Here is a 571,071-nt window from a genome sequence, read left to right as displayed (position 1 = left end):
TAATATTACCATCTTATTTAAAATACAAATTCAAATAAATTCCACATATAATTATAATCACTTATAAAATATTATTTCTTATTACCCTAAAAAACTAGAAAAATATTAAAATTAAATAACAAAAATCAAATTAGATTAAAATTAAAGTAAAAAAAACTTTCTCTTTTTATTAGAAATTAGAAATAAAACAATTTAGGTCTAAATCCACATTTAATCCTCTGGGTCTAAGTGTTCTTAACTGGAATATCCAGAATGTTTCATTTTGTGATAAAATTTTAATTTTATCACTACCTCTCCAATGGGCTTCTATAGAATCAATTCCACAGAATTTCAGGGTCCGCGGATCGCAGTTATGGACATCCCTGAAATGTCTGGAAAAGCAGTGATCTTTCTTACCTTTTCTAATATTATTAACATGTTCGCTCAATCTTTTATGAAGGGGTCTTGACGTTCTGCCCACATACTGTAAGTGGCACGAACATTCTAATAAATATGTAAGAAATGCCGAATTACACGAAATACATTTTTTTATTTCAAAACTCTTTCCAGTATTTTGTGAAGTAAATTCTGTTATAGATCTACTATTAATACCTGTTGTTTTACATATGGAGCATTTCTTACAAGGGTAAAATCCTTTAAGATTAAACATATTCATCTTCTTTTTCATTGGGAGAGAAATAACATTTTTCACTAAAATATCCCTTAAATTGTTTGTTCTCCTATAAATAAACGTAGGTTTTTCTGGTATTGACTGGCCCAAAATCCTGTCCTTTTTGATAACTGGCCAGTGTTTATTAAAAATAGATTCTATCTCTTTGTATTGGCAATTATATCTAGATATAAACGCATAATCCAACCTCTTATTTTTCTCTTTTATTTGTTTTGGTTGATATCTGACTTTTTGATCTCCAATATAATTCTTACTAATTTTAAACCTAATTTTTTCTAACTTAATGGGGTCATACCCTTTCTGGACAAACCTGTCTTTAATTAACTCTGTTTGTTCTATATATTCCTTCAATCTAGAACAATTACGCATAATTCTAACGAATTGACTTTTGGGTATACCATTTATCCAAATAGGGTGGTGACAACTATTAGTCGGTATAAAGCCATTTCTATCTGTTTCCTTGAAATATGTTTTAGTAAAAAGAGAATCATTTTCTTTAAAAATATTAAGATCTAAAAAATTAATAGACATAAAATCAACAGTAAACGAAAAACCTAAATTATATTCATTATTCTCTAAAAATAAGAGGAACTCTTTCAGTGATTCTAGGGAACCTTCCCACATAACCAAGATATCATCAATGTAACGTTTCCACAATATGAGTTCCTTCCTTCTATTTTTAAAAATGTCCTTCTCCTCCCATTTTGCTAAAAATATATTAGCAAGGCTTTGCGCCCATTGCAACCCCTTTTTTTTGTACAAAGAAGTCTCCATTATACCAAAAATAATTCTTATCTAAACAAAATTCAAGTAACTGGATAATAAACTTTCTCTGCTTAATGTGAAGATCAGAGAAGTTTTTCAAAGCCCATTTAATGGCTTTAATGCCATCATTATGTTTAATATTCGTATATAAAGCATTAACATCAATTGTAACTAGCAGAGTCTCCTTAGTAATTCTCATATTATTCACTATATTAATGACATCACTGCTATCTTTTAAATATGAAGGCATTTTTCTCACTATCGGCTGTACATAAAAATCAATATATTCACCCGTTCTTGAATATAAAGACCCAATCCCATTAATTATAGGTCTACCCGGGGGATTGGTCAAATTTTTATGAATTTTGGGTAAATAGTAAATAATTGGCGTTTTACAATGATTGGGAATCAAGTATCTCCCTTCTTTTTCTGATAAAATACCATCTTTTTCTGCTTCCTTCACTAGATTATGGAGCGTTTTTTTGTACAGTTTTACTGGATTATTTTTAATTTTCATATATGTTTCCTGATCATTTAACATATGTTCCATTTCTTTTTCATATGCAGATCTGTCTAAAACAACCACCCCCCCCTTATCTGCAGGTCTGATAACAATATTTTTCTTTTCTTTCAGGGATTTTAGTCCTAATTGAAAAGCTTGATCTTCCTGATATTTTTTCCTTTCCATCTCTGTTAAATCATCAATGACCATATTTTTAAAGGCCTCTATATAATGATTCTTATTATTAGTAGGATTAAATGTTGAATAATTTCTAAGTCCACTATGTGCGTAAATATCACTAGGGCTATTTTTATTTGCATTTTTATTAGGACCCGGTAATGAGGCAAAATATTTTTTAATATTTAATTTTCTCATATATTTGTTAATATCTACATAGATACCAAATTTATCCAATTTTGCCTTCGGTGCAAATTTTAGACCTTTATCTCTATTTTTCTTGATGGCTGTTGTCACTGAAGCAGAACATTATGAGAAATGTAAAATTGTAAAGCTGTTCCCAGAAAAGGAATAGAGAAGTCCTCCAATGCAGACATTTGTTCTACTCTATCCAAAAGTGAAAACGATTTGGCTATAGATACAGTTAACTCCATTTAATCCCTCATTATATGTCACTTACTGTTACCAGGACATAGAAGGTGAATCTCCCCAGGGGAACACAGATCGCAATAACAATTTCATAGGGAATCTAACCCATGACTTGCTTCCATTGTGAGGATCTTTTAGGAGATCAATAGGAAGGATTTTCCCAACAAAGCTTGAATGATGATCCACCAGGCCAGAGAAAACCTGGTGTTTGGTGACAGGTGCATCAGTTTGTCCCGAGATTGAACCGATTTGTCCCAGGATGAACTAACAAAAGAAAAGAGCAATCATTTTCCTAATGACACCAGTGTAATGGAAATTATTTTTGACTCCAATTTAAGGCTCGTTCACACTTGACTGTTTTACCAACGCTTGCCAAATACACCTATAGCGTTTGGCATGTGTTGGTCCGGCGTTTGCGGAGCGTTTTTTAACGCTCGGCAAATGCCGCATGCGCGGTTTAGCGGCGGTTGCTAGGCGTTTTCCGAGCATTAAAAATGCCTCACAAACGCCTATAATGAAGTTTGAATGGTGTTACCGCTCCGCAAACACCCCGCAACCGCACCGCAAACGCCAGTCAGGCGTTTGCGGAGCGGCACCATAGACTAGAATAGGAGGCTTCAACGCCTCCTGACTCGACCAGAGGTGTCCTTTTTGCCTCGATGCTAATGCTCCCATTAGAACAGCACCATGTGCTGCAATGTGCAGAATTGTCCGAGGCGTTTGGGAAGCGGTAAAAACGCTTCCCAAACGCCTCTCTTCCGCCTGCACACAACGCTAGTGTGAACGTAGCCTTACTGGCAATTTTTCCACTGACATCCATGTATGTGAAAAATATTACCAAAGGGATGCTCACATAAGGGGAATTATTTTCCCACTGACACCAATGTAATTATTTTTTTTTTTGCACACTGTCACTGGTATGTTGGTGGGGAATAGTGTTCCCATTGACACCAGTATAAAGGGCATTATTTTACAATCTTTACCAATTTAAAGTAGCAGTAAACTTGTTATATACACGCACGCACGCACACGCACACACGTGTTAAAGGGAGTTCTTCATTGCTGTGCTGTCAGTGTGTGGTGATTTCATGTGGTCTTCCTTCCAATGTGAGGTTTCCCATCCACACCAAATAAACCCCTTCCCACCGGCTGTACACTTATGTAGCAACACACTGACACCAGTGAAACAGGAATTATTTTCCCATCTACAGCAACTTGAGAGCATTATATTCCCAGTGACATAGATGTAAGTCAAATGTACAAGCAGGCATTATATTTTAACCGACATCAATGTATGAGGAATTATTTTCCCACTGACATCAATGTTAGGCACATTGGGGAGATCCAGATTGCCTTTAAAACATCTGCACATAATTAAGGAAAGCCTTGCTCGTAAAGTTCCAAAACATGCAACAGACTTGGGTAGTTCCTATTTTGGGAATTTTCAAATGTAAGAATTACTGACAGTTTGTAGATAACGTATCAGGAGGTAATTAAAACCACCTCCAATTTGGTGCACAGAGACAGGCCAGACCATGTTTGCGCTGCAAAGCTGTTGTGGATGTTACGCTTCCTCCTTAGGGCTTGCTGGTTGCTAGAATGCTGGAGGCTGCTGCTATCCTAGCAACCAAGGATGCATCTCTGGCTCCATTCAGCTGACAACCAGGAGATTCTCCAGGTGACAGCTGATTGTAAATGAAGGGGCTAAGAATGCCGGCTGATGTAATAAACCAAATATAGCTATGGCACTTTTTGAACAATGACATCAGTCAGCATCCCCAGCACCCCAACCCTTTGTTTACATTCAATTGTAGGCTGGGGAACATTCCAATCATCAGCTGAATGGGGCGAGGGATGCGTAATTATTTGCTAAGGCACTGCCTACTGCACACCTAACAGCATCTTACCAACCAATGGCACTGTGCGGCTCAGGAGCTAAGTATGAACTGAGGACAGGGTGTCCGCAGTTTGTACACTGTGGCCTCATTGCTGCACCCCTCATCATGCCTCTATGTGACACATTGTTGTGCCTGTTTATTACGTTTACAAAAATGGCAACTGTCCCATTTTATAGCTAGTTTTAGAAGATAAGTTCACCTTTAAAAAAATAAATAAATAAATAATACATGTACATCTTTTTGTAGGTAAGAAAATGTGCATTTATTAGAAAGCATCGCTCCTGCAATCAGCAGATCGCGGGTGCTATGCAGGACTTCTGCAGACTTGTCAGTGTATGTGTGCTTTTACTCCGTACGGGCAAGCAGATACACACTGACGGGAAGAGACAACGAACTATCACAGTGCTCAACAGTGCTGTGGTAATTCACTGAGGACTACAAGCCGAGAGTGTCGTTTCCCATTAACAGAATTCTGTGACTGAATGACACTGCCGGGCGGGTGAGCAATAGGTATCCCGTGCCTATTATGTGGTATAGGTATCCTAATTAAGGAAGCTGCTTACACCAAAAAACGTGTATCTCCTCTCAACTGAAGGATCAACAGTTATTAAAGCTAAAATCAGTGCTACCCATAAATCAGCATAATTAACAATGTGTCTCATTAATAAAATCATACAAGTTAGGCCTCGTTCACACTATACGTGCAGAAAAACTGATGGAAAAGTTTTCACTCGCAGAGCACAAGTTTACATCTGTTTTCATACGCATATCAGTGAGTTTTATACAGGGAATAGGGCACATAGAGAACTATTGTTTTCTTTGTACCCTTGCAGAACGTATGCAGAAAAACTCAGAAAGGTATATAGAAAAAAATGGCACGAACAAGGCCTTAGGTTCTATGACTATTCGTAACAATGTAACATGACAATATAAATACATGCAATAAAGGAAAAAAATAAATTAAGATTAAAATGATAAAAAAACTTAAAAATATATATATTAATAATATATTTTTTAATTATTATTTTTATTTTCATTTTTAGTAATTTTTTTCTATTTTTTTTCTTTATTGCATTTATTCACATTGTTACATTACAGTTTTACAAATAGTCACAGAACTTTATTGTTACATGATTTTATAAATGAGACACATTGTTAATTATGTTCATTTATGGGTGGTGCTGCACTTGCTTAATTTTGGGGATTTGCTGTTTTTGCCGCCCTTCGTCAGACCCCTGGTCACACTTTTTTCTGGTCTGCCTATATGAAATCTTAGGAGTCTTTTAGTTGAATCCCATGGTCAAAAATGAAACTGCCCAGAGACAATACATTCTTTCTCCAGTTTTGACATTTGTAACCAAAAGATGACAAGCCTGCCCACCACGACAAGGTAGACTCTTTCAGGGCAGGACCTACACTAAACTACACTACGCTAACCTACTCCATGCTAGTCATCGTATTCTTAGTGTTAGATGCCTGATTGTAATAAGCCTCATCCTAGAACCTTCCATCTTCCTCTCCAGACTTGTTTACTAAGATCTACATAAGAACAACCCTTTTCATTCACAAAACAGAGAACAGACTTGAAATGGTTGTTGCTGTTATCTTATGGTGGGTGATGCAGTGGTCAGCAATGATCACCTGTAATGTCCCGACACATTTCCCCTTCTTTAATCAATGCAGAGCTCTCTTCCACATAGATGCCTTCAGTCTGAAAGGTCTAAAGCCATTTCATTGTAGTGAAGTTTGTTCACAGAGAACTGCCTTTGTCGCCCTCCTCATCCTACCAGTCCTCAGTTTTACTGACATAGAAAAATGCTCACAATAGTGTGTTACAATAAATAATTGGATGTTAAATAAATAAATTAGGTTTTTTTTAGAATTACAATTCCAAAACATCTGAATAGAGCCCATGGCAGCAACAGGGGGAATGACAACCCTCAGGGTACTGTGGTCACCCCCTGAAGGAGGACACCCCACCCACATTCCATCTATCAGGCCATGCACAACACCCCAGTTATTCCACCAGACCACACCCAACTGGGAGGAGGTGCAATCAATTCTGAACTTCGTGAACCCAACAGGAAGGCCGAGACTTCCTCAGAACTATGCACCACCAACATTCCTGTCCTGCCACAGTTTCAGAGCTTCCCCGAGAGGTAGCCTCACTCCATTCCTTCAGGCACAGAGTGTCTACACTCCGCCTAAAAAAAATCCTGTGCTAATACACTATTATGAGCATTATTTCTCTGTTTTTTAAGGGTTTATTTACTTTTTTAATTATATTAATAAAAGGTAATTTTATTTTGGTTTATTCACATATATTATGGATTGGCAATATGAGATTATTAGTATACAGTATTTGATTAAAGGTTTTGTATATTAAAATATTTTTTATATACATATAATTCTGTATACTAATTTTTATATTAATTGCATCAGGTTGGTATCACCCGTTTTTTTTGAGGATTAGGGGGTGAGTTTTTTTATTTTTTTATCTAGTGTATTTTTATCAAATTTATAATTATTTAGATTATTAAAGGTTTTTTGAGGCTGTCCAATTTATACTGTCCAATAATGATGTTGGGAGCCATTAAGGGATATATACTATATAGTGCCATTAAGAAGTACTGCCCTGTGATCTATAGGGTCTGTGGAAAACAGGCTTGTTTTCACTGCGAGTCCGACGGTAGGGTTGCCTAGTTACCATTCGGACTACACTAGTATGGCAGTGGTTGTCCCGCCCAGCGGTCTGATTGGCAGACCTTCAGCCTATAAAATGGAGTACTGTCTACCAATCACGCAGTCCTGAAGAAGTCAATCGCATTCCTGTTCAAAATGCATGCTATTCTTTGCGGTGCAATTTGCGTCCTTACATTTTGTATGGACGCCAATGGCATAGCAAAGTATCGGTAATTGGTAACGGCGAGTACTTGAGCGACAGTATCGATATCACACTTGCATCCCTAGTTAGGATATGACAGTGTTGTATCTGATGAATGTTAGACAATGTGGCCAGTAGATTAGATCCATCAGCATTTAGAGCCCGGAATTCAAATGTTGGAATTGTGTCCCTGGTGGTGGGTGTTTATTGGCTAGAATAGTTTTCTCACACCTTTATTTCCACAATCTACCTGACTCACTTACCTCATTCCTGATGCTGCTGACAACCGCCAATAATCCAGACGGTACGGCTTTATTCTTTCATGCACAAATCTGAGACCGCAGAACTGAAAGCAAATGCTGCACAAAAAATAGATGACTGGAGTGTTAACTAGTGGATGTGTATTTCTTATTTCTGAAAGATAAAGATCTCATGTAGGGCCAGTTCACACCACAAAACGCACTCTGGATGCATTCTGGATACGTTTTTGCTTACAGTTCACACCACACTCTGTTGCGGTGCAGTTTTGATGCAGTTTGCCATGTTCCAGTATGGTTCTGTGTAGAACAAAATGCAGCATTTTCTCTTTTTTTCCTGCACCAGAAGCTGAAATAGTCTGTGGGATTTGCAGTGTGCATAGAACAGTGCGTATGATCACAACTAGTGCGCATGCTTGTTTCAAACAAACAAGTGGTGGGGGGGGAGCATAGGTATGGGAGCTCATGGAAGATGTAGCAAGGAAGCAGAAAAACACAGTAAGAAATGATGTAATAAAAAATAGGTTATTACAGGGCTATGAACTAGAGGATGTGTTTTTGGATTTTTTCTGAATAATAAGGATATTGTTTGTTTAGTGTCACAAAATAAAATCCATCTTCCTCCTTCCCTTTATAGCCAGCCAATCCTCTCCTTTTTTGTAAGATGTTAAAAATGTGATACTAAGCTTTGGAGTAAAAAAATGTGTTAACCTTAAAAATGTGTTTTTACTGTTTCAAATCTCCATTTGTTTTTTGTGATTGGGCCGTGGGCTGTGTAGTGTGTGTAGAGCAGCGTACATGGCCATAACTAATATTCACTGCTATTTTCACATGAATAGAAGTCTGGGGGATAGGAGACATTCAGGAGTTAATGGCGGATGTCACAAGAAGGCAGATACACAGTAAGAAGCAATTTAATGGAAAATAGATTATGGGAGCATTAACTAGTGGATGTTTAATCTATATATATATATTTTTTGTGCAAAATAAAGATATCATTTAGTGTCACAAAAAAAACAGGCCCCTCCCCTCCTTATAGCCGGCCAATCATGCTCCTTCCTTGCGAGATGTTAAAGTGACTCTCCTGAGATGGGCTATGGGATTTGCAGTGTGCATAGAACAATGCACATGATCGCAACTAGTGTGCATGCTTGTTTCCAAGAAACCGGTGAGGAGGAAAAGCATAGGTGTGGGAGCTCATGAAGGATTGGGGAAAACCTCCTGCGCTCAATCCTACTAAACTAATAATAAGCTGCTACACCTGCACCTTATTACCGAAAGTGAAAAACCAAAATATAACAATCAATAAGTGTAGCGCTCTGGTGATAACTAACTAAATCTCAACATAAACAACATGTGATATAATGGTGGAACAAACCGTGAATCTTAATGAGAATGAATGCTAAAACAGTGCAACATCACAGGATATTGTGCATATGGTGGACATGACTAATATTAAGCCCCCTAATACAGGGGATATACCCTATAAAACAAGTGCTCTGTGTCAACACACTTTATTCATACCATAAATAAACCGCTGAAATCAGAAAATATATATATATATACATACAGCAAGTGAATATAAATGAACACATCACTGAAAGTAATATCTCATAAACAAAACGTGCCACCAGTGTCCACAACAATAAATGCAATCATGCAGGTGAATCTTGTGCGTTTGTAGGCTCTGGTGATGACTCCACACACAGCTAGATTGGCTCATCACCTCCTTGCTGCGACCCTAAAAGGGCCTAAATGCCTTATGGATCACTCCTGGATCCCCCTTGGGTTAAAGCGTATCCTCTAGGAATATCCTAAATGGCTGTTATTCAGAAAAATCATCTCCCACATGGTCCACAAAGAGAAAATCCTCCATAGTGTATTATCATTTATTAACACAGTAATTAAAATAATATACACAGGACACTCACATGATATATCTTCTTGTATACAGCATTTTGAACCTCATGTATGGGTGTACTTGCATGGGTTCTTTAGGGAGTCCAAAGATGGCGTCCGCGCCGAAAATGACGTCACCTACGCCTTGCATCACCTCTCACGTGACTTCCTCAGGGACCCTGACACCATTATGTCACATGTTGTTTATGTTGAGATTTAGTTAGTTTTCACCAGAGCGCTACACTTATTGATTGTTATAGCTCATGAAGGATGTTACAAGGAAGCAGAAAAACACAGTAAGAAATGATTTTATGAAAAATAGATTGTTACATTAACTAGCTGATGTGTATTGGATTTTTTTCTGAATAAGGATATTGTTTAGTGTCACAAAAAAAATCTGGCCTCCTCCTTCCCCTTATAGCCAGCCAATCCTCTCCTTTTTTGTTAGATGTAAAAGAAGTGACACTAAACTTTGGTTTAAAAAATGTGTTGTTAACCCAAAAAGTAGTTTTTACTGCTTCAAATCCCAATTTTTGTTTTTTTTGTGAGTGGGCTGTGCAGTGTATGTAGAGCAGTGTACATGGCCATAACTTATATTCACTGCTCTTTCCAAATAAACAGAAGTGAGGGGGATAGGAGACATTTGGGAGTTAATGGCGGATATCACAATGATACACAGTAAGACACAATTTCTTGAAAAATATTTTTTTTTTTTTGTTAAATCAAGATATCATTTAGTTTAAGAAAAAAAAAAAATCTGACCTCCTCCCCTAATAGCCAGTCTATCACGTTCTTTTCTTGCAAGATGTTAAAGTGGCACTCCAGTGTGCATAGAACAGGCGTATGATCACAACTAGTGTGCTCATTTCAAACAAACAAGTGGGGGGGAAAGCATAGGTGTGGGAGCTCATGAAGGATGTTACCAGGAAGCAGAAAAACACAGTAATAAATTGTTTAATGAAAAATAGTTTATTACAGGGCCATTAATTAGTGGATGTGTACAATTACAGTATAAACAACAAATTCTCACACAGTCACAAATGCTACTAAAAATATTCCCTTCTTGTGTCAAATACAAAACTATATATCAGAAAGCAGCTCACACTAACACATACTCATGATGTGCGTGGATTCTAATACATAAAACACACAGTGCCGCGCTCTCTTTTAGTATGTGAGAGCAAACAAATTATGTTATAAAACAGTGAACATATGTGAAAAAAAGTCTCCAAGTATAAAGTTTTTCTTCAACTTGAAACAAACTTCACAATTTCATATCTTCATGCAATATAAATCCTCTACCACAAACGCCAGATGTGCCCTCACCAGGGGTTTTTGACCTCACATATAGTTCAAAAATCGCTTGTGTTCCTTGAGGTGGACATAAATGGTCAGATGTATCCTGAAAAAGGTATCTTCCTCCAAAGATTAAAGGGATCGGTGATCTTTCCTCTTCCATTCAGTATACATGTCAAAAAATGAGTAAAACACAATAGTGCGTTATCCTTTAAAACACATTACTTTACTAAAAGCATAAAAAGTGGCCAGTCACAGAGTACAGGTACTAGATCGCACCAGATATATGCGCAATTATATCTGGAATACTCTTGTATGAGCAATCAAAGGAAACTCCACTCCTGAAATGTAACAATGTGGTTGTAACGATGAAGGGGGGGCTTGGTGACGTCATGAAGCTCGCTGTTCATCGTTACAACCACATTGTTACATTTGAGGAGTGGAGTTTCCTTTGATTGCTCATACAAGAGTATTGCAGGTTTTAATTGCGCATATATCTGGTGCGATCTAGTACCTGTACTATGTGACTGGCCACTTTTTATGCTTTTAGTAAAGTAATGTGTTTTAAAGGATAAAGCACTATTGTGTTTTACTCGTTTTTTTATCATGTATGCTGAATGGAGGAGGAAAGATTAAAGGGATCGGTGATCTTTGGAGGAAGATTCCATTTTCAGGATACATCTGACCATTTATGTCCACCTCGAGGGACACATGCGTTTTTTGACCAAACTATATGTGAGATCAAAAACCCTGTTGAGGGCACATCTGGCGTTTGTGGTGGAGGATTGATATTGCATGAAGATATGAAATTGTGAAGTTTGTTTCACGTTGAAGAAAAATATTATACTTGGAGACTTTTATTCACATAGGTTCACTTTTTCTTTTTTCACATATGTTCACTGTATTATAACATAATTTGTTTGCTATCACATACTAAAAGCGCGGCACTGTATGTTTTATGAACTAGAGGATGTGTATTGGATTTTTTCTGAATGATAAGGATATTGTTTAGTGTCACAAAAAAATCCGGCCTCCTCCTTCCCCTTACAGCCGACCAATCCTCTCCTTTTTAGTAAGATGTTAAAGAAGTGACACTAAACTCTGGTTTAAAAAATATATCCAACTCAAATATGTGTTCTTAAGCCAAAAAAAAGTCATTGGTGCTCCCAGACCCTCCAAATCTCCATTTTTACTTTTTTTAATTTGTGATCCAACTTCCTGATATGGGCCCTGGGCGATGGGTGATGGGGCGTGCAATGTGTATAGAGCAGTGTACATGGCTACAACTAATATTCACTGCTGTTGTCAAACAAAGAGAAGTGGGGAAAAGGAGAGGTTTGGGAGTTAATGTAGGATGTCACAAGGAGTTTCATTTTCAAATAGAAGTTGGAGGGAAGGTGTGGAATCTCATGGAGGATGTTACAAGGAACTAGAAAAACACAGTAAGAAATTATTTCCTGAAAAATAGATTACAGGGACAGTAACTAGCGAATGTGTTTGGGTTTTTTTTTCTGAATAATAGGGATATTGTTTAGTGTCACAAAAATAAAAAAATCTGGCCTCCTCCACCCCTATAGCCAGCCAATCCTCTCCTTTTTTGTAAGATGTTAATGTTAAGATGTTCTAAAAATGTATACAATAACCCAAAAAAGTAACTTTTTCTGATCCAGATCTCCATTTTTTGTAATCCAACTGCCAGCTGTGGGTGACAGGTGGTGGGTTTTGCAGTTTGTATACATAAAATATAATATTATATATAACATTTTATTTTTTAAACAGAAATGAGAAGAAAAGGAGAGGTTCAAGGGTTAAAGAGGATGTTACATGAAGTCAGAAACACACCATAATATCTTATATTAACTTACCACTATTTTATCTATGTTTAAAAACTAAAATCTATTTTTTTTTTTTTTTTGTAATTTTTTTTTTTTTTTTGTAATTTTTTTTTTTTTTTTGTAATTTTTTTTTTTTTTTTGTAATTTTTTTTTTTTTCCAAACAAAGTGAGGAGAAAAGGACAGATTCAGGAGACAGGGAAGATGTCAGAATCAGAAACACACAGTCTAGAGAGAGCTATGGCTAAAAAATTGACTTTTTTCCCCTTTAAGCTAGTAATTAGGGGGAGGTAAGAGAGATGGGCTGTAAACATAAAAAACCCATAATTGCCTGATGTTACTTACCTCATTCGGCCCTTACCTGATGTTACTTACCTCATTCGGCCCTGGGTCTTTTGGCTCCTTGAGGCTTGCTGTACGCTGCCTTTCTTTTGGGCTCTTTGGCGTTCAGGGCATCCAGGAGACCTTCAGCTACCAGCTCTTTGTATTTAGCCCCTTTGCTTGCTCGGGAAGAGCATCGCTGGGTGCTGGTTGTAGGCTCCTGGGATGCCAAGCTGGTGGTGATGTCCCTCCTCTTCACCTTGAGGGCCTTTCCATCTTCAGCCCTCTTCCCAGATGTCTTTGGGAACCTCACTGGATAGTGGAAGATGGGAGCCATGGTGAAGGTAGTAGCCATGTCCAGAAGCTGTCCCAGGGCCTCAGTCTTCTCAGGCTTTCCTCCCTGCAGGTAAGTGACAGCGGCCATGATGTCCTCCTCTCTGTCCTTCCCGGTGCAGTCCGAGGATGCGAATCCCAGAAGCAGAAGAGGGTCCGCTGATCCCCAGTCGAAGTCTTTGGCCATCATAATAGCAGAAACGCTGAAAACTTGCTGAAATCCACAGAAATCCACAGAAATCCTGGAGCTACAGGTGTCTGTGTCCTCTCAGCAGCACAGCTATCAACAGCGATCAACTGTCACTTTTGGTGTGAGGTTGTTTACTCAAATCTCCCCCCCCCCTCCCCCCCCCCTCCAACCGACCTGATGCTTAGAAATTCACCTGTTAGCCCATTTGTTTAACACATAAAACCTTATTTTACCCCAAATACAACCAGAAATATTGTTCTATAGACACACCCATTAATATCACCATAGATTTAGACTGGGTGCGTTTAACCCTTTTTCTGCCAGAGACGTTTTTAGGGTTTTTTTTACACATATTTTAAAAATGAATTTAAGGTGATTGCTGAAGATTACAGAAAACCCCCAAACATGATATATTTTCTTGCAGCAGAGACCCTGGCAATTCAAATATCAAAAATTATATCAAAAATTAGACAATTTATGTCACATAATATGTGTGCAATGGTTTTTCAAGCTCAAATTTTTAGTAAAAAATGTCACTAGAGTTCATTTTAGGGCACACAAACACAATATATTCCCCAAATGTTTGTTAAAATATAAAAGATGAAGTTGCACCAGGTAAATAGATGCCCAATATGTGAAGCTTTAAAACTGAGCGTGCCCATAATACAAACATGTACTTCAGCACCCTATATTTTCTCCAAGGGGACACATTAAAAGCCCCTCCAGGTCATTAGGTTGGAAGTAACTCTGTATAACAGCCCTAAAATGATTGCTGTCACTCTGGCATGTGCAGCAATGCACAACACGTGTAGCACCTGCAATGTTTTCATATGTGGGTGCCATGACCGGTGTGCTCAGGTTGGTATGTACATAGAGGGGGGGACCTTTTGGAGGTTTAAGTGCTTGGGTGTACGTTTATTTGTTGACACTTTTTATTGATATCACAGAGAGGACACCGTCTCCTATGTGATGTAATGCCTTTGTGACAGGTGCTGCTTCTTCACACATCAGGAGTCTATTTCAGCAGCAAGCCGACAGACAACTTGTGATACACATTCCCAGCTCCTGGTGTATACCCCCCCCCCCCCCCGCTGACACCAGCATAGGACATGATGGCAGTGAGAGGGTTAATGATGCCGTAACAGATGTTGGTGTTTCTGGGGGTTGGAGGGGCCTCTTACTATATGGCGGATTCATGATTTGGCTGCCTTGTCTTGGCAGTGTGTATTTCCCTCCTGGGATCCAGTTTGTGTTTTTCTGCTCCTGATAGTTGTCTGTGAGTATGGCTGGGGAAGACAGGAATGGAGGGCACTCACACTCTATTAGTTTCACTGCAGGCAGGTGAGATGTCGGGTCTTTTAGACCCCTGTCACCAGTTACTGTGAGCAGGGAAAGGGCCACGCTCGAAATGCGTTGTCATGGTGACAGTGGAAGCCTCCATCTTGTTTTCTCCAGCTTGCGCTCCACCTTGATCCCCGGATCCAGTTAACTTCCTTTGTTGACGTCACTTCTGGTCACCGCATCCGAGCCCACGCAGGTTACCGAGTGACTCCCAGAATCCTAGTGGACCCAGCCGGAGACCCATTGATGGTGGATCCTTACTAGCGGAGTCGCTAGTGGTTATAAAACAGTCCTGTTTGCTGACATGGGCTCACCGCTGACACTCCTGAAGCTCTGTGAGCGTCTATCTCCCTGGAAGGCTTTCCTTTAATGTGCAATGTTGCTGTTTTTATTGAAGTTCATCCTCTCTTGTTCTGACTGGTATATTACCATTGATCAAGCAAGAGAGCACGTGTTTTATCTGCCATAAATATGCTGGTGCCTTGTTATAAACGTTTAGTGCCACAGTGACAGAATTGTTGTTCTGATTTTTGATTTGACATGGTGACTCCTTTATACAAGTCACTTTCCTCGAATCGCTTTTGGGACATTTGGTTTCATGTTTGCTTTTTTCACCACTCTTGGTGATTTTCATGCGAAGCAGCTGAGGACTAGCAGCCACTTTAGACAGTCATTCTATGTATACCTCACTGCCCAGCCTTAGCGCCTAAACTTCAGGATATATATCCAAATTTATTCTGCAGAAGGGCAATGACCCCAAACATACATCCAATGTCATTATAACCATCTTTACTGTAAAGAAGAACGAGGAGTCCTGGAAGTGATGGTTTGGCCCCCACAGAGCCCTGATCTCAACCTCATCAAGTCTGTTTGGGATTACATGAAGAGTCAGAAGGATAAAGGGCAGCCTACATCCACAGAGGATATGTGGTTAGTTCTCCAATCTGTTTGGAACAACCTACCTGCCGAGTTCCTTCAAAAACTGTACAAGTGTACCTAGAATTGATGCTGTTTTGAAGGCAAAGGATGGTCACACCAAATATTGATTTAATTTGGATTTCTCTTTGGTTCATTTACCTTCCATTTTGTTATTTGATAAAAATAAACTATTAGCACTTCTATGCCTGAAAGAATCCATAGTATAAGTAAACCCTCATCTTGTAAAACAGCCCATTCAGTTTGAAATAGAAATGAAGGGCAAAACATTTATGTATACAAATAGAAAAAGTGAAAACATATCTTCTGTTCTCAGCTGCATAAGGAACTCAGGGCAGAAAAACAGCAGCATACTGGTCTTCCCAGTGAAAGGCTGTGAAGGAGGCATGTCAGCACAGTTTAATCCATGGAGAGCAGGCTGAGTTGTCAGCAGAACCAGAAAACTGGCCACGCTGTGCTCTCATGCCTGGTGTGGTCAGTTTTTAATAGGAAAGCAGAGGAACTGTCAGGAACACCAACAATTTCACACAAAGCAAGCAATTCAAGGAGAACAGGATACTTTTTTTTTTGGTACAAGCACGTGGTACAACAGTTGTATGTCAGGAGTATGCAATGTTGGGCTTACATACGTAATTTACAGCATTTTTTACACCGGCCTAAAATGTTTGCACAGCAGTGTGTGTAAATAAGTGTATGTGTACGTGTGTGTGTTTATAAAAATATATTTAAAAAAATTGTACTATCCCCGAAATAAAATTTGCAACAATGTTTTTAATGGTAGTTGGATGTTTTGGATATGTTCTATTGGTGTAAGACTTGTGAATGTTACCCCTCCCTATCCTAAAACAGGACATTCAGAATAAAGACAGTCGCTCACTTTGGAATTGAATGCATGAATGGATTTCCTTCTCTGAAAACTTTCAGCCAGAGTCTGGAGTGGTTGGGACATTGATATAGATGTAAAGCTGGGTTGGGTGAAGATCTGCTGACTATTTGTGCCTCTAATGATTTTCTCCTTGTTTTTTTTTCACTTTTTTGATCATTCATTTTATCTTGGAGATCCGCATCTGTAATAACACATTCACCTGCTATTTATCTTGTTTTTCTAGCTCACCACTTTAGCACTTAAACAGAGAAAGGGAAATCGACATGGGGGATGAAAGTGAATGGTTGAAACGTCCTGATGACCAGAAGTGTGAGCACAAGGTAAATTGTGATTTATGATGTTTAAATATGATCCACGTCATCATGCATGCCTAAAGGAGAACTTGAACTCCCTTACCCACTTCCAGTCCGGACACTTTTTTACCCTCGTCCTGTCCAGGCCAATTTTCAGCTTTCAGTGCTATGACACTTAGAATGACAATTGCACAGTCATGCAACACTGTACCCATATGAATTTTTTAGCATTTTTTTTTAGACAGATAAAGCTTTATTTTGGTGGTATTTATTCACCACTGGGATTTTTATATTTTTTGCTATGTAAATGAAAAAGTCCAAAAATTTTGAAAAAAAGTGTTTTTCTTATAAAATTTTGGAAATAAATAGTCTTTCAGTATAAATCTTGGCCAAAATTTATTCTGTTATCTTTTTAGTAAAAAAAAATGACCCAAATTAGTTTATAACCAAAAATTATAAGTTTTAAACATTTTTTTTTTTTTTTTTTTACATATTGTCACCCTAGCAGTACAGTGTCACCATGGTGACACTGTACTACATGTGAGGGGTGATGAAGATTTTTTTTTTTTTTTACACTGGTTGCTTTTACACCCGTAAAGACTGTAAAAGCAATGATTTCTCCTTCTCACTAGCTGCATTCTTGCAGCCATTGAGAACTACTGTGTGAGCTGTGATTGGTCACAGCTTGTCACAGGGTACAAGGCTGTTGTGAATAGCCTTGTACCATGTGACCTCTGTGATCATTCACAGATTTCACACGTAGTAAGCAATGTCAAAAGTGACATCTTGCTTACTACTCTGCATGTGATCACTGATTGGCCAATCAGTGATCACATGATCGGGATGTCACACAGAGGTCCTGTCCGACGATTGGTGTTTCACTGTGTCCGGAGGACACAGCGGGCACCGGATTGCGGTGCTGCGTGCTCCCAGGGAGCGCGCACAAGCAGGGTGCAGGAAGGCTGTTTATAAACGGCCACACGACCCTGCACTGCCACTGTCCGGCCGTTTATATACAACAGCAGGATGGGAGGTGGTTAATGGCACTTTTTGGTTAATGGCTGGGAGGTGGCACAGCTTCACTATCATGAGCCCACTAAAGTTGGTTGTCACAGTGGATACATGATTGGGAACCCATCCCACTGGCCCTTGTCAAAAGCTGTGACTGAGAGCTGTCTTTGATGGCTCAGTTAATGTGCAGTGAGCTTGCTAATTGCTGTTGTGGGTGTATATGTGCCGACGCGGGGTGCTGAGGCCCACTTTTTCTTGCTATTGCAGATATGGGCTACATGGTTGGCAAAAGGTTACGTGAAGGGAGGATGATTTATAGTACATGCTCAGTTTTGCTACCAATGTGAACCTCCTTCAGCCCTACTTCGGGATCTTCACTGTGTAGCCCTACCTGGCACTGCAGAGCCTTTGCCTCAGTTTTTACTTGACTAGAAGGATAAAATGTGTCTGACGGAAATCCAATACATCTCACCATCCAAATACTACCGTTCCTACAGTAAAGCATGGAGGTGGTAATATCCTGTTCTGGGGGGCTTCTGTGCAGCAGGGATTGGAGCACTTGTCAGGATAGAAGGAAAGATGGATGGGGTGAAAAACCATCAAATTCTTGAGGAAAATGTGCTGCCTTCTGCCAGAAAGTTGTCAGTGAGAAGGTTTACCTTCCAACATGATAATGACCCAAAGCACACAGCAAAAATTGCCACACAGTGGTTGGAGGAGAAAAAGGTAAACGTCCTTGCATGGCCTAGTCAGAGCCCAGACTTAAACCCCTTTGAAACTCTGTGGAATGATTTAAGACTGCAGTCCACAAACAGTCACCGTCAAATTAAAGTGAACTTGAGCAGTTCTGCAAAGAAGAGCGGGCAAATATTGCCAAGTCTAGATGTGCAAAGTTAGTGGAGACCTATCCCAACAGACTAATGGCTTCAATTAACCGCTTGCCTGCCGCCCCATAGCAGATATACTGCTACAGGGCAGCTTTGCAAAATCACGTAAATATATGTGATTTTGTAGTTCCAGGTAGGGGGTTTTCGTGTGCGGTGCCCTACCCGTTCTGCTATTGGCTCCTGAGGATGTCAATCACCAGGTCCTGGCTGGTGATTTTTGGCCAGGACTAGGTGATCATCTGCAAAGCTGAGAGGGGAGAGACCTATGTGTAAACAACACAGATCTCTCTCCTGTCAGCATTGACATGCTGCACAGCAGAGATCTAGAAAGCAGCAGGTTTGCTTAGTAAAACACAACACAGTACACAAAAAAATCACTCCCTAACCCACAGTTAACCCTTTGATCGCCCCAGATGTTAATCCTTTCCTGCCCAGTGTCATTAGTACAGTGTCAGTGCTTTTTATTAGCCCTTATCACTGTATTAATGTCACTGGTCAGTGGCAGTTAGTCTCCCCCCGTGTTAGATTGCCCACTGCAGCCCCACAGTTCCGCTATAAGTCGCTGATCACCGCCATTACTAGTATATATAAAAAAAAAATCATTATACGTATGTGCCGCCATTTTGTAGATGCTATAACTTTCACATAAACCAATTAATATACACTTATTGGGATTTTTTTTAGCAAGACATTTAGCAGAATACATTTTGGCCTAAATTTATGATGAAAAGTATTTATTTTTTTGTAATTAATATGTTTTATAGCAAAAGTCAAAAATATTGTTGTTTTGCTTTTTCAAAATTGTCAGTATTTTGTTTTCTTTATAGCACAAAATATGAAAACCGCAGAGGTGATCAAATACCTATTTGTGGGGAAACAAAATGACATAAATTTCATTTATGTTCAGCGTTGCATGACTGCACAATTGCCAGTTAAAATAACACGGCGCTGTATCGTAAAAAATGGCCTGCTTAGGAAGGGGGGTAAATCTTCTGGAAGGCAAGTGGTTAAAGCAAAAATTGATTCAACAAAACACTGACACAAGCGGGTGATCCTTTCTCCAACTCGGTGATTCTGTTTTTGAATTTTTCAATTCTTTTTCTGACCTGTTGGTGTTCTATCTTTCACTTGGATGTTGTAACAAAAAATCTTTTTACTTTCTATGCCTCGTTCACATGGGTGTGCTGCAGTGTATACCTGTGAGAGGGCCATGTATGACCACAGAGGGATGCCCAGGTGTTCAGGTGGGTGCCATGCAGATGCGGGGGTGCAGTCCGAAATGCAGAAGTGTGCGTTTGGGGCTGTACACCCTCACAGCTGTCAGATTGAGAGCAGTGGCTGTGTCCATGCAGCTCTGTGTCCCAATTGACATGAATGGGACTGCCCGCATGGGGATGCATGAACACCTGTGGCTAAAAGCGGCAGTACGCCTGTGTGAACGAAGTCTAAATCTTTTTTTATTTATTATCGATCCTATTTATTCACATGTGTTATTGAAAGATCGGTCCACCCGTAAAGTTTGGGTTTATGCTAAAGAGAGATCACCTGGCGGTTCTGTGTATCTCTTAAAGTATACCTACAGGCAAAACTTTGTAATTTTGAATTGGGTAGAGAGGGTTTAGAACACCTGTCAGGTTTTTATTGCTGTCTGTGTCCCCCAGGGGCGGACTGACCATTTGGAAACGCGAGCACTGCCCGAGGGCCCGGGGTCAGTAGGGGGCCCCATGAGATGCCTCTGGTACCTTTTTCATAGGCTTTTTTGAGTTTGGGCAAGGACACAGGGGCCCCATGATCCCCTATTGCCCGGGGACACCATGAGTTTTCAGTCCACCCCTGGTGTCCCCTTTAGGGAGATTTACCCTCTCTATTTGCCCGGTTTACTATTATCACCGAAAGTAAAAGAAAATCACAAATTTAGTTTTGTGACCAGAACAGGAATAGAGGGGAAATCTTCCAAGAGGGACACTAGTTTTGATGACAGCCATGGATTCCTTCACTTTGGATGGGTTTCCTTTCACTTCCTTTTTTGGCCATGGGATAGGAAATGAAAGGAAATCTCCCCAATGGAACACAGATGACCAAAATAAAACTGACAAGTGTTAAAACCCTCCTTTACCCTATTGGAAATTAAAAAAAAAAAGCTTTGCCTTTATTTCTACTTTAAGGGCTCTAAAGATGAGACCTCTGAAGTCCTGGGTCTATACCCTGCAGTGCCCATTATGAGGGGTCCCCACTTTTCTATTTTATACTATGGGAAATGTAACAGAAGGAGCAGGAACACCCATAAAATAAATATACGAGGCCTGGGGCTGATTCATGCAACAAGGCTCAACCCACAACAACAATATCACCCTTGGGTGGACTGACCTTATGGGTTATGGCATCTTCAGTCATTTCTACAGGCTTTACTCATCTGTTTATGTCTCCTATGTACTTAAAATTGGTCTAAAATGTGTAATTTACTTATCTGCAGCATGTTCTACATTTGCAGTCACATTTGTGAAACCCCCACTATATGCTTACTATGGGTTCCCAATTACAAAGCAAATCTAAAACTCTTGTTTAAAAAAAAAAAGATCTTACTATTTAGATGTTTGGTCTTTGGGCAGACTGCAAGCTATTCTGAACAATTTTAGCCCTTTCACTGCCAGAACCGTTTTTGCATTTTTTTGCACACGTTTACAAAATCATTTTAGGCCTGAAGATTACACAAAACCCCCAAACATTATACATTTTTTGAAAGCAGACACCATAAAGAATGAAATAGGGGTAGTTCCAATTTGTTATGTCGCACAATATTACCACAGAGATCTAGGAAATGCAAAATTTCATGAAGAAACTCACTAAACTGAATTTTAAGGCAAACAAATGCAACAAATTACAAACAAATTTTTTGTAAAATATAAAAGAGGAGGGTGCGCTGAGTATATAGATACCTAGCATGTCAAACATTAAATTTACATGTACCTGTGAAATGGCGACAAACGTCAGTACCTTATATTTTCTATAGGCAACACTTCAAAAGCCTCTACAGGTCATCAGTTTAGAGTTACAGAGGGGGCACTCCGATGGGAACAGTCCATGTGAGGGGGCACTCCGATGGGATCAGTCCATGTAAGGGGACACTCCGATGGGATCAGCCCATGTGAGAGGACACTCCGATGGGATCAGTCCATGTGAGAGGACACTCCGATGGGATCAGTCCATGTGAGGGCACACTCCGATGGGATCAGTCCATGTAAGGGGACACTCCGATGGGATCAGTCCATGTGGGAGGACACTCCGATGGGATCAGTCCATGTGAGGGGGCACTCCGATGGGATCAGTCCATGTGAGAGTACATTCCGATGGGATCAGTCCATGTAAGGGGGCACTCTGATGGGATCAGTCCATGTAAGGGGACACTCTGATGGGATCAGTCCATGTAAGGGGACACTCCGATGGGATCAGTCCATGTAAGGGGACACTCCGATGGGATCAGTCCATGTGAGAGGACACTCCGATGGGATCAGTCCATGTGAGGGGACACTCCGATGGGATCAGTCCATGTGAGGGGGCACTTCGATGGGATCAGTCCATGTGGGAGTACACTCCGATGGGATCAGTCCATGTGAGGGGGCACTCCGATGGGATCAGTCCATGTGAGAGTACATTCCGATGGGATCAGTCCGTGTAAGGGGGCACTCTGATGGGATCAGTCCATGTAAGGGGACACTCTGATGGGATCAGTCCATGTAAGGGGACACTCTGATGGGATCAGTCCATGTAAGGGGACACTCTGATGGGATCAGTCCATGTAAGGGGACACTCCGATGGGATCAGTCCATGTAAGGGGGCACTCCGAAGGGATCAGTCCATGTAAGGGGGCACTTCGATGGGAACAGTCCATGTAAGGGGGCACTCCGATGGGATCAGTCCATGTAAGGGGGCACTCCGATGGGATCAGTCCATGTGAGGGGACACTCCGATGGGATCAGTCCATGTAAGGGGGCACTCCGATGGGAACAGTCCATGTAAGGGGGCACTCTGATGGGATCAGTCCATGTAACGGGGCATTCCGATGGGATCAGTCCATGTTAGGGGGCACTCCGATGGGATCAGTCCATGTGAGGGGGCACTCCGATGGGATCAATCCATGTGAGAGGACACTCTGATGGGATCAGTCCATGTGAGGGGGCACTCTGACATGTGAGGGGACACTCTGATGGGATCAGTCCATGTGAGGGGACACTCTGATGGGATCAGTCCATGTGAGTGGACACTCTGATGGGATCAGTCCATGTGAGAGGACATTCCGATGGGATCAGTCTATGAAAGGGGACACTCTGATGGGATCAGTCCATGTGTCAGGGATCACCACGGCGCTGGTCCCGGCGCAGGCGCATTGCGCCGCTTTGTGCAGGGATGTGGGCACTAGGTCCAGGCCGGCCGCGGCGTCCGAACTCGCACATGCGCACTAGGAGCCGCGGGCGCGCGCCTGGCACCAATGAAAGTGCAGGGCGCGATATTTAAACGGCCCTGAACTGTCATTGAGTGCCTTCTGGTCTTACCTGCATTCCTGAACCTGTGAACCTGTATCCTGTAAGTTGCTGACCCGGATTGTACCTGACCACGCTGTATTCTCCTGCTCTGACCCTTGGCTTGCCTGACCTCTCTCCTGGATGCCCCCTATTGGATCTGATCTTCTGTTACTGACCTGGCATGTGACCCGACTATTTTCTGCTTTGTACTGCACCGTCCCCACGGCTACCGACCCGGCTTGTCTGACCTCGCACCTGCATAGCCATCCATCCATCCCGTCGGGGTCGCCCGACCTCCTCATATCAGGCTCTCCCCTGTGGGAGCCCCTGGCGAACACCCCTACCACTGACAGGTATACTCAGTAGTCACGACCTGGTCTCAGGGTGCTCCAAGTCCATCCCCACCATCAGGGGCCCTGGTGAACAAGTACTCTGGGGCTTAGATTCCGTGCTCTGGGGATGCCTGATTAGTGGAGTGATAGTGGTGCCGCCAGGCGGTCCCTTACAGTACCAGAAAGCCATGACTGAGCCTAGGAGAGAGGGACGAGTGGAAAACAGTGTTCCGTACTCGTTTTGGGCACTTTGAATATCTGGTCATGCCATTTTGGCTGTGCAATGCCCCAGCCACGTTCCAGCATTTTGTGAGCGATATATTCAGGGACTACCTTGATGTTTTTGTAATCGTCTACTTGGATGACATACTGATCTTTTCACCCTCACTTAAGGCTCACAGGATTCATGTGGCAAAGGTATTAGGGCGGTTGCGCCTGCATGGGCTATATGCCAAAGCTGACAAATGCAGCTTTTAGCAGCCCAGTATTACTTTTTTGGGTCTGATTATCTCCACCACGGGGGTCGCGATGGACCCTCAGAAGGTCTCAGCAATTCTGGATTGGCCAGTTCCCACAGATAAAAAGGGCATCCAACGTTTTATTGGGTTTTCAAACTTTTACAGAAAGTTTATTAGGAACTTCTCAGGTCTGGTCTCCCCCATAACTCAGTTGACCAAACAAGGAACCCGCTTCAGATGGACACCAGAGGCCCAGGAAGCCTTTGAGGCCCTGAAAAAATTGTTCACCACAGCACCCATTCTCGGCCATCCAGACGCATCCCTGCCTTACATACTGGAAGTAGATGCGTCTGAGAATGCGGTAGGATCCATCCTGTCCCAGCGAAAAGGCACCAAGGAACTCCTACACCCTGTAGCATTCTTTTCAAGGAAGCTTACTCCGGCCGAGAAGAACTATGATATTGGCGATCGAGAACTGTTGGCCATTAAAACGGCATTAGAAGAATGGAGGTACCTGCTGGAAGGAGCCACGCATCCAATCTTGATCTTCACCGATCATAAAAACCTAGAGTATCTGAGAACGGCCAAACGGTTACGCCCGCGACAGGCGAGATGGGCACTCTTTTTCTCCAGGTTCTCCTTTCATATAACATACAGACCTGGTTCCAAGAACACGAAGCCCGACACACTGTCACGCATGTTAGAGGACCCCAAGGAAGAACCAGTACCCGATACCATTCTGTCCTCAGGGAACTTCTTGGCCCTCCAAACGGAGCTTCGGTCGAAACTCCTGGACGCATCCACGGCAATGTCAGCCCCATCTGGGGTGTCCCTGCAGAACAAGGGAGGACTCCTATGGAAGGAGGGGTTGATCGCGGTACCTGAAGAAGTCTGAACTTTAGTCTTGGGACATTGTCATGATCACCCGATGGCAGGACACTTTGTCCTAACAAAAACCCTGGATCTTCTCCAACGCTCATTTTGGTGGCTGAGCATGGCTAAGGACTGCAAACATTACGTTAAATCCTGCGCCGTCTGTCAAAGAAACAAACCTTCAAGAAACAAGGCTTGGGGACTGCTGCGCCCACTGCCGATACCTGAACGACCATGGCAAAGGATCGCAATGGACTTTATAGTCGAGCTCCCTCCGTCCTAGGGCCACGCCGTGATCCTTGTGGTCATCGATCGACTATCTAAGATGGCCCACTTCTTACCCTTGAAGAATACTCCGTCGGCATCCGAGACTGCACGAATCTTCATTCAGGAAATGGTAAGATTACACGAAGTTCCAGAAGACATCGTCTCGGATTGAGGAGTCCAATTCACTTCTAAATTTTGGAGGGCTGTATGCAAGGCATTGGATATCAAACTGTCCCTCTCCTCCGCGTTCCACCCACAGACCAATGGGCAAATAGAGAGGACTAACCAGACCCTGGAGCAATACCTGCGATGCTACACGTCCTTCCTACAGGATAATTGACTGACGCTCTTACCCTTGGCAGAATTTGCCTACAACAATGCAAATCATTCAGCAACGGGGCAATCCCTGTTTTTTTTCAAGCTATGGATTTCACCCTGTTTTCCTTCCTGATCTGGTCCCCGAGTGTCCAGTTCCGGCCACACAAGACGCGCTTACTTTTTTCTCCACCAACAACAAATTACTTCAGGAGGCCATCTCTCGGGCCCAGGAGGATAACAAGAAGGCTTTTGATAAGAAGCGAAGGGGGGACCTGGTGCTGCAACCTGGGGATAAGGTCTGGTTGGCGACAACGAATTTGAAAATGTGTCGTTCAAGGAAATTGGGACCGAAGTTTGTAGGCCCTTTCTGTGTGAAGCGAATGATTAACAAAGTGGCATACGAGCTCATCCTCCCTGAGACGTTCAAGATCCACCCAGTATTCCACGTGTCCCTGCTGAAACCAGTGGTCCCAGATCCCTTTCCAGATCAAGAGTCCAGACCTCTGGAGGCCATAACTGTCGAAGAGCAAGAAGAATTTGAGGTAGAAGCAATCCTGAAGTGCCGAAGGAGGGGGGGTCAGACCCAGTTCCTAATTAAATGGAAGGGCTATGGTCCGGAGGACAATTCCTGGGAACCGGCCCAAAATGTTCATGCACCTAGGCTTTTCCGGGGGTTTCTTCGTGATCACCCATGGTGGAGAGATCGGGTGGGCATCCGGAGGTTGCCCGTAGGGGGGGGCAATGTCAGGGATCACCACGGCGCTGGTCCCGGCGCAGGCGCCGCCTTGTGCAGGGACGCGGGCACTAGGTCCAGGCCAGCCACAGCGTCCGAACCTGACCACGCTGTATTCTCCTGCTCTGACCCTTGGCTTGCCTGTCCTCTCTCCCAGATGCCCCCTATTGGATCTGATCTTCTGTTACTGACCTGGCGTGTGACCCGACTATTCTCTGCCCGCTGCTTTGTACCGCACCGTCCCCACGGCTACCGACCCGGCTTGTCTGACCTCGCACCTGCTCAGCCATCCATCCAGTCGAGGTCACCCGACCTCCTCTTATCAGGCTCTCCCCTTTGGGAGCCCCTGGTGAACACCCCTACCACTGACAGGTATACTCAGTAGTCACGACCTGGTCTCAGGGTGCTCCAAGTCCATCCCCACCATCAGGGGCCCTGGTGAACAAGTACTCTGGGGCTTAGATTCCGTGCTCTGGGGACACCTGATCAGTGGAGTGCTAGTGGTGCCGCCAGGCGGTCCCTTACACCTTATAAGGGGACACTCTGATGGGATCAGTCCATGTAACGGGACATTCCAATGGATTCAGTCCATGTGAGGGGGCACTCCGATGGGATCAGTCCGTGTAAGGGGCACTCCGATGGGATCAGTCCATGTGAGAGGACACTCCGATGGGATCAGTCCATGTGAGAGGACACTCTGATGGGATCAGTCCATGTAAGGGGGCACTCTCATGGGATCAATCCATGTAAGGGGGCACTCCGATGAGAACAGTCCATGCAGAGGGGCAAACCGATAGGAACAATGCATGTAAGGGGGCGCTCTGATGGGATCAATCCATGTAAGGGGGCACTCCAAACTACAAAACAATAATAAGCTAATGCAGTTTGATACCACAACAAAAACAACTTACAGGAATCAAAACGATGAATGCGACTCTTTGGTGGTCAAGGCCACCCCTAAGGACCTCTATATCTAGTACAGTACCCACGACTGGCCTACATTTTTCTTATGTTTTTAGACAGAAATAGAGACAATCACTTTGTTGTACACATAAGAGATATTCTTGTCTAAGTAGCCATCCACAATGGTCAAGGTCAACATAAAGAAATTGACAACACAATTCACTCCATGTCCAGAGAAGAATCGCACAGGAATGCGTGTTGCTTTCCTGTGCAATTCACATACGGTTGTTCTGTGCAGTGCAATTTCATGCCCATTCATTCCCGCACTGTAACCTGATCACATGTTACAAAAGTACCATGCAATCCAATGTGGGAAAAGCACTTCGTTTGCAACCTGCAGTTGGCGTGTCATTACATTTTTATTGACATGCACTATAGATCGCAAAAGTGGTGCGTTTTACATGAGGTTGAGTTGCACAGGAATGCACAGTGAGTTCCTGTGCGATGCAGATGCTGGCATGGTGTGAACCAGCACTAAATGTACATAGAAAAGGAAACTAGAACAGTCATTCTGGACTAATAAGAATTTTTGAGCCTGGGTTCACATACATGCGGTGCGGTATATTGCATGTGATTCACACAGGAACCGCACCGCATTCCTGTGCAAATCACTTACGATTTGTGTGCGGTGCGATTGGAGCCATACATTTTGTATGGCTCTAATCGCACCACACCAGAAAGGTGCAGGACCCTTTTTCTGGGTCCACAAAAGAATCAGATCACATGGGTATTCACACCAATGCGGTCTGATTCTGCACATTGCACCGCGTTTTTCAGACCGCTTTCAGGCTGTTGTTAACATACACACACGCAGCGGTTCGCATGAACAGGGTGCGTTTCTGAAGCGGTGCGGAATTCTCACAGAAAATGCAGCAAATTCTGCACTGTATCAGTGTGAGCCAGGGTTCAGTGTCATTATTCACTGAGAAGGGAATCTGAATGTAACGTAAACAGCTGAGAATTTTCTGATTCAGTTTTTATTTTCCTTTAAAGAATTTCCTTTCAGTGCTGCAACTTGTACTCGGCCTCTTAGAAGGCGGAGGGGAGAACTGGAATCCAATGTGTACTGAACTATATATGACAACGTAGCCTTGTCTACAGGTCCATGTGTCAGTGGTCAGTGCAGCAAGATGCTCCCACACAGCTCAGTGCGCAATGTATTGCTGCTTGTGATCACCTGTCTTATCTATGGAGTGTTGTGTTCAAAGGAAACTCACATTGACTGTAAGTATCACATTGCTGTCTTTATCATTCCTCATGGAAGCGTAAAGAAAAGAACAACTCTTTTTTCTTTGAGTTTTCTAGGAATCACATTGTAAGGGACAATGTGAAAAGAGCAGTGACTTTTACTTGATTTTCTAAAATTTAGTGAGGTGAAATCAACGTTTGTTGTCCACTATAGCCATGAACAAATTTTTAAGGAATAAGATGGATAATTTGTCTTGAACAAACAAATTTCCACTTATGTGTAGTTTACATTTGATAAATGACATCCATTCCTAAATCAAATGATAAAGTTGTAGTAAACTCCGCTTGGTCAATTGTACCTACAGGTATGCTTATAATAGATCTTACCTGTAGGCAGGGGCGGACTGACAACTCATGGGGCCCCCGGGCAATAGGGGATCATGGGGCCCCTGTGTCCTTGCCCAAACTCAAAAAAGCCTATGAAAGAAGGAACCAGGGGCATCTCATGGGGCCCCCTACTGACCCCGGGCCCTCAGAAAGTGCCCGAGTTTCCAAATGGTCAGTCCTCCCCTGCCTGTAGGCACAATGAATTTCTCCTAAACATGCGCTATTAACCACTTCCCGTCCGGCCGTTTATATACATGGGCCGGACGGGAGCAGTGTAGGGGTGAGTTGCCGTTCATAAACGCCGCCCGCCATTTTAGCCTGTGCACGCTCCCCGGGAGCACACAGCACCATGATACGGTGCCCGCTCTGTCCGGATCGCACTGATCGCTGTACAGGACCTCTGTGTGAGGTCCAGTTCATATGATCACTGATTGGCCAATCGGCGATCACATGAATAGTAGTTAGCAAGATGTCACTTCTGACATCATTGCTTACTACGTGTGAAATCTGTCAATGATCACAGAGGTCACATGGTACAAGGCTAATCACAACAGCCTTGTACCATGTTACAAGCTGTGACCAATCACAGCTCACACAGTTTTTCTCAATGGCTGCAACTAATTTGGGTTATTTTGTTTTTTACTAAAAAGATAACTGAATAAATTTTGGCCAAGATTTATGAAGAAAGATTATTTATTTGCAAAATTTCATAAGAAAAACACTTTTTTTCATTTATATAGCAAAAAAAAACCCAATCCCAGTGGTGAATAAATACCATCAAAATACAGTTTTATCTGTCTCAAAACAATGCTAAAAAATTCATATGGGTACAGTGTTGCTCGACCGCGCAATTGTCATTCAAAGTATGACAGCACTGAAAGCTGACAATTGGCCTGGACAGGAAGGAAGTGAAAGTGTCCGGACTTGACGTGGTTAAGGAGATATTCACAATTTCTGCAGTTAATGACGTCACCAGCGCATGAGCTCTGAACTGAGGGCACATTGAATGTGCTGTCAATCCAGGGTGCTGTGCCGCGATGGTGACTCCTACGTGCTTTAACTAGAGCTCTGCTGAAGTCACAAGACTATTTAAATTAAGTGTATTTAAATATTTAACTTAAGCTTAAGTGTTTGCATTACCTACCATCACTTTACACTAAAATGGACTTTAATGATGAACTAAAATGATACTTTTTAAAATACCGTAAAATGAATGACTGTAAAACTGACCATCACTCATGCAGTCTTGGTCTATTTCTTTTAATCACCCAAAGGACTCTCCATGGGGTTTTCAGGAAAACTGAAAAAAAAACAATTTGTTTAGAAGCTATTTAAATTATAACTAAAAAAGTATTTAAATCCCCCTTTTTTCCCATTATAGTGGTTAGGGATTAGAACACCTGTCAGGTTTTTACTGATATCTGTGCCTACATTAAGAGGGTTTACCCTTTCTATTTCTCCTCATGTTTATGGTTATCACTGAAAGGGAAAGAGTTGTCCCCAGAACATAGTAGAGGGGCATATTTTAAAGGGGAAGCCAGTTCTGGTGGCAACCAGGGAATCCCTTAATTTTGGAGATATTTCTTTTCATTCCTGTTTTGGCTATGGGACAGGGAGTGAAGGGAAATCTCCCCAATTGGACAATGATGGCAAAACAATCTGAAAGGGATTATAACCCTCCCTTACCCTATCCAAAATGTATAAAAAAAAATGTTTTGCCTTAATAACTTAGAGCCCCTCCCCCCAAAATGTAAGGTTCGTAGTATTGTGTTAATTACACTTGGAAACACAATCACTGGATATTTGTATCTTTGTTTTTATTTGTGCAGGTAGAAGCACCCTGTGGTTCCAGTGACGTGGGGTGCAGTTTCAGGATGGGGGGGTTGGAGAATGTGACCATGTGTTATGTTACACCTTAACAGCTTGCCGACCCGCCGCAGTGTTGTTACTGCGGCAGTGCGGCACCTGTGCGCACAGCACCGTCTTTTAACATCGCTGTGCAAAACAGGTATGGGCCGTGCGAGAGGCGTCCGTCATTTCCCGCCGGGTGCCGGAGATTACAAGTAATCACTGACAAATAGCAGAGCTGCAATGTAAACAATGCAGCCATGCTATCTGTCAGTTCAGAGCACGCTGAACCTGAGAGAAGACTTTATTTCTCGGGATCAGCGTGTTCCTGTGAAGTACACACCCCCGCCCCCTAGTAAAACACTCCCTTCACACAGTTAACCCTTTCTTTCCCTAATAAAAGTTAACCCCTTCCTCCCCAGCGCCATTAGTACAGTGTCAGTGTTTTTTTTTTTTGCACTGATCTCTGTATTGGTGTCACTGATTATGTCAGTGACCCCAAGTCAGTTTCCCCCCCAGTGTCAAAATGTCCGCCGCAGTTCCGCCATAAGTCGCTGATCACTGTCATAAATCGCTGATCACTGCCATAAGTCGCTGATTGCCGCCATTATTAGTATAATAGAAAAAAAAATCCCAGTATCTTTCCTGCCATTTTAGACGCTATAACTTTCACGTAAACCAATTAATTTACACGTATTGGGATTTTTTTTAAGCAAAGACATGTCGCAGAATACATTTTGGCAGAAATTTATGACTAAATTTGAGTTTTATATTTTTTTTACTGGACATGTTTTATAGCAAAAAGTCCAAAATATTGTTTTTTTTTCTTAAAATTGTCAGGCTTTTCTCTTATAGCGCAAAAAATAAAAAATGCACAGGCAATCAAATACCACCGAAAGAAAGCTCAATTTGTGGGAAAAAAAGGATGTAAATTTAATTTATGTACCGTATTACTATATATTTTTTATAGCTGAAAGTAAAAAATATAGTTTTTCTTCAAAAGTTTTGGTCTTTTTTTGTTTATAGCGTGAAAAATTAAAAGCGCACAAGTGATCGAATACCACCGAAAGAAAGCTCTATTTGTGTGAAAAGAAGGACGTAAATTTCGTTTGGGTGCAGCATTGCATGACCGCACAATTATCAGTTGGATTAGTGCAGCGCTGAGTAGCAAAAAGAGGCCTGGTCATTAGGGGGGTAAATCCTCAGGAGGGCAAGTGGTTAAATATAGTTGTAATATGAAATCTGGTGAGAAAGGTGAACGTAGCCTTTTAGGACTTTATTGAATCCTATTGCTTCCCCTGATGTATGGCATATGTCTGCAGCAGCAGAGGGTTTTACACAGTTTCCCAGGTGCTGTAGCATGTATCTTTAACAAGTCGAATTTCAGCTGTCAGGTGGAAGCGATCTGGTGGATGTACAGCTGATGGATCACTTTCATGGGCCCCCGTTAATGCACCATCCAATTCCCCTACCACCTCCCACTATGTTTCCCGGGTTCCAGTTTTCCATCTTTGAACCTCTGACTCGCACTGCGTGATCTGCGCTTCATTGGCTTCAGTGAAGGGCAGGGGAGACATCAGGGGTCTAATTGCCAGGTGTCTTTTGCAGGTAACCATCCCTAAATATTTTAAGATGATGAGAAAGATGACGGCATTGAGTGGTTATAAGAATGCGTATGAGTAACTGCTTTTGTATTGGTGGAATGGGAATGCTTTGTTAGTCTTTATTTTATGACCTGGCTGTGTTCTTTCTGTTCGCAGAATCGCTCCATAGACCATCGTGTTGATCTGTATTCTCTGCAGCTCTATTGCTGGGATTATTCTGATCTGTGCCAGTAGTAAGTAAGCTTTTATTTTTCATTTATTGCTGTATAAATACTTGCTGTGTGTTGGCTATAGGCAATACATGGTACACAATCCTTCCATGTCCACATCTCCATTATTCACTGGCATCCTCTGTGGGCTGTGGGTTCCGGCACAGTAATAAATGAGACGGATTTTTGGTGAATCTGGTGAACAAATTCATTTTTTCTATTGTTTTTGCAAGTGGAAGTGTTAGGACATCTGTTGAGTTTCTATTGACATTTATCAAGGAAATTTCACTTAACCCACATAGGAAATGAGGAGAGTAAAGCAGGGTGTATGCGTATTGAAATTCCTCCTGTCCAGCAGGAACTGCCCATATCTCAGTACGTGTGTATCCCTCACTTGTGTGCATGTGGGATTTGGGAAGTTGGTTTTTGGTTTTTTGTTTTTTTTTCCCATTCAACCAGCTGGTCGCTTGAAAAAAAACAGTGTATACCCAGCTAACGTTTATACTATATGAAAGGCAAGAAAAAAAATCACAGAGGTTCTAACACTTCCCCTTCTATGAATAAAGTGGTTTTATTTGCTGATGCCTACCTAGAGAGATTCTGTTCACTTCCTGTTCCTTTGAACTTGTAGGGAGGAGGAATCTCCCCTGCAGTGGGCACAGAGAGCCTAACTGCATCCCACCTTCTTTGGAAAAAAGTTTTGGCAGGAATAACACTTTTTCCTAGTTTAAGATAGTTAAATAGTAAAAAAAGATTCTGGTAAATGCCTTTTAACCACTTCAAGTCCAGGCACTTTTACCCCCTTCCTGTCCAGGCCAATTTTCAGCTTTCAGTGCTATCACACTTTGAATGACAATTGCGCGGTCATGCAACACTGTACCCATATTAATTTTTTTGTATTTTTTGAGACGAATAAAACTTTTTATTTTGGTGGTGTTTATTCACCACTGGGATTTTTATTTTTTTTGCTGTATAAATGAAAATGTCCAGCATTTTGAAAAAATAAATAATCTTTCTCCATAAATCTTGGCCAAAATTTATTCAGTTATCTTTTTAGTGAAACAAAAATAACCAAAATTAGTTTATAACCAAAAATTATTATAATTTTTCAAAACATTTTTTTACATTTTTCTTTTTTTTTTATATTTTTTAAATTTTTTTTTGTTTTTTTATCAACATACTGTCACCAGAGCAGTAAAAAAAACATCTTCATCACCCCCCACAAGTAGTACAGTGTCACTATGGTACTACTGTACTACTTGTGGGGGGTGGTGAAGATTTTTTTTTTTTTTTACACTGATTGCTTTTTTACCCATAAAGGCTGTAAAAGGAATAATTTCTACTTCTCTCTGGCTGCATTCTTGCAGCCATTGAGAAATACTGTGTGAGCTGTGATCGGTCACAGCTTGTCACATGGTACAAGGCTGTTGTGAATAGCCTTATGCTATGTGACCTCTGTGATCATTAACAGATTTCACACGTAGTAAGCAATGATGTCAGAAGTATACTCAGTGATCACATGATCGGGACCTCACAGAGACGTCCCGTACAACTACCGCGGTGCTGCGCGCATACAAGCAGGGAGCGGGGAGGACGTTTATAATCGGCCACCCGCCCCTGCACTGCTCCCGTCTGGCCGTTTATATACATGGGCCGCACGGGAAGTGATTAATTACCTTCCTAGTTCCTGTCTACCTCCCATATCCACACCAGTGAAAATCCCAGTACTTCCAGATATAAAAACACATGGCTATACCCCATGCCTTCCCACAATGCATTATTTGCTATCATGAGCGAGTCACCATTCTCAAATCCTGTTACATGGAGGCAATCCTGGCAGACCTGGATTTGCATAGGGTCTGCAGTGCAAAACACAACGGCAAACTGGATCAGAGAGCCATCCTCTGTGTGACCTCCTGTAGGTGGCGGTGGGAAGGAGGTGCAGAGTGGCCACGGTTCTAGAATGACAGGCAAACTTCCCTGAAGGTGGTGGGTTGGCAGGGAGATGCTAGAGAGTATATAGAGGGTGTGTGGGGCATGGAGGGAGATGCTAGAGAGTATATAGAGGGTGTAGGTGGCACGAAGGGAGATACTAGAGGGGCTATAATCTGTGGGTGGCAGGCAGGGAGACTGTAAAGGGGCTATAGACTGTATGAAGGTTGCAGGGGAGATGCTAGAGGTACTGCAATGGTAAAATATTTACTGGGTATATCTGTCAAAAGACACAGGTAACGTTTGCCTTTTAACTCTTATTTTATTTGATAAAAAGTGGGATATTTCCAGTAACTGGAGTTGAAAACCCTGTAGTGCAGTCCATGGTTGAAGGTAGAACTGCCTCTTCTGCCTGTCCTTGGATTTTATTTGAAATACCAGAAGCAAAGCCTCTGGAGGTGTTTTCTACATCCTGGGATGTCTGGGGACATTTGACTTTTATCTAATCCCTCCAATGAATAACACATCTCTGCTGTAAAGTTGTATTTCTTTATTTTATTATCTATTATTGCTTACTTTTTAAGGATCCCGTATGTCACCATATTTGTGAATTTTGCTTTTGCCTTTTTTGAGAAGCCCTCATCTCTAACTGTAACATCAGATGTGCGTTACCGCAAAGCAGCCTCGGAGCCACCCTGAAGACTGAAGGAAAGTGTGGAATTTTTGATTTTTCTTATATTTATTACTGACCTTTCTGTACAGGTAATAACCATTACTGTCCGGCTGACCTAGAATTTATACGTATTTTACACCAAAAACAGGCTATTAAGGCCGGTTCTCACATGCCCACATCTGAATCACGCAGGAACGTGCCGTGCTTTCCTTTGCAATTAAACCTAGATGCAAAACATACAGCTTTTGCAATCTGCAGCGGGTGTCAATAGAAATTTAATGACACCCCAAGGGTCGGTCGCAAATGCAGTGCGTTTGCCTGCACCAGATTGCATGGTACTTTTGTACCATGTGATCTGGTTACAGTGGGGCTTATTTATTATAGCTGGGGAGTGCAAAATCAGGCTGACTTCTGCATAGAAACCAGTCTGCTTCCAGGTTTTTAGTGGGCGCACAGTTGTAGCATGGGTGCTACAAGGTTCAATCTACGTACATGTGCAGTGTTCTGTCTCATTTTCTAGTTGCAGCAGCTGAGTTCAGGCATTAAAGTAGTTCTAAATCCTCAAGGGTTTTTAACTTAATGGATTTTATCCATTAAAGCGGAGTTCCACTCACCCTGTCCAAAAATAAGTCAGCAGCTACAAAGACTATAGCTGCTGACTTTTAAAAAACAGCCACTTACCTGTCCCTCGGTCCCACAGTGTGTCCTCTGCAGCCCATTTCACTGGCCATCCTGTGTTCCAGGTGCCGCCATCTTCAGTGTGGGAACCCGGCTGTGACAGCTTGTGGTTTCACAGCCGGGTTCCCACTGCACATTTGCGAGTAGCGCTGCGCTTCATGAATGGACCTGTTATCTTCTGGGACCTGTCACGTGTCCCAAAAGACTACAGGGAGGAAGGACACCTTCCGCTTCCGACCGGAAGTGGGAACTGGTACCTGTCAAATTCGGGTACCGACCCCCCCCCCACAAAGCTGCCAAACTTTAATGAGGAACGGGGGAGCAGTCCTTAAAGCGGGACTTCGCCTTTTAGGTGGAGCTCCGCTTTAAGGTAAAAAACCTTTTGTGTAACAGACTGTCACCTTCCCTTATACTTACCTGATCCCCGTTGTGATCCAGCATTGTGCATAAGAGCTGTGGCTCTCCTTTCTTTGTCCCTCTTCACTGGGCAGATTGGTAGCAGCAGGAGCCATTGACTCTTGCTCCTGTCAGTCAACTCATGTGATGAGGGAGTGTGGGGTGGGGCCAGGTTCTGCTGTCTGTGTCAATGGACACAGCAGCGGGACTCGAGAGTAAGCCTGTGAGCGCCCCCATGGAAATCTGCTTTCTATTGGGGTCACCAGCAAGAGAGCAGGCTCCTGGAGCACCGGTGAGGGACCCGAGAAGGGGAGGATCGGGGCCGCTTTGTGGAATTCTATTGCACAGAGCAGATAAGTATAGACATGTTTGTTTCATTGGGAATTTCATTGGGCCTGTTAGGTCAAAAGAGCATGCGGAAGGTCAGGTAGTGATGTTGGATGAGAAGACCAGGCTCACAATTACCATTACAGTTCATCCTCAAGGTGTTCAGTCAGGGCTCTATAAAGGACACTCCAGGGTTTCTCCACAGCAAACTCATCACACCAGGCCTTCATGGAGCTGACTTTGTACACAGGGCCACAGTCTTTCTGGAACCGAAAGGGCCTTCCTCAAACTGTTATCACAAAGCTGGAAGCTCACCATTGTCTAAAATGTCTTTGTATGCTGGAACATTAAAGCCGAATTAAACTTTTTTTCACATTCACCCACCAGCAAGCTTCTGTTCACCTAATGTAAACAGGGCTCATATTCTGCACAGCGCTCCCATATTTACTATACAATCCTGCTCCAGGTCCGTCCACCTCTCTCTGCCCAAAATCCCAGCTGCTAATCCAGTTCTCCACTGTAAACTTGAGGCATGGAGAAAATCAGATGACTGCATGACCGGTAAACAACATTAACTTTGATTGTAGACTCTTCATAAATGAATTACAATGCAGCAGGATGAACAAGACTACTCTAGCCTGCTTCACGCCAACCAACGCTTACTCATAGAGTGCTGGTTGGCATAAAACATGTTAGGGGTAGTCTTTCATCCTGCTGCACTGTCATTGATTTTACAAAGAGTATACAATAAAGGAGGTCATTGGCTGCTGGATATGTCAATCACTGGTTCCCGACCAGCGATTCCTAGCCGGGACTTGGTGATTGACAGCAGGACTGAGAGGGGAGAGATCTGATACATTTATTGGGATTTTTTTTAGTAAAGACATGTAGCAGAATACATTTTGGCCTAAATTTATGAAGAAATTAAATTTTTTAATTTTTTTTTATTGGGTATGTTTTATAGCAAAAAGTAAAAGATCAAATACCACCAAAAGAAAGCTCAATTTGTGGGGGAAAAAAGGACATACATTTCATTTGGGTGCAGTGCTGCATAACTGCGCAATTGTCAGTTAAAGCAACGCAGCGCTGTATCATGAAAAATTGCCTGGTCAGGAAGGGGGGTAAATCCCCTGGAGGGCTAGTGGTTAAACAACACGTCATGTTCAATGGGGTCAGACCACAACTGTGTGCCCTCACCCTCACCTAGCAAAAAGTAAAAAATATTGCTTTTTTTTGTTTTTCTTTAAATTGTCAGTCTTTTTTTTTTTTTTATAGCGCAAAAATAAAAAAATGCAAATACCACCAAAAAATATCTCTAGCAGCGGTGCGCAAAATCATGTGTGTGTATGTATGTATGTATTTATTTCAGGTACTTATATAGCGCTGTCAATTTACGCAGCGCTTTACATATATATTGTACATTCACATCAGTCCCTAACCCTCAAGGGGCGTACAATCTAAGGTCCCTAACTCACAATCATACATAAACATACTAAGGTCAAATTAGACAGGATCCAATTCACCTACACACGTACAGACATATATATATATATATTGTGTGTGTATATGTATGTGTGATTTTGCATTTCCGGGTGGAGGACGTGCGCCCCTACTCTCGCCACTATTTGCAGCCTCGGCTGTCAATCACTGGGTCCCAGTCAGTGATTACAGCACCCAGTGATCGCCGAGCATTACCGACTGGGGAGAGAACTGTATGGTATGTAAACAATACAGTTCTCTCCCCTGTCAGCTCCTGTACACTGCTTTGTATGGCCAAATAGCGTGATACCGTTATGACTTTCAATCCCAATACCCTTAAACCAGACCACTCACATTTATAAGGATAATAACCAGCATTTTATTGTTATAACGATTTTCCATAAATCTTCCAATAAGACCCCACAGCCAGGTAACCCAGCAGGATGACAGACCTCAGAATCAGCTTCCTCCACTAGGCAAGATGGCCCCTGGAACGCACCGCTCAACGTGCGTTCGTTCCACTTCACCGGAAATGACGTCGGACGCCGGGACGGCCAGCCGGAAATACGTCAACGCGTTTCGCACCAACCAAAGGGCGTTCTCAAGACGCTCTTTACCTTTGCTAGGCCGCTTTTAAAGCAATGGGAGATCCCTCCCCCTCATTACCCTGGAAACAAAATAACAAAAAGACTCTGCCTACCTCTATAGCCTGTCATCCCCCTGTCTACGCACCGTGAGGTCCCTTCACAATTAAGCAAACCAACAATTCAATCAACCTTACCCAAATCATATAAAAACATATTTCTTTTATATTCTCCCTATAATTAGTTATGAATACCAACTTTAATTTATTTTTCCAGTACATAATAATTAATTTAAATAAATGAATAAGAAAAAAAATATAAAAAAATATATATATAAATAAATAAAAAATAATAATAAAAATTAAATAACAATTGAAAATAAAAATGAACATAAAATTTAAATTTAAATAAAAATAAAAAAGATAAAATTAAAAATAAAAATAAAAAAAATAAAAATAAATATAAATATTAAAATAAAAATAAATAAAAATAAAATTAAAAATAAAAAATAAATAAAAATAATAATAAAAATAAAATAAATCAGTCTAAATACTAGAAAATATATATTTCATAAAAAATATATAAATATATATTTTGTTTTTTTACATCATCTTCTTTACCACAATATTCTTTTAGTTTTAATTTTTAATTTATTATATGTACCCTATAACCATAAGGATAGGAAAAAAAAGAAATACCAAAATTTAAATCCTTAAAAATAAAAATAAAATTAAAATATCCCCTAATCATGAAAACAGCATTCCGGATATTACTACCTATAGTCTACCAGTTTGACAAAAAGCAATTTATATCTATATCTGCGTTTAACCCATTAGGATTCAATGTCCCCATCTGATATATCCATTTCGTTTCGTTTTGAGAAACACTTTTTACCATATTACCCCCTTTCCAAGGAATCTCTACTCTATCTATCCCACAAAATTTTAACGATGCCGGATCCCTACTATGGTGTGTTCTAAAATGATACGACAAACTATGATGTTTGAATCCCTTCTTAATGTTTCTAATATGTTCTCCCAACCTAACAGAGAGTTTTCTTGTTGTTCTCCCTATATACTGGAGTTTGCAAGAGCACTCCAGCAAATAGGTGACATGCGTACTATCACATGATATAAATGTATTAATTTTATAGGATGCACCATTATAACAGGATTGAAAATCCTCATAGTATCTTTTATTATCTCCCTTAAGAGATTTACAAGCTATACACCTCCTACATTTGAAAAAACCTACCCTATCAAGAAAAGTTGCCACTTTCCTAGGTACATCTGGAACATTTTTCACAAGCCGTGTTCTTAAAGTCGGTGGCTTTCTATAAATAAATATCGGCTTCACAGGTAGCACTTTTCCCAGGGTTTCATCCCTTTTTAAAATTGTCCAATATTTTTTAATGATGTCCTCAACCAATTTGTAGTGCTTTGAATACCCCGTAATAAAAGCCAGATCACCTAGCTTTTTCACATGGTCTTTTTTCTTTAAGAGATCTTCTCTATTCATATTTTTAACCTGCTCCAGTGAAACAGCCAGATTTTCTTCTCCATACCCCTTTTCCCTAAATCTTTGCAACAACAACTCAGATTGTTCCAAAAAAATATATTCATCATCACAGTTACGTTTTATTCTAATCAACTGACTCTTCGGGATGGATCTCAGCCAGTTTCTATGATGACAACTATAATTTGGAATGTACCCATTCCTGTCAACTTGTTTGAAATGTGTTTTAGTACAAAACCTATCAACTTCCTTATATATTGTCAAATCCAAAAAATCCACTGTTTCTTCACTAATATTCTTAGTAAATGATATATTAGTAAGACAAAATTTCTTGAAAAATAGATTGTTTTTTTTTGTTAAATCAAGATATCATTTAGTTTAACAAAAAAATATCTGACCTCCTCCTCCCCTAATAGCCAGGCTATCACGTTCTTTTCTTGCAAGATGTTAAAGTGACACTCCAGTGTGCATAGAACAGGCGTATGATCACAACTAGTGTGCTCATTTCAAACAAACAAGTGGGGGGGGGGAGCATAAGTGTGGGAGCTCATGAAGGATGTTACCAGGAAGGAGAAAAACACAGTAATAAATTGTTTAATGAAAAATAGTTTATTACAGGGCCATTAATTAGTGGACGTGTACAATTATAAACAACAAATTCTCACACAGTCACAAATGCTACTAAAAATATTCTCTTCTTGTGTCAAATACAAAACTATATATCAGAAAGCAGCTCACACTAACACATACTCATGATGTGCGTGGATTCTAATACATAAAACACACAGTGCCGCGCTCTCTTGTAGTATGTGAGAGCAAATTATGTTATAAAACAGTGAACATATGTGAAAAAAAGTATAAAGTTTTTCTTCAACTTGAAACAAACTTCACAATTTCATATCTTCATGCAATATAAATCCTCCACCACGAATGCCAGATGTGCCCTCACCAGGGGTTTTCAACCTCACATATAGTTTGTTCAAAAACCGCTTGTGTTCCTTGAGGTGGACATAAATGGTCAGATGTATCCTGAAAATGGAATCTTCCTCCAAAGATTAAAGGGATCGGTGATCTTTCCTCTTCCATTCAGCATACATGTCAAAAAACGAGTAAAACACAATAGTGCTTTATGCTTTAAAACACATTACTTTATTAAAAGCATAAAAACTGGCTAGTCACATGGTACAGGTGCTAGATCGCACCAGATATATGCGCATTTAAAACCTGCAATACTCTTGTATGAGCAAGCAAAGGAAACTCCACTCCTCAAATGTAACAATGTGGTTGTAAGGACGAGTTTCCTTTGTTATGCTTTTAATAAAGTAATGTGTTTTAAAGGATAACGCACTATTGTGTTTTACTTGTTTTTTTATCATGTATGCTGAATGGAGGAGGAAAGATTAAAGGGATCGGTGATCTTTGGAGGAAGATTCCATTTTCAGGATACATCTGACCATTTATGTCCACCTCGAGGGACACATGCGTTTTTTGACCAAACTATATGTGAGGTGAAAAACCCTGTTGAGGGCACATCTGGCGTTTGTGGTGGAGGATTGATATTGCATGAAGATATGAAATTGTGAAGTTTGTTTCAAGTTGAAGAAAAACATTATACTTGGAGACTTTTTTTCACATAGGTTCACTTTTTCTTTTTTCACATATGTTCACTGTATTATAACATAATTTGTTTGCTATCACATACTAAAAGCGCAGCACTGTATGTTTTATGAACTAGAGGATGTGTATTGGATTTTTTCTGAATGATAAGGATATTGTTTAGTGTCACAAAAAAATCCGGCCTCCTCCTTCCCCTTACAGCCGACCAATCCTCTCCTTTTTAGCAAGATGTTAAAGAAGTGACACTAAACTCTGGTTGAAAAAATATATCCAATTCAAATATGTGTTCTTAAGCCAAAAAAAAGTCATTGGTGCTCCCAGACCCTCCAAATCTCCATTTTTACTTTTTTTAATTTGTGATCCAACTTCCTGATATGGGCCCTGGGCGATGGGTGATGGGGCGTGCAATGTGTATAGAGCCGTGTACATGGCTACAACTAATATTCACTGCTGTTTTCAAACAAAGAGAAGTGGTGAAAAGGAGAGGTTTGGGAGTTAATGTAGGATGTCACAAGGAGTTTCATTTTCAAATAGAAGTTGGATGGAAGGTGTGGAATCTCATGGAGGATGTTACAAGGAACTAGAAAAACACAGTAAGAAATGATTTCCTGAAAAATAGATTACAGGGACAGTAACTAGCTGATGTGTTTGGGTTTTTTTTCTGAATAATAGGGATATTGTTTAGTGTCACAAAAATAAAAAAATCTGGCCTCCTCCACCCCTATAGCCAGCCAATCCTCTCCTTTTTTGTAAGATGTTAAAGTTAAGATGTTCTAAAAAAAAATCTATACAATAACCCAAAAAAGTAACTTTTTCTGCTCCAGATCTCCATTTTTTGTAATCCAACTGCCAGCTGTGGGTGACAGGTGGTGGGTTTTGCAGTTTGTATACATAAAATATAATATTATATATATAATTTTTTTTTTAAACAGAAATGAGAAGAAAAGGAGAGGTTCAAGGGTTAAAGAGGATGTTACCTAAAGTCAGAAACACACCATAATATCTTATATTAACTTACCACTATTTTATCTATGTTTAAAAACTAAAATCTAATTTGTTTTTTTTTTGTAATTTTTAAAAAAAAAATTTTTCCAAACAAAGTGAGGAGAAAAGGACAGATTCAGGAGACAGGGAAGATGTCAGATAGAATCGGAAACACACAGTCTAGAGGTAGCTATGGGTAATAAGGGACTTTTTTTTTAAACCTTTTAAGCCAGTAATTAGGGGGAGGTAAGAAAGATGGGCTGTAAACATAAAAAACCCATACTTGCCTGATGTTACTTACCTCATTCGGCCCTTACCTGATGTTACTTACCTCATTCGGCCCTGGGTCTTTTGGCTCCTTGAGGCTTGCTGTATGCTGCCTTTCTTTTGGGCTCTTTGGAGTTCAGGGCATCCAGGAGACCTTCAGCTACCAGCTCTTTGTATTTAGCCCCTTTGCTTGCTCGGGAAGAGCATCGCTGGGTGCTGGTTGTAGGCTCCTGGGATGCCAAGCTGGTGGTGATGTCCCTCCTCTTCACCTTGAGGGCCTTTCCATCTTCAGCCCTCTTCCCAGATGTCTTTGGGAACCTCACTGGATAGTGGAAGATGGGAGCCATGGTGAAGGTAGTAGCCATGTCCAGAAGCTGTCCCAGGGCCTCAGTCTTTTCAGCCTTTCCTCCCTGCAGGTAAGTCACAGCGGCCATGATGTCCTCCTCTCTATCCTTCCCGGTGGAGTCCGATGATGCAAATCCCAGAAGCAGAAGAGGGTCCGCTGATCCCCAGTCGAAGTCTTTGGCCATCATGATAGCAGAAACGCTGAAAACTTGCTGAAATCCACAGAAATCCACAGAAATCCCGGAGCTACAGGTGTCTGTGTCCTCTCAGCAGCACAGCTATCAACAGCCTGGTGCAGGTCTACAATTTTGTTTCTGGTGTCCTTCGACAGCTTTTTGGTCTTCACCATAGTGGAGTTTGGAGTGTGACTGTTTGAGGTTGTGGACAGGTGTCTTTTATACTGATAACAAGTTCAAACAGGTGCCATTGATATAGGTAATGAGTGCAGGACAGAGGAGCCTCTTAAAGAGAAGGTACAGGTCTGTGAGAGACAGAAATCTTGCTTGGTTGTAGGTGACCAAATACTTATTTTCCACCATAATTTGCAAATACATTCTTTCCAAATCAGCCAATGTGATTGTCTGGATTTTTTTTCTCATTTAGTCTCTCATAGTTGAGGCCTACCTATGATGCCAATTACAGGCCTCTTTCAACTTTTTAAGTGGGAGAACTTGCACAATTGGTGGCTGATTAAATACTTTTTTCCCCCACTGTAATTTACAGCATTTTTTACACCGGCCTAAAATGTTTGCACAGCAGTGTGTGTAAATAAGTGTATGTGTACGTGTGTGTGTTTATAAAAATATATTTTAAAAAATTGTACTATCCCCGAAATAAAATTCCCAACAATGTTTTTAATGGTAGTTGGATGTTTTGGATATGTTCTATTGGTGTAAGACTTGTGAATGTTACCCCTCCCTATCCTAAAACAGGACATTCAGAATAAAGACAGTCGCTCACTTTGGAATTGAATGCATGAATGGATTTCCTTCTCTGAAAACTTTCAGCCAGAGTCTGGAGTGGTTGGGACATTGATATAGATGTAAAGCTGGGTTGGGTGAAGATCTGCTGACTATTTGTGCCTCTAATGATTTTCTCCTTGTTTTTTTTTCACTTTTTTGATCATTCATTTTATCTTGGAGATCCACATCTGTAATAACACATTCACCTGCTATTTATCTTGTTTTTCTAGCTCACCATTTTAGCACTTAAACAGAGAAAGGGAAATCGACATGGGGGATGAAAGTGAATGGTTGAAACGTCCTGTTGACCAGAAGTGTGAGCACAAGGTAAATTGTGATTTATGATGTTTAAATATGATCCACGTCATCATGCATGCCTAAAGGAGAACTTGATCTCCCTTACCCACTTCCAGTCCGGACACCTTTACCCCCGTCCTGTCCAGGCCAATTTTCAGCTTTCAGTGCTATCACACTTTGAATGACAATTGCGCAGTCATGCAACACTGTACTCATATGAATTTTTTAGCATTTTTTTGAGACAGATAAAGCTTTATTTTGGTGGTATTTATTCACCACTGGGATTTTTATTTTTTTTGCTATGTAAATGAAAAAGTCCAAAAATTTAGAAAAAAAGTTTTTCTTATAAAATTTTGGAAATAAATAGTATTTCAGTATAAATCTTGGCCAAAATGTATTCTGTTATCTTTTTAGTAAAAAAAAAAAAACCCAAATTAGTTTAAAGCCAAAAATTATAAATTTAAACTTTTTTTTACTTTTTTTTTTACATACTGTCACCCTAGCAGTACAGTGTCACCATGGTGACACTGTACTACTTATGGGGGGTGATGAAAATTTTTTTTTTTACACTGATTGCTTTTACACCCGTAAAGACTGTAAAAGCAATCATTTCTCCTTCTCACTAGCTGCATTCTTGCAGCCATTAAGAACCACTGTGTGAGCTGTGATTGGTCACAGCTTGTCACAGGGTACAAGGCTGTTGTGAATAGCCTTGTACCATGTGACCTCTGTGATCATTCACAGATTTCACACGTAGTAAGCAATGTCAAAAGTGACATCTTGCTTACTATGCTGCATGTGATCACTGACTGGCCAATCAGTGATCACATGATCGGGACCTCACACAGAGGTCCCGTCCGACGATCGGTGTTTCACTGTGTCCGGAGGACACAGCAGGCACCGGATTGTGGTCCTGCGTGCTGCCAGGGAGTGCGCACAAGCAGGGTGCGGAGAGGCTGTTTAAAAACGGCCACCCGACCCTGCACTGCCACTGTTTGGCCGTTTATATACAACGGCCGGACTGGAGGTGGTTAATGGCACTTTTTGGTTAATGGCTGGGAGGTTGCACAGCTTCACTATCATGAGCCCACTAAAGTTGGTTGTCACAGTGGATACATGATTGGGAACCCATCCCACAGGCTGCTTGTCAAAAGCTGTGACTGAGAGCTGTCTTTGACGGCTCAGTTAATGTGCAGTGAGCTTGCTAATTGCTGTTGTGGGTGCATATGTGCCGACGCGGGGTGCTGAGGCCCACTTTTTCTTGCTATTGCAGATATGGGCTACATGGTTGGCAAAAGGTTACGTGAAGGGAACCTCCTTCAGCCCTACTTCGGGATCTTCACTGTGTAGCCCTACCTGGCACCGCAGAGCCTTTGCCTCAGTTTTTACTTGACTAGAAGGATAAAATGTGTCTGACGGAAATCCAATACATCTCACCATCCAAATACCATCGTTCCTACAGTAAAGCATGGAGGTGGTAATATCCTGTTCTGGGGGGCTTCTGTGCAGCAGGGATTGGAGCACTTGTCAAGATAGAAGGAAAGATGAATGGGGTGAAAAACCATCAAATTCTTGAGGAAAATGTGCTGCCTTCTGCCAGAAAGTTGTCAGTGAGAAGGTTTACCTACCAACATGATAATGACCCAAAGCACACAGCAAAAATGGCCACACAGTGGTTGGAGGAGAAAAAGGTGAACGTCCTTGCATGGCCTAGTCAGAGCCCAGACTTAAACACCTTTGAAACTCTGTGGAATGATTTAAGACTGCAGTCCACAAACAGTCACCTTCAAATTAAAGTGAACTTGAGCAGTTCTGCAAAGAAGAACGGGCAAATATTGCCAAGTCTAGATGTGCAAAGTTAGTGGAGACCTATCCCAACAGACTAATGGCTTTAATTAACCGCTTGCCTGCCGCCCCATAGCAGATATACTGCTACAGGGCAGCTTTGCAAAATCACGTAAATATATGTGATTTTGTAGTTCCAGGTAGGGGGCTTTCGTGTGCGGTGCCCTACCCGTTCTGCTATTGGCTCCTGAGGATGTCAATCACCAGGTCCTGGCTGGTGATTTTTGGCCAGGACTAGGTGATCATCTGCAAAGCTGAGAGGGGAGAGACCTATGTGTAAACAACACAGATCTCTCTCCTGTCAGCATTGACATGCTGCACAGCACAGATCTAGAAAGCAGCAGGTTTGCTTAGTAAAACACAACACAGTACACAAAAAAATCACTCCCTAACCCACAGTTAACCCTTTGATCGCCCCAGATGTTAACCCCTTCCAGCCCAGTGTCATTAGTACAGTGTCAGTGCTTTTGATTAGCACTGATCACTGTATTAGTGTCACTGGTCAGTGGCAGTTAGTCTCCCCCAGTGTTAGATTGCCCACTGCAGTCCCACAGTTCCGCTATAAGTCGCTGATCACCGCCCTTACCAATATATAAAAAAAAATTCATTATACGTATGTGCCGCCATTTTGTAGATGCTATAACTTTCACATAAACCAATTAATATACACTTATTGGGATTTTTTTTTTAGCAAGACATGTAGCAGAATACATTTTGGTCTAAATTTCTGATGAAATTTATTTATTTTTTGTAATTAATATGTTTTATAGCAAAAAGTAAAAAATATTGTTGTTTTGCTTTTTCAAAATTGTCGGTATTTTGTTTTCTTTATAGCACAAAAAATAAAAACCGCAAAGGTGATCAAATACCTATTTGTGGGGAAAAAAAATGACATAAATTTCATTTATGTTCAGCGTTGCATGACTGCACAATTGCCAGTTAAAATAACGCAGAGCTGTATCATAAAAAATGGCCTGCTTAGGAAGGGGGGTAAATCTTCTGGAAGGCAAGTGGTTAAAGCAAAGATTGATTCAACAAAACACTGACACAAGCGGGTGATCCTTTTTCCAACTCGGTTATTCTGTTTTTGACTTTTTCAATTCTTTTTCTGACCTGTTGGTGTTCTATCTTTCACTTGGATGTTGTAACAAAAAATCTTTTTACTTTCTATGCCTCGTTCACATGGGTGTGCTGCAGTGTATACCTGTGAGAGGGCCATGTATGACCACAGGGGGATGCACAGGTGTTCAGGTGGGTGCCATGCAGATGCGGGGGTGCAGTCCGAAATGCAGAAGTGTGCGTTTGGGGCTGTACACCCACACAGCTGTCAGATTGAGAGCAGTGGCTGTGTCCATGCAGCTCTGTGTCCCAATTGACATGAATGGGACTGCCCGCATGGGGATGCATGAACACCTGTGGCTAAAAGCAGCAGTACGCCTGTGTGAACGAAGTCTAAATCTTTATTTATTTATTATCGATCTTATTTATTCACATGTTATTGAAAGATCTTTCCACCTGTAAAGTTTGGTTTATACTAAAGAGAGATCACCTGGCGGTTCTGTGTATCTCTTAAAGTATACCTACAGGCAAAACTTTGTAGTTTTGAATTGGGTGGAGAGGGTTTAGAACACCTGTCAGGTTTTTATTGCTGTCTGTATCCCCCAGGGGCGGACTGACCATTTGGAAACTTGGGCACTGCCCGAGGGCCCGGGGTCAGTAGGGGGCCCCATGAGATGCCTCTGGTACCTTTTTCATAGGCTTTTTTGAGTTTGGGCAAGGACACAGGGGCCCCATGATCCCCTATTGCCCGGGGGCCCCATGAGTTGTCAGTCCGCCCCTCTGACCCCTTTAGGGAGATTCACCCTCTCTATTTGCCCGGTTTACTATTATCACTGAAAGTAAAAGTAAATTCCAAATTTAGTTTTGTGACCAGAACAGGAATAGAGGGGAAATCTTCCAAAGGGACACTAGTTTTGATGACAGCCAGGGATTCCTTCACTTTGGATGGGTTTCCTTTCACTTCCTTTTTTGGCCATGGGATAGGAAATGAAATGAAAGGAAATCTCCCCAATGGGACACAGATGACCAAAATAAAACTGACAAGTGTTAAAACCCTCCTTTACCCTATTGGAAATTAAAAAAAAAAAGCTTTGCCTTTATTTCTACTTTAAGAGCTCTAAAGATGAGACCTCTGAAGTCCTGGGTCTATACCCTGCAGTGCCCATTATGAGGGGTCTCCACTCTTCTATTTTATACTATGGAAAATGTAACAGAAGGAGCAGGAACACCCATAAAATAAATATACGAGGCCAGGGGCTGATTCATGCAACAAGGCTCAACCCACAACAACAATATCACCCTTGGGTGGACTGACCTTATGGGTTATGGCATCTTCAGTCATTTCTACAGGCTTTACTCATCTGTTTATGTCTCCTATGTACTTAAAATTGGTCTAAAATGTGTAATTTACTTATCTGCAGCATGTCACCCAGAGAATGAGCCGCCTAGGGAGGCACTGCTTGCCTTCTGCAAGGTAAGACCCTCTGTCACTATTTTCTGTCTATTACCTGCATGCTTGTAATTAAGAAAAAAGTCTAAGAGACTCATACAGAACTATGACCCTGCTGAGGCCCAGCTTAGTCCCAGATCCAGTACTGGTTGCCTATCTTGTCCTCCATAGCCACCATACTTTAATGTTTTTAGAACTGAATTGCTGACTTGTATACAGTACATACAGTCCCAGTATGCAGATGTTTTAGCTTTGAGGGCCGAAAGGGCAGTGAGCGCCCAGAGACGAATGCTCGTAACGCGGACTGCTTGCAGCGAGGTTGGACAGTGCACCTCTGAAACCTGTCGACACCTAAACACAGAAGCCTCATACACTGGGGCTAATCACCAAGTTTGCATGCGGTCTAAAGTCTAGTTCTACATTTGCAGTCAAATTTGTGAAACCCCCACTATATGTTTACTATGGGTTCCCAATTACAAAGCAATCTAAAACCCTTGTTTAAAACAAAAAATCTTACTATTTTTTAGATGTTTGTTTGGTGTTTGGGCAGACTGCAAGATATTCTGAACAATTTTAGCCCTTTCGCTGCCAGAACCGTTTTTGCATTTTTTTGAACAAGTTTACAAAATCATTTTAGGCCTGAAGATTACACAAAACCCCCAAACATTATACATTTTTTGAAAGCAGACACCCTAAAGAATGAAATAGGGGTAGTTCAAATTCTTTATGTCGCACAATATTACCACAAAGGTCTAGGAAATGCAAAATTTCATGAAGAAACTCACTAAACTGAATTTTAAGGAAAACAAATGCAACAAATTACAGATTTTTTGTAAAATATAAAAGAGGAGGGTGCGCTGAGTATATAGATACCTAGCATGTCAAACATTAAATTTACATGTACCTGTGAAATGGCGACAAACGCCAGTACCTTATATTTTCTATAGGCAACACTTCAAAAGCCTCTACAGGTCATCAGTGTAGTGTTACAGAGGGGGCACTCCGATGGGATCAGTCCATGTAAGGGGGCACTCCGATGGGATCAATCCATGTGAGGGGGCACTCCGATGGGATCAGTCCATGTGAGGGGGCACTCCGATGGGATCAGTCCATGTGAGAGGACACTCCGATGGGATCAGTCCATGTGAGAGGACACTCCGATGGGATCAGTCCATGTAAGGGGACACTCCGATGGGATCAGTCCATGTGAGAGGACACTCCGATGGGATCAGTCCATGTGAGAGGACACTCCGATGGGATCGGTCCATGTGAGAGGACACTCCGATGGGATCAGTCCATGTGAGGGGGCACTCCGATGGGATCAGTCCATGTGAGGGGACACTCTGATGGGATCAGTCCATGTAAAGGGGCACTCCGATGAGAACAGTCCATGCAGAGGCGCAAACCGATGGGAACAATGCATGTAAGGGGGCACTCCGATGGGATGAGTCCATGTAAAAAGGCACTCCAATCGAAACAGTCCATGTAAGGGAGCACTCCGATGGGATCAGTCCATGTGAGGGGGCACTCCGATGGGATCAGTCCATGTGAAGGGGCACTCCGATGCGATCAGTCCATGTAAGGGGCCACTCCGATGGGATCAGTCCATGTAAGGGGCCACTCCGATGGGATCAGTCCATGTGAGAGGACACTCCGATGGGATCAGTCCACGTGAGAGGACACTCCGATGGGATCAGTCCATGTGAGGGGGCACTCCGATGGGATCAGTCCATGTAAGGGGACACTCTGATGGGATCAGTCCATGTGAGGGGGCACTCCGAAGAGAACAGTCCATGCAGAGGCACAAACTGATGGGAACAATGCATGTAAGGGGGCACTCCGATGGGATGAGTCCATGTAAAAAAGCACTCCAATCGAAACAGTCCATGTAAGGGGGCACTCCGATGGGATCAGTCCATGCGAGGGGGCACTCCGATGGGATCAGTCCATGTAAGGGGGCACTCTGATGGGATCAGTCCATGTAAGGGGGCACTCTGATGGGATCAGTCCATGTAAGGGGGCACTCTGATGGGATCAGTCCATATAAGGGGACACTGATGGGATCAGTCCATGTGAGAGGACATTCCGATGGGATCAGTCCATGTAAGGGGGCACTCTGATGGGAACAGTCCATTTAAGGGGACACTCTGATGGGATCAGTTCATGTAAGGGGGCACTCTGATGGGATCAGTTCATGTAAGGGGACACTCTGATGGGATCAGTTCATGTAAGGGCACACTCTGATGGGAACAGTCCATATAAGGGGACACTCTGATGGGATCAGTTCATGTAAGGGGGCACTCTGATGGGATCAGTTCATGTAAGGGGGCACTCTGATGGGATCAGTTCATGTAAGGGGACACTCTGATGGGATCAGTTCATGTGAGAGGACATTCCGATGGGATCAGTCCATGTAAGGGGGCACTCTGATGGGAACAGTCCATATAAGGGGACACTCCGATGGGATCAGTCCATGTAAGGGGACACTCTGATGGGATCAGTCCATGTAAGGGGACACTCTGATGGGATCAGTCCATGTAAGGGGACACTCTGATGGGATCAGTCCATGTAAGGGGAAATTCCGATGGGATCAGTCCATGTTAGGGGGCACTCTGATGGGATCAGTCCATGTTAGGGGGCACTCTGATGGGATTACGTGGAGTTTTGCATGAATTGGGCATAAAATGTGCTCTGAAGGTCATCTAAGTCACAAAAATAGAAGAACACAGTCTGCTGAACATAATACTACACAAACATTAGATGTTGCCATGGTTTAATTGCACATAACATGTAAACATTCACAGTGCAGGGAGGAAAAAGTATATGAGCCCTAGCTTAATGACTTCTCCCAGAGCTAATTGGAGCCAGGAGTGAGCCAACCTTGACTCCAATCAGTGTGATGATATTGGATGTGTTGCTGACAGCTGTCCTGTCCTTAAAAAACACACACCTGTTTTGGGTTTACTGGTTTCAAGAAGCACTGTCTGATGTGAACCATGCCTCGCAGAAAAGAGCTCTCAGAAGACCTACGATCAAGAATTGTTGACTTGCATGAAGCTGGAAAGGGTTTCAAAAGTATCTCCAAAAGCCTTGATGTTCATGTGTCCACGGTAAGACAGACTGTCTACAAATGGAGAAAGTTTAGCACTGTTGCTACTCTCCCTAGGCGTTGTCGTCCTGTAAAAATGACTGCAAGAGCACAGCGCAGAATGCTGCATGAGGTAAAGAAGAATCCCAGAGTGTCAGCTAAAGACCTACAGAAATCTCTGGCACATGCTAACATTTTTGTTGACACATCTACAATAAGGAAAACATTAAACAAGAATGGAGTACATGGGAGGACACCACGGAGGAAGCCATTGCTGTCCAAAAAGAATATTGCAGCACGTTTGAAATTTGCAAAAGAGCACCTGGATGTTCCACAGCACTACTGGCAAAATATACTGTGGACAGATGACACCAAGATTGAGTTGTTTGGGAAGAACACACAACACTATGTGTGGAGAAAAAAAGGCACAGCACACCAACATCAAAACCTCATCCCCACTGTAAAACATGGCGGAGGGAGCATCATGGTTTGGGGCTGCTTTGCTGCCTCAGGGCCTGGACGGATTGTTGTCATTGATGGGAAAATGAATTCCAGAGTTTATCAAGACATTTTGCAGGAAAACGTACAACCATCTGTCCGCCAACTGAAGCTCCGCAGAGGATGGGTGATGCAACAGGACAATGACCCAAAGCATACAAGTAATTCAACAAAACAATCACTGCAACAGCACAGAATACGCCTTCTGGAGTGTCCCAGTCAGAGTCCTGACCTCAACCCGATTGAAATGCTGTGGCATGACCTTAAGAGAGCGATTCACACCAGTCATCCCAAGAATATTGTTACACTGAAACAGTTTTGTGAAGAGGAGTGGTCCAAAATGACTCCAGATCGTTGTGCAGGTCTGATCTGCAACTACAGGAAACGTTTGGTTGAGGTTATTGCTGCCAAAGGAGGGTCAACCAGTTATTAAGTCCAAAGGTTCAAATACTTTTTCCTCCCTGCACTGTGAATGTTTACATGTTATGTGCAATTAAACCATGGCAGCATCTAATGTGTGTGTAGTATTATGTTCAGCAGACTGTGTTCTTCTATTGTTGTGACTTAGATGACGTTCAGAGCACATTTTATGCCCAATTCATGCAAAACTCCACGTAATCCCAAGGGGTTCACATACTTTTTTTGCAACTGTATATGACAACGTAGCCTTGTCTACAGGTCCATGTGTCAGTGGTCAGTGCAGCAAGATGCTCCCACACAGCTCAGTGCGCAATGTATTGCTGCTTGTGGTTACCTGTCTTATCTATGGAGTGTTGTGCTCAAAGGAAACTCACATTGACTGTAAGTATCACATTGCTGTCTTTATCATTCCTGATGAAAGCGTAAAGAAAAGAACAACTCTTATTTTTTTTTTCTTTATTTGAGTTTTCTAGAAATCACATTATAAGGGACAGTGTGAAAAGAGCAGTGACTTTTACTCAATTTTCTAAAATTTAGTGAGGTGAAATCAACGTTTGTTGTCCACTATAGCCATGAACAAATTTTTAAGGAATAAGATGGATAATTTGTCTTGAACAAACAAATTTCCACTTATGTGTAGTTTACATTTGATAAATGACATTCATTCCTAAATCAAATGATAAAGTTGTAGTAAACTCCGCTTGGTCAATTGTACCTACAGGTATGCTTATAATAGATCTTACCTGTAGGCAGGGGTGGACTGACAACTCATGGGGCCCCCGGGCAATAGGGGATCATGGGGCCCCTGTGTCCTTGCCCAAACTCAAGCCTCTGAAAAAGGTACCAGGGGCATCTCATGGGGCCCCCTGCTGACCCCGGGCCCTCGGGCAGTGCCCGAGTTTCCAAATGGTCAGTCCTCCCCTGCCTGTAGGCACAATGAATTTCTCCTAAACATGCGCTATTAACCACTTCCCGTCCGGCCGTTTATATACATGGGCCGGACGGGAGCAGTGTAGGGGTGAGTTGCCGTTCATAAACGCCGCCCGCCATTTTAGCCTGTGCACGCTCCCCGGGAGCGCGCGGCACCGCTATACTCTGGACACAGCGGAATACCGATCGCTGTACAGGACCTCTGTGTGAGGTCCAGATCATGTGATCACTGATTGGCCAATCAGTGGTCACTTGAATAGTAGTTAGCAAGATGTCACTTCTGACATCATTGCTTACTATGTGTGAAATCTGTGAATGATCACAGAGGTCACATGGTACAAGGCTATTCACAACAGCCTTGTACCATGTGACAAGCTGTGACCAATCACAGCTCACACAGTATTTCTCAATGGCTGCAACTAATTTGGGTTATTTTGTTTTTTATTAAAAAGATAACTGAATAAATTTTGGCCAAGATTTATGAAAATCCCAGTGGTGAATAATTACTATCAAAATAAAGTTTTATCTGTCTCAAAACAATGCTAAAAAATTCATATGGGTACAGTGTTGCTCGACCGCGCAATTGTCATTCAAAGTGTGACAGCACTGAAAGCTGACCATTGGCCTGGACAGTAAGGAAGTGAAAGTGTCCGGACTTGACGTGGTTAAGGAGATATTCACAATTTCTGCAGTTAATGACATCACCAGCGCATGAGCTCTGAACTGAGGGCACACTGAATGTGCTGTCAGTCCAGGGTGCTGTGCCGCGATGGTGACTCCCGTGTGCATGTGCGGGTGTAACATCCTCATGGCTCAGCCATTCAAATGGCCGGCTGAAGATGGAAGCCCTGTCAGCAGTGACAGAGCACCGCTGGAGGGATCCCTTTTACAGGTAAGTCTGTCATAATGTGCTAGTACAGTATATGGTACATACTAGCACATTATGCCTTTATCTTGCCGGGGGACTTTTTTTTTAATGATTTCTCTACCGCTGTAAAAGCAAAGCATGTGATCAGCACAGGGCCAATCAGCACTGTCCAGACAGAGGGTCAGAACTTTCACATCCTCCTAGAGCAGAAAGAAAACTACGTGCTTTAACTAGAGCTCTGCTGAAGTCACAAGACTGCTATATACTGCTGATAAGGAAAGGTATTTAGCAGTTTTATATTTACTAAAATAATTGCATTTCCATGTTGTGTGTACTGTGGGAGACCAGATAAAGTGTTACTAAACCCAGGACCCTGCATTCCCTATAAGTAATAGACCACAAAGGGTGGTTCATGTGGAGACCTGTACATGTATAAACAGTGCCATGTCCTAATTCAAGAGCATTAATACCAAAAAATGGATAGAAGTCCACACATGGACTTTGTAGGTACTCAGCACTTGCTGATAACTCAAACAATTTTATTGATACATAATTGGAAATCCAATAGTGTATGGCCAGCTGAACTAGAAAGGTTTGAAAGTGTTTATTCATAGGATACACAATGTTCCTAATAGAAGGCTCATATACACAAGAGTTCACCTGACAGCCACAGGTTCTGTCTTTCTCCAGCTCTACCTGCAACAAGTATACTGAGCTCCCGGCAGGTGCATGAAGGGCTTGTTGAACCTTAAAGGGATTGTGCACACATTTGCTTGAAAACAGAAGCTGATACACAAGACAGGGCATTGCCAAAAGTAGTCATTGGGATCTTCAGGCTCCTTATGCTCCACTCTATTTTTACAAAGAAGGAGATGGATGGGTGAGCTGTAATTCCCCATCTACCTGGGTCCTCTGGGGCTTTTACACTCAGATACGTAACCCTTGGTGTATGGTTCTTTTGCTACAACCTAGAAAGTGTTCATTAACACCAGCTGTAGAAACATTGTTTGAAATTTATTTTGGTTAAATATATAAGTTAAGTGTATTTAAATATTTAATTTACCGTATTTTCCGGCGTATATGACGACTTTTCAACCCCTGAAAATCTTCTGAAAAGTCGGGGGTCGTCTTATACGCCGGTGCGAGCCGGTGTCAGTGCGGCACTTTTTCGAGGGGCGGTGCGGCGCCGCCCCCCCTCCTCCTCCAACGGACACTAAGTACAGGGGTGGGCAGAGGGGCTGCTGTACCTTACCTGGCTCCGGTCCCACGACGATCTGGTCCAGGAAGCGCGGCTGCTCCTTCTTTCAGTTCGGCCGCTCGATGGTCACGCGGCCGCTCGGCTCCGCCTCCTCACCGGTAATTGGGCGCCAGCACTGGAAAGGCACACAGGCGACCAATCACCGGTGAGGAGGCGGAGCCGAGCGGCCCCGCGAAAATCGAGCGGCCGAACTGGAAGAAGGAGCAGCCGCTCCTCTCCCCCACTGACACTAACGATGGGGCACTATTCCTCCTCCACACTGACACCAACGATGAGGCACTGTTCCTCCCCCACTGACACCAACGATGAGGCACTGTTCTCCCCCACTGACACCAACGATGAGGCACTGTTCCTCCCCCACTGACACCAACGATGAGGCACTGTTCTCCCCACTGATACCAATGATGGGGCACTATTCCTCCTCCCCACTGACACCAATGATGGGGCACTATTCCTCCCACTGATACCAACGATGGAGCACTATTCTCCCCACTGATACCAATGATGGGGCACTATTCCTCCCCCACTGACACCAATGATGGGGCACTATTTCTCCCACTGATACCAACGATGGGGCACTATTCTCCCCACTGATACCAATGATGGGGCACTATTCTCCCCACTGATACCAATGATGGGGCACTATTCCTCCCCCACTGACACCAATGATGGGGCACTATTCCTCCCACTGATACCAACGATGGGGCACTATTCTCCCCACTGATACCAATGATGGGGCACTATTCCTCCCCCACTGACACCAATGATGGGGCACTATTCCTCCCACTGATACCAACGATGGGGCACTATTCTCCCCACTGATACCAATGATGGGGCACTATTCCTCCCCCACTGACACCAATGATGGGGCACTATTCCTCCCCCACTGACACCAATGATGGGGCACTATTCCTCCCACTGACACCAACGATAGGGCACTATTCCTCCCACTGATACCAACGATGGGGCACTATTCCTCCCACTGATACCAACGATGGGGCACTATTCCTCCCACTGATACCAACGATGGGGCACTATTCTCCCTCCCACTGACACCAACGATGGGGCACTATTCTCCCCCCCACTGACACCAACGATGGGGCACTATTCCTCCTCCCCACTGACACCAACGATGGGGCACTATTCTCCCCACTGACACCAATGATGAGGCACTATTCTCCCCACTGATACCAATGATGGGGCGCAATTCCTCCCACTGACACCAATGATGGGGCGCAATTCCTCCCACTGACACCAATGATGGGGCGCAATTCCTGCCACTGATACCAATCATGGGGCGCTATTCCTCCCACTGACACCATCGATGGGGCGCTATTCCTCCCACTGACACCAATGATGGGGTGCTATTCCTCCCACTGACACCAATGATGGGGTGCTATTCCTCCCACTGATACCAATGATGGGCCGCTATTCCTCCCACTGACACCAATGATGGAGCACTATTCCTCCCACTGACACCAATGATGGGACACTATTCCTCCCACTGACACTAATGATGGGACACTATTCCTCCCACTGACACCAATGATGGGGCACGATTCTTCCCACTGACACCAATGATGGGGCACTATTCCTCCCACTGACTAATGATAGGGCACTATTCCTCCCACTGATTAATGATGGGGCACTATTCCTCACACACTGACACTAATGATGGGGCACCATCATTGGTGTCAGTGGGAGGAATAGTGTCCCATCATTGGTATCAGTGGGAGGAATAGTGCCCCATCATTGGTATCAGTGGGAGGAATAGTGCCCCATCATTGGTGTCAGTGGATGAAATAGTGCCCCATCATTGGTGTCAGTGGGAGGAGTAGTGCCTCATCATTGGTGTCAGTGGGAGGAATAGTGTCCCATCATTAGTGTCAGTGGGAGGAATAGTGTCCCATCATTGGAATACCATACTGAATAGCATACCATATTGAAATCAAATCTGATGTTTTTTCATTTTTATTTGGTGTGTGTTGGAAGAGGGGTAGTCTTATACGGCGAGTATAGCTCAAACCCTATATTTTAACAGGAAAAGTAGGGGGTCGTCTTATACGCCGGAAAATACGGTAAGCTTAAGTGTTTGCATTACCTACCATCACTTTACACTAAAATGGACTTTAATGATGAACTAAAATGATACTTTTTAAAATACCGTAAAATGAATGACTGTAAAACTGACCATCACTCATGCAGTCTTGGTCTATTTCTTTTAATCACCCAGAGGACTCTCCATGGGGTTTCAGGAAAACTGAAAAAAACCCAATTTGTTTAGAAGCTATTTAAATTATAACTAGAAGAGTATTTAAAACCCCCTTTTTTCCCGTTATAGTGGTTGGGGATTAGATCGCTTCTCGGCCTTTTGGCTAAGATCAAGTGTAGTATCTGTTCTTATCAGTGTCCAGTGGGGGTGCTCCCAGCCATTCTATTTTTGCGGGGATGGCTGTTTTATAGTACCCTCACTGGTATGATGGGGGTCTGGAAGGCTAGTACCGGGGGGACAGAAAGCGTGGTGCCCACGAGTAGAAGCTGAGGCCCGTGAGTAATTCCCCCGAGAAGACCGGAAGGACCCAGTACCTCCTGATTTGGACGGATCTACCTTGTCTGGCCAGGGGTCGGGAAGGCAGAAAGTCCGCAAACCAGTGCCCCCTGAGTAGACACCCTCAGGGGTGCCACTAGTAACACCTGGGTGTGGGACCCCACAGTGTGAAGATGGCACAAGGTCACTGTTTTTCACTCTTTTTGCACAAGCGCCCTTAGGACCAGGCCTTTTGGCTAGGACCAGGGCAATTTTTGCTACAGGCCTCAGGGCCTGGTCTGTGCACAATTTGGCATGGCCACTTTTTTCTTTTCTTTATTTATTTAATTTATTTACACTCCCACGTTTTGTCACTTTTTCTTACTTTTGTGTGTGTTTTCCACAGGATGGAGGGTGTGGGTCCTCGGGCCTGCCCTGAAGTCTAGGGGGAGGATGTGTGGCCTTTTGGTTCCTTCCTCCCCTGATCCCTAGGTGGTTTTCTCTTCGGGAGAGCCCCCTGACCAAGTACTGGGTGTCTGGCTTCAGCTGGACACAAGGAACGGTGGTCCACCAGGCCTTTTGGCCAGGAGGACCAAATGGGAACCTTGTCCCTGTCAGGAGCTTCGTGCCCCGGGGGATCAGGGTAGCGGTCAAGCCCCTTTAGGGGTAGGACAAAAGCACACCCCTAAGTGCACTTTTTCGTGTGGTGTTTTGCACTTGCACTTTTTTTGTGAACACTTACGGGTTTTTTTCGTTATAGTTGCACATTTGCGGCCTTACAAAAAAAAAAAAAAAAGTGGTTAGGGATTAGAACACCTGTCAGGTTTTTACTGACATCTGTGCCTACATTAAGAGGGTTTACCCTTTCTATTTATCCTCATGTTTATGGTTATCACTGAAAGGGAAAGAGTTGTCCCCAGAACATAGTAGAGGGGCATATTTTAAAGGGGAAGCCAGTTCTAGTGGCAACCAGGGAATCCCTTAATTTTGGAGATATTTCTTTTCATTCCTGTTTTGGCTATGGGACAGGGAGTGAAGGGAAATCTCCCCAATTGGACAATGATGGCAAAACAATCTGAAAGGGATTATAACCCTCCCTTACCCTATCCAAAATGTATAAAAAAAAATGTTTTGCCTTAATAACTTAGAGCCCCTCCCCCCGAAATGTAAGGTGCGTAGTATTGTGTGTTAATTGCGTTTGGAAACACAATCACTGGATATTTGTATCTTTGTTTTTATTTGTGCAGGTAGAAGCACCCTGTGGTTCCAGTGACGTGGGGTGCAGTTTCAGGATGGGGGGGCTGGAGAATGTGACCATGTGTTATGGTACACCTTAACCGCTTGCCGACCCGTCGCAGTGTTTTTACTGCGGCAGGGCGGCACCTGTGCGCACAGCACCGTCTTTTAACGTCGCTGTGCAAAACAGGTAGGGGGCGCATGCGAGGCGCGTGCCCGCCCTACCGATCGTTACCGGTGTCCGTCACCGGCTCCCGGCGGGTGCCGGGGATTACAAGTAATCACTGAGAGATAGCAGAGCTGCAATGTAAACAATGCAGCCTTGCTATCTGTCAGTTCAGAGCACACTGAACCTGAGAGAAGACTTTATCTCTGGGGATCAGCATGTTCCTGTGAAGTACACACCCCCGCCCCCTAGTAAAACTCTCCCCCCCACACAGTTAACCCTTTCTTTACCTAATAAAAGTTAACCCCTTCCTCCCCAGTGTTTTTTTTTTGCACTGATCACTGTATTGGTGTCACTGATGATGTCAGTGACCCCAAGTCAGTTCCCCCCAGTGTCAAAATGTCCGCAGCAGTCCCGCCATAAGTCGCTGATCACTGTCATAAATCGCTGATCACCGCCATAAGTCGCTGATTACCGCCATTATTAGTATAATAAAAAAAAAATCCCAGTATCTTTCCTGCCATTTGTAGATGCTATAACTTTCACATAAACCAATTAATTTACACATATTGGGATTTTTTTTAAGCAAAGACATTTTGGCAGAAATTTATGACTAAATTTGATTTTACATTTTTTTTACTGAACATGTTTTATAGCAAAAAGTCCAAAATATTGTTTTTTTTCTCAAAATTGTCAGCCTTTTTCTTTTATAGCGCAAAAAATAAAAAATGCACAGGCAATCAAATACCACCGAAAGAAAGCTCAATTTGTGGGAAAAAAAGGATGTAAATTTCATTTATGTACCGTATTGCATGACCGCGCAATTGTCCGCTAAACTAGCACAGCTCTGTATAGCAACAAAATGGCGTAAATTGCAGTATCTATACCATAGTTTGTAGACGCTATAACCTTCACACAAAGCAATCAATATACACTTATTGGGATTTTTTTTACCAAAAACATGTAGCAGAATACATTTTGGCCTAAATTTATAACTAACTTTGAGTTTACTATATATTTTTTATAGCTGAAAGTAAAAAATATTGTTTTTCTTCAAAATTTTTGGTCTTTTTTTGTCTTATAGCGTGGAAAATAAAAAGCGCACAGGTGATCAAATACCACCGAAAGAAAGCTCTATTTGTGCGAAAAAAAGGACGTAAATTTTGTTTGGGTGCAGCATTGCATGACCGTGCAATTATGAGTTGAATTAGTGCAGCTCCGAGTAGCAAAAGAGGCCTGGTCAGGAAGGGGGGTAAATCCTCAGGAGGACAAGTGGTTAAATATAGTTGTAATATGAAATCTGGTCAGAAAGGTGAACGTAGCCTTTTAGGACTTTATTGAATCCTATTGCTTCCACTGATGTATGGCATATGTCTGCAGCAGCAGAGGGTTTTACACAGTTTCCCAGGTGCTGTAGCATGTATCTTTAACAGGTCGATTTTCAGCTGTCAGGTGGAAGCGATCTGGTGGATGTACAGCTGATGGATCACTTTCATGGGCCCCCGTTAATGCACCATCCAATTCCCCTACCACCTCCCACTATGTTTCCCGGGTTCCAATTTTCCACCTTTGAACCTCAGACTCGCACTGCGTGATCTGCGCTTCATTGGCTTCAGTGAAGGGCAGGGGAGACATCAGGGGTCTAATTGCCAAGTGTCTTTTGCAGGTAACCATCCCTAAATATTTTAAGATGATGAGAAAGATGACGGCATTGAGTGGTTATAAGAATGTGTATGAGTAACTGCTTTTGTATTGGTGGAATGGGAATGCTTTGTTAGTCTTTATTTTATGACCTGGCTGTGTTCTTTCTGTTCGCAGAATCGCTCCATAGACCATCGTGTTGATCTGTATTCTCTGCAGCTCTATTGCTGGGATTATTCTGATCTGTGCCAGTAGTAAGTAAGCTTTTATTTTTCATTTATTGCTGTATAAATACTTGTGTGTTGGCTATAGGCAATACATGGTACACAATCCTTCCATGTCCACATCTCCATTAGTCACTGGCATCCTCTGTGGGCTGTGGGTTCCGGCACAGTAAAAAATGAGACGGATTTTCGGTGAATCTTCAACAAAATCATTTTTTCTATTGTTTTTGCAAGTGGAAGTGTTAGGACATCTGTTGAGTTTCTATTGACATTTATCAAGGAAATTTCACTTAACCCACATAGGAAATGAGGAGAGTAAAGCAGGGTGTATGCGTATTGAAATTCCTCCTGTCCAGCAGGAACTGCCCATATCTCAGTACGTGTGTATCCCTCACTTGTGTGCATGCTGGGATTTGGGAAGTTGGTTTTTGGCTTTTGGTTTTCCTTTTGTTTGTTTGTTTTTTCCCATTAAACCAGCTGGTTGCTTAAAAAAAAAATGTGTTTACCCAGCTAACGTTTATACTATATGAAGGGCAAGAGAAAAAAAAATCACAGAGGTTCTAACACTTCCCCTTCTATGAATAAAGTTGTTTTATTTGCTGATGCAAACCTAGAGAGATTCTGTTCACTTCCTGTTCCTTTGAACATGTATTGTGGAGGAATCTCCCCTGCAGTGGGCACAGACAGAGATCCTAACTGCATCCCACCTTCTTTGGAAAAAAGGTTTTGGCAGGAATAACACTTTTTCCTAGTTTAAAATAGTTAAATAGTACAAAAAAATTCTGGTAAATGCCTTTTAACCACTTCAAGTCTGGACACTTTTACCCCCTTCCTGTCCAGGCCAATTTTCAGCTTTCAGTGCTATCACACTTTGAATGACAATTGCGCGGTCATGCAACACTGTACCCATATGAATTTTTTAGGTTTTTTTGAGACGAATAAAACTTTATTTTAGTGGTGTTTTTTCACCACTGGGATTTTTATTTTTTTTGCTATATAAATTATTATTATTATTATTATTATACAGTATTTATAAAGCGCCAATAGTTCACTCAGCGCTGTACATTACAAAGGGGGACAGAACATGTGACAGAACAATACCAATACAATGCAAAACATGAGGGGATCGAGGGCCCTGCTCTTTCGAGCTTACAATCTAGAAGGGATGGGATAGTGGTACAGGAGGAGATAGCTGTGGGGGATGGAGTGGTAGGAAGAGTGGAGGAGGTCAGCAAGTTAGCAGGGGGTGAGGTAGGCTTCCCTGAAGAGATGGGTTTTCAGGGTGCGCCTAAAGGAGAGGAGAGTAGGTGATAATCTGATGGGTTGGGGCAGGGAGTTCCAGAGGATGGGTGACACCCTGGAGAAGTCCTGGAGGCGGGCATGGGAGGAGGAGACCAGGGAACTAGAGAGAAGGAGGTCTTGTGAGGAGCGGAGTGTGCGTGCTGGGTGGTACTTGGATATTAGGTCAGTGATGTAGTTCGGGGCAGTATGGTGGACAGCTTTGTACGTCAGTGTTAGGATTTTAAATTTGATCCGTTGCGCAATCGGAAGCCAGTGGAGGGATTGGCAGAGGGGGGTGGCGGAAATGGAGCGGTTGGAAAGGTGAATGAGTCTGGCAGCCGTATTCAGGATCGACTGAAGCGGGGATAGCCAGCGGCGAGGCAGGCCAGTGAGGAGGGAGTTGCAGTAGTCGAGTCGTGATATGATGAGGGAGTGGATGAGCTGTTTAGTAGTTTCTGGGGTTAGGAACGTGCGGATTTTGGCGATGTTGCGGAGGTGGAGTCTGCACGAGTTTGTTAAAGATTGGACTTGGGGCTGGAAGGATAGGTTGGAGTCCAGAATGACACCAAGTACTCTGGCCTGCAGAGCGGGTTTGATATTGGCATTGTTGGATGTGATGTAGAAGTCAATGGGGAGTGGGGTTCGGGCTGGGGGGAAGACAAGGAGCTCGGTTTTGGAGAGATTCAGTTTAAGGAAGTGGAGCGACATCCAATCTGATATGTCGCTCAGTAGGTGTGTGATTTGGGCAGAGACCGAAGGGGTGAGGTGGGGGGTTGAGAGATAGATTTGTGTGTCGTCGGCATAGAGGTGGTAGTTGAAGCCGTGAGAGTGTATGAGTTGGCCAAGGGAGGAGGTGTAGATGGAGAAGAGAAGGGGCCCAAGGACAGAGCCTTGAGGGACCCCAACAGAGAGGGGGAGTGAGGGGGAGGTGGTAGCATTATAGGTAACGCTGAAAGAGCGTTGTGACAGGTAGGATGAGAGCCAGGAGAGAGCAGAATCTCTGAGGCCGAGGGAGTGTAGTATTTTGAGGAGGAGGGGGTGGTCAACTGTGTCGAAGGCCGCAGAGAGGTCAAGGAGTAGGAGCACTGAATAGTGGCCATTAGCTTTGGCGGTTAGAAGGTCGTTGGAGAGTTTGAGTAAGGCGGTTTCGGTGGAGTGTAGGGGGCGGAAGCCAGACTGTAGGGGATCGAGGAGGTTGTTGTCATTGAGGTGAGAGCATAGGCGGGTGTAGACGAGACGCTCGAGGAGTTTAGATGTAAGTGGGAGCAGGGAGATGGGTCTGAGGTTGTTCGGGTCATTGGGGTCCAGGGAGGGCTTTTTAAGTATGGGGGTGATGTGTGCATGCTTCAGTGGGGAGGGGAAAGTGCCGGAGGAGAGGGAGAGATTAAAGATGTGGGTGAGGGAGCGTAGGATGGAGGGGGAGGGAGGTCGTAGGAATTGTGAGGGGATAGGGTCGAGGGGGCAGGTGGTGAGGCGGGCATCAGAGAGGATCTTGGAGACTTCCTCAATGGTAGTAAGGTCAAAGGTGTGGAGTGTTGGGGGAGCTTCAGTATGAGGAATGTAGGGTGGGGTGGGAGTGGAGGTCAGAGCAGTGGTGGGGCCGTGGGAGAGGGGTGATGAGGGGGTAGCTGAGTGAGGGGGAACGGGGTCGGAGGGAGTTTGAGCAGTGACGAAGTCCCTGCGGGTAATGTCGAGGGGGAGGGGGGATGAGGGGGTAGCTGTGTGAGAGGGGACGGGTTGAGAGGGCGTGTGAGTTGCAGCAATGTCCTTGCGAATTGTGTCAATCTTGTTTTTGAAGTGATTGAAAAAGTCCAAAAATTTTGAAAAAATAAATAATCTTTCTTCATTAATCTTGGCCAAAATGTATTCAGTTTTCTTTTTAGTAAAAAAAAAATAAAAATTATTATAACTTTTTAAAAAACATTTTTTACATTTTTATGTTTTTTTTATATTTATTATGTATGTTTTTTTTGTTTTTTTTCAACATACTGTCACCCAAGCAGTAAAAAAAAAAAAACTTCATCACCCTCCACAAATAGTACAAATAGTACAGTGTCACTATGGTGACACTGTACTACTTGTGGGGGGGGGGGGGTGAAAAACTGAATTTTTTTTTTTTTTACACTGATTGCTTTTACACCCATAAAGGCTGTAAAAGCAATCATTTCTACTCTTCTCTGGCTGCATTCTTGCAGCCATTGAGAAATACTGTGTGAGCTGTGATTGGTCACAGCTTGTCACATGGTACAAGGCTGTTGTGAATAGCTTTGTGCCATGTGACCTCTGTGATCATTCACAGATTTTAGTAAGCAATGATGTCAAAGTAAGCAATTATGTCAGAAGTGGCCAATCAGTGATCACATGATCGGGATCTCACACAGATGTCCCGTACAAAGATCGTGCTGCTGCGTGCACACAAGCAGGGAGCGGGGAGGACGTTTATAATCGGCCACCCACCCCTGCACTGCTCCCGTCTGGCCATTTATATACATGGGCCGGTACAGGAAGTGGTTAATTACCTTCCTTGTTCCTGTCCACCTCCCATATCCACACCAGTGAAAATCCCAGTACTTCCAGGTATAAAAACACATGGCTATACCCCCTGCCTTCCCACAATGCATTATTTGCTATCATGAGCGAGTCACCATTCTCAAATCCTGTTACATGGAGGCAATCATGGCAGACCTGGATTTGCATAGGGTCTGCAGTGCAAAACACAACGGCAAACTGGATCAGAAAGCCATCCTCTGTGTGACCTCCTGTAGGTGGTGGTGGGAAGGAGGTGCAGAGTGGCCTGGCTTTAGAATGACAGGCAAACTTCCCTGAAGGTGGTGGGTTGGCAGGGAGATACTAGAGAGAATATAGAGGGTGTATGGGGCATGGAGGGAGATGCTAGAGAGTATATAGGGGTGTAGGTGGCACGGAGGGAGATACTAGAGGGGCTATAATCTGTGGGTGGCAGGCAGGGAGACTCTAAAGGGGCTATAGACTGTATGAAGGTTGCAGGGGAGATGCTAGAGGTACTGCAATGGTAAAATATTTACTGGGTATATCTGTCAAAAGACACAGGTAACGTTTGCCTTTTAACTCTTATTTTATTTGATAAAAAGTGGGATATTTCCAGTAACTGGAGTTGAAAACCCTGTAGTGCAGTCCATGGTTGAAGGTAGAACTGCCTCTTCTGCCTGTCCTTGGATTTTATTTGAAATACCAGAAGCAAAGCCTCTGGAGGTGTTTTCTACATCCTGGGATGTCTGGGGACATTTGACTTTTATCTAATCCCTCCAATGAATAACACATCTCTGCTGTAAAGTTGTATTTCTTTATTTTATTATCTATTATTACTTACTTTTTAAGGATCCCGTATGTCACCATATTTGTGAATTTTGCTTTTGCCTTTTTTGAGAAGCCCTCATCTCTAACTGTAACATCAAACGTGCGTTACCGCACTGACCTTTCTGTACAGGTAATAACCATTACTGTCCGGCTGACCTAGAATTTATACATATTATACACCAAAAACAGGCTATTAAGGCCGATTCTCACATGCCCACATCTGAATCACGCAGGAACATGCTGTGCTTTCCTTTGCAATTAAACCTAGATGCAAAACATACATCTTTTGCAATCTGCAGCGGGTGTCAATAGAAATTTAATGACACCCCAAGTGCTAGTCGCAAATGAAGTGCGTTTGCGCGCACCAAATTGCATGGTACTTTTGTACCATGTGATCTGGTTACAGTGGGGCTTATTTATTAAAGCTGGGGAGTGCAAAATCAGGCTCACTTCTGCATAAAAACCAGTCTGCTTCCAGGTTTTATTGCCAAACCTTAATTGAACAATCTGAGGTTAGAAGCTGATTGGTTTCTATGCAGAAGTGAGCCTGATTTTGCACTCCCAAGCTTTAGTAAATATACCCCAGTGTGGCACAGTGCAGTGCGACTTTAGCCCATTCACAATTCATGGCCTTGAATTCACACCGCACAGGAATGCAGAGCGCTTTCTTGTGCAATTCAGCTCTGGGCATGGTGTAAACCTGTCATTGTAAGAGTTGTAGAAAATAGGCAGCCCCATAAAATTAAAATCCAAAGCCTAATACCTAATATAACAGTAATCTATCTTTGTCAATAGAAGATATTCGTGATTGAATTTTTATTGTATCATCACAAGAGGGCAGAACTACTTCCTGTTATAATAGGAAGACACAGAAGTGGGAACTAAAAGTCTATCTATTTGTTTCCAGCAAGACAGTGATTACAGTGAACAGATTATTATTTTATTATTATTATTATTATACAGTATTTATAAAGCGCCGATAGTTCACTCAGCGCTGTACATTACAAAGGGGGACAGAACCTGTGACAGAACAATACCAATACGATGCAAAACATGAGGGGATCGAGGGCCCTGCTCTTTCGAGCTTACAATCTAGAAGGGACGGGATAGTGGTACAGGAGGAGATAGCTGTGGGGGATGGAGTGGTAGGAAGAGTGGAGGAGGACGGTCAAGTTAGCAGGGGGTAGGCTTCCCTGAAGAGATGGGTTTTCAGGGTGCGCCTAAAGGAGAGGAGGTGATAATCTGATGGGTTGGGGAAGGGAGTTCCAGAGGATGGGTGACACCCTGGAGAGGTCCTGGAGGCGGGCATGGGAGGAGGAGACCAGGGAACTAGAGAGAAGGAGGTCTTGTGAGGAGCGGAGTGTGCGTGCTGGGCGGTACTTGGATATTAGGTCGGTGATGTAGTTCGGGGCAGTATGGTGGACAGCTTTGTACGTCAGTGTTAGGATTTTAAATTTGATCCGTTGCGCAATCGGAAGCCAGTGGAGGGATTGGCAGAGGGGGGTGGCGGAAACGGAGCGGTTGGAAAGGTGAATGAGGCTGGCAGCCGTATTCAGGATCGACTGAAGCGGGGATAGCCAGCGGCAAGGCAGGCCAGTGAGGAGGGAGTTACAGTAGTCGAGTCGTGATATGATGAGGGAGTGGATGAGCTGTTTAGTGGTTTCTGGGGTTAGGAACGTGCGTATTTTGGCGATGTTGCGGAGGTGGAGTCTGCACGAGTTTGTTAAAGATTGGACTTGGGGCTGGAAGGATAGGTTGGAGTCCAGAATGACACCAAGTACTGTGGCCTGCAGGGCGGGTTTGATATTGGCGTTGTTGGATGTGATGGAGAAGTCAATGGGGGGTGGGGTTCGGGCTGGGGGGAAGACAAGAAACTCGGTTTTGGAGAGATTCAGTTTAAGGAAGTGGAGTGACATCCAATCTGATATGTCGCTCAGTAGGTGTGTGATTCGGGCAGAGACCGAGGGGGTGAGGTGGGGGGTTGAGAGATAGATCTGTGTGTCGTCAGCATAGAGGTGAGAGTTGAAGCCGTGAGAGTGTATGAGTTGGCCAAGGGAGGAGATATAGATGGAGAAGAGAAGGGGCCCAAGGACAGAGCCTTGAGGGACCCCAACAGAGAGGGGGAGTGAGGGGGAGGTGGTAGCATTATAGGTAACACTGAAAGAGCGTTGTGACAGGTAGGATGAGAGCCAGGAGAGAGCAGAATCTCTGAGGCCGAGGGAGTGTAGTATTTTGAGGAGGAGGGGGTGGTCAACTGTGTCGAAGGCCGCAGAGAGGTCAAGGAGTAGGAGCACTGAATAGTGGCCATTAGCTTTGGCGGTTAGAAGGTTGTTGGAGAGTTTGAGTAAGGCGGTTTCGGTGGAGTGTAGGGGACGGAAGCCAGACTGTAGGGGATCGAGGAGGTTGTTGTCGTTGAGGTGAGAGCATAGGCGGGTGTAGACGAGGCGCTCGAGGAGTTTAGATGTAAGTGGGAGCAGGGAGATGGGTCTGAGGTTGTTCGGGTCATTGGGGTCCAGGGAGGGCTTTTTAAGTATGGGGGTGATGTGTGAATGCTTCAGTGGGGAGGGGAAAGTGCCGGAGGAGAGGGAGAGATTAAAGATGTGGGTGAGGGAGCGTAGGATGGAGGGGGAGGGAGGTCGTAGGAATTGTGAGGGGATAGGGTCGAGGGGGCAGGTGGTGAGGCGGGCATCAGAGAGGATCTTGGAGACTTCCTCGATGGTAGTAAGGTCAAAGGTGTGGATTGTTGGGGGAGCTTCAGTATGAGGAATGTAGGGTGGGGTGGAAGTGGAGGTCAGAGCAGTGGTGGGGCCGTGGGAGAGGGGTGATGAGGGGGTAGCTGAGTGAGGGGGAACGGGGTCGGAGGGAGTTTGAGCAGTGACGAAGTCCCTGCGGGTAATGTCGAGGGGGAGGGGGGATGAGGGGGTAGCTGTGTGAGAGGGGACGGGTTGAGAGGGCGTGTGAGTTGTGGCAATGTCCTTGCGAATTGTGTCAATCTTGTTTTTGAAGTGATTGGCAATCTCAAGGGCGGTGAGTGAGGTGCTGGGTGGAGGTGGGGATGGAGAGAGTAGAGAGTTGAAGGTGGAGAAGAGTCGGCGAGGATTGGAGGAGAGGGCCTTGATGAGGGTCAGGAAGTAGGCTTGTTTGGCAGCATGGAGGGAGGAGGTGTAGGTGTGGAAGGCAGATTTGTAGCGGGTGAAGGCTTGTTGAGATTTGGTTTTGCGCCATAGTCGCTCCAGGGCACGACTGTCGTTTGAGGGTTTTGGTGTGATCAGTCTGCCAGGGCTGGAGCGGTCGGGGTCTGATGTTGCGTGTGGTTAAAGGCGCTAGTGAGTCAAGGGCTGTTGAGAGCGCGTTATTGTAGGCGGTCATAGCCAAGTCGGGGCAGGACAGGGGGAGGATGCGGTCGTGGAGTTGATCAGCTGCAGAGTGGAGGGAGGCAGGGTTAAGGTTGCGGAGGTTACGGCTGGTAGTAGTGTGACATTTGGAGGGGTAGGCGTTGGAGGACGAGGAGATAGAGAAGGTAATCAGGTTGTGGTCAGAGAGAGGGAAGGGGTGTTAGTGAGGTTGTGGGGAGCGCAGCGGTTGGAGAAGACAAGATCAAGGATATTACCGTCAGAGTGGGTGGCGGATTGTATGCACTGTGCAAGTGCAAAGGAGGAGGTTAAGTGGAGGAGACGGGCTGTGTCCGGGTTGTCGAGGTTGACAGGGATGTTGAAATCCCCAAGGATGATGGTGGGTAGCTCAGAGGAGAGGAAGAAGGGTAGCCAGGAGGAGAAGTCATCCAGGAAGCGGGGTATGGATCCAGGAGGCCGGTATATCACAGCAATCTTCAGGGCGGTTGGGGAGAATAGTCGGACGCAGTGGGCCTCGAAGGAGAAGGATAGGGAGGGGGGTTTGGGAGGACTCGGAAGGTGCTCAGCAGTGACAGGAGCAGACCAACCCCACCACCTTTACGACCGTTGGGCCTGGGTGAGTGGGTCCAGGTGAGACCTCCGTAGGAGAGTGCAGCAGGGGAGGTAGAGTCAGTGGGCTGGATCCAGGTTTCCGTAATCGCTAGGAGGATGAGAGAGCGGGAAGCAAAGAGGTCGTGGATGGTGGTAAGCTTGTTGCACACCGATCGGGCGTTCAGGAGTGCACATGAAAACGGGGGGGGGAGATTTTAGAGAGCGGGGGGACAGATACTAAGTTGCGGGGGTTGCGGCGGGAGGGTGTTGTGCGGGTGAGGGAGGTGGTGGAGGGCCAGGATTCGGGGAGATGTCCCCCCGCGGTTATGAGGAGGAGAAGGGTGAGAAAGGTGGCATGGGTGCGGGATGTGCAGGAGCGTGAGAAACTACTAGTGGAGGTGTTCGGGTCAGTGTCAGAGTGGAGTAATAGGAGGAGGTGGTGGGTGCCATAGAGGGGTGAAGGAAGCAGTGAGGACACAATATACAATTGTTTGGGAGGGGCAGAGGGATATAGTGAATGGATTTTGGGAATGGAGGAGAGGAAAATGAGAAGGAGGAGTGGAAGAGGCATTTTGGGGAGGTGATGAGAGCAATAGTAGGGAGATGATAGCAATGAGGGGGAGATGTACAAGTTTTGGGGTGGAGCAGAGGGGTAAAGAAATGAGATTTGGGAACAGAGGATAGTAATATGGAAAGGAGAAGAGGGGATGTATTGTATAAAAGGTACACGGAGTGGGTCTCAGGTATGTAAGAGATGTTTCCCAGGGTGTTTGCTTGCAGTCTGTCCAGCATGCAGTAGAGTTTCTTGCTGTTGTTGTGTCTTCCTGCTGCTTAAGTTCTCCTTCTTTAGTTCAACTGCTGTGTTTAACTGCTTCGCACTCATTCTAAGCCGCACTCAATCATAAGCAGCACCCCCATCAGTGATCTCCCCCCATGAGCTGATCTAAATTTATAGGGAGATGCTCAAATGAGCATTCAACTCCGCCCTAATTAGAAGCTGATAAGGCTCACATGAATAGTGGGGGATGTTTCTTAGGAACCAGGCTACAGTCGTAAACCTGAGTGCACCTAGGAGGGGAGGACTGGTCAACATATACACAAATATAAATACACCATTTGTTCAGAATTTAACAGGAGTCAATGCGTTTTTCTGGTTAAGAGCGGAGGTAGGAGATAGATGCAGTTACCTGTGAAAGTAGAGAAGGCATAATTAAAGTGCTGTGTTTAACTGCTTTGCACTCATTCAAAGCTGCACTCAATCATAAGCAGGTACACTGCACTAGTGTGGGTAAACCGCAGTGCATCAGTACAGAAGCAACCCTATACTATTATGCCCAGTATATTGCTTCACAGTGACTTCAAGATCTCTTTCCTGCTGCTGACACCACTCTGGAGACAGCTGGCCAGGGTAAGAGGTGGAGTGCATTTGGTATCACTTCACATTGGACAGAAGCCAGCACACAGGCGGCATTGGCTTATGCAGCTCTGGATCCCTACTACAGCTCCAACTTCACAAGTAGCCCCTCTGCATTGCACTCTGTAAGCAAGTCCAGACTGCCATCTTCCAGTCACCTGGCCGCGATCTATGGGTTGCTGATCCCCAGGTTAATGCATGAGAATAGTGGTGTACCACATTGCAGCCAAATACAAAAAACAAGCTTACACTCTACTCGACTCATTAACAGCTTAAGCTCCGGAAGATTTTACATCCTGCATGACTAAGCCATTTGATGCTATACTGAATGAGGCGTTACTGTAACTGGTAAATGCACGGTCAACAACGCTGAGCCCAAGAGAAATTTATATACAATTTTTTGTAAACAAAGATCTTTTAGTGGCATTCAATCACCACTGGGTTTTTTTTTGCAATATAAATCAAAAGACCAAAAGTTTATTTTTTTCCCTTTCTGCTATTATATGCATATCCAATGAAAATAGTAAAAAAAAAAAAAAAAAAAAAAGATAACTTTTGGCCAAAATGTATTGTGCTACATGTCTGATGGAAAAGTGTATATTGATAGATTGTAGGTGCTATAACATTTAATTAAACCTAGGTTACATACACACACTAACATTTTTATTTATTTTTGTACCAATGGCAGTGATCAGCAACTTGGGGATTGCAATAGTGTGGCAATCTTGACACTGACACTGGGGGGAACTGACCAACTGCCACTGACATTAATACAGTGATATTATACACTGTCACTGTACTAATGACACTGGATGGAAGGGGGAGGGGTTACCATCTAGGGCGATCAAGGGGTGTGCCCAACTATGTGTAACGTGTGCTTCTTTTACTACTAGATCTCCAAGTTTCTCATCCTGGATGAGAAACAGATAGATCCCTCTGTTGATAGTCAACACAGTTCTGGGCTGTGATTGTACACTGGTGATCAGCAGGTCCCAGCTGGGATTTGCTCACAGGCTCCCGCTGTGTAAAATCAGAGGGTGCTGGCCAGGGGATGCCATGCACATGCCCAAAACTCAGAAGTAGGCAGCGATGTACGGTTATGTTGCTTTGCCTACAGTGGCTGCCTGTCTGCAGTACATTATGGGTGGGCACCAAGTGGTTAACTGAGGCCAAGAAGGATTGTAGACAAGTTGTCTACAAAGAAAGGTCGATGAAATACCCTTTGGCATGGTTAAAATTGTAAAACTGAACCATTTAGGCAGACCTGTGATACCAGCCTCTTCATTACAGCTACATTATTCTCACCTGCTTATATATGCAGTGGGGCAAAAAAGTAGTCAGCCACCAATTGAGCAAGTTCTCCCACTTAAAAAGATGAGAGAGGCCTGTAATTGGCATCATAGGTAGACCTCAACTATGAGAGACAAAATGAGTAAAACAAAATCCATACAATCACATTGGCTGATTTGGAAAGAAATTATTTGCAAATTATGGTGGAAAATAAGTATTTGGTCACCTACAAACAAGATTTCTGGCTCACACAGACCTGTACCTTCTTCTTTAAGAGGCTCCTCTGTCCTGCACTCATTACCTGTATCATTGGCACCTGTTTGAACTTGTTATCAGTATAAAAGACACCTGTCCACAACCTCAAACAGTCACACTCCAAACTCCACTATGGTGAAGACCAAAGAGCTGTCGAAGGACACCAGAAACAAAATTGTAGACCTGCACCAGGCTGGGAAGACTGAATCTGCAATAGCCAAGCAGCTTGGTGTGAACAAATCAACTGTGGGAGCAATAATTAGAAAATGAAAGACATACAAGACCACTGATAATCTCCCTCGATCTGGGGCTCCACGCTAGATCTCACCCCGTGGGGTAAAAATGATCACAAGAACGGTGAGCAAAAATCCCAGGACCACACAGAGGGACCTAGTGAATGACCTGCAGAGAGCTGGGACCAACGTAACAAAGGCTACCATCAGTAACACACTACGTTGTCAGGGACTCAGATCCTGCAGTGCCAGACGTGTCCCCCTGCTTAAGCCAGTACATGTCCGGGCCCGTCTGAAGTTTGCTAGAGAGCATTTGGATGATCTAGAAGAGGATTGGGAGAATGTCATATGGTCAGATGAAACCAAAATAGAACTGTTTGGTAGAAACACAACTCGTCATGTTTGGAGGAGAGAGAATGCTGAGTTGCATCCAAAGAACACCATACCTACTGTGAAGCATGGGGGTGGCAACATCATGCTTTGGGGCGGTTTCTCCACAAAGGGACCAGGACGACTGATCCATGTACAGGACAAAATGAATGGGGCCATGTATCGTGAGATTTTGACTGCAAACCTCCTTCCATCAGCAAGGGCATTGAAAATGACACGTGGCTGAGTCTTCCAACATGACAATGATCCCAAACATACCGCCAGGGCAACGAAGGAGTGGCTTCGTAAGAAACATTTCAAGGTCCTAGAGTGGCCTAGCCAGTCTGCAGATCTCAACCCCCTAGAAAACCTTTGGAGGGAGTTGAAAGTCCGTGTTGCCCAGCGACAGCCCCAAAACATCACTGCTCTAGAGGAGATCTGCATGGAGGAATGGGCCAACATACCAGCAATAGTGTGTGCCAACCTTGTGAAGACTGACAGGAAACGTTTGACCTCTGTCATTGCCAACAAAGGATATATAACAAAGTATTGAGATGAACTTTTGATATTGACCAAATACTTATTTTCCACCATAATTTGCAAATAAATTCTTTCCAAATCAGCCAATGAGATTGTCTGGATTTTTTTTTCTCATTTTGTCTCTCATAGTTGAGGTCTAGCTATGATGCCAATTACAGGCCTCTCTCATCTTTTTAAGTGGGAGAACTTGCACACTTGGTGGCTAAATACTTTTTTGCCCCACTGTAAATCCATCTTATGCACAGGAGACCAGTATCTTCTATGACCTTTACTGTACACAATAGAATTTCAGAAAGACAGATAGGGTATGACCAGAACCCCGATTGTTCTCCAATATATTTAAAAAAAGCTGGCGTAGGTCTCTAGATGCATTAACATTACCAACAGTCCCAAAAAGTCCTTGCTAGCCTGTAGTCCAAGCAGGCCAAATAATGGAATATTGCAGTCAGTAGAAAATGTAAGCGCTTTATAAGCACTAGTAACATTAAACTGTATAATCAAAAGAAAGCCTGGAGACTGCCTCTAAAGGAATGAAGATATTCTCACATATTAACATGATATACATGTATAGAGAACCATGCCACAGCTGAATATATTCAAGAAACACAATTCAAAGATCATTTTACTACACATATACAGTTGTGTTCAAAATAATAGCAGTGTGTTGAAAAAAGTGAATAAAGCTCAACATCCTTCTAATAGCTTTTATTTCCATACACACAAATGCATTGGGAACACAACACATTCAAAATAAAATCAAAACATGAAGAAAAATATATCAAATTTTTGTTGTTCCGCTTAAAAAAATTGAAGAAAAGTGAATATTAGACGGTTCAAAAAAATAGCAGTGTTTGTATTCTTCTTTACAAGCTCAAACATTCACTATATAAACTGAAAAATGTTTGAAGATTTTGATTTCCTTTGAATCCCTTAATTAATATTTAGTTGTATAAGCACTGTTTCTGAGAACTGCTGTACATCTGTGTTGCATGGAGTCAACCAACTTCTGGCACCTGTGAACAGGTATTCCAGCCCAGGATGATTGGACTACATTCCACAGTTCTTCTCTATTTCTTGGTTTTGCCTCAGAAATTGCATTTTTGACGTCACCCCACAAGTTTTCTATTGGATTAAGATCCGGGGATTGGGCTGGCCACTCCATAACATCAATCTTGTTGGTCTGGAACCAAGATGTTGCACATTTACTGGTGTGTTTGGGGTCGTTGTCTTGTTGGAACACCCATTTCAAGGGCATTTCCTCTTCAGCATAAGGCAGCATGACCTCTTCAAGTATTCTGATGTATTCACACTAACCCATGATCCCTGGTATGCGATAAATAGGTCCAACACCGTAGTACGAGAAACAACCCCATATCATGATGCTTGCACAACCATGCTTCACTGTCTTCACAGTGTACTGTGGCTTGAATTCAGTGTTTGGGGGTGTCTGACAAACTGTCTCCGGCCACTAGACCCAAAAAGAACAATCTTACTTTCATCAGTCCACAAAATGTTGCGCCATTTCTCTTTAGGCCAGTCAATGTGCTCTTTGGGAAATTGTAACCCCTTCAGCACATGTCTTTTTTTCAACAGTGGGACTTTGCGGGGGCTTCTTGCAGATAGCTTGGCTTCACATGGCGTCTTCTAATTGTAACAGTACTCACAGGTAACTTTACACCTTCTTTGATCTTCCTGGAGCTGATTGTTGGCGGAGTCCTTGCCATTTTGGCTATTCTTCTATCCATTCGAATGGTAGTTTTTCGCTTTCTTCCACGTCTTTCAGGTTTTGGTTGCCATTTTAAAGCATTTGCGATCATTTTAGCTGAGCAGCCTATCATTTTCTGCACTTCTTTATATGTTTTCCCCTCTCCAATCAACTTTTTAATCAAGGTACGCTGTTCTTCTGAACAATGTCTGGAACGACCCATTTTCCTCAGAATTTCAGAGAGAAATGCACTGTAAACAGCATGTACAACATTTGCTGCCTTCCTTCCTTAAATAAGGGCAATAATTGCCACCTGTTTTTCAAAGAATGAATGACCTCACTAATAGAACTCCACACTGCTATGATTTTGAACCAAAAACAGTGATTGATCAGGTTAGCAATGTCTGACTGCTATTATTTTGAACACAACTGTATGTATTTTGTAGTGCACTGTATTAAATTCTTGTGCAATTCTAAAGTCTGCTACCACACACTGGCAGTAATAAATGGGCAACTCAATGCAATAAAGCACGAGTAAATCCATTTAATCTCATTAAAGTGGTAGTGAACTTGTTTTTTTTTTTTAACTTTTACCTACAGGTAAGCTTATAAGCCTTCCCTGTAGATAAAATGATATGTCCTAAACGTGCACTGTTTAGAAGATATCCATTTTTAAAGCCGACGCATGCGCTCTGAACGGCATACCCATGCCAATCCTTCGGAGTACTGTGCCGTAGCCCGGGACTCCCACACGCATGAGTGACACCATCATGGCCCGGCCTATCAGACGGAACCTGAAAAGGAAGACCAGGTGAAGACAGAAGCCTCTGCAGCAGTGACAGTGCCCCACCGGAGGGCTTAGTTTTAAGATAAGCTTTACATAATGTGCTAGTATGCAGTGCATATTATGACATTAACTTGCAGGGATCACTTTTCTCCTGCGGTTTACTAACACTTTAAAATGTGCAAATTCTTTTGCAGGCAGTCAAAGACAGCATGGATCTACTTACCCTTTACTAGCACCATCTTTTGTAGTTGGAAGACGGATGTCTTTGGCATTTTCAAAAATCTCTTGCAATTCCTCTGAAGTTGAGCTATAGGGGATGTTCTTAACAAACAGAGTTCGTGCATCTCTCTCTAAGAGTAGAAGCGAGTCTTATGAAGTTACACACATTTCATTTAAGTATTAAAAATATTTTCATTAAAATATTGTTCAGATAACCCATCTGGAAAAATAAGCAGCTCCAGGACCACCACCTTGGAGTTCTGCTAGATTCAGTTTAGACCAGCCCCACTTTGAAAATTCAACGATTTTCACTGCAGACTATAATGCAGGTATAGCTCTAGAAAACTACTGAAATGCAACGTTTATTTAAACTCACAGAACAAACCTTTTGTGAAGGGCTAACTGAACACATCAGGCCTACATTTCTACGACTCTGGAACATGCACCACGACGAAGCTACTATTGTCTTCCTCTAGTACTGCAAACTTTACCTATGAGGAAACTGAAGCTATTGTTGAAACAAGGATGCAAATATAGGCTTGACTGAACCCCAACCTTCCTTATCTGCTCACTTTATTGAAACTGGTGATTAAGTATTAAAAACAGTGTGTCAGCATAACAACCAGACTGCCAACATCTTTTTGGTCCCCCCAATAACAGCATCACTATAAAGGGAACAAAGAGTGAGCAGTAATTGACTTTAATTTACAGAGAGTTTCACAATCCATGCCTTAAAGTCAATTAGAATGCAAAAGATACACAGGACCTATTCTTGCTATTAGGCTAGATGTGTACATTTAATATATAATCATATTATGAAAATGTAAAAACTAGCCAACGGATCAATTTAAAAACAAAAGTACTGTATGGGAGGACAAACAGATCCTATCTTATGTTCTCTGCATTTTTTGTTTTCTCTGCAGGAGTGTTGGCCTTCTCTACTTTCATCGCAAAACAAAGAACCTTCTTTCCATTTAATTTCAGGGCTTTTTCCACTTCCTCCACAGTAGCAAACTCCACATAGCCAAACCTCCTGCAGTAGAGATGGAAAAGTGAAGGAGCTGCAGCACAACAAACAAACAAGAGATCCCTGTGCTCAAATCCCAACCGCTAGTGCATGCATTTATCTATCAGGTGCTAAAGGGGTGTAACCACATATTAACACTAGAAATTCTGAGGACCCTCTGCACACTGGTATATACCCTTTCCAGCAGACTATGCAATAAATAGGGATATTTAGTTCACACATTGCAATACATGCTTAAGCTGGCCAACTGTGTCAAAGTAATCCCTCTATGGCCAGTCCTACTCTGCTCTGCCTACGCAAATGTTACTGTGGACACAATGCTAGCATAGGGGAAAAAACACAATGGGAAGAGCTACAAGGTTCAGGTATGGCTACTGACCCACAATACAACAAACAAGATCTACCTGTGCTGAAATCCCAATAGCTAGTACATGCATTTATCCATCAGGTGCTAAAGGTGTGTAATTAATATTAATATGTGGTTACATCCCTTGTAGCACCTGATGGATAAATGCATGTACAAGCTATTGGGATTTAAGCACAGGTATATATATTTTTGGAAAGGGTCAGGGACATTTTTTTTTAACACAAAGTTGAGTTTTCGGTTCTATAGTCTTCAATGGAGACAATGCGGAAAAGCATGTAGTGCATTTTTTTTAATGCATTTTTTTGGTTTAATCTTCCTAGCAACTAGAAAAAAACCGTATGTACAAAAACACACCGCAAAAAGCACTGCAGAAACGCCAACTGCATAGGTGTGAACCTAGCCGTAGACCCAGCAGAAGCATGCAGTTGCAGAGCAAGTGAAGGAGCTGCAGCACAGGGCGCCTATTCAGCACGTTATCTTAATAAATACTTACTTGGAGGCTCCAATCTGAACATCCTGCACTGGCAAGTTCTTCTTACAAAAAAAACTCCCTCAGAGCATTTTTAAGTTCATCATAATCTTTTGCAGAATTCAGATTAGCAACAAATACTGACAAATCTAACAAAAGGAGTAAAAAAAAGAAAAAAATATTATAACCAGAAATACCAAATACACATTAGCAAATATGGCATGAACTTTGAAATGATGGCCAACATTGAATAGAATTAGCATGTAAAGCAGGAATTTCAGCTTCATTATCTGTCCCAGAGACCCAAGGGAACGCTATTATGCTACTATACGAACACAACTTAAAGCAGAGATATACACACACCGATTTAACAGTTTCACATAAATGACATTCAGAGCATCCCATGAGAACAACTGTCACAGTTACCTGCATCTTTCAACTAAACTGTCAAGCCATTTAATGGTTGGTGTTCTAACCAATCACACGCGCAGCACCATGGCAACTGCAGAACAGACGCTAAAGCTGGCCATACATTACACAACTTTCCTATTCAATTTCCTTTAGATTTACCTTCAACTAAGACACGCAAGAGCCTTCCTGACTGCATACAAACTGAAAGTTTAGGTTTGACCGCATATGTTTTGGAAAATCTAAAGGAAATTGACACTTGCAGACCTAATACTACTGACAAGAGAAAACTCAATTGAAATTTTCTTGACACTTGTACCCCAGAAGGGCCGTTATATTGCTAGGTGAGAATTCTCAGATTTTCTCAACTGGAATGCACACAGCCAATATGGATTTCCTGACATTTTCGTTAATCTCTGCATCTGGATATGCATAGTACACGACAAAGGTCTATAGGTGCCAGAAAACCAAGAGTCCAGCATACATCCAGCGCCCCGAGTAACGTTTCCTAAACACATCACTTCCAGAGCCAATTTTTTTAAATTTTGTGCACATTTGTACATAAAAATGCACATGAAACCCTGAAAATATTTTAAGAAGGTAAAAAAAAAATTTTAATGTATGAACTTTTTTTTTTTTTTAATATTTTTCAGCAAAAAACTAATGAAAACAAATGCTCAATTTCCTGGTAAAGTATAAAAAAAAAAAAAAAAGTAGTGTCACCATGGTGACACTCCACTCCTAGAGTGACAGTATGTAAAAAAACAAATATAAAAAAATAAAATAGTTAAAAAAAATGTTTAAAAATTATAATTTTGGTTATAAACTAATTTGGGATTTTTTTTTTTACTAGAAAGATAACGGAATACATTTTGGCCAAGATTTATGATGAAATATATATTTGCAAAATTTTATAAGAAAAACACTTTTTTTCAAAATTTTTGGACTTTCATTTACATAGCAAAAAAAATAAAAATCCCGGTGGTGAATAAATACCACCAAAATAAAGCTTTATCTGTCTAAAAAAAGGCTAAAAATTTCATATGGGTACAGTGTTGCATGACCGCGCAATTGTCATTCAAAGTGTGATAGCACTGAAAGCTGAAGATTGGCCTGGACCAGGAAGGGGGTAAAAGTGTCCAGACTTGAAGTGGTTAAATATGGCAATGCAGTTAAGTAGAGCAAAAAGGCTTTTTTCCCTTTTTAAATATGTTGGATAGAAGAGGAGAGGGTTCCATTTATTGACCATCTGTGTCAGAGAATTCCCTTCACTTCCTTCAATGTTGCCTCAACATGAAGAGGAGATATCTTTCCAATGTGAAGGATATCCTCTCAGACAGTTGTCATAGGAAAACGTGCCCCCATTAGAAAAAGGTCTCCTGCATTCATGTTTTGGTGGCAACAAAATGTTGAATCTTTACAACGGGGACACAGACGGCAAAAAAAAAAAAAAAAAAATCTGACAAAAGGTTTTCTTTCATTACACAAGTAAAAAAAAAATAAAAGTTCCAGTAAAAAGAGATCTCCATTGCATGTTAAAAACAAAGTTATCACATTTATGGCACATCAGCAAACATCAGTCATCAAAGATCAGTATTAAGTCCCAAAATTGTTCATCATTTGTGCCAACAATTCATAAGACAGCAGGCAGCTTACCCTCCTCTTCAGACTCCTCCTTTACAGCTTTCTTCCCTTGAGGCATTTTGGCAGGAGCTTTCTTGGCAACAGGTTTTTTCTCTTCTTCAGATTCATGTAAAGAATAGAATTCCATTAACACACCAAAGCAAATTTCAGTGACACCATCTCTCTATTAGATATCTAGTATTGTAAGAGTGGGAGGAGCCATCCACTATATCCATGTCTCCTTTCCCTGTAATCACAGGGCGTTGCCATGGAAACAGAGGTGACCAGGAAGTAGAAAAGAGGGCAGCCTGTCACTTCAGGTGTCCTCAACCCACAGAGCGCCGCCTCTTTCTCTATGATTTGCCTCCTGTTCTCCTCCCCCTAGGTGGAGACCCGCCCCTTCCATCACGGCAGATGAGGATTCTGATCCCGCCTCTTCTCTGCCCCCTCGAAGAGTTCTACACCATACTCCTCCCCCCAGGCGGAGTTTCGGTCTTTTCCCCACTCTCATTTAGAGAGGTACCACGCCCCCACATTTATGGAGGTGAAAGCCACCCCCTCTAAAAAGTTCAATGGGAGGACATAGAGATGCCGCCCCAAAGCTTTGTCGCCCCGCCCCCATGCTCTGATGCCACGCCCCCGTTTTCTGAGTGGTAGGTGGCAAAGTCCCCGCCCCTCTCATTTGCATAAATGTTGCAGAGGATTGTGGGTATGTCGGTGTGTGATCCGGGGATGGGGGCTGAGCGGTTGTGTGTAATGTATGAGTACGGTATTCGGTGTAGGAGGTATACATTATTAATAATAATACATCCACACATACATCACAGCAGACACGTCTAGGAATAAAGGGAATGAGATGGACGGGCTCTCCATGATGTGACCCTCACAGATCCTGGAAGGGTTTATATAGAACAGGACACACCATAGTAATCAGCTGAGGGACGGCTTACTACCAAGGCTATGTGCACACCTTGGGGGGGTGTGAGGCCAGAACCAATCACTGGTGGGTCCACCCAGACCACATGACATGAGAAGAGCAACAATCAAACAGTGAAGAAAAAGAAGAGATGTTGTCATGTGGGACATTGGAAGGAGACTCCTGATTGGCTGGCAGAGCAAGTCTGCAGTGTGAGATGGAAGCACCCCACTGAAGAGTGAAGAAATGCGTGCGTGTGGGCGCTACCAGAACCCGATTCAGACTACTCTCCCTTCCCTCACCAAATTTTTACTTCACCACAGCATGTGAGGGTGCTGCACGACCTGATTCAGACTACTTTCCCCTCCCCCACCCTCATTATTCATCACGGCATGTGGGGGCGCCACATGACCCGATTCAGACTACTCTCCCCTCCCACACCATCATTACACTCCGCCACGGCATGTGGGGGCGCTACATGACCCGATTCAGACTACTCTCCCCTCCCACACCATCATTACACTCCGCCACGGCATGTGGGGGCGCTCCACCACCCGATTCAGACTACTCTCCCACCCTCATTACACTCCGCCACGGCTTGTGTGGGCGCCACACGACCCAATTCAGACTACTCTCCCCTCCCCCACCCTCATTATACTCCTCCACAGCCCGTGGGGGTGCCACACGACCCGATTCAGACTACTCTCCCCTCCCTCATTATACTCCGCCACGGCTTGTGGGGGCGCTACAGAACCCAATTCAGGCTACTCTCCCCTCCCCCACCCTCATTAAACAGCGGTTGCACCATGCATGTGAGGTATTGCCGTGAACGTCAGATCAAGGGCAGTAATTCTAACACTAGACCTCCTCTGTAAATCTAAAATGGTAGCTTTTAAAGGCTTTTAAAGTGTTGCCTATGGATATTAAAAATGTTTGCAGTTTGTCGCCATTGCACGGGGAATGCGCAGTTTTAAAGCATGTCATGTTTGGTATCTGTTTACTCAGAATACCATTTTTAGATCTTTTATATTTTACCAAAGAGTTGGCCAATATATTGTGTTTTTGTGCATGAAAAGTAAAAAAAGTGTATTTTTTTTTATTTGCATTTGAAAAATCGCTGCGCGAGTACTATGTGCCATAATAAATTGTAGTACCCACCATTTTATTCACTAGGGTGTCTGCTTTAAAATAATATACGCTGTTTAAATTAATTTCCTAGCAAAAAATACTGATTTTTTTTCATGTGAACAAAAAGTGTCAGAAAAGGTTTGATCTTCAGGTGGTTAGAAGAGTGAGTGATGTGTGGCATAAACTTCTAATGCTGGGCATAGAATGCCCCCACCCCCCAAAACGACCCCCAAAACGACTTTTTGGAAAGTAGACACCCCAAACTATTTGCTGAGAAGCATATTGAATCAATAGAAGAATTTATTTTTTTACCTCAAGTTTTTGGAAAATGACAAAAAAATATATTTTTTTTTTTACACAAAATTGTCACTTAAATGATTTACTGCTCACACATGCCATGGGTATATGTGGAATTACTCCCCAAAATACATTCTGCTACTTCTCACGAGTATGGGGGTACCACAAGTGAGAGACGTTTTGGCAGTCTAGCCAAGTACAGGACCCCAAAATCCAATAAGCACCTTCAGGCTTTTAAAGGGCTTTATTTCCTCATTACACTTCCAGACTACCTATCACAGTTTCGGAGGTCCTGAAATGCCAGGATAGCACCTAACCCCCCCCCAAATGACCCCTTTTTGGAAAGTAGACACCCCAAGGAATTGGATAAAAAGCATGGTAAGTATTTTGCAGATAACATTTGTTGCCACAAGTTTTTGGAAAATGAAGAAAAAAAACAATATATTTTTTCTATTCTTTTTTTATACTTCAATATTTTTATTGAAAGATGGGTATAGAACAGTATCCATAGAAATATAGACAACACTCACCGACATGGTGAGATGGAGTACATCAGCATATTCTTAGAACATAGCAGATCACAAGAAATATAGGAAACATATCCCTAGTCAACCACATTGTGTACAAAGGACACCATCACCACCAGACGGGAAACCTTACATCTATCAGTGAATATAGGCAAGGATCTTATAGATTTACCAAAAGTATCAAAGATCAGGTCAGAGAAGGAAAAGAAATAAGGATGAAGACTAGAAAAGTCATAAAAAGGTCCAAGGTAAGAGAGAAAGATTAGAGAGAGAAAAAGGGGGGGGGGGGGGTTTGAGCGGTAGCACCATTAACTAACAGAAATATATCTGATCCATAGTTCCCACGTCACCTCAAATCTGGCCACATCATTTAATGGGGCACTCCGATGGGAACAGTCCATGTAATGGGGCACTCCGATGGGAACAGTCCATGTAAAGGGGGCACTCTGATGGGATCAGTCCATGTAAAGGGGCACTCCGATGGGAACAGTCCATCTAAAGGGGGCACTCCGATGGGAACAGTCCATGTAAAGGGGGCACTCTAATGGGAACAGTCCATGTAAGGGGGCACTCCGATGAGAACAGTCCATGTAAGGGGGCACTCCGATGGGAACAGTCCATGTAAGGTGGCACTCCGATGAGAACAGTCCATGTAAGGGAACACTCCGATGAGAACAGTCCATGTAAGGGGGCACTCCGATGGGAACAGTCCATGTAAAGTGGGCACTCCGATGGGATCAGTGCATGTAAGGGGGCACTCCGATGAGAACAGTCCATGTAAGGGAACACTCCGATGAGAACAGTCCATGTAAGGGGGCACTCCGATGGGAACAGTCCATGTAAAGTGGGCACTCCGATGGGATCAGTGCATGTAAGGGGGCACTCTGGTGGGATCAGTCCATATAAAGTGGCACTCCGATGGGATCAGTCCATGTAAAGGGGCACTCCGATGGGATCAGTGCATGTAAAGGGGGCACTCCGATGGGAACAGTCCATGTAAAGGGGGCACTCCGATGGTAACAGTTCATGTAAGGGGGCACTCCGATGAGAACTGTCCATGTAGAGGAGCAAACCGATGGGAACAATGCATGTAAGGGGGCACTCCGATGGGAACAGTCCATGTAAGGGGGCACTCCGATGGGAACAGTCCATGTAAAGTGGGCACTCCGATGGGATCAGTGCATGTAAAGGGGCACTCCGATGGGATCAGTGCATGTAAGGGGGCACTCCGATGGGAACAGTCCATGTAAAGTGGGCACTCCGATGGGATCAGTACATGTCAAGGGGCACTCCGATGGGATCAGTCCATGTAAAGGGGCACTCCGATGGGATCAGTGCATGTAAAGGGGGCACTCCGATGGGAACAGTCCATGTAAAGGGGGCACTCCGATGGGAACAGTTCATGTAAGGGGGCACTCCGATGAGAACTGTCCATGCAGAGGAGCAAACCGATGGGAACAGTCCATGTAAGGGGGCACTCTGATGGGATCAGTGCATGTGAAGGGGCACTCTGATGGGATCAGTGCATGTGAAGGGGCACTCCGATGGGATCAGTGCATGTAAGGGAGCACTCCGATGGGAACAGTGCATGTAAGGGGGCACTCCGATGGGAAAAGTGCATGTAAGGGGGCACTCCGATGGGAACAGTCCATGTAAAGGGGGCACTCCGATGGGAACAGTCCATGTAAAGGGGGCACTCCGATGGGAACAGTTCATGTAAGGGGGCACTCCGATGAGAACAGTCCATGCAGAGGAGCAAACCGATGGGAACAATGCATGTAAGGGGGCACTCCGATGGGAACAGTCCATGTAATGGGGCACTCTGATGGGATCAGTCCATGTAAAGGGGCACTCCGATGGGAACAGTCCATGTAAAGGGGGCACTCCGATGGGAACAGTCCATGTAAAGGGGGCACTCCGATGGGAACAGTTCATGTAAGGGGGCACTCCGATGGGAACAGTCCATGCAGAGAAGCAAACCGATGGGAACAATGCATGTAAGGGGGCACTCCGATGGGAACAGTCCATGTGAGGGGGCACTCCGATGGGAACACTGCATGTAAAGGGGCACTCCGATGGGAACACTGCATGTAAAGGGGCACTCCGATCGGATCAGTCCATGTAAGGAGACACTCCGATGGGATCAGTGCATGTAAAGGGGCACTCCGATGGGAACAGTCCATGTCAAGGGGGCACTCCGATGGGAACAGTCCATGTAAAGGGGGCACTCCAATGGGAACAGTCCATGTAAGGGGGCACTCCGATGAGAACAGTCCATGTAAGGGGGCACTCCGATGGGAACAGTCCATGTAAGGTGGCACTCCGATGAGAACAGTCCATGTAAGGTGACACTCCGATGGGATCAGTGCATTTAAGGGGGCACTCTGATGGGAACAGTCCATGTAAAGGGGGCACTCCGATGGGAACACTGCATGTAAAGGGGCACTCCGATGGGAACACTGCATGTAAAGGGGCACTCCGATCGGATCAGTCCATGTAAGGAGACACTCCGATGGGATCAGTGCATGTAAAGGGGCACTCCGATGGGAACAGTCCATGTAAAGGGGGCACTCCGATGGGAACAGTCCATGTAAAGGGGGCACTCCGATGGGAACAGTTCATGTAAGGGGGCACTCCGATGAGAACAGTCCATGCAGAGGAGCAAACCGATGGGAACAATGCATGTAAGAGGGCACTTCGATGGGAACAGTCCATGTAAGGGGACACTCCGATGGGATCAGTGCATTTAAGGGGGCACTCTGATGGGAACAGTCCATGTAAAGGGGGCACTCCGATGGGAACAGTTCATGTAAGGGGGCACTCCGATGGGATCAGTGCATGTAAAGGGGCACTCCGATGCGATCATTGCATGTAAGGGGGCACTCCGATGGTATCAGTGCATTTAAGGGGGCACTCCGATGGGAACAGTCCATGTAAGGTGGCACTCCGATGGGAGCAGTCCATGTAATGGGGCACTCTGATGGGATCAGTCCATGTAAAGGGGCACTCCGATGGGAACAGTCCATGTAAAGGGGGCACTCCGATGGGAACAGTCCATTTAAAGGGGGCACTCCGATGGGAACAGTTCATGCAGAGGAGCAAACCGATGGGAACAATGCATGTAAGGGGGCACTCCGATGGGAACAGTCCATGTAAAGTGGGCACTCCGATGGGATCAGTGCATGTAATGGGGCACTCCGATGGGAACAGTCCATGTAAAGGGGCACTCCGATGGGATCAGTCCATGTATGGGGACACTCCGATGGCATCAGTGCATGTAAAGGGGCACTCCGATGGGATCAGTGCATGTAAGGGGGCACTCCGATGGGATCAGTGCATGTAAGGGGGCACTCCGATGGGATCAGTGCATGTAATGGGGCACTCCGATGGGATCAGTGCATTTAAGGGGGCACTCCGATGGGAACAGTCCATGTAAAGGGGGCACTCCGATGGGAACAGTCCATGTAAGGGGACTCTCCGATGGGAACAGTCCATGCAGAGGAGCAAACCGATGGGAACAATGCATGTAAGGGGGAACTCCGATGGGAACCGTCCATGTAAGGGGGCACTCCGATGCGATCAGTGCATGTAAGGGGGCACTCCGATGGCATCAGTGCATGTAAGGGGGCACTCCGATGGGATCAGTGCATGTAAGGGGGCACTCCGATGGGATCAGTGCATGTAAGGGGGCACTCCGATGGGAACAGTCCATGTAAAGTGGGCACTCCGATGGGATCAGTCCATTTAAGGGGGCACTCCGATGGGATCAGTGCATTTAAAGGGGCACTCCGATGGGATCAGTGCATGTAAGGGGGCACTCCGATGGGATCAGTCCATGTAATGGGGCACTCCAATGGGATCAGTGCATGTAAGGGGGCACTCCGATGGGATCAGTCCATGTAAAGGGGCACTCCGATGGGAACAGTCCATGTAAGGGGGGCACTCCGATGGGATCAGTGCATGTAAGGGGGCACTCCGATGGGAACAGTCCATATAAGGGGGCACTCCGATGGGATCAGTCCATGTAAAGGGCACACTCCGATGGGATCAGTGCATGTAAAGGGGCACTCCGATGGGATCAGTGCATGTAAGGGGACACTCCGATCGGATCAGTCCATGTAAGGGGGCACTCCGTTGGGAACAGTCCATGTAAAGGGGGCACTCCGATGTGAACAGTCCATGTAAAGGGGCACTCCGATGGGATCAGTGCATGTAAGGGGGCACTCCGATGGGAACAGTCCATGTAAAGGGGCACTCCGATGGGATCAGTGCATATAAAGGTGCACTCTGATGGGATCAGTGCATTTATGGGGGCACTCCGATGGGAACAGTCCATGTAAGAGGGCACTCCGATGGGAACAGTCCATGTAATGGGGCACTCCGATGGGATCAGTCCATGTAAAGGGGCACTCCGATGGGATCAGTGCATTTATGGGGGCACTCCGATGAGAACAGTCCATGTAAGGGGGAACTCCAATGGGAACAGTCCATGTAAGGGGGCACTCCGATGAGAACAGTCCATGCAGAGGAGCAAACGGATGGGAACAATGCATGTAAGGGGGCACTCCGATGGGAACAGTCCATGTAAGGGGGCACTCCGATGGGAACAGTCCATGTAAGGGGGCATTCCAATGGGAACAGTCCATGTAAAGGGGCACTCCGCTGGGATCAGTCCATGTAAGGGGACACTCTGATGGGAACAGTCCATGTAAAAGGGCACTCCGATGGTATCAGTGCATTTAAGGGGGCACTCCGATGGGATCAGTGCATGTAAGGGGGCACTCAGATGAGAACAGTCCATGTAAGGAGGCACTCCGATGAGAACAGTCCATGTAAGGGGGCACTCCGATGAGAACAGTCCATGTAAGGGGGCACTCCGATGGGAACATTCCATGTAAAGTGGGCACTCCGATCGGATCAGTGCATGTAAGGGGGCACTCCAATGGGATCAGTCCATGTAAAGGCGCACTCCGATGGGATCAGTCCATGTAAAAGGGCACTCCGATCGGATCAGTCCATGTAAAGGGGCACTCCGATGGGATCAGTGCATGTAAAGGGGCACTCCGATAGGATTAGTGCATGTAAAGGGGGCACTCCGATGGGAACAGTCCATGTAAAAGGGGCACTCCGATGAGAACAGTCCATGCAGAGGAGCAAACCGATGGGAACAATGCATGTAAGGGGGCACTCCGATGGGATCAGTGCATGTAAAGGGGCATTCCGATGGGATCAGTCCATGTAAAGGGGCACTCCGATGGGATCAGTCCATGTAAAAGGGCACTCCGATGGTATCAGTGCATTTAAGGGGGCACTCCGATGGGAACAGATCATGTAAAGGGGGCACTCCGATGAGAACAATTCATGTAAGGGGGCACTTCGATGAGAACAGTCCATGCAGAGGAGCAAACCGATGGGAACAATGTATGTAAGGGGGACTCCGATGGGAACAGTCCATGTAAGGGGGCACTCCGATGGGAACAGTCCATGTAAAGGGGCACTCCGATCGGATCAGTCCATGTAAAGGGGCACTCCGATGGGATCAGTGCATGTAAAGGGGCACTCCGATAGGATTAGTGCATGTAAAGGGGGCACTCCGATGGGAACAGTCCATGTAAAAGGGGCACTCCGATGAGAACAGTCCATGCAGAGGAGCAAACCGATGGGAACAATGCATGTAAGGGGGCACTCCGATGGGATCAGTGCATGTAAAGGGGCATTCCGATGGGATCAGTCCATGTAAAGGGGCACTCCGATGGGATCAGTCCATGTAAAAGGGCACTCCGATGGTATCAGTGCATTTAAGGGGGCACTCCGATGGGAACAGATCATGTAAAGGGGGCACTCCGATGAGAACAATTCATGTAAGGGGGCACTTCGATGAGAACAGTCCATGCAGAGGAGCAAACCGATGGGAACAATGTATGTAAGGGGGACTCCGATGGGAACAGTCCATGTAAGGGGGCACTCCGATGGGAACAGTCCATGTAAAGGGGGCACTCCGATGGGATCAGTGCATGTAAGGGGGCACACTGATGGGAACAGTCCATGTAAAGGGGCACTCCGATGGGATCAGTCCATGTAAGGGGACACTGTGATGGGATCAGTGCATGTAAAGGGGCACTCCGATGGGATCAGTGCATGTAAGGGGGCACTCCAATGGGATCAGTACATGTAATGGGGCACTCTGATGGGATCAGTGCATGTAAGGGGGCACTCCGATGGGAACAGTCCATGTAAAGGGGCACTCCGATGGGATCAGTGCATGTAAGGGGGCACTCCGATGGGAACAGTCCATGTAAAGGGGCACTCCGATGGGATCAGTGCATGTAAGGAGGCACTCCAATGGGAACAGTCCATGTAAGGGGGTCCACTCCGATGTTATCAGTCCATGTAAAGGGGCACTCCGATTGGAACAGTCCATGTAAAGGGGGCACTCCGATGGGATCAGTGCATGTAAGGGGGCACTCCGATGGGAACAGTCCATGTAAAGGGGCACTCCGATGGGATCAGTGCATGTAAGGAGGCACTCCAATGGGAACAGTCCATGTAAGGGGGTCCACTCCGATGTTATCAGTCCATGTAAAGGGGCACTCCGATTGGAACAGTCCATGTAAGGGGGGGCACTCCTATGGGATCAGTGCATGTAAGGGGGCACACCGATGGGAACAGTCCATGTAAGGGGGCACTTCGATGGGAACAGTCCATGTAAAGGGGCAATCCGATTGGATCAGTGCATGTAAAGGGGGCAATTCGATGGGAACAGTCCATGTAAAGGGGGCACTCCGATGGGATCAGTGCATGTAAGGGGGCACTCCGATGGGAATAGTCCATGTAAGGGGGGCACTCCGATGGGATCAGTCCATGTAAGGGGGGGACTCCGATGGGAGCATTCCATGTAAGGGGGGCACTCCGATGGGAGAAGTCCATGTAAAGGGGCACTCCGATGGGATCAGTGCATGTAAAGGGGGCACTCCGATGGGAACAGTCCATGTAAAGGGGGCACTCCGATGGGAACAGTTCATGTAAGGGGGCACTCCGATGAGAACTGTCCATGCAGAGGAGCAAACCGATGGGAACAGTCCATGTAAGGGGGCACTCTGATGGGATCAGTGCATGTGAAGGGGCACTCTGATGGGATCAGTGCATGTGAAGGGGCACTCCGATGGGATCAGTGCATGTAAGGGAGCACTCCGATGGGAACAGTGCATGTAAGGGGGCACTCCGATGGGAAAAGTGCATGTAAGGGGGCACTCCGATGGGAACAGTCCATGTAAAGGGGGCACTCCGATGGGAACAGTCCATGTAAAGGGGGCACTCCGATGGGAACAGTTCATGTAAGGGGGCACTCCGATGAGAACAGTCCATGCAGAGGAGCAAACCGATGGGAACAATGCATGTAAGGGGGCACTCCGATGGGAACAGTCCATGTAATGGGGCACTCTGATGGGATCAGTCCATGTAAAGGGGCACTCCGATGGGAACAGTCCATGTAAAGGGGGCACTCCGATGGGAACAGTCCATGTAAAGGGGGCACTCCGATGGGAACAGTTCATGTAAGGGGGCACTCCGATGGGAACAGTCCATGCAGAGAAGCAAACCGATGGGAACAATGCATGTAAGGGGGCACTCCGATGGGAACAGTCCATGTGAGGGGGCACTCCGATGGGAACACTGCATGTAAAGGGGCACTCCGATGGGAACACTGCATGTAAAGGGGCACTCCGATCGGATCAGTCCATGTAAGGAGACACTCCGATGGGATCAGTGCATGTAAAGGGGCACTCCGATGGGAACAGTCCATGTCAAGGGGGCACTCCGATGGGAACAGTCCATGTAAAGGGGGCACTCCAATGGGAACAGTCCATGTAAGGGGGCACTCCGATGAGAACAGTCCATGTAAGGGGGCACTCCGATGGGAACAGTCCATGTAAGGTGGCACTCCGATGAGAACAGTCCATGTAAGGTGACACTCCGATGGGATCAGTGCATTTAAGGGGGCACTCTGATGGGAACAGTCCATGTAAAGGGGGCACTCCGATGGGAACACTGCATGTAAAGGGGCACTCCGATGGGAACACTGCATGTAAAGGGGCACTCCGATCGGATCAGTCCATGTAAGGAGACACTCCGATGGGATCAGTGCATGTAAAGGGGCACTCCGATGGGAACAGTCCATGTAAAGGGGGCACTCCGATGGGAACAGTCCATGTAAAGGGGGCACTCCGATGGGAACAGTTCATGTAAGGGGGCACTCCGATGAGAACAGTCCATGCAGAGGAGCAAACCGATGGGAACAATGCATGTAAGAGGGCACTTCGATGGGAACAGTCCATGTAAGGGGACACTCCGATGGGATCAGTGCATTTAAGGGGGCACTCTGATGGGAACAGTCCATGTAAAGGGGGCACTCCGATGGGAACAGTTCATGTAAGGGGGCACTCCGATGGGATCAGTGCATGTAAAGGGGCACTCCGATGCGATCATTGCATGTAAGGGGGCACTCCGATGGTATCAGTGCATTTAAGGGGGCACTCCGATGGGAACAGTCCATGTAAGGTGGCACTCCGATGGGAGCAGTCCATGTAATGGGGCACTCTGATGGGATCAGTCCATGTAAAGGGGCACTCCGATGGGAACAGTCCATGTAAAGGGGGCACTCCGATGGGAACAGTCCATTTAAAGGGGGCACTCCGATGGGAACAGTTCATGCAGAGGAGCAAACCGATGGGAACAATGCATGTAAGGGGGCACTCCGATGGGAACAGTCCATGTAAAGTGGGCACTCCGATGGGATCAGTGCATGTAATGGGGCACTCCGATGGGAACAGTCCATGTAAAGGGGCACTCCGATGGGATCAGTCCATGTATGGGGACACTCCGATGGCATCAGTGCATGTAAAGGGGCACTCCGATGGGATCAGTGCATGTAAGGGGGCACTCCGATGGGATCAGTGCATGTAAGGGGGCACTCCGATGGGATCAGTGCATGTAATGGGGCACTCCGATGGGATCAGTGCATTTAAGGGGGCACTCCGATGGGAACAGTCCATGTAAAGGGGGCACTCCGATGGGAACAGTCCATGTAAGGGGACTCTCCGATGGGAACAGTCCATGCAGAGGAGCAAACCGATGGGAACAATGCATGTAAGGGGGAACTCCGATGGGAACCGTCCATGTAAGGGGGCACTCCGATGCGATCAGTGCATGTAAGGGGGCACTCCGATGGCATCAGTGCATGTAAGGGGGCACTCCGATGGGATCAGTGCATGTAAGGGGGCACTCCGATGGGATCAGTGCATGTAAGGGGGCACTCCGATGGGAACAGTCCATGTAAAGTGGGCACTCCGATGGGATCAGTCCATTTAAGGGGGCACTCCGATGGGATCAGTGCATTTAAAGGGGCACTCCGATGGGATCAGTGCATGTAAGGGGGCACTCCGATGGGATCAGTCCATGTAATGGGGCACTCCAATGGGATCAGTGCATGTAAGGGGGCACTCCGATGGGATCAGTCCATGTAAAGGGGCACTCCGATGGGAACAGTCCATGTAAGGGGGGCACTCCGATGGGATCAGTGCATGTAAGGGGGCACTCCGATGGGAACAGTCCATATAAGGGGGCACTCCGATGGGATCAGTCCATGTAAAGGGCACACTCCGATGGGATCAGTGCATGTAAAGGGGCACTCCGATGGGATCAGTGCATGTAAGGGGACACTCCGATCGGATCAGTCCATGTAAGGGGGCACTCCGTTGGGAACAGTCCATGTAAAGGGGGCACTCCGATGTGAACAGTCCATGTAAAGGGGCACTCCGATGGGATCAGTGCATGTAAGGGGGCACTCCGATGGGAACAGTCCATGTAAAGGGGCACTCCGATGGGATCAGTGCATATAAAGGTGCACTCTGATGGGATCAGTGCATTTATGGGGGCACTCCGATGGGAACAGTCCATGTAAGAGGGCACTCCGATGGGAACAGTCCATGTAATGGGGCACTCCGATGGGATCAGTCCATGTAAAGGGGCACTCCGATGGGATCAGTGCATTTATGGGGGCACTCCGATGAGAACAGTCCATGTAAGGGGGAACTCCAATGGGAACAGTCCATGTAAGGGGGCACTCCGATGAGAACAGTCCATGCAGAGGAGCAAACGGATGGGAACAATGCATGTAAGGGGGCACTCCGATGGGAACAGTCCATGTAAGGGGGCACTCCGATGGGAACAGTCCATGTAAGGGGGCATTCCAATGGGAACAGTCCATGTAAAGGGGCACTCCGCTGGGATCAGTCCATGTAAGGGGACACTCTGATGGGAACAGTCCATGTAAAAGGGCACTCCGATGGTATCAGTGCATTTAAGGGGGCACTCCGATGGGATCAGTGCATGTAAGGGGGCACTCAGATGAGAACAGTCCATGTAAGGAGGCACTCCGATGAGAACAGTCCATGTAAGGGGGCACTCCGATGAGAACAGTCCATGTAAGGGGGCACTCCGATGGGAACATTCCATGTAAAGTGGGCACTCCGATCGGATCAGTGCATGTAAGGGGGCACTCCAATGGGATCAGTCCATGTAAAGGCGCACTCCGATGGGATCAGTCCATGTAAAAGGGCACTCCGATCGGATCAGTCCATGTAAAGGGGCACTCCGATGGGATCAGTGCATGTAAAGGGGCACTCCGATAGGATTAGTGCATGTAAAGGGGGCACTCCGATGGGAACAGTCCATGTAAAAGGGGCACTCCGATGAGAACAGTCCATGCAGAGGAGCAAACCGATGGGAACAATGCATGTAAGGGGGCACTCCGATGGGATCAGTGCATGTAAAGGGGCATTCCGATGGGATCAGTCCATGTAAAGGGGCACTCCGATGGGATCAGTCCATGTAAAAGGGCACTCCGATGGTATCAGTGCATTTAAGGGGGCACTCCGATGGGAACAGATCATGTAAAGGGGGCACTCCGATGAGAACAATTCATGTAAGGGGGCACTTCGATGAGAACAGTCCATGCAGAGGAGCAAACCGATGGGAACAATGTATGTAAGGGGGACTCCGATGGGAACAGTCCATGTAAGGGGGCACTCCGATGGGAACAGTCCATGTAAAGGGGCACTCCGATCGGATCAGTCCATGTAAAGGGGCACTCCGATGGGATCAGTGCATGTAAAGGGGCACTCCGATAGGATTAGTGCATGTAAAGGGGGCACTCCGATGGGAACAGTCCATGTAAAAGGGGCACTCCGATGAGAACAGTCCATGCAGAGGAGCAAACCGATGGGAACAATGCATGTAAGGGGGCACTCCGATGGGATCAGTGCATGTAAAGGGGCATTCCGATGGGATCAGTCCATGTAAAGGGGCACTCCGATGGGATCAGTCCATGTAAAAGGGCACTCCGATGGTATCAGTGCATTTAAGGGGGCACTCCGATGGGAACAGATCATGTAAAGGGGGCACTCCGATGAGAACAATTCATGTAAGGGGGCACTTCGATGAGAACAGTCCATGCAGAGGAGCAAACCGATGGGAACAATGTATGTAAGGGGGACTCCGATGGGAACAGTCCATGTAAGGGGGCACTCCGATGGGAACAGTCCATGTAAAGGGGGCACTCCGATGGGATCAGTGCATGTAAGGGGGCACACTGATGGGAACAGTCCATGTAAAGGGGCACTCCGATGGGATCAGTCCATGTAAGGGGACACTGTGATGGGATCAGTGCATGTAAAGGGGCACTCCGATGGGATCAGTGCATGTAAGGGGGCACTCCAATGGGATCAGTACATGTAATGGGGCACTCTGATGGGATCAGTGCATGTAAGGGGGCACTCCGATGGGAACAGTCCATGTAAAGGGGCACTCCGATGGGATCAGTGCATGTAAGGGGGCACTCCGATGGGAACAGTCCATGTAAAGGGGCACTCCGATGGGATCAGTGCATGTAAGGAGGCACTCCAATGGGAACAGTCCATGTAAGGGGGTCCACTCCGATGTTATCAGTCCATGTAAAGGGGCACTCCGATTGGAACAGTCCATGTAAAGGGGGCACTCCGATGGGATCAGTGCATGTAAGGGGGCACTCCGATGGGAACAGTCCATGTAAAGGGGCACTCCGATGGGATCAGTGCATGTAAGGAGGCACTCCAATGGGAACAGTCCATGTAAGGGGGTCCACTCCGATGTTATCAGTCCATGTAAAGGGGCACTCCGATTGGAACAGTCCATGTAAGGGGGGGCACTCCTATGGGATCAGTGCATGTAAGGGGGCACACCGATGGGAACAGTCCATGTAAGGGGGCACTTCGATGGGAACAGTCCATGTAAAGGGGCAATCCGATTGGATCAGTGCATGTAAAGGGGGCAATTCGATGGGAACAGTCCATGTAAAGGGGGCACTCCGATGGGATCAGTGCATGTAAGGGGGCACTCCGATGGGAATAGTCCATGTAAGGGGGGCACTCCGATGGGATCAGTCCATGTAAGGGGGGGACTCCGATGGGAGCATTCCATGTAAGGGGGGCACTCCGATGGGAGAAGTCCATGTAAAGGGGCACTCCGATGGGAGCAGTTCATGTAAAGGGGCACTCCGATAGGATCAGTCCATGTGAGGGGACACTCCGATGGGATCAGTGCATGTAAAGGGGCACTCCGATGGGATCAGTGCATGTAAGGGGGCACTCCCATGGGATCAGTGCATGTAAAGGGGCACTCCGATGTGAACAGTCCATGTAAAGGGGCACTCCTATGGGAACAGTCCATGTAAAGGGGCACTCCGATGGGAACAGTCCATGTAAAGAGGCACTCTGATGGGATCAGTGCATGTAAGGGGACACTCTGATGGGAACAGTCCATGTAATGGGGCACTCCGATGGGATCAGTGCATTTAAGGGGCACTCCGATGGGATCAGTGCATTTAAGGGGGCACTCCGATGGGATCAGTGCATTTAAGGGGGCACTCCGATGGGATCAGTCCATGTAAAGGGGGCACTGTGATGGGAACAGTCCATGTAAGGGGGCACTCCGATGGGAACAGTCCATGTAAGGGGGCACTCCGATGAGAACAGTCCATGCAGAGGAGCAAACCAATGGGAACAATGCATGTAAGGGGGCACTCCGATGGGATGAGTCCATGTAAAAAGGCACTCCAATCGGAACAGTCCATGTAAGGGGTAGAGGCGGCTTCATGTCGGTCAATCAGATAACAAATGGCTGAGGGTCCGGCAGTCTGTGTTCTTTATCAGAGGGGTCACCTCTATGCTGCAGATTCAAAGCAGGGAGCCGGCTTGTGCAGATTGCCAGTGACCTCTGACCCCCAGGTCCCATTAAGGGAACCTGCCTACAATACAGCCGCCATTACTAGGTGGTCCAGGATGTAATAGAAAGGTCAAATTGTGGAGGATTGTATGAGCACAGCACACATTGTCAGATCGGATTGGTGGAGATCGCTGTTCAATCATGTCTGACTTTCGCCCCACACCAGGATGGTCACATGATTGCTTGGGTGGGCGCTAACGATGGCGGATCGTCATACAACTCACTGTTTATGTCTTACAGAGCCCCTCCCCCATGCTGGCAATCTGATTGGACGTGAAGTACCGTCAGCCTCATAGTGGAAGAGCCGTGAGCCGCCAACATGGACACCAAATGCGTAAAGGTGGTGGAACGATGTCGGCAAGTGAAGGGCGAGGGGACGGACATGAAGTATCAGATGATGGGTGCAGTGAGCAGCAGGCGCTGTCAGTACTTCATCCAGAAGACAGGTGGGTGGGTGAGGATGGGAGCAAAGGGGTCCTCACTGGGGAAGGAATGGTGTGTCACCCATATACAGAGAGGGCTCCCCATACCCATGTATGAGCTGGAAGTGGGAGGAGATCAGCGCTGGTAGTATCCATCACAGACAACACTGACCCATCCTCCCATCCACCACATACTGACCCATCCCTGCAATCCCCACATACTGACCCATCCCTGCAATCCCCACATACTGACCCATCCCTGCAATCCCCACATACTGATCCATCCCTGCAATCCCCACATACTGACCCATCCCTGCAATCCCCACATACTGATCCATCCCTGCAATCCCCACATACTGACCCATCCCTGCAATCCCCACATACTGACCCATCCCTGCAATCCCCACATACTTACCCATCCCTGCAATCCCTACATACTGACCCATCCCTGCAATCCCCACATACTGACCCATCCTCCCATCCACCACATACTGACCCATCCCTGCAATCCCCACATACTGACCCATCCCTGCAATCCCCACATACTGACCCATCCTCCCATCCACCACATACTGACCCATCCCTGCGATCCCCACATACTGACCCATCCCTGCGATCCCCACATACTGACCCTTCCCTGCGATCCCCACATACTGACCCTTCCCTGCAACCCCCACATACTGACCCATCCCTGCAACCCCCACATACTGACCCATCCCTGCGATCCCCACATACTGACCCATCCCTGCGATCCCCACATACTGACCCATCCCTGCGATCCCTACATACTGACCCATCCCTGCGATCCCCACATACTGACCCATCCTCCCATCCACCACATACTGACCCATCCCTGCGATCCCCACATACTGACCCTTCCCTGCGATCCCCACATTCTGACCCATCCCTGCGATCCCCACATACTGACCCGTCCCTGCGATCCCCACATACTGACCCGTCCCTGCGATCCCCACATACTGACCCGTCCCTGCGATCCCCACATACTGACCCGTCCCCGCGATCCCCACATACTGACCCATCCCCGCAATCCCCACATACTGACCCATCCCTGCGATCCCCACATACTGACCCATCCCTGCGATCCCCACATACTGACCCATCCCTGCAATCCCCACATACCGACCCATCCCTGCAATCCCCACATACTGACCCATCCCTGCGATCCCCACATACTGACCCTTCCCTGCGATCCCCACATACTGACCCATCCCTGCAACCCCCACATACTGACCCATTCCTGCAACCCCCACATACTGACCCTTCCCTGCAATCCCCACATACTGACCCATCCCTGCAATCTCTACATACTGACCCATCCCTGTGATCCCCACATACTGACCCATCCTCCCATCCACCACACACTGTCCCATCCCTGCGATCCCCACATACTGACCCATCCCTGCAATCCCCACATACTGACCCTTCCCTGCGATCCCCACATTCTGACCCATCCCTGCAATCCCCACATACTGACCCATCCCTGCGATCCCCACATACTGACCCTTCCGTGCAATCCCCACATACTGACCCGTCCCTGCGATCCCCACATACTGACCCGTCCCCGCGATCCCCACATACTGACCCGTCCCCGCGATCCCCACATACTGACCCGTCCCCGCGATCCCCACATACTGACCCGTCCCCGCGATCCCCACATACTGACCCATCCCTGCGATCCCCACATACTGACCCATCCCTGCGATCCCCACATACTGACCCATCCCTGCGATCCCCACATACTGACCCATCCCTGAAATCCCCACATACTGACCCATCCCTGCGATCCCCACATACTGACCCATCCCTGCGATCCCCACATACTGACCCTTCCCTGCGATCCCCACATACTGACCCATCCCTGCAACCCCCACATACTGACCCATTCCTGCAACCCCCACATACTGACCCTTCCCTGCAATCCCCACATACTGACCCATCCCTGCAATCCCCACATACTGACCCATCCCTGCAATCCCTACATACTGACCCATCCCTGCGATCCCCACATACTGACCCATCCTCCCATCCACCACACACTGACCCATCCCTGCGATCCCCACATACTGACCCATCCCTGCAATCCCCACATACTGACCCATCCCTGCAATCCCCACATACTGACCCATCCCTGCAATCCCTACATACTGACCCATCCCTGCGATCCCCACATACTGACCCATCCTCCCATCCACCACACACTGTCCCATCCCTGCGATCCCCACATACTGACCCATCTCTGCAATCCCCACATACTGACCCTTCCCTGCGATCCCCACATTCTGACCCATCCCTGCAATCCCCACATACTGACCCATCCCTGCGATCCCCACATACTGACCCTTCCGTGCAATCCCCACATACTGACCCGTCCCCGCGATCCCCACATACTGACCCATCCCCGCGATCCCCACATACTGACCCTTCCCTGCGATCCCCACATACTGACCCATCCCTGCAATCCCCACATACTGACCCATCCCTGCAATCCCCACATACTGACCCATCCCTGCAGTCCCCACATACTGACCCATCCCTGCAGTCCCCACATACTGACCCATCCCTGCAGTCCCCACATACTGACCCATCCCTGCAGTCCCCACATACTGATCCATCCTCCCATCCACCACACACTGACCCATCCCTGCGATCCCCACATACTGACCCTTCCCTGCAATCCCCACATACTGACCCATCCCTGCAATCCCCACATACTGACCCATCCCTGCAATCCCTACATACTGACCCATCCCTGCGATCCCCACATACTGACCCATCCTCCCATCCACCACACACTGACCCATCCCTGCAATCCCCACATACTGACCCATCCCTGCAATCCCCACATACTGACACTTCCCTGCGATCCCCACATTCTGACCCATCCCTGCAATCCCCACATACTGACCCATCCCTGCGATCCCCACATACTGACCCATCCCTGCAGTCCCCACATACTGACCCAACCCTGCAGTCCCCACATACTGACCCATCCCTGCAGTCCCAGCATCGACCCTTCGCATAGTAGTGTATTTTACTTTTTTGCTGCCCTAGGCAAGACTAAAATCGACCACCCCCATCTACATTTATCTCTCCTTTTGCTGTTTAAGATCCACCTCTTCAGTACAGGAGCATGATGGAGGGCAGTGTGACATGGCAGGGGGAGGTCGTGGGACAGGAGGGGGTCAGCGTGATGGGGGCAGCAGGACAGGAAGGAGGCAGCAGGAGAGGAGGGGGGCAGCAGGAAGGGGGAGATCAGGACAGGAGTAGGCCATCGAGACAGGTAGGAGGGTAGCAGGACAAGAGGGAGGCATCATGACAGGGGGAAGGCGTCATCTGTTTTCACAAGTTGCCTTGTGTTGATGTAGGTGCTACTGCCATTGATGAAAACTGGTGACTCTTCCTTACCTCCTCCTAGAAACAACAGGAGGAGTTCTTCACTGCCAAATAATAGGATAATGTAGCATTCAACAGTGGGAACAGATCAGCATTGGCAAAACTGTAAAAGGGACCTAACTCCACTATGGAAGCTATTATTATATTAAAAAAAATAAATTTTGAGTTACACTACCAGTGACACCAGTTTTGTACCTAAATTCTCAACTCTGCTTACCCACCAGAGCCATTATCAGGAGGTTCCCTGTTCACCTGTGGAATATTCCATTTATACTTTATGTACCGTTGAATGCAGCAGAAGTGGTGAGACTTAGTGGAGGGGGGAAAACTGGGATCTGTAAAGAGGAGATTTTGCCCTTGCTGTCAATAAAAAATGTAATAAACCAGCAAGTTGGTTAAATTGACCTTTTCTCATCATCAACATTACCATTATCAATGTTTCTGTGATGGCCAGCTCTGCAACAATTATTCTTTCTTTTCTTTTATCTTCAGCTATTCAGTGCTATAGAAAAATATTTGTCATCTTTGGTTTCACCTGTAAGTGCTGAAGCTGTAATCACTACATGGAAATACCAGCATCATTTCCTTCTGCCTTTGTAAAGTTCCTCTTTTTGGGTCTATAAAAGAAGATGGCTCCATGTGGCTATCAGTACTCAGCAGCTCTGCATACAGGAGAAGACAAGAGCCCTAAAGGTCAAAGATACCCCAACATCATGTGCTCCACGAAGACCATGCTGTGTATGGCACTCCTTGCAGTTGCAGTAGTCACCGTATCTGCTGGTAAGTGGCGACAGAAGAACACACAGTAAGCAGATAGATAATATGCAGGTGGAAGGATGTATGGTTACATGTGAACTGATTTATGGAACAAGCGGGTCAGTAAAGATTTTTCCTACATAAACTAGTGAGTTTTTTACTTCAGCCTCTAATATACACAAGGAAACTAAGCAAGGACAATGGGAGGAATCTGTGAGAAAATCTCCCAATTTGTATCACTTTTTATAAAATGACTTAAATGTTTGGCAGGGTTTAAGGAGAAAGAAGAGTAGAAGACAATACAGTGTTATAACTATTTATTGGGCAATATTTTCCCTGTTTGTTTCTGCATCCCATCTTTTATTAATAGATTTTTTGCAACACTGAATGTATTTAATCATGCAGCCATAAAATGACGATTTTCATATGACTGACTGGTAAAGACTACTCAGGACCTCTTCTGAAGATTTTTATATACAGATCCTTCACCATTTTTTTTTAAAAGGCAATCTTGCCATTAGTAAAATATTCCCTCTAAATTCTCAATTTGGACCAATTGGCAAAGCCATTATCCACTAGCTAAATTGATGTGTCATGTTATGTAGCAGATTCCTCATTTGAAAGAACAAACAAATATCTTGGGAATCTGGATGTAAGAAAGTGATACCTTTTATAGGCTTGCTGTTCTAGACTAAGGCACAAAAGCAATCAAGCAACCAACCCAAAAGCTGAATTGGTGGGGATTTCTTCATTTTGGTGGAGATATTGCTTTATGAAATATCAAATGGTATGTATATGAAATGCAGTTTGCTGTCACCTTACATTTTGTTTTAATAACATAGAATTTCACGTGATGGTTAATTCTCTACACTTGTTATTATTTGCAGACACTGATAAATTTAGCACCTGCTGAACCAAGGTCTCCTCAGCTAAATCCAAAGTTCCTATAGTGGACTTCCTCCTACAGCAGCTCCTCCTTGTGTTGAAGCTGTGATGTAAGTATTAAGATTAGAATTTATTTACTATTTGTTACAGGTACTTGTATAGGGTCCTCAATTTACGCAGCGCTTTACATTTATATTGTACATTCACATCAGTCCCTGCCCTGAAAGAACATGCAAACTCTATGCAGATAGTGTCATGGTTGGGATTCAAACCAACGACCCTAGTGCTGCCAGGCAGGAGTGCTAATTACTTAGCCACTGAGCTGGAAGAGAATGGAAGTGGGGCAAAAATACCCATTATTGGGGATAATTGCACCCCATGTGATTGTACTGGATCCTGGTGATGGGCTGCTGAGGTCCTAAGTGCTGCATTGTGGGGAGGGTAGGTGCTGTGCTTTGTGCTATATTCATACAGTATATTTCTATAATTAACTTTTAACAAATGTTTACATTGATATGAGCAAAAACTAGCCAGTTTCTGATTATATGCATATCTGCTGTTTATATCTTAATGCTAATAAACACTTATGAAGTGTTCTCAAATACTATGTATTTCTTCCAGGTTTATCACAAAAGAAGGCAAGATTCTTTACTCCAGACCTAACTTGCCCTGGGTTATTCAGAAGGTGAAGGAGATTGGGTAAGTTAAGACGATTTAAACCTCAGATTCAAATGCTTAGATTCCAACTTAAAGTGGAACTGCACTGCATCTGAGCACCACAAACCAAAAATGCTATACAATTCATTTTTAATATTCAAAACAAACTCCTCCATCCATTCATGCCTCCATGCTTTATTTTGCTAAGAAAACATTTTGAAAAACACCTCCTGGCATTTCTGGCAGTGGTCATCTTGAGTAAGGGCAGATGTTTCACATAGCAGTTACTTCCTGGAATCCATCTGTCCTTCGCTCAGGCATTGGCTGAGCTCCTTCCCCTCCTGAAGACTCCTGGGATGCATGACATCATTTCCTTAGGCACGGAAACCAGGAAGTTAATGAAGGAATACAAAAAAAGAAAAGGTTAAAACAAGTAAATATGATATACTTTACTAATGCTAGCAGCATAAGGATTAGAAATAGTCCATGCTGATTGAGAGAGTGAAGTTTCGTTTTAAGTATTTAAAAAGCCTCTTGTACGTGCAGATGATCACAGGGAAAGCTCATTTTAGGCCCTCTGTCTTTAACTGGTCTATTTGTAGGCTAATGACTGCTTTTCCAGGGCAAGAGCTTGCCACGCAGATACAGAACTGTCTGAATAAATTATTTATGGCTAGAGGGCATCCAGAAACGTCTGAACGAATGTAGACTCTTGGTAGCCTCCTGGCCTGTCTACATCTACCTAACTTGGCTATTGCCATGAATGGCCAGATTTGTTACACACTGAGTACCTGTAGCCTAGACGAAAGTCAAGTGGTTCAATATGTATGCTAGCCAAAGTGTTGCCCTAATTCATGTCTTACACCAATGCCAAGGCTTCTGTAGTGAGAGAAAATAGAATAGAACAGGGGTGTCTAACCGCATCAGCATGTCTAGCTGCACCAGCATTATGGTTGCCCTCAAAGGGCCAGTTGTACCTGTAAGACTAGATGTCCAGAGCTCCCCACCCTCCCTTACATCAGATGTCAAGAGCCCCCCACCATCAGAAGTCAAGAGTCCCCCACTCTCCATTGCATTACAGTGCACCCCCCTTACTGCTGCTGCAGGGAATAAACTTGGGGCAGAGCTTGGAAGCAGAAAGGGTAGGGTCTGGAGAAGGACTGGAGTCTGCTGAATGCTGAGACCAGGGGAGGCAGAAACGAGGGAATGCTGCAACTGCACAGAGAGGCCCAGCATATGTAGGAGTTCTGTCATCCTCTCTACTGTGGACTGCTGAGATGGGAAAGGGGGTACAGAGACGATCCTGTCCATGGCTGCATGGAGAAATGCAGGATCTGGCAAAGAAGGTCTGTACTCCTCTCTGCTGCTGAATGCTGGGACAGAAAAGGGGGTGGGGGGTGGAGATGGCCTGTCCTAAGCTGCACAGAGAGACACAGGATCTGTAGGAGGAGCTCAATCCTCTTCTTTGCTACTGACTGCTGAGACAGGAGAGGAGGGGATGGAGATGAGCCTGTCCCTAGCTGCACAGAGTGACGGAGGATCTGGCTGAGGGGTTCTGTCTCCCTTCCAGTTACTGACTGCTCAGGCAAGGTGGGGGCAAAGACTAGGGGGGTGCTGCAGCTGACGGCCACATGAAATGACCTGGAGGGATGGATTCGGCACATGTGGAATAGAAGTTGGGGCTTATTTAGACTGTGTCAAACGCACTGCAATTATAAATATGATTCAAACATGGCCTTTACAAACAAGTCTCCCAAGATGCATTATGTCATATTTATATTTTAACCTTTGGTTTTTTTTTGGTTTTTTTTTAGAGGTAAAGAAAAGAAGCACAACAAAATAAAGAAAATGATGACCATGACAGAAACACTGGGTATTCCCATGCTAATTAGTATGAACAAAACTAAGAAGAACCTCAATGACAAAAGCGACGTCTCTAGTTGAACTATGTGGCGTTCAATTAATAGATATTTGACTTTAATTCTAGTAATATATTTGTGTGATTTAAATGAGTGCAAAATTAATTGTATGTACGTGTAGTTAGAGTTGTGATTTATGAATGTGTATTATTTTTACAGTATCATGTACTGTAATATAGTTTAGCTCTGAAACCACTTATAATGGTCCTCGTGTATAAAAATGTGTTTGTCACCCAGAGCAATTTGACATATTTTTCTTTCAGCGGCACTAAAATATGAAAATATATTTTTTTACCATAATTCAGACCCTTGTACTTTCATTCTTTTTTTACTTTTTCTCCTGGTTTAATGTAATTTTTCCTGAGTATTTTGCTCATCATAATTAGCAAATTAATCTGTTAATTTAATTGTGAAATGTATTTAGTTGCAGCAAGATATGAATAGTGCTATGCCTTCCTGAGCATGTCACTTATTAGGGTAATATCCCAACAACCAGACTGCTGTAGTGATGGTAAGAGGATGCCAATACTTTGTAAGCATTGCCGTCCTAGCTCATGGTATGCTGTCCTGCCCTCGGTGCCTCTAGCAGTTAGTAATGTTTCCAATGGAATTGGGAGGGGCCAAAGCATAATAATTCATTTATCACCTAGCACTTTGCACATTCCCCTCGCCATCATAGCTAAGTTAGTTCAGCATTCTTTAATCACTTCATATGACACTTTAATGAAGTTGTTTTACATCATTTTACCATTTTGTGTACCGAAACATCTTTATTTTTATTGAAACTACCTTTTTGTCTGTTTTAAGACATGAAAAATCAACTGGAGAATCAGCACACAGAAAGTTGATATTGTTACAACCAATTATGATTTTTGTTAATTTGTTATTCTCTCTATTTAACTCCACCATTGATTTTACCCAGCTTAATTACAACTCAAAACAGGTTCAAAGTATCTCTTGACAATAGCCTCTGTATGGCAGTTGTCAGAATTCCCCTTGCATTTATTGTTTAATTCCCCTTGCCTGAATAGTTTAATTGTCAATCTATTGTGATGGGCTGTTTTATAATCCTAGTAAAAATTACAAGGCAGTTGAGAAAGCCATCGCAATTTAGTAAGCAAGATATACACGTGTTGGCAGTCAACATGTATGAATCAATTTGCTGCAACGTAGATGCATTCATTTTTTTGCACTGTGGTAAAAAAAAGGTATTGTCATTTGAATGCATGCTGGGATTGTATCTGTACTGCAATGCAAATGTAATTCCTTACTCGATTTTTTGAGTTTGTTTTTGTTAATGAATGTATGTATTTTGTCATGTTTATAAAGACAATACCTTATTCACTGGTTCAAGATAAAACTGGATGATTTATTAACCTCTTGCCGACCGCGCATAGCCGAATGACGGCTTCACCGCGGCCGGCCAGTTCTGACGTCCTCCCAGAACGCGCTCTCCTGCGCGCCCCAGGGGGCGCGCACCCGGCGATCTCCGTGATCGCTGTGTCCTACGGACACAGCTGATCACGAGATGTGGTAAAAGGCCGATCATACCGGCCTTTTACCACGTGATCAGCGGTGTCCAATGACACGCTGATCACATGGAAATGCAAGTGCCGGTTCTCGGCTGCACTTTCCTCACGCTGTCAGATCGTGAGGAAAGTACTGCCGAGAACCGGCAGTTGTCAGAGCGGGGATCGGCACCGATCATCAGGGCACTGATGATCAGTGCCCTGATGATCGGTGCCCAGCAGTGACACCCGCAACTTCCGCCCAGCAGTGCGCCCACTAGCTCCGCCCACCCGTGCCCAGCAGTGCACCCACCTGTGCCCAGCAGTGCCCCCACCTGTGCCCAGCAGTGCACCCACCTGTGCCACTCTGCAGTGCCACCTACCTGTGCCCAGAAGTGCCACCTACATGTGCCCAGCAGTGCCACCCACCTGTGCCCACCCACCTGTGTCCACCAGTGCCACCCACCTGTGCCCACCAGTGCCACCCACCTGTGCCCACCCACCAGTGCTGCCCACCAGTGCCACCCACCAGTGCAGCCCAGCAGTGCTGCCAGTCAGTGCCACCAGTCAGTGCCCAGGGGTTTTGCCAGTCAGTGCCGCTAGTCAGTGCCCAGCAGTGATGCCAGTCAGTGCCGTCTATCAGTACCCATAATCAGTGTCACCTATCAGTGCCGCCTATCAGTGCTGCATATCAGTGCCGCCTATCCGTGACCCCTAATTAGTGCTGTCTATCAGTGCCGCCTATCCGTGCCACCTCATTAGTACTGCCTATCAGTGCCCTTTAGTGCTGCCTATCAGTGCCCATCAGTGCCGCCTATCAGTGCCCATCAGTGCTGCCTCATCAACGCACATCAGTGAAGGAGAAAAAATACCTGTTTGAAAAATTTTATAAAAGAAACAAACTTTTTTTTTTTTTCAAATTTTTTGCACTTTTTTTTATTTATAGCACAAAAAGTAAAGCGCCCAGTGGCGATTAAATACCACCAAAAGAAAGCTCTATTTGTGAGAAAAAAATTATCAAAATTTCATATGGGTACAATGTTGCATGACCGCGCAATTGTCAATCAAAGTGCGGCAGCGCTGAAAGCTGAAAATTGGCCTGGTAAGGAAGGGGGTATAAGTGCCTGGTAGGCAAGTGGTTAATACTTTAATTAATACTTCAGTACTTTAATGGAAAGTACAGAGAAAAAAATGATGTTTTGTTATTTCAGTATTTCATTCTATAAGATGAATTGTTATATGCAGTGATGTACTTTGGTTTTGTGTTGCCCTAGGCAAGACTAAAATTGGGCGTCCCCTCCTTCCCCAGAAAGACTAAAATCGGGCAACCCCCACCATCTGAATTTGTCCCACTCCAGCCATGGTATACCATTTGGTGCCAAATTATGGTACCTAAAAATCTCCATAGGCAAAATTTAAAAGCCTTTACAAGTTACCTGTTTAGAGTAACACAGGAGGTCTGGTGCTAGAACTCTCACTTTGACTTTCATGGCAGTACCTCACATGTGTGGTGCGAACTCCATTTACATATGCGTGAGGGACCTATGTGCCTGTGAGCATGGGGGAACGGGGGTGCTTTCATTTTTTTTTTAATTTTATTTTTTCTTTATTTACATTTTTTTTGTACACTGTACCTTTTTAACTTTTTTTTGATCAACTTTATTTCTATTACAAGGGATGAACAACATCCCTTGTGATAGCATACGCCATGACAGTTCCTGTTTATGGAGAGATCTAGGGTCTATTAGACCCCAAATCTCTCCTCTGGCCTCCCAATGCATGCGATCAGACACAGATCAGTCTGATCATTTGCATTGGGACTGCATGGTAGAGCCTGGTAAAGGCGTCGGTGGCAGGAGGGGGAGGGACACCCTTCCGCCGCCTGTAAAAGTAATCCAGAGGCTTGTTAGCCCCCAGACTACTTTTATCTTGTGCAAAATGAGAGTGAGGAGAAGAGAGAGGGAGGGAGGGAGCGACAGGGAGAGAGAGGGGGGAAGAAAGGGGGAGACAGGGAGAGAGAGTGAGGGAGAGAAGAGAGGGGGGGGGAGAACATAGAGGGGGGGGAGAACAGAGAGGGGGGAGAAGAGAGAGGGGAGGAGAGAGAGAGGGGGAGACTCTCTTTGACAAGTAAAGGGGCCCTTATCTGGGGTCCGTGGTGTCTGCGGCTGCACTGATACCTGCCATGCAGCGATGGTCTCCTCTTCTGCACCCCCTCTGCACTGTCAGCTGACCTCTAGGCTCCGCCCTCCGGCCCTATGCAGTGAATGGAATAGACAGCCGGCTGGCTGCAGAGAGGCCGGGTAAGCGGAGCATAGCTGCAATGGTCAGTCCGGCTCTGGGCTTCTTGCCGGATCTTAATGATGGCAGTGGGTACAACAGGGAATCAGAGCTCCGGGAAGGCACAGAGAGGGTAAGACAGCTGGCTTGCCATTAACTCAAGATGACATAAGCCGAGCCCACCTTCCCCTGCTCAAAACTTGCTGAGCCCGCCCCCGTCTAAACCCTGCCTTCCACCTGAGCCTGCCTCCCGCCCGAGCCCTGCCAAGCTCTCCTAACCTGCCAAGCCCTGGTCCTTTGTCCCTTCTGCTTGGGGGCAGGGCCTCCCCCCTGAAAACTGCTGCCCTAGGCAAACGCCTTGTTTGCCTTGCAGCAGATACGCCCCTGGTTATCTGCAGTAAAACAACACAAGCTTTTGAGGTTTCTGTCCTAACATCCTGCTAGACTAACCTTTTTATTCAATAAACCAACGCAAGAAGCAAAGAAATAAATACAATTGCCAACTGATAACCGATCAGAATCTAGCTTATGTTGGCCCTACGTTAGTCATTTTAATGAGTTGAGTTGTTATAGGTTGCTGTGTTTTGTAATTTATTTCTTGAACTCTTTATTTCTTTTTTTAGACTGCTGGCCTTTATTATAAAACTTTTTAAAGAAATCTTAAGGCTTGCTTTACTCATACAATAAAATACAGAGGGAAGTAATATTCCAGATGTGGTTTTCTGGGCTGGTTGCTACATTCAGAGAGGATCTGTTTTTGCATTCTGAAGCAGAAACATTTACTACTTAGTCACTCGTTATCAGACTTACACACCTGTACAATGACACAGTACAGCTAGCTGCTCTGAGTGTTCTAATATACAGGTCTTAAAACCTCAAAAGATCTTTAATCACTCTCTGCTTTATTTAGGTACAGTAGCTGGTATAAGCAAAATCCCCCTCCACTAAAGCTAGCAATACACATTTAGATTTTTCTCATTCATTCCATAGATTGAATGAGAGAAAAGCAATCGATTTCTACTTCCACACTACATGCCAAGCATAGTATTCAGACAGCCACAGCAACCGCGGCTGTCTGAATACCTGAATAGGGCATGCATCTGATAGGATGCAGTCACTCTTTGACGGAATATTTTCCACCTAACTCAGTTGATTTGATCAACCTGGGTGGTGTTGTCAGGGCCATTCACAGCCTAAATTTAGACTGATTCAGCCCGTCCATGTATGCCTACCTTAATAATAATAGTCAGCATTTACAGCACTCTTCAGTCTGCACCAAATCAGCACCTCTTATTTTCCCATTAGAATCAATAGTCCCTGGGTTTTCAAAAGAAGCCCCTCAGGTGCTAGTAATGCTAGTAATGGCTGCAATAGTAATAAAGTCCAATCATGGGCACTAAGACACTCTATGCAGGCTTTTTACTAACAGTTTCTGGAAATTGGAACTTAAACGGTGGCTATAAAATTAAAAATTAATAATCATCTTTTCTTCTCCTTAAAATGATTCTAGAGGCTGAAGGTCTTTTTTTAACCTAATGCCTTTACTGCATAAAGGTAAAAAAAACCTTCCGAGTGCAGCTCCCCCCCAACATGCTTACCTAAGTCCAATCTCGATCCAGCACTGAGGCTCTCTCCCTCAGAGACAGTAGCAGGAGCCATTGGCAACTGTCAATCGCAGCCAGTGCGGAGAGAGCAGGGGGCAGAGCCGAGCAACACTCTACTCTGTGTGTCAATGGACACACAGATGTGTCTTAGGAGTGAGCCTGCATGAGTGCCCCCATAGCATTCGGCTTGCTATGGGGGGCACTTGGCAGAGGGGACCCCAGAAAAGTAGGATTGGGGCTACTCTGTGCAAAATGATTGCACAGAGCAGGTAAGTTGGTGACATGTTTTTATTAAAAAAATATAGGTTTCCAGACACTTTTAAGTGATCACTTTAATTGTTGGCTGGACCTGGGTATACAGTGGGGAATGCAATTATTTGATCCCCTGCAGCTTTTGTAAGTTTTCCCACTTACAAAGAAATGAAGGGTCTATCATTTTTTATCATAGGTATATTTTAAATGATAGAGACAGAATATCAAACAAAAATCCAGAAAAAAAAATATGCTTTAAATTGAGTTGCAGTTCAGTGAGTAAAATAAGTGTTTGATTCCCTACCAACCAACAATAATTCTGGCTCCTACAGACTGGCTATGTGCTCATGTGGGCCACAGATTAGTCCTGTCAATTTAAGAAGGTGCTCCTAAAGACACCTGTGCACAGAATCTCTTTCTTCCATTCAAACCTCACCATCATTATGGGCAAATGACCAAAGAGCTGTCAAAGGACATCAGGGACAAGATTGTAGACCTGCACATGGCTGAAATTGGCTATAAGACCATCAGCAAGAAGCTTGGTGAGAAGAGACAACTGTTGGAGTGATTATTCGCAAATGGAAGAAATACAAAATAACCATCAATTGCCCTCGGTCTAGAGATCCAAGCAAGATTTCGCCTCATGGGGTAAGGATGATGAGACAAATGAGGGATCAACCCAGAATTACTTGGGAGTAGTTTGTGAATGAGCTCAAGGCAGTTGGGACCACAGTCACCAAATAAACCATTGGTAACACAATATGCCTCCATGGATTGAAATCCTGCAGCGCCCGCAAGGTCCCCCTCCTCAAGAAGGCACATGTAAATGTGAAAGTCTGACGTTTGCCAGTAAACATCTAAATGATTCAGAGAAGGAGTGGGAGAAAGTTTTGTGGTCAGATGGGCACCTGAAAAAGTGTACTTACACGAAACGCGTCAGAAAGGTGCCCCCACACAGTGACCTTAGCCCGCACGGTCCTTATGAACGACCGGTGGCCATCTTGATATTTTATGTAAGTTGTTTACCTGTTTTTATATTACATCCTTTAATAAAAATACTACACTATCGGATACCTCTCTTCTGGGCTTGTTTGTCCTGCGAGCCCCCCCTAAGGTGATTCCTGACATATGAGAGCGGCTTAACATTCCTCTGGTGGCTGATGACGGAATACCTGATGATGAGCTTTCTACCTTTGGACGCATAGTACCTGAATGCTGGTGACCTGGTGACGAGCCACGTTGCAGTGCTCCAGATCCAGATGACCAGGAGTAGGTCCTATTTACTCCAATGCGCAATAATTGCGCTATCTGGTTAGTGCAATCAACATTCACTTTCTAAGCCACAGATGTCACGGATTGTTTTTATCATTTTGCAATACGACTGAATAGACTGGCTTTGGCACTATTGTCACTATATGCACCTTTTTCCTTCAGGATATTTGAGATTGCTTTACATCATTGGTTTCAGCACTAAGTTATGTTGCTCATTTGCACACGTATATCATGTACATTTTATTATCTATTTTAATATCCAATTTTTAGTGATGCATGTTTTATGTTCATGTATTACTGGAGAGGACTGAGTGAGTAATCCTACACCCCCTGGGCCTGATAAGGGGAGAGAGCATTCTGGTGGGAAACCTGACTAGCTCCTCATCTGGGACTGCTTTCATCTAAAGTGGCAGCTTCTTGTATTCTTGCCCAGGGATTCCCTCAGGCAGCTGGGTGAAGAAAAGAATTAATCTTGGATCTGGGGTGATACACCAGGAGAACTCTCCAAGAAGAGATTTTGCTGTATAGAGACTTGTACATAGTTGCTAAGGAGTTTGTCCTCAAGTTGTAGTTCCTTGGGCATCCCATACACCTCTCAACTCCATCGAAGTTCAAACCCCTTAATAAAACCTAAAAACCAAGCTCAAAGACTGTTTATTAACTCCAGTGTGCAAGGTCTGAAGAAAATGCGTGTTGCCTGACTGTGCAGGACTATAGGGGGACCCAAATCTTTAGCAACTCCTAAGAGGGTAGTGCTACATTCTATTACATCACTTCTGAATTTTTATTCAAGAATTTTCGTAACTTTAGTAACCTCTTCACTTTCGATATGATACTAGCATGCAAAAAAAAACGGACGATCATTCGTCCGATATTTTCAACGTGTATACAGGGCTTTACTTAGCTCGAAACTAAGATCTAGTGACCTATACAATAAGCAGTCATTCTCCCTAGTCCAAGCGCCTAAAAGTACGGGGAATGATTAACCATCATTAAATACTTGGAGTGTCACATTCAGTGCTTTGCCAATATGTCCCTAATAGCTCATTCACACCATTGAGGTGTCACAGTGCACATGTCTAAATGTGTGGTGCATTAAGGCAGTCCATTCATTGAAATGGGTGGCCTAACACACCAAACCAAACAAGGTGCTTGACAGACAGGCACTGCCCTTTGACAAGGTGCATCGGGGTGCCACTCAGAATGAATGACTATGTAACACACAATGTGACATTCAGTGAGAATTTACAGGCGGTTAATTATTCCATGTAAAATGGGATGCTATTCAGACTAAATAACTTTCTTTTGCATAATGTGACATGCACCATGCACTTATAAAAGGTTAATGTAGAACTAGGCACAACTTTTTTTTCATACTGGATAGAGCAAGGGAGGAATAACCTCTGCCAGATTTTTTTTTGTTTTGACATCTGTGTCCCATTGCAAAGATTTACCTTCACTTCCTGTCCCATAGCTAAACAGGAAGTAAAAGGAAATCCATGCAAATTAAGGGAATTCCTTTGGGACCCCCAGGTAACCAGAACTAGTGTCCCTATTGGAAGATTTCCCATCTTCTACTTTTCTGGGGACAACCCAAAATTTGGGATTTTCTTTTATTTTCACTTTCAATGATAATGATAAACAGCAAAAATAAAGAGGGTGAATCTCTTTAACAGGGGGCACAGGCAGCAATAGAAAGTGATAAGTGTTCTAATCCATCTCCACTCTATCTAAAACTAAAGAAAACATTTTGCCTTTAGTTATACTTTAATTAGTCCATATATTTTAAAACACATGCACTAGAAAGATTGACTGCTTTATTCAGAATGAATGGCACCACATTGCACCAACACTGATAATTGTGCATTACTGAGCGTTAACACAACGCACTAATGTGAATGGGCTCTGAGTGTTGACAAAGAGGTTGCTCTATGAATTTGCACAGTGATACCTGTAACAATTGTGCGCAATAAAGACATGGAAGTTGTACTCAAAAGCCATCGTGTGAAAGTCTCATGAGCAGTGTTCCTACTGCCTCCCCCCCTTTGCAAACTATGGAATTTGTAGCTTAAACTTTTAACAAACTTCAAAAGAACCTCTTATCTTAATTAAAACACAAAAAGATGCAGTGTCCAGACCTGACCAGAGCTGTAAACAGCTAATTAGTCTAGGCAGGATGTCTATTTCCACAAACCATGAAAAACACTTTCCACTGCCCTATCGTAAAACAATAATAACTCAGTCAAGCCGTCACATGTGACCTTTAAGGCTCTAGGAATATAGAGCATGCCATAAAACGTCTATCCCACAACGTAACAATTCCACATACAATTAATAGAATTCAACAGGAACAGGGCACATTAATTTTGGGTATATATTTGAATGGGGAATATCATACTGAACAAATCAAGGTCATACATAACTATGGTATTACATAGGGAAGGGGAGAAAGCAGTCTCCTCCCTCCTGGGTGACAAAGGTATGCTGTGCTGTGTTTGGTATCCCTGGGATCTAAATATAATTCTGAATAATAATCTGCCAGTTGCTAGAATACCACCTGCACATATTGGAAGTTGTTAATATTAGTATGAAACTGTAGTTGGAACTTGGTAATAAATTTGGTGACCTCCTAGCACCCATCCCCTAAACCGGATGATTGGTCAGTTGTTCTCAGGCAACACCTCTTTGATATCATAGAAAAGGGACTGACCAGATCTAGTAGGGGAGCTCTCATTTACCATCAACCAAGAAACACCCAAGAGAGCCACGGCACGTTATTTGCTTGGACAATTGGACTCTGCTAAAACCAAGGACTTTGCAAGTATTCTGCTTTCTTACCTCCTTTCCTTTTTCTCTGTTACTTTATTGTACTCTTTATTTCTTTGTAACATCTTTTTCTGTAAATAATTTAATTGCACCATTTGACTTTTTCATTAATAAACTCTATTTTTAAAAGTGTTAAAATTATCTCTAAGACTTTTAATGCAAACTAAAGAATCCCTGTCTCTTGAAAAGTGCTACTGTATATAATAACCCTCTTAATATACCTGTCTCTGGTGACAGTGTGTGTTACAGACATTTATTGTTCATGTTTGTTCTTGCTAACATTGTGAAGGGTTGATAGTCCCAAAGCTATCTGGTGGCAGTTTGGAGTTTGAAGGGTTAATTGCATAATTAACTTAACCCAGTGGCCATCGCTCTGAGGCTGCTGGCACCTAGGTTGTGGTCAGGGGCGGACTGACCATTTGGAAACTCGGGCACTGCCCGAGGGCCCGGGGTCAGTAGGGGGCCCCATGAGATGCCCCTGGTACCTTTTTCATAGGCTTTTTTGAGTTTGGGCAAGGACACAGGAGCCCCATGATCCCCTATTGCCCAGGGGCCCCATGAGATGTCAGTCTGCCCCTGGTTGTGGTCCTGCGAGCTGGAAAATCTTTGTGCAGGGTGCAGCTGAGAGTGGCATTGTTACGCAAGTGACAGCGCGGTGTGAGATCGGCTGGTGCTTTGTCACAAGTTGGTGAGAAGGGCAGGGGTCGGGCACCGCGTTCGTCACAATACTCACTGAATGAGAAGATGATTTTCAGCAGCCTAATACACATACAAAATGGGTGAAAAGCCTTGGTGAAACATATTGCACTGTATAAAGTAGTTCAGAAAATCAGTGCTGGCATTGATGAAAAAAGGAAAGATCGCAATAATTATCAGCCAAACATTTTTACTGTTTTTGTGGGTTATGAATTTCAAATAATGCCATGGATTATAAAGTTGTGGGTACCAATGGTATAACAATAGCCATGTTAGCCCATGCTGCTGATATGGGGCCTGGGAGTAAAAGGGGACCTATTAGGGGGGTCCTTAAGTCAAATTCAACATTAAAAATTGGTGTATATGTGAAGATACCACAAACCCAGTACTTTATTATTAAGGATTGCAGAGGTTTCTGTTGACACCGACTCTGTATCCCCTGTGATGTCTCCAGTTAAAAGAGCTGACATCAGACACACAGGAGGAGATTTAAGCATTATTGTTGCTAGTAACAAATCCCCCTTTGCAGGCTGTGCAGTAAGGAGAAACCGGGTCAGCAGGGGCGTCCTAGGGTTGGTGTCACCCGGTGCGATAACACTTGGTGAGATCCCCTCCGACGATCTCCACAGAATGGATCGGATCTGCGGATTGAGCATAATGGTTCGGACTCCAATCCATTATGCTCCCCGATCCGCAGATCCGATCCATCCTGTGGGGATCATCGGCTTTCTTTACAACTTACCTTTTCGTGGAGCGGGTCTGGTGTCACCCCGTATAAGTTGCATGCCGACGATCCCCGCAAGATGGTTTGGATCTGTGGATTGAGCATAATGGATCGGAGTCCTATCCATTATGCTCCCCAATCTGCAGATCCGATCCATCCTGTGGGGATTGTCGACTTGCTTTACAAGTTACCTTTTCGTGGAGCAGGTCCGGTGTCACCCCATGCGGTAGGTGTCACCTGGTGTGGCGCGCACCCCCCGCACCTGCCTCGAGACGCCACTGCGGGTCAGCACTGTAATTAACTCCTTATGTCTAAAGCAAGCATTCCAGAGTGTCTCCTCAGGAAAAAACTGGCAAGATGTGCAGATGAATGACAACCATCCCAATCTATAACTAGCCTTTACAGTAAGGAGCACATGGAAGGTGCTTTGCACATTACAAACAACAGAAAATTTCCAGCACACTTACCAGCTAGCCTGCAACAAAACCAATTTAGCCCTGTCTAACAGTTTGCACGGAAAGAGAAGCTTTTTTTGCACACACTTGCAAATGTATGTGAAAGCCGCAGTGCCAAACCTCTTCTAAGGTGGTTGGCATTTATCTGCACAATTGAATTTAATGCGGGGACACATTGAATGCTTTCAGCTGCCATTGTGCGCTTGCTGGGTGTCTGATGTGTTCCTGTACCTTTAAGGAGTTGGCTCCCTCCAGGCAAACCTACCCTTCATTTTTTCATTGCTATATTTGTTCCAACTCGGAACCTCAAAATGATGAGTTAAGACCACAGTATACAGAGGAGCCTTGGCAAGGCACTGTGGCTTTCACATATACAGTATTTGCAAATGTGTGTAGTGTGATTTAATACCAACAATTATGCCATAATATAGAATATTATAATGGTCATTAGTGTTGCTACTACAAATCTTGTGTTTGAGATTTTTTTTTTTACTTACTAGTAGGCCTTCTCTTTCAGCACTTGCTTGTTGTGGTGGTGGAAGGGTTACAAGGGCTTAAAATTTACACTGTGGCCCTGAGATCTGAGATACTGAAAAAGACTAGTGAGCTGCTGCATTCAGGATAGTTGGCTGAAAAATGAAAGTTAAAAGTTAAAGCAGAACTTAACTCCTAAAAAGAAGTTCCACTTTTATGCCTCCTCCTGCCCTCCTCACCTTTCAGACACTTTCCTTTTTTTAGGGGCTGTGGGGACTTGGTTTTAACACTTCCCGCTTCAGCTTCCCACCCTCTCTGCATGCAACCTTTTGGAATACGTCACAGGTCCCAAAAGGCTGCAGGACCATTTCTAGGGCATAGCATGGCACAAGCATGTGTAGTGGGGAGCTGCCTGTAAAGCTGCAGAGTCACACCCGGCTTCCCACAGTTAGCATGGAGGTGCCTGGGGCCCAAAGACTGGTGAAGAACCAGCCAGGGTTTAATAAGCCAGGGACTTACTTAAAGTCAGCAGCTACAGTATTTGTAATTGATGACGTTTATTTTTTTTGGTCTGGGACTGAAGGACCTCTTTAATTTTATGTACTGATACCCCTCTTACCTGACAACTTCTGTCCACAGAACTGGTCCCTAGTCCTACTACCTCACTTCAATATAGACATGCTTTATTTTAAAGTGAAACTAAAGGCTTGTTTTTTTTGTACATACAGTATATATTTAATAAAATACTTACATGCTCTACTCAGTGGTTTTGCACAGAGCAGCTCTGATCCTCCTCTTCCTGGGTTCCCTGTCGGCACTTCTGGCTCTCCCCACCTGAGAAGTGCCACCACAGCAAGCTGTTTGCTATAGGGGCTCTGGTACAAGCTCGCTCCCCAGCCCCACTCTCTGCGTTCATGAGTGTAGCACTACATCCTCAGGGGCTGCTGAGTTTTGAGTCCCGTAAGCTTTGCACGGTCAGGCAACATGCATTTTTCCCACATCTTCACATGCACAGAGTTAGTAATTCAGTCTTTGAGCTTGTTTTTAATTGTTTTTATTAAGGACTGAACAACTTGGATGGGGTCTAGGGGTATATTGGATGCCCAAGGAACTGCAAACTTGAGGACAAATGTCTTAACAACGTATACACTGTACAAAAGCTGTACATCCAAAAATAGCACTGTCTCTGTTAAGGAGCACTGAAGTCCCCTTGGTGTACCTCCTCAGACCCCAGATGAGTCCCCCTCTTGACCCAGCTCCACTGAGGGTATCCCTGGGCAAGATTCCAAGATCTAGCAGCACAGTGGGTAAATGGTTAGTACTTCCGCCTGGCAGTATTAGGGTCGTTGGGGCCAAATCCCAACCACGGCACCACCTGCCTGGAGTTTTCATGTTCTCCCTGTGCCTGCGTGGGTTTCCTCTTGGTACTCCAGTTTCCTGCCACACTCCAAAGACATGCTGGTAGGTTAATTGGCTCCTGTCTCTGCTTGTGCCCACCTATTTCCTCTGGATCCTTAAAGAGCATCTACACACTGAAAAATGCTGCTGACCTTAATTTTCCCAATGCAACGCAGGTGTTCAGTGGTGTATGTGTTATGGTGCATTTTTTAGTGTGTGGAGACACAACATGAGCCCTTTAGAAATGAACTGATGTACCTCTAAAATGCATGCACAAGCTGCCTACGGAGTAACACCACAAAAATGTGGCTAAATGGTTAGAACTTCTGCCTGGCAGTACTAGGGTCATTGGTTCAAATCCCAACCACGGCACCACCTGCCTGGAGTTTGCATGTTCTCCCTGTGCCTGCGTGGGTTTCCTCTGGGTACTCCAGTTTCCTGCCACACTCCAAAGACATGCTGGTAGGTTAATTGGCTCCTGTCTAAATTGGCCTTAGTATGTGTATGTATGAATCTCAGGGATTTTAGATTGTACACTCCTTGAGGGTTAGAGACTGATGTGAGTGTACAATATATATATATATATATATGTAAAGCCAGGGCTTTTTTTCTCAGAGGAAAGGTGGTGGAACTCCCCCACCCAAACCTGGCCACGCCCCCATCAAACCCTAGGACCACCCCTTTAGAGAACAGGAATGCAAGTAAAATTTGGGAGGGGCTATAAAAGTAAATGTATGGAATTAACACCGCCCCCCCCCCCCACATTAGTAAGAATAGCGAGTAACACTGCCCCCCCCCACATTAGCAAGAAAAGCGAGAAAAATTGTATCGCCGCTCCTTACCTGATGCTGACGATCCGCGCTATGGTAGGATCGACGAGCAGAGGGCGTGATGACGTCAGCGCGCACCGCCGGGTGTACTAAGATACACCTTTCCTATGGGGGTGGCCGCGCGCCCCCGATGTTTACACGCTGGCGATAGAGGGGGGGGGGTGAAGCGTGCATGTCCCCGCTCACCGGCTGTGAGCAGCGGCAGTGACAGGTGCCGGGCACGCGCAAGCATGACATAAACAAGCCGCGTCCGGCACCTGTCACTTTCGCTGCTCTGCATAGCTTGTCAGCTCTGCAGAGGCAGTCGGTGAGCGGGGACAAGAAGAAAAAGGTGGCGGAACGCAGTACCGCCGCGTTCCGGCAGAAAGAAAGCCCTGTGTAAAGCGCTGCGTAAATTGATGGTGCTATATAAGAACTTGCAATAAATAAATAAACTGACTAACTAGTTGGGTCTTGCACCTGACCACTCTCTCCCTTTATCTACCCCAGGGGGTGTAAAAGTACTCACACTGTCCTGTCAGTTTGATGAGTTAAAGCTGCTTTCAGGCCTTACCCTGGGCTGGCTGCTTCCCAGCTGACAGGTTGTCCTCCCTCGGAGATGGTGGAGTGGAGATACTTTTGTCCAGCAAACAACCTGTAGGTAGGCTCCCCTCCCTGGGGCCCCCTCCCAGGATTCACACTCCCACCTTCCTCTCCATCCATTAAAGACACTACTGCTGCACAAACTCTGCCACATTTAAGGGTTGTCCATGGTCACTTTGCCTGGCCTTCTGCCAAGGGATTAGCCAAGTTCCCCTAAACATGCAGACCTAGGCCTCCTCCACCCCTCTTCCAGAAAATTCTATACGTTTCTGGAATGGTGGGAGGGCTCCAGAAGCCCTGACCTGTAATACCTCCCAGCCTGTCCTGAGGTGAACTCACTACCTCACTCCCAGGCCGACTCATCCCAGGCTGCTACCCAGCCTCTGTCTTACAAAAATAACAACCTAGCTACTTAGAGGGCGCTACATCAGACACAGCAGAGCGGGACTCAGCCGAACCCCCCGCTCCCTCCTCACAAGCTGTGATTGACAATGGCTCCCACTGCTGTGTCTCAGCCAATGAGGATGGAGAGGCCCAGGAAAGCTGAGTCTCCTATGCACATCGCTATACAGAGATCGGGCTCAGGTGAATGTTAGGGGAGCTGGGAGGCTGCTGCACAATGAAGGGTTTTTAGCTTCATGCATACAATACAAGAAGGTAAAAAACCTTAAGCCTTTAGAACAACTTTAAGATCAACAATAGCAGGGAGGCCACCAGGGTGCTGCATCAAAATTCTGCATTGGGGCACCATGATCTGCAGTTACACACCTGATAGATACCATTAAAGTCCCGTTTTTCTAAAACTGAGTGAAGTAATATGACATTTAGGTAAATGTGTCATCAAAATATACAGAGAACTTTTGGAGAAAGTGGTGAGCAAAAGTAAAATGTTGTAACTTGTTTATTTCCAGTGTAACCTTTGAAGAAATCAAATTAACTATTTTAAAAGAGAAGTATGGACTTTGTAAAAAAATATATACACCCCTCGCATTTTGTAAATATTTTTTATATCTTTTTCATGTGACAACACTGAAGAAGTGACACTTTGCTACAATGTAAGTGTACAGCTTGTATAACAGAGTAAATTTGCCCTCCCCTCAAAATAACTCAGCACATAGCCATTAATGTCTAAACTGCTGGCAACAAAAGTGAGTACACCCCTAAGTGAAAATGTCCAAATTGGGCCCAAAGTGTCAACATTTTGTGTGGCCACCATTATTTCACAGCACTGCCTTAACCCTTTTGGATAAGGAGTTAAGCAGAGCTTCACAGGTTGCCACTGGAGTCCTCTTCCACTCCTCCATGACGATATCACGAAGCTGGTGGATGTTAGAGACCTTGCACTCCTCCACCTTCCATGTGAGGATGCCCCACAGATGCTCAATAGGGTGACGTCCTCCCACTCTACTTGTGCATGCGCGCCCTCGGGATGGACACAGTGGATCACCTATCACTGTAAAGAGCAGATAACGTCGGCTCTGTCATGTGATCAGCTGTGTTACACTACGCTAACCTACTCAATGCTAGTCATCGTAATTTTAGTGCTAGATGCCTGTTTGTAATAAGCCTCAACCTAGAACCTGCAAAAAAAAGGAGAAGAAAAAAGGCTGCACACCTAAAAAACTAACCTCAAAAGAAATTTATTATGCACCATAAACAGTAATAGGCCATCGGAGACATGATAATCCTGCATGACAGAGGACTCTACCCCCGAGATATCAAGAGGGAACCATCAGGGATGGACCAAGGATGGAGTCAGTCCACTGGGACTAACCTGACCCAACCCTCCAACACCCAATCCCTGACCCAAACCACCCCACCAATCCTAACCAACCCCCAAATACCCCCACAAGGAACTCCTCCCCTAGATAGAGGACCCTCACGTCCCACCATCCCACTCACAAAAGAGAGAGGAGAAGCTGAGGGAGATAGTACCAGCCCACTGACACCCCCAACCCCCCAAAACCCACTAGATGGAGAGTAAGCCTACTGCACACACCGGGGGTTCCTGGAAGTGCCAACCATATAGATATATTACACAGCTAAACAACAAACATCAATGCATAAACATATAGCATTAGAATATATAGCAATATGCAAAGGCCAGTGTGGACATGGCCGTTGGCCAAAGAGGATCACAAGGTATAAAGTCACTGTACAGGGCAAAAGCCTCAAAGTCCATGCAATACGTGGTATAAATAAACTCTTGTGTGACCAGAACCAGATGGATGGAGGCCGTAATGAAGGTAAGGCAATGGAAGGTATTGCATGAGAAAAATGGATGAAACTGGTGCAGCCTGCTGAAATCAATCAGCTGATAGCCAGAGAAGGAATGACAGCCATGGAGTGAGGATGGTCAGCTTGTAACTGGGAGTTCAGTACTATAGTACACAGTAGCCAGCCTATGTGATAGAGGATATTGTAGGAGTAAATAAGCAACATGAACTCGTATGACCAGTCCAGCCCGTGATCTGTACAACTGATATGATTAAAGTAGCATCACAAATCGCTATAACTCACAGTCTGATAGGACCCCTGGGTCCTGTGATTATAAAGGCTGAAATAACAATGGAACGTCCAAGTCCAGCAAAAAATCTGCCTGCACTCCCGTGGATGGTGGCCAGTCCTCAAGTTCAAGCCTAGCAAACGGCTCAAGAATAGATGTATGGCTGTGAAAGGTCTACATATGAACCACAGCATGTGGAGATGGCATGTGGATGTCAGAGAGAGTGGGTAGGCACGTGTCAGCTTACGCATTTTGTCCCGCCCACTTCGGGGACTTCTTCAGAGCTATAGCTGTCTGTATCTTTTTTTCTAGAAATATAGACATATAACTATTTTTTTCTGGTCTGTTCTGGTCTGGTCTTAACCAAAAGATGACAAGCCTGCCCACCACGACAAGGTAGACTCTTTTAGGGCAGGGCCTACAATAAACTACACTACTCTAACCTACTCCATGCTAGTCATCGTATTTTTAGTGTTAGATGCCTGTATGTAATATGCCTCAACCTAGAACCTGCCTTCTTCCTTTCCAGACTTGTTTACCAAGATCTACAAAAGAACAATCCTTTTCATTCACAAAACGGAGAACAAATTTAAAATGGCTGTTGCTGGTATTATATGACGGGTGATGCAGTGGTCAGCAATGGTCACCTGTAATGGCACATTTCCCCTTCTTTGATCAATTCTGAGCTCTCTTCCACATACATACATCCACATTAGCCTGCAATAAGGCAGGTGAAGTGTACAAGATGGGAGACTCCCCAAGATGTGTCTATTACCTGATTAGACTTGGAAAGACACTGGGGGTATTGTCCCCAATCTCCCACACATATTCATATCTCTAGTATACTGAAATAGAATAAAACAAAGAGTCCACTTTTTCCTTCACGTTTTAATGTACACACCATTGTGTAATGAACCACACTTCACTCTCTGACCAAGCATCAATGTCTGTACAAAACACTAATTGAAAATAATTGACCTTCAGTCTGAAAGGTCTAAAGCAGTTTAACCGCTTGCCGACCCCCCGCAGTGTTTTTACTGCGGCAGGGCGGCACCTGTACGCACAGTGCCGTCTTTTAACGTCGCTGTGCAAAACAGGTAGGGGTAGCGCACGAGGCACGTGCCCGCCCTACCCGTCCCACCGATCGTGGTAGCGGGTGTCCATCACCGGCTCCCAATGGGTCATTTCCTGCCGGGTGCCGGCGATTACAAGTAATCACTTACAGATAGCACGGCTGCAGTGTTTACATTGCAGCTCTGCTATCTGTCAGTTCCCAGCACCTCAACCTGAGAGAAGACTTTATCTCTCCTGATCAGCCTGTTCCTGTGAAGTACACACCCCCGCCCCCTAGTAAAACACTCCCCTCACACATTTAACCCTTTCTTTACCTAATAAAGGTTAACCCCTTCCTCCCCAGTGCCATTAATACAGTGTGTGTGTTTCTTTTTTTGGTGTCACTGGGGATGTGAGTGACCCTAGTCAGTTCCCCCCCCAGTGTCAAAATGTCCACCGCAGTCCCGCCATAAGTCGCTGATTGCTGTCATAAATCGCTGATCACCACCATAAGTCGCTGATGGCCGCCATTATTAGTATAATAAAAAAAAATCCCAGTATCTTTCCCGCCATTTTTAGACGCTATAACTTTCACGTAAACCAATTCATTTACACGTATTGGGATTTTTTTTAAGCAAAGACATGTCGCAGAATACATTTTGGCAGAAATTTATGACTAAATTTGGTTTTTACATTTTTTTTACTGGACATGTTTTATAGCAAAAAGTCTAAAATATTGTTGTTTTTTTTTGTCAAAATAGTCAGCCTTTTTTTTTTTATAGCGCAAAAAATAAAAAACGTACAGGGGATAAAATACCACCGAAAGAAAGCTCAATTTGTGGGAAAAAAAAGATGTGAATTTCATTTATATACCGTATTGCATGACCGTGCAATTGTCCATTAAACTAGCACAGCGCTGTATAGCAAGAAATGGTGTTAATTGCAGTATCTATACCATAGTTTGTAGACGCTATAACTTTCACACAAAGCAATCAATATACACTTATTGGAATTTTTTTACCAAAAACATGAAGCAGAATACATTTTGGCCTAAATTTATAACTAACTTTGAGTTTACTATATATTTTTATAGCTGAAAGTAAAAAACATTGTTTTTCTTCAAAATTTTTGGTCTATTTTTGTTTATAGCGTGAAAAATAAAAAGCGCACAGGTGATCAAATACCACCAAAAGAAAGCTCTATTTGTGTGGAAAAAAAGGACGCAAATTTCGTTTGGGAGCAGCATTGCATGACCGCGCAATTATCAGTTGAATTAGTGCAGCGCCGAGTAGCAAAAAGAGGCCTGCTGACCGGAAGGGGGGTAAATCCTCAGGAGGGCAAGTGGTTAATTATAGTGAAGTTTGTTCACAGAGAACTGCCTTTGTCGCCCTCCTCATCTCACCAGTCCCCAGTTTTACTGACATAGAAAAATGCTCACAATAGTGTATTACAATAAATAATTGGATGTTAAATTAAAAAAAGTTTTTTTTAGAAATAAAATTCCAAAACATCTGAACAGAGCCCATGGCAGCAACAGGGGAAATGACAACCCTCAGGGTACTGTGGTCACCCCCTGAAGGAGGACACCCCACCCATATTCCACCTATCAGGCCATGCACAACACCCCAGTTATCCCACCAGACCACACCCAACTGGGAGGAGGTGCAATCAATCCTGAACTTCGTGAACCCAACAGGAAGGCCGAGACTTCCTCAGAGCTATGCGCCACCAACATTCCTGTCCTGCCGCAGTTTCAGAGCTCCCCAAGAATTAGCCTCACTCCATTCCTCCAGATGAAGAGTGTCTACTCTCCGCTTAAAAAACCTGTGCTAATACACTATTACAAGCATTATTTCTATGTTGGTAACACTGAGGACTGATCAGAGGAGAAGAATGACCAAGGCAGTCCTATGACAGCAGACCTAACAGCATGAGGACCCAAAGAGAAAGCCGCCACCCTACCTGGACACCTGATCAACATCCGTGGGTCAGCAGAGAAATCTCCAGAGTCGTGTCGTGGCCAGAGAGTATACCCCTGTAAACATTAGATCAGAGAAATGTTGCCGGCATGAAATAGAAGGAATAAACGTGTAACATTAAAAATGCTGATAACATACAAAGCCACTTTAAAATAGTTTGTACAGATTACTGTCTGCATCTTTTTTTCTCTATAGACATATAACTATTTTTTTCTGGTCTGTCTATATGAAATCTAGGAGTCTTTTAGTTGAATCCCATGGTCAAAAATGAAACTGCCCAGAGACAATACATTCTTTCTCCAGTTTTGACATTTGTAACCAAAAGATGACAAGCCTGCCCACCACGACAAGGTAGACTCTTTCAGGGCAGGACCTACACTAAACTACACTACACTAACCTACTCCATGCTAGTCATCGTATTTTTAGTGATAGATGCCTGATTGTAATAAGCCTCATCCTAGAACCTTCCATCTTCCTCTCCAGACTTGTTTACTAAGATCTACATAAGAACAACCCTTTTCATTCACAAAACAGAGAACAGACTTGACATGGTTGTTGCTGTTCTCTTATGGTGGGTAATGCAGTGGTCAGCAATGATCACCTGTAATGTCTCTACATATCTCCTTTTCTTTGATCGATGTTTCTTCTCTAAAATACAACGTGAAGGAGAAGAACTGAACAAAACATGGACACGTTGGGGTTGATTTACTAAAGTTAAATAGCATGTGCACTTTGCAAGTTCTATTGCTCCAGAGCTTAGTAAATGAAATAAAGCTGCAGCTGGTAAAGAATACCCAATCACATGCATGAACATGAAAAAGAACAACATTTGTTCTCGCACTTAATGGGGTGATGGATGTCAGCAGTGCTTCCCCGTATTTAGTAAGCTGTGGAGCAACTGCAATTGCAAAGTGGACAATCTATTGATGTATAATAGTCACCCCTTGGTTTTATTTTGTTGTATTACATTTTATGATGCTACAGATTTCCTTATGAATTCAACGAGACACTTTCACTAACGTGTTCATAATGATTATATTATCAGGTCTCCTCATCTCTGCACCCCATTATATCAGGTCTCCCCATCACTGCGCCCCATTATATCAGGTCTAACCATCACTGCGCCCCATTATATCAGGTCTCCCCATCACTGTGCCCCATTATATCAGGTCTCCCCATCACTGTGCCCCATTATATCAGGTCTCCCCATCACTGTGCCCCATTATATCGGGTCTCCCCATCACTGTGCCCCATTATATCAGGTCTCCCCATCACTGTGCCCCATTATATCGGGTCTCCCCATTACTGTGTCCCATTATATCAGGTCTCCCCATCACTGTGCCCCTTATATCAGGTCTCCTCATCACTGTGCCCCATTATATCAGGTCTCCCCATTAGTGTGCCCCATTATATCAGGTCTCCCCATCACTGTGCCCCCTTATATCAGGTCTCCCCATCACTGCGCCCCATTATATCAGGTCTCCCCATCACTGTGCCCCCTTATATCAGGTCTCCCCATCACTGTGCCCCATTATATCAGGTCTCCCCATCACTGTGCCCCATTATATCATGTCTTCCCATCACTGTGCCCCATTATATCAGGTCTCCCCATCACTGGGCCCCATTATATCAGGTCTCCCCATCACTGTGCCCCGTTATATCAGGTCTCCCCATCACTGTGTCCCATTATATCAGGTCTCCCCATTAGTGTGCCCCATTATATCAGGTCTCCCCATCACTGTGCTCCATTATATCAGGTCTCCCCATCACTGCGCCCCATTATATCAGAAGTCCTCATTAAGGTCCCCCTTACATCAGACATCCTTATCACAGTCCCCCTTACATGCATTGTCCCCATCGGAGTGCCGTCTTTTATCAGGAGTAATCCACAAAGGCCCTCTTTAAATCAGATTCTCCAAGTGTCCCCTTACATCAGCTGTCCTCATCAGAATTCCCATTTCATGGACTGTCCTTAGTGGAGTGCCCCTTTACATGGGCTGTCTCCATCATGGAGGTTCCTTATATCAGGAGTCCTCATCAAAGTTCCTCTTACACCAGATGTCCCTACAGAGTCTCCCTTACATGGATTAACCCCATCAGAGTGCCCTTTTACATCAGGGTCCCCAATACAGTTCCCTCCTTACATCAGTTGTCCTCATCGGTGTACCCCCTTATATGGACTATCCTAATCTCAGTACCCACTCACATGGACTGTTCCCATCAGAGAACCCCATTACATAGATTGTTCCCATCAGAGTGCCCCCTTACATGAACTGTTCCCATCAGAGAGCCCCCTTTAATGGACTGTTCCCATCAGAGTGCCCCCTTACATGGACTGTTCCCATCGGAGTGCCCCCTTACATGGACTGTTCCCATCAGAGAGCCACCTTTAATGGACTGTTCCCATCAGAGTGCCCCCTTACATGGACTGTTCCCATCGGAGTGCCCCCTTACATGGACTGTTCCCATCAGAGAGCCCCCTTACATGGACTGTTCCCATCGGAGTGCCACCTTACATGGACTGTTCCCATCGGAGAGCCCCCTTATATGGACTGTTCCCATCGGAGTGCCCCCTTACATGGACTGTTCCCATCGGAGTGCCCCCTTACATGGATTGTTCCCATCGGAGTGCCCCCTTACATGGACTGTTCCCATCGGAGTGCCCCCTTACATGGACTGTTCCCATCGGAGTGCCACCTTACATGGACTGTTCCCATCGGAGTGCCCCCTTACATGGACTGTTCCCATCAGAGTGCCCCCTTACATGGACTGTTCCCATCAAAGTGCCCCCTTACATAGACTGTTCCCATCGGAGTGCCCCCTTACATGAACTATTCCCATCAGAGTGCCCCCTAACATGCAGTGTTCCCATCGGAGTGCCCCCTTACATGTAGTGTTCCCATCGGAGTGCCCCCTTACATGGACTGATCCCGTCGGAATGCCCCCTTACATGGACTGATCCCATCAGAGTGCCCCCTTACATGGACTGTTCCCATCGGAGTGCCCCCTTACATGGAATGTTCCCATCGGAATGCCCCCTTACATGGACTGTTCCCATCGGAGTGCCACCTTACATGGACTGTTCCCATCGGAGTGCCCCCTTACATGGACTGTTCCCATCGGAGTGCCCCCTTACATGGACTGTTCCCATCGGAGTGCCCCCTTACATGCACTGTTCCCATCGGAGTGCCCCCTTACATGGACTGTTCCCATCGGAGTGCCCCCTTACATGGACTGTTCCTATCGGAGTGCCCCCTTACATGTAGTGTTCCCATCGGAGTGCCCCCTTACATGCACTGTTCCCGTCGGAGTGCCCCCTTACAAGGACTGTTACCGTCGGATTGCCCCCTTACATGGACTGTTCCTATCGGAGTGCCCCCTTACATGGACTTTTGCCATCGGGGTCCCCTTTACATGGACTGTTCCCATCAAAGTGCCCCCTTACATGGACTGTTCCCATCGGAGTGCCCCCTTACATGGACTGTTCCCATCTGGGTACCCCCTTACATGGACTGTTCCCATCTGGGTGGCCCCTTACATGGACTGTTCCCATCGGAGTGCCCCCTTACAAGGACTGTTACCATCGGATTTCCCCCTTACATGGACTGTTCCCATCGGAATGCCCCCTTACATGGACTGTTCCCATCGGAGTGCCCCCTTACATGGACTGTTCCCATCGGAGAGCCCCCTTACATGCACTGTTCCCATCGGAGAGCCCCCTTACATGGACTGTTCCCATCGGAGTGCTCCCTTACATGGACTGTTCCCATCGGAGTGCCCCCTTACATGGACTGTTCCCATCGGAGTGCCCCCTTACAAGGACTGTTACCATCGGATTGCCCCCTTACATGGACTGTTCCCATCGGAGTGCCCCCTTACATGGACTGTTCCCATCGGAGTGCAGCCTTACATGGACTGTTCCCATCGGAGTGCCCCCTTACATGGACTGTTCCCATCGGAGTGCCCCCTTACATGGACTGTTCCCATCGGAGTGCCACCTTACATGGACTGTTGCCATCGGAGTGCCACCTTACATGGACTGTTCCCATCGGAGTGCCCCCTTACATGGACTGTTCCCATCGGAGTGCCCCCTTACATGGACTGTTCCCATCAGAGAGCCACCTTTAATGGACTGTTCCCATCAGAGTGCCCCCTTACATGGACTGTTCCCATCGGAGTGCCCCCTTACATGGACTGTTCCCATCAGAGAGCCCCCTTACATGGACTGTTCCCATCGGAGTGCCACCTTACATGGACTGTTCCCATCGGAGAGCCCCCTTATATGGACTGTTCCCATCGGAGTGCCCCCTTACATGGACTGTTCCCATCGGAGTGCCCCCTTACATGGATTGTTCCCAATGGAGTGCCCCCTTACATGGACTGTTCCCATCGGAGTGCCCCCTTACATGGACTGTTCCCATCGGAGTGCCACCTTACATGGACTGTTCCCATCGGAGTGCCCCCTTACATGGACTGTTCCCATCAGAGTGCCCCCTTACATGGACTGTTCCCATCAAAGTGCCCCCTTACATAGACTGTTCCCATCGGAGTGCCCCCTTACATGAACTATTCCCATCAGAGTGCCCCCTAACATGCAGTGTTCCCATCGGAGTGCCCCCTTACATGTAGTGTTCCCATCGGAGTGCCCCCTTACATGGACTGATCCCGTCGGAATGCCCCCTTACATGGACTGATCCCATCAGAGTGCCCCCTTACATGGACTGTTCCCATCGGAGTGCCCCCTTACATGGAATGTTCCCATCGGAATGCCCCCTTACATGGACTGTTCCCATCGGAGTGCCACCTTACATGGACTGTTCCCATCGGAGTGCCCCCTTACATGGACTGTTCCCATCGGAGTGCCCCCTTACATGGACTGTTCCCATCGGAGTGCCCCCTTACATGGACTGTTCCCATCGGAGTGCCCCCTTACATGGACTGTTCCCATCGGAGTGCCCCCTTACATGGACTGTTCCTATCGGAGTGCCCCCTTACATGTAGTGTTCCCATCGGAGTGCCCCCTTACATGGACTGATCCCATCGGAATGCCCCCTTACATGGACTGATCCCATCGGAGTGCCCCCTTACATGGACTGATCCCATCGGAGTGCCCCCTTACATGGACTGTTCCCATCGGAGTGCCCCCTTACATGGACTGTTCCCATTGGAGTGCCCCCTTACATGGACTGTTCCCATCTGGGTGCCCCCTTACATGGACTGTTCCCGTCGGAGTGCCCCCTTACAAGGACTGTTACCGTCGGATTGCCCCCTTACATGGACTGTTCCCATCGGAGTGCCCCCTTACATGGACTTTTGCCATCGGGGTCCCCCTTTACATGGACTGTTCCCATCAAAGTGCCCCCTTACATGGACTGTTCCCATCGGAGTGCCCCCTTACATGGACTGTTCCCATCTGGGTACCCCCTTACATGGACTGTTCCCATCTGGGTGGCCCCTTACATGGACTGTTCCCATCGGAGTGCCCCCTTACAAGGACTGTTACCATCGGATTTCCCCCTTACATGCACTGTTCCCATCGGAGAGCCCCCTTACATGGACTGTTCCCATCGGAGAGCCCCTTACATGGACTGTTCCCATCGGAGTGCTCCCTTACATGGACTGTTCCCATCGGAGTGCCCCCTTACATGGACTGTTCCCATCGGAGTGCCCCCTTACAAGGACTGTTACCATCGGATTGCCCCCTTACATGGACTGTTCCCATCGGAGTGCCCCCTTACATGGACTGTTCCCATCGGAGTGCCCCCTTACATGGACTGTTCCCATCAAAGTGCTCCCTTACATGGACTGTTCCCATCGGAGAGCCCCCTTACATGGACTGTTCCCATCGGAGAGCCCCCTTACATGGACTGTTCCCATCGGAGAGCCCCCTTACATGGACTGTTCCCATCGGAGTGCCCCCTTACATGGACTGTTCCCATCGGAGTGCCACCTTACATGGACTGTTCCCATCGGAGTGCCCCCTTACATGGACTGATCCCATCGGAGTGCCCCCTTACATGGACTGATCCCATCGGAGTGCCCCCTTACATGGACTGTTCCCATCTGGGTGCCCCCTTACATGGACTGTTCCCATCGGAGTGCCCCCTTACATGGACTGTTCCCATCGGAGTGCCCCCTTACATGGACTGTTCCTATCGGAGTGCCCCCTTACATGGACTGTTTCCATCGGAGTGCCCCCTTACAAGGACTGTTCCCATCGGAGTGCCCCTTTACATGGACTGTTCCCATCAAAGTGCCCCCTTACATGGACTGTTCCCATCGGAGTGCCCCCTAACATGCAGTGTTCTCATCAGAGTGCCCCCTTACATGCAGTGTTTCCATCGGAGTGCCCCCTTACATGACTGTTCCCATCGGAGTGCCCCCTAACATGTACTGTTCCCATCGGAGTGCCCCCTCACATGGACTGTTCCCATCGGAGTGCCCCCTCACATGGACTGTTCCCATCGGAGTGCCCCCTCACATGGACTGATCCCATCGGAGTGCCCCCTTTACATCAACTGATCCTATCGGAGTGCCCCATGCATGGATTGTTCTCATCGGAGTGTCCCTTTATGTCACCTGCCCCCCCCAGTCTGTCCCAGAGATGATTGGACGGTCCTCTCCAGAGTGTCCTTGCTCTCTGAGCAGAGCTTCCTCACAGTCTAGACTCCTCCCCCTTTGGAAACGTCCAAAGGGGGCGATGCGGTACGAACAGCCAGGAGGCGGGGCTGAGGAGCGCGCGGGTAGGATCATAGACTACATAGCTTGCTAGGAGACCGGCCTTCCAGGAGATGAGTGGAGGGGAGGGGTCTAGCAGCAAAATGGAGCTCCACTCTAGATAGGACATGTGGCCTGCACTCCATCTTTAGTTCAGGTCTCCTTTTTTTTTCTTTTTGTTTATTGAACTTTAATTCAATAAACAACCAACAATCGCAGCTCAATGAAGTGGATGTCACATATTTCCTGTGTAGATTTGTACAGAAACTGAGAAGTCTGGCTGCAGAATGGAACTCCATTTTGGAGGTCACATGTTTCCTGTCAAGTGGAGCTCCACTCTGTAGCCTCTGAATATTTGTTAGTTCATTAAAGTTCATTAAAAAAGGGGCGGAGTGGAGGTCATGTGTTTCCTCTCAAATTCTGCAGCCAGCTTGTCTGAATAGAGCCCCGCCTCAGTCAAGACTCCTCCCTCCGATGATGCAGTAAGAAAGGGGCGGAGCAACTTTGAGCAGCTAGGAGGCGGAGCTGAGGAGCGTGAAAAAGAAATGGGTGTGATCTGTTCTGTAGTGTTTACATCGGTTGCTAGGAGACTGGCGCTGTGCTTGGAGCAGCTGCCTGCACGGTGCTGATGGTGATGGGATCAGTCCATGTAAGTGTAAGGGGTTACTCCGATGGGATCAGTCCATGTAAGCGTAAGGGGGCACTCCAATGGGAACAGTCAATGTAAAGGGGCACTCCGATGGGATCAGTGCATGTAAGGGGACACTCCGATGGGAACAGTACATGTAAGGGGGGCACTCCGATGGGATCAGTGCATGTAAGGGGACGCTCCGATGGGAACAGTCCATGTAAAGGGGCACTCCGATGGGATCAGTGCATGTAAGGGGACACTCTGATGGGAACAGTCCATGTAATGGGGCACTCCGATGGGAACAGTCCATGTAAAGGGGGCACTCCGATGGGAACAGTCCATGTAAAGGGGGCACTCCGATGGGAACAGTCCATGTAAGGGGGCACTCCGATGAGAACAGTCCATGCAAAGGAGCAAACCGATGGGAACAATGCATGTAAGGGGGCACTCCGATGGGATGAGTCCATGTAAAAAGGCACTTCAATCGGAACAGTCCATGTAAGGGGTAGAGGCGGCTTCATGTCGGTCAATCAGATAACAAATGGCTGAGGGTCCGGCAGTCTGTGTTCTTTATCAGAAGGGTCACCTCTATGCTGCAGCTTCAAAGCAGGGAGCCGGCCTCTGCAGATTGCCAGTGACCTCCGACCCCCAGGTCCCATTAAGGGAACCTGCCTACAATACAGCCGCCATTACTAGGTGGTCCCGGATGTAATAGAAAGGTCAAATTGTGGAGGATTGTATGAGCACAGCACACATTGTCAGAACAGATTGGTGGAGATCGCTCTTCAATCATGTCTGACTTTCGCCCCACACCATGATGGTCACATGATTGCTTGGGTGGGCGCTAACGATGGTGGATCCTCATACAACTCACTGTTTATGTCTTACAGAGCCCCTCCCCCATACTGGGAATCTGATTGGACGTGAAGTAACGTCAGCCTCATGGTGGAAGAGCCGTGAGCCGCCAACATGGACACCAAATGCGTAAAGGTGGCGGAACGATGTCGGCAAGTGAAGGGCGAGGGGACGGACATGAAGTATCAGATGATGGGTGCAGTGAGCAGCAGGCGCTGTCAGTACTTCATCCAGAAGACAGGTAGGTGGGTGAGGATGGGAGCAAAGGGGTCCTCACTGGGGGAAGGAATGGTGTGTCACCCATATACAGAGAGGGCTCAAAATACTCATGTATGAGCTGGAAGTGGCAGGAGATCAGTGCTGGTAGTATCCATCACAGACAACACTGACCCATCCTCCCATCCCTGCGATCCCCACATACTGACCCATCCCTGCGATCCCCACATACTGACCTATCCCTGCAATCCCCACATACTGACCTATCCCTGCAATCCCCACATACTGACCCATCCTCCCATCCACCACATACTGTCCCATCCCTGCAATCCCCACATACTGACCCATCCCTGCAATCCCCACATACTGACCCATCCCTGCAATCCCCACATACTGACCCATCCCTGCAATCCCCGCATGCTGACCAATCCCTGCAATCCCCACATACTGACCCTTCCCTGCAATCCCTACATACTGACCTATCCCTGCAATCCCAGCACCAACCCTCCTCACCAACCCAACACTGCCTCTCCCATCCACCACATACTGACCCATCCCTGCAGTCCCCACATACTGACCCATCCCTGCGATCCCCACATACTGACCCATCCCTGCGATCCCCACATACCGACCCATCCCTGCGATCCCCACATACCGACCCATCCCTGCGATCCCCACATACCGACCCATCCCTGCGATCCCCACATACCGACCCTTCCCTGCGATCCCCACATACCGACCCATCCCTGCGATCCCCACATACCGACCCTTCCCTGCGATCCCCACATACCGACCCATCCCTGCGATCCCCACATACCGACCCATCCCTGCGATCCCCACATACCGACCCATCCCTGCGATCCCCACATACCGACCCATCCCTGCGATCCCCACATACCGACCCATCCTTGCGATCCCCACATACCGACCCATCCCTGCGATCCCCACATACCGACCCTTCCCTGCGATCCCCACATACCGACCCATCCCTACGATCCCCAGATACCGACCCTTCTCTGCGATCCCCACATACCGACCCATCCCTGCGATCCCCACATACCGACCCATCCCTGCGATCCCCACATACCGACCCATCCCTGCGATCCCCACATACCGACCCATCCCTGCAATCCCCACATACCGACCCATCCCTGCAATCCCCACATACCGACCCATCCCTGCAATGCCCACATACCGACCCTTCCTTGCAATCCCCACATACCGACCCATCCCTGCAATCCCCACATACCGACCCATCCCTGCAGTCCCCACATACCGACCCATCCCTGCAGTCCCCACATACCGACCCATCCCTGCAATCCTCACATACCGACCCATCCCTGCAATCCCCACGTACCGACCCATCCCTGCAATCCCCACATACCGACCCATCCCGGCAGTCCCCACATACTGACCCATCCCTGCAGTCCCAGCATCGACCCTCCGCACAGTAGTGTATTTTACTTTTTTGCTGCCCTAGGCAAGACTAAAATTGAGCACCCCCTATCTACATTTATCTCTCCCCTTGCTGTTTAAGATCCACCTCTTCAGTACAGGAGCATGATGGAGGGCAGTGTGACATGGCAGGGGGGGTCGTGGGACAGGAGAGGGTCAGCATGATGGGGGGCAGCAGGACAGGAAGGGGGCAGCAGGAGAGGAGGGGGGCAGCAGGAAGGGGGAGTAGGCCATCGAGACAGGTAGGAGGGTAGCAGGACAAGAGGGAGGCATCATGACAGGGGGAGGGCAGCATGATGGGGGGTAGCATGATGGGTGGGGAGACAGGTGGGGGCAGAGGGACAGGAGAAGTGCAGTGGGACAGGAGGAGGAGCACAGAGGGACAGGTGGGGGGCATGGAACAGGATCGGGGCAGCGGGACAGGAGGAGCGCAGAGGGACAGGTGAGTGGCAGTGGGACAGGAGGAGCACAGAGGGACAGGTGGGGGGCAGCATGACGGGGGCATGGGACAGGATCGGGGCAGCGCGACAGGAGGAGCGCAGAGGGACAGGTGAGGGGCAGTGGGAAAGGAGGAGCGCAGAGGGAAAGGTGAGTGGCAGTGGGACAGGAGGAGCTCAGAGGGACAGGTGGGGGGCAGCGTGACAGGGGGCATGGGACAGGATCGGGGCAGCGGGACAGGAGGAGCGCAGAGGGACAGGTGGGGGGCAGCGTGACAGGGGGCATGGGACAGCATCGGGGCAGTGGGACAGGAGGAGCGCAGAGGGACAGGTGAGGGGCAGTGGGACAAGAGGAGCACAGAGGGACAGGTGAGGGGCAGTGGGGACAGATGGGGGGTAGTGGGACAATGTGGGGGGACAGGAGGGGGGAAGTGGAACAGGTGTGGGAAAGGGTGACAGGAGGGGGCAGCGTGACAGGGGGCAGTGTGACGTAGAGGGGGCAATGGTACGGGGGAGGGAAGTGGGACAGGTAGGGGGCTGTGTCGGCGGGACAGGAGTGGGGAAGCACCAGTCCTCCAAGCTCTTACCTGTCCTGCAGGGGCTCCTCCAGACAGTGTCAGGATCACTCCAGGAGGGACGCTTGTGTCCCATATCCCTCAGGATCTCCGGCGGCGGCTGCAAAAGAGTGGGGGGCTCCTACACCCTGACCTCGTTCTTTTCTTTTTCCTCCTCCGCTGGCACCTTCTGGCCATCCTGCCCATCCCAGCGCACACTGACAGTGGGCCCCGCCCTCACGCGCTCCGAGCGCACACCAGGGATCCGCCCACCACTCTTCTCTCCTCTGCAGCCGGTCCCTTAGCCCGGGTAACTCTCCTTGTGTGTCGGCTTGGCTGTACACTCATCCATGGCAGCACTGTTGCTGACACACACAGTGTCCCTTCTGCTTGGGGGGTGTGCCGCCCCCCTGTAAACTGCCACCCTAGACAAACGCCTTGTTTGCCTCATTGGAGATACACCCCTGCCTCCTCACCACCCCCCAACACTAACACAGTCCCATCCCTGCAACCAAAATCAGAACAATAACCCTCCTGGAGCCTTGTTTGCCAGGAAATTCCCTCGTAGACATTCCTCACCAGAACACGTAACCTGTATGCATAGCCAAAACGTTTTTTTCTGTTCTTGGTTAAGTGGGAAGGATCGGCGCCCCTGTTGTGTTTTATTGGGTTTTTTTTCCCACCTGGGAGAGTCTCTATTTTTCTTATAAATACAATGTGAATATGATATCAAACCAAAAAAACCTTAAACCCACTCTAATTCCTAATTAGAAGAAACCTTCAACCCCTGAAAGTTTAAAACCAAATAAATTATTCCAAAAAAGAATCTTCCCTCTTTCAACAAATTTTCCACCTATATTAAAACACCAAAACCTCCCCTTATCAGTGATAGTCATATAAGCAAACTAACAAAAAACATAAAGTTCAGTGTCTCGGTAGTCAATAAAAAAGTGTAGAACTTGAAAATTTTCTTGCAATGTTGATTGTGTCCAATGACTTTTGTGAAAAACCTCAAAATTAAAGAAACCCAAAATAGTGCATTAACATAACACAAACAAAGAAGAAGAAAAAAAAAAAAAATTCACACACACACACACACACACACACACACATATATATATATATATACACACACATACACACACAGATATATATATCAAAAAAATGTGCAACACTAAGTGAGACAAAAAACAGTGAAACACTTGTGAAACAATCTGAAAAAAATTATTCCCAGCAACACTCGTGCTCAAGAAAATATATAATCCTGAAGTGATACACTCAGTGAGAATCCTAACCCACACGTGACACTTCTAGTGAGTAAGGAAAATATACCCTTACCAACAGTAGGAAAAACCAGCGCCTTTATAATACAACTTGTAGAAATCCTCCCAAAGAACTTTCTCCTCCTCTCCTCCTTCACTTGTTATTGGAGTAACAATGTAATGCCATCCTCAATCACAAGCCTTGATCACAGATTTACCAGGCTCCAATGTAATGGAAAATGACCATGGTGTGACTCCGCATATATTCAAAATAGTATCACTTTAATGAATCTGCTTACATTTGAAGGTTAATTTGAAATGCGATTTTGAGACAAACCCCACTTTCTGGGGATTACCAGGCAGTTCCCACACGAGGTGTACAGTGATTCCCACAACAAAGATGGCCGCCGTGACACTTCCGGTTCCTGCTCCTTGCGTTTGACCTCACTTCCTGTTGACGCGTTTCGTCATATCCGGGACTTAGTCATAAGAGATAGGGACGTCCGGACACCTGGCTGCAATATATAATGCTCCTCAATTTGTTGACGATACTCCGATCGCCATATTGGAACAGGGAAACATCGCCCTTACTAAACCAAACAGCGGGATCTTAGACTCACAGGAAATGTCCTCCCTGTGCAATCGGAACACGGTACCTTAAACAGCCACATCCAACATAACATTCATATCACATAACCCAAATCAATCCAGAAAAGTGCATTAATATATATCCTAACTGGTGAATCATGATTTCTCACTAAATACAAACATTAATTAAAAACATAATTAAAAACATTATTTTATTCACTAAATACCCCATACTGCATGTATGTCCTAACAGAAATCTCATCTAATATAATAAGCTACATTAAGACTAGTATCTCTACTCCCTAATCCCCCTACTGGTCATGATTAATATTACCATCTTATTTAAAATACAAATTCAAATAAATTCCACATATAATTATAATCACTTATAAAATATTATTTCTTATTACCCTAAAAAACTAGAAAAATATTAAAATTAAATAACAAAAATCAAATTAGATTAAAATTAAAGTAAAAAAAACTTTCTCTTTTTATTAGAAATTAGAAATAAAACAATTTAGGTCTAAATCCACATTTAATCCTCTGGGTCTAAGTGTTCTTAACTGGAATATCCAGAATGTTTCATTTTGTGATAAAATTTTAATTTTATCACTACCTCTCCAATGGGCTTCTATAGAATCAATTCCACAGAATTTCAGGGTCCGCGGATCGCAGTTATGGACATCCCTGAAATGTCTGGAAAAGCAGTGATCTTTCTTACCTTTTCTAATATTATTAACATGTTCGCTCAATCTTTTATGAAGGGGTCTTGACGTTCTGCCCACATACTGTAAGTGGCACGAACATTCTAATAAATATGTAAGAAATGCCGAATTACACGAAATACATTTTTTTATTTCAAAACTCTTTCCAGTATTTTGTGAAGTAAATTCTGTTATAGATCTACTATTAATACCTGTTGTTTTACATATGGAGCATTTCTTACAAGGGTAAAATCCTTTAAGATTAAACATATTCATCTTCTTTTTCATTGGGAGAGAAATAACATTTTTCACTAAAATATCCCTTAAATTGTTTGTTCTCCTATAAATAAACGTAGGTTTTTCTGGTATTGACTGGCCCAAAATCCTGTCCTTTTTGATAACTGGCCAGTGTTTATTAAAAATAGATTCTATCTCTTTGTATTGGCAATTATATCTAGATATAAACGCATAATCCAACCTCTTATTTTTCTCTTTTATTTGTTTTGGTTGATATCTGACTTTTTGATCTCCAATATAATTCTTACTAATTTTAAACCTAATTTTTTCTAACTTAATGGGGTCATACCCTTTCTGGACAAACCTGTCTTTAATTAACTCTGTTTGTTCTATATATTCCTTCAATCTAGAACAATTACGCATAATTCTAACGAATTGACTTTTGGGTATACCATTTATCCAAATAGGGTGGTGACAACTATTAGTCGGTATAAAGCCATTTCTATCTGTTTCCTTGAAATATGTTTTAGTAAAAAGAGAATCATTTTCTTTAAAAATATTAAGATCTAAAAAATTAATAGACATAAAATCAACAGTAAACGAAAAACCTAAATTATATTCATTATTCTCTAAAAATAAGAGGAACTCTTTCAGTGATTCTAGGGAACCTTCCCACATAACCAAGATATCATCAATGTAACGTTTCCACAATATGAGTTCCTTCCTTCTATTTTTAAAAATGTCCTTCTCCTCCCATTTTGCTAAAAATATATTAGCAAGGCTTTGCGCCCATTGCAACCCCTTTTTTTTGTACAAAGAAGTCTCCATTATACCAAAAATAATTCTTATCTAAACAAAATTCAAGTAACTGGATAATAAACTTTCTCTGCTTAATGTGAAGATCAGAGAAGTTTTTCAAAGCCCATTTAATGGCTTTAATGCCATCATTATGTTTAATATTCGTATATAAAGCATTAACATCAATTGTAACTAGCAGAGTCTCCTTAGTAATTCTCATATTATTCACTATATTAATGACATCACTGCTATCTTTTAAATATGAAGGCATTTTTCTCACTATCGGCTGTACATAAAAATCAATATATTCACCCGTTCTTGAATATAAAGACCCAATCCCATTAATTATAGGTCTACCCGGGGGATTGGTCAAATTTTTATGAATTTTGGGTAAATAGTAAATAATTGGCGTTTTACAATGATTGGGAATCAAGTATCTCCCTTCTTTTTCTGATAAAATACCATCTTTTTCTGCTTCCTTCACTAGATTATGGAGCGTTTTTTTGTACAGTTTTACTGGATTATTTTTAATTTTCATATATGTTTCCTGATCATTTAACATATGTTCCATTTCTTTTTCATATGCAGATCTGTCTAAAACAACCACCCCCCCCTTATCTGCAGGTCTGATAACAATATTTTTCTTTTCTTTCAGGGATTTTAGTCCTAATTGAAAAGCTTGATCTTCCTGATATTTTTTCCTTTCCATCTCTGTTAAATCATCAATGACCATATTTTTAAAGGCCTCTATATAATGATTCTTATTATTAGTAGGATTAAATGTTGAATAATTTCTAAGTCCACTATGTGCGTAAATATCACTAGGGCTATTTTTATTTGCATTTTTATTAGGACCCGGTAATGAGGCAAAATATTTTTTAATATTTAATTTTCTCATATATTTGTTAATATCTACATAGATACCAAATTTATCCAATTTTGCCTTCGGTGCAAATTTTAGACCTTTATCTCTATTTTTCTTGATGGCTGTTGTCACTGAAGCAGAACATTATGAGAAATGTAAAATTGTAAAGCTGTTCCCAGAAAAGGAATAGAGAAGTCCTCCAATGCAGACATTTGTTCTACTCTATCCAAAAGTGAAAACGATTTGGCTATAGATACAGTTAACTCCATTTAATCCCTCATTATATGTCACTTACTGTTACCAGGACATAGAAGGTGAATCTCCCCAGGGGAACACAGATCGCAATAACAATTTCATAGGGAATCTAACCCATGACTTGCTTCCATTGTGAGGATCTTTTAGGAGATCAATAGGAAGGATTTTCCCAACAAAGCTTGAATGATGATCCACCAGGCCAGAGAAAACCTGGTGTTTGGTGACAGGTGCATCAGTTTGTCCCGAGATTGAACCGATTTGTCCCAGGATGAACTAACAAAAGAAAAGAGCAATCATTTTCCTAATGACACCAGTGTAATGGAAATTATTTTTGACTCCAATTTAAGGCTCGTTCACACTTGACTGTTTTACCAACGCTTGCCAAATACACCTATAGCGTTTGGCATGTGTTGGTCCGGCGTTTGCGGAGCGTTTTTTAACGCTCGGCAAATGCCGCATGCGCGGTTTAGCGGCGGTTGCTAGGCGTTTTCCGAGCATTAAAAATGCCTCACAAACGCCTATAATGAAGTTTGAATGGTGTTACCGCTCCGCAAACACCCCGCAACCGCACCGCAAACGCCAGTCAGGCGTTTGCGGAGCGGCACCATAGACTAGAATAGGAGGCTTCAACGCCTCCTGACTCGACCAGAGGTGTCCTTTTTGCCTCGATGCTAATGCTCCCATTAGAACAGCACCATGTGCTGCAATGTGCAGAATTGTCCGAGGCGTTTGGGAAGCGGTAAAAACGCTTCCCAAACGCCTCTCTTCCGCCTGCACACAACGCTAGTGTGAACGTAGCCTTACTGGCAATTTTTCCACTGACATCCATGTATGTGAAAAATATTACCAAAGGGATGCTCACATAAGGGGAATTATTTTCCCACTGACACCAATGTAATTATTTTTTTTTTTGCACACTGTCACTGGTATGTTGGTGGGGAATAGTGTTCCCATTGACACCAGTATAAAGGGCATTATTTTACAATCTTTACCAATTTAAAGTAGCAGTAAACTTGTTATATACACGCACGCACGCACACGCACACACGTGTTAAAGGGAGTTCTTCATTGCTGTGCTGTCAGTGTGTGGTGATTTCATGTGGTCTTCCTTCCAATGTGAGGTTTCCCATCCACACCAAATAAACCCCTTCCCACCGGCTGTACACTTATGTAGCAACACACTGACACCAGTGAAACAGGAATTATTTTCCCATCTACAGCAACTTGAGAGCATTATATTCCCAGTGACATAGATGTAAGTCAAATGTACAAGCAGGCATTATATTTTAACCGACATCAATGTATGAGGAATTATTTTCCCACTGACATCAATGTTAGGCACATTGGGGAGATCCAGATTGCCTTTAAAACATCTGCACATAATTAAGGAAAGCCTTGCTCGTAAAGTTCCAAAACATGCAACAGACTTGGGTAGTTCCTATTTTGGGAATTTTCAAATGTAAGAATTACTGACAGTTTGTAGATAACGTATCAGGAGGTAATTAAAACCACCTCCAATTTGGTGCACAGAGACAGGCCAGACCATGTTTGCGCTGCAAAGCTGTTGTGAATGTTACGCTTCCTCCTTAGGGCTTGCTGGTTGCTAGAATGCTGGAGGCTGCTGCTATCCTAGCAACCAAGGATGCATCTCTGGCTCCATTCAGCTGACAACCAGGAGATTCTCCAGGTGACAGCTGATTGTAAATGAAGGGGCTAAGAATGCCGGCTGATGTAATAAACCAAATATAGCTATGGCACTTTTTGAACAATGACATCAGTCAGCATCCCCAGCACCCCAACCCTTTGTTTACATTCAATTGTAGGCTGGGGAACATTCCAATCATCAGCTGAATGGGGCGAGGGATGCGTAATTATTTGCTAAGGCACTGCCTACTGCACACCTAACAGCATCTTACCAACCAATGGCACTGTGCGGCTCAGGAGCTAAGTATGAACTGAGGACAGGGTGTCCGCAGTTTGTACACTGTGGCCTCATTGCTGCACCCCTCATCATGCCTCTATGTGACACATTGTTGTGCCTGTTTATTACGTTTACAAAAATGGCAACTGTCCCATTTTATAGCTAGTTTTAGAAGATAAGTTCACCTTTAAAAAAATAAATAAATAAATAATACATGTACATCTTTTTGTAGGTAAGAAAATGTGCATTTATTAGAAAGCATCGCTCCTGCAATCAGCAGATCGCGGGTGCTATGCAGGACTTCTGCAGACTTGTCAGTGTATGTGTGCTTTTACTCCGTACGGGCAAGCAGATACACACTGACGGGAAGAGACAACGAACTATCACAGTGCTCAACAGTGCTGTGGTAATTCACTGAGGACTACAAGCCGAGAGTGTCGTTTCCCATTAACAGAATTCTGTGACTGAATGACACTGCCGGGCGGGTGAGCAATAGGTATCCCGTGCCTATTATGTGGTATAGGTATCCTAATTAAGGAAGCTGCTTACACCAAAAAACGTGTATCTCCTCTCAACTGAAGGATCAACAGTTATTAAAGCTAAAATCAGTGCTACCCATAAATCAGCATAATTAACAATGTGTCTCATTAATAAAATCATACAAGTTAGGCCTCGTTCACACTATACGTGCAGAAAAACTGATGGAAAAGTTTTCACTCGCAGAGCACAAGTTTACATCTGTTTTCATACGCATATCAGTGAGTTTTATACAGGGAATAGGGCACATAGAGAACTATTGTTTTCTTTGTACCCTTGCAGAACGTATGCAGAAAAACTCAGAAAGGTATATAGAAAAAAATGGCACGAACAAGGCCTTAGGTTCTATGACTATTCGTAACAATGTAACATGACAATATAAATACATGCAATAAAGGAAAAAAATAAATTAAGATTAAAATGATAAAAAAACTTAAAAATATATATATTAATAATATATTTTTTAATTATTATTTTTATTTTCATTTTTAGTAATTTTTTTCTATTTTTTTTCTTTATTGCATTTATTCACATTGTTACATTACAGTTTTACAAATAGTCACAGAACTTTATTGTTACATGATTTTATAAATGAGACACATTGTTAATTATGTTCATTTATGGGTGGTGCTGCACTTGCTTAATTTTGGGGATTTGCTGTTTTTGCCGCCCTTCGTCAGACCCCTGGTCACACTTTTTTCTGGTCTGCCTATATGAAATCTTAGGAGTCTTTTAGTTGAATCCCATGGTCAAAAATGAAACTGCCCAGAGACAATACATTCTTTCTCCAGTTTTGACATTTGTAACCAAAAGATGACAAGCCTGCCCACCACGACAAGGTAGACTCTTTCAGGGCAGGACCTACACTAAACTACACTACGCTAACCTACTCCATGCTAGTCATCGTATTCTTAGTGTTAGATGCCTGATTGTAATAAGCCTCATCCTAGAACCTTCCATCTTCCTCTCCAGACTTGTTTACTAAGATCTACATAAGAACAACCCTTTTCATTCACAAAACAGAGAACAGACTTGACATGGTTGTTGCTGTTCTCTTATGGTGGGTGATGCAGTGGTCAGCAATGATCACCTGTAATGTCCCGACACATTTCCCCTTCTTTAATCAATGCAGAGCTCTCTTCCACATAGATGCCTTCAGTCTGAAAGGTCTAAAGCGATTTAATTGTAGTGAAGTTTGTTCACAGAGAACTGCCTTTGTCGCCCTCCTCATCCTACCAGTCCTCAGTTTTACTGACATAGAAAAATGCTCACAATAGTGTGTTACAATAAATAATTGGATGTTAAATAAATAAATTAGGTTTTTTTTAGAATTACAATTCCAAAACATCTGAATAGAGCCCATGGCAGCAACAGGGGGAATGACAACCCTCAGGGTACTGTGATCACCCCCTGAAGGAGGACACCCCACCCACATTCCATCTATCAGGCCATGCACAACACCCCAGTTATTCCACCAGACCACACCCAACTGGGAGGAGGTGCAATCAATTCTGAACTTCGTGAACCCAACAGGAAGGCCGAGACTTCCTCAGAACTATGCACCACCAACATTCCTGTCCTGCCACAGTTTCAGAGCTTCCCCGAGAGGTAGCCTCACTCCATTCCTTCAGGCACAGAGTGTCTACACTCCGCCTAAAAAAAATCCTGTGCTAATACACTATTATGAGCATTATTTCTCTGTTTTTTAAGGGTTTATTTACTTTTTTAATTATATTAATAAAAGGTAATTTTATTTTGGTTTATTCACATATATTATGGATTGGCAATATGAGATTATTAGTATACAGTATTTGATTAAAGGTTTTGTATATTAAAATATTTTTTATATACATATAATTCTGTATACTAATTTTTATATTAATTGCATCAGGTTGGTATCACCCGTTTTTTTTGAGGATTAGGGGGTGAGTTTTTTCATTTTTTTATCTAGTGTATTTTTATCAAATTTATAATTATTTAGATTATTAAAGGTTTTTTGAGGCTGTCCAATTTATACTGTCCAATAATGATGTTGGGAGCCATTAAGGGATATATACTATATAGTGCCATTAAGAAGTACTGCCCTGTGATCTATAGGGTCTGTGGAAAACAGGCTTGTTTTCACTGCGAGTCCGACGGTAGGGTTGCCTAGTTACCATTCGGACTACACTAGTATGGCAGTGGTTGTCCCGCCCAGCGGTCTGATTGGCAGACCTTCAGCCTATAAAATGGAGTACTGTCTACCAATCACGCAGTCCTGAAGAAGTCAATCGCATTCCTGTTCAAAATGCATGCTATTCTTTGCGGTGCAATTTGCGTCCTTACATTTTGTATGGACGCCAATGGCATAGCAAAGTATCGGTAATTGGTAACGGCGAGTACTTGAGCGACAGTATCGATATCACACTTGCATCCCTAGTTAGGATATGACAGTGTTGTATCTGATGAATGTTAGACAATGTGGCCAGTAGATTAGATCCATCAGCATTTAGAGCCCGGAATTCAAATGTTGGAATTGTGTCCCTGGTGGTGGGTGTTTATTGGCTAGAATAGTTTTCTCACACCTTTATTTCCACAATCTACCTGACTCACTTACCTCATTCCTGATGCTGCTGACAACCGCCAATAATCCAGACGGTACGGCTTTATTCTTTCATGCACAAATCTGAGACCGCAGAACTGAAAGCAAATGCTGCACAAAAAATAGATGACTGGAGTGTTAACTAGTGGATGTGTATTTCTTATTTCTGAAAGATAAAGATGTCATGTAGGGCCAGTTCACACCACAAAACGCACTCTGGATGCATTCTGGATACGTTTTTGCTTACAGTTCACACCACACTCTGTTGCAGTGCAGTTTTGATGCAGTTTGCCATGTTCCAGTATGGTTCTGTGTAGAACAAAATGCAGCATTTTCTCTTTTTTTCCTGCACCAGAAGCTGAAATAGTCTGTGGGATTTGCAGTGTGCATAGAACAGTGCGTATGATCACAACTAGTGCGCATGCTTGTTTCAAACAAACAAGTGGTGGGGGGGGAGCATAGGTATGGGAGCTCATGGAAGATGTAGCAAGGAAGCAGAAAAACACAGTAAGAAATGATGTAATAAAAAATAGATTATTACAGGGCTATGAACTAGAGGATGTGTTTTTGGATTTTTTCTGAATAATAAGGATATTGTTTGTTTAGTGTCACAAAATAAAATCCATCTTCCTCCTTCCCTTTATAGCCAGCCAATCCTCTCCTTTTTTGTAAGATGTTAAAAATGTGATACTAAGCTTTGGAGTAAAAAAATGTGTTAACCTTAAAAATGTGTTTTTACTGTTTCAAATCTCCATTTGTTTTTTGTGATTGGGCCGTGGGCTGTGTAGTGTGTGTAGAGCAGCGTACATGGCCATAACTAATATTCACTGCTATTTTCACATGAATAGAAGTCTGGGGGATAGGAGACATTCAGGAGTTAATGGCGGATGTCACAAGAAGGCAGATACACAGTAAGAAGCAATTTAATGGAAAATAGATTATGGGAGCATTAACTAGTGGATGTTTAATCTATATATATATATTTTTTGTGCAAAATAAAGATATCATTTAGTGTCACAAAAAAAACAGGCCCCTCCCCTCCTTATAGCCGGCCAATCATGCTCCTTCCTTGCGAGATGTTAAAGTGACTCTCCTGAGATGGGCTATGGGATTTGCAGTGTGCATAGAACAATGCACATGATCGCAACTAGTGTGCATGCTTGTTTCCAAGAAACCGGTGAGGAGGAAAAGCATAGGTGTGGGAGCTCATGAAGGATTGGGGAAAACCTCCTGCGCTCAATCCTACTAAACTAATAATAAGCTGCTACACCTGCACCTTATTACCGAAAGTGAAAAACCAAAATATAACAATCAATAAGTGTAGCGCTCTGGTGATAACTAACTAAATCTCAACATAAACAACATGTGATATAATGGTGGAACAAACCGTGAATCTTAATGAGAATGAATGCTAAAACAGTGCAACATCACAGGATATTGTGCATATGGTGGACATGACTAATATTAAGCCCCCTAATACAGGGGATATACCCTATAAAACAAGTGCTCTGTGTCAACACACTTTATTCATACCATAAATAAACCGCTGAAATCAGAAAATATATATATATATACATACAGCAAGTGAATATAAATGAACACATCACTGAAAGTAATATCTCATAAACAAAACGTGCCACCAGTGTCCACAACAATAAATGCAATCATGCAGGTGAATCTTGTGCGTTTGTAGGCTCTGGTGATGACTCCACACACAGCTAGATTGGCTCATCACCTCCTTGCTGCGACCCTAAAAGGGCCTAAATGCCTTATGGATCACTCCTGGATCCCCCTTGGGTTAAAGCGTATCCTCTAGGAATATCCTAAATGGCTGTTATTCAGAAAAATCATCTCCCACATGGTCCACAAAGAGAAAATCCTCCATAGTGTATTATCATTTATTAACACAGTAATTAAAATAATATACACAGGACACTCACATGATATATCTTCTTGTATACAGCATTTTGAACCTCATGTATGGGTGTACTTGCATGGGTTCTTTAGGGAGTCCAAAGATGGCGTCCGCGCCGAAAATGACGTCACCTACGCCTTGCATCACCTCTCACGTGACTTCCTCAGGGACCCTGACACCATTATGTCACATGTTGTTTATGTTGAGATTTAGTTAGTTTTCACCAGAGCGCTACACTTATTGATTGGTATAGCTCATGAAGGATGTTACAAGGAAGCAGAAAAACACAGTAAGAAATGATTTTATGAAAAATAGATTGTTACATTAACTAGCTGATGTGTATTGGATTTTTTTCTGAATAAGGATATTGTTTAGTGTCACAAAAAAAATCTGGCCTCCTCCTTCCCCTTATAGCCAGCCAATCCTCTCCTTTTTTGTTAGATGTAAAAGAAGTGACACTAAACTTTGGTTTAAAAAATGTGTTGTTAACCCAAAAAGTAGTTTTTACTGCTTCAAATCCCAATTTTTGTTTTTTTTGTGAGTGGGCTGTGCAGTGTATGTAGAGCAGTGTACATGGCCATAACTTATATTCACTGCTCTTTCCAAATAAACAGAAGTGAGGGGGATAGGAGACATTTGGGAGTTAATGGCGGATATCACAATGATACACAGTAAGACACAATTTCTTGAAAAATATTTTTTTTTTTTTGTTAAATCAAGATATCATTTAGTTTAAGAAAAAAAAAAATCTGACCTCCTCCCCTAATAGCCAGTCTATCACATTCTTTTCTTGCAAGATGTTAAAGTGGCACTCCAGTATGCATAGAACAGGCGTATGATCACAACTAGTGTGCTCATTTCAAACAAACAAGTGGGGGGAAAGCATAGGTGTGGGAGCTCATGAAGGATGTTACAGGAAGCAGAAAAACACAGTAATAAATTGTTTAATGAAAAATAGTTTATTACAGGGCCATTAATTAGTGGATGTGTACAATTATAAACAACAAATTCTCACACAGTCACAAATGCTACTAAAAATATTCCCTTCTTGTGTCAAATACAAAACTATATATCAGAAAGCAGCTCACACTAACACATACTCATGATGTGCGTGGATTCTAATACATAAAACACACAGTGCCGCGCTCTCTTTTAGTATGTGAGAGCAAACAAATTATGTTATAAAACAGTGAACATATGTGAAAAAAAGTCTCCAAGTATAAAGTTTTTCTTCAACTTGAAACAAACTTCACAATTTCATATCTTCATGCAATATAAATCCTCTACCACAAACGCCAGATGTGCCCTCACCAGGGGTTTTTGACCTCACATATAGTTCAAAAACCGCTTGTGTTCCTTGAGGTGGACATAAATGGTCAGATGTATCCTGAAAAAGGTATCTTCCTCCAAAGATTAAAGGGATCGGTGATCTTTCCTCTTCCATTCAGTATACATGTCAAAAAATGAGTAAAACACAATAGTGCGTTATCCTTTAAAACACATTACTTTACTAAAAGCATAAAAAGTGGCCAGTCACAGAGTACAGGTACTAGATCGCACCAGATATATGCGCAATTATATCTGGAATACTCTTGTATGAGCAATCAAAGGAAACTCCACTCCTGAAATGTAACAATGTGGTTGTAACGATGAAGGGGGGGCTTGGTGACGTCATGAAGCTCGCTGTTCATCGTTACAACCACATTGTTACATTTGAGGAGTGGAGTTTCCTTTGATTGCTCATACAAGAGTATTGCAGGTTTTAATTGCGCATATATCTGGTGCGATCTAGTACCTGTACTATGTGACTGGCCACTTTTTATGCTTTTAGTAAAGTAATGTGTTTTAAAGGATAACGCACTATTGTGTTTTACTCGTTTTTTTATCATGTATGCTGAATGGAGGAGGAAAGATTAAAGGGATCGGTGATCTTTGGAGGAAGATTCCATTTTCAGGATACATCTGACCATTTATGTCCACCTCGAGGGACACATGCGTTTTTTGACCAAACTATATGTGAGATCAAAAACCCTGTTGAGGGCACATCTGGCGTTTGTGGTGGAGGATTGATATTGCATGAAGATATGAAATTGTGAAGTTTGTTTCACGTTGAAGAAAAATATTATACTTGGAGACTTTTATTCACATAGGTTCACTTTTTCTTTTTTCACATATGTTCACTGTATTATAACATAATTTGTTTGCTATCACATACTAAAAGCGCGGCACTGTATGTTTTATGAACTAGAGGATGTGTATTGGATTTTTTCTGAATGATAAGGATATTGTTTAGTGTCACAAAAAAATCCGGCCTCCTCCTTCCCCTTACAGCCGACCAATCCTCTCCTTTTTAGTAAGATGTTAAAGAAGTGACACTAAACTCTGGTTTAAAAAATATATCCAACTCAAATATGTGTTCTTAAGCCAAAAAAAAGTCATTGGTGCTCCCAGACCCTCCAAATCTCCATTTTTACTTTTTTTAATTTGTGATCCAACTTCCTGATATGGGCCCTGGGCGATGGATGATGGGGCGTGCAATGTGTATAGAGCAGTGTACATGGCTACAACTAATATTCACTGCTGTTGTCAAACAAAGAGAAGTGGGGAAAAGGAGAGGTTTGGGAGTTAATGTAGGATGTCACAAGGAGTTTCATTTTCAAATAGAAGTTGGAGGGAAGGTGTGGAATCTCATGGAGGATGTTACAAGGAACTAGAAAAACACAGTAAGAAATTATTTCCTGAAAAATAGATTACAGGGACAGTAACTAGCGAATGTGTTTGGGTTTTTTTTTCTGAATAATAGGGATATTGTTTAGTGTCACAAAAATAAAAAAATCTGGCCTCCTCCACCCCTATAGCCAGCCAATCCTCTCCTTTTTTGTAAGATGTTAATGTTAAGATGTTCTAAAAATGTATACAATAACCCAAAAAAGTAACTTTTTCTGATCCAGATCTCCATTTTTTGTAATCCAACTGCCAGCTGTGGGTGACAGGTGGTGGGTTTTGCAGTTTGTATACATAAAATATAATATTATATATAACATTTTATTTTTTAAACAGAAATGAGAAGAAAAGGAGAGGTTCAAGGGTTAAAGAGGATGTTACATGAAGTCAGAAACACACCATAATATCTTATATTAACTTACCACTATTTTATCTATGTTTAAAAACTAAAATCTATTTTTTTTTTTTTTTTGTAATTTTTTTTTTTTTTTTGTAATTTTTTTTTTTTTTTTGTAATTTTTTTTTTTTTCCAAACAAAGTGAGGAGAAAAGGACAGATTCAGGAGACAGGGAAGATGTCAGAATCAGAAACACACAGTCTAGAGAGAGCTATGGCTAAAAAATTGACTTTTTTCCCCTTTAAGCTAGTAATTAGGGGGAGGTAAGAGAGATGGGCTGTAAACATAAAAAACCCATAATTGCCTGATGTTACTTACCTCATTCGGCCCTTACCTGATGTTACTTACCTCATTCGGCCCTGGGTCTTTTGGCTCCTTGAGGCTTGCTGTACGCTGCCTTTCTTTTGGGCTCTTTGGCGTTCAGGGCATCCAGGAGACCTTCAGCTACCAGCTCTTTGTATTTAGCCCCTTTGCTTGCTCGGGAAGAGCATCGCTGGGTGCTGGTTGTAGGCTCCTGGGATGCCAAGCTGGTGGTGATGTCCCTCCTCTTCACCTTGAGGGCCTTTCCATCTTCAGCCCTCTTCCCAGATGTCTTTGGGAACCTCACTGGATAGTGGAAGATGGGAGCCATGGTGAAGGTAGTAGCCATGTCCAGAAGCTGTCCCAGGGCCTCAGTCTTCTCAGGCTTTCCTCCCTGCAGGTAAGTGACAGCGGCCATGATGTCCTCCTCTCTGTCCTTCCCGGTGCAGTCCGAGGATGCGAATCCCAGAAGCAGAAGAGGGTCCGCTGATCCCCAGTCGAAGTCTTTGGCCATCATAATAGCAGAAACGCTGAAAACTTGCTGAAATCCACAGAAATCCACAGAAATCCTGGAGCTACAGGTGTCTGTGTCCTCTCAGCAGCACAGCTATCAACAGCGATCAACTGTCACTTTTGGTGTGAGGTTGTTTACTCAAATCTCCCCCCCCCCTCCCCCCCCCCTCCAACCGACCTGATGCTTAGAAATTCACCTGTTAGCCCATTTGTTTAACACATAAAACCTTATTTTACCCCAAATACAACCAGAAATATTGTTCTATAGACACACCCATTAATATCACCATAGATTTAGACTGGGTGCGTTTAACCCTTTTTCTGCCAGAGACGTTTTTAGGGTTTTTTTTACACATATTTTAAAAATGAATTTAAGGTGATTGCTGAAGATTACAGAAAACCCCCAAACATGATATATTTTCTTGCAGCAGAGACCCTGGCAATTCAAATATCAAAAATTATATAAAAAATTAGACAATTTATGTCACATAATATGTGTGCAATGGTTTTTCAAGCTCAAATTTTTAGTAAAAAATGTCACTAGAGTTCATTTTAGGGCACACAAACACAATATATTCCCCAAATGTTTGGTAAAATATAAAAGATGAAGTTGCACCAGGTAAATAGATGCCCAATATGTGAAGCTTTAAAACTGAGCGTGCCCATAATACAAACATGTACTTCAGCACCCTATATTTTCTCCAAGGGGACACATTAAAAGCCCCTCCAGGTCATTAGGTTGGAAGTAACTCTGTATAACAGCCCTAAAATGATTGCTGTCACTCTGGCATGTGCAGCAATGCACAACACGTGTAGCACCTGCAATGTTTTCATATGTGGGTGCCATGACCGGTGTGCTCAGGTTGGTATGTACATAGAGGGGGGGACCTTTTGGAGGTTTAAGTGCTTGGGTGTACGTTTATTTGTTGACACTTTTTATTGATATCACAGAGAGGACACCGTCTCCTATGTGATGTAATGCCTTTGTGACAGGTGCTGCTTCTTCACACATCAGGAGTCTATTTCAGCAGCAAGCCGACAGACAACTTGTGATACACATTCCCAGCTCCTGGTGTATACCCCCCCCCCCCCCCCGCTGACACCAGCATAGGACATGATGGCAGTGAGAGGGTTAATGATGCCGTAACAGATGTTGGTGTTTCTGGGGGTTGGAGGGGCCTCTTACTATATGGCGGATTCATGATTTGGCTGCCTTGTCTTGGCAGTGTGTATTTCCCTCCTGGGATCCAGTTTGTGTTTTTCTGCTCCTGATAGTTGTCTGTGAGTATGGCTGGGGAAGACAGGAATGGAGGGCACTCACACTCTATTAGTTTCACTGCAGGCAGGTGAGATGTCGGGTCTTTTAGACCCCTGTCACCAGTTACTGTGAGCAGGGAAAGGGCCACGCTCGAAATGCGTTGTCATGGTGACAGTGGAAGCCTCCATCTTGTTTTCTCCAGCTTGCGCTCCACCTTGATCCCCGGATCCAGTTAACTTCCTTTGTTGACGTCACTTCTGGTCACCGCATCCGAGCCCACGCAGGTTACCGAGTGACTCCCAGAATCCTAGTGGACCCAGCCGGAGACCCATTGATGGTGGATCCTTACTAGCGGAGTCGCTAGTGGTTATAAAACAGTCCTGTTTGCTGACATGGGCTCACCGCTGACACTCCTGAAGCTCTGTGAGCGTCTATCTCCCTGGAAGGCTTTCCTTTAATGTGCAATGTTGCTGTTTTTATTGAAGTTCATCCTCTCTTGTTCTGACTGGTATATTACCATTGATCAAGCAAGAGAGCACGTGTTTTATCTGCCATAAATATGCTGGTGCCTTGTTATAAACGTTTAGTGCCACAGTGACAGAATTGTTGTTCTGATTTTTGATTTGACATGGTGACTCCTTTATACAAGTCACTTTCCTCGAATCGCTTTTGGGACATTTGGTTTCATGTTTGCTTTTTTCACCACTCTTGGTGATTTTCATGCGAAGCAGCTGAGGACTAGCAGCCACTTTAGACAGTCATTCTATGTATACCTCACTGCCCAGCCTTAGCGCCTAAACTTCAGGATATATATCCAAATTTATTCTGCAGAAGGGCAATGACCCCAAACATACATCCAATGTCATTATAACCATCTTTACTGTAAAGAAGAACGAGGAGTCCTGGAAGTGATGGTTTGGCCCCCACAGAGCCCTGATCTCAACCTCATCAAGTCTGTTTGGGATTACATGAAGAGTCAGAAGGATAAAGGGCAGCCTACATCCACAGAGGATATGTGGTTAGTTCTCCAATCTGTTTGGAACAACCTACCTGCCGAGTTCCTTCAAAAACTGTACAAGTGTACCTAGAATTGATGCTGTTTTGAAGGCAAAGGATGGTCACACCAAATATTGATTTAATTTGGATTTCTCTTTGGTTCATTTACCTTCCATTTTGTTATTTGATAAAAATAAACTATTAGCACTTCTATGCCTGAAAGAATCCATAGTATAAGTAAACCCTCATCTTGTAAAACAGCCCATTCAGTTTGAAATAGAAATGAAGGGCAAAACATTTATGTATACAAATAGAAAAAGTGAAAACATATCTTCTGTTCTCAGCTGCATAAGGAACTCAGGGCAGAAAAACAGCAGCATACTGGTCTTCCCAGTGAAAGGCTGTGAAGGAGGCATGTCAGCACAGTTTAATCCATGGAGAGCAGGCTGAGTTGTCAGCAGAACCAGAAAACTGGCCACGCTGTGCTCTCATGCCTGGTGTGGTCAGTTTTTAATAGGAAAGCAGAGGAACTGTCAGGAACACCAACAATTTCACACAAAGCAAGCAATTCAAGGAGAACAGGATACTTTTTTTTTTGGTACAAGCACGTGGTACAACAGTTGTATGTCAGGAGTATGCAATGTTGGGCTTACATACGTAATTTACAGCATTTTTTACACCGGCCTAAAATGTTTGCACAGCAGTGTGTGTAAATAAGTGTATGTGTACGTGTGTGTGTTTATAAAAATATATTTAAAAAAATTGTACTATCCCCGAAATAAAATTTGCAACAATGTTTTTAATGGTAGTTGGATGTTTTGGATATGTTCTATTGGTGTAAGACTTGTGAATGTTACCCCTCCCTATCCTAAAACAGGACATTCAGAATAAAGACAGTCGCTCACTTTGGAATTGAATGCATGAATGGATTTCCTTCTCTGAAAACTTTCAGCCAGAGTCTGGAGTGGTTGGGACATTGATATAGATGTAAAGCTGGGTTGGGTGAAGATCTGCTGACTATTTGTGCCTCTAATGATTTTCTCCTTGTTTTTTTTTCACTTTTTTGATCATTCATTTTATCTTGGAGATCCGCATCTGTAATAACACATTCACCTGCTATTTATCTTGTTTTTCTAGCTCACCACTTTAGCACTTAAACAGAGAAAGGGAAATCGACATGGGGGATGAAAGTGAATGGTTGAAACGTCCTGATGACCAGAAGTGTGAGCACAAGGTAAGTTGTGATTTATGATGTTTAAATATGATCCACGTCATCATGCATGCCTAAAGGAGAACTTGAACTCCCTTACCCACTTCCAGTCCGGACACTTTTTTACCCTCGTCCTGTCCAGGCCAATTTTCAGCTTTCAGTGCTATGACACTTAGAATGACAATTGCGCAGTCATGCAACACTGTACCCATATGAATTTTTTAGCATTTTTTTTTAGACAGATAAAGCTTTATTTTGGTGGTATTTATTCACCACTGGGATTTTTATATTTTTTGCTATGTAAATGAAAAAGTCCAAAAATTTTGAAAAAAAGTGTTTTTCTTATAAAATTTTGGAAATAAATAGTCTTTCAGTATAAATCTTGGCCAAAATTTATTCTGTTATCTTTTTAGTAAAAAAAAATGACCCAAATTAGTTTATAACCAAAAATTATAAGTTTTAAACATTTTTTTTTTTTTTTTTTTTTACATATTGTCACCCTAGCAGTACAGTGTCACCATGGTGACACTGTACTACATGTGAGGGGTGATGAAGATTTTTTTTTTTTTTTACACTGGTTGCTTTTACACCCGTAAAGACTGTAAAAGCAATGATTTCTCCTTCTCACTAGCTGCATTCTTGCAGCCATTGAGAACTACTGTGTGAGCTGTGATTGGTCACAGCTTGTCACAGGGTACAAGGCTGTTGTGAATAGCCTTGTACCATGTGACCTCTGTGATCATTCACAGATTTCACACGTAGTAAGCAATGTCAAAAGTGACATCTTGCTTACTACTCTGCATGTGATCACTGATTGGCCAATCAGTGATCACATGATCGGGATGTCACACAGAGGTCCTGTCCGACGATTGGTGTTTCACTGTGTCCGGAGGACACAGCGGGCACCGGATTGCGGTGCTGCGTGCTCCCAGGGAGCGCGCACAAGCAGGGTGCAGGAAGGCTGTTTATAAACGGCCACACGACCCTGCACTGCCACTGTCCGGCCGTTTATATACAACAGCAGGATGGGAGGTGGTTAATGGCACTTTTTGGTTAATGGCTGGGAGGTGGCACAGCTTCACTATCATGAGCCCACTAAAGTTGGTTGTCACAGTGGATACATGATTGGGAACCCATCCCACTGGCCCTTGTCAAAAGCTGTGACTGAGAGCTGTCTTTGATGGCTCAGTTAATGTGCAGTGAGCTTGCTAATTGCTGTTGTGGGTGCATATGTGCCGACGCGGGGTGCTGAGGCCCACTTTTTCTTGCTATTGCAGATATGGGCTACATGGTTGGCAAAAGGTTACGTGAAGGGAGGATGATTTATAGTACATGCTCAGTTTTGCTACCAATGTGAACCTCCTTCAGCCCTACTTCGGGATCTTCACTGTGTAGCCCTACCTGGCACTGCAGAGCCTTTGCCTCAGTTTTTACTTGACTAGAAGGATAAAATGTGTCTGACGGAAATCCAATACATCTCACCATCCAAATACTACCGTTCCTACAGTAAAGCATGGAGGTGGTAATATCCTGTTCTGGGGGGCTTCTGTGCAGCAGGGATTGGAGCACTTGTCAGGATAGAAGGAAAGATGGATGGGGTGAAAAACCATCAAATTCTTGAGGAAAATGTGCTGCCTTCTGCCAGAAAGTTGTCAGTGAGAAGGTTTACCTTCCAACATGATAATGACCCAAAGCACACAGCAAAAATTGCCACACAGTGGTTGGAGGAGAAAAAGGTAAACGTCCTTGCATGGCCTAGTCAGAGCCCAGACTTAAACCCCTTTGAAACTCTGTGGAATGATTTAAGACTGCAGTCCACAAACAGTCACCGTCAAATTAAAGTGAACTTGAGTAGTTCTGCAAAGAAGAGCGGGCAAATATTGGCAAGTCTAGATGTGCAAAGTTAGTGGAGACCTATCCCAACAGACTAATGGCTTTAATTAACCGCTTGCCTGCCGCCCCATAGCAGATATACTGCTACAGGGCAGCTTTGCAAAATCATGTAAATATATGTGATTTTGTAGTTCCAGGTAGGGGGTTTTCGTGTGCGGTGCCCTACCCGTTCTGCTATTGGCTCCTGAGGATGTCAATCACCAGGTCCTGGCTGGTGATTTTTGGCCAGGACTAGGTGATCATCTGCAAAGCTGAGAGGGGAGAGACCTATGTGTAAACAACACAGATCTCTCTCCTGTCAGCATTGACATGCTGCACAGCACAGATCTAGAAAGCAGCAGGTTTGCTTAGTAAAACACAACATAGTACACAAAAAAATCACTCCCTAACCCACAGTTAACCCTTTGATCGCCCCAGATGTTAACTCCTTCCTGCCCAGTGTCATTAGTACAGTGTCAGTGCTTTTGATTAGCCCTGATCACTGTATTAGTGTCACTGGTCAGTGGCAGTTAGTCTCCCCCAGTGTTAGATTGCCCACTGCAGTCCCGCTATAAGTCGCTGATCACCGCCATTACTAGTATATATAAAAAAAAATCATTATACGTATGTGCCGCCATTTTGTAGATGCTATAACTTTCACGTAAACCAATTAATATACACTTATTGGGATTTTTTTTTAGCAAGACATTTAGCAGAATACATTTTGGCCTAAATTTATGATGAAATGTATTTATTTTTTTGTAATTAATATGTTTTATAGCAAAAAGTCAAAAATATTGTTGTTTTGCTTTTTCAAAATTGTCAGTATTTTGTTTTCTTTATAGCACAAAATATGAAAACCGCAGAGGTGATCAAATACCTATTTGTGGGGGAAAAAATGACATAAATTTAATTTATGTTCAGCGTTGCATGACTGCACAATTGCCAGTTAAAATAACGCAGAGCTGTATCGTAAAAAATGGCCTGCTTAGGAAGGGGGGTAAATCTTCTGGAAGGCAAGTGGTTAAAGCAAAATTTGATTCAACAAAACACTGACACAAGCGGGTGATCCTTTTTCCAACTCGGTGAATCTGTTTTTGACTTTTTCAATTCTTTTTCTGACCTGTTGGTGTTCTATCTTTCACTTGGATGTTGTAACAAAAAATCTTTTTACTTTCTATGCCTCGATCACATGGGTGTGCTGCAGTGTATACCTGTGAGAGGGCCATGTATGACCACAGGGGGATGCCCAGGTGTTCAGGTGGGTGCCATGCAGATGCAGGGGTGCAGTCCGAAATGCAGAAGTGTGCGTTTGGGGCTGTACACCCACACAGCTGTCAGATTGAGAGCAGTGGCTGTGTCCATGCAGCTCTGTGTCCCAATTGACATGAATGGGACTGCCCGCATGGGGATGCATGAACGCCTGTGGCTAAAAGCGGCAGTACGCCGGTGTGAACGAAGTCTAAATCTTTATTTATTTATTATCGATCCTATTTATTCACATGTGTTATTGAAAGATCTTTCCACCCGTAAAGTTTGGGTTTATGCTAAAGAGAGATCACCTGGCGGTTCTGTGTATCTCTTAAAGTATACCTACAGGCAAAACTTTGTAGTTTTCAATTGGGTGGAGAGGGTTTAGAACACCTGTCAGGTTTTTATTGCTGTCTGTGTCTCCCAGGGGCGGACTGACCATTTGAAAACGCGGGCACTGCCCGAGGGTCCGGGGTCAGTAGGGGGCCCCATGAGATGCCACTGGTACCTTTTTCATAGGCTTTTTTGAGTTTGGGCAAGGACACAGGGGCCCCATGATCCCCTATTGCCCGGGGACACCATGAGTTGTCAGTCCACCCCTGGTGTCCCCTTTAGGGAGATTCACCCTCTCTATTTGCCCGGTTTACTATTATCACCGAAAGTAAAAGAAAATCACAAATTTAGTTTTGTGACCAGAACAGGAATAGAGGGGAAATCTTCCAAGAGGGACACTAGTTTTGATGACAGCCACGGATTCCTTCACTTTGGATGGGTTTCCTTTCACTTCCTTTTTTGGCCATGGGATAGGAAATGAAAGGAAATCTCCCCAATGGGACACAGATGACCAAAATAAAACTGACAAGTGTTAAAACCCTCCTTTACCCTATTGGAAATTAAAAAAAAAAAGCTTTGCCTTTATTTCTACTTTAAGGGCTCTAAAGATGAGACCTCTGAAGTCCTGGGTCTATACTCTGCAGTGCCCATTATGAGGGGTCCCCACTTTTCTATTTTATACTATGGGAAATGTAACAGAAGGAGCAGGAACACCCATAAAATAAATATACGAGGCCAGGGGCTGATTCATGCAACAAGGCTCAACCCACAACAACAATATCACCCTTGGGTGGACTGACCTTATGGGTTATGGCATCTTCAGTCATTTCTACAGGCTTTACTCATCTGTTTATGTCTCCTATGTACTTAAAATTGGTCTAAAATGTGTAATTTACTTATCTGCAGCATGTTCTACATTTGCAGTCAAATTTGTGAAACCCCCACTATATGTTTACTATGGGTTCCCAATTACAAAGCAAATCTAAAACTCTTGTTTAAAAAAAAAAAGATCTTACTATTTAGATGTTTGGTCTTTGGGCAGACTGCAAGCTATTCTGAACAATTTTAGCCCTTTCACTGCCAGAACCGTTTTTGCATTTTTTTGCACACGTTTACAAAATCATTTTAGGCCTGAAGATTACACAAAAACCCCCAAACATTATACATTTTTTGAAAGCAGACACCCTAAAGAATGAAATAGGGGTAGTTCCAATTTGTTATGTCGCACAATATTACCACAAAGGTCTAGGAAATGCAAAATTTCATGAAGAAACTCACGAAGCTGAATTTTAAGGCAAACAAATGCAACAAATTACAAACAAATTTTTTGTAAAATATAAAAGAGGAGGGTGCGCTGAGTATATAGATACCTAGCATGTCAAACATTAAATTTACATGTACCTGTGAAATGGCGACAAACGTCAGTACCTTATATTTTCTATAGGCAAAACTTCAAAAGCCTCTACAGGTCATCAGTTAAGTGTTACAGAGGGGGCACTCCGATGGGATCAGTCCATGTAAGGGGACACTCCGATGGGATCAGTCCATGTGAGAGGACACTCCGATGGGATCAATCCATGTGAGGGGGCACTCCGATGGGATCAGTCCATGTGAGGGGACACTCAGATGGGATCAGTCCATGTGAGAGGACACTCCGATGGGATCAATCCATGTAAGGGGACACTCCGATGGGATCAGTCCATGTGAGAGGACACTCCGATGGGATCAGTCCATGTGAGAGTACATTCCGATGGGATCAATCCATGTGAGGGGGCACTCCGATGGGATCAGTCCATGTGAGGGGACACTCAGATGGGATCAGTCCATGTGAGAGGACACTCAGATGGGATCAGTCCATGTGAGAGGACACTCAGATGGGATCAGTCCATGTGAGAGGACACTCCGATGGGATCAGTCCATGTGAGGGGACACTCCGATGGGATCAGTCCATGTGAGGGGGCACTCCGATGGGATTAGTCCATGTGGGAGGACACTCCGATGGGATCAGTCCATGTGGGAGGACACTCCGATGGGATCAGTCCATGTGAGGGGGCACTCCGATGGGATCAGTCCATGTGAGAGTACATTCCGATGGGATCACTCCATGTAAGGGGGCACTCCGATGGGATTAGTCCATGTAAGGGGACACTCTGATGGGATCACTCCATGTAAGGGGATACTCTGATGGGATCAGTCCATGTAAGGGGACACTCTGATGGGATCAGTCCATGTGAGAGGACATTCCGATGGGATCAGTCTATGTAAGGGGACACTCTGATGGGATAAGTCCATGTGTCAGGGATCACCACGGCGCTGGTCCCGGCGCAGGTGCATTGCGCCGCCTTGTGCAGGGACGTGGGCACTAGGTCCAGGCCGGCCGCGGCGTCCGAACTCGCACATGCGCAGTGGGAGCCGCGGGCGTGCACCTGGCACCAATGACAGCGCAGGGCGCGATATTTAAACGGCCCTGAACTGTCATTGAGTGCCTTCTGGTCTTACCTGCATTCGTGAACCTGTGAACCTGTATCCTGTAAGTTGCTGACCCGGATTGTACCTGACCACGCTGTATTCTCCTGCTCTGACCCTTGGCTTGCCTGACCTCTCTCCTGGATGCCCCCTATTGGATCTGTTCTTCTGTTACTGACCTGGCGTGTGACCCGACTATTTTCTGCTTTGTACCGCACCGTCCCCACGGCTACCGACCCGGCTTGTCTGACCTCGCACCTGCTCAGCCATCCATCCCGTCGGGGTCGCCCGACCTCCTCATATCAGGCTCTCCCCTGTGGGAGCCCCTGGCGAACACCCCTACCACTGACAGGTATACTCAGTAGTCACGACCTGGTCTCAGGGTGCTCCAAGTCCATCCCCACCATCAGGGGCCCTGGTGAACAAGTACTCTGGGGCTTATATTCCGTGCTCTGGGGATGCCTGATCAGTGGAGTGCTAGTGGTGCCGCCAGGCGGTCCCTTACAGTACCAGAAGGCCATGACTGAGCCTAGGAGAGGGGGACGAGTGGAAGACAGTGTTCCGTACTCGTTTTGGGCACTTTGAATATCTAGTCATGCCATTTTGGCTGTGCAATGCCCCAGCCACGTTCCAGCATTTTGTGAGCGATATATTCAGGGACTACCTTGATGTTTTTGTAATCGTCTACTTGGATGACATACTGATCTTTTCACCCTCACTTAAGGCTCACAGGATTCATGTGGCAAAGGTATTAGGGCGGTTGCGCCTGCATGGGCTATATGCCAAAGCTGACAAGTGCAGCTTTGAGCAGCCCAGTATTACTTTTTTGGGTCTGATTATCTCCACCACGGGGGTCGCGATGGACCCTCAGAAGGTCTCAGCAATTCTGGATTGGCCAGTTCCCACAGATAAAAAGGGCATCCAACGTTTTATTGGGTTTTCGAACTTTTACAGAAAGTTTATTAGGAACTTCTCAGGTCTGGTCTCCCCCATAACTCAGTTGACCAAACAAGGAACCCGCTTCAGATGGACACCAGAGGCCCAGGAAGCCTTTGAGGCCCTGAAAAAATTGTTCACCACAGCACCCATTCTCGGCCATCCAGACGCTTCCCTGCCTTACATACTGGAAGTAGATGCGTCTGAGAATGCGGTAGGATCCATCCTGTCCCAGCGAAAAGGCACCCTGTAGCATTCTTTCCAAGGAAGCTTACTCCGGCCGAGAAGAACTATGATATTGGCGATCGAGAACTGTTGGCCATTAAAATGGCATTAGAGGAATGGAGGTACCTGCTGGAAGGAGCCACGCATCCAATCTTGATCTTCAACGATCATAAAAACCTAGAGTATCTGAGAACGGCTAAACGGTTACGCCCGCGACAGGCGAGATGGGCACTCTTTTTCTCCAGGTTCTCCTTTCATATAACATACAGACCTGGTTCCAAGAACACGAAGCCCGACACACTGTCACGCATGTTTGAGGACCCCAAGGAAGAACCAGTACCCAATACCATTCTGTCCTCGGAACTTCTTGGCCCTCCAAACGGAGCTTCGGTCGAAACTCCTGGACGCATCCACGGCAATGTCAGCCCCATCTGGGGCGTCCCTGCAGAACAAGGGAGGACTCCTATGGAAGGAGGGGTTGATCGCGGTACCTGAAGAAGTCCGAACTTTAGTCTTGGGACATTGTCATGATCACCCGATGGCAGGACACTTTGTCCTAACAAAAACCCTGGATCTTCTCCAACGCTCATTTTGGTGGCCGAGCATGGCTAAGGACTGCAAACATTACGTTAAATCCTGCGCCGTCTGTCAAAGAAACAAACCTTCAAGAAACAAGGCTTGGGGACTGCTGCGCCCACTGCCGATACCTGAACGACCATGGCAAAGGATCGCAATGGACTTTATAGTCGAGCTCCCTCCGTCCCAGGGCCACACCGCGATCCTTGTGGTCATCGATCGACTATCTAAGATGGCCCACTTCTTACCCTTGAAAAATACTCCGTCGGCATCCGAGACTGCACGAATCTTCATTCAGGAAATAGTAAGATTACACAGAGTTCCAGAAAACATCGTCTCGGATCGAGGAGTCCAATTCACTTCTAAATTTTGGAGGGCTCTATGCAAGGCATTGGATATCAAACTGTCCCTCTCCTCCGCGTTCCACCCACAGACCAATGGGCAAACAGAGAGGACTAACCAGTTCCTGGAGCAATACCTGCGATGCTACACGTCCTTCCTACAGGATAATTGGCTGACGCTCTTACCCTTGGCAGAATTTGCCTACAACAATGCAAATCATTCAGCAACGGGGCAATCCCCGCTTTTTTTCAAACTATGGATTTCACCCTGTTTTCCTTCCTGATCTGGTCCCCGAGTGTCCAGTTCCGGCCACACAAGACGCGCTTACTTTTTTCTCCACCAACAACAAATTAATTCAGGAGGCCATCTCTCGGGCCCAGGAGGATAACAAGAAGGCTTTTGATAAGAAGCGAAGGGGGGACCTGGTGCTGCAACCTGGGGATAAGGTCTGGTTGGCGACAACGAATTTGAAAATGTTGTGTCCTTCAAGGAAATTGGGACCGAAGTTTGTAGGCCCTTTCTGTGTGAAGCGAATGATTAACAAAGTGGCATACGAGCTCATCCTCCCTGAGACGTTCAAGATCCACCCAGTATTCCACGTGTCCCTGTTGAAACCAGTGGTCCCAGATCCCTTTCCAGATCGAGAGTCCAGACCTCTGGAGGCCATAACTGTCGAAGAGCAAGAAGAATTTGAGGTAGAAGCAATCCTGAAGTGCCGAAGGAGGGGGGGTCAGACCCAGTTCTTAATTAAATAGAAGGGCTATGGTCCGGAGGACAATTCCTGGGAACCGGCCCAAAATGTTCATGCACCTAGGCTTGTCCGGGGGTTTCTTCGTGATCACCCGTGGTGGAGAGATCGGGTGGGCATCTAGAGGTTGCCCGTAGGGGGGGCAATGTCAGGGATCACCACGGCGCTAGTACCGGCGCAGGCGCAGTGCGCCGCCTTGTGCAGGGACGCGGGCACTAGGTCCAGGACAGCCGCGGCGTCCGAACTCGTGCATGCGCACTAGTAGCCGCGGGCGCGCGCCTGGCACCAATGACAGCGCAGGGCGCGATATTTAAATGGCTCTGAACTGTCATTGAGTGCCTTCTGGTCTTACCTGCATTCCTGAACCTGTGAACCTGTATCCTGTAAGTTGCTGACCCGGATTGTACCTGACCACGCTGTATTCTCCTGCTCTGACCCTTGGCTTGCCTGCCCTCTCTCCCAGATGCCCCCTATTGGATCTGATCTTCTGTTACTGACCTGGCGTGTGACCCGAATATTCTCTGCCCGCTGCTTTGTACCGCACCGTCCCCACGGCTACCGACCCGGCTTGTCTGACCTCGCACCTGCTCAGCCATCCATCCATCCCGTCGAGGTCACCCAACCTCCTCTTATCAGGCTCTCCCCTGTGGGAGCCCCTGGCGAACACCCCTACCACTGACAGGTATACTCAGTAGTCACGACCTGGTCTCAGGGTGCTCCAAGTCCATCCCCACCATCAGGGGCCCTGGTGAACAAGTACTCTGGGGCTTATATTCCGTGCTCTGGGGATGCCTGATCAGTGGAGTGCTAGTGGTGCCGCCAGGCGGTCCCTTACAGTACCAGAAGGCCATGACTGAGCCTAGGAGAGGGGGACGAGTGGAAGACAGTGTTCCGTACTCGTTTTGGGCACTTTGAATATCTAGTCATGCCATTTTGGCTGTGCAATGCCCCAGCCACGTTCCAGCATTTTGTGAGCGATATATTCAGGGACTACCTTGATGTTTTTGTAATCGTCTACTTGGATGACATACTGATCTTTTCACCCTCACTTAAGGCTCACAGGATTCATGTGGCAAAGGTATTAGGGCGGTTGCGCCTGCATGGGCTATATGCCAAAGCTGACAAGTGCAGCTTTGAGCAGCCCAGTATTACTTTTTTGGGTCTGATTATCTCCACCACGGGGGTCGCGATGGACCCTCAGAAGGTCTCAGCAATTCTGGATTGGCCAGTTCCCACAGATAAAAAGGGCATCCAACGTTTTATTGGGTTTTCGAACTTTTACAGAATGTTTATTAGGAACTTCTCAGGTCTGGTCTCCCCCATAACTCAGTTGACTAAACAAGGAACCCGCTTCAGATGGACACCAGAGGCCCAGGAAGCCTTTGAGGCCCTGAAAAAATTGTTCACCACAGCACCCATTCTCGGCCATCCAGACGCTTCCCTGCCTTACATACTGGAAGTAGATGCGTCTGAGAATGCGGTAGGATCCATCCTGTCCCAGCGAAAAGGCACCCTGTAGCATTCTTTCCAAGGAAGCTTACTCCGGCCGAGAAGAACTATGATATTGGCGATCGAGAACTGTTGGCCATTAAAATGGCATTAGAGGAATGGAGGTACCTGCTGGAAGGAGCCACGCATCCAATCTTGATCTTCAACGATCATAAAAACCTAGAGTATCTGAGAACGGCTAAACGGTTACGCCCGCGACAGGCGAGATGGGCACTCTTTTTCTCCAGGTTCTCCTTTCATATAACATACAGACCTGGTTCCAAGAACACGAAGCCCGACACACTGTCACGCATGTTTGAGGACCCCAAGGAAGAACCAGTACCCAATACCATTCTGTCCTCGGAACTTCTTGGCCCTCCAAACGGAGCTTCGGTCGAAACTCCTGGACGCATCCACGGCAATGTCAGCCCCATCTGGGGCGTCCCTGCAGAACAAGGGAGGACTCCTATGGAAGGAGGGGTTGATCGCGGTACCTGAAGAAGTCCGAACTTTAGTCTTGGGACATTGTCATGATCACCCGATGGCAGGACACTTTGTCCTAACAAAAACCCTGGATCTTCTCCAACGCTCATTTTGGTGGCCGAGCATGGCTAAGGACTGCAAACATTACGTTAAATCCTGCGCCGTCTGTCAAAGAAACAAACCTTCAAGAAACAAGGCTTGGGGACTGCTGCGCCCACTGCCGATACCTGAACGACCATGGCAAAGGATCGCAATGGACTTTATAGTCGAGCTCCCTCCGTCCCAGGGCCACACCGCGATCCTTGTGGTCATCGATCGACTATCTAAGATGGCCCACTTCTTACCCTTGAAAAATACTCCGTCGGCATCCGAGACTGCACGAATCTTCATTCAGGAAATAGTAAGATTACACAGAGTTCCAGAAAACATCGTCTCGGATCGAGGAGTCCAATTCACTTCTAAATTTTGGAGGGCTCTATGCAAGGCATTGGATATCAAACTGTCCCTCTCCTCCGCGTTCCACCCACAGACCAATGGGCAAACAGAGAGGACTAACCAGTTCCTGGAGCAATACCTGCGATGCTACACGTCCTTCCTACAGGATAATTGGCTGACGCTCTTACCCTTGGCAGAATTTGCCTACAACAATGCAAATCATTCAGCAACGGGGCAATCCCCGCTTTTTTTCAAACTATGGATTTCACCCTGTTTTCCTTCCTGATCTGGTCCCCGAGTGTCCAGTTCCGGCCACACAAGACGCGCTTACTTTTTTCTCCACCAACAACAAATTAATTCAGGAGGCCATCTCTCGGGCCCAGGAGGATAACAAGAAGGCTTTTGATAAGAAGCGAAGGGGGGACCTGGTGCTGCAACCTGGGGATAAGGTCTGGTTGGCGACAACGAATTTGAAAATGTTGTGTCCTTCAAGGAAATTGGGACCGAAGTTTGTAGGCCCTTTCTGTGTGAAGCGAATGATTAACAAAGTGGCATACGAGCTCATCCTCCCTGAGACGTTCAAGATCCACCCAGTATTCCACGTGTCCCTGTTGAAACCAGTGGTCCCAGATCCCTTTCCAGATCGAGAGTCCAGACCTCTGGAGGCCATAACTGTCGAAGAGCAAGAAGAATTTGAGGTAGAAGCAATCCTGAAGTGCCGAAGGAGGGGGGGTCAGACCCAGTTCTTAATTAAATAGAAGGGCTATGGTCCGGAGGACAATTCCTGGGAACCGGCCCAAAATGTTCATGCACCTAGGCTTGTCCGGGGGTTTCTTCGTGATCACCCGTGGTGGAGAGATCGGGTGGGCATCTAGAGGTTGCCCGTAGGGGGGGCAATGTCAGGGATCACCACGGCGCTAGTACCGGCGCAGGCGCAGTGCGCCGCCTTGTGCAGGGACGCGGGCACTAGGTCCAGGACAGCCGCGGCGTCCGAACTCGTGCATGCGCACTAGTAGCCGCGGGCGCGCGCCTGGCACCAATGACAGCGCAGGGCGCGATATTTAAATGGCTCTGAACTGTCATTGAGTGCCTTCTGGTCTTACCTGCATTCCTGAACCTGTGAACCTGTATCCTGTAAGTTGCTGACCCGGATTGTACCTGACCACGCTGTATTCTCCTGCTCTGACCCTTGGCTTGCCTGTTCTCTCTCCCAGATGCCCCCTATTGGATCTGATCTTCTGTTACTGACCTGGCGTGTGACCCGAATATTCTCTGCCCGCTGCTTTGTACCGCACCGTCCCCACGGCTACCGACCCGGCTTGTCTGACCTCGCACCTGCTCAGCCATCCATCCATCCCGTCGAGGTCACCCAACCTCCTCTTATCAGGCTCTCCCCTGTGGGAGCCCCTGGCGAACACCCCTACCACTGACAGGTATACTCAGTAGTCACGACCTGGTCTCAGGGTGCTCCAAGTCCATCCCCACCATCAGGGACCCTGGTGAACAAGTACTCTGGGGCTTATATTCCGTGCTCTGGGGATGCCTGATCAGTGGAGTGCTAGTGGTGCCGCCAGGCGGTCCCTTACAGTACCAGAAGGCCATGACTGAGCCTAGGAGAGGGGGACGAGTGGAAGACAGTGTTCCGTACTCGTTTTGGGCACTTTGAATATCTAGTCATGCCATTTTGGCTGTGCAATGCCCCAGCCACGTTCCAGCATTTTGTGAGCGATATATTCAGGGACTACCTTGATGTTTTTGTAATCGTCTACTTGGATGACATACTGATCTTTTCACCCTCACTTAAGGCTCACAGGATTCATGTGGCAAAGGTATTAGGGCGGTTGCGCCTGCATGGGCTATATGCCAAAGCTGACAAGTGCAGCTTTGAGCAGCCCAGTATTACTTTTTTGGGTCTGATTATCTCCACCACGGGGGTCGCGATGGACCCTCAGAAGGTCTCAGCAATTCTGGATTGGCCAGTTCCCACAGATAAAAAGGGCATCCAACGTTTTATTGGGTTTTCGAACTTTTACAGAATGTTTATTAGGAACTTCTCAGGTCTGGTCTCCCCCATAACTCAGTTGACTAAACAAGGAACCCGCTTCAGATGGACACCAGAGGCCCAGGAAGCCTTTGAGGCCCTGAAAAAATTGTTCACCACAGCACCCATTCTCGGCCATCCAGACGCTTCCCTGCCTTACATACTGGAAGTAGATGCGTCTGAGAATGCGGTAGGATCCATCCTGTCCCAGCGAAAAGGCACCCTGTAGCATTCTTTCCAAGGAAGCTTACTCCGGCCGAGAAGAACTATGATATTGGCGATCGAGAACTGTTGGCCATTAAAATGGCATTAGAGGAATGGAGGTACCTGCTGGAAGGAGCCACGCATCCAATCTTGATCTTCAACGATCATAAAAACCTAGAGTATCTGAGAACGGCTAAACGGTTACGCCCGCGACAGGCGAGATGGGCACTCTTTTTCTCCAGGTTCTCCTTTCATATAACATACAGACCTGGTTCCAAGAACACGAAGCCCGACACACTGTCACGCATGTTTGAGGACCCCAAGGAAGAACCAGTACCCAATACCATTCTGTCCTCGGAACTTCTTGGCCCTCCAAACGGAGCTTCGGTCGAAACTCCTGGACGCATCCACGGCAATGTCAGCCCCATCTGGGGCGTCCCTGCAGAACAAGGGAGGACTCCTATGGAAGGAGGGGTTGATCGCGGTACCTGAAGAAGTCCGAACTTTAGTCTTGGGACATTGTCATGATCACCCGATGGCAGGACACTTTGTCCTAACAAAAACCCTGGATCTTCTCCAACGCTCATTTTGGTGGCCGAGCATGGCTAAGGACTGCAAACATTACGTTAAATCCTGCGCCGTCTGTCAAAGAAACAAACCTTCAAGAAACAAGGCTTGGGGACTGCTGCGCCCACTGCCGATACCTGAACGACCATGGCAAAGGATCGCAATGGACTTTATAGTCGAGCTCCCTCCGTCCCAGGGCCACACCGCGATCCTTGTGGTCATCGATCGACTATCTAAGATGGCCCACTTCTTACCCTTGAAAAATACTCCGTCGGCATCCGAGACTGCACGAATCTTCATTCAGGAAATAGTAAGATTACACAGAGTTCCAGAAAACATCGTCTCGGATCGAGGAGTCCAATTCACTTCTAAATTTTGGAGGGCTCTATGCAAGGCATTGGATATCAAACTGTCCCTCTCCTCCGCGTTCCACCCACAGACCAATGGGCAAACAGAGAGGACTAACCAGTTCCTGGAGCAATACCTGCGATGCTACACGTCCTTCCTACAGGATAATTGGCTGACGCTCTTACCCTTGGCAGAATTTGCCTACAACAATGCAAATCATTCAGCAACGGGGCAATCCCCGCTTTTTTTCAAACTATGGATTTCACCCTGTTTTCCTTCCTGATCTGGTCCCCGAGTGTCCAGTTCCGGCCACACAAGACGCGCTTACTTTTTTTTCCACCAACAACAAATTAATTCAGGAGGCCATCTCTCGGGCCCAGGAGGATAACAAGAAGGCTTTTGATAAGAAGCGAAGGGGGGACCTGGTGCTGCAACCTGGGGATAAGGTCTGGTTGGCGACAACGAATTTGAAAATGTTGTGTCCTTCAAGGAAATTGGGACTGAAGTTTGTAGGCCCTTTCTGTGTGAAGCGAATGATTAACAAAGTGGCATACGAGCTCATCCTCCCTGAGACGTTCAAGATCCACCCAGTATTCCACGTGTCCCTGTTGAAACCAGTGGTCCCAGATCCCTTTCCAGATCGAGAGTCCAGACCTCTGGAGGCCATAACTGTCGAAGAGCAAGAAGAATTTGAGGTAGAAGCAATCCTGAAGTGCCGAAGGAGGGGGGGTCAGACCCAGTTCTTAATTAAATGGAAGGGCTATGGTCCGGAGGACAATTCCTGGGAACCGGCCCAAAATGTTCATGCACCTAGGCTTGTCCGGGGGTTTCTTCGTGATCACCCGTGGTGGAGAGATCGGGTGGGCATCTAGAGGTTGCCCGTAGGGGGGGGCAATGTCAGGGATCACCACGGCGCTAGTACCGGCGCAGGCGCAGTGCGCCGCCTTGTGCAGGGACGCGGGCACTAGGTCCAGGACAGCCGCGGCGTCCGAACTCGTGCATGCGCACTAGTAGCCGCGGGCGCGCGCCTGGCACCAATGACAGCGCAGGGTGCGATATTTAAATGGCTCTGAACTGTCATTGAGTGCCTTCTGGTCTTACCTGCATTCCTGAACCTGTGAACCTGTATCCTGTAAGTTGCTGACCCGGATTGTACCTGACCACGCTGTATTCTCCTGCTCTGACCCTTGGCTTGCCTGCCCTCTCTCCCAGATGCCCCCTATTGGATCTGATCTTCTGTTACTGACCTGGCGTGTGACCCGAATATTCTCTGCCCGCTGCTTTGTACCGCACCGTCCCCACGGCTACCGACCCGGCTTGTCTGACCTCGCACCTGCTCAGCCATCCATCCATCCCGTCGAGGTCACCCAACCTCCTCTTATCAGGCTCTCCCCTGTGGGAGCCCCTGGCGAACACCCCTACCACTGACAGGTATACTCAGTAGTCACGACCTGGTCTCAGGGTGCTCCAAGTCCATCCCCACCATCAGGGGCCCTGGTGAACAAGTACTCTGGGGCTTATATTCCGTGCTCTGGGGATGCCTGATCAGTGGAGTGCTAGTGGTGCCGCCAGGCGGTCCCTTACAGTACCAGAAGGCCATGACTGAGCCTAGGAGAGGGGGACGAGTGGAAGACAGTGTTCCGTACTCGTTTTGGGCACTTTGAATATCTAGTCATGCCATTTTGGCTGTGCAATGCCCCAGCCACGTTCCAGCATTTTGTGAGCGATATATTCAGGGACTACCTTGATGTTTTTGTAATCGTCTACTTGGATGACATACTGATCTTTTCACCCTCACTTAAGGCTCACAGGATTCATGTGGCAAAGGTATTAGGGCGGTTGCGCCTGCATGGGCTATATGCCAAAGCTGACAAGTGCAGCTTTGAGCAGCCCAGTATTACTTTTTTGGGTCTGATTATCTCCACCACGGGGGTCGCGATGGACCCTCAGAAGGTCTCAGCAATTCTGGATTGGCCAGTTCCCACAGATAAAAAGGGCATCCAACGTTTTATTGGGTTTTCGAACTTTTACAGAAAGTTTATTAGGAACTTCTCAGGTCTGGTCTCCCCCATAACTCAGTTGACTAAACAAGGAACCCGCTTCAGATGGACACCAGAGGCCCAGGAAGCCTTTGAGGCCCTGAAAAAATTGTTCACCACAGCACCCATTCTCGGCCATCCAGACGCTTCCCTGCCTTACATACTGGAAGTAGATGCGTCTGAGAATGCGGTAGGATCCATCCTGTCCCAGCGAAAAGGCACCCTGTAGCATTCTTTCCAAGGAAGCTTACTCCGGCCGAGAAGAACTATGATATTGGCGATCGAGAACTGTTGGCCATTAAAATGGCATTAGAGGAATGGAGGTACCTGCTGGAAGGAGCCACGCATCCAATCTTGATCTTCAACGATCATAAAAACCTAGAGTATCTGAGAACGGCTAAACGGTTACGCCCGCGACAGGCGAGATGGGCACTCTTTTTCTCCAGGTTCTCCTTTCATATAACATACAGACCTGGTTCCAAGAACACGAAGCCCGACACACTGTCACGCATGTTTGAGGACCCCAAGGAAGAACCAGTACCCAATACCATTCTGTCCTCGGAACTTCTTGGCCCTCCAAACGGAGCTTCGGTCGAAACTCCTGGACGCATCCACGGCAATGTCAGCCCCATCTGGGGCGTCCTTGCAGAACAAGGGAGGACTCCTATGGAAGGAGGGGTTGATCGCGGTACCTGAAGAAGTCCGAACTTTAGTCTTGGGACATTGTCATGATCACCCGATGGCAGGACACTTTGTCCTAACAAAAACCCTGGATCTTCTCCAACGCTCATTTTGGTGGCCGAGCATGGCTAAGGACTGCAAACATTACGTTAAATCCTGCGCCGTCTGTCAAAGAAACAAACCTTCAAGAAACAAGGCTTGGGGACTGCTGCGCCCACTGCCGATACCTGAACGACCATGGCAAAGGATCGCAATGGACTTTATAGTCGAGCTCCCTCCGTCCCAGGGCCACACCGCGATCCTTGTGGTCATCGATCGACTATCTAAGATGGCCCACTTCTTACCCTTGAAAAATACTCCGTCGGCATCCGAGACTGCACGAATCTTCATTCAGGAAATAGTAAGATTACACAGAGTTCCAGAAAACATCGTCTCGGATCGAGGAGTCCAATTCACTTCTAAATTTTGGAGGGCTCTATGCAAGGCATTGGATATCAAACTGTCCCTCTCCTCCGCGTTCCACCCACAGACCAATGGGCAAACAGAGAGGACTAACCAGTTCCTGGAGCAATACCTGCGATGCTACACGTCCTTCCTACAGGATAATTGGCTGACGCTCTTACCCTTGGCAGAATTTGCCTACAACAATGCAAATCATTCAGCAACGGGGCAATCCCCGCTTTTTTTCAAACTATGGATTTCACCCTGTTTTCCTTCCTGATCTGGTCCCCGAGTGTCCAGTTCCGGCCACACAAGACGCGCTTACTTTTTTCTCCACCAACAACAAATTAATTCAGGAGGCCATCTCTCGGGTCCCAGGAGGATAACAAGAAGGCTTTTGATAAGAAGCGAAGGGGGGACCTGGTGCTGCAACCTGGGGATAAGGTCTGGTTGGCGACAACGAATTTGAAAATGTTGTGTCCTTCAAGGAAATTGGGACCGAAGTTTGTAGGCCCTTTCTGTGTGAAGCGAATGATTAACAAAGTGGCATACGAGCTCATCCTCCCTGAGACGTTCAAGATCCACCCAGTATTCCACGTGTCCCTGTTGAAACCAGTGGTCCCAGATCCCTTTCCAGATCGAGAGTCCAGACCTCTGGAGGCCATAACTGTCGAAGAGCAAGAAGAATTTGAGGTAGAAGCAATCCTGAAGTGCCGAAGGAGGGGGGGTCAGACCCAGTTCTTAATTAAATGGAAGGGCTATGGTCCGGAGGACAATTCCTGGGAACCGGCCCAAAATGTTCATGCACCTAGGCTTGTCCGGGGGTTTCTTCGTGATCACCCGTGGTGGAGAGATCGGGTGGGCATCTAGAGGTTGCCCGTAGGGGGGGGCAATGTCAGGGATCACCACGGCGCTAGTACCGGCGCAGGCGCAGTGCGCCGCCTTGTGCAGGGACGCGGGCACTAGGTCCAGGACAGCCGCGGCGTCCGAACTCGTGCATGCGCACTAGTAGCCGCGGGCGCGCGCCTGGCACCAATGACAGCGCAGGGCGCGATATTTAAATGGCTCTGAACTGTCATTGAGTGCCTTCTGGTCTTACCTGCATTCCTGAACCTGTGAACCTGTATCCTGTAAGTTGCTGACCCGGATTGTACCTGACCACGCTGTATTCTCCTGCTCTGACCCTTGGCTTGCCTGCCCTCTCTCCCAGATGCCCCCTATTGGATCTGATCTTCTGTTACTGACCTGGCGTGTGACCCGAATATTCTCTGCCCGCTGCTTTGTACCGCACCGTCCCCACGGCTACCGACCCGGCTTGTCTGACCTCGCACCTGCTCAGCCATCCATCCATCCCGTCGAGGTCACCCAACCTCCTCTTATCAGGCTCTCCCCTGTGGGAGCCCCTGGCGAACACCCCTACCACTGACAGGTATACTCAGTAGTCACGACCTGGTCTCAGGGTGCTCCAAGTCCATCCCCACCATCAGGGGCCCTGGTGAACAAGTACTCTGGGGCTTAGATTCCGTGCTCTGGGGACGCCTGATCAGTGCAGTGCTAGTGGTGCCGTCAGGCGGTCCCTTACACCATGTAAGGGGACACTCTGATGGGATCAGTCCATGTAACGGGACATTCCAATGGAATCAGTCCATGTGAGGGGGCACTCCGATGGGATCAGTCTGTGTGAGGGGGCACTCCGATGGGATCAGTCCGTGTGAGGGGGCACTCCGATGGGATCAGTCCATGTGAGAGGACACTCCGATGGGATCAGTCCATGTAAAGGGGCACTCTCATGGGATCAATCCATGTAAGGGGGCACTCCGATGAGAACAGTCCATGCAGAGGGGAAACCCATAGGAACAATGCATGTAAGGGGGCGCTCTGATGGGATCAATCCATGTAAGGGGGCACTCCAAACTACAAAACAATAATAAGCTAATGCAGTTTGATACAACAACAAAAACAACTTACAGGAATCAAAACGATGAATGCGACTCTTTGGTGGTCAAGGCCACCCCTAAGGACCTATATATCTAGTACAGTACCCACCACTGGCCTACATTTTTCTTCTGTTTGTAGACAGAAATAGAGACAATCACTTTGTTGTACACATAAGAGATATTCTTGTCTAAGTAGCCATCCACAATGGTCAAGGTCAACATAAAGAAACTGACAATACAATTCACACCATGTCCGGAGAAGAATCACACAGGAATGCGTGTTGCTTTCCTGTGCAATTCACATACGGTTGTTCAGTGCAGTGCAATTTCATGCCCATTCATTCCCGCACTGTAACCTGATCACATGTTACAAAAGTACCATGCAATCCAATGTGGGAAAAGCACTTTGTTTGCAACCTGCAGTTGGCGTCTCATTACATTTTTATTGACACCCACTACAGATGACAAAAGCAGTGCGTTTTACATGAGGTTGAGTCACACAGGAATGCACAGTGCGTTCCTGTGCGATGCAGATGCTGGCATGGTGTGAACCAGCACTAAATGTACATAGAAAAGGAAACTAGAACAGTCATTCTGGACTAATGAGCATTTTTCAGCCTGGGTTCACATACATGCGGTGCAGTATATTGCATGTGATTCACACAGGAACCGCACCGCATTCCTGTGCAAATCACATACGATTTGTGTGCGGTGCGATTGGAGCCATACATTTTGTATGGCTCTAATCGCACCACACCAGAAAGGTGCAGGACCCTTTTTCTAGGTCCACAATAGAATCAGATCACATGGGTATTCACACCTATGCGATCCGATTCTGCACATTGCACCGCATTTTTCAGACCGCTTTCGGGCTGTTGTTAACATACACACATGCAGCTGTTCGCATGAACAGGGTGCGTTTCTGAAGCGGTGCGGAATTCTCACAGAAAACGCAGCAAATTCTGCACTGCATCAGTGTGAGCCAGGGTTCAGTGTCATTATTCACTGAGAAGGGAATCTGAATGTAACGTAAACAGCTGAGAATTTTCTGATTCAGTTTTTATTTTCCTTTAAAGAATTTCCTTTCAGTGCTGCAACTTGTACTCGGCCTCTTAGAAGGCGGAGGGGAGAACTGGAATCCAATGTGTACTGAACTATATATGACAACGTAGCCTTGTCTACAGGTCCATGTGTCAGTGGTCAGTGCAGCAAGATGCTCCCACACAGCTCAGTGCGCAATGTATTGCTGCTTGTGGTTACCTGTCTTATCTATGGAGTGTTGTGTTCAAAGGAAACTCACATTGACTGTAAGTATCACATTGCTGTCTTTATCATTCCTGATGGAGTTTTCTAGGAATCACATTGTAAGGGACAATGTGAAAAGAGCAGTGACTTTTACTCGATTTTCTAAAATTTAGTGAGGTGAAATCAACGTTTGTTGTCCACTATAGCCATGAACAAATTTTTAAGGAATAAGATGGATAATTTGTCTTGAACAAACAAATTTCCACTTATGTGTAGTTTACATTTGATAAATGACATTCATTCCTAAATCAAATGATAAAGTTGTAGTAAACTCCGCTTGGTCAATTGTACCTACAGGTATGCTTATAATAAATCTTACCTGTAGGCAGGGGTGGACTGACAACTCATGGGGCCCCCGGGCAATAGGGGATCATGGGGCCCCTGTGTCCTTGCCCAAACTCAAAAAAGCCTTTGAAAGAAGGAACCAGGGGCATCTCATGGGGCCCCCTACTGACCCCGGGCCCTCAGGCAGTGCCCGAGTTTCCAAATGGTCAGTCCTCCCCTGCCTGTAGGCACAATGAATTTCTCCTAAACATGCGCTATTAACCACTTCCCGTCCGGCCGTTTATATACATGGGCCGGACGGGAGCAGTGTAGGGGTGAGTTGCCGTTCATAAACGCCGCCCGCCATTTTAGCCTGTGCACGCTCCCCGGGAGCACACAGCACCATGATACGGTGCCCGCTCTGTCCGGATCGCACTGATCGCTGTACAGGACCTCTGTGTGAGGTCCAGATCATGTGATCACTGATTGGCCAATCAGCGATCACATGAATAGTAGTTAGCAAGATGTCACTTCTGACATCATTGCTTACTACGTGTGAAATCTGTCAATGATCTTGGAGGTCACATGGTACAAGGCTATTCACAACAGCCTTGTACCCTGTGACAAGCTGTGACCAATCACAGCTCACACAGTATTTCTCAATGGCTGCAACTAATTTGGGTTATTTTGTTTTTTACTAAAAAGATAACTGAATAAATTTTGGCCAAGATTTATGAAGAAAGATTAGTTATTTGCAAAATTTCATAAGAAAAACACTTTTTTTCATTTATATAGCAAAAAAAAAATAAAAATCCCAGTGGTGAATAAATACCATCAAAATATAGTTTTATCTGTCTCAAAACAATGCTAAAAAATTCATATGGGTACAGTGTTGCTCGACCGCGCAATTGTCATTCAAAGTGTGACAGCACTGAAAGCTGACAATTGGCCTGGACAGGAAGGAAGTGAAAGTGTCCGGACTTGAAGTGGTTAAGGAGATATTCACAATTTCTGCAGCTAATGACGTCACCAGCGCATGAGCTCTGAACTGAGGGCACACTGAATGTGCTGTCAATCCAGGGTGCTGTGCCGCGATGGTGACTCCTACGTGCTTTAACTAGAGCTCTGCTGAAGTCACAAGACTATTTAAATTAAGTGTATTTAAATATTTAACTTAAGCTTAAGTGTTTGCATTACCTACCATCACTTTACACTAAAATGGACTTTAATAATGAACTAAAATGATACTTTTTAAAATACCGTAAAATGAATGAATGTAACACTGACCATCACTCATGCAGTCTTGGTCTATTTCTTTTAATCACCCAAAGGACTCTCCATGGGGTTTTCAGGAAAACTGAAAAAAAACCAATTTGTTTAGAAGCTATTTAAATTATAGCTAAAAAAGTATTTAAAACCCCCTTTTTTCCCGGTTAGGGATTAGAACATCTGTCAGGTTTTTACTGATATCTGTGCCTACATTAAGAGGGTTTACCCTTTCTATTTCTCCTCATGTTTATGGTTATCACTGAAAGGGAAAGAGTTGTCCCCAGAACATAGTAGAGGGGCATATTTTAAAGGGGAAGCCAGTTCTGGTGGCAACCAGGGAATCCCTTAATTTTGGAGATATTTCTTTTCATTCCTGTTTTGGCTATGGGACGGAGTGAAGGGAAATCTCCCCAATTGGACAATGATGGCAAAACAATCTGAAAGGGATTATAACCCTCCCTTACCCTATCCAAAATGTTTAAAAAAAAATGTTTTGCCTTAATAACTTAGAGCCCCTCCCCCCGAAATGTAAGGTTCGTAGTATTGTGTTAATTGCACTTGGAAACACAATCACTGGATATTTGTATCTTTGTTTTTATTTGTGCAGGTAGAAGCACCCTGTGGTTCCAGTGACGTGGGGTGCAGTTTCAGGATGGGGGGGTTGGAGAATGTGACCATGTGTTATGGTACACCTTAACAGCTTGCCGACCCGCCGCAGTGTTGTTACTGCGGCAGTGCAGCACCAGTGCACACAGAACCGTCTTTTAACATCGCTGTGCAAAACAGGTATGGGGAGTGCGAGAGGCGTCCGTCATTTCCCGCCGGGTGCCGGCGATTACAAGTAATCACTGACAAATAGCAGAGCTGCAATGTAAACAATGCAGCCATGCTATCTGTCAGTTCAGAGCACGCTGAACCTGGGAGAAGACTTTATTTCTCGGGATCAGCGTGTTCCTGTGAAGTACACACCCCGGTCCCCTAGTAAAACACTCCCCTCACACAGTTAACCCTTTCTTTCCCTAATAAAAGTTAACCCCTTCCTCCCCAGTGCCATTAGTACAATGTCAGTGTTTTTTTTTTTTTGCACTGATCACTGTATTGGTGTCACTGATGATGTCAGTGACCCCAAGTCATTTTCCCCCCCAGTGTCAAAATGTCCGCCGCAGTTCCGCCATAAGTCGCTGATCACTGTCATAAATTGCTGATCACTGCCATAAGTCGCTGATTGCCGCCAATTATTAGTATAATAAAAAAAAAATCCCAGTATCTTTCCTGCCATTTGTAGACGCTATAACTTTCACGTAAACCAATTAATTTACACGTATTGGGATTTTATTTAAGCAAAGACATGTCGCAGAATACATTTTGGCAGAAATTTATGACTAAATTTGAGTTTTATATTTTTTACTGGACATGTTTTATAGCAAAAAGTCCAAAATATTGTTTTTTTTTCTCAAAATTGTCAGGCTTTTCTTTTATAGCGCAAAAAATAAAAAATGCACAGGCAATCAAATACCACCGAAAGAAAGCTCAATTTGTGGGAAAAAAAGGATGTAAATTTAATTTATGTACCGTATTACTATATATTTTTTATAGCTGAAAGTAAAAAATATAGTTTTTCTTCAAACGTTTTGGTCTTTGTTTGTTTATAGCGTGAAAAATTAAAAGCGCACAAGTGATCGAATACCACCAAAAGAAAGCTCTATTCGTGTGAAAAGAAGGACGTAAATTATTTTGGATGCAGCATTGCATGACCGCTCATTTATCAGTTGGATTAGTGCAGCGCCGAGTAGCAAAAAGAGGCCTGGTCATTAAGGGGGGTAAATCCTCAGGAGGGCAAGTGGTTAAATATAGTTGTAATATGAAATCTGGTCAGAAAGGTGAACGTAGCCTTTTAGGACTTTATTGAATCCTATTGCTTCCCCTGATGTATGGCATATGTCTGCAGCAGCAGAGGGTTTTACACAGTTTCCCAGGTGCTGTAGCATGTATCTTTAACAAGTCGAATTTCAGGTGGAAGCGATCTGGTGGATGTACAGCTGATGGATCACTTTCATGGGCCCCCGTTAATGCACCATCCAATTCCCCTACCACCTCCCACTATGTTTCCCGGGTTCCAGTTTTCAACCTTTGAACCTCTGACTCGCACTGCGTGATCTGCGCTTCATTGGCTTCAGTGAAGGGCAGGGGAGACATCAGGGGTCTAATTGCCAGGTGTCTTTTGCAGGTAACCATCCCTAAATATTTTAAGATGATGAGAAAGATGACGGCATTGAGTGGTTATAAGAATGTGTATGAGTAACTGCTTTTGTATTGGTGGAATGGGAATGCTTTGTTAGTCTTTATTTTATGACCTGGCTGTGTTCTTTCTGTTCGCAGAATCGCTCCATAGACCATCGTGTTGATCTGTATTCTCTGCAGCTCTATTGCTGGGATTATTCTGATCTGTGCCAGTAGTAAGTAAGCTTTTATTTTTCATTTATTGCTGTATAAATACTTGTGTGTTGGCTATAGGCAATACATGGTACACAATCCTTCCATGTCCACATCTTCATTAGTCACTGGCATCCTCTGTTGGCTCTGGCACAGTAATAAATGAGACGGATTTTCGGTGAATCTTCAAACAAAATCATTTTTCTATTGTTTTTGCAAGTAGAAGTGTTAGGACATCTGTTGAGTTTCTATTGACATTTATCAAGGAAATTTCACTTAACCCACATAGGAAATGAGGAGAGTAAAGCAGGGTATATGCGTATTGAAATTCCCCCTGTCCAGCAGGAACTGCCCATATCTCAGTACGTGTGTATCCCTCACTTGTGTGCATGTGGGATTTGGGAAGTTGGTTTTTGGTTTTTTTTTTTTTCCTTTTCTTTTTTTTTCCCATTCAACCAGCTGGTTGCTTGAAAAAAGACTGTGTATACCCAGCTAACGTTTATACTATATGAAAGGCAAGAAAAAAAATCACAGAGGTTCTAACACTTCCCCTTCTATGAATAAAGTGGTTTTATTTGCTGATGCGTACCTAGAGAGATTCCGTTCACTTCCTGTTCCTTTGAACATGTATTGTGGAGGAATCTCCCCTGCAGTGGGCACAGACAGAGATCCTAACTGCATCCCACCTTCTTTGGAAAAAAGTTTTGGCAGGAATAACACTTTTTCCTAGTTTAAAATAGTTAAATAGTAAAAAAAAGATTCTGGTAAATGCCTTTTAACCACTTCAAGTCTGGACACTTTTACCCCCTTCCTGTCCAGGCCAATTTTCAGCTTTCAGTGCTATCACACTTTGAATGACAATTGCGCGGTCATGCAACACTGTACCCATATGAATTTTTTAGCATTTTTTTAAACAAATAAAACTTTTTATTTTGGTGGTGTTTATTCACCACTGGGATTTTTATTTTTTTTGCTATATAAATGAAAAAGTCCAAAATTTTGAAAAAATAAATAATCTTTCTCCATAAATCTTGGCCAAAATTTATTCAGTTATCTTTTTAGTAAAAAAAAAAAATAACCAAAATTAGTTTATAACCAAAAATTATTATAAATTTTCAAAACTTTTTTTTACATTTTTTTTTTTTTTAATTTTTTTTTTGTTTTTTTATCAACATACTGTCACCAGAGCAGTAAAAAAAAAAAAAATCTTCATCACCCCCCCCCCAAGTACTACAGTGTCACTATGGTACTACTGTACTACTTGTGGGGGGTGGTGAAGATTTTTTTTTTTTTACACTGATTGCTTTTTTACCTATAAAGGCTGTAAAAGCAATAATTTTTACTTCTCTCTGGCTGCATTCTTGCAGCCATTGAGAAATACTGTGTGAGCTGTGATCGGTCACAGCTTGTCACATGGTACAAGGCTGTTGTGAATAGCCTTATGCTATGTGACCTCTGTGATCATTAACAGATTTCACACGTAGTAAGCAATGATGTCAGAAGTATACTCAGTGATCACATGATCGGGACCTCACACAGACGTCCCGTACAACTACCGCGCACACAAGCAGGAAGCGGGGAGGATGATTATAATCCGCCACCCGCCCCTGCACTGCTCCCGTCTGGCCATCTATATACATGGGCCGCACGGGAAGTGATTAATTACCTTCCTAGTTCCTGTCTACCTCCCATATCCACACCAGTGAAAATCCCAGTACTTCCAGGTATAAAAACACATGGCTATACCCCCTGCCTTCCCACAATGCATTATTTGCTATCATGAGCGAGTCATCATTCTCAAATCCTGTTACATGGAGGCAATCCTGGCAGACCTGGATTTGCATAGGGTCTGCAGTGCAAAACACAACGGCAAACTGGATCAGAGAGCCATCCTCTGTGTGACCTCCTGTAGGTGGTGGTGGGAAGGAGGTGCAGAGTGGCCACGGTTCTAGAATGACAGGCAAACTTCCCTGAAGGTGGTGGGTTGGCAGGGAGATACTAGAGAGAATATAGAGGGTGTATGGGGCATGGAGGGAGATGCTAGAGAGTATATAGGGGTGTAGGTGGCACGAAGGGAGATACTAGAGGGGCTATAATCTGTAGCTGGCAGGCAGGGAGACTGTAAAGGGGCTATAGACTGTATGAAGGTTGCAGGGGAGATGCTAGAGGTACTGCAATGGTAAAATATTTACTGGGTATATCTGTCAAAAGACACAGGTAACGTTTGCCTTTTAACTCTTATTTTATTTGTTAAAAAGTGGGATATTTCCAGTAACTGGAGTTGAAAACCCTGTAGTGCAGTCCATGGTTGAAGGTAGAACTGCCTCTTCTGCCTGTCCTTGGATTTTAATTTGAAATACCAGAAGCAAAGCCTCTGGAGGTGTTTTCTACATCCTGGGATGTCTGGGGACATTTGACTTTTATCTAATCCCTCCAATGAATAACACATCTCTGCTGTAAAGTTGTATTTATTTTATTATCTATTATTGCTTACTTTTTAAGGATCCTGTATGTCACCATATTTGTGAATTTTGCTTTTGCCTTTTTTGAGAAGCCCTCATCTCTAACTGTAACATCAAACGTGCGTTACCGCAAAGCAGCCTGGGAGCCACCCTGAAGACTGAAGGAAAGTGTGGAATTTGTGAGTTTTCTTATATTTATTACTGACCTTTCTGTACAAGTAATAACCATTACTGTCCGGCTGACCTAGAATTTATACGTATTATACACCAAAAACAGGCTATTAAGGCCGGTTCTCACATGCCCACATCTGAATCACGCAGGAGCGTGCTGTGCTTTCCTTTGCAATTAAACCTAGATGCAAAACATACAGCTTTTGCAATCTGCAGCGGGTGTCAATAGAAATTTAATGACACCCCAAGTGTCGGTCGCAAATGCAGTGCGTTTGCCCGCACCAGATTGCATGGTACTTTTGTACCATGTGATCTGGTTACAGTGGGGCTTATTTATTATAGCTGGGGAGTGCAAAATCAGGCTGACTTCTGCATAGAAACCAGTCTGCTTCCAGGTTTTTAGTGGGCGCACAGTTGTGGCATGGGTGCTACAAGGTTCAATCTACGTGCATGTGCAGTGTTCTGTCTCATTTTCTAGTTGCAGCAGCTGAGTTCAGGCATTAAAGTACTTCTAAATCCTCAAGGGTTTTTAACTTAATGGATTTTATGCATTAAAGTGGAGTTCCTCTCACCCTGTCCAAAAATAAGTCAGCAGCTACAAAGACTATAGCTGCTGACTTTTAAAAAACAGCCACTTACCTGTCCCTCGGTCCCACAGTGTGTCCTCCGCAGCCCATTTCACTGGCCATCCTGTGTTCCAGGTGCCGCCATCTTCAGTGTGGGAACCCGGCTGTGACAGCTTGTGGTTTCACAGCCGGGTACCCGCTGCACATTTGCGAGTAGCGCTGTGCTTCATGAATGGACCTGTAATCTTCTGGGACCTGTCACATGTCCCAAAAGACTACAGGGAGGAAGGACACCTTCCGCTTCCGATCGCCTAGGCGATCGGACCGGAAGTGGGAACTGGTACCTGTCAAATTCGGGTACTGACCCCCCCACAAAGCTGCCAAACCTTAATGAGGAACAGGGGAGCAGTCCTTAAAGCGGGACTTCCCCTTTTAGGTGGAGCTCCGCTTTAAGGTAAAAAACCTTTTGTGTAACAGACTGTCACTTTCCCTTATACTTACCTGATCCCCGTTGTGATCCAGCATTGTGCATAAGAGCTGTGGCTCTCCTTTCTTTGTCCCTCTTCACTGGGCAGATTGGTAGCAGCGGGAGCCATTGACTCTTGCTCCTGTCAGTCAACTCATGTGATGAGGGAGTGTGGGGCCAGGTTCTGCTGTCTGTGTCAATGGACACAGCAGCGGGACTCGAAAGTAAGCCTGTGAGCGCCCTTCATGGAAATCTGCTTTCTATTGGGGTCACCAGCAAGAGAGCAGGCTCCTGGAGCACCGGTGGGGAACCCGAGAAGGGAGGATCGGGGCCGCTTTGTGGAATTCTATTGCACAGAGCAGATAAGTATAGACATGTTTGTTTCATTGGGAATTTCATTGGGCCTGTTAGGTCAAAAGAGCATGCGGAAGGTCAGGTAGTGATGTTGGATGAGAAGACCAAGCTCACAATTACCATTACAGTTCATCCTCAAGGTGTTCAGTCAGGGCTCTATAAAGGACACTCCAGGGTGTCTCCACAGCAAACTCATCACACCAGGCCTTCATGGAGCTGACTTTGTACACAGGGCCACAGTCTTTCTGGAACCGAAAGGGCCTTCCTCAAACTGTTATCACAAAGCTGGAAGCACACCATTGTCTAAAATGTCTTTGTATGCTGGAACGTTAAAGCCGAATTAAACTTTTTTTCACTTTCACCCACCAGCAAGCTTCTGTTCACCTAATGTAAACAGGGCTCATATTCTACACAGCGCTCCCATATTTACTATACAATCCTGCTCCAGGTCCGTCCACCTCTCTCTGCCCAAAATCCCAGCTGCTAATCCAGTTCTCCACTGTAAACTTGAGGCATGGAGAAAATCAGATGACTGCATGACCGGTAAACAACATTAACTTTGATTGTAGACTCTTCATAAATGAATTACAATGCAGCAGGATGAACAAGACTACTCTAGCTTGCTTCACGCCAACCAACGCTTACTCATAGAGCGCTGGTTGGCATAAAACATGTTAGGGGTAGTCTTTCATCCTGCTGCACTGTCATTGATTTTACAAAGAGTATACAATAAAGGAGGTCATTGGCTGCTGGATATGTCAATCACTGGTTCCCAACCGGCGATTCCTAGCTGGGACTTGGTGATTGTCAGCAGGGCTGAGAGGGGAGAGATCTGTGTGTAAACACAGATCTCTCTCTTGTCAATATGGACATGCTGCTTTGTATCTCTCTGCACAGCAGAGAGATACAAAGCAGCATGTTTCCCAAGTAAAAAACACAGCATACGTAGTAAAACACACACAGCACACAGTTAACCATTTGATCGCCCCAGATGTTAACCCCTTCCTGCCCAGTGTCATTAGTACAGTGTCAGTGCTTTTTATTAGCACTGTTCACTGTATTAGTGTCACTGGAGATGTCAGTGGCAGTTATTCAGTTCCCACCCGTATCAGAATGCTCACCGAAGTCCCGCTATAAGTCACCTATCGCCGCCATTACTAGCATAAAAAAAATATAAATTCCAGCATATATATACCATCGTTTGTAGATGCTATAACTTCCACGTAAACCAAATATACAGTTATTGGGATTTTATTTAGTAAAGACGTAGCAGAATACATTTTGGCCTAAATTTATGAAGAAATTTTATTTTTTAATTTTTTTTTATTGGGTATGTTTTATAGCAAAAAGTAAAAGATCAAATACCACCGAAAGAAAGCTCAATTTGTGGGGGAAAAAAGGACATACATTTCATTTGGGTGCAGTGTTGCATAACTGCGCAATTGTCAGTTAAAGCAACGCAGCGCCGTATCGTTAAAAATTGCCTGGTCAGGAAGGGGGGTAAATCCCCTGGAGGGCAAGTGGTTAAACAACACGTCATGTTCAATGGGGTCAGACCACAACTGTGTGCCCTCACCTTCACCTAGCAAAAATTAAAAAATATTGCTTTTTTTGTTTTTCTTTAAATTGTCAGTCTTTTTTTTTTTATAGCGCAAAAATAAAAAAATGCAAATACCACCAAAAAATATCTCTAGCAGCGGTGCGCAAAATCATGTGTGTGTATGTATGTATTTATTTCAGGTACTTATATAGCGTCAATTTACGCAGCGCTTTACATATATATTGTACATTCACATCAGTCCCTAACCCTCAAGGGGCGTACAATCTAAGGTCCCTAACTCACAATCATACATACACATACTAAGGTCAAATTAGACAGGATCCAATTCACCTACACACGTACAGACATATATATATATATATTGTGTGTGTATATGTATGTGTGATTTTGCATTTCTGGGTAGAGGACGTGCGCCCCTACCCTCGCCACTATTTGCAGCCTCGGCTGTCGATCACTGGGTCCCAGTCAGTGATTACAGCACCCAGTGATCGCCGAGCATTACCGACTGGGGAGAGAACTGTATTGTATGTAAACAATACAGTTCTCTCCCCTGTCAGCTCCTGTACACTGCTTTGTATGGCCAAATAGCGTGATACCGTTATGACTTTCAATCCCAATACCCTAAAACCAGACCACTCACATTTATAAGGATAATAACCAGCATTTTATTGTTATAATAACGATTTTCCATAAATCTTCCAATAAGACCCCACAGCCAGGTAACCCAGCAGGATGACAGACCTCAGAATCAGCTTCCTCCACTAGGCAAGATGGCCCCTGGAACGCACCGTTCAGCGTGCGTTCCACTTCACCGGAAATGACGTCGGACCCCGGGACGGCCAGCCGGAAATACGTCAACGCGTTTCGCCCCACCCACAGGACGCTCTTTACCTTTGCTAGGCCGCTTTTAAAGCAATGGGAGATCCCTCCCCCTCATTACCCTGGAAACAAAATAACAAAAAGACTCTGCCTACCTCTATAGCCTGTCATCCCCCTGTCTACGCACCGTGAGGTCCCTTCACAATTAAGCAAACCAATTATTCAATCAACCTTACCCAAATCATATAAAAACATATTTCTTTTATATTCTCCCTATAATTAGTTATGAATACCAACTTTAATTTATTTTTCCAGTACATAATACTTAATTTAAATAAATGAATAAGAAAAAATATATTAAAAAATATATATATAAATAAATAAAAAATAATAATAAAAATTAAATAACAATTGAAAATAAAAATGAACATAAAATTTAAAATATAAATAAAAATAAAAAAGATAAAATTAAAAATAAAAATAAAAAAAATAAAAATAAATATAAATATTAAAATAAAAATAAATAAAAATAAAATTAAAAATAAAAAATAAATAAAAATAATAATAAAAATAAAATAAATCAGTCTAAATACTAGAAAATATATATTTCATAAAAAATATATAAATATATATTTTGTTTTTTACATCATCTTCTTTACCACAATATTCTTTTAGTTTTAATTTTTAATTTATTATATGTACCCTATAACCATAAGGATAGGAAAAAAAACAAAAAACAAAATGTAAATCCTTAAAAATAAAAATAAAATTAAAATATCCCCTAATCATGAAAACAGCATTCCGGATATTACTACCTATAGTCTACCAGTTTGACAAGAAGCACTTTATATCTATATCTGCGTTTAACCCATTAGGATTCAATGTCCCCATCTGATATATCCATTTCGTTTCGTTATGAGAAACACTTTTTACCATATTACCCCCTCTCCAAGGAATCTCTACTCTATCTATCCCACAAAAGTTTAACAATGCCGGATCCCTACTATGGTGTGTTCTAAAATGATACAACAAACTATGATGTTTAAATCCCTTCTTAATGTTTCTAATATGTTCTCCCAACCTAACAGAGAGTTTTCTTGTTGTTCTCCCTATATACTGGAGTTTGCAAGAGCACTCCAGCAAATAGGTGACATACGTACTATCACATGATATAAATGTATTAATTTTATAGGATGCACCATTATAACAGGATTGAAAATCCTCATAGTATCTTTTATTATCTCCCTTAAGAGATTTACAAGCTATACACCTCCTACATTTGAAAAAACCTACCCTATCAAGAAAAGTTGCCACTTTCCTAGGTACATCTGTAACATTTTTCACAAGCCGTGTTCTTAAAGTCGGTGGCTTTCTATAAATAAATATCGGCTTCACAGGTAGCACTTTTCCCAGGGTTTCATCCCTTTTTAAAATTGTCCAATATTTTTTAATGATGTCCTCAACCAATTTGTAGTGCTTTGAATACCCCGTAATAAAAGCCAGATCACCTAGCTTTTTCACATTGTCTTTTTTCTTTAAGAGATCTTCTCTATTCATATTTTTAACCTGCTCCAGTGAAACAGCCAGATTTTCTTCTCCATACCCCTTTTCCCTAAATCTTTGCAACAACAACTCAGATTGTTCCAAAAAAATATATTCATCATCACAGTTACATATTATTCTAATCAACTGACTCTTCGGGATGGATCTCAGCCAGTTTCTATGATGACAACTATAATTTGGAATGTACCCATTCCTGTCAACTTGTTTGAAATGTGTTTTAGTACAAAACCTATCAACTTCCTTATATATTGTCAAATCCAAAAAATCCACTGTTTCTTCACTAATATTCTTAGTAAATGATATATTAGTAAGACAAAATTTCTTGAAAAATAGATTGTTTTTTTTTGTTAAATTAAGATATCATTTAGTTTAACAAAAAAATATCTGACCTCCTCCTCCCCTAATAGCCAGGCTATCACGTTCTTTTCTTGCAAGATGTTAAAGTGACACTCCAGTGTGCATAGAACAGGCGTATGATCACAACTAGTGTGCTCATTTCAAACAAACAAGTGGGGGGGGAAGCATAAGTGTGGGAGCTCATGAAGGATGTTACCAGGAAGGAGAAAAACACAGTAATAAATTGTTTAATGAAAAATAGTTTATTACAGGGCCATTAATTAGTGGATGTGTACAATTATAAACAACAAATTCTCACACAGTCACAAATGCTACTAAAAATATTCCCTTCTTGTGTCAAATACAAAACTATATATCAGAAAGCAGTTCACACTAACACATACTCATGACATGTACGTGCATTTTAATACATAAAACACACAGTGCAGCGTTCTCTTTTAGTATGTGAGAGCAAATTATGTTATAAAACAGTGAACATATGTGAAAAAAAGTATAAAGTTTTTCTTCAACTTGAAACAAACTTCACAATTTCATATCTTCATGCAATATAAATCCTCCACCACGAATGCCAGATGTGCCCTCACCAGGGGTTTTCAACCTCACATATAGTTTGTTCAAAAACCGCTTGTGTTCCTTTAGGTGGACATAAATGGTCAGATGTATCCTGAAAATGGAATCTTCCTCCAAAGATTAAAGGGATCGGTGATCTTTCCTCTTCCATTCAGCATACATGTCAAAAAACGAGTAAAACACAATAGTGCTTTAAGCTTTAAAACACATTACTTTATTAAAAGCATAAAAACTGGCTAGTCACATGGTACAGGTACTAGATCGCACCAGATATATGTGCATTTAAAACCTGCAATACTCTTGTATGAGCAATCAAAGGAAACTCCACTCCTCAAATGTAACAATGTGGTTGTAAGGACGAGTTTCCTTTGTTATGCTTTTAATAAAGTAATGTGTTTTAAAGGATAAAGCACTATTGTGTTTTACTTGTTTTTTTATCATGTATGCTGAATGGAAGAGGAAAGATTAAAGGGATCGGTGATCTTTGGAGGAAGATTCCATTTTCAGGATACATCTGACCATTTATGTCCACCTCAAGGGACACATGCGTTTTTTGACCAAACTATATGTGAGGTGAAAAACCCTGTTGAGGGAACATCTGGCGTTTGTGGTGGAGGATTGATATTGCATGAAGATATGAAATTGTGAAGTTTGTTTCAAGTTGAAGAAAAACATTATACTTGGAGACTTTTTTTCACATAGGTTCACTTTTTCTTTTTTCACATATGTTCACTGTATTATAACATAATTTGTTTGCTATCACATACTAAAAGCGCAGCACTGTATGTTTTATGAACTAGAGGATGTGTATTGGATTTTTTCTGAATGATAAGGATATTGTTTAGTGTCACAAAAAAATCCGGCCTCCTCCTTCCCCTTACAGCCGACCAATCCTCTCCTTTTTAGTAAGATGTTAAAGAAGTGACACTAAACTCTGGTTGAAAAAATATATCCAACTCAATTATGTGTTCTTAAGCCAAAAAAAGCCATTAGTGCTCTCAGACCCTCCAAATCTCCATTTTTACTTTTTTTAATTTGTGATCCAACTTCCTGATATGGGCCCTGGGCGATGGGTGATGGGGCGTGCAGTGTGTATAGAGCAGTGTACATGGCTACAACTAATATTCACTGCTGTTTTCAAACAAAGAGAAGTGGTGAAAAGGAGAGGTTTGGGAGTTAATGTAGGATGTCACAAGGAGTTTCATTTTCAAATAGAAGTTGGAGGGAAGGTGTGGAATCTCATGGAGGATGTTACAAGGAACTAGAAAAACACAGTAAGAAATGATTTCCTGAAAAATAGATTACAGGGACAGTAACTAGCTGATGTGTTTTGGTTTTTTTTTCTGAATAATAGGGATATTGTTTAGTGTCACAAACATAAAAAAAAATCTGGCCTCCTCCACCCCTATAGCCAGCCAATCCTCTCCTTTTTTGTAAGATGTTAAAGTTAAGATGTTCTAAAAAAAATCTATACAATAACCCAAAAAAGTAACTTTTTCTGCTCCAGATCTCCATTTTTTGTAATCCAACTGCCAGCTGTGGGTGACAGGTGGTGGGTTTCGCAGTTTGTATACATAAAATATAATATTATATATATAATTTTTTTTTTAAATAGAAATGAGCAGAAAAGGAGAGGTTCAAGGGTTAAAGAGGATGTTACATGAAGTCAGAAACACACCATAATATCTTACATTAACTTACCACTATTTTATCTATGTTTAAAAACTAAAATCTAATTTGTTTTTTTTTTGTAATTTTTAAAAAAAATTTTGTAATTTTTAAAAAAAAAATTTTTTCCAAACAAAGTGAGGAGAAAAGGACAGATTCAGGAGACAGGGAAGATGTCAGAATCAGAAACACACAGTCTAGAGAGAGCTATGGCTAAAAAATGGACTTTTTTTTCCCCTTTAAGCCAGTAATTAGGGGGAGGTAAGAAAGATGGGCTGTAAACATAAAAAACCCATACTTGCCTGATGTTACTTACCTCATTCGGTCCTTACCTGATGTTACTTACCTCATTCGGCCCTGGGTCTTTTGGCTCCTTGAGGCTTGCTGTACGCTGCCTTTCTTTTGGGCTCTTTGGAGTTCAGGGCATCCAGGAGACCTTCAGCTACCAGCTCTTTGTATTTAGCCCCTTTGCTTGCTCGGGAAGAGCATCGCTGGGTGCTGGTTGTAGGCTCCTGGGATGCCAAGCTGGTGGTGATGTCCCTCCTCTTCACCTTGAGGGCCTTTCCATCTTCAGCCCTCTTCCCAGATGTCTTTGGGAACCTCACTGGATAGTGGAAGATGGGAGCCATGGTGAAGCTAGTAGCCATGTCCAGAAGCTGTCCCAGGGCCTCAGTCTTCTCAGCCTTTCCTCCCTGCAGGTAAGTCACAGCGGCCATGATGTCCTCCTCTCTATCCTTCCCGGTGGAGTCCGATGATGCAAATCCCAGAAGCAGAAGAGGGTCTGCTGATCCCCAGTCGAAGTCTTTGGCCATCATGATAGCAGAAACACTGAAAACTTGCTGAAATCCACAGAAATCCACAGAGATCCTGGAGCTACAGGTGTCTGTGTCCTCTCAGCAGCACAGCTATCAACAGCCTGGTGCAGGTCTACAATTTTGTTTCTGGTGTCCTTCGACAGCTTTTTGGTCTTCACCATAGTGGAGTTTGGAGTGTGACTGTTTGAGGTTGTGGACAGGTGTCTTTTATACTGATAACAAGTTCAAACAGGTGCCATTGATATAGGTAATGAGTGCAGGACAGAGGAGCCTCTTAAAGAAGAAGGTACAGGTCTGTGAGAGACAGAAATCTTGCTTGGTTGTAGGTGACCAAATACTTATTTTCCACCATAATTTGCAAATAAATTCTTTCCAAATCAGCCAATGTGATTGGATTTTTTTTCTCATTTAGTCTCTCATAGTTGAGGTCTACCTATGATGCCAATTACAGGCCTCTTTCACCTTTTTAAGTGGGAGAACTTGCTCAATTGGTGGCTGACTAAATACTTTTTTCCCCCACTGTAATTTACAGCATTTTTTACACCGGCCTAAAATGTTTGCACAGCAGTGTGTGTAAATAAGTGTATGTGTACGTGTGTGTGTTTATAAAAATATATTTTAAAAAATTGTATTATCCCCGGAATAAAATTTGCAACAATGTTTTTAATGGTAGTTGGATGTTTTGGATATGTTCTATTGGTGTAAGACTTGTGAATGTTACCCCTCCCTATCCTAAAACAGGACATTCAGAATAAAGGCAGTCGGTTACTTTGGAATTGAATGCATGAATGGATTTCCTTCTCTGAAAACTTTCAGCCAGAGTCTGGAGTGGTTGGGACATTGATATAGATGTAAAGCTGGGTTGGGTGAAGATCTGCTATTTGTGCCTCTAATGATTTTCTCCTTGTTTTTTTTTCACTTTTTTGATCATTCATTTTATCTTGGAGATCCACATCTGTTATAACACATTCACCTGCTATTTATCTTGTTTTTCTAGCTCACCATTTTAGCACTTAAACAGAGAAAGGGAAATCAACATGGGGGATGAAAGTGAATGGTTGAAACGTCCTGTTGACTAGAAGTGTGAGCACAAGGTAAGTTGTGATTTATGATGTTTAAATATGATCCACGTCATCATGCATGCCTAAAGGAGAACTTGAACTCCCTTTCCCACTTCCAGTCTGGACACTTTTACCCCCGTCCTGTCCAGGCCAATTTTCAGCTTTCAGTGCTATCACACTTTGAATGACAATTGCGCAGTCATGCAACACTGTACTCATATGAATTTTTTAGCATTTTTTTGAGACAGATAAAGCTTTATTTTGGTGGTATTTATTCACCACTGGGATTTTTATTTTTTTTGCTATGTAAATGAAAAAGTCCAAAAATTTAGAAAAACAGTGTTTTTCTTATAAAATTTTGGAAATAAATAGTATTTCAGTATAAATCTTGGCCAAAATGTATTCTGTTATCTTTTTAGTAAAAAAAAAATAACCCAAATTAGTTTAAAGCTAAAAATTATAAATTTAAACTTTTTTTACTTTTTTTTTTTTTACATACTGTCACCCTAGCAGTACAGTGTCACCATGGTGACACTGTACTACTTGTGGGGGGTGATGAAAATTTTTTTTTTTACACTGATTGCCTTTACACCCGTAAAGACTGTAAAAGCAATCATTTCTCCTTCTCACTAGCTGCATTCTTGCAGCCATTAAGAACTACTGTGTGAGCTGTGATTGGTCACAGCTTGTCACAGGGTACAAGGCTGTTGTGAATAGCCTTGTACCATGTGACCTCTGTGATCATTCACAGATTTCACACGTAGTAAGCAATGATGTCAAAAGTGACATCTTGCTTACTATTCTGCATGTGATCACTGACTGGCCAATCAGTGATCACATGATCGGGACCTCACACAGAGGTCCCGTCCGACGATCGGTGTTTCACTGTGTCCGGAGGACACAGCGGGCACCGGATTGTTGTCCTGCGTGCTGCCAGGGAGCGCGCACAAGCAGGGTGCGGGGAGGCTGTTTAAAAACGGCCACCCGACCCTGCACTGCCACTGTCCGGCCGTTTATATACAACAGCCAGATGGGAGGTGGTTAATGGCACTTTTTGGTTAATGGCTGGGAGGTGGCACAGCTTCACTATCATGAGCCCACTAAAGTTGGTTGTCACAGTGGATACATGATTGGGAACCCATCCCACTGGCTCCTTGTCAAAAGCTGTGACTGAGAGCTGTCTTTGACGGCTCAGGTAATGTGCAGTGAGCTTGCTAATTGCTGTTGTGGGTGCATATGTGCCGACGCGGGGTGCTGAGGCCCACTTTTTCTTGCTATTGCATATATGGGCTACATGGTTGGCAAAAGGTTACGTGAAGGGAACCTCCTTCAGCCCTACTTCGGGATCTTCACTGTGTAGCCCTACCTGGCACCGCAGAGCCTTTGCCTCAGTTTTTACTTGACTAGAAGGATAAAATGTGTCTGACGGAAATCCAATACATCTCACCATACAAATACCACCGTTCCTACAGTAAAGCATGGAGGTGGTAATATCCTGTTATGGGGGACTTCTGTGCAGCAGGGATTGGAGCACTTGTCAGGATAGAAGGAAAGATGGATGGGGTGAAAAACCATCAAATTCTTGAGGAAAATGTGCTGCCTTCTGCCAGAAAGTTGTCAGTGAGAAGGTTTACCTTCCAACATGATAATGACCCAAAGCACACAGCAAAAATGGGCACACAGTGGTTGGAGGAGAAAAAGGTGAACGTCCTTGCATGGCCTAGTCAGAGCCCAGACTAAAACCCCTTTGAAACTCTGTGGAATGATTTAAGACTGCAGTCCACAAACAGTCACCGTCAAATTAAAGTGAACTTGAGCAGTTCTGCAAAGAAGAGCGGGCAAATATTGGCAAGTCTAGATGTGCAAAGTTAGTGGAGACCTATCCCAACAGACTAATGGCTTTAATTATCCGCTTGCCTGCCGCCCCATAGCAGATATACTGCTACAGGGCAGCTTTGCAAAATCACGTAAATATATGTGATTTTGTAGTTCCAGGTAGGGGGCTTTCGTGTGCGGTGCCCTACCCGTTCTGCTATTGGCTCCTGAGGATGTCAATCACCAGGTCCTGGCTGGTGATTTTTGGCCAGGACTAGGTGATCATCTGCAAAGCTGAGAGGGGAGAGACCTATGTGTAAACAACACAGATCTCTCTCCTGTCAGCATTGACATGCTGCACAGCAGAGATCTAGAAAGCAGCAGGTTTGCTTAGTAAAACACAACATAGTACACAAAAAAATCACTCCCATCCCACAGTTAACCCTTTGATCGCCCCAGATGTTAACCCCTTCCTGCCCAGTGTCATTAGTACAGTGTCAGTGCTTTTGATTAGCCCTAATCACTGTATTAGTGTCACTGGTCAGTGGCAGTTAGTCTCCCCCAGTGTTAGATTGCCCACTGCAGTCCCACAGTTCCGCTATAAGTCGCTGATCACCGCCCTTACCAACATATAAAAAAAATTCATTATACGTATGTGCCGCCATTTTGTAGATGCTATAACTTTCACGTAAACCAATTAATATACACTTATTGGGATTTTTTTTTAGCAAGACATGTAGCAGAATACATTTTGGCCTAAATTTATGATGAAATGTATTTATATTTTTGTAATAATATGTTTTATAGCAAAAAGTCAAAAATATTGTTGTTTTGCTTTTTCAAAATTGTCAGTATTTTGTTTTCTTTATAGCACAAAAAATAAAAATCGCAGAGGTGATCAAATACCTATTTGTGGGGAAAAAAATGACATAAATTTCATTTATGTTCAGCGTTGCATGACTGCACAATTGCCAGTTAAAATAACGCAGCGCTGTATCGTAAAAAATGGCCTGCTTAGGAAGGGGGGTAAATCTTCTGGAAGGCGAGTGATTAAAGCAAAAATTGATTCAACAAAACACTGACACAAGCGGGTGATCCTTTTTCCAACTCGGTGATTCTGTTTTTGACTTTGTCAATTCTTTTTCTGACCTGTTGGTGTTCTATCTTTCACTTGGATGTTGTAACAAAAAATCTTTTTACTTTCTATGCCTCGTTCACATGGGTGTGCTGCAGTGTATACCTGTGAGAGGGCCATGTATGACCACAGGGGGATGCCCAGGTGTTCAGGTGGGTGCCATGCAGATGCGGGGGTGCAGTCCGAAATGCAGAAGTGTGCGTTTGGGGCTGTACACCCACACAGCTGTCAGATTGAGAGCAGTGGCTGTGTCCATGCAGCTCTGTGTCCCAATTGACATGAATGGGACTGCCCCCATGGGGATGCATGAACACCTGTGGCTAAAAGCGGCAGTACGCCGGTGTGAACGAAGTCTAAATCTTTATTTATTTATTATCGATCCTATTTATTCACATGTGTTATTGAAAGATCTTTCCACCCGTAAAGTTTGGGTTTATGCTAAAGAGAGATCACCTGGCGGTTCTGTGTATCTCTTAAAGTATACCTACAGGCAAAACTTTGTAGTTTTGAATTGGGTGGAGAGGGTTTAGAACACCTCTCAGGTTTTTATTGCTGTCTGTGTCCCCCAGGGGCGGACTGACCATTTGGAAACTCGGGCACTGCCCGAGGGCCCGGGGTCAGTAGGGGGCCCCCTGAGATGCCTCTGGTACCTTTTTCATAGGCTTTTTTGAGTTTGGGCAAGGACACAGGGGCCCCATGATCCCCTATTGCCCGGGGGCCCCATGAGTTGTCAGTCCGCCCCTCTGTCCCCTTTAGGGAGATTCACCCTCTCTATTTGACCGGTTTAGTATTATCACCGAAAGTAAAAGAAAATTCCAAATTTAGTTTTGTGACCAGAACAGGAATAGAGGGGAAATCTTCCAAGGGGGACACTAGTTTTGATGACAGCCAGGGATTCCTTCACTTTGGATGGGTTTCCTTTCACTTCCTTTTTTGGCCATGGGATAGGAAATGAAAGGAAATCTCCCCAATGGGACACAGATGACCAAAATAAAACTGACAAGTGTTAAAACCCTCCTTTACCCTATTGGAAATTAAAAATAAAAAGTTTTGCCTTTATTTCTACTTTAAGGGCTCTAAAGATGAGACCTGTGAAGTCCTGGGTCTATACCCTGCAGTGCCCATTATGAGGGGTCTCCACTCTTCTATTTTATACTATGGAAAATGTAACAGAAGGAGCAGGAACACCCATAAAATAAATATACGAGGCCAGGGGCTGATTCATGCAACAAGGCTCAACCCACAACAACAATATCACCCTTGGGTGGACTGACCTTATGGGTTATGGCATCTTCAGTCATTTCTACAGGCTTTACTCATCTGTTTATGTCTCCTATGTACTTAAAATTGGTCTAAAATGTGTAATTTACTTATCTGCAGCATGTCACCCAGAGAATGAGCCACCTAGGGAGGCACTGCTTGCCTTCTGCAAGGTAAGACCCTCTGTCACTATTTTCTGTCTATTACCTGCATGCTTGTAATTAAGAAAAAAGTCTAAGAGACTCATACAGAACTATGACCCTGCTGAGGCCCAGCTTAGTCCCAGATCCAGTACTGGTTGCCTATCTTGTCCTCCATAGCCACCATACTTTAATGTTTTTAGAACTGAATTGCTGACTTGTATACAGTACATACAGTCCCAGTATGCAGATGTTTTAGCTTTGAGGGCCGAAAGGGCAGTGAGCGCCCAGAGACGAATGCTCGTAACGCGGACTGCTTGCAGCGAGGTTGGACAGTGCACCTCTGAAACCTGTCGACACCTAAACACAGAAGCCTCATACACTGGGGCTAATCACCAAGTTTGCATGAGGTCTAAAGTCTAGTTCTACATTTGCAGTCAAATTTGTGAAACCCCCACTATATGTTTACTATGGGTTCCCAATGACAAAGCAAATCTAAAACCCTTGTTTAAAACAAAAAATCTTACTATTTTTTAGATGTTTGTTTGGTGTTTGGGCAGACTGCAAGATATTCTGAACAATTTTAGCCCTTTCGCTGCCAGAACCGTTTTTGCATTTTTTTGAACAAGTTTACAAAATCATTTTAGGCCTGAAGATTACACAAAACCCCCAAACATTATACATTTTTTGAAAGCAGACACCCTAAAGAATGAAATAGGGGTAGTTCAAATTCTTTATGTCGCACAATATTACCACAAAGGTCTAGGAAATGCAAAATTTCATGAAGAAACTCACTAAACTGAATTTTAAGGAAAACAAATGCAACAAATTACAAATTTTTTGTAAAATATAAAAGAGGAGGGTGCGCTGAGTATATAGATACCTAGCATGTCAAACATTAAATTTACATGCACCTGTAAAATGGCGACAAACGCCAGTACCTTATATTTTCTATAGGCGACACTTCAAAAGCCTCTACAGGTCATCAGTGTAGTGTTACAGAGGGGGCACTCCGATGGGATCAGTCCAAGTAAGGGGGCACTCCGATGGGATCAATCCATGTGAGGGGGCACTCCGATGGGATCAGTCCATGTGAGGGGGCACTCCGATGGGATCAGTCCATGTGAGAGGACACTCCGATGGGATCAGTCCATGTGAGGGGGCACTCCGATGGGATCAGTCCATGTGAGAGGACTCTCCGATGGGATCAGTCCATGTGAGAGGACACTCCGATGGGATCAGTCCATGTGAGGGGGCACTCCGATGGGATCAGTCCATGTGAGAGGACACTCCGATGGGATCAATCCATGTGAGGGGGCACTCCGATGGGAACAGTCCATGTGAGGGGGCACTCCGATGGGATCAGGGCATGTGAGAGGACACTCCGATGGGATCAGTGCATGTGAGGGGGCACTCCCATGGGATCAGTCCATGTGAGAGGACACTCTGATGGGATCAGTCCATGTGAGAGGACACTCCGATGGGATCAGTCCATGTGAGAGTACATTCCGATGGGATCAGTCCATGTGAGAGGACACTCCGATGGGATCAGTCCATGTGAGAGGACACTCCGATGGGATCAGTCCATGTAAGGGGACACTCCGATGGGATCAGTCCATGTGAGAGGACACTCCGATGGGATCAGTCCATGTGAGAGGACACTCCGATGGGATCGGTCCATGTGAGAGGACACTCCGATGGGATCAGTCCATGTGAGGGGGCACTCCGATGGGATCAGTCCATGTGAGGGGACACTCTGATGGGATCAGTCCATGTAAAGGGGCACTCCGATGAGAACAGTCCATGCAGAGGCGCAAACCGATGGGAACAATGCATGTAAGGGGGCACTCCGATGGGATGAGTCCATGTAAAAAGGCACTCCAATCGAAACAGTCCATGTAAGGGAGCACTCCGATGGGATCAGTCCATGTGAGGGGGCACTCCGATGGGATCAGTCCATGTGAAGGGGCACTCCGATGCGATCAGTCCATGTAAGGGGCCACTCCGATGGGATCAGTCCATGTAAGGGGCCACTCCGATGGGATCAGTCCATGTGAGAGGACACTCCGATGGGATCAGTCCACGTGAGAGGACACTCCGATGGGATCAGTCCATGTGAGGGGGCACTCCGATGGGATCAGTCCATGTAAGGGGACACTCTGATGGGATCAGTCCATGTGAGGGGGCACTCCGAAGAGAACAGTCCATGCAGAGGCACAAACTGATGGGAACAATGCATGTAAGGGGGCACTCCGATGGGATGAGTCCATGTAAAAAAGCACTCCAATCGAAACAGTCCATGTAAGGGAGCACTCCGATGGGATCAGTCCATGCGAGGGGGCACTCCGATGGGATCAGTCCATGTAAGGGGGCACTCTGATGGGATCAGTCCATGTAAGGGGGCACTCTGATGGGATCAGTCCATGTAAGGGGGCACTCTGATGGGATCAGTCCATGTAAGGGGACACTGATGGGATCAGTCCATGTGAGAGAACATTCCGATGGGATCAGTCCATGTAAGGGGGCACTCTGATGGGAACAGTCCATTTAAGGGGACACTCTGATGGGATCAGTTCATGTAAGGGGGCACTCTGATGGGATCAGTTCATGTAAGGGGACACTCTGATGGGATCAGTTCATGTAAGGGCACACTCTGATGGGATCAGTCCATATAAGGGGACACTCTGATGGGATCAGTTCATGTAAGGGGGCACTCTGATGGGATCAGTTCATGTAAGGGGGCACTCTGATGGGATCAGTTCATGTAAGGGGACACTCTGATGGGATCAGTTCATGTGAGAGGACATTCCGATGGGATCAGTCCATGTAAGGGGGCACTCTGATGGGAACAGTCCATATAAGGGGACACTCCGATGGGATCAGTCCATGTAAGGGGACACTCTGATGGGATCAGTCCATGTAAGGGGACACTCTGATGGGATCAGTCCATGTAAGGGGACACTCTGATGGGATCAGTCCATGTAAGGGGAAATTCCGATGGGATCAGTCCATGTTAGGGGGCACTCTGATGGGATCAGTCCATGTTAGGGGGCACTCTGATGGGATTATGTGGAGTTTTGCATGAATTGGGCATAAAATGTGCTCTGAAGGTCATCTAAGTCACAAAAATAGAAGAACACAGTCTGCTGAACATAATACTACACAAACATTAGATGTTGCCATGGTTTAATTGCACATAACATGTAAACATTCACAGTGCAGGGAGGAAAAAGTATATGAGCCCTAGCTTAATGACTTCTCCCAGAGCTAATTGGAGCCAGGAGTGAGCCAACCTTGACTCCAATCAGTGTGATGATATTGGATGTGTTGCTGACAGCTGTCCTGTCCTTAAAAAACACACACCTGTTTTGGGTTTACTGGTTTCAAGAAGCACTGTCTGATGTGAACCATGCCTCGCAGAAAAGAGCTCTCAGAAGACCTACGATCAAGAATTGTTGACTTGCATGAAGCTGGAAAGGGTTTCAAAAGTATCTCCAAAAGCCTTGATGTTCATGTGTCCACGGTAAGACAGACTGTCTACAAATGGAGAAAGTTTAGCACTGTTGCTACTCTCTCTAGGCGTTGTCGTCCTGTAAAAATGACTGCAAGAGCACAGCGCAGAATGCTGCATGAGGTAAAGAAGAATCCCAGAGTGTCAGCTAAAGACCTACAGAAATCTCTGGCACATGCTAACATTTTTGTTGACACATCTACAATAAGGAAAACATTAAACAAGAATGGAGTACATGGGAGGACACCACGGAGGAAGCCATTGCTGTCCAAAAAGAATATTGCAGCACGTTTGAAATTTGCAAAAGAGCACCTGGATGTTCCACAGCACTACTGGCAAAATATACTGTGGGCAGATGAAACCAAGATTGAGTTGTTTGGGAAGAACACACAACACTATGTGTGGAGAAAAAAAGGCACAGCACACCAACATCAAAACCTCATCCCCACTGTAAAACATGGCGGAGGGAGCATCATGGTTTGGGGCTGCTTTGCTGCTTCAGGGCCTGGACGGATTGTTGTCATTGATGGGAAAATGAATTCCAGTGTTTATCAAGACATTTTGCAGGAAAACGTACAACCATCTGTCCGCCAACTGAAGCTCCGCAGAGGATGGGTGATGCAACAGGACAATGACCCAAAGCATACAAGTAATTCAACAAAACAATCACTGCAACAGCACAGAATACGCCTTCTGGAGTGGCCCAGTCAGAGTCCTGACCTCAACCCGATTGAAATGCTGTGGCATGACCTTAAGAGAGCGATTCACACCAGACATCCCAAGAATATTGCTACACTGAAACAGTTTTGTGAAGAGGAGTGGTCCAAAATTACTCCAGATCGTTGTGCAGGTCTGATCTGCAACTACAGGAAACGTTTGGTTGAGGTTATTGCTGCCAAAGGAGGGTCAACCAGTTATTAAGTCCAAAGGTTCAAATACTTTTTCCTCCCTGCACTGTGAATGTTTACATGTTATGTGCAATTAAACCATGGCAGCATCTAATGTTTGTGTAGTATTATGTTCAGCAGACTGTGTTCTTCTATTGTTGTGACTTAGATGACGTTCAGAGCACATTTTATGCCCAATTCATGCAAAACTCCACGTAATCCCAAGGGGTTCACATACTTTTTTTGCAACTGTATATGACAACGTAGCCTTGTCTACAGGTCCATGTGTCAGTGGTCAGTGCAGCAAGATGCTCCCACACAGCTCAGTGCGCAATGTATTGCTGCTTGTGGTTACCTGTCTTATCTATGGAGTGTTGTGCTCAAAGGAAACTCACATTGACTGTAAGTATCACATTGCTGTCTTTATCATTCCTGATGAAAGCGTAAAGAAAAGAACAACTCTTATTTTTTTTTTCTTTATTTGAGTTTTCTAGAAATCACATTATAAGGGACAATGTGAAAAGAGCAGTGACTTTTACTCAATTTTCTAAAATTTAGTGAGGTGAAATCAACGTTTGTTGTCCACTATAGCCATGAACAAATTTTTAAGGAATAAGATGGATAATTTGTCTTGAACAAACAAATTTCCACTTATGTGTAGTTTACATTTGATAAATGACATTCATTCCTAAATCAAATGATAAAGTTGTAGTAAACTCCGCTTGGTCAATTGTACCTACAGGTATGCTTATAATAGATCTTACCTGTAGGCAGGGGTGGACTGACAACTCATGGGGCCCCCGGGCAATAGGGGATCATGGGGCCCCTGTGTCCTTGCCCAAACTCAAGCCTCTGAAAAAGGTACCAGGGGCATCTCATGGGGCCCCCTGCTGACCCCGGGCCCTCGGGCAGTGCCCGAGTTTCCAAATGGTCAGTCCTCCCCTGCCTGTAGGCACAATGAATTTCTCCTAAACATGCGCTATTAACCACTTCCCGTCCGGCCGTTTATATACATGGGCCGGACGGGAGCAGTGTAGGGGTGAGTTGCCGTTCATAAACGCCGCCCGCCATTTTAGCCTGTGCACGCTCCCCGGGAGCGCGCGGCACCGCTATACTCTGGACACAGCGGAATACCGATCGCTGTACAGGACCTCTGTGTGAGGTCCAGATCATGTGATCACTGATTGGCCAATCAGTGGTCACTTGAATAGTAGTTAGCAAGATGTCACTTCTGACATCATTGCTTACTATGTGTGAAATCTGTGAATGATCACAGAGGTCACATGGTACAAGGCTATTCACAACAGCCTTGTACCATGTGACAAGCTGTGACCAATCACAGCTCACACAGTATTTCTCAATGGCTGCAACTAATTTGGGTTATTTTGTTTTTTATTAAAAAGATAACTGAATAAATTTTGGCCAAGATTTATGAAAATCCCAGTGGTGAATAATTACTATCAAAATAAAGTTTTATCTGTCTCAAAACAATGCTAAAAAATTCATATGGGTACAGTGTTGCTCGACCGCGCAATTGTCATTCAAAGTGTGACAGCACTGAAAGCTGACCATTGGCCTGGACAGTAAGGAAGTGAAAGTGTCCGGACTTGACGTGGTTAAGGAGATATTCACAATTTCTGCAGTTAATGACATCACCAGCGCATGAGCTCTGAACTGAGGGCACACTGAATGTGCTGTCAGTCCGGGGTGCTGTGCCGCGATGGTGACTCCCGTGTGCATGTGCGGGTGTAACATCCTCATGGCTCAGCCATTCAAATGGCCGGCTGAAGATGGAAGCCCTGTCAGCAGTGACAGAGCACCGCTGGAGGGATCCCTTTTACAGGTAAGTCTGTCATAATGTGCTAGTACAGTATGTGGTACATACTAGCACATTATGCCTTTATCTTGCCGGGGGACTTTTTTTTTAATGATTTCTCTACCGCTGTAAAAGCAAAGCATGTGATCAGCACAGGGCCAATCAGCCCTGTCCAGACAGAGGGTCAGAACTTTCACATCCTCCTAGAGCAGAAAGAAAACTACGTGCTTTAACTAGAGCTCTGCTGAAGTCACAAGACTGCTATATACTGCTGATAAGGAAAGGTATTTAGCAGTTTTATATTTACTAAAATAATTGCATTTCCATGTTGTGTGTACTGTGGGAGACCAGATAAAGTGTTACTAAACCCAGGACCCTGCATTCCCTATAAGTAATAGACCACAAAGGGTGGTTCATGTGGAGACCTGTACATGTATAAACAGTGCCATGTCCTAATTCAAGAGCATTAATACCAAAAAAATGGATAGAAGTCCACACATGGACTTTGTAGGCACTCAGCACTTGCTGATAACTCAAACAATTTTATTGATACATAATTGGAAATCCAATAGTGTATGGCCAGCTGAACTAGAAAGGTTTGAAAGTGTTTATTCATAGGATACACAATGTTCCTAATAGAAGGCTCATATACACAAGAGTTCACCTGACAGACACAGGTTCTGTCTTTCTCCAGCTCTACCTGCAACAAGTATAATGAGCTCCCGGCAGGTGCATGAAGGGCTTGTTGAACCTTAAAGGGATTGTGCACACATTTGCTTGAAAACAGAAGCTGATACACAAGACAGGGCATTGCCAAAAGTAGTCATTGGGATCTTCAGGCTCCTTATGCTCCACTGTATTTTTACAAAGAAGGAGATGGATGGGTGAGCTGTAATTCCCCATCTACCTGGGTCCTCTGGGGCTTTTACACTCAGATACGTAACCCTTGGTGTATGGTTCTTTTGCTACAACCTAGAAAGTGTTCATTAACACCAGCTGTAGAAACATTGTTTGAAATTTATTTTGGTTAAATATATAAGTTAAGTGTATTTAAATATTTAACTTACCGTATTTTCCGGCGTATATGACGACTTTTCAACCCCTGAAAATCTTCTGAAAAGTCGGGGGTCGTCTTATACGCCGGTGCGAGCCGGTGTCAGGGCGGCACTTTTTCGAGGGGTGGTGCGGCGCCGCCCCCCCTCCTCCTCCAACGGACAATAAGTACAGGGGTGGGCAGAGGGGCTGCTGTACCTTACCTGGCTCCGGTCCCACGACGATCTGGTCCAGGAAGCGCGGCTGCTCCTTCTTTCAGTTCGGCCGCTCGATGGTCACGCGGCCGCTCGGCTCCGCCTCCTCACCGGTGATTGGGCGCCAGCACTGGAAAGGCACACAGGCGACCAATCACCGGCGAGGAGGCGGAGCCGAGCGGCCCCGCGAAAATCGAGCGGCCGAACTGGAAGAAGGAGCAGCCGCTCCTCTCCCCCACTGACACTAACGATGGGGCACTACTCCTCCTCCACACTGACACCAACGATGAGGCACTGTTCCTCCCCCACTGACACCAACGATGAGGCACTGTTCTCCCCCACTGACACCAACGATGAGGCACTGTTCCTCCCCCACTGACACCAACGATGAGGCACTGTTCTCCCCACTGATACCAATGATGGGGCACTATTCCTCCTCCCCACTGACACCAATGATGGGGCACTATTCCTCCCACTGATACCAACGATGGAGCACTATTCTCCCCACTGATACCAATGATGGGGCACTATTCCTCCCCCACTGACACCAATGATGGGGCACTATTTCTCCCACTGATACCAACGATGGGGCACTATTCTCCCCACTGATACCAATGATGGGGCACTATTCCTCCCCCACTGACACCAATGATGGGGCACTATTCCTCCCACTGATACCAACGATGGGGCACTATTCTCCCCACTGATACCAATGATGGGGCACTATTCCTCCCCCACTGACACCAATGATGGGGCACTATTCCTCCCACTGATACCAACGATGGGGCAATATTCTCCCCACTGATACCAATGATGGGGCACTGTTCCTCCCCCACTGACACCAATGATGGGGCACTATTCCTCCCCCACTGACACCAATGATGGGGCACTATTCCTCCCACTGACACCAACGATAGGGCACTATTCCTCCCACTGATACCAACGATGGGGCACTATTCCTCCCACTGATACCAACGATGGGGCACTATTCCTCCCACTGATACCAACGATGGGGCACTATTCTCCCCCCCACTGACACCAACGATGGGGCACTATTCTCCCCCCCACTGACACCAACGATGGGGCACTATTCCTCCTCCCCACTGACACCAACGATGGGGCACTATTCTCCCCACTGACACCAATGATGAGGCACTATTCTCCCCACTGATACCAATGATGGGGCGCAATTCCTCCCACTGACACCAATGATGGGGCGCAATTCCTCCCACTGACACCAATGATGGGGCGCAATTCCTGCCACTGATACCAATCATGGGGCGCTATTCCTCCCACTGACACCAACGATGGGGCGCTATTCCTCCCACTGACACCAATGATGGGGTGCTATTCCTCCCACTGACACCAATGATGGGGTGCTATTCCTCCCACTGATACCAATGATGGGCCGCTATTCCTCCCACTGACACCAATGATGGAGCACTATTCCTCCCACTGACACCAATGATGGGACACTATTCCTCCCACTGACACTAATGATGGGACACTATTCCTCCCACTGACACCAATGATGGGGCACGATTCTTCCCACTGACACCAATGATGGGGCACTATTCCTCCCACTGACTAATGATAGGGCACTATTCCTCCCACTGATTAATGATGGGGCACTATTCCTCACACACTGACACTAATGATGGGGCACCATCATTGGTGTCAGTGGGAGGAATAGTGTCCCATCATTGGTATCAGTGGGAGGAATAGTGCCCCATCATTGGTATCAGTGGGAGGAATAGTGCCCCATCATTGGTGTCAGTGGATGAAATAGTGCCCCATCATTGGTGTCAGTGGGAGGAGTAGTGCCTCATCATTGGTGTCAGTGGGAGGAATAGTGTCCCATCATTAGTGTCAGTGGGAGGAATAGTGTCCCATCATTGGAATACCATACTGAATAGCATACCATATTGAAATCAAATCTGATGTTTTTTCATTTTTATTTGGTGTGTGTTGGAAGAGGGGTAGTCTTATACGGCGAGTATAGCTCAAACCCTATATTTTAACAGGAAAAGTAGGGGGTCGTCTTATACGCCGGAAAATACGGTAAGCTTAAGTGTTTGCATTACCTACCATCACTTTACACTAAAATGGACTTTAATAATGAACTAAAATGATACTTTTTAAAATACCGTAAAATGAATGACTGTAAAACTGACCATCACTCATGCAGTCTTGGTCTATTTCTTTTAATCACCCAGAGGACTCTCCATGGGGTTTCAGGAAAACTGAAAAAAACCCAATTTGTTTAGAAGCTATTTAAATTATAACTAGAAGAGTATTTAAAACCCCCTTTTTTCCCGTTATAGTGGTTGGGGATTAGATCGCTTCTCGGCCTTTTGGCTAAGATCAAGTGTAGTATCTGTTCTTATCAGTGTCCAGTGGGGGTGCTCCCAGCCATTCTATTTTTGCGGGGATGGCTGTTTTATAGTACCCTCACTGGTATGATGGGGGTCTGGAAGGCTAGTACCGGGGGGACAGAAAGCGTGGTGCCCACGAGTAGAAGCTGAGGCCCGTGAGTAATTCCCCCGAGAAGACCGGAAGGACCCAGTACCTCCTGATTTGGACGGATCTACCTTGTCTGGCCAGGGGTCGGGAAGGCAGAAAGTCCGCAAACCAGTGCCCCCTGAGTAGACACCCTCAGGGGTGCCACTAGTAACACCTGGGTGTGGGACCCCACAGTGTGAAGATGGCACAAGGTCACTGTTTTTCACTCTTTTTGCACAAGCGCCCTTAGGACCAGGCCTTTTGGCTAGGACCAGGGCAATTTTTGCTACAGGCCTCAGGGCCTGGTCTGTGCACAATTTGGCATGGCCACTTTTTTCTTTTCTTTATTTATTTAATTTATTTACACTCCCACGTTTTGTCACTTTTTCTTACTTTTGTGTGTGTTTTCCACAGGATGGAGGGTGTGGGTCCTCGGGCCTGCCCTGAAGTCTAGGGGGAGGATGTGTGGCCTTTTGGTTCCTTCCTCCCCTGATCCCTAGGTGGTTTTCTCTTCGGGAGAGCCCCCTGACCAAGTACTGGGTGTCTGGCTTCAGCTGGACACAAGGAACGGTGGTCCACCAGGCCTTTTGGCCAGGAGGACCAAATGGGAACCTTGTCCCTGTCAGGAGCTTCGTGCCCCGGGGGATCAGGGTAGCGGTCCAGCCCCTTTAGGGGTAGGACAAAAGCACACCCCTAAGTGCACTTTTTCGTGTGGTGTTTTGCACTTGCACTTTTTTTGTGAACACTTACGGGTTTTTTTCGTTATAGTTGCACATTTGCGGCCTTACAAAAAAAAAAAAAAAAGTGGTTAGGGATTAGAACACCTGTCAGGTTTTTACTGACATCTGTGCCTACATTAAGAGGGTTTACCCTTTCTATTTATCCTCATGTTTATGGTTATCACTGAAAGGGAAAGAGTTGTCCCCAGAACATAGTAGAGGGGCATATTTTAAAGGGGAAGCCAGTTCTGGTGGCAACCAGGGAATCCCTTAATTTTGGAGATATTTCTTTTCATTCCTGTTTTGGCTATGGGACAGGGAGTGAAGGGAAATCTCCCCAATTGGACAATGATGGCAAAACAATCTGAAAGGGATTATAACCCTCCCTTACCCTATCCAAAATGTATAAAAAAAAAATGTTTTGCCTTAATAACTTAGAGCCCCTCCCCCCGAAATGTAAGGTGCGTAGTATTGTGTGTTAATTGCGTTTGGAAACACAATCACTGGATATTTGTATCTTTGTTTTTATTTGTGCAGGTAGAAGCACCCTGTGGTTCCAGTGACGTGGGGTGCAGTTTCAGGATGGGGGGGCTGGAGAATGTGACCATGTGTTATGGTACACCTTAACCGCTTGCCGACCCGTCGCAGTGTTTTTACTGCGGCAGGGCGGCACCTGTGCGCACAGCACCGTCTTTTAACGTCGCTGTGCAAAACAGGTAGGAGGCGCATGCGAGGCGCGTGCCCGCCCTACCGATCGTTACCGGTGTCCGTCACCGGCTCCCGGCGGGTGCCGGGGATTACAAGTAATCACTGAGAGATAGCAGAGCTGCAATGTAAACAATGCAGCCTTGCTATCTGTCAGTTCAGAGCACGCTGAACCTGAGAGAAGACTTTATCTCTGGGGATCAGCATGTTCCTGTGAAGTACACACCCCCTCCCCCTAGTAAAACTCTCCCCCCACACAGTTAACCCTTTCTTTACCTAATAAAAGTTAACCCCTTCCTCCCCAGTGTTTTTTTTTTGCACTGATCACTGTATTGGTGTCACTGATGATGTCAGTGACCCCAAGTCAGTTCCCCCCAGTGTCAAAATGTCCGCCGCAGTCCCGCCATAAGTCGCTGATCACTGTCATAAATCGCTGATCACCGCCATAAGTCGCTGATTGCCGCCATTATTAGTATAATAAAAAAAAAAATCCCAGTATCTTTCCTGCCATTTGTAGATGCTATAACTTTCACATAAACCAATTAATTTACACATATTGGGATTTTTTTTAAGCAAAGACATTTTGGCAGAAATTTATGACTAAATTTGATTTTACATTTTTTTTACTGAACATGTTTTATAGCAAAAAGTCCAAAATATTGTTTTTTTTCTCAAAATTGTCAGCCTTTTTCTTTTATAGCGCAAAAAATAAAAAATGCACAAGCAATCAAATACCACCGAAAGAAAGCTCAATTTGTGGGAAAAAAAGGATGTAAATTTCATTTATGTACCGTATTGCATGACCGCGCAATTGTCCGCTAAACTAGCACAGCTCTGTATAGCAACAAAATGGCGTAAATTGCAGTATCTATACCATAGTTTGTAGACGCTATAACCTTCACACAAAGCAATCAATATACACTTATTGGGATTTTTTTTACCAAAAACATGTAGCAGAATACATTTTGGCCTAAATTTATAACTAACTTTGAGTTTACTATATATTTTTTATAGCTGAAAGTAAAAAATATTGTTTTTCTTCAAAATTTTTGGTCTTTTTTTGTCTTATAGCGTGGAAAATAAAAAGCGCACAGGTGATCAAATACCACCGAAAGAAAGCTCTATTTGTGCGAAAAAAAGGACGTAAATTTTGTTTGGGTGCAGCATTGCATGACCGTGCAATTATGAGTTGAATTAGTGCAGCTCCGAGTAGCAAAAGAGGCCTGGTCATTAAGGGGGGTAAATCCTCAGGAGGACAAGTGGTTAAATATAGTTGTAATATGAAATCTGGTCAGAAAGGTGAACGTAGCCTTTTAGGACTTTATTGAATCCTATTGCTTCCACTGATGTATGGCATATGTCTGCAGCAGCAGAGGGCTTTACACAGTTTCCCAGGTACTGTAGCATGTATCTTTAACAGGTCGATTTTCAGCTGTCAGGTGGAAGCGATCTGGTGGATGTACAGCTGATGGATCACTTTCATGGGCCCCCGTTAATGCACCATCCAATTCCCCTACCACCTCCCACTATGTTTCCCGGGTTCCAGTTTTCCACCTTTGAACCTCTGACTCGCACTGCGTGATCTGCGCTTCATTGGCTTCAGTGAAGGGCAGGGGAGACATCAGGGGTCTAATTGCCAGGTGTCTTTTGCAGGTAACCATCCCTAAATATTTTAAGATGATGAGAAAGATGACGGCATTGAGTGGTTATAAGAATGTGTATGAGTAACTGCTTTTGTATTGGTGGAATGGGAATGCTTTGTTAGTCTTTATTTTATGACCTGGCTGTGTTCTTTCTGTTCGCAGAATCGCTCCATAGACCATCGTGTTGATCTGTATTCTCTGCAGCTCTATTGCTGGGATTATTCTGATCTGTGCCAGTAGTAAGTAAGCTTTTATTTTTCATTTATTGCTGTATAAATACTTGTGTGTTGGCTATAGGCAATACATGGTACACAATCCTTCCATGTCCACATCTCCATCATTCACTGGCATCCTCTGTGGGCTGTGGGTTCCGGCACAGTAATAAATGAGACGGATTTTCGGTGAATCTTCAACAAAATCATTTTTTCTATTGTTTTTGCAAGTGGAAGTGTTAGGACATCTGTTGAGTTTCTATTGCCATTTATCAAGGAAATTTCACTTAACCCACATAGGAAATGAGGAGAGTAAAGCAGGGTGTATGCGTATTGAAATTCCTCCTGTCCAGCAGGAACTGCCCATATCTCAGTACTTGTGTATCCCTCACTTGTGTGCATGCTGGGATTTGGGAAGTTGGTTTTTGGCTTTTGGTTTTCCTTTTGTTTGTTTGTTTTTTCCCATTAAACCAGCTGGTTGCTTAAAAAAAAAAGGTGTTTACCCAGCTAACGTTTATACTATATGAAGGGCAAGAGAAAAAAAAATCACAGAGGTTCTAACACTTCCCCTTCTATGAATAAAGTGGTTTTATTTGCTGATGCAAACCTAGAGAGATTCTGTTCACTTCCTGTTCCTTTGAACATGTATTGTGGAGGAATCTCCCCTGCAGTGGGCACAGACAGAGATCCTAACTGCATCCCACCTTCTTTGGAAAAAAGGTTTTGGCAGGAATAACACTTTTTCCTAGTTTAAAATAGTTAAATAGTACAAAAAAATTCTGGTAAATGCCTTTTAACCACTTCAAGTCTGGACACTTTTACCCCCTTCCTGTCCAGGCCAATTTTCAGCTTTCAGTGCTATCACACTTTGAATGACAATTGCGCGGTCATGCAACACTGTACCCATATGAATTTTTTAGGTTTTTTTGAGACGAATAAAACTTTATTTTAGTGGTGTTTTTTCACCACTGGGATTTTTATTTTTTTTGCTATATAAATGAAAAAGTCCAAAAATTTTGAAAAAATAAATAATCTTTCTTCATTAATCTTGGCCAAAATGTATTCAGTTTTCTTTTTAGTAAAAAAAAAATAAAAATTATTATAACTTTTTAAAAAACATTTTTTACATTTTTATGTTTTTTTTATATTTATTATGTATGTTTTTTTTGTTTTTTTTCAACATACTGTCACCCAAGCAGTAAAAAAAAAAAAACTTCATCACCCTCCACAAATAGTACAAATAGTACAGTGTCACTATGGTGACACTGTACTACTTGTGAGGGGGGGTGAAAAATTGAATTTTTTTTTTTTTTACACTGATTGCTTTTACACCCATAAAGGCTGTAAAAACAATCATTTCTACTCTTCTCTGGCTGCATTCTTGCAACCATTGAGAAATACTGTGTGAGCTGTGATTGGTCACAGCTTGTCACATGGTACAAGGCTGTTGTGAATAGCCTTGTGCCATGTGACCTCTGTGATCATTCACAGATTTTAGTAAGCAATGATGTCAAAGTAAGCAATTATGTCAGAAGTGGCCAATCAGTGATCACATGATCGGGACCTCACACAGATGTCCCGTACAAAGATCGTGCTGCTGCGTGCACACAAGCAGGGAGCGGGGAGGACGTTTATAATCGGCCACCCACCCCTGCACTGCTCCCGTCTGGCCATTTATATACATGGGCCGGTACAGGAAGTGGTTAATTACCTTCCTTGTTCCTGTCCACCTCCCATATCCACACCAGTGAAAATCCCAGTACTTCCAGGTATAAAAACACATGGCTATACCCCCTGCCTTCCCACAATGCATTATTTGCTATCATGAGCGAGTCACCATTCTCAAATCCTGTTACATGGAGGCAATCATGGCAGACCTGGATTTGCATAGGGTCTGCAGTGCAAAACACAACGGCAAACTGGATCAGAAAGCCATCCTCTGTGTGACCTCCTGTAGGTGGTGGTGGGAAGGAGGTGCAGAGTGGCCTGGCTTTAGAATGACAGGCAAACTTCCCTGAAGGTGGTGGGTTGGCAGGGAGATACTAGAGAGAATATAGAGGGTGTATGGGGCATGGAGGGAGATGCTAGAGAGTATATAGGGGTGTAGGTGGCACGGAGGGAGATACTAGAGGGGCTATAATCTGTGGGTGGCAGGCAGGGAGACTCTAAAGGGGCTATAGACTGTATGAAGGTTGCAGGGGAGATGCTAGAGGTACTGCAATGGTAAAATATTTACTGGGTATATCTGTCAAAAGACACAGGTAACGTTTGCCTTTTAACTCTTATTTTATTTGATAAAAAGTGGGATATTTCCAGTAACTGGAGATGAAAACCCTGTAGTGCAGTTCATGGTTGAAGGTAGAACTGCCTCTTCTGCCTGTCCTTGGATTTTATTTGAAATACCAGAAGCAAAGCCTCTGGAGGTGTTTTCTACATCCTGGGATGTCTGGGGACATTTGACTTTTATCTAATCCCTCCAATGAATAACACATCTCTGCTGTAAAGTTGTATTTCTTTATTTTATTATCTATTATTGCTTACTTTTTAAGGATCCCGTATGTCACCATATTTGTGAATTTTGCTTTTGCCTTTTTTGAGAAGCCCTCATCTCTAACTGTAACATCAAACGTGCGTTACCGCACTGACCTTTCTGTACAGGTAATAACCATTACTGTCCGGCTGACCTAGAATTTATACATATTATACACCAAAAACAGGCTATTAAGGCCGATTCTCACATGCCCACATCTGAATCACGCAGGAACATGCTGTGCTTTCCTTTGCAATTAAACCTAGATGCAAAACATACATCTTTTGCAATCTGCGGCGGGTGTCAATAGAAATTTAATGACACCCCAAGTGCTAGTCGCAAATGAAGTGCGTTTGCGCGCACCAGATTGCATGGTACTTTTGTACCATGTGATCTGGTTACAGTGGGGCTTATTTATTAAAGCTGGGGAGTGCAAAATCAGGCTCACTTCTGCATAAAAACCAGTCTGCTTCCAGGTTTTATTGCCAAACCTTAATTGAACAATCTGAGGTTAGAAGCTGATTGGTTTCTATGCAGAAGTGAGCCTGATTTTGCACTCCCAAGCTTTAGTAAATATACCCCAGTGTGGCACAGTGCAGTGCGACTTTAGCCCATTCACAATTCATGGCCTTGAATTCACACCGCACAGGAATGCAGAGCGCTTTCTTGTGCAATTCAGCTCTGGGCATGGTGTAAACCTGTCATTGTAAGAGTTGTAGAAAATAGGCAGCCCCATAAAATTAAAATCCAAAGCCTAATACCTAATATAACAGTAATCTATCTTTGTCAATAGAAGATATTCGTGATTGAATTTTTATTGTATCATCACAAGAGGGCAGAACTACTTCCTGTTATAATAGGAAGACACAGAAGTGGGAACTAAAAGTCTATCTATTTGTTTCTAGTAAGACAGTGATTACAGTGAACAGATTATTATTTTATTATTATTATTATTATTATACAGTATTTATAAAGCGCCGATAGTTCACTCAGCGCTGTACATTACAAAGGGGGACAGAACCTGTGACAGAACAATACCAATACGATGCAAAACATGAGGGGATCGAGGGCCCTGCTCTTTCGAGCTTACAATCTAGAAGGGACGGGATAGTGGTACAGGAGGAGATAGCTGTGGGGGATGGAGTGGTAGGAAGAGTGGAGGAGGACGGTCAAGTTAGCAGGGGGTAGGCTTCCCTGAAGAGATGGGTTTTCAGGGTGCGCCTAAAGGAGAGGAGGTGATAATCTGATGGGTTGGGGAAGGGAGTTCCAGAGGATGGGTGACACCCTGGAGAAGTCCTGGAGGCGGGCATGGGAGGAGGAGACCAGGGAACTAGAGAGAAGGAGGTCTTGTGAGGAGCGGAGTGTGCGTGCTGGGCGGTACTTGGATATTAGGTCGGTGATGTAGTTCGGGGCAGTATGGTGGACAGCTTTGTACGTCAGTGTTAGGATTTTAAATTTGATCCGTTGCGCAATCGGAAGCCAGTGGAGGGATTGGCAGAGGGGGGTGGCGGAAACGGAGCGGTTGGAAAGGTGAATGAGTCTGGCAGCCGTATTCAGGATCGACTGAAGCGGGGATAGCCAGCGGCAAGGCAGGCCAGTGAGGAGGGAGTTGCAGTAGTCGAGTCGTGATATGATGAGGGAGTGGATGAGCTGTTTAGTGGTTTCTGGGGTTAGGAACGTGCGTATTTTGGCGATGTTGCGGAGGTGGAGTCTGCACGAGTTTGTTAAAGATTGGACTTGGGGCTGGAAGGATAGGTTGGAGTCCAGAATGACACCAAGTACTGTGGCCTGCAGGGCGGGTTTGATATTGGCGTTGTTGGATGTGATGGAGAAGTCAATGGGGGGTGGGGTTCGGGCTGGGGGGAAGACAAGAAACTCGGTTTTGGAGAGATTCAGTTTAAGGAAGTGGAGTGACATCCAATCTGATATGTCGCTCAGTAGGTGTGTGATTCGGGCAGAGACCGAGGGGGTGAGGTGGGGGGTTGAGAGATAGATCTGTGTGTCGTCAGCATAGAGGTGGTAGTTGAAGCCGTGAGAGTGTATGAGTTGGCCAAGGGAGGAGATATAGATGGAGAAGAGAAGGGGCCCAAGGACAGAGCCTTGAGGGACCCCAACAGAGAGGGGGAGTGAGGGGGAGGTGGTAGCATTATAGGTAACACTGAAAGAGCGTTGTGACAGGTAGGATGAGAGCCAGGAGAGAGCAGAATCTCTGAGGCCGAGGGAGTGTAGTATTTTGAGGAGGAGGGGGTGGTCAACTGTGTCGAAGGCCGCAGAGAGGTCAAGGAGTAGGAGCACTGAATAGTGGCCATTAGCTTTGGCGGTTAGAAGGTTGTTGGAGAGTTTGAGTAAGGCGGTTTCGGTGGAGTGTAGGGGACGGAAGCCAGACTGTAGGGGATCGAGGAGGTTGTTGTCGTTGAGGTGAGAGCATAGGCGGGTGTAGACGAGGCGCTCGAGGAGTTTAGATGTAAGTGGGAGCAGGGAGATGGGTCTGAGGTTGTTCGGGTCATTGGGGTCCAGGGAGGGCTTTTTAAGTATGGGGGTGATGTGTGCATGCTTCAGTGGGGAGGGGAAAGTGCCGGAGGAGAGGGAGAGATTAAAGATGTGGGTGAGGGAGCGTAGGATGGAGGGGGAGGGAGGTCGTAGGAATTGTGAGGGGATAGGGTCGAGGGGGCAGGTGGTGAGGCGGGCATCAGAGAGGATCTTGGAGACTTCCTCGATGGTAGTAAGGTCAAAGGTGTGGATTGTTGGGGGAGCTTCAGTATGAGGAATGTAGGGTGGGGTGGAAGTGGAGGTCAGAGCAGTGGTGGGGCCGTGGGAGAGGGGTGATGAGGGGGTAGCTGAGTGAGGGGGAACGGGGTTGGAGGGAGTTTGAGCAGTGACGAAGTCCCTGCGGGTAATGTCGAGGGGGAGGGGGGATGAGGGGGTAGCTGTGTGAGAGGGGACGGGTTGAGAGGGCGTGTGAGTTGTGGCAATGTCCTTGCGAATTGTGTCAATCTTGTTTTTGAAGTGATTGGCAATCTCAAGGGCGGTGAGTGAGGTGCTGGGTGGAGGTGGGGATGGAGAGAGTAGAGAGTTGAAGGTGGAGAAGAGTCGGCGAGGATTGGAGGAGAGGGCCTTGATGAGGGTCAGGAAGTAGGCTTGTTTGGCAGCATGGAGGGAGGAGGTGTAGGTGTGGAAGGCAGATTTGTAGCGGGTGAAGGCTTGTTGAGATTTGGTTTTGCGCCATAGTCGCTCCAGGGCACGACTGTCGTTTGAGGGTTTTGGTGTGATCAGTCTGCCAGGGCTGGAGCGGTCGGGGTCTGATGTTGCGTGTGGTTAAAGGCGCTAGTGAGTCAAGGGCTGTTGAGAGCGCGTTATTGTAGGCGGTCATAGCCAAGTCGGGGCAGGACAGGGGGAGGATGCGGTCGTGGAGTTGATCAGCTGCAGAGTGGAGGGAGGCAGGGTTAAGGTTGCGGAGGTTACGGCTGGTAGTAGTGTGACATTTGGAGGGGTAGGCGTTGGAGGACGAGGAGATAGAGAAGGTAATCAGGTTGTGGTCAGAGAGAGGGAAGGGGTGTTAGTGAGGTTGTGGGGAGCGCAGCGGTTGGAGAAGACAAGATCAAGGATATTACCGTCAGAGTGGGTGGCGGATTGTATGCACTGTGCAAGTGCAAAGGAGGAGGTTAAGTGGAGGAGACGGGCTGTGTCCGGGTTGTCGAGGTTGACAGGGATGTTGAAATCCCCAAGGATGATGGTGGGTAGCTCAGAGGAGAGGAAGAAGGGTAGCCAGGAGGAGAAGTCATCCAGGAAGCGGGGTATGGATCCAGGAGGCCGGTATATCACAGCAATCTTCAGGGCGGTTGGGGAGAATAGTCGGACGCAGTGGGCCTCGAAGGAGAAGGATAGGGAGGGGGGTTTGGGAGGACTCGGAAGGTGCTCAGCAGTGACAGGAGCAGACCAACCCCACCACCGTTACGACCGTTGGGCCTGGGTGAGTGGGTCCAGGTGAGACCTCCGTAGGAGAGTGCAGCAGGGGAGGTAGAGTCAGTGGGCTGGATCCAGGTTTCCGTAATCGCTAGGAGGATGAGAGAGCGGGAAGCAAAGAGGTCGTGGATGGTGGTAAGCTTGTTGCACACCGATCGGGCGTTCAGGAGTGCACATGAAAACGGGGGGGGAGATTTTAGAGAGCGGGGGGACAGATACTAAGTTGCGGGGGTTGCGGCGGGAGGGTGTTGTGCGGGTGAGGGAGGTGGTGGAGGGCCAGGATTCGGGGAGATGTCCCCCCGCGGTTATGAGGAGGAGAAGGGTGAGAAAGGTGGCATGGGTGCGGGATGTGCAGGAGCGTGAGAAACTACTAGTGGAGGTGTTCGGGTCAGTGTCAGAGTGGAGTAATAGGAGGAGGTGGTGGGTGCCATAGAGGGGTGAAGGAAGCAGTGAGGACACAATATACAATTGTTTGGGAGGGGCAGAGGGATATAGTGAATGGATTTTGGGAATGGAGGAGAGGAAAATGAGAAGGAGGAGTGGAAGAGGCATTTTGGGGAGGTGATGAGAGCAATAGTAGGGAGATGATAGCAATGAGGGGGAGATGTACAAGTTTTGGGGTGGAGCAGAGGGGTAAAGAAATGAGATTTGGGAACAGAGGATAGTAATATGGAAAGGAGAAGAGGGGATGTATTGTATAAAAGGTACACGGAGTGGGTCTCAGGTATGTAAGAGATGTTTCCCAGGGTGTTTGCTTGCAGTCTGTCCAGCATGCAGTAGAGTTTCTTGCTGTTGTTGTGTCTTCCTGCTGCTTAAGTTCTCCTTCTTTAGTTCAACTGCTGTGTTTAACTGCTTCGCACTCATTCTAAGCCGCACTCAATCATAAGCAGCACCCCCATCAGTGATCTCCCCCCATGAGCTGATCTAAATTTATAGGGAGATGCTCAAATGAGCATTCAACTCCGCCCTAATTAGAAGCTGATAAGGCTCACATGAATAGTGGGGGATGTTTCTTAGGAACCAGGCTACAGTCGTAAACCTGAGTGCACCTAGGAGGTGAGGACTGGTCAACATATACACAAATATAAATACACCATTTGTTCAGAATTTAACAGGAGTCAATGCGTTTTTCTGGTTAAGAGCGGAGGTAGGAGATAGATGCAGTTACCTGTGAAAGTAGAGAAGGCATAATTAAAGTGCTGTGTTTAACTGCTTTGCACTCATTCAAAGCTGCACTCAATCATAAGCAGGTACACTGCACTAGTGTGGGTAAACCGCAGTGCATCAGTACAGAAGCAACCCTATACTATTATGCCCAGTATATTGCTTCACAGTGACTTCAAGATCTCTTTCCTGCTGCTGACACCACTCTGGAGACAGCTGGCCAGGGTAAGAGGTGGAGTGCATTTGGTATCACTTCACATTGGACAGAAGCCAGCACACAGGCGGTATTGGCTTATGCAGCTCTGGATCCCTACTACAGCTCCAACTTCACAAGTAGCCCCTCTGCATTGCACTCTGTAAGCAAGTCCAGACTGCCATCTTCCAGTCACCTGGCCGCGATCTATGGGTTGCTGATCCCCAGGTTAATGCATGAGAATAGTGGTGTACCACATTGCAGCCAAATACAAAAAACAAGCTTACACTCTACTCGACTCATTAACAACTTCAGCTCCGGAAGATTTTACATCCTACATGACTAAGCCATTTGATGCTATACTGAATGAGGCGTTACTGTAACTGGTAAATGCACGGTCAACAACGCTGAGCCCAAGAGAAATTTATATACAATTTTTTGTAAACAAAGATCTTTTAGTGGCATTCAATCACCACTGGGTTTTTTTTTGCAATATAAATCAAAAGACCAAAAGTTTATTTTTTTCCCTTTCTGCTATTATATGCATATCCAATGAAAATAGTAAAAAAAAAAAAAAAAAAAAAAAAGATAACTTTTGGCCAAAATGTATTGTGCTACATGTCTGATGGAAAAGTGTATATTGATAGATTGTAGGTGCTATAACTTTTAATTAAACCTAGGTTACATACACACACTAACATTTTTATTTATTTTTGTACCAATGGCAGTGATCAGCAACTTGGGGATTGCAATAGTGTGGCAATCTTGACACTGACACTGGGGGGAACTGACCAACTGCCACTGACATTAATACAGTGATATTATACACTGTCACTGTACTAATGACACTGGATGGAAGGGTTACCATCTAGGGCGATCAAGGGGTGTGCCCAACTATGTGTAACGTGTGCTTCTTTTACTACTAGATCTCCAAGTTTCTCATCCTGGATGAGAAACAGATAGATCCCTCTGTTGATAGTCAACACAGTTCTGGGCTGTGATTGTACACTGGTGATCAGCAGGTCCCAGCTGGGATTTGCTCACAGGCTCCCGCTGTGTAAAATCAGAGGGTGCTGGCCAGGGGATGCCATGCACATGCCCAAAACTCAGAAGTAGGCAGCGATGTACGGTTATGTTGCTTTGCCTACAGTGGCTGCCTGTCTGCAGTACATTATGGGTGGGCACCAAGTGGTTAACTGAGGCCAAGAAGGATTGTAGACAAGTTGTCTACAAAGAAAGGTCGATGAAATACCCTTTGGCATGGTTAAAATTGTAAAACCGAACCATTTAGGCAGACCTGTGATACCAGCCTCTTCATTACAGCTACATTATTCTCACCTGCTTATATATGCAGTGGGGCAAAAAAGTAGTCAGCCACCAATTGAGCAAGTTCTCCCACTTAAAAAGATGAGAGAGGCCTGTAATTGGCATCATAGGTAGACCTCAACTATGAGAGACAAAATGAGTAAAACAAAATCCATACAATCACATTGGCTGATTTGGAAAGAAATTATTTGCAAATTATGGTGGAAAATAAGTATTTGGTCACCTACAAACAAGATTTCTGGCTCACACAGACCTGTACCTTCTTCTTTAAGAGGCTCCTCTGTCCTGCACTCATTACCTGTATCATTGGCACCTGTTTGAACTTGTTATCAGTATAAAAGACACCTGTCCACAACCTCAAACAGTCACACTCCAAACTCCACTATGGTGAAGACCAAAGAGCTGTCGAAGGACACCAGAAACAAAATTGTAGACCTGCACCAGGCTGGGAAGACTGAATCTGCAATAGGCAAGCAGCTTGGTGTGAACAAATCAACTGTGGGAGCAATAATTAGAAAATGAAAGACATACAAGACCACTGATAATCTCCCTCGATCTGGGGCTCCACGCTAGATCTCACCCCGTGGGGTAAAAATGATCACAAGAACGGTGAGCAAAAATCCCAGGACCACACAGAGGGACCTAGTGAATGACCTGCAGAGAGCTGGGACCAACGTAACAAAGGCTACCATCAGTAACACACTACGTTGTCAGGGACTCAGATCCTGCAGTGCCAGACGTGTCCCCCTGCTTAAGCCAGTACATGTCCGGGCCCGTCTGAAGTTTGCTAGAGAGCATTTGGATGATCCAGAAGAGGATTGGGAGAATGTCATATGGTCAGATGAAACCAAAATAGAACTGTTTGGTAGAAACACAACTCGTCATGTTTGGAGGAGAGAGAATGCTGAGTTGCATCCAAAGAACACCATACCTACTGTGAAGCATGGGGGTGGCAACATCATGCTTTGGGGCGGTTTCTCCACAAAGGGACCAGGACGACTGATCCATGTACAGGACAAAATGAATGGGGCCATGTATCGTGAGATTTTGACTGCAAACCTCCTTCCATCAGCAAGGGCATTGAAAATGACACGTGGCTGAGTCTTCCAACATGACAATGATCCCAAACATACCGCCAGGGCAACGAAGGAGTGGCTTCGTAAGAAACATTTCAAGGTCCTGGAGTGGCCTAGCCAGTCTGCAGATCTCAACCCCCTAGAAAACCTTTGGAGGGAGTTGAAAGTCCGTGTTGCCCAGCGACAGCCCCAAAACATCACTGCTCTAGAGGAGATCTGCATGGAGGAATGGGCCAACATACCAGCAATAGTGTGTGCCAACCTTGTGAAGACTGACAGGAAACGTTTGACCTCTGTCATTGCCAACAAAGGATATATAACAAAGTATTGAGATGAACTTTTGATATTGACCAAATACTTATTTTCCACCATAATTTGCAAATAAATTCTTTCCAAATCAGCCAATGAGATTGTCTGGATTTTCTTTTCTCATTTTGTCTCTCATAGTTGAGGTCTAGCTATGATGCCAATTACAGGCCTCTCTCATCTTTTTAAGTGGGAGAACTTGCACACTTGGTGGCTAAATACTTTTTTGCCCCACTGTAAATCCATCTTATGCACAGGAGACCAGTATCTTCTATGACCTTTACTGTACACAATAGAATTTCAGAAAGACAGATAGGGTATGACCAGAACCCCGATTGTTCTCCAATATATTTAAAAAAAGCTGGCGTAGGTCTCTAGATGCATTGACATTACCAACAGTCCCAAAAAGTCCTTGCTAGCCTGTAGTCCAAGCAGGCCAAATAATGGAATATTGCAGTCAGTAGAAAATGTAAGCGCTTCATAAGCACTAGTAACATTAAACTGTATAATCAAAAGAAAGCCTGGAGACTGCCTCTAAAGGAATGAAGATATTCTCACATATTAACATGATATACATGTATAGAGAACCATGCCACAGCTGAATATATTCAAGAAACACAATTCAAAGATCATTTTACTACACATATACAGTTGTGTTCAAAATAATAGCAGTGTGTTGAAAAAAGTGAATAAAGCTCAACATCCTTCTAATAGCTTTTATTTCCATACACACAAATGCATTGGGAACACAACACATTCAAAATAAAATCAAAACATGAAGAAAAATATATCAAATTTTTGTTGTTCCGCTTAAAAAAATTGAAGAAAAGTGAATATTAGACGGTTCAAAAAAATAGCAGTGTTTGTATTCTTCTTTACAAGCTCAAACATTCACTATATAAACTGAAAAATGTTTGAAGATTTTGATTTCCTTTGAATCCCTTAATTAATATTTAGTTGTATAAGCACTGTTTCTGAGAACTGCTGTACATCTGTGTTGCATGGAGTCAACCAACTTCTGGCACCTGTGAACAGGTATTCCAGCCCAGGATGATTGGACTACATTCCACAGTTCTTCTCTATTTCTTGGTTTTGCCTCAGAAATTGCATTTTTGACGTCACCCCACAAGTTTTCTATTGGATTAAGATCCGGGGATTGGGCTGGCCACTCCATAACATCAATCTTGTTGGTCTGGAACCAAGATGTTGCACATTTACTGGTGTGTTTGGGGTCGTTGTCTTGTTGGAACACCCATTTCAAGGGCATTTCCTCTTCAGCATAAGGCAGCATGACCTCTTCAAGTATTCTGATGTATTCACACTAACCCATGATCCCTGGTATGCGATAAATAGGTCCAACACCGTAGTACGAGAAACAACCCCATATCATGATGCTTGCACAACCATGCTTCACTGTCTTCACAGTGTACTGTGGCTTGAATTCAGTGTTTGGGGGTGTCTGACAAACTGTCTCCGGCCACTAGACCGAAAAAGAACAATCTTACTTTCATCAGTCCACAAAATGTTGCGCCATTTCTCTTTAGGCCAGTCAATGTGCTCTTTGGGAAATTGTAACCCCTTCAGCACATGTCTTTTTTTCAACAGTGGGACTTTGCGGGGGCTTCTTGCAGATAGCTTGGCTTCACATGGCGTCTTCTAATTGTAATAGTACTCACAGGTAACTTTACACCTTCTTTGATCTTCCTGGAGCTGATTGTTGGCGGAGTCCTTGCCATTTTGGCTATTCTTCTATCCATTCGAATGGTAGTTTTTCGCTTTCTTCCATGTCTTTCAGGTTTTGGTTGCCATTTTAAAGCATTTGCGATCATTTTAGCTGAGCAGCCTATCATTTTCTGCACTTCTTTATATGTTTTCCCCTCTCCAATCAACTTTTTAATCAAGGTACGCTGTTCTTCTGAACAATGTCTGGAACGACCCATTTTCCTCAGAATTTCAGAGAGAAATGCACTGTAAACAGCATGTACAACATTTGCTGCCTTCCTTCCTTAAATAAGGGCAATAATTGCCACCTGTTTTTCAAAGAATGAATGACCTCACTAATAGAACTCCACACTGCTATGATTTTGAACCAAAAACAGTGATTGATCAGGTTAGCAATGTCTGACTGCTATTATTTTGAACACAACTGTATGTATTTTGTAGTGCACTGTATTAAATTCTTGTGCAATTCTAAAGTCTGCTACCACACACTGGCAGTAATAAATGGGCAACTCAATGCAATAAAGCACGAGTAAATCCATTTAATCTCATTAAAGTGGTAGTGAACTTGTTTTTTTTTTTTAACTTTTACCTACAGGTAAGCTTATAAGCCTTCCCTGTAGATAAAATGATATGTCCTAAACGTGCACTGTTTAGAAGATATCCATTTTTAAAGCCGACGCATGCGCTCTGAACGGCATACCCATGCCAATCCTTCGGAGTACTGTGCCGTAGCCCGGGACTCCCACACGCATGAGTGACACCATCATGGCCCGGCCTATCAGACGGAACCTGAAAAGGAAGACCAGGTGAAGACAGAAGCCTCTGCAGCAGTGACAGTGCCCCACCGGAGGGCTTAGTTTTAAGATAAGCTTTACATAATGTGCTAGTATGCAGTGCATATTATGACATTAACTTGCAGGGATCACTTTTCTCCTGCGGTTTACTAACACTTTAAAATGTGCAAATTCTTTTGCAGGCAGTCAAAGACAGCATGGATCTACTTACCCTTTACTAGCACCATCTTTTGTAGTTGGAAGACGGATGTCTTTGGCATTTTCAAAAATCTCTTGCAATTCCTCTGAAGTTGTGCTATAGGGGATGTTCTTAACAAACAGAGTTTGTGCATCTCTCTCTAAGATTAGAAGCGAGTCTTATGAAGTTACACACATTTCATTTAAGTATTAAAAATATTTTCATTAAAATATTGTTCAGATAACCCATCTGGAAAAATAAGCAGCTCCAGGACCACCACCTTGGAGTTCTGCTAGATTCAGTTTAGACCAGCCCCACTTTGAAAATTCAACGATTTTCACTGCAGACTATAATGCAGGTATAGCTCTAGAAAACTACTGAAATGCAACGTTTATTTAAACTCACAGAACAAACCTTTTGTGAAGGGCTAACTGAACACATCAGGCCTACATTTCTACGACTTTGGAACATGCACCACGACGAAGCTACTATTGTCTTCCTCTAGTACTGCAAACTTTACCTATGAGGAAACTGAAGCTATTGTTGAAACAAGGATGCAAATATAGGCTTGACTGAACCCCAACCTTCCTTATCTGCTCACTTTATTAAAACTGGTGATTAAGTATTAAAAACAGTGTGTCAGCATAACAACCAGGCTGCCAACATCTTTTTGGTCCCCCCAATAACAGCATCACCATAAAGGGAACAAAGAGTGAGCAGTAATTGACTTTAATTTACAGAGAGTTTCACAATCCATGCCTTAAAGTCAATTCGAATCCAAAAGATACACAGGACCTATTCTTGCTATTAGGCTAGATGTGTACATTTAATATATAATCATATTATGAAAATGTAAAAACTAGGCAACGGATCAATTTAAAAACAAAAGTACTGTATGGGAGGACAAACAGATCCTATCTTATGTTCTCTGCATTTTTTGTTTTCTCTGCAGGAGTGTTGGCCTTCTCTACTTTCATCGCAAAACAAAGAACCTTCTTTCCATTTAATTTCAGGGCTTTTTCCACTTCCTCCACAGTAGCAAACTCCACATAGCCAAACCTCCTGCAGTAGAGATGGAAAAGTGAAGGAGCTGCAGCACAACAAACAAACAAGAGATCCCTGTGCTCAAATCCCAACCGCTAGTGCATGCATTTATCTATCAGGTGCTAAAGGGGTGTAACCACATATTAACACTAGAAATTCTGAGGACCCTCTGCACACTGGTATATACCCTTTCCAGCAGACTATGCAATAAATAGGGATATTTAGTTCACACATTGCAATACATGCTTAAGCTGGCCAACTGTGTCAAAGTAATCCCTCTATGGCCAGTCCTACTCTGCTCTGCCTACGCAAATGTTACTGTGGACACAATGCTAGCATAGGGGAAAAAACACAATGGGAAGAGCTACAAGGTTCAGGTATGGCTACTGACCCACAATACAACAAACAAGATCTACCTGTGCTGAAATCCCAATAGCTAGTACATGCATTTATCCATCAGGTGCTAAAGGTGTGTAATTAATATTAATATGTGGTTACATCCCTTGTAGCACCTGATGGATAAATGCATGTACAAGCTATTGGGATTTAAGCACAGGTATATATATTTTTGGAAAGGGTCAGGGACATTTTTTTTTAACACAAAGTTGAGTTTTCGGTTCTATAGTCTTCAATGGAGACAAGCAATGTAGTGCATTTTTTTAATGCATTTTTTTGGTTTAATCTTCCTAGCAACTAGAAAAAAACCGTATGTACAAAAACACACCGCAAAAAGCACTGCAGAAACGCCAACTGCATAGGTGTGAACCTAGCCGTAGACCCAGCAGAAGCATGCAGTTGCAGAGCAAGTGAAGGAGCTGCAGCACAGGGCGCCTATTCAGCACGTTATCTTAAGAAATACTTACTTGGAGGCTCCAATCTGAACATCCTGCACTGGTAAGTTCTTCTTACAAAAAAAACTCCCTCAGAGCATTTTTAAGTTCATCATAATCTTTTGCAGAATTCAGATTAGCAACAAATACTGACAAATCTAACAAAAGGAGTAAAAAAAAGAAAAAAATATTATAACCAGAAATACCAAATACACATTAGCAAATATGGCATGAACTTTGAAATGATGGCCAACATTGAATAGAATTAGCATGTAAAGCAGGAATTTCAGCTTCATTATCTGTCCCAGAGACCCAAGGGAACGCTATTATGCTACTATACGAACACAACTTAAAGCAGAGATATACACACACCGATTTAACAGTTTCACATAAATGACATTCAGAGCATCCCATGAGAACAACTGTCACAGTTACCTGCATCTTTCAACTAAACTGTCAAGCCATTTAATGGTTGGTGTTCTAACCAATCACACGCGCAGCGCCATGGCAACTGCAGAACAGACGCTAAAGCTGGCCATACATTACACAACTTTCCTATTCAATTTCCTTTAGATTTACCTTCAACTAAGACACGCAAGAGCCTTCCTGACTGCATACAAACTGAAAGTTTAGGTTTGACCGCATATGTTTTGGAAAATCTAAAGGAAATTGACACTTGCAGACCTAATACTACTGACAAGAGAAAACTCAATTGAAATTTTCTTGACACTTGTACCCCAGAATGGCCATTATATTGCTAGGTGAGAATTCTCAGATTTTCTCAACTGGAATGCACACAGCCAATATGGATTTCCTGACATTTTCGTTAATCTCTGCATCTGGATATGCATAGTACACGACAAAGGTCTATAGGTGCCAGAAAACCAAGAGTCCAGCATACATCCAGCGCCCCGAATAACGTTTCCTAAACACATCACTTCCAGAGCCAATTTTTTAAAATTTTGTGCACATTTGTACATAAAAATGCACATGAAACCCTGAAAATATTTTAAGAAGGTAAAAAAAAATTTTAATGTATGAACTTTTTTTTTTTTTAAATATTTTCAGCAAAAAACTAATGAAAACAAATGCTCAATTTCCTGGTAAAGTATAAAAAAAAAAAAAAAAGTAGTGTCACCATGGTGACACTCCACTCCTAGAGTGACAGTATGTAAAAAAACAAATATAAAAAAATAAAATAGTTAAAAAATGATGAAATATATATTTGCAAAATTTTATAAGAAAAACACTTTTTTTTCAAAATTTTTGGACTTTCATTTACATAGCAAAAAAAATAAAAATCCCAGTGGTGAATAAATACCATCAAAACAAAGCTTTATCTGTCTAAAAAAAAGGCTAAAAAATTCATATGGGTACAGTGTTGCATGACCGCGCAATTGTCATTCAAAGTGTGATAGCACTGAAAGCTGAAGATTGGCCTGGACCAGGAAGGGGGTAAAAGTGTCCAGACTTGAAGTGGTTAAATATGGCAATGCAGTTAAGTAGAGCAAAAAGGCTTTTTTCCGTTTTTAAATCTGTTGGATAGAAGAGGAGAGGGTTCCATTTATTGACCATCTGTGTCAGAGAATTCCCTTCACTTCCTTCAATGTTGCCTCAACATGAAGAGGAGATATCTTTCCAATGTGAAGGATATCCTCTCAGACAGTTGTCACAGGAAAACGTGCCCCCATTAGAAAAAGGTCTCCTGCATTCATGTTTTGGTGGCAACAAAATGTTGAATCTTTACAACGGGGACACAGACGGCAAAAAAAAAAAAAAAAAATCTGACAAAAGGTTTTCTTTCATTACACAAGTAAAAAAAAAATAAAAGTTCCAGTAAAAAGAGATCTCCATTGCATGTTAAAAACAAAGTTATCACATTTATGGCACATCAGCAAACATCAGTCATCAAAGATCAGTATTAAGTCCCAAAATTGTTCATCATTTGTGCCAACAATTCACAAGACAGCAGGCAGCTTACCCTCCTCTTCAGACTCCTCCTTTACAGCTTTCTTCCCTTGAGGCATTTTGGCAGGAGCTTTCTTGGCAACAGGTTTTTTCTCTTCTTCAGATTCATCTAAAGAATAGAATTCCATTAACACACCAAAGCAAATTTCAGTGACACCATCTCTCTATTAGATATCTAGTATTGTAAGAGTGGGAGGAGCCATCCACTATGTCCATGTCTCCTTCCCCTGTAATCCCAGGGCGTTGCCATGGAAACAGAGGTGACCAGGAAGTAGAAAAGAGGGCAGCCTGTCACTTCAGGTGTCCTCAACCCACAGAGCGCCGCCTCTTTCTCTATGATTTGCCTCCTGTTCTCCTCCCCCTAGGTGGAGACCCGCCCCTTCCATCACGGCAGATGAGGATTCTGATCCCGCCTCTTCTCCGCCCCCTCGAAGACTTCTACACCATACTCCTCCCCCCAGGCGGAGTTTCGGTCTTTTCCCCACTCTCATTTAGAGAGGTACCACGCCCCCACATTTATGGAGGTGAAAGCCACCCCCTCTAAAAAGTTCAATGGGAGGACATAGAGATGCCGCCCCAAAGCATTGTCGCCCCGCCCCCATGCTCTGATGCCACGCCCCCGTTTTCTGAGTGGTAGGTTGCAAAGTCCCCGCCCCTCTCATTTGCATAAATGTTGCAGAGGATTGTGGGTATGTCGGTGTGTGATCCGGGGATGGGGGCTGAGCGGTTGTGTGTAATGTATGAGTACGGTATTCGGTGTAGGAGGTATACATTATTAATAATAATACATCCACACATACATCACAGCAGACACGTCTAGGAATAAAGGGAATGAGATGGACGGGCTCTCCATGATGTGACCCTCACAGATCCTGGAAGGGTTTATATAGAACAGGACACACCATAGTAATCAGCTGAGGGACGGCTTACTACCAAGGCTATGTGCACACCTTGGGCGGGTGTGAGGCCAGAACCAATCACTGGTGGGTCCACCCAGACCACATGACATGAGAAGAGCAACAATCAAACAGTGAAGAAAAAGAAGAGATGTTGTCATGTGGGACATTGGAAGGAGACTCCTGATTGGCTGGCAGAGCAAGTCTGTGGTGTGAGATGGAAGCACCCCACTGAAGAGTGAAGAAATGCGTGCGTGTGGGCGCTACCAGAACCCAATTCAGACTACTCTCCCTTCCGTCACCAAATTTTTACTTCACCACAGCATGTGAGGGTGCTGCACGACCTGATTCAGACTACTTTCCCCTCCCCCACCCTCATTATTCATCACGGCATGTGGGGGCGCTACATGACCCGATTCAGACTACTCTCCCCTCCCACACCATCATTACACTCCGCCACGGCATGTGGGGGCGCTACATGACCCGATTCAGACTACTCTCCCCTCCCACACCATCATTACACTCCGCCACGGCATGTGGGGGCGCTCCACCACCCGATTCAGACTACTCTCCCACCCTCATTACACTCCGCCACGGCTTGTGTGGGCGCCACACGACCCAATTCAGACTACTCTCCCCTCCCCCACCCTCATTATACTCCTCCACAGCCCGTGGGGGTGCCACACGACCCGATTCAGACTACTCTCCCACCCTCATTACACTCCGCCACGGCTTGTGGGGGCGCTACAGAACCCAATTCAGGCTACTCTCCCCTCCCCCACCCTCATTAAACAGCGGTTGCACCATGCATGTGAGGTATTGCCGTGAACGTCAGATCAAGGGCAGTAATTCTAACACTAGACCTCCTCTGTAAATCTAAAATGGTAGCTTTTAAAGGCTTTTAAAGTGTTGCCTATGGATATTAAAAATGTTTGCAGTTTGTCGCCATTGCACGGGGAATGCGCAGTTTTAAAGCATGTCATGTTTGGTATCTGTTTACTCAGAATACCATTTTTAGATCTTTTATATTTTACCAAAGAGTTGGCCAATATATTGTGTTTTTGTGCATGAAAAGTAAAAAAAGTGTATTTTTTTTTTATTTGCATTTGAAAAATCGCTGCGCGAGTACTATGTGCCATAATAAATTGTAGTACCCACCATTTTATTCACTAGGTTGTCTGCTTTAAAATAATATACGCTGTTTAAATTAATTTCCTAGCAAAAAATACTGATTTTTTTTCATGTGAACAAAAAGTGTCAGAAAAGGTTTGGTCTTCAGGTGGTTAGAAGAGTGAGTGATGTGTGGCATAAACTTCTAATGCTGGGCATAGAATGCCCCCACCCCCCAAAACGACCCCCGAAACGACTTTTTGGAAAGTAGACACCCCAAACTATTTGCTGAGAAGCATATTGAATCAATAGAAGAATTTATTTTTTTACCTCAAGTTTTTGGAAAATGACAAAAAAATATATATTTTTTTTACACAAAATTGTCACTTAAATGATTTACAGCTCACACATGCCATGGGTATATGTGGAATTACTCCCCAAAATACATTCTGCTACTTCTCCCGAGTATGGGGGTACCACAAGTGAGAGACGTTTTGGCAGTCTAGCCAAGTACAGGACCCCAAAATCCAATAAGCACCTTCAGGCTTTTAAAGGGCTTTATTTCCTCATTACACTTCCAGACTACCTATCACAGTTTCGGAGGTCCTGAAATGCCAGGATAGCACCTAACCCCCCCAAATGACCCCTTTTTGGAAAGTAGACACCCCAAGGAATTGGATAAAAAGCATGGTGAGTATTTTGCAGATCACATTTGTTGCCACAAGTTTTTGGAAAATGAAGAAAAAAACAATATATTTTTTCTATTCTTTTTTTATACTTCAATATTTTTATTGAAAGATGGGTATAGAACAGTATCCATAGAAATATAGACAACACTCACCGACATGGTGAGATGGAGTACATCAGCATATTCTTAGAACATAGCAGATCACAAGAAATATAGGAAACATATCCCTAGTCAACCACATTGTGTACAAAGGACACCATCACCACCAGACGGGAAACCTTACATCTATCAGTGAATATAGGCAAGGATCTTATAGATTTACCAAAAGTATCAAAGATCAGGTCAGAGAAGGAAAAGAAATAAGGATGAAGACTAGAAAAGTCATAAAAAGGTCCAAGGTAAGAGAGAAAGATTAGAGAGAGAAAAAGGGGGGGGGGGGGGGTTTGAGCGGTAGCACCATTAACTAACAGAAATATATCTGATCCATAGTTCCCACGTCACCTCAAATCTGGCCACATCATTTAATGGGGCACTCCGATGGGAACAGTCCATGTAATGGGGCACTCTGATGGGAACAGTCCATGTAATGGGGCACTCTGATGGGATCAGTCCATGTAAAGGGGCACTCCGATGGGAACAGTCCATGTAATGGGGCACTCTGATGGGATCAGTCCATGTAAAGGGGCACTCCGATGGGAACAGTCCATGTAAAGGGGGCACTCCGATGGGAACAGTCCATGTAAAGGGGGCACTCCGATGGGAACAGTCCATGTAAAGGGGGCACTCCGATGGGAACAGTCCATCTAAAGGAGGCACTCCGATGGGAACAGTCCATGTAAAGGGGACACTCCGATGGGAACAGTCCATGTAAAGGGGGCACTCCGATGGGAACAGTCCATGTAAAGGGGCACTCCGATGGGAACAGTCCATGTAAAGGGGGCACTCCGATGGGAACAGTCCATCTAAAGGGGGCACTCCGATGGGAACAGTTCATGTAAGGGGGCACTCCGATGGGAACAGTCCATGCAGAGAAGCAAACCGATGGGAACAATGCATGTTAGGGTGCACTCCGATGGGAGCAGTCCATGTGAGGGGGCACTCCGATGGGAACACTGCATGTAAAGGGGCACTCCGATGGGAACACTGCATGTAAAAGGGCACTCCGATCGGATCAGTCCATGTAAGGGGACACTCCGATGGGATCAGTGCATGTAAAGGGGCACTCCGATGGGAACAGTCCATGTAAAGGGGGCACTCCGATGGGAACAGTCCATGTAAAGGGGGCACTCCAATGGGAACAGTCCATGTAAGGGGGCACTCCGATGAGAACAGTCCATGTAAGGGGGCACTCCGATGGGAACAGTCCATGTAAGGTGGCACTCCGATGAGAACAGTCCATGTAAGGGGGCACTCCGATGGGAACAGTCCATGTAAAGTGGGCACTCCGATGGGATCAGTGCATGTAAGGGGGCACTCTGATGGGATCAGTCCATATAAAGGGGCACTCCGATGGGATCAGTCCATGTAAAGGGGCACTCCGATGGGATCAGTGCATGTAAAGGGGGCACTCCGATGGGAACAGTCCATGTAAAGGGGCACTCCGATGGGATCAGTGCATGTAAAGGGGGCACTCCGATGGGAACAGTCCATGTAAAGGGGGCACTCCGATGGGAACAGTTCATGTAAGGGGGCACTCCGATGAGAACTGTCCATGCAGAGGAGCAAACCGATGGGAACAATGCATGTAAGGGGGCACTCCGATGGGAACAGTCCATGTAAGGGGGCACTCTGATGGGAACAGTCCATGTAAAGTGGGCACTCCGATGGGATCAGTGCATGTAAAGGGGCACTCCGATGGGATCAGTGCATGTAAGGGGGCACTCCGATGGGATCAGTGCATGTAAGGGGGCACTCCGATGGGAACAGTGCATGTAAGGGGGCACTCCGATGGGAACAGTGCATGTAAGGGGGCACTCCGATGGGAACAGTCCATGTAAAGGGGGCACTCCGATGGGAACAGTCCATGTAAAGGGGGCACTCCGATGGGAACAGTTCATGTAAGGGGGCACTCCGATGAGAACAGTCCATGCAGAGGAGCAAACCGATGGGAACAATGCATGTAAGAGGGCACTCCGATGGGAACAGTCCATGTAAGGGGGCACTCCGATGGGATCAGTGCATTTAAGGGGGCACTCTGATGGGAACAGTCCATGTAAAGGGGGCACTCCGATGGGAACAGTTCATGTAAGGGGGCACTCCGATGGGATCAGTGCATGTAAAGGGGCACTCCGATGCGATCATTGCATGTAAGGGGGCACTCCGATGGTATCAGTGCATTTAAGGGGGCACTCCGATGGGAACAGTCCATGTAAGGTGGCACTCCGATGGGAGCAGTCCATGTAATGGGGCACTCTGATTGGATCAGTCCATGTAAAGGGGCACTCCGATGGGAACAGTCCATGTAAAGGGGCACTCCGATGGGAACAGTCCATTTAAAGGGGGCACTCCGATGGGAACAGTTCATGTAAGGGGGCACTCCGATGGGAACAGTCCATGCAGAGAAGCAAACCGATGGGAACAATGCATTTAAGGGGGCACTCTGATGGGAACAGTCCATGTAAAGGGGGCACTCCGATGGGAACAGTTCATGTAAGGGGGCACTCCGATGAGAACAGTCCATGCAGAGGAGCAAACCGATGGGAACAATGCATGTAAGGGGGCACTGCGATGGGAACAGTCCATGTAAGGGGGCACTCCGATGGGAACAGTCCATGTAAAGTGGGCACTCCGATGGGATCAGTGCATGTAAGGGGGCACTCCGATGGGAACAGTCCATGTAAAGTGGGCACTCCGATGGGATCAGTGCATGTAATGGGGCACTCCGATGGGAACAGTCCATGTAAAGGGGCACTCCGATGGGATCAGTCCATGTATGGAGACACTCCGATGGCATCAGTGCATGTAAAGGGGCACTCCGATGGGATCAGTGCATGTAAAGGGACACTCCGATGGGATCAGTGCATGTAAGGGGGCACTCCGATGGGATCAGTGCATGTAAGGGGGCACTCCGATGGGATCAGTGCATGTAATGGGGCACTCCGTTGGGATCAGTGCATTTAAGGGGGCACTCCGATGGGAACAGTCCATGTAAAGGGGGCACTCCGATGGGAACAGTCCATGTAAGGGGACTCTCCGATGGGAACAGTCCATGTAAGGAGGCACTCCGATGAGAACAGTCCATGCAGAGGAGCAAACCGATGGGAACAATGCATGTAAGGGGGAACTCCGATGGGAACCGTCCATGTAAGGGGGCACTCCGATGCGATCAGTGCATGTAAGGGGGCACTCCGATGGGATCAGTGCATGTAAGGGGGCACTCCGATGGGATCAGTGCATGTAAGGGGGCACTCCGATGGGATCAGTGCATGTAAGGGGGCACTCCGATGGGATCAGTGCATGTAAGGGGGCACTCCGATGGGAACAGTCCATGTAAAGTGGGCACTCCGATGGGATCAGTCCATTTAAGGGGGCACTCCGATGGGATCAGTGCATGTAAAGGGGCACTCCGATGGGATCAGTGCATCTAAGGGGGCACTCCGATGGGATCAGTCCATGTAATGGGGCACTCCGATGGGATCAGTGCATGTAAAGGGGCACTCCGATGGGAACAGTCCATGTAAGGGGGGCACTCCGATGGGATCAGTGCATGTAAGGGGGCACTCCGATGGGAACAGTCCATATAAGGGGGCTCTCCGATGGGAACAGTCCATGTAAAGAGGCACTCCGATGGGATCAGTCTATGTAAGGGGACACTCCGATAGGATCAGTGCATGTAAGGGGACACTCCGATGGGATCAGTGCATGTAAGGGGGCACTCCGTTGCGAACAGTCCATGTAAAGGGGGACTCCGATGTGAACAGTCCATGTAAAGGGGCACTCCGATGGGATCAGTGCATGTAAGGGGGCACTCCGATGGGAACAGTCCATGTAAAGGGGCACTCCGATGGGATCAGTGCATATAAAGGGGCACTCTGATGGGATCAGTGCATTTATGGGGGCACTCCGATGGGAACAGTCCATGTAAGAGGGCACTCTGATGGGAACAGTCCATGTAATGGGGCACTCCGATGGGATCAGTCCATGTAAAGGGGCACTCCGATGGGATCAGTGCATTTATGGGGGCACTCCGATGGGAACAGTCCATGTAAGGGGGCACTCCAATGGGAACAGTCCATGTAAGGGGGCACTCCGATGAGAACAGTCCATGCAGAGGAGCAAACGGATGGGAACAATGCATGTAAGGGGGCACTCCGATGGGAACAGTCCATGTAAGGGGGCACTCCGATGGGAACAGTCCATGTAAGGGGGCACTCCGATGGGATCAGTCCATGTAAAGGGGCACTCCGCTGGAATCAGTCCATGTAAGGGGACACTCTGATGGGAACAGTCCATGTAAAAGGGCACTCCGATGGTATCAGTGCATTTAAGGGGGCACTCCGATGGGATCAGTGCATGTAAGGGGGCACTCAGATGAGAACAGCCCATGCAGAGGAGCAAACCGATGGGAACAATGCATGTAAGGGGGCACTCCGATGGGATCAGTGCATGTAAAGGGGCATTCCGATGGGATCAGTCCATGTAAGGGGCACTCCGATGGGATCAGTCCATGTAAAAGGGCACTCCGATGGTATCAGTGCATTTAAGGGGGCACTCCGATGGGAGCAGATCATGTAAAGGGGGCACTCCGATGGGAACAATTCATGTAAGGGGGCACTTCGATGAGAACAGTCCATGCAGAGGAGCAAACCGATGGGAACAATGCATGTAAGGGGGACTCCGATGGGAACAGTCCATGTAAGGGGGCACTCCGATGGGAACAGTCCATGTAAAGGGGGCACTCCGATGGGATCAGTGCATGTAAGGGGGCACACTGATGGGAACAGTCCATGTAAAGGGGCACTCCGATGGGATCAGTCCATGTAAGGGGACACTCTGATGGGATCAGTGCATGTAAAGGGGCACTCTGATGGGATCAGTGCATGTAAGGGGGCACTCCAATGGGATCAGTACATGTAATGGGGCACTCCGATTGGAACAGTCCATGTAAAGGGGGCACTCCGATGGGATCAGTGCATGTAAGGGGGCACTCCGATGGGAACAGTCCATGTAAAGGGGCACTCCGATGGGATCAGTGCATGTAAGGAGGCACTCCAATGGGAACAGTCCATGTAAGGGGGTCCAGTCCGATGTTATCAGTCCATGTAAAGGGGCACTCCGATTGGAACAGTCCATGTAAGGGGGGGCACTCCTATGGGATCAGTGCATGTAAGGGGGCACACCAATGGGAACAGTCCATGTAAGGGGGCACTCCGATGGGAACAGTCCATGTAAAGTGGGCACTCCGATGGCATCAGTGCATGTAAGGGGGCACTCTGATGGAAACAGTCTATGTAAAGGGGCAATCCGATTGGATCAGTCCATGTAAGGGGACACTGATGGGATCAGTGCATGTAAAGGGGCACTCCGATGGGATCAGTGCATGTAAAGGGGGCAATTCGATGGGAACAGTCCATGTAAAGGGGGCACTCCGATGGGATCAGTGCATGTAAGGGGGCACTCCGATGGGAACAGTCCATGTAAGGGGGGCACTCCGATGGGATCAGTCCATGTAAGGGGGGCACTCCGATGGGAGCAGTCCATGTAAGGGGGGCACTCCGATGGGAGAAGTCCATGTAAAGGGGCACTCCGATGGGAGCAGTTCATGTAAAGGGGCACTCCGATAGGATCAGTCCATGTGAGGGGACACTCCGATGGGATCAGTGCATGTAAAGGGGCACTCCGATGGGATCAGTGCATGTAAGGGGGCACACCAATGGGAACAGTCCATGTAAGGGGGCACTCCGATGGGAACAGTCCATGTAAAGTGGGCACTCCGATGGCATCAGTGCATGTAAGGGGGCACTCTGATGGAAACAGTCTATGTAAAGGGGCAATCCGATTGGATCAGTCCATGTAAGGGGACACTGATGGGATCAGTGCATGTAAAGGGGCACTCCGATGGGATCAGTGCATGTAAGGGGGCACTCCGATGGGAACAGTCCATGTAAGGGGGGCACTCCGATGGGATCAGTCCATGTAAGGGGGGCACTCCGATGGGAGCAGTCCATGTAAGGGGGGCACTCCGATGGGAGAAGTCCATGTAAAGGGGCACTCCGATGGGAGCAGTTCATGTAAAGGGGCACTCCGATAGGATCAGTCCATGTGAGGGGACACTCCGATGGGATCAGTGCATGTAAAGGGGCACTCCGATGGGATCAGTGCATGTAAGGGGGCACTCCCATGGGATCAGTGCATGTAAGGGGGCACTCCGATGTGAACAGTCCATGTAAAGGGGCACTCCTATGGGAACAGTCCATGTAAAGGGGCACTCCGATGGGAACAGTCCATGTAAAGGGGGCACTCCGATGGGATCAGTGCATGTAAGGGGGCACTCCGATGGGAACAGTCCATGTAAGGGGGGCACTCCGATGGGATCAGTCCATGTAAGGGGGGCACTCCGATGGGAGCAGTCCATGTAAGGGGGGCACTCCGATGGGAGAAGTCCATGTAAAGGGGCACTCCGATGGGAGCAGTTCATGTAAAGGGGCACTCCGATAGGATCAGTCCATGTGAGGGGACACTCCGATGGGATCAGTGCATGTAAAGGGGCACTCCGATGGGATCAGTGCATGTAAGGGGGCACTCCCATGGGATCAGTGCATGTAAGGGGGCACTCCGATGTGAACAGTCCATGTAAAGGGGCACTCCTATGGGAACAGTCCATGTAAAGGGGCACTCCGATGGGAACAGTCCATGTAAAGAGGCACTCCGATGGGATCAGTGCATGTAAGGGGACACTCTGATGGAAACAGTCCATGTAATGGGGCACTCCGATGGGATCAGTGCATTTAAGGGGCACTCCGATGGGATCAGTGCATTTAAGGGGGCACTCCGATGGGATCAGTCCATGTAAAGGGGGTACTGTGATGGGAACAGTCCATGTAAGGAGGCACTCCGATGGGAACAGTCCATGCAGAGGAGCAAACCAATGGGAACAATGCATGTAAGGGGGCACTCCGATGGGATGAGTCCATGTAAAAAGGCACTCCAATCGGAACAGTCCATGTAAGGGGTAGAGGCGGCTTCATGTCGGTCAATCAGATAACAAATGGCTGAGGGTCCGGCAGTCTGTGTTCTTTATCAGAAGGGTCACCTCTATGCTGCAGATTCAAAGCAGGGAGCCGGCCAGTTCAGATTGCCAGTGACCTCTGACCCCCAGGTCCCATTAAGGGAACCTGCCTACAATACAGCCGCCATTACTAGGTGGTCCCGGATGTAATAGAAAGGTCAAATTGTGGAGGATTGTATGAGCACAGCACACATTGTCAGATCAGATTGGTGGAGATCGCTGTTCAATCATGTCTGACTTTCGCCCCACACCATGATGGTCACATGATTGCTTGGGTGGGCGCTAACCATGGCGGATCGTCATACAACTCACTGTTTATGTCTTACAGAGCCCCTCCCCCATGCTGGCAATCTGATTGGACGTGAAGTACCGTCAGCCTCATGGTGGAAGAGCCGTGAGCCCCCAACATGGACACCAAATGCGTAAAGGTGGTGGAACGATGTCGGCAAGTGAAGGGCGAGGGGACGGACATGAAGTATTAGATGATGGGTGCAGTGAGCAGCAGGCGCTGTCAGTACTTCATCCAGAAGACAGGTAGGTGGGTGAGGATGGGAGCAAAGGGGTCCTCACTGGGGGAAGGAATGGTGTGTCACCCATATACAGAGAGGGCTCCCCATACCCATGTATGAGCTGGAAGTGGGAGGAGATCAGCGCTGGTAGTATCCATCACAGACAACACTGACCCATCCTCCCATCCACCACATACTGACCCATCCCTGCAATCCCCACATACTGACCCATCCCTGCAATCCCCACATACTGATCCATCCCTGCAATCCCCACATACTGACCCATCCCTGCAATCCCCACATACTGACCCATCCCTGCGATCCCCACATACTGACCCATCCTCCCATCCACCACATACTGACCCATCCCTGCAATCCCCACATACTGAGCCATCCCTGCAATCCCCACATACTGACCCTTCCCTGCAATCCCCACATACTGACCCATCCCTGCAATCCCCACATACTGAGCCATCCCTGCAATCCCCACATACTGACCCTTCCCTGCGATCCCCACATACTGGCCCATCCCTGCAATCCCCACATACTGACCCATCCCTGCGATCCCCACATACTGACCCATCCCTGCAATCCCTACATACTGACCCATCCCTGCGATCCCCACATACTGACCCATCCTCCCATCCACCACACACTGTCCCATCCCTGCGATCCCCACATACTGACCCATCTCTGCAATCCCCACATACTGACCCTTCCCTGCGATCCCCACATTCTGACCCATCCCTGCAATCCCCACATTCTGACCCATCCCTGCGATCCCCACATACTGACCCTTCCGTGCAATCCCCACATACTGACCCGTCCCTGCGATCCCCACATACTGACCCATCCCCGCGATCCCCACATACTGACCCATTCCCGCGATCCCCACATACTGACCCATCCCTGCAATCCCCACATACTGGCCCATCCCTGCAATCCCCACATACTGACCCATCCCTGCAGTCCCCACATACTGACCCATCCCTGCAGTCCCCACATACTAACCCATCCCTGCAGTCCCCACATACTGACCCATCCCTGCAGTCCCCACATACTGATCCATCCTCCCATCCACCACACACTGACCCATCCCTGCGATCCCCACATACTGACCCTTCCCTGCAATCCCCACATACTGACCCATCCCTGCAATCCCCACATACTGACCCATCCCTGCAATCCCTACATATTGACCCATCCCTGCGATCCCCACATACTGACCCATCCTCCCATCCACCACACACTGACCCATCCCTGCGATCCCCACATACTGACCCATCCCTGCAATCCCCACATACTGACCCTTCCCTGCGATCCCCACATTCTGACCCATCCCTGCAATCCCCACATACTGACCCATCCCTGCGATCCCCACATACTGACCCTTCCGTGCAATCCCCACATACTGACCCGTCCCTGCGATCCCCACATACTGACCCATCCCCGCGATCCCCACATACTGACCCATCCCTGCGATCCCCACATACTGACCCATCCCTGCGATCCCCACATACTGACCCATCCCTGCAATCCCCACATACTGACCCATCCCTGCAATCCCCACCTACTGACCCATCCCTGCAATCCCCACATACTGACCCATCCCTGCAATCCCCACATACTGACCCATCCCTGCAATCCCCACATACTGACCCATCCCTGCAATCCCCACATACTGACCCATCCCTGCAATCCCCACATACTGACCCATCCCTGCGATCCCCACATACTGACCCATCCTCCCATCCACCACACACTGTTCCATCCCTGCGATCCCCACATACTGACCCATCTCTGCAATCCCCACATACTGACCCTTCCCTGCGATCCCCACATTCTGACCCATCCCTGCAATCCCCACATACTGACCCATCCCTGCGATCCCCACATACTGACCCTTCCGTGCAATCCCCACATACTGACCCGTCCCTGCGATCCCCACATACTGACCCATCCCCGCGATCCCCACATACTGACCCATTCCCGCGATCCCCACATACTGACCCATCCCTGCAATCCCCACATACTGACCCATCCCTGCAATCCCCACATACTGACCCATCCCTGCAGTCCCCACATACTGACCCATCCCTGCAGTCCCCACATACTAACCCATCCCTGCAGTCCCCACATACTGACCCATCCCTGCAGTCCCCACATACTGATCCATCCTCCCATCCACCACACACTGACCCATCCCTGCGATCCCCACATACTGACCCTTCCCTGCAATCCCCACATACTGACCCATCCCTGCAATCCCCACATACTGACCCATCCCTGCAATCCCTACATACTGACCCATCCCTGCGATCCCCACATACTGACCCATCCTCCCATCCACCACACACTGACCCATCCCTGCGATCCCCACATACTGACCCATCCCTGCAATCCCCACATACTGACCCTTCCCTGCGATCCCCACATTCTGACCCATCCCTGCAATCCCCACATACTGACCCATCCCTGCGATCCCCACATACTGACCCATCCCTGCGATCCCCACATACTGACCCATCCCTGCAATCCCTACATACTGACCCATCCCTGCGATCCCCACATACTGACCCATCCTCCCATCCACCACACACTGTTCCATCCCTGCGATCCCCACATACTGACCCATCTCTGCAATCCCCACATACTGACCCTTCCCTGCGATCCCCACATTCTGACCCATCCCTGCAATCCCCACATACTGACCCATCCCTGCGATCCCCACATACTGACCCTTCCGTGCAATCCCCACATACTGACTCGTCCCTGCGATCCCCACATACTGACCCATCCCCGCGATCCCCACATACTGACCCATTCCCGCGATCCCCACATACTGACCCATCCCTGCAATCCCCACATACTGACCCATCCCTGCAATCCCCACATACTGACCCATCCCTGCAGTCCCCACATACTGACCCATCCCTGCAGTCCCCACATACTAACCCATCCCTGCAGTCCCCACATACTGACCCATCCCTGCAGTCCCCACATACTGATCCATCCTCCCATCCACCACACACTGACCCATCCCTGCGATCCCCACATACTGACCCTTCCCTGCAATCCCCACATACTGACCCATCCCTGCAATCCCCACATACTGACCCATCCCTGCAATCCCTACATACTGACCCATCCCTGCGATCCCCACATACTGACCCATCCTCCCATCCACCACACACTGACCCATCCCTGCGATCCCCACATACTGACCCATCCCTGCAATCCCCACATACTGACCCTTCCCTGCGATCCCCACATACTGACCCATCCCTGCGATCCCCACATTCTGACCCATCCCTGCAATCCCCACATACTGACCCATCCCTGCGATCCCCACATACTGACCCTTCCGTGCAATCCCCACATACTGACCCGTCCCTGCGATCCCCACATACTGACCCATCCCCGCGATCCCCACATACTGACCCATCCCTGCGATCCCCACATACTGACCCATCCCTGCGATCCCCACATACTGACCCATCCCTGCGATCCCCACATACTGACCCATCCCTGCAATCCCCACCTACTGACCCATCCCTGCAATCCCCACATACTGACCCATCCCTGCAATCCCCACATACTGACCCATCCCTGCAGTCCCCACATACTGACCCATCCCTGCAATCCCCACATACTGACCCATCCCTGCAGTCCCCACATACTGACCCATCCCTGCAGTCCCAGCATCGACCCTCCGCATAGTAGTGTATTTTACTTTTTTGCTGCCCTAGGCAAGACTAAAATCGACCACCCCCATCTACATTTATCTCTCCCCTTGCTGTTTAAGATCCACCTCTTCAGTACAGGAGCATAATGGAGGGCAGTGTGACATGGCAGGGGGAGGTCGTGGGACAGGAGGGGGTCATCGTGATGGGGGCAGCAGGACAGGAAGGAGGCAGCAGGAGAGGAGGGGGGCAGCAGGAAGGGGGAGATCAGGACAGGAGTAGGCCATCGAGACAGGTAGGAGGGTAGCAGGACAAGAGGGAGGCATCATGACAGGGGGAAGGCGTCATCTGTTTTCACAAGTTGCCTTGTGTTGATGTAGGTGCTACTGCCATTGATGAAAACTGGTGACTCTTCCTTACCTCCTCCTAGAAACAACAGGAGGAGTTCTTCACTGCCAAATAATAGGATAATGTAGCATTCAACAGTGGGAACAGATCAGCATTGGCAAAACTGTAAAAGGGACTTAACTCCACTATGGAAGTTATTATTATATTAAAAAAAATAAAATTTGAGTTACACTACCAGTGACACCAGTTTTGTACCTAAATTCTCAACTCTGCTTACCCACCAGAGCCATTATCAGGAGGTTCCCTGTTCACCTGTGGAATATTCCATTTATACTTTATGTACCGTTGAATGCAGCAGAAGTGGTGAGACTTAGTGGAGGGGGGAAAACTGGGATCTGTAAAGAGGAGATTTTGCCCTTGCTGTCAATAAAAAATGTAATAAACCAGCAAGTTGGTTAAATTGACCTTTTCTCATCATCAACATTACAATTATCAATGTTTCTGTGATGGCCAGCTCTGCAACAATTATTCTTTCTTTTCTTTTATCTTCAGCTATTCAGTGCTATAGAAAAAGATTGGTCATCTTTGGTTTCACCTGTAAGTGCTGAAGCTGTAATCACTACATGGAAATACCAGCATCATTTCCTTCTGCCTTTGTAAAGTTCCTCTTTTTGGGTCTATAAAAGAAGATGGCTCCATGTGGCTATCAGTACTCAGCAGCTCTGCATACAGGAGAAGACAAGAGCCCTAAAGGTCAAAGATACCCCAACATCATGTGCTCCACAAAGACCATGCTGTGTATGGCACTCCTTGCAGTTGCAGTAGTCACCGTATCTGCTGGTAAGTGGCGACAGAAGAACACATAGTAAGCAGATAGATAATATGCAGGTGGAAGGATGTATGGTTACATGTGAACTGATTTATGGAACAAGTGGGTCAGTAAAGATTTTTCCTACATAAACTAGTGAGTTTTTTACTTCAGCCTCTAATATACACAAGGAAACAAAGCAAGGACAATGGGAGGAATCTGTGAGAAAATCTCCCAATTTGTATCACTTTTTATAAAATGACTTAAATGTTTGGCACGGTTTAAGGAGAAAGAAGAGTAGAAGACAATACAGTGTTATAACTATTTATTGGGCAATATTTTCCCTGTTTGTTTCTGCATCCCATCTTTTATTAATAGATTTTTTGCAACACTGAATGTATTTAATCATGCAGCCATAAAATGACGATTTTCATATGACTGACTGGTAAAGACTACTCAGGACCTCTTCTGAAGATTTTTATATACAGATCCTTCACCATTTTTTTTTAAAAGGCAATCTTGCCATTAGTAAAATATTCCCTCTAAATTCTCAATTTGGACCAATTGGCAAAGCCATTATCCACTAGCTAAATTGATGTGTCATGTTATGTAGCAGATTCCTCATTTGAAAGAACAAACAAATATCTTGGGAATCTGGATGTAAGAAAGTGATACCTTTTATAGGCTTGCTGTTGTAGACTAAGGCACAAAAGCAAGCAAGCAACCAACCAACCCAAAAGCTGAATTGGTGGGGATTTCTTCATTTTGGTGGAGATATTCCTTTATGAAATATCAAATGGTATGTATATGAAATGCAGTTTGCTGTCACCTTACATTTTGTTTTAATAACATAGAATTTCACGTGATGGTTAATTCTCTACACTTGTTATTATTTGCAGACACTGATAAATTTAGCACCTGCTGAACCAAGGTCTCCTCAGCTAAATCCAAAGTTCCTATAGTGGACTTCCTCCTACAGCAGCTCCTCCTTGTGTTGAAGCTGTGATGTAAGTATTAAGATTAGAATGTATTTACTATTTGTTACAGGTACTTGTATAGGGTCCTCAATTTACGCAGCGCTTTACATTTATATTGTACATTCACATCAGTCCCTGCCCTGAAAGAGCTTACGCAGGCACAGGGAGAACATGCAAACTCTATACAGGTAGTGTCATGGTTGGGATTCAAACCAACGACCCTAGTGCTGCCAGGCAGGAGTGCTAATTACTTAGCCACTGAGCTGGAAGAGAATGGAAGTGGGGCAAAAATACCCATTATTGGGGATAATTGCACCCCATGTGATTGTACTGGATCCTGGTGATGGGCTGCTGAGGTCCTAAGTGCTGCATTGTGGGGAGGGTAGGTGCTGTGCTTTGTGCTATATTCATACAGTATATTTGTAGAATTAACTTTTAACAAATGTTTACATTGATATGAGCAAAAACTAGCCAGTTTCTGATTATATGCATATCTGCTGTTTATATCTTAATGCTAATAAACACTTATGAAGTGTTCTCAAATACTATGTATTTCTTCCAGGTTTATCACAAAAGAAGGCAAGATTCTTTACTCCAGACCTAACTTGCCCTGGGTTATTCAGAAGGTGAAGGAGATTGGGTAAGTTAAGACGATTTAAACCTCAGATTCAAATGCTTAGATTCCAACTTAAAGTGGAACTGCACTGCATCTGAGCACCACAAACCAAAAATGCTATACAATTCATTTTTAATATTCAAAACAAACTCCTCCATCCATTCATGCCTCCATGCTTTATTTTGCTAAGAAAACATTTTGAAAAACACCTCCTGGCATTTCTGGCAGTGGTCATCTTGAGTAAGGGCAGATGTTTCACATAGCAGTTACTTCCTGGAATCCATCTGTCCTTCGCTCAGGCATTGGCTGAGCTCCTTCCCCTCCTGAAGACTCCTGGGATGCATGACATCATTTCCTTAGGCACGGAAACCAGGAAGTTAATGAAGGAATACAAAAAAAGAAAAGGTTAAAACAAGTAAATATGATATACTTTACTAATGCTAGCAGCATAAGGATTAGAAATAGTCCATGCTGATTGAGAGAGTGAAGTTTCGTTTTAAGTATTTAAAAAGCCTCTTGTATGTGCAGATGATCACAGGGAAAGCTCATTTTAGGCCCTCTGTCTTTAACTGGTCTATTTGTAGGCTAATGACTGCTTTTCCAGGGCAAGAGCTTGCCACGCAGATACAGAACTGTCTGAATAAATTATTTATGGCTAGAGGGCATCCAGAAACGTCTGAACGAATGTAGACTCTTGGTAGCCTCCTGGCCTGTCTACATCTACCTAACTTGGCTATTGCCATGAATGGCCAGATTTGTTACACACTGAGTACCTGTAGCCTAGACAAAAGTCAAGTGGTTCAATATGTATGCTAGCCAAAGTGTTGCCCTAATTCATGTCTTACACCAATGCCAAGGCTTCTGTAGTGAGAGAAAATAGAATAGAACAGGGGTGTCTAACCGCATCAGCATGTCTAGCTGCACCAGCATTATGGTTGCCCTCAAAGGGCCAGTTGTACCTGTAAGACTAGATGTCCAGAGCTCCCCACCCTCCCTTACATCAGATGTCAAGAGCCCCCCACCATCAGAAGTCAAGAGTCCCCCACTCTCCATTGCATTACAGTGCACCCCCCTTACTGCTGCTGCAGGGAATAAACTTGGGGCAGAGCTTGGAAGCAGAAAGGGTAGGGTCTGGAGAAGGACTGGAGTCTGCTGAATGCTGAGACCAGGGGAGGCAGAAACGAGGGAATGCTGCAACTGCACAGAGAGGCACAGCATACGTAGGAGATCTGTCATCCTCTCTACTGTGGACTGCTGAGATGGGAAAGGGGGTACAGAGACGATCCTGTCCATGGCTGCATGGAGAAATGCAGGATCTGGCAAAGAAGGTCTGTACTCCTCTCTGCTGCTGAATGCTGGGACAGAAAAGGGGGTGGGGGGTGGAGATGGCCTGTCCTAAGCTGCACAGAGAGACACAGGATCTGTAGGAGGAGCTCAATCCTCTTCTTTGCCACTGACTGCTGAGACAGGAGAGGAGGGGATGGAGATGAGCCTGTCCCTGGCTGCACAGAGTGACGGAGGATCTGGCTGAGGGGTTCTATCTCCCTTCCAGCTGACTGACTGCTCAGGCAAGGTGGGGGCAAAGACTAGGGGGTGCTGCAGCTGACAGCCACATGAAATGACCTGGAGGGATGGATTCGGCACATGTGGAATAGAAGTTGGGGCTTATTTAGACTGTGTCAAACGCACTGCAATTATAAATATGATTCAAACATGGCCTTTACAAACAAGTCTCCCAAGATGCATTATGTCATATTTATAGTTTAACCTTTGTTTTTTTTTTTTGTTTTTTTTTAAAGGTAAAGAAAAGAAGCACAACAAAATAAAGAAAATGATGACCATGACAGAAACACTGGGTATTCCCATGCTAATTAGTATGAACAAAACTAAGAAGAACCTCAATGACAAAAGCGACGTCTCTAGTTGAACTATGTGGCGTTCAATTAATAGGTATTTAACTTTAATTCTAGTAATTTATTTGTGTGATTTAAATGAGTGCAAAATTAATTGTATGTACGTGTAGTTAGAGTTGTGATTTATGAATGTGTATTATTTTTACAGTATCATGTACTGTAAAATAGTTTAGCTCTGAAACCACTTATAATGGTCCTCGTGTATAAAAATGTGTCACCCAGAGCAATTTGACATATTTTTCTTTCAGCGGCAATGAAATATGAAAATATATTTTTTTACCATAATTCAGACCCTTGTACTTTCATTCTTTTTTTACTTTTTCTCCTGGTTTAATGTAATTTTTCCTTAGTATTTTGCTCATCATAATTAGCAAATGAATCTGTTAATTTAATTGTGAAATGTATTTAGTTGCAGCAAGATATGAATAGTGCTATGCCTTCCTGAGCATGTCACTTATTAGGGTAATATCCCAACAACCAGACTGCTGTAGTGATGGTAAGAGGATGCCAATACTTTGTAAGCATTGCCGTCCTAGCTCATGGTATGCTGTCCTGCCCTCGGTGCCTCTAGCAGTTAGTAATGTTTCCAATGGAATTGGGAGGGGCCAAAGCATAATAATTCATTTATCACCTAGCACTTTGCACATTCCCCTCGCCATCATAGCTAAGTTAGTTCAGCATTCTTTAATCACTTCATATGACAGATCACTTCATATGACACTTTAATGAAGTTGTTTTACAACATTTTACCATTTTGTGTACTGAAACATCTTTATTTTTATTGAAACTACCTTTTTGTCTGTTTTAAGACATGAAAAATCAACTGGAGAATCAGCACACAGGAAGTTGATATTGTTACAACCAATTATGATTTTTGTGAATTTGTTATTCTCTCTATTTAACTCCACCATTGATTTTACCCAGCTTAATTACAACTCAAAACAGGTTCAAAGTATCTCTTGACAATAGCCTCTGTATGGCAGTTGTCAGAATTCCCCTTGTATTTATTGTTTAATTCCCCTTGCCTGAATAGTTTAATTGTCAATCTATTGTGATGGGCTGTTTTATAATCCTAGTAAAAATTACAAGGCAGTTGAGAAAGCCAATCACAATTTAGTAAGCAAGATATACACGTGTTGGCAGTCAACATTTATGAATCAATTTGCTGCAACGTAGATGCATTCATTTTTTTGCACTGTGGTAAAAAAAAGGTATTGTCATTTGAATGCATGCTGGGATTGTATCTGTGCTGCAATGCAAATGTAATTCCTTACTCGATTTTTTGAGTTTGTTTTTGTTAATGAATGTATGTATTTTGTCATATTTATGAAGACAATACCTTATTCACTGGTTCAAGATAAAACTGGATGATTTATTAACCTCTTGCCGACCGCGCATAGCCGAATGACGGCTTCACCGCGGCCGGCCAGTTCTGACGTCCTCCCAGAACGCGCTCTCCTGCGCGCCCCAGGGGGCGCGCACCCGGCGATCTCCGTGATCGCTGTGTCCTACGGACACAGCTGATCACGAGATGTGGTAAAAGGCCGATCATACCGGCCTTTTACCACGTGATCAGCGGTGTCCAATGACACGCTGATCACATGGAAATGCAAGTGCCGGTTCTCGGCTGCACTTTCCTCACGCTGTCAGATCGTGAGGAAAGTACTGCCGAGAACCAGCAGTTGTCAGAGCGGGGATCGGCACCGATCATCAGGGCACTGATGATCAGTGCCCTGATGATCGGTGCCCAGCAGTGACACCCGCAACTTCCGCCCAGCAGTGCGCCCACTAGCTCCGCCCACCCGTGCCCAGCAGTGCACCCACCTGTGCCCAGCAGTGCCCCCACCTGTGCCCAGCAGTGAACCCACCTGTGCCACTCTGCAGTGCCACCTACCTGTGCCAAGAAGTGCCACCTACATGTGCCCAGCAGTGCCACCCACCTGTGCCCACCCACCTGTGTCCACCAGTGCCACCCACCTGTGCCCACCAGTGCCACCCACCTGTGCCCACCCACCAGTGCTGCCCACCAGTGCCACCCACCAGTGCAGCCCAGCAGTGCTGCCAGTCAGTGCCACCAGTCAGTGCCCAGGGGTTGTGCCAGTCAGTGCCGCCAGTCAGTGCCCAGCAGCTATGCCAGTCAGTGCCGTCTATCAGTACCCATAATCAGTGTCACCTATCAGTGCCACCTATCAGTGCTGCATATCAGTGCCGCCTATCCGTGACCCCTAATTAGTGCTGTCTATCAGTGCCGCCTATCCGTGCCACCTCATTAGTACTGCCTATCAGTGCCCTTTAGTGCTGCCTATCAGTGCCCATCAGTGCCGCCTATCAGTGCCCATCAGTGCTGCCTCATCAACTCACATCAGTGAAGGAGAAAAAATACCTGTTTGAAAAATTTTATAAAAGAAACAAATAAACTTTTTTTTTTTTTCAAATTTTTTGCACTTTTTTTATTTATAGCGCAAAAAGTAAAGCGCCCAGTGGCGATTAAATACCACCAAAAGAAAGCTCTATTAGTGAGAAAAAAATGATCAAAATTTCATATGGGTACAATGTTGCATGACCGCGCAATTGTCAATCAACGTGCGGCAGCGCTGAAAGCTGAAAATTGGCCTGGTAAGGAAGGGGGTATAAGTGCCCGGTAGGCAAGTGGTTAATACTTTAATTAATACTTCAGTACTTTAATGGAAAGTACAGAGAAAAAAATGATGTTTTGTTATTTCAGTATTTCATTCTATAAGATGAATTGTTATATGCAGTGATGTACTTTGGTTTTGTGTTGCCCTAGGCAAGACTAAAATTGGGCGTCCCCTCCTTCCCCAGAAAGACTAAAATCGGGCAACCCCCACCATCTGAATTTGTCCCACTCCAGCCATGGTATACCATTTGGTGCCAAATTATGGTACCTAAAAATCTCCATAGGCAAAATTTAAAAGCCTTTACAAGTTACCTGTTTAGAGTAACACAGGAGGTCTGGTGCTAGAACTCTCACTTTGACTTTCATGGCAGTACCTCACATGTGTGGTGCGAACTCCATTTACATATGCGTGAGGGACCTATGTGCCTGTGAGCATGGGGGAACGGGGGTGCTTTCATTTTTTTTTTAATTTTATTTTTTCTTTATTTACATTTTTTTTGTACACTGTACCTTTTTAACTTTTTTTTGATCAACTTTATTTCTATTACAAGGGATGAACAACATCCCTTGTGATAGCATACGCCATGACAGTTCCTGTTTATGGAGAGATCTATGGTCTATTAGACCCCAAATCTCTCCTCTGGCCTCCCAATGCATGTGATCAGACACAGATCAGTCTGATCGTTTGCATTGGGACTGCATGGTAGAGCCTGGTAAAGGCGTCGGTGGCAGGAGGGGGAGGGACACCCTTCCGCCGCCTGTAAAAGTAATCCAGAGGCTTGTTAGCCCCCAGACTACTTTTATCTTGTGCAAAATGAGAGTGAGGAGAAGAGAGAGGGAGGGAGGGAGCGACAGGGAGAGAGAGGGGGGAAGAAAGGGGGAGACAGGGAGAGAGAGTGAGGGAGAGAAGAGAGGGGGGGGAGAACATAGAGGGGGGGGAGAACAGAGAGGGGGGAGAAGAGAGAGGGGAGGAGAGAGAGAGGGGGAGACTCTCTTTGACAAGTAAAGGGGCCCTTATCTGGGGTCCGTGGTGTCTGTGGCTGCACTGATACCTGCCTTGCAGCGATGGTCTCCTCTTCTGCACCCCCTCTGCACGGTCAGCTGACCTCTAGGCTCCGCCCTCCGGCCCTATGCAGTGAATGGAATAGACAGCCGGCTGGCTGCAGAGAGGCCGGGTAAGCGGAGCATAGCTGCAATGGTCAGTCCGGCTCTGGGCTTCTTGCCGGATCTTAATGATGGCAGTGGGTAAAACAGGGAATCAGAGCTCCGGGAAGGCACAGAGAGGGTAAGACAGCTGGCTTGCCATTAACTCAAGATGGCATAAGCCAAGCCCACCTTCCCCTGCTCAAAACTTGCTGAGCCCACCCCTGTCTAAACCCTACCTTCCACCTGAGCCTGCCTCCCGCCCGAACCCTGCCAAGCTCTCCTAACCTGCCAAGCCCTGGTCCTTTGTCCCTTCTGCTTGGGGGCAGGGCCTCCCCCCTGAAAACTGCCGCCCTAGGCAAACGCCTTGTTTGCCTTGCGGCAGATACGCCCCTGGTTATCTGCAGTAAAACAACACAAACTTTTGAGGTTTCTGTCCTAACATCCTGCTAGACTAACCTTTTTATTCAATAAACCAACGCAAGAAGCAAAGAAATAAATACAATTGCCAACTGATAACCGATCAGAATCTAGCTTATGTTGGCCCTACGTTAGTCATTTTAATGAGTTGAGTTGTTATAGGTTGCTGTGTTTTGTAGTTTATTTCTTGAACTCTTTATTTCTTTTTTTTTACTGTTGGCCTTTATTATAAAACTTTTTAAAGAAATCTTAAGGCTTGCTTTACTCATACAATAAAATACAGAGGGAAGAAATATTCCAGATGTGGTTTTCTGGGCTGGTTGCTACATTCAGAGAGGATCTGTTTTTGCATTCTGAAGCAGAAACACTTACTACTTAGTCACTGGTTATCAGACTTACACACCTGTATAATGACACAGTACAGCTAGCTGCTCTGAGTGTTCTAATATTCAGGTCTTAAAACCTCAAAAGATCTTTAATCACTCTCTGCTTTATTTAGGTACAGTAGCTGGTATAAGCAAAATCCCCCTCCACTAAAGCTAGCAATACACATTTAGATTTTTCTCATTCATTCCATAGATTGAATGAGAGAAAAGCAATCGATTTCTACTTCCACACTACATGCCAAGCATAGTATTCAGACAGCCACAGCAACCGCGGCTGTCTGAATACCTGAATAGGGCATGCATCTGATAGGATGCAGTCACTCTTTGAGGGAATATTTTCCACCTAACTCAGTTGATTTGATCAACCTGGGTGGTGTTGTCAGGGCCATTCACAGCCTAAATTTAGACTGATTCAGCCCGTCCATGTATGCCTACCTTAATAATAATAGTCAGCATTTACAGCACTCTTCAGTCTGCACCAAATCAGCACCTCTTATTTTCCCATTAGAATCAATAGTCCCTGGGTTTTCAAAAGAAGCCCCTCAGGTGCTAGTAATGCTAGTAATGGCTGCAATAGTAATAAAGTCCAATCATGGGCACTAAGACACTCTATGCAGGCTTTTTACTAACAGTTTCTGGAAATTGGAACTTAAACGGTGGCTATAAAATTAAAAATTAATAATCATTTTTTCTTCTCCTTAAAATGATTCTAGAGGCTGAAGGTCTTTTTTTAACCTAATGCCTTTACTGCATAAAGGTAAAAAAAACCTTCCGAGTGCAGCTCCCCCCCAACATGCTTACCTAAGTCCAATCTCGATCCAGCACTGAGGCTCTCTCCCTCAGAGACAGTAGCAGGATCCATTGGCAACTGTCAATCGCAGCCAGTGCAGAGAGAGCAGGGGGCAGAGCCGAGCAACACTCTACTCTGTGTGTCAATGGACACACAGATGTGTCTTAGGAGTGAGCCTGCATGAGTACCCCCATAGCATTCGGCTTGCTATGTGGGGCACTTGGCAGAGGGGACCCCAGAAAAGTAGGATTGGGGCTACTCTGTGCAAAATGATTGCACAGAGCAGGTAAGTTGGTGACATGCTTTTATTAAAAAAATATAGGTTTCCAGACACTTTTAAGTGATCACTTTAATTGTTGGCTGGACCTGGGTATACAGTGGGGAATGCAATTATTTGATCCCCTGCAGATTTTGTAAGTTTTCCCACTTACAAAGAAATGAAGGGTCTATCATTTTTTATCATAGGTATATTTTAAATGATAGAGACAGAATATCAACCAAAAATCCAGAAAAAAAAATATGCTTTAAATTGAGTTGCAGTTCAGTGAGTAAAATAAGTGTTTGATTCCCTACCAACCAACAATAATTCTGGCTCCTACAGACTGGCTATGTGCTCATGTGGGCCACAGATTAGTCCTGTCAATTTAAGAAGGTGCTCCTAAAGACACCTGTGCACAGAATCTCTTTCTTCCATTCAAACCTCACCATCATTATGGGCAAATGACCAAAGAGCTGTCAAAGGACATCAGGGACAAGATTGTAGACCTGCACATGGCTGAAATTGGCTATAAGACCATCAGCAAGAAGCTTGGTGAGAAGAGACAACTGTTGGAGTGATTATTCGCAAATGGAAGAAATACAAAATAACCATCAATTGCCCTCGGTCTAGAGATCCAAGCAAGATTTCGCCTCATGGGGTAAGGATGATGAGACAAATGAGGGATCAACCCAGAATTACTTGGGAGTAGTTTGTGAATGAGCTCAAGGCAGTTGGGACCACAGTCACCAAATAAACCATTGGTAACACAATATGCCTCCATGGATTGAAATCCTGCAGCGCCCGCAAGGTCCCCCTCCTCAAGAAGGCACATGTAAATGTGAAAGTCTGACGTTTGCCAGTAAACATCTAAATGATTCAGAGAAGGAGTGGGAGAAAGTGTTGTGGTCAGATGGGCACCTGAAAAAGTGTACTTACACGAAATGCATCAGGAAGGTGCCCCCACACAGTGACCTTAGCCCGCACGGTCCTTATGAACGACCGGTGGCCATCTTGATATTTTATGTAAGTTGTTTACCTGTTTTTATATTACATCCTTTAATAAAAATACTACACTATCGGATACCTCTCTTCTTGGCTTGTTTGTCCTGCGAGCCCCCCCCTAAGGTGATTCCTGACATATGAGAGCGGGTAACATTCCTCTGGTGGCTGATGACGGAATACCTGGTGATGAGCTTTCTACCTTCAGACGCATAGTACCTGAATGCTGGTGACCTGGTGATGATCCACGTTGCAGTGCTCTAGATCCAGATGACCAGGAGTAGGTCCTATTTACTCCAATGCGCAATAATTGCGCTATCTGGTTAGCGCAATCAACATTCACTTTCTAAGCCACAGATGTCACGGATTGTTTTTATCATTTTTCAATACCACCGAATAGACTGACTTTGGCACTATTGTCACTATATGCACCTTTTTCCTTCAGGATATTTGATATTGCTTTACATCATTGGTTTCAGCACGAAGTTATGTTGCTCATTTGCACACGTATATCATGTACATTTTATTATCTATTTTAATATCCAATTTTTAGTGCTGCATATTTTATGTTCATGTATTACTGGAGAGGACTGAGTGAGTAATCCTACACCCCCTGGGCCTGATAAGGGGAGAGAGCATTTTGGTGGGAAACCTGACTAGCTCCTCATCTGGGACTGCTTTCATCTAAAGTGGCAGCTTCTTGTATTCTTGCCCAGGGATTCCCTCAGGCAGCTGGGTGAAGAAAAGAATTAATCTTGGGTCTGGGGTGATACACCAGGAGAACTCTCCAAGAAGAGATTTTGCTGTATAGAGACTTGTACATAGTTGCTAAGGAGTTTGTCCTCAAGTTGTAGTTCCTTGGGCATCCCATACACCTCTCAACTCCATCGAAGTTCAAACCCCTTAATAAAACCTAAAAACCAAGCTCAAAGACTGTTTATTAACTCCAGTGTGCAAGGTCTGAGGAAAATGCGTGTTGCCTGGCTGTGCAGGACTATAGGGGGACCCAAATCTATAGCAACTCCTAAGAGGGTAGTGCTACATTCTATTACATCACTTCTGAATTTTTATTCAAGAATTTTCGTAACTTTAGTAACCTCTTCACTTTTGATATGATACTAGCATGCAAAAAAAAACGGACGATCATTCGTCCGATATTTTCAACGTGTATACAGGGCTTTACTTAGCTTGAAACTAAGATCTAGTGACCTATACAATAAGCAGTCATTCTCCCTAGTCCAAGCGCCTAAAAGTACGGGGAATGATTAACCATCATTAAATGCTTGGGGAGTGTCACATTCAGTGCTTTGCCAATATGTCCCTAAGAGCTCATTCACACCATTGAGGTGTCACAGTGCACATGTCTAAATGTGTGGTGCATTAAGGCAGTCCATTCATTGAAATGGGTGGCCTAACACACCAAACCAAACCAAACAAGGTGCTTGACAGACAGGCACTGCCCTTTGACAAGGTGCATCGGGGTGCCACTCAGAATGAATGACTATGTAACACACAATGTGACATTCAGTGAGAATTTACAGGTGGTTAATTATTCCATGTAAAATAGGATGCTATTCAGACTAAATAACTTTCTTTTGCATAATGTGACATGCACCATGCACTTATAAAAGGTTAATGTAGAACTAGGCACAACTTTTTTTTCATACTGGATAGAGCAAGGGAGGAATAACCTCTGCCAGATTTTTTTTTTTTGACATCTGTGTCCCATTGCAAAGATTTACCTTCACTTCCTGTCCCATAGCTAAACAGGAAGTAAAAGGAAATCCATGCAAATTAAGGGAATTCCTTTGTGCATTACTGAGCGTTAACACAACGCACTAATGTGAATGGGCTCTGAGTGTTGACAAAGAGGTTGCTCTATGAATTTGCACAGTGATACCTGTAACAATTGTGCGCAATAAAGACAAAGAAGTTGTACTCAAAAGCCATCGTGTGAAAGTCTCATGAGCAGTGTTCCTACTGCCTCCCCCCCTTTGCAAACTATGGAATTTGTAGCTTAAACTTTTAACAAACTTCAAAAGAACCTCTTATCTTAATTAAAACACAAAAAGATGCAGTGTCCAGACCTGACCAGAGCTGTAAACAGCTAATTAGTCTTGGCAGGATGTCTATTTCCACAAACCATGAAAAACACTTTCCACTGCCCTATCGTAAAACAATAATAACTCAGTCAAGCCGTCACATGTGACCTTTAAGGCTCTAGGAATACAGAGCATGCCATAAAATGTCTATCCCACAACGTAACAATTCCACATACAATTAATAGAATTCAACAGGAACAGGGCACATTAATTTTGGGTATATATTTGAATGGGGAATATCATACTGAACAAATCAAGGTCATACATAACTATGGTATTACATAGGGAAGGGGAGAAAGCAGTCTCCTCCCTCCTGGGTGACAAAGGTATGCTGTGCTGTGTTTGGTATCCCTGGGATCTAAATATAATTCTGAATAATAATCTGCCAGTTGCTAGAATACCACCTGCACGTATTGGAAGTTGTTAATATTAGTATGAAACTGTAGTTGGAACTTGGTAATAAATTTGGTGACCTCCTAGCACCCATCCCCTAAACCGGATGATTGGTCAGTTGTTCTCAGGCAACACCTCTTTGATATCATAGAAAAGGGACTGACCAGATCTAGTAGGGGAGCTCTCATTTACCATCAACCAAGAAACACCCAAGAGAGCCACGGCACGTTATTTGCTTGGACAATTGGACTCTGCTAAAACCAAGGACTTTGCAAGTATTCTGCTTTCTTACCTCCTTTCCTTTTTCTCTATTACTTTATTGTACTCTTTATTTCTTTGTAACATCTTTTTCTGTAAATAATTTAATTGCACCATTTGACTTTTTCATTAATAAACTCTATTTTTAAAAGTGTTAAAATTATCTCTAAGACTTTTAATGCAAACTAAAGAATCCCTGTCTCTTGAAAAGTGCTACTGTATATAATAATCCTCTTAATATACCTGTCTCTGGTGACAGTGTGTGTTACAGACATTTATTGTTCATATTTGTTCTTGCTAACATTGTGAAGGGTTGATAGTCCCAAAGCTATCTGGTGGCAGTTTGGAGTTTGAAGGGTTAATTGCATAATTAACTTAACCCAGTGGCCATCGCTCTGAGGCTGCTGGCACCTAGGTTGTAGTCAGGGGCGGACTGACCATTTGGAAACTCGGGCACTGCTCGAGGGCCCGGGGTCAGTAGGGGGCCCCATGAGATGCCCCTGGTACCTTTTTCATAGGCTTTTTTGAGTTTGGGCAAGGACACAGGAGCCCCATGATCCCCTATTGCCCAGGGGCCCCATGAGATGTCAGTCCGCCCCTGGTTGTGGTCCTGCGAGCTGGAAAATCTTTGTGCATGGTGCAGCTGAGAGTGGCATTGTTACGCAAGTGACAGCGCGGTGTGAGATCGGCTGGTGCTTTGTCACAAGTTGGTGAGAAGGGCAGGGGTCGGGCACCGCGTTCGTCACAATACTCACTGAATGAGAAGATGATTTTCAGCAGCCTAATACACATACAAAATGGGTGAAAAGCCTTGGTGAAACATATTGCACTGTATAAAGTAGTTCAGAAAATCAGTGCTGGCATTGATGAAAAAAGGAAAGATCGCAATAATTATCAGCCAAACATTTTTACTGTTTTTGTGGGTTATGAATTTCAAATAATGCCATGGATTATAAAGTTGTGGGCACCAATGGTATAACAATAGCCATGTTAGCCCATGCTGCTGATATGGGGCCTGGGAGTAAAAGGGGACCTATTAGGGGGGTCCTTAAGTCAAATTCAACATTAAAAATTGGTGTATATGTGAAGATACCACAAACCCAGTACTTTATTATTAAGAATTGCAGAGGTTTCTGTTGACACCGACTCTGTATCCCCTGTGATGTCTCCAGTTAAAAGAGCTGACATCAGACACACAGGAGGAGATTTAAGCATTATTGTTTCTAGTAACAAATCCCCCTTTGCAGGCTGTGCAGTAAGGAGAAACCGGGTCAGCAGGGGCGTCCTAGGGTTGGTGTCACCCGGTGCGATAACACTTGGTGAGATCCCCTCCGACGATCTCCACAGAATGGATCGGGACGGATCTGCGGATTGAGCATAATGGTTCAGACTCCAATCCATTATGCTCCCCAATCCACAGATCCGATCCATCCTGCGGGGATCGTCGGCTTTCTTTACAACTTACCTTTTCGTGGAGCGGGTCTGGTGTCACCCCGTATAAGTTGCATGCCGACGTTCCTCGCAGCATGGTTTGGATCTGTGGATTGAGCATAATGGATCGGAGTCCTATCCATTATGCTCCCCAATCCTCAGATCCGATCCATCCTGTGGGGATTGTCGACTTGCTTTACAAGTTACCTTTTCATGGAGCGGGTCCGGTGTCACCCCATGCGGTAGGTGTCACCTGGTGTGGCGCGCACCCCCCGCACCTGCCTCGGGACGCCACTGCGGGTCAGCACTGTAATTAACTCCTTATGTCTAAAGCAAGCATTCCAGAGTGTCTCCTCAGGAAAAAACTGGCAAGATGTGCAGATGAATGACAACCATCCCAATCTATAACTAGCCTTTACAGTAAGGAGCACATGGAAGGTGCTTTGCACATTACAAACAACAGAAAATTTCCAGCACACTTACCAGCTAGCCTGCAACAAAACCAATTTAGCCCTGTCTAACAGTTTGCACGGAAAGAGAAGCTTTTTTTGCACACACTTGCAAATGTATGTGAAAGCCGCAGTGCCAAACCTCTTCTGAGGTGGTTGGCATTTATCTGCACAATTGAATTTAATGCCGGGACACATTGAATGCTTTCAGCTGTCATTGTGCGCTTGCTGGGTGTCTGATGTGTTCCTGTACCTTTAAGGAGTTGGCTCCCTCCAGGCAAACCTACCCTTCATTCTTTCATTGCTATATTTGTTCCAACTCGGAACCTCAAAATGATGAGTTAAGACCACAGTATACAGAGGAGCCTTGGCAAGGCACTGTGGCTTTCACATATACAGTATTTGCAAATGTGTGTAGTGTGATTTAATACCAACAATTATGCCATAATATAGAATATTATAATGGTCATTAGTGTTGCTACTACAAATCTTGTGTTTTAGATTTTTTTTTTTACTTACTAGTAGGCCTTCTCTTTCAGCACTTGCTTGTTGTGGTGGTGGAAGGGTTACAAGGGCTTAAAATTTACACTGAGGCCCTGAGATCTGAGATACTGAAAAAGACTAGTGAGCTGCTGCATTCAGGATAGTTGGCTGAAAAATGAAAGTTAAAAGTTAAAGCAGAACTTAACTCCTAAAAAGAAGTTCCACTTTTATGCCTCCTCCTGCCCTCCTCACCTTTCAGACACTTTCCTTTTTTTAGGGGCTGTGGGGACTTGGTTTTAACACTTCCCCCTTCAGCTTCCCACCCTCTCTGCATGCAACCTTTTGGAATACGTCACAGGTCCCAAAAGGCTGCAGGACCATCTCTAGGGCATAGCATGGCACAAGCATGTGTAGTGGGGAGCTGCCTGCAAAGCTGCAGAGTCACACCCGGCTTCCCACAGTTAGCATGGAGGTGCCTGGGGCCCAAAGACTGGTGAAGAACCAGCCAGGGTTTAATAAGCCAGGGACTTACTTAAAGTCAGCAGCTACAGTATTTGTAATTGATGACGTTTATTTTTTTTGGTCTGGGACTGAAGGACCTCTTTAATTGTATGTACTGATACCCCTCTTACCTGACAACTTCTGTCCACAGAACTGGTCCCTAGTCCTACTACCTCACTTCAATATAAACATGCTTTATTTTAAAGTGAAACTAAAGGCTTGTTTTTTTTTGTACATACAGTATATATTTAATAAAATACTTACATGCTCTACTCAGTGGTTTTGCACAGAGCAGCTCTGATCCTCCTCTTCCTGGGTTCCCTGTCGGCACTTCTGGCTCTCCCCACCTGAGAAGTGCCACCACAGCAAGCTGTTTGCTATAGGGGCTCTTATACAAGCTCGCTCCCCAGCCCCACTCTCTGCGTTCATGAGTGTAGCACTACATCCTCAGGGGCTGCTGAGTTTTGGGTCCCGTAAGCTTTGCACGGTCAGGCAACATGCATTTTTCCCACATCTTCACATGCACAGAGTTAGTAATTCAGTCTTTGAGCTTGTTTTTAATTGTTTTTATTAAGGACTGAACAACTTGGATGGGGTCTAGGGGTATATTGGATGCCCAAGGAACTGCAAACTTGAGGACAAATGTCTTAACAACGTATACACTGTACAAAAGCTGTGCATCCAAAAATAGCACTGTCTCTGTTAAGGAGCACTGAAGTCCCCTTGGTGTACCTCCTCAGACCCCAGATGAGTCCCCCTCTTGACCCAGCTCCACTGAGGGTATCCCTGGGCAAGATTCCAAGATCTAGCAGCATAGTGGGTAAATGGTTAGTACTTCCGCCTGGCAGTATTAGGGTCGTTGGGGCCAAATCCCAACCATGGCACCACCTTCCTGGAGTTTTCATGTTCTCCCTGTGCCTGCGTGGGTTTCCTCTTGGTACTCCAGTTTCCTGCCACACTACAAAGACATGCTGGTAGGTTAATTGGCTCCTGTCTCTGCTTGTGCCCACCTATTTCCTCTGGATCCTTAAAGAGCATCTACACACTGAAAAATGCTGCTGACCTTAATTTTCCCAATGCAACGCAGGTGTTCAGTGGTGTATGTGTTATGGTGCATTTTTTAGTGTGTGGAGACACAACATGAGCCCTTTAGAAATGAACTGATGTACCTCTAAAATGCATGCACAAGCTGCCTACGGAGTAACACCACAAAAATGTGGCTAAATGGTTAGAACTTCTGCCTGGCAGTACTAGGGTCATTGGTTCCAATCCCAACCACGGCACCACCTGCCTGGAGTTTGCATGTTCTCCCTGTGCCTGCGTGGGTTTCCTCTGGGTACTCCAGTTTCCTCCCACACTCCAAAGACATGCTGGTAGGTTAATTGGCTCCTGTCTAAATTGGCCTTAGTATGTGTATGTATGAATCTCAGGGATTTTAGATTGTACACTCCTTGAGGGTTAGAGACTGATGTGAGTGTACAATATATATATATATATATATGTAAAGCGCTGTGTAAATTGATGGTGCTATATAAGTACTTGCAATAAATAAATAAACTGACTAACTAGTTGGGTCTTGCACCTGACCACTCTCTCCTTTTATCTAGCCCAGGGGGTGTAAAAGTACTCACACTGTCCTGTCAGTTTGATGAGTTAAAGCTGCTTTCAGGCCTTACCCTGGGCTGGCTGCTTCCCAGCTGACAGGTTGTCCTCCCTCGGAGATGGTGGAGTGGAGATACTTTTGTCCAGCAAACAACCTGTAGGTAGGCTCCCCTCCCTGGGGCCCCCTCCCAGGATTCACACTCCCACCTTCCTCTCCATCCATTAAAGACACTACTGCTGCACAAACTCTGCCACATTTAAGGGTTGTCCATGGTCACTTTGCCTGGCCTTCTGCCAAGGGATTAGCCAAGTTCCCCTAAACATGCAGACCTAGGCCTCCTCCACCCCTCTTCCAGAAAATTCTATATGTTTCTGGAATGGTGGGAGGGCTCCAGAAGCCCTGACCTGTAATACCTCCCAGCCTGTCCTGAGGTGAACTCACTACCTCACTCCCAGGCCGACTCATCCCAGGCTGCTACCCAGCCTCTGTCTTACAAAAATAACAACCTAGCTACTTAGAGGGCGCTACATCAGACACAGCAGAGCGGGACTCAGCCGAACCCCCCGCTCCCTCCTCACAAGCTGTGATTGACAATGGCTCCCACTGCTGTGTCTCAGCCAATGAGGATGGAGAGGCCCAGGAAAGCTGAGTCTCCTATGCACATCGCTATACAGAGATCGGGCTCAGGTGAATGTTAGGGGAGCTGGGAGGCTGCTGCACAATGAAGGGTTTTTAGCTTCATGCATACAATACAAGAAGGTAAAAAACCTTAAGCCTTTAGAACAACTTTAAGATCAACAATAGCAGGGAGGCCACCAGGGTGCTGCATCAAAATTCTGCATTGGGGCACCATGATCTGCAGTTACACACCTGATAGATACCATTAAAGTCCCGTTTTTCTAAAACTGAGTGAAGTAATATGACATTTAGGTAAATGTGTCATCAAAATATACAGAGAACTTTTGGAGAAAGTGGTGAGCAAAAGTAAAATGTTGTAACTTGTTTATTTCCAGTGTAACCTTTGAAGAAATCAAATTAACTATTTTAAAAGAGAAGTATGGACTTTGTAAAAAAATATATACACCCCTCGCATTTTGTAAATATTTTTTATATCTTTTTCATGTGACAACACTGAAGAAGTGACACTTTGCTACAATGTAAGTGTACAGCTTGTATAACAGAGTAAATTTGCCCTCCCCTCAAAATAACTCAGCACATAGCCATTAATGTCTAAACTGGTGGCAACAAAAGTGAGTACACCCCTAAGTGAAAATGTCCAAATTGGGCCCAAAGTGTCAACATTTTGTGTGGCCACCATTATTTCACAGCACTGCCTTAACCCTTTTGGATAAGGAGTTAAGCAGAGCTTCACAGGTTGCCACTGGAGTCCTCTTCCACTCCTCCATGACGATATCACGAAGCTGGTGGATGTTAGAGACCTTGCACTCCTCCACCTTCCATGTGAGGATGCCCCACAGATGCTCAATAGGGTGACGTCCTCCCACTCTACTTGTGCATGCGCGCCCTCGGGATGGACACAGTGGATCACCTATCACTGTAAAGAGCAGATAACGTCGGCTCTGTCATGTGATCAGCTGTGTTACACTACGCTAACCTACTCAATGCTAGTCATCGTAATTTTAGTGCTAGATGCCTGTTTGTAATAAGCCTCAACCTAGAACCTGCAAAAAAAAGGAGAAGAAAAAAGGCTGCACACCTAAAAAACTAACCTCAAAAGAAATTTATTATGCACCATAAACAGTAATAGGCCATCGGAGACATGATAATCCTGCATGACAGAGGACTCTACCCCCGAGATATCAAGAGGGAACCATCAGGGATGGACCAAGGATGGAGTCAGTCCACTGGGACTAACCTGACCCAACCCTCCAACACCCAATCCCTGACCCAAACCACCCCACCAATCCTAACCAACCCCCAAATACCCCCACAAGGAACTCCTCCCCTAGATAGAGGACCCTCACGTCCCACCATCCCACTCACAAAAGAGAGAGGAGAAGCTGAGGGAGATAGTACCAGCCCACTGACACCCCCAACCCCCCAAAACCCACTAGATGGAGAGTAAGCCTACTGCACACACCGGGGGTTCCTGGAAGTGCCAACCATATAGATATATTACACAGCTAAACAACAAACATCAATGCATAAACATATAGCATTAGAATATATAGCAATATGCAAAGGCCAGTGTGGACATGGCCGTTGGCCAAAGAGGATCACAAGGTATAAAGTCACTGTACAGGGCAAAAGCCTCAAAGTCCATGCAATACGTGGTATAAATAAACTCTTGTGTGACCAGAACCAGATGGATGGAGGCCGTAATGAAGGTAAGGCAATGGAAGGTATTGCATGAGAAAAATGGATGAAACTGGTGCAGCCTGCTGAAATCAATCAGCTGATAGCCAGAGAAGGAATGACAGCCATGGAGTGAGGATGGTCAGCTTGTAACTGGGAGTTCAGTACTATAGTACACAGTAGCCAACCTATGTGATAGAGGATATTGTAGGAGTAAATAAGCAACATGAACTCGTATGACCAGTCCAGCCCGTGATCTGTACAACTGATATGATTAAAGTAGCATCACAAATCGCTATAACTCACAGTCTGATAGGACCCCTGGGTCCTGTGATTATAAAGGCTGAAATAACAATGGAACGTCCAAGTCCAGCAAAAAATCTGCCTGCACTCCCGTGGATGGTGGCCAGTCCTCAAGTTCAAGCCTAGCAAACGGCTCAAGAATAGATGTATGGCTGTGAAAGGTCTACATATGAACCACAGCATGTGGAGATGGCATGTGGATGTCAGAGAGAGTGGGTAGGCACGTGTCATCTTACGCATTTTGTCCCGCCCACTTCGGGGACTTCTTCAGAGCTATAGCTGTCTGTATCTTTTTTTCTAGAAATATAGACATATAACTATTTTTTTCTGGTCTGTTCTGGTCTGGTCTTAACCAAAAGATGACAAGCCTGCCCACCACGACAAGGTAGACTCTTTTAGGGCAGGGCCTACAATAAACTACACTACTCTAACCTACTCCATGCTAGTCATCGTATTTTTAGTGTTAGATGCCTGTATGTAATATGCCTCATCCTAGAACCTGCCTTCTTCCTTTCCAGACTTGTTTACCAAGATCTACAAAAGAACAATCCTTTTCATTCACAAAACGGAGAACAAATTTAAAATGGCTGTTGCTGGTATTATATGACGGGTGATGCAGTGGTCAGCAATGGTCACCTGTAATGGCACATTTCCCCTTCTTTGATCAATTCTGAGCTCTCTTCCACATACATACATCCACATTAGCCTGCAATAAGGCAGGTGAAGTGTACAAGATGGGAGACTCCCCAAGATGTGTCTATTACCTGATTAGACTTGGAAAGACACTGGGGGTATTGTCCCCAATCTCCCACACATATTCATATCTCTAGCATACTGAAATAGAATAAAACAAAGAGTCCACTTTTTCCTTCACGTTTTAATGTACACACCATTGTGTAATGAACCACACTTCACTCTCTGACCAAGCATCAATGTCTGTACAAAACACTAATTGAAAATAATTGACCTTCAGTCTGAAAGGTCTAAAGCAGTTTAACCGCTTGCCGACCCCCCGCAGTGTTTTTACTGCGGCAGGGCGGCACCTGTACGCACAGTGCCGTCTTTTAACATCGCTGTGCAAAACAGGTAGGGGTAGCGCACGAGGCACGTGCCCGCCCTACCCGTCCCACCGATCGTGGTAGCGGGTGTCCATCACCGGCTCCCAATGGGTCATTTCCTGCCGGGTGCCGGCGATTACAAGTAATCACTTACAGATAGCACGGCTGCAGTGTTTACATTGCAGCTCTGCTATCTGTCAGTTCCCAGCACCTCAACCTGAGAGAAGACTTTATCTCTCCTGATCAGCCTGTTCCTGTGAAGTACACACCCCCGCCCCCTAGTAAAACACTCCCCTCACACATTTAACCCTTTCTTTACCTAATAAAGGTTAACCCCTTCCTCCCCAGTGCCATTAATACAGTGTGTGTGTTTCTTTTTTTGGTGTCACTGGGGATGTGAGTGACCCTAGTCAGTTCCCCCCCCAGTGTCAAAATGTCCACCGCAGTCCCGCCATAAGTCGCTGATTGCTGTCATAAATCGCTGATCACCACCATAAGTCGCTGATGGCCGCCATTATTAGTATAATAAAAAAAAATCCCAGTATCTTTCCCGCCATTTTTAGACGCTATAACTTTCACGTAAACCAATTCATTTACACGTATTGGGATTTTTTTTAAGCAAAGACATGTCGCAGAATACATTTTGGCAGAAATTTATGACTAAATTTGGTTTTTACATTTTTTTTACTGGACATGTTTTATAGCAAAAAGTCTAAAATATTGTTGTTTTTTTTTGTCAAAATAGTCAGCCTTTTTTTTTTTATAGCGCAAAAAATAAAAAACGTACAGGGGATAAAATACCACCGAAAGAAAGCTCAATTTGTGGGAAAAAAAAGATGTGAATTTCATTTATATACCGTATTGCATGACCGTGCAATTGTCCATTAAACTAGCACAGCGCTGTATAGCAAGAAATGGTGTTAATTGCAGTATCTATACCATAGTTTGTAGACGCTATAACTTTCACACAAAGCAATCAATATACACTTATTGGGATTTTTTTACCAAAAACATGTAGCAGAATACATTTTGGCCTAAATTTATAACTAACTTTGAGTTTACTATATATTTTTATAGCTGAAAGTAAAAAACATTGTTTTTCTTCAAAATTTTTGGTCTATTTTTGTTTATAGCGTGAAAAATAAAAAGCGCACAGGTGATCAAATACCACCAAAAGAAAGCTCTATTTGTGTGGAAAAAAAGGACGCAAATTTCGTTTGGGAGCAGCATTGCATGACCGCGCAATTATCAGTTGAATTAGTGCAGCGCCGAGTAGCAAAAAGAGGCCTGCTGACCGGAAGGGGGGTAAATCCTCAGGAGGGCAAGTGGTTAATTGTAGTAAAGTTTGTTCACAGAGAACTGCCTTTGTCGCCCTCCTCATCTCACCAGTCCCCAGTTTTACTGACATAGAAAAATGCTCACAATAGTGTATTACAATAAATAATTGGATGTTAAATTAAAAAAAGTTTTTTTTAGAAATAAAATTCCAAAACATCTGAACAGAGCCCATGGCAGCAACAGGGGAAATGACAACCCTCAGGGTACTGTGGTCACCCCCTGAAGGAGGACACCCCACCCATATTCCACCTATCAGGCCATGCACAACACCCCAGTTATCCCACCAGACCACACCCAACTGGGAGGAGGTGCAATCAATCCTGAACTTCGTGAACCCAACAGGAAGGCCGAGACTTCCTCAGAGCTATGCGCCACCAACATTCCTGTCCTGCCGCAGTTTCAGAGCTCCCCAAGAATTAGCCTCACTCCATTCCTCCAGATGAAGAGTGTCTACTCTCCGCTTAAAAAACCTGTGCTAATACACTATTACAAGCATTATTTCTATGTTGGTAACACTGAGGACTGATCAGAAGAGAAGAATGACCAAGGCAGTCCTATGACATCAGACCTAACAGCATGAGGACCCAAAGAGAAAGCCGCCACCCTACCTGGACACCTGATCAACATCCGTGGGTCAGCAGAGAAATCTCCAGAGTCGTGTCGTGGCCAGAGAGTATACCCCTGTAAACATTAGATCAGAGAAATGTTGCCGGCATGAAATAGAAGGAATAAACGTGTAACATTAAAAATGCTGATAACATACAAAGCCACTTTAAAATAGTTTGTACAGATTACTGTCTGCATCTTTTTTTCTATATAGACATATAACTATTTTTTTCTGGTCTGTCTATGAAATCTAGGAGTCTTTTAGCTGAATCCCATGGTCAAAAATGAAACTGCCCAGAGACAATACATTCTTTCTCCAGTTTTGACATTTGTAACCAAAAGATGACAAGCCTGCCCACCACGACAAGGTAGACTCTTTCAGGGCAGGACCTACACTAAACTACACTACGCTAACCTACTCCATGCTAGTCATCGTATTCTTAGTGTTAGATGCCTGATTGTAATAAGCCTCATCCTAGAACCTGCCATCTTCCTCTCCAGACTTGTTTACTAAGATCTACATAAGAACAACCCTTTTCATTCACAAAACAGAGAACAGACTTGACATGGTTGTTGCTGTTCTCTTATGGTGGGTGATGCAGTGGTCAGCAATGATCACCTGTAATGTCTCTATATATCTCCTTTTCTTTGATCGATGTTTCTTCTCTAAAATACAACGTGAAGGAGAAGAACTGAACAAAACACGGACACTTTGGGGTTGATTTACTAAAGTTAAATAGCATGTGCACTTTGCAAGTTCTATTGCTCCAGAGCTTAGTAAATGGAATAAAGCTGCAGCTGGTAAAGAATACCCAATCACATGCATGAACATGAAAAAGAACAACATTTGTTCTCGCACTTAATGGGGTGATGGATGTCAGCAGTGCTTCCCCGTATTTAGTAAGCTGTGGAGCAACTGCAATTGCAAAGTGGACAATCTATTGATGTATAATAGTCACCCCTTGGTTTTATTTTGTTGTATTACATTTTATGATGCTACAGATTTCCTTATGAATTCAACGAGACACTTTCACTAACGTGTTCATAATGATTATATTATCAGGTCTCCTCATCTCTGCACCCCATTATATCAGGTCTCCCCATCACTGCGCCCCATTATATCAGGTCTCCCCATCACTGTGCCCCATTATATCAGGTCTCCCCATCACTGTGCCCCATTATATCAGGTCTCCCCATCACTGTGCCCCATTATATCGGGTCTCCCCATCACTGTGCCCCATTATATCAGGTCTCCCCATCACTGGGCCCCATTATATCAGGTCTCCCCATCACTGTGCCCCGTTATATCAGGTCTCCCCATCACTGTGTCCCATTATATCAGGTCTCCCCATTAGTGTGCCCCATTATATCAGGTCTCCCCATCACTGTGCTCCATTATATCAGGTCTCCCCATCACTGCGCCCCATTATATCAGAAGTCCTCATTAAGGTCCCCCTTACATCAGACATCCTTATCACAGTCCCCCTTACATGCATTGTCCCCATCGGAGTGCCGTCTTTTATCAGGAGTAATCCACAAAGGCCCTCTTTAAATCAGATTCTCCAAGTGTCCCCTTACATCAGCTGTCCTCATCAGAATTCCCATTTCATGGACTGTCCTTAGTGGAGTGCCCCTTTACATGGACTGTCCCCATCATGGAGGTTCCTTATATCAGGAGTCCTCATCAAAGTTCCTCTTACACCAGATGTCCCTACAGAGTCTCCCTTACATGGATTAACCCCATCAGAGTGCCCTTTTACATCAGGGTCCCCAATACAGTTCCTCCTTACATCAGTTGTCCTCATCGGTGTACCCCCTTATATGGACTATCCTAATCTCAGTACCCACTCACATGGACTGTTCCCATCAGAGAACCCCATTACATAGATTGTTCCCATCAGAGTGCCCCCTTACATGAACTGTTCCCATCAGAGAGCCCCCTTTAATGGACTGTTCCCATCAGAGTGCCCCCTTACATGGACTGTTCCCATCGGAGTGCCCCCTTACATGGACTGTTCCCATCAGAGAGCCACCTTTAATGGACTGTTCCCATCAGAGTGCCCCCTTACATGGACTGTTCCCATCGGAGTGCCCCCTTACATGGACTGTTCCCATCAGAGAGCCCCCTTACATGGACTGTTCCCATCGGAGTGCCACCTTACATGGACTGTTCCCATCGGAGAGCCCCCTTATATGGACTGTTCCCATCGGAGTGCCCCCTTACATGGACTGTTCCCATCGGAGTGCCCCCTTACATGGATTGTTCCCATCGGAGTGCCCCCTTACATGGACTGTTCCCATCGGAGTGCCCCCTTACATGGACTGTTCCCATCGGAGTGCCACCTTACATGGACTGTTCCCATCGGAGTGCCCCCTTACATGGACTGTTCCCATCAGAGTGCCCCCTTACATGGACTGTTCCCATCAAAGTGCCCCCTTACATAGACTGTTCCCATCGGAGTGCCCCCTTACATGAACTATTCCCATCAGAGTGCCCCCTAACATGCAGTGTTCCCATCGGAGTGCCCCCTTACATGTAGTGTTCCCATCGGAGTGCCCCCTTACATGGACTGATCCCGTCGGAATGCCCCCTTACATGGACTGATCCCATCAGAGTGCCCCCTTACATGGACTGTTCCCATCGGAGTGCCCCCTTACATGGAATGTTCCCATCGGAATGCCCCCTTACATGGACTGTTCCCATCGGAGTGCCACCTTACATGGACTGTTCCCATCGGAGTGCCCCCTTACATGGACTGTTCCCATCGGAGTGCCCCCTTACATGGACTGTTCCCATCGGAGTGCCCCCTTACATGGACTGTTCCCATCGGAGTGCCCCCTTACATGGACTGTTCCCATCGGAGTGCCCCCTTACATGGACTGTTCCTATCGGAGTGCCCCCTTACATGTAGTGTTCCCATCGGAGTGCCCCCTTACATGGACTGATCCCATCGGAATGCCCCCTTACATGGACTGATCCCATCGGAGTGCCCCCTTACATGGACTGATCCCATCGGAGTGCCCCCTTACATGGACTGTTCCCATCGGAGTGCCCCCTTACATGGACTGTTCCCATTGGAGTGCCCCCTTACATGGACTGTTCCCATCTGGGTGCCCCCTTACATGGACTGTTCCCGTCGGAGTGCCCCCTTACAAGGACTGTTACCGTCGGATTGCCCCCTTACATGGACTGTTCCCATCGGAGTGCCCCCTTACATGGACTTTTGCCATCGGGGTCCCCCTTTACATGGACTGTTCCCATCAAAGTGCCCCCTTACATGGACTGTTCCCATCGGAGTGCCCCCTTACATGGACTGTTCCCATCTGGGTACCCCCTTACATGGACTGTTCCCATCTGGGTGGCCCCTTACATGGACTGTTCCCATCGGAGTGCCCCCTTACAAGGACTGTTACCATCGGATTTCCCCCTTACATGGACTGTTCCCATCGGAATGCCCCCTTACATGGACTGTTCCCATCGGAGTGCCCCCTTACATGGACTGTTCCCATCGGAGAGCCCCCTTACATGCACTGTTCCCATCGGAGAGCCCCCTTACATGGACTGTTCCCATCGGAGAGCCCCCTTACATGGACTGTTCCCATCGGAGTGCTCCCTTACATGGACTGTTCCCATCGGAGTGCCCCCTTACATGGACTGTTCCCATCGGAGTGCCCCCTTACAAGGACTGTTACCATCGGATTGCCCCCCTTACATGGACTGTTCCCATCGGAGTGCCCCCTTACATGGACTGTTCCCATCGGAGTGCCCCCTTACATGGACTGCTCCCATCGGAGAGCCCCCTTACATGCACTGTTCCCATCGGAGTGCAGCCTTACATGGACTGTTCCCATCGGAGTGCCCCCTTACATGGACTGTTCCCATCGGAGTGCCCCCTTACATGGACTGTTCCCATCGGAGTGCCACCTTACATGGACTGTTGCCATCGGAGTGCCACCTTACATGGACTGTTCCCATCGGAGTGCCCCCTTACATGGACTGTTCCCATCGGAGTGCCCCCTTACATGGACTGTTCCCATCGGAGAGCCCCCTTACATGGACTGTTCCCATCGGAGTGCCACCTTACATGGACTGTTCCCATCGGAGAGCCCCCTTATATGGACTGTTCCCATCGGAGTGCCCCCTTACATGGACTGTTCCCATCGGAGTGCCCCCTTACATGGATTGTTCCCATCGGAGTGCCCCTTACATGGACTGTTCCCATCGGAGTGCCCCCTTACATGGACTGTTCCCATCGGAGTGCCACCTTACATGGACTGTTCCCATCGGAGTGCCCCCTTACATGGACTGTTCCCATCAGAGTGCCCCCTTACATGGACTGTTCCCATCAAAGTGCCCCCTTACATAGACTGTTCCCATCGGAGTGCCCCCTTACATGAACTATTCCCATCAGAGTGCCCCCTAACATGCAGTGTTCCCATCGGAGTGCCCCCTTACATGTAGTGTTCCCATCGGAGTGCCCCCTTACATGGACTGATCCCGTCGGAATGCCCCCTTACATGGACTGATCCCATCAGAGTGCCCCCTTACATGGACTGTTCCCATCGGAGTGCCCCCTTACATGGAATGTTCCCATCGGAATGCCCCCTTACATGGACTGTTCCCATCGGAGTGCCACCTTACATGGACTGTTCCCATCGGAGTGCCCCCTTACATGGACTGTTCCCATCGGAGTGCCCCCTTACATGGACTGTTCCCATCGGAGTGCCCCCTTACATGGACTGTTCCCATCGGAGTGCCCCCTTACATGGACTGTTCCCATCGGAGTGCCCCCTTACATGGACTGTTCCTATCGGAGTGCCCCCTTACATGTAGTGTTCCCATCGGAGTGCCCCCTTACATGGACTGATCCCATCGGAATGCCCCCTTACATGGACTGATCCCACCGGAGTGCCCCCTTACATGGACTGATCCCATCGGAGTGCCCCCTTACATGGACTGTTCCCATCGGAGTGCCCCCTTACATGGACTGTTCCCATTGGAGTGCCCCCTTACATGGACTGTTCCCGTCGGAGTGCCCCCTTACAAGGACTGTTACCGTCGGATTGCCCCCTTACATGGACTGTTCCCATCGGAGTGCCCCCTTACATGGACTTTTGCCATCGGGGTCCCCCTTTACATGGACTGTTCCCATCAAAGTGCCCCCTTACATGGACTGTTCCCATCGGAGTGCCCCCTTACATGGACTGTTCCCATCTGGGTACCCCCTTACATGGACTGTTCCCATCTGGGTGGCCCCTTACATGGACTGTTCCCATCGGAGTGCCCCCTTACATGGACTGTTCCCATCGGAATGCCCCCTTACATGGACTGTTCCCATCGGAGTGCCCCCTTACATGGACTGTTCCCATCGGAGAGCCCCCTTACATGCACTGTTCCCATCGGAGAGCCCCCTTACATGGACTGTTCCCATCGGAGAGCCCCCTTACATGGACTGTTCCCATCGGAGTGCTCCCTTACGTGGACTGTTCCCATCGGAGTGCCCCCTTACATGGACTGTTCCCATCGGAGTGCCCCCTTACAAGGACTGTTACCATCGGATTGCCCCCTTACATGGACTGTTCCCATCGGAGTGCCCCCTTACATGGACTGTTCCCATCGGAGTGCCCCCTTACATGGACTGCTCCCATCGGAGAGCCCCCTTACATGCACTGTTCCCATCGGAGTGCAGCCTTACATGGACTGTTCCCATCGGAGTGCCCCCTTACATGGACTGTTCCCATCGGAGTGCCCCCTTACATGGACTGTTCCCATCGGAGTGCCACCTTACATGGACTGTTGCCATCGGAGTGCCACCTTACATGGACTGTTCCCATCGGAGTGCCCCCTTACATGGACTGTTCCCATCGGAGTGCCCCCTTACATGGACTGTTCCCATCAAAGTGCTCCCTTACATGGACTGTTCCCATCGGAGAGCCCCCTTACATGCACTGTTCCCATCGGAGAGCCCCCTTACATGGACTGTTCCCATCGGAGAGCCCCCTTACATGGACTGTTCCCATCGGAGAGCCCCCTTACATGGACTGTTCCCATCGGAGTGCCCCCTTACATGGACTGTTCCCATCGGAGTGCCACCTTACATGGACTGTTCCCATCGGAGTGCCCCCTTACATGGACTGATCCCATCGGAGTGCCCCCTTACATGGACTGATCCCATCGGAGTGCCCCCTTACATGGACTGTTCCCATCTGGGTGCCCCCTTACATGGACTGTTCCCATCGGAGTGCCCCCTTACATGGACTGTTCCCATCGGAGTGCCCCCTTACATGGACTGTTCCTATCGGAGTGCCCCCTTACATGGACTGTTTCCATCGGAGTGCCCCCTTACAAGGACTGTTCCCATCGGAGTGCCCCTTTACATGGACTGTTCCCATCAAAGTGCCCCCTTACATGGACTGTTCCCATCGGAGTGCCCCCTAACATGCAGTGTTCTCATCAGAGTGCCCCCTTACATGCAGTGTTTCCATCGGAGTGCCCCCTTACATGGACTGTTCCCATCGGAGTGCCCCCTAACATGTACTGTTCCCATCGGAGTGCCCCCTCACATGGACTGTTCCCATCGGAGTGCCCCCTCACATGGACTGTTCCCATCGGAGTGCCCCCTCACATGGACTGATCCCATCGGAGTGCCCCCTTTACATCAACTGATCCTATCGGAGTGCCCCATGCATGGATTGTTCTCATCGGAGTGTCCCTTTATGTCACCTGCCCCCCCCAGTCTGTCCCAGAGATGATTGGACGGTCCTCTCCAGAGTGTCCTTGCTCTCTGAGCAGAGCTTCCTCACAGTCTAGACTCCTCCCCCTTTGGAAACGTCCAAAGGGGGCGATGCGGTACGAACAGCCAGGAGGCGGGGCTGAGGAGCGCGCGGGTAGGATCATAGACTACATAGCTTGCTAGGAGACCGGCCTTCCAGGAGATGAGTGGAGGGGAGGGGTCTAGCAGCAAAATGGAGCTCCACTCTAGATAGGACATGTGGCCTGCACTCCATCTTTAGTTCAGGTCTCCTTTTTTTTTCTTTTTGTTTATTGAACTTTAATTCAATAAACAACCAACAATCGCAGCTCAATGAAGTGGATGTCACATATTTCCTGTGTAGATTTGTACAGAAACTGAGAAGTCTGGCTGCAGAATGGAACTCCATTTTGGAGGTCACATGTTTCCTGTCAAGTGGAGCTCCACTCTGTAGCCTCTGAATATTTGTTAGTTCATTAAAGTTCATTAAAAAAGGGGCGGAGTGGAGGTCATGTGTTTCCTCTCAAATTCTGCAGCCAGCTTGTCTGAATAGAGCCCCGCCTCAGTCAAGACTCCTCCCTCCGATGATGCAGTAAGAAAGGGGCGGAGCAACTTTGAGCAGCTAGGAGGCGGAGCTGAGGAGCGTGAAAAAGAAATGGGTGTGATCTGTTCTGTAGTGTTTACATCGGTTGCTAGGAGACTGGCGCTGTGCTTGGAGCAGCTGCCTGCACGGTGCTGATGGTGATGGGATCAGTCCATGTAAGTGTAAGGGGTTACTCCGATGGGATCAGTCCATGTAAGCGTAAGGGGGCACTCCAATGGGAACAGTCAATGTAAAGGGGCACTCCGATGGGATCAGTGCATGTAAGGGGGCACTCCGATGGGAACAGTACATGTAAGGGGGGCACTCCGATGGGATCAGTGCATGTAAGGGGACACTCCGATGGGAACAGTCCATGTAAGGGGGGCACTCCGATGGGATCAGTGCATGTAAGGGGACGCTCCGATGGGAACAGTCCATGTAAAGGGGCACTCCGATGGGATCAGTGCATGTAAGGGGACACTCTGATGGGAACAGTCCATGTAATGGGGCACTCCGATGGGAACAGTCCATGTAAAGGGGGCACTCCGATGGGAACAGTCCATGTAAAGGGGGCACTCCGATGGGAACAGTCCATGTAAGGGGGCACTCCGATGAGAACAGTCCATGCAAAGGAGCAAACCGATGGGAACAATGCATGTAAGGGGGCACTCCGATGGGATGAGTCCATGTAAAAAGGCACTTCAATCGGAACAGTCCATGTAAGGGGTAGAGGCGGCTTCATGTCGGTCAATCAGATAACAAATGGCTGAGGGTCCGGCAGTCTGTGTTCTTTATCAGAAGGGTCACCTCTATGCTGCAGCTTCAAAGCAGGGAGCCGGCCTCTGCAGATTGCCAGTGACCTCCGACCCCCAGGTCCCATTAAGGGAACCTGCCTACAATACAGCCGCCATTACTAGGTGGTCCCGGATGTAATAGAAAGGTCAAATTGTGGAGGATTGTATGAGCACAGCACACATTGTCAGATCAGATTGGTGGAGATCGCTGTTCAATCATGTCTGACTTTCGCCCCACACCATGATGGTCACATGATTGCTTGGGTGGGCGCTAACGATGGTGGATCCTCATACAACTCACTGTTTATGTCTTACAGAGCCCCTCCCCCATACTGGGAATCTGATTGGACGTGAAGTACCGTCAGCCTCATGGTGGAAGAGCCGTGAGCCGCCAACATGGACACCAAATGCGTAAAGGTGGCGGAACGATGTCGGCAAGTGAAGGGCGAGGGGACGGACATGAAGTATCAGATGATGGGTGCAGTGAGCAGCAGGCGCTGTCAGTACTTCATCCAGAAGACAGGTAGGTGGGTGAGGATGGGAGCAAAGGGGTCCTCACTGGGTGAACGAATGGTGTGTCACCCATATACAGAGAGGGCTCAAAATACTCATGTATGAGCTGGAAGTGGCAGGAGATCAGTGCTGGTAGTATCCATCACAGACAACACTGACCCATCCTCCCATCCCTGCGATCCCCACATACTGACCCATCCCTGCGATCCCCACATACTGACCTATCCCTGCAATCCCCACATACTGACCTATCCCTGCAATCCCCACATACTGACCCATCCTCCCATCCACCACATACTGACCCATCCCTGCAATCCCCACATACTGACCCATCCCTGCAATCCCCACATACTGACCCATCCCTGCAATCCCCACATACTGACCCATCCCTGCAATCCCCGCATGCTGACCAATCCCTGCAATCCCCACATACTGACCCTTCCCTGCAATCCCTACATACTGACCTATCCCTGCAATCCCAGCACCAACCCTCCTCACCAACCCAACACTGCCTCACCCATCCACCACATACTGACCCATCCCTGCAGTCCCCACATACTGACCCATCCCTGCGATCCCCACATACTGACCCATCCCTGCGATCCCCACATACTGACCCATCCCTGCGATCCCCACATACCGACCCATCCCTGCGATCCCCACATACCGACCCATCCCTGCGATCCCCACATACCGACCCATCCCTGCGATCCCCACATACCGACCCTTCCCTGCGATCCCCACATACCGACCCATCCCTGCGATCCCCACATACCGACCCTTCCCTGCGATCCCCACATACCGACCCATCCCTGCGATCCCCACATACCGACCCATCCCTGCGATCCCCACATACCGACCCATCCCTGCGATCCCCACATACCGACCCATCCCTGCGATCCCCACATACCGACCCATCCTTGCGATCCCCACATACCGACCCATCCCTGCGATCCCCACATACCGACCCTTCCCTGCGATCCCCACATACCGACCCATCCCTACGATCCCCACATACCGACCCTTCTCTGCGATCCCCACATACCGACCCATCCCTGCGATCCCCACATACCGACCCATCCCTGCGATCCCCACATACCGACCCATCCCTGCGATCCCCACATACCGACCCATCCCTGCAATCCCCACATACCGACCCATCCCTGCAGTCCCCACATACCGACCCATCCCTGCAATGCCCACATACCGACCCTTCCTTGCAATCCCCACATACCGACCCATCCCTGCAATCCCCACATACCGACCCATCCCTGCAGTCCCCACATACCGACCCATCCCTGCAGTCCCCACATACCGACCCATCCCTGCAATCCTCACATACCGACCCATCCCTGCAATCCCCACGTACCGACCCATCCCTGCAATCCCCACATACCGACCCATCCCGGCAGTCCCCACATACTGACCCATCCCTGCAGTCCCAGCATCGACCCTCCGCACAGTAGTGTATTTTACTTTTTTGCTGCCCTAGGCAAGACTAAAATTGAGCACCCCCTATCTACATTTATCTCTCCCCTTGCTGTTTAAGATCCACCTCTTCAGTACAGGAGCATGATGGAGGGCAGTGTGACATGGCAGGGGGGGTCGTGGGACAGGAGAGGGTCAGCATGATGGGGGGCAGCAGGACAGGAAGGGGGCAGCAGGAGAGGAGGGGGGCAGCAGGAAGGGGGAGTAGGCCATCGAGACAGGTAGGAGGGTAGCAGGACAAGAGGGAGGCATCATGACAGGGGGAGGGCAGCATGATGGGGGGTAGCATGATGGGTGGGGAGACAGGTGGGGGCAGAGGGACAGGAGAAGTGCAGTGGGACAGGAGGAGGAGCACAGAGGGACAGGTGGGGGGCATGGAACAGGATCGGGGCAGCGGGACAGGAGGAGCGCAGAGGGACAGGTGAGTGGCAGTGGGACAGGAGGAGCACAGAGGGACAGGTGGGGGGCAGCATGACGGGGGCATGGGACAGGATCGGGGCAGCGCGACAGGAGGAGCGCAGAGGGACAGGTGAGGGGCAGTGGGAAAGGAGGAGCGCAGAGGGAAAGGTGAGTGGCAGTGGGACAGGAGGAGCTCAGAGGGACAGGTGGGGGGCAGCGTGACAGGGGGCATGGGACAGGATCGGGGCAGCGGGACAGGAGGAGCGCAGAGGGACAGGTGGGGGGCAGCGTGACAGGGGGCATGGGACAGCATCGGGGCAGTGGGACAGGAGGAGCGCAGAGGGACAGGTGAGGGGCAGTGGGACAAGAGGAGCACAGAGGGACAGGTGAGGGGCAGTGGGGACAGATGGGGGGTAGTGGGACAATGTGGGGGGACAGGAGGGGGGAAGTGGAACAGGTGTGGGAAAGGGTGACAGGAGGGGGCAGCGTGACAGGGGGCAGTGTGACGTAGAGGGGGCAATGGTACGGGGGAGGGAAGTGGGACAGGTAGGGGGCTGTGTCGGCGGGACAGGAGTGGGGAAGCACCAGTCCTCCAAGCTCTTACCTGTCCTGCAGGGGCTCCTCCAGACAGTGTCAGGATCACTCCAGGAGGGACGCTTGTGTCCCATATCCCTCAGGATCTCCGGCGGCGGCTGCAAAAGAGTGGGGGGCTCCTACACCCTGACCTCGTTCTTTTCTTTTTCCTCCTCCGCTGGCACCTTCTGGCCATCCTGCCCATCCCAGCGCACACTGACAGTGGGCCCCGCCCTCACGCGCTCCGAGCGCACACCAGGGATCCGCCCACCACTCTTCTCTCCTCTGCAGCCGGTCCCTTAGCCCGGGTAACTCTCCTTGTGTGTCGGCTTGGCTGTACACTCATCCATGGCAGCACTGTTGCTGACACACACAGTGTCCCTTCTGCTTGGGGGGTGTGCCGCCCCCCTGTAAACTGCCACCCTAGACAAACGCCTTGTTTGCCTCATTGGAGATACACCCCTGCCTCCTCACCACCCCCCAACACTAACACAGTCCCATCCCTGCAACCAAAATCAGAACAATAACCCTCCTGGAGCCTTGTTTGCCAGGAAATTCCCTCGTAGACATTCCTCACCAGAACACGTAACCTGTATGCATAGCCAAAACGTTTTTTTCTGTTCTTGGTTAAGTGGGAAGGATCGGCGCCCCTGTTGTGTTTTATTGGGTTTTTTTTCCCACCTGGGAGAGTCTCTATTTTTCTTATAAATACAATGTGAATATGATATCAAACCAAAAAAACCTTAAACCCACTCTAATTCCTAATTAGAAGAAACCTTCAACCCCTGAAAGTTTAAAACCAAATAAATTATTCCAAAAAAGAATCTTCCCTCTTTCAACAAATTTTCCACCTATATTAAAACACCAAAACCTCCCCTTATCAGTGATAGTCATATAAGCAAACTAACAAAAAACATAAAGTTCAGTGTCTCGGTAGTCAATAAAAAAGTGTAGAACTTGAAAATTTTCTTGCAATGTTGATTGTGTCCAATGACTTTTGTGAAAAACCTCAAAATTAAAGAAACCCAAAATAGTGCATTAACATAACACAAACAAAGAAGAAGAAAAAAAAAAAAAATTCACACACACACACACACACACACACATATATATATATATATATATATATATATATACACACACATACACACACAGATATATATATCAAAAAAATGTGCAACACTAAGTGAGACAAAAAACAGTGAAACACTTGTGAAACAATCTGAAAAAAATTATTCCCAGCAACACTCGTGCTCAAGAAAATATATAATCCTGAAGTGATACACTCAGTGAGAATCCTAACCCACACGTGACACTTCTAGTGAGTAAGGAAAATATACCCTTACCAACAGTAGGAAAAACCAGCGCCTTTATAATACAACTTGTAGAAATCCTCCCAAAGAACTTTCTCCTCCTCTCCTCCTTCACTTGTTATTGGAGTAACAATGTAATGCCATCCTCAATCACAAGCCTTGATCACAGATTTACCAGGCTCCAATGTAATGGAAAATGACCATGGTGTGACTCCGCATATATTCAAAATAGTATCACTTTAATGAATCTGCTTACATTTGAAGGTTAATTTGAAATGCGATTTTGAGACAAACCCCACTTTCTGGGGATTACCAGGCAGTTCCCACACGAGGTGTACAGTGATTCCCACAACAAAGATGGCCGCCGTGACACTTCCGGTTCCTGCTCCTTGCGTTTGACCTCACTTCCTGTTGACGCGTTTCGTCATATCCGGGACTTAGTCATAAGAGATAGGGACGTCCGGACACCTGGCTGCAATATATAATGCTCCTCAATTTGTTGACGATACTCCGATCGCCATATTGGAACAGGGAAACATCGCCCTTACTAAACCAAACAGCGGGATCTTAGACTCACAGGAAATGTCCTCCCTGTGCAATCGGAACACGGTACCTTAAACAGCCACATCCAACATAACATTCATATCACATAACCCAAATCCAGAAAAGTGCATTAATATATATCCTAACTGGTGAATCATGATTTCTCACTAAATACAAACATTAATTAAAAACATAATTAAAAACATTATTTTATTCACTAAATACCCCATACTGCATGTATGTCCTAACAGAAATCTCATCTAATATAATAAGCTACATTAAGACTAGTATCTCTACTCCCTAATCCCCCTACTGGTCATGATTAATATTACCATCTTATTTAAAATACAAATTCAAATAAATTCCACATATAATTATAATCACTTATAAAATATTATTTCTTATTACCCTAAAAAACTAGAAAAATATTAAAATTAAATAACAAAAATCAAATTAGATTAAAATTAAAGTAAAAAAAACTTTCTCTTTTTATTAGAAATTAGAAATAAAACAATTTAGGTCTAAATCCACATTTAATCCTCTGGGTCTAAGTGTTCTTAACTGGAATATCCAGAATGTTTCATTTTGTGATAAAATTTTAATTTTATCACTACCTCTCCAATGGGCTTCTATAGAATCAATTCCACAGAATTTCAGGGTCCGCGGATCGCAGTTATGGACATCCCTGAAATGTCTGGAAAAGCAGTGATCTTTCTTACCTTTTCTAATATTATTAACATGTTCGCTCAATCTTTTATGAAGGGGTCTTGACGTTCTGCCCACATACTGTAAGTGGCACGAACATTCTAATAAATATGTAAGAAATGCCGAATTACACGAAATACATTTTTTTATTTCAAAACTCTTTCCAGTATTTTGTGAAGTAAATTCTGTTATAGATCTACTATTAATACCTGTTGTTTTACATATGGAGCATTTCTTACAAGGGTAAAATCCTTTAAGATTAAACATATTCATCTTCTTTTTCATTGGGAGAGAAATAACATTTTTCACTAAAATATCCCTTAAATTGTTTGTTCTCCTATAAATAAACGTAGGTTTTTCTGGTATTGACTGGCCCAAAATCCTGTCCTTTTTGATAACTGGCCAGTGTTTATTAAAAATAGATTCTATCTCTTTGTATTGGCAATTATATCTAGATATAAACGCATAATCCAACCTCTTATTTTTCTCTTTTATTTGTTTTGGTTGATATCTGACTTTTTGATCTCCAATATAATTCTTACTAATTTTAAACCTAATTTTTTCTAACTTAATGGGGTCATACCCTTTCTGGACAAACCTGTCTTTAATTAACTCTGTTTGTTCTATATATTCCTTCAATCTAGAACAATTACGCATAATTCTAACGAATTGACTTTTGGGTATACCATTTATCCAAATAGGGTGGTGACAACTATTAGTCGGTATAAAGCCATTTCTATCTGTTTCCTTGAAATATGTTTTAGTAAAAAGAGAATCATTTTCTTTAAAAATATTAAGATCTAAAAAATTAATAGACATAAAATCAACAGTAAACGAAAAACCTAAATTATATTCATTATTCTCTAAAAATAAGAGGAACTCTTTCAGTGATTCTAGGGAACCTTCCCACATAACCAAGATATCATCAATGTAACGTTTCCACAATATGAGTTCCTTCCTTCTATTTTTAAAAATGTCCTTCTCCTCCCATTTTGCTAAAAATATATTAGCAAGGCTTTGCGCCCATTGCAACCCCTTTTTTTTGTACAAAGAAGTCTCCATTATACCAAAAATAATTCTTATCTAAACAAAATTCAAGTAACTGGATAATAAACTTTCTCTGCTTAATGTGAAGATCAGAGAAGTTTTTCAAAGCCCATTTAATGGCTTTAATGCCATCATTATGTTTAATATTCGTATATAAAGCATTAACATCAATTGTAACTAGCAGAGTCTCCTTAGTAATTCTCATATTATTCACTATATTAATGACATCACTGCTATCTTTTAAATATGAAGGCATTTTTCTCACTATCGGCTGTACATAAAAATCAATATATTCACCCGTTCTTGAATATAAAGACCCAATCCCATTAATTATAGGTCTACCCGGGGGATTGGTCAAATTTTTATGAATTTTGGGTAAATAGTAAATAATTGGCGTTTTACAATGATTGGGAATCAAGTATCTCCCTTCTTTTTCTGATAAAATACCATCTTTTTCTGCTTCCTTCACTAGATTATGGAGCGTTTTTTTGTACAGTTTTACTGGATTATTTTTAATTTTCATATATGTTTCCTGATCATTTAACATATGTTCCATTTCTTTTTCATATGCAGATCTGTCTAAAACAACCACCCCCCCCTTATCTGCAGGTCTGATAACAATATTTTTCTTTTCTTTCAGGGATTTTAGTCCTAATTGAAAAGCTTGATCTTCCTGATATTTTTTCCTTTCCATCTCTGTTAAATCATCAATGACCATATTTTTAAAGGCCTCTATATAATGATTCTTATTATTAGTAGGATTAAATGTTGAATAATTTCTAAGTCCACTATGTGCGTAAATATCACTAGGGCTATTTTTATTTGCATTTTTATTAGGACCCGGTAATGAGGCAAAATATTTTTTAATATTTAATTTTCTCATATATTTGTTAATATCTACATAGATACCAAATTTATCCAATTTTGCCTTCGGTGCAAATTTTAGACCTTTATCTCTATTTTTCTTGATGGCTGTTGTCACTGAAGCAGAACATTATGAGAAATGTAAAATTGTAAAGCTGTTCCCAGAAAAGGAATAGAGAAGTCCTCCAATGCAGACATTTGTTCTACTCTATCCAAAAGTGAAAACGATTTGGCTATAGATACAGTTAACTCCATTTAATCCCTCATTATATGTCACTTACTGTTACCAGGACATAGAAGGTGAATCTCCCCAGGGGAACACAGATCGCAATAACAATTTCATAGGGAATCTAACCCATGACTTGCTTCCATTGTGAGGATCTTTTAGGAGATCAATAGGAAGGATTTTCCCAACAAAGCTTGAATGATGATCCACCAGGCCAGAGAAAACCTGGTGTTTGGTGACAGGTGCATCAGTTTGTCCCGAGATTGAACCGATTTGTCCCAGGATGAACTAACAAAAGAAAAGAGCAATCATTTTCCTAATGACACCAGTGTAATGGAAATTATTTTTGACTCCAATTTAAGGCTCGTTCACACTTGACTGTTTTACCAACGCTTGCCAAATACACCTATAGCGTTTGGCATGTGTTGGTCCGGCGTTTGCGGAGCGTTTTTTAACGCTCGGCAAATGCCGCATGCGCGGTTTAGCGGCGGTTGCTAGGCGTTTTCCGAGCATTAAAAATGCCTCACAAACGCCTATAATGAAGTTTGAATGGTGTTACCGCTCCGCAAACACCCCGCAACCGCACCGCAAACGCCAGTCAGGCGTTTGCGGAGCGGCACCATAGACTAGAATAGGAGGCTTCAACGCCTCCTGACTCGACCAGAGGTGTCCTTTTTGCCTCGATGCTAATGCTCCCATTAGAACAGCACCATGTGCTGCAATGTGCAGAATTGTCCGAGGCGTTTGGGAAGCGGTAAAAACGCTTCCCAAACGCCTCTCTTCCGCCTGCACACAACGCTAGTGTGAACGTAGCCTTACTGGCAATTTTTCCACTGACATCCATGTATGTGAAAAATATTACCAAAGGGATGCTCACATAAGGGGAATTATTTTCCCACTGACACCAATGTAATTATTTTTTTTTTTGCACACTGTCACTGGTATGTTGGTGGGGAATAGTGTTCCCATTGACACCAGTATAAAGGGCATTATTTTACAATCTTTACCAATTTAAAGTAGCAGTAAACTTGTTATATACACGCACGCACGCACACGCACACACGTGTTAAAGGGAGTTCTTCATTGCTGTGCTGTCAGTGTGTGGTGATTTCATGTGGTCTTCCTTCCAATGTGAGGTTTCCCATCCACACCAAATAAACCCCTTCCCACCGGCTGTACACTTATGTAGCAACACACTGACACCAGTGAAACAGGAATTATTTTCCCATCTACAGCAACTTGAGAGCATTATATTCCCAGTGACATCGATGTAAGTCACATGTACAAGCAGGCATTATATTTTAACCGACATCAATGTATGAGGAATTATTTTCCCACTGACATCAATGTTAGGCACATTGGGGAGATCCAGATTGCCTTTAAAACATCTGCACATAATTAAGGAAAGCCTTGCTCGTAAAGTTCCAAAACATGCAACAGACTTGGGTAGTTCCTATTTTGGGAATTTTCAAATGTAAGAATTACTGACAGTTTGTAGATAACGTATCAGGAGGTAATTAAAACCACCTCCAATTTGGTGCACAGAGACAGGCCAGACCATGTTTGCGCTGCAAAGGTGTTATGAATGTTACGCTTCCTCCTTAGGGCTTGCTGGTTGCTAGAATGCTGGAGGCTGCTGCTATCCTAGCAACCAAGGATGCATCTCTGGCTCCATTCAGCTGACAACCAGGAGATTCTCCAGGTGACAGCTGATTGTAAATGAAGGGGCTAAGAATGCCGGCTGATGTAATAAACCAAATATAGCTATGGCACTTTTTGAACAATGACATCAGTCAGCATCCCCAGCACCCCAACCCTTTGTTTACATTCAATTGTAGGCTGGGGAACATTCCAATCATCAGCTGAATGGGGCGAGGGATGCGTAATTATTTGCTAAGGCACTGCCTACTGCACACCTAACAGCATCTTACCAACCAATGGCACTGTGCGGCTCAGGAGCTCAGTATGAACTGAGGACAGGGTGTCCGCAGTTTGTACACTGTGGCCTCATTGCTGCACCCCTCATCATGCCTCTATGTGACACATTGTTGTGCCTGTTTATTACGTTTACAAAAATGGCAACTGTCCCATTTTATAGCTAGTTTTAGAAGATAAGTTCACCTTTAAAAAAATAAATAAATAAATAATACATGTACATCTTTTTGCAGGTAAGAAAATGTGCATTTATTAGAAAGCATCGCTCCTGCAATCAGCAGATCGCGGGTGCTATGCAGGACTTCTGCAGACTTGTCAGTGTATGTGTGCTTTTACTCCGTACGGGCAAGCAGATACACACTGACGGGAAGAGACAACGAACTATCACAGTGCTCAACAGTGCTGTGGTAATTCACTGAGGACTACAAGCCGAGAGTGTCGTTTCCCATTAACAGAATTCTGTGACTGAATGACACTGCCGGGCGGGCGAGCAATAGGTATCCCGTGCCTATTATGTGGTATAGGTATCCTAATTAAGGAAGCTGCTTACACCAAAAAATGTGTATCTCCTCTCAACTGAAGGATCAACAGTTATTAAAGCTAAAATCAGTGCTACCCATAAATCAGCATAATTAACAATGTGTCTCATTAATAAAATCATACAAGTTAGGCCTCGTTCACACTATACGTGCAGAAAAACTGATGGAAAAGATTTCACTCGCAGAGCACAAGTTTACATCTGTTTTCATACGCATATCAGTGAGTTTTATACAGAGAATAGGGCACATTGAGAACTATTGTTTTCTTTGTACCCTTGCAGAACGTATGCAGAAAAACTCAGAAAGGTATATAGAAAAAAATGGCACGAACAAGGCCTTAGGTTCTATGACTATTCGTAACAATGTAACATGACAATATAAATACATGCAATAAAGGAAAAAAATAAATTAAGATTAAAATGATAAAAAAACTTAAAAATATATATATTAATAATATATTTTTTAATTATTATTTTTATTTTCATTTTTAGTAATTTTTTTCTATTTTTTTTTCTTTATTGCATTTATTCACATTGTTACATTACAGTTTTACAAATAGTCACAGAACTTTATTGTTACATGATTTTATAAATGAGACACATTGTTAATTATGTTCATTTATGGGTGGTGCTGCACTTGCTTAATTTTGGGGATTTGCTGTTTTTGCCGCCCTTCGTCAGACCCCTGGTCACACTTTTTTCTGGTCTGCCTATATGAAATCTTAGGAGTCTTTTAGTTGAATCCCATGGTCAAAAATGAAACTGCCCAGAGACAATACATTCTTTCTCCAGTTTTGACATTTGTAACCAAAAGATGACAAGCCTGCCCACCACGACAAGGTAGACTCTTTCAGGGCAGGACCTACACTAAACTATACTACTCTAACCTACTCCATGCTAGTCATCGTATTCTTAGTGTTAGATGCCTGATTGTAATAAGCCTCATCCTAGAACCTTCCATCTTCCTCTCCAGACTTGTTTACTAAGATCTACATAAGAACAACCCTTTTCATTCACAAAACAGAGAACAGACTTGACATGGTTGTTGCTGTTATCTTATGGTGGGTGATGCAGTGGTCAGCAATGATCACCTGTAATGTCCCGACACATTTCCCCTTCTTTAATCAATGCAGAGCTCTCTTCCACATAGATGCCTTCAGTCTGAAAGGTCTAAAGCGATTTAATTGTAGTGAAGTTTGTTCACAGAGAACTGCCTTTGTCGCCCTCCTCATCCTACCAGTCCTCAGTTTTACTGACATAGAAAAATGCTCACAATAGTGTTTTACAATAAATAATTGGATGTTAAATAAAACATTAGGTTTTTTTTAGAATTACAATTCCAAAACATCTGAATAGAGCCCATGGCAGCAACAGGGGGAATGACAACCCTCAGGGTACTGTGGTCACCCCCTGAAGGAGGACACCCCACCCACATTCCATCTATCAGGCCATGCACAACACCCCAGTTATTCCACCAGACCACACCCAACTGGGAGGAGGTGCAATCAATTCTGAACTTCGTGAACCCAACAGGAAGGCCGAGACTTCCTCAGAACTATGCACCACCAACATTCCTGTCCTGCCACAGTTTCAGAGCTTCCCTGAGAGGTAGCCTCACTCCATTCCTTCAGGCACAGAGTGTCTACACTCCGCCTAAAAAAAATCCTGTGCTAATACACTATTATGAGCATTATTTCTCTGTTTTTTAAGGGTTTATTTACATTTTTAATTATATTAATAAAAGGTAATTTTATTTTGGTTTATTCACATATATTATGGATTGGCAATATGCGATTATTAGTATACAGTATTTGATTAAAGGTTTTGTATATTAAAATATTTTTTATATACATATAATTCTGTATACTAATTTTTATATTAATTGCATCAGGTTGGTATCACCCGTTTTTTTTGAGGATTAGGGGGTGAGTTTTTTTATTTTTTTATCTAGTGTATTTTTATCAAATTTATAATTATTTAGATTATTAAAGGTTTTTTGAGGCTGTCCAATTTATACTGTCCAATAATGATGTTGGGAGCCATTAAGGGATATATACTATATAGTGCCATTAAGAAGTACTGCCCTGTGATCTATAGGGTCTGTGGAAAACAGGCTTCTTTTCACTGCGAGTCCGACGGTAGGGTTGCCTAGTTACCATTCGGACTACACTAGTATGGCAGTGGTTGTCCCGCCCCGCGGTCTGATTGGCAGACCTTCAGCCTATAAAATGGAGTACTGTCTACCAATCACGCAGTCCTGAAGAAGTCAATCGCATTCCTGTTCAAAATGCATGCTATTCTTTGCGGTGCAATTTGCGTCCTTACATTTTGTATGGACGCCAATGGCATAGCAAAGTATCGGTAATTGGTAACGGCGAGTACTTGAGCGACAGTATCGATATCACACTTGCATCCCTAGTTAGGATATGACAGTGTTGTATCTGGTGAATGTTAGACAATGTGGCCAGTAGATTAGATCCATCAGCATTTAGAGCCCGGAATTCAAATGTTGGAATTGTGTCCCTGGTGGTGGGTGTTTATTGGCTAGAATAGTTTTCTCACACCTTTATTTCCACAATCTACCTGACTCACTTACCTCACTCCTGATGCTGCTGACAACCGCCAATAATCCAGACGGTACGGCTTTATTCTTTCATGCACAAATCTGAGACCGCAGAACTGAAAGCAAATGCTGCACAAAAAATAGATGACTGGAGTGTTAACTAGTGGATGTGTATTTCTTATTTCTGAAAGATAAAGATGTCATGTAGGGCCAGTTCACACCACAAAACGCACTCTGGATGCATTCTGGATACGTTTTTGCTTACAGTTCACACCACACTCTGTTGCGGTGCAGTTTTGATGCAGTTTGCCATGTTCCAGTATGGTTCTGTGTAGAACAAAATGCAGCATTTTCTCTTTTTTTCCTGCACCAGAAGCTGAAATAGTCTGTGGGATTTGCAGTGTGCATAGAACAGTGCGTATGATCACAACTAGTGCGCATGCTTGTTTCAAACAAACAAGTGGTGGGGGGGGGGGCATAGGTATGGGAGCTCATGGAGGATGTAGCAAGGAAGCAGAAAAACACAGTAAGAAATTATGTAATAAAAAATAGATTATTACAGGGCTATGAACTAGAGGATGTGTTTTTGGATTTTTTCTGAATAATAAGGATATTGTTTGTTTAGTGTCACAAAATAAAATCCATCTTCCTCCTTCCCTTTATAGCCAGCCAATCCTCTCCTTTTTTGTAAGATGTTAAAAATGTGATACTAAGCTTTGGAGTAAAAAAATGTGTTAACCTTAAAAATGTGTTTTTACTGTTTCAAATCTCCATTTGTTTTTTGTGATTGGGCCGTGGGCTGTGTAGTGTGTGTAGAGCAGCGTACATGGCCATAACTAATATTCACTGCTATTTTCACATGAATAGAAGTCTGGGGGATAGGAGACATTCAGGAGTTAATGGCGGATGTCACAAGAAGGCAGATACACAGTAAGAAGCAATTTAATGGAAAATAGATTATGGGAGCATTAACTAGTGGATGTTTAATCTATATATATATATTTTTTGTGCAAAATAAAGATATCATTTAGTGTCACAAAAAAAACAGGCCCCTCCCCTCCTTATAGTCAGCCAATCACGCTCCTTCCTTGCGAGATGTTAAAGTGACTCTCCTGAGATGGGCTATGGGATATGCAGTGTGCATAGAACAATGCACATGATCGCAACTAGTGTGCATGCTTGTTTCCAAGAAACCGGTGAGGAGGAAAAGCATAGGTGTGGGAGCTCATGAAGGATTGGGGAAAACCTCCTGCTCTCAATCCTACTAAACTAAAAATAAGCTGCTACACCTGCACCTTATTACCGAAAGTGAAAAACCAAAATATAACAATCAATAAGTGTAGCGCTCTGGTGATAACTAACTAAATCTCAACATAAACAACATGTGATATAATGGTGGAACAAACCGTGAATCTTAATGAGAATGAATGCTAAAACAGTGCAACATCACAGGATATTGTGCATATGGTGGACATGACTAATATTAAGCCCCCTAATACAGGGGATATACCCTATAAAACAAGTGCTCTGTGTCAACACACTTTATTCATACCATAAATAAACCGCTGAAATCAGAAAATATATATATATATACATACAGCAAGTGAATATAAATGAACACATCACTGAAAGTAATATCTCATAAACAAAACGTGCCACCAGTGTCCACAACAATAAATGCAATCATGCAGGTGAATCTTGTGCGTTTGTAGGCTCTGGTGATGACTCCACACACAGCTAGATTGGCTCATCACCTCCTTGCTGTGACCCTAAAAGGGCCTAAATGCCTTATGGATCGCTCCTGGATCCCCCTTGGGTTAAAGCGTATCCTCTAGGAATATCCTAAATGGCTGTTATTCAGAAAAATCATCTCCCACATGGTCCACAAAGAGAAAATCCTCCATAGTGTATTATCATTTATTAACACAGTAATTAAAATAATATACACAGGACACTCACATGATATATCTTCTTGTATACAGCATTTTGAACCTCATGTATGGGTGTACTTGCATGGGTTCTTTAGGGAGTCCAAAGATGGCGTCCGCGCCGAAAATGACGTCACCTACGCCTTGCATCACCTCTCACGTGACTTCCTCAGGGACCCTGACACCATTATGTCACATGTTGTTTATGTTGAGATTTAGTTAGTTTTCACCAGAGCGCTACACTTATTGATTGTTATAGCTCATGAAGGATGTTACAAGGAAGCAGAAAAACACAGTAAGAAATGATTTTATGAAAAATAGATTGTTACATTAACTAGCTGATGTGTATTGGATTTTTTTCTGAATAAGGATATTGTTTAGTGTCACAAAAAAAATCTGGCCTCCTCCTTCCCCTTATAGCCAGCCAATCCTCTCCTTTTTTGTTAGATGTAAAAGAAGTGACACTAAACTTTGGTTTAAAAAATGTGTTGTTAACCCAAAAAGTAGTTTTTACTGCTTCAAATCCCAATTTTTGTTTTTTTTGTGAGTGGGCTGTGCAGTGTATGTAGAGCAGTGTACATGGCCATAACTTATATTCACTGCTCTTTCCAAATAAACAGAAGTGAGGGGGATAGGAGACATTTGGGAGTTAATGGCGGATATCACAATGATACACAGTAAGACACAATTTCTTGAAAAATATATTTTTTTTTTTTGTTAAATCAAGATATCATTTAGTTTAAGAAAAAAAAAATCTGACCTCCTCCCCTAATAGCCAGTCTATCACATTCTTTTCTTGCAAGATGTTAAAGTGGCACTCCAGTGTGCATAGAACAGGCGTATGATCACAACTAGTGTGCTCATTTCAAACAAACAAGTGGGGGGGAAGCATAGGTGTGGGAGCTCATGAAGGATGTTACCAGGAAGCAGAAAAACACAGTAATAAATTGTTTAATGAAAAATAGTTTATTACAGGGCCATTAATTAGTGGATGTGTACAATTATAAACAACAAATTCTCACACAGTCACAAATGCTACTAAAAATATTCCCTTCTTGTGTCAAATACAAAACTATATATCAGAAAGCAGCTCACACTAACACATACTCATGATGTGCGTGGATTCTAATACATAAAACACACAGTGCCGCGCTCTCTTTTAGTATGTGAGAGCAAACAAATTATGTTATAAAACAGTGAACATATGTGAAAAAAAGTCTCCAAGTATAAAGTTTTTCTTCAACTTGAAACAAACTTCACAATTTCATATCTTCATGCAATATAAATCCTCTACCACAAACGCCAGATGTGCCCTCACCAGGGGTTTTTGACCTCACATATAGTTTGTTCAAAAAACGCTTGTGTTCCTTGAGGTGGACATAAATGGTCAGATGTATCCTGAAAAAGGTATCTTCCTCCAAAGATTAAAGGGATCGGTGATCTTTCCTCTTCCATTCAGTATACATGTCAAAAAATGAGTAAAACACAATAGTGCGTTATCCTTTAAAACACATTACTTTACTAAAAGCATAAAAAGTGGCCAGTCACATAGTACAGGTACTAGATCGCACCAGATATATGCGCATTTAAAACCTGCAATACTCTTGTATGAGCAATCAAAGAAAACTCCACTCCTGAAATGTAACAATGTGGTTGTAACGATGAAGGGGGGGCTTGGTGACGTCATGAAGCTCGCTGTTCATCGTTACAACCACATTGTTACATTTGAGGAGTGGAGTTTCCTTTGATTGCTCATACAAGAGTATTGCAGGTTTTAATTGCGCATATATCTGGTGCGATCTAGTACCTGTACTATGTGACTGGCCACTTTTTATGCTTTTAGTAAAGTAATGTGTTTTAAAGGATAACGCACTATTGTGTTTTACTCGTTTTTTTATCATGTATGCTGAATGGAGGAGGAAAGATTAAAGGGATCGGTGATCTTTGGAGGAAGATTCCATTTTCAGGATACATCTGACCATTTATGTCCACCTCGAGGGACACATGCGTTTTTTGACCAAACTATATGTGAGATCAAAAACCCTGTTGAGGGCACATCTGGCGTTTGTGGTGGAGGATTGATATTGCATGAAGATATGAAATTGTGAAGTTTGTTTCACGTTGAAGAAAAACATTATACTTGGAGACTTTTATTCACATAGGTTCACTTTGTCTTTTTTCACATATGTTCACTGTATTATAACATAATTTGTTTGCTATCACATACTAAAAGCGCGGCACTGTATGTTTTATGAACTAGAGGATGTGTATTGGATTTTTTCTGAATGATAAGGATATTGTTTAGTGTCACAAAAAAATCCGGCCTCCTCCTTCCCCTTACAGCCGACCAATCCTCTCCTTTTTAGTAAGATGTTAAAGAAGTGACACTAAACTCTGGTTTAAAAAATATATCCAACTCAAATATGTGTTCTTAAGCCAAAAAAAAGTCATTGGTGCTCTCAGACCCTCCAAATCTCCATTTTTACTTTTTTTAATTTGTGATCCAACTTCCTGATATGGGCCCTGGGCGATGGGTGATGGGGCGTGCAGTGTGTATAGAGCAGTGTACATGGCTACAACTAATATTCACTGCTGTTGTCAAACAAAGAGAAGTGGGGAAAAGGAGAGGTTTGGGAGTTAATGTAGGATGTCACAAGGAGTTTCATTTTCAAATAGAAGTTGGAGGGAAGGTGTGGAATCTCATGGAGGATGTTACAAGGAACTAGAAAAACACAGTAAGAAATTATTTCCTGAAAAATAGATTACAGGGACAGTAACTAGCGAATGTGTTTGGGTTTTTTTTTCTGAATAATAGGGATATTGTTTAGTGTCACAAAAATAAAAAAATCTGGCCTCCTCCACCCCTATAGCCAGCCAATCCTCTCCTTTTTTGTAAGATGTTAATGTTAAGATGTTCTAAAAATGTATACAATAACCCAAAAAAGTAACTTTTTCTGATCCAGATCTCCATTTTTTGTAATCCAACTGCCAGCTGTGGGTGACAGGTGGTGGGTTTTGCAGTTTGTATACATAAAATATAATATTATATATAACATTTTATTTTTTAAACAGAAATGAGAAGAAAAGGAGAGGTTCAAGGGTTAAAGAGGATGTTACATGAAGTCAGAAACACACCATAATATCTTATATTAACTTACCACTATTTTATCTATGTTTAAAAACTAAAATCTATTTTTTTTTTTTTTTTGTAATTTTTTTTTTTTTTTTTTGTAATTTTTTTTTTTTTTCCAAACAAAGTGAGGAGAAAAGGACAGATTCAGGAGACGGGGAAGATGTCAGAATCAGAAACACACAGTCTAGAGAGAGCTATGGCTAAAAAATGGACTTTTTTTCCCCTTTAAGCTAGTAATTAGGGGGAGGTAAGAGAGATGGGCTGTAAACATAAAAAACCCATAATTGCCTGATGTTACTTACCTCATTCGGCCCTTACCTGATGTTACTTACCTCATTCGGCCCTGGGTCTTTTGGCTCCTTGAGGCTTGCTGTACGCTGCCTTTCTTTTGGGCTCTTTGGCGTTCAGGGCATCCAGGAGACCTTCAGCTACCAGCTCTTTGTATTTAGCCCCTTTGCTTGCTCGGGAAGAGCATCGCTGGGTGCTGGTTGTAGGCTCCTGGGATGCCAAGCTGGTGGTGATGTCCCTCCTCTTCACCTTGAGGGCCTTTCCATCTTCAGCCCTCTTCCCAGATGTCTTTGGGAACCTCACTGGATAGTGGAAGATGGGAGCCATGGTGAAGGTAGTAGCCATGTCCAGAAGCTGTCCCAGGGCCTCAGTCTTCTCAGCCTTTCCTCCCTGCAGGTAAGTGACAGCGGCCATGATGTCCTCCTCTCTGTCCTTCCCGGTGCAGTCCGACGATGCGAATCCCAGAAGCAGAAGAGGGTCCGCTGATCCCCAGTCGAAGTCTTTGGCCATCATAAAAGCAGAAACGCTGAAATCCACAGAAATCCACAGAAATCCTGGAGCTACAGGTGTCTGTGTCCTCTCAGAAGCACAGCTATCAACAGCGATCAACTGTCACTTTGGTGTGAGGTTGTTTACTCAAATCTCCCCCCCCCCTCCCCCCCCCCTCCAACCGACCTGATGCTTAGAAATTCACCTGTTAGCCCATTTGTTTAACACATAAAACCTTATTTTACCCCAAATACAACCAGAAATATTGTTCTATAGACACACCCATTAATATCACCATACATTTAGACAAGGCGTGTTTAACCCTTTTTCTGCCAGAGATGTTTTTAGGGTTTTTTTTACACATATTTTAAAAATGAATTTAAGGTGATTGCTGAAGATTACAGAAAACCCCCAAACATGATATATTTTCTTGCAGCAGAGACCTTGGCAATTCAAATATCAAAAATGATATCAAAAATTAGACAATTTATGTCACATAATATGTGTGCAATGGTTTTTCAAGCTCAAATTTTTAGTAAAAAATGTCACTAGAGTTCATTTTAGGGCACACAAACACAATATATTCCCCAAATGTTTGGTAAAATATAAAAGATGAAGTTGCACCAGGTAAATAGATGCCCAATATGTGAAGCTTTAAAACTGAGCGTGCTCAAAATACAATCATGTACTTCAGCACCCTATATTTTCTCCAAGGGGACACATTAAAAGCCCCTCCAGGTCATTAGGTTGGAAGTAACTCTGTATAACAGCCCTAAAATGATTGCTGTCACTCTGGCATGTGCAGCAATGCACAACACGTGTAGCACCTGCAATGTTTTCATATGTGGGTGCCATGACCGGTGTGCTCAGGTTGGTATGTACATAGAGGGGGGGGGGGACCTTTTGGAGGTTTAAGTGCTTGGGTGTACGTTTATTTGTTGACACTTTTTATTGATATCACAGAGAGGACACCGTCTCCTATGTGATGTAATGCCTTTGTGACAGGTGCTGCTTCTTCACACATCAGGAGTCTATTTCAGCAGCAAGCCGACAGACAACTTGTGATACATTGTTACATACAACACACTCCCAGCTCCTGGTGTGTACCCCCCCCCCCGGCAGTGAGAGGGTTAATGATGCCGTAACAGATGTTGGTGTTTCTGGGGGTTGGAGGGGCATTAGGGGCCTCTTACTATATGGCTGATTCATGATTTGGCTGCCTTGTCTTGGCAGTGTGTATTTCCCTCCTGGGATCCAGTTTGTGTTTTTCTGCTCCTGATAGTTGTCTGTGAGTATGGCTGGGGAAGACAGGAATGGAGGGCACTCACACTCTATTAGTTTCACTGCAGGCAGGTGAGATGTCGGGTCTTTTAGACCCCTGTCACCAGTTACTGTGAGCAGGGAAAGGGCCACGCTCGAAATGCGTTGTCATGGTGACAGTGGAAGCCTCCATCTTGTTTGGTCCAGCTTGCGCTCCACCTTGATCCCCGGATCCAGTTAACTTCCTTTGTTGACGTCACTTCTGGTGCACCGCATCCGAGCCCACGCAGGTTACCGAGTGACTCCCAGAATCCTAGTGGACCCAGCCGGAGACCCATTGATGGTGGATCCTTACTAGCGGAGTCACTAGTGGTTATAAAACAGTCCTGTTTGCTGACATGGGCTCACCGCTGACACTCCTGAAGCTCTGTGAGCGTCTATCTCCCTGGAAGGCTTTCCTTTAATGTGCAATGTTGTTGTTTTTATTGAAGTTCATCCTCTCTTGTTCTGACTAATATATTACCATTGATCAAGCAAGAGAGCACGTGTTTTATCTGCCATAAATATGCTGGTGCCTTGTTATAAACGTTTAGTGCCACAGTGACCGAATTGTTGTTCTGATTTTTGATTTGACATGGTGACTCCTTTATACAAATCACTTTCCTCGAATCGCTTTTGGGACATTTGGTTTCATGTTTGCTTTTTTCACCACTCTTGGTGATTTTCATGCGAAGCAGCTGAGGACTAGCAGCCACTTTAGACAATCATTCTATGTATACCTCACTGCCCAGCCTTAGCGCCTAAACTTCAGGATATATATCCAAATTTATTCTGCAGAAGGGCAATGACCCCAAACATACATCCAATGTCATTATAACCATCTTTACTGTAAAGAAGAACAAGGAGTCCTGGAAGTGATGGTTTGGCCCCCACAGAGCCCTGATCTCAACCTCATCAGGTCTGTTTGGGATTACATAAAGAGTCAGAAGGATAAAGGGCAGCCTACATCCACAGAAGATATGTGGTTAGTTCTCCAATCTGTTTGGAACAACCTACCTGCCGAGTTCCTTCAAAAACTGTGTGCAAGTGTACCTAGGATGGTCACACCAATTATTGATTTCATTTGGATTTCTCTTTGGTTCAACTACCTTCCATTTTGTTATTTGATAAAAATAAACTATTAACACTTCTATGCCTGAAAGAATCCATAGTATAAGTAAACCCTCATCTTGTAAAACAGCCCATTCAGTTTGAAATAGAAATGAAAGGCAAAACATTTATGTATACATATAGAAAAAGTGAAAACATATCTTCTGTTCTCAGCTGCATAAGGAACTCAGGGAAGAGAAACAGCAGCACACTGGTCTTCCCAGTAAAAGGCTGTGAAGGAGGCATGTCAGCACAGTTTAATCCATGGAGGAGAGCAGGCTGAGTTGTCAGCAGAACCAGAAAACTGGCCACGCTGTGCTCTCATGCCTGGTGTGGTCAGTTTTTATTAGGAAAGCAGAGGAACTGGCAGGAACACCAACAATTTCACACAAAGCAAGCAATTTAAGGAGAACAGGATATTTTTTTTTTTTATTCAAGCACGTGGTACAACAGTTGTATGTCAGGAGTATGCAATGTTGGGCTTACATATTTAATTTACAGCATTTTTTACACCGGCCTAAAATGTTTGCACAGCAGTGTGTGTAAATAAGTGTATGTGTACGTGTGTGTGTTTACAAAAATATATTTAAAAAAAAATTGTACTATCCCCGAAATAAAATTTGCAACAATGTTTTTAATGGTAGTTGGATGTTTTGGATATGTTCTATTGGTGTAAGACTTGTGAATGTTACCCCTCCCTATCCTAAAACAGGACATTCAGAATAAAGGCAGTCGCTTACTTTGGAATTGAATGCATGAATGGATTTCCTTCTCTGAAAACTTTCAGCCAGAGTCTGGAGTGGTTGGGACATTGATATAGATGTAAAGCTGGGTTGGGTGAAGACCTGCTGACTATTTGTGCCTCTAATGATTTTCTCCTTGTTTTTTTTTCACTTTTTTGATCAATTTTATCTTGGAGATCCACATCTGTAATAACACATTCACCTGCTATTTATCTTGTTTTTCTAGCTCACCACTTTAGCACTTAAACAGAGAAAGAGAAATCAACATGGGGGATGAAAGTGAATGGTTGAAACGTCCTGTTGACCAGAAGTGTGAGCACAAGGTAAATTGTGATTTATGATGTTTAAATATGATCCACGTCATCATGCATGCCTAAAAGGAGAACTTGAACTCCCTTACCCACTTCCAGTCCGGACACTTTTACCCCCGTCCTGTCCAGGCCAATTTTCAGCTTTCAGTGCTATCACACTTTGAATGACAATTGCGCAGTCATGCAACACTGTACCCATATGAATGTTTTAGCATTTTTTTTGAGACAGATAAAGCTTTATTTTGGTGGTATTTATTCACCACTGGGATTTTTAATTTTTTTGCTATGTAAATAAAAAAGTCCAAAAATTTTGAAAAGTGTTTTTCTTATAAAATTTGGGAAATCCGATGGGATCAGTCCATGTGAGAGGACACTCTCCGATGGGATCAGTCCATGTGAGAGGACACTCTCCGATGGGATCAGTCCATGTAAGGGGGCACTCCGATGGGATCAGATCATGTGAGAGGACATTCCGATGGGATCAGTCCATGTAAGGGGGCACTCTGATGGGATCAGTCCATGTAAGGGGACACTCTGTTGGGATCAGTCCATGTAAGGGGACACTCCGATGGGATCAGTCCATGTGAGGGGGCACTCCGATGAGTTCAGTCCATGTGAGGGGGCACTCCGATTGGATCAGTCCATGTAAAGGGGGTGCTCCAATGGGAACCGTCCATGTAAAGGGGGCACTCCGTTGGGAACAGTCCCTTAATGCAACCTGGGTGGTCAGAGCAGCTCACACGCATTCCTCCTGCGCGCTCCTCAGCTGGCTGCTTACAGTTGCTGAGCGGAGTGTGATTGGCTGAGGTAGAGGCAGCTTCATGTCGGTCAATCAGATAACAAATGGCTGAGGGTTCGGGCAGTCTGTGTTCTTTATCAGAGGGGTCACCTCTATGCTGCAGATTCAAAGCAGGGAGCCGGTCTGTGAAGATTGCCAGTGACATCTGACCCCCCCAGGTCCCATTAAGGGAACCCGTCTACAAAACAGCCGCCGTTAATAGGTCGTCCCGGATGTAATAGGTCAAATTGTGAAGGATTGTATGAGCACAGCACACATTGTCAGATCAGATTGGTGGAGATCGCTCTTCAATCACATCTGACTCCCCCCCACACACACACACCGTGATGGTCACATGATTGCAAGGCTGGGCTCTAACTATGGCGGATCCTCATACAATTCACTTTTTATGTCTTACAGATCCTCTCCCCCATAATGGGAATCTGATTGGACGGGACATACCGACAGCCTAATACTGGAAGAGCCGTGATCCGCCTTCCCCGCCAACATGGACGCCAAATGCTTAAATGTGGTGGAACGATGTCAGCATGTGAAGTGTAAGGTGACGGACATCCTCCACAGGCAGCTTAAATCTTCAATAAGAGAGAGGTTGGATCAACACAATTTTACTTCAGCTAAATGCAGTACAGAGGATGTTTTCTAGTCCTTTGAAGGGTAAGACAATGAGTTTCCTAAGCGCTGTCTCCATGAATGATTAATGCCGGCTGACTGAAGTAGGGAGGGTCTTGCTTGGGCTATACTAACTAGCACTAAACAGCAGAGGAAGATACCAAAATCACATTAGTAAGCAGGTTGTAGTGGCCTGAAAGCACCAATAGATGTCAGCATACTACAAAACAATAATAAATTAATGCAGTTCAATACAACATCAACAACAATTTACAGGAATCAAAACGAAGAATGCGACTCTTTGGTGGTCAAGGCCACCCCTAAGGACCTCTATATCAAGTACAGTACCCACCACTGGCCTACATTTTTCTTATGTTTGTAGACAGAAATAGAGACAATCACTTTGTTGTACACATAAGAAATATTCTTGTCTAAGTAGCCATCCACAATGGTCAAGGTCAACATAAAGAAATTGACAATACAATTCACACCATGTCCGGAGAGGAATCGCACAGGAATGCGTGTTGCTTTCCTGTGCGATTCACATACGGTTGTTCAGCGCAGTGCAATTTCAAGCCCATTCATTCATTCACGCACTGTAACCTGATCACGTTACAAAAGTACCATGCAATCCAATGTGGGAAAAGCACTTAGTTTGCAACCTGCAGTTGGCCTGTCATTACATTTTTATTGACACCCACTACAGATCGCAAAAGCAGTGCGTTTTACATGAGGTTGAGTCACACAGGAATGCACAGTGCGTTCCTGTGCGATGCAGATGCTGGCATGGTGTGAACCAGCACTAAATGTACGTAGAAAAGGAAACTAGAACAGTCATTCTGGACTAATGAGCATTTTTGAGCCTGGGTTCACATACATGCGGTGCGGTATATCGCATGTGATTCACACAGGAACCGCACCGCATTCCTGTGCAAATCACATACGATTTGTGTGCGGTGCGATTGGAGCTATACATTTTGTATGGCTCTAATCGCACCGCACTAGAAAGGTGCAGGACCCTTTTTCTGGGTCCACAATTAGAATCAGATCACATGGGTATTCACACCTATGCAATCCGATTCTGCACATTGCACCGCGTTTTTCAGACCGCTTCCGGGTTAACATACACACACGCAGCGATTCGCATGAACAGGGTGCGTTTCTGAAGTGGTGCAGAATTCTCGGGTGGATGCCGCCACTCTGCAGGAAGGGATGGCAGCTGCTGGCCCTTCTGCGGCCACCCAGCGAGCCAGGTGTCAGAGGGGCTCGGTGGCTCTGAGTTTCAGGGATGTGGCGGCGGCTGATGACGTCACACCCGTGCGCCACCTGGGCTCAGGAGCCGGGAACCGGCATCTGTTGCAGCACAGGCTTTCGGCTGCTGGACCTACTTCGAGCCCAACGTGGGAGGGGCGGATCGGCGGCTCGGAGCTCCGGGGATGTGGCGGCGGCTGATGACGTCACCCCCATGTGCCGCCCGGGCTCAAGAGCTGGGAATCGTCGCCTGCCACAGAAAGGGTCTTGCTCTGCCTCCCAGCGAGCCCAACGAGGGAGGGATGACTCTGCAGCTCTGTGCAGTGATGCGGTGGCTGCTGACGTAATCTCTGAGCGCTGCCCGGGCTCAGGAGCCAGGACCGATCCACGAGGACAGTACGGTGCTGTCTGGGAACTGGAGGCTGCGGGGAGCAGGTCGGAAGGGGTTCTCAGCAGCTCTGAAGATGGTGCAGTAATATGGTTGACTCTTCGTCGCTGGGGGGTTCCCTGGGCTCTGATGGGGTTGTTGGCATGCTGCTGGCAGGTTTTAGGGCTGACGTGCTGTGAGGAGGGGGTGGTGGCCCAGGCTTCGGCGCCATCTTTGGCTGCGTGGTCGTCTTTTCAGGCTGTGGCGTCTGGGAGCGGTGTTGTTGTCGTGGGGGGTAGAGATGCTGCTGATGTGGTTCCCCTTTGGGTGTTGCCGGTGGCTGTGTCAGTTCGCTGGAGCCTCTTTGGAGATCTTCTCTTTGTTGTCGTTGGAGAAATTCAACTTGGACAAAGTTAGGCCAGATGAGAGTAGGAGAGAGGAGGAGGAAAAACAGCTGTACCATTTGATCCCCAGCACTTTCTCTAATTGGCTTCAGGCATTTGCCATTCTGGTGAGTGTTATTGGAGAGAGGATGCCGGAACGTCGTTCACCTCTCTTTTGTTACTTGGATTCCTTTAGGGAAGCCCAGAGGGTTTACGGGGAACCGCGTGGTTGTGTTATGACGAGCAGGTTCAGCAACGCAAGGTGGTCCGGCCATCTTTGCGTTGGGACCACAAGGATATTGGATTGTGGATGAAGCTGATGACGTCTATGCGGACCACTGCTCATCCCTTTCCAGGGGGGGACCGGAAGTGCAGCTTCTGTTGCGCAGCTATTCGCGCATTAAAAAGTATATTGCTGGCAATTCAACGAGGGATTGTGCAAGTTTGGATTTGGATACCGCTTCTGTCACGAGTGCTTGAGCTGTGGGGGGTTCCATTCCTTTTTTGATCCCATGTGCTTTGGCAGTTGTTCCTGCCGCAGCAGATAATTTAATATCAGCGGGGCTGCATCCGAATGTTGTCCTTGCATATTTGGACAAGGAGGTGTCCTTGGGTCGCATGGCTGGCCCGTTTGTTTGCCCGCCCGTTCCTGATCTGGTCATTTCGCCATTGGGTGTTGTTCCTAAGAAAGAGCCCAATAAATATAGACTCATCCATCACCTTTTGCATCCGAGAGGGGGTGCGGTCAATGATGCTATTGACCCAGATCTGTGTACAGTTGCGTATACTTCTTTTGATGTGGTGGTCTCGTGGGTGCGGTGGTATGGTTGGGGTTCCTTTTTGGCAGAAACCGATTTTGAGGCGGCGTTTCGCCTCTTGCATGTACATCCCAGTTGTCTCTGCTGGGTTGCAAATGGCACGGCTGCATTTTGTGGATCTTTGTTTGCCTATGGGTTGTGCAATTTCTTATTCCCTGTTTGAGACATTTAGTTCCTTTCTGCAATGGGTGGTGAGGGATGTTTCTGGGCTCGCATTCGTCATCCATTATTTGGATGCTTTTTTGTGCATTGCCACCCCGGGGAGTTCCATCTGTGCATTGTTACTGAGCACGGTGCAGCATGTGTTCGAGTATTTTGGCGTCGCCTTGGCTCCAGATAAGACGGTGGGTCCACACACGGAGTTGTGTTTTTTGTGCATTGTTATCAATACGGAGGCCATGGAATGTCGTTTGCCTCTGAATAAACTGGAGGACCTCCGGGGGTTGGTAACTGGAGTTGGTAAGTGCAGGAAAATTTGACTTCGTGATGTACACTCGTTATTGGGTCAGTGGAATTTTGCTTGCCGCATCATGCCCATGGGGCGTATTTTTTCCAGGTGCTTGGCTGCTGCCACGGCTGGTGTTGTGGCCCCGCATCATAGGGTTCGGCTGAATAGCGAGCTACAGGACGACTTGGGCATGTGGAGGACGCTTCTCGATTCCTAGAATGGCAGAACGCTTTGGTTAGATGGGGCTGTGTCTAATTTTGATCTTGAATTGTTTGCGGGCTCTACTGGTTTTGGGGCCTATTTTCAGGGTCAGTGGTGGAGGGAGATGGGTTTGTTGTGCAATCTGACGTTATTGGAGCTTTTTCCAATTGTTGACTTGTGGTCGTTAGGCCTCCAGGATAGTATCCAGCAGGCGTTGCGGGTTTGGCGGGCTTCACGAGTGTGAGGGTTCGCACTCGTGTGCTGTGGCAGGGGTCGCTGGGTCTTTGAAAGCGGAGCTGGAGTGACAATTTGGTGGATTATGGATTGGGCCCATCCTAGGTATGGGTGTTCCTTCCCAATTATAAGGTTACATTGGTAAGGTGGGAGTTCATTGGCTGTATCTGGGATTACGTAACTGTAGTATTGTCCCTGAGGCGGTGTAGTAGCGGCTGGGGGACTTTTCATTGGGTGTCAGATACAGCCGAGTTATTGATGTGAGTAACAGTGCCTTCGAATACCTTGGACCTGGTTGGGATCATTATTTGATTGTACTGTATGAAGTGGTATGAGAGAGTTATGTTAAATAAATGGGCTGCTATGGCTGGTTTTACATCAAAAGGGGATTATTGGTTATTCAGGTGGGGGTAGGTTGAGGGGGTGGTTGGTTTATTGGTTAGGTGGTAAGTATTAGCCTCGATATTCTGCATGTCCCTCAGTCATGGGACAGCCTCTCCTTAAGTAAGCAGATTCATAATATGGCAGGGTTTTGTTAATTAGCACTTTCCAGAAAGTCAGGGAAAGTGCTATAGATTTCCAATACAGAAGTGACTTCACGTGTGACTGTACTCTACAAAGTTTGGATCCTCATCAGTTTTTTTCCAATATTTTACATAAATATACACAACTGAACAGAATACTCCTATTGACAAGATCCTCGCCCGCTTCGGGCTCATTATAGAGCAATACATGTCCAAAAAATGTGCCCGGTTTAGTTTCAATGCTGAACTCTGGGATCAGCCAATATTGTCTAAATATTTTATATTCTTCTTGAATCTTGGTGTGCTTTGTGTATTTCTTCCAGATCTGTACAGTAATCCAGTGTGAAATTTTGCTTCTGTGCAGGAGCTTCCTGTAATAAAGGCCGATCACTGCTTCTCTCTCTCCTTGTGTAGGGTGATTAGTCATGTCTCCACCCTTCCCCACTAGTTTTCTGCAGACACCCTGTTGTGGGTGGAGCCTACTGGCCCCTCCCAGAGCTCTGTTCTATGCACAGGCTATGTACAGCACAATGATGATGTCTCTGCTACTTTATTAGGTAATATCTGGGTTTGTAAAGGCATTTGGTGCACACAGAGTAGATTTAAATCCTTTGTGGCAATTAAGAAGAATATTTAAGGCTTGGTTCACACTACTGTGATGCGATTTTGCTGGGGCTTTCAGTGTGATCATGTAGTGCAATCTTGATGAGACTTCAGAACAGTAACACAGGAACCTTTTTCAAATTTGCACAGCACTCATTGATGCGAACAGGCACTATTGAAACAAATTGTGATTTATTTAATTTATTACAGGTTCTTACATAGAGCTGTCAATTTCTGCAGCACTTTACATTTATATTGTACATTGACATCAGTCCCTGTCCTCAAGGGGTGTATAATTTAAGGTCCCTATTTCACATTCATACATACACATACTAGGGCCAATTTAGACAGGAGCCAATTAACCTACCAGCATGTCTTTGGAGTGTGTGAGGAAACCAGGGTACCCGGAGGAAACCCATGAAGGCACAGGGAGAACATGCAAACTCCAGGCCGGTGGTGCTGTGGCTCGGATGCGAACCAACAAAAAAAACAAAAGAAAAAATAAATGTTTTTGTTTTCTTTCTTCGATTTCCAAAAACACATGGCAACAAATGAGATCTGAAAAACACTCACCATGCCTCTTAGCAAATACCTTGGAGTGTCTACTTTTCAAAAAGGGGTCATTTGGAGGGGTTGCTTCTACTAGATTGTAAGCTCGAAAGAGCAGGGTCCTCGAACCTCTCGTATATTGTTTTGTTACTGTATTGTCTCATGTACTGTCCCCCACTATATTGTACAGCACTGAGCAAACCTTTTTGGCGCTATATAAACACTGTATAATAATAATAATATCCTGACATTTCAGGGCCGACTTTTGAAGCTTATGCCACACATCACCCACTCTTCTTTTCTGACACTTTTTGTTCACATGAAAATACTGTTTCTTCACTAGAAAATTACTTTCAACCCCCAAACATTGTATTTTATTTTTAAAGCAGAGGGCCTAAAGAATAAAACGGTGGGAGTTTAAATTTTTTATGTCACACAGTATTTGCACAGTGATTTTTCAAACGCATATCTTTTAAAAAAGTACACTTTTTAGAGTTTTAATGTACAAAAACACAATATATTGCCCAATTGTTGATACCGTATAAAAGATGATGTTATGCTGAGTAAATAGATACCAAACATGACATGCTTTAAAATTGCACATGCCTGTGCAATGGCAACAAAGTACATACATTTATATTATCGATAGGAGATGCTATAAAAGACTTTACAGGTCATCAATTTATATTTACACACGAGGTCTAGTACTTGAATTATTGCCCTCAATCTGACGTTCGTGGCAATACCACACATGCATGGTGCAACCGCTGTTTACATACTGGCATGGGGGTCAATGCTTGCACACACAGGTGCGTGAACGCAGAGGGGCAGGGGTGTTTTTTTGTTTTTTTTTTTAGTTATTTAGATTTTTTTAATTCTTGTTACACTGTCCCTTTCATTTTTTTATCACTTTTAACACTACTACAGAGAATGTAAATATCCCCTATAACTTTAATGGGCATTGTCATAGATTCTTTTTTGAGAAGTCTGGGGTCTATTAGATTCTAGCTATCTCCTCTGCCCTTACATTATCTAATCTCACTGTAAAATATCGTATTGTCTCGATATTTTGTTAACTTGTATTTGATGAGAAAAGGTTTAAAATAGAAAGTCCTTCCAACTCTTGAATAAACTCAAAAAAATGATTTAATAATAATGTTGCATAAAATTAGAAATAAAATATTGGAATACAGAATGTTTAAATAATGTACAAAAAATATAGGTAAGTTCTTGATATAAAAATTGTATGTAATTGTGTATCAGTGGCGGACTGACAACTCATGGGGTCCCCGGGCAATAGGGGATCATGGGGCCCTGTATCCTTGCCCAAACTCAAAAAAGCCTAGGAAAACGGTACCAGGGGCATCTCATGTGGCCCCTTACTGACCCCGGGCCCTCAGGCAGTGCCTGAGTTTCCAAATGGTCAGTCCGCCCCTGGTGTGTATAATATGAATCTGTGTGTGTATAAGCAGGCTCCCTTTGCTTTGCTTCCAAACAAAAGTGTGTTTAAAAAGTCTTTGTTCTCCTCTTAAAAGAGCAATCCAGCCCCCATCATCTCCTAAAAATGGGCTGATCTTCTCTTGTGTTCCTTGTAGTCCCACCAAGATAATTGGAAACAGATGTATATATAACAAACCTCCAGTCTACTTCTCTCAGAGTCTGAGTGTAACTTTATCTCTTACATAAATGGGGGAGGAATAGTTACTAACACATGTCGCTTGAATGTAGAGAAAAAAACAAGATATATGTTCATATGTATATTCACAGACTATGAAGTCTATTTACTTACTTTTCCCAATCTAGAACAAATAGAAATATAATAACTCAATTATTCTATTAAGATCCAACTCATTCATACATATGTTAGTACTGTTAATAAGAAGATATTGAATATTAGGTTAAGGAAAGCTTCTAACACTCACCAAGATCGAGGTGATCACACGCTTTCCCAATTTACAAATGACACTGTTTATATCCTGCGAAACTGAAGTGATGAAATGCTCGTAGCTATTCCGATTTCTTAGCCTATAGAGATGATTGGAACCATTCTGGTACTCAGCTCTAGGGTCAGTCAGTGGAACTGCTGGCTGCATTCTCAGATTCCCCTTTGGGACAGGAGAGCCCAAGAAAACTGTGGAAGGCAGCAGGAGGGGGGGAGATGTCCCATCTCGCTGCTCGTAAAAACAATTCAGCAGCTAATTGGCCACTAGGATTGCTTTTACATGAAAGCTGACCGCCAGCTGAAAAAAAACAATACCAGCATGATGGCTGTAGCTGCAGGCATAATCCCGGTATAACCACTCAAAGTCCAGCAATGTAACAGTACATTGCTAGTCCATGTTGGGCATATACAGGTGAAACTCAAAAAATGCAACTTAAAAGGTGAAACTAATATATGAGATAGACTCATTACATGCAAAGCAAGATAGTTCAAGCCGCGATTTGTCATAATTGTGATGATTATGGCTTACAGCTCATGAAAACCCCAAATCCACAATCTCAGAAAATTAGAATATTGTGAAAAGGTGCAATATTCTAGGCTCAAAGTGTCCCACTCTAATCAGCTACTTAAGCCATAACACCTGCAAAGGGTTCCTGAGCCTTTAAATGGTCTCTCAGTCTGGTTCAGTAGGAATCACAATCATGGGAAAGACTGCTGACCTGACAGTTGTGCAGAAAACCATCATTGACACCCTCCATAAGGAGGGAAAGCCTCAAAAGGTAATTGCAAAAGAAGTTGGATGTTCCCAAAGTGCTGTATCAAAGCACATTAATAGAAAGTTATGTGGAAGGGAAAAGCGTGGAAGAAAAAGGTGCACAAGCAGCAGGGATGACCACAGCCTGGAGAGGATTGTCAGGAAAAGGCCATTCAAAAGTGTTGGGGACTTTCACAAGGAGTGGACTGAGGCTGGAGTGAGTGCATTAAGAGCCACCACACACAGACGGATCCTGGGCATGGGCTTCAAATGTTGTATTCCTTCCACAGACAAGCTTTATGGGGATGCTGACTTCATTTTCCAGCAGGACTTGGCACCTGCCCACACTGCCAAAAGCATCAAAACCTGGTTCAATGACCGTGGGATTCCTGTGCATGATTGGCCAGCAAACTTGCCTGACCTGAACCCCATAGAGAATCTATGGGGCATTGCCAAGAGAAAGATGAGAGACATGAGACCGAACAATGCAGAAGAGCTGAAGGCCGCTATTGAAGCATCCTGGTCTTCCATAACACCTCAGCAGTGCCACAGGCTGATAGCTTCCATGCCACACCGCATTGAGGCAGTAATTGCTGCAAAAGGGGCCCAAACCAAGTACTGAGTACATATGCATGCTTATACTTTTCAGAGGTCTGATATTGTTCTGTTTGCAATCCTTATTTTATTGATTGCATGTAATATTCTAATTTTCTGAGATTGTGGATTTGGGGTTTTCATGAGCTGTAAGCCATAATCATCACAATTATGACAAATCACGGCTTGAACTATCTTGCTTTGCATGTAATGAGTCTATCTCATATATTAGTTTCACCTTTTAAGTTGCATTACTGAAATAAATGAACTTTTGCACGATATTCAAATTTTTCGAGTTTCACCTGTATGTAACAGCAGAGAACACGGGCATATGATGAATTGGCTCTGTGGATCAATATGACCACCATTCATTCTGTTTTGTAATGCCCATGTTGAGGATTAGGCCCAAAAGAGTTTTAAATTCAGAAACCGTGATAGGTTTCCATGCAAATTGTCTGGCAAGAGCTGAATTTGTTGGGAGGTGATGTTTTGTTGTGCGAATAAATTGCCTTGGCCCACAATCAATTGATACAAATCTTCCATGAAAAACAGCAGAGGGGGCTAAATGCTAGTGCTGGCAGTGAACAGGGCCGATCCTGTTAATTCTGCGTTTTTGGGGACACTATACAAAGGAGGCACTAGTATAGTTCTGTACGTGATCAATATCTTGTGGGGTGATCAAAGGGTTAATAGGAGCGATCAAAGGGTTAAATGTACTAATCTAACGTGTGTGTAAAATGTAGTGCTTTTAGTTGGTGCCGTGTTCTCTCTTCTCTCTCTGGACTGGTGGGGGGGGGGGGGTGCAGGTGCGTTCACACCCCAAAATAGGAAGTGACGCAAGATTACGTCGCTTTGCCAATAGCTGCTGCTCACCCGCAAAAATGCACGTAAGTGGTTGGCAAGTAGTTAAAAAAAATTCTTATTATTTTTTTAATACTTTTATCAGAATAGTACAATGTTACCATAGTTACCGGGCACGTGGCGCCCCACTGTGTTAGTGCAGCCAGAGCGACATACAGGTACGTCGCTTTGCCTGTAGCTGCCGCCCGTCCGCAGTACATTGCGGGTGGGAAGTGGTTAAAGTGGTTCTAAAGGAAGGGTTTTTTTTACCGTAATGCAAGGGGCAGCAGGTATACCATTTAAACTAGATAAATAATGACACATCAAACCAGGCTGGATAAAATAGGACACAGCCATTTTATTCTTGATTTCAATTAAATATATAACAATTAAACTCTTCATAAATTTATTTAAATAACCAAAGCCTCAAATGGCTCAGCCACTACGGCTCAAGCCAAAGTAATTTAATAACTTAAAAATATCCATCATATTAATTCACATATAAAACATAACTTAAAGTTATCCACCAGTACAACAAAACCCAACCACTACAGTTCGGGTTCAATAAACAAAACTGTCTCCCTTTAATCCTTAAAGGTGACACTACCACATAATAAATGGCCACGACATCCCGGGCAGGTGGGAGGGAGCACCACAGACTATGCCTTCTGAGGTGCCTGAACTGAGGGATAACGGACCTCCTTTATATAGCCCTATTTCCCGCTCACAGCAACTCTTAAAGTCAAAAGTTTACCTGTTACTAAGGTCAGTGTCAGGGATCTCAGGCTGGATCGCGGTGTCTGCACATGCGCAGTATGCCTAGGAGCACCAGCGTGCGGGCACTAGGACCTGGGCGCCTGCGATGGCAACGGCGCTCACGCAGGCACACTCGCGATCGCGAGGAGGAATTCGAGGTAGAAGCTATTATTGACTGTAGGAGGAGGGGTGGGCAAGCACAGTATCTCATCAAGTGGAAGGGCTATAGGCCAGAAGAGAACTCATGGGAACCTGCTCAAAATGTCCATGCTCCTCGATTGATTCGGGAATTTCTTCTCAACTAGCCTCAAAGGAGGAACTGGTTGGGCATCCGGAGGCTGCCCGTAGGTGGGAGGGCAATGTCAGGGATCTCGGGCTGGATCGCGGCGCGCGAGTCTGCGCATGCGCAGTATGCCTAGGCGCACCAGCATGCGGGCACTAGGACCTGGGCACTCGCGATCGCAGACGCGTGTCTGGCACCAATAGGAGCGTAGGGTGCCCTATTTAAACAGGCTCTGACAGTGCTTAGTTGCCGTATGGTCTTGTTCTGTATCCTGTGTCCTGAGAGATTGCTTTTCTGCCTACCCTGCCTGACCCTGATTCGTTGACTTCTCCTGCTCTGACCCCTGGCTTGCCTCACCTTTCTACTGCCTAATCCTGTGCCTCTAGATCTCCTGTTGCCGAACCTGGACCGTGACCTGTTTATTCTTCTGCCTGTCATTTGTACCGACCTGCTCCACTGTTACCGACCTGGTCTGTCTGACCTCGCTTATTCTGCCTCCTCACATCAGACTCGCACCTGCTACGTACCACCGACAAGTGTCTCTACCACGGCTGGTTGCACCCGTTCACCTTACATAGTTAGGGAGGCTTGAAACGGCATTACCACAGTCCCATGAGGAAAGGGGGGCCTAGAAACCTTTCCCTCCCCCCCTTTTCTTCATTCTGTACATTAAGGTAAAAAACTTCCTGAGTGCAGCTCCCTCTCAGCCCTTATACTTACCTGAACCCCATCTTGATCCAGAGACGTGAACAAGAGCTGTTGCTTTATGCCAACATATAAAAACTTTACAATGAGCCACTCACATTTTTTTGGTGCTCAGTCCAAGACACAGCAAGCGTGGTGACGTCACCAAGCCCCTCCCCTGCATGTTGCGCCACAGGGTCACGTGGCTTGTGGTTTGATTTTCCCCTGAGGAAGGCATGTGACCCTGTGGCACAACATGTAGGGGAGGGGCTTGGTGACATCTCAAAGCTTGCGTTGTCTGGCAGATTGGTAACACGAATACACGGATAGAAACACACAGTGCATACTGTTAATTGTTTGCTGGTTATATTTGGTGTGATTGAGCAAATCGGAAATATGTGGCTCATTGTAAGTTTTTATACTGTATTTGGGAATAAGGTGTTTTTAAGGATAAAGCACAATTCTTTGCCTATTTACTTTTTATGCTAAGCGGTGGAGTTAAGAGGAGGAGGATCTGTATGGAGGATGCGATTTACCAAGGAAGAGAATCTCAACCCAGGAGAAATCAGTACAGAGTGCAATTAAAGGGACACAAGCACTATTTGACCAAACATTACATGTGAACTTAAAGCTCCAGATGTGGAGCTGTGTTGGTGGAGGTGCACAAATAGAGAGAAGATTTTTAGTATTATTATTATTATACAGGATTTATATAGCGCCAACGGTTTCCTCAGCGCTTTACATTATAGTAGGAGACAATACAGTAACAATACAGCTCAATACAAGAGGGATAGGAGGGCCCTGCTCCTTGGAGCTTACAATCTAGGAGGGAGGGGTGAATGATACAATAGGTAAAAACTGTGGGGGATGGAGTGGTTGGAAGAGTAGAGGATTCCAGTATTAGCAGAGGGCGGGATAGGCTTCCCTGAAGAGATAGGTTTTCAGTGGTCGCCTATATTTCAATATTCATTTGTTGATGGTTAATCACATATTTGAAAGGCTTGGACAAGTCTGCAGGTGGCAGTATATTTGTCTCTCTCTATTGTTCTATGCCAGTGGTCTCCAATCTGCGGCCTTGGGGCCAAATGTTGCCCTTTGCTTGCCTTTATCTGGCCCTTGGAGCCCTATTCCTCCCACTGATATGACAAACTATTCTGCCAACTGATACCAACAATTATTATTATTATTATACAGTATTTATAAAGCGCCAATAGTTCGCTCAGCGCTGTACATTACCAAGGGGGACAGTGCATGTGACAGAACAATACCAATACAATGCAAAACATGAGGGGATTGAGGGCCCTGCTCTTTGGAGCTTACAATCTAGGAGACAATGGGAAACCATTTCTCCCACTGACACCAACTATGGGGCAGTGTTCCTCCCAATGATGCCAATAATGGGGCACTCCCCCTAGTACCTAATGTGGCAATGTTTACCCCCCACTGACGCCAGGAAAATTTCCACTCCTGCTGGCTACAGTCCAACCCCCCTAATGTTTGAGGGACAATAAACTGGCCCTTTGTTTATAAAGTTTGGAGACCCTTGTTCTATGCAAACAGTGGAATCTGTTTGCCATCAGCTAAGAATGATATTAAGATAACTCTAGGCTTGCAGTGAAATCTATATGCAAGTTGATTTATACCAATGCTCTCAATCTAATTGCTAGCCAACGCTTATCAGAAAATGCACCCCCATTCTTTGCCTGATATAACAAGAGCTGGTCCTGCTTGATCTCCAGATAAATCAAATTCCAACTTTAGTCTGCACTCTTATATCTGTTGTTAGAAAGCTTGCTGCTAGGTGATCCCAATTATATATGTGTGCATACTGAATTTATATTGGTTGGAATACATTATAGCAACCTTTTTAAACATTTGCACCTGTGGCGGATGTTGAACTATACATAGTCATTGGGGTTATATGTTTTAGATGTTTTTAATTAGTGTGTTGTGCTTTTTGTGCACATTGTATATATTATATCTGACACAATGTTTCAGTATGTCTAATTAAAATTATATTTTGTGATCTCTTGGGCCCCATTCACACCTGAGCGTTTTGTAGCGCAAAGCTCCAAAACAGGGAGAAAAAATCAATATTACTCTATGGAGATGGTTCACATCTCCACTCCTGAAGCAGAATGCTTGAAGCTCAAAAGATTGCTGCATTTTTGGCGCATTTTTATTCCCACAGAAATACATGGAAACGTGCAAATTATGTATTTTCACACACTTTCGCACAACCAAGAGCATTTTTCGGCATGGCAAAACATGGCAACAATTAAAGTCACAAATGAAATTTTTCTCTATTGGCTAATACAAAAACGCCAAAGCTCAAAAAGCCTGAAAACGCCTGAACAAATCGCCACAAACGCTTGCAAATGCATATAAAACACACAAAATGTGCAAAAAAATTCAGAAAAACGCTATGCTCAGATGTGAATGGAGCCTTAGTGCCATGTTTAGTAGTTTCTGCCTATATCTAATAGAGGGTTAGTTTAGGAATTGTGGAGCAGAGACTCATTATTGTTACAACAAAACCTGTTTAACCACACATTTATTTGATGGTGCACCCATTTTTCAGTGATATTTAAAGGAAAGTTGTTGTTCAGCTTTAGGATTTATAAAGTATGTGAGAGTGGCACAGGTTACATTTTTGATTTCAGAGTTTATAAAGGTTAAGATAGTCAGTTGTAACTGCCTGGATATCCACCTTACCTTGGCATCAATGGAAAGACAGCGTGGGACTTTTGGATCAGAGATACCACTTCTATGTTTACAATTTTTGCACAAGTGTACCACTTTTTGAAGCCTATTTTTAAAGAATAGAATGCAACCAAATCGAAAGGGCTTTTCACAAACGCTTCTTAATATAAAGTTGAAAAAGAGAAGTCAGCAAGCCTGCAGAGCCAAAAACTACTGACATTAAAACTGAAAGATAAAAGGGCATTTATTTTCTCCCCACTATCCACGCAGAGTGCCATTGCAAATGAACTCTGAGGAGATACGAAAGCATCACTGCATCCAAGGGCACAATCTATATACTGGAATAGTAGATTTAAATGGCTAAAGGATAAAACCCTATTCAATAGCTAATGATCTGGTACAAAAAAGTGTTTCTGTGTTCACAACTCTGCAGGAAGGTCTGGCCCAGGAGCCCTGCTGAGGGGCTTTGGTGAAATATCAGGGATCTAAACAGACCTCACCTTTGAGACAGAGAAAGAAGATTGAGGACACAGCCCTCAATCGCCATCTCTGCAGCCTCATCAACCAGGTGGAGAGGGGAACCCGGCAGCTCTGTGGAGGATAAGGAAGGGGGGTTGGGGGAGTACACATGAGGAGGAGTACACCGATCACAGCAGGAGGTGGATAGGAGAGGCAGCAAAGTGGCATTTAGAGGAATTGATCCCCTCCATTTTCCTCATGCAGCTGCTGAAAAGAGTAAAAATACTTATCAAACTGTACTGGAGCAGAAGTATATAGGAAACCCCTGGTGCCATTTTATCACTTTATTCTCCCAAAAGGTTTATTTTGACATATAAATTTGATTGAACATCTAATGTGAATTTCTGTGACCTCGGAAGCTGTGAAGAAAACATTTGTGCCCTGTCAGTATAAAATAAAAATCTTGGGAGGTTTGTAACTGGTTGGCATGTATAATGAAGGGCCAGTGCAGGCAATTCATGACCTGAAGAATCTTAAGGTGGAAAGGTGTGAATTTATCCCAGCCAGGGCTGGTGCTAGACTATTTTGCTTCCTAAGCAAGCCCAGCTACTTGCGCCCCCACCAAAAAAAACAATGTAAAAACAGTAGAAAAAATTAAATCAACAAAACCTGAAACTGCTACATTTCTTTTAATTTTCAAAAATAAGTGCCATAAGATAGCTCTGACAGATCCAAGGCTGAAATTCCCCAGGCAATGGGGGAGATAAAACGCAGGAACAGCAGGCAGCCCAGCCCACACACACACACACACACAGAACACTTGAACTTGACAGATCCAACACAACAGAACACAGCAACACTGACACAGATCAGCAGGCACTAGGCTGTGGGATCGTGCTGATGTCATCACTCACTGATACATTTCACATGTGATGGATGGCCAGCTGCCCAGCTGGTCATGTCACTTTCACACAGACAGGAGACATCAGAATCAGACATTACCTTCCTCCACAAGCGTAGCTCTGCCTCCGCTGATGAATGGGAAGAGAAGGGATGGAACACCACAGCAATCAGCAGCCACCAGCCAGCTTGCAGTAAAGGACTGAGTCTGAGAGGAACACTGGAAGGAGTGGCAGCTCAGCTGCTACACTGACCCCAGACACCTGGCATCTTCCTCTGTCTTTCTTTCCTCCCCCTCTGCCACCCCTCCCCTCAGCAGAAGGATCATTCTTGACGTGACGGCATCCCACACAGAGAGAGTGCCAACCTGTGCAGCACCCAGGCACCCCTAGGTGGCAGTGTGCCCTAGGTGGCTGCCTAGTTTGCCTAGTGGAAGCACCAGCCCTCATCCCAGCACAATTTATTGGTATGTCACAAAGACCACAAATACAATTTTCTTGGTAGGCAAAATATTTATTAAAAAAAAAAAAAAAGAAGAAAAACAGAACTGATATAAATTGATAAAAAAAAGGTCAATGTGGCAAACTGGCAGACAGTTATAGCACAGAGGTTTGCTTGATATTCCTAACAGTGTTAAACTCTGCAGGCAGATATCAGTTCTGTGAAAAGAAAAAAAAGTGATGAAATTCTAGTAATCTATCGACAATAGAATACGAGCATGTATTGAATATGAAAGGCAGAACTCAGATTGTTAGTTTTAATCTAATTTCCTGTGTTGACATATAATGATCAGCGTTTTTGTAGTCTGCTGGTAAATTGGTGAAATCATATATATTCTGTTTAGTTGAGTTCTCATATATCTGCCAATTCATAGTATGCATATGTTGGAGGAGTGGATTCCATGTGTAAAATCTGATACTTGCCCCTGTTACTAGCCTGTCTGCAATCTTGGAAGCCTCCATTCCATCTGGAAGCACCCAAACATTTTGTCTTTTTGAAGCACCTATGTCCCACGTGGATCAGATTGTTATGGCTTCCCTTTTCATGTTTGGGGGTTCCTCCTCCCTATTTTTGCCGGATGCTATGTATAGTACATAAACCCTCTCAAGACATGTATACTATTTTTGTTTCTAATTGTACTGGATACACACTGTGATCTCCCATCTCCTGATGAAGCTGTTTAGTGAAACATGTCATGACTAGGAGGTCATCCTCATGAAGATACCAGCATTTGATGATATATATATATAATGATATATATATATTTAATACAAGATCATTACTGGTTCTTGAGGTCACCTCCATTTTGGCTGTTAATTATTCATATACAGTAATGGCCAAAAATATTGGCACCCCTGCATTTCTGTCAAATAATGCACCACTTCACCCTGAAAATTGTTGCAATTACAAATGTTTAGGCATTATTTCTTTTGTTTGTATTGGTATGAAACAAAAAAGTGGAGAAACAAAAAGCCAAATCTGACACATTCCATGCAAAACTCCAAAACTGGACTGGACAAAATTATTGGCATCCTCAATTTAATATTTGGTAAACAAAAAAATAACTGAAATCAATTGGACCACTCTTCTTACGCCAACTGCTCCAGGTCTTTCAGATTTGAAGAGTTCCTTTTCCCAACTGCTGTTTTGAGATCTCTCCACAGGTGCTCTATGGGATTTAGATCTGGACTCATTGCCAGCCAGTTCAGTACTCTCAAGCGCTTTGTCTTAAACCATTTCTGAGTGCTTTTCAACGTGTACTTTGGGTCATTTTCCTACTATAAGACCCATGACCTCTGATGGGAACCCACCTTTCTGACACTGGGCCCTAAATTGCACCCCAGAATTCTTTGGTAGTCTTTAGATATCATAATGCCATGCACACGGTCAAGGCATCTAGTGCCTGAAGCAGCAAAGCAACCCCAAAACATCAGTGAACCTGCACCATGTTTGACTGTAGGGACTGTATTCTTTTCTTTAAAGGCCTCATTGCTTTTTCTGAAAACAGTAGAATGATTGGCTTTACCAAAAAGCTGCAATTTTGTTTCATCTGCCCACAGCACATTCTCCCAAAAGGATTTTGGCTTCCTCAGGTAAATTTTGGCAAATTTCAATCTGGCTTTTTTATGTTTCTGTGTCAGCAGTGCGGTCCTCCAGGGTCTCCTATCATAGTGTTCCTTTTCATTCAGATGGCGACATATAGTGTGAGCTGACACAGTTGAACCCTTTGCCTGAAGGTCAGCTTGAATTTGTCTGGAACTTGATTGAAGTTATTTATTCACCATTCGAACAATCCTTTGTTGCAATCTTTGATCACGTATTTTTTCTTTCATTCACATCCAGGGAGATTAGCTACACTTCTGAGTCTAACGATTGACGTCACTTCTGGTTCCGGCTATTGGACTGCACACAGTGCTCTACAGTGCGGAGCAGCGGTGACACATTATGACTGAGTGTATTAGTGTCGAGATATTGGGCACTGGATTATGTAAGTGCATACTTGTTTTTACTTTGCTTTATTATAATAAAACTACTACACTATGAGATTTATCTCCTTTGGTATATGATGATTCGCTTCTGAGGGATGTCATATTGGGATGATATCTGGAAATACAGAGGAGAAACCTACAGGGAAATAAAGCCCTGGACAAACAAGCGCATATGACCTTCTTTTAATTAAGGGGTGCATTATTAGAGGCACAAGGTGGTCGAGCACATTGCATGAAAATTTTTTGATCATCAGGACGACTTGTTTGCACACTATATGGTGTGGGACTTTAACCTCTTGCCGACCGCGCATAGCCGAATGACGGCTTCACCGCGGCCGGCCAGTTCTGGGTGGACGTCATATGACGTCCTCCCAGAACGCGCTCTCCTGCGCGCCCCAGGGGGCGCGCACCCGGCGATCTCCGTGATCGCTGTGTCCTACGGACACAGCTGATCACGTGATGTGGTAAAAGGCCAATCACAGCGGCCTTTTACCACGTGATCAGCGGTGTCCAATGACACGCTGATCACAGGGAAATGCAAGTGCCGGTTCTCGGCTGCACTTTCCTCACGCTGTCAGATCGTGAGGAAAGTACTGCCGAGAACCGGCAGTTGTCAGAGCGGGGATCGGCACCGATCATCAGGGCACTGATGATAAGTGCCCTGATGATCGGTGCCCAGCAGTGACACCCGCAAGTTCCGCCCAGCAGTGCACCCACTAGCTCCGCCCACCCGAGCCCAGCAGTGCCCCCACCTGTGACCAGCAGTGCACCCACCTGTGCCACTCTGCAGTGCCACCTACCTGTGCCCAGAAGTGCCACCTACATGTGCCCAGCAGTGCCACCCACCTGTGCCCACCCACCTGTGCCCACCAGTGCCACCCACCTGTGCCCACCAGTGCCACCCACCTGTGCCCACCCACCAGTGCTGCCCACCAGTGCCACCCACCAGTGCAGCCCAGCAGTGCTGCCAGTCAGTGCGACCAGTCAGTGCCCAGGGGTTGTGCCAGTCAGTGCCGCCAGTCAGTGCCCAGCAGTGATGCCAGTCAGTGCCGTCTATCAGTACCCATAATCAGTGTCACCTATCAGTGCCGCCTATCAGTGCTGCATATCAGTGCCGCCTATCCGTGACCCCTAATTAGTGCTGTCTATCAGTGCCGCCTATCCGTGCCACCTCATTAGTACTGCCTATCAGTGCCCTTTAGTGCTGCCTATCAGTGCCCATCAGTGCCGCCTATCAGTGCCCATCAGTGCTGCCTCATCAACGCACATCAGTGAAGGAGAAAAAATACCTGTTTGAAAAATTTTATAAAAGAAACAAATAAACTTTTTTTTTTTTCAAATTTTTTGCACTTTTTTTATTTATAGCGCAAAAAGTAAAGCGCCCAGTGGCGATTAAATACCACCAAAAGAAATCTCTATTTGTGAGAAAAAAATGATCAAAATTTCATATGGGTACAATGTTGCATGACCGCGCAATTGTCAATCAAAGTGCGGCAGCGCTGAAAGCTGAAAATTGGCCTGGTAAGGAAGGGGGTATAAGTGCCTGGTAGGCAAGTGGTTAATTTATTGATTATAACATTTGTTTGTGTTATTGATACATAGCAATTTTGGTATATGTGTATGTATGCGCTGGACTTTTTTTGTATCTTATTGTAGATTAGCTACAGTGCCATGGGCTGTAAACTGACAATGTTGTGCACAGCACAGTGAACACAGGAACATTAAGATCTGTTAATTGATACAGGTGAGTTTAATTACAAATTACAGGAGCATCACAAACTTGGAATGCAGTTATTTCTTACAATTTTGAGAAGGTGCAAATCATTTTGTCTATTCCATTTTTGAAGTTTTGTGTGGAATGTGTCAGACTTGACTTTTTGTTTCTCTTCTTTTTTTGTATCATACCAAAATAAACAAAATAAATTAACACAAACATGCCTAAACATTTGTAATTGCAACAATTTTTGGGGAGAAGTGGAGCATTATCTGACAGAAATGCAAGAGTGCCAATATTTTTGGCCATGACTGTATATCCATATGTATTGTTCTATACTGCGACTGTTGGGTGTTTTTAACAAATTTTTTACAATAAAGACTTTGTTTTTATATACGGTAACTGTGTAATTGGTTTTCAGTCATTTATTTGAATTCAGTGGGAATCCACACCTTCAAAGTCCCCAAAAATTCTTCTGTTTGTTGTTTTCTTTGTGATTTTTATGGGATGTGGTGTGACGGTATGCTGAATTTGTAATTCCCCTGCACTTTTAATAAATAGCTTTTAATAAATTATTATCATGTATTAATACATATGTTCTTGGTGATGTATAAAATACTGTATCCAATATATGAGCGACTATATATGCATCGCACAAAGTACATATAACTTATGTTTAGTAATATATTGGTTTGTCAGGTATGAGTTGGTAAATAAAAGTATTTTTTTTAATACACCATGCACACTGGCTTAAAAATAGCTGCTTCTACAAGAGTTTTGCGTTTTGCCTGTAGAAGCAGCTCAGTGTTATCCTATGTGTTCATGCACATTAGGATGATTAGAAGCATATTTTAAGCTCAACATTTAGAGGCAGGAAAAAAAACCCTTCTGGTTTGCGTTTTGATTGGAAAAAAAAAACAGCTAAAATGTATGCTGTGAACATACTGCATATGTACCAACTTTTGTTATGACACCCAGTCATCACTAAACCTATATTGCATGCAGAAGAACCATTTTATGGCTGGGTTTTTAGAATGTGTTCAGTAACATATATCAAGGCTTAATACCTACTCGTTCCTTACATAACTCTCCCATCTTCTAGTTGGAAGATATTTTCTGTTCAGTCATGAGAACACTTCTAGAGACCAGAGTAATGTGTAAATGTAGTTTCGGCTATTTCATATTTGCTTTGTTTATATAACCACTTCTGGTATGGGTATGTTGCTGGACCTTCAGTGGATATACTGGAGTGATGCCTACAGCTGCATGCATCACCCCAGTACAGTTTTTTAGAGCCGGCAGTCAGATCTCTTATACAAGCAATCCGAGCGGCTAACTAGCCACTTGATTGCTTGTAGAAGCAGCAAGAGGGGACGCCCCCTGGGTCACTCCCCCTGGACATCTTCCGTGGCTCTCTCTTGACCTCCTGTCTCACCAGGAAACCCGAGAAACCAGCCAACACATCCCCCAGCTGGCTGGACAGCCGATCCCTTATTGTATACTTGAAGTCATGGCTCTCCCTTATTGTATACTTGAAGTCATGACCTGACATCACTGGTTTACTCAGAAACTATTGTCATAATCTTTAAAAATCTGAAAGCATTTAAAAACACCAATCTTGGTGTTTTGAATAGACCCCAGGAACTTATAGATCCCAGATCCCTCAAAAAAGTACCTGTCACGTGTCTATTGCTGTCACAAGGGATGTTTACATTCCTCATGACAGCAAAAAAAGTGATAAAAAAAAGTTAAAGCAACAGTGTAAAAAAAAAAAAAAAATTATTTAATAACAAGAAAAAAAATTAAAGTGCCCCTCTGCTCGCGTGCAAAGCACCAGTCTCACACGCACACAGCGATAGTCCCACACATGAAGCATCGTCGCAAACATCAGGTCATGGGCAGTAATTCTAGCACTAGACATCATCTGTAAGTGGAAACCTGTAAAGGCTTTTAAATCATCTCCTATGAATAGTAGAATTTACTTAGTTTGTCGCTGTTGCACAGGTGTGCGCAATTTTAAAGCGTGACATGTTTGGTATCTATTTACTCAGCGTAACTTTATATTTTACAAAAAAATTGGGTTATGTAATGTGTTTTTTTTTTCACTAGAATTCAAAAAGTATATTTTCCCCCAACAAATAGCATTTGATAAAACGCTGCACAAATATAAAAAAAATGCAAAAAATAACAATATATTCTCTAGGACCTCTACTTTAAAAAAATACGTAATGTTTGGGGTTCTAAGACATTTTGTAGCAAAAAATACTAATTTTGACAAATTTGACAAAAATACCCTGGAGCTGAAGTGAAAAAAAAAATTAATGGAAAATCCATAGTAGAAGAGAGAGACTACTTCATAATGACCGAGACAGTTGGGTGGAGCCAGGAACTCCAAAGCTGGGTCTCCAAAGAAAAATAGAAGACAATGTAGGATCAAACCTGCTGCCACCAACTCAAAACTGGTATAACAGTTGTTCGTAGACTTCAAATTATGCAAGCCACATATGGTTTCTATGTCACAGACCTCGGTTAGTTTTAATTTACCAATAAATTTAATGGATTACATAGAAAATAGTTAATTGTTGTAAGTTATTTTAGGTGAGGGATAAGAAAAACTAAAATACCTGATGATATGGCAAATCTGCTTGCTCCATACACTGCAGTGTAATAGGATTTCCCAAAGTAATCCTCCATAATGTCTTTTGGTTGAAAATCAAATTTAATCAAGCATTGAGTGCCATCATTGAAGAGGAGGTTCTGGCCTTTATTTGAAGAAAACATCTGGAACATATCTTTCTCAAATCCTTTCCGTCCAAACAGTGACTGAAAAATTACATAACACTCAAAGTGAACCAATTTATTCTGCTAACATGCATATGGTTATAGTATCCCACAGAAATGAGTCCACCCTTCACATTTTTGTAAATATTTTATTATATCTTTTCATGTGACAACACTGAAGAGATTACACTTTGCTACAATGTAAAGTAGTGAGTGTACAGCTTGTATAACAATGTAAATTTGCTCAAAATAACTCAACACATAGCCATTAATGTCTAAACCACTGGCAACAAAACTGAGTACAACCCCAAGTGAAAATGTCCAAATTGGGCCCAATTAGCCATTTTCCCTCCCCGATGTCATGTGACTCATTAGTGCTACAAGGTCTAAGGTGTGAATGGGGAGCAGGTGTGTTAAATTTGGTTTTATCACTCTCATGCTTTCATACTGGTCACTGGAAGTTCAACATGGCACCTCATGGCAAAGAACTCTCTGAGGATCTGAAAAATGAATTGTTTCTCTACATAAAGATGGCCTAAGCTATAAGAAGATTGCCAAGACCCTGAAACTGAGCTGCAGCACAGTGCCCAAAACCATACAGCGGTTTAACATGATAGGTTCCACTCAGAACAGGCCTCGCCATGGTCGCCCAAAGAAGTTGAGTGCACGTGCTCAGTGTCCTATCCAGAGGTTGTGTTTGGGAAATAGATGTATGAGTGCTGCCAGTATTGCTGCAGAGTTTGAAGGGGTGGGGGGGTCAGCCTGTCAGTGCTCAGACCATACGCTGCACACTGCATCAAATTGGTCTGCATGGCTGTCGTTCCAGAAGGAAGCCTCTTCTAAAGATGTTGCACAAGAAAGCCCGCAGTTTTCTGAAGACAAGCAGACTAAGGACATGGATTACTGGAACCATGTCCTGTGGTCTGATGAGACCAAGAAAAACGTATTTGGTTCAGATGGTGTGAAGCGTGTGTGTGGTGGCAACCAGGTGAGGAGTACAAAGATACGTGTGTCTTGCTTACAGTCAAGCATGGTGGTGGGAGTGTCATAGTCTGGGGCTGCATGAGCGCTGCTGGCACTGGGGAGCTACAGTTCATTGAGGGAACCATGACTGCCAACATGTACTGTGATATAATTAAGCAGAGCATGATCCCCCCCCCCCTTCAGAAACTGGGCTGCAGGGCAGTATTCCAACATGATAACAACCCCAAACATACCTCCAAGATGACCACTGCCTTGCTAAAGAAGCTGAGGGTAAAAGTGATGGACTGGTCAAGCATGTCTCCAGACCTAAAACCTATTGAGCATCTGTGGGGCATCCTCAAATGGAAGGTGGAGGAGCGCAAGGTCTCTAACATCCACCTGCTCCGTGATGTCGTCATGGAGGAGTGGAAGAGGACTCCAGTGGCAATCTGTGAAGCTCTGGTGAACTCCATGCCCAAGAGGGTTAAGGCAGTGCTGGAAAACAATGGTGGCCACACAAAATATTGACACTTTTGAGCCCAATTTGGACATTTTCACTTAGGGGTGTACTCACTTTTGTTGCCAGGGATTTAGACATTAATGGCTGTGTGTTGAGTTATTTTGAGGGGACAGCAAATTTTCACTGTTATACAAGTTGTACACTCACTACTTTACATTGTAGCAAAGTGTCATTTCTTCAGCGTTGTTGAATAAAGACACCAGTCCATCCAGTTCAACCTGTGTGGGTGTGTGTTCATGTCAATATCATTGCCCGAATCCCTGTATACTGTGCTCATCAAGATACCCATCCATGAGTGTTTTAAAACGATCAATGCTTCTTCCATGGAGAATACGTTTGATGTTTGTAGTCATTCCTTGTAACTGAGGTCCTCCAGTCCACTTATTAACGTAGTTGCCTTTCTCTGGAATCTCTCCAGTTCCCACACATCCTTCCCGAGGACTGGTGGCCAGAACTGGACTGCATACTCCAGATATGGCCGAACCAGAGTTTTGTAAAGTGGTGGGATTATCCTTTAACCTCCCTGGAGGTATTCTCGAGTGTTGCTCGGGGTAAAGTTTCAGCACCACAACCAGTAACCCCGAGCTACACTCGGGAATACCTTGCAGCATTGCTCCGGGATCTCTTCTGCACTTCCCTTGTCCTGCGATCCCGCGATGTCCCCCTGCAGTGTCCCTGGCAATGTCCTCCGGCCGATGCCGGAATCTGTCTTCTGGGTTCCGTTCCCTGCGACATCGGGACGTACGGGGGATGGAATGGCCAGAAAATTTGAAAATTGTAAAAGTGGCATTCACTAAATTCACTAAAATCACATAGTAAAACATTACTGTATCAAACCATTTCACATACATTTTGTCCCTAGTGCTTTGTCCTGTGCCCTGCCTGCATTTTTACTGTTCTTTCTGCCTTGAAACTGAGAAATGTTCATGGCATCCAAAAAGCGTCCCTTTAGGTCAAAATCTGTTTTAGACCAGCTAGAGAACAGCGATAGTAAATTAGAACTGTAGAATTGAGTGATGATTTGTGGTGAAATTCGTCATCAGATACTGAAAACGATTTTGCGACTTTGCTCAGTGATGTGCGAACTTGGTGCTCTATTTCAAATTTCAGTGTTTTTGGTTTGATTAAATTATTAAATTAAATGTATTATTATTATATTATTATATTTTATGATTATTTATTAAACTATAATTTATGGTTTCATGATTCAAATTTTATCATACCCGGAATGTTTACTAGACTCTTGTTCGGACAGATTTCAGTGAGTTATTCCTAAAAATTACAGGCCTACAATAAAAAAATACATATTTCCATGCAAAAAAATGTACCGCTTTGAGCACAGAAATATGGACATAATCAGACCGCTAGGGAGGTTAATCTATGGAGTAAATTCCTTTTTTAATGCATGCTAATATTTTGCTAGCTTTGCTTGCTGCAGCTTGGAATTGCATGCCAATGCTGAGCCTGTCATTTACTAGGACCCCCAGATCTTTTTCCATCCTGGATTCCCCCAGAGGTTCTTCCTCTAGTGAATAACTTGTGCTCATATTTTTAGCCCCCAAGTGCACTACTTTACATTTTCCATGTAGTTGCCCACCCCAATATGTTATTGGGGTCTTCTTGTAAAGTTTCTATATCCTGCTGTGAAGTTATTGCCCTACTTAGCTTTGTATCATCAGCAAACACTGAGATTGAGCCTTATACAAACCTCTGTATCATTTTTGAAGAAATTAAACAGAATTGGTCCCAGGACAGAGCCCTGTGATACCCCACTTACCATTTCAGACCAGTCTGAATACTCGCTATTTATCTCCACCGATTGGATGGGTCCTTGTAACCAGTTTTCTATTCACGAACAAACCCTCTGGTCCAAGCCTACAGACCTCACTTTGTAGATTAAGCATTTATGTGGAACTGTACCGAATGCTTTTGGAAAATCCAGGTACACCACATCCACCGCCCTTCCTTTATCTAGATGCCAGCTCACTTTCTCGTAAAATGTTAACAGTTTGGCTTGGCAAGAATGGCCTTTCGTAAATCCATGTTGCATGCTACCAATTATACTGGTTTCCTCAGCAAATTCTTGGATATTGACCCTTATTATCCCCTCCAATAGTTTACATACTATTGATGTTAGACTAGCTGGTCTGTAGTTCCCAGGTATATGTCTCTGCCCTTTTTTGAATATTGGCACCGCATTGGCCCTTCAGCAATCTGATGGTACCATTCCTGTCGGTATGCTGTCCATAAAAATTAGGAATAGTGGTCTGGCTATAAGATTTTCATCTTTTTCAGACACTGTTAGAACTTCAGTTAGACCATAAGGTACATTCTACAATGTGTTACTAATAATACAGTCTTGAATACTATACCCCTCCTTTTCCCCTGTAAAAACTGAGGAGAAGAATGAGTTTAGTACAGTTGCCTTCTCCTTGTGATTTGTAACCAACATCCCTTCATCATCTTTTAAGGGGCCAATATGTTCTGAGCTCGATATTTTATATTTAAAAAATCTCTTGAGTTTTTATATTCTCCTCCGCCATGTGTCTCTTGTAGTCTATTTTAGCCATTCTGATTGTGTTCTAGAGTATAAAAAAGCATCTGTGAAGTACCTCAACCATCCTTTCCCATCAGTTGTCTAACATAAGCAGGAAAAGGCCACATTACTGTAAAAGTCCCCTGTACCTGAAAAATGGCCTTAATTATATGGTCACAATACCACAATTGTGACCACAATACCCTGCCCCCATGTCTACCTGCTATTTGGCAAATATATTCCATTTAATCCTTTCAACGTGTCCCGTGGAGAGACACTCACCCAATGACAGGTAGACATGGAGGTGGGGTCACCCCGTCCCCATGTTCACCTGTCATTCATTGTGTGTTTTTGGATGGATACATCGTGTTCGGCCGGGTTTTTTCTTTTCGTGTGGGGCGGTGTTCATCATGATTGACTTTGGATCTACTTTGTGGAACATTTTATTTTAATAAAGGACTTGTCAAAATATTTGTTTTTATTTACTTTTGATACTTTTTTGGTGAATGGGTAGGGGTACTACATACCCCTACTCATTCACATAAGGGAAGACCGGGATCTGGGGGCCCATTTGTTAATGGGGCTTCCAGATTCCAATAAGCCTCCCCACCTGCCAACCCCCACAACCACCTCACAGGGTTGTGGGGAAGAGGCCCTTATCCCCATCAACATGGGGACAAGGTGCATTGAGGTAAGGGAGCCCCCCTCCCCCAAAGCACCCCCCCATATTGAGGGCATGTGGCCTGTTATGGTTCACGAGGGGTGGTCATTCTTTCCCCCCTTTCCTGGCCTGCCGAGCTGCATGCTGAGATAAGGGCCTGGTATGGATTTTGGGGGGATCTTACACCATTTTCTTTTTACTTTTGACATGGGGCTCCACTCAAAATCCAAATCAGACCCAAAGGGTCTGGAATAGATTGGGGGGCTTCCCACACTTTTTTTTTACTGACACTTCTTTTGTTTACATTCTGCTGACAGTGGGGAATCCCACTGACAGCAGATGAGTCATGGTTGTTAAGGACGTGGTGGTCACCCACATCATAACAACATGTGCTATTCCGAATAAAACAAAACAGATGAGATATGAAGCAAATTCTGAAAATGAATAAGTCCATTAGCGAATGAATCTGAAAATGAATACTTCAATTAAAGAATGGATCTGAAAATGAAACAAAGTACAATTTTCTAGTGTGCACATGTCTAGTAGTCAGTCATAAAAAAACACCAAAGCAAAAAAATTTGAAAAATGGGTGCCGCTCAGATGAGAGGTAAAGTCCTAGTTAGACTGCTGTGAGTGCTGGCTGGGAAAGGAGCTAAAAAAAAAAGGCTAGTTTGGAGCATGTTTACACAAAATGTATACAGCAGAAGATCTGTTGAAGAAGAAGATGTGGTGTTTAAAAACTATGACCTATAAGGATATTGTGTACACTGATCAGATTCCCTGCAATTTATGTACATTCTAAGCGGAAACAGTAAAAACTATTTACCTGTTGATTAGTAACAATTCTTACAACATCACTGATGCTCTTCTCCCGAGTGACAATGGCACGAGGTGGGATGCCTGCAAGTTTGCAACCCTTGTGCTCACTGACAGGGGCACGTGTGCCATCCAAACATAATAGTTCAAAATCTTCTGATTTCAAATTTTTAGCCCACTCTGCTGGATTTTTACCTGCAAGATACAAGTCATTTCAGTCAAACACTTAAAGTCAAATAGCTCACAAATTCTGAATAATAATCCAAATTCCACTGAAGTCAATGAAAGCTAAATCTTTAAAGGATAAGTTCACCTTTAGTAACATGTTGCATTACACCCTTATTCACATGTTACTAAAGCAGGAGCTCACACCCCCTGATCCTGAATATACAGTCAGGTCCATAAATATTGGGACATCGACACAATTCTAACATTTTTGGCTCTATACACCACCACAATGGATTTGAAATGAAATGAACAAGATGCGCTTTAACTGCAGACTGTCAGCTTTAATTTGAGTGTATTTACATAAAAATCAGGTGAACGGTGTAGGAATTGCAACAGTTTGCATATGTGCCTCCCACTTATTAAGGGACCAAAAGTAATGGGACAAAATATTAATCATAAATCAAACTTTCACTTTTTAATACTTGGTTGCAAATCCTTTGCAGTCAATTACAGCCTGAAGTCTGGAACGCATAGACATCACCAGATGCTGGGTTTCATCCCTGGTGATGCTCTGCCAGGCCTCTCCTGCAACTGTCTTCAGTTCCTGCTTGTTCTTGGGGCATTTTCCCTTCAGTTTTGTCTTCAGCAAGTGAAATGCATGCTCAAAGGGATTCAGATAAGGTGATTGACTTAGCCATTGCATAACATTCCACTTCTTTCCCTTAAAAAACTCTTTGGTTGCTTTTGCAGTATGCTTTGGGTCATTGTCCATCTGCACTGTGAAGCGGCGTCCAATGAGTTGTGAAGCATTTGGCTGAATATGAGCAGATAATATTGCCCGAAACACTTCAGAATTCATCCTGCTGCTTTTGTCAGCAGTCACATCATCAATAAATTCAAGAGAACCAGTTCCATTGGCAGCCATACATGCCCACGCCATGACACTACCACCACCATGCTTCACTGATGAGGTGGTATGCTTAGGATCATGAGCAGTTCCTTTCCTTCTCCATACTCTTCTCTTCCCATCACTCTGGTACAAGTTGAATTGGTCTCATCTGTCCATAGGATGTTGTTCCAGAACTGTGAAGGCTTTTTTAGATGTCGTTTGGCAAACTCTAATCTGGCCTTCCTGTTTTTGAGGCTCACCAATGGTTTACATCTTGTGGTGAACCCTCTGTATTCACTCTGGTGAAGTCTTCTCTTGATTGTTGACTTTGACACACATACACCTACCTCCTGGAGAGTGTTCTTGATCTGGCCAACTGTTGTGAAGGGTGTTTTTCTTCACCAGGGAAAGAATTCTTCGGTCATCCACCACAGTTGTTTTCCGTGGTCTTTCGGGTCTTTTGGTGTTGCTGAGCTCACCGGTGCGTTAGTTATTTTTAAGAATGTTCCAAACAGTTGTTTTGGTCATGCCTAATGTTTTTGCTATCTCTCTGATGGGTTTGTTTTGTTTTTTCAGCCTAATGATAGCTTGCTTAACTGATAGTGACAGCTCTTTGGATCTCATCTTGAGAGTTGACAGCAACAGATTCCAAATGCAAATAGCACACTTGAAATTAACTCTGGACCTTTTATCTGCCCATTGTAATTGGGATAATGAGGGAATAACACACCTGGCCATGGAACAGCTGAGAAGCCAATTGTCCCATTACTTTTGGTCCCTTAATAAGTGGGAGGCACATATGCAAACTGTTGTAATTCCTACACCGTTCACCTGATTTGGATGTAAATACCCTCAAATTAAAGCTGACAGTCTGCAGTTAAAGCACATCTTGTTCGTTTCATTTCAAATCCATTGTGGTGGTGTATAGAGCCAAAAATGTTAGAATTGTGTCGATGTCCCAATATTTATGGACCTGACTGTATATACAGGACCACTGGCTGTTTACTGAACGTAACTGAATTTCCCACGCAGGAGGCAGTAGCTTCTCCTTGGTCTACTCATTTGTACCTCAACGGGTAACATGCACATGCTTTGAATTCCAATCTACCCTACAGATTACTCTATTAAAGATTAGGAGTGGGTACTGATCAGCGTACTGATTCTGTCAAGTGTGCTCCTGAAGAAGGATTCCCAATATGGGTAGGCCACTCCTGGAGCCCAGGATACCAGGAAGAGGAGGACTGCACGGCATCCAGCATCCAGACCTGAACCGCTGGGAGTGGCTTATTATTGCGATCTTACACTATATCCTTGTGAGTTGTTTACCTTATTAAACGTTTGGTTTTAAGCACAACTACACTTACTGTAGAGTGGCACTACTGTGTTTCCCCTTTCCTTCTGTGCATTAGAGTTGCTTCTTGCTCTAACAGCTTGCTGCCATCTACTCCATACATGCCGGGATCAACATCCATTAGGAGAAGTTATTCACCTTTGGACTTGTACATATAAGGACTTTTTTGTAAATATAGACTTTTTACTTCAATAGCCCACAACCTATCCCATTTATCTTTTTTATTTATATGACCATCTGTTGGGTTGCATATCTGAATTGTCTTCCAGTGCTCCCCACCTCTTCCCTTTTGTATCAAATTATTTGCTTACCATCTGTGTTTTCAAATACAACAGTGTGAGGCACAAATGCCACATCTCCTTTTTCCACTAGACATCTAAAACAGAATCAAAGCAATAGAAAATGAAATTATAATATAAAAATGATTGTATATTATGAACCAATCCTACTCCACTTCATCACACAGTATAAATAGAAATTCCTTCATGTCACCAGTCCTACAACTAAACACTGTAACTTTCTAATCAGGTTCCATCAAAACTCTTATCTGTTTGTCTATACCAGGGTCAGCAACCCGTGGCTTCAGAGCTGCATGTGGCTCCGTCATCACTCTGCTGCGGCTCCCTGTCACTGCAGATATACGTCACATCCGCCAATGCGTGACACCCCGACGAACATCCCGCCAGACACCCCGTCGGCACGAGATTTATTGTGATAGGGCGGCCACCCTGCTAGGGCAGCCAACCATGGATAAATCCAAGAAAAGAAAAGTTTCAGAAGAAAACAGAACGTTTAATAGTTCGTGGGCATATTAATTTGTTTTCACTACTGACGAGACTGTTTTACCAGTATGCTTAATATGTGGTAAGAAATTGGCAAACAACAAAAAGTCGAATGTTACAAGACATTTCCAGAATAAACATACAGCCTTTGCTGAAAAATATCCGGATGGAGATGAGACAAGAAAAGCCATTTTGGAGCTGATTTGAGCAAAAATCATTTCAGGTGGATGAAGTCTGCAAATTCAACTACACATGCTAGTTTTGTGGCCGCTCAGGAAATAGTCAGGCCTGGGAAGCCGTTCACAGATGATGATTATAAAAAAAATCATTCATTAAGATTTCAGAACATCTATTCTCAGACTTGAAAAACAAGAGTGGAATTGTGCAGAAATTAAGCTGTGGTGTACTGAATCGCCTGTGATGAGTTCAAAGACAAAAGGTGATATAGTGTTTTTATACATAGCATAAAGATAACAAATTATATATGCAGTGTTGTCTTCATTTTAGATGTCATAAGGATTTTGTGGCTCCCAGTGTTTTTTTTTTTTGTGGTGGGAAACGGGTCCAAGTGGCTCTTTGAGTGTTTAAGGTTGCTGACCCCTGGTCTATACCTTGTCCATCACTATGTACAGAATGTACCCTTTCCATCATGATGTATAGAATGTACCCTGCCCATCAAAATGCACAGAATGTACCCTTCCCATCACAATGCACAGAATGTACCCTTCCCATCACAATGTATAGAATATACCTTCCACATCACAATGTACAGAATGTATCCTGCCCAACGTGATCTACAGAATGTATCCTGCCCATCACGATGTACAGAATGTACCCTGCCCAAAAATGATCTACAGAATGTACCCTGCCCATCACAATGTACAGAATGTACCCTGCCCAACGTGATCTACAGAATGTACCTTGCCCATCATGAGGTACAGAACGTACCCTGCCCATCACGATGTACAGAATGTACCCTGCCCAACATGATCTACAGAATGTACCCTGCCCAACGTGATCTGCATAATGTACCTTTCCCATCACAATGTACAGAATGTACCCTGCCCAACGTGATCTGCATAATGTACCTTGCCCATCACAATGTACAGAATGTACCCTGCCCAACGTGATCTGCAGAATGTACCTTGCCCATCATGAGGTACAGGATGTACCTTGCCCATCACAATGTACACAATGTACCCTGCCCAATGTGATCTACAGAATGTATCCTGGCCATCACGATGTGCAGAATGTACCCTGCCCAACAAGACATCATATTGTTTAGAATATATCCTGCTTATCACATTGTACTGAATGTTCCCTGCCTATTAGATTGTAAAGAATGGACCTTGCTTATGACATTTTACAGAATGTACCTTGCCCATTACATTGCACAGGATGTGCCCTGCCAATCACTTTCTATAAAATGTACCCTGCCAATCCCATTGTACAGAATGTACCCTGCCAATCACATTGTATAGAATGTACCCTACCCATCAAAATGTATAGATTGGACCCTGCATCTATCCTGCCAAACACATTGTATTTATTGTATCCTTTCTCTCACATTGTAAGTTGTGTATCCTACCTATCAAATTGTACAGACTGTACCCTGCCCATTACAATGTACCTTGCTCATTGTGTAGAATGTTACCTGTTCATGGTATAGCATGCATAACGTACTTTGCTTTTCTCAAATGAAGACTTCACATCACACTGCATAAACAACAAACACAGTACAAATAATCTGTTCCTCACATGGTAAGGATTGAGACTGAGGGAAGCTGCCAACTGATTAGAACAACAGTGTGTCCTAAAACATTTTTATTTCTGCACAAATATTCATTTATTTTACCTAAAGGCACCTTTGTCTCCATAATAAGCCTCCATATCGCTGGGAGAACATCTTGTATTGGCTTTGGAGTTCTTGGGGTCACCAATGCACAGTTTACAGAGGTTGGATTTAGTATCTGATCCAGGAGCACAGCTTTCACCAAAGAAGGAATCTGCCCAGTATTAACACAGTATAAGCCATAAACCAAATCAGGCAGTCAGTTCCTAAACTTAACATTGGACCCTGGCAGTAATGAGTGCTGGTAATGCCAATATGTCTGCCTCTGTCTAAGCTTCTAACCTCTATATTCCATAGATAGCTTTCAGCTATAACTGGTGGCATGCAAGAGTCTGATATGATGTACTGGCTATGTAGCTCACTGCTCATCTGTAAAACAGGCCTTCTGCAGCCTTGTGTATTTCTTTGGTCACTGAACCACTCGGTAAAACCTAATGCTTACTTGTGCCTTATCCCGTGTCTATTCTTCATGGGCAGAAGAATAAAAGTTAGTTAAAACCTTTATTGGGTGACTGCCATATGTGAGGATTAGTTAAAGTGTTACTAAACCCATGACTAAACCCATGATTTATTATCTGCAAAAGCTTTTGAGTTGCTGAACTTTAAATAGACTGCATAGACTAAATGTTGTAACTAGCTAAACAAATACATAAATAATTGTAAAATAGGTTAAGGTGTTACGAAACCCAGGACACTGTATTCACTATATCTGGTCTGCCACAGTATACAGAACATGGAAATGCAATTATTTTAGTAAATATAAACTGCCAAATCAATTTCTCAAAAGCAGTTAGAGCAGTCTTGTGACTTCAGCTGAGCACTGGTTAAAACTTGTAGGAGGAGTTTTCTTTCTGCTCTAGGAGAATGTGAAACCTCTGACCCCCTGTCTGGGCAGTGCTGATTGGCCCTGTGCTGATCACATGCACTCTCCCAAGTAAAAAAAAAAACCTCTCTAGCAATGCACACCAAACTGAGCATGAGCATGTTACTATGGATTCAGTCTGTATCAGGTGGTCATTTCAACAAAAGGAGGGGCAGAGAAGAAAGGATCAAACAGCCTTTTTACACAATGCAGAGGATTAACCCCTTAGGTTCCAAGTGAGTATAAGAAGCATGCTTTACTGCATATACAGACTGATTTTACTGTTGGGGGTTTAGTAACACTTTTTATGCGTTTTTGTTCTGTAGAGGCATTTTGCACATCTCACATGTGCAGAATGAAAAAAATATTTTCGTTTTGTTTTGGATCAATTTGTTAAGTTACTAATTTTGTTTTGTTGCATTCATAGTTTAATTCAGATTTGTTTAATATCTTTTATTCGTTTTTTACCCATTTTTTTATATTTTATTTTATTCTATTCTGTTCTATTAGTTTGGTTTTGTTTCGTTTATTCCTTTTTGACCTATAATCATTCTATTCTGTTCTTTTCTATTATATTCTACTCTATTATATTTTATTTGGTTTCTTTTCTATTCTATTTTATTGCATTCTATTCTTTTTGAAATATGTATTTGGGAAGACGGCTATATGCTTTCTATTTAATTCTTTTCCATTCTATTTGAAATTCGAATTTCAAAATTCAAAATCCAAAAGACAGTTATATTTATTCTATTCTATTTTTCTCTGTTCAAATTTTTTCTATTCTATTCTATTATTTTCTATTCTTTTCTATTCTGTTGTATTTTTTTTATTCTATTGTATTCTGTTCTATTCTTTTATTTTCTATTCTATTCTGCTTTATTCTATTCTTTTTTAAAATAGAATTGTGGAAGACAGCTATATTCATATACACACAGTCTTTAAAAGAAATTAGAAATAGTCAGCAATATGGTTTTTGAATTTGTTTTCAAATTCAATTCAGTTTTCAAATTTGGATAATTTGTTATTGCGATGAAATTTTGTTTCATTATTTCGGATTCGTTTACATTTTTTCTGTTGTAATTCAAAAATTTAGATAAATCCAAATCTCATCTGAATTTCGATTTCTGACAAAACGAACCGCTCATGTCTACTAATATCAACATATATCTATATCTGAGCTGTACTCACCAATGTCACAGTTGTCGTTCTGCCTCCTAATAAGACCAACTGGGACAACCCATCCAGTAATATCACCAACAGCAGTATGGCAGGCCTTCATGCCCTTAAGGTTGTTCCAGTTGATGTCTTTGTTGCTTTTTTTTACCAAGGCTACAGCACGCGTTGTCCCAAAATCTAAACCAAAAGGAATAATAATAATTATATTGAATCATATGTGTACCTAGATTAAATATTTTGTGCAAGTGTAAAATACATATGCCCTCGACGCTTACCAACAATGCAGTTTAATAATAATAATAATACTTTTTTTTAACATTAAAATAACAAAACATATCTACTTGCCTGCTCTGTGCAATGGTTTTGCACAGAGCAGCCATGATCCTCCACTTCTAGGGTCCCCCGCTGGTGCTCCTGGCCCCTTCAGTCGGTACCCCTATGGGAAGCCATTTTCCATGGGGGTTCATTCCCAAGCTGCCCTGTCTGCATCCATTGACTCAGAACAGGTGGCTCGGCCCCATCCCCTGTTGCTGCTGCATTAAGGTGAAAAACCTTAATGCTTTAGAACCACTTTAACATCGTAGCTAGATTTGCAGTAGTTATAGATGTTTTTCTCCTGTTTGGAAGCTTTGGCCCCTACCTGTGGCACAAGGAGGGTAAAAGTATTCCCTGCAATGCTGAGCTGTAGTGACCATTTTGGAGAAGACCACAAATATTGCTAAGCTATGGAGTGTTTTCAACCCTGGGGGTAGCAATTTTGGGTGAGCCAATATGTATGGCTGGTGATTGGCTGAAGGAGGACACAGAGGAAAGGGATATGGACTGCTGCAGATTGTGGGAAGGACAGAGCCTGTAGGGAGCAACTATAACTTGTGAGATACAGTGAGGAACAGAAGTATTTGAACACCCTGCGATTTTGCAAGTTCTCCCACTTAGAAATCATGGAGGGGTCTGAAATTCACATTGTAGGTGCATTCCCACTATGAGAGACAGAATATTAAAAAAAATTCAGGAAATCACATTGTATGATTTTTAAAGAATTTATTTGTCTTGCACTGCTGAACATAAGTATTTGAACACCTATGAAACAGCAAGAATTCTGGCTCTCAAAGACCTGTGACTATGCCTTTAAAAAGTCCACCTCTACTCCACTCATTAATCTAACTTAGTAGCACCTGTCTGAGCTCTTTAAAGACACCTGTCCACCCCACAGTCAGTCAGACGCCAACTACTACCATGGGCAAGACCAAAGAGCTGTCAAAAGACACCAGAGACAAAATTGTGGACCTCCACAAGGCTGGAAAGGGCTACGGGGCAATTGCCAAGCAGCTTGGTGAAAATAGATCAACTGTTGGAGCAATTGTTAGAAAATGGAAGAGGCTAAAGACGACTGTCAGTCTCCCTCGGACTGGGGCTCCATGCAAGATCTCACCTCATGGGGTATCACTGATGATAAGAAAGGTGAGGAATCAGCCCAGAACTACAAGGGAGAAGCTGGTCAATGACATGAAGAGAGCTGGGACCACAGTTTCAAAGGTCACTGTCGTTCGAACACTATGCCGTCATGGTTTCAAACCATGCATAGCACGGAAGGTTCCCCTGCTCAAGTCATCACATGTCCAGGCCCGTATGAAGTTTGCCAATGACCATCTAGATGATCCAGAGGAGGCATGGGAGAAAGTCATGTGGTCAGATGAGACCAAAGTAGAACTTTGTGGTCTAAACTTCACTCGTCGTGTTTGGATGAATAAGAAGGATGAGTTGCATCCCAAGAACACAATCCCTACTGTGAAGCATGGGGGTGGTAACATCATGCTTTGGGGGTGCTTTTCTGCGAAGGGGAAAGGACGACTGCACTGTATTAAGGAAAGGATGAATGGGGCCATTTATTGTGAGATTTTGAGCAACAGCCTCCTTCCCCCACTCAGAGCATTGAAGATGGGTCATGGCTGGGTCTTCCAACATGACAACGACCCAAACCACACAGCCAGGATAACCAAGGAGTGGCTCCGTAAGAAGCATATCAAGGTTCTGGAGTGGCCTAGCCAGTCTCCAGACCTAAATCCAATAGAACATCTTTGGAGGGAGCTGAAACTCCATGTTGCTCAGCAACACCCCTGAAACCTAACAGATCTAGAGGAGAACTGCATGGAGGAGTGGGCCAAAATCCCTGTTGCAGTGTGTGCAAACCTGGTCAAGAACTACAGGAAACGTTTGACCTCTGTAATTGCAAACAAAGGCTTCTGTACCAAATATTAACACTGATTTTCTCAGGTGTTCAAATACTTATGTTCAGCAGTGCAAGACAAATAAATTCTTTAAAAATCATACAATGTGATTTCCTGATTTTTTTTTTAAATTCTGTCTCTCAGAGTGGGAATGCACCTCCAATGTGAATTTCAGACCCCTCCATGATTTCTAAGTGGGAGAACTTGCAAAATCGCAGGGTGTTCAAATACTTCTGTTCCTCACTGTACATAGTTTCCAGACAGCCTAAACCTTTGTTTTCAGATTGGAGGATGGACAACATATCCTAGCATTAAAAAGTAAAAATAAAGTGAGCGCTAGATGGAAGAGCTGCTATGCGCCAATAAGTACCAAAAAACTTAAAAAGACATATAAAAGAAAAGGGCGCAGCGCTAAAACACAATATAATTAAACCATATACATATAGAATGGTGACAAAGTGCAAAAAACTGTGCATAAGAATGGTGATAGTCCTTTAAACATCATAAATGGTGACTGGCAAAGCGAGTGTCTTCCGGTGATCAGAGTGACTGAATCATGCACTCACCAGATGCATAATTCAAATATGCATATAGATGGTATCCCGATATCCATACGCAGTTGTCTCATAAACGGATTTGGTCATCATCCAAGCGCAGCAGTCCATCCAAAGGATCCTCTTATAAATCGTGTGTTGCCACACTAGGACACCCCTCAGCTGTCCCCTAAGAGACTCTGCAAGTTTTTGGACTCTTCACCGCATAGTCTATGACCCGCTTGACACCGACCAGAGCCCGCAGCGCTCTGGACTATCACCATTCTTATGCACAGTTTTTTGCACTTTGTCACCATTCTATATGTATATGGTTTAATTATATTGTGTTTTAGCGCTGCGCCCTTTTCTTTTATATCCTAGCATTACCTCTCTGTGGAGAGAAATGTTTGTTTTCAGGCTTGAGGGGAATGTGTTGAGCACATTGTGGATGATGGACAGAACCTTTCACCCTTGCATCACAGGGACACAGAGATGTGGGATAGCAGATATCTCCTGGTAAATGAGAATTCCACTGTCACTGACCAGTGCTGCCATCTGCTGTTAGGGAGAATGCCACTGTCACTGACAATTGCTATCTCCTGATCATTGGGGTGAATGCCCCTGCTGATTGCTGAGCCCATGAAGTAAAACAGTTGGTGAGAAGAAGCTGGGAAAACTCCATAGTTTCCATTTAACCACTAGCCTACCGGGCACTTATACCCCCTTATTTACCAGGCCAATTTTCAGCTTTCAGCGCTGTTGCACTTTGATTGACAATTGCGCGGTCATGCAAGATTGTACCCATATGAAATTTTTATCATTTTTTTCTCACAAATAGAGCTTTCGTTTGGTGGTATTTAATTGCTGCTGGGCACTTTACTTTTTGACCTATAAACAAAAAATGCCAAAAATTTTGAAAAAAAAAAAGTTTTTGTTTCCATTATAACATTTTTCAAACAGGTAATTTTTCTCCTTCACTGATGTGCGTTGATGAGGCAGCACTGATGGGCACTGATAGGTGGCACTGATAGGCAGCATTGATAGGCAGCACTAATGAGGTGGCACGGATAGGTGGCACTGATAGGCAGCACTAATGAGGTGTCACGGATAGGTGGCACTGATATGCGGCACTGATTGGTGGCACTGATAGGCGACACTGATAATGGGTACTGATAGACAGCACTGATAGGTGGCACTGACTGGCATCACTGCTGGACACTGACTGGCGGCAATGCTGGGCACTGACTGGCACAACCGCTGGGCACTGACTGGTGGCACTGACTGGCAGCACTGCTGGGCTGCACTGATGGGCACTGGTGGGTGTCACTGGTGTGCTCAGGTGGGTGGCACTGGTGGGCACAGGTGGGTGGGCACAGGTGGGTGGCACTACTGGGCACGGGTAGGTGGCACTTCTGGGCACAGGTGGTGACACTGCTGGGTGGCACAGGTGGGGGCACTGCTGGGCACAGGTGGGTGCACTGCTGGGCACAGGTGGGCGCACTGATGGGCACATGTGGGCGCACTGCTGGGCACAGGTGGGCAGATTTTGTGGGTGGCACTGCTGGGCACCGATCATCAGGGCACTGATGATCAGTGCCCTGATGATCGGTGCCGATCCCTGCTCTGACAACTGCCGGTTCTCGGCAGTACTTTCCTCACGATTTGACAGCGTGAGGAAAGTGCAGCCGAGAACCGGCATTTGCATTTCCCTGTGATCAGCGTGTCATTGGACACGGCTGATCACGTGGTAAAAGGCCACTGTGATTAGCCTTTTACCACGTCACGTGATCAGCTGTGTCCGTAGGACACAGCGATCACGGAGATCGTCGGGTGCGCGCCCCCGGGGGCGTGCAGGAGAGCGCGTTCTGGGAAGATGTCATATGATGTCCACCCAGAACTGGCCGGCCGCAGTGCAGCCGTCATTCGGCTATCTGCGGTCGGCAAGAAGTTAAAGAGGAAAAGTATTATTTGCTTGTAACACAGTGTAGTCACCTATAACCTGGTTAAGAAAAACTCATCTTAAAGCAATCCAATGCCAGATTTGGGCCCCAACATGCTGGCCAGCAGGGAGAGGGGTTTCTATAGGCTGACAGACTGTTGCTATAACAGTATAGAGTTTAGGGGTCATCCTCTAGACCATTAGCTTACTACCAACTGTACAGTATATTCTAATTGCTACCGTCTATCTACCTCTCACCTGGCCTATAGTAAACAGACGGCCGAGCGTGAGCTTTCTAAATCTGGGTGGATGTCATATGGGGTCACACTGCGGCAATATCTGTCATCCTCTGTGTCCACTGGACATATCAGAAGATACGTCATTGTACTGGGCCAGCCCTGGTACCATGCGATTGCTGTGACCAATCACAGTGATCACATGACAGTTGTATACAATGAATGGCTTTCATTCATAGTCATCCATTGTGTACTGTTGTGATTGTCTCTGTGATTGGTCACAGCAATCACATGGTACAAACAGGACCAATCACAGCACATCTGTACCATGCAATAGCTCTGGCCAATCACAGCTATTACGGTAATATATAATGGCAATGAACGGATACCAGTCATAAAAATGATTGCTTATAACAGTGGTTATTACTGTTAAAAGCAATGATAGTGTTAAAAAAATTTTTCAATTTTTAACATGTTTTTACAATTTTTTTTAGGAGCCTGTTGGGGGCTTTGATGAAATATCAGGGGGGCTAAACAGACCCAAAGAAAGGGACTGAGGCCAGAGATTTCCCAGTCCCTTTCTCTGCAGCCTCAGCTGCTTTACATAATGATTGAATGAAAAGTTCTCTGTGCTGAGTGGCTTCCCATTCATTCACAAACCGAAGCATAGTAAACACATTTTACTATGTTTCAGATATGAATGTGCACAGTCACTGATCGGTACCAAATAAAATAAGACTAATCAAATTAAGTACAATAAAAAAGGAAAAAAAAACAGACATGATTCATATGCGATGATTCAATTGAGCCAATTGGAAATAAACAACACATGGTGGTGTATTTATAAAAAAGATTTGAGTCAGTTGTCCTGTGAAACTATACGTACAATTGTTTATGGGGCAAAATCGTAGGTTATAAGACTTTTTTTTCCAGATTGAACATGAAAAAAACTGCATTATATCCACTAGATGACAATCACAGTAAATAAGTGTTTATGTACTATAATCATAAGTGTCATCTAGTTGCCATAATGCAGCAATTATCTGATTCACTTTATTCAGGATGAATAGCTCTGCAATTTTTTTTAATTCATCCCCAAGGTGTAGAGTGTTTTATGCATATAATATATAATAATCTCATTGTTAATCATACGACATTATAAATAAAGGGAATAAGAAACATGCATAGCAAAGTATAAGTATGCATGGGATTCTAGTAATTCATAAACAAATGCTGTTTGCTTATTAAATAAATTATTTATCTAAATTAATTCTAAAGAATTGTGAAGGCAAAATTCAGCTACTAGTGGATGTGTAAGGATAAAGCATCTTACAGCCAAAATCCAGCAATGATTGAAGTATGGGTACATGGCACACCTGAAGGTATTTGCCTTTACCAAGATGTCTGAAATTGTCAGACTCAAAGCTATTGCTGTAGCCCCTAGAGGAGGTCAGTGGAATTACAGCTTCCACGTAGGATTATATCCTAACAATAGTACAACCCCTGGCAAAAAGTATGGAATCACCAATCTTGGAAAATGTTCATTCAATTGTTTAATTGTGTAGAAAGAAAAACAATCACAGACTTGCCTCAAAACTATTTTCATTTAACATTCCAACCTTCTGGTTTTAAGAAACACTTAAAAAAATTAAAAATAAAGAAAACTGTAGTCAATTGCAACTGTTTTTGCAGATCAAGCCGAGGAAAAAATATAGAATCACTCAATTCTGAGGAAAATATTATGGAATCACCATGTACTTTGCAGTTCTAAAACAAACATCTGCATCAGATTACATCTGCTAATTGGTCTGAAGTTAAAAAAAAGAGTGCTTGCACACCTTGGTGAGCTGTTGTACCAAGCTGATTGACAGGAATCATGGCTCCACCACGAGAGATGTCAATTGAAACAAAGGAGGGGATTATAAAACCTCTTCAAGAAGGTAAATCATCACAGAATGTTGCAAAAGATATTGGTTGTTCCCACTCAGCTGTGTCTAAAATCTAGACCAAGTACAAATCAAATGGGAAGGTTGTAAAACAGAAGCGTACTGGTAGACCAAGGAAGACATCAAAGTGTTAAGATAGAAAACTTAAAGCAGTATGCCTCAAAAACAGAAAATGCACAACAAAACAAATGAGAAACAAATGGGCAGAAACTGGAGTTAATGTCTGTGACCAAACTATAAGACATCACCTAAAGGAAATGGGATTTACATACAGAAAAGCCAAACAAAAACCATCATTAACACCTAAACAGAAAAAAAACAAGGTTACAGTGGGCTAAAGAAAAACAATTATGGACTGTGGATGACTGGATGATATTCAGTGATGAATCACACATCTGCATTGGGCAGGGTGATGATGCTGGAATTTTTGTTTGGTGTCATTCCAATAATATGCATAAAGACAACTTCCTTAAGAAAACATGCAATTTTCCACAATCATTGATGATATAGGGTTGTATGTCAGGTAAAGGTATGGGGGAGATGATGGTCATTAAATCTTCAATAAAGTTTATAATGGAGTTTTTGGACACTTTTCTTTTTTCCATAAGTTGAAAGGATGTTTGGCAATGAGAATGATAATGCATCTTGCCATAGGGCAAAAGCCGTAAAACTTTTCCTTCAAGAAAGACATATAGGCCCTGATTTATTAAGAATTGAGTCTACCAGCAGATGCTGAACATTCAGGCAGACTCAATTCAATCAATCAAGACTTGTCAGTCTTCAGAAAGGCACCCAGCAAGCTGATTAAAAAGAGTCTACTTTCGACTCTTTCCTGTTCGTAAATATGTAATGACGTTGTGCACATTTCTAGATGCAATGCCGGATATGTTCGCTAGGTGGCGCACAACCATGGGCTTTGTGCCTTTGGCGTTTATCTGTTTGCATATGAGAATACTTATAATTTAAAATAAAAATCACACCTATATTATAATTTTATTTTTTTTTATTGCCGACCTTTATTTTTAGATTCAGCTGTCAAAATATATATTATCTAGACCTTCGAAATATGTAAAACCATTACAGAAATAATTATAAAGGATAAGAAACAAAAACAGAATCAATAGAACTAAGGAAATCAAATTAGAATACATAAAGACATGCCAAGCTACAAATACTGCTGTTTGTTAAACACAGTAGACGCGATCGAGTGATGACTTGCAGAGGACTCCACACAGAGATTTACTATTAAACAGCGTCTAAAAAGAAAGCAACCATGGCAGACGGCTAAAATGTGTTCTGCACATGCTCATTTCTATCCCTGCATAGACGCTGGAAAAGTGTCTAGTTCTTGACTGTCATGAATTCCCTTAAAAAAATATTTTTTACCCATTGAAAAAATATTTTGAAATGTAAGATATTGTTTAAAGTGAAGTCCCGATATTTGCGAAAGCAAATTTCAATGTGAACATGTCTCTGCAGTGAATTTTCGTGGTGTTAGACGTGCTTCTAGCACGTCTGCTTTCTTAGACTGATTCCTGGATTGTGCCTGGTTAGTAAATTCGATTTTGAGTCTACTTGTTAGACTCTCTTTAGTAAATGTCTTTGCAGTCTAAAAGTAGACGGACTCTATTGAAAAGCAGACGTTAGTCCACAGAAATGTATCTAGGCACATTAGTAAATCAGGGCCATAATGTCAGTGGCATGACCTGCAAATAGTATGGACCTCAATCCAATTGAAAATCTATAGTGGAAATGAAAGAAAATGGTCCATGCTCCAACCTACAAAGCTGATCTGGCAACTGCAATAGGAGAAAGTTGGAGCCGGATTGATGAAGAATACTGTTTGTCGATGGTTAAATCCATGCCTCAGAGAATTCAAGCTGTTATAAAAGCCAGAGATGGTGCAACAAACTACTAGTGGTGTACTGTAGTGTTTTGTTTCATTATTTCATAATATTTTCATCAGAATTGTGTGATTCCATATTTTTGCTTGATCTGCAAAAACAATTGCAACTGACTTCAGTTTTATTTTTTTTAAAGCGTTTCTTAAAGCCAGAAGGTTAAAATGTTAAATGAAAACGGTTTTGAGGCATGTCTGTGATTATTTTTTTTTTTACACAATTAAACAATTGAATATTTTCCAAGAGTGGCGATTCCATACCTTTTACTAAGGGTTGTACTACTTTTTTGGTGCCTTTTAAAAATGTTCCCACTTCTACACTTCTTACCCCTTTAATACTTTTTACATCCCCGATCTATCCCAATAAACTAAGTTTTAGAAATGTACAGTATAAAGTGAGTTTTCCAGTATAGTATCCATGTATACATATCCACGTATAAGAAGGCCTGTACATGATATAATTACTTTTGGGCAATTATGAAGGAAAGAAAACTGTTATTGATAATGAATATCACAGCTCTTTAAATTGTTCAAAATAAAGTAGCATGCCATTATTAATACCTTTTATTTGTGTTCCAGGGGTTTTACAAGGACCAAAATCATCTGCAAAAGTAAGAACACACTACATCAGACTTAAGGGCAATGTGCAAATGAATAACTAAAATTTATACAGTCTACTGCAGGGCTCTCCAAACTTTTCAGTTCCAGAGCCACATTGTATATTTTACAAATATTTTGTGTGCAGAAAAAAAATCTGTATTATAAATGAATTAATACATTTTAAATGAATGAGAAAAATATACTCCAAGAAATAACTTCACTTCAGAAACCCCCATCACATCAGAATTCCCAGTTTCACATAAGTCACCCCTTCACATCAGAAGCCCCCTATTACATCAAAGTGCCCTCTTTCCTTGTCAGAGTCCCCCCTTCTGTATCAGAGTTCCCCTTCTGCATCAAAGCCCCTCCTTTTTTAGCATCCCACAACTCATTTTGTATACACAGAGGACATGAGAACAGCCTGGTGTACACGTAACTACACATAGTAAATATATTCCCCTAAATCCACCTCAGTTATGCTGCCCGAATCACTGTAATAGTTACCATGCTATAAAGGACTGGACAAATTCCATGGCTTTTCAGGCATAGTCAAAGTATCCTGAGAAAATGTTAAGATCCATAGTTTCTAACTCACGCTTTACAATGAATGACAGTTCCTATAGCAGACAGAGTGGTCTGATAGCATACAACGCAAAAGGCAGAACCCACTGGCCTTGTAAAGCCAGTATGTATATTAATTAAAAACAGTGCATAAAAATATACACTCTACAAGATGAATAAATGTCCCAAGAAACACATTTTCTAATATCCGCATACAGCAGTGAATACATTTTTGGGGTCCCACCCTATTCCCAAGTCATATTTGAACATGGCTAGTTAATTTGCCATGGACAGATGATGACACAGTTCTTTATGACCACATATATCCACATGCTATGAAACAGAGAATGTGGAAATAACAAGAAGTAGTATTTTGTTGCTTCTCTTTGTGCATGTCCACAAACAGAAGATTTGGTCATCATAAGAAAAGTGTAGGCACTGTAGTATAACCTCCCTATGCAGATGGCACCTGGAGGACAGGAGAAATGCACATTCCTCTTAGGCCTCCGCATGTGTCATCAGGTGGATGTCATGTTTACCCTTAATGCAAGTGGTCAGCCTCTATAGCTAGCATCTGTGTTCTTCACCTATAGCAGCCCCCTTTCCCATAAGGCAAGCAGGCCTACCAGTACTTGGTTGCCCTCAGGACTTATACACAATGCTATAGTGCCTGGCCACCACGCAGGGGCAGGTGCAAACTGGGCAAAGCAAACAAGTACTTGTGGTTGGCAGACAGGCAGAGTGGTTCAATGACAGTCCAGGTACAAAGCAGGTAAGGTTACAAAGCAGGTAAGGTTCAGAGAACAGTCAGGGACAGATCCGTAGTCAAAAGGCAGGCAGAGTTCAGAGAGTAGTTGACATCCAATCCGAGGTCATCAAAGGATTTGAAACAGCAGGGCAGACAAATGGGGAGCAGCACGTGTTACTAACGCAATATTACAAGCATGAGACTGCAGGCTTGGCTGGCTTAAATCAGGTTTGCTCTCCACCCAGTGACCGGTCACATTAATCACCTTGCAGGTAGACAGGAATGGAGAATGTATCACAGTCAAAACCAGGATGCTGAAATGAGACCAGCAGCTGTGATGGTTCAGGAGCGCTAGATGTTCCTGACAATGGGCTGCTGTCCTATTGGAAGCGGCCACCCAGATGACCCCCATGGCCATCTTTAGTGAGAGCAATGCTTGTAAAATGCTCTGGCTCACTGCAGTCGGCACGCATTTTGCATATTTTTAGATCAGGCCAGGAACCCGATGGGAAGGAAGAGTGTGCCTTGTGTAGAGCAGAGGTTCCAGAAGAGGAGGGACAGCACAGGGACTGTCATCAGAGCTACTGTAGGGAACCTTTCCCCTACTACTCCTTTGCTGCTGCTGTTTCTGTATGTTAAAACATTTTTGACAATATATTTCCTGTATTTCAACCACTGTGTGTGGTGTTCCTTCCCTCCAGGATGCCTACCTCCCAGCCCCACTGCAACCTACAAATGTGTAGATAAAAGAAAGTCCAATCCCATTGCCTCCTGTCATTCAGACTTAAAGTGTTTCTAAACCGAGGACCGTGGATTCACTCTATCTGGTTTCCCACAGTATACAGAACATGGAAATGTTAAATATTAACTGATAAATACCTTTTCTAATCAGCAGATAGAGCAGTCTTGTGACTTTAACCAGTGTCCAGTCAAGCACTGGTTAACGCTTTTAGGAGGAGTATTCATTATGCTCTAGGACAGGGGTCTCCAAACTTTATAAATGAAGGGCCAGTTTACTGTTTACTTTAGGGGGGCTGGACTGTGGCCAGTGAGAGAAGAAAATGTCCTGGCATCAGTGGCATCAAAGTAAACAATGCCTCATCATTGGTATTAAGGGAAAATATAGTGCCCCATCATTGGTATCAATGGGAGTAATAGTTTCCCATTGTTGGCATCAGTGGGAGGAATAGTGTCCCATTGTTGGCAATGATGGGGCAGTATTCCTCCCATTGAAACCAATGATGGGGCACTATTCCCCCCACTGATACCAATAATGGAGTATTAATCCTCCCACTGAAAACAGTGATGTGGCACGATTCCTCCCACTAACACCAATGATGGGGCTCTGTTCCCCCCAACGCAGTACTTGTTTTGACTTTTATCAGATGTCTTCAGGGCAGTTACATGAATTGCAGGGTTCCCTTCCTCTTCCTTGATGCTGGGCAGTTCTCAATGATGCTCACCATGTTGCTAACCAGTGTTCTCTGCATCATTGTACTGTGATAGCAGGGTGTTGTGGTGACACATCCTCAGAGTCCGGGTCCATGACACCCTGCACACCAGCAGGTTAGTTAAATGGTACCGGGAGTCATTCAACCTGGTAAAGGGCCAGTCCTGGATCACAGAAAGGCTGAATCTATGAAGGACTCCTGAAAAAGTGAGAGCTGCATTTTTGGTATGGAATTGCTGGGCTATCTATTTAAAAATATATCAAAATGTTGGGGCTTTAAGCTCTTCTCAGAAAGTATTATATTTTTTGACTCATTTTTTTCATGAGCTAACCAATAATTTGTCAATATTGACATCGTAATGATGTGGTAGTGTATTTACTAAACCTTTATCTTTTGTTCTTACCTTTATTGTGGTATTCTTCTACTGCTGGCAGCAGTCCGCAGATCAAAGCCTCATACATGTATTGTGGCTCAAGTTTCACTGCATCAGCTTCACCTTTCTTAAAAAACAAGAGACAATAAATTAGAACAACTGACACATAATAAACCTGGGAAAACTTCAGGAAAAATTCAAAACAATAAACTGATAGAAGATTCACTTACAGTATTTACCATATCTAAAATTTTATATAAATGCAAAGCAACTAATTTTATTGAGCTCCCCACAGGGCTTCTAATTGGGACTGCAGCTTCTTGTCACATGATTCTTTGATGTGCAGAGGTAAGTGCTCAGAACCAGGGAACACTCTGGTCAACAAATTTGTAAGTTTGGATTCAGTGATTTTCAGAGAATAGTCAGTGTATGTGCATACAGTATAGCAAGGAAGCACAGAAAAGTACAGAAAATTAGTGCTAAGAAAAAATAAATGCCATTGGGTTTGTCTGTGTCTTCTGAAAAATTTTAAATGCAAAGTTTTTAAGTCTGACTGGAATGTTCCTTTAACCCCTTCTTTCCCAGCCCCAGCATCCCTTTATATGGGAGGTGGGACAGAATTCTTGATCACGTGACCACTGTGATTGGCTGTCATTGTGGTCACAAGATCAGCAGCCAATCCTGCCATCTCCTGATCATTAAGTCACGGTTCACATTGTTGAGATTTCAGTTGCACAGTCTCACATGACAATGGAAACCACATTATTTTATATGGCGCCCGTTCAAATCAATGCAGCACAGTTCAGCACATTTTTTGGAAAAGGTGCTATTTTAGCACAGTTGTAGAGAAATTTTTTGCTCCATAGGCCCCAAAGGAAATGTACCAAACAACACATTTATAACACATGCACATGCGATTTTTGTGCATTTTTGCCAGCATTTTGTGTTGGCTGTTAGGAGTTGTCACTGTCGCACTACTTAAATCGCACTGAAAATCAGATCATTCTGCAGCCACACTAGTGTGAACTTAACCTAGTAGAGCATGCAGTGAGCACAGCCTCAGCACAGAAACCTCAGTCATATATGTGGTGTGTGGACATTAAAGCGGAGTTCCACTCACCCTGTCAAAATATAAAAGTCAGCAGCTACAAAAACTGTAGCTGCTGACTTTTAAAAAAACAGCCACTCACCTGTCCCTCGGTCCCCCTGTGTGTCCCCCGCAGCCCGTTTCACCGGCCATCCTGTATTCCAGGAGGCCAGCATCTTCAGTGTGGGCACCCGGCTGTGACAGCTTGCTGCTTCACAGCCGGGTACCCACTGTGCATGCATGAGTAGCGCTGTGCCTTGTGAATGGTCCTGTAGTCTTCTGGGACCTGTCACGTGTCCCAAAAGACTACAGGGAGGGAGGGAGGACACCTTCCGCTTCCGATTGCCTAGGCGATCGGACCGGAAGTGGGAGCGGGTACCTGTCAAATTCAGGTACTCGCTCCCCCCTGCCCCCCAAAGGTGCCAATCCTTAATGGGGAGCGGGGGAGCAGTCCTTAAAGCGGAACTTCCCCTTTTGGGTGGAGCTCCACTTTTAAGTCCACCCTCTTTCAAGAAAAAGAGTAGGTGGATATCATCTCCAGTAGATGTGTTGATTAACTAAATGATATAACTATGCTGAGGATAAAAATACGTCTTTTGCTATATCAGTGAATCATTATTTAGCTTCCATGCATTAAGGTCATCTTTGCATAGGTGACAAAAGGTAAAACGTGGCTCAACTCCAGCCAAGCTCCTCAGCCTGCCAGGTATGCAAGAATGTACTAAGCTGCTGTGTTTCCTAGGTGTTGTGTCATGCTCACCTTCTCTCCCATCTTCTTCAGTGACCCCACCGTGAGACCATCATCAGACCACATGGCGGATTGATGGGATTAGTAGTGTACTCAATAAAGATAAGAAGTTTGTGCCTAATATTCAGTTCACAGGAAGTGACAAGGACACTGTACCCCTGGAAAAATCAACAGGTATGTTCTCTACTTGCTAAAAATGTTCTTAGCCTGCAAAATAAATTTACTAATGCAGCCACCACATCTAAGGACTAGTAAACTGGAATATTGTTTTTATGTTTAGATACACTTTAAGGAGTATATTTCTTAATTTTTTGCATTCCTGTTCATTCATTGAAACTACATGTAAACTCTTTTTGTGCAAATGGGGCAAACTTCAGTGTCAGCAGAATGTATTCTCTATGAAAAATAATATATTATGACACTAAACGCTGTTGAGGAGCATACTCTTTTCCTATGATAGTCTGCACCTCACTGCATTATGGGCAATAACGTAGATGTCTTGATGCAATAATATTTTATATATTGTAAAATCTTTGTTGATTTCATATAATATTTATTGACATCCTTAATGAAGATGGTAAAGCAAAACATTTTCGACCTTTGCCAAATTAGCCTTTGAATCAAGTTAAAGTGGAACTATAGCTAAAATACGAAAAATTGCCAAACAGGAAGGAATTGTAATGCAGAAGAGACATGCTTTGTCTCTTCTGAATTAAAGTTACTTACCTGCCTGTCCATCCCTGTACAGTGAGCCACACAGGCTGCTGTTATTATTATGCAGTATGTTATGCTTTTTCCTTATTTTCTATGTAGCCCTTACTCCCGTAGGAGCCATTGGATTCAAGGGCTTTCCCCCCCTGCACAGCACACAGAACTAAGCAACAGGAATTTTCACACTCTCTTCACAGGCTCAATAATCAGTCTAGGGGATTTTGTTTTGTTTATTTAAAGGATAAACTTAGATAGGGAAAAGGGATGCATGGGATGCCCAGAATGAAAGAGCTTGGATAACTCTTGAGGACTTCCTAATGTCAATGGTTGCAAAGAACTGACTTCAACGGCACTTCCCACCCGTGGGAATGATGATGCAGCTTAAAAAATATCAAAAAGGTTCCAAATTTGGAGATGCAGGTCCTGCTCCTGGCAGGAATACCAAAGCACCTGGCTACTACTGTCCCACGCTAGAGATATGGGGTGCTTCTGCCTGCTTTGACCTGGCTCTAAGCTGTCCCTGGTCCCAGACATGTTAAGTGTTGTGTCTTACTGTGTTCTTTGTACAGGCTTGGGGTAAGTTGAAATGGAAGTTACTCTCACAGTCCCTTTAAGTGGTCTCTGGAATCCAAAAGGCTGCTCTATGGGCACACTGCTATTCAGGCCGGGTCTTCATTTCAGGATGTCATCAGCTATGCCTATCTGAGGCTGATAAAGGGTGTAAAGATTCCAGCTCCTCCTGTTCTCTCCATCTCACTCTCTCTTTTCTGGCCTGCCTTCTGCCCAGGGACAGAGCCCCCAGCATAGGGATCCCCTCTAGCTGCCTGGACCCTGGACTCTGCTCCCTACCTGCCAGGCTCCTATTTATGGGTTCTTCCCCCACCTACTGAGTCTGGCCTCCTCAAGGATTGGTGGGAACTCCATAAATATTCAGGTTGCAGTCTCTGTTTCTCTACCCATTAGATTCTAGAACTATCCACAGAGTTCCAGACAACAGGGGAAGGTAGCAGAGCAACAGTCCTTGGAGCACTGCACACTCAAAGCACAAGTTAACCCCCTGCTCCTCTGCCTACAGAGGAACCAAACTAAATTTACCTCACCTAATAATACTGAGAGTGATATATCTACTTACCTTTTTCTGATGTTATCATGGCATGTTGGTTCCCCTTTTGCATAACTGTCGTTAGTTCTAGATGATGCAGAACTGGTGGTGACATTAAAACATCAGCGCTACTCTCTGCATTAATACACTATAGCCCCAAACACACAGGCTGAATATCAGCCAGTATCAGTCGGCTCTACAAAAACTGGTCAATATTTGGCCTGTGTGTACATCAGCGTGCCCAACAGAAGCTGGCCATTCGGAATGGACATGATGTTGGAAAACCAGCATCCGATCTGTGTCTGATCAGTGCTGGCAGCCAATGGCTGCGAGTGCTTACCGGTGTGTTCTGGCAGGGGGGCAGTCCCCCTGTCAGAACACATCAGCTCAGTGGGAGGATCACTGTACTAACATTGGAGCTAGTACAGCAAGCTCCTCATGAGCACTTCAGTTTCTTTTTGTTCAGCCTGCTGGATTGAACAGAAAAGAAAACTGAACGTGTGTACCCAGATAAGAGTGCAGTGCATCTCTGTGAAAAACCTGGGCAACACAAACTGTATAAATGAAAAAAACTGTATAAGCAGGGGCCACCTTCTTTGAAAGCCACATGGTAAATGACCATTAGACCCAGACATATAGGCAGTTGAAGTTATATGTGTAGCACCCTCTAGTGTGCTACTAGGGTAATCTAGGTAAATGTATTGTGTATATCCAATGATAACTGTGCGAGTCTGTAATTTGGTCGGGTTACTGCAGGTCAAGCTGGATGGCTTAACAGGTTGTGACTCTATTGCCTTCATCTGGTTCTGGAGGACCATATAAGCTTCCAGAAGCCAGTGGGTGGAAGGGGTGGAGACCTCATCTGCATGTTTATAGGAGTCTAACCAATCCCGGGTTTGGAAGCCCTGGTAGAGTGGTGAGGCCAACCCATAAATATAGGAGAGTCAGCTGGCAGGGGAATCAGGTGCAAGATGGAGTGCTGAGGAGGCTGTTGGTGGCCAGGGGAGAGTCCCCTAGATCTAAGGGGGGCTGGCCTCCAGGCTGGGCTCGGGCTGGGCACAGGGGGATCTGATCAGCATCACAGTATGAACAAGGATCCAGGCCTGGGAGCAGTGGGAGCAAGGAGGACATAGTGAGTACATTAGCACAAAGAGGGATTTACAAGGGCACAGACTGCCACGTGTAACAAGCGTTCAAAGGACAGTGCTGTGCTTAATCATTTATCCTTGTCCTGGAAGATCTTCAGAGCAGCCAGGAGGGTTGGTAGTGTCTGCATACTGTGGAGCAGTTCTACAGGGAAGAGGAGACATCTCTGCAAGTAGTTTGCAACAATCTAAGCTAACTTTCATAGGGGCTTAGAGTCCCTAGCCCGTAAGGGGCTGTTGCTAGGGATCCATAAAGACTGACTGCTTTCAAGGAAAAGAACAGTCCAGGATCTGCTACTGTGGATGCAAATGTGGAGAATGTGTGTTGGCTGTGTGGAAATTAGGGGGGCCGAGAAACACAGCAGACCTCAAGAAGGTAGCACTACATGTGCAAATCTCAACTCTTCCTGTGAAAGCTGAGCTTGGTTCAATTCTGTCCCATTTTCCAGTTTCCCTATTGGTACTTTCATGTGATGGGCATCCAGAAGGTGTAGGGATATAGAGCCAAGCTAGCACTGAAAAGTCCCAATTTGCAAATAACATCAGCAGCCTATATCTCTGGATGCACTGGCCATTTTAACATGTAGTTTTTGACTATTGGTAGCATATATTTTTTGTATTTTTCTTACCATATGCCCATTGCAATTTCCCCAAGTATGTGATAGGTATACTTTGAAAAGAGTGTTTTTTAAATATTTTAATGTAAGTTATGCACAGTTGAAATAACTCGAGAAGATTTGCACATGTATTTGTACTTGTACATAGTATTAAACTTACCAGAATCTGTTTAACACAATCCTTTGGAGAGGATGCCTCTGTGCATGCAATGGCCCCACCGCTTACAGCTGCCCAATCATCACACTTCATCCTTTCCGGTTTATTTATTGTACACCAGCGCACTTTGTTCTTGGGTAGAAGATTTGCATCTACATAAAGACACCACTCTTTTTACTATGTGACTTTAACATACACACAATACATACAATAAGTAATAACAGGTAGCATTGTGAGGAGAGCTGTTGATTAGCACTGATGCTTTGCAGTATTGGACCTTGGCTAATTTTCCACAAGAATATTTCCTGTTTTGTGGGTTTCCTCTGAATACTTCTACTGTACTTTCTTTACTACTGAAAAATATACTAATAGGATCAGTATCCAATTGATGTGTAGGTAGAAGAGGCATCCACCCTGGGAGCACAAGAGAGATCCAGAGGCACTACATCTGGTTCCTTGAAGGGCCTGAGTTGAAGGAGAACTAAGACCAGGGTGATGTGACTAGATTTCAGGAGACGTAATTGCTCAGTGTGCACAGTGCTCTTATTCCTTCCCACTGTGGATGGTTTATTGTTTGCCTGCAAGTGTTTACATCAGTACATCTTTAGAAAAGCACTAAGTCTATAGCTATACTATTCATGGTTATTGCTTTGGGCGGGTAAACCTATTGCAACAAAGATAAGGCTAGGAGCAAGAAGGAGGTCAGCAGACCCAGTAAGCTTTTTCAGTATATATTTTTAAATGAGGGCAGTAACATACTGTAGATGAGCAATTCATTTGAATGATGCCGGTCTGAGGATCTGGAGGTCAACATTACTATATACACTATATTGCCAAAAGTATCAGGACACCCCTCCAAATCATTGGATTCAGGTATTCCAATCACCTCCTTGGCCACAGGTGTATAAAATCAAGCACCTAGGCATGCAGACTGCTTCTACAAACATATGTGAAAGAATGGGTCTCTCTCAGGAGCTCAGTGAATTCAAGTGTGGTACCATGATAGGTTGCCACCTGTGCAATAGTTTCAGTGAAGGTGAACACCTGAATGGTAAGGGCATTAGGCGGGCTATTCGCCCACCACGCCCCAGAATGCACTGCGGTCTGACAGTGCATTGTGATTGGCCAAAGCAATGCACCTGACCACAGGGCACAATTGGGCGGGCCTAATGGTGACATCAATGCTAGCCCCGCCCAATTGTTTACATTTGACCAGCAAATGTCAGATAGCGGAAAGTGCTTGGTGGGTGCAGGCAGGTCGGGGGCCATTTTTTAATTTCAGGTGTCATCGTCCCAACGCTGGACGCCATGTTTGACAATGGATTAAAATGATGGAACAATTTTTTGGGCTTTTTTTTAATAAAGGAAAAAAACTATTGTGTTTTTTATTCACATTTTAAATGTTTTTGGCGAATGGGTAGGGGTACTATGTACCCCATACTCATTCACAAGGGGAGGGCCAGGACCTGGGGGCCCCTTTGTTAAAGGGAGCTTCCATTTTCTGATAAGTCGCCTCCGGAAGACCCCCCACAACCACAGCCCAGGGTTGTGGGGAAGAGGCCCTTGTCAACATGGGGACAAGGTGCTTTGCCCCCCTACCCCAAGGCCCCCTCTTGCTCAGGGCATGTGGCCTGGTATGGTTCAAGAAGGGCGGCGGGGCGATCACTCGTCCCCTCCTTTCCTGCCCAGCCAGACCTATGCTCAGATCAAGGGTCTGGTAGGAATTTAGGGGGGAACCCACACTTGTTTCCTCTATTTTTGGAGATGGGGTTCCCCTTAAAAGTCCTAAAAGTGCTTTTAGGGAGAACTCCACGCACTACCCCCCCATTTTTGGGAGGTGGGGTTCCCCTTAAAAGTCCTACCAGGAATGATAGCTAAAGAAATGTTTCATTTTTTTTTACTTTAACCAATGAAAAATGAGTGCCTCTTTGAAAACAGTACATTTTGAATTTTTTTTTCACTGATTCATGTCCTTCAGGGCAGTACCCCTACCCTTTTTATGGCCAATAACTTGCATATAAGCCTATAAAATGGGCACGTTGAATTTACAAGTTAAAGTCCCATAGACTGATGTAGGGGTGTCAAGAACCCTCTCAAAGTTTGGGTATAATAGTAATATCATTTACTTCAGAAACATTTTCAGAACTGGTTACCTAATTTTCCCCCCACAGCTCCCAAAACAATGAAAAATCACAGCCCAGTATTACTGTGTTGCAAGTTCTCAACCACACCCACATGCTGTACAGTTCCACCAGATGTCTCCACTGAGAGCACCACAGTAAGGTAGTCTTTAGCATCGCTGCATATACAAAGTATTTCCATTTGGTCTCTGACAAGCTTGGCAGGGTCCACCAAACTGGCATGGACCAATGTGATGAGGCTCCCAGAGTGCCTCTACAACATGTCCTTCTGTTGTAAATGAACTTACCTGCCTTCCAGTCTTAGTTTCCCAGTATGCTGCAAGAACAGGCTTGGCAAATAATGACATACACTTTCCCAGGTTATATCCCTTAAGCTCACGTACTAAAGGCCAATTGGTTGCCACATATTCCAGTCACTGGCCCTGCCAGCATAGTATCTTGTGTCTCTCTCAAGGAAGAGAGTCTTTTTGGGTTAGGAGGCTGTTCATATCTGACACCCATGGGAGTCTCAGCTCCCTCTTTAAGAGTCTGTTTACCCCTAAGGTAAAAAGGAATAGTTTTCGGGGCTGAATGGCGTGGAAAGAAAGTCTCTGATGTAATGGTTGCAGACCACTCAATCCGCAATCTAAGCAGGCTTGGGCAAAACAAACTCCAACATGAAAGAAGTTTGTTTTGAAATCTTTGCAATTTATTAAACATAAAAAAAACAAAAAAAAACAAAAACACATGTACATAAGTATTCACAGCCTGAGGCTGTAATTGGTGCTAAAGGTGCTTTAGCAAAGGCTGTGAATATTTATGTACATGTGTTTTTTTTGCCTTTTATTTTTAATAAATTGCAAAGATTTCAAAACTTCTTTCACGTTGTCATTATGGGGTATTGTTTGTAGAATGTTGAGGAAAAAAATTATTTAATCCATTTTGGAATAAGGCCGTAACATAACAAAATGTGGCAAAAGTTAAGCGCTGTGAATACTTTCTGGATGCACTGTACATCTGAGCACTGAGATGTAAGGGGTTTAGGGACAACTAGCACTGACAGCTATAAAACATGCATGAGACAGGGTCACCCAGGATTATTCTAAGGCATGGGTGTTCAACCTGTGGCCATCCAGCTGTTGCAGAACTACAAGTCCCATGAGGCATTGCAAGGCTGACAGTTGCAAGCATGACACCCAAAGGCAGAGGCATGATGGGTCTTGTAGTTCTGCGACAGCTGCAGGGCCACAGATTGAGCATATTCTAAGGTATGCCATGTGATTTTATTCAGAAAGACAGTGTATGAAAACATATGTGCACCCACTCAGACAAAAGAGGGGCACAGTTTATTATATGAGCCTTTTGTGCACTGGCACTGGATAGGTTTATTGGTTACAGATCAATCTTGTCCAAGAGTGTGTTTGTGATTGTAGTAATGACTTTAGATTTTATGGAGTCAGGAACTGATCAGAATGGTCTCAATAATGTGGGCAAATATGTAAACAGATTGTTAATTGATAAATCCACCTTTTGCACCACATACCTTCAGTCAGTGCTTTCATGGAATTAAAGAATTTTACTCCGAGAAAGAGGAACACATCCACCTCAGATGAGAGAAGAGCTAATTGTTTGGTGGAATCTTCAAACATCAAATCTTTCCCATGTGCAGAACTGAACAATTGGCATTGCATTTTCTATAATCAACAAAGGGATAATATTAAAGAGTTCATTCAGAAAGGTGCATGAAGAAGATATAATAACTTTGTCATTATTCTCGGTCCACGCATTTTAACAGAATGATATTACAAGTACTTCACTAGAAGTATTAACCACTAATAGAATAATCTATAAGTGCTGCTATTACTAAGGCCTTGTACAAAATCTATACCCCACGCGAGGGCTGTGTTTACCTGCCCAGGGATGCAGAGGTGGGCACGGTTTAGCGGAGCTTGTCTCTGTATATTCTTTGAGTACCTTTGTTTTGCACAGTAAACAGTGGGTTTGCAGTTTAACATCTGCACTTTTATGGTCACGTTTGGACTGATTTATGGACTTTTTTATATTATAAATGTTTTGTATACACTGTTGATTTCACATGATTTGTCTTTCACTCAACCTATATTAATTTGCATGAATTGGAATCTTTACTCTTAAAGGTACAGTGCAACATTATTGTGTTCATATTTGTGTGGTTATCTTGTGAGTGCTGCTTTATGGGAATGTAAGCACTTTTTATATACATTTCCACTTAGGGCAGATTTCTGTTGGCAAATAGTTTTTCACATGGACTGAATTACACAGATTTCCTTATGGAAATTAGAGATGTATGTAATTTTATCACTTTTGTGAGTACAATATATTTATTTTAACCAACTAAATATGTTTAGGCTCTTACACTATACCAGTGTGCTCTGTTTCATTTACAATTATTCTGAGGACCCCTCAGTCTGGAGAGATGAAGAGAGCTGCAAGGAAGTGGATGTTTTCTCTGCTACATTATGCTGAAAAAAGAGACCCCATGCCAGTAATTTTGGCAAACATAAACTTAAAGATTCCATAGTAACATTCCAACTAGATTCCATTGCTGTTAATTGCTTACATTACTTTATCAGTATAGGGACCATGCTTCTACCTGAGCCTCCATAAGAAAGTTATTGATGTCCTCAGTCTTGTCACCGATTTGTCTGGTCACCACCGCACCTGCTGGAACTTTTCCTAAGTTACACTCCTTGCACTTGTTAATGGGCTTCCTAGTGTTGTCTGGACACAGAAGCTCATACACCTCTGAATGTTCATCTGCAGATACAGTGGTTAATAATCGTATAAAAAAAGCTGCACTCGTTATTTTTTCTGCATACATATATTTATACATAGAGTATAGAGGGGAACCACATTGCAAGTCTGAGATTTTTTGCATACTACTTAAGGTAACTGGGGATCACATAGACAACGTTTTTATAAAGATGAAGCTGTATCTTACAAGGCCTGACAGAACAAAATACAGGATTCAGTGCAACAGACAAAGTAGAAGTGACACCCTTGGCATTCTAGATTTACAAGCAATGCAAGTAGAAATTATAGGGAGCAATCAAAAAGCCTAAACTAGAATTTAAAAAACACAATGCTACAGTATGTGAAAGGAATCCAATATTTTTTTTAAAATATACCAATAGTTAAAATGTTATGAGGTTAGGCCCCATAACAAATAAACCAGGGAAGCAGGTAACGAATGACAGATGTAATAAGATTTTCTCTTCAGTTTTCACAAATGAAAAAGATGGGCTCAGTAGTCTTAACAGTAATACTAATGATGTTTTACCGATGGTACCTCTGTGACAGAAAAGAAACAAGGTACAAAAAATACTAGGGGAACTCAATGTGAACAGATCACCAGGTCCAAATGGCTTAGGGAGTACTTAAATGTAAACCTATGCAAGGGCCATGTTTGCCTGCATGGGGATTACACTCCCAAGTTGTCTTAAAGGGTTAAACTTTATTACTTCCAGGTTCCTATATTTAACCTTTCAGATATGTGGATGTGATAATCAAAGTATAATAATAAAAGGAATTAGCTTAGCTTGGTTTAAAGATGTATTACAGATGATAAAATAGATAAATACAACTTCATTCAAGCTTACTCAGGACTTTAAGGGACAAAGTGCCTGAGGAAAGAGGACTATCACTTCCAGGAATTTCAAATACATTTAGGGGCTTCCCTGGACTTGAATGTTGCTGTGTTTATCCATTTTATCATCTGTAATACATCTTTAAACCAAGTAAATTCATTTTATATTTTTGAGTTGTTTGAATTATTGCACTGCATCCACATATCTGAAAGGTTAAATATAGAAACCTGAAAATAAAAATGTTTAACAAGTCCTTAAGGAACTTAGTTCAGTTATAGCCATGCTACTATTTGTAACTTTTATAGATTTGTTACTGAATGGAATAGTACAGTAAATGAGGTACAAACTTGCTAGAAAGGATCGAGATGCATACCAATAAAACTACAGATCAGTCGGCCTACCATCAGTAGTATGTAAGGTATTTGAGGGGATGAAAAAGAACTCTGCACATAAATTTGTCTGCGATAAAGGTGGCGTAAGTGACCACCAACATGGATTTATGAAAGGTCGTTCTCATCTTGAATATGCAGTTCAATTTTGGTCACCAATCCTCAGGACAGAATTTGCTGAATTAGAGAGTTCAGTGAAGGAAAACAAAATTGATAAGGAGGATGGAAGGACCTCAGCTACGATGATCGATTACATAGATTACAATTATTCAGTGTGGAGAAGAAGCTCTTAAAAGGGAACATTATTGCAATATACAAAATATATCAAAGGTTATAAAAAATGCAGATTAACCTTAGATGGAGGAAGGGGGTCTTTACTGTTAGGGCAACTAAAATGTGGAACTCTCTCCCCCAGGAAATGGTTAGCTTACACACATTGAACAGCATGGACCTGTGTGCAACTATGTAACTATGCAGGTATTCCTAATGAGTTGTCAACTTACCTGACAAAGCTGCGCATGTCAGAAAAGCTACATCTCCTTTGTCATCTTTCAAACATCTGTAATTAGAAAATACACATATGCAAATATTACATCATTACTTTATACTGTGACTCATTTCTTTACTGTACAAATTATACACCTAGGAGATCATTTTCTACAGTGCAAAATGAGGCAAACTGAACTTGTGCTCATGATTTGATGTTTTTAGTAAACACAATTGACTCCAATTATAAAATATCAGTGTATCATCAGTGAAAGTTATGTGAGTCCTATTTGAAAACATTTATAAATAGTCCCCAAATTCTTTATTTTAAATTTTAGTATTAGTACCTAATGATCATTTAAAGTAGAATATCAGCGCACACCTGCCTAACCTTAAAAACACCCCCCCCAACACTATGCTAACTAACCTGTGTAAAAAAGAAGCCTCTAATTATCTATTTTCAGGGCTCTCCAGTCCAACCATGTGTTTTCGCTCCCTTTTGTCAGTCAGCGGTGACTACATGGGAGAGTAGAGAGCAACAACAATGGATAGGCCATAGGAGCCTTTGGGTGATGTCACTGCTCCGGGCTTTCCCAGTCATTGTCAAACGCTTTCTCCTTTTCTCCCACACCCAGTTGCTGGCTAACACAGGATCATGTGACCAGACTGAAGCGTGTTCAAAATAAGTAAGTACAGTGGCAAGAAAAGTTTGTGAACCCCTTGGAATTAACTGGGTTTCTCCAGTAATTTGCCATAAAATGCAATCTGATTTAATCTAAATCACAAAAACAATGTGCTTAACCACTTGCCCCCCCTAAGGATTTACCCCCCTTCCTGGCCAGGCCATTTTTTGCATTACGGCGCTGCGTTACCTTGACTGACAATTGTGTGGTCATGCAACGCTGCACCCAAATTAAATTTACATCCTTTCTTTTGGTGGTATTTGATTGCCTGTGCAGTTTTTATTTTTTGCGCTATAAAAAAAGACCGACAATTTGACTTTTTGCTATTAAACATGTGCAGTAAAAAAATTTAAAAAAATCAAATTTCGTCATAAATTTAGGCCAAAATGTATTCTGCTACATGTCTTTGCTATAAAAACAATCCCAATACTTGTAAATGAATTGGTTTACGTGAAAGTTAAAGTGTTTACAAAATGGCGGTATATATACTGGGGTTTTTTTCTTTTTTTTTTACTAGTAATGGCGGCAATCACATTCTGACACTGGGGGGAATGGGCTTGGTGTCACTGACATCCCCAGTGACACTAATACAGTGATCAGTGCTAAAAAAAAAGCGTTCACTGTGTGCAGGGAGTGTTTTACTAGGGGGCGGTGTGTGTGTGGGTTTTACTGTAATCACACTGCTCTGAAGCAGTGTGCCCAAGCCGACGGTGAAGACGACTGTTAGTAAACAAAACAGTCCTCGTCCCCGTCGGTTATTATCAGAAATCACCTGGCATGGGCGATTTTGCAGTTCCGAGTAGGGGGCGTAGCTTGCGCATGCCCCCTACCCAGAAATGCAAAATCACGTTTATATACACGTGATTCTGCACACCTGTGCCGCCCTGTAGCAGTATTTCTGCTATAGGGCGGATGGGACGTGGTTAAGTATGGTGGAGGGGGAAGTGGTTAAGTATGGTGGAGGCAACATCATGATTTGGGCTTTCTTTGCTGCCTCAGCAAAATAAAAAACAAGCTCTGACACTGTACTAATGACACTGGGCAGGAAGGGGTTAACGTGAGGGATGATCAAAGGGTTCATACTGAACAATACGGTAGTGTGACAAGAACACCCCTACCTGAAAAAGAAGGTTACTAGATGATCCACGCGGAGTAATATGAATTCAAAAGAATTTTAGCAATACTTTATTTGATCACATAGATCATAAGGAGGTTAAACAAAAGCACGGTGTACATGTGAAAAAAATAAAATCATGTTAAAAAACACTTAGCGTCCTCAATTTAGGGTAATCTTAGCAAATAGAGCACCATATAAGGCAGAGTTGTGAAATGATAAAGTAGTTATCCTGGATTTCCGTAGGTTTCCTGCTTATATTCGAATGAACCATGTGTTCAGCAGATGTGTTCCCAATATATGTCAGGGACCTCCTGGAATGTAAAAGCTGGAACACAAAAATACATGGTGTATGTATAGGAATCTGATAACCAATTAACATCAAAAAATTCACCAGGCTTCTCTCCACATTAATCAATGGATACTACTATTACCTTCTCAATAGTGAGACAATCATGCCCACTTCTCAAGTGTAGGGACTTCCTGGATAGCCACCCCAAGTGAAACAAGGTCCACAGTACCAAATGATTCTGAGGATATGTATAGAAAAAGTGAAAATAATGAATATAAAGATCATAGGCATCAGATGACCCCGAAAACAAAACACACGCAAATTGTGGATATATTACCATCAATGAGGATCAAGAAGACTCCTGTCAACTTGAAATAAGATCAGGTTCTTGATGCTTTTCAAAGATGCATATGGGGGTTCTACATGCTAATAGCTACCACCCAAGGAGTTTAAAACAGGGAATCCCCATTGGTCAGTTTCAGAGAATAAAAAGAAACTGTACAGAAGAATTAGAGTATAGACATGAATCTATCCAGCTCTATAAGAGGTTCAGAGAGAGGGGTTATTCACATAGAACTCTAAGAAGAGCGAAAAGAAGAGCCCTCGGTAAAACAAGAGAGGAACTTATTAATAAACCAAAACCAAAGATAGCTGCGAACACTGTAAACCAACCAGTAAGATTTATAACTAAATTTGGACAACAATGGGGTGAAGTTAAGAAGGCCTTGGACTCCCATTGGCACCTACTAACTCAAAATCCGCAGATAGCGAAAGTGGTAGGTGAGAGTCCCCACATGGTAGCAAAACGAACTCGGAATCTAAATGATATATTAGTACAATCAGAGTTTCAGAGGGCACCACAGAGAAACTAGGAGGACTGGGGTATATGGTATGTTTCCATGTGGCCACTGTCAGATATGTCCATTTGTACATAAGTCCAATCAGTTCTCCAACAATGATAACTCTAGGATATTTCAAATACGAAGTTTCATTAACTGTTCTAGTAGTAAAATGATATACATGATAGAATGCCCATGTAAAAAGATATATATAGGTAAAACAAAAAGAAGCCTCAGGACTAGGATTGGTGAACATCTGAGAGATATTAGAAATGAAAATAGGAATGTAAGAAAGGGAGAAAAAGAGAACCCACTGGCACAACACTTTAAAGAAGTACACGGAGGCAGAACAGATGGTCTAAAAGTGAAAGGGATCTTTTTGCTGAACATTTCGGCCCGTCGGGGTGACTTTGATAAAGTCCTCCTACAAAAAGAAAAATTTTGGATTTATACCTTGGGGGCACTTGTCCCATTTGGACTAAATACAGAACTTAACTTTGGGGTGTTTTTGAAATAATTTCCCTTGAATTCTCTATATACCCTGAGTTATAATCTATACTGGGACACCTTATATATGAAGTAAATAGGGACCTCTGTGGACAGAATATGAATTTAACTATGCAATCCTCTCTATACCTGATTGGTGGTGAGCATGTATAATAATAGGACAGATGTTTGAAATTCTGGTGGCTGGACCTGGTCTTGATGTTTCTCCATTTGTGAACAAAAAATATGCTAATAATAATCTCCTCTTTATTATCCTCTCAGAAGATGATGATTTGATCTATAGTAATTAGGCTCCTCTTTTGAATCCAGCAATCATTTTAAAATTCAAGTTATGTGTTTTAATTCACTTTGGATATTTTCGATGTAGTGATATTCTTTCAACACAAGATGGCGAGGTGGAGACTCCTTGGCATGCAATTAGTGCACCATATAAGGCGAAGGATTGAAGTCCCCTCCCAGTTCTGACGAAGTCTGCGGTGATTGGCGGACGAAACGCGTCAACGTATTGACGTCACTACGCTCGGCGTCTTCATTGGGTGCGGCGCCCACGAGGCGGGAAGGAACGGCGGTGTCACAGCTCCCTGCTAGGAAGGCCCAAGACCCTCTGAGAACTACCACTGGGCTACTATCACAGCGGTTCGCAAACGGCAATCCCTCAGGGAAATTTATCTTCCACCGGTGGCAAGTTATTTAAAGCTTACGGCTGTTGAGATTCATAGAGCCTAAATGGTGTTAATGGGGCATGTTTTATGGGCCTAATTTACCCTGTATAATTCGGGGAATTTTTTGGAAATCCTCTTTGGGGGAGAATTTACATATATATATATATATACGCTATCCTATTCAGGCATTTTTTGCTGTGACATAGCCACATCCTTATAAAACCGCAATAACCTTCTCTAATTGAGCAATTTTTGGAAACCCTTTATTGGGTACATTAAATTCAGGTATCTACGGCCTGTTATATGCTATATACACATTTTATATGTGTTTGGAACCCATATATTGTGACTACCTGGCTTCTCACCCCCATATGCATCTTTGAAAAGCATCAAGAACCTGATCTTATTTCAAGTTGACAGGAGTCTTCTTGATCCTCATTGATGGTAATATATCCACAATTTGCGTGTGTTTTGTTTTCGGGGTCATCTGATGCCTATGATCTTTATATTCATTATTTTCACTTTTTCTATACATATCCTCAGAATCATTTGGTACTGTGGACCTTGTTTCACTTGGGGTGGCTATCCAGGAAGTCCCTACACTTGAGAAGTGGGCATGATTGTCTCACTATTGAGAAGGTAATAGTAGTATCCATTGATTAATGTGGAGAGAAGCCTGGTGAATTTTTTGATGTTAATTGGTTATCAGATTCCTATACATACACCATGTATTTTTGTGTTCCAGCTTTTACATTCCAGGAGGTCCCTGACATATATTGGGAACACATCTGCTGAACACATGGTTCATTCGAATATAAGCAGGAAACCTACGGAAATCCAGGATAACTACTTTATCATTTCACAACTCTGCCTTATATGGTGCTCTATTTGCTAAGATTACCCTAAATTGAGGACGCTAAGTGTTTTTTAACATGATTTTATTTTTTTCACATGTACACCGTGCTTTTGTTTAACCTCCTTATGATCTATGTGATCAAATAAAGTATTGCTAAAATTCTTTTGAATTCATATTACTCCGCGTGGATCATCTAGTAACCTTCTTTTTCAGGTAGGGGTGCTCTTGTCACACTACCGTATTGTTCAGTATGTAGCTTTTGGGTTTTTGTATCCACACTTATACAAGTGAGTCGGAGATATGTAAATGACACCAGTAATCCGTGTCATTTTTGGTGGCCTGTTTTTGCTCTATTGTTGTGATATATTTCCTCAAAGGTTCTTATAACCTGTTCTGCCACCTTGGAGGTTGGTACTTAGTCTTAAACATTTGCATGGTGTACATTGATTGCTGGATTATTGATATTTTTTGACTATATCTATACGATAGTATGTAATTTCCCTCCCCTGTGTGGAAGGGAAAATACGTAAGGAGGTAATGGCCTATCAGATCAATGAGGAGATGGATGCAGAAATTAGATCTGCATTTACTAAGAATTTAGACCCCCAAGTAGAGGGAAAGGAGGGGGACATCAGGACCAGGTTCAAGCTACATAAGAAACTAACCACTAAATATTTGAATAGAAAGTGGGATATTATATCCCTTGAATCATATATAGAGAGAGGGATTGTTCCCAGGGGATTAAGAGAAAGGGTAATTCCAGCAGAACATCTTCACACCCCCAGATTTCTGGAAAGGTGGAAAGATGTCTGTATAAAACATGGCATAGAGATTATGCGATTAATTGTGGAAGAAGAGAAGGTTCAACTGAATGAACTCTCTAACGAAATCAATGAGAGCACGAAATCACTTGATCCTTTGAAAAATGATCCTGAGTTTGATAAACATAATGACTTCCTTAGAAAGGAGATAGAGAAAATACAAAAAAATCTGAAATTTACAAAACAACAAAAATTTAGAAGAGATGTAGAGGACTGGGAGAAAGGTGAGATATTCGATCTAACAAATAGTAGAGGAAGGAGTCGATCAAAACGTAAAAAACATTTTTCTAGGAATAATAGAGGATATTCATCAATGAGTGAGGATGATGATGAAAGTAATAAGAGATCTGTCAGTTTTTTAGAGGAAAAAATAGATGGCGAGAACCATGGGATATTAAAACAAACAAACAAACAAATGAATGGGACAAAGGAAGAAAGAAGCACCTCAGCTGCCCTAAAACCATCCAACCAAAATCGAACCAGAAGCCACAAGAGATAAAGACTAACCAAGAGGGGGGAACGAGTGATCTTAACCACTTGCCTACCAGGCACTTATACCCCCTTCCTTACCAGGCCAATTTTCAGCTTTCAGCGCTGCCGCACTTTGATTGACAATTGCGCCGTCATGCAACATTGTACCCATATGAAATTTTGATCATTTTTTTCTCACAAATAGAGCTTTCTTTTGGTGGTATTTAATCGCCACTGGGCGCTTTACTTTTTGCACTATAAATTAAAAAAAGTGCAAAAAATTTGAAAAAAAAAAAAAGTTTATTTGTTTCTTTTATAAAATTTTTCAAACAGGTATTTTTTCTTCTTCACTGATTTGCGTTGATGAGGCGGCACTGATGGGCACTGATAGGCGGCACTGATGGGCACTGATAGGCAGCACTAAAGGGCACTGATAGGCAGTACTAATGAGGTGGCACGGATAGGCGGCACTGATAGACAGCACTAATTAGGGGTCACGGATAGGCGGCACTGATATGCAGCACTGATAGGCGGCACTGATAGGTGACACTGATTATGGGTACTGATAGACGGCACTGACTGGCATCACTTCTGGGCACTGACTGGCGGCACTGACTGGCACAACCCCTGGGCACTGACTGGTGGCACTGACTGGCAGCACTGCTGGGCTGCACTGGTGGGCGGCACTGGTGGGCACCACTGGTGGGTGGGCACAGGTGGGTGGCACTGGTGGGCACAGGTGGGTGGCACTGGTGGGCACAGGTGGGTGGGCACAGGTGGGTGGCACTGCTGGCACATGTAGGTGGCACTTCTGGGCACAGGTAGGTGGCACTGCAGAGTGGCACAGGTGGGTGCACTGCTGGGCACAGGTGGGGGCACTGCTGGGCACAGGTGGGGGCACTGCTGGGCATGGGTGGGCGGGGCTAGTGGGCGCACTGCTGGGAGGAACTTGCGGGGGTCACTGCTGGGCACCGATCATCAGGGCACTGATCATCAGTGCCCTGATGATCGGTGCCGATCCCCGCTCTGACAACTGCCGGTTCTCGGCAGTACTTTCCTCACGATCTGACAGCGTGAGGAAAGTGCAGCCGAGAACCGGCACTTGCATTTTCCTGTGATCAGCGTGTCATTGGACACCGCTGATCACGTGGTAAAAGGCCGGTGGGATCGGCCTTTCACCACATCTCGTGATCAGCTGTGTCCGTAGGACACAGCGATCACGGAGATCGCCGGGTGCGCGCCCCCTGGGGCACGCAGGAGAGCGCGTTCTGGGAGGACGTCATATGACGTCCACCCAGAACTAGCCGGCCGCGGTGCAGCCGTCATTCGGCTATGCGCGGTCGGCAAGTGGTTAAGGTAATAAATCTTTCGAATTTTGTATTGAAAAAAAGACATTATGATTTACTGCGGAAAGGTTTAACCTTTTCTCCTACGGATAAAATGGACCTGTTTGAAGTCTATAAAGACCTAAATCTATTTTTGAGAAAGATCCTTTTAAAAATTCCATATCTATCTAGAGAAGAACAAAATCCCGGTGACCTCAATTCAGAGAGGGAACAACAGGCACTAAGAGATCTCATTAGTCTTATTGAGGAGACTCCCACAGACAGTGAAATTGGGGAAGGGGATGTTTCTAATAAGTGGAAAAGACACACTAGACTTAAAACTCCTTCTAGAAGAATGCCTAATATCAGGGAAAATAAATGGTTAAGTACTTTCTTAGACCTAGTACATGATGATCTTGGTAAAATAGACTGGACAATGAGGAACGCTGATAACCTCACTAGAGGTGAAAGAATAGCCCTCAGGGAACTTAAGAATGCAAAAAACATTGTGATTAAAAAGAGTGACAAAGGGGGTAATGTAGTACTACTAGAGAGTGTGGAATATGAGAAGGAGGTGCTTCGACAGTTGAAGAGTCTGGATACATATCGTAAATTACATAACAATCCGTTCCCAAAAATTGTGATTGACTTAAATAAAAAAGTGGGACTGGCACGTGAAGCAAACTTATTAACCAAACGGGAATGTGATATGTTGACAGTTGATACATATAATATTCCCACCTTTTATGTAATCCCAAAAATACATAAAAATCCCTCTCAACCACCGGGACGCCCCATAGTATCTGCTATTGGTGGCCCCTTAGAACCAATAGGTAAATTTGTAGACGACCTAATCAAGGATCTGGTCTTGGAACTTAGATCTTATGTAAGGGACACGGGAGATGTACTTAAAAAGATTTTAAATGTAAAAGTACCAAAAGGTGCACTCCTGGTGGGTATTGATGTGGAATCATTGTATACCTCCATCCCACATACATGGGGACAGAAAGCGGTGGCCCATTTTTTGGAGACATACTTTCCCGAAATGGAGGCTCAAAATGAATTTATATTGGATTTGCTGGAGTTTATGTTGACCCATAACTGTTTTCAGTTCTTGGGATCCTTCTATCAGCAAATATGTGGCACCTCCATGGGAGCACCCTGGGCTCCGGCATTTGCGTGTTTACATCTAGGTCTGTGGGAAGAGGAGTTAGTGTATCCCTCCACTCCCTATAAACAATACGCAGTAACTTGGTTGCGATACGTTGATGATGTGCTGATGGTCTGGGATGGAGGTATCGATGAGCTCAAAAGATTTATGGAATTCTTGAACAAGAATGATAGAAATATCAAACTCACTTATACAGTGGATAGAGAGGTGATAACCTTTTTGGATTTGTCAATCTCTGTCCACGGAAACGAACTGGTTACTAAAACATTTAGAAAGGAAACAGCGGCGAATACACTTCTACATGCTAATAGCTACCACCCAAGGAGTTTAAAACAGGGAATCCCCATTGGTCAGTTTCAGAGAATAAAAAGAAACTGTACAGAAGAATTAGAGTATAGACATGAATCTATCCAGCTCTATAAGAGGTTCAGAGAGAGGGGTTATTCACATAGAACTCTAAGAAGAGCGAAAAGAAGAGCCCTCGGTAAAACAAGAGAGGAACTTATTAATAAACCAAAACCAAAGATAGCTGCGAACACTGTAAACCAACCAGTAAGATTTATAACTAAATTTGGACAACAATGGGGTGAAGTTAAGAAGGCCTTGGACTCCCATTGGCACCTACTAACTCAAAATCCGCAGATAGCGAAAGTGGTAGGTGAGAGTCCCCACATGGTAGCAAAACGAACTCGGAATCTAAATGATATATTAGTACAATCAGAGTTTCAGAGGGCACCACAGAGAAACTGGTTAACTAGGAGGACTGGGGTATATGGTATGTTTCCATGTGGCCACTGTCAGATATGTCCATTTGTACATAAGTCCAATCAGTTCTCCAACAATGATAACTCTAGGATATTTCAAATATGAAGTTTCATTAACTGTTCTAGTAGTAAAATGATATACATGATAGAATGCCCATGTAAAAAGATATATATAGGTAAAACAAAAAGAAGCCTCAGGACTAGGATTGGTGAACATCTGAGAGATATTAGAAATGAAAATAGGAATGTAAGAAAGGGAGAAAAAGAGAACCCACTGGCACAACACTTTAAAGAAGTACACGGAGGCAGAACAGATGGTCTAAAAGTGAAAGGGATCTTTTTGCTGAACATTTCGGCCCGTCGGGGTGACTTTGATAAAGTCCTCCTACAAAAAGAAAAATTTTGGATTTATACCTTGGGGGCACTTGTCCCATTTGGACTAAATACAGAACTTAACTTTGGGGTGTTTTTGAAATAATTTCCCTTGAATTCTCTATATACCCTGAGTTATAATCTATACTGGGACACCTTATATATGAAGTAAATAGGGACCTCTGTGGACAGAATATGAATTTAACTATGCAATCCTCTCTATACCTGATTGGTGGTGAGCATGTATAATAATAGGACAGATGTTTGAAATTCTGGTGGCTGGACCTGGTCTTGATGTTTCTCCATTTGTGAACAAAAAATATGCTAATAATAATCTCCTCTTTATTATCCTCTCAGAAGATGATGATTTGATCTATAGTAATTAGGCTCCTCTTTTGAATCCAGCAATCATTTTAAAATTCAAGTTATGTGTTTTAATTCACTTTGGATATTTTCGATGTAGTGATATTCTTTCAACACAAGATGGCGAGGTGGAGACTCCTTGGCATGCAATTAGTGCACCATATAAGGCGAAGGATTGAAGTCCCCTCCCAGTTCTGACGAAGTCTGCGGTGATTGGCGGACGAAACGCGTCAACGTATTGACGTCACTACGCTCGGCGTCTTCATTGGGTGCGGCGCCCACGAGGCGGGAAGGAACGGCGGTGTCACAGCTCCCTGCTAGGAAGGCCCAAGACCCTCTGAGAACTACCACTGGGCTACTATCACAGCGGTTCGCAAACGGCAATCCCTCAGGGAAATTTATCTTCCACCGGTGGCAAGTTATTTAAAGCTTACGGCTGTTGAGATTCATAGAGCCTAAATGGTGTTAATGGGGCATGTTTTATGGGCCTAATTTACCCTGTATAATTCGGGGAATTTTTTGGAAATCCTCTTTGGGGGAGAATTTACATATATATATATATATATACGCTATCCTATTCAGGCATTTTTTGCTGTGACATAGCCACATCCTTATAAAACCGCAATAACCTTCTCTAATTGAGCAATTTTTGGAAACCCTTTATTGGGTACATTAAATTCAGGTATCTACGGCCTGTTATATGCTATATACACATTTTATATGTGTTTGGAACCCATATATTGTGACTACCTGGCTTCTCACCCCCATATGCATCTTTGAAAAGCATCAAGAACCTGATCTTATTTCAAGTTGACAGGAGTCTTCTTGATCCTCATTGATGGTAATATATCCACAATTTGCGTGTGTTTTGTTTTCGGGGTCATCTGATGCCTATGATCTTTATATTCATTATTTTCACTTTTTCTATACATATCCTCAGAATCATTTGGTACTGTGGACCTTGTTTCACTTGGGGTGGCTATCCAGGAAGTCCCTACACTTGAGAAGTGGGCATGATTGTCTCACTATTGAGAAGGTAATAGTAGTATCCATTGATTAATGTGGAGAGAAGCCTGGTGAATTTTTTGATGTTAATTGGTTATCAGATTCCTATACATACACCATGTATTTTTGTGTTCCAGCTTTTACATTCCAGGAGGTCCCTGACATATATTGGGAACACATCTGCTGAACACATGGTTCATTCGAATATAAGCAGGAAACCTACGGAAATCCAGGATAACTACTTTATCATTTCACAACTCTGCCTTATATGGTGCTCTATTTGCTAAGATTACCCTAAATTGAGGACGCTAAGTGTTTTTTAACATGATTTTATTTTTTTCACATGTACACCGTGCTTTTGTTTAACCTCCTTATGATCTATGTGATCAAATAAAGTATTGCTAAAATTCTTTTGAATTCATATTACTCCGCGTGGATCATCTAGTAACCTTCTTTTTCAGGTAGGGGTGCTCTTGTCACACTACCGTATTGTTCAGTATGTAGCTTTTGGGTTTTTGTATCCACACTTATACAAGTGAGTCGGAGATATGTAAATGACACCAGTAATCCGTGTCATTTTTGGTGGCCTGTTTTTGCTCTATTGTTGTGATCAAAGGGTTCACTGTGTGCAGGGAGTGTTATACTAGGGGGCAATGTGTGTGGGTTTCACTGTAATCACACTGCTATGGATGAATGTGCTGTGCACGGCCATCCAGAACAGTGTGCCCAAGTCGACAGGGAGGTGGACTGTTAGTAAACAAAACAGTCCTCTTCCCTGTCGGTGATTGTCGGGCGATTTTGCAGTTCCGAGTAGGGGGCGCAGCCTCCTACCCATAACTGCAAAATCACATTTATATACTGTACATGTGATTTTGCACACAGTATTTCTGCTATAGGACGGATGGGACGCGGTTAAATATGGTGGAGGGGGAAGTGGTTAAGTATGGTGGAGGCAACATCATGATTTGGGCTTGCTTTGCTCCCTCAGGGCCTGGAGCACTTGCCATCATTGAGGGTAAATGAATTCCCAAGTTTACCAAAATATCCTACAGGATATTTAGCGGCCTCACAGGAAAATGCAGTTCTCAGACTACAGACAGAGGTCATGCATTAACCTCTGCAATGTCATGCCACATGTTTTCAGTTGCTCCTGGAATGCAACTGGCTATGGACGAACAAATGTAAGCTGAGTACGACATTTGGGCTGTTTGTACTCACCTGAATGCTCCATGGTTGCCATAGTATGGCTCATCATGGCTGCTCTTACACTTCTTCCCTTCCTCTCCCATACATTGCTCGCAAAGGTTGGTTTCAGTTGCTCCTGGAATGCAACTGGCTGAGAAGAACTTTGACACAGCTGAATAAAAATAATCTCATTAACAGTCTGAATCAGAGGAAAGTGAGCAAAATAATACAATTATTGTCTATTAATGTTGCTTTATGTTAAGACAAAGTTTGTTGAGTTATCAGTATGTTCATTTTCCATCGTAACTATCATTTTGCTAACAACTTGTGAATACAAGTAAGTGTCTGAGGAATAGGACAATAACAGGAGCCTCAGGTATCAAACAAACAGAAACTTCTGACACCAGAATGTGATGGTTCTTCTCTACTATGGATTGTGCATACAGACCAAAAATGACACTGAAGCTACATGATCAATGCACATCTTATTCAAGTGTAAAACACAAGGTGAAGGTAGGAAGGTTTATGAAGCCCTTAAAAACAAGTAGCTAGATACACGCAACTTGCAGAAAGTCTGAATCAGAGGAAAGTGAGCAAAATAATACAATTATTGTCTATTAATGTTGCTTTATGTTAAGACAAAGTTTGTTGAGAGTTATCAGTATGTGCCTTTTTCATCGTAACTATCATTTTGCTAACTTGTTAATACAAGTAAGTGTCTGAGGAATAGGACAATACCAGGAGCAGTGCTTAAGGCAGAGCTACAACAAACATGGCAATTGAAAATAGCCCTAACGAAAGACTTCTGTTGTTCCTTTGAGAACCACATGTGCCTAATTCAGGCACAAATTTGTGCCAGTGTCAATAAAATTACTGATGCGCAGCCAATTCAGGTAGTTCTTAGTGCTGCCACTTTAAGAATGCGTTTCTACAACAGCGACGACTTTTTAAAGAATTAAAGCCAGTTCTCAAATTAGCAAACTGGCAGTAAATAGGACCATTTCTGAGCTGGTGTACGGAGATATACCAGAATTTAGAGCGGGTCATGTCTATGCCGAGAAGCCATCATGTACTGAATGTGACAGCTTCCCACACAGTGCTGTATCACCAGCCCCATTTAGCTGTCTGCAGGGAGATTTCCCAGACAGAAACTAAGCGTAACCAAAGGCGCCAGAGACACAGGTAATGCCATTACCCAAATATGGTCACTGGTTGGGCAGGGCCTGATGGGGAACGTCTATGACACACTTTATGAATTCTCCAGAATGTCAACCGTCACTCTCTCTGAGATAAATAAAATAAAGGAATTTAAGGGCAAAGATCTCACCAATCATGTTTGTGTGAGATAGATAAAAATGTCAAATCTGCACACCAAATTATGAAATATACATTTTAGGCAGACTAACAGTTACAAAACTTACACATACAAAGGAAAAGTGCTACAACCCCTATAAAATATTCCAGAAGGAGTATAGGTCTCGCCATGGCATTTCCACAGTCTCCATCCGCTCAACTTGCATATATCAATCACGTGGGGTCAGCAACAAGGTGAGAATAGAACTGTAGAAGCTTTATTGAAGATGCAGAGTATAAAAGTCCTAGGAGACATGCAACACTCAACTAGTGTTGGTTGCCTTCTAGTACTTTTATACTCTGAATCTACAATAAAGTTTCTACAGTTCTATTCTCACCTTGTTGCCGACCCCACATGATTGATATAAACAGTTGAAACTTGCCTATGTTTAACCATTTTTTTTACATTTTGGATACAGTTGGAAAGAGTGGAAATTCCTATCAGGTTTTTTATTTCTGTCTTTGGAGCCTTTGGGAAGACTTTTCTTCACTTCCTGCCCCCCTGTTATGCCTGTGCAAGAAATGAGGGGTGCTGATGTCCTCGGAACAGGAAGGAATAAAAATACTGTCAGAAGTTTTAGGCCTTCTCAGATTTAATCCAAATGGGGAACAGAAGGCATTAAAAAAACTTGCCATAGAGTCAAGTTCTTCCTTGGGCTTTAATTTGCTTACTGTGCTTTCTCTTTTCTCCAGCTGTCATGTTGGGCATGGTGCTTCCTTGTAGGAAGATGGGTGCTATTGCAAACTTGTCTCTCTGGAAATACCTTTCACACTGCCAATCTTTGTTGTAAAAAGAGAAACCAATGCTCAAAGAATCTGCAGAATGTGAAATAGGTTTCTGATCCTGCACTGCACTTATTGGTTTACGTTAGAAATTGTAGAAATGCATAAACCTATTACAAGGCAAGTTTATGGTATAATCTAATGAAGCTCCAACTGAAAATGATGCTCTGCTGGACCTGGTAATCTCAAACCATGCAGAGCTTACTTTCATATAAAAATAGTGACTATAATATGATTTCATTCAATGTAAGCTGTAAACAACAAGCCCATACTATAAGATATAATATATATTAATAAGATACAATAAGATATAATATAAAATAATTATAAGAGAGCAACATTTCTAATGCTGAGGGCTGCTCTCCAAGACTTAGGCTGGGAGGTAATATTGTAACTGTATGGAAACACACTGTGAAATATATTCCAATGGGCAGCACATTTAAAAGGCTACATTAAAACTAAAGTTTAAAAAGGCCTAAAGAATAAGAAAAGGGCATTTAAAAAAATATAACAATTAAGGAACACTATCATCATTTCAAGATAACAAAGAACATGACATAATATGTAAAAATAAATCAAGGGCACAAGAATCAAAAGTGAATGATGGGTTGCAAAAGAAATTAGGGCAAACCTCCCAAAATTTGTTGAACTAGATGAACTTGAGTCTTTTTTCTAATTCACTGGCCACTACTGTGTACCCTGTTGACATAGGGGTGGCAGATCAAACCAGTCAGGACAGAGGATGACTAGGAATATGAAACTCCAGTAGGTGTTGAATAATGAAGACTCCTTGAGCAGTAATTTGTCTTCATTACAGCTTTGACCAGTAAGTATCTTTTTTTTCAGGGCGACTTTAACCACTGTGTCACTGACCTGATAAAAAGTATGGAAATTCTGACTTCACTCTAATGAAATGTTACTCAAGTAATTTAGAAGGTATTGAACCCAGATAAAGACAAGCAACTAGAATGTTCAAAAGAGGGCCAGCAATGGCAGCTCATACTGTGTCAATAAAAAGTATGTGAACCCCTTGAAATTAACTGGTTTTCTCCAGTAATTTGCCATAAAATTTTGACCTGATCCTCATCTAAGTCACAGCAATAGACAAACACAATATGCTTAAGCTGATAACATATAAACATTTCTATCTTGTGTTTTTATTGAACATATCCTTTAAACATTCAAGTTAATTGCTGGTCAAACCTCCTTTGGCCTCTTTTCGGTAGCTCTGGATCAGACCTGCACAATGTTCAGGATACATTTTTAACAATCCTTCTTTACAAAACTGCTTCAGCTCAGACACATTTGTAGGATGTCTGGTGTTTGAACAGCTTTCTTGAGGTCATTCCACAGCATCTCTATCGGGTTAAGGTTTTGGCTCTGACAGGGCCCCTCAAGACTCATTTTCTTTTTCTGAAGCCAATCTGTACTGGATTTACTTCAATGCTTAACCCCTTTGCGCCGATGTCACACAAATATGCGGCCTCACAGAACTGGGCTTTTTTCTGTGGGACCGCATATTTGCGTGCCTGTCTTTCTGCTGGGATCCTGCCATACAGAGCATTCCCAGCACAAAGACCGGGGTGTCACTGAGAGCCCCGGGTCCCGTTCTAATGATCGGGACTCGGGATGGCCGATTCTGGGTCACGTGATCGCTGTGATAGCCTCTGATTGGCTATCACAGTGATCAGTTACTGTATAGACCCCCCCCCTCTTTTTTTTCTCTATGAATGGAGGATAGAGATACATTGTATCTCTCTAACTCCTGGCATAGAGAAAAAAAATGTTTGTAAAAAAACATAAAAAGGGATAAATAACTATTAAAAAATAAAATAAAAAAATAAAGAAAAATTACCTAGATCAAGGTTTGATCTAGTTCATTGCCAGGGTAAGTGTTTGGGTCAAAGTCGGGTCAAAAGTCAAAAGGTCAGGCTTTTTTGTTTTTTAAATTGGTATCAGTGTCAGTTAGTGTCAGTGTGTTTTAAGTAAACCCCCCCCCAAAAAAAAAACAAAAAACAAAATGCGCATTATTGTTTCTGGGCTGTACTACGGGTACAAACAACAAATAACATACACATATATGGTATCGCTGCGATCATCAAGAGCTGAAAAATTTATTTGGGTTGTTCTTTGGTGGTAGGTTATGGTAAATTAAAAAAATATATATTTTTTTTATTTTGGGCCAGTTTTCCTTTGATAATAAAAAAAAAAAAATCATGATATATCCATTACCATTTACCACCAAATGAAAGCCCAATTTGTCCTGAAAAACTAAAAACAAAAAAAACAAACAAAAAAAAAAGGTCTAGATCACCTGGATGTACAAAGTAGTTGTGATGATATGATGATATGTACGGTTTTACTAACATATCAACATTGCAAAATTGTGCTTAGGCATTAAGATTTGTTTTACCCTTAGGTGTGAAGGGGTTTAGGTCTCCGTCCTGCTGCATCTCCCAGCTTCTGCTAAGTTTCAGCTAGTGGACAGCTACCCTGACATCACATTGTAGGATATTTAGGTAAACTTGGGAATTAAATTTGATAAATTTTGATTTTAATTGATTATGGCAAGTGGTCCAGGTCCTGATGCAGCAAAGAAAACCCTAATCATGATGTTGTCACCACCATACTTAACTGTTGGGATGATGTTGGTAAACTGTGCCCTTTTTGTGTCATACATAGTGCTGAGTGTTTTTCCCAAACAATTCAACTTTTGCTTCATCAGTCTACAAAACATTTTCCCAATGGCATTGCAGTTTGCCAAGGTGCTCTTTGGCAAATTTCAGGACTGCAGCAATGTTTTTTTTTTTTGGGCAGTGGCTTCCTTCTTTGTGTTCTGCCATGGACACCCTGCCTGATCAAAGACATATGTATTGTAGACTCGTGCACAGGGATGTTTGCCAGTTCCAGCGATGTCTTCAAGCCTTTAGCTGTTGCTTGCAGGTTCTTCTTTACTTCACTGAAGATTCTGAATTGTGACTTGGTAGTCACCTTGGCTGGGCACCCTCTTCTAGGAAGAATAGCCATAGTACTAAACTGTCTCCATTTACAGAGAATTTGTCTATTAACTAATGGATGCCTAAACACTTTAAGATTTCTTTGCATCCCTTTCCAGCCTTATACAGATCAACTACTCTTGGTCAGATGTCTTCAGAAAGCTCCTTTTTGCGAGGCATGGTTCACATTAGCTGATGCTTCTTATGAACAATTATCTTAAAATTCCTGAGTGTCTTTTATTAATCAAAGTAGCTCTAAACCACACCTCCAGACACATTTCATTAGTTGGACTCCATATGTGCAAACTAGTGACTGCAATTACCTTTTGTTGAAGTCAGTATTCTATGGGTTCACTTCCTTTTTCCTCCAGCACTAAGAATGTTTAATGAGTGTGTTTAAAAAAGACATGAGACATTTCTTTATTAAAAACACCCATTACACTTGGGTTTAATGGGTGTGAGTCTATTCTGAGTTTGATCCGGATATGTTTGTGTTTTATCAGCTTAAGCTGTTGTGACTTAGATGAGAATTAGATTACATTTTATGGAATATTACTGCAGAAAACGAGTCAATTCTAAGGGCTTCACATACTTATTTCTTGCCACTGTATATTTCCCTCAATGCAGATTTTCTTTAATCCTTCAGTCATAAAACACATGCTGACATCAACTTCATTTACAATATTAATTTATTTAGGAATCAAAAACAAAAATGTTCTATATGGTGAATTTGAATTGGTCAGAAATGCTAATATTCTGAAAGAGAGTCACCCTGCTTGTTATAAAAGCAGACTAAATCCTTAGAGAATGGGCACTTCTTGGATCTTTCATCAGAGCTACATATTCATATCAGCTTCACTCTACCAAGCTTTAGCCAGTGGCACTTTATACAACAGGTGTAAGTTTGTTTACCTTGTTCAATGGATTCTTTTGCAGAGTCATCCCAGGACAACAACTTCTTTTCTACAAGAACATTTACAGGAGCTTTCCAGCCAGCCGCCTTTGATACACATGAGTGACAGGACCTCTTTCCTTTCAGCTGAATAAACTGGAATGAGCTGGACTTTTTCACCACAGCAACTGTGTAATGACGCGTATCCCAATCTACAGATTATATAAAGCAATGAATAATGAAATGCAACTTGAAGTGGTAATAAACCCAAAATTGAAAAATGAATATATTGCTCTTTACTAAATCTTAATGTAGACGTCTAGCCTATTTCTAACTATGGTGTCCGTTTATGACACAGAGAATAGCTGCGATTCAACAGATCTCAGCTATTCTCTGGTCATTCACAGTCTATGACACTCAGGAGATCATGTCAGCCCTTCTCTGGAGATCTGTGTTCTCCCTCTAGATTCTCCAGCCCAGAGCTGGAGAATCAGAGGGACCGAAAACTAAGCAGAGATAATTTACCTCTGCTTAGTAAACTGATCTTTTACTGTAATCTCGCGAGATTATAGTAAAATGAGCCGTTTTCCAGAGTTTGTAGACCGTTCTCCAGCGTTTGGAGACCGTTCTCCCTTCGTTCAGAGAACTGCTTCATAAACTGCATTCACAGGAGAACTGTGTTCTCCGAGAATGCCGGAGAACTGAGCAGCGATCTATTACCGCTGGTTCATAAACGGACACCTAAGCTTAAGAGATGATTCACACATGTCCGTTCTGAATTGAAGCTCAGGTTTAACAGCTAATTGATACAGTAGTTGTTCAGCAGTTCAGGTCAGGTTTAGATCAGGTTCAGGTCAAGACTTTATCCTGTTCACAACTGATAACATGTGCGGTTTAGAAACGGTTCCCATAGAAGTCAATAGCCTGTAATTCACCCCTGGACTGGACCGCACTGGTTAGAAATAGGACATGACTCTTTTTCAATCCGCAATTCCAGTGCACCGGACATATGTGAACAGGCACCATAAGAAGCAATGTTATTTCACATGTCATGCGATTGGATGCGGTTCAAACCACATGCAATCTGCATATATGTGAACTGGTACTAAGCCTTCTCTCACCCTCCTTCTAAATCTTATTCTACAGTATGTACCCAGTGAAAGGAAAATGTGTATACTTAGCTATTCTGAGTTGTTCCAGTCTGGTCACATGATCTCTCCAGCGGCTGCCTTCAGTGAAGAGGAGAGATTGCAAACAATGGCTGCAGAACCGGGTGGTGACGTCACCCATAGCTTATTTTGGGGCACCAGTTGTCGGCTGTCCCTCCTCTATGCTGAAACCGCCACTGGGAGCCAATCATAGACCAGAACACTCTCAGAATAGGTCATCTTCCTATCTTCCTTTCACTGGATAGATAGAATAAGGTTTAGAAGGGAGTCGGAGCAAGTTTAACCACTTTGTTATTTTGACTGGTAATTGTGCAGTCATGCAGTGCTGTACCCAAACAAAACTTATGTCATTTTTTCCCCACAAATATAAATTTATTTTGGTGGTATTTGAGCACCTCTGGGTTTTTTATTTTTTGTGCTATAAACAAAAAAAACAGCATTATGAAAAAAATTATATATTCTCGTTTCAGTTATAAAAAATATGCAATAAACACAAATCTCGTCAAAGATTTAGGCCAAAATATATTTTGCTACATGCCTTTTGGTAAATAATCCCAATAAGTATATATTAATTGGTTTGTGTGAAAGTTATAGGGTCTGCAAACTATGGTATAGATGCTGGAATTTACGCAGCTTTTACTTTCTGATTGCAGATCCCTTTCTAGCTTGAAGAGGTTTGTGAGATTTCGAGCCATGTGTCACATGTTTTAGGCTACCTGAATTAACTTTGTAGATTTTTTGAGTAATGGGCACTAATTAATTTTAATTGATATCACTATCACAATCTTTTGATGTAATTTTGAGTTCACATATCACTAATTAATTTGTTATATATATATGTGTGTATGTACCTAAAGGAGTAGCGCTACATTTTCTATTGTATTTATTTATGGTAATCACTGGTATATGATTTAATGTTAGCAGCTTCTCTTGGTTTTTTATATAGTTGAAACACTTGTGAGTGCAGGAGGTTCACACCACTACTGTTACAATTATGGTTTTAAATAATACCACTGATTAACACAGCGCACTTATATTGATTTGTAGGTCTAATCACAAGGTGAGCAAGTTTTTCTCCCAAAGGAGGGACAAGACATTTTTTTGTTTGCACAGCACCGAATTTGTGAAAATGGACTGTACACACTATTGTGGACTTATATAGTATCTATGAATAGACATATCAATCATATTTATTTATTTTTGTATTGAGAGATTTAAAGAGATAGCACATGGTTGGTATTTGCAACCCCAACATACAGTATATTCTTTTACTTCTCCTGAGTTTGGGAATACCAAATGTGAGACGTTTTGGGAGACTAGAATGCAAGTGTACAATCCAAACGCACACGTTCCTGCGTTAAAAATGGCTGTGTGTATAAGTGGGTGCTGCAGTGACCGTTGGCTGGAACCAATCAGAATCAGCAAGGCAGAATGTCATCAGCACACCGAGGATCACTAATATGGGGCCAAAAGTTTTAATGAACGATCACATAGTTACAGCAAGGCAACGTTTTGGAGTCTCGCAGGACCCCTTCATCCTCCTGCTCTAGGAGGATGCAGAACCCCTGACCTTTGTCTTGACAGTGCTGATTGGCCCTGTGCTGATCACATGCACTCTCCAAAGAAAAAAAAACATCTCTAGCAATGCACACTAAACTGAGCATGTGCATGTGGCTACTGATTCAGTCTGTCTTATCAGGAGATAAGACGTGAACATTTGAACAAGAGGAGGAGCAGAGAGGTCAACATAAACAGCCTTTTTACACAATGCAGAGGATTAACCCCTTAGGTTCCACAGTGAGTATAACAAGCATGATTTACTGCATATACAAACTGATTTTACTGTTGTGGGTTTAGTAACACTTTAAGGGGGCTGTGATGTGAAGGGGGACTGAAAACACTGATGTAAAGGGGGCACTGTGATAGCTGTCATGTGAAGGATTTGAGTCATAGCACAAACATGCAATTTGGACCTCTCCTGGAAGAAAATGTTACGTACCAGATCTCCATGAATTTCAATTCACTAATCCTGCGTGGACTCTTTCATTAGTAAATAAGAGTATTCACAAGATACAGCCATAAAGCAGAGCTTGTATGTGTAATAAGTAAGTTTGGCTACACCTATGTACTGTACATATAACATATAATTGCATAATATATGCACAAACAAGGATTTTAAAGATATAACACATAAGGTCTTTTACATTAAGCTGACCTTTTGTATGTGTATATTTAAAAAGAAAAAAAATACAACATGTAAGTGACCAATCTAGGGGCTAAAAAGGATCACTGCCCATCCACCAAAAAGATCATCTGAGGGCATGATACATTTGTAAAATTCATTTGAATTGTTTTTCTAGGATTCCCAGTTAAGTGAAACCCCCTCATTTTTTCCAGTGGCAGTTAGTGAGACTGTCATATTGCACTGATTTTCTTAATATGAAATGAATGCTTTAGAGCAGTGGTTCTCAACCTTTCTAATGCCGCGACCCCTTAATACAGTTCCTCATGTTGTGGTGACCCCCAACCATAAAATTGTTTTTGTTGCTACTTCATAACTGTAATTTTGCAGTGGGAGGAGTAGTGCCACATCATTGGTGTCAGTGGAAGGAGTAGTGCCCCATCACTGATGTCAGTGGGATGAATAGTGCCCCATCATTGGTATCAGTGGGAGGAATAGTGCCCCATCGTTGGTATCAGTGGGAGGAATAGTGCCCCATCGTTGGTATCAGTGGGAGGAATAGTGCCCCATCATTGGTGTCAGTGGGATGAATAGTGCCCCATCACTGGTGTCAGTGGGAGGAATAGTGCCCCATCACTGGTGTCAGTGGGAGGAATAGTGCCCCTTCACTGATGTCAGTGGGATGCATAGTGCCCCATCGTTGGTATCAGTGGGATGAATAGTGCCCCATCACTGATGTCAGTGGGAGGAATAGTGCCCCATCACTGGTGTCAGTGGGAGGAATAGTGCCCCATCACTGGTGTCAGTGGGAGGAATAGTGCCCCATCACTGGTGTCAGTGGGAGGAATAGTGCCCCATCACTGGTGTCAGTGGGAGGAATAGTGCCCCATCACTGGTGTCAGTGGGAGGAATAGTGCCCCATCACTGGTGTCAGTGGGAGGAATAGTGCCCCATCGTTGGTATCAGTGGGAGGAATAGTGCCCCATCGTTGGTATCAGTGGGAGGAATAGTGCCCCATCGTTGGTGTCAGTGGGAGGAATAGTGCCCCATCGTTGGTGTCAGTGGGAGGAATAGTGCCCCATCGTTGGTGTCAGTGGGAGGAATAGTGCCCCATCGTTGGTATCAGTGGGAGGAATAGTGCCCCATCGTTGTTATCAGTGGGAGGAATAGTGCCCCATCGTTGGTATCAGTGGGAGGAATAGTGCCCCATCGTTGGTATCAGTGGGAGGAATAGTGCCCCATCGTTGGTGTCAGTGGGAGGAATAGTGCCCCATCGTTGGTGTCAGTGGGAGGAATAGTGCCCCATCATTGGTGTCAGTGGGAGGAATAGTGCCCCCTCGTTGGAGTCAGTGGGAGGAATAGTGCCCCATCGTTGGTGTCAGTGGGAGGAATAGTGCCCCACCATTGGTGTCAGTGGGAGGAATAGTGCCCCATCATTGGTGTCAGTGGGGGGAGTAGTGCCCCATCATTGGTGTCAGTGGGAGGAATAGTGCTCCATCACTGATGTCAGTGGGGGGAGTAGTGCCCCATCACTGGTGTCAGTGGGAGGAGTAGTGCTCCATCACTGGTGTCAGTGGGAGGAATAGTGCCACATCATTGGTGTCAGTGGGAGGAATAGTGCCCCATCATTGGTGTCAGTGGGGGGACTAGTGCCCCATCATTGGTGTCAGTGGGATGAATAGTGCCCCATCACTGGTGTCAGTGGGAGGAATAGTGCCCCATCACTGGTGTCAGTGGGGGGAGTAGTGCCCCATCACTGGTGTCAGTGGGAGTAGTGCCCCATCACTGGTGTCAGTGGGAGGAATAGTGCCACATCATTGGTGTCAGTGGGAGGAATAGTGCCCCATCATTGGTGTCAGTGGGAGGAATAGTGCCCCATCATTGATGTCAGTGTGGTGGAGGGGAGAATAACGCCCCATCATTGGGGTCAGGGGGGGGGAAATAGTGCCCCATCGTTGGTGTCAGTGGGGGGAGGAATAGTGCCCCATCGTTGGTGTCAGTGGGGGGAGGAATAGTGCCCCATCGTTGGTGTCAGTGGGGGGAGGAATAGTGCCCCATCGTTGGTGTCAGTGGGGGGAGGAATAGTGCCCCATCGTTGGTGTCAGTGGGGGGAGGAATAGTGCCCCATCGTTGGTGTCAGTGGGGGGAGGAATAGTGCCCCATCGTTGGTGTCAGTGGGGGGAGGAATAGTGCCACATCGTTGGTGTCAGTGGGGGGAGGAATAGTGCCCCATCGTTGGTGTCAGTGGGGGGAGGAATAGTGCCCCATCGTTGGTGTCAGTGGGGGGAGGAATAGTGCCCCATCGTTGGTATTAGTGACACAAATGATGGGGCACTATTCCTCCCACTGACACCAATGATACTTACCTTGCTGACCCCTGCTCCAGCCTGGGCTCGCTCTCTCACTTACCTGTCAGCTGTCTTCCTTCTCTGGCCGCTCTGCTCTTCACTCGCTCCGGCAGCTCCCTCGATCTTCTTTGATGTACGCGCGCTGCCGCTCGGCTCCTCCTCTCCAAGCTCCACCTCCTCGCCGGTGATTGGCCGCCTGTGTGCCTCTCCTGAGCTACAGTTCCGGTGGCCAATCAGCGGCGAGGATGCGGAGCTGCTGAGCGATCCCGGAGGTGTGGCCAGGTGACAGGAGCAGCGTATCATCCCGCCCACACATCGCCTGAGACGGAGGAGCGGTGTCTCGGTTCCTAAGACCATCGGAAATATGTGTTTTCCGATGGTCTTAGGCGACCCCTGGGAAATGGTCGTTCGACCCCCAAAGGGGTCGCGACCCCCAGGTTGAGAACCGCTGCTTTAGAGGGAGAACTTTGTTGTATATTTACCAAATGCCTATACAACTTAACCTGCATTTACCTGCACTAATTTCAGAACCTGATTTGCACTAGTCCTACAGACAGAGCCGGATTTCAGAGGCACATAGGCACCCACACACTTTTTATTGACTGGACTTGTTCACCTAGAACCAGGCTGCTAATAGAATAGGGTACAGTGATACAGAGTGGAGAAAAACTGGCTCTTAGGCTACTTTCACACTGATCCACCACAAAAACGGCTCAAAAGCGCATAGGCGTTTTTGCCGCGTTTTTTTTAAAGGACACGTGACTTAAAACTGCATCAAAAACGCTTCTCAGAGGCGTTTTTCAGGTGTTTTCCATTGATTTCAATGGGAAGAGGCTTTTTTTTTAACTCCCCAAACATGCCCCACAGATGCTGCAAGCAAGAGCTTTTACACCTCTCGTGCAACGCCTCACTGTGAAAACATAGGTAGATATACATTCACATACATAGGGAAGCAGTTTTCTTGAGCTTTTCAGGCGCTTTTTTTAACTCAAAAACACTTGAAAAACTTAGTGTGAAAGTAGCCTAAAGGCCTTGTTCACACCTGTATGCATAGACATGCATTTTTCTGCATACATTCTGGAAGGGCACAAAGAAAACAATTATTCCCTAACTTCTATAGTTGGGAAAATACTGGATATTTTAATAACAGACCACATAGATGAGTTCTTGCTGGAAAAAAATATTTTAAGCAACAGACAGCATGGATTCATAAAAGACAGAAGTTGTCAAACAAATCTGATTTCTTTTTATGAGCGGTGAGCAAAACCTTGGACAGAGGGGTGGCGGTGGACGTGGTATTGTAGCAATCATGCACATAGAGATGGACGCGGTCATCCATTTTGCTCCAAACCCCTCCATTTTGTATCTCTCTCTCCCAAATCAGATATCCCCCCTCTCTCTCTGTTGAGTGACATGTGGTCTGGATGATGACAGAGATCACACTCAGCAAGCTTATTGGGAGGGCGTCATGGCTATAAACCTCACTAGCTGGTGCTCCTATGTCTGCGAGACACTTGCTGGGGAAGGGATCGTAAAACCAAGCCCTCACGGAGCCTCAAAGACATTTCAGGTAGTCGTAAAAACAGACGTACATTTAAAAACTCACTTTTCCATATAATTTTATACCTTTAAATAGGACATAACTACATAAACATGGAGCACATATTCGGACAGCTCACTTTAATATAAATTGTTTGGTATATTACATCCCCTAGCTGAGATCAACAGGAGAGCAGAAAATAATATCTCCTTAACCATCCCAGCATGTATCTCATATTTCATATGTAGACGTTCAGCAGAAGATTCTGCTTATTAATCTACTCGTGGATAGAATGTTATATGTATCCAGGGTAAGTTATGAACCATAATATAAGCTAGGAGGGATTTTTGGTCATAGCTTGGGTCTCTGCCTGCCACACCTGCCCAAATGAGGCGATTGGTTCTCTGCTTCAGGGAGACACCCTGCTGAGTTCCTAGATAAAGGCTGTGATGCTTGAAGGTAAGCTAAGCTGAGTTGAGCTAAGTTGAAGACTCTCCCCTTTAACATCGGAACCAACTTTGGGAGATAAGGCCCTTTTGCTCTGAACTTGAAAACTGCTTACCCCAAGGCTTTTGGCAAGTATTTTATCTAAATTCCTTTGTTATCTCTTTGCTGTGTTATTGCTCTTTGTATATTTATATATATATTGGCTACATCTTTTTTGTAAATATTTTTATTGCACCCTTTTGACCTTTTAGTAATAAATCTTACTTTCTGAAAGTGTTGAACTGTTTCTAAAGCTCTTAAATGCAAACTAAAGAACCCCTGCCTCTAAAGAGCGCTACTGTGTGTTTTAAACTTCAGTATATCTCTGCCTGCAGTGACAGTGGTATACCAACGCTTATGCAAATATCATAGTGTAATTGATGATATTGCCGAGTTTCCTCTTTCTCTGTACAAAAAGGAGGTGGTGGCAGTGTGAAGGGTTTATTGCGTAATTAACCTGACCCAGTAACAATCGCTCCCAGGCTGCCGGCACACAAGTTGTGGTCCATTAGCTGGAAAATCTGTGTGCAGGGTGCAGCTGGGCGTGGCATTGTTATGCACGTGACAGCGCGGTTTTAGATTGGCTAGTTCTTTGGTCACGAGTTTGGTGAAAAGGGCTGGGGTCTGACGCCGAGATCATTACAGGTATACTTGGATTTTGCAAAACTGTTTGACTCAGTTCCCCACACATGGCTAATTTGTAAGGTAAAGTCTACGGGCTTGGAAAAATTCATATGTAAATGGATAGAAAACTGGCTAAAAGATCGTATTCAGAGAGTAGAGGTTAATGATTCATACTCTGAATGGTCTAGGGTTGTCAGTGGTGTACCCCAAGGTTCAGTGTTGGGACCCTTACTTTTTAATATATTTATAAACAATATAGGGTCTGAGATTAAAAATCCCAATTCAGTCTTTGCAGATGACACCAAGCTGTGCAGTGGAATAACGTCCTTACAGGATGTCTCCAATTTACAAGCTGACCTCAATGCACTGTTTAATTGGACAACTATGTGGCAAATGAGATTTAATGTTGATAAATGTAAGGTTATGCACTTGGGGGCTAAGAATATGCATGCATCATACATACTAGGGGGGGGTACAACTGGGGAAATCAATGGTGGAGAAGGATCTGGGGGTTCTGGTAGATCACAAGCTTAATAATGACATGCAATGCCAAGCTACAGCTTCTAAAGCGAGCAAAATCCTCTGTTGTATTAAAAGAGGTATAGACTCCAGAGAGAGAGATATCATATTACCCCTGTACAAATCATTAGTAAGACCTCATTTGGAATATGCAGTTCAGTTTTTGGCAACAATTCACAAAAAGAACATTGGGGAACTGGAGAAAGTACAGAGAAAGGAAACTAAACTGATAAGAGGCATGGAGGAGCTCAGCTATGAGGAAAGATTAAAGGAACTGAATTTATTCTCTCTTCAGAAGAGGAGATTAAGGGGGTATATGATCAACATGTATAAATACATCAGTGGTTCATATAGTGAACTCAGTGTAGAGTTATTCACCTTGAGGTCAACACAGAGGACAAGGAGGCACTCTTTACGTCTGGAAGAAAAGTAATTTAATCTCCAAACACGGAAAGGTTTCTTCACAGTGAGAGCTGTGAAAATGTGGAATAGACTTCATCAAGAGTTGGTTCTGGCCAGCTCAGTGGATTGCTTTAATAAAGGCCTGGATTATTTCTTAGATACACAGAATATAACTGGATACTAACATTTATAGGTAAAGTTGATCCAGGGAATATCCGATTGCCTCTTGGGGGATCAGGAAGGATTTTTTCAACTGAATCAACTGTGGGTATAGGATTATAACTTTTTTTTTTCTATGGTTAACCTGGATGGACTTTTGTCTTTTTTCAGCCAGACTAACTATGTAACTATGTGTCCTGTTCACACCAGAACACTAGTATCACATGCAGATGTTTTGCTGTGTAGGAATCTGCAACGTTTATAAACTCACTGAAACTTGTATGAAAACTCACGGAAACTCGTGTCTCTGCAAGAGAAATCTGTGCATTTTTTCCATCAGATTTTCTGCACGTGTGGTGTGAATGAGGCCTTAATCTATCCACCCCAGCACTGGCATGCCTAATATGGCTTCTGATCTTGTGATTCTAAGGTTAGAGAGACCACATAGGTAGGAGGGAGGCAGCACAAGAACTTGGCCTAGGGAAGAAGGAAGTTTAATTCAGATCTTGCCTGCAAAGCAATATATAGCTTTTCAAAGCCCAAACTCACCAAAGACCTCCCCAGAGTCAATCAATATGATGTTGTAAATATGCAGAGAAATTGTAAAACTGTAAGCAACATCTCAGCAACCTGGGAACGGGGTCGGGTTTGCCTGACTTTAGCAGGGAGCTCTTCTCCATTGTCTGAGTGCTGCTGCTGTGTACAGGTTTGTATTTTGAGGTTGATTGTAACAGTGAGTCTTCCACTTCGCTCTCACCTGACATGCTCAGAATCCTGTAGGTCTCATCACTAGAGTACCTTTCGTTGGACATTTTGGCCACTAAATTTATAGGTACTGTCACGGTATGGGAGCGTGCCAATTATTAATCCCCTTATTAATGCCTTGTATCACATGCCCTCAGAGTCCTGCTCTGTATTGTTCCAATTGTCCCCTATGTCACTAGGCCAAATGGCCTAATTCAATGGCCTAATCAAATTACTATGGGCCCCCTCCCGGCCAGCTGGCTGGGAGCTCTCCGCACATCTCCCAACTTGCTTTTCATCTATGCAGACATCATCCCTGTTCCCCAGGATGTCCCTGTCACCAGCCTAATTCTCCCTGGGGTCTAGTATTTCCTTCCCCCTACCCGGTTGCCAAGGCAACCGGGGAGCATCCTGCAGCAGTTTTAGAGGCTGATGCCAGGCTATCCGTTTTCATTCCGGTGTGCAGTCAGCAAAGGATCTCAAGCTCCGGCGTGACCTTTCTGACTAGACTCTGCAAGCCTAACCCAGCCTCACAGAGACCCCACAGGAGGGAAGAGGCGGCCAGAGAAAGCTTGCCTGTGATTGCGAAAGACCCCACAGAAGGGGGAGAGACTACCACAGCCCGTCTGCCAGAGCCAGAGGCCACCCACCTGATCCGGACTCCACAGGTACCTGTGTTCTGCTTCTACCCCTGGGAGACCAGGCACCCTATTGGATCTGTGAATACCTGCTTCCCCCCTATGTTACCTGAACTGTTGCGGTGGTGACCCCAGGCACCCCCCTCCTGTGTCGGACTACCCCTGTTACAGGGACACCCCCTTGGCTCTCCTAGTGGACTATAAGTGGGTGGGGCCTCTCGTTACCCTTTAGTGGCAAATCCACCCTCTCTGCCACCCCCCGTATTGAAGGACTGCCGTCTGTTTGTCTCAATAAAGCTTTGTGCGTCTGTCATCCACTCTATGTGTTCTGTCCTGCCTTTCCTCCGTCACAGGTACCTAGTGTGACTCACTAGATAAAGAGCACCTGGTTGTCAGGGACTGCTTGAACCACTACAAAAAATTTACTAGGTGCTAACAGAGATCAGGCCTGATTCTGCGAACACTGCAGTTTTATGTGCAATGTATCAAGTGACAGTGACCTACTGACACTGCACTTGCTGGGGGAGAAGGGAGGGTAAGCATAGGGGCTAACCGCAGGTGCTGGCAGGTATCGAGGCTGATTCTGACTGGATACAGAGTGATTGGGTAGATGGTGTCTCCTCCTCATATACAGTTTTGGTAAATCTAACGGAGATAGTACAGAGATTGTACAGCCAGATTGTATAGTGTATGGCCACCTTTATACACCTAAAATTAACTAGTTTTGCTTTTGGTGTCATTAACTATTAATGGCACACCAAAAACAGAAGCAAACACACATTTGAAACAAGTGGAAATTGCAGCAAAGTGCACAGTAAAAAACATGCAACCCACATCAAGCTAAAATTACCCATGAGATACATGTAGGGCAACCCATTGAAATCACTCACATAAATTCCTCTATTTTCAAAGAAATCTTTTGCAAGTCCATCTCAGGACAACAGTTTTTCAACAAACATTAACCCTAGGTTCACACATAAGCGTTTTCTGCAGTGTTTTGCGTTTTGCAGAAATGCAGTACAGTCCATTTAACATGATTTCCTATGGGGCAGGTTCACATCTGTGCATTTTCACCTAGTGCGTTTCTTGGAAATGGTCAGGGACTTTTTTTAATGCAAAAAGTTGCGTTTTTGGTTCTATAGCCTTCAATGGAAATGCTGCAGAAAAGCATGTATTGTGTTTTTGCTGTGTTTTTTATGCATTTTTGATACGTTTTGTGTTTTAAATCTGCCTTGCAATATGAAGTATTAAAGAAGAAAAAAATGCAAAACGCATCAAAAACGCAATGCAGAAATGGCTCAAATGCAACCTGCATAGTTGTAAACCTAGCCTAAGGTTAGAGAGACCACATAGGTAGGAGGGTGGCAGCACAAAAACTTGGCCTAGGGAAGAAGGAAGTATAACTCCGATCTTGCCTGCAAGGCAGTATATAGCTTTTCTAAGGCCAAACTCACCAAAGACCTCTCCAGAGTCAATCAATATGATGTTGCAAATATGCAGAGAAATTGTAAAACTGTAAAACTTACCGTGTTTTTCACATGTAGCCGGTGTTTGTCCAGGTGGAGTTTTTGTTCCAGCAATCTCTTCTCCAATTGCATTAACACACCAGCAGTACCCGGTGCTGCCATGGCACTGCTGTGGTTGGTAATCGCCCTTTTCATCACAATCAGGAACAAAACGACCTATCACTTTCTCGTCTTCTCCCAGAGCTTCCTGACGTTCCTTCAAGCATTTTGGCAAGTCTGTGAACATAGACAGGAAAGAACAGAGATTACAGAGAACACACTCATACGTGTTTAATTGTCCAGAAACAGTAGCAGTGTAACAAAGGACACTGCTTTACTGCTGTGAAAATGTATTGAGGTGTATCTAAACCCAGCCACTTATATCTAGTATGTTGCACATGCCTCTGTAATGCGAAAAGGTTCATCCTTTTTCATTTGCACATATTTAAATTATAGACTACTTCAACCCAAAATTTCATATTTCTGATATGTGTCTGCTGTACCATGTACTTGCATGAAAATGTATTCTGTTCTCTTTGTATTGCTTCCTTTGCATGAAATACCTGGTGTTAATGCTTTCCTATTAAAACTGACCACACCAGGGATGACAGCAACGCGCAGTCAGTTTTCTACTGTAGCTGTGCTGGAACTCAGCCTGCTCTCCTCCAATGATCAGACTTTTGCTGATATGGACAGCCCCTCCACGCACAGTCATTCACTGGGAAGATCAGTGTACTGCTGGTTCTCCTCCCCCAGCTCTCTAATTTCTTTATTTAGCTGAAAACAGAGGGTATGTGATCATTTAAACAAAATAAAGGAAAACATAGAATTATAATGTTTCATATCTATACACAAATGTTTGGCCTTTCATTTCTATTTTACACTGAATGGGTTATTTTACAGGGTAAGGGTTTACACTTTATACTTTAAATCATACAATAAAGCATTACGTTTCCCAGGGTGACATATTCTTGAGAAAAAAGTCTACAGGATGTACAAAGTCTGAGAGGGAAAAGAGCTACCGTATTTGCCGGCGTATAAGACGACTGGGCGTATAAGACGACCCCCTACTTTTCCTGCTAAAATGTAGTGTTTGGGCTATACTCGCCGTATAAGACTACCCCTCTACCAATGCACACCAGTGGGAGGAATAGTGCCCCATCATTGGTATCAGTGGCAGGAATAGTGCCCCATCATTGGCATTAGTGGCAGGAATAGTGCCCCATCATTAGTATCAGTGGGGGGAATAGTGCCCCATCATTGGTATCAGTGGCAGGAATAGTGCCCCATCATTAGTATCAGTGGGGGGAATAGTGCCCCATCATTGGTATCAGTGGCAGGAATAGTGCCCCATCATTAGTATCAGTGGGGGGAATAGTGCCCCATCATTGGTATCAGTGGCAGGAATAGTGCCCCATCATTGGCATTAGTGGCAGGAATAGTGGCCCATCATTAGTATCAGTGGGGGGAATAGTGCCCCATCATTGGTATCAGTGGCAGGAATAGTTCCCCATGATTGGTATCAGTGGGAGGAATAGTGCCCCATCATTGGTATCAGTGGGAGGAATAGTGCTCCATCATTGGTATCAGTGGGAGGAATAGTGCTCCATCATTGGTATCAGTGACACCAATGATGGGGCACTATTCCTCCCACTGACACTTGCTGACCCTGTTCTCGTATGGTGCTGCTGCAACCAGCATATGTGGTTGCAGCAGCACCTCTACACTGACCACTTACCTGCTGGTCCTGCACTCGATTTTCGCGGGGGCCCTCGGCTCCGCCCCCTCGCCGGTGATTGGCCGCCTGTGTGCCTTTCCTGAGCTACAGTTCTGGCGGCCAATCACCGGTGAGGAGGCGGAGCCGAGCAGCCGCGCGAACATCCAGTGTCCAAACTGAAGGAGCAGCTGCGCTTCCTGGACCGGATCGTTGTGGGACCGGAACCAGGTAAGAAACAGCCCCTGCCCACCCCTGTACTTAGTGTCCGTTGGAAGGGGGGGGCGGCGGCGGCACCGCGCCGCCCCCCTAAAAAGTGTCAGTATGCCGTATACCGGCGTATAAGACGACCCCCGACTTTTGAGAAGATTTTCAAGGGGTAAAAAGTCGTCTTATACGCCGGCAAATACGGTAAGTAGTGAAAATCTTAATCTTCTTTTACTATAAAAAGTAATCCAGTTTTTACTTTATTAAACCGAGTATTCTTTTGTGAGAGTTTGGTTCTATTTTAAAGAGCAACTTCAGACATTGTTAAAAAATAAAAATAACAGTCAGCAGCAACAAATACTGTAAAATGTATATTATATATGGTGCGTTTGTTAGACAGAGTTTGCTGCTGGACGGCTGGATGTCCCACCTGGATCTTATTACACCACATGATGAGTCTTTTTACCTATTTATCTTGTAAGTGCAATGCATCCATTGTTTACTAAATACATTGTCAATACTGCACTTAGAGGCGCCTTCCTCTCTTTTCCTAGCTACAAATACTGTAGCTGCTGACTTTTAACAAAAAGCTGTTTTCAACCCAGACGGCTCTTCGCCAGTTCTCAGTTCCCTGGCACCACCATGTTGATTGTGGTAAGCGAGCTGTGACTTCAGGCTGTTTCACAGCCGGCTCCCCACTGAGGGAGGGGTCCCTACACAGACAGGTCCCACAGACTCCCTCTCCACATGTCCCAGGAGGTTGCACATGAGGGGAAGAACTTCCACAGTTCTTTGACTCAATATAGGCACATGGCCATATTAAATCAATGTCATGGGAATCTCGTGCCAGCAGCTTATTGGTCCAGCAATGACAGCTAGTTTATGGATTTGAGCCAAACCCAAGTTCATGCCTACAGCAATCTCCATCTTATCTGGCAGCTGTGGTAGCTGTGCTAATAGGGTTGAAGGCTTGTGTACTCTCTTATGTCACTTAAAGGCTGTATTGGCTATCTGATGTAGGGAGCAACTTATCTTTCCGAGTTTTGAGTCCTTCATTTGTACATTGTTCTGTTCTAGACACAAATGCATTTAGGAAAATAACCTCAACAAATCTTTCTTTATTTTAGCTGTTTTCTATTTAGTCTACTTAGCTATATTTTGTGACACCATGTTAATGTGGTTTATGTCATGAATTGTAGGTTTCAGACTTACCTCTCTGGGAACTGTGCGGTTCTGCAATAATTGGCTTCAGATTATAAAGATCCATTGAAGCTTTGTAAACATCTCCACTATCTAAGAACATGGCATCTGCTTGTCCATCCTGAAATTAGTTTGTTAATTAATCATTTTTCTACTGGCAGTGAATTTTTGTAGTTTATTTACCATTATAATAACAACAACTACCAGATGGTGCCCCTTATCGTGAAAGTGAGGCGAAAGGTTTAATGTTGTTGTTTTCCTCTTTAGAGAGATGTTCATTCAATTTTATATCTGTATGATACCAGGACAATGAATGGGGGTGTAAGCAGGGGTTAGTAGCCCTTTAGGGCCCTTCAGGTGTTGCATTGATTTTAAGGGGAACCCCACGCATGGGGTCGACTCAAAATTCATACCTTACCTTATCCAAGCATGCAGCCTGGCAGGCCAGGAAAGGAGGGGGGATGAACAAGCTACCCCCTTCCAGAAGCAAACCAGGTCACATGCCCTCAACATGGGGGGGGTGCTTTTTGGAAGGGGGGCAGGGGGGCAAAACACCTCATCCCCATGTTGATGGGGACAAGGGCCTCTTTCCCACAACTCTGGCCCGATGGTTGTGAGGGTCTGCAGGGGGTGCATATGTGAATGAGTATGGGGTACATAGTACCCCATCATTGTTAAGGACTAGGTTGTTGTTGCACGCCTTAGTAACCAGCTATTCTGCACACAGAATACATTTTCGACCGATCCAAACTCAAATTGTTCTGAAAATTAGGAATTTGTTAGAAAATGAATAACCAAAATGAAACTAAATAAATTCTGAAATGAATCAACAAAACAAAATAAGTAACATAACAAATCTATCTAAAATGAAAATATCAAGAAAAAGGGGATGCAAAGAAAGAGAAAACAGGGGAGGAGAAAGGACTTTAGAGGTGCCATGAAAAATTAGAAAAACTGAAGATAAAAATTATAAAGTTTATTACAATCAATAAAAATTCTCGTATTTAAATAACAAACTGGGTAAACCAAACTTGATAGTGATGTTTTGGTCAGTTTTACACAATCGGAATAATAATTCTCAACATGTTTCGCCTAATTGAAGCTTCTTCGGGAGATATTGAATGTACCAAATGTCAGGGCAGGAGCTGTGGAATGGACAGGCAGGCCTAATGGCAGGGTCACGCACTGACTGATGACAACCACCACCCACAGACCGGAGTCCCTCAGGGCGCGGAGTCTAAGTCCCAGGCTGCCCTTCACCAGGGCCCCTGATGGTGGGGATGGACTTGACACAGCCAGGGACCAGGTCGCGGCCCCCGAGGCACCCCAGCTACGGTAATGGCTGCCGCCAATGGCGTGTAGCTGATAGGAACCAGATAAGACAATAGCGTAGTCGGGCAGGCCGGGTCGATAACAACGGGACAGACAGTACAGAATGGTAGACAAGAATAACAGGTCACAAGTCGGGTTCAGCAACGGGAGGTCAGATAAATGGATAACGCAGAGAATAGTGTAGTCAAAAGACGAGTCAGTTTCCAGGAGAGCCACGAGAGTAGAAACAGAGCTGTTTCAACACGAACATACAAGACACGAATGCAAAGAGCACGTGCGAACAACAGGCTTATATGTGATCAACCACACCCCTCTGGGGGATGGACCGCAGAGGCCTGAAGGCATAAAAGACTCCCACCATGCTCTGCAGAAATCCAAGATGGATGCCAGCACATGGAGCAGCATAACCTCTGGGAAAGGGTAGGACCTTGACACCAAATGTCTCCAAACTTACTGAAGGGCAACTTACCATCTATTATATGACTGCTTGAATGGAACACTGAAATATGCAAAACACTTGGCATGTGGTTTGCACCAACAAACTGTACCGATAGTATAGATGCGATAGGGTATAGATGCGAAATTTTCATGTTTACTGGGATGTGGTGCTTTTGAGCTCCCTTCTGAATCTCTGCATTCTTGTTTTATCTAAAACAAAACTAAACACATTTTTTCCTTTCTGCATATGTCCAGTAGGAGGGACCCTTGACTAGCATGGTCATTACTGGAAAGGAATCAGGGCTCTGTTAACAGAGAGAAAGAGAGCCCTATCACCAGTAAAGGAGGTAAGGGGAAAATTCTCAAATGAGGCCAAGACAGTAACATGGCAGAATGGTGAAAATACCAAGCTGGTGAAATATACAACTCCAGATCTGGATCATGTACAGTATAAGTACCAATTTTCCAATAATATGACAGTATATACAGTATAACAGATGAGGCTAGTGGATACACATGTTTATACAGCAGCAGTTCAGAGAACAATAATCATACTGAATATAAAGTGTAGAATTTAATCTGCCATGGTCAGATAAGTGATTTCTAATTAACTGACTGACATAGGATATTGATCTTTGCACACTACCCTTTTAAACTGTTTCATGTATAAATACTTAGTATAATATTGTAGTTATAGCTCCATGAATGTCCTCAATGTACAGTGTTGTGATGTGACTGTATAAATCAGCAACAATGATTACCTTTATAGCTGTCATACAGTCCTCAGTGGAGGATTTATGCACACAAACAAGGGTAATGTCAGGGACATTGCAGGATCCCACTAGATCATTGCACTTCTTCTGCTCAAGATCTGATATAACACACCATCGAACTTGTCTTGCACTTGGTGCTGCAAAACTCAAGCCTAGACAGAAATGGAAAATAATGATTATAAAATATGTAGAAGTATAAGTGTCAAAAATTAAAGCAACGTGGTGTTACTTTGGTCACAAAAGATAACAGCATTGTTTTTTTACAACTGATTAAATATTATACTGCTTCTTTTACCTAGTGCATTTAATGCCTTCAGTTCTAGCACCTGTAAATTAAAAAGCTTTATACAGCACATGCCTTCATAAAGTTTTCAGAAACATATGTACAAAATGAAAATAAAACACACAACATATTGAAATAGGAAATCTGCAGAGGCACTTTAACTGACCTTATTCCATATGAGCTCTCATAGGAAATTATTAGTAAAGATTTAGAGGTCATTCACACCAGCATGTTACAATAATGTGCAGTAACACAGTATACTGTATACATGATGGTGCTTTGCAGTGTCATTCATGTTTAATAGCAGCACCAGAATGCACCTGTACTGCAATGATGTGCTTTGAGGGGCTTAGACATTCTCATGACTAGACTCCGTGGATAGGGTTGCCACCACATCCCATTAAAACTAAATACATATTGATTACACAGGTTCTGTGGCTTATTAAGGTGGTAATTACATTTATTTAGTGCCTTATCTGTAATAAATTAGCCTCAGAACCTGTGTAATGTGTTCGGTTTAAAGGGATGAGGTGGCAACCCTACCTGTCGATGGGGTGGGGTGAAACATGTCAGGGGTGTGGACTGGATGGAGTCTAGGCTGAGGCTGCTTCTACTCTTCACATGAGGGAACTTCTTTTCCTTCCTCATTGACTTCTATGGAGCTGAGACATGCTCTTTCCCTGGTTGCACTCCCAGCAGTTGTAAGCATATAAGGAACTATTAGAGCCTGAAGCAGCACCCTTCATTTCTTTGCATGGGGTCACATTCTGTTGGGCTGCAATGTTTACAAAATGAACCAGTGGTCTCCAAAGTGGGGCCCATGGACCAAATCTGGCCCGCTGCAAGATTTTACGTGGTCCTCTGATGTAAGAGAGGACTCTGACTGGGACCCAGATGCAAGGGGGACTCTGACGGGGAGTCCAAAGAAAGAAACTTTTGATTTGTTCATTTAGGAAAAACACATTTTTTCACTGCTTTCAAATACTTGTAAAATATATGATGTGGCCGTCATACTGAAAAGTTTGGAACCCCGGCTCTACAAAATTAATTTTGAATGAATTAACTCAGTGCATGATAATGTATGCTTTGCAGCACCGTAGGTCATGTGAACCAGCCCATAGTGGTATGCACTTCTGCAAGTGGTTATAAAATGCCTTATTTATTCAGCTACTCACACACAAAAAGTTTAAATTAAAGAAATGGAAATTTGATGGCTGTTTGCAAAAAGCTATATCTGCATGACTGAATGGATTAAAGGAGAGACTCAATTTACTATGCTGTATATCAACTTTTAATTGGACCAGCAATCTCTATGAAAATTACCAGTTATTTTTCATAAATTCGCACAGCTGGGAGTATATACAGTATTCAGTTATTGTAATTTGTATTCTCTCTCTATAATAGATTGTATCTATTATAGATTTAATCCCAATGTAGATTGGGAATCAAACCTGCCCAAACAAAAAGATTTTGGCTGAGAACTGGTATAAAAATTGATTTATCAGTTTTGTGAACCCCTATCACATGCAAAGAAAAGTACATGAAACCGACAAATACAAAACTCAGATCAGTGTGTAGGGTAATCTATACTCCATGAGTAGCAGATTGTTAAATTCAGCCTTTCCCCAGTGCCTGGAATACATCAGAAATGCAACTTCTCCTTCCAGGCCTCATAATCCTTCAAGGGATTTCTATAATATGTACATATACAGTTGTGGCCAAAATTATTCAACCCCCACTGAAATTGAGTGTTTTGGCCAGTTTGACATTGCTTTTGATCATTCAGTCATCTTGCTTACATTTACATTAAAGAGGCACTTGTAGGTCAGACAAATATAACATAACAGTTATAATGAAATAACCACAAATGTCTTTTCTGTGCTCACAGCATTATCAGTTTTATTCAACCCCCAAGTGACATTCAATCTTAGTACTTAGTACAGCATCCTTTTACAGTTATAACAGCTTTTAAACGTGAAGCATAGCTTGACACAAGTGTCTTGCAGCGATCTACGGGTATCTTCGCCCATTCTTCATGGGCAAAGGCCTCCAGTTCAGTCACATTCTTAGGCTTGCGCACTGCAACTGCTTTCTTTAAGTCCCACCAGAGGTTCTCAATCGGATTTAAGTCTGGTGACTGCGATGGCCACTCCAAAATGTTCCAGCCTTTCCTCTGCAACCATGCTCTAGTGGACTTGGAGGTATGCTTGGGATCATTGTCCTGTTGAAAGGTCCAACGTCTCCCAAGCCTCAGGTGTGTGACGGACTGCATCACGTTTCCATCCAATATCTCCTGGTACTGAAGAGAATTCATGGTACCTTGCACACGCTGAAGCTTCCCTGTACCTGCAGAAGCAAAACAGCCCCAAAGCATGATTGACCCTCCACCATGCTTCACAGTAGGCAAGGTGTTCTTTTCATCATAGGCCTTGTTCTTCCTCCTCCAAACATAGCGTTGATCCATGGGCCCAAACAGTTCTAATTTTGTTTCATCAGTCCACAGAACACTATCCCACAACTTTTGTGGTTTGTCCACATGGCTTTTGGCATACTGCAGTCGACTCTTCTTATTCTTTGGAGACAGCAAGGGGGTACGCCTGGGAGTTCTGGCACGGAGGCCTTCATTACGCAGTGTGCGTCTTATTGTCTGGGCTGAAACTTCTGTACCCACATCTGACAAATCTTTTCTCAGTTCCTCAGCAGTCACACGGGGACTTCTCTCCACTCTACGCTTCAGGTAGCGCACAGCAGTCGAAGTCAGCATCTTCTTTCTGCCACGACCAGGTAGCGTTTCAACAGTGCCCTTTGCCTTGAATTTGCGAATGATGCTTCCTAAGGTGTCTCTTGGTATGTTTAACATCTTTGCAATCTTCTTATAGCCATTGCCCTTCCTGTGAAGAGAAATCACCTCTTCTCTTGTCTTCCTGGACCATTCTCTTGCCTTCACCATGTTTGTAACCACACCAGTAAATGTCTAGAAGGAGCTGAGTATCACAGTCATTTTAAAGCTGCCTAATTGGTGCTTATTATGCTTGATTGCTGCTCGGTGACATCCACAGGTGTTTTCAATACCTGATGGAAAGCACCTGTATGAACCTCTGTTCTTCAGAGTGGTAGTCTTTAAGGGGTTGAATAATTGTGGCAATGAAGAAACCACATAAGAACCATTTACTACTGTATTACATAAACAATTGATGTCATTTTAGTTGCATTTGGGTAGTTACAACGTCCTTGTAGGATTTGATTCTGAATACAATTCCAAATGTACACTATAGTCCCTAAACCCCTTTACAGCATTGGGGGTTGAATAATTTTGGACACAACTGTAGGAGGCTCAGTAACCCAGGTTATATCTACAGCTCAACATTACACACTTTAACATCAGAAGGGGAACTCCCTGACTAAAGAGCTCAATTTCAATAGCTCCAGGCAGGACTTTTTTTCAACGGGAACATGGGGGAACATAAATCTGGCACGTCCAAAACTGAATGTAATGGCAAGGGGTGCTGATGTGTGCTGGAGGTTCAATTGATGCTAGGGGAGTCTGTTTTTGCTAGTGGGGGAACTGTTGTTTCTGGGAGACATCTACTGTTGAGAGAGGGGTCTATTGGTGCTGGCTGATGAAGGGTCTATTGATTTTGGTGGCTGGGAGATCTATTGTTGCTTCTGTGGGGGCTGTTGTTGCTGGGGTTGATCTATTATTGCTGGGACATTATTTTGTTGCAGGGAGTCTATTGTCGCTGGAGGGGGGTTTATTGTTGCCGGCTGCAGGGGCTCTAGTTTACTGTTTTTTTTTGCTATCATTAACAAATTCCATACAAATTACTTTTTTCCATTATTCGCTTTTTTCCATCACAGTACCCTCCCTTATACAGACCAATTACTCCTTTTCCACAGAGGGCATTAGCAGTCTCACTCACTTTTCATTCTAGACCGTTACAGGCACAGAATACCAATCTGGGTTCAAGTTGCATTTTAACAGCTTTACTCCAACATAATTTGTCAGAAAACAAAGTCATAAGGAGGTATTGTGAAGTGAATAAATAAGTTCAAGTACAAAAGGACACTGTGAAAAGTCCTTAAATACAATCATATGTCTTCAATCACTAGGATGATCATGTGTGTCCAAGTGTAGCACATATCACCCCATTCAGTGTAAAATATCCTTAAGTGCAGTCATTTATCTTCAATTAATATGATGATCAGACACATCCAAGTGCAACACGTGTCACCCCACTCAGTGCTCAAGGGAGGCTTACCAGATAAAATTGACCATCATGTTATAGTGTGGTCAAATAAGGCACAAATATATGATCAAATGGAAACTGCTCCAACCTCCTCCACAGCCACCAAACGTAGGTCAGACAACGTTCACCCACTCCACGTGGATCATCGATGTCAAGCATGTAATAGGTATGTGCATAGAACAAAAAACTTTCCATAGTGTAAATCCTTAGCAAAGTTTATTCAAACCAAAGTATTGCACTTACATGAAAGAGGATTCAAAACAGCGCTGAAAAATGCCAAAATACGTGTGTTCCCACTTCCAAAATGGCCATGGGTGTGCGTGCATGTGTGGTGGTGTGCGCCCTAGCTCCCACTGACGCGTTTTATCAGAAGTGACATCATCAGGGATCAAGGACGTACGACCGTCATCACACATTCATAGGAGGATCACAGAGAGAGGACCAGCTGTGATTGGTCACACTTGCTAAACAGTATGGTTGCCATGACACAGCCATAGACAAATCGAACCATTAAAAACATACATATACAAATAGCGCTCCAACAGTATAATGAAACCATTATACGGAAGTCTCAATATGAAATATTGTTTACACGGCCCCCTACTGGTAAACAAATAAATGCAAACAATATAATCAGGACAATGTAAAACTAAAAACTGAACGTCTCAATCCCCTAGAGGTGAGCAATATAATTTAAATTAAGACCATCAAGCAGTGATATACCCCCAAGGGGTGAGCAGTGTAATTACACCTCCAAAAAGGTTTTTGTTGGAAATAGATAAAAACATTTTTTTACATATTAAAAGAAATTGGTAAGGTAATATATAAATCAAATAACCTATAAAAGAACAGCCGGCCATTTTTACAGCAAATCCAGACAAAATATAAATTAATAAGATTAATTATTATTAATAAAACAAATAATGTCCCAATCAATGTTCAGGCCAAATGGTGCATAGGTCTTGAGGTCATATATCCACTTGACCTCAGAATGGGATATCTCTCTCTTAGCGTTACCCCCGCTCCAATGGGGAATATATTTATCTCTGGCAAGAAAGGCATTCCCTTCAGGGTTCTTATTATGAGAAAGGGCGTAATGTCGTGAAACACTATGCCATCTAAACCCTTCTTGATGTTCGCAATGTGCTCATTGAGGTGAATATGTAATTCTCTAGTAGTATGCCTTATGCATTGTTTCCCGCAGGGACAACTACATTCTTTGAGTGACAGGTTACCATGTTACACAAGCCCCTGTAACACCCTGCTACAAGTCCATAGATTCACAGTCCCTCTCGAGCCAAAATTTTATCTACCATGAAAGGAGTCGAGTGATTGCTGTTTGTGTTCTTATTGGGGATATTTCTCAAATGAGGGGAAATCTCCCCAATGGGTACATGGACAGCAGTTAAAACCTGAAAGAGCTTTCTTAAGCTTCAAACTTCTCCCCACTCTATGTAGAAAAGCACTTTTATTGTAATGTCCACGTTGCAGAGATTTCCCCGCATTTGCTGTCCCGAGGACAGACAGGAATAAAAACCTGACAGACGGTCAGTGCCGGTTCACATATATGCAGATTGGATGTGCTTTGAACTGCATCCAATCCGCATGACATATGAAATAACATTGCTTCCTTCCTTTCTGAGCAGTGCAGTCTGGTTTAGGTGCTGATTATGGTCTATTGACTTCTATGGGAACTGTTTCTAAACCACATGTGTGATCAGGATAAAATCCTGATCTAAACCTGTCCTGAACATGATGTTAACCCGAACTGAACAACTACTGTATCACTTAGCTTTGAAACCTGAGCTGCAATCCGCACCGCACATGTGTGAATCAGTTCTCACTGTTCTGTCCAAAACATTAAATTAATGTTAGCAATTATCAGTTTAGCATTCTGCCATGGAAGCTCCTTTGGGTGGCTTTTGGACTGCCTTCATGCACACACCTGATAGGCTGGCAAATGGCCAACGCAAGAAGCTTGCATGGCAGATTGCAAACACTGCTATTAATTGCGAGGCAGTGGCAGTGTCAGCCAGCAACAAGAAGTGCTTTTACTATCAGGATCTCATGGTAACAAACTTTTCTTGTACTCCTCAGACGTGTTTGGTCTTTTTTTGGGGCTTAATCGTAGTCTCTAGGTCTAGGGTGTTGAAGTCTTCTAATGGGAAATGATACCATACATGCTGAAAAATAGATTTTGGGTTTACACATTAAACAACTTGGTTACTGTCCAATATTTATGGGCACTATCAATATTTAAACAATTGGGTTTCGAAGTCAGGCAATTTAATATCCCTTCAATATACGGTATGCTAGCTTCAAAGTTATTTGTTAAGCTACCTATGGGCTGTGTAATTGCACCTTTGTGTTTGGCTACACATATCTATGTGAACATTGCTGAAATTCCAACATATAAATATAACAGCTGTACTTACCAATGATGGTGAAAAGCAGTGTTTTTTGGAAAGTTGGAGCCATCCCTCTCAGTTCTACCTGTTCACTGCTACAGTACTTCAACTTTCACATATTGTTACGAATCATCCTTCTTATATTAGAGGATGAGTGGGGGAGGGTGCAGATCCATTGTCCTTGATCCTTGGTATGTGTAAATAGACACTTTTTTTTTACACAAAATAACTTTTTTGGAACAGCATACGAGTCCTGACAGGTCTAACTTTGGATTGTTCATGGAAATCAGTGCTAAAAAGAAGGGCTGATTTTGCTGATCTCTTGTTGAAAAAGGCGATGTGCCTGGCTATCATGCTAATATAATAGTTTCATTACTTTCTGACTCCCTGGCCCAGTACAAATATTTAAAAAGAGCTGTTCTGTGTACTGTATCTGTATACTTGTAAAGTGGCTCAGTCACAATACCATTGGCTCAGCATGGCAGACAAAAAAACTAACATTTTCAGGGGGTCATCTTAGGAAGCCTTTCTTTGTATTTCTCCTAGGCTTCCTTTAAATACAATTCCAATTTTCAATAGACTGAAACATCCTCTGGTTTGGACAGTGTAAGGGTATACAAAGCTTTAATAATGACATGAAATGTATGCAAGTACATGAAGCAGTGAACATGAGAACCTTGACTAATGAGCTTACATATATCTGGGTATCTGTAACTTGGGCAGCCTGCTGGATAAGTGATAAGAATTCTTGATATGCAGCCCAACTTCCACCAGAAAACAATCTGTAGGGTGTGTATCATTATGTTAATTGATGTTAACCCAAACTAGCCCTACAGTGGGTGTATGAATGTGGTAGAGATACTACATTGTAAACTTTTATATGGGACAGGGACTGTGACTATGAGAACTGTAAAAAAAAAACTGCAGTTGTGTACATTTGGGACATAAAAAAGTAACATAAAGCATAGTTGCCAACATTTAAAATTTTTTCTAGGGACACTTTTTTTAAATGTATGTCCAGAAAGCCATTGTAGGCGGAGTGATATGTACACTAGGGGTGGGGCATCAATTGTGGGTGTGGCTTGAAGATTACAATATGGTGGTGCACCCCAACGTGGGTGTGGCTTAAATTATTCTAAATATTGAGCGGGGCTTAAAGGGGGTGTGGTTAAATAGTCTGAGATTTGGGCTCCCTCATATAATTTTGCTCTCCACCCCAACAGCCCAAAAATCATACCTAAAAAAAAAAAATAGACTTACCTAAAAAAAAACTTTAATAATATAAGCATAAAGAACTGGTCCACATTAAGTGATTGGTTGCTAGAGGTTACAGCACATTACCTCTCACTGATTGGTTGCTAGAGGTTACTGCCGTTAGTACAGGGAAGGGTCAGAGACTGCAGGAGTAGTACAGGAGATGGTCATAGACTGCAGACATAGTACAGGAGACGGTCAGAAACTGCGGACATGTCACAAGGGATGGTCAGAGTACAGTATGCTCCACCCAGGGGTGGACTGACAACTCATGGGACCCCTGGGCAATAGGGGATCATGGGGCCCCTGTGTTCTTGCCCAAACTCAAAAAAGCCTATGAAAAAGGTACCAGGGGCATCTCATGGGGCCCCCTACTGACCCCGGGCCCTCGGGCAGTGCCCGAGTTTCCAAATGGTCAGTCCGCCCCTGGCTCCACCACAAATATTACAGTATGCTCCACCATAAATATTACGCATGCTCCACCTTAAATATTATGCATGCTCCACCACAAATGTTACAGTATGCTCCACCATAAATATCACAGTATGCTCCACCATATATATTACAGTATATGCCACCATTCTGCACCCCCCCACACACGCACACACAACCCTGCACCCCCCCACCCACACAACTCTGAACCCCCCCACACACCACCCACACATGCCCCCCCCCCACACACACACAACTCTGCACCCCCACACACACATAACTCTCTCTTTCACAACTCACTTCTGCTACACTATTGAGCGGCATTTGGCAGGTCCACAACTGCTCTGACAGTGTAACCATGCTGTCCACTGCTTCCTCTGCCTTCTCACATGCTCCCGAAAGAGGTCGGCTGAAGGTGGGCTGGCATGGTCACCCTCGGCTGGCCATGTCCCCTCACTAATACTGGCCAATCATGTAAAGAGGAAAGCACTACCTGACTTCCTAGAGGTGGAGTAGGGGAGTGGTCTGGGTGTGTCTATGTGATCCATGTCCGCTGTGTGTAACAGATCCAAGTATTCGGGATTCTGCCCGGGACAAGCTTCCAGTGGGACATTGGTCCAATATTCAGGACCGTCCTGGGCAATTCGGGACTGTTGACAAGTATGCATAAAGGAAACCTCCTTCTTCTTCCCACCCTCCATTTCCCTTCTTCTCTCCCTCCTTCTCTTCCTCCTCCATTTCCCTCCTTCTTCCCCCCCTCCATCTCCCTCCTCCTTCTCTCCCCCCTCCATTCCCCTCCTTCTTCTCTCCCCCCTCCATTCCCCTCCTTCTTCTTTCCCTCCTCCATTTCCCTCCTTCTTCTCTCCCCTCTCCATCTCCCTCCTTCTTTACCCCCTCCTTCTCTTCCTCCTCCATCTCCCTCCTTCCCTTCCTCCTCCATCTTCCTTCTTCTTCTCTCCTCCTCCTTCTCCCTCCTTCTCCTCTCTACCCCCTCCATCTCCTTCCTTCTTTTCTCTACCCCTTCATCTCCCTTCTCCATTTCCCTCCTTCTTCTCTCCCCCTCCATTTCCTTCTTTCTTCTCGCCCCTCTCCATCTCCCCCCTCCTTCTCTTCCTCCTCCATTTCCCTCCTTCTGCTCTGACCCCTCCATCTCCATCCTTCTCTCCCTCCTCCATTTCCCTCCTTCTCCCCCCCCTCCATCTCTCTCCTTGTCCTGGGAAAGGAAATTTTAGGGTGTTGTGCCAGCAGGAGGGATTGGGGGGAATTTGTTTGGGGGGGGGAGTTGTGCAAGAAGGGAGGTGGGGGAATTTGGGCTAAAAGGGGGGATTGGGAAGAATGTATCTGCTAAGGGGTTTGTACTAAGGGGGTATTGAGGGAGATGTATGCTAGAAAGGGGGACTGGGGGATTTAGGTAGGGAGGGAGGATTTGTCTTGGGAAGGGTCATTTGGAGGGGTTGTGCTAGGGGGAGGGATTGGGGAGAATTTGTTCTAGGAGGGGGGATTGGGGGGAAATGTGCTGGGAAGTTGTGGTAAAATGGGGGGATTGGCGGGGGATTTTTGTTAGAAGGGGGGATTTGGGTAGGGAGGGAGGATTTGTCCTGGCAAAGGTAGTTTGTAATTGGGGGGGGGGATTGTGCAAGAGGGGGGATTTGGGCTAAAAGGAGGGATGGGGGGATGATATGGGCTAGGAGGGTGTTTGGGGAAATTGAACCAGAAGGAATTGGGAGGAATTTTTATTGGGAGGATTTGTACTAAGGGGGCATTGGGGGGGGGGGTTTGTGCTAGGGGGAGGGATTGGGGAGCATTTCTTCTAAGAGGGGGGATTGAGGGGAGAGGATTTGCGCTGTGAGGAGGGATTGGTGGGGGAGGGGATTTTGTGCCAGGAGGGGGTGGGGGAATTTGAGCTAATAGGGGTGACCGGGGGGGGGGATTGTGCAATTTGGGGGGATTTATGATAGGAGGGGGGAATTTGCGGGAGATAATTATTTGTGCTAGGACGGGAAATTTGAGAAGAAAGACAATGTGTGCTAGGCGGGGTAATTTTTTTGGGGGGTGATGGACATTTGTACTAGGAGGGGGTAATTAGTGTGGGATTTGAGCTGGAAGGCAGGAGTGGAGGGCAAATATTTGTACTGGGAGGGTGGATTTGAACCTGGGAGGAGGGGGATTTTTGCATTTTTTGGGTGAAAGAATTTTAGAGGAATTTATGCTGAGACAGGATCTTTACACTTCAGAAATGCAGTTTGTTATCTTCACTCTAGGCGCTAGATTACCTTGTCCCAGCATTGCCTGCACTACACACAGGGCACTCAACAGATCTCCTCCTCCCCACACAGTACATAGCTTAGATCAGATCCCTTACAGACACAGCCTCAATCTGCATAGTGTATAGCTAGCTGCTATGTTGCATTTATGACCTATGAAATTCCCAGGTCTGAATGGCAGCACAGCTGCAGTAGTAGCCAGCTACAAACTACAGATCAAGGCTATGTCTATAATGGAAAATGTGACTTGTGTGGGGAGGAAGAGATTGGCTGAGTGCCCAGGCTATGTGCAGTGTGGGGATGGGAGTAGGAGCTCTGCTGAGTGATCTGCCAACAGTAAACCCAGTCCTCTTCTCTGCTGACCCCTGTACCCTGCTCTGCTGACCCCTGTCTTCTGCCCTGATAACATCTGTTCTCCATCCTGCTGACCTCTGTCATCTGCTCTCTTGACCCCTGTTCTCTGCCCTGCTGACCCCTGTCTCCTGCCCTACAGACCACCTGTACACTGCCCTCATGTACACTCCACTGCTGACCTCTGTCCGTTGCCCTGCTTACTCTGTGCACTGCTTTGATAACCCACTGTACACTGCCCTACAAACTAACGGTCTCTCTGCCCTAAAAACTGCTGCCCCTATTCTCTGCCATGCTGATCACTGTACAATGCTCTACTGACTCCCAATACACTGCCCTGCTGACCTCACATCCTCTGTCCCCCTGGCTTTTTTTAATGCACCCACACATCAGACAGGCTAGATCCGGCCCTGATATATACCGCCATTTGTAAACGCCATAACTTTCATGTAAAGCAATTCATTTACACATATTGGGATTTTTTTTAGCAAAGACATGTAGCAGAATACATTTTGGCCTAAATTCATGACGAAGTTTGATTTTTAAAATTTTTTACTGGGCACGTTTAATAGCAAAAAGTAAAAAATATTGTTGGTCTTTTTTTTTTTGTTTAAACCGCAAAAAAAACAAACAAACTCACAGGCGATGAAATACCACAGAAAGAAAGCTCAATTCATGGGAAAAAAGGGCGTAAATTTAATTTAGGTGCAGCACTGCATGGCCGCGCAATTGTCAGTTAAAGTAATGCAGCGCTTTAACACAAAAAAATGACCTGGTCAGGAAGGGGGGGTATAAATCCTCAGGAGGGCAAGTGGTTAATATTGTCAACATTTACATATTGTTTATACAGTTTAGAGGCTAAGTTTGCCTTTAAAAACATGTATGTCCTTTGCCCTGCTGACCCCCTGTACACTGCTAAACTGAGCCCTGTCCACTCCCCTTCTGACTAACAGTCCTTTGCCCTGCTGACCCCCTGTACACTGGCCTACAAACTGCTGACTCCTGCAATACACTACCATACTGACCCTTGTCCTCCACTTTGATGACTGACCGTCCTCTGCCCTGCTGACCCCCTGTACACTGCTAAACTGACCCCTGTCCACTCCCCTTCTGACTAACAGTCCCCTGCCCTGCTGACCCCCTGTACACTGGCCTACAAACTGCTGACTCCTGCAATACACTACCATACTGACCCTTGTCCTCCACTTTGATGACTGACCGTCCTCTGCCCTGCTGACCCCCTGTACACTGCTAAACTGACCCCTGTCCACTCCCCTTCTGACTAACAGTCCCCTGCCCTGCTGACCCCCTGTACACTGGCCTACAAACTGCTGACTCCTGCAATACACTACCATACTGACCCTTGTCCTCCACTTTGATGACTGACCGTCCTCTGCCCTGCTGACCCCCTGTACACTGCTAAACTGACCCCTGTCCACTCCCCTTCTGACTAACAGTCCTCTGCCCTGCTGTCCCCCTGTACACTGCCCTACAACTGCTGATCTCTGCCCTTTGCTCTGATAATTCCTGTCCTCTGCCCTGGTGACCCCCAGTACACTCCGCTACTGATTCCTGTTTTTGCATGCTGCCCTGCTGACCTCCTATCCTCTGCCCCCTGACATTTTTTACTGCAACCCCATATAAGACTAGCTATATCCAGCCCTGCTTCCTATGGCTTTCTTTCAACAATGGCTTTCTTCTTGCCACTCTTCCATAAAGGCCAGATTTGTGCAGTGCATGACTGATAGTTGTCCTAACTATTAAGAGTTACTAAGAGTTACCATGGGCCTCTTGGCTACATCTCTGATTAATGCTCTGCCAGTCAGTTTAGGTGGACGGCCATGTTTTGGTAGGTTTGCAGTTGTGCCATACTCTTTCCATTTTTGGATAATGGATTGAACAGTGCTCTGTGAGATGTTCAAAGCTGGGGATATTTTTTATAATCTAACCCTGCTTTAAACGTCTCCACAACGTTATCCCTGATCTGTTTGGTATGTTCCTTGGCCTTCATGGTGCTGTTTGTTCACTATTGTTCTCTAACAAACCTCTGAGGGCTTCACAGAACAGCTGTATTTATACTGAGATTAAATTACACACAGGTGGACTCTATTTACTAATTAGGTGACTTCTGAAGGCAATTGGTTCCACTAGATTTTAGTTTTTTCCTTTCACTGTACAATTATTTGCCACTTTGTGTTGGTCTATCACATAAAATCCTAATCAAATACATTTAAGTTTTTGGTTGTAACAAGACAAAATGTAAAAAATGTAAAGGGGTATGAATACTTTTTCAAGGCACTGTAACTACTGCTTTAACCTCCTTGGCGGTATTCCCGAGTGTAGCTCGGGGTAACATTTCAGTACCACAAACGGTAACCCCGAGCTACACTCGGGAATACCATGCGGCACTGCTCCGGCATTTGTTCTTCACTTACCTTACCCTGCGCTCCCACGATGTGTCCCCTGCAGCGTCCCCGGCCATCTCCTCCGGCCGATGCCGGCTTCTGTGTCCTGTCCCTGTGACGTCGGGACGTACGGGCGCCGCTGGCGGCGGGAAATTTAAAAATTTTAAAAAATGTCTTTTTTTTTTTTACATTTTACATAGTAAAACATTGCTGTTTCAACCAATTTCTCATACATCTTGTCCCTAATGATTTGTACTGCGCCCTGCCTGCATTTTGTCTGTTCTTTCTGCCTGGAAACTGAGAAATGTCCATGGTGTCCAAAAAGTGTCCCTTTAGGTCAAAAGCGGTTTAGATCAGCTAGGAGAACAGCGATAGTAAATCAGAACCACTTGCAGAATTGAGTGATAATGATTTGTGGGGAAATTCATCATCAGACACTGAAAACGATTTTGCGACTGAGCTAAGCAATGTGCTAACTTGGAGCTATATTTCACATTTCAGTGTTTTTGGTTTGATTATATTATTGAATTAAATGTATTATTATTATATTATTATTTTTTATGATTATTTATTAAATTATAATTTATGATTACGTGTTTCAAATTTTATCCTACCCGGGATGTTTACTAGACTCTTGCTCGGACAGATTTCAGTGAGTTATTCCTAAGAATTACAGGCCTACAATAAAAAAACTACATATTTCCATGCAAAAAAATGGTACCGCTTTCAGCACCAAAAATCGGAAAGAATCATACCGCCAAGGAGGTTAAGGCAGGAACATCACTATGTGGGTTTGAAGTTGCAAAGGAGTGCTGAGTCTCAGGCCTGGCATCAGTCCCAGCAGTTTGGGTATGTGATGTGTACTGTAGTTAAATACTTTGTGCAAATGATTAGGTAACAATATTAACTGAAGTGCAGGTACATGACCTAGCTGTCACATTGTATCATCTATTAGTACCAAAGTACATTGTTTCCTAATTTTTAAAGTTATATGAAGTTGCATTATTAGTGTTAAAAGCGTTATACATTTATAAAACATATTCACATCACTAAATCTCTTGTATAAAACATATTACTTGTTTAACGGCTGCAAAGTGCTACTAGGCTCAGCTTTCCTTACTCCAAACTCATGTAAAATATCATTTTGACTGTACCTAAAGTGTGCATACTTGATGCAATTACACTACTTTTGCAGCTTGGTTTGTCCCAAGCCAGTCATTTTCATACCTGTACCCACCCATTAAGTTATCATGCAGAGAGCTGGAGATCTGCTTGTCAAAGCCTTTGAGCCAGGCCCATGTATGTAGTCCTATTCAGTCCTACAGAAAATTTGGCTCCTTGCCAGATCAGAGGGTACAAGTTCTCCATAGGATGTGTAGCACTACCCCCTTAGGAGTTGCTGAGTTTTTGGGTTCCCCTATAGTCCTGCACAGCCAGGCAATATGCATTTTCTTCACACTTGCACACTGGAGACAGTAAACAGTCATTGAGCTTGTTTTGTTTAGCTTTATTAAGAATTATTGAATTTGGATGGAGCTGAGAGGTGTATGGGATGAACAAGGAACTGTGAACAAGAGGCCAACTCCTTAGCAACAAATGTACAAATCCATAGAAAAACTGTCTCTTCTTAGAGAGCTCTCCAGACCTCCTGGTGTACCTCATCAGACCCTAGATGATTCCTGCTCTTCAGCCAGCTGCCTGAGCGAATCCCTGAGCAAGGAGACCAAGAAACTGCCACTGCAGTAAAGAAGCCCCAGATGGGGAGCTGGCTGGGTTAGCCACCTGACTGCTCTCTCGCTTATCTAGCCGAGGGGGTGCAGGATTACTTGCTCAGTCCTCTCCTGTAAGCTTGTAGGTAGGTGGTCTCTTTCAGGCCTCATGCTGGGCTGGATCCTTCACTGCTTCCCAGGCTGTCCTCTCTCAGGCAATGGATAAGGCTGAGAGATCCTCCTTCCCAGCTCCTGCCTGCAGGTAGGCCCCTCCCTGGGCCCCCATACTTAAGGGCTGCCCTGAACCCATGCAAGCCTCCTGCCTGGGGATTGGCCAGAGTCCCCTGAGTATGCAGATTAGCCCCTCCTCACCTCCACCACTGCCTTCTAGAAACTTCTCAAAGCTTATAGAGCAGGGGGAGATATCAAGGAAATGACCTGCAGAGCCCTCAGTCATGACCTAAAGTTACCTGGCTGACTCATGCCAGGCTGACTCATACCAGGATGCTATCCAGCCTCTAACTAAAAAATTCTAGCTAGCTCCCCCTGGCTAACTAGAGGGGCACTACAGCCCACATGGAAGAAAAATATCTTTGAAATATATTTTAAAAATATTCTTCCCAAATATATTGACATATATTTGAAATGCTACAATTTTGGCCATATTCAATATATTTCAAAATATATTTCAATAAAAATAACTAAATATAATATATAATATATATATATATTATATATATATATATAAAATATATAATAAATATAATATATATACCGTATTTTTCGCCGTATAAGACGCACTTTTTCTTCCCCAAAACTGGGGGGGAAATGTCAGTGCGTCTTATAAGGCGAATATGGAGCGGCCGGTCCGGTATTTCCACCGTGGCCGTGTCAGAATACCGGGCCGGCCGCTCAGCTCTGCAGCGGGACCTTACCTGTTCCTCTATCCAGCGGCGTGCTGTCTTCCCGGCTTCTGTAGTGTGGGCACTGGGCATGACAGCCGGGTGCCAAGTGCGCATGCGCAAGAAGCGGTGCTTTTTGTGAATGGTAAGGCGGTACCTGGGACACATGACAGATCCCAGAAGCCGCCGGACCAATCACAAAGCGCAAGTGCTTCTCGCTCATGCGCACTGGGCACCCGGCTGTCATGCCGAGCGCCATTACAGAAGCCGGGAAGACAGCGCGTGGCTGGATCGAGGAACAGGTAAGATCAAACAAAAACTCTGCGGAAGTAAGAGCGGGTACCTGTCAAATTCAGGTACCCGCTCCCCACCTCCCCAAAGGTCAGCAGTCATCTGTACTGTCCGCAGTCTCTGGTCATCCCTGTGCTGTCCGCAGTCTCTGGTCATCCCTGTGCTGCCCGCAGTCTCTGGTCATTCCCTGTGCTGTCCGCAGTCTCTGGTCATCTCCTGTACTGTGTCTGCAGTCCATTAGTTCAGAATTTTTTTTTCCTGTTTTCTGCCTCTAAAACCTAGGTGCGTCTTATGGTCAGATGCGTCTTATACGGCGAAAAATACGGTATATGAAAAATATTTTTAAAAATAAATTTCAAATATACTGTATGTCTTTAAAAATTCAATCTACATTTTTGGAATGCATTTGCAAATATACGTAAAAATATATGTTAAAATGACTTTATTAAATGTTAAAAAAAAATCTGAAGAATATAATTAAAAATATATTTTTGTAAATATATTCCATTTTTGTAATAAAAACTCATTTCAACATACAGTGTGTATGAATGTGTGTATGTATGTGTGTGTGTGTATGTATATATATATATACATACACAGTATATATATATTTATTGAAATATATTGAATATGGCCAAAATGTTAGCATTTCAAATATATGTCAATATATTTGGGAAGAATATTTTTAAAATATATTTCAAATATATATATGGAAGATATTGACAGGCATGTAGGAGGACCCCTGGGTTGTTGAGTTCATTTCAAGATATGTTATCAACAACACAGGATTAGAGTGAGCGCACTAAATGGGAATAGCTGTTGGCATAAAGGATAAAACCTCTTAATCCTCAAAGTATATAATAAAACGAATATGCAGTGCTCAATGGTAATGATAAACAACTAAATTGATTATATAAACTTTCATAAAACACAATAATACACTATGTATACACTATGGGGCTGATTTACTAAAGGCCAATACTGTAGACTGTGCATTTTGCAAGTACAGTTGCACTCTGCAAGTGCAGTTGCTCCAGAGCTTAGTAAATGAGACAAAGCTTCAAAGAATACCCAATCGCCTGCAAGGGCAATAAAGAAAAACAACATTTTGTGCTTGCACATGATTTGATGATGAAAGTTTACAGTGCTTCCTTTGATTTACTCAGCCCTGCAGAAACTGTACTTGCAAAGTGCACAGCCTAAATTGCCTTTAGTAAATCGCAATCACCATGCCTCCATTTTGACTTATCACTTTCCCTACCCGAAATATCAAAGAGACCCCTCTCATGACACTATAAAACAGGGCTTATCTACTAAAGGCAAATAGAATGTACACTTTGCAAGTGCAGTTGCACTCATTTTCCCCAGAGCTTACATATGTGGTAAAGCTTCACTTTATAATATACCCAATCAGGTGCAAGGAAAGTAAAAGTAAAACAGCATTTTTGCCTATATGACTGGATTATGGAAATCAGCAACTCTGGGGAAAATTAATGCAAATACACTAGCAAAGTGCAATGACTATTTGCCTTTAGTATATCCACAACCACTGTGTTGGCAAAACACAAAAACAGCAGAAATAGTCACATTATAGTGAATGCAATTTTCCAGAAGTGCGGGTCTGCAGGTCAATAGTGTGAGTCTTGGGCTTTTAGTGCAGGTTGTTTCCCAGATGTGTGCAAAAGAGTGCTCAAATTCAAATGTGCGCTTTCCTGAAAACAAACAAAACAGTCAAATATAACCTATTGTAAAAGCAGTTTTTCTAACTCAAATCAACATACCATTTGCTGTTTTAAATAATAGAAATTACATTGATAACATTTAAATAAGCACAGGAGCAGAGAAGTGCCATGACTGGGATATCGCCTATGTCCTGGCTGCTATAACCCACCCAATTCGAATACCCCCCACCAACCACCATTATAATAGTGTCCATAACAAAATACATACTTACAGTTGTGCTCAAACGTTTACATACCCTGGCAGAAATTGTGAAATTTTGGCATTGATATAAAAAATATGACTGATCATGCCAAAAAATGCTCTTTTATTGAAGTATGATGATCATATGAAGCCATTTATTATCAAATAGTTGTTTGGCTCCTTTTTAAATCATAATGATAACAGAAATCACCCAAATGGCCATGATCAAGAGTTTACATACCCTGGAATGTTTGGCCTTGGTACAGACACACAAGGTGACACACACAGGTTAAAATGCCAATTATAGGTTAATGTCCCACATCTTATTTTAAATTTCAATTAGTGTCAGTGTATAAACAGTGAATGCGTTTGTTAGCTCTTATGTGGAAGCACTGACTAGGCTAGATACTGAGCCATGGGGATCAGAAAAGAACTGTCACCTCTCCTTGCCACACCTAACCATCCTCCAATAAGGTAAGGCTATCTTCTTTAAACACACAACTAATTAACTCTCTCTCTTCCACAGCCTTTGTCTGCAAACCCAGTCATGTAGGCCTTTACTAATGCTGCGCATAAGTTCCCTGCCTAATACTTGACTGGGGTATTGCCTATGTCCAGCTGCTATAACCCACCCAATTCGAATACCCCCCGCCAACCACCATTATAATAATGCACACCAACACCTTTTTGTTTGTATTTTAATGGCCATATCAGGCAATTTATTTAATAACGTCCATAACAAAATATATACTTATATAGCATCATATGTAAACCATAACAAAATAACGTAACTGAATGACTTTCTAATAGGTTATTCTTAGGTTTTTGAAGGCACATGCAAACTAATAACCGGCTGTATCTGCCACCAGCTTCCAAATTAAGGCCGCACATACACCGGCTCAGGGACAACTCCTTACTAAATTACCATCCAATACAGTCCCAAAAATCCAGTAACCCATTCCTGCTGCACTTAATAAGGAAGGTACACCCATACCTAAGATGGGCCCAACCCTTTTTCTCCCAGACTTTTTACCATCCCCGTCTTCAAAAAACTTGATACCTCTGCCACCTGAGCTCAAATGTGACACCTTACGCTTGGGCCACAATGCCCATTGTATACCCTCCTACAAACCTAAACGCCACAGATCGATCCCCTCCGCATTCAAATTAACCCCATCACCTCACAGAAAAAGCCATGTATCTTGTTCGAACTCCAAATGGCGAATCGCCAACTCATCATTACGAATGGAAAACCTAGCCATGTCCTTATTGACTTTTATCCTGGCTTAGTTTATCTTTTCTACCGACCGGGCCATGCACCAGGAAGACCTGCCTACAATATCAGACTAGATCATAGTAATGTCAGGAAAAAATTATCTTAAATGAAGGAAATCAAATTTGATATCCCTGATCAAATCACGCATGGAGCAGATGCCCAGATCATTCCCTCCCATGTGCACCGCAAGAACATCCGGGGATCTATCTAGCCTGGCATAATGATGCACCTCAGGCAACACTCGGGACCACAACATACCGGGTACCCAAATCCACCGCACCCTAGCCACTCCCCTAGAGAAACCCAATTACCTGCCCTCCAGGTGCACTGCCGCCCTCTTGGCACCCCAAAAAACATTGGCCGAGGATCCACACCAAACATTCTGAGCCTGGAAAACAAAAATACAAAAACCTCACAAGCAACTGCAACCACAGCTCACAACAACACACTGCTCAACCACGGCAAAGAACAAGACAACACAACAATGTAGCAGACGGAGCACAAGGTGAGACACTCAGTCCCAAAGGCATCCTAAAAGATGCGGACGAACATACAACTGGAAGCAGTCAGATTCCCAGCGATCAATCTGCTACACCACTCAATCATCCAGATCCCACCAAGCCACCTCTGTGGCTGCCTCAATGCGGAAAGAGTGAGAAGAGTATTTGCATGGCTGGAAACCCGCCACCAGCAAACACTTCCACAAAAACAGAAACAAATTGAAACCTGGACAATACAGAACCATCCTCATGAATTAGAAAAGTCCCTAAACCCAGGGGCCGCACTACCAACCACTCTCAAACCATCCACACCAGACAAGCTTCATAATCACAGACTCGACCCAATTCCACCCATGCCCCATGACCATACTGGTCAGTTTTCGATTGTCTGATGAACAAAGAAACCTTGTTGCCCCAGGAGATTACGTCTGACAACGCTACCCCCCTGCCCCCCGTCTCAACAGACATACCAGATCACCAATCCGCAGCGTCCCAAAAAAGGCCAACACGAAGGCAGTCCTGAAGAGCCTTGTACAAAGAAGAACATACCTCCTGCAAGCAACCCAGAATGGCCCCACACATCGCAAAAGAAATAGGGCTGTGGGAATCCGAAATGCACCTTCACTTGCGATAACAACTCACGGCTTTCTGACCCAGAAGGACTTAGTGACATTCCCTCCAAACCTTTTCATATGAAGACCATGTCGCAGCACAAACAGAATTGCGAATAAGACTGGCTATCGTGGCAAGGCGACCTCCCACAAGTGACTTGGGCAGGGAATTCCTCGTTGCTCCGCCTCCGGTGCCAACTAATGGAATCTCTCCCACTGCAAGTGAGATAAAGCATCTGCCCCTGTGTTATCAACTCCCAGCACATGCACAGCATATACATAGGAATTTAAGCAAAGACACCGGAAGACCAAACGCCGAAGCAAACAAACAACTGGTGGTGAGGAGGCAGAAATGTTATTAATGGCATACACAACCCCCAGGTTGTCACAGTGAAATCTTACCTTTTTGTTCATAAACTCCTGACCTAAACAATTACATTTCCAACACTATAGGGAACAATTCCAGAAATCAGCTTCCTGCCAGGAGTTCGGCCATCTGCCCGCACTCTACTGCCCCGGAAAATATGCAGCATATCCCACCGAACCCGCCACATCCATGTACAGCTCCAGGTCATAATCGGAAACCGCCGTATCCATCCAAAATGAACGCCCACTGTACTGATCCAGTAAAAAATCCCATACCCGAAGATCCTCCTTATGTTCTTTTGTGCAGTCTGATATAATGATGTTGAGCCTTAACCCCGGCCGTCGCTCTCACCAGCTGCCTGCAAAATCCCTACCTATAGGCATAATGCGACAAGCAAAATTCAACTTACCCAGCAGTGATTGCAGGGAACGCAGCTAAATCTTTTTGTTGTCGAGGGCGTCCGAAACCATCCCACGTATGTCAACCAACTTGTCTAGTGGCAAATGGCATTCCATCGCTACGGTGTCGATGACAATGCCCAAGAATTTTAGTTCCGTCGCAGGGCCTTCCGTTTTATCCGGTGCCAAAGGCACACCAAACAACTCAAAGACATGTTGAATCATAGCCAACAGCAAAAGGCATGTTTTCGAACCCGGGTGGGGGGGCGATGATTAAGAAGTCATCCAAGTAGTGAAGAACCGAGTGTAAACCCAACATATCCCGAACTACCCACTCCAAAAAGAAACTGAACAATTCGAACAGTGAACACGAGATTGCACAACCCAGGGCAAGCACAGATCCACAAAATACTGACCCTGCCATACGCAACCTAAAAAACAAAAACAATGAGGATGAACCGGCAATAGGTAAAATACCGCCTCAATATCCATCTTAGTGAGAAGGGCGCCTTCACCAAACTTGCGTACCCATGCCACGGCCTCATCAAATGAAGCATAGGACACTGTACACAAAGCCGGGTCAATGGCATCATTAACCAACAACACCCTTAGGGTGAGACAGATTGTGGATAAGGCGAAATTTATTGGGTTCCTTTTTTGGAATCATCCCAAGGGGTGAAACAACCAAATGATCCAGTAGAGGGGAAGGAAAGGGGCTAGCCATCCTACCGAGGGAAACCTCCTTTGCCAATTTTTCAGCAACAACCTTAGGGCGCAACCTTGCTGATTTTAAATTCGCCACAACTGGCAGAACACCAGACGGTACAGGGAATAACGAAGCCCTCAGAAAACCCCCGAAACAAAACAAGAGACCCTCCTGGTCTTGGTATCTACTTAGAAACGGCGCTAATTTTTTCATACTCCCTTTTACCAGGATCAGTCGCCTTACCTCTGCCGTGTTTTAAGCATTTGGACAAGGAATGCGCACCCTCGCATCTGGAGCATTCATGTCGAAAACGACAGGAATCCCCAGATCTGCACAAACCCTCATTAAATTGCCAGCAAAACCCCTTCTGCTTTGTGGCCAATGGCGATAAGGTTCCAGATCCACCCCCGGCCCCCCGAAAGGGAGCAGTATTTTCTCCTGGCCTGAGTCGTGAGCTTCATCCACAAACTGATATCTTTATTATCCCATTGCAAGGAGGGCATAACTGCCTTCCGCTGACAAAACTGCTCATGATATCTCAACCAAACCACGCTGCCATGCACTCGTTGAGCCTCACTGATGGAATCCAGATAACAAAAAAGCTCAAAAACAATGCTCGGGCGACTTTTCCCCAATAACGCTGGCCAGGATATTAAAAGCTTGAAACCAATTTGCAACCGTCCGAAGGTTAAGGCGAAACTGCTGTTTTTCTTCCTCTCCCTTTTTTCCTTCCTCTGGTTTGACCGTAACCAAATTATATTTTTACAAAGGCAATAAAGAAAAAATGGCAACATATTCACCTTTCCAAATACGCTCCTTGACCTCCTGTTTAAGATGTGCACCCAAGGGGCCCTCAAAGCAGATGTAAACCTCACATTTTGCTGCATCCGCCAAACGCATCAGACTGAACAACTGAACAACAGGCAACGCCATAGACACATGATCAGAGACCGGACACACACTGCTAGGCTTACCAGTCTGTCCTGGAATGTCCTGCCATACAGCCGTGGATCAAGATCCCGGACAGGTTAGGGCCTCTGCCGGTGTCAAGTCCTCCCCAGGGGCCACTTCTCCCTCCTCAGAAGCAGTCAGCTCACCCTCAGAATGCTCCTCATTTGCCCCAGCAGCTGCAGCCACTGAAGGGTTAAGGAGAGCAGGGTGTCAGGAGATGACGTCATTGGAAGCCACCGCTCTCTCCACACTAGCACCACAAGACTCTCTCCCATGCTGTGCACTCTGTAGTAGGGGCTGCTCAGCAGATGCAGGAAGCCGATCCTGCAGCAGGATCCTTGGAGCCTCTTCTTCTCCCTGCGGCAGTCCTGGCTGCCCTGTGTGACAGGCCGGCACTGGCAGCAGCATCCTTCCCATGCCGGGCTGCACCGAAGGAGGGCAGCGAGCCCGCAAGGCCAGCCACATGTGTCCAGGGGACAGTTGCCAGCATTATTTCTATGGACTTGTTCTTCTGAGGTTGTACAGTTTCTGCATGCAACATTTGTTCTCAGAGACTGGACAGAGTGCTGTGAGAGTTGGGACAGATTCAAATACATCATTTTGACATGCACCTCAAGATAAAAAAATGTATGTGTATTGTTTTTTCAACTGTCACATAGGTTAATTATAGTCAACATTTCAGGGCTTCACAGGGTCCCTTCCTGAAGGCAACATAGCAACAAAACATGTGCCTTCTGCTTGACATCCCCTACAACAGTTAGGAGAATTGTCTGGTTGAGATCCTGGAGGGAACTAAGTACCACCTCAAGAGGAGTTTATAATTAGCCCAGATTCTGTTGAAACACCCCTGTTATGTAGCACAGAATTTTAGCATACAGTGTCTCTCTTTAGTTTTCATGCAGGGCCCAATTTTGTCTAAAACCAGTCCTGATGTTAAGGAAATTCTTCCTACTGACTACCAATATTAGAGGCATTCAGAATTCCCCTTATTGTTCAGGCCAATACAGGCCCAAAAAAAAAGAGTAGCCAGTATATAGTTGTTGTCACTTCCCCTTAATCCAAGTAATCCTCAGTAACCTAGCCATTTTTCTTCTATAAATTGGGAAGAGGAGCTCTTCTGGGTGGGCCAGGTGCAGAAAGAACTGCAAGGTGCAGATCTGAAGTGGAAGCACTTTCCTCTTTGAGAATAGGGGATTCCATGAGGCCTAAGGTCTGAGGAGGAGATACCTATCAACTTTATTAACCACTTGACCTCCAGACAATTTTACCCCCTTCATGACCAGGATATTTTTTGCTATTCACTGTACTACTTTAACTGGCAATTGCTTGATAATGCAAATCTGTACCGAAATGAAATTTATACCATTTTGTTCACACAAATAAATACCAAACATAAAAAAAAAACGAAATATTTTCTACTTTCTGTTATAAAACATATCCAATATCACCAAATTTCTTCATAAAGTTAGACCAAAATGTATTCTGCTATATGAATTTGGTAAAAAAAAAGAATCCCAATAGTGTATATTATTTGGTTTCTGTGAAAGTTATAGTGTGTACAAACTATGATATATATACTGGAATTTATGCAGCTTTAAGCAGCTCTGACTTGCTGACTAATCACATTTCTTGAGGCACTGAAATGCCAGGACAGTACAAACAACCCTTAAATGACCCTTTTTTGGAAAGTCGACACCCTAAGGTATTTGCTGAGAGGCATGTTGAGTCCATGCAAGATTCTATTTTTTGCCACAAGTTTCTGAAAAATTACAAAGTATTTTATTTTATTTCTCACACATGCAGGGATACCACATGTGAGAGACCTTTTGTCAGCCTAGCTATGTACGGGAGTTTGGGCCCCTGTACATTAATATTCTTCCAAAAAGTCTCACAAATGTGGTATCCCCATACTCAAGAGAAGTAGCAGAATGTGTTTTGAGTTGTAATTCCATGTATTCCCATGGCATGTGTGAGAAATATCTCAAATAATAACTTTGTGTTAAAAAAGACAATTTTTGGGGGCTTTTTCCAAAAAACTTGCAGAAAGAAAATGATCCTTCCATGGACTCCACATGCCTCTCAGCAAATAACTTGAGGTATCTACTTTCCAAAAAGGGGACATTTGTGTGTTGTTTGAATTGTCCTGGCTTTTTAGGGTCTCTACAACATTACATGTACTGTATGGCCAGCATTAGAAGTTTCTGGCACAATCCTAATGTTGGGCATACATGTAACATTGTTTTTGTGTTCAGTGGGCTGAACAAAAAACAGAACCTAATAGATATTTTTATTCACCTCAATTGATATGAATGAAAAATCTCTGCCAGAAAAAATATATGCCCAACATTAGAAGCGTCCGCCACACATCAACCCACTCTTCTAATGATTTTGGGCATACATGCAATGTTCTTTTTCTTGTTGAGCCTATGGGATGAATGAAAAAAAAACCTAATAGATTCCTCCATTCCCATCGATCGATGTGGATGAAGAAATCTCTACTTCAAAAAGTGTATGCCCAACATTAGATGCTTCCGACACACATCCACCCCATACTTCTGATGTTGGGCATACATGTATTGTTCTTTTTTTTCGTTCAGTCTGTGGAATGAAAAAAAATCTAATATATTTCTACATTGATTGATGTGAATGAAGAAATCTCTGCAATTAAAAAAGTGGAAAAAGTATATTCCCAGCATAGGCGCTACCTCCTCCTGACTACCCCACTGCCCTAATGCTGGGCATAGATGTTCTTTTTTTTTAAACAGTCTACTGCCCTCAGAATACGTAGATCAATATTGCAGTTGACTGGTGTATCTGCAAAGCAAACAGCAGCAAACAGTAACACACAGTAACAATATAATAACTCAATAACCAATAACAATTACCTTTCCAGCTTTTGATTTTAGGGTCTCTCAAAATGTGATAGACAGTTTTCTGACTACCATCTTTAGAGACCCTTCTTGTGCAGAACTGAGTGGACCCCTATACTGTGCCATGCTGTACCCTAGACCAGCCTTTCTCAACCAGGGTGCCCAAGCACCCTGGTGTGCCTTGAGTTTCTTCAGGGGTGCCTTGGGAAAATTTAAAAAAATTACCCAAAACTTGTTTACAAGCCAGCGGGTGGAACAATCCTGCCTTTTAGTTACACAAAGCCACAGGCTTTCATTGTGAACCATTATGACCTTCTAGCCGCTGGCATCCTGACAACCAATTACATCATCAGTTGATAAGGAGGATGTCAGCTGCCTGCACAGCATCATAGTTTGATCCTTCCCTACCCCTCTCCATCAATGCTGAGGTCACATTAGCTCAGTGATGGAGAAAAACTAAGGGAGAAGAGAAACACTGGAATACTACTCAGTACCAGTGTGCAAAAGTGTATATGCTTTGAAAGAATAAATCACCTCTAATGTTGGGTGTCCGACATGTGTGGATGTTGCTGCGTTATATAAAACTATTAGAATAGTTTTTCATAATTTAGAATAGAGTGCCCTTTTAAAATTATGGACAGCCTTGAGGCACCCCATTTTAGAATGGGGTGCCTCAAGACTGTCCATAATTTTAAAGGGTGTCTGGACTGTCCATAATTTTAAAGGGTGCTTTGACTGAAAAAAGATTGAGAACCACTGCCCTAGACCAATATTTCACTACAGTGCGGTAGCGACAGAAGCAGTCCTTGATGCAGAGGTCAGGTTTGTCAGGACAGGAAGTGCAAGTGCCTACTCTGCAACCATTTAGGTGATCTCTGAAAACTCACCTCTTCAGGGAAGCCTATTCTGTCTTCAGCTAATAACCAAATCTTCTATTTCTCCCATCAATTCATCCCTCACAGTGATTACCTTTTGTACCACTAGCCCCTCCCTCTTAGATTGTAAGCTCCAAGGAGCAGGGCCCTCCTAACCCTCTTGTATTCAACTGTATTGTTGCTGTATTGTCTCCCTTTATATTGTAAAGCGCTGAGCAAACTGTTGGCGCTATATAAATTCTGTATAATAATAATAATAATAATAGGTGTCACTCCTTATTCTGTGTTTTACCACAGGCACAACATGTTTTTGGGGTGACTTTTGTGTTGGGGTAGGTTGGAGGACATATAGAAAATGCCCCATGCAGCCAGCTAACTGCATCTGGATTTGGGCTTTGGGCAACTGCGTCTTCTGGATACAAACGGTCTGAGACTATTGCTTCCTGAAATTTTAGGAAGGATCCAGTTCTTTTAGTAGCTTTATAAATAACAAATGCACTGTATAGAGCCATTTGAAATAAATATACCACAACCAATGTCTAGCTCTGCGGGAGCCTAAATACAGCTTCATCATTTGGTTATTGAAGTCTACACCTGCCATATTTAGATTTGAGTCGTGGATGCTTTTCAATGACACTAGATGCAATACGAATTTGGACTGTTGTGTCAGAGTGAATGGAAGACAGGATGTATTTCAATTTCACTGCTAATAGTTCTTCATTCTGGAAGTAGACTTTTTTTCCCCTTTCTAAGTGGGGTGTTAATGAGCTGTTGGGAGAAACCCCTGCAGTTAGATTTTTTTAAGGAACACATTTCTAATTGGCTGGTTGCATAAAAGTTGTCAGCGTACAAATGGTACCCGATATTGAACAAGCGGTATGTATAGCCTGTGGTCCTTTCACAGAGCTCGTTCACACATAAAGTTGGAGGTGGTAAAACCCTGCGGTTGAGTAGCGGTTTTACTGTCTCCAATCCCTACCCCCTTTAGCTGCTAAGGTAGCAGTCAAAGGTGTACACATGCTGCAGCAGCATCCCTGTTGCTTTTTGGGTGCTACTGCCTGCCAATCGCTACACACTCAAGTAAATGGGGCCACTCTGCAAGTGCCCCGGAACTGTATGCTTCTGCGGGGTCTCAGTGGTTAAAGCAGGTGGTTAAAAGCAACGCAATGCTGTTTGCTTTACCCTTTGTTTGCTGTACTGCACAAGGTTGCAGGGCACTTGCAGAGCAGACTTATTCACTTGAATGGGTCATGTTTGGCAGGTGCTACACCCACCAGCAATGACAGGGCATATACAGTAACTCCTGCTGCGGCTGTGATATGTGTACACCCTTGGCCGCTGCAGCTAAAGGTGGTTCGGTCGGGACAGGCGTGGTAAAAACACATCTTAACCATGGGGTATTACCACCCCCCAAACTGAAAATGTAAATGAACCCTTACTGTTATGAGTCCACTATAAGGCTGCTTTCACACTGATGTGCTGCAGTTTACCTGCACCGCAGTGCATTTGCTACTTTGATGGGTTAGCTGCACTTAGCCTTAGACCTCTATTATATCCAGCAGGTGTGGTGCACTTTCTGAAAGTGCGCCAAACCCGCAGGATATAATAGAAGTCTATGGCTAAGTGCAGCTAACCCACAGGAAATTTGCGGGGACACTGCACCCATGGTGTGGGTAAACCGCAGTGTATCAGTGTGAGAGCAGCCCTATACTATTATGCTCAGTGTATTGCTTCACACTGACCTGAAGATCTCTTCTTTCCTGCTGCTGGCACCACTCTGGAGACCACTAGCCGGGATAAGAGGTGGAGTGCAGTTAGTATCACTCCGCATGGGACAGGAGCCAGCACTACGGAGGGGACATCAGGTTATGTGGCTCCTGCTCCCTACTACAGTTTCAGCTTTACAAGTAGTGCCTCTGCATTTCATTCTGTTTGATGATCTGGGATGGCGGGTCTGCAAGCCCAGGCTGCCTTCTTCCAGCCACCTGGCTGCGATCTACCAATAGATCGCGATCTATGGGTTGCTGACCCCCGATGTATTGAAACCCATTTTAGAAATATCTCCACAGGGCTTCAAAATGTGACTGCAAAATGTGACAGAACCAGGGAACACTATACAACAAATTTGTAAGTTTGGATCCAGTGATTTTTAGAGAAGAGTCAGTATATGTGCATACAGTATAACAGGGAAGCTGGATACAGAAGAGTAGTGCTAAGAACAATTAAAAGCAATTGGGTTTATCTGTATCTTCTGAAAAATTGTATATGCAAAGTTTTAAAGTTTGACTGGAGTTTGCCTTTAAGCACTTCCTGCCTGCCCGTCCCCTGCATCGCTTTAAGTGTGGGATGGGGCAGACTTCCTGATCATTTGAATACTGTTATTAGCTGTCACAATATTCACAAGATCAGGAGCCCTTCCCACCAGCTCCTGATCATTAAGTCCCAGTTCACACTCACTAGTGAGATTTCAAATTCAACTCCTGTTGCACACTACCACATGACAATGGAAATCACAATATTTTATATGGTGCCTATTCACATCATTGCAGCACATGGAAGCATGATTTGGGGAAAAGTACATGTGTTATTTGGTGCGGTTGCAGCACAATTTTAGCTCCATAGTCTTCAATGGAAATGCACCAAAAATGCATGTTAAAGGATAAGCACACCTTTGGAAACATGTTACACGTTCCACCCATTTTTAGTTCCCAATGCTGCAGCCACTGCCCCCTGTTCCCCCTCCCTGTGACAGAAGTATGGGGAGAAGTTCCCCATACTAGCTGTCACTTTTTAAAAACAACGCGGCCATGCAGGGCTCCACCCACACATCCGCATCATTCATTTACGTCATTCATTCACCTTACCGGCTATCGGCTTGCAGTTCTCAATGAACTACCATGGCGCTGTGGAGCCAAGGGGTGACATACCACTGTTACACAGTCAAGTGGAAAAAGAGGATTCAACTATGGCCTTGCTGTGTTTATGTTGGCCATTAACCACTGACACACTAGGAGTGACTGTTATTCCCTTCATGTACAACTGTGTGCCATGTGTAGGGTGACAGCCTGAGTTTAAGTTAAGTTTGCAAGACTTGGTCTTAGTAAAAAAAACAGTGCATGCCTGGACACAACTGAAGAACTCTCTGCTTCACAAAGACAGGCAGAACACATGTGAAGTGTCCTACAAACACCTTCCTGTGTCAAGAACATCAGTGAGTGTCAAGGATTTCATGCGGGAAAAACAGGAAGACTGAAGATTAGATCTGGCAATTATGAACTCTATAGTGCTTCATAATCATGTTTTTAAAGGTTTCCATTTGTTTTACATGTATCATGGTGAAGCTCAATTCAGACAGAACCAATACAATGTTTTATCAAGATGACTTCAAGGGAACCATTGTGAGGGATCTCTAATCTAGGATGTGTTCACCCTCAAGAGGATGGGAGAATGGTGAATCTGTATAGATTTGTAGGAAATATTTATTGAATTTAATATATTGTATAGGATTATTATGGGGCATGGGCCAAGAGAACTGTTTAGAAAGATTTACTTGTGCAGTTTGGACCGATCAGGGATTCCTCAATGATAGCGAATGGAGGGAACTGGTATAATAATGCCAGAGAAGAGACACTTGGTGGGGACTTTGACTGAACGTCACAGAGGACTGAGGAGAATGGTAATACTGGATGTGCTTGCTAGCTAGATATCTTGCCAGTTTATGACTGCTTTCGATATGTCTTCCATGGTGCAGAGGTTGTATTGCTTGACAGTATTGGGTCTTATTGCTGGTAATCTTTGACTGTAATTTTTATACCTCTAAAGTATGGTCTTAGGTAATATTTCCTTGTCTGTAACAAAGCTGTTCATGTTAATTCTTTATACAATATAATCTTTTTCACCTACTGTTTTGTGTTGTGCATTTCATTGCTGTCCTACCCCTAGTGAATGGTGAGAAGTGGAATAATAATACAGGCAGCCCCCGAGTTACAAACATGTGACTTATATACGACTCATACTTAAAAACAGAGGCAGCGTGACGCATGCTGGTTCTGTAAACCGCCAGGCAGCCATCTTGCTGCTTACCTACTGTCCGGTGGACCTGTCAGCAATCCCACATCACTGCATGGCTAGTTAACCCCTCCCTATGCTATCCAAAACTTAAAAATAGCTGGCGTTACACTTAAAACATGTACCTGTTAACAACTTGCATACAAATTCAACTTAAGAACAAACCTACAGAACATATCTTGTTCGTAACCCAGGGACTGCCTGTACTGATATTGTTTATTAATGTCTGTATTAATATATGTCTAATCACCCCCCCCCCCCCCCCATTTTCTTGCACCAGAATCTGTTTACACAATTCTCTAGAGAGGATGCCTCTGTGCATGCAATGGCCCCACCGCTCACGGCTAACCAATCATCACACTTCACCTTTTCTGATTTATTTATTGTACACCAGCGCACTTTATTTTTGGATGGAAGATGTGCATCTAAGTAAAGACACAATTCTATTGACTATGTGACTTTAACAGTCCATTACTATACACACAAAATACATACAATAAGTGATAACGGGTAGCATGGTAAGCTGTTGATTAGCATTTGCAGCTTTTCAGTATTGGACCTTGGGTTAATTTTCCACCAGAATGCTTCTTATATGTGCTTTGTCTGGTTTCTCTGTGCTTCCTTGGATTTCCTCTGAATATTTCTGCTTCCTTTATTACTGAAAAATATACTAATAGAATCAATACCAGACTGAAATGTAGGCAGAAGAGGTATCCACCCTGGGAGTAGCAGTTAGAGAAATGCATAGGCACATAGGCATCTGGTTCCTTGAAGGGCTTGAGCTGGAGGAGACCCAAGACCAGGGTGGTGTGACCGGATTTCAGGAGACGTAATTGCTCAGCTTGCACAGTGCTCTTATTCCATTCCACTGTGGCTGGTTTATTGTTTTCCTGTAAGTGATTATATCAGCACATCATTAGATACAAGCACCCAGTCTGTTAATATAACATAATATACAGTATATGGTTATTGTTTTGGGCTGGTAAATACATTGCAAGGAAAATGAGGCAAGGAGCAAGAAAGAAGTCAGGTGACCGAGTAAGTTCTTTAAATGAAGGCTGAAGCTTGCATCTGTAGATGAGCAATTCATTTGAAGGAGGTTGAACTGAGATCTGGAAGTCAACATTACTATAAACAATGAGTACTTTTATTCAGCAAGGCAGCAAGCAAAAACGGTTTCAATGCAGGAGACTGTACAGCAATTCCATAGCATAAACAAAACACCTGTTCTTCCAAGCTACAAACTAAACTCAGATACCTTCTGATCCACAATCCTGCTTACCCCTCCCCTTCCCCCTCTGCTAAGATCTGCAGGAAGGCGCATATTTTGCCAACATATACTGGAATCAAGACAGTTTATTATCATTTATCTGCTGGGTCCCTGACCTGTGTTCTTCATAACATTTATAATCTTTCAGAACCAGAAACTGACTTGTGACCCTTGCATTGTTCTTTTTGCTCTGAGCCATCCAGTATAGTGTAGAATGGTTTGTATCAATTGGAATTATAATAATGTATCTAAATAAATTTAGTGCTCACTTTAGGACCAGACACTTTTTCCACTGATGAATAGTTGTTCTCTGCAAGGGTTACTTTCTGCCTGGATTGGTGGTTAACCTAACCTTAGGAGTTGAATTTGGAAGTGCCTGGATCTTCTGTAGGTTGGAATCCCAGTCAAGACTAAAACAACATCATCATCATATTTGCCATAGCATATGCTTTCTGGGCTTAAGATTTCAGTTGATCATTCTTTGGAATGAGCCCATGTAAGCCAAAAGGAAGACCCATGTACTGGAACATCCCATCTGTGGTCTCAAAACCTGTCTTTCCCATTGCCCTGGCTTCTAAAGGCACTTGTCAATATCCTTAGTAAGTACATAGGTTGTAATGTATCATACAGAACCCAACCTTTCTATCAGCTCATCCATCCCTGGCCTGGGATGAGCATAAAATTTGGATAGTTCACTTAGTTTTGTGAAGTTATTGTAGAACCTCAGGCTGCCATCATGCTTATAGACACGCATGATAGGACTTGACCATTAAGTGTTCGATTCCTCTATGGCCCCAAGGACCAACATTTTCATTCTCTTCTCCAATGGCTTTACTCTAAGTTTCAGGTACTTGATAAGGTTTTCACTTTACTTTGACATGAGGCTAAGTCACAATGTAATGGTAAATTACGCCAGGTAATTCTTAAAACACCTCTCGACTTTTTGAAAGAACTCTCTCACCTCCTAAAGGATAACAACCTGGTCACATCAATCCCGACTTTGAAATCGTGCAATTTACAGTGAAGTTGCACGATTTCAAAGTCAGAGACATGCCGATTTCAGGTGCGATTTGCAAGACATCTGACAAAGATGTCTATGCAAATCACATCAAAAGTAGTGCATGTGCTACTTTAGAAATTGGTATAGAACCAAGTTGGAACTGCACTGATTTGACGACTGTAATTGCGGACATTAGGGTGTGACTTGGCATATGATTTGCAAATCGAATGACATGCGATTTGCATGCCAAGTCGCACCCAGTGCGACCGGGGTGTAAGTTCACCTTTCATAACATGTCACATTGTACACCCATATTCAGGCTGTAACATGTCACAAAGCCCCCCCCCAATTCCCCATTTTGACAGCTATCATAAGATCATCTCCCCCCACCAGCTGTAAGCTTGATGTTCTCAATTATCTACCATGGCACTGTTGAGCGCTGTGGTAGTTTATTGATTCTTCCTTTCAGTGTGTATCTGCTTGCCCATACGAGGTATAAGCACACCGATACACTGACAGGTATGCAGGAGTCCTGCATATCACTAGTGATACAGGCTCCCAAAACAAAAAATATTAAATGCACATTTTTTTACCTGCAAAAAAAAAAGTGCATTTATTATTTTTTGTTGAAAGGTGAACTAATCCTTTCATTTGAGTAGCAGATGGAGTTTTACTAACAGAATCTGGTGCAGCTGTGCATAGTAACCAACTTCTAGGTTTTATTGCCAAAGCTTAATTGAACAAACTGAATTTAGAAGCTGATTGGTTACTATGCACATCTGTACCATTAGTAGAGCTACCCAGACAGCGGTGAAGGGAGAGCACAGGATGAATGTCTGTCTAGAAAAAGGGAAAGGAATCGAGGAAGAGTTTTTTGTGTGTTTTGTGGGTGGGGGGGGGGGATATTGTGTGTTATTTTTCTGAAATATGTATTTTTGTTGTGAAATTTTGATTGATATTGTATTGATGGAAACTTTATTTTCATTTATGTATGTAAATACTTTTATGACCTTTTAAATAAAAGAATTAAAAAAAAATTAGTAGAGCTACCCAAGGATCTCCAGCATTCTGACCTTTGGTATACGTTTCACTGGTGATACTTTTTACGATCACTTTCTGCTGAAAGAGAGCCTCATGATCCTTTCAGGATTTTATTAAGTTAACATGCTATATTTGGAGGGGCATTCTCTTACTGGGATGATATATCTAGTATTTAGCATCACTGATTTTATTTCCGATCTCGCCACTTTGGGATTTACTCTCTAAAGAGAGCACCAAAGTCTCCTGGGTTGAAGGTTCTGATTTTAGCAGATCAGGTATAAATTCAAGCTGTCTCCTCTTGGGTTTACTGCATATGTTCTCAGTCTATGGGCATATGAGCAATATGTTTCCAAGTTCCCCCTGCCCTGCTTTTGTACCCCCTTTCTGCTTATGATCACTGTGACACCGTGGAAATGTCTGCTGTAAAAAAGTTCAAACTGGGAAAACCCTGTGGAGGACTGTGGCAATTCCCTTATTAAAAACATTAAGTATAGTAACAGGAAGTCCCAGTCTTTTTCCATCTTTATCAACCACTTTTTTTTTGCAAAACTTTTATGGTTGTATTAAACTGTTCTATAGACACAACATACTCTGCTGGGAGGGCCAAGGAATGTGACATGAGGCTGCATCATCCTCCAGGGAAATTTTCCTTAACTTGCTTTGCATAAAGCGTGAAAGTCAGCCCTGCGCTACCATCTGCCTCTCTAACCAGGCCTGTATCTACTACAGTTTGTTATAACATCTGCTGAGTGGTATAACAGTTTGCCTGTTGCTGGTTAGCATTTGCCAAAATAATCTGTTTTACAAATGCTTCCATTTTGTATAACAAAAGTTTGCTGCCCACAATTGAATACTGAGCTCTAAGAGGTTTAGTCACATGGCAGCTGTAAACCTTGCATGAGACAGGGACACCCAGGATTAGTCTAAGGTTTTTCATGCACTTTTATTCAGCAAGGCAAAACCCAGTTTTTAATGCAGGAGGGCTTTGTATTCAAGTCTGTAGCATAGAAGAAGCAAAACATCTGCTTGTCTGAGCTACTAATCAGGCTCAGATCATATCCTAACAGGTTACTCCCTATTGGGGGTTCCAAACCAAAATGGCAGCACTTGTAGATTTTAAGTGTTATGTTAGCACTCAGCCTTTGCACCCAGCAGCAGGATTCCACAGCAGAGAGAACATGAGATGATTTAGCATCAGTTAGCTCACCTTCTGTATAAAAAGGTCCGTGGACAGCTGATACTAATAATGAGGACTAGCTACCAGGTATGATGTGCTCTAGGAATGAAGGCTTACCCATCCAAAACTCTACAAAGCCTCTGGCTCCAGGAACAAGGTTAGAACTTATTAAGATTCTGAGAAAACAAAGTTCATTTTCTCCATATCAGTTATAAATGCTGTAGGGCCTCATCACGTGTATGTGAAATTCCTTTGTGACACATATACATCTGTCACAATCCTGCCCCACAATATATTGTGTATAAATATAGCCAGTAAAATATTACAATAAATCATTTTGTGCTGGACCATCTTGTCCTGGCACTGGATAGGTTTATTGGCTACAAAGCAATCTCATCCAAGACTGTTTTTGTGATTGTAGCAAGGACTTTCAATCTTTAGGAATCAGGAACTTATATGAATGGTGGCATGGCCTCTATAACGTGGGCAAATGCTGTATGTAAACAAATTTTGAATAGATAAATTCACCTTTGCACCACATGCCTTCAGTTGGAGAGAAGAGCTAATTGTTTGGTAGAATCATCAAACATCAAATCTTTCCCATGTGCAGAACTGAACAATTTGCATTGCTTTTTCTATAATCAACAAAGGGAAAAAGTTAAAAAGTTCATTCAGAAATGCGTATGATGAAGATATAATAATTGTGTCATTATTCATGGTAACCTGGTTCCTTGTAATTTTAACAGAATGATATCACAAGTACTTCACTAGAAGTATTAACCACTAATAAAATAATCTATCAGTGCTGCTATTACTAAGGCCTCATTCACATGGGGCGTATTAATCCATACCTCATGTGAGGGCTGTGTTTACCCACACGGGATGCACAGGTGTTTCATGCATCTCTATGCAGGCAGTCCCATTGCTGTCAATTGGGACTCAGTGGCTGTGCAGGCACGGCCGCTGCTCCCAATGTGACATCTGTGCGGGTGCACAGCCCCAAACACACCAAGGAAAACCTGTGCATTCCCATATGAGTAAACATGGTCCTCACGTGGCATGGATTCATACGCCCTGTGTGATTGAGGCCTAAGGGATAAAAGACTGAAGAAAGAAAAAAAAAGGTATGGGCTAAATTAACCACATACATACGAACCCAAAAATGTTGTGTTGTACCTTTAAGAGTACAGATTCCAATTCATGCAAATTAACAAAAATTTACTGAATGACAAAAGTTTATTGTTCAGCCCAAAGTGCAGATGTAAAACTGTAAATCCACTATTCATTGTGCAAAAGAAAAGTACCCACAAAGTGTACATTTAGAGAGACAAGCCTGGAAACACAAGCTCCACTCAACTGAGCAGGTGTGATGTCAGCACTATGGGGTCCATCTGATGCATTTTGTCAAAGAAGACCTAGTCAAGGGGCTGGTAAATCTAATGTAAGTACCAAGGTCTGAACTTGTGAACTCTGCTGTATCTGAAAATGACTCTTCTTGCTGTGCCACCTGGAATGCTGGACAGCTCCCTGCAGAATTCCTTAAATGATCTTGCCTGAACCTTGAACCCTTTGCTCCTCCCATGAACTTCCTTGTTAAGCCATGCCTTTGTACTTCCTGCTTGACAGATTATTGTGCTCTCTCCAGCCAATAGCTCGCTCTTGTCACTTCTACTGTCCTCTGTAGCTCCACTACCACTCATTACTGACCTTTGGTTGGTTCCATAACTATGTGTCTGCTGAATACCACACTGCGACCACTTGTTACCGACCTTTGGTTGCTTACTGACATTGCTTCTGCTGGATCCCTCCCTACCTACTATATCTGCTACTGGAGCTTGCTAGTTTCCTGGTGGGGAGATCCTGAGGACTGTGACCTGGTACTAACATGCAGCAAAACTCATCTCCTCCATCAGGAGAACAATGGTTACTGTAGTGCTTAAACTCCACATCTCAGGTGAGCTCATGTCACCAGTGTGACCTGCTGCTACACTTACCCAGTTGGGCAGTAGGAGCCTCCCTACTGCTATAGCTAATGGCCTCTGAGGCTGACTCCTGACTGTTACAGTACTTTTGTTTTGCACAATAAACAGTGGATTTACAGTTTTACACTATGGGGTTCTTCTACTTGTTTTTTCATGCTTTAAACATTACAATTACCTTGGTTGAGATCATTGTGGCAGATTGACACTTGCTAACCATTCCAGAGTTTTATTGGCCATTTTGAAAGGGCATTTAGACCTATTATAATGTGGGGCTCTATCAATCTGGTAAACAGTTGGCATTTATATTTAGTGGAGGAGAACGAAAAAGAATATGCACAGAATAAAATTTGCACTTTTATGGTCATGTTTGGGCTGAGTTATGGACTTTTTCATCTTTTACAAATTTTTTTTGTTTACACTGGTAATTTCACATGATTCTCACATGATTCTTTCACTCAGCCTATATTAATCTGCATGAACTGGAATCTTTACTCTTTTGTGTTCATATTTGTGTGGTTATCTTGTATTCCGATACTTGTGAGTGCATCTGTACTGAAATGTATACACTTTGTAAATGTAACTTGCACTTTGTGCAGTTTTTTGTTTGCAAAGAATTTTTCACATGGGCTAGATTACACATATACAATTCATTTGAAGACCAAGGACTAATTGACTGATGAGTGCAGTCCTTGGCTGATGAGATGTTCCTTATGAAAATTAAAGGAGCAAGTCCTTTTATCACTTTGTAAGTACAATATATTTATTTTAACCAATTAAATAGTTTTAGGATATTACACTATGCCAGCGTGCTCTCTGTTTCACAGTTATTCTGAGGGTTGCCCAGTCTGGAGAAACAAAGAAATGGATGTTTCCTAAACTACTACATGTTGATGAAGAAAAACTCTATGCCAATAACACTGTTCAACAAATTTTTATTTTTTGCCAGTTTTGGAAACAAAAGGATCCATTTCTTAATGAATTTCACATTCTGAGTTCAAATATAACAATGAAATTTGTCAATTGGCTCTAGTTTTTCTGTAAACGGAAAGTTTTCTACTATAGGCGTAATGACTACATAATGCACAATAATTATATAGATAGATGTCTTTCCACAAATATAAAGCAAGTGATATTGACTACATAACAAAGCCTAAATGGCATAATATATTGCATAGGATTACCAAGAAAAATTATAGCCATAAGCTAAGTTGAATCATTTTAATACTTAGGATTCTCACTAGTTTTGTCTTCAGTTTGTGTCGGTTTTGCTTCTCTTGGCTTTCCTCTTGTATTCGAGGAAAGGGCTATCTCTTACAACTGCACGTGACTACACGCTTCAGGTTCTTCCTCACTTGACTCAACCACAAAGGATTCTGGTGCTTTAGGAATTGGTAGCCCCTCTCCATGAGGAACTGGACGTATTGCCGATGGAATATTTGGATAGTGCACAGATAACTTTTTCTTCTTATTTAGCCCTTTTACAATTGGAGGCACCATACAAAAGTAACAATTACTAACATGATCTGTTGGCTCTCTCCAAATCATTGGCACAGCGAAAGGCATAGATGCCTTTTTTCCATTCAACCATTGCTCCAGTGCCGTCCCACAAGAATTGCAGCATATATGTGGTGCCCAGCTCTTGTCCTGGTCTCCTATCTTGCAGCCAAAATACAAGTTGTAGGCTTTCTTAATCATTCCTGTTATCCTCCTTTTTTGTGAGATAAAAGTTATTTCACCGCAGATATAGCAGAAATTATCTGCTTTATTCACACAAGTTCGAGGCATTACTGAGTAGCCTATATAAGCATAAAACGAAAGGTAAAGACGCTGTCGAACTACAATCAGCTACAGATACTGCAGCTTTTATGCAGCGAAGTGATGCAATTAAAGGCGAATATTGCATCATCTCAGTATACATGCAATTTTCTATTGGTCACCAGTATCAATTGTGCAATATGCAGCTGAAGTTGCATCATAATTTTGAATGGTTTACGTCATTAGATGGGTGAATATATCATGGAAACTAGAGCCAATCAACATTTTTTAGGGTCATTTTCGTTTTCAGCACCCCAAAATTATGTAAGATTAGCTAATTTTATGCCCAAAACTTTTTACCTGTTGAACAGTGTAATTTGAACTTTGGCAAACATAAACTTAAAGATTCCATCTCAACATTCCATCTAGATTCCATCTCTGTTGAGTACTTACATTGGTTTATCAGTATAGGAACCATGCTCCTACCTGAGCCTCCATGAGAAATTTATTGATGTCATCAGTTTTGTCACCGCTTTTTCTGGTCACCACCACATCTGCTGGAACTTTTCCTAAGTTACACTCCTTGTACTTGTTAATAGACTTCCTAGTGTTGTCTGAACACAGAAGCTCATACTCCTCTGAATGTTCATCTGCAGATACAGCAGTGATAAATCATATAAAATACATCATACTAAACACTATTCTCTATATCACTCATTGTTGTCTTTTCTGCATAAATATATTTATATATTTTGTCTGAACAAACACTCTATTTATAGAATCATTCAGAATTGAATTTTCATTTTTTTTGTATGAAGCGTAGAGGGGAAGCATCTGAGGTCTGAGATCTTTTGCATGCTATTTAAGGCAGGTAGAAGATCAGATAGACAGTGTTTTTTTTTTTTTTTATAGGGGTGAAGCTGGACTTTAAAGAGCCTGGCAGATAAAAATACAGGATTCAGACAAATGTAGGAAACAGGAAAAGTAGAAGTGACACCCTTGGCATTCCAGATTTACAAGGAATACAACTTGATATGAAAGAGAACAATCAAGACAACTAAAATAGAATACAGAAACACATTGCTACAGCATGTGAAACAAAACCAATATTGCTTTCAAATATACAATTGGTAAAAGGTTATGGAAGAATTAGTCCCCATAACAAATGAACACAGGAAGCTGGTCACAAATCACAGGGAAAGGACTGATACATTAAATTATGTTTTTCTCACGTTTTTACAGATTAAAAAGATGGGTTCAATAGTCTTGACAATTTTACTGTTGATGTTTTACCATTGGGACCCCATATCTCTGTGTGCAGTCAGTATCATTCATTTTAATTGGGATGCAGTGGTTGCATGGACACAGCTACTGCTCTCAGTTTGACATCCGTGCAGCTTTGGGTGCATGTCCCCGAATTCACATGGGACATGCACCCACACGGATGTCAAATTGAGAGCAGCAGCTGGGACTTCCTGCATGCAAATGCATGGAACACCTGTGCATCCACTTTCAGGCAAACATGGCCCTCACACAGGTATACACTTGAAATGGAACTTTAGTCAGAAAAATAAATCCTCATAGATCACTGCAGGCTGGCCCCTATTTCATGTATAGCAAAAAACGTTATGTAAAACATTAAAAATAAGTAACTATACTGTTTAAAATCCAGTGATGCACTGTCATACCCTGCTTTGCACATGCTTAGTTGCTCTCTATTTTTAGACATTGTGCCGAATTTGTAGAGGCTGATCTGCTGACAGCCTAAAGATTTAATGCTACTCAGGGGCTCTGGGCTGCAACAAAATGGCAGCCTCCAACAAGAAGACACGGGAACAATGCTGGAGGCGATTTACAGATACGCTAATTTTGATAGCATAATTAATAATGTGCACTGTATGTTTCTTACTAAATAACACTTTTTATTAAGTTGTTTTGGGTAAAGTTCCAATTTAAGTATTCCCGTGTGAACAAGGCCTTTAAGGAAATTAGCTCGATTATAGCCATGCTCCTATATCTAATTTTTAAAGATGTGTTAGTGATTGGAATGGTACTAACTTATTGGGTTACAACAAATAAGGTACCAATGTGCAAGAAAGGACTGAGATGCATACCAGGAAACTACATACCAGTTGGCCTAACATCAATAGTATGTAAGGCATTTTAGGGGATGGAAAGGGACCTGACACATACATTTTTCTGTAATAAAGGTGGCATAAGTGATTACCAACATGGATTTATGAAAAGTTGTTCTTGTCAGACCAACCTGTTATCATTCTATGAGGATATACAGTAAGTGAGAAATTGTATGGTGGAAGTCCAGTGGACATATGTAGTTTAGATTTTGATAAAGTATTTGATTTTGTACCTCATAAACATTTATCTATAAAATAAGATCTGTTAGAGTTTATGAAATTGTATGTACATTGATAGGAAACTGGTTACATGAATGGGTCTAGAGAAATGTTAAATGACTTTCTCTGAATGGTCTAAAGTTATGAGAGGTATGTCTCAGGGTTCTGTCTTGGGGCCAATGCTATTCAATTTGTTTATTAATGATAAAGAGGTTGGAATCAAGAGCTCAATTTCAGTGTTTGCTGATGATACCAAATTATGCTGGGAAATAAATCTAATGTAGCATCATTACAGGAAGACCTTGATAAAAAAAAGGTTGGGCAGCTACATGGCATGTAGGCAGGTGCGGTCTCATGTCTCCACTGCAGGTGGCACTCAACTGGAGAGAAAGTCAGGAGATACATGGTTTCTCTATTGTTTCCTGGGCATTTAAGGCAGTGTTCCGGTTGGCTACGCTACATCCAGGTGACCCATGGCGGCAATCTTGGGTCAGCAGAATCTTTATAAGTCCCTGTCTCTGGGTTTTGGCACACATTTTGCGAAGTGGCTAAAGTAGGGAAAGAGCACACGCCTCTCAGGGGAAGTGATAGCGGCACGGAAATGTTCCTGACGAGCAGGGATAGGTTAAACACTTGCAATACTGTGCTATAGCCTCCCCTTTGGGACTGGATCAGCCAGGCTGCATTCCACCCTCTGAAGACAGATGCTGATGGTGCATCTTTAACCAATGCCTAGTTGGCATTCTTTACATTACAAGGTTTGAGTTTTCTGTAACCGGACTGTGTCTTTACAGCAGCAGCACCACACTGCACCTCCCCACAGGCAGGTGAAGTTCAATATTGACAAATGTAAAGTTATGCATTTGGGTGGCAAAAATACATATGCCAAATACACGTAAGGAGGGGCTTCTCTGGGAAAATTGGCAACAAAATCAATAAAGAGATTACAGTTATGCAGTCTGGAGAAGAGGAGATTTAGAGGGGATATGAGTACAATATACATCAAAGGTTAGCAAAAAGGAGGTCTAACTTTATATTGTGGAAATGGGTCTTAACTGTTAGGGCAATTGAAATGTGGAACGCCCTCCCCCAGGAGGTGATACTAGCTGTCACTGTCGACAACTTCAAAGAATTTTTAAATGTCTTCCTCAGGAAGTTGTTAAAGAATAAAACATTTTTTATATGTTATTATTATTATGATACAGGATTTATATAGCGCCAACAGTTTACGCAGCGCTTTACAAAATAAGGGCAGGCAGCACAATTACAATACAAATTAATACAGGAAGATTCAGAGGGCCCTGCTCGTTAGACTGTACAATCTAAGACGGAGGGTCGAGAGATACAAAAGGTAATAACTGTGGGGGATGGGCTGATGGACAAAATACATGTACAGTTGTTAGGCGGGGATGGAATAGGCCTCTCTGTAGAGATAAGTTTTCAGGGATCGTCTAAAAGTGGACAGATGGAGACAGCTGGACACATTGGGGAAAGGAGTTCCAGAGGATGGGAGCGGCTCTGGAGAAATCCTGGAGGTGAGCATGGGAGGATATGACAACGGAGCTAGAGAGCAGGAGGTCTTGGGTGGAACAAAGAGAACGATTTGGTTGGTATTTTGAGACCAGGTTAGTGATGTAACTAGGAGCTGAGTTGTGGATGGCTTTATAAATTGTTGTAAGTATCTTGAATTTTATTCATTGGGTGAGGAGGGATAGCATATGGAGAGGCAAGCCAGTGAGAAGGGACCTGCAGTAGTCAAGGTGGGAGATGACCAGGGAGTGAGGTAGAAGCTTTGTGGTGTCATTGGTTAGGAAGGGGTGTATCTTGGAGATGTTGCGGAGGATGAGGCGGCAAGCTTTGGACAGTGATTGGATGTATGGCCAAAAGGATAGTTCAGAGTCCAGGATTCAGGATTACACCTAGCACCCTGGCATCTGGAGACGGGTTGATGGTTGAGCCGTTGATTTTGACAGAGAAGTCAATGGAAGGGCCACATTGGGGATGAAATATATATTACTGTAAAGAAATTCTGTAAAGTAAGAAAGTTTTCAAAAATACATATTTTAATTGTTTATATTTATCGATTTTACAAAATACAAAGTGAGCGAACAGAAGAAAAATTTTAACTAAATCAATATTTGCTGTGACAATTCTTTGGTTTCAAACCAGCGTCAATTCTTACACTTGCACAAAGTCAGGGATTTTGCAAGATTGCAGCCAGGTGTATGATTAGCAGATGCTAATGGTCATCAACTCCATATGCAGGTTGAAACACAGTCATTAATTGAAACAGAAACAGCTGTGTAGGAGACTGAAAACTGGGTGATGAACAGCCAAACTCTGCTACCAAGGTGAGGTTGTGGAAAACAGTTTCATGTCACAGGTCATACACCATTGCAAAACTGGACACAGCAACAAGACACAAGATAGTTATACTGCATCAGCAAGGTCTATCCCAGGCAAATATTTCAAAGCAGAGTGATGTTTCAAGATGTGCTATTCAAGCTCTTTTGAAGAAGCACAAAGCGATGGGCAAAGTTGAGGACCGTAAACACAGTGGTGGGCCAATAAAGAATGTCATCAGCACAGAACTGGCAGAAACCAGTGGGACCCAGATATACCCATTTACTGTCTGCAGATGTATGGCCAGAAGAGGTCTTCATGAAAGAATTTCTACCAAATAGCCATACCTCTGATGTAGAAACAAGGCTAAGTGATACAACTATGCATGAAAACGCAGGAACTGGGGTGCAAAAAATAGCAGGAGGTGCTTTGGATTGAGGAATCAAAATTTTAAATATTTGGCTGTAGCAAAGAGCAGTTTATTTTGCAAAGGGCTGGAGAGCTGTCCAGTGAGTGTCTGTAGGCACCAGTGAAGCATGGTGGAGATTCCTTGCAAGTGTGGAGCTCCATTTCTGGAAATGGAGCTGGAGATTTGATTGGGATCATTGGTGTCCTCAATGCTGAGAAATACAGGCAAATATTAATCCAACATGCAGTACCATCAGGGAGACGTGATTGGCCCCAAATGTATTCTGCAACATGACAATGACCCCAAACATACAGACAATGTCACAAAGAACTATATTCAGTGTAAAGAAAAAGGAGTCTTAGAAGTGATGGTCTGGCTCCCACAGAGCTCTGATCTCAACATCATCAAATCTATCTGGGATTACATAAAGAGACAGGATTTGAGGCAGTCTATATCCACAGACGATCTGTGGTTAGTTATCCAAGATGTTTTAAAACCTGTGTGCAAATGTACCTAGAAGAATTGATGCTGTTTTGTAGGCAAAAGGGTGGGCACACCAAATATTGATTTGATTTGGATTTCTCTTCTGTTCATTTACTTTCCATTTTGTTAATCAATAAAAATGAACGCCGTTCCGCCATTTCTGTATTTATTAAAAGTCAGCAGCTACAAAAACTGTAGCTGCTGACTTTTAATAAACACACACTTACAGTTGTGTTCAAAATAATAGCAGAGTGTTGCAAAAAGCGAATAAAGCTCAAAATCCTTCTAATAGCTTTTATTTCCATACACACAAATGCATTGGGAACCCTACACATTCTATTCCAAATCATATAATGAAGAAAAATATATCAAATTTGTGTTGTTCCTCTAAAAAAATTGAAGAAAAGTGAATGTTAGACTGTTCAAAAAAATAGCAGTGTTTGTATTCTTCTTTACAAACTCAAACATTCACTATATAAATTGAAAAATGTTTGAAGATTTTGCTTTCCTTTGAATCACTTAATATTTAGTTGTATAAGCACTGTTTCTGAGAACTGCTGTACATCTGTGTTGCATGGAGTCAACCAACTTCTGGCACCTGTGAACAGGTATTCCAGCCCAGGATGATTGGACTACATTCCACAGTTCTTCTCTATTTCTTGGTTTTGTCTCAGAAACTGCATTTTTGATGTCACCAGACAAGTTTTCTATTGGATTAAGATCCGGGGATTGGGCTGGCCACTCCCTAACGTCAATCTTGTTGGTCTGGAACCAAGATGTTGCACATTTACTGGTGTGTTTGGGGTCGTTGTCTTGTTGGTACACCCATTTCAAGGGCATTTCCTCTTCAGCATAAGGCAGCATGACCCTGGTATGCGATAAATAGGCCCAACACCGTAGTATGAGAAACATCCCCATATCATGATGCTTGAACAACCATGCTTCACTGTCTTCACAGTGTACTGTGGCTTGAATTCAGTGTTTGGGGGTCGTCTGACAAACTGTCTCTGGCCACTAGACCCAAAAAGAACAATCTTACTTTCATCAGTCCATAAAATATTGCGCCATTTCTCTTTATGCCAGTCAATGTGCTCTTTGGCAAATTGTAACCTCTTCAGCACATGTCGTTTTTTTTCAACAGTGGGACTTTGCGGGGGCTTCTTGCAGATAGCTTGGCTTCACATACGTGTCTTCTAATTGTAACAGTACTCACAGGTAACTTTACACCTTCTTTGATCTTCCTGGAGCTGATTGTTGGCTCTCACCTTGCCATTTTGGCTATTCTTCTATCCATTCGAATGGTAGTTTTTCGCTTTCTTCCACGTCTTCCAGGTTTTGGTTGCCATTTTAAAGCATTTGCGATCATTTTAGCTGAGCAGCCTATCATTTTCTGCACTTCTTTATATGTTTTCCCCTCTTCAATCAACTTTTTAATCAAGGTACGCTGTTCTTCTGAACAATGTCTGGAACGACCCATTTACCTCAGAATTTCAGAGAGAAATGCACTGTAACCAGCATTTACAACATTTGCTGCCTTCCTTCCTTAAATAAGGGCAATAATTGCCACCTGTCAATGACTGACCTCACTAATAGAACTCCACACTGCTATTATTTTGAACATGCCCCTTTCAATTAGTGATTCAATTACACAGAATCAGCAGCATGCATACCATGACTGTTGGGTCTGTTGGATTTCTATTACTCTACTACACCTGCTAGTAAATTATTTGCCATGTAGAAATATCATTTCTACCAAAAACAGTGATTGATCAGGTTAGTGATGTCTGACTGCTATTATTTTGAACAGAACTGTACCTGTCCCGGGGTCCAGCAATGTACTCACTTGTGCAGTCCCTTCTCTCCTTCTGTCCTCTATGGCATCGGCCTCTCAACTGTGGTCACCAGACTGTGACAGCTTGCGACTTCGCAGCCTAGTGCCCACTGCGCATGCGCAAGTCATGCTGCACCATGCCTCCTGATTTGTCTGGCAGTGTTCTGGGACCTGTAAAAGTTCACAGGAGTCTGTGGGAGCAAGGAGGGGGCCACACTTTTGGCTCACTTTGCCGTGGTGAACTGAGCCAGAAGTGGGAGCAGGTACTTGTCAAAACCAGGTACCCACTCCTCCCTCCCCCCCAAAAGGTGCCAAATATGGCAGTGGAAGGGAGGAGGAGACAAATAAGCAGAGCTTCTGCTTTTGAGTGGAACTCCACTTTAACACTTCGATTTCTGAAATTCTTAATTTACATCTTCCTAAAACTTTTGCACAGTACTGTATATTTATAATGTATACACACATATACATACACAAGCGCACACGCACACGCACACAGACACTGACCTGGATGAACTTGTGTCTTGTTTCAACCTTATAAACTATACAACTATGTAACTATGCAGGAAATCCTAACAAGCTGTTAAATTACCTGACAAAGCTGTGCTTTTGAGAAAAGCTACATCTCCCTTTTCTTCTTTCAAACATCTATAAAAAGAAAAGATACATATGCAAAATTTACATCTTCAGTACTTTATATTGTGACGTTTTGCTTCCGTATAGAATATACACCTAGTTGATTATTTTTTTACAGTGTAAAGTGAGAAAAAGTGAACCAGTACTCATGATTTGATGTTTGTAGAAAATACAATTGACTCCAATTAAAAAATAATGGGTAAATAATATGTAAAAGTTATGGGAATTTTGTGTGACATTTATAAATAGACCCCAAAGTCTCTATTTTTAGAGTAAGTGCCTAAAGATCATTTAACCACCTCCCGCTCGCCATATAGTCCAATGACGGGCGGAAGGTGGTTCTCTCGTTCTGAGAGGACGTCATATGACGTCCTCCCATTCTCACCACGCATGCGCGGCTCAGGGAGCACGCAGCGTGGCGATCGGCGGTGCGCTGTGTCCCTCGGACACAGTGGATCACCGATCACGGACAGAGCCGAAGATGTCGGCTCGTTCATGTGACCGGCTGTGTCCAATCACAGCTGATCACATGTAAACACGGAAATGCCGGTTATCGGCATTTCTCTCCTCTCGAGCTGTCACGCTGAAAGGAAAAAAAAGGAATAAAATATTATTATTATTATTTACATACTGTCAACAGTCAGCATTCCTGATCACCACTGCACCAATCATATGATGATGTTGTACTGCACTGGTGACAGTTTGTTAGAAAAAAAACAAAAATACACAAAAAACACTTTATTTAATTTTTTAATTTTCCCAAAAATTGTATAAATCAATTACAACTTAAAAAAACTCACTATACCTCTACTAAATACCTTGGAATGGCTGCGTTCTAAAAAGGGGTCATTTGGGGGGTATTTGTACTGTCCTGGAATTTTAGGGCCTCATGAAATGAGATAGGCCGTCAGTACATCAGGACTGATCAATTATCAGACATATGTAGCACTAACCCCTTGGGGGTTGCTGTTGATTTGGGTCCCCCTATAGTCCTATGCAGCCCAGCAATATGCATTCTCCACACAAGATTGCATTCAAAGTCAGAAATCAGTCCTTGAGCTTTTGTTTTGTTATTGAGGGGATTTAGAACTAGGCTAGGGTAGATTTGTATAGAATGCCCAAGGGAACCGACAACTGAGGACAAATTTCCTGGAACTATCTACAAGCTTCTCAATTGTAGCACAGTATCTGTTGGAGAGCGAGCCAACGTCTCCTTAGCGTACCACCCCAGACCCTAGATTAAAATTTTCCTCTTCACCTAGCAAACTGGAGGTTTGTTCCTGAGCAAGTGATCCAGCTCCTGTCCCTTTTTAGATGAACAGTCACTTGTAGGGGCTAATCTGGTTTCCCACCAGAGAGCTCCTCCTCCTATCCACCCAGGGGATGCAGGTGTACTCACTCAGATCATCTCCTGTACCACCTGTGAGTTGGCTGCTGCTACCAAGCCTATCAGCTGGGCCACTCCTTCCCTGCCATACAGGTGATTCTTGCTCAGGGGGCCAGTTAGTTTCAAGTTTTCAGCCTCTCCAATTGCAGGTTTGCAGGCAGGTTCATCCCATTAGGCCTCCTGGCAGCCTCATGCTCTCAGCCTTACAATTTCCTTTCTCCTTCCACCCGACTCATCCACACACCTCACACTCCCCACTTCTGCCACTGAGCAGGCGCCAACACTTTTTAAGGGTGTCCAGCCCCTTGCCAACCTCTTGTTGGGGATTGGCTAGGACCCTTCAAGAAAGCAGCCAGCCACTCCTCAGATACATCTTCTGCCTCCAAATGCCTCAGAGCAGGGGAAAATTCCAGAGGGGCTGGCCTGCGGAGCCTGTCAGCCCTGGCCACTATTTGATCTCTTTGGCTATCACACCTGCTAATCAGATCCTGTCTAACCCTCAGGATGCTAAACCTGGAGGGTACTACATACACACACACACACACACACATATGTATATATATATATATATATATATACAGTTGCAAGAAAAAGTATGTGAGCCCCTTGGGATTAAGTGGAGTTTTGTATGAATTGGGCATAAAATGTGCTCTGAAAGTCATCTAAGTCACAACAATAGAAGAACACAGTCTGCTGAACATAATATTACACAAACATTAGATGTTGCCATGGTTTAATTGCACATAACATGTAAACATTCACAGTGCAGGGAGGAAAAAGTATGTGAGGCCCTAGCTTAATGACTTCTCCCAGAGCTAATTGGAGCCAGGAGTGAGCCAAACCTGACTCCAATCAGTGTGATGATATTGGATGTGTTGCTGACAGCTGTCCTGCCCTTAAAAAACACACTCCTGTTTTGGGTTTACTGGTTTCAAGAAGCACTGTCTGATGTGAACCATGCCTTGCATAAAAGAGCTCTCAGAAGACCTACGATCAAGAATTGTTGACTTGCATGAAGCTGGAAAGGGTTACAAAAGTATCTCCAAAAGCCTTGATGTTCATGTGTCCATGGTAAAGTCTACAAATGGAGAAAGTTTAACACTGTTGCTACTCTCCCTAGGAGTGGTCGTCCTGTAAAAATGACTGCAAGAGCACAGCGCAGAATGCTGCATGAGGTAAAGAAGAATCCCAGAGTGTCAGCTAAAGACCTACAGAAATCTCTGGCACATGCTAACATTTTTGTTGACACATCTACAATAAAGAAAACATTAAACAAGAATGGAGTACATGGGAGGACACCACGGAGGAAGCCATTGCTGTCCAAAAAGAATATTGCAGCACGTTTGAAGTTTGCAAAAGAGCACCTGGATGTTCCACAGCACTACTGGCAAAATATACTGTGGACAGATGAAACCAAGATTGAGTTGTTTGGAAGAACGCACAACACTATGTGTGGAGAAAAAAAGGCACAGCACACCAACATCAAAACCTCATCCCCACTGTAAAACATGGCGGAGGGAGCATCATGGTTTGGGGCTGCTTTGCTGCCTCAGGGCCTGGACGGATTGTTGTCATTGATGGGAAAATGAATTCCAGAGTTTATCAAGACATTTTGCAGGAAAACGTATGACCATCTGTCCGCCAACTGAAGCTCCGCAGAGGATGGGTGATGCAACAGGACAATGACCCAAAGCATACAAGTAATTCAACAAAAAAATGGCTGCAACAGCACAGAATAGACCTTCTGGAGTGGCCCAGTCAGAGTCCTGAACTCAATCCGACTGAAATGCTGTGGCATGACCTTAAGAGAGCGATTCACACCAGACATCCCAAGAATATTGCTACAGTGAAACAGTTTTGTGAAGAGGAGTGGTCCAAAATTACTCCAGATCGTTGTGCAGGTCTGATCTGCAACTACAGGAAACGTTTGGTTGAAGTTATTGCTGCCAAAGGAGGGTCAACCAGTTATTAAGTCCAAAGGTTCACATACTTTTTCCTCCCTGCACTATGAATGTTTACATGTTATGTGCAATTAAACCATGGCAACATCTAATGTTTGTGTAGTATTATGTTCAGCAGACTGTGTTCTTCTATTGTTGTGACTTAGATGACGTTCAGAGCACATTTTTTGCCCAATTCATGCAAAACTCCACGTAATCCCAAGGGGTTCACATACTTTTTCTTGCAACTGTATATATATATAATACAAGTAATATACACTGATTTGGGTTATTTTTACCAAAGAAATGTAACAGACTAAATTTTGGCCTAAATTTATGAAGGATTATTTGAAAGTAAGAAAAACATTTATTTTCACAAATGTCAATATTTTTTCATTTACATAGCAAAAAAATAAAAAACCTAGTGGTAATTAAAGAACACCAAAAGAAAGCTCTGTTTGTGTGAAAAAAATGTTAGGAATTTCATTTAGGTACAGTATTGCATGCCAGCAATTGTCAACTAAAGTAGCACATTGCTATAAAAAAAATGCCCTGGTCATGAAGGGGGTAAAGCTTTTCAGAGGACAAGTGGTTAATTTGGAAATCCCCTTTGCTTTACACTCACTGCAACTTGAATTGTTTGGACAACATCTCTACTATTATGAATACCTGCTCTTAGTCCTAGGCAATGAAAAATCACCATTTCCAAATATTGTATTGTTTATCCTCATTTCATTCGTTTTTTGAAAATATGAATGCCTAGGAATTAAAGGTGACTGAACCCAGTAACAGAAATATGGAGTACACATACTATGTGTTCAGTGCCTTCTCAGGGATTTCCTTGAAGAAAGCTTGGTGATAACAGTAATGTTAGGCTTCATGTACACGAGCCTACCCTGACTGCTGGCCATGGGAAAACGCAAAATGTGGCAGCCGTGGTATGGCATTTTTACCGTGCTTTGCGTTTTCCCGCGGTCAGCAGCCAAAACGTTCCTATCCTGAACACGATTCTTCCGCGTTCAGGAGAGGGAGGTTTAACTTCACATAAACGCGGCACCTCCTAAACTCTGATAAAAGCCTGTGTACATGGACACATAAGCTTTTATGGAGTTGCGTTTAGGAGCTCTGGCAAAAAAAAAATGCCAAAAGCGCCTAAACTTGAGTTTAGGAGCTGCTCGTGTACATGAAGCCTAAGGGTCCATTCACACAGGGTACTTGCTTGCATGTTTCATGCAGATCTGTGTTTTCCTAGCATGGAAATACACAAATGTTGAATGAATTCTCTGTGCTAACAGTCTTCAGACATGCGACGGCACAGACAGAACCACTGTGTCCATATATGATATTGAGGTGCATGACGCGGTCTGGAAACTGCACCTGCATGCACCCGCATGTCCTATTGGGGCACAGCTGCTGTCTGTACAGCCATGTGTCCCAATAGACTTCTTAGGACTGCCAGCATTGGGATGCACGCAATACCTGCCCATCCCTGTGCTAGGAAAACATGGACCTGCACAGGGCATGCAGTCAAGTGCCCCTTGTGAATGGACCCTTAGAGTCATTGGAAGTCATAAAAGTCAATGACCAGGAATCATGAAAATAGAACCAGAAAATAATTTTCATTTGTTTTTCAGCTCAATATTTATCGGGTACTTTCTGCTTACCACTGACCAAAGTATGTGTTCAAAAAGTCAGTGAAGCTAATTAAAATCCTCCAATCAAGGCTATGTATCTGCTATGGAAGAACAAATGTAAGCTGATGGGTATGATGTTTGGGCTGTTGTTTGTACTCACCTGAATGCTCCATGCTTGCCATAGAATGGCTCATCATGGCTACTCTTACACTTCTTCCTTCCCTCGCCCTTACACTGCATGCAGAGGTTGGTTTCGGTTGCTCCTGGGATGCAGCTGGCCGAGAAGAACTTTGAGACGGCTGAATGAAAGTAAATTCATTAACAGTCTGAATCAGAGGAAAGTGAGCAACATAATACAATGAAATGTATGTTTCTTTATGTTAAGGCAAACTTGAGTTTGTTAATATGTGCATTTTTCATCATAGCTGTATAATTTTGCTGACACATTGTTAATACAAGTAAGTGTCTGATGATTAGTACAATAACAGGAACAGTGCTTCATGTAGGGCTAACAACAATCAGATTAATTCAAAAGAGCCCTAACAACAGACTTCTGGTGGTAGTTTCTTTACAGTGATTGTACACCTTTACATATACCAGTGAAGTGACTGACCTCAGGTGATACACAGAGATGAAACAAATAATCCTACATATCTGCAGTCTTCTCTTCTTTACCTCTGATCAAAATCCACAATTTATAAAGCTTGTCTTAGAGTTCAGAAAAAAGGGATTGGAGAACATAAATTATGCTCTGCAGATCTCATTATGGAGAACTGTGAGAGCTGATTGAAGAGGAGGGACATACTCCCCTCCACACAGCACAAAGGAACAGAGCTGAGGCTGTCAATCTGCTGGAGGTCCCTCCCCTGTCACCATTTTTATCTTGGTGTTAGAGGAAAGAAGCAGCAGAGAGAAATGACACGTAGTGCTTTTAATTAAGACAATTATACACTATAGAGGGATATGCTTTGTTCATATTTCATGTCTGAGGTTTACAACCACTTTAAGATCTACCTGTGCCTAATTCAGGTATGCATTTGCACCAGTGTTGATAAAATTACAAACATGTGTGGCAAATTCAGGTAGTTCTTACTACCATCACTTTAAGATGGCAGTGACACATTCTTAAAGAATTACTTCCAGTTCTCAGATTAAGAAATAGGCAGTAATTAAAACCAACTCTGAGCACTGCATACTGTACATCTGTATGCCAAATCAGAGTGGGCCCATGTCTGTGCTGGGAAACGTATGTATGTGACAGCTTCCCACACAGTGCAATATCACGGTTCCCATTTAGCTGTCTGCAAGGAGATTCCCCAGCTGAAAGCTAAATGTAAACATAGGGGCTGGGGAACTGAGAGATTAGCTCCCCATCCGATCTGATTATTTTTGACAGCACACAGCAGTGGGCAGATTCAAAAACCCTGTTGGACTGATTAGCAGCTATCATTCTGCAATCTGCCCACATCCAGGTCCTATCAATCAAAGGTAAGATGGACCTGATGTGGAACTAGTCTGTCAGTTCCCTGTCAGGCTCAGTTCAAAACACTGGCCATATGCATGTAAGTGTGATATGCGTAGTGGCCAAGGACTGTTGGTGCAGTGAGTGTACCATGGAAGGACCTCAGTGCAGACATAGCAATATTCATGTACCTGTCTGTGATAGGTGCATGATTCAGGTGAAAGCACTATGACACCCTTTCTGAACTGCTCCGAATGTCAGCTCTCACTCTTTATTAGATACTATAATAAAATTAAAGAACTCAAGTACAAAGATCTCACCAATCATGTTCCTGAGAGGTAGAAGAAAATTTCAACTCCACATCATCTACCATAATATGAAATATACATTTAGGCAGACTAACAGTTTGAACTTGCCTATGTTCAGACGTTTTTTAGTTTTAAATTAAGTGGGAAAGAGTTAAAATTCCTATCAGGTTTTTATTTATGTCTTTGGAGCCTTTGGAAAGACTTTTATTCCTGTCCCTGTGATACCTGTACAAATAATGAGGAGTGCTGCTGTCATCAGAACAGGAAGGTAGATAGAAAAAAAAAAAAACTCTTGGAAGTTTTAGGCATTCCCGGATATAGTAAAAATGTGTTTTCCCCAAATGGGAATCAGAAGGTATTAAAAAAAACATGGCAGCGGATCTAGCTCTTGCTTGCACTAGACAAGATTAAGTGCAAATTAAATGAAAAAGCTTTGGCTGTAGTTGGGTTTTACCAATTGCACACCATGTTTCCTCTTCTTTACTCCAACTGTGAGTCAAGATCTATAAATATACATTTGTGAAAATGAGTGTGGCTGGTGAGTTGCAGGTGTGACTAGAGGTAAGAAGAGAAGCCCTTATGATCCAATCTCAGCAAGTATAATATCCCAAGCATGTTAGGGATGGTGATTTTTGCAGGAAGAAGGATGCTATTGTAAATTTGTCTCTCTGGAAATTTGTCATGTTAATCAATTTGACTGTTGATAATATAAAAAGTAATGTAACAAGAACCCTACAAAGATGATAAATACCTCTCACGTTGCCAATCTGTGTTGTAATGAAGACAAACCAATGCCCAAAGAAGCTCCAGAATTTGGAACAGGTGTGTCAAGTTTCTGATCCCCCCCCCACTGCTCTAATTGGATCGATTTAGAAAGGGTAGAAATGTTTACTTATTACAAGACGATTTTATAGTACAGTTTATAAAGCTCTAACTAGGAATGATACTCTGCTGGACCTGGTAAGCTCAAACCATGCACGGCTTTTTACTAATTTCATATACAAACACTGACCATAATATGATTTCACTTAATGTAAGCTGTAAACAATAAGCACATACTGTAAGTTACAAACACTTAATTTTAAGTAGAGCAAAGTTTCTAATGATGAGGGCTGCTCTCCAAGGCTTAGCCCATAGATTAGTTATTTTTTTTTGTTCATTAGGCTAAACAAAAAAATAACAACTGGATTCCCTTCATCCAATGTGTGGATGGGGGAATCTTCCCCACTGAGGTATTTTATTCTGACAGCAGACACACTCCCCGGCTGCCATAACATACAGCTCAATGTTTCTAGCTATAGCCTGCTGTGCTCATCAAGTGGGGGAAAGTCCGACAAGCTAGTTGTACAGAAGTCTATTGGTAGAAAGGTACCCACTCCCACTTCCCATGGCAATCAGAGCCTGAAGTTTGGCCTCACACTTCACATGTCCTAGGAGACTGCGGGTCCATTCATAAAGTGCAGCACTCTTCACGCATACACAGTAAAAAAAGGCTTCACTTTAAGTTTCCCTTACTGAACATGCTGGCTCCTGCACCCAAAGCCGCTTGCAGAATCGGCTCAGGTGAGAAAATTGCAGGATCCCTGGACAGGTAAGTGTCCTTATATTAAAAGTCAGCAGCTACAGTATTTGTTCAATTAAGCTTTGACAATAAAACCTGATTGGTTACTATGCAGAACTGCACCAGACTTTGCACCATGCAGTTTCAGTAAATACCCCCCAGTGTTTTCTATGTGTTCAAATGGCCCTAGTTCACACCAGTGCAGTCAGTTATAGCGCATTCAAGAAAAGTAGAACCTACTGAATTTCCTCTTTATGTAACACATCTGGAAAGCAGCAAAATGCATATAAACACACTGGAAAACATATAAAAGCAACAAAAATGCACCGAAATGCACATTGTAAAATGTCAAAATAAAACACACTGGAACACATCGAAAGCGCATTAAAATGTAAATGCATGTTCAAAAAACCCATTCGGATTGCAAAAATTCCCTTATAGGGGTTTTGTGCTTTTTTTTTTATGGATTAACTAGGTATAGGATTTAGGATAAGCGTTGAATTCTGAGGACTCTTTGGGCAGTACTTTGTCTTCATTACAGCTGAGACCAGAGATGTGAGTATATTTTTCCTGGAAGGGGGGGGCAATAAACACGGTGGTAGATTTACTAAACGTAATGCACTCAGAATCTGGTGCAGCTGTGCATGGTAGCCAATCAGCTTCTAACTTCAGCTTGTTCAGTTACGCTTTGACAATAAAACCTGGAAGCTGATTGGTTTCTATGCAAAGTTGCACCAGATTTTGCACTCTCCAGTTTTATTACATAACCCCCATTGTGTCACTGACAAGGAGCAAAAATGCATATTGTGGGTTCTGCAACTTATTATATTCCATGCCAGTGATTTAGGAAGTATTGAAGCCAGATAAAGACAGGTTACTAGAATTTTCAGAAGAAGGCCAGCAATGGCATCTCATATATTTCTCTCAGTACAGATTTTCTTTAAACCTTCACGCATACAACACATGCTGCAATCAACTTCATTTACAACATTCCTTTATTTAGGAATGAACTATAAAAACATGTTATGTGGTAAATCTTAATTTGTCAGAAAAGCTAATATTCTGACAGAGAATCACTCTGCTTGTAATAAAAGCAGAAACTTACCAATTCCTTAGAGAATGGGCACTTCTTGGATCTTTTATCAAAGCTACATATCCATATCAACTTCACTCTACCAAGCTTGAGCCATTGGCACTTTATACAACAGGTGTAAGTTTTTATACCTTTTTCAATGGATTCTTTTGCAGAGTCATCCCAGGACAACAACTTCTTTTCTACAAGAACATTTATAGGAACTTTCCAGCCATCTGTCTTTGAAAAGCCTGAGTGACAGGACTTTTTTCCTTTCAGCTGATTAAACTGGAATGTGCTGGGCTTTTTCACCACAGCAATTGCATAATCCCAATCTGCAGAATATAATAAAGCAATGAATAGTGGAATGCAAATTGAAGTGGTATTAAACCAAAAACAGAAAAATTAATATATTGCAGTTTACTAATCCTTAAATATGGTGGCTGAATTAGTTTTCTATTTTCAAGCTTTTTTCTGTTATTTGCAAATGGTGATCTGGCCAGTTACACATTTCCTGTCTTCAAGTATCTCCACTCTGGATGGAGGAACAACGAAGACACCTTTGCTGCATTGTCAATCTAAAGGAGAAGGAAGTGTTCGATGCACTAGCAAATTTAAATGGAGTTGACTAATGATTTAACCACTTGCCCTCCAGAGGATTTACCCCCTTAATGACCAGGCCTCTTTTTGCTATTTGGCGCTGCACTATTTCAACTGATAATTGCGCAGTCATGCAATGTGAGATTTATGTCCTTTTTTCACACAAATAGAGCTTTCTTTCAGTAGTATTTGATCACCTGTGTGCTTTTTATTTTTCACGCTATAAATAAAAAAACACCAAAAATTATAAAGAAAAATTATATTTTTTACTTTCGGCTATAAATAATATGTAGTAAACTCAAAGTTAGTCATACATTTAGGCCAAATTGTATTCTGCTACAAGTTTTTGGTAAAAAATCCCAATAAGTGTATATTGATTGCATTGTGTGAAAGTTATAGCACCTACAAACTATGGTATAGATACTGCAATTTACGCCATTTTTTTCTAGCGCTGCCCTAGTTTAACTGACAATTGCATGGTCATGCAGTATGGTACATAAATTAAATTTATGTCCTTTTTTCACACAAATATAGCTTTCTTTTGGTGGTATTTGATTGCCTGTGCACTTTTTATTTTTGGGGCTATAAACAAAAAATTATGAAAAAATTTAAAAAAAAAAAACGATATTTTCTCATTTCTGTCATAAAAAATATCCCAAAAAACAAAAATTTTGTCATAAATTTAGGCCAAAATGTATTCTGCTACATGTTTTTGGTTAAAAAAAAAAATCCCAGTAAGTGTATATTGATTGCTTTGTGTGAAAGTTATAGCATCTACAAACTATGATATAGATAATGGAATTTACACAGCTTTTACTTTCTGACTGCCCATCACATTTCTTGAGGTGCTAAAATACCAGGATAGTACAAACACCCCCAAATGACCCCTTTTCGGAAAGTAGACACCCTAAGCTATCTGCTGAGAGGCATATTGAGTCCATGGAAATTTTTTTTTCCACAAGTTGTAATTTAAATGATATATTTCTCACACAAGCCATGGGTATAAGTGGAATTACACTCCAAAATACATTCTGCTACTTCTACTGAGTATGGGGATACCACATGTGTGATACTTTGTGGGAGCCTAGCCACATACAGGAGTCTGAAATCCAATGACCACTTTGAAAGCCTGAAGGTGCGTAACTTCCTCACTTCACTTCCTCACTACCTATCACAGTTTTGGAGGTCCTGAAATGCCAGGATAGCAACAACCCCCCCCCCCAAATTACCCCTTTTTGGATCATAGACACCCCAAGGAATTTAAAAAGTGGCATGGTGAACACTTTGCATATCTCATTTTTCTCACAAGGTTTTGAAATATAAAAAAAGAAAAGACAAAATTTTTGTTTTTGTTTTCTTTCTTCATTTTCCAAAAACTTATCTGAAAAATACTCACCATGCTTCTTATCAAATTCCTTGGGATGTCTACTTTCCAAAAAGGGGTCGTTTGGGGGGGTTTGGTGCTATCCTGGCATTTCAGGGCCTCCGAAACTGTGATAGGTAGTCAGGAAGTGTAATGAGGAAATAAAGCCCTTTAGAAGCCTGAAGGTGCTTATTGGATTTTGGGGTCCTGTACTTGGCTAGACTGCCAAAACTTCTCTCACTTGTGGTACCCCCATACTCGGGAGAAGTAGCAAAATGTATTTTGGGGAGTAATTCCACATATACCCATGGCATGTGTGAGCAGTAAATCATTTGACAATTTTGTGTAAAAAAAAAAAAAAAAAAAAAACTTTGATCAGATGCTTTCCCAATTTACATATGGCTCTGTTTATATCCTGCGAAACTGAAGTGATTAAATGCTCGTAGCTTCTGATTTATTAGACTATAGAGATGATTGGCACCATTCTGGTCTCCAATCAGCTCTATGGTCAGCTGGCAGAAACACCAGCTGCATTCTCAGGTCGCCTGACGGCACGAGACTGCCCAAGAAGGCCGTGGAAGGCAGCGGGGGAGGGGGGGTATCGTCTCCTGCTGCTTGTGAAAGCAATCCTGCAGCTAATTAGCCACTAGGATTGCTTTTTAGCCGATCGCCAGCTGAAAAAAACAATACCAGGATGATGCCAGCAGCTGTAGTCATCATCCTGGTATAATCATTCAAAGTCCAGTGATGTACCTGCACGTATTTTTTTAATGCAGCCTGTGGGCTGAATGAAAAAAAGAGAAGAAATCTCTGCCGGAAAAAGTGTGTGGAATGCCCACCATTAGAATATACCTCCCTGCTTCCACCCTCTTCTAATGGTGGGCACACATTAGGTTGCACAGTGTCACATGCACCAAATCCAAGACTGTACAAATGTCTAAATAGTGGCATGCTTGAATAAAAATTGTCCACCTTTAAGTGGTACCACATATGGAAAAAGTCCCAAACTATCTTGTCACTACTCCCCATGTAGTCTGGGCATCCAGGGGGCTCCATGTGACTATCTTTTCCCTCATAAATCTGAAATGCATATGTATAGCCTGTTGCCCTCTCACAGGTCTTATACATATTGACCCCATATCTGGCACGCTTGCTGGGGAGAAAGTGCTTGAATGCAAGGCAGCCAGAAAAATTGGTGAAGGACTCATCAATGCAGATTTTTTGCTGGGGAGAATAGACATCTGACAATTTTTGGTTAAGGTGATATGTGAGGGGCAGAATTTTGTGGAGCCAGTCAAATTCAGGGTCAACCCGAGGACGACAGAGTGTGCTGTCGTTGAAATGCATAAAACACATTATGCTCTCATATCTATGCCTGGCCATGGCAGCAGAGAGCACGGGCATATAATGAATTGGGTCTGTGGACCAATATAGCCACAATTAATTTTTTTTAGTAATGCCCATGTTGAGGGTTTGGCCCCCGAATAAATTTAAATTGGGAAACCGTAATGGGTTTCCATGCGAATGGTCAGGCAAGGTTTGATTTTCGGTTGGTGGCGATAAATTGTGCATATAAATTGCTTTGATCCACAATCAATGCATATAGATTTTCCGTGAAAAACAGCTCCAAAAAATCAAGGGGAGTAGTTAAATTTGCTGTTTCCACCTGAATTCCGGGTTGGACAGTGAATGGGGAAAGTATGGGTGCTGCAGAATTTGTGGGCTGCCAATTTACAAGCACATCCGAAAGGATATTAGGGGCTCTACGGACCTGTGTGCGAATTCTTGGTGGCTGCGGGACAATACTTGTGCTCACCACCACACCAGCTTGTACTGCACTTAAGGGACTCGCCACGTCAACAAGTGATACTGCTGTCTTGGTATGGGAAAGACCAGGTTGTACTAGGCTGCTGGTGCTCGCCAGTTCACCAAAAGGTAGAGCAGGACTAGTACTGGCACTCTGCTGCATATGAGAGTCATCAAAATTTACCAGCAAGTGCTAGCAGAGATCAGGCCTGATTCTGCAAACACTGCGGTTTTGTGTGCAATGTATCAAGTGACAGTAACCTACAGACACTGCTATTGCTGAGGGAGAAGGGGGGAGTAGGTGTAGGGGCTAACTGCAGGTGCTGGGACTGATCCTGCTAATGCTGTGTTTTTGGGGACACTATACTAATGTGAACACTGGTATAGTGCTGAGCTGATCAAAGATATTGATACTTTCAGACCCTATACTAGCAATAGAGGTTTATTTTGTATATGAGCGTGTTCCTGGCAATCAAGGGGTTAAATGTGATTACTGGTGTACTGATGGCAATCTGACGCTATCTGGGATTTTGCGCACCTGTGGTGCCCTGTAGCAGCATTTCTGCTATAGGGCTGTCAGGAAATAGATAAAGAAGCGGTTTGCGTTACAACACTGCGTTACTTTAACTGACAATTGTGTGGTCATGCAATGCTGCACCCAAATGAAATGTACGTCCTTTTTTCCCATAAATTGAGCTTTCTTTTGGTGGTATTTGATCACCTGTGCATTTTTATTTCAGGCACTGATGGGTGGCACTGCTGGGCAGCACTGATGGGTGGCACTGCTGGGAGGCACTGACGGTCCTTCAGGGACCAATCAGGGATCACATGAATCGGGACTTCACACAGAGTTCCCATACAGCGATCGGTGTTCCGCTGTGTCCTCCGGATCGCGGTGCCACATGCTCCCAGGGAGCGCACACAGGCAGTGAATGCGGGGGTCTTTTACAGTATAAATGGCGACCCACTTCGGCAGTGCTCCCGTCCAGCTGTTTATGTACATGGTATGGAGGGGAAGTGGTTAAATAAACATTTTGACCTCTGAGTCTGATGATATGTACCAGATTCAACCACTAATAGTATATACATCTCTTCTGTCTGTTATTTTTGCAGTGGATTAGAAATGTTGTTCTCCAAACATATATGGTTATTTATATTAACCACTACATATACTGTAGATGAAAATTTTTTTTTTTTTTTAACTTTACATATTAACTAAATTACTGTATTTTTCTCTCCATAAGATGCACCTTTTTCCCCCCCCAAAAATGGGGGAAAATGTATGTGCGTCTTATGGAGTGGCTGGCCCAGTATTCGCTCGGCTCTGCTGTGAAGAAGAACCCGCTCCTCTGTCCTACCTGTTCCTTGGTCCAGCGGTGTCCTGCTTCCATCGGCCAGCTTCTCTCCCTCGCGCCAGCATCTTCAGTGTGGGCACCTGGCTGTGACAGCTTGCGGCTTCTGCATGTGCGAGAAGCACTGCGCTCTGTGAATGGCCCCGTAGTCTTGTGGGACCTGTCACGTGTCCCACAAAACTACGGGGAGGGAGGTGGGAGGACAACTCCGTGGAAATGGTTACCTGTCAAATTCGGGTACCTGCCCCCTCCCCAAAGGTCCGCAGCCTCTGGTCATCTCCTGTACTATGTCCGCAGCCTCTGGTCATCTCCTGTACTATGTCTGCAGTCTCTGATCATTTCCTGTACTATGTCTGCAGTCCATTGGTTCAGAATTTTTATTTTCTTGTTTTCCTCCTCTAAAATCTAGGTGTGTCTTATGGTCAGGTGCGTCTTATGGAGCGAAAAAAATATGGTATATTCCAAAATTTTTTTGAGGTTTTTCTCAGATTAATCGAAACAGTAATCAGCCAACTAATTGATTATGCAAATAACCATTAGTTGTAGCCCTGATATATAAAAATATACTGCAAAATACTCCCACAAATGTGGGCCATTGATTGCAAACAAGATTTGTCAATTTTCACACACAAAAAATTATTTTTCCTAACAAATTAATTCAAGACCATGTTACCAAAATGAATACACCCCAATGAAAGTCTTAGGAGCAAAGCTAAATTTTAGACAACAAAACCCTAACAAGAAATCAGCTACAGGGGAGTCTAATTATTCATTAAACAGGTGTCCAGCAGACAGTTGATTATAAAAGGGTGTTACTTAAAGAAAACCCCTTCCCATTTCATGCTGTCACTACATGGAAGAGAAATGTCAAAAGGTCTGTGAAAGAAAATAGTTTCTTTACACAAAAAAGTTGAAGGCTACAAGAAGATCAGCAAAGCTTTACTAATTAGTCAGAATACTGTAGCAAAAGTGATACAAAATGTTAACAAAGATGGAACTGCAACCATCTCACAGAGACATCCAGGCCATCCATGGAAGTTAACACCTCGACAGGAGTATCTTCTGCTGAGAAAGGTTGAAGAAAAAACAAGTTCACCGCAGTTAGCTAAAGAAGTAGAAAGCCAAACTAGGGTGATTGTTTCCCGTGACACAATAGCATGCATGGGTGTCATCCACGAAGGAAGCCTCTACTAAAGCCCATGCACAAAAAAGCCCACCTACAATTTGCCAGGACCCAGGCTGAAAAAGAAGAAGACTACTGGGACTATGGAGTGATGAGACCAAGATAAATGTTTTTGGAACTGATGGCTTTAAAACTATGGTGTCGCAAAGGTGAGGAGTACAAAGAAACGCAGTCAAACATGGTGGTGGCAGTGTCCTTTCATGGGGCTGTATGAGTGCTGCTGGTGTCAGGGAGCTGCATTTCATTGATGGTATCATGAATTCACAAATGTACTGCTCTATATTGAAAAAGAAGAGGCTACCATCACTACGTGCCCTTGGTCATCATGCACTTTTCCAGCCTGAAAATGATCCAAAACACACACCTAAGGCCACTGTTGCATTTCTGAAGAAGAACAGGGTGAAAGTGATTCAGTTGCCAAGTATGTCTCCTGATCTGAACCCAATCGAACACCTATGGGGCATTCTGAAGAGACAAGTTGAGCATCACTCTCCATCCAGCATCCAGGCTCTAAAAGAGGATTTTCTTGAAGAATGGAAAAAGATAGATGATGCAATATGTCACCAACGTGTTCATTCCATGCCTAGAAGACTTGGTGCTTTCTTTACAAATCATGAAGGTCATACAAAATACTAGATGGAGCAGTTTTTGTTGTGGAGTGTATTCATTTTTGCATCAACTAATTTGCGTAAAGCTGAAGATTTTGTAATCTAAGTTATATTATTAACCTTACTTTCATATAATGCACTGAACAACTGTTCTATAATACTCAGTTTTATAAAAATTTTAGAAATTGTTCTTGTGTTCATTGAGATATTGATTAGAATCTTACTTTTCAAAAGGGGTGTACTCATTTATACTGCGCACTGTATATATCTAATAAGAACAATATAAACTTTCTATTCATTTACGTGTTGCTTCAAGCTTTAGAAGTAAATACCAATGGTGTATATATTTCTTAATGCGTTACATGGACGAGAATGGAGTCTTACCATGCCTTTCACATGTAGCTCGTGTTTGTCCAGGTGGAGTTTTTGTTCCAGCAATCTCGTCACCCATTGTACCAACACACCAGCAGTGCCCGGTGCTGCCATGACACTGCTGTGGTATGTAATTGCCCTTTTCATCACATTGTGGAATATAATGACCTATCAGCTTCTTTCCCAGAGCTTCTTGGCGCTGCTTCAAGCATTTTGTCAAGTCTGTCAACATAAACAGAAAAGATTAATGATAAATGAAGCTCTATGCAAGTAAAAGTTTCTGAATTTATGAACAGGCTTGGAACTAGTGCAGGAAATACTAAAAAGATGCAATCTGTAGACTATGAATGGATAAGCTAAAAACCAATGTGCCTCAGTCACTGAAGTGACTAATGAAAGTGATAACACAACAATGTAAATGAACTCACAATATAGTGACAAATAATTACTGTGCCATGGTCACTTGAGTGACCTATACAAGTGATATCTACAAAAGAACAATAATAAAGACCCCTATAAATATGGGGATGAAAACAAACACGTGATAGTGCCACTCCAAATCACATAAACACACTGGATGCTCTAATAGTCTGTAATTAAATTGATAAGTGCTTCATATAAACATGCAAAGTGCAAATGGTGTATATAAATCTGTGAAAGTGTCAGCACACTTCTTCCACTGTGGCTGCAATGCCTTCTCACCTCCTTTCGGTGACCCAAAAGGGCCAGAAAGCATTCAGGATCACCCTGGATCCTTTACAATCCCAGCTGATATTAATCCACCTGCAGTTTCTCTCCAAAATAATCTCCAGGTCCCCCAGATAGGATATTCCGCGGAATATGTATCTCACCACCACAGTGAGCAACAAAAGAGATCCTCCATAGTGTAGTATTTAGTAGGCAAAACTCCTTTATTTAATATGTATCAATACACTCACATTTAATGCAGTCCCTCTTCCTCTCCTGATGTGTGGGTGTACTGCATGTGTGTGTGGGACTTCCTAGGTGTGCCAAGATGGCGTCCAACACCGGAAGTGCGTCACCGCATACCAGAAGCTGCGTATTGGCGTACCTACGCATTACGTCACTGTAACTCGTGACTTCCTCGGGGTATGCATCCACAAGAAATGGAACCCAGTTTTAATCAGTGTGAACTAATTTGAAAATGAACCAAAGGCAGTCCAGCTCATATCTAGTGGTTGGATGCTCATTAATAGAGGTGAGCGAAGTATTCAAAAATTTGATTCGACTGATTCGGCGAATTCGTGGAAAATATTTGATTCGAGTCGAATATATTCGCTGTGAATTTAACTTAAAAAAGGGTGTTTCTAGGCTTCAGAGAGACTTAATATTAGTGCAGAACACTGTACCTTTAATTTAAATGCCCTTGGAGTCTGCTGGGGAAGAGAAATAATACTGTCAGTCAGTATGACATGCAGATGAGTGCCGTCGATCTTAGAATCACCGCACACTTCACTCATTTGGCCAGTCACGGGGCCAAAACCAGTGTTTGGAGCCACAGTGTGGCGGTGGAGGCAGCAGCAATGGGAGGCCATACAGCAACCTATGACAAAATGGAAACCAGCAGGAGTGTGAGGAGACCTGAAAGTGGCACATGGCAGAGTGGGAGCAATGGGAGGCGGTACAGGGACCCAGGTCACACTGTGGGCTCAGCAGCAGCGTGACCAGGCGGTACGGGGGCCCATGGCAGATTTGGGGCCTGGCGGCACCTATGGGAGGCCTGTAATCTGCCAGCAACCTATGACAAAATGGAAAACCGCAGGAGTGTGAGGAGACCTCAAAGTGGCACATGGTAGAGTGGGAGCAATGGGAGGCGGTACAGGGACCCAGGTCACACTGTGGGACCAGCAGCAGCGTGACCAGGCGGTACGGGGGCCCATGGCCGATTTGGGGCCTGGCGGCACCTATGGGAGGCCTGTAATCTGCCAGCAACCTATGACAAAATGGAAAACCGCAGGAGTGTGAGGAGACCTCAAAGTGGCACATGGCAGAGTTGGAGCAATGGGAGGCGGTACAGGGACCCAGGTCACACTGTGGGACCAGCAGCAGCGTGACCAGGCGGTACGGGGGCCCATGGCCGATTTGGGGCCTGGCGGCACCTATGGGAGGCCTGTAATCTGCCAGCAACCTATGACAAAATGGAAAACCGCAGGAGTGTGAGGAGACCTCAAAGTGGCACATGGCAGAGTGGGAGCAATGGGAGGCGGTACAGGGACCCAGGTCACACTGTGGGCTCAGCAGCAGCGTGACCAGGCGGTACGGGGGCCCATGGCCGATTTGGGGCCTGGCGGTACCTATGGGAGGCCTGTAATCTGCCAGCAACCTATGACAAAATGGAAAACCGCAGGAGTGTGAGGAGACCTCAAAGTGGCACATGGCAGAGTGGGAGCAATGGGAGGCGGTACAGGGACCCAGGTCACACTGTGGGCTCAGCAGCAGCGTGACCAGGCGGTACGGGGGCCCATGGCCGATTTGGGGCCTGGCGGCACCTATGGGAGGCCTGTAATCTGCCAGCAACCTATGACAAAATGGAAAACCGCAGGAGTGTGAGGAGACCTCAAAGTGGCACATGGCAGAGTGGGAGCAATGGGAGGCGGTACAGGGACCCAGGTCACACTGTGGGACCAGCAGCAGCGTGACCAGGCGGTACGGGGGCCCATGGCCGATTTGGGGCCTGGCGGCACCTATGGGAGGCCTGTAATCTGCCAGCAACCTATGACAAAATGGAAAACCGCAGGAGTGTGAGGAGACCTCAAAGTGGCACATGGCAGAGTGGGAGCAATGGGAGGCGGTACAGGGACCCAGGTCACACTGTGGGACCAGCAGCAGCGTGACCAGGCGGTACGGGGGCCCATGGCAGATTTGGGGCCTGGCGGCACCTATGGGAGGCCTGTAATCTGCCAGCAACCTATGACAAAATGGAAAACCGCAGGAGTGTGAGGAGACCTCAAAGTGGCACATGGCAGAGTGGGAGCAATGGGAGGCGGTACAGGGACCCAGGTCACACTGTGGGCTGAGCAGCAGCGTGACCAGGCGGTACGGGGGCCCATGGCCGATTTGGGGCCTGGCGGTACCTATGGGAGGCCTGTAATCTGCCAGCAACCTATGACAAAATGGAAAACCGCAGGAGTGTGAGGAGACCTCAAAGTGGCACATGGCAGAGTGGGAGCAATGGGAGGCGGTACAGGGACCCAGGTCACACTGTGGGCTCAGCAGCAGCGTGACCAGGCGGTACGGGGGCCCATGGCCGATTTGGGGCCTGGCGGCACCTATGGGAGGCCTGTAATCTGCCAGCAACCTATGACAAAATGGAAAACCGCAGGAGTGTGAGGAGACCTCAAAGTGGCACATGGCAGAGTGGGAGCAATGGGAGGCGGTACAGGGACCCAGGTCACACTGTGGGACCAGCAGCAGCGTGACCAGGCGGTACGGGGGCCCATGGCAGATTTGGGGCCTGGCGGCACCTATGGGAGGCCTGTAATCTGCCAGCAACCTATGACAAAATGGAAAACCGCAGGAGTGTGAGGAGACCTCAAAGTGGCACATGGCAGAGTGGGAGCAATGGGAGGCGGTACAGGGACCCAGGTCGCACTGTGGGACCAGCAGCAGCGTGACCAGGCGGTACGGGGGCCCATGGCCGATTTGGGGCCTGGCGGCACCTATGGGAGGCCTGTAATCTGCCAGCAACCTATGACAAAATGGAAAACCGCAGGAGTGTGAGGAGACCTCAAAGTGGCACATGGTAGAGTGGGAGCAATGGGAGGCGGTACAGGGATCCAGGTCACACTGTGGGCCCAGCAGCAGCGTGACCAGGCGGTACGGGGGCCCATGGCCGATTTGGGGCCTGGCAGCAGCAATGTGAGGCCCGTAATCTGCCAGCATCCTATGACAAAATGGAACCCAGCAGCAGTGTGAGGAGACCTGATAGTGGCACATGGCAGAGTGTGGCGTTGGAGATAGCAGCAATGGGAGGCAGTACAGGGACCCATGACACACTGTGGACCTGGCAGCAGCGTGAGGAGGCGGTACAGGGGCCCATGGCAGATTAGGGGCCTGGCCGCAGCAATGTGAGGCCCGTAATCTGCCAGCACCCTATGACAAAATGAAACACACCAGCAGTGTGAGGAGACCTGAAAGTGGCACATGGCATGACACACTGTGGACCTTGCAGCAGCGTGAGGAGGCGGTACAGGGGCCCATGGCAGATTAGGGGCCTGGCAGCAGCTATGGGAGGCCCGTAATCTGCCAGCACCCTATGACAAAATGAAACACACCAGCAGCAGTGTGCGGAGACCTGAAAGTGGCACATGTTTGGGGCATGATTCATGGCGGATTTAGTCAGTTGTGTCAGGAACTGGTGGTTTGAAATCCAGACTAATCCACGCCTGATTCATTTTCACAAACGTGAGTCTCTCCACACTTTGGGTGGACAGTCGTGTCCTCCGCGGAGTTACAATACCTCCTGCCGCACTAAACACGCGCTCCGATGCCACGCTACTGGCCGGGCATGACAGCCTTTCAAGGGCAAATTTAGCTAGTTGGGGCCAAAGGTCAAGTTTCGTTGCCCAGTAGTCAAGGGTATTGTCTACCTCGGTTGGCAGGGTGCTGTCCAAGTAGGCCCAAGCCTGTTGTTTGAGCTCCTGCTCCAGGTCCACCTGATGCTGCTGCTGCTGCTGCGGCTGGTTAGTAGTTTCCTCACTGCGCTGGTGAAGAAAGCTACTCATCATCGACTGCAGACTGAGGCAGCCGCTGCTGGTGGAGCTGCCACTGCTCCTACCACCCCACCCCAACCCTGCTGCCATGGCAGCGGAACGCGAGCGCAAAGGGCCCACAGTGTCTGAGGATGGACGTTGGCGCAGAAAGGCAGAGACCAGCTGACTACATAGGTGGTTTTTATAGTACGTTATTTTGGCCTCCCTCTCAGCAGGTGTGAAAAAGGCCACCATTTTGGAACGGTAGCGAGGGTCCAACAAGGTGGACAGCCAAAAGTCATCCCTCTGTCTGATGGTTATTATTCGGCTGTCGCTACGCAAGCAAGCGAGCACCTTGTTGCAACGTCACAGCATGAGGAGTCGGTACGGGGGCCCATGGCAGATTACGTGCCTGGCAGCAGCAATGGGAGGCCCGTAATCTGCCAGCACCCTATGTCAAAAAATTGAACACACCAGCAGTGTGAGGAGACCTGAAAGTGGCACATGGCAGAGTGTGGCGATGGAGACAGCAGCAATGGGAGGCCGTACAGGGACCCATGAGAGACTGTGGACCTGGCAGCAGCATGAGGAGGCGGTATAGGGGCCATGGCAGATTAGGGGCCTGGCAGCAGCTATGGTGGGAGGCCCGTAATCTGCCAGCACCCTATGTCAAAAAATTGAACACACCAGCAGTGTGAGGAGACCTGAAAGTGGCACATGGCATGAGAGACTCTGGACCTGGCAGCAGCATGAGGAGGCGGTATAGGGGCCCATGGCAGATTAGGGGCCTGGCAGCAGCTATGGGAGGCCCGTAATCTGCCAGCACCCTATGACAAAAAATTGAACACACCAGCAGTGTGTGAGGAGACCTGAAAGTGGCACATGGCAGAGTGAGGCGATGGGAGACAGCAGCAATGGGAGGCCGTACAGGGACCCATGAGAGACTCTGGACCTGGCAGCAGCATGAGGAGGCGGTACAGGGGCCCATGGCAGATTAGGGGCCTGGCAGCAGCTATGGGAGGCCCGTAATCTGCCAGCACCCTATGTCAAAAAATTGAACACACCAGCAGTGTGAGGAGACCTGAAAGTGGCACATGGCATGAGAGACTCTGGACCTGGCAGCAGCATGAGGAGGCGGTATAGGGGCCCATGGCAGATTAGGGGCCTGGCAGCAGCTATGGGAGGCCCGTAATCTGCCAGCACCCTATGACAAAAAATTGAACACACCAGCAGTGTGTGAGGAGACCTGAAAGTGGCACATGGCAGAGTGAGGCGATGGGAGACAGCAGCAATGGGAGGCCGTACAGGGACCCATGAGAGACTCTGGACCTGGCAGCAGCATGAGGAGGCGGTATAGGGGCCCATGGCAGATTAGGGGCCTGGCAGCAGCTATGGGAGGCCCGTAATCTGCCAGCACCCTATGACAAAAAATGGAACACACCAGCAGTGTGTGAGGAGACCTGAAAGTGGCACATGGCAGAGTGAGGCGATGGGAGACAGCAGCAATGGGAGGCCGTACAGGGACCCATGAGAGACTCTGGACCTGGCAGCAGCATGAGGAGGCGGTACAGGGGCCCATGGCAGATTAGGGGCCTGGCAGCAGCTATGGGAGGCCCGTAATCTGCCAGCACCCTATGTCAAAAAATTGAACACACCAGCAGTGTGTGAGAAGACCTGAAAGTGGCACATGGCAGAGTGTGGCGATGGAGACAGCAGCAATGGGAAGCCGTACAGGGACCCATGAGAGACTCTGGACCTGGCAGCAGCATGAGGAGGCGGTACAGGGGCCCATGGCAGATTAGGGGCCTGGCAGCAGCTATGGGAGGCCCGTAATCTGCCAGCACCCTATGACAAAAAATGGAACACACCAGCAGTGTGTGAGGAGACCTGAAAGTGGCACATGTTTGGGGCATGATTCATGGCGGATTTAGTCAGTTGTGTCAGGAACTGGTGGTTTGAAATCCAGACTAATCCACGCCTGATTCATTTTCACAAACGTGAGTCTCTCCACACTTTGGGTGGACAGTCGTGTCCTCCGCGGAGTTACAATACCTCCTGCCGCACTAAACACGCGCTCCGATGCCACGCTACTGGCCGGGCATGACAGCCTTTCAAGGGCAAATTCAGCTAGTTGGGGCCAAAGGTCAAGTTTCGTTGCCCAGTAGTCAAGGGGATTGTCTACCTCGGTTGGCAGGGTGCTGTCCAAGTAGGCCCAAGCCTGTTGTTTGAGCTCCTGCTCCATGTCCACCTGATGCTGCTGCTGCTGGTTAGTAGTTTCCTCACTGCGCTGGTGAAGAAAGCTACTCATCATCGACTGCAGACTGAGGCAGCCGCTGCTGGTGGAGCTGCCACTGCTCCTACCACCCCACCCCTCCCCTGCTGCCATGGCAGCGGAACGCGAGCGCACAGGGCCCACAGTGTCTGAGGATGGACGTTGGCGCAGAAAGGCAGAGGCCAGCTGACTACATAGGTGGTTTTTATAGTACGTAATTTTGGCCTTCCTCTCAGCAGGTGTGAAAAAGGCCACCATTTTGGAACGGTAGCGAGGGTCCAACAAGGTGGACAGCCAAAAGTCATCCCTCTGTCTGATGGTTATTATTCGGCTGTCGCTACGCAAGCAACCGAGCATGCTATGGGCCATTTGCGCCAAGGAATGCGAGGGACTCCCTGCCTCCATCTCCACAGCATACTGCCACGGTGTGTCTGGGTCCTCTGTCTCCTCCTCCTCCTCCTCTACCAGATGCTCCTGCTCCTCCACTCCTGTCCGCTGAGTGGAAAAACCACCCATTTCACTCAATAATTCCTGAGCACAAATGTCCTCCTCTACCTCCTCCTCTTCCTGTCCTGTCCTGCCCCCACAGGGGTCATGTGGCGTTGAGATCTGTGCGCCACGTCTACCGCACCCTGACCAGCCATTGTTAACAGCATTTGTTCCAGGACGTGCAACAGAGGAATGACGTCGTTCATCCCATAGTCCTGCCGACTCACGAATAGCGTGGCCTCCTCAAAGGGCCTGAGCAAGCGGCAGGTGTCACGCATGAGCTGCCAATGGCTGACATCGAAGTTACACAGGGGAGTACCTTTATCCGCTTGTAACATCAGGAAATCGGTGATGGCCTTTCGCTGCTCGTAAAGGCGGTCTAACATGTGTAGGGTTGAATTCCACCTTGTTGCAACGTCGCAGATCAGGCGATGCTGTGGAATTCCGTTCTGCCGCTGCAGCTCAAGGAGGGTGTGCTTTGCGGTGTAGGAATGGCTGAAATGCATGCAAAGTTTACGTGACATTTTAAGGATGTCTTGCAGTGGGATGGTGGATTTTAGGAACCGCTTGACAACCAGATTGAACACGTGAGCCATGCATGGCGCATTGCACAACCTTCCTTGACGCAGAGCAGACACCATGTTCTTTCCGTTGTCTGTCAACATGGTTCCGATTTTCAGTTTGCGTGGAGACAGCCATCTGTCGATTTCTCTGTTCATTACACTCAGAAGTTCCTCCCCTGTGTGACTACGTTCGCCAAGGCATACCAGGTGCAGCACAGCGTGACACCATTGTGCCCTGCACATGTGATATGCCGGTCGGGTAATGGGACTTGGCACGGGGGTGGCGGCTGAGGACACGGCGGAAGAAGAGGTGGTAGAGGCGGACATGTTTGCTAGACCAAGGACGTGCAAACGTGGAGGCAAAAGCGTCGTGACCTGTCCAAGTTGCTGGTGCGGCTGTGCCGGCACCACGTTCACCCAGTGGGCCGTAAATGACATGTACTGTCCCTGACCGTAGTTACAGCTCCACACGTCGGCGCTGCCGTGCACTTTGGCAGAGACCGACATGCTCAAAGACTGGCCCACCATCTCTTCTACATGTGAATGCAGGGCTGGCACTGCCTTTTTGGCGAAGAAATGACGGCTTGGGACTCTCCACCGCGGCGCGGCACAAGCCATCATTTCTCGGAAAGGTGCTGAGTCCACCAGTTGGAAAGGGAGGGACTGCAGCACCAGCAACTTGGACAGGAGGACGTTCAGCTTTTGCACCGTCGGGTGCGTGCTCGCAAACTGTTGTCTCTTGGAAACGGATTCCAAGAAAGACTGCTGACGGAATCCGAGAAGAGGAGTAGCAGGAGAAGGAGCATCTGAACGAGCGGAAGATGCCAACGAGCGACAACTCCCCTCAGCAGAGGTGTTGGAGCCTTGACTGGCTGATAGAGGGCGATTGACGTCGGGTGACGGAGCAAGTAACGGAGCGGGTGATGGAGCGGGGGCTGGGGCAGGCAGAACCGCCGTATCTTTATCACGGTTTTCCCAGGCCACCGAATGGCGACGCTGCATATGCTGACGCAACGCTGTAGTCCCAACATGGGCCCCCTGGCCACGCTTGACTTTCTGGCCACATAGTCGACATACGGCTACGTTTACTTCCTCGGGCGGCTTGACGAAAAATTGCCACACCACCGAGTAGGAAACTTTGCCCCCACTACTCCTCACTGGCTGACTGCTACTTCCTCCGTGCGCACCGGCACCACTACTGGCCGTGGTGGTAGGCTGCAGTGGAGCTGGTGCTCTACTCCGTGGCCGTTTGGCTCCACTGACACTGCTGCGACCCTGCTGCCTCCTGGGCAACCCACCGACTGTTTCGCTCGCTGCCAAGCTGGCACCCTCTTCTCCTGATGATGCGGAAGAAATTACCTGATGACGACGAGGCTGCCAAGTGCGATCAACCTCCTCATCATCAAGTAGGGTCTCCGCCTCACTACTAGCCCCCTCGGCTGCGTCTGGGTCAGGAGACAGACCTGTCTCTAGACCGGCTACCGAGCCACTCTCCTCACCAGTACTTCTTCGCCTGGCTGCTGAAAAGGCGGATGTCTCCCCCCGTTCCTGACCGCCCTCTGTTAGCTCTTCCTCACTGTACAGTGGGGCTGAGCCCACAGCATGCGATACTTCGCTTGGTGAGGGAACAGCAAAGGACAGGGGCAGGTAGAGGACACGTGATTTCAGTGGGCTTGCTCCCGGGCCATGCCAACTAACGGTTGTGTCTGACGTACCCACCGACCGTTGGCTGTAGGTGTCAGAGGTGACCTGGGAAGAGGAAGACGACGGAGCCAACCAATCGATGACGGCAGGGTTGTCGGTGGAGACACGACCGCTGGATGACACCGGGAGCACTGGCCTCTGGCTGCGACTAGTGCTGCCTCGACCCCTTCCTCTGCTGCCACGTCTGCTCGCTCCTAAAACATTGCCTCCTCTGCCACTCCTCTGCATGTTGTCTGACATACTCTTTAATTCAACGATTCTGTGTCCCCGAGTAACAATTCTGTGTCCCTGAGTAACAATTCTGTGGCCCTAAGTAACGGTTCTGTGGCCCTCAGTAACAATTCTGTGTCCCTGAGTAACAATTCTGTGTCTGTCCCTGAGTAACAATTCTGTGGCCCTAAGTAACGGTTCTGTGGCCCTCAGTAACAATTCTGTGTCCCTGAGTAACAATTCTGTGTCTGTCCCTGAGTAACAATTCTGTGGCCCTAAGTAACGGTTCTGTGGCCCTCAGTAACAATTCTGTGTCCCTGAGTAACAATTCTGTGGCCCTAAGTAACGGTTCTGTGGCCCTCAGTAACAATTCTGTGTCCCTGAGTAACGTTTCTGTGGCCCTAAGTAACAATTCTGTGGCCCTCAGTAACAATTCTGTGTCTGTCCCTGAGTAACAATTCTGTGGCCCTAACTAACGTTTCTGTGGCCCTAAGTAACAGTTCTGTGGCCCTCAGTAACAATTCTGTGTCCCTGAGTAACAATTCTCTGTCTGTCCCTGAGTAACATTTCTGTGGCCCTAAGTAACGGTTCTGTGGCCCTCAGTAACAATTCTGTGTCCCTGAGTACCGTTTCTGTGTCCCTGAGTACCGTTTCTGTGGCCCTAAGTAACAATTCTGTGGCCCTCAGTAACAATTCTGTGTCTGTCCCTGAGTAACAATTCTGTGGCCCTAAGTAACGGTTCTGTGGCCCTCAGTAACAATTCTGTGTCCCTGAGTAACAATTCTGTGGCCCTAAGTAACGGTTCTGTGGCCCTCAGTAACAATTCTGTGGCCCTCAGTAACAATTCTGTGTCTGTCCCTGAGTAACAATTCTGTGGCCCTAACTAACGTTTCTGTGGCCCTAAGTAACAGTTCTGTGGCCCTCAGTAACAATTCTGTGTCCCTGAGTAACAATTCTCTGTCTGTCCCTGAGTAACATTTCTGTGGCCCTAAGTAACGGTTCTGTGGCCCTCAGTAACAATTCTGTGTCCCTGAGTACCGTTTCTGTGTCCCTGAGTACCGTTTCTGTGGCCCTAAGTAACAATTCTGTGGCCCTCAGTAACAATTCTGTGTCTGTCCCTGAGTAACAATTCTGTGGCCCTAAGTAACGGTTCTGTGGCCCTCAGTAACAATTCTGTGTCCCTGAGTAACGTTTCTGTGGCCCTAAGTAACGGTTCTGTGGCCCTCAGTAACAATTCTGTGTCGCTGAGTAACAATTCTGTGTCTGTCCGAGTAACAATTCTGTGGCCCTCAGTAACAGTTCTGTGGCCCTCAGTAACAATTCTGTGTCCCTGAGTAACAATTCTGTGGCCCTAAGTAACGGTTCTGTGGCCCTCAGTAACAATTCTGTGTCCCTGAGTAACAATTCTGTGTCTGTCCGAGTAAAAATTCTGTGACCCTAAGTAACAGTTCTGTGGCCCTCAGTAAAAATTCTGTGTCCCTGAGTAACAATTCTGTGTCCCTCAGTAACAATTCTGTGTCTGTCCCTGAGTAACAATTCTGTGGCCCTAAGTAACGGTTCTGTGGCCCTCAGTAACAATTCTGTGTCCCTGAGTAACAATTCTCTGTCTGTCCCTGAGTAACATTTCTGTGGCCCTAAGTAACGGTTCTGTGGCCCTCAGTAACAATTCTGTGTCCCTGAGTAACGTTTCTGTGGCCCTAAGTAACAATTCTGTGGCCCTCAGTAACAATTCTGTGTCTGTCCCTTAGTAACAATTCTGTGGCCCTAACTAACATTTCTGTGGCCCTAAGTAACAGTTCTGTGGCCCTCAGTAACAATTCTGTGTCCCTGAGTACCGTTTCTGTGGCCCTAAGTAACAATTCTGTGGCCCTCAGTAACAATTCTGTGTCTGTCCCTGAGTAACAATTCTGTGGCCCTAAGTAACGGTTCTGTGGCCCTCAGTAACAATTCTGTGTCCCTGAGTAACAATTCTGTGTCTGTCCCTGAGTAACAATTCTGTGGCCCTGAGTAACAATTCTGTGGCCCTAAGTAACAATTCTGTGGCCCTCAGTAACAATTCTGTGTCTGTCCCTGAGTAACAATTCTATGGCCCTAAGTAACGGTTCTGTGGCCCTCAGTAACAATTCTGTGGCCCTCAGTAACAATTCTGTGTCTGTCCCTGAGTAAGAATTCTGTGGCCCTAACTAACGTTTCTGTGGCCCTAAGTAACAGTTCTGTGGCCCTCAGTAACAATTCTGTGTCCCTGAGTAACGTTTCTGTGGCCCTCAGTAACAATTCTCTGGCCCTCGGTAACAATTCTGTGTCTGTCCCTGAGTAACAATTCTGTGGCCCTAACTAGCGTTTCTTTGGCCCTAAGTAACGATTCTGTGGCCCTCAGTAACAATTCTGTGTCCCTGAGTAATGTTTCTCTGTCCCTAAGTAACGTTTCTCTGTCCCTAAGTAACGTTTCTGTGGCCCTAACTCTGTCCCTAATACAGAGCGGTCTGCCTCTCTTGAATGACTGGAGGGAAATGAAGAATTCTAAAATGGCCGCCATTTATAGCTCGACCATTACACAGTGCTGGCTGGCTGGCTGCTGATTGGCTAATGCGATCACATGTCATTAATGAATGCATTATGGGTCAGCGCGCCTTGTCTGCGCGCCTTCCCAGACATCCCCGCTCCGTCGCCGCACATGTCGCCGCCATTTTAGGAAAAATTTTGATTCGCGCGTCCGAAGTAGGCTATTTTTCGGATTCGGTGCGAATCGAAAATTTTCCAATATTCGAAACGAATTCCACTTCGCCTACTTCGAATCGCTCATCTCTACTCATTAACATTTGGCCATACAAGGTATATATGACTGGTTGACTATATGACTGGTTGTACTAAAATAATAGAGCTTTTTTTTTCAATCTTTGATTAGTGACTCAATTTATGTTTTAGTAGGGTAAAATAATTGGTTTAATTTGTGAAACATTTAATTACTTTAGTATTCACAAAGGGATATCTGCATAAATTAAGGCGTCTATGTTTGGAAATACGATATACAAAAGAGGAGATTGCAGTCTATGAATAAAAGGGTCACTTGTTTCCCAAAAACACCAACCGGCTTGGAAATTAATGATTTTATATAATCATTCATCAGGATGTAAAACTAAGAATTCAGCTTGTGGTTCCCATGACTGGTGGTCCAAAACAAATGTACATTTTGTCTCTTTATTAAAAAACTGTATCTGCGACATATCTGAAGATCCTCATGTTGGAGGCATTTTTCCAGGTTGAGTTTATTTTCCTTTAAAACACCATCAGAAACTATTGCTGCCATTGCACTGCTCTGTCTTGTAGTTGCCCTTTTCATTCTACTCGTGTGGAAAATGTCCCTTTGATAGTTCCTCTCCTCTTAGACCTTCCTTTGTCAAATCTGTCAGTATGTACAATAAATATTCAAAATATGTTTTGTGGCGTAAAGCAATCGATCTGAAGCTGAAAACTGAAAAGTACATTATGCCCTTCAGGAATTCTTGCCTGGTGGGATATTATACACACAGATTCAATTTTTCAAGACATCATAATCCAAATCCTTGATATTTACATTAGGCTGGTGTCTCATATTGAAGCTAGAAAAAAGTTTTAAAAAAATACTACAATCCCTTTCAATTGAAATACAATTATAATGCATACTTTTGCTCAAATCAGTGTGGCACATGTCAGCATCCCAGAATAACCACATCCCAGTATAATTTAGGCTAATCAACAAAAAAGCTGCTCCTGAGTTCCTACATGTGACCTGGAGCATACATAGCATGGTTAGGGGCAATCAGTAGTATTGTATGTGTTTTATGTAATCGGAGATTGAAGATTGCTTTCAATCAGACCATTGAATCATTAATATGAGTGTATCTTACCTCCTTAAGCTTGTATATTATACAGTCAGGTCCATAAATATTGGGACATCAACACAATTCTAACATGTTTGGCTCTATACACCACCACAATGGATTTGAAATGAAACAAACAAGATATGCTTTAACTGCAGACTGTCAGCTTTAATTTGAGGGTATTTACATCCAAATCAGGTGAATGGTGTAGGAATTACAACAGTTTGCATATGTGCCTCCCACTTGTTAAGGGACCAAAAGTAATGGGACAGAATATTAATCATAGATCAAACTTTCTGTCAGGAATGGACTCAGCACTGGTGGTGGGACTCACCTGCCATGTGGGCTGCAGTACCAGGGCTGACCAGCGGTTGCTCTCAGCAGCCAGAAGCTCACTCCTGCAGTCAGCCAACACCTGGGGCTGATTACAGGAGGTGTATTTAAGTAATGACCAGGCCTGTGATCAGTGCCTTGGTGTATGGTTCCCATGAGCCCCTGTACCTGGTATCCTGTGTTCCTGGTTATCTGCCTAGTTGCTGACCCTGCTTTGATCCTGACCTCTGCTGACCATCTCCTGTTGAACCCCTGGCTTGCCTGACCATCCTGCCTGATCCTCTGTACCGTGCTGCCCGTGAGTTACTGAACCCGGCTTGTGACCCTGACTATTCTCTGCCTGCTCCTCTGGTACCTCACTGCCCGCACGTTGCTGACCTGGCCTGCCTGACTACGCCTGACGCTACCCAGACGATCCATCCATCCCGCACGGATCCAGTCACTACTGTCCAAACCTGCCAGCCCCTTCACATCAGGCTTTCCCCCGGTACATACCCTTGGCGGTCCCCTCTACCACAGTTGGGTGCACTCAGGGGCCGCGACCTGGTCTCAGTCCTGCGCCAAGTCCATCCCCACCAACAGGGGCTCTGGTGAAAAGGCAGACTGGGGCTTAGACTCCGCGCCCTGGGGAATCCTGGTCTGTGGATCACTAGAGATCCCGCCGGGCCGTGCCTGACGGTACCTTATGGCCCGCCTGGCCATTCCACCTCTCCAGCCCTGACTACGCCTGTGTTCCTGAAGCCTGCTACTTCCCTGTGTCAGTCCACACATTTCTGGTCACACCCCGATCCCTGACACTGTCACTTTTTAATACTTGGTTGCAAATCCTTTGCAGTCAATTACAGCCTGAAGTCTGGAACGCATAGACATCACCAGACGCTGGGTTTCATCCCTGGTAATGCTCTGCCAGGCCTCTACTGCAACCATCTTCAGTTCCTGCTTGTTCTTGGGGCATTTTCCCTTCAGTTTTGTCTTCAGCAAGTGAAATGCATGCTCAATCGGATTCAGGTCAGGTGATTGACTTGGCCATTGCATAACATTCCACTTCTTTCCCTTAAAAAACTCTGGTTGCTTTTGCAGTATGCTTTGGGTCATTGTCCATCTGCACTGTGAAGCGGCGTCCAACGAGTTCTGAAGCATTTGGCTGAATATGAGCAGATAATATTGCCCGAAACACTTCAGAATTCATCCTGCTGCTTTTGTCAGCAGTCACATCATCAATAAATACAAGAGAACCAGTTCCATTGGCAGCCATACATGCCCACACCATGACACTACCACCACCATGCTTCACTGATGAGGTGGTATGCTTAGGATCATGAGCAGTTCCTTTCCTTCTCCATACTCTTCTCTTCCCATCACTCTGGTACAAGTTGATCTTGGTGTCAGGGAATGGGAAGAATCTGCACATGTGTAGAATGCTGACAAAACGTACAGGCAGGCGGGCAGTAGGACCCAGGCGTGCCTGTCACCAATGGCGGCGCCTGTCAGGAGTTGGCCGGGCTATTTAAACCCAACTCTTGCAATTCTCTTGCAATTCTCAAGTGCCGTGCTGTATGGTCTTACCTGTTTTCCTGATTGTAGATTGTTTTGTTGCCGACCCTGCCTGACCCTGATTTGCTGTACGTCTCCTGCTCTGATCCCTGGCTTGTCTGATCATTCTCCTGCTTAACCTTGTACGTTCTGACCTCCTGTTAATGAACCTGGCTTGTGACCTGTTTATCCCTCTGCCTGCTGATTTTTTACTACGCCGCCACCACTGTTACCGAGCCGGCCTGCCCGACACTGCTCCTGTTACCTCCTCACATCAGACTCTCACCTGCTATACACCTCCAACGGTGCTTCCACCACAGCTGGGTAAACCCAGGGGCCACGACCTGGTCTCGGCCTGCTCCAAGTCCATCCCCACCATCAGGGGCCCTGGTAAACAAGCAGATCGGAGCTTAGATTACGTGCCTTGGGGGAATCCGGTCTGTGGAGTGCTAGAGGCTACCGTGGTTGGATCCCTGACAGAACCATACGGCCATGTCAGAGTCTGGAGGAGGACCTTCACCCTGGGAAGAGATGTGCCAACACCTGGTGGCACTCACTTGAGCAGTGAAGACCCTGGAAGAGGGATACAAGCATCTGGAGGGACAGGTCCAGAGCTTGGCCGCATCGGTACCCACAACTTCAGGCACAGTGGGTACGCCTCCGGCCATGGGTTCAGCGGGGTCTGCCGCTGGAGCAGCATTTACTATCCCTCCGCCAGAGCCAAGAGTACCGACCCCTGAGTGGTTCAATGGGGACCGAGGGAAGTTCAGGGCCTTCCAAAACTCCTGCCGGCTGCAACCCCGGACCTTCTCTTCTGAATCGGTGAAGGTGGGATTTGTTATATCCTTGCTGCAGGGTGAACCCCAGGGATGGGCTCATCGCCTGATGGAGGCCCACCACCCGCACTTGAGTACTGTTGCCACCTTCTTTAAGGCAATGGCACAGTTGTACGATGACCCGCACCGAGTTGCCTCTGCTGAGGCAGCTCTCTATTCCTTACAACAGGGACGCCGGGCAGCGGAGGACTATGCTGCTGAGTTCAGGCGATGGAGTGGAGATACACAGTGGAACGATGCAGCCTTACGCCACCAGTTCCGGTTGGGACTGTCAGAACAGCTGAAGGATGAATTGGTGAGAACAGGAGTCCCAGACTCCTTGGAGGGTCTAATCATTCGGGCCATCCAAATGGATCGCCGACTGCGGGAAAGGAGACAGGAGAGGTCCAGCCAGGGACAGAGAACCTCATGGATGCAGCCAACAGTACCACTCATGCCAAGGGTCAGTGTTGACAATCGGAGCCAAGAGCCATCAGAGGGGGCCGAGCCTATGCAACTCGGCTTGATGTGGCCTACTCTTTCTACCGAGGAACGACAGAGGCGTCAGGCAAATAACCTGCGTCTGTACTGCGGAGCAATGGGTCATATGTAGAGATGAGCGAATTATTCAGAAATTCGATTCGACTGATTCGGCGAATTCGTGAAAAAATTTTGATTCGAGTCGAATATATTCGCTGCGAATTTAACTTATAAAAGGGTGTTTCTAGGCTTCAGAGAGCCTTAATATTAGTGCAGAACACTGTACCTTTAATTTAAATGCCCTTGGAGTCTGCTGGGGAAGAGAAATAATACTGTCAGTCAGTATGACATGCAGATGAGTGCCGTCGATCTTAGAATCACCGCACACTTCACTCATTTGGCCAGTCACGGGGCCAAAACCAGAGTGTGGAGCCACAGTGTGGCGGTGGAGGCAGCAGCAATGGGAGGCCATACAGCACCCTATGACAAAATGGAACCCACCAGCAGTGTGAGGAGACCTGAAAGTGGCACATGGCAGAGTGTGGCGATGGAGACAGCAGCAATGGGAGGCCGTACAGGGACCCATGACACACTCTGGACCTGGCAGCAGCATGAGGAGGCGGTACAGGGGCCCATGACAGATTACGGGCCTGGCAGCAGCATGAGGAGTCGGTACGGGGGCCCATGACACACTCTGGACCTGGCAGCAGCATGAGGAGGCGGTACAGGGACCCATGACAGATTACGGGCCTGGCAGCAGCATGAGGAGTCGGTACGGGGGCCCATGGCAGATTACGGGCCTGGCAGCAGCAATGGGAGGCCGTACAGCACCCTATGACAAAATGGAACCCACCAGCAGTGTGAGGAGACCTGAAAGTGGCACATGGCAGAGTGTGGCGATGGAGACAGCAGCAATGGGAGGCCGTACAGGGACCCATGACACACTGTGGACCTGGCAGCAGCATGAGGAGGCGGTACAGGGGCCCATGACAGATTACTGGCCTGGCAGCAGCATGAGGAGTTGGTACGGGGGCCCATGGCAGATTACGGGCCTGGCAGCAGCAATGGGAGGCCGTACAGGGACCCATGACACACTCTGGACCTGGCAGCAGCATGAGGAGGCGCTACAGGGGCCCATGACAGATTACGGGCCTGGCAGCAGCATGAGGAGTCGGTACGGGGGCCCATGACACACTCTGGACCTGGCAGCAGCATGAGGAGGCGGTACAGGGGCGCATGACAGATTACGAGCCTGGCAGCAGCAACTTGGACAGGAGGACGTTCAGCTTCTGCACCGTCGGGTGCGTGCTCGCAAACTGTTGTCTCTTGGAAACGGATTCCAAGAAAGACTGCTGACGGAATCCGTGAAGAGGAGTAGCAGGAGAAGGAGCATCTGAACGAGCGGAATATGCCAACAAGCGACAACAGGGGCCCATGACAGATTACGGGCCAGGCAGCAGCATGAGGAGTCGGTACGGGGGCCCATGGCAGATTACGGGCCTGGCAGCAGCAATGGGAGGCCATACAGCACCCTATGACAAAATGGAAACCCACCAGCAGTGTGAGGAGACCTGAAAGTGGCACATGGCAGAGTGTGGCGATGGAGACAGCAGCAATGGGAGGCGGTACAGGGACCCATGAGACACTGTGGACCTGGCAGCAGCATGAGGAGGCGGTACGGGGGCCCATGGCAGATTAGGGGCCTGGCAGCAGCTATGGGAGGCCCGTAATATGCCAGCATCCTATGACAAAATGGAACCCAGCAGGAGTGTGAGGAGACCTGAAAGTGGCACATGGCAGAGTGCGGCGATGGAGACAGCAGCAATGGGAGGCCGTACAGGGACCCATGAGACGCTGTGGACCTGGCAGCAGCATGAGGAGGCGGTACGGGGGCCCATGGCAGATTAGGGGCCTGGCAGCAGCAATGGGAGACGCCCGTAATCTGCCAGCAACCTATGACAAAATGGAACCCAGCAGGAGTGTGAGGAGACCTGAAAGTGGCACATGGCAGAGTGTGGCGATGGAGACAGCAGCAATGGGAGGCGGTACAGGGACCCATGAGACACTGGACCTGGCAGCAGCATGAGGAGGCGGTACGGGGGCCCATGGCAGATTAGGGGCCTGGCAGCAGCTATGGGAGGCCCGTAATCTGCCAGCATCCTATGACAAAATGGAACCCAGCAGGAGTGTGAGGAGACCTGAAAGTGGCACATGGCAGAGTGTGGCGATGGAGACAGCAGCAATGGGAGGCCGTACAGGGACCCATGAGACACTGTGGACCTGGCAGCAGCATGAGGAGGCGGTACGGGGGCCCATGGCAGATTACAGGCCTGGCAGCAGCAATGGGAGGCCCGTAATCTGCCAGCACCCTATGACAAAATGGACAGCACCAGCAGTGTGAGGAGACCTGAAAGTGGCACATGGCAGAGTGTGGCGATGGAGACAGCAGCAATGGGAGGCCGTACAGAGACCCATGAGACACTCTGGACCTGGCAGCAGCATGAGGAGGCGGTACAGGGGCCCATGGCAGATTACAGGCCTGGCAGCAGCAATGGGAGGCCCGTAATCTGCCAGCACCCTATGACAAAATGGAACCCAGCAGCAGTGTGAGGAGACCTGAAAGTGGCACATGGCAGGGGCATGATTCATGGTGGATTTAGTCAGTTGTGTCAGGAACTGGTGGTTTGAAATCCAGACTAATCCACGCCTGATTCATTTTCACAAACGTGAGTCTCTCCACACTTTGGGTGGACAGTCGTGTCCTCCGCGGAGTTACAATACCTCCTGCCGCACTAAACACGCGCTCCGATGCCACGCTACTGGCCGGGCATGACAGCCTTTCAAGGGCAAATTCAGCAAATTCAGCGGAACGCGAGCGCACAGGGCCCACAGTGTCTGAGGATGGACGTTGGCGCAGAAAGGCAGAGACCAACTGACTACATAGGTGGTTTTTATAGTACGTTATTTTGGCCTCCCTCTCAGCAGGTGTGAAAAAGGCCACCATTTTTGAACGGTAGCGAGGGTCCAACAAGGTGGACAGCCAAAAGTCATCCCTCTGTCTGATGGTTATTATTCTGCTGTCGCTATGCAAGCAACCGAGCATGCTATGGGCCATTTGTGCCAAGGAATGCGAGGGACTCCCTGCCTCCATCTCCACAGCATACTGCCACGGTGCGTCTGGGTCCTCTGTCTCCTCCTCCTCCTTCTCTACCAGATGCTCCTGCTCCTCCACTCCTGTCCGCTGAGTGGAAAAACCACCCATTTCACTCAATAATTCCTGAGCACCAATGTCCTCCTCTACCTCCTCCTCTTCTTCCTGTCCTGCCCCCACAGGGGTCATGTGGCGTTGAGATCTGTGCGCCACGTCTACCGCACTCTGACCAGCCATTGTTAACAGCATTTGTTCCAGGACGTGCAACAGAGGAATGACGTCGTTCATCCCATAGTCCTGCCGACTCACGAATAGCGTGGCCTCCTCAAAGGGCCTGAGCAACCGGCAGGTGTCACGCATGAGCTGCCAATGGCTGACATCGAAGTTACACAGGGGAGTACCTTTATCCGCTTGTAACATCAGGAAATCGGTGATGGCCTTTCGCTGTTCGTAAAGGCGGTCTAACATGTGTAGGGTTGAATTCCACCTTGTTGCAACGTCGCAGATCAGGCGATGCTGTGGAATTCCGTTCTGCCGCTGCAGCTCAAGGAGGGTGTGCTTTGCGGTGTAGGAATGGCTGAAATGCATGCAAAGTTTACGTGACATTTTAAGGATGTCTTGCAGTGGGATGGTGGATTTTAGGAACCGCTTGACAACCAGATTGAACACGTGAGCCATGCATGGCGCATGGCACAACCTTCCTTGACGCAGAGCAGACACCATGTTCTTTCCGTTGTCGGTCAACATGGTTCCGATTTTCAGTTTGCGCGGAGACAGCCATCTGTCGATTTCTCTGTTCATTACACTCAGAAGTTCCTCCCCTGTGTGACTACGTTCGCCAAGGCATACCAGGTGCAGCACAGCGTGACACCGTTGCGCCCTGCACATGTGATATGCCGGTCGGGTAATGGGACTTGGCACGGGGGTGGCGGCTGAGGACACGGCGGAAGAAGAGGTGGTAGAGGCGGACATGTTTGCTGGACCAAGGACGTGCAAACGTGGAGGCAAAAGCGTCGTGACCTGTCCAAGTTGCTGGTGCGGCTGTGCCGGCACCACGTTCACCCAGTGGGCCGTAAATGACATGTACTGTCCCTGACCGTAGTTACAGCTCCACACGTCGGCGCTGCCGTGCACTTTGGCAGAGACCGACATGCTCAAAGACTGGCCCACCATCTCTTCTACATGTGAATGCAGGGCTGGCACTGCCTTTTTGGCGAAGAAATGCCGGCTTGGCACTCTCCACCGCGGCGCGGCACAAGCCATCATTTCTCGGAAAGGTGCTGAGTCCACCACTTGGAAAGGGAGGGACTGCAGCACCAGCAACTTGGACAGGAGGAGGTTCAGCTTTTGCACCGTCGGGTGCGTGCTCGCAAACTGTTGTCTCTTGGAAACGGATTCCAAGAAAGACTGCTGACGGAATCCGTGAAGAGAAGTAGCAGGAGAAGGAGCATCTGAACGAGCGGAAGATGCCAACGAGCGACAACTCCCCTCAGCAGAGGTGTTGGAGCCTTGACTGGCTGATAGAGGGCGATTGACGTCGGGTGACGGAGCAAGTAACGGAGCGGGTGATGGAGCGGGGGCTGGGGCAGGCAGAACCGCCGTATCTTTATTACGGTTTTCCCAGGCCACTAAATGGCGACGCTGCATATGCTGACGCAACGCTGTAGTCCCAACATGGGCCCCCTGGCCACGCTTGACTTTCTGGCCACATAGTCGACATACGGCTACGTTTACTTCCTCGGGCGGCTTGAGGAAAAATTGCCACACCGCCGAGTAGGAAACTTTGCCCCCGCTACTCCTCACTGGCTGACTGCTACTTCCTCCGTGCACACCGGCACCACTACTGGCCGTGGTGGTAGGCTGCAGTGGAGCTGGTGCTCTACTCCGTGGCCGTTTGGCTCCACTGACACTGCTGCGACCCTGCTGCCTCCTGGCCAACCCACCGACTGTTTTGCTCGCTGCCAAGCTGGCACCCTCTTCTCCTGATGATGCGGAAGAAATTGCCTGATGACGACGAGGCTGCCAAGTGCGATCAACCTCCTCATCATCAATTAGGGTCTCCGCCTCACTACTAGCCCCCTCGGCTGCGTGTGGGTCAGGAGACAGACCTGTCTCTAGACCGGCTACCGAGCCACTCTCCTCGCCAGTACTTCTTTGCCTGGCTGCTGAAGAGGCGGATGTCTCCCCCCGTTCCTGACCGCCCTCTGTTAGCTCTTCCTCACTGTACAGTGGGGCTGAGCCCACAGCATGCGATACTTCGCTTGGTGAGGGAACAGCAAAGGACAGGGGCAGGTAGAGGACACGTGATTTCAGTGGGCTTGCTCCCGGGCCATGCCAACTAACGGTTGTGTCTGACGTACCCACCGACCGTTGGCTGTAGGTGTCAGAGGTGACCTGGGAAGAGGAAGACGACCGAGCCAACCAATCGATGACGGCAGGGTTGTCGGTGGAGACACGACTGCTGGATGACACCGGGAGCAATGGCCTCTGGCTGCGACTAGTGCTGCCTCGACCCCTTCCTCTGCTGCCACGTCTGCTCGCTCCTAAAACATTGCCTCCTCTGCCACTCCTCTGCATGTTGTCTGACATACTCTTTAATTCAACGATTATGTGTCCCTGAGTAACAATTCTGTGTCTGTCCCTGAGTAACAATTCTGTGTCTGTCCCTGAGTAACAATTCTGTGTCCCTGAGTAACAATTCTGTGTCCCTGAGTAACAATTCTGTGTCCCTCAGTAACAATTCTGTGTCCCTCAGTAACAATTCTGTGTCCCTCAGTAACAATTCTGTGTCTGTCCCTCCGTAACAATTCTGTGTCCCTCAGTAACAATTCTGTGTCCCTCAGTAACAATTCTGTATCCCTCAGTAACAATTCTGTGTCTGTCCCTGAGTAACAATTCTGTGTCCCTGAGTAACAATTCTGTGTCCCTGAGTAACAATTCTTTGTCTGTCCCTGAGTAACAATTCTGTGTCCCTCAGTAACAATTCTGTGTCCCTGAGTAACAATTCTGTGTCCCTGAGTAACAATTCTGTGTCCCTGAGTAACAATTCTGTGTCTGTCCCTGAGTAACAGTTCTGTGTCCTTGAGTAACAGTTCTGTGTCCCTGAGTAACAGTTCTGTGTCTGTCCCTGAGTAACAATTCTGTGTCTGTCCCTCAGTAACAATTCTGTGTCCCTCAGTAACAATTCTGTGTCCCTCCCTGAGTAACAGTTCTGTGTCCCTGAGTAACAGTTCTGTGTCCCTCAGTAACAATTCTGTGTCTGTCCCTGAGTAACAATTCTGTGTCTGTCCCTGAGTAACAATTCTGTGTCTGTCCCTGAGTAACAATTCTGTGTCTGTCCCTGAGTAACAATTCTGTGTCCCTCAGTAACAATTCTGTGTCTGTCCCTGAGTAACAGTTCTGTGTCCCTGAGTAACAGTTCTGTGTCCCTGAGTAACAGTTCTGTTTGCCTGAGTAACAGTTCTGTGTCCCTGAGTAACAGTTCTGTGTCCCTGAGTAACAATTCTGTGTCTGTCCCTCAGTAACAATTCTGTGTCCCTCAGTAACAATTCTGTGTCTGTCCCTGAGTAACAGTTCTGTGTCCCTGAGTAACAGTTCTGTGTCCCTGAGTAACAATTCTGTGTCCCTCAGTAACAATTCTGTGTCTGTCCCTGAGTAACAATTCTGTGTCTGTCCCTCAGTAACAATTCTGTGTCCCTCAGTAACAATTCTGTGTCTGTCCCTGAGTAACAATTCTGTGTCCCTGAGTAACAATTCTGTGTCCCTCAGTAACAATTCTGTGTCCCTCAGTAACAATTCTGTGTCTGTCCCTGAGTAACAATTCTGTGTCTGTCCCTGAGTAACAATTCTGTGTCCCTGAGTAACAATTCTGTTTCCCTGAGTAACAATTCTGTGTCCCTCAGTAACAATTCTGTGTCCCTCAGTAACAATTCTGTGTCTGTCCCTGAGTAACAATTCTGTGTCCCTGAGTAACAATTCTGTGTCCCTGAGTAACAATTCTTTGTCCCTCAGTAACAATTCTGTGTCTGTCCCTGAGTAACAATTCTGTGTCCCTGAGTAACAATTCTGTGTCCCTCAGTAACAATTCTGTGTCCCTCAGTAATTCTGTGTCCCTCAGTAACAATTCTGTGTCTGTCCCTGAGTAACAGTTCTGTGTCCCTGAGTAACAGTTCTGTGTCTGTCCCTGAGTAACAATTCTGTGTCTGTCCCTGAGTAACAATTCTGTGTCCCTCAGTAACAATTCTGTGTCCCTCAGTAACAATTCTGTGTCCCTCAGTAACAATTCTGTGTCCCTCCCTGAGTAACAGTTCTGTGTCCCTGAGTAACAGTTCTGTGTCCCTCAGTAACAATTCTGTGTCCCTCAGTAACAATTCTGTGTCTGTCCCTGAGTAACAATTCTGTGTCTGTCCCTGAGTAACAATTCTGTGTCCCTCAGTAACAATTCTGTGTCCCTCAGTAACAATTCTGTGTCTGTCCCTGAGTAACAGTTCTGTGTCCCTGAGTAACAGTTCTGTTTGCCTGAGTAACAGTTCTGTTTGCCTGAGTAACAGTTCTGTGTCCCTGAGTAACAGTTCTGTGTCCCTGAGTAACAATTCTGTGTCTGTCCCTCAGTAACAATTCTGTGTCCCTCAGTAACAATTCTGTGTCTGTCCCTGAGTAACAGTTCTGTGTCCCTGAGTAACAGTTCTGTGTCCCTCAGTAACAATTCTGTGTCCCTCAGTAACAATTCTGTGTCCCTCAGTAACAATTCTGTGTCCCTCAGTAACAATTCTGTGTCCCTCAGTAACAATTCTGTGTCTGTCCCTCAGTAACAATTCTGTGTCCCTCAGTAACAATTCTGTGTCCCTCAGTAACAATTCTGTGTCTGTCCCTGAATAACAATTCTGTGTCTGTCCCTGAGTAACAATTCTGTGTCCCTCAGTAACAATTCTGTGTCCCTCAGTAACAATTCTGTGTCTGTCCCTGAGTAACAATTCTGTGTCCCTCAGTAACAATTCTGTGTCCCTGAGTAACAATTCTGTGTCTGTCCCTGAGTAACAATTCTGTGTCTGTCCCTGAGTAACAATTCTGTGTCTGTCCCTCAGTAACAATTCTGTGTCCCTCAGTAACAATTCTGTGTCTGTCCCTGAGTAACAATTCAGTGTCTGTCCCTGAGTAACAATTCAGTGTCTGTCCCTAAGTAACGTTTCTGTGGCCCTAAGTAACGATTCTGTGGCCCTAATTAACGTTTCTGTGGCCCTAAGTAACGTTTCTGTGGCCCTAAGTAACGATTCTGTGGCCCTAAGTAACGTTTCTGTGGCCCTAAGTAACGTTTCTGTGTCCCTAACTCTCTCCCTCAATACAGCCAGGTCTGCCTCTCTTGAATGACTGGAGGCAAATGGAGAATTCTAAAATGGCCGCCATTTATAGCTCGACCATTACACAGTGCTGGCTGGCTGGCTGCTGATTGGCTAATGCGATCACATGTCATGAATGAATGCATTATGGGTCAGCGCGCCTTGTCTGCGCGCCTTCCCAGACATCCCCGCTCCGTCGCCGCACATGTCGCCGCCATTTTAGGAAAAATTTCGATTCGCGCATCCGAAGTATGCTAATTTTCGGATTCGGCGCGAATCTAAATTTTTCTAATATTCGAAACGAATTCCACTTCGCCTAGTTCGATTCGCTTATCTCTAGTCATATGGTGCATTTCTGTCCGGAGAAATACTGTAAGTCCACCTCTATTTCTTCGAATATATCTACTGTGTGCGCAGGCAACCGCACTCACTTGGCTGTACCTGTGTCATACAGGTGATGGCTATTATTGACTCCGGGGCCTGTAGTTGCTTTGTCGATCTCAGTTTCGCTACCCAGCATCATATACCGTTACTCGCCAAAGAACATGGGGTGAATATTTTCCTAGCGGATAGGTCTCGAATAAAATCGGGGACGGTAAATCGGGAGAACCCTCCTATACACACCACGGTGGCGGGATATCACAAGGAGCTTCTCCGCTTCTACGCCATCATGTCCCACCTATTTCCAGTTATTCTGTGGCTCCCTTGGCTACGAGCTCACGACCCCCAAATTGACTGGAAGATCGGGTCAGTCCAGTTCCGCTCACGATACTGTCAGGAACATTGTCTACATAGGGCATCACTAGATACACCGGCCCTGTTAGCTGTAAGCCCTGAGGGCGAGTTAGCTCAAATGGTGCCTGCGGCCTACCACCAATTCCTGGTGGATTCCCACTATCTGAACGGGAACTAGGGGCACTAAAAGAGTACATAGACAAGAGCCTCTGGAAGGGATTTATCCGCCCTTCCACATCACCGGCCGGGGCAGGGATTTTCTTTGTTGAGAAGGACGGGTCCCTGAGACCTTGTGTTGACTATAGGGACCTTAATAAGATTATGGTCAAGAACCGCTACCCCCTTCCTTTGGTCCCAGAATTGTTTCAGAGATTGAGGACAGCATCCATCTTTTCCAAGTTGGACCTCAGAGGTGCATATAACTTGGTTCGGATACGTGAGGGGGATGAGTGGAAAACGGCGTTCCACACTCGGTTCGGACATTTTGAGTGTCTAGTCATGCCTTTTGGGCTATGTAATGCACCAGCTACCTGGATATTTTTGTCATTGTCTATTTGGATGATATCTTGATATTTTCCTCATCCCTGGAAGCACATCGGGGACATGTTAAGAGTGTACTGGAACGTCTCCGTCAGCATGGCCTCTATGCTAAAGCCGAGAAATGCTGCTTTGAGCAGGAAAGGATTTCATTTCTTGGTCTAATAATCTCTACCACGGGGATCGCTATGGACCCACAAAAGATCTTGGCCATCCTGGAATGGCCTGCCCCCACGAATAAGAAAGGAGTTCAGAGATTCATTGGGTTTGCCAATTTTTTTTTAGAAAATTCATAAAGAATTTTCATGCCTGGTAGCGCGCATTACCCAGCTCACCAAGGTAGGTGTACGTTTTCAGTGGACTCCAGCTGCACAGGCAGCTTTTGAGGCACTGAAAAAGCTGTTCACAATGGCTCCCATTCTGAGCCACCCTGATGCATCACCGCCCTACATACTAGAGGTAGATGCATCAGAAGTGGCTGTAGGAGCGGTATTGTCACAGAGGGTAGGGGCCAAGGAGCTAATGCATCCAGTGGCTTTCTTTTCCAGGAAGCTATCCCCTTCAGAAAGGAATTACGATATTGGGGATAGGGAGTTACTGGCCATTAAGACTGCTCTGGAGGAATGGCGATATCTGCTAGAGGGGGCCCTACACCCCATTCTGGTCTATACTGACCACAAAAACCTAGAGTATTTGAAAACAGCCAAATGCCTTCGTCCACGCCAGGCCAGATGGGCACTGTTTTTCGCGAGATTTAATCTCCACATAACGTATCATTTTGGGTCAAAGAACACTAAGCCTGATGCTCTCTCTCGGATGTTTGAGGATCCTAGAGAGATGCCCCAGCCAGACACCATCCTGCCGGCAGGTAGCTTTCTAATGCTGCAGTCGGAACTATTGTCTAAATTGCAGGCTGCTTCCAACCGGGTTCCTGACCTGCCTGGAGTCTCCCTGCTGAACAAGAAGGTTCTTTTTTGGAAAGGGAACAGATCGTAGTACCCAAGGAGGTCCAGTCCCTGGTGTTAGGTTTCTGCCATGACCATCCCCTAGCGGGACACTTCAGGATACATAAGACCTTAGATCTGACACGACGTACATTTTGGTGGCCAAACATGGCCAAGGACTGTGAAACCTACGTGAAATCTTGCCCCATCTGTAACCGAAATAAACCCACTAGAGACAAGGACTGGGGCCTATTGAAACCTTTACCAATACCTGACCAACCCTGGAGTATGATCTCTTTAGATTTTATTGTTAAATTGCCACCCTCCTAAGACCACACCATGATCTTTGTGGTAGTGGACCGCCTTTCTAAAATGGCCCATTTTCTTCCACTAGCCAAGACACCATCGACCTCCGAAACAGCCCAAGTATTCATTAAAGAGATTGTGAGGCTTCACGGAGTACCAAAAGAGATTGTCTCGGACCGGGGAGTGCAGTTTACTTCCAGATTCTGGAAAGCACTATGAGGGGCTGGAGATTACGTGATCTTTCTCGTCAGCATATCACCCCCAGACAAACGGGCAGACAGAGCGAACCAATCAGACGCTTGAGCAATATCTAAGATGCTATACATCTTTTCTGCAGGATGACTGGCTGACACTTCTACCCATGGCGGAATTTGCATATAATAATGCGAATCATTCCGCCACCAACCAATCTCCATTCTTCGCTCATTATGGGTTCCATCCTACCTTCCTGCCAGACCTGTTTCCTGAGAACTCAGTCCTGACAGCCCAGGACACCTTAGAATTCTTCACTACCAATAACAAGCTTTTACAGGAAACAATGGCTAAGGCCCGAGAAGACAGTAAAAGGTTCTGTGACAGGAGGAGAAAGGGAGAATTGGTTATACACCCTGGGGATTGGGTTTGGTTATCAACGGTCAACCTAAAACTGACTTGCCCATCAAGAAAATTGGCACCCAAATTTGTGGGGCCCTTCCAAGTGGAGCGCAAGATTAATGAAGTAGCGTTTAAACTGGCTCTCCCTGAATCCCTCAAGATACATGCAGTCTTCCATGTATCGTTGTTAAAACCTGCAGCTCCAGACCCCTTTTTAGATCGCAGGTCTAGACCTCCAGAAGCCATAGATATCAACGGGGAGGAAGAATTCGAGGTGGAGGCAATTTTGGATTGTAGGAAGAGGGGTGGTCAGGTACAATACCTGATCAAGTGGAAAGGCTATGGGCCGGAGAAGAATTCATGGGAACCGGCCCAGAATGTCCATGCTCGCAGATTAATACGGGAATTCCGTCATAACCAGCCTCAAAGGAGGAATCGAGTGGGCATCCGGAGGCTGCCCGTAAGGGGGGGCAATGTCAGGGAATGGGAAGATCGCCGCGGTGATCGAATCTGCACATGCCTAGAATCCTGACAAAACATACAGGCAGGCGGGCACTAGGACCCAGGCTCGCCTGTCACCAATGACGGCGCCGGGGAAGCACTAGGACCCAGGAGCGCCTGTCAGGAGTCGGGCGGGCTATTTAAACCTGGCTCTTGCAATGCTCAAGTGCCGTATGGTCTTACCTGTTTTCCTGAAGTTCCTGATTGTTTTGTTGCCGACCCTGCCTGACCCTGATTTGCTGTACGTCTCCTGCTCTGATCCCTGGCTTGTCTGACCATTCTCCTGCTTAACCCTGTACGTTCTGACCTCCTGTTAACGAACCCGGCTTGTGACCTGTTTATCCCTCTGCCTGCTGATTTTGTACTATGCCGCCACCACTGTTACCAACCCGGCCTGCCCAACGCTGCTCCTGTTACCTCCTCACATCAAACTCTCACCTGCTATACACCTCCAACGGTGCTTCCACCACAGTTGGGTGAACCCAGGGGCTGCGACCTGGTCTCGGCCTGCTCCAAGTCCATCCCCACCATCAGGGGCCCTGGTGAACAAGCAGGTCGGAGCTTAGATTCCGCTCCTTGGGAAATACGGTCTGTGGAGTGCTAGAAGCTACCGCGGTTGGATCCTTGACACTTGGTCTCATCTGTCCATAGGATGTTGTTCCAGAACTGTGAAGGCTTTTTTAGATGTCGTTTGGCAAACTCTAATCTGGCCTTCCTGTTTTTGAGGCTCACCAATGGTTTACATCTTGTGGTGAACCCTCTGTATTCACTCTGGTGAAGTCTTCTCTTGATTGATGACTTTGACACACGTACACCTACCTCCTGGAGAATGTTCTTCATCTGGCCAACTGTTGTGAAGGGTGTTTTCTTCACCAGGGAAAGAATTCTTCGGTCATCCACCACAGTTGTTTTCCGTGGTCTTCCGGGTCTTTTGGTGTTGCTGAGCTCACCGGTTCATTCCTTCTTTTTAAGAATGTTCCAAACAGTTGTTTTGGCCACGCCTAATGTTTTTGCTATCTCTCTGATGGGTTTGTTTTGTTTTTTCAGCCTGATGATGGCTTGCTTCACTGATAGTGACAGCTCTTTGGATCTCATCTTGAGAGTTGACAGCAACAGATTCCAAATGCAAATAGTACACTTGAAATGAACTCTGGACCTTTTATTTGCTCATTGTAATTGGGATAATGAGGGAATAACACACACCTGGCCATGGAACAGCTGAGAAGCCAATTGCCCCATTACTTTTGGTCCCTTAACAAGTGGGAGGCACATATGCAAACTGTTGTAATTCCTACACCGTTCACCTGATTGGGATGTAAATACCCTCAAATTAAAGCTGACAGTCTGCAGGTAAAGCACATATTGTTTGTTTAATTTCAAATCCATTGTGGTGGTGTATAGAGCCACAAATGTTAGAATTGTGTCGATGTCCCAATATTTATGGACTTGACTGTATATGCTATATTGCCAAAAGTATTGGGCTGCCTGCCTTTACATGCACATGAACTTTAATGGCATCCTAGTCTTGGTCCATAGGGTTCAATATTGAGTTGGCTCACCCTTTGCAGCTATAGTAGCTTCAACTCTTCTAGGAAGGCTAACTCCAAGGTTTAGGAATGTGCCTATGGGAATGTTTGACCATTCTTCCAGAAGAGCATTTGTAAGGTCAGGCATTGATGTTAGGCCTGGCCTCACAGTCTCCGCTCTAATTCATTGCAAAGGTTGGGGTTGAGGTGCAGGCCAGTCAAATTTCTCCACTCCAAGCTCGCTCATCCGTATCCTTATGGACATTGCTTTGTGCATTGGTGCGCAGTCATGTTGAAATAGGAAGGGGCCATCCCCAAACTGTTCCAACAAAGTTGAAAACATTAAATTGTCCAGAATGTTTTGGTATGCTGATGCTTTAATAGTTCCCTTCACTGGAACTAAGGGGCCAATCCCAACCCCTGAAAAACAACCCCACATCATAACTCCCCCCTCCACCAAACTTTACACGTGGCTTGAATTCACTGAGCTCCTGAGAGTGACCCATTCTTTCACAAATGTTTGTGGAAGCAGTCCCAATACGTTTGGAAATATAGTGTGTGTGCATGTATATAAATAAATAAATAGTGCAGCGCTAAAATAATGATTCAGATGAAAAGAAGGTATCAGGCAATAACTAGGTAATAAAATTCGTTGTAAATAAACAGTATATGAGAGCGCACTTGAAAAATTCAAATGAAGACTAGTTAGCAGCTGTGCACAAAGATAACTAGATAAAAAACTATAAATAAAGTATATAGGTGCAGTGCTCACAATTAATAAATATCTGCAAAGTTCATATGAAATCTATATAGGGCAAATAATTTGTGTCAGTGACTAAATAGTGCCCATAAAGTCCAAAAGCTTCAATCGGTGCCTGTGCTTGTGGAAACAGAAGAAATGCGCACTCACCGGACGCGCAATATTAGTGCGCGTTATATAATATATCCTGGTGTCATCAAGGTAGTCATCTGGGCCAGTTGAAGAAAGGGCTCCCTCTCAAGGTGGATGGGTCTCTGGGTTCTAACTGTTGATGATCCAGGGGTGTCCAGAGTTCCCCTTAAGGGATAGGTGGGTGCAGCTCACAAGGGTTAACTGGAGGGTCCCTCTTTGGATACAAAGGACTGGTACTGGGCGTCTGGGCACATTCATACGGCCCGCCGGCAGGGGACACTAAGTACAGGGGCGGGCAGGGGGCTGCTGTCTCTTACCTGGCTCCGGTCCCAGTCCCACGGCGATCCAGTCCAGGATGCGCAGCTCCTTCACTCCGGCCACTCCCTCACTCCCTCACTCGATGTCCGCGCTGCCGCTAGACTCCACCTACTCACCAGTGATTGGGCGCCAGTACTGTAGCTCAGGAAAGGCACACAGGCGGCCAATCACCGGTGAGGAGTCGGAGCCGAGCGGCCCCCGCAAAAATCAAGGGAGGGAGAGGCCGAAGTGAAGGAAGGAGGACAGCTGACCGCCCGGTAAGTGTGCCGTGCAGATGGTACTGCTGCAACCAGGTATTCTGGCTGCAGCAGCACCATGCTGGAACAGGGGTCAGCTGGTTAAGTGTCATTGCTGTCAGTAGAAGGAATAGTGCCCCATCATTGGTGTCACTGATAATAATGATGGAGCACTATTCCTCCCACTGACACCAATGATGGGGCACTATTCCTCCCCCCACTGACACCAATGATGGGACACTATTCCTCCCACTAATACCAATGATGGGGCACTATTCCTCCCACTGACACCAATGATGGGGCACTGTTCCTCCCCCCACTGACACCAACGATGGGGCACTATTCCTCCCACTGACACCAATGATGGGACACTATTCCTCCCACTGACACCAATGATGGGGCATTATTCCTCCCACTGACACCAATGATGGGGCACTATTCCCCCCCCCCCCCACTGACACCAATGATGTGGCACTATTCCTCCCACTGACACCAATGATGGGGCACTATTCCTCCCCCCACTGACACCAACAATGGGGCACTATTCCTCCCCCCACTGACACCAACGATGGGGCACTATTCCACCCCCCACTGGCACCAATGACGTACTATTCCTCCCACTGACACCAATGATGGGGCACTATTCCTCCCACTGACACCAATGATGGGGCACTATTCCTCCCACTGACACCAATGATAGGGCACTATTTCTCCCACTGACACCAATGATGGGGCACTATTCTTCCCACTGACACCAATGATGGGGCACTATTCTTCCCACTGACACCAATTGTGGGGCTCTATTCCTCCCACTGACACCAATGATGGGGCACTATTTCTCCCACTGACACTAATGATGGGGCACTATTCTTCCCACTGACACCAATTGTGGGGCACTATTCCTCCCACTGACACCAATTGTGGGGCACTATTCCTCCCACTGACACCAATGATGGGGCACTATTCCTCCCATTGACACCAATGATGGGGCACTATTCCTCCCACTGACACCAATGATGGGGCACTATTCCTCCCACTGACACCAATGATGGGGCACTATTCCTCCCACTGACACCAATGATAGGGCACTATTTCTCCCACTGACACCAATGATGGGGCACTATTCTTCCCACTGACACCAATGATGGGGCACTATTCTTCCCACTGACACCAATTGTGGGGCTCTATTCCTCCCACTGACACCAATGATGGGGCACTATTTCTCCCACTGACACCAATGATGGGGCACTATTCTTCCCACTGACACCAATTGTGGGGCACTATTCCTCCCACTGACACCAATTGTGGGGCACTATTCCTCCCACTGACACCAATGATGGGGCACTATTCCTCCCATTGACACCAATGATGGGGCACTATTCCTCCCACTGACACCAATGATGGGGCACTATTCCTCCCACTGACACCAATGATAGGGCACTATTTCTCCCACTGACACCAATGATGGGGCACTATTCTTCCCACTGACACCAATGATGGGGCACTATTCTTCCCACTGACACCAATTGTGGGGCTCTATTCCTCCCACTGACACCAATGATGGGGCACTATTTCTCCCACTGACACCAATGATGGGGCACTATTCTTCCCACTGACACCAATTGTGGGGCACTATTCCTCCCACTGACACCAATTGTGGGGCACTATTCCTCCCACTGACACCAATGATGGGGCACTATTCCTCCCATTGACACCAATGATGGGGCACTATTCCTCCCACTGACACCAATGATGGGGCACTATTCTTCCCACTGACACCAATGAGATGACACTATTTCGCTCCATAAGACACACTTGGGGGGAAATGTCTGTGCGTCTTATAGAGCGGCCGGCCCAGTATTCCCACCGCCGTTGTATGTCCGCAGTCTCTGAACAAATGCGGACACAGTACAGGAGATGACCACCCAACATGTACTCTTCGCTCCTCACAAGACCTCCTACTCTCCAGTTACCTGGTCTCCTCCTCCCATGCCCGGTCTCCAGGACTTCTCCAGGTCTTCCCCCATCCTTTGGAACCCCAATCCATCAGACTGTCATCTACCCTCTTCACCTTTAGGCGCACCCTGAAAACCCATCTCTTCAGGGAAGCCTACCCCGTCCTCACCTAACAGCTGATCTCCTCCACTTTGCATATATTTATTAATTGTGAGCACTGCACTTATATACTTTATTTATAGTTTTTTATCTAGTTATCTTTGTGCACAGCTGCTAACTAGTCTTCATTTGAATTTTTCAAGTGTGCTCTCATATACTGTTTATTTATTTACATCAAATTTTATTACCTATTTATTACCTGATACCTTCTTTTCATCTGAATCATTGTTTTAGCGCTGCACTATTTATTTATTCCATTGTAAGGTCTTTGTTGGTTGCCTTGAGTGCTTAGCTGCTGACTGGATAGCGCTCGCTTTTTACATTTTACTATTGTGTATGTATATGTGTGTGTGTGTGTGTGTGTGTGTGTGTGTATGTATGTATGTATATATATATATATATATATATATATATATATATATATATATTTATTATTATTATAATACAGGATTTATATAGCGCCAACAGTTTGCTCAGCGTTTTACAATATAACGGGGACAATTCAGCAACAATACAGTTCAATACAAGAGGGTTAGGAGGGCCTTGTTCCTTGGAGCTTACAATCTAAGAGGGAGGGGCTAGTGGTACAAAAGGCAATAACTGTGGGGGATGGACTGGTAGGAGGAATAGAAAATTCCATTATTAGCAGAGGGCAGGATAGGCTTTCCTGAAGAGATAGGTTTTCAGAGATCGCCTAAAAGTGAGTAGAGCTGGCAATAGTCTGATAAATTCGGGTAGAGAGTTCTAGAGAATGGGGGAGACTCTGCAGAAGTCGTGGAGATGAGCATGGGAGGAGGAGACAAGGGAGCTAGAGAGCAGGAGGTCGTGCAAGGAGCGGAGAATACGGTTTGGGTGATATTTGGAGACAAGATTGGTGATGTAATTTGGGGCAGAGTTATAAATGGCTTTATATGTTAATGTTTTGAATTGTATTTGTTGGGCAATGGGAAGCCAGTGGAGGGATTGGCAGAGAAGGATGGCAGATATAGAATGGTTAGTAAGGTGGATGAGTCTGGCAGCAGCATTCATGATAGACTGAATAGGGGATAGCCTGCGATTAGGTAGGCTAATGAGGAGGAAGTTACAATAGTCAAGGCAAGAGATGTTGCGGAGGTGAAGTCTACAAGATTTGGACAGCGATTGGATTTAGGGCTGAAAGGACAGATGGGAGTCTAGGATTACACCTAGTACCCTGGCATGAGGGGAGGGACTGATGGTTGTATTAATTGATCTTGATGGGGAAGTCAGGGGAGGGGGCATGGGCTGGAAGGAATAGTATGAGTTCAGTTTTGGAAAGATTGAGTTTGAGGAAGTGGAGTGACATCCATGCTGATATGTCACTTAGTAGGATAGTAATGCGAGAGGAGACTGAAGGGGTGAGGTGAGGAGTAGAAAGATAGATTAGCGTGTCATCAGCAGATGGTACTTAAAGCCATGGGAGTTTATCAAGTGACCAAGGGAAGAGGTGTAGATGGAGAAGAGAAGGGGTCAAAGGACAGAACCTTGAGGGAACCCTACAGAAAGAGAGAATGGAGAGGAGGAGACAGAGTTATAATGTACAGCGCTGAGCGAACTATTGGCGCTTTATAAATACTGTATAATAATAATAATAATAGGTAACGCTGAAGGAGCGCTGTGATAGGTAAGAGGAGAACCAGGAGAGAGCAGTCTCAAAGGTCAAGAGAGTGGGGTTTTTTTATAGGAGGAGGGGTTGTGCAACCATACCAAAAGCTGCAGAGAGGTCAAGTAGTAAGAGTATGGAGTAGTTGCCATTGGTTTTAGCAGTTAGTAAATCATTAGTGAGTTTTGGTAGGGCAGTTTCAGTGGAGTGTAGTGAGCGAAAGCCAGACTGTAAAGGGTCAAGAAGGTTGTTGTCAGTGAGGTAGGAGCTCAGGCGGTTGTAGACTAAGCTTCTAAGAGTTTAGAGGTAAACGGGAGCAGGGAGATGGGTCTTAAGTTGTTCATGTTTGTGGGGCCCAGCAAGGGCTTTTTAAGTATGGGAGTGATGTGTGCATGCTTTAGAAGGGTGGGGAAGGCACCATTAGAGAGGGAGGGATTGAAGATGTGAGTGAGGGAGCATAGGACAGAAGAAGAGGGTGACCATAGTAGTTGTGAGGGGACAGGATCCAGGGGGCAGTTAGTGAGATGGGCTTCTGAGAAAACCTTAGTGACCTCTTCGGTAGTATCAAGGTCAAAAGGTAGTATAAGGTATGCTAAGTGGGATAGATGTCTGTGTAGTGGAAATGCCCCTACAAATTGCATCAATCTTGTTTTTGAAATGATTTGCAATCTCATAAGCAGTGAGTGAGGTACTGGGCGGAAGTGGGGAAAGTAGAGAGTTAAAAGTAGAGAAGAGACGACGAGGACTAGATGACAAGGTATTGATGAGAGTGACAAAGTAGGCTTGTTTGGCAGCATGGAGGGAGGAAATGTAGGCAGGGGCGGACTGACCATTTGGAAACTCGGGCACTGCCCGAGGGCCCGGGGTCAGTAGGGGGCCCAATGAGATGCCCCTGGTACCTTTTTCATAGGCTTTTTTGAGTTTGGGCAAGGACACAGGGGCCCCATGATCCCCTATTGCCCGGGGGCCCCATGAGTTGTCAGTCTGCCCCTGATTGTAGGTTAAGAAAGCAGATTTATATTGGGTGAATGCTTGCTGGGATTTGGTATTATTATTATTATTATTATACAGTATTTATAAAGCGCCAATAGTTCGCTCAGCGCTGTACATTACAAAGGGGGACAGAACATGTGACAGAACAATACCAATACAATGCAAAACATGAGGGAATCGAGGGCCCTGCTCTTTCGAGCTTACAGTCTAGGAGGGAGGGGATGGTGGCACAGGAGGAGATAGCTGTGGGGGATGGAGTGGTAGGAAGAGTGGAGGAGGTCGGCAAGTTAGCAGGGGGCGGGGTAGGCTTCCCTGAAGAGATGGGTTTTCAGGGTGCGCCTAAAGGAGAGGAGAGTAGGTGATAATCTGATGGGTTGGGGCAGGGAGTTCCAGAGGATGGGCGACACCCTGGAGAAGTCCTGGAGGCGGGCATGGGAGGAGGAGACCAGGGAACTAGAGAGAAGGAGGTCATGTGAGGAGCGGAGTGTGCGTGCTGGGCGGTACTTGGATATTAGGTCAGTGATGTAGTTCGGGGCAGTATGGTGGACAGCTTTGTACGTCAGCGTTAGGATTTTGAATTTGATCCGTTGCGCAATCGGAAGCCAGTGGAGGGATTGACAGAGGGGGGTGGCGGAAACGGAGCGGTTGGAAAGGTGAATGAGTCTGGCAGCCGTATTCAGGATCGACTGAAGCGGGGATAGCCAGCGGCGAGGCAGGCCAGTGAGGAGGGAGTTGCAGTAGTCGAGTCGTGATATGATGAGGGAGTGGATGAGCTGTTTAGTGGTTTCTGGAGTTAGGAACGTGCGGATTTTGGCGATGTTGCGGAGGTGGAGTCTGCACGAGTTTGTTAAAGAGTGGACTTGGGGCTGGAAGGATAGGTTGGAGTCCAAAATGACACCAAGTACTCTGGCCTGTGGGGCGGGTTTGATGGTGGCGTTGTTGGACATGATGGAGAAGTCAATGGGGGGTGGTGTCCGGGCTGGAGGGAAGACAAGAAACTCGGTTTTGGAGAGATTCAGTTTAAGGAAGTGGAGTGACATCCAATCTGATATGTCGCTCAACAGGTGTGTGATTCGGGCGGAGACCGAGGGGGTGAGGTGGGGGGTTGAGAGATAGATTTGTGTGTCGTCGGCATAGAGGTGGTAGTTGAAGCCGTGAGAGTGTATGAGTTGGCCAAGGGAGGAGGTGTAGATGGAGAAGAGAAGGGGCCCGAGGACAGAGCCTTGAGGGACCCCAACAGAGAAGGGGAGTGAGAGGGAGGTGGTGGCATTATAGGTAACGCTGAAAGAGCGTTGTGACAGGTAGGATGAGAGCCAGGAGAGAGCAGAATCTCTGAGGCCGAGGGAGTGTAGTTTTTTGAGAAGGAGGGGGTGGTCGACTGTGTCGAAGGCCGCAGAGAGGTCAAGGAGTAGGAGCACTGAATAGTGGCCATTAGCTTTGGCGGCTAGCAGGTCGTTGGAGAGTTTGAGTAAGGCAGTTTCGGTGGAGTGTAGGGGACGGAAGCCGGACTGTAGGGGATCGAGGAGGTTGTTGTCGTTGAGGTGAGAGCATAGGCGGGCGTAGACTAGGCGCTCGAGGAGTTTAGATGTAAATGGGAGCAGGGAGATGGGTCTGAGGTTGTTCGGGTCATTGGGGTCCAGGGAGGGCTTTTTAAGTATGGGGGTGATGTGTGCATGTTTCAGAGGGGAAGGGAAAGTTCCGGAGGAGAGGGAGAGATTGAAGATGTGGGTGAGGGAGCGTAGGATGGAGGGGGAGGGAGGTTGTAGGAGTTGTGAGGGGATAGGGTCAAGGGGGCAGGTGGTGAGGTGGGCATCAGAGAGGATCTTGGAGACTTCTTCGATGGTAGTAAGGTCAAAGGTACGGAGTGTTGGGGGAGCTTCAGTATGAGGAAAGTAGGGTGGGGTGGGAGAGGAGGTCAGAGCAGTGGTGGGGCCGTGAGAGAGGGGTGTAGAGGGGGTAGCTGAGTGAGGGGGAAGGGGGTTGGAGGGAGTTTGAGCAGCGACAAAGTCCCTGTGGGTTATGCCGAGGGGGAGGGGGGATGAGGGGGTAGCTGTGTGAGAGGGGACGGGTTGAGAAGGCGTGTGAGTTGCGGCAATGTCCTTGCGAATTATGTCAATCTTGTTTTTGAAGTGATTGGCAATCTCAAGGGCAGTGAGTGAGGTGCTGGGTGGAGGTGGGGGTGGCGAGAGTAGAGAGTTGAAGGTGGAGAAGAGTCGGCGAGGATTGGAGGAGAGGGCCTTGATGAGGGTCAGGAAGTAGGCTTGTTTGGCAGTATGGAGGGAGGAGGTGTAGGTGTGGAAGGCAGATTTGTATCGGGTGAAGGCTTGTTGGGATTTGGTTTTGCGCCATAGTCGCTCCAGGGCACGACTGTGTCGTTTGAGGGTTTTGGTGTGATCAGTCTGCCAGGGCTGGAGCAGTCGGGGTCTGATGTTGCGTGTGGTTAAAGGCGCTAGTGAGTCAAGGGCTGTTGACAGCGCATTGTTGTAGGCGGTCATAGCCAAGTCGGGGCAGGACAGGGGGAGGATGCGGTCATGGAGTTGATCAACTGCAGAGTGGAGGGAGGCAGGGTTAAGGTTGCGGAGGTTACGGCTGGTAGTAGTGTGACATTTGGAGGGGTAGGCTTCGGAGGATGAGGAGATAGAGAAGGTAATCAGGTTGTGGTCAGAGAGAGGGAAGGGGGTGTTAGTGAGGTTGTGGGGAGCACAGCGGTTGGAGAAGACAAGATCAAGGATATTACCGTCGGAGTGGGTGGTGGATTGTATGCACTGTGCAAGTGCAAAGGAGGAGGTTAAGTGGAGGAGACGGGCTGTGTCCGGGTTGTCGAGGTTGACAGGGATGTTGAAATCCCCAAGGATGATAGTGGGTAGCTCAGAGGAGAGGAAGAAGGGTAGCCAGGAGGAGAAGTCTTCCAGGAAGCGGGGTATGGATCCAGGAGGCCGGTATATCACAGCAATCTTCAGGGGGGTTGGGGAGAATAGTCGGACGCAGTGGGCCTCGAAGGAGGAGAAGGATAGGGAGGGGGGGTTTGGGAGGACTGGGAAGGTGCTCAGCGGTGACAGGAGCAGGCCAACCCCACCACCTTTACGACCGTTGGGCCTGGGTGAGTGGGTCCAGGTGAGACCGCCGTAGGAGAGTGCAGCAGGGGAGGTAGAGTCAGTGGGCTGGATCCAGGTTTCCGTAATCGCCAGGAGGTTGAGGGAGCGGGAAACAAAGAGGTCGTGGATGGCGGTAAGCTTGTTGCACACCGATCGGGCGTTCAGGAGTGCACATGAAAACGGGGGGGGAGATTTTAGGGAGCAGGGGGACAGATACTAAGTTGCGGGGGTTGCGGCAGGATGTGGAGGCGGGAGGGTTTTGTGCGGGTGAGGGAGGTGGTGGAGGGCCAGGATTCGGGGAGATGTCCCCTGCGGTTATGAGGAGGAGAAGGGTGAGAAAGGTGGCATGGGAGCGGGATGTGCAGGAGCGTGAGAAACTACTAGTGGAGGTGTTCGGGTCAGTGGGAGAGTGGAGTAATAGGAGGAGGTGGTGGGTGCCATAGAGGGGTGAGGGAAGCAGTGAGGGCACAATATACAAATGTTTGGGAGGAGCAGAGGAATATAGTGAATGGATTTTGGGAACAGAGGAGAGGAAAATGAGAAGGAGGAGTGGAAGAGGCATTTTGGGGAGGTGATGAAAGCAATAGTAGGGAGATGATAGCAATGAGGGGTAGATGTACAAGTTTTGGGGTGGAGCAGAGGGGTAAAGAAATGAGATTTGGGAACAGAGGATAGTAATCTGAAGAGGAGAAGAGGGGTGTATTATATAAAAGGTACACGGAGTGGGACTCAGGTATGTAAGAGATGTTTCCCAGGGTGTTTCCTTGCAGTCTGTCCAGCATGCAGTAGAGTTTCTTGCTGTTGTTGTGTCTTCCTGCTGCTTAAGTTCTCCTGCTTTAGTTCAACTGCTGTGTTTAACTGCTCTGCACTCATTCAAAGCCGCACTCCATCATAAGCAGCACCCCCATCAGAGACTGTGCCCCTCATCAGAGATCTCCCCCATGAGCTGAACTAAATTTATAGTATTACGCCACAATCGCTCCAGTGCACGGCTATGTCTCAAAATTTCTGGTGTCGTTAGTCTGCCACAGTTGTAATGGTCGGGGCCTGATACTTTGTGTAGTTGGAGGAGCAAGTGAGTCTAGTGTGGATGAAAGCGAACTGTTGTAGACAGCAGTGGCGAGGTCAGGGCAGGACAGGGGAGAGATTCTGTCATAGAGGTGGTCAGTTGCAGAGTGGAAAAGAGAAGGGTTTAAGTTGTGTGTGTGTACGTGAGAATGTTTATGTATTTATGTATGTGTATATATATCTATATATACACAAAAGGGACTTTAAACATACAGTATATTACACTAGGTATTTTACATTCAGTTGACTTCTTTCATGTGTACATCTAAAAAAAATAAATACAAAAACTATTGTTCCTCTTTAATCCTCGTTTGAAACAATCTCAAACCCCTATTAAATTGACTTATCTAGGAGCTAGAAAACAGCACTGTCCATCCAGGAAAAGATCATCTGAGGGCATACAAAAGTTGTAGAAGCCATAGATTTTTTCTAAGATTTCCAATTAAAATGTTACTAAACCCACAAAATCAGTCTGCAGTAAAGCATGCTTGTTATACTCATTGTGGAACCTAAGAGGTTAATCCTCCACATTGTGTAAAAAGGATGTTTGATCCTCTCTTCTCTGATCCTTCTCTTCTTCCAGTGCCCCCTAAATATCTCCTGATAGAACAGAGGTCTAGAGTCATTCTGCACATGCTCCGTTTGATGTGTATGGCTAGAGAGGTTTTTTTGTCGTCTTGGGAGAGTGCATGTGATCAGCACAGGTCCAACCAGCACAGCCCAGACAGAGGTCAGGGGTCCTGCATCCTTCAGAGCAGAATTAAAATCCCTCCTACAAGCTTTAACCAGTGCTCAGCTGGACACATGGAAATCGGAAGACTGTTGTAACTTCTGATAAGAAAAGGTACTGTATTTAGCAGTTTATATTTACTAAAATAATTGCATTTCCATGTTGTGTGTACTGTGGGAGACCAGAGATAATGAATGCAGGGTCCTGGGTTTAGTAACACTTTACACCTCCCCATTCATATTGAGTGGCAGTCAGGGAGCAGAAAACCCTATTTGAGTGAGCTGGTTCTCCTGAGACTCGAATCTTGCACTGCTCTTCTCAATATGCACAAAATCCTTTATAGGCAGAACTTTGTGTCTATCAAATGCCCAGACAATTGTAGCCTGCATTTACCTGCACTAATTTGAGAAGCCCATTTTGCTAGCCTTACAGGCTGGACCAATCCTGCCTTTGACCTAAGTTGAAAAAGCTGCCTGGGGACACACCCGCACATCCTGTTCTAACTGGGCCTGTGCACTTAAAATTAAGCTAAGTGGGCAAACTATCTCTTCAATCTCTCTTTTTAAAAGGAGCCTTTTGCAGGTCCATCCCAGATTAACAACTTTTTCCCAACAAGAACATTTACAAGGGACATTCCAGCCATCTGATACACCTGAGTGACAGGACATTTTTCCTTTCAGATGGTGTGCCTAAAAGGACTATGATCTGGTGTCTTACAAGCTGGGCCAATCCTGTTTTTGACCTAAGTTGAAAAAGCTGCCTGGGGTCACACCCGCACGTCCTTTTCTAGACTTGACCTGTGCACCTAAAACCAAACTGAGTGGGCAAACTGTCTCTTTATTCTTTCCATTTTAGAGAAGCCTTTTGCAGGTTCATCCCTGGTCCCAGCAGGCACATTTATCATGGAATTTACAGCCAACTGATACACCTGAGTGACAGGACCTTTTTCCTTTCAGATGCTGTGCCTAATAGGACTATGGCCTGGTTCACACCAATGTGTTTTTATTGTATTTTGCAGAAATACTCTACAGTCCATTTAATATGGTTTCCTATGGGACATGTTTGCATCTATTGATTTTCCAGCCTCTGCGTTGTGTAAAAACGCAAAGCAAAATACAAAAAGCATTGCCAAAACTAATCAAAAGCAAACTGCATTAGTATGAACCAAGCATAAGTGTTCTGAACGTCAGAGGCTAGAGAGGCCACTGGGGTAGGTGGGTGGTAGTACAAGAACTTGGCCAATGGAAGAAGGAAATATAATTTTGATCTTGCCTGCATGGCAATATCTTGCTTATCTCTTTTATGTTTGTGGGTGGTTGCTTCCGATCCTTATATTGCTCTGCTCCGTAGCGGAAAACTGTTTTAGGCATCAACTGGTTAGATTCCCCTTAATACAATTTTGGAGGACAGTTCTGTATATGGAGCTGTGCTTTCTTATCGGTTGTTTAGCAACGTCTACCAAGATATAGTCTCTATATGAACATTTCCAAACGTTCCCCTCTGCAGTAATTAGTGCAGTCTTAGTGTCTGCTTGAGGGGGTCCTGCCAGGTAAGTAGTTGCTGGAGTGTGGGCTGGGGAGGAGCAGTGGATCCAACTACATGCTATGTTTTTAAGTGTGGCACAAGTTCATGCTGTCTCAATTGCATGATGATATAGCATCACCTTCTTCCTGAGTCAATCAATATGATGATGTAAATAGGTATATTTATAACAGGGACATGTAGAAACAACAGCACAACAACTTGGCCTATGGTAGAAGGAAGTATACATTTGATCATGCTTGCAGGGCAATATTTTGCTTATCAAAGTCCACACTCACCAAATACCTCTCCAGAGTCAATCAATATGATATTGTAAATAAATATATTTATGACAGGGATATGCAGAGAAGTTGCAGAACTGAGTCTTACCATGTTTTGTGCATGTAGCTGGTGTTTTTCCAGGTGGAGTTTTTGTTCCAGCAATCTCTTCACCAATTGCATTAACACACCAGCAGTACCCGGTGCTGTCATGGCACTGCTGTGGTTGGTAATCGCCCTTTTCATCACAATCAGGAAAAAAACGACCTATCACTTTCTCGTCTCCTCCCGAACCTACTTGACGTTCCTTCATGCATTTTGGCAAGTCTGTGAACATAGACAGGAAAGAACAGGGATTACAGAGAACGCACTCATACATATTTGAGCCTTGGTTCACACTATGAATTCCATGTGAATCACACAGGAGCCACTCCTGTATCCTATATTTCTCTACAAATCACTAACAATTCAATGCAGTGGAACATGGTGGAACAGGAGAGCCCGGGAACTGCATTGGGTGGCAGTGGGAGGAGGGCTCCTGTGCAAGCCCTCTAAAAATGACAGGGCAGCTATAGAGCCACTCAAGTCACTTTTACATTAAAGCCAATAGACAGGTTGGCAGGAGCTGGTGGCAAATCGGGTCTGCCTACACCAGAACATTTTGTAGCTCGAACCTCCAAAATGCTCAGCATTGGTTTTGAATTGTGCCCTTTAAACCTGAGTGCAGTGTCACTTGAAGCTTGTAGCTTGAAGCATTTTTGGCCACATTAGACTTCAATGAAAACACCTGGAAACAAATGAAAGTGTGCAAAACTACACGCATTGCACATTTTTCTTCCTCTAGCTACTAGCTTTTCATTAGAAAAAAAATTAAAATAATAAACAGTCAAACAAAAATGCTTAGAAATGCCTTTACAAACACTATAAAATGGCATGTAAAAACCATTAAAGATGCTCAGACCAATTGTGAGTGCAGCCGTAGTTCCACAGAAATTCTAGTGGTTTGTCAACCATATCATGAGGTTAGTATTGTTGATTTGTAATAAATAATTTGATTTAATTCAATTGTAATAATATATATGTATTTGTTAAGAACAGTATAAACTTTCTGGTGTTTCGAGTTTTAGAAGTAAATACTAATGGTGTAGATATTTTTCTAATGGAGTTCCATGGTCTAGAATGGAGTCTTACCATGCCTTTCACATGTAGCTGGTGTTTGTCCAGGTGGAGTTTTAGTACCAGCAATCTCTTCACCCATTGCCTTAACACACCAGCAGTGGCCGGTGCTGCCATGACACTGCTGTGGCTGGTAATGGCCCTTTTCATCACACTGAGGAATATAATGACCGATCAGCTTCTTTCCAAGAGCTTCTTGACGCTGCTTCAAGCATTTTGTCAATTCTGTCAACATATACAGAAAATATTATTAATAACAAAAGCTCTATTATTAATGCACTCTAAAAAAAAGGCTCCAAATTCATGAACAGGCTTGGGAAATCTTGAACTGGGGGCAGGAAATTCTAAAAAAGCTGCAATCTGTAGACAATGAGTTGATAAGCTTTACCCATTAAAAAAAATCTGAGCAGCTTGTTGAGCTAGTTGTAGCTAGTTATAAACCACCTGACTGAGAAATCCCTATCTTGCGCCTCCCCTTATATAGAACAAGACCGCACAACTCTGAATAATTTTGAGACTTTTGTGACTACGATGAATCAGGTCTTTGATGATCCCAAACATTGCACCACTGCTGAAACAACATAGTTTGCGGCAAGGTAGATGCTCTGTTGCTGAGTACACAACTGAATTCTGATGATGGATCTCAAACCTGGAACCCAGCAGCGCAAAAGAGTCAGTTTCGCCAATGACTCTCTGAACAGGTAAAGGATGAGCTCGTCAGAGTAGGGACTCCTAATGATCTCAGGGCTTTCATCCAATTATGCATCTGAATTGATCAGACTTACAAGGGGATGATTGGGAATGTTCGGAAGTAATGGTGGTATGCGTTTCTTTACTAATCAGTTCATTCAGAAAAATCCAAATGTTTCTCTAGATTCTAACACACCCTATGCAGGATGATACTGTTAAGAGATCCATTGCTACTCAAGAGAAAGAGAGAAGACCCTCTGAGAACTTATGTCTATATTGTGGAGACTCTGCGCATTACACAATTAATTGTCCCAAAAAAGTTAAAAGTAACAATTGCTGCAACTGATGTTATGGAGCCTGAACAAATAAACTCCATTACCCATTGCCGTGGGAGCTATCCTTTCTAAGCAAAGTGGCGAAAAGATACAGCTTCATCCCTGTGCATATTTTCTTCGCTTGATGTCGTCAACTGAAAAGAAATATGACATTGGGAATAAGGAGTTGCTGGCAATTAAGGAAGCTTTTTCCGAATGTAGGCATCTACTGGAAGGGGCTAAGCATCCTGTGACTGTTCTCACTGATCATAAAAATCTAGAAATAATTCATTCTGCCAAGACATTGTCTTCTAGACAAGCATGTTGGTCACTTTTCTTTTCCAGGTTTAATTTTATTATCTTGTGTTGACCTGGGTCAAGAAATGGTGGGGCAAATGCCTTATCAAGGATGTTGTCTGTTCCTCTTCAAGAAAATAACTCTAAATGCTTGATCCTTTCTCAAAAGAACTTCCTAGGGGCCATAAGTTCTAAGGCATTTTTGAATCTTCTCAAAGAGGGGCATGAGAATGACCCACTACTCAATCATCCACTTACGGACATTAACATAGCTTATAAGAATGTTTTTTGGGTTCAAGGGCATCATCGCTATGTACCTGAATCTGCGCAGGTTGAAGCCTTCAGGTTGGTTTATGATTCCAAACTTGCTGGGCATTTTAGGGTTTCTAAGACAGAAGAACTTTTATCATGTTCCTTTTGGTGGCCTGGTTACAAGAAAGATATCAAATGCCATGTAAGCGCATGCCTGACATGAGGCATGCAATAAGACTCCCAGAGCTTCTCCTTTAGGGTTGCTTCAGCCACTCCCTGTTCCATAAAGACCCTGGGGGTCAATTTCTATGGATTTTGTGGTTGATTTACCTCCCTCAAAAGGAATGACAACTACCTTGGTAGTTAATAATAATAATAATAATATTACAGGTACTTATATAGTGCCATCAATTTACACAGTGCTTTACATGTATATTGTACACTCCCATCAGTCCCTAACCCTCAAGGGGTGGGTAGTTGTTGACCGTCTCACAAAGATGGCTCATTTTATTCCAGTTAAAAGGATACCCACTGCTGAACAAACTGTGGAACTGATGGTGCGAGAAGTCTTTAAACTACATGGAATCTCTGATGACGTAGTGTCAGAAGAGTGCAGTGTACTTCGAAATTCTGGAAAAGCTTCTGCTCAGCATTAGGTGTTACAATTTATCTGCCCTCTGCTTGTCATCCCCACTCTAATGGTCAGACCGAGAGGACAAATCAAACTCTGGAGCAGTATCTTCGATGCTTTGTCAGTTATCTTCAGAATGATTGGGTGGACTGTCTTCTTAAGGTAGAGTTTGTATATAATAATCACAAACAGAGCTCCACTTCTCAAAGTCATTTTTACTTAAACACCAGCAATCATCCAGTTTTTATTCCTGATCTCCCTATTACAACTCCAATTCCTGCTATTTAACCGCAGATTAACTACATTACAGGAAATTAAGGAGACTTGGAGGAAAGCTCAAGATGGCTACAAAAAAGCTGCCAACAGGCATCACAGATTACTTCCTACCTTTCAAGTGGGTGACAAAGTTTGGTTATCGACCAAAAATGTAAAGGTTCACATTCCATCTGCTAAGTTGGGTAAAAAGTTTGTGGGTCCTTTTTTCCGATTGCTACTCAAATCAACCCAGTCACCTTTTGCTTAAAACTTCCTGACACTATGTAGATTCACCCTGTTTTTCACATAGCACTACTCAAACAGTTTCATGAAAATCCTTTTTGTGGAAGAATTCTCCCACCTCCTCCACCTGTTGAGGTACAGGGCGAAGAAGAATTTGTGGTGGACGACCTATCACTTTCTTGTCTCCTCCCAGAGCTTCCTGACGCTCTTTCAAGCATTTTGGCAAGTCTGTCAAAATATACAGGAAAGAACAAACGTTACAGAGAGCACACATTAATAAATGTTTAAATGTCCACAGTAGCAGTGTAGTAAGTACATTGCTTTTCTGCTTTGAATTTGTAAGGTGTATCTAAACTCTCTGTATATCTGTCTAATTTTTTTTTAATATGCACTGATTTAAATTAACCAATTGCTGTTTGAGAATTTTAGCATTTTTCACATACAAGGTAAAATCAGATTTTTTTTTTTGTTAGAAAATTACATAGACATATATCCTGAAAGCAGAGGCCCTGGAAGATGAAATGGCTATTGCTGCAATTTTTTATGTCACACAATATTTGCACAGCCAAATCCAACACAAATTTTCAAGGAAAAATATACTTTAGTGCATAATATAAAACAATATAAAACCCACTTTGTTAGTAAAATATAAAAGATGATGTTGAGTCCAGTAAATAGATAAATGTCAACAAACAGCACCTAAAATTATCTAAAGGCGATTTTTTTTTTATATTAACCTTATTCCTATCACAATAGATGAACAACACTCCTTGTGATAGCTTGAGCAGTGAAAGATACTCTTTATGGAGAAATCAGGGGTATATTAGACTTCTGATCTCAAAAACAGCTTGGATCGATCAGCTTCTTCCTGCCAGGGAAATACAGCACCTAAATTGTAAGGGATGAAATCCTTGTCACTACTGGCTTTATTCGTCACAGGGGAGAGTAATAAATGTTCCCTCATCTCCTCTGGGGGCAGGTGACATGACTGCTTGTTATGTCCCACGCTCTACAGTGGAAGAGGAGAGCCCAGGAATGGCGGAGGGTGGCAACAGGAGGAGGGCTCCTTTGTAAGCAATGTAAAAATAATAGGGGGGCTGTAGAGCTGCTCAGGTCACGTTTACATAAAAACCAATAGACAGTTTGGTGAGAGTTTTGCTTCAAGCTCCAAAAAGCTCAACATCAAAATTTCTTGGTTTTCAATTGCACCATAAAGTGTAGTATCGCTTAAAGCTTGTAGTTTGAAAAGGTACAAGCTTCAAGCATTTTTGGCCACAGTTGACTTCAATGAATACATCTGAAAACACACAAAAGTGTGCAAAAACGCATGCATCACACATTTTTCTTACTAAAGCTACTAGCTATTTATTGGCTAAAAAATAAACACTCAAGAAAAACCGCTCAGACACACCTTTAGAAACACTAAAAAAGGCCACTAAAAAAAACCCACCAAAGATGTGGCCTGTGTTTATGTGTTTTAAGAGAGATAGGTCTTTAGGTTTAGGGAGAGTAGATAGAAAGGAGCTCCTACAGTCCTGCGAGTGCAAGTTGGAAGGTGAGTTTGGAGCCGTTTTTCAGTATTCACAAGTTTAACAAGCCAATGCATTTCATGGAAACATAGACTCCTCCTTATTTAGGGCTGTTGCTGCATGCATATAAATGGCAAACAATCTCAAACGGGTATGTCTGTTAACAGAGATCAGATAGAAGGGTGTCTGAGTGTTGGCTGAGCTAGCTGAGGCAGTATGAGGTTGGTATTGTTGATTTGTAAAAAGAATTTTGATTTAATTCAATTTTAATAAACAGAAAATAATTATAATATATATACAGTATGTATATATACATATATATATATAATGCACTTACTGGCACTTGCCAGTACCGGGTTGGACCCCTTCTTGTCTTCAGAACTGCCTTAATTCTTCGTGGCGTAGAATCAACAAGGTGTTAGAAACGTTCCTCAGATTTTGATTCATATTGACACGATAGCATCACGCAGTTGCTGCAGATTTGTCAGCTGCACATCCATGATGCGAATCTCCCATTCTACCACATCCCAAAGTTGCTCTATTGGATTGAGATCAGGTGACTGTGGAGGCCACTGGAGTACAATGAACTCATTGTCATGGTCAAGAAACCAGTTTGAGATGATTTGAGCTTTGTGACATGGTGCATTATACTGCTGGAAGCAGCCATTAGGAGATGGGTAAACTGTACTTATAAAGGGATGGACATGGTCAACACAATACTCAGGTAGGCCATGGCGTTTAAATGATGATCAATTGGTACTTGGCCCAAAGTGTGCCAAGAAAATATCCCTCACACCATTACACCACCACCAGCCTGAACCGTTGATATAAGGCAGGATGGAGCCATGCTTTTATGTTGTTTAGGGCAAATTCTGACCCTACCATCTGAATGTTGCAGCTGTAATCAATACCCATCAGACCAGATAACATTTTTTCAATCTTCTATTGTCCAATTTTGGTGAGCCTGTGCAGTGTAGCCTCCATTTCCTGTTCTTAGCTGACAAGATTGGCACCCAGTGTGGTCTTCTGATCCTGTAGCCCATCTGCTCCAAGGTTCAATGTGTTGTGCATTCAGAGATGGTATTCTGCATACCTTGGTAGTAAAAGTGGTTATTTGAGTTACTGTTGCCTTTCTATCACCTCAAACCAGTATGCCCATTCTCCTCTGACCTCAACAAGGCATTTTCATCCACACAACTGCCACTCGCTGCATATTTTCTCTTTTTTAGACCTTTCTCTGTAAACCCTAGAGACGGTTGTGCGAGAAAATCCCTGTAGATCAGCAGTTTTTGAAATACTCAGACCAGCCTGTCTGGCACTAACAGAGTCCCTTAAATCCATTTTCTTCCACATTCTCATGCTCGATTTGAACTACAGCAAGTCATATTCACCATATCTAGATGCCTAAATGTATTGAGTTTCTGCCATGTGATTGGCTAAATAGCAATTTGTGTTACCAATCAATTGAACAGGTGTACCTAATAAAGTGGTCGGTGAGTTTATATATATATATATATATATATATATATATATATATATATATATATATATATTTAGAATTCTACTGTTTCATGTGTTATTTTGAGTTTCAGTTTGTAAATACTAAGGGTGTAGACATTTTTCTTGTGACCTAGAATAGAGTCTTACCATGCCTTTCACATGTAGCTCGTGTTTGTCCAGGTGGAGTTTTTGTTCCAGCAATCTCTTCACCCATTGTGCCAACACACCAGCAGTGCCCGGTGCTGCCATGACACTGTTGTGGTATGTAATTGCCCTTTTCATCACACTGTGGAATATAATGACCTATCAGCTTCTTTCCCAGAGCTTCTTGACGCTGCTTCAAGCATTTTGTCAGGTCTGTCAACATATACAGAAAAGATTAATAATAAATGAAGCTCTATGCAAGGAAAAGTCTCTGAATTTATGAACATGCTTGGAAAACCTTGAACTAGTGCAGGAAATACTAAAAAGCTGCAATCTGTAGACAATGAATGGATAAGATTTACCGCTAGAGTGCTGTCATCCTAACATATTTTAGGCACTGGGAGCTTTAAGGGAATATATTTATTTGGGTTTACAGGAGTAAAAAAAACACTAATAAAAAAACAGTAAGGTTTATTTATTCTAATATTGTTGTCTAATATAATGGGGCTCCAACTTGAGGTTTATTGAACCTCAACGAAACCTAGGTGTCTACATGCTAGACTGCATTGGACAAGTTCCTGATTTTTTTCAGCAATACTGGCCCATTTACAGGTAGATGTCTAGATGTGTCAGAAGGTGGGAAGGCAATTTGCAGAGGAGTTGCAGCTGCATATGTACAGAACAGTAATGGAGACATCGCAAGAACAAGAAGTAAGATGAGGGGTTTCTGGAAACTAGATGAAGCTGAAGATTCCTTTTGGTGTCTGCATATACCTGTTATTTTTCAACTTGATCCCTCTTCCTGTGGAATCCTGAGGTTCCTAGGCCTAGTCTGTACATAGGGTTACAACTTTACTCCAAGTTTTTATTATCCCTTGCCAGTGCTAAACCCCATCCCCTGCCATTCAACTATCATAAGTCAAAGCCTGGATGTCACCACTATACCTGCCTCTTCCCTTATATAACTGATGACAGCTGGGAAACTGTCATTGGGCTATGAATACTGTAAGGATCGGTTGTGTGTGCTTGGTCATCTATTTTTTTTTTTCCTGTGAGTCAGCAGGTAACATAATTTAGATTGTCATAAATTTACAATGAGGGGAATTTGGGGGGATTGTTTTTAAAAAAAGTACTTGTCAAACATTTCAGTGTCTGTTTCTAAGTGATATCTTTTTTTTTAATGAGTAGGCATACTATGCACCCATACTTATTTATGAAAAGCGGTGCAGTATCTAAGATCTCCCTTGTTAATAGAGACCCCCACAACCACTGGCCTGGGTTGAGGAGAGGAGACTTTTGTCCTCATCAACATGGGGACAAGATGCTTTGCCAGGGGGAAGTCACCTTGGCAAGTCATTCCCATGTTGAGTACATGTGGCCTGGTATGGTCCAGGAGGGTGGGCCGCATGGTCATCTAATCCATTCCTGGCAGCCAGGCTGCATGTCCAGATTAAGGGTTTAAAATGGATTTTTAGGGGGAACTCACACTTTTTATTTGTTTTATTTTATGTGGAAAGTCCCCTTAAAATTTGTACCACACCCAAAGAGTCTGTTATGGATTTCCTCTGAAACTTGAGAATTTTTTTTTTTTGCATGAAATACCCACGTAAAATCCATACTAGACTTAAAGGAGTAGATTTACTAAAACTGGTGCACTCAGAATCTGACATAGCTGTGTATGGTAACCAATTAGCTTCTAACTGCATCTTGTTCAGGAAAGCTTTGACATTAAAACCTGGAAGCTGATTAGTTTCTATGCAGAGTTGCACCAGATGCTGCATTCTCAAGTTTTAGTAAATAACCACCAAGAGGTCTGGTATGTTATTTTGCTCTACTCCATTTTTTTCCCTTTCTTTCTGTATGATGTGTTACTGCATGAGTGACATTTACAAAGAAAGAAATCATCTTGCAGACTCCTCCAAAGGCCCCTCAAAAAAATACTAAGCAGACCCATAGAGGGGCCTGTGTGTGTTTTTTTTTATTATTTTATATTTTAAGAAGACCGAAATGAAGTGTGACTTACCAGCAATTTTAAACTTTTTTTTTTTCTTTGTAAATGACAATGCGGCTGGAGTACTTTCTGTACATCACAGAGATGCACCCTTCACAGGCAGGATTTGGGCATCCCCAGGCATTTTATGTAAAGGAATTGGACATTTTTAATTTTTCACTTTAGGCATTCAAAAAAATCACTGTTCCTGGCTAAATAAAAGTTTTTGTTTTTTGCATTTGAACATGATCCCCAGGGGAGTGCCCTATGACAGCCCCCACCATACTATTTTTTGACACCGCATTGCCTATTAGCACAGAAAATGGGCATTTTTAATTTGACAGAGTCAGCTCCCCTTTGACTTCAATGGTGTTCAGGTTTGGCATCCAAACTTGTTTGAAGTTTGCAGAGCCTTGCTCAAAATTAACCCAAGGCAGTCCAGCTCATATCTAGGGGTTGGGTGTTCACAAACATTTTGCCATATGGAGTATGTATGGCTGGTTGTACTAAAATAATTGAACTTTTTTTTTGATTGGTGACTCATTCTGTTAAAACACACTAAAACCGCAACTATTAAGTATAAGTTATGTTTTAGTAGGGTAAAAATATTAAATTACATTTTTTTTAAACAATGGATTACTTTAATATTCACAAAGGGATAGCTGTGTATATTAGGGCGCCTATAATTGGAACTAGGAAATACAAACGAGGAGATTGCAGTCTATAAATAAAAGGTCACAGATTTACCAACAACACCAACTGTCTTAGAAATTTATGATTCTATATAATCATTCATCAGAGCATAAACCTAAGAATTCAGATGGTGGTTCCCTTGACTGGTGGGCCCAAAGCAAACACACATTTTGTCCTTTTGTTAAACAACTGTATCTGTGACATATCATAAGATCAACATGTTGGAGGCATTTTATTCAGGTTGAGTTATTGTGCCAGAAATCTCCTTTTTATTTTCTTTAACACACCAGCAGTAACTAATGCTGCCATGGCACTGCTTTGACTTGCAGTTGCCCTTTTCATCCTAATGATGTGCAAAATATACTTTAGATATTTCCCTCCTTCTTTAAGTTTTTTCTCCAATCTGTCAATATGTGTAAAATATTTACAAAATACAGTATTTTTTTGTGGCATAAAGCAATGGATCTAATGCTGAAAATTAAAAAGTACATTATGCCTTACAGGAATTCTGGCTTGGTGGGATATTATACACATATGTTCAATTTTCCAAGACTTCATAATCCATGTCCATGTCATTTAAATTAGGCTGGTGTCTTTAAAATTCGAATCTAGAAAAAAATGCTAAAAAGACTACAGTTTCCCTTCAATGGACATATTACAATGAATGCTCTTGCTCAAATCAATATGGCACAAGTCAGCATCACAGAATAACCACATCCCAGTATAATTTAGGCTAATCAACAAAAAGCTACTCCCGAGCTCCTACATGTGACCTGGAGCAAACATTGCTTGGTTGGGGGCTATCAGTAGTATTGTGTATGTTTTATGTAATTGGAGATTGAAGATTGTTTTCAATCACAGAGACCATTTAATCAGCAATATGAGAGTATCTTATCTTAAAGTCTTTGTAAATGCATTCTATGCTTGAAGGTAAATAACCTTCTGTGTGCAGCAGCCCCCCCCCCCCGTAATACTCACTTAAGCCCCCTCTCGATCCAGTGATGTGCACCGGAGTCTCGGCTATCCCAGGACTCCCTTTTCTTGCTGGCTCCCACTGCTATCAATCACAGCCTGTGAGCCAATAAGAAGAGAGAGGGGATGGAGCCGAGCCACAGCTTCATGTGTGAGTGGACACATGGAGCAGTGGGTGCCCCCATAGCAAGCTGCTTGTTGTGGGGGCACCCAACAGGAGGGAGGGGCCAGGAGAGCCTGTGGGGGACCTGAGGAGAGGAGGATCCAGGCTGCTCTGTGTAAAACCACTGCACACAGCAGGTAAGTACAAGCATATTTGTTATTTTTTCTTAAAAAAAGCTTTATAATCACTTCAAGCTTGTGTGTGTATTATATATATATACTGTATGCACAGTATGTTTGTATATATATATATATATATATATATATATATATATATATATAGATATAATTGTTTTACATGTATGCACAAACAAGGACTTTAGATATATATTACACAAGGTCTTTTACAGTCAGCTGACTTTTTTCATTTGTGCATCTAAAAAGAAACAAAATTACAAAAAACATAGTTCCTCTTGAATCCTTGTTTGAAACAATCCCAAATCCCTATTAACATGACTTCTCTGAGGGCTAGAAAACAGCACTGTCCATTCATGAAAAGATCATCTGAGGGCATACAAAAGTTGTAGAATTCATAGGAACATATTGATATGTTTTTTCATGATTTCCAATTAAGTGAACACCCCCTCATTCATATTGAGCTGCAGCCAGGGAGCAGGAAATCCTATCTGAATGAGCTGGTTCTCCTGAGATTCTAATTTATCACTGCTCTTCTCTACATGAAATGAAAACTTTACAGGCAGAACTTTGTGCCTATCAAATGCCCAGACAATTGTAGCCTGTATTTACCTGCACTAATTTTAGAAGCCCATTTGCACTAGCCTTATAAGCTGGACCAATCCTGCTTTTGAACTAAGGTGAAAAAGCTGCCTGCGGGGTACACCCGCACATTCTGTTCTAGACTGGGCCTGTGCACCTAAAATCAAGTGGGCAAACTATCTCTTCAATCTCTCTTTTTCAAAGGAGCCTTTTGCAGGTCCATCCCAGATCATCAACTTTTTCCCAACAAGAACATTTATAAGGGACTGTCCAGCCATCTGATACACCTGAGTGACAGGACCTTTTTCCTTTCTGGTGTGCCTAATAGGACTATGGTCTGGTGCACACCAAATCGTTTTTTTAATTGGTTTTAGCAGAAACGCACTACAGTCCATTTAAGATGGTTTCCTATGGGACATGTTCACTTCTATGCGTTTTCAGCTGCTGCATTTTTGGGAAGGGTCAGGGACTTTTTTAAATGTAATAAGCAGCATTTTTGCTACAATAGAGTTAAATGGAAATGCTGCTGAAATGCACGTAGTTAGTTTTTACTGCATTTTTGACACATTTTGCATTTTTATTCTGCCCAAACATTTCCCTTTAGAAAAAAAACAAAGCTGAAAAAACACAAAACGCGGTAAAAACACAGAAAAAATGCATATGTGTAAACACACAAAGCAAAATGCATTGCCAAAACGAATCAAAAGCAAACTGCATTAGTATGAACCAGACCTATGTGTTCTGAACTTCAGAGGCTAGAGAAGCCACTGGGGTAGGTGGGTGGTAGTACAAGAACTTGGACTATGGAAGAAGGAGGTATAATTTTGATCTTGCCTGCAAGGATGTCTTGCTTATCCACACTCACCTGGGTCAATCAATATGATGATGTAAATAAATATATTTATGATAGAAATATGCAGAGAAATTGTAGAACTGAGTCTTACCGTGTTTTTCACATGTAGCCGATGTTTGTGCAGGTGAAGTTTTTGTTCCAGCAATCTCTTCACCAATTGCATTAACACACCAGCAGTACCCGGTGCTGCCATGGCACTGCTGTGGTTGGTAATCGCCCTTTCTATCACAAACAGGAAAAAAACCACCTATCACTTTCTCGTCTCCTCCCAAACGTTCTTGTCGTTCCTTCAAGCATTTTGATAAGTCTGTCAATATATACAGGAAAGAACAGAGATTACAGGGAACGCACTCATACATGATTTGAGTCATGGTTCACACTATGAACTCCATGTGATTCGCACGGGAACCAAACTAAATTCCTCTACATAAATAGAAAATTTTATGGTGCCAGATTAATCAATATGTAAGTGACATTGGTGTTGGAGAATTCCACACACCAATGTTATGTACAGCTGCCCCTATAAAGTGGACCAACACTTATATATTATGTAGATGATATGGATAAATAGAAAGGCGCTGTGATCAAACACTTATTATAGTGTCTATAATGTACCAAAGACAAAAGGAAAAAAAACAAAGAAATATAAATGCAAAAAGCATATGTGTTCATCAACCAACAGAATACACGAACACATCTGCCGTTTTTCCCAAAATAAAGTCTCGAGAAATGTGGACATGTGATAAACTTAGTGACCAATACAGATGACAGTCTCTTTTCCTTAAAGTGCCAACACCATGAATTCTTCACCACGTGCTCATAGGATAAAAGTGAATTGCTCACTCACCAGACCTATTTGACCTCTGTTATGGTGGTCAAAAGCGCTTTTTTGGAAAGGTATAGCCTAGAATCAGCCTCTGGATGTCCTATGATTTTCTCGTGCTTATCAACAGACCGCAGGTTATATCATCAGGAGAGATGGTATTGATATTTCCAGCCAACCAAGCTGTATGCAAATGCTTCAAGACCGGCTCTCTTTAATATTGGTAGAATGTATGCCACTCAAATAAACCAGAGGTTAAGCCATTCTAAGCGTAGCATTTATTAAAATTGTTTAAAAGCACCCATACAAGAAATGCAGTCACATGAAAAGGTGCTATATTAGCCAGCACCAGCATGTACAGCTCATAAATCCACAAAATGGTCGACGTGCATTCCAAGCCTCACTTTCGCTTGGCTGGACATTACATCACCGAAACCCGGAAGTGACGTAATCATGATTTGACATACGTCTCGCCAGGCAGGCGTCATCAAGAAGTCCTTCTGCTGGTTGATGTATGTCCAGCCGAGTGAGAATGAGGCTTGGAATGGCTGTTGTCTTTGGTACATTATAGACACTCTAATAAGTGTTTGATCACAGCGCCTTTCCATTGATCCATATCATCTAAATTCCTCTACAAATCACTAGCAGTTCACTGCAGTGGAACATGGTGTAACAGGAGATCCTGGGCACTGTGTTTGGCCATAGTGTTAGGAGGGAACCTTTTCAAGCCCTCTAACAGTGACAGGGCATCTGTAGAGCCACTTAAGTGAATATTACATGTAAGCCAATAGACAGCTTGACAGGAGCTGGTAGCAAATTGGGGCTGCCTACAGGCCCCATTCACACCAGAGCATTTTGTAGCTTGAAGTTCCAAAATGCTGGACATCAAAATCTCTTTGTTTTCAATTGTGCCCATTTACACCTGAGTGCAGTGTCTCTTGAAGCTTGTCACTTGAAAAAGTAAACATTTCTAGCATTTTTGGCCCCAATAGACTTCAATGAAAACACCTGAAAACATACAAAGGAGTGCAAAAATGCATGCATTGCACATTTTTTTCCCTCTAGTTACTAGCTTTCCATTGGATACAAATCAAAATAAGAAACACTCAAATAAAAATGCTTAGAAATGCCTTTACAAATACTAAAAAATGGCCTGTAAAAACAACTAAAGACGCTCAGCCCAAGTGTGAGTGCAGCCATAGTGCCACACAAATTCTAGTGGTTTGTCAATTGTATCATGAGGTTTGGATTCTTGTAATTGAGGTTGGTATCATGAGGTTGGTTTTGTAATTTAAAATTATATACCGGTATATATATATATATAAATTTAATAGGAACAGTATAAACTTTCTGTTTCATGTGTTGTTTTGAGTTTTAGAAGTAATTACTAATGGTGTAGATATTTTTCTAATGAGCTGTATGGCCTAAAATGGAGTCTTACCATGCTTTTCACATGTAGCCGGTGTTTGTCCAGGTGGAGTTCTAGTACCAGTAATCTCTTCACCCATTGCCTTAACACACCAGCAGTGCCCGGTGCTGCCATTACACTGCTGTGGCTGGTAACGGCCCTTTTCATCACATTGAGGAATATAATGACCTCTCAGCTTCTTTCCCAGAGCTTCTTGACGTTGCTTCAAGCATTTGGTAAATTCTGTCAACATATACAGAGAAGATTAATGATAACCAAAGCTCTATTATTAATCTAATCTATAGAAAAGGCTCCAAATTCATTGCAAGGCTTGGAAAATCTTGAACTGGATTTATACTGAACCTTGAAGAAACCTAGCTGCCTACATGCTGGACTGCATTGGACGAGTTCCTGATTTTTTCCATTAATACTGCTCCATTTCCAAGTGGGACTCTAGATGTGCCAGAAGTTGGGAAGGCAATTTGCAGAGGAGTTGCAGGTGCATATACAGAATAATAATAGAGAGACCACAAAGCAGAAAGAAAAAATAAGAGGGGCTTCTGGAAACTAGATGAATCTGAAGGTTCTTTTTGGTGTCTGCATGTACCTGTGTTATTTTTTAAATTGATCCTTGTTTCTGTGGAGTACTGAGGGTCCTAAGTCCGGGCTATACATAGGATCACAACTTGTTGAAATTATCCCTTGCCAGTGCCAAACCTCATCCCCTGCCACTCAACTGTCAAAAGCCAAAGCCTATACTTTCCATTGAAGCTGTTGCTTCTGATAGTTTGTTAAAAAGGTCAGGGCTTATGAGGGGTCCTTGTGAGGAACACTAAAGCTGGCCATTCATTAAAAGATTCTGTCACTTTGGGTCAATCTTTTGTACAGGGGCAGACTGACAACTCATGGGGCCCCCCGGCAATAGGGGATCATGGGGCCCCCTGTGTCCTTGCCCAAACTCAAAAAAGCCTATGAAAAAGGTACCAGGGGTATCTCATGGGGACCCCTACTGACCCTGGACCCTCGGGCAGTGCCCGAGTTTCCAAATGGTCAGTCCGCCCCTGCTTTTGTATTAACTGCACCTTTTCTCATTTTTCCTATAATTATGCAAAAGTAAAGCTTGAGTTTAGTCTTTTTCTTCAAAAGTGGAGTGTTGGAACGGTCTATATTTAGTATAGTTGAAGATATTGTTTACATTAACATCCACAAGAAAAGGTTTTTATTAGTTTGGCATAACTAAAGATGCAGAATTACAAAAACTGCAGAACTCTGAGTTAAGTTTTATCTTTGCAACATTTTATTGAATAACTTTTTTGTTTTGTGTTTAAGTCAATACCTAATTGTTTTCAGTTGCTGCTATTGTAGTGTCCCTGATAAAGCTTTTTAATGAGAAGCCATAAACAATAAGGTCAACAGTGTGTTCATCTAACCATCACACCTACTGTATATTAGCTTGTAGGAGGTCAGGTACTGATGTTGGATGAGAAGTCTTGGCATGCAAGGTGTGCAATAGAGTTGCGGTCAAGACTCTGTGCAGGCTAGTTTGCTTTCTCTACATCAAACTCCTAAAACCATGTCTTAAGAAATCTGGCTTTGTGCATGGTGGCACAGTTATGATAGAGCATAAAAGAACTTTTTGCAAACTGTTGCCACAAGTTAGAAGTGCATTATTGTCCACAATGTCCATGTTTGCTGTAGTATGAACAGAATCTTTCACTGGACATACCTGATTTCAATAATTTAGAGGAGTGTCCATAAAGAGTACATTTGGTTATATTGTAGGTGAGGTGGACACTAGGGATGAGCTAGATACTCAGTCCAAAGAGAAGTTTGGACCAAACATTGGCTGTTCAGGGAGTTAGGTGCGGCTTACATGTAAGCAAATGGACAGGGATCAAAGTGGTTACATCATTGCCTGAATATGGCTACTTGGCCATGGCCATGTTTGGACAAATAAGTCATCACTATCCCCTCCCCTTATATAGCTGAGGTCAGAATGGGAAGCTGTCATTTGCTGGCAAATACTGTCAGTATCATTTTTTTCCGGTGAGCCAGCAGGTGATAGGCATCATAATTGTTGATAGATTTATAATGAGTTTCAATTTTGGGTGATTTTTATTTTTTTTTAACATTTGTCAAACATTTGCAATTTTGTTTCTAGGTGACATTTTTTTATTATGCACCCCTACTCATTTATAAAAAAGGGGGCAGTATCTGGGGGCTCCCTTATTAATGAAGAGGGCTTGCAGATTCCAATAGGTCCCCCATCTGCAGACCCCCAAAACCACTGGCCAGGGTTGTGGGGAAGATACCCTGATCCTCATCAACATGGGGACAAAGTGCTTTGCCAGGGGGAAGTCCCCAAGGAAAGGCACCGCCTCTGTTGAGGGTATGTGGACTGGTATGGTTCAGGACAGTGTGCCATATGCTAATCCCCCTTTCCTAGGCAGCCAGACTACATGCCCAGATTAAGGGTCTAGAATGCATTTTTAGAGGGGCCTCATGCATTTTTTCCTGCATGAAAAGCCCCTTTAAAATTCATACCATATAAAAAAGGTCTAGTATGTATTTCCATGGGGACCTAATGCCTTTTTTGTTTTTTTTGCATGAGGTACTCACTTAAAATCCATACCAGACGCAATGGGTCTGGTATGTGTTTTATGGAGGTCTTTACAACATTTTTTTGTTAAATTCTTGCTGTATGATGTGCTGCAGTAAAATTGACATTTACAAAGGAAAAAAAATAAGCACACAGACGCCTCCAAAGGCCCCCCAAAAATAAAAAGTAGACCCATGGAGAAGTTTGTGTGGGTTTTTTTTCCAAGGAAGCTTCAAATGAAATGTCATTTACCAGCAATTTTAAACACGTCTTTTTTGAAAATGTCAATGCTACCAGTACTTTCTGTACCTTACAGAGATGCAACCCTTCACAGACAGAATTAGGGCACCCCCAGGCATTTTATTTTGAGGAATCGGACATTTTAATATTTCACTTTAAATATTCAGTAGTCACTGCTCCTGGCCAAATGGAAGGAAAATACTGTTTTTTTCATCAGAAAATCTTCCCAGGGCAGTGCCCTTGCCGCTCCCTCATGCTATTTTTTTGAAACCATATGGAGTATATATGACTAGTTGCACCAAAAGAATTCAGCTATTTTTTATTTTTGATTAGAGGGTAAATAATTGGATTCAAATTTGAAACAATGGGTCAATTTAATACTCACAAAGGGAAATCTGTGTATATTAGTGCACCTACTCTATGTTTGGAAATAGGATATACAAAGGAGGAGACCACAGTCTATAAATAAAAGGGCTACTTTTTTCCCAACAACCCTAAGTGGCTTAGGAATTAATCATTTTATATAATCATTCATCAGGTGTAAAACAAATAATTAACTTGGCAGTTCCCTTGACTGGTGGGCCCAAAGCAAAGCAGATGCACATTTTGTCCACTTTTATTTTCATTAACACACCAGCAGTAACCAGTGCTGCCATGGCACTGCTTTGACTTCTGGTTGCCCTTTTCCTTCCAAAAGCTCCCCATCTCCCAGAGCTTTCTGGTCTCTTTCATATTTAAATCTAGAAAAAATGTTAAATAAAAGACTACAGTTGCCCTTCAATGAACATTTTGCTCAAATCAGTATGGCACATGTCAGTATCACAGAAAAACCTCATCCCATAATAATTTAAGCTAATCAACAACAAAGCTGCTCACAAGCTCCTACATGTGACCTAAAGCAAAGATCGCATGGTTGGGGGCTATCAGTAGTATTGTGTGTATTTTATGTAGTGTGATATTGAAGATTGTTTTCTGTCAGATAGACTATTTAATCAGTGATACTGGAGAATCTGAAAGGCACTATAAGGAAGCAGAGCTGAGTGGGCAAACTGTCTCTTTAATCTCTCTTTTTCAAAGGAGGCTTTTGCAGGTCCATCCCAGGAAAACAACTTTTATTTCAAAAAGAACATTTATAAGGGGCCTTCCAGCCTTCTGAGACACCTGAATGATAGGACCATTTTTCTTTCAGCTGATGTGTCTAATTTATGAGAGGGAGAAGCAGAGAGGTTGTAGAACTGAGTCTTACCTTGTTTTTTACATTTAGCCGGTGTTTGTCCAGGTGGATTTTTTGTTCCAACAATCTCTTCACCTTTTTCATTAACACACCAGCAGTACCCGGTGCTGCCATGGCACTGCTGAGGTTGGTAATCGCCCTTTTCATCACAATCAGGAACAAAACGACCTATCACTTTCTCGTCTCCTCCCAGAGCTTCCTGACGCTCTTTCAAGCATTTTGGCAAGTCTGTCAACATATACAGGAAAGAACAGAAGTTACAGAGAACACACATTAAGTATTTAAATGTCCAGAAACAATAGAAGTGTAGTAAGTACACTTCTTTTCTGCTTTGAAATTGTATTAAGGTGTATCTAAACCCTCTCTAATATCTGTCTAATTTTTAAAAGTTAATTCTTTTTTAACCACTAGCCTACTGGGCACTTATACCCCCTTCCTGCCCAGGCCAGTTTTCAGCTTTCAGTGCTGTCGCGCTTTGAATGACAATTGCGCGGTCATGCAACACTGTACCCATGTGAAATTTTTATCATTTTTTTGAGACAGATAGAGCTTTCTTTTGGTGGTATTCAATCACCTCTGGTTTTTTTTTTTTTGCTAAACAAACCAAAAACAATTGAAAATTTTGAAAAAAAACACGTTTTTCTTAGTTTTTGTTATAAAATTTTGTAAATAAGTGATTTTTCTCCTTCACTGATGTGCGCTAATGAGGCTGCAGTGATGGGCACTGATAGGCTGCACTGATGAGCACTGATAGGTGGCATTGATGGGCACTGATGAGGAGGCACTAGTAGGTGCCACTGATGGGCATTGACAGGCATCACTGATGGGCACTGAAAGGCAGCACTCATACTGTATATGTTACTGATAGGTGGCACTGATAGGCAGCACTGACTGGCACTGTTAGGTGGCACCGTTAGTTGGCACTGATGGGCACTGATAGGTGGCACCGACTGGCACTGATAGGCGGCACTGACTGGCACTGATTGGCAGCACTGATAGATGGCACTGACTGGCATTGATAGGTGGCACTGACTGGCTCTGATAGGTGACACTGAAAGGCAGCTCAGATGGACACTGATATGTGGCATTTATGTGCACTGGTAGGCACTGATATGTGGCATTGATGTGGCACTGATGGGCACTGGCAGCTGGCATGGATGGGCACTGACAGGTGGCACTTTTGGGACCACACTGATCATCAGCGCACACTGATCATCAGTGCCTTGATGATCAGTGCCCATGTTCCCTCCGAGGAATGCCGATTACCGGCTCTCCTCTCCTCTCGAGCTGTCAGCGTGATAGCTCGTGAGGAGAGAAATGCCGATAACCGGCATTTCCCTATTTACATGTGATCAGCTGTGATTGGACACAGCTAATCACATGACCGAGCTAACATCTTTGGCTCTATCCATCGATCGGTGATCTGCTGTGTCTGAGGGACACAGTGCACTGCCGATCGCCGCGCGCTTCCTGAGCCGCGTATGCGCAGTGAGAATGGGAGGACATCATATGACGTCCTCCAAGAACGACAGAACTGCCTTGAGCCCGTCATCACCTTATGTGGCGGGTGGGAGGCGGTTAATATACATATTAAACATATACATATATATGTAATAAACATATACAGGAAAGAACAGAGATTAAAGAGAATGCAGTCATAAGTTTTTAAGCCTCAGTTCACACTATGAACCCCATGTGAATCACACAGGGACCACACTATATTCCTCTACAATTCACATTCAGTGCAGTGCAATTTGAGCCCTTTCATTTTGAATGGACTCAAATCGCACCTCATCACACCAAAAACGTGCATGCACCAATTCTGGAACTGCACTGCAACCAGACCGCATGGTCCTTTAATACCATATGATCTGGTGAAAACACACTGCATTTGCAAGCTGTATTTGGGGTGTCATTAACATTGCACGGAAACCTGTTGCAGATCTCAAGGGCAGTGTGACTGCAATGTGGTGCGGATTAGGGGTCTATTAGAAACCTGATGTCTCCTCAGTTCTCTGAGACAGCTTGATTTGATTGACTGCTTCCAGCCAGGGAAACACAGCACCAAAACCGCAAATTATGAAATCCTCTTCACTTCCGGCTTCATTTGTCACGGAGGAGAGGGAGGAATAGATGTTTCTCCGCCTTCTCTGTGGGCAGCTGACCCACTTGCTCGTCACGGTTTCATGCTCCATGGTGGAACAGGAGATCCCGAGAACGGCAGCAGGCAGCAGCGGGAGGAGGGCTCTTTTGCAAGCCCTCTAAATGTGACAGGCAACTGTAGAGCCTCCCAGGTCACTTTTATATGAAAGCCAATAGACAGCATGGTGGAAGCTGGCAGAAAATCGGGGCTGCCTACAGGTCCCATTTACACCTGAATGTTTTGACGCTCTAAGCTCCAAAACACTCATCAAATCTCTTGGTTGTGGCCCTTTACACCTGAGTGAAGTGACACTTGAAGCTTGTAAAAAGTGCACGCTTCAAGCATTTTTGGCTCCAATAGACTTCAATGAAAACATCAGGAAACATACAATAGAGTACAAAAATGCATGCGTTGCACATTTTTCTTCCTCTAGTTACTAGCTTTCCATAGGATAAAAATTAAAATAAAAAACACTCAAACAAAAATGCTTAGGACTGCCTTTACAAACACTAAAAATTGGCCTGTAAAAACTACTAAAGACACTGAGCTCAAGTGTGAGTGCAGCCATAGTGCCACACAAATTCTAGTGTTTTTTTTCAGTTGTATCATGAGGTTGGTATTGTTGTAGTAAATATATATATATATATATATATATATATATCAATTTAATAGGAACAGTATAAACTTTTTGTTTCATGTGTGGTTTTGAGTTTTAGAGGTAAATACTAATGGTGTAGATATTTTTCTAATGAGTTTCCTGGCCTAGAATGGAGTCTTACCATGCCTTTCACATGTAGCCGGTGTTTGTCCAGGTGGCGTTTTTGTTCCAGCAATCTCTTCACCCATTGCCTTAACACACCAGCAGTGCCCGGTGCTGCCATGACACTGCTGTGGCTGGTAATGGCCTTTTTCATCACATTGAGGAATATAATGACCTCTCAGCTTCTTTCCCAGAGCTTCTTGACGCTGCTTCAAGCATTTTGTCAATTCTGTCAACATATACAGAAAAGATTAATGATAACCAATGCTCTATGCAAGGAAAAGGCTGCAATTTCATGAACAGTCCTGCAAAATCTTGAACTGGTGGCAGGAAATTTTAAAATGCTGCAATTTTTAGGCAATGAATTGATAACCTTTTATCCCACTGAAAAAATCTGAGCAGCTCATTGAGGTAGTTGAGCTTTTTATTACACTCAGGTGCAGAGATATTTATAGTATTCCAGCACTCTATTTTAGAGCATTATAGAGTGCTGTCATCCTGACATGTTTTAGTTATAGGTAGCTTGAAGAGAATATATTTAGTTTGGCTTACAGGACTAATAAAAATCACCAATATAAAAATCAGTAATATTCATTTATTATAATATTATTGTCTAGTATACTGGGGTACCAACTGGAGTTATACTGAGCATTTAAGAAACCTAGCTGCCTACATGCTGGACTGCACTAGAAGAGTTCCTGATTTTCTCCAGCAATACTACTACATTTCCAGGTGGAACTCTAGATGTGTCAGAAGTTGGGAAGGCAATTTGCAGAGGAGTTGCAGCTGCACATATACAGAACAATAATAGACCGACTACAAAAGGGAGAACCAGCAGTAAGAAGAGGGGTTTCTGGAAACTAGATGAAGCAAAAGATTCCTTTTTGTGTCTGCATGTACCTGTTATTTTTCAAATTGATCCCTGTTCCTGTGGAATCCTGAGGATCCTAAGTCTAGGCTATGCATAGGGTCACAACTTTTCTTCAAGTTAAAAATATCCCTTGCCAGTACACATGTTCAATTTGTTTCATTATGAATCAAAATTTTAGTTATCTGCAGATTAATATGTATCTGAATTTCAGAATCAAGTAACGAATTTCAACATTTCAAAATAAATTATAATGAAACATATTATCTAAACTCGAAAATTAATTTGAAAAAATTCTAATTCAATATGGAAACAAAAAACAATAAACACAGTAAGGTATAAAAGTGTAATAAGGTGATGATTCCTGCTTAGTCTGTAGAATAGAATAGAATAGAATAGAATAGAAAATAGAATAGAAAACATTGAATAGCAAAAAAGAGAATAAAACAAAATTGAATGGAAAGGAATAGAATAGAGGATAAAAAAGAATAAACCAGAATGGAATAGAAAATAAAAGAATAGAAAGAATAGAATATAAAATAAAAGAATAAAATAAAAAAGAACAGAAAAAATAGAATATAATACAATAGAAAGCTGAAAGGTCTTTTTGAGGAACCCTAAAGCTGACCATACATTGAAGGATTCTATCAGGACAATCCTTTGTATTAACTGCAGATTTTCTCATTTTTGCCTATAATTCTGCAAAGTGAAGCTTGATTTTCATCTTTTTCTTCCAGTGTGGAGTGTTGGAACTGTCTATATTTAGTACACTTGAAGAAATGTTTTGTTTATTAACATCTGCAAGGAGATGAACCCAGTTTTTATCAGTTTGCATAACAAAAGATGCAGAGTTACAAAAATTCTTTAACTCTGAGTTAAGTTTCATCTTTGCAACATTTTATTGAATAACTTTGTTTTAAGATATTGTGGTGTCCCTGATAAAGCTTTTTAATCAGAACCCATAAACAATATAGCCAGCAGTTTGTGTTCACCTAACCATTACACCTACGTAGCAGTACCCCTATAGGAGTTGCTGAAGATTTGGGTCCCCCTATAGTCCTGCACAGCCAGGCAATGTGCATTTTTATCAGACTTGCATTCAGAGTCAGTAAACAGTCCTTGAGCTTGTTTTTTATGCTTTATTAGGGGTGTTGAACTTGGATAGGGTAAAGGGTGTATGGGATGCCCAAGGAACAGTGAACTGAAGACAAATTCCTTAGCAAGTCTTTACACAACAGAAACTCTTCATGGAGAGCTCTCCAGACTCTCCTGGTGTGCCACCCCAGACCCCAGATAACCCTCCTCTTATCCAACTCTCTGAGGGAATCCTTAGGCAAGGGGATCCAGTGCTTGCCAGTTTAAATTAAACAGTAAGGAGTTAATCAGGTTTCCCACCAGAGTGCTCTTTTCCCCTTAACTGGCCCAGGGGGTGTAGGACTACTCACTCGGTCTCAGTTCTGAAAGCTGAATTAGGTAGGTGTCTGCCTTCAGGCCTTCCACTGGGCTGGATCCTTTCCTGGCTCTACAGGTGGTGTCACTCTGGAGGCCAGTGAGACTGAGCGATGCTCCTTTCCTGCTTCCTGCCTGCAGGTAGGCCCCTTACCACTGGGCCCCCTCCAAGGCTTCTGCATCTCAGCTTCCTCACATTTTCCACCCGAACTCTGCTGCTACTGAGCAGACTCAGTCATACTTAAGGGCTGCTCTGGTCCCCTGCCAAGCCTCCTGCTTGAGGATTGGCCAGAGTCCCTTGAGTATGCAGACCAGCCCCTCCTCTCCCCTGCCCACTGCTTCTAGAATCTTCTCAAAGCGTTTACAGCAGTGGGAGGTATCAAGGAACTGATCTGCAGAGCCTCTTAGCCCTGACCCAAATTTGACCCAGCTGACTTGCCCAGGCTGCTACTCAGCCCTTCTGACTAAACAATAATCAGCTACCACCCCCTTGCTACACCTATATGAGCTTGTAGGAGGTCAGGTGCTGATGTTGGATGAGAAGACTTGGCAATTGATCCCTAAGGTGTTCCAGTTGAGGTCAAGGCTCTGTGTAGGCAAGTTGAGTTTCTCCACATCAAACTCATCAAGCCATGTCTTTATGAGCCTGGTTTCGTGCATTGTGTACAGTCATGATAGAACACAAAAGAGCCTTTTGCAAACTGTTGTCACAAAGTTAGCAGTGAATCATTGTCCAAAATGTCCTTGTTTGCTGTAGCATGAACAGAACCCTTCACTGGACAGACCTGACTTCAATAATTTAGAAGAGTGTCCACATACAGTACTTTTGGTCATTTGCAGGTGAGTTGGTCTGTAGGGATGAGCTAAGTCTTCAGTCCAACCAGAAGTTTGGACCAAACATTGGCAGTTCAGATGTTTAAAACAAATGGATGGGGATCAGAGGGATTACATTATTACCTGAATATGGCCACTTGGCCAAATCTGGTCAACAACATTGCCCAAATATGGTCATGTCCCTTTTTGGACAGGGAAGTCCACTATCCCCTCATCTTCCCTTATATAGCTGATGACAGCATGGGGAACTGTAATTCAGCTAATAATACTGTCAGGATCAATTGTGTGAGCTGGTTTGTTCATTTGTTTTCCTATGAGCCAGCAGGTGATGGATATCATGACTGACAATGGATTTATAATGCATGTCATTTTTGGGGGATTTTTTTTTAATAAAGGAAATTTCGAACATTTGTGCGTCTGTTTCTAGGTGACTTTCTTTTTTGTTATGCACCCTTGCTCATTCATGAAAAAGCGGGCAGTGTCTGGGGGCTCCCTTATTAATGAAGAGGGCTTCCAGATTCCAATAAGCCCCCCATCTGTAGACACCAACAACCTCCGGCCAGGGTTGTGGAGAAGAGACCCTTGTCCTCATCAACATGGTGACAAGGTGCTTTGCCAGGCAGAAGTCCCCCTGACAAGCACCCCCCATGTTGAAGGCATGTGGCCTGGTATGGATCAGGAGAGTGGGCCATACGCTCATCCCCCTTTCCTGGGCAGCCAGGCTACATGTTAGATTAAGGATCTGGAATGGATTTGTAGGGTTTTTTTTACCATTCTTGGTGTATGATGTGCTACAGCAAAAGTGACATTTACAAAGAAAAAAAATCACCACACAGACTCCTCCAAAGGCCCTCTAAAATGTAAAAAGCGGACCCTTAAAGGGGTCTGTGTGGGTTTTTTTTTAGGAATCGGGGAATGAAATGTCATTTGACCGGCAATTCTAAACACTTTTTTTATGTAAATGCCAATGCTGCTGGAGCACCTTCTGTAACACACAGAGATGCACCCCTTTACAAACAGGATAATGGCACCCTCAGGAATCAGAAGTTTTAATGTTTCAATTTAAATATTCAAAATTGCTGCTGCTGGACAAATGAAAATGAAATTTTTTTTTTGCATTGGAACATGTGAACATTTGAAGTTCGCCAAACCTTGCTAGAACTAAACATAGGGCAGTTCAGCTCATACCTAATGGTCAGGTGTTTACAAACATTTGGCCATACAAAGTATGTAGGACTGGTTATACTAAAATAATTGAGCTATTTTTTATTTTTGGTCAATGACGCATACTGTTAACTGTTAACACAAAACACAGCAACTATTAAGTAGTGATAAAATTCACAATGGTATATCTGTGTATATCATGTCACCTATGTTTAGAAATAGGATAAACAAAAGTGGAGACTGCAGTAAAATAAAGGAAAAAAAAGGGTCACCTATTTCCCAACAACACCAACTGGCTTAGGAATGAATAATTTCATATAATTATTCATCACAGTGTAAAACTAGGAATTCATTTGGTAGTTCCCTTGACTGGGGGGCCCAAAGAAAAAGCACATTTTCTCCCTTTAATAACAAATTGTATCTCTAACTTATCAGAAGACCCTCATATTGGAGATATTTGTCCAGGTTGAACTTTTGTGCCAGAAATCTCTTAGGTTTCATTTACACACCTGCTGCATGACCTGCTTTGACTTGTGGTCATATATCATCTGATAAGCATAAGTGTGGTCAACATGGTCAACTGACTGAAAGAGACAGAAGGACACTGCGCAGAATAGTTACCCAAAATAAGAGAACAACTGCTGCAAAAGTGACTGCAGAGCTCAGTCTTAGTCTTCGCAGGACTGAGATTGAGCTCTGCAGTCACTTTTGCAGCAGTTGTTTTCTTATTATGGGTCACAATCCTGTGCAATGTCCTTTTGTCTCTTTCGGTCAGTTGACCATGTCGACCGCGCTTATGCTTATCAGATGATGTTTTCCCGGAAACTGTATATGCCGTCATAACCTTTTGATACTGTACCTCGTGACACAGCAAATAAATTGGCAACTTTAGTCACAGAGGCACCAGCTAAGTGGGCACCAACAATTTACCCTGTATATAGCTCAGTAAGCTCTCACATGACTCCATATTGCTAGCAGCGCATGCAGTGAATGATGAAAGTGAGGCTTCCCACCTTCCCACATCACTTCCGCTTTCCACATGTCACACCTGCAAATCATGTTGTATTTCCATTTTTTTGTCTAGCCCCTGTATATACACTATATTGCCAAAAGTATTGGGAAACCCCTCCAAATCATTGGATTGCATGCAGACTGCTTCTACAAACATTTGTGAAACAATTGGTCACTCTCAGGAGCTCAGTGAATTCAAGCGTGGTACCGTGATAGGTTGCCACCTGTGCAATAAGTCCATCCGTGAAATCTCCTTGCTACTAAATATTCCACAGTCAACTGTTAGTGGTATTATAACAAAGTGGAAGCAACGGGGGAACAGCAACTCAGCTACAAAGTGGTAGGCCCATGTAGAATGACAAAGCGGGGTCAGTGCATGCTGAAGTTTGCAGTGCGCAGAAGTCACCAACTGTCTACACAGTCAATAGCTAAAGACCTCCAAAGTTTATGTGGCCTTCAGATTAGCACAACAACAGTGCATAGAGAGTTTCAGGGAATGGGTTTTCATGGCCGAGCAGCTGCTTCCAAGCCTTACATCACCAAGTGCAATGCAAAGCATCAGATGCAGTGGTGTAAAGCACGCAGCCACTCGACTCTAGAGCAGTGGAGATTTGTTCTCTGGAGTGATGAATCACGTGTCTATGTCTGGCAATCCAATGGACATGTCTGGGTTTGGTGGTTGCCAGGAGAACGATACTTGCCTGACTGCTTTGTGCCAAGTGTAAAGTTTGGTTGAGAAATATGGTGTGGGGTTGTTTTTCAGGGGTTGGGCTTGGCCCCTTAGTTCCAGTGAAGGGAACTCTTAAGGTGTCAGCACACAAAGACATTTTGGACAATTTCATGCTCCCAGCTTTGAGGGAACAGTTTGGGGATGGCTCCAATGTTCCAACATGACTGCACACCAGTGCGCAAAGTAGGGTCCATAAAGACATGGATGAATGAGTTTGGGGTGGAGGAACTTTACTGGCCTGCACAGAGTCCTGGCCTCAACCTGATAAAACACCTTTGGGATGAATAAGAGCAGAGACTGCAAGCCAGGCCTTCTCGTCTGACATCAGTGCAAACATTCCCATAGACATACTCCTAAACCTTGTGGACATCCTTCCCAGAAGAGTTGAAGCTGGTAAAGCTGCAGAGGGTGGGCCAACTTAATAATGAACCCTACAGACTAAGACTGGGGTGCCATTAATGTTCACATGTGTATAAAGGCAGGCAGCCCAATACCTTTGGCAATATAGTGTGTGTAGATGGGTGTATATATATATATATATATATATATATATATATATACACACACACATATATATATATATATATACATACATACATAGACGCTCAACAGCCATTTTATTAAGTACACCTTGCTAGTGCCAAGAAAATATCCCCCACACCATTACACCCCCACCACCAGCCTGAACCAATGATACAAGGCAAGATGGATCCATGCTTTCATGTTTACGCCCAACCATCTGAATGTCGCAGCAACCAGTCTGCCCATTCTCCTCTGACCTCTGACATCAGCAAGGCATTTATGTCCACACAACTGCCGCTCACTGGATAGTCTCTCTTTTTCGGATCATTCTCTGTAAAACCTAGAGATGGTTGTGCATGAAAATCCCAGTAGATCAGCAGTTTTTGAAATACTCAGCCCAGCCTGTCTGGCACCAACAACCATGCCACATTCAAACTCACTTAAATTCCCTATTCTTCCCCATTCTGATGCTCGATTTGAACAGCGAGTGGTCTTCACCACATCTACATGCATATATGCATTAAGTTACTGCCATGTGATTAGCAATTTATGTTACCAAGCAATTGAACAGATGTACCTAATAAAGTGGCCGGTGATTGTGTGTGTGTGTGTGTGTGTATATATATATATATATACAGTCAGGTCCATAAATATTGGGACATCGACACAATTCTAACATTTGTGGCTCTATACACCACCACAATAGATTTGAAAAGAAACAAACAAGATGTGCTTTAACTGCAGACTGTCAGCTTTAATTTGAGGGTATTTACATCCAAATCAGGTGAACGGTGTAGGAATTACAACAGTTTGCATATGTGCCTCCCACTGGTTAAGGGACCAAAAGTAATGGGACAGAATAATAATCATAAATTAAACTTTCACTTTTTAATACTTGGTTGCAAATCCTTTGCAGTCAATTACAGCCTGAAGTCTGGAACGCATAGACATCACCAGACACTGGGTTTCATCCCTGGTGATGCTCTGCCAGGCCTCTACTGCAACTGTCTTCAGTTCCTGCTTGTTCTTGGGGCATTTTCCCTTCAGTTTTGTCTTCAGCAAGTGAAATGCATGCTCAAGCGGATTCAGGTCAGGTGATTGACTTGGCCATTGCATAACATTCCACTTCTTTCCCTTAAAAAACTCTTTGGTTGCTTTTGCTGTATGCTTTGGGTCATTGTCCATCTGCACTGTGAAGTGGCGTCCAATGAGTTCTGAAGCATTTGGCTGAATATGAGCAGATAATATTGCCCGAAACACTTCAGAATTCATCCTGCTGCTTTTGTCAGCAGTCACATCATCAATAAATACAAGAGAACCAGTTCCATTGGCAGCCATACATGCCCACGCCATGACACTACCACCATCGTGCTTCACTGATGAGGTGGTATGCTTTGGATCATGAGCAATTCCTTTCCTTCTCCATACTCTTCTCTTCCCATCACTCCGGTACAAGTTGATCTTGGTCTCATCTGTCCATAGGATGTTGTTCCAGAACTGTGAAGGCTTTTTTAGATGTCGTTTGGCAAACTGTAATCTGTCCTTCCTATTTTTGTGTTTTTGAGGCTCACCAATGGTTTACATCTTGTGGTGAACCCTCTGTATTCACTCTGGTGAAGTCTTCTCTTGATTGTTGACTTTGACACACATACACCTACCTCCTGGAGAGTGTTTTTGATCTGGCTAACTGTTGTGAAGGGTGTTTTCTTCACCAGGGAAAGAATTCTTCGGTCATCCACCACAGTTGTTTTCCGTGGTCTTCCGGGTCTTTTGGTGTTGCTGAGCTCACCGGTGCGTTCCTTCTTTTTAAGAATGTTCCAAACAGTTGTTTTGGCCACAGTAGATGTTTTTGCCATCTCTCTGATGGGTTTGTTTTGTTTTTTCAGCCTAATGATGGCTTGCTTCACTGATAGTGACAGCTCTTTGGATATCATCTTGAGAGTTGACAGCAACAGATTCCAAATGCAAATAGCACACTTGAAATGAACTCTGGACCTTTTATCTGCTCATTGTAATTGGGATAATGAGGGAATAATACACACCTGGCCGTGGAACAGCTGAGAAGCCAATTGTCCCATTACTTTTGGTCCCTTAATAAGTGGGAGGCACATATGCAAACTGTTGTAATTCCTACACCATTCATCTGATTTGGATGTAAATACCCTCAAATTAAAGCTGACAGTCTGCAGTTAAAGCACATCTTGTTTGTTTCATTTCAAATCCATTTTGGTGGTGTATAGAGCCAAAAATGTTAGAATTGTGTCAATGTCCCAATATTTATGGACCTGACTGTGTATATATATATATATATATATATATATATATATATATATACACACACACACATACACATATACACACACGTTTTTGAATTTTCTTTTCTGACATGTTGATGTCATAACTTTCACTTGGATGTTATAAGTTACACTGAGTAAATACAGCTGGATAAAACAAAATCTGATTGTTTGATTGCTCCTGTGGACAGGTGTATTTTATACAGGTAACAAAATGAGATTAGCAGCACTCCTTTTAAGAGACTGCTTCTAATCTTAGCTTGTTATCTGTATGAAAGACACCTGGTAGCCAGAAATCCTGCTGAATGATAGGGGATCAAATACTTATTTCCCTCATAAACATGCAAATCAGTGCATAATTTGTTACACATGCATTTTTTTAATTTTTTGTTGTTATTCTGTCTCTCAGTGTTACAATACACCTACCATTCGATTTTTAGACTGATCATTTCTTTGTGAGTGGGCAAACATTCAAAATCAGCAGGGGATCAAATACTGTACTTATTTCCTTTACATATATATATATATAATATTATTTTTTTTCTTTTTTTTTTCTTTACAAAATGTATGCACAAACAAGAGTTTGAAACATATATTACAAAAGGTCTTATTGTCACAGTCTCCACCCTCGCCTGCTCTCCTTCCTCCCCCCTCTTCTCAGTCACAGGTGGCAGCAGCAGCTCCCCCTCGCTCCCCTTTGATCCTCCCCCATCCCTTCCCCTTGCAGATTCCTAACTTAACTGCACAAGCCTACATCAAAGGCTGTGCTGGATGGAAGGAAAAGCCCCCTGTGGTGGGGTTAGCACCTCTTCTAGGAGAAGCCGCTAAGGAGTCGGACACCCCACTGGGCCTGAATGGGGATTCCTCACGTGCAGGCCACCGGGGTGTCCCTGCGTGCCCCCCGGTGGGCGCAGCGTGGGCCCGAGGCTTCCCCCGCTCTGCGCCTGCTGGAGACAAAGGCCGCACTCTCTGAGCGTGGCCAGAGTGTTGGGGGGCGTGCCTCATTGCCAGGGCAACCAGGAAGCGTCCCACTCTGGCATAAGAGGAGCGGGACCCGGGAGGTTGTTGGTCCCCTGCATGTCGCCGAGAGTAGCTGTTGGGAGGACTGAGCTGAGGCCAGACCCCCACAGCCCAGACCTCGCTGAGTACTCTGCTGATCCCTGGGGGGCTAGAGGTGCCTGCTGTCCGCTGTGTGCCCAAGGATACTCCTGCCTGCTATCCGCTGTGTGCCAAAGGTTACTCCTGCCTAAACTGTGAGTGCTCATATCCTCCTGTCTGAACTACTCCCATTGGATCTCCATATTGTCCCTGCCTGGACTGCCCGTTGAAACCCCCTATTATCCTGTCTGGGCTGCCTCCACTGAATGCTCCTATTTTCCCTGCCTGGGCTGCCCGTGAATCCCCCTATTACCTTGCTTGGACTGCCCCCATTGAATGCTCCTATTTTCCCCTGCCTGGACTGCCCGTTGAATTCCCCTCTTGCCTTGTCTGGACTGCCCCATTGAACACGCATACCTTTCCTGCCAGGGTTGCCCCATTGAACCTCCCTATTACACTTGCCGGAACTGCCTGCTTGGATTAATACTTGCTCAGACCATCGCTACCCAAGTCGCCCTATCGTGGGCTGGATTACAACTGTTTTGGGCTCCTCCCCTCTCTTCCCCCTTTTTGGGTACCCGGATGCTACCTTCCTACCCTGATTGAGTGTCTCCCCTATTTCAATAAAACTTTGTGTGTTTATCATCCTCCGTGTGCGTTCTGTCCTGCCTATGCTTCCGTCACACTTATACATTAAGCTGACCTTTTTCATGTGCATATTGAAAAAGAAAAAACACAGGAAAACTATAGTTCTTCTTTAATCCTGGCTTGAATCAATCCCAAACACCAATTTAAATGACCAATCTGGGGACTAGAAAACAGCACTGTCCATCCAGGAATAGATCATCTGAAGGTGTGAAAAAATTGTAGAATTCATATGAACTGTTTTTCCATGATTCCCAATTAAGTCAACACCCCCTCATTTATGTTGAGTGGCAGTCAGGGAGTAGAAAACCCCCTCTGAGTGGGGTGGTTCTCCTGGGACTCTCATCTTGCACTGCTCTTCTCAGTATAAAATGACTGCTTTACAGGCAGAACTTTGTTTCTATGAAATACCTATACAATTTTAGCCTGCATTTACCTACACTAATTTCAGAAGCCCGTTTGCACTAGTTCTACAAGCAGGACTGGATTTTGAAGTTGATAAAGCTGCAGGGTTGCCATCTCATCCCTTTAAGGCTGATTAAGGTGGTAATTAAACTCACTTAATGCCTTATCAGCATTAAATTAGCGTCAGAACCTGTGGATTTAATCTGTGTTTTCGTTTAAAGGGACAAGGTGGCAACCCTACAAAGCTGTCTGAGGCTATGTAGACACCCACTTGCACTTTAGGGCAAACTATCTGTTTATTCTCTCATTTTAAAGGAGTCTTTTGCAGGTCTATCCCAGGTCAACAACTTTTTTTCTTTTAACCGCTAGCAAACCCGCTGCAGTGTTTTTACTGTGGCAGGGCGGCACCTGTGCGGTCAGCTCCGTCTTTTAACGTTGCTGTGCAAAACAGGTTGGGGGCATGCGCGAGGCGCGTGCCCACCCTACCCGTACCGCCGACCGTGGCAGCGGGTGTCATTTCCTGCTGGGTGTCAGCGATTACAAGTAATCACTGACAGATAGCAGAGCTGCAATGTAAACAATGCAGCCGTGCTATCTGTCAATTCAGAGCACGCTGAACCTGAGAGAAGACTTTGTCTCTCGGGATCAGTGTGTTCCTGTGAAGTACACACCCCCCACCCACTAGTAAAACACTCCCCTCGCACAGTTAACCCTTTCTTTACCTAATAAAAGTTAACCCCTTCCTCTCCAGTGCCATTAGTACAGTGTCAGTGTTTTTATTTTTGCACTGATCACTGTATTGGTGTCACTGGGGATGTCAGTGACCCCAAGTCAGTTCCCCCCCAGTGTCAAAATGTCCGCCACAGTCCCGCAGTCCCGCCATAAGTCGCTGATCACTGTCATAAATCTCTGATCACCACCATAAGTTGCTGATTGCCACCATTATTAGTATAGTAAAAAAAAAAATCCCAGTATCTTTCCCGCCATTTGTAGACGCTATAACTTTCACGTAAACCAATTAATTTACACATATTGGGATTTTTTTTAAGCAAAGACATGTCGCAGAATACATTTTGGCAGAAATTTATGACTAAATTTGATTTTTACATTTTTTTACTGGACATGTCCAAAAAGTCCAAAATATTTTTTTTTTCTCAAAATTGTCAGAATTTTTTTTTTTTTAGCGAAAAAAATAAAAAATGCACAGGTGATCAAATACCACTGAAAGAAAGCTCAATTTGTGGGAAAAAAGGATGTAAATTTCATTTATGTACCGTATTGCATGACCGCGCAATTGTCCATTAAACTAGTGCAGTGCTGTATAGAAAAAAATGTAAATGTAAATTGCAGTATCTATACCATAGTTTGTAGACACTATAACCTTCACACAAAGCAATCAATATACACTTATTGGGATTTTTTTTACCTAAAGCATTTAGCAGAATACATTTTAGCCTAAATTTATAACTTTGAGTTTACTATATATTTTTTATAGCTGAAAGTAAAAAATATTGTTTTTCTTCAAAATTTTTGGTCTTTTTTGTTCATAGCGTGAAAAATAAAAAGCACACAGGTGATCAAATACCACCGAAAGAAAGCTCTATTTGTGTGAAAAAAGGAAGTAAATTTCGTTTGGGTTCAGCATTGCATGACCGCGCAATTATCAGTTGAATTAGTGCAGCGCCAAGTAGCAAAAAGAGGCCTGGTCATTAAGGGGGGTAAATCCTCTGGAGGTCAAGTGGTTAAAGAACATTTATAAGGGGCTTTCCAGCCATCTGACACACTTGAGTGATACAACTTCTTTCCTTTCAGCTGTGTCTAATTTATGAGAGGGATATGCAGAGAGGCTGTAGAACTGAGTCTTACCTTGTTTTTTACATGTAGCCGGTGTTTGTCCAGGTGGAGTTTTTGTTCCAGCAATCTCTTCTCCAATTGCGTTAACACACCAGCAGTACCCGGTGCTGCCATGGCACTGCTGTGGTTGGTAATCGCCCTTTTCATCACACCGAGAAACAAAACGACCTATCACTTTCTCATCTACTCCTAATGCTTCCTGAAGCTCCTTCAAGCATTTTGGCAAGTCTGTCAATATATACAGGAAAGACCAGAGATTACAGGGAACATACTCATAGGTGTTTAATTGTCCAGAAACAAAAGCAGTGTAAAAAGTACACTGCTTTTCTGCTTTGGTAATGTATTAAGGTGTATTTAAACACTCTGTACTGCCTGTGCAATTTTCAAAAGTTAATTCTTTTTTTTAATAAGCACTGATTCAAATTAACCACTTTCAGTTTTAGCATTTTTCACATATATATTAGAATCAGAATTTTTTGCCAGGAAATTACTTATAACCCCAAAACATTATATATATTCTGAAAACAGAGGCCCTGGAGAATGAAATGGTTGTTGTGGGAATTTTCCATAGCACACAATATTTGCACAGCCAAATCAAACACAAATTTTCAAGGAAAAATACGCTTATATGAATTTTAGTGCACAAAAACACATTATAAAACTCACTTTTTTGGTAAACTATAAAAGATAATATTGAGTTCAGGAGATATCAAAATGTCAAGATTTAAAACTGTAACTTTGAAAAAGTTCAAGCTTCAAGCATTTTTGGCTTCAATAGACTTTAATCAACACGCCTGAAAACACACAAAAGCGTGCAAAAAATGCATGTATTGCACATTTTTCTTCCTCTAGTTACTATCTTTTTATTGGCTAAAAGACACTCAAGCAAAAACATTCAGAAACACCTTTACAAACACTAAAAAAGTCCTGTAAAAACTACTAGAGATGGTACGGTTTGTGAGTCTGTGTACATGTGTTTTAAGAGTACATGTGTTTTAAGAAAGTCATGTCATGAGGTTTACTAGGAGTAGATAAAAGGGAACGCCCAGAGTCTAGTGAGTGCAAACTGGAAGGTGATTTGAAGGCGTTTATTAGGAATCACAAGTTTAACAAGCCAGCGTGTTGCGTGAGAACAAAGGTTCCCCCTTCTTTAGGGCTGTTGCTGCATACATATAAATGAAGAATAATCTCTAACAGGTGTGTCTATTAACCTCCCTAGCAGTCTGATTATGTCTATATTCCTGTGCTCAAAGCGGTACATTTTTTTGCATGGAAATATGTCGTTTTTAAAGTGTAGGCCTGTAATTTTTAGGAATAACTCACTGAAATCTGTCCGAACAAGAGTCTAGTAAACATCCTGGGTATGATAAAATTTGAAACACAAAATCATAAATTATAATATAATAAATAATCATAAAAAATAATAATATAATAATAATACATTTAATTCAATAATGTAATCAAACCAAAAACACTGAAATTTGAAATATAGCGCCAAGTTCACACATCACTGAGCGTAGTCGCAAAATCGTTTTCAGTGTCTGATGATGAATTTCCCCACGATTCATTATCACTCAATTCTGCAAGTGGTTCTAATTTACTATCGCTGTTCTCTATCTGGTGTAAAACCGCTTTTGACCTAAAGGGACACTTTTTGGACGACATGGACATTTCTCAGTTTCCAGGCAGAAAGAACAGTAAAAATGCAGGCAGGGCACAGGACAAAGCACTAGGGACAAAATGTATGTGAAATGGTTTGATACAGTAATGTTTTACTATGTGATTTTAGTGTATTGAGTGAATGTCACTTTTAAAATTTTGGAATTTCCCGTCGGTTACGTCCCCCATACGTCCCGTACGTCCCGAAGCTTGCAGGGAACGGAACCCGGAAGACGGATGCTGGCATCGGCTGGGGGAGATGGCCGGGGATGCTGCAGGGGGGACATCGCGGGAGAGCAGGACAAGGTAAGTGAAACAGGGATCCCGGAGCAACGCTGCAGGGTATTCCCGAGTGTAGCTCGGGGGTACAGCTTTTGGTACTGAACGTTTACCCTGAGCTACACTCGGGAATACCACCAGAGAGGTTAACAGAGACCAGAAGGAAGGATGTCTGAGTGTCAACTGAGTTAGCTGAGGCAGCATGAGGTTGGAATTGTTGAAAATATATTTGATTCAAAGTGATACTAAATGCTAGTTTTTTATTTATTTAAAATAACAAACATGTTATACTCACCTGCTGTGTGTGTAGTGGTTTTGCACAGAGCAGCGTTGATCCTCCTCTTCTTGGGTTTCCCCGTAGGTGATTCTGGCTCCTTCCCCCTGAGAAGTGCCCATAGCAAGCCGCTTGCTATGGGGGCACTGGTGAGTGCTCAATCCCAAGCCCGGCTCTCTGTGTCCATAAGACACAGCAGAGTGTGGCTCGACCCCACCCTCTGCTCCGTCCTCCTCACTGGCTGTGACTTGACAACAGTTGGAGCCAATAGCTCCCACTGCTGTGTCTCCGCCAGTGAGGAAGGAGAGACCAAGGAGAGATCCCGTGCACACCACTGGACCAAGATCGAGCTCAGGTAAGTACTAGGAGGGCTGAGGGGACTGCTGCACACTAAAGATTTTTCACTTTGATACATAGAATGCATGAAGTTAAAAAAAACCTTCAGCCTTTAGAACCACTTTACTTCAATTTTAATAACTAAAATATAATATAATATAGCATATATATGTCACAAGGCCTGAGAAAAAAAATCATTTCTTTACACAAGAAAGGTGAAGGCTACAAGAAGATCAGCAAAGATATATATATATATATATATATATATATATATATATATATATATACAGTCAGGTCCATAAATATTGGGACATCTACACAATTCTAAAATTTTTGGCTCTATACACCACCACAATGGATTTGAAAAGAAACGAACAAGATGTGCTTTAACTGCAGACTGTCAGCTTTAATTTGAGGGTATTTACATCCAAATCAGGTGAACGGTGTAGGAATTACAACAGTTTACATATGTGTCTCCCACTTGTTAAGGGACCAAAAGTAATGGGACAGAATAATAATCATAAATCAAACTTTCACTTTTTAATACTTGGTTGCAAATCCTTTGCAGTCAATTACAGCCTGAAGTCTGGAATGCATAGACATCACCAGACGCTGGGTTTCATCCCTGGTGATGCTCTGCCAGGCCTCTACTGCAACTGTCTTCAGTTCCTGCTTGTTCTTGGGGCATGTTCCCTTCAGTTTTGTCTTCAGCAAGTGAAATGCATGCTCAATCGGATTCAGGTCAGGTGATTGACTTGGCCATTGCATAACATTCCACTTCTTTCCCTTAAAAAACTCTTTGGTTGCCTTTGCTGTATGCTTTGGGTCATTGTCCATCTGTACTGCGAAGCGGCGTCCAATGAGTTCTGAAGCATTTGGCTGAATATGAGCAGATAATATTGCCCGAAACACTTTTGTCAGCAGTCACATCATCAATAAATACAAGCGAACCAGTTCCATTGGCAGCCATACATGCCCTCGCCATGACACTACCACCACCATGCTTCACTGATGAGGTGGTATGCTTAGGATCATGAGCAGTTCCTTTCCTTCTCCATACTCTTCTCTTCCCATCACTCTGGTACAAGTTGATCTTGGTCTCATCTGTCCATAGGATGTTGTTCCAGAACTCTGAAGGCTTTTTTAGATGTCGTTTGGCATACTCTAATCTGGCCTTCCTGTTTATGAGGCTTACCAATGGTTTACATCTTGTGGTGAACCCTCTGTATTCACTCTGGTGAAGTCTTCTCTTGATTGTTGACTTTGACACACATACACCTACCTCCTGGAGAGTGTTCTTGATCTGGCCAACTGTTGTGAAGGGTGTTTTCTTCACCAGGGAAAGAATTCTTCGGTCATCCACCACAGTTGTTTTCTGTGGTCTTCGGGGTCTTTTGGTGTTGCTGAGCTCACCGGTGCGTTCCTTCTTTTTAGGAATGTTCCAAACAGTTGTCTTGGCCACGCCTAATGTTTTTGCTATCTCTCTGATGGGTTTGTTTTGTTTTTTCAGCCTAATGATGGCTTGCTTCACTGATAGTGACAGCTCTTTGGATCTCATCTTGAGAGTTGACAGCAACAGATTCCAAATGCAAATAGCACACTTGAAATTAACTCTGGACCTTTTATCTGCTCATTGTAATTGGGATAATGAGGGAATAACACACACCTAGCCATGGAACAGCCGAGAAGCCAATTGTCCCATTACTTTTGGTCCCTTAACAAGTGGGAGGCACATATGCAAACTGTTGTAATTCCTACACCGTTAACCTGATTTGGATGTAAATACCCTCAAATTAAAGCTGACAGTCTGCAGTTAAAGCACATCTTGTTTGTTTCATTTCAAATCCATTGTGGTGGTGTATAGAGCCAAACATGTTAGAATTGTGTCGATGTCCCAATATTTATGGACCTGACTGTATATATACACACACACAGTATCTTACAGAAGTGAGCCCACTCCTCACATTTTTGTAAATATTTTATTATATCTTTTCATGGGACAACACTGAAGAAATGACACTTTGCTAAAATGTAAAGTAGTGAGTGTACAGCTTGTATAACAGTGTAAATTTGCTGTCCCCCCAAAATATCTCAACACAGCCATTAATGTCTAAACCGCTGGCAACAAAAGTGAGTACACCCCTAAGTGAAAATGTACAAATTGGGCCCAATTAGCTATTTTCCCTCCCCTGATGAGACCAAGATAAATTTAGTTGGTTCAGATGGTGCCAAGCGTGTGTGATGGCAACCAGGTGAGGAGTACAAAGACAAGTGTGTCTTGCCTACAGTCAAGAATGGTGGTGGGAGTGTCATGGTCTGGGGCTGCATGAATGCTGCCGGCACTGGGGAGCTACAGTTCATTGAGGGAACCATGAATGCAAACATGTACTATGACATACTGAAGCAGAGCATGATCCCCTCCCTTTGGAGACTGGGCCACAGGGCAGTATTCCAACATGATAACGACCCCAAACACACCACCAAGACAACCACTGTCTTGCTAAAGAAGCTGAGGGTAGGGTGATGGACTGACCAAGCATGTCTCCAGACCTAAACCCTATTGAGCATCTGTGGGGTGTCCTCAAACGGATGGTGTAGGAGCGCAATGTCTCTAACATCCACCAGCTCCATGATATCGTCATGGAGGAGTGGAAGAGGACTCCAGTGGCAACCTGTGAAGCTCTGGTGAACTGCATGCCCAAGTGTGTTAAGGCAGTTCTGGAAAATAATGGTGGTCACACAAAATATTGACACTTTGGGCCCAATTTGGACATTTTCTGTTAGGGGTGTACTCACTTTTGTTGCCAGCGGTTTAGACATTAATGGTTGTGTGTTGAGTTATTCTGAGGGGACAGCGAATTTACACTGTTATACAAGGTGTACACTCACTACTTTACATTGTAGCAAAGTGACATACCTTCAGTGTTGTCACATGAAAAGACAATAAAATATTTACAAAAATGTGAGGGGTTTACTCACTTCTGTGAGATACTGTATATAAATATATATACATATATATATATATATATACATTGCTCCAAAAAAAATTAAAGGAACACTTTGAAAATACATCAGATCTCAATGGAGAAAAATACCATGCTGAATACTGATATGGGCTGGGTAATGTGTTAGGAATGTAAGGATACCCCATCGTTTGATGGAAATCAAAATTATCAACCTACAGAGGACTGCATTCAAAGAAATCCTGAAAATCAAAGTGAAAAAATGATGCAGCAGGCTAGTCCATTTTGCTGAAATTTCATTGCAGCAACTCAAAATGGTACTAAGCAGTATGTATGGCCCCCACGTGCTTGTATGCATGCCTTACAATATCAGGGCATGATCCTAATGAGACAACAGATGGTGTCCTGGGGTATTTCCTCCCAGATCTGGACCAGGGCATCACTGAGCTCCCAAGGTCTGAGGTGCAACCTAACAGCATTGAATGGACCGAAACATGATATCCCAGAGGTGTTCTATTTGATTTAGGTTAAGCATTTTGTCAAATCTGTCAATATGTGCAACAAATATACAAAGCATGTATTTTGGCATAAACCAGTTGAACTAATGCTGAAAAGTAAAAAATAGATTCTGCCCTTCAAAATTCTTGCTTAGTGGGATATTATACACATACATTACACTTTCCAAGACTTCATAATCCATATCCATGACATTTACATTAGGTCGGTGTCTTTCATATTTGAAACTAGAAAAAAAATGTTAAAAAGTCTACAGTTCTCCTGCAATGGATATATCATTACAATGCACGCTTTTGCTCAAATCAATATGGCGCATATCAGCATCCCAGATTAACCACTTCCCAGTATAATTTAAGCTAATAGAAAAAATAGCTGCTCCCGAGCTCCTACATGTGACCTAAAGTAAAGATTGCAAGCGTGAGGGCTATTAGTAGTATTGTGTGTGTTTTATGTAATTGGCGATAGAAGTATGTTCTCAGATAGACCATGAATAATATGAGAGTACACGTGATCTGATCTGCTCTTGTGATTCTAAGAGAGACCATATGGATAGGTGGGTGGTAGCACAACAACTTGGCCTATGGTAGAAAGAAGTATAAATTTGATCATGCTTGCAGGGCAACATCGTGCTTATCAAAGTCATCACTCACCATCAACCTCTCCAGAGTCAATTAATATGATTATGTAAATAAGTATATTTATGAGAGGGATATGCAGATAAGTTGTAGAATTGAGTCACTTACCGTGTTTTTCACATGTAGCCGGTGTTTGTCCAGGTGGAGTTTTTGTTCCAGCAATCTCTTCACCAATTGCATTAACACACCAGCAGTACCCGGTGCTGCCATTACACTGCTGTGGTTGGTACTCGCCCTTTTCATCACAGTTAGGAACAAAATGACCTATCACTTTCTCATCTTCTCCCAGAGCTTCCTGGCGTTTTTTCAAGCATTTTGGCAAGTCTGTCAACATATGGAAAAGACACAGGAAACACTAGAGATTACAGAGAACACAATCAAAAGTGTTTAAACGTCCAGAAACAGTAGCAGTGTAGTAAGTACATTGCTTTACTGCTGTGAAAATGTATTAAGGTGTATCTAAACCCTCTGTAATGTCTGCGTAATTTTAAAATCGTAATTCTTTTTTTAAAGGATAAGTTCACCTTTGGGAACATGTTACATGTTCCACCCATTTTTAGGATGGAACATATAACATGTTCCCATAGCTGCAGCCGTGCCTACCCCCCCCTCCCCCGACAGTAAAGGGAAACTTCTCCCTGTACTATCTGTCAGATTTAAAAAGCATGGCCATGCAAGGCTCCACCCTCAAGGCAGCATCTCTCATTCACAGAGTTCTGTGAATGAGTGCCTACAAGTCCCGGCAGTTTTAGCGGCTGTCGGCTTGTAGTTTTCAATTAACTACCACAATGCTGTGGAGAACCATGGTAGTACATTTAAGCTTCAGAATATCTGCTTGACCGTACATCCCATACAGCAAGCAGATATTCTGACAGGTCTGCAGTAGACCTGCATGGCATCAGGGATCAACTGATTACTGATGCAATGCTTTCCAGGCTCCTGCAGACAAAAATAATAAATTCACATTTTTTTACCTTTTTAAAAAAATGTGCATTTATTATTTTTGTCAAAAAGGTGACCTTATCCTTTAATATCCACTGATAAGTGGGTGGCAGGAGGAGGGCTCCTTTGCAATTCCTGTAAAAGTGATAGTCAGTTGTAGAGCTGCTCATATCACTTTTACATGAAAGTCAATATACAGCTTGGAGGGAGCTGATGGCGAACTGGAGCTGTCTACAGGCCTCCTTCACATCGGACCGTTTTGTAGCTTGTAGCGCCAAAATGCTCAACATCAAAATCTCTTGGTTTTCAATTGTGCCATAAAGTGTACTGTTGCTCGTAGCTTGGAAAAGTACAAGCTTCAAGCATAAACTTTAATAAATACACCTGAAAGCACAAAAAAGTGCACAAAACCACATGTGTTACCTTTTTTAATCCCTCTAGTTACTAACATTTTTTATTATCAAAAAATTAAAATAAAAAACACTAATTAAAAAATGCTCAGAAACACCTTACAAACATTTAAAAACTACCTGTAAAAACTAACAAAGATGCTCAGCCCAAATGTGAGTGAGTCAAAGTGCCACACAAATTGTACTGCTTTGTGAGTCTGTGTACATGTGTTCTAAAAGAGTCCTGTTATGCGGTTGGTAATGTTGATTTTTAATATTTGATTTATTCCATTTTAATCATAAAATAAAATTAAAATATATGTAAAAAAATATATAATACTATTTTCATATACTGTATATGCCTAATAAGAACAGTATAAACTTTCTATTATTTCAGGTGTAGATATTTTTCTGATGTGTTCCGTGGCCTAGAATGGAGTCTTACCATGCCTTTCACATGTAACTTGTGCTTGTCCAGGTGGAGTTCTAGTACCAGCAATCTCTTCACCCATTGCCTTAACACACCAGCAGTGCCCAGTGCTGCCATGACATTGCCGTGGCTTGTAATTGCCCTTTTCATCACACTGTGGAATATAATGACCTCTCAGCTTCTTTGCCAGAGCTTCTTGACGCTGCTTCAAGCATTTGGTCAATTCTGTCAACATATACAGAAAAGATTAATGATAACCAAAGCTCTGTGCAAGAAAAAGTCTCCAAATTCATGAACAGGCTTAGGAACTCATGAACTGGTGGCAGGGAATGCTAAAAGTTGCAACCTGTAGACAATGAATGGATACGCTTTAACCTGAGCAGCTTGTTGAGCTCGTTGACCTTTTTTATTACCCTCAGGTACAAAGACATTTATATTTTTCCAGCATTCTTTATTGCACTACAGAGTGCTGTCATCCTAACATGTTTTAGGCATTGGGAGCTTGAGGAAAATACATTTATTTGGGCTTACAGGAGCAAAAAAACACCAATAAACAGTAATGTTATTTATTAAAATATTGTGGTCTTGTAAAATGGAGCTCCAACTGGAGTTATACTGAACCTTTAAGAAACCTAGGTATCTACATGCTGCACTACATTGAAAGAGTTCCTCATTTTCTCCAACAATACTACTCCAATTTCCAGGTGGAGGTATAGATGTGCCAGAAGTTGTACAGAACTGTAATGGAGAGACTGCAAAAGGGAAAACAAGCAGTAAGAAGAGAGGTTTCTGGAAATTAGATGAAGCTCAAAATTCCTTTTGGTGTCTGCATGCACCTGTGTTATATATCAAATTAATCACTGTTCCTGTGGAATCCTGAGGATCCTAGGTCCAGGCTGTACATAGTGTTACAACTATTGTATGGTGAACTTATCCTTTAAGTCTATACATAATCGTTTTCAGTTACAGTTATTGTAGTTTCTCTGAGAAAGATTTTTAATGAGAACCCATAAACAACATGGCCAGCAGTTTGTGGGTACCTGACCATCACACCTATATGAGCTTGTAGGAGGTCGGTACTTAATAGTTGCTGTTTTGGTGCATTTTACAAGAATGTTTCACTAATCAAAAATAAAAAATTGCTCAATTCTTTTATACATTTTGGTATATACACTCCTTATGGCCAAATGTTTGTGAGCATCTGACCACTAGATATGAGCTGGACTGCCCTGGGTTCAGTTTGAGCAAGGTTCTTCAAACTTCAAATGAGTTTTGAGGCTGAACCCAAACCTCATTGAAATGAATGGGAGCTGAAAATATCAAATTAAAAATGCCTATTTCCTGTGCTAATAGGCGATATGATGTCAGAAAATAGCATGGGTGGCATGGGCACTTCCATGGGGAACATAGTCTAATGCAAAAAAGCAAACACTTTTTTTTTACTTCCATTTGACCAGGAGCAGTGATTTTTAATGCTTAAAATTAAATATTAAAAATATCTAATTCCTTTAAATAAAATGCCTGGGGGTGACCTAATCTTGCCTGTGAAAGAACTCATCTCTGATGTACAGAAAGTTCTCCATAGCATTGACATCTACAAAGAAAAACATGTTTAAAATTGCTGGTAAATGACAATTAATTTCCAGCTTCTTAGAAAAAAAAGATAAAAAGGGTCTGTTTGTGTTTTTTGGGGGGAAAGGGGCTTTTGAAGATGTCTGTGTGCTTATTTCATTGTTATAAATGTCACTTTTGCTGTAGCACAACATACAGCAAGAATGAAAAAAAAATTGGCACCTTCTCAAAATTGTAAGAAACAACAGCATTCCAAGTTTGTGATGGTGGAGAATTGACTCAACCTTTCTCTTGTGTGTCTCTGTGTGCCACATGGAGCATGGAGAAGAGAAAGAGCAGCAAAGAACTGTGAGGATTTGAGAACAAAAATGTTGGACAATCTCAAGGTTGCAAGTCCATCTCCAGAGATCTTAATGCTCCTGTGTCCACTGTGCACAACATTGTCAAGAAGTTTACAGCCCATGCCACTGTAGCTAATCTCCCTGTAAGCAGACAAAAGATGAAAATTGATCAAAGATTGCAACAAAGGATTGTTTTAATGGTGGCTAAAGAACTTCGATCAACTTCTAGACAAAGTCAAGCTGATCTTCAGGCACAGGGTACAACTGTGTCAGCTCATACTATACAATCTTGTCTATATTCCCATCGCACAGATTCCTGGAAACATGGCTCATCAATAGCAGGTGCTGTAGCAACTACCAGCTGGGACTGGAAACATAGGCAAATGTACATATTCGCCAGCACACCATGGATCTCCAAATATGGTCCAAAGAGGTTTTTATTGAGAAGATTTATTTATAAGAAGATCCGGGCAGGACTCCTTCATCAGGCATGTGATAAAAGTACAGCAGTGACTATACAAAATATATATACACAAACCACCAAACAAAACCAAGAAAAAGATCCCCACCCCCCTCCTCTGACTTCTCAGGATGTCATAATCCTGCCAAAATATACCAAATTTCGTTAGAGATAGTCCCAATGCACATATCCCTATGTATGTTAAAAATCACCTTATGGCATGCCCAGCAGTTGTGACTTAAATGCGTATTGTTGATTAGGCACACTAGCCAGATGTGCCGATCAGAAAACACTGGCGAGACTCAGAATTGCCATTGCTAAACAACAATTGGCAGCCACCAATCCGAGTGTGTGTAGTGTGTCATGTGCACACAGTTACATGGCAGTGGGAGATGCCAGGCTGTGGGCTGCTGTTGTCATGGAGAGGAGTGACGTCATTCAGTCGGTGAAAATACACATGGCTGTGTATTGAGTTATTTTGAGGGGACAGAAAATTTACACTGTTATACAAGCTTTACACTCACTACTTTACATTGTAGCAAAGTGTCATTTCTTCAGTGTTGTCACATGAAAAGATATAATAAAATATTGACAAAAATGTGAGGAGTGTACTCACTTCTGTGAAATACTGTATGTTTAGCTCACACTATACATCACCATTTGAAAGAAAAGGGACACTATGGTAGTAAAAGCAGGAGGATCCTACTTCTGACACAGAAACATAAAAAAGCCAGATTGGAGCGTGCCAAAACTTACCTGAGAAAGCCAAAATCCTTTTGGGAGAATGTGCTGTGGACCACCGAAACAAAATTACAGCTTCTTGGTAAAGCCCATCATTGTACTCTTTTCAGAAAAAGCAATGGGGCCTTTAAAGATAAGAATACAGTTCCTACAGTCACACATTTTGGAGGTACACTGATGATTTGGGGTTGCTTTGCTGCTTCAGGCACTAGATGTCTTGACAGTTTGGATGTTATGAAATATGAAGACTACCAAAGAATTCTGCAGTGCAATGTTGGGCCCAGTGTCAGAAAGTTGGGTCTCCATCAGAGGTCATGGGTCTTACAGCAGGACAATGAGACAAAGCACTGAAGAGTACTGAACTGGCCAGCAATGAGTCCAGATCTCAATCCCATAGAGCAACTGTGGAAAGGTCTCAAAACAGCAGTTGGGAAAAGGAACCCTTCCAATCTGGAACTGGAGCAGTTAGAGAAAGAAGAGTGGTCCAAAATTCCAGTAGAGACATGTAAGAAACTCATTGATAGTTACAGGAAGTGATTGATTTCAGTTATTTTTTCCAAGAGGTGTGCTACCAAATATTAAATTCATGGGGGCCAATAATTTTGGCCAATCCATTTTTGGGGTTTTGTGTGGAATGTGTCAGATTTGGCTTTTTGTTTCTCCACTTTTTGTGTCATACCAATTAACAAAATAAATAAACATGAGAATGTCTAAATATTTGTGATTGCAACAATTTTCAGGGCGAAGTGGTGCATTATCTGACAGAAATGCAGGAGTGCCAATAATTTTGGCCATGGCTGTATATTACATAAGGTCTTTTACATTAAGCTGACCTCTTTCATGTGTACATTTAAAAGGAAGTTAAAATACAAAAGTTCCTCTTTAATCCTCATTTGAAACAATCCCAAACCCCAATTGAAATGACTGATTTAGGGGCCAGAAAACAGCATTGTTCATCCAGGAAAAGATCATCTGAGGGCATGATAAAGTTGCAGAATTCACATGAACTTGTTTTTCATGATTTTTAATTAAGTGAACACCCTCTCAATTATATTGAGTGGCAGTCAGGGAGCAGGAAACACAATCTGAGTGAGCTGGTTCTCCAGAGACTCTTATCTTGCACTGCTCTTTTCAATATAAAATTAATAATTTACAGGCAGATCTTTGTGTCTATCAAATGCCCAGACTATTTTAGTGTGCATTTACTTGTGTTAACTTCAGAAGCCATTTGCACTAGTCTAACAAGCATGGCTGGATTTCAACCTAGGGTGACAAAGCTGCCTTGGGGCACATGGACACCCGCACATCCTTTTGCTGACTGGGCCTGTGCACCTAAAACCAAGCTGAGTGGGTACAATGTCTCTTTAATCTCTTTTTTTTCAAAGGATTCTTTTGCAGGTCCATCCCAGGACAACAACTTTTTTTTCAACAAGAATGTTCATAAGGGGCTTTTCAGCCATCTGATGCACCCAAGTGACAAATTTCAGCTGGTGTGCTTAATGTGACTATATTTCTAATTTTGTGATTCTATGGCTATGACAGCAATAGGTGGGTGTCAGCTCAAGAACTTGACCTACGCAAGAAGACAAGGTAATATCTAGCTTTTCTAGGCCCTCACTCACCAAAGACTTCTCCAGAATCAATCAGTATGATAATGTAAATAATTATATTTGTGACAGACATATGTAGAGAAGTTGTAGAACTGAGTCTTACCATGTTTTTTACATGTAGCCGGTGTTTGTCCAGGTGGAGTTTTTGTTCCAGCAATCTCTTCTCCAATTGCATTAACACACCAGCAGTACCCGGTGCTGCCATGGCACTGCTGAGGTTGGTAATCGCCCTTTTCATCACAATGAGGAACAAACTGACCTGTCACTTTCTCGTCTCCTCCCAGAGCTTCCTGACGTTCCTTCAAACATTTTGACAATTCTGTCAACATATACAGGAAAGTATAGAGAATACAGAGAACACATTAATAAATGATTTACTATCCAGAAACAGTAGCATGTAAGCAGGTGTGTCCAAAGGGTTAAAGCTTTTCCTTTGTGCTGACTTATGTTCTGTAGCTGTCTGATTCCACTGTGCTGTTTTTCAATATAACTGCTACAGTGTAGATGTGTGTACTGTGTACTTGAGTTGACCTGCTGAACTGGAGGTAACTCTGCAGAGGGTTAATGTTTTTCCTGCAAGGTTGTCGCCCCTTGCAAAGAAGAGCAAACAGATCTCTTCAGGTGAGTGCTGGATCACATAGCTCCTCTATAGACACATTGATGCTGATCTGATCCATGGAACAGTGCCAGGAAACAAAGGTTGGCCTCACTGGCAATGGTGTAGCAGAATTAAAACCCTTTATTGGAATCTTAACAGGCAATAAGAACATGACAGCTGCAAGACTGGACAGAGAAACAGTAAATGTGTTTCACATGAACACGTGTTTAGCTAATACTGACTAAGTAATGACTAAACACGTGTTTGTGTGAAACGCATTTATTGTTTCTCTGTCCAGTCTTGGAGCTGTCATGTTCGTATTATATTGCCTTTTAAGATTCCAATAAAGGGTTTTAATTCTGCTACACTGTTGCCAGTGTGGCCAACCTTTGTTTCCCGGTACTGTCGCCTCTTGCAAGTCATGCCATATAAAAAGGGTCTGCTCAGTGCCCTACAGAGAGGCTGCTGGAAATACTGCTAAGATGTAGACTGTCACTCTGTCAATCTGTGCCCCCATCTGGGGGACTCAGCCAGCGTTCCCTATGGGGTTGGGTACAGGAGAACTTTTATGGATTCTTAGCTACCAGTTATGGACTTACTGCCTTTGTGGATAACTGCCAGATAATGAACTTTAAAGAAATGCTTGCTACCTGCCTTTCCATCTGCCTAAGGTACAGCCAGTTTATGGGGCACTTAGAGAACTCTCTACAGGAATGTACATAAAGCTGCTTGAAGGAACTGTGCCTGTATGCTTGTGCATTATTTGAGTCTTTCAGTCTAAGACTTTTGTCGTTCCGTTTAATGTCTTGTCTGAAGTCTCTCTGGAGGGGTGCATGCACAGTGTATCAATGGAACGGGGCTTATTATATCCATGGGACTGTAGGTGAGTGTAGATACAGTATAGATAGTCCAGCATGGAGGATGCTTGCTATTATAGGCTATATTTTCATTGCTAGAGACAACCATACATGTATGTTTGCTAATTCAGCCAACAAGCCAGGGAATGAGTGACTTGACAAGGGTGATAGTTACTATGGTAGGGAAGAGGTGGTATGCTTGCTCCCTTCACTGGCAAACAGTGCCCTACACATACTGGGACACCGTGGCACAGAGTACTTAGGGACCTAGCCTGGAGGTCATGGGAGCATATAGTTACATTAAAGAACATTCCCAGTATCTAGTAAGAGCAGTTGGATATGTCACTGGGAGTGAAGTGACAGGAATTGCTGTGTTGGTGGAGACAGGCTCTGCAGTACCAGTTCCTAAATGCTGCACACCTGGGAAGTGGTTTTCTCTAACAAGTAGTTTAGTCTAGACGTTTATTCTTAGAGTTGACAGTGTAAGAGGCTTGGCCATGGGTCGCATTGAGATAACTGTGCAAGTGTTGCTTGCTTCCAAGTTTGGGAGATATGCCTTAATGTTGATTTAACATGTCCGCAGCACCCTGCCTAGGTTTAGGCAATTAGTGAGAGAAGTTTCAGTGTGTCCCCACTAGGACACCTTAAGTCACAACCAGTGCAGTAGGGACACTGTGTTTGGCTCCCAGTACCCATGTGTGAGACACACTGCACTTTCAGACTTGTCCCACCACCTCCTGGTACATGTGATATGTCCCAGGAGATTGTGTGTGTGTGTGTGTGTGTGTGTGTGTGTGTGTGGGGGGGGGGCTTCTGCAAATCTCTGACCCAATATAGGCACATGACCATATTAAGTCAATGTCATTGCAATCTCCTGACCACAACTCATTCGGCCAGCAGTGGCAGCTAACTTCTAGGTTCAGACAGAATCCAAGTTCATGCCTACTGGCATCTCCATCTTACGTGACAGCTAGCACAGCCTCTGTGCTAATAGGTTTGAGGGCTTTTGTACTTTCTTATGTCACTTAAAGACTGTAATTGTCTCTCTGATGTAGGGAGCAACCTGTCTTTCAGAGTTTGAGTCCTGCATTTGTACATTGTTCTCTTCTAGACGTGAATTCATTTTAAACAAACAAGCTCAACAAATACTTGTTTATTTTAGCTGTTTTAGATGTAGTCTAATTAGGTAATTTATTGTGACAACATGGTAATATGGTCTGTGTCATAAATTCTAGGCTTAAGACTTACCTTTCTGGGAACTGTACGGTTCTGAAATAATTGGCTTCAGACTATAAGGATCCATTGAAGCTCCACTATCTAAGAACATAGCATCTGCTTGTCCATCCTGAAATAAGTTTGTTAATAAATCAGATTTTTACTGGCAGTGAATTTTTGTAATTCATTATTTAGCATACTAATAACAGCTACCTAATGGTGTTCATGATAAAGGCAGCTGAAAATATTCAGAAGTATTAAAATGCAAAATATATAGGATAGTATTGGCGTCATAAGCTATAAAAGAGTCTGGAGTCCCATCTAAAGCTCAGTTCCTTTTTGTTATAGAAAGTGGAAAGGTTTAATGCTGTCTATTTTTTCTTTAGGGATTCGTTCTCTCACTTTTTATCCCTTTGACACCAGGATTATAAATGGTGGTGTAAGCAGGGATTAGTACCCCTTTAGTGAAACCCCTCCCCTGGGTAGACATAGTGGGTAGGGCTAGTCTGTCCTTTATAATCTTGATCTGGAAGAGCCTGAGGCAGAGCATGATGGGAAAAGACTACCCCTAGTATACTGATACATAAGTTTGTAATCTTAGGAATTTAACTCTTTGGGGTAGGCCCATAACAGGCTCAGATAGAAATCCCATTTATGGAGGACCTATGGTGAGGACTATAAAAAAGTTGGGCAGCCATCTGGTGTTAATGTTGGACTTACATTGTGCAGAATTATGATGTTGGTACTGAAAGAGTGGAGGTGATGGTTGTGTTATGAAAGAACTGTTTATTCTTCTTCTGCTACAGTAAGAACCTTAAAAGGTTATGGACATTACTTATTTCTGGGGTGGACCTTAAGCCTGGAGAATGTGAGTGACCAAATATGAGCTTCTCCACGTTACAGATGTTCCTGAGCAGGCAGATGGTGGGAGAGGCCCTTGGCCTGCCTGGTCATTGCTGGAAAGGAATCAGGGCTCTGTTAACAGGGGGAAAGGGAATTACCCATTTGAGAATTTTCCCAGCTCCCTGTGAGCTCTATCACGAGTAAAGGAGGTAAGGGGAAATCTCTCCAATGAGACCAAGACAGTAAAAAAAACATCTTTTAAGACATGCATCAATAAAAACCTGACAGATGCTTTATCCAGATTTGACTGTAGCTGAGCTTGTTTTTTTAACATTTTTTTAAATTTTTATTTTTTAAAGTAGTTTAAATTGAAATGGCAGAATGATGAAAATGCCAAGCTGGTGAAATTTACAGCTCCATATCTGGATCATGTATATAGGTTAGTTTCCTGTTCAAAATTTTTACAGTATATATAACAGATGAAGCTAGTGGATACACATGTTTATACAGCAACAGTTCAGAGAACAATAATTGCACTGAATATAAAGTGTAAAATTTAATCTACCGTAATCAGATCAGTGATAGCTGATTTCTAATTAACTGAATGATATATGATATTGATCTGTGCACATTGCCCTTTTATACTGTTTCATATATAAATACTTGGCATAATATTATATATATAGCTCCCTAAATGTCCTCACTGTGCAGTGCAGCAAAACAGTGTTGTGATGTGACTATACAAATCAGCAACAATGATTACCTTTATAGCTGTCATACAGTCCTCAGTGGAGGATTTATGCACACAAACAAGGGTAATGTCAGGGACATTACAGGATCCCACTAGATCATTGCACTTCTTCTGCTCAAGATCTGATATCGTACACCACAGAACTTGTCTTCCACTTGGCGCTGCAAAACTCAAGCCTAGAAAATAGTAAATATATACATTAGAAATGGAAATAATCATTAACATATTTAGCAGTATAAGTGTCAAAAATAATAGCAATGCGGTGTTAGTTTGGTCATAAAAGATAACAGCATCATTATTTTAAAACTCAAAGTAACCATTGAAGTCTGCGCTAATAGGTAGTGAGGCAACTTGCTCATTGATATTTGCTAATTTCTAACAGATATAGAGTAAATGCAGTGCCTAATAGTAAAATGAGGATAAAGTGATGGATGGTGCAAATAACTCAACTATATAAAAAAATATCTGCAACCCAAAATACACTGTCATAAAATAAATCATGAAACACATAAGATAGTACCAAACTCAAGTATCACAAAAGTAAGAAAAAAATGTCCATCAAAGGTTCAGCAAAGATTGTCAATATATAGACTCTAAGTAACTATTAAAGACTGCACTAACAGGTTCGTGAGGAACCTACAGGGATATATGCAAACTCCTAACAGATACAGTGGGGCAAAAAAGTATTTAGTCAGCCACCAATTGTGCAAGTTCTCTCACTTAAAAAGATGAGAGAGGCCTGTAATTGGCATCATAGGTAGACCTCAACTATGAGAGACAAAATGAGAAAACAAATCCTGACAATCACATTGGCTGATTTGGAAAGAATTTATTTGCAAATTATGGTGGAAAATAAGTATTTGGTCACCTACAAACAAGCAAGATTTCTGTCTCTCACAGACCTGTACCTTCTTCTTTAAGAGGCTCCTCTGTCCTGCACTCCTTACCTGTATCAATGGCACCTGTTTGAACTTGTTATCAGTATAAAAGACACCTGTCCACAACCTCAAACAGTCACACTCCAAACTCAACTATGGTGAAGACCAAAGAGCTGTCGAAGGACACCAGAAACAAAATTGTAGACCTGCACCAGGCTGGGAAGACTGAATCTGCAATAGGCAAGCAGCTTGGTTTGAACAAATCAACTGTGGGAGCAATAATTAGAAAATGGAAGACATACAAGACCACTGATAATCTCCCTCGATCTGGGGCTCCACGCAAGATCTCACCCCGTGGGGTCAAAATGATCTAAAGAACGGTGAGCAAAAATCCCAGGACCACACGGGGGGACCTAGTGAATGACCTGCAGAGAGCTGGGACCAACGTAACAAAGGCTACCATCAGTAACACACTACACCACCAGGGACTCAGATCCTGCAGTGCCAGACGTGTCCCCCTGCTTAAGCCAGTACATGTCCGGGACCGTCTGAAGTTTGCTAGAGAGCATTTGGATGATCCAGAAGAGAATTGGGAGAATGTCATATGGTCAGATGAAACCAAAATAGAACTGTTTGGTAGAAACACAACTCATCGTGTTTGGAGAAGAGAGAATGCTGAGTTGCATCCAAAGAACACCATACCTACTGTGAAGCATGGGGGTGGGCTGTTTCTCCGCAAAGGGACCAGGACGACTGATCCATGTACAGGACAGAATAACTGGGGCCATGTATCGTGAGATTTTGAGTGCAAACCTCCTTCCATCAGCAAGGGCATTGAAGATGAAACGTGGCTGGGTCTTCCAACATGACAATGATCCCAAACATACCGCTTGGGCAACGAAAGAGTGGCTTCATAAGAAGCATTTCAAGGTCCTGGAGTGGCCTAGCCAGTCTCCAGATCTCAACCCCATAGAAAACCTTTGGAGGGAGTTGAAAGTCCGTGTTGCCCAGCGACAGCCCCAAAACATCACTGCTCTAGAGGAGATCTGCATGGAGGAATGGGCCAACATACCAGCAACAGTGTGTGCCAACCTTGTGAAGACTTCCAGGAAACGTTTGACCTCTGTCATTGCCAACAAAGGATATATAACAAAGTATTGAGATGAACTTTTGATATTGACCAAATACTTATTTTCAACCATAATTTGCAAATAAATTCTTTCCAAATCAGCCAATGTGATTGTCTGGATTTTTTTTCTCATTTTGTCTCTCATAGTTGAGGTCTACCTATGATGCCAATTACAGGCCTCTCTCATCTTTTTAAGTGGGAGAACTTGTACAATTGGTGGCTGACTAAATACTTTTTTGCCCCACTGTATAGGACAAATGCAGCACCTAACAGTGAAATGGTAATAAGATGATGGATGGTGCAAATTCTATAAAAGAAGCAATGGGCTCTATTCACGATGTGGTATCTACTGCTTAATAAATGCGGTAAATTAATGCTTAGAGATTTTCCAAAAGTTTTGTGTAATTCAGAAAAAAGCGAATGTGGTATATTTCCTAAATACGGTATTTATCTCATGAAACCATACAATATTTTATCTCATGTAATATCCAGTAGGATGGATACAGTGGAGAAGGATTAGAACCCCTGTCAGTTTTTGTTGCTAATAAAGAGGGAAAATGGTAAACTATACCAACTCGCAAAGTTAGTGCGGTCCCTGCTGCATATGTATTAATACAAAATAAAAAAAGACTAGAATACCAGACGAAGGACACACGTGGCATATAAAAAAAAACTAAGTTAAATTAAGTAAATACAAAATATCTTTATAAATATTGAATGAAAATAGCATCAAAAATCACACACATGTTCAGTTCTGATGGCCTCCCCACTGTTGCTATGTGACATTATATTTGTAACCATGCAGATTTTACCATCGATGTGCTCCCTTTTTCTGTTGTGTTCCTATTTTCAATTTACTGTTTGCATATATATGTGCAAACCAATAAAAATTGTTAATATGAAATAAAAAAAAATCACACACACATATAAATACCCTTCTTATATCTACAATGTCTTTTTTATTGGTGAAGAAGAGCATTTATTTACTGTATGTGTGTGGTATTTGATGCTATTTTTATTCAATATTTGACATTTAGAAAGATATTTTATATTTATTTAAAGTTTAACTAAAGGAATTTTCTTTTAGTTTTGGATAGGATGGAGAGGTTTTAGAACACCTATTAGGTTTTTATTGCTGTCTGTTCCCATCAGGGAGATTCACTCTATTTACCATTATCATTTAAAGTGAGAAAATATCAAAAATGTTGGCTTGTCCCCAGAAAAGTAATAGAGAGGACATTTTCCAATGGGGACACTAGTTCTCTGACCTGGTGGGACCCCAAGGGATTCCATTAATTTGCAGGCATTTCCTCTCACTTCCTGTTTTGGCAGTGGGATAGGAAGTGAAGGGAAATCTCCCACAGATGGCAAAAAAACAGGGGTTCTAACCCTCCATTACTCTATCTAAAATGAAAAAGAAAGTTTTGCCTTTAGTTACACTTTCAAGGAGTCTTTCTTAACCTTTTCAACACAGAGGAACCATTGAAATAACTTTCCAGTCTCAGAAGACCCCTGCTATTAATTTCTATATCTACAACTCATAATACGTTAGTGTGATGATCACTGGGAAGAATGTTCCTAACACTTGTGGTCACTGGGAAGAATTACCCCTTTATAGATAGCTAAAAAGATCAGCTATGTCAGTGGGAACTTATCAAAAGATATGTCTAAAATAATTGTGAAAAATTTAAATCCCCACTACATAAGATATACAGTGTGTTCATGTTTGGAGTGATTGGGAGTATTTTTGCAGCAAGTGATGTATATGCTTGTGTATACATACAAAAAAAAGTTTCTGAAAATCTGCCGAAATAACGAGAAATTAGAAAGATTTTATTACATGTAATGGGGTGGATTTACTAGAGGCGCATATAAGTGTGCAGTTTGCATGTGAAGTTGCTCCAGAGCTTAGAAAATGAGGGGGAGCTCTTCTGACTTCCATCATCCAATAATGTGCAAGCAAACACTATTTTTTTTCCCTTGCATGTGATTGGGTATTCTTTGTAACGTGAAGCTTTACCTCATTTACTAAGCTCTGGAGCAACTTGCAAAGTGCACAGTCTATTTGTTCTAAAGTAGAACTGTAGGCAAAACTTTTTTTCTCATTTTGGATAGCGTAAGCCCTGGTTCACATCTGTGAGGTCGTGCAGGCCGTGATTTGTATGGGCACAAGAGCCAATTCATTTGAATGGACTCCCATGCCCCAGGACATGCAGGGAAGAAGTCTTTCCACTACTTTGGAAATCGCAGCCCATACACAGAAACTGAGGTTCCCAGTATGGTTGCGATTTCCAGTGCGGGCGGTGAGCCATTAGAATTAATAGCACCCTTTGTGTGGGTGGTGCAGCTGCAGGCATTTGTGCAGGTCCCACAGTGGCACCACATGCACAGATGTGAACCGAGGGTAAGGGAGTGTTATAAGCCCTGTAAGGAAGTTTTTTTGTTTACCATCTGTGTCTCAGATTTACCTTCGTGAAAGACTTATTCAGCCCCGTAAGGTGTATACATGTTATTTGCCTCTAACTGGGGCTACAAATCTCAGTAAGTGCAATACCTACCTCTGGCTCATAAGTGCCGTATTCTCGTCTCCTATGGATTAGGGTTATAGAAGTTAAAGTGCATTCTTCACTCATTGCTAATTGGATCAAATTATATCACTGTGATGGCCAACCTTTGCTGAACTGTTAGATTGATACTTTTTTCTTCCTTTTGTGATACTTGTGTTTGGCACTATATTATGTGTTTCATGGTTCATTTTATGATGATGTACTTTGGGTTGCACACATTGTTTCTTTGATAGAGTTGAGTCATTTGCACCATCCATCATCTTATTATCATTTCACTGTTAGGTGTTGCATTTGCCCTACCATATATTTGTTAGGAGTTTGCAAATATCCCTGTGGGTTGCCTCACTACTGGTTTGTGCAGACTTCGATAGTTACTTTGAGTCTATATATGGACAATCTTTGCTGAACCTTTGATGGACACTTTTTTCTTACTTTTGTGATACTTGAGTTTAGCACTATTTTATGTGTTTCATGATGTATTTTATGACAGGTCATTTTGGATTGCAAACATCGTTTCTATTTATATAGCTGAGCTATTTGCTCTAATCCATCACTTTATTATCATTATTTTAAAACTGATAAATATTACACTACTTCTTTTACCTAGCCAATGTAAAGCCTTCAACTCTAGGACACGTAAGTTAAAAAGCTTTATACAGCACATGCCTTCATGAAGTTTCCAGAAACATATGTACAAAATTAAAAGAAAACACACAGCATGTAGAAAGGGGGCATCTGCAGAGGCACTTTAGCTGACCTTATTCCATATGAACTCCCCTAAGAAATTGTTAGCAAAGATTTAGAGGTCATTCACACCAGCATATTGCAGTAATGTGCAGTAATGCAGTATATACATGTTGGTGCTTTGGAGACCCTGCTCTAAAAAGTTAATTTTTAATGGACTGTCTAACTCAGCACATAAAAATGTATGCTTTGTAGCACAGTGGGTCATGATGTGATCCAGCCCGTAGATGTATGCACTTCTAATGTGGTTGTAAAATGGCAAGTGGTTCTAAAATGCCTTTCTAAGATTCTAAAAACTGAAATTTGACGGCTGTTGGCAAAAAGCTGTATCTGCAAGACTGAATGGATTAAAGGAAGAACTTAATTTACTATGCTATAATTCAACTTTTAATTTTGCCAGCAAGGTCTACAAATATTACCAGTTATTTTTCACAGACGCCAACAACTGGGAGTATACTTCCAGTTATTGTAATATGTCGTTTCTCTCTATAATAGATTTAATCTATGTAGATTGGGAATCAAACCTGCCCAATCAAAAAGATTTTGGCTGAGAACTGATATAACCTAAATTGATTTATCAGTTTTGTGAGCACCTAACACATGCAATGAAAAGCACATGAAATAGAAAAATACAAAACTTCAGATCAATGTGTAGGTTAGTCTAGACTCCACATGAGGCAGATTGTTGAGGTCAGCCTTCCGCTAGTGCCTGGAATACATCAGAATTGCAACTGTTCTGTCAAACCTCAGAAACCTGCAACGGCTTTCTATAAAATGCAGATATGGGAGGGGCAGTAACGCAGGCTATATCTACAGGTCACCATTACACACTTTAACATCATAGAGGTTGGCTCAAGTGGCCTCTAGATTCACAATATCTCTAGGCAATGTACAGTTGTGTTCAAAATAATAGCAGTGTGTTGAAAAAAGTGAATAAAGCTCAAAGTCCTTCTAATTGCTTTTATTTCCATACACACAAATGCATTGGGAACACTACACATTCTATTCCAAATAAAACCATGAAGAAAAATATATCAAATTTGTGTTGTTCCTCTAAACAAATTGAAGAAAAGTGAATATTAGACTGTTCAAAAAAATAGCAGTTTTGTATTCTTCTTTACAAACTCAAACATTCACTATATAAACTGAAAAATGTTTGAAGATTTTGCTTTCCTTTGAATCACTTAATGAATATTTAGTTGTATAAGCACTGTTTCTGAGAACTGCTGTACATCTGTGTTGCATGGAGTCAACCAACTTCTGGCACCTGTGAACAGGTATTCCAGTCCAGGATGATTGGACTACAGTTCTTCTCTATTTCTTGGTTTTGCCTCAGAAACTGCATTTTTGATGTCACCCCACAAGTTTTCTATTGGATTAAGATCCGGGGATTGGGCTGGCCACTCCATAACGTCAATCTTGCTGGTCTGGAACCAAGATGTTGCACGTTTACTGTTGTGTTTGGAGTCATTGTCTTGTTGGAACACCCATTTCAAGGGCATTTCCTCTTCAGCATAAGACAGCATGACCTCTTCAAGTATTCTGATGTATTCAAACTGATCCATGATCCCTGGTATGCCACAAATAGGCCCAACACCGTAGTATGAGAAACATCCCCATATCATGATGCTTGAACAACCATGCTTCACTGTCTTCACAGTGTACTGTGGCTTGAATTCAGTGTTTGGGGGTCATCTGACAAACTGCCCCTGGCCACTAGACCCAAAAAGAACAATCTTACTTTCATCAGTCCACAAAATGTTGTGCCATTTCTCTTTAGGCCAGTCAATGTGCTTTTTGGCAAATTGTAACCTCTTCATCACGTCTTTTTTCAACAGTGGGACTTTGCGGGGGCTTCTTGCAGATAGCTTGGCTTCATATAGGCGTCTTCTAATTGTAACAGTACTCACAGGTAACTTTAGACCTTCTTTGATCTTCCTGGAGCTGATTGTTGGCTGAGTCCTTGCCATTTTGGCTATTCTTCTATCCATTCGAATGGTAGTTTTTCGCTTTCTTCCACGTCTTTCAGGTTTTGGTTGCCATTTTAAAGCATTTGTGATCATTTTAGCTGAGCAGCCTATCATTTTCTGCACTTCTTTATATGTTTTCCCCTCTCCAATCAACTTTTTAATCAAGGTACGCTGTTCTTCTGAACAATGTCTGGAACGACCCATTTTCCTCAGAATTTCAGAGAGAAATGCACTGTAACCAGTATGTACAACATTTTCTGCCTTCCTTCCTTAAATAAGGGCAGTAATTCTACTACACCTGCTAGTAAATTATTTGCCATTTAAAAATATAATTTCTACCAAAAACAGTGATTGATCAGGTTAGTGATGTCTGACTGCTATTATTTTGAACACAACTGTACAAGGGGGTGCTGCAACCCTGAGTGGCCAGTTCACTTCAGCAACTGGAAGACCCAAAAGTTTTTTTCCATCACAGTGCCCTCCCTTGTACAGGCCAACTACTCCTCTACCACAGAAGCCTTTAGCAGTCTCAATCACTTTTCACTCCAGTATGGTGCAGACAAAAAATGCCCAGCTGGGTTCAAGTTGCATTTTAACAGCTTTATTTCAACATAACTTGTCAGCAAACAATATCATAAGGAAGCATTTCCAATATGGTGGCTTAAGACAAGTATAAAAAAAAATTCTTTAACTTCTAGTACTCAGGTGCTCACGGTGACATGAGTGCTTAGTCAGTCCCTTAAAAGGTGAAACTTTTGTCATGCCTGCCCCCAAATTAATCTTTGCTACTAGGGGTAAAATCCTTCCCAACATTAAAACTCACAGCACTCTGCATTCCCTGACCTGGCCCAGCCAGGGTTCTCCTGCTTTTCCCAAAAGGTGAAAGCCCTCACAGAGAGGTTGCTAGAAGGAATTCTGTACTCTTCTCCCCTTAAAAGGCCCCAGTTCATCAGGAAGCAGGCCTGCTCCTCAGATGTGCAAAAATGGCCATCACTTCTTGCAGGAATCCTGTGTTTTACTAAGCACAGGCTTCCCTAAGATGGCCAACCAGAATCCACTGCAGATGAAAATTTGGTTCTCTGCAGGGTTCCCTGTATTGCCCATAGTACAGCAGCAGTCATGTGATTGAACTGTTCTCTATACATCAAGCAAGCCCCAAGACACAATCCTGCCATGTGTCCCTTGGTGGTGTACTTTGAGGAAGCAGTTTGTGGTGAAAGTAGTCACCACCAACCCTCCTTTAACACCCTGCTACAAAAGCACAGGTTCACAGTCTCCTTTCAGACAAAATTTTGTCTATTTTTTTTGTTTTGAAATAAGTCGAATGTATTACTGATTGTGCCCTCTAGGGGATATTTCCCATGCTTTTGTCTCTTGTCAAAATAAAATGAGGGGAAATCTCAAACAAAAGATTTCCCAGCACACTTACCAGCCAGCCTGCAAAACAACCAAATTATCGTGTCTAACAGTTTACATTAAAATACAGAGAGTTTTGCTTTCACACATTTGCAAATATATGCATAAGCTGCAGTGCCCACATCAAGTGACCTCTGTATATACTGCTGTCCCAAATCTATAATTTTCAGAGCCTCCATAGTGGAAGCACATATATCAATGGATAGGGTGAGGTTAGCTGTGCCTGGAGGGAGCCCACCCCTCTTTAAAGACACAGGGATGCATATGACACCAAGCAATAGTGCAATGGCAGCAAAGGCATCCAGTGTGTCCCTGCACCCAATTCAATGAACTGTACAAAAAATGGCAACCACCGCAACCTATAACTAGCCTTTACAGCAAGGTGCACATGGAAAAACACAATGGAAAAGCAAACAAACAAAAGACTTCCAAGCACACTTATCTGCCAGCCTGCAAATCAACTGAATTGCCCTGTCTAACAGTCTACGTTAAAAATCAGCTAAGGGATACAGGGCGCCTTCCTGGTCGGCAGAACTCAGTGATTTCTACTAGCGGCTACAACCGCAGCCAGTAAGCACATGTGAAAAATCAGACAGGCTGGTTGTACCCAAGTTGATCTCATGCTTGGATCAAATCTTGGCTGGTCCCTGCTGAACCGACTGAGATTTGATCCAAGTAGAGCTGGCTTTAGTATTGTCAGCCAGCAACAAGAAGTGCTCTCCCGGTAAGAAACTTTGTAAGAGAGCCACAAACTTTTATATGCTTAAGAAAGCTGTATACAGCGGGAAATCATACCATACACGCTGAAGAACAGATTTTAGGTTTACATCCACTTTAAGGAACTTGGTGACTGAACATATTTATGGTCAGTATCAGTCAGTAAACAACTGGGTTTCGAAGTCAGCCTACTTAATATCTCATCAATATATACTAGCTTTACAGTTGTTTCTAAAACTACCTTAGGACTTATTAATGACACCTTTGTGTCTAGCTGCACATATCCATGTGAACATTGCTGAAATTCCTATATATAAAATATAACAGATGTACTTACCAATGGTGGTGAAAAAAAAGACTGTTTGGAAAGTTGGAGCCATCCTTTTCAGTTTGACATGTGCACTGCTATAGCACTTCAACTTTCATACACTGTCATGAATTACCCTTCTTATATGAGAGATTAGTGGGCGAGTGCGTAAACTCATTGTCCTTGATCCTTGGTATCTGTAAATAGACACTTTTTTTTTAACACAAAAACTTTTCTCTGGAAATGCATACTCAGGTCTAACCTTAGATTGCTCATGATAACCAGTGCTAACAGAAACAGCAGACTAATTTTGCTGATCCCCTCTTGAGAAAGCTATGTGCCTGACTATCGTGCTGATTCAGTAATTTCATTACTTGCTGACTACCTGCCCCAGGGCACATATTTAACCATAGCTGATCTGTTTACATATATAAATACATTACAGTGTCAAAATCAGTCTTATATTAATAAAATAAATAAATAAAATAAATTAAATTCATCAGTGTTAACCATAAATCCCCTGTGTTTAATTCCTCCGTGCACATGAAGCAATAGCGAATCAACTTACATATACAGTTGTATTCAAAATAATAGCAGTCAGACATCACTAACCTGATCAATCACTGTTTTTGGTAGAAATTATATTTCTACATGACACATAATTTACTAGCAGGTGTAATAGAGTAATAGAAATCCAACAGACCCAACAGTCATGACATGCATGCTGCTGATTCTGTGTAATTGAATCACTAATTGAAAGGGGCATGTTCAAAATAATAGCAGTGTGGAGTTCTATTAGTGAGGTCATTCTTTCTTTGAAAAACAGGTGGCAATTATTGCCCTTATTTAAGGAAGGAAGGCAGCAAATGTTGTACATGCTGGTTACAATTGCATTTCTCTCTGAAATTCTGAGAAAAATGGGTCGTTCCAGACATTGTTCAGAAGAACAGCGTACCTTGATTAAAAAGTTGATTGGAGAGGGGAAAACATATAAAGAAGTACAGAAAATGATAGGCTGCTCAGCTAAAATGATCGCAAATGCTTTAAAATGGCAACCAAAACCTGAAAGACGTGGAAGAAAACGAAAAACTACCATTCGAATGGATAGAAGAATAGCCAAAATGGCAAGGACTCAGCCAACAATCAGCTCCAGGAAGATCAAAAGAAGGTCTAAAGTTACCTGTGAGTACTGTTACAATTAGAAGACGCCTATGTGAAGCCAAGCCATCTGCAAGAATCCCCAGCAAAGTTCCACTGTTGAAAAAAACGACATGTGCTGAAGAGGTTACAATTTGCCAAAGAGCACATTGACTGGTCTAAAGAGACATTTTGTGGACTGGTGAAAGTAAGATTGTTCTTTTTGGGTCTAGTGGTCGGAGACAGTTTGTCAGACGACCCCCAAACACTGAATTCAAGCCTACAGTACACTGTGAAGACAGTGAAGCATGGTTGCGCAAGCATCATGATATGGGGATGTTTCTCATACTACGGTGTTGGGCCTATTTATCGCATACCAGGGATCATGGATCAGTTTGAATACATCAGAATACTTGAAGAGGTCATGCTGCCTTATGCTGAAGAGGAAATGCCCTTGAAATGGGTGTTCCAACAAGACAACGACCCCAAACACAACAGTAAACGTGCAACATCTTGGTTCCAGACCAACAAGATTGACGTTATGGAGTGGCCCGCCCAATCCCCTGATCTTAATCCAATAGAAAACTTGTGGGGTGACATCAAAAATGCAGTTTCTGAGGCAAAACCAAGAAATAGAGAAGAACTGTGGAATGTAGTCCAATCATCCTGGGCTGGAATACCTGTTCACAGGTGCCAGAAGTTGGTTGACTCCATGCAACACAGATGTACAGTGTAATTAAGTGATTCAAAGGAAAGCAAAATCTTCAAACATTTTTCAGTTTATATAGTGAATGTTTGAGTTTGTAAAGAAGAATACAAACACTGCTATTTTTTTGAGCAGTCTAATATTCACTCTTCAATTTTTTTAGAGGAACAACACAAATTTGATATATTTTTCATCATGTTTTGATTTGGAATAGAATGTGTAGTGTTCCCAATGCATTTGTGTGTATGGAAATAAAAGCTATTAGAAGGATTTTGAGCTTTATTCACTTTTTTCAACACACTGCTATTATTTTGAACATAACTGTACATATAAGTGATTAAATAAATACATTTTTAAAAATCCCTTGCACAAACTCCAGTGCTTATAAACATACTGTAAATCAGTTAACAAATCAATTCTCATATACAGTTATGATCAATATAATAGCAGTGTGTTGAAAAAAAGTGAATAAAGCTCAAAATCCTTCTAATAGCTTTTATTTCCATACATTTCTTTTTTACATTTTTTTTTTTTAATATTATTATTTATGTTTTTTTAACATACTGTCACCCTAGCAGTACAGTGTCACCATGGTGGCACTGTACTACTTGTGGGGGGTGATGAAGATTTTTTTGTTTACACTGATTGCTTTTACACCCATAAAGGCTGTAAAAGCAATCATTTCTCCTTCTCTTTGGCTGCATTCTTGCAGCCATTGAGAAATACTATGTGAAGTGACATCTTGCTTACTACTCTGCATGTGATTACTGATTGGCCAATCAGTGATCACATGATCAGAACCTTGCACAGAGGTCTCGTCTGACGATCGGTGTTCCACTGTGTCCGGAGGACACAGCGGGCACTGGATCGCAGTGCTGCACGCTCCCAGGGAGCGCGCACAAGCAGGGTGCGGGGAGGCCGTTTATAAACGACCACCCAACCCTGCACTGCCACCATCCGGCCGTTTATATACAAGGTTAAGGTATTCATTTTCCAAAAAATTGTGACAAAAAATTACAACTTCAAAAAAACTCACCATGCCTCTTACTAAATACCTTGGGCAGTCTCCTTACTAATAAGGGGTCATTTTGGGGGTATTTGTACTGTCCTGGCATTTTTTTTATTTGGCACACCACTATTTCAACTAATAACTGCGCGGTCATGCAATGCTGTACCCAAACAAAATTTATGTCCTTTTTTTCACACAAATAGAGATTTCTTTTGGTGGTATTTGATTGCCGCTGGGTTTTTAATGTTTTCTGCTATAGACAAAAAAAGACCAAACATTTTGAAAAAAAACTATATTCTTTTCATTTTGGTTCTAAAAAATATATAGTAAACTCAAAGTTAGTCATAAATTTAGGCCAAAATGTATTCTCCCACATGTCTTTGGTAAAAAAAAAAATCCCAATACATGTATATTAATTGTTTTATGTGAAAGTTATAGCGTCTACAAACTATGGTATAGCTACTGGAATTAACGCCATTGTTTGCTATACGGTACTGCGCTAGTTTAACTGACAATTGCGTGGTCATGCAATGCTGTACATAAATGAAATGTATGTCATTTTTTTCCTACAAATAGAGCTTTCTTTTGGTGGTATTTGATCAGCTCTGGGTTTTTCATTTTTTACGCTTTAAACAAAAAAAGACCGAAAATTAAAAAAAAACACAATATTTTAGGCCAAAATGTATTTTGCTACATGTCTTTGGTAAACAAAATTTCAGTAAGTGTATATTAAATGGTTTGTGTGAAATCTATAGCGTCAACAAACTATGGTATGGATACTGGAATTTACATAGCTTTTACTTTCTGACTGCCCATCACATTTCTTGAGGTGCTAAAATGCCAAGGTAGTACAAACACCCCCAAATGACCCCTTTTTGGAATGTAGACACCCTAAGCTATCTGCTGAGAGGCATGTTGAGTCCATTTATTTTTTTCCACAAGTTTTTGGAATATGATAATAATTTTTTTTTTTACACAAAGTTGTCATTTAAATGGTATATTGCTCACACATGGCATGGGTATATTTGGAATTACACCCCAAAATATATTCAACTACTTTTCCTGAATATGGGGATACCACATGTGTGAGACTTTTTGGCAGCCTAGTCGCATACAGAAACCTGAAATCCTAAGACCACTTTGAAAGCCTTATGGTGCGTAAATTTCTCATTTCACTTCCTCATTACCTATCACAGTTTCGGAGGCTCTGAAATTCCAGGATAGCACATACCAATACTGGGGCAACACTTGTGCATGCCTTTGCATCCATGTGTGAGGGGGGCAGGATGCTTTTTTTACATTTTATTTTATTTAGATTTTTTTATTATTTTTACACTGTCCCTTTCTCTTTTTTTTTTTTGATCACTCTTATTGTTATCACAGGGAATCTAAATGCCCCCTGTGATAGCAATAGCCAGTGACAGATATTCTATTTTGAGAAACCTGGAGTCTCTTAGACTCGAGACATCTCCTCTCCCCTTAAATCATCTGATCTCACCAAGATTGGTGTGATCAGGTGTTTTCCCAATTTAAAAATGGCGCTGTTTATATCCAGCAAAACTGAAGTGATAAAATGCTCATAGCTTCCGGTTTCTTAGACTATGGAGATAATTGGCCCCATTCTGGTCTCCAATCAGCTCTATGGTCCGGGACTCTTGGACTCTCTGTGAAAGTCGTGGAAGGCAGCGGGAGGGGGTCATCTCCTCCGGCTGCTTATAAAAGCAATCCTGCGGTTAATTAGCCACTAGGATTGCTTTTACATGAAAGACAATCACCAGTTGAAAAACATTATACCAGGATGATGCCTGCAGCTGGCCAGGCATCATCCTAGTATACACTCAATTCCAGTGATGTACCATTCCTTCTTGGGCATACAAACACCGCTCAAAAAAATTAAAGTCAATTAAACTTCTGGGATATTGATTTGGTCAGTTAAGAAGCAGCGGGGGTTGTCAAGCAGTTTTAGCAGCTTTGGTGTTAATGAAATTAACAACAGGTGCACTAGATGGGCAATAGTGAGACAACCCTCAAAACAGGAATGGTTTTACAGGTGGAGGCCAATTACATCTTTTTCCCCACTCATCTTTTCTTTTTTTGCATTTGGCTAGAGTCACTACTGGTAGCATGAGGTGATACCTGGACCCTACAGAGGTTGCACAGACAGCTCAACTCCGCCAGGATAGCACATCAATACATGCCATTGCCAGAAGGTTTGCTGTGTCTCCCAGCACAGTCTCAAGAGCATGGAGGGGATTGCAGGAGACAGGCAGTTACTCTAGGAAAGCTGGACAGGGCCATAGAAGGTCCTTAACCCATCAGCAGGACCGGTATCTGCTTCTTTGTGCAAGGAGGAACAGGATGAGCACTGCCAGAGCCCTACAAAATGACCTCCAGCAGGCCACTGGTGTGAATGTCTATGACCAAACAATCAGAAACAGACTTCATGAGGGTGGCCTGAGGGCCCGACGTCCTCTAGTAGGCCCTGTGCTCACTGCCTGGCACCGCAGAGTTCGATTGGCATTTGCCATTGAACACCAGAATTGGCAAGTCCACCACTGGCGCCCTGTGCTTATCACAGATGAGTGCAGGTTCACCCTGAGCACATGTGACGGACGTGAAAAGGGTCTGGAAAAGCCACGGAGAATGTTATGCTGCCTGTAACATTGTTCAGCATGACTGTTTTGGTGGTGGGTCTGTGATGGTCTGGGGATGCATATCCATGGAGCGGCGCACAGATCTCTACAGGCTAGACAATGGCATCCAGACTGCCATCAGGTATCGGGATGAAATCCTTGGACCCATTGTCAGACCCTATGCTGGTGCAGTGGGTCCTGGGTTCCTCCTTGTGCACGACAATGCCTGGCCTCATGTGATGAGAGTATGCAGGCAGTTTCTGGAGGATGAAGGAATTGATACCACTGAATGGCCCCCACACTCGCCTGACTTAAATCCAATAGAACACCTCTGGGATATCATGTTTCGGTCTATCCAGCACCGCCAGGTTGCACTTAAGACTATCCAGGAGCTCAGTGATGCCCTGGTCCAGATCTTGGAGGAAATACCCCAGGACACCATCCATCATCTCATTAGGAACATGCCCCGACATTGCATACAAGCACGTGGGGGCCATACAAACTACTGAGTACCCTTTTGAGTTACTGCAATGAAATTTCAGCAAAATGGACTAGCCTGCTGCATAATTTTTTCACTTTGATTTTCAGGGTGTCTTTGAATTCAGTCCTCTGTAGGTTGATAATTTTTATTTCCATCAAACGATCAATCAATCCTTATGTTTCTAACACATTACCCAGTCCATATCAGTATAGATATCCAGCATGATATTTTTCCCTATTGAGATCTGATTTGTTTTCAAAGTGTTCCTTTAATTTTTTGGAGCAGTGCAGTGTGCAGCCTGTGGGCTGAATGAAAAAAAGAGAAGAATCTCTGCCAGAAAAAGTGTGTGGTATGCCCACCATTAGAATATACCGCCCTGCATCCACAGACTTCTAATGGTGGGCATAAATGAAATGTTCTTTTCTTTGTTAAGCTTGTGTGCTGAATGAAAACAAAAAAAAACCTAACAGATTCCTCTATTCACATCGATTGATGTGGATGAAGAAATCTCTACCCCAAATTTTTTTTAAAAATATATGCCGAAGCATAGGGGTGATCCACCCACTGGCCACCCCAGGCCCCTATACTTGAACATATATGTTCTTTTTTAATTGCAGATGAAAAATCTCATCCAACAGTGCTGCACACACTATTTTCTGAGAGCAAGACCCTTGTTCTATCAGAGTAAACAGATCGGTGCTGCAGCTGAATGGCATTCCTGAAAAGAAAACAGCAATGGTTAACAATAAAACAGTAACTCAAGAAAACGACAACTATATTTTTCTTTCTTTTTTTAAACTGTAACAAGCAGATATTAGGTCTCTCAAAATGTGATACCCAGTTTCCAAACTACCTAACATTTTTGAGACCCTGTGTATATATGTACCCTGGACTATGCCATGCTATACCTTATACTAATACTCCAATAGTGTATAGAAGCGATGGAAGCAGTCCTTGAGACCAGGTTGGCCAGGACAGGAGGGACAAAAAAAGCGGTTGTCACGCCTAATTCCATGTCTGCTACGGACATAACATGGGGGTGACTTTTGGGTTGGGGTACCAGAAATGGCATCAGGAAAATGCCTCTCATGCAGCCGGCTACCTGCATCTGGTTTGAGGGTTTCGGCCACAGCAGCTTCTGGATACGAAAGGCCGTGATGATCTCTTCCTGGAATTTTAGGAAGGATCCACTTCTTCCAGTTGCTTTGTAAAGTACAAAAGTGTTGTACAGAGCCAATTGAAAAAAACATACAGACACTTTTTTGTACCAGAATCTGGCTTCATGGTAAACTAAGTATGGCTTCATCATCTGGTCATTGAAGTCCACCCCTGCAATATTAAGGTTATACAGGGTAGTCATGGCTTCTCAACAACACCAGCTGCCGTGGAAATTAGGATGGTCTTGTCTGCGTGAATGGAGACAGGACGAAAACATCCTGGTTGTCCCTCCACTGCATTGCAAACTATTCATCATTTTTCAAGCAGGCTTTCTCCCCCTTTCTAAGACGGGTATTTACATGCTGTTAAGAGAAGCCCCAGCGATTAGGTCACACGGCACCAATTCCAAGATTGTACAAATGTTTAAATAGTGGCACGCTTGTATAACAATTGTCCACGTATAAGTGGTGCCCCATATGGAAAAAGGGTGACACCAAGTCTCAAACTATCTTGCCACTGCCATGTAGCCTGGGCATCCGCGGGGCTCCACAAGACTTTTCCCTTGTAAATCCCAAAATGACATGTATAGCCCATTGCCTTCTTACAGGTCTTATACATTTTGATCCCATATCTAGCACACTTGCTGGGGAGAAATTATTTCAATGAAAGGCTGCCAGAAAAATGAATGAAGGACTCATCAATGCAGATGTTTTTCTGTGGAGTATACATATCTGCAAATTTCTGGTTAAGGTGATTTACGAGGGGCCGAATTTTGTGGAGCTGGTCAAATTTAGGGTCACCCCAAGGACGACAGAGTGTGTTGTCATTAAAATTAATAAATTGCATTATATTCTCATATCTATGCCTGGCCATGGCAGCAGAGAATACGGACATATGATGAATCAGGTCTGTGGACCAATACAACCGCAATTAATTTTATTTAGTAATGCCCATGTTGAGGGTTAGGCCCAATAAAAATTTTAATTCAAAAACCACGCAAATTGCCTGGCAAGGTTTGAATTTGGGTTGACGGTGATAAATTGTTGTGCGTATAAATTGCTTTGATTCACAATCAATCCATGCAGATCTTATGTGAAAAACAGCTCCAAAAAAACCAAGGGGATTAGTTAAATTTGCTGTTTCCACCTGAATTCCGGGTTGGCCAGTGAATGAGGGAAGAAATACAGGTGCTGCAGAATTTGTGGGCTGCCAATCAGGATTTGCAAGCACATCCGGAAGGACACTATGGGCTCTATGGGCCTGTGTGTGAATTCTTGGTGGCTTGTACTGCACTTATGAGACTCGCCACGTCACCAAGTGATACTGCGGTGCTGGAGTTGTCACCATCCTATCAGAATCCCCCTTTCCCACTGGAGTTTTTGGTGGCTATAGGTAGCCCCCACTGGTTACATAATAAAGTAACAATGCCTTGCGGTTGTGGGTTACTTGCCTTGTGTGGTTGTTTGACTCCCACGTGGCTCCTTCCAGACAGAGTTACCAACCTCCTACAACTTTGTTGTTTTTTTACTGACAAAAAATGGAAAATGCACAGACAGAGCACATTTTTTACTGACAGTCTTAAATATGA

The 571,071-nt window shown here is 44.0% G+C and overlaps 1 protein-coding gene, 7 long non-coding RNA genes, 2 other non-coding genes and 2 pseudogenes across 10 annotated transcripts; 7 read left to right on the top strand and 5 right to left on the bottom strand.

The window, feature by feature from the left end:
* Positions 1-58,335: 58,335 nt before the first annotated feature.
* Positions 58,336-58,451, top strand: LOC149467721 (U2 spliceosomal RNA; annotated as a pseudogene).
* A 22,528-nt stretch (positions 58,452-80,979) lies between these two features.
* Positions 80,980-81,045, bottom strand: LOC149467720 (small nucleolar RNA SNORD82). Its single transcript, XR_016311865.1, has one exon. It is a non-coding gene; the product is annotated as a small nucleolar RNA SNORD82 (small nucleolar RNA).
* Positions 81,046-101,556: 20,511 nt separating this feature from the next.
* Positions 101,557-106,639, top strand: LOC149467719 (uncharacterized). Its single transcript, XR_016311841.1, has 4 exons — positions 101,557-101,842; positions 102,706-102,813; positions 103,325-103,402; positions 105,177-106,639. It is a non-coding gene; the product is annotated as an uncharacterized LOC149467719 (long non-coding RNA).
* On the bottom strand, positions 103,536-138,280 carry LOC149467718 (uncharacterized). The gene is made up of 3 exons (XR_016311840.1): positions 138,143-138,280; positions 125,699-125,771; positions 103,536-103,733 (listed from the first exon to the last, which is right to left on the bottom strand). It is a non-coding gene; the product is annotated as an uncharacterized LOC149467718 (long non-coding RNA).
* Positions 138,281-192,505: 54,225 nt separating this feature from the next.
* On the top strand, positions 192,506-210,402 carry LOC149467716 (uncharacterized). Its single transcript, XR_016311857.1, has 3 exons — positions 192,506-192,792; positions 197,090-197,142; positions 210,302-210,402. It is a non-coding gene; the product is annotated as an uncharacterized LOC149467716 (long non-coding RNA).
* LOC149467717 (U2 spliceosomal RNA) lies at positions 206,909-207,024 on the top strand (annotated as a pseudogene).
* Positions 210,403-227,363: 16,961 nt separating the features above from the next.
* Positions 227,364-227,429, bottom strand: LOC149467715 (small nucleolar RNA SNORD82). Its single transcript, XR_016311864.1, has one exon. It is a non-coding gene; the product is annotated as a small nucleolar RNA SNORD82 (small nucleolar RNA).
* A 14,336-nt stretch (positions 227,430-241,765) lies between these two features.
* On the top strand, positions 241,766-246,506 carry LOC149467714 (uncharacterized). Its single transcript, XR_016311856.1, has 5 exons — positions 241,766-241,854; positions 242,460-242,747; positions 243,615-243,722; positions 244,255-244,332; positions 246,108-246,506. It is a non-coding gene; the product is annotated as an uncharacterized LOC149467714 (long non-coding RNA).
* Positions 244,466-278,506, bottom strand: LOC149467713 (uncharacterized). The gene is made up of 3 exons (XR_016311855.1): positions 278,369-278,506; positions 265,700-265,772; positions 244,466-244,663 (listed from the first exon to the last, which is right to left on the bottom strand). It is a non-coding gene; the product is annotated as an uncharacterized LOC149467713 (long non-coding RNA).
* A 34,521-nt stretch (positions 278,507-313,027) lies between these two features.
* Positions 313,028-562,526, bottom strand: LOC149467710 (uncharacterized). Its single transcript, XM_089671215.1, has 31 exons — positions 562,390-562,526; positions 552,644-552,807; positions 551,071-551,167; positions 548,471-548,686; positions 543,659-543,868; positions 541,991-542,206; positions 535,233-535,448; positions 522,366-522,575; positions 519,456-519,671; positions 515,404-515,613; positions 513,231-513,446; positions 507,756-507,965; positions 501,913-502,122; positions 500,833-501,048; positions 457,265-457,474; positions 443,200-443,211; positions 387,590-387,805; positions 375,273-375,464; positions 369,262-369,400; positions 356,816-356,871; positions 354,930-355,093; positions 353,841-353,991; positions 350,181-350,329; positions 344,641-344,737; positions 341,439-341,480; positions 332,108-332,272; positions 330,061-330,211; positions 327,735-327,799; positions 325,026-325,210; positions 319,363-319,561; positions 313,028-313,194 (listed from the first exon to the last, which is right to left on the bottom strand). The coding sequence occupies exons 1-31, from the start codon at positions 562,430-562,432 to the stop codon at positions 313,169-313,171; spliced, it is 4,869 nt and encodes a 1,622-aa protein (XP_089527341.1). The 5' UTR covers positions 562,433-562,526; the 3' UTR covers positions 313,028-313,168.
* On the top strand, positions 361,231-361,913 carry LOC149467712 (uncharacterized). Its single transcript, XR_016311839.1, has 2 exons — positions 361,231-361,534; positions 361,641-361,913. It is a non-coding gene; the product is annotated as an uncharacterized LOC149467712 (long non-coding RNA).
* Positions 367,771-368,453, top strand: LOC149467711 (uncharacterized). Its single transcript, XR_016311838.1, has 2 exons — positions 367,771-368,074; positions 368,181-368,453. It is a non-coding gene; the product is annotated as an uncharacterized LOC149467711 (long non-coding RNA).
* Positions 562,527-571,071: the final 8,545 nt, after the last annotated feature.

Source organism: Staurois parvus, unplaced genomic scaffold (assembly GCF_062004578.1).
Source record: "Staurois parvus isolate SC_StPar_1 unplaced genomic scaffold, SC_StPar_1.0 ptg000102l, whole genome shotgun sequence".
Taxonomy (NCBI): domain Eukaryota; kingdom Metazoa; phylum Chordata; class Amphibia; order Anura; family Ranidae; genus Staurois; species Staurois parvus.
The sequence above is the reverse complement of the archived record's forward strand: the minus strand, read 5'-3'. Positions and strand labels throughout refer to the sequence as shown.

Excerpts from the sequence above, each read along its gene's own strand:
- LOC149467710 (XM_089671215.1), bottom strand. The coding sequence starts at position 562,432 with ATGGCTCCAACTTTCCAAACAGTCTTTTTTTTCACCACCATTG. Across the intron at positions 542,207-543,658 it reads AGTTACATGTGAAAGGCATG|ACTTGCCAAAATGCTTGAAA; the intron begins GTAAGACTCCAT and ends ATATGTTGACAG. Across the intron at positions 350,330-353,840 it reads CATGAAAGCACTGACTGAAG|ATGCAAATCTTCTACCCAAG; the intron begins GTATGTGGTGCA and ends GTCTTTATGTAG.